Here is a 469,544-nt window from a genome sequence, read left to right as displayed (position 1 = left end):
GTGCTGAGTCGGGCAGGCGGTGCCGCCGCGCCTCTGGAGATGCTCCGGGAGCGCTCGGGCAAACCCCTTCTGCCAAGTGCTGTCAGTGCTGGCGGCGGCTCCTGCGTAAGCCAGCCGGCAGACCACTGAGAAGGAGGGAGGGGAGGACGCGTGAGCCGAGCGGGGGGGCAGGCGGGGAGGAGGGAGGGCTGGCGGGAGCGCTGGCAAACCCCGCTGCGGGTGGGGGGGCACTGCCGCCCGCCTGGCAGCAGCCGCCTCGGCAGGGCGGGCGGGGCGCGCAGCGTCCCCCGGCGGGAGGACCCCCGGCAGTGGGGAGCTGTGCTAGGGAGTTTCATTCAACAACATCGGGGGAAAGGGAGGGGCCTTTTGTCTGTGATGCTCGTTCGGGGAGGGGACGAACCGTGCCGCGGCTCCCGCCCGGGGTCCGCGGGAGAGGCAGCGGGACGTAATAGAAGCGCTCCCGTTTAAGAGCTCTCATTTATACCATTGTCTGAGCAGCTTTAGTACTTCAGGTGACAAGCAGAAAAACGGAGCCCTTCCAAGAATCCTGAGTGAATTCCGTTTCTTGAATCACTGAGTTGATTTGCCGATAGCCTCACCCGTGCGGAGCCCCGAGTCAGCCCGGTGCGCACGGTTCCCGCGGGGTCTGAGGGGCACGGCGGGCTCTGCTCGCCCGGAGCCGCCCAGGGCTTTGTGCCGCAAGCCGCTGCTCTCCGGGGCGGCTCGGCGGGAGCGGGCGCGCCCAGGCGCTCCTGGGTGACCGCTGGGGCATCACCGGCTGCCAGACGGAAACCGACCGTATCCACCGCCGGCAGACGGACAAGGGTTATTTTTATGCGCACGTGGAGCACTTTTCATTGCTAAATCAATGCCTACGCATAAGCGATTGAAAAAACAAGTCATGGATCTTAACACGTGAAAATGTTTTTCATGCGCTCACCAAAGACTGAATGAAGGCGGCTTCAGAAATTCATGAATGGGAGTTCGGGTGGCTGGGAAAACACACGGGCTAATCTTCAACCGAACGAGATTCCGACCTGCCGGGGACCCTGTCCCTGCAGCTGCCCCTTACGGCGCGGGGCGCGGGCAGTGCTTGCAAGGAGAGGGAGCACTTTTGGGACACGTGTCGATAGCGCAGGCTGGTGCGTGGGTGTCAGGGGGATGGAAGGGCTACGTGTGTGTCCCGGAGGACGCCGCGTCTCCCGCGGCAGCAAGGGTGACCCTCAGGGGCTCCGTGTAGATGCTTCGGCTTGAGCAGCTCGGAGGCAGCTTACGAAGCCACAGACAAAGGATTTCGGCTCCCAGTCTCGGTGCCCGCGCCCTTGCAGGCTGAGCAGCGGTTCCCTCGCCGCCGCGGGTCCCGGGCCTCTTGGCGGCAGGGCGCCGTGCCTGCCCCCCGCTCTCGGCAGGGTTTCACACAGCTCTCGGACTCTCCCCGCCGCGCAGGGATGCTGCCGCAGGAGGACGGGCTCGCTCTCTCTCCGTTGAGAAACCCCGCCGCCGCCGGCACACACCGGCAATAGGGCAGCGGGGGCGGCGCGCAGGCGCACGGGCAGCGGGGGCGGGGGGCGCAGCTCCGGCAGCAGCCCCCGGCAGCAGCCCCGGCGCTCGGGGGACGGAGGGGGGAGCCGGGGGCCAGCCCGGCCCTGGGCGGTGCGCGGCGGCGGGGACAGACCGCTCCCGGCCGCCGCACCGTGCCCCGCCCGACTTGCGGAGGGCGCCCGGCTGCAGAACCCGCGGCGAGTGGGTTGCGGGGCGAGGGGGCGGAAAGCGGGGAGGTCGGAGGACACGCTCTAGGGATTCGTCCCCGAGCTGCTCGCACTTCTGAAGAAGCCGAGCTTTTCCTTGCAGGTAGCTCGGGTATGACGAGGCAGCGCATCTCGGGAGGGCAAGGCTCGGTGAGCGTTTCCCAGCGCGCTGCCGGAGCTGTGTGACGCACAGGGGTTTCGCAGGCGGCGGCGGGCGCAGCCCCTCGGGCTGTCACAGCCTGTCGGAGACCTCCGACCGCGCTGTCGGAGACCGCCCCCCCTGAGCCCCCGAGCCCCCCGGGCTGCCCCGAGCCCCCCGGGCTGCATTTGCGGTGTTGCAGCGCTGGCACAAACACTCCACTTGCACAAAGAAATCGCGTGAGCTGCTGGAGGCCAGCCCGGCGCGTACCCCCAGCTCTCAAACGAGGACCTTGGGTGCGAAATAATTATATGCATATAATTTTTACCATCTCGTTGCGGTAAGGTTTGGTTTGAACACGCACACCAGTGTTTACCACAAAATGGCTACTATGTAGCAGTTCTGTATTAAACACTTAAAGCAACTTAGTGTTTCTGTAAGCCTAGGTATAAACAAGGTCCTTCGAAGTCTTGCAACATCTTTAGTTTCTTTTGCTGGGATTCTTTGCATTGGATTTGCCTGCATCAGAAATCTGCATATTGACAATCTCTCAAATAGCAGTCAAGACTGAAGAAAGTAAAACTGCAGTTGTCTCCATTGCATGGAATACATAGGAAAAAATTTACTGTAACAGTTAACAGTAAAGAACTGTGGAACCTGAAATCCGTGTAGAGATGAAATATGACAAAGATGATCACACAGGTTTGACTGTTCTGTAACTTGCCCAGGCTTTGGACATGCTGTAAAAACCTGGATAAAACCTTCAGAAGCCTGGCCTGGTGTGCATTGATGGATGTTAGGAGAAAACTGGGGTCTCTGTTCTGTCTGCAGGGCGAGTTAAAGAAGCACAGTGTGCACTGGGCTGCAGCCTCGTGTTGGATTGAGGTAGATTAGTTGCAGCCTTTTGTGGGAGGGCAAAAATAGGAAAATGGAATTTGTCAATGCCGTGGGATTGTGCCACCATTGTAATTTTATAGGTATGCTGCAGTGAGGTACAAGCATCTTACATCTGATGCATCTAAGGTATGATGTACTTTTTGTCAGCAGGGATGCACAATGCCAGCTCAGACAGCAGTGCAGGCTTTAGCCAGTTGCATCTGGTTTCCTTGGGTACAACACAGAGAAATGCTCTAAGATGCCCTAAAAGAATGACAAGGAGAAATGTCAGTGCATTTCTCAGGTGCAGTGTGTTTCTTTGTGGAAGGCAATGGAATATCACTCCTCAAAATGCAATTGGGAAAACCACTTGAGAAAATGTTGTCATTTGGGGAGACACTTTATTACTCTAAACACTAAACATTACTCTTGTCTGAAAGGGGGAAGCAGTCCAGTAGAATCCAGGAGGATGGGAGCATAAATGATGCATAGTATAAAAGGCACAAGGTATACTTTGTGTCACTTTAATAAGTAAAATATAAATCCTTTTTGCATCATGGAGAGTTGCAGTTCTTCATATAATTTCATATACAACTACTTACCGCTTCTAAACTACGTGAATATCTTTGCAATCCCAATATCCAGAATATCCAAATTTAATTTCATACAGTTTTTTAGTTTTTTTTTAAATGAGCATGAGATTGACATAGAGTTCCACAAGGCTGTGCTCCATTGAAGGGCATTAGAAAAAGGGTTGTCAATAGCCAGTTCCTGGAATCTGTTGACAGAAGTTGAAAAGTCATTATTGTTTCTTTCCATACCTGCTAAAACCTCTCTTTTTCAACAGAAGCCTTCTCTTGTACTGAAGACTACTGCAATGACATGCTCACATTTCTCTTCTGTCCTCCAGAGCTGACTCTTCCCATTGTCTAAAGTGAATTTAGATATCAGTTCGTTTGCTTTCTTTTCAAAACTTGTACTAACATCTGTATGATTTGTTCACTACAATTTTACTAGGAAAAAATAGTTACTATGTGCTGATGATGTATTGAAGGAAATTCCAGTATAAAGTGAATGTCACAAAACATCTCATAGAAATCAGGGAAAAAAAAGCCACACAATTCTAAAGCACTTTAGTAACCAGAAAAAGACCCCAAAATAACAACAGGACACAGGACTGTGTATGTAATTAATAGCTTGATTCAATTAATATAATTTATATTCAAGTAATATAAACAAAACCAATGAAACTCACACAGAATACTTTCCCTTTTAGATGTTTCACTGTTTTTCAAGACTTTCTCTGTGAAAAGCACAAGAAAAACCAACAGTCATAGCATACCAGTATGCTGGATGATATTTAGTCAAGCAACAACTGCAGCACAACACGATGCCAGTAGGGGGTAGTGACCAGCAAACAAAATCTAAAAACTCTCCAGAATCAGAAATTAAAACTTGCCCATTGGCACTACAGCGTTCTAGGAAAGCTATAAACCTTCTGACCTGGTGTACAGAGTATTTGAAATCGTACCAATATTTTAATACAGGGAATGAGGATTTTTGTTTCTGTGGAACTGTAGTTCAAGTTCATCAGCAGTCCTGGAAAGTCGACAGTTGTGATAGTAAATCCTTGTAAGGCTATCATCCCACTAAAAAAAAAGCTTTTTAAATTTATGTATGTCCCCTCCAACACTGCACCTTACTTATGTCACCTCTTAGTTTTGCCTTTGTTTTGTACAGCCAAATAAACCCCAAAGATTTGGTCCTGTCTTGGGCTTTCCATCTTTTCTAACAGTGTAGCACTGATAATATTCCTGAATAGAAAACATGTTACTTTTTTCAACACAGCCCGTGTAGATCTATGGAAAAAGTAGCAAATGTTATCACGTCCTTTTACTTGACAACTGCATCTGCTTATGTGACAGGGAGGGAGGATTTCTGAATATTTAATTTGCTTGTGAAAAAGAGCAGGCAGAACGCTCGCCGCCCGCCCTCCGTCCGTCCTTGCAGGCACCGCGGAGCCGCGCGGTGCAGTGTGTGCGCGGTGCGGTGTGTGGGGGTGTGCGGTGTGCGCGGTGCGGTGTGTGCGGTGTGTGCGGGTGTGCGGTGTGCGGTGCGGTGCAGTGTGTGCGCGGTGTGGTGCAGTGTATGCGCGGTGCGGTGTGTGCGCGGTGCGGTGTGTGCGCGGTGCGGTGTGCGCGGTGCAGTGTGTGCGGTGTGCGCGGTGCGGTGCGGTGTGTGCGGTGTGCGCGGTGCGGTGCGGTGTGTGCGGTGCGCGCGGTGCGGTGCGGTGTGTGCGGTGCGGTGTGCGCGGTGTGTGCGGTGCGGTGTGCGCGGTGCAGTGTGTGCGGGTGTGCGGTGTGCGCGGTGCGGTGCAGTGTATGCGCGGTGCGGTGTGTGCGCGGTGCGGTGTGCGCGGTGCGGTGTGCGCGGTGCGGTGTGTGCGGGTGTGCGGTGTGCGCGGTGCGGTGCAGTGTATGCGCGGTGCGGTGCAGTGTGTGGGGGTGCGGTGCAGTGTGTGCGCGGTGCGGTGTGTGCGGGTGCGCGGTGTGCGCGGTGCGGTGTGTGCGGTGCGGTGCAGTGTGTGCGCGGTGCGGTGCAGTGTGTGCGGGGTGCGGTGTGTGCGGTGTGCGCGGTGCGGTGTGTGCGGTGCAGGGCGGTGTGTGCGCGGTGCGGGGCGGTGCGGGGCGGTGCGGCGGAAGCGGCGGCGGAAAGGGCGGTGGAAGGGGCGGGCGCGCTGTATCGGCGGCGGAAAAGGCGCTGCTGCCCTTCCCTGCTGTAGCCCTGGAGAAGCCTGCGGTGGTCGGCGGCGCCGCCATGGAGGAGAGCAGCGGCATCCGCCTGTCGGCCGAGTGCCTGGACGAGCCGCCCAACAGCCGCGTCTTCGTGGTGCTGGGCAAGGACACGGGCGAGGCGCTGATCCGGGAGCGCTTCTCGCCCTTCGGGGACATCCAGAACATCTGGCTCCTGCGGGACAGGCGCACCAACGAGTCCCGCGGCATCGCCTTCATCAAGTTCGCCCGCAGCTCGCAGGCCTGCCGGGCCATGGAGGAGATGCACGGCCGCAGCCTGCTCCCCGACAGCAAGCCCATCAAGGTGCGGCCGGGGGCGGGCTGGGGGACTCGCGGGCCGGGCCGGGCCGGGCCGAGCGGGGGCAGCGGGAGCCGTGGGCAGGGCGCGGGCCCGGGGAGCCGCCGCCTGGCCGGCCTTGCCTGGCCGCGCTGCCGGGGCGGCCCGGCCCCTCCCGGGCACGGCCGGCCGCGGCTCCCGTGAGGCCGGGCCGCTCCCCGAGTCCCACGGGCGGCCTGCGCTGGAGCAGGCCTGCGGAAAATGCCGCACCCGGAAGTGAGGGCGTGTTCGTGACAAAGATTCTTTCCTATATTTTAAATGTTGTAAGCAAAATAGTTGAGAATAAATAGAGCTGGTTTTGCCAGTATGTTTTGGTTTTGTAGTTTGTGAACCCTTTTCAAGACTTTTTTTTTTTAATCTATGGAACTGTAACGTCAGCTTTCAGCTTCCTGATTTTGCTTTCCTGTTCATCACGTACTAAGAAAGTATGAATGAGTTTGTATTGAGTCTGTGAAATCTCTTCTGAAGAGCTTGCCATCAGAAGCCAAAAGATAAGAGCTCCGTGACATCAGTTGCTACTTTTGAATAGGAGGCTTGCTTTGAAAGTCTTTCTTACTTGTTTGTTTTGGTTTTTGTTTCTTTTGTTTGTTTTTGTTTGTGATTTGTTTGGGCTTTTTTTCTTGGTTGTCTTCCGGTGTGCACTTCTGAGATGAAATTTATTTCAATAACTAAAAAAGATTTTAATAGTAACAGATATGAGAAGCTATGATCCTCCTGTGATAGAGCAGTAGACCTGTAAACTTAGGCACAGCTTCACACTGAGCTGCAGTAGTCCGGTTTTATTAAGCTGCTAGGCTTTCTTGTTTCCTCGCTTGCTTATTTGTTCCCACTACTGCTGTACTAGGTCTGTTACAATAATGCATTCTTTGCTACCTGACATGTCACCGGTGATGTTGACAGTGCTGCTGAATCAGCAGTGGTATTTCTCACCAGTCCTCATTATCCCCAGTAAGGAACTTCTCTGGCTCCTGTCCTGTTTGGGATTTATTATATTTGTAGGCCTTTTATCACAGGTGGTCACAAGTGTTCTTTTCTTGCCATGCTAAGGCAGCTTATGTGAACAATAAACATAAAGACAGTTAAACTATTTCACTTGTTTGTTGATATGTGTCTTAGGCCCTTTTGCCAGTAATTGCTAACTATGTAATTCTTTTGTTAGGTGTTTATTGCACAGTCAAGAGCTTCTGGAAGCCACCGAGATCTTGAAGATGAGGAGCTTACACGAATCTTTGTTATGATACCAAAAACCTACACGGAGGAGGATCTGCGGGAGAAGTTCAAGGTTCTGATTCGCTGTTTGTTGTTATTTTAAAATGCCTTTTTATAAACTTATTAGAAGGGCATACCACATGGAACTTTTAATGGTTTTCAAATATTGGAAATTAATACGTTTTTTCATTGTTCTAGATGTATGGAGACATTGAATATTGCAGCATTATTAAAAACAAGACTACTGGAGAAAGTAAAGGTTTGGGCTATGTCAGGTACCTGAAACCATCGCAAGCTGCCCTAGCAATTGAGGAGTGTGATCGAAGTAAGAATCCGAGTGAATTCTTTAAGGGTTTTTTTTGCAATAAGTGTGCATCATTATAATACACCTATAATTTTTAGTTTTGTTTGCAGGTAAATTATTCATGATGCAGAAACATGTTAAGACAACATTCTCTTGCAAATAAATAATAGCATTGTTACATTCTTTGAGAACAATCACCTGATTATGATTTTTCAGGACCAAACTGGAAGTAGGATCACTGAGAAGAGTTTGGAAATGGACACAGAGTTTTCTTTTATGTATTTTTATTGGCCTGTAGTGTAGGCTTCATACATAGGAAAATATTTTGTCTTTGCAAATAGGCAGTTTTAATAAAACATTTTTGATATAAAATTGATTACTATATAAATATATTTCATGATACATAGGGACTCTATTGTGATCACATTTATTTAAGAACAAATTCATGCTACCTGAAACTGGGGGAATAGTGATTTTGTTTAGTGTCATGATTTATCAGTTACAGAGTGAAAGACTTTGTATGCTTTATTTATTACCAGGCACTTGGGGAGGCACTGGAACAAGTTGCTCACAGAAGTTGTGGATGTCCCATCCCTGGAAGTGTTATATGCCAGTTGGATAGGGCTCTGAGCAACCTGGTGTAGTGGAAGGTGTCCCTGCCCAAGGCAGGGAGCTGGAACTTGGTGATATGGAAGTTTCCTTCCAATCCAAACCATTCTGTGATTCTATAATTTGTCACTTATGCTCTAGTACCAAAAGTTTATGAATTTGAGTGAGGCTGGTGGAAAGATGTCAGGGGCTGGAAGCACAAGACTTCGGAGGAGAGGCAGAGGGATTTGGGGTTGCTCATCCAGGAGAAGAAAGGTTTTCCCAAAAGCCTAAGAGCTGTCCTCCAGTCCTACCTCCTGTTCAGTGTTGCTTAATCACAGATACGAATCAACTTGAGGTGTAGGTGTGGTTATTTGTTGTTCTGATGTTTTTTATGGCTTGCTTTGGTTCTTTTTTCCTCAGTAATGTGTTTGGTGGTTCTGCGTGGTATCTATTATAAGTGGTTCTACAGAAATTATATTTTTGCATAGGAATAGGAGCCTGAGATTATTTAGCAGTCAAATTGTATTTCTTTTTTGCTGTGAGGTTAAAATGAAATTAGTTGGATAGCTTGAGTGTAATACCTCTTTCTTTCATAAAAGCAAAACCTAGATCAGTGTAAAACATCCATAAACTGCTGTTTTAGCACTGAAGTTCAGGTGATGGCTTCTGGGGCATCTCAGAATCCTGCTAAGTATCACAGAATGGTTGAAGTTGGAAGGGAACTCTGGAGGTTATCTTGCTCAACCACTTGGCTCAGGCTGGGTCACCTGGCTACTGGTGGCCCAGGATCATGTCCAGGTGACTTCTGAATATCCCCATGCGTGGAGACTCCATCGCCTTTCTGGGCAATCTGTCCCAGTGCTCAGTCACTCTCATGGCAATTAGCCTCTGTCGTGCTTAACTTGTGAGTAGGAGTAATTCAATTTGAAAGCTGTTAACTTTCATAAAATTATTTGGGCAGACTTCAAGAGTTATAATTTAGTTATTCCTCTAAAGCCAGCATGTACTGGGTTATCTGAATTATATGTTTCTAAATATGGAACTTGAAGAATGTGGGCCTGGTCATATAACTGAGATGTGCTGAGGTGTTGTTATCTGTGTGGTTGTTTCTTTCAGGCTACAGGGCCATTTTGGCTGAACCGAAAAATAAGTCCTCTGAGTCTTTTGAACACGATTATTACAGTAATGTCATGAGACCAGAACTAAGAGGAAATACGCTTCCATTTTGTAAGTCACAGCTTTTTACACTAAAAATGATTTGTAGTCTCCAGTATGGTTACTAAGTAATAATGTGGTTTGGAGCAAGGGAAGCTGATGGAGGCTTAGGTCAACACTTAAATAGTAGATTGGATGTTGAAGTTAGAAACTGGCCAGGAATTTCATCTCTCTAGTTTTATGGCTTGCTTTGCTCTGGTTGCCCAGTTATTTTGTGACCTGCACTGGTGAAATCAACATGTGACCTTCAGCATATAGCTGACTTGGATTACTTTTAAAAGTCTAATTGTAACATAGGCGTGAAATGTAGGCATGCAAGTATGATGACTCAGATTATTTTGTTGATTTTTGAGGTATGCAGCCAGAATATTGTAGCTTTGAAAAAGCTGAGACCCGAATTCAAGAGCCAGTCTCGAAGCGCCTGTCGGTGGTGTCTCGGCTCCCCTTTATTCAAGAGCAGCTGTTTGCCCTCTTCGATTTAGTTCCAGGTCTTGAATATTGTGATGTTCAGAGAGACCCTCATACCAATAGTGGTAAGTAAAAGTACAATGGGTTTTCGTCTTTTTTTTTCTCTGAAGGGAATCCCTTGTAATTATGCTTAATTAATTTGCACTGCAAAATACGGTACATTTGTTGGAAACAAGCGGTTGTTGCTGCTATCACTGCATACACACAAAAATTCAGTTTTGTTTGAACCCCTGTATACACATAGCCCTTAAGGGCTTATACCTTTACCTTCAGATAATAAAAACTCAAGAAGGATGGAATCAAAGTCATGCTAAGTGGGTTTTGGTCAAATTAATAGTTTGAGGCAGAATAAATGAAGAAGTTTCAGAAATTATTAGACATTAAACTAAAATGTTCTCTAAATAGATCTTCAGAATTTTTTATTCTGAAATATGTGTGTGTGTAGAAGTTGACATGGGTAAATGGGGATTAAATCTAAAATGGATCATGTTTTCTACTGAAAGGTTGTTTGGTTTCAGTCTTGTTTTACTGCTGCTGAGACAAATATGGAAGTGATCTCTTCTCCAAGATACTTGAAATGTAAATGATTCAGAAAGTTAAAATATAACTTTACAGTTCTTGAAATTCACTGTTGATGGGATAATTGCATTTTTAAATAAAGTTATGTATCCTTTTGGTACTAGTTCTGGAGTAGTGAGGAAGATGTGTTTTCACTAGTATGGTTTTACTGTCAGCTTTTCAAGCTAGCATAAATACAGCTCATCTGTCACTAGTAAATTTCACTGAAGCTTCCTTCACAAATAAAAGCGATGAAGTAATAATGATGTGTGCTCAAAAGACTTAAGAATTTTGTGTCATCCATGACTGATGTGCAGTTTAAATGTATTGCTCATGTGAGTATAGTTTGTTCTGAGGAGTTCCCTGTTTCCTGCTGATGCTGTGTGCATGGTGCTTGCAGGGTATGCTGTGATTCAGTACAGCACTGCTGCCTCAGCTATATATGCCAAGTACAAACTGCACGGCTTTGAGTATCCTCCTGGAAATCGACTAACTGTCATTTTCCTAGAAGATGGGAATGACAGCTCAGAGTAAGTACAACTTACAAAGTTGGAAGTTACATTCTGGAGAGCAAAATATAAAATAAACACATTTTTAACATAAGATGTAACATCAGTTATCACTGTGAGCTTGTGCCATGCTTGCTGGTAGTATTTTCTGAAACTGTTCGGTTTGGGGTTTTCTTCTTGAGTGGTTTAGAACAAACCTTTTGAAACTTAGTAGTCTTGGTAGATTAAGAAAATATTAAAATACATAGTCTTAAGATACTATCTAAAATTTTAGGATTTGGCAAGAATCTGTCAATATATCTGTAACATGTAACAAGGCTGGAATGTATTTTTGATGAGGTTTATGAATTAGAACTAGATTTATGTGCTTCATCTCTTGGTTGTGTTTACAGTAGTGCAAATAGTAGTTTTGTGAAGTACATATGTAGAGTAAAACTTCTGGGTGCTGAGGATCTGATATTGGCACAGTATGGGGAATTCTCAGCTGTTTGACCACCTCTGACTTCTTCCTGTGTTTTAAATGCCCAGTACAAGGTGGAGCAGCTTAAGCAATCTCCTGCAGTGAGTGTTTTGCCTTAGTTTCATCCTAAAGGAGTCTAGTTCACGTCAGACCTGTTCTGGGAGATTAAGACAGTAAGGAGGGGCAGTGGAGTGATTCACTTCAGAAGTATGTGGCTGATCTGACATTGCAATCTTCATTCTTCAATAATTCCTACATGGTCTTGCAACACAGGCTGTGTATCTATGCAAAAAGAGCAATTGCTTTTTCTTACTCTGAAACAGAACAAAGAAAAATCACTGGAAAATGAGAGCTGGAAGTAAACTTTCTATGGTAATATTTTGATCTCTGAACTGAATCTCTGTGTTCTTTATGAAAACACATGGAAATTTTTTTGTCTGTTTTGCTTTTTAGGCCTGCGTCACAAAATGTAGTGGGCTCTTGTAGAGATAATTTAATATTTTCCCCTAGGGTGTTAAAAGCCTCAAAGAGTAGTTCTGTGTATCTCCAAGTGGTAATGAATGAATGTTTTCAGTGAGTTGCAGCTAGTGTGCAGGCTTTCAGATCTCTCAGTAGGCTGTCATGAAAGCCTGTTGTGATTTTCGTTATCTACATGACATTACAGATTTCTAGAGATACACTGATGTGTATTAAAACTTACTTTTTCTTGCTAAATTTAAGATTACTTAGCTCTTTCTTGAAAGCAGTTTGTTATCACTTCTGCTTGCAGCCTGATCAGGAAGATGGCAACGCAGCTGGTGACAGCGCAGGTGTCGTCAGCGCTGCGCGGTAACAGCGCCATGGTTCAGCAGTACAGGACGCCTCCTGTAAGTTCCGATCATGGACGGCGTTGGTATGCTTCTGAATTGTTGTAAGAAACCTCACATATGCCAATAAAGAGCACTGCTCACCTGCTTCTGCAAACTGTTCTACGTGCTGCATCCTTATTCCCTAAAAACGTGTCTGACCTTGCTTGAATTTGTTGTCCAGTTTAATGAAATAACTAAAGTAAATAAAGTAATGAAGATTAGAACTCACAGAGCCTATTTATGTCCTGTAATGGAACAAAAATGGTAAGAAAGGTAAAATTACTTCCTCTGCCCCCCACCACCAGTTAACTTATACTTGCATTTTTTCCCTTGTTTCAGCAAGCATTTGGAGGAGCTTCTGCCCCACAGTTGCTGCAGCCCCAAACAGATGCCATACTTCCACCACCCAAAAAAAAAGTTCCACCTGACACTTCTGTGAAGGAAAGGCTTTTCATACTTTTTCATCCCCATCCTTTACCAGTAAATGTACTGGAGGATGTGTTCTGGTAAGACAAATAAGTGTTCCCTAACAAAAAGGAAACAAACTGTGAAACATTGAAAGTAAATATTGAAAATAAAAAAGAGGGCCTGAAAACTCTTTCCAGAAAAGGCAGTGCACAGTGACTATGAAGTCATAAGTGAACAGTAGTAACAGTTACTTTTTGAAAGATGTGTGTCATGAGGTTCACCTTGAAGCACATGTGCAGTATCATCAGTATAGCAACTTTATTATCAATTTACTTAATCTGAAGTAAAATGTCTATTCTTCTTATGCAGATTTTTAACCAAAAATGCAGTACTTCCAGTTGCTATTTCCTTATTCATTTTACATTTTCTTTTACTTATTTTTGTTAGGCATTTAACTATTTTGATAAATTTCCACAGTAACCTATGGGGAGCAAGTGTAGGGTGCTGGTTTTTTCCTGATACACTATAATGGTTTGCATCCTTCTAACACTATTTCAACTGTTCTTTGTATCTCCCTATGTGGAGCAAAGACTTGAGATAATTTTTGCCGTCTTTTAAAAAATCTGTAATTAGCAGTTCTCCAGTATTTTATATTATTAATTTGTAGTATACTCTTGAAAAAAATAGACATTTCCCTTTTATAATAGCTTGAATTTGCATTAAATCTTTGGAAAACCAAAATATTTTAAAAGCATCAGGAGAGGAAAGCATTCTGTGTGGAAGTCAATATTGTCCTTAAATGATATAGTGAATTTTCTTAATCAGATACTGGAGGAGGAAAAGGCTATGGACCTGAGTCTTGACATTTCAGTATAACTTCTGTAAGAACCAAGCAGACAATTTTTAAAAAATATTTACAGATCTGTTTAAGAATCTCCTGAGTATTTTTCCTAAAAAATAGAAAAAAACCCCACCTCTATTTTTCCCTGAAGCTGCAGTGCTTGCTTTCTGAGTCATTTCAGTGACACCTTTTCAAAGATAAAATCACAACTGAGCAAGTTCATTTAAGTGAGATGCAGATTTAGCTTCTAAATTATCTGCCAGCTTGGGTGTGTATGTCTTACTTTGGTTGGTTTGGGAATTTTTCTTGTTTTGTTTTTGTGGGGTGTTTTGAGTGCCATTTAGTGTTTGGGGACTGTAGTATTGATCAGCTTTACATACTCTTGTAAAGAAGAGAGATCACTGATATTTGTGGTTCTATGGTAATATTTCGTAGAAAACATCTGTGGACTTTTGGTGTTCATTTGTATTTCTGCTCCTAATTCAAGAGAGAGGAATATGCAAACTGGGAGCATAGATATAAAAATCCTGGTTTTGCAGTTAACAAATCATATGTGCTTTGGACTGGAAATTTTTTTGCAGGAAAATCTGTAAATGACCTTTTTGTTTTTTCTTGTCCCCCAGCCGTTTTGGACAATTGATAAGTGTTTATCTTGTGGCTGGAAAAAATGTGGCCTATGCAAAATTTGCAGACAGAGCAAGTGCCAGCGAGGCCATAACTGCATTGCATGGCAAGATTGTGAATGGTGTGAGGCTGAAGGTGAGGCTGGCAGACTCACCCTCCGAGGAGCCCAACAAGCGCCAGAGAACTTACTGAGCAGGTGAGTGCCCCCACCCAGCCTGGGCTCTTCCCTACCCAGGCTGCAGTCAGCTACCTCACACACAGGGACAGGCAAAGAGTTTGGAGTTAGATACAAACAGAGAATGATAAACTCTAAATCTATTCTTAGCTAACAAACTGAAATAGAATTTTTGATATATCTGTGTGTGCATACACACATGTGTGTATGTATATATATAGAATATATGAATATATATATTACTTTAGTTATATATGTAATATATATATTCCATATATATAATTTTTGATATATCTGTGTGTGTATACTCACACACACATACATACATATATATCTATATATATAAGGGTGTGTGTATGCTTTTATATATATACGCACGTGCACTTTATTTTATAAAAATCAATTTTTATAATTCTTGAAAAACAAAATGAACCAGTTGATAAAAATCAATCTGGATGTTCATAGAAATATCACTTTTGTATTTGGGAGAATCAGTTGACATTGAAAAGAGTATGCAAAAAATAAACAGTGAAACAGACATAAGCTTGTGTGTGTCTTTTTTTTTCATTACTATCATATGCCCTCAGTGGCATTGGTTAAAGATGAAAGGTTGAGCCCTTGAAGGGCAGAGGAGTGCCAGGGTGAATAAAAAAAGGATGGGGGGGACAGGTAAGATTGTCAGGTGAAACCAAAGGCTTGGGATATTTGGGTCTCAGAAATCAGGTGTAGCTGAAATATGTGATTGCAGAGAAAATGAAGTAGAGCCTGTGGTTAAGGAATTGAGATAGGTATTTGAGAACTTAATTATTTTATGCTTATGGCCTGTGAAATCTAGCTAAACTCCTAGAGATGTTTTATATCTTACTGCCTTCAGGAACCAAAATTCTATTGTTCTTTTAAAACATTGCTTTCCTTCAAATTGTATTGACTTTCATCACATTTTTGAATAATTTTTTTCAGCATTAGGACTATTGCCAAAGGTGAATATAGTTGGGGGAGAAAAGCCTAAGCTCTTTTTTCTACAAAATAACTCTCAAATACTACTATAGCTTCCAGATATTTGCAGTACCGTACGTCTTCCTCAGGGATATGAAGTGTTGATTTAACTAATTCAGAAAATATCACATGACTGTCTTTGCATCAGTATTTTCCCTCTAATTGTCACTCTTTGTACCTTTCTTTGTATAGATGTTCTTTGTGACCCCAGAGTTGCAAAGACCAAAAAAAGCTTTTGCCCAAAGTGTTCTTTTTCTCCTTTTCTTCTAAGGTCCTCCCAGTTGCTTTTTTGATAAGCAGCAGATACTAAACGTGGCCTTAGTTTTTGAACAAAACTTTTGTTTTAATAAGTTGGATTTCTGGGCATTCTTTTTCTGCATGGAATTATAGCTAAAACTTAATTGAAACTTTTTTTTTTAATCAGCAGCTCTGATGAATGCAGTTTTAAGTAATTTGTACCCATACTCTTACCTTTGTACAACATTTTGTTTGTTTTTAATGTGGCTTTTGCCTTTAGCAATAAAAGCCCAGCCTCTGTGTCCCTGCAGGAATAACTATGAGTGAAGGGTAATATAATATCAGGTCTTTTTACTAGAGAACATGCATGTAAACTACTTTTACTAGAGAACATGTAAATACAACATGCATCCGAAATTAGAAAAATTATTTATCCCCATTTTTTCTGTACATCAAGCTCCTGATTCCAAGTTTCTTAGCAGGTTGTCTTGGCATCTATCTCTTTTCAGGATAGACAGACAGAATTACTTGTTCATTTGTCCCTTAGTTGGTTTCTTAAATACAAATGAAGTGGTACCTAAAAGGAAAGATTGCCTTTCAAAAGGGCTTGCCCGTGAAAGTGATTTTCCCACTGCCTGACTTTGCACTGGACTGACTGACAAGCTTGCAGTAATTTAGGGGCTTATATTTTGCTTTTGATTAAAATGTTAAATTGTGCATATGAAAAGGGATGCAATTCTCCCTACCTCTGAAACAGTTGTGGATTTTTTTTAAAGATGTGAGAATATTAACTTTTTTCATTTTCAATTTTAGCTGTAGGAAATAACCTTCCTAGCTAAAACTTCTGTGAGTTTTCACTTAAGGAAATCATTGCATCTTAACAAAAAAATCCTTTCTAAAGTCCTGTTGTGCTGCTTGCCTTTTGTCTCTAACAAGGTGACTGAATTTCTGAAATAGTCTTTTCTATACAAGGTTTTCTGATGAAAATTCATAAGATCTGTGAATTCTAGAATCTTTATGAAAATAAATGTCATACAATGTAACAATTAAGTAAAATATTAAATTTTTAACACACTTGAAGTTTTGCCCCAACACCTTCTTATACAAACAGCCTTTTTAAAAATACAGTTTACAAAACTGTTTCTTAAAAAAGGTTTTATGGTAACAGTATGCTACTCATAATGCTTTTGCAATGCAAACTTCTGACTATAAGAACTTTCTGTTACCTTGCAACAAACTTAGTTTATCAGGCAAATTTGAATACACATATATTAATATTCTGAACTAATCCACTAATGAATTTTACTGGTTCTGGTTCTTCTACAAGTCAATGAAAACTAATTTGTTTATGTGAATAGTTAAAAGTAGCAGAGAAAAGATGGAAATACAGACTAGTAGGGTTCTCTTCACCACTTTAAGTTCTAATGTAAGTTTTTGGAGGTGTGAGGTTATTCCCTTTTCTGCTAAGCAAATATTTATGGCTGAAATAATCACTTCAAACTATCTTGCTTTACATCAGTGTAGGCTTGAGAAGATAACTACAGTGATTACTTCTGGTCAGTTGCTAAAAGCAGACCTTTCTTAAAAATGTTGCTGTTGAGCAGCTTGTGCTCTCAGCTCAAGAGGGCTGAGAGCACAAGGGCTTTGTGTTACTTGGATATTTTGTGAAAAGCTCACTGCAGTGTCTGATGCTGGTTACACACACAGTGTCATTCAAAAATAGAAGAGGAAGGGAAGAATTTGCTATCTGTCAGAAGAATGCATTGTGGCATTCCAATTAATCTCTTCATTGCTACCTAGTAGTTCTATTTAAATACCACCCCCACCCTTGAAAATCCCCTCCCCCCCTAAGCTACTAAGCAGGAGACCCACAAGCAAACAGAACTAAAACCCCATACCCTCCCAAAATGTTTGTCATAAGATTTTAAAATAGTCCTTAGAAAGCAGAGTTTCTAACCAGCTTCTGTTAGAAATGCCAGGCATAGATATGTGGAGCGAAGTTCTGTGGCTTTTGATACTCATTGCTGATTGACTTCAACCCACAGAAAATGGATTCATTGCATTTTTCCCCTGCTGAAAAAACTGGGTATTTTTAATAATTATTTAGTTACTGATTAAGTTGAATTTTTTTTTCTGTCATAAAATACTTGGTTATTTTTGTCTTTATTCTTGTCTGGAAGAAGTACTGCATCACTGATTTAATTTGCATTCATTTTTTTGACTTAAACCTTTATTGAAATCCTAATATTAGTATGAATATATTTTAATGATTCACTGCTCTGCAAAAATGTTTTTAAAAGGTAATTGTGTCATAGTTGTGGTATACATTGAAAAAAAATAGCTATGTTTTGTATCAACAGTATACTGCAGAAAAAATGGTGGCTTTTACACACAGCTCAGAGAGAGGCGCTTCTTTAACAGTTAAAGAAGCATGCTTAAAACTTTAGTATTATTCTTCTAAAGATATTGAAAGCCTTTATATACTGTTGTAATAATTATATTTTATAATATGTACTTTTAAATAAAAATAGGTATGTTGCTTTTTGATACTATTTTTGTGCTTGTGTTTTTTCTACAGAAACTAAGTAATGACATGACCCTCAGCTAGCTGACTGACTGACTGAAAACGTGACTAGACATGGTTCCTGTGGACAGTGACAGCTTTTTTCAGTGACAACTTTTTATTTGTTAATTGTTACTTAGTTGATCTCTCTATGATCCTTTTTCTTTCTGAATATGCAGACACGCAGTTTTGAAAATTCTGTAGGCATTAAAAACTGTAAACTGGTGGTTGTTCTTGTAATAGTATATAACCTTGTATTACAGAAATAGCTTTTGTTTTTACCTGAATCCTTCCTATAAGATGGAAATTACAATGATGGAGGAAATAAAGGAGCCAGCATTTTCTGACTTGAGTGGTTAATTGATAATGATTCAGATTCTGTTAAAATAGAAGACATCTCTCATGATCTAAATTGCATTGAAAAGTGAAGTATGGCAGTTAATTCAAAGAAAATAAAGTAACTTTAACAATGCCAGCAGACATGAAAGTATTCATCTAGATTTAAGAAAATTGCTGTAATCAAGAAAATAATTCAAAGTACATTCTTAAATATTTTGTTGGTAGAATCAGCCTCTTGATGAGTCTCCTGTGCCAAAACCCCCAGCTTAGTGGGGTGGATGCCTGTGTCTTTAGGGGGTATAAACATCCCTAGGAGGGTAAACATTCAAAAATTGAGTAACTGGTGGTGGTATTTGGCCATCCAAGATGGGGAAGAAGAATCATGTTGGAAAGGTCCTAATGGTTGCTTGAGGGAGCATTCAACACACACAGAGGGTTGGAAGATATCCTTTACAGCTTGAAGTGATGCTACAAATTAGAACAATGCCATTTTCTAGTTGTTCTCAATCTTCTTTTTATTACTACATGTCTCTGGGAACAGTGGGCTATGGCATCCCTGGGCATGGAAGGTCAGTGCTCTGTGTGCAGTCGTGCTTTGGTCTATGGAACTCCCTTGCCAGCTTGTTCAGGCAGGTCTGCAACTGAACAGAATTAGGCTGGAGCTCAAAAAAACCTTCTTCCCACTTTCATTTCTAAGGGTTCAAGACACTGTTTGTAGAGTTCAAGACACTGTTTGTAGAGTTTGGTTTTCAGGTGTCTCCCTTTTTAGTCACTGCTGAACCAGGCTATCAAGTGACTTGTGTGGAGTCATTTTTAGTATTCAAGTAAAGGTTTTTTGAGGGTACTTAGAATAAAATCATATTGCTCTCAGAGTTCAGTGTATTTCCTGAAAACATTCATGATCTATTCTTTGGCTAAGTAACAGTTTGTGTAAATACACTTGATTGGATATGATACCATCACTCCCTGTTGAATTGTTACATAGCACTGCTGATAAGTGGCAGGCTGCTTTTCTAGGCTTTTCTAGGTCCTTGCACTGGTAAGTAAAAACTCTGTCTGCTGTGAGAATGAGCCTTAGGTTCCTGTACTGGAAAAAAAACCTGTGTCACTCATAATTCCCTTTGATGCTGGTGAGTGAATTGACCAAAACTGTCTGAGGTTTCTGGTGTGTTATTTTGCAGTATCAGTGCTTTGATGCTGATAAGTAGAAGATAGTGTGCTTACCTGTAAGTGACTTAGATTTAGCTGTGTTCATCAGCCATAGTTTCTGTTGGTGTTGAACAAGACTCTTGTACCTTTGAAAATGAGATAATAGAGATTTCACAAATCACACTAAATTATGTCCAGTAGAAATAATTTTATGATTGTAAAAAAGTAAGAAATAAATATTGATACAAGACTTTGATTTAATCTATTTTATACATCTGCCTGCTCCCACACCTGAATTCTTTTATTAGGAATTTATCTTCAAATTCTGCAGACCTTGGGAAGGTCCAGTGTTAACATGCAATAGCTAATACACAATATCTGCAGGGCTTTATTAAGACTGAAGAGTTAACTGCTGATCAGATCCTACTCTATATTTAGAGAAAGTGTTTACAAATTCTGAGCTTGGGAGTACAGAAGTTTCACTGGGAATTCTTCCAGCTCTTCTGGCCAAGTTCTGTCTTTGGAAAGTGATAGTGAGTAAATTTTTCAGATGCCATTTTAAAAGATACAGGGCAGTGTTAACAGAGCAGAGTATGTGTACATCAAAACTTGAAAATGCAAATACATGCTCGAAATATTTTCTAAACTTCAAATTATAAGCAGCTTCACAAATAAAATTGCAAGATGGCTGAAGGTTATTTTAAGTATCGGAATGCTGATTTATCTTCATGCTGGGCACACTAAATCCCCTTTCTTATGTGTCTGTTATAGCTAAGGATAGCAGGAGGGAAGTTATGTTTAATCAGCAAAACAAAATCAAAGGCAATGACATGTGAATACATGCAGTGTGTGTTTTGACCCACTGATATTTTTAAATTTTAATCAAGTCCACAAAATTCACTTCTGTTTTGAATTCACTTCTTATAATAATGCTGGGGACATTAAAATTTGCTGCCTTTCTTATATGTGGTAGCATACCAACTAAGCTACTTAAAATTATGGCCAGAATTTTAGACATGGGTTATCTATAAACAGCTGTTACTAGGTTTTACCCTTTGCCTGTTTAAAGGCCAAGGATCCAAAAATGGTCTTGATGCCCATATATTACAGCATTCTTGGAATTTTATCCTGGAGACCCTCTGAAACTCTTTGAAGCTGTTGCTTTGGAAAAATAAATTATTAGGTAGTTCTCAGGGAGTGCAGAGGAAACTGTACCACTGTGACCCTTTTAAAGCTGTTCTAGTGGAGTTACTAAGAACAAGTCCTTTAAATACTGAAGCTTGAAAGAACTGAGTCTAGAATAGAAAGCAGAGGGCTGGTAATAGCCAGCAGGGTTATAAGGATTGTAGTTACAATGCTTCCAACCAGAGATTTTTTTCTCTGTTGTTTAAAATGTATAGCTCAGTGTTTAAACTGCTTTGGTTTTGCACTCTGTGCAGTAAAGAAACCATGCATTGTGCTGAAAATGAGTAGTGGGACTGCTAACCACTGCCAAAATCAAGTATGAAACAAACTTTGTGTTATTTTTGAGTGGATATAGTTAAGTATACTATCAACCATACAGACTTTGTTTATGTGAGATTGAACACTCCAGCTGATTTATCATGTTTGTCTTCAGAGATTCTTCGAGTTCTGACAAACTGCATTTCAGGTTTGTTTTTCTGGTTTCTTTTATTTAATAGGGATATTCTAAATAGAACTCTGATTTAATTTGACTGTATGAAAATTTTTTTCCCAGCTGTTGTTTTAAACCCTCTGCCTGATCTTTTACTGAGTCTTCCCAAACTCTTGTGTGATAAAAACCAGCACGTGATTGCTTCCTGTCAGCCTCCTGTGTATCTTTGGGGATTTTATAGATCAAAAGACAATCCCTTCTCAGTCTGCTCTTCAGCTAGAATTATCTCCTCACACAGATGCACTCCCATACCTCTGCATATATTTTTTCAGTTGCATACATGCATTTTCTAGTTTCACATTATCATATAAAGGAACTGGAACTGTACACAGCACTCAAGTGCAAAGACATTTATGCAGGGTTGTAATGAGCTTTCCAACTTTGTTTTCTGCTGCTTTTGAAGCAATTTCTAACACTGTTTGCCTTTTGGACTACTGCTGAGTAGCAAACCAATGTTTGCAGAAAACTACTCACAATGACTCCAAGTAATAAAGGCTAATTTATAGCCCATTATTATGTAAGTTTAGTTAGGGTTATTTTCATCACTTTCATTATTTTCATTATATTCATTAGGGTTGTTTACATTATTTCTATTTATGAGTTTTATTTATGAGTTCCTATTTATTGACAGACTTTCAGCCACCGTCTCATTGTCCTATTGCTCACTATTGTCAGATCTTTCTACAGCTGCTTAGAGTCAGTTTTCATTTTGCCTACCTTGAGTAATTTTGCATCATCAGGAAACTGTTTTCACACAAGTAATTTTTGGCTATTTAGGTGCAACAGTGCTCATCTAGAAGTATTCTAAGCGATTCAGTCCTAAAGAGGGCTCAAAGAGGAAAGTAAATAATGTTGTGCTTGGTGGTCAGTATCTGTCAAAAAAGAGGATGTTGATCTGGTTACTGGATCCAGTCCTAATGGCAGCTGTGCTTTCTGATTCCTGGAGATGGCTCTTCACTCCTGTAGCACTCCCTAATCTAGGGCACATCCAGTTTCCAAGATGCCTGCCTTTCTTTCACAGCTTCTGCCGCTATGAGCCTGCCTCCCAAGGTCTCCTCCCTCTGCCTCATTTGTTTATTATCACGCACTCTTAAATGTTCTTTGGTGCTCTACTTCATGCTTTTTCTTTAAAGCACTTCCATTCACTTATTATTACGACTGTACTCTCACAGATTTTCATAATTCAATGAATTGGCAAAAATGCAAGGTGTAATTTACAAAAATCTTTTTTAAAAACGTGTCTCTTACCTATGCCTTGACTAAGGGTACTGTTTGGCCAAACACACACCCCCCCTAACAATAATTGACAGCACTGAAACAACAATATTGCTTATTACAGGAGAAAATAAAAGTGTTTTCTTACAGTTCTGTAAGTAAATATTTTCAATGTCCATGGATCTGCTTATCCTCAGCATAGGGCTGGTAAGCAAAGGTTTCATTTTATATTTAGTAAAATTCCCTGGTGCCTGATGTAAAGAATGGGAATGATTACAGTTATCTAAGAATCAGTTCTATTAGCTGATAGAACTTATATAAGTTCTATATAAGTTCTATCATTTAAGACCTTAGAAGATGAGGGTACCTGTGTGTAAACATGGCACTTTGTCATCCATCTTTGTTTACCATCTATGTAATGCAACTGTGTTATTTTAAAACAATTTAAGCTGCCCTTCTACATGTTTGTTTCTCTTTGGTCTAAGTATAGGCAAATGAGTGAAAAAAACCCAAACCCCTATGCAGAATAGACACTTAAGAATTTGGTATCAAGATCATTAGAGAGTATTAAAGAATAAATTATTCAGAAACAAGTGAGCTAATTAACAATACAGTTTTCTGGAATTTCTTTCAGGTTACAAAGGCTGAGTTACCTCTTGTCTGAAATGGTGTTTTTGAATGAACCTTAAGACACCTCTACCTCCCTGCCCTGTTATTTATTTATTTTAGAAGAAAAATCAGTTACTACATTATTGGTATTATTGTTTCTAAGAGACTTAAAAATCATTATTGTGTTAAACACTGTTACGTTCATCAAAGGACTTTGCCCACTATGGCAAAGTCTCTAAAGAAGCTGCAGTAAGCCCACCCTGCCTGAATCTGGGAAACTGAACTGTGACTTAAGATACCTGATGGGAACTTGATGTAAGATAAAGGTGGTACTGTTGTCCAGTTAATCTCAGGCCTAAGGAGAAGTAACCAAGGCTGGGGAAGAAGAGTGTATCCAAAAGGAAAGCCAGCTGAGCAGCTGTGCTGGAACATCAGCTCTGGCTGGGTCTGGCAGGGGGAGCTGTAGCCACAGACTCTCTGAGGCAGGGTTTGCACTCTTCCCTCCGTGGCCAGGGTGGATGGGGAGAGGTTTTGGGGATGTGCTGGTGAAGCCTCTGCTCCACATGAGACAGAGGGAATGAACACCCACCCTTGGAGGCTGCAAGCTGAGCTTTGAGCCAGATAAGAAGCAGACCCTCCACAGAAGGGATGGTGTTTTTATCATGCCAGTTGTGACATTGCCACCTCCCCTCCTTGGGGCAGGGGGACATCCACAAGGGACGTTAACATTCACACACATGCATCCCTTGTGATCCCAGCGAAGTCAAGATGGCTTGACTTCACTGATGTCAGAGGCAGCTGTCATGTGTAAGCCATGAAAGACCCCCAAAGCACCCCCAGACTCATTTCTGAGGCATTCCACCACGACGATGCAACAGATCCAGTGTAGCAAAAGACAGTGTAAAACATCCCTTCCCATGGAGGGGAGGTGTTTGGGTGTTCCCATGGATCCCTGAAGGTGTTAACCCATTGAACTCCACATTTCATAGCACGCCCCCAATGGAAAAGACCAGAAGAGGAGTAACTGTCTCTGGAGTCTGGATCCACTGGATCACTTTCTATCACAGTGATGCGCCTCTGTCATTCTCTTCCCTCCCGATGCCCCCCGCTTCCTTTTTTCTCTCTCCTCTCCGTTTACTGGTAAATAATATCCAAGGTACTACTGACATTGGCACATTGCCTCGTTTGCCCCTTAACCTGGGGAGAGGCATCCCGCTCTAATAATCCAATCTTAAATGTGTCTTATAATGTATGTGGCTTCATGCTTAATATTTCTGTGGATTTTACCTGAAAACTTACTCTGACACTCACCAAAGTCCCGCTTAATATTCTTCCTGCTCCAGCTCTTGGAAACTGAACACCAAAAAGAAAAAAAAGAAGTGTTACTTAATGAATGTCCTAGCTTTATTCAACCACATTGAAAACGACACTTTCAGGTTCAGCTGAAAGAATAAATCTTTTTTTCCAAGAAGCTTATCTGAGAAGTTACACAAAAAATACTATGTCAAGGGATCCTTCTATGGAGGTCTCTGCTTTAATAGGAAAATGACTATGGCTTTGTATGCCAGGATGCCCTTTGTTGCACAATGATACTCCAAAATCTGCAACTGCCAGTTTGAGAAATAGGAAAAACATAAATCAGTATCACACAGCCTGTCTTTGCCTAATGAATAGTGTAGGTTCAATAATTTATAAAATTCTGTAAATATACTTTTTTCTGCAGTATTTGCCCTTTTTCCCATTCTCTTATTGAAATTTGCTGGTGGTGGCATCCGGTTCTCCAGGGATTTAAATTGATTTTCTTGGATGACAACATCTATTTCCAATCTTGTTACTGTGAACCAGAGAGCAGGGCTGAGGTGGGGGATGTAAATAGTCCGAGTAGAGTTTGCTAAAAGAGGCCTCAGAGCCACCTCTGGAGGGCAGGAGGTGCACCAGCCCTGGGGACAGGGAGTGCCCAGGGTGCCAGAGGCATGTCACAGATGAGCCTGCAACCTGCCTGCTCCACAGCAGGGTGACCTGTTCCGCTCCATAGGTTCTCTACACAAGCTAGTCCAGCTTCCCCTTTCCAAAGGTGTGTTTAAGCTATCAAGGATGTTGAAAAAGCTGTGATGGAGGACCTACAGGGGAAAAAAAAGCAATTCCCCGTCCCCAAAAATCCAACCGACCCAAACACAACAACCCCCCAAAACCCAATAGAAATTAAATCAGAGGAGTCATTTCTACGGCAGCTTTCTGGCGCATGTAATGTGGTTTTTTACAACCTCCCATTATCAGCTGACAAAGATTGATCGGCTAACGCAGTGACCACTCCGGGAGGGTGACGGTGCAAGGCTGGGTGTCGTGCTTGTGTCACCAAGCCTGGGTGGGGAAAGGCGCTTAGGCTGCTGCTGAGAGCCCCGTCCCTCGGCGGCACCCCTTTGTCTGGCACCGTCCTCCCGCCCCTGGCACGGAGATCCCTCTGCTCCAGCACAGCACGTGCTTTCCCGTTTAATTCCAGACCTGATGTCATGACCCAAGCCCGTTACGCGGTCCCCGCCGCTGCCCGCTTTCTCCGTCACGCCGGCAGCACCCCGACTCGGGGCTTTGCTGGGCGCACCGGGGCCGGCTGCGGGAGAGACGGCGAGGTGCGGAGCCGTGCCGTGCCGTGCCGAGCCGCGGCGCCGCCCCGCCGCTGCACGCAGAGGGCCGCAGCCGCGCTCGGCGGAGCATCCCTGCCCCAGCCCCTCCTCAGCGCGGTGCCGCACCTGTTCCCGCACCTGTGCCCGGGCCCGGGGCGCTGCCGCAGGTAGGTACGGCCGGCCGAGGGCACCTTGGCCGGCGGGCGGGGGCGGGGGGCGGCGCGGCGGGGCTGCGGCTGCCCGCCCCCTCCCTCCCTCCCTCCGTCAGGCGGGCGGGGAGCTGCGGCGGGAGGGAGCGGGAGCGGCGGGGCGCAGCCTCCCGGGCCGCAGCGGGGATGCGCCGCGGATCCCGGCCAGGAGGTGGGCGCGGAGCGGCGGCGCTGGGGGCGCGGGGCTGGAGCTGGAGCGGCGGACCGGACCGGGCCGGGCCGGGCCGTGCGGGGAGTCCCGGGGCGGGCGGCTGCGGCGGAGCCGGGCTCGGCGGGCGCTGCTGGCGCCGGTGCCGCGGCGGGGCCGCCGGGGGAGGCGGGAGCGGCCGGGGCGCGGCGGCGGCGAGCCCGGGGCCGGGACCGGAGCCGGAGCCGGGGCTGGGACTGGGGCCGCGGCCGGGGCTGGGGCTGGGACTGGGGCCGGGGCTGGGGCTGGGGCTGGGGCTGGGGCTTGGGCCCGGCCCGGCCGCGGCTCTGAGGCCCCGGGGCGCAGCCTGAGCATCCGGACCGGGGGGGCCGGGCCGAGCCGGGGTTACGTAACGGCATCCGCGCAGAGAGATGCGCTGGTGACAGCCCCGGCTTCCCTGGCGCTCCCCGAAGTCGTGATTTTTTCGCCTTTCCCTGCAGAGCAATTTAAAATGCTCCAATAAACTGTGTGGTCTGTGAGGTACAGTTACAGATTAGCTATTGCCAAGTTGATGCACTCTTAGGATACCTTTTTGCTTTCATTCTGTTTCTCTCCAAAAAAGGCAGGAACGGCCTGTGTTCCCAATTTGCTAGCAGGGCTGCAAATCCCTTCCAAGTACTTTGAAGATGTATTCATTAAAATTGATGTTTGCAAATCATGTGTTTGCTCAAAGTGCTGATGCTTAAAATGACTGTATGACGTGAGCTTTGCCATTGGCTCGTCATTTCATGACAGTTTCTAATTGCTGTCGTGTGCTGGGAGGATACATCGGTGATTTTCTTCCCGAAAGCTTCAGCAATGCAGGTACCATGGACTAAGAGTAACTGAAACAGAAGACCTTGCTGGACTTCTTAGAGCAAATTAGGAAGCCAAGGTCAAATAGCAAACGTCAGTGCAACTTGTATGGGGTAGCGTGAGAGAACAAAAGTATTCACAAATCTTATTTGAGACTTTAAGTGAAAAGTGATCCATAAATAGACTATTACTCAGTAGATGAAAAAAATTGCTTAGTGAAGGTGTGAGGAAATTGCTATTTTAGAACTACAATTAACTATATCAGCTCAATTTTAATGGAACTAGTACATTTAATTGCATTCCTAACAGATTTTCTGTTCTCTAGATGATTAACTTGCAGAATGATGCCAGCTCAAAGATTAAAATCTCATCAAGTATCTAATGGTTTCTCTACAGTGTAATTGTGTTTGGTTTATAATAGTTCTTTTCTAATAACCAGCCTTTGCCCATACAGCTGTAGATGCTATAATTAGACTTTTTATCTTGGTGTAAATGACATGACCTTGACCTTTAGAGGTTAAACAGATGTCATTGTTATGGATCTTATATGTTTAGTGAAGCATTTTTATGTATATGTAATAAATACTGATTTCTTTTCTTTTTGTTTAAAAACTACACAAGGAGACTACTTTATCTTTTCTCTGCACCTTAGATAAATTACCAGAGATGTGTACAAGACTGATGATTTGAAAACTGTAACAGTTTTATATTTAAACAACCTTTTCTTTCCAAGTACATGGCAGGATGGATATCTGGAAAACGGTATTGGAGGGTTTATTATTGAAGATTCCCTAAACATTTCCTCTTGCTACTGAAGGCTGAAAAAGGCACCCTTTGTTGTACTGTAGTTCATCAAGCATGCTTCTTCCACTTCCCATTAATTTGCTATTGCTCTCCCAGATCCTCCAGAGCACCTTTAGCTGTACTGTGGGGGGCCTTGGCTGCAGCCTTGCTTGTTGCTGGGATATTTTTGCTCTTAGCCTATTCTGGGAGCTCATTCATAAATATCTGTGATGTGAACACTGGTTTGCATATACTTGTAGGAATGCATGTGGGGTTTTTTCCCAAGTGCTGGTGTTGAAGGGCTGTACTCTACATATTTATCTGCTCAGAGGTGTTTTTATACAGCCATCAAAACACAACTTTACTCACAGGTGTCAGAGTTGCTCTCCATCTGAGAAGCGATTTGGACGTTATTACGTTAAATATTACATTATTACAATGCTGCCATGCTGTGGAAAGTTAAAGCTCTGTGACTGGTGTGACAGGGCAGTCTCTGGCCTCCTGCTCTATTGCAAATGGTGGCAGGCATGAGACTGCTCTCCTTTGCCACTTCTTTCTCCAGTCCACTCTGGGGATGAGCAGAGAGTGTTCATACTGCATCTTCCTTTATTCCTCTGGCCCAGGTGTGTGTGGCTGTGTGTGTGTACCCCTGGGTGCTGTACATTTCAGCTGAGCCACAGCCTACCGATAGGCTTCTTAGTGTGGTGGAAGTGAATGATTTTGTTCTTGTTCTTGCAAGTACATGGGATATCAGCAAGGGTTTTTCCCTGGGAATTTATGCTTCTTTACCATGGCGCTTTGTCTCAGGAGGGCTTTAGGCAGCCTTCTGTGCCTGTGCCATGCTGGAGAACCTGCTGTCCCTGCAGTGGGAGACAGGAAGGAACTGCCAGCTGCTAAAGATGTGTGTGTTTATATTTTTAATGTGTGTGTATGTATAAAATGAGCCTGTCCTAATGATTTAATTAGCCCCTCTGCCTCATGTATAGAGTGGCAAATACTTGTACATTACTCCTGTATTTTCTAATATTTTTTTAAAACACTGAACAATTCAAACAGTTCCTAGAGATTTCTGAAAGTTTGTTTTTAATTTTTTTTTCTTTTCCTTGTAACTAAATGTTTTCTGGTTTTGAAGCTTTTGACTATCCTGGTATGGGAAAAGGCAGCAGTTTCTGTAGATAATTTTCATGGGAAATGTTACTCTGGGTAATTAGACTTCAAAAAGGAATTTCTCCAAGAATTTCCTTCAGGCTTGTGTTTCTTTCATAAGCTAAGTTTAATGAGATTTAAAAAAATCCCTCACAGTGGAATACTAAAGTAAATGCGTACTTTTTTTTTGGGTTGTGTGTGTGTTTGTGTGTTAAATTTGCCGTATCAGCATAGTTGTTGAAGGAAGCAAGTAAAAGGTACAGTATGGTTGTGAAGGATGCAGAGGTGTTAAAATGATGAATTGGATCCTTTACATCAGTAGAGTAGAGCATAGATCTGGGACTGCTTTGTTATGAAAACAAGTCAACCCAAAGTAGGTAACATTTGTCTAAGAATGATCTAAAGATCAATTTCAAGAAACCTTATCTTGAAATGTGATACACTTTTTCAGATGATGAACTGAAACATTTCTCAACAGAAAATCTAATGAGCTCAGGTTGCCCAAAGAAGAGTCTGTATGAAACCTGTGCCATGGAGGGAAGCCTACCTGCTCAGACAGAGGAGGCCTTGGCTACATCTGCCCAGCAGCAGCTGACCTGATCAATACTGGAAAATTGAATACTGAAAAAAGGCAATAGAAGGGCTTTGCTCTGTAGCAGTTCCTGCTTCCTGCAAAATGTTTGCAGTGGGAGCCTGAAGAGTTACAGAAATGTTGGTGCTGATTGACCTTAGATATGGGCAGTGGAATTGGTGGGACTTTCATGGCTCATGCTGACAGTTTAAATCAGAAAGGGCTAAATAATAAATAAATGAGAAAGAAATTTAGGCAGTAGCCCCAGGTGTGGGGAAGCATGACAAGGGCCATGCCACTTGGAAGGGAACAGCTCGCTGTGAGGTCCAGGCCACTGGTCAGCACTTGGACACACTGAGCAGCTGGAGTGAGCATTCTGTTCCTCAGCATCTCTTGTGGCAGGGTCACCTGGGTCTTGATTTTTGTGAATCATGGAATAGACAGGCTGGGATAGAAATGCCACACTCATCCTGCTTAATATAACATGACTTTATTTTATTCAGATTATGTGATGCAGTGGTATCTCTCAATTCTTGTTGCTACCCCAACCTCTTCTCCTGTGACAACCCAGTATGGATAAGGTGATGTTACATGGAATTTGGGTCAAGAGAAGTTTCTGTTAACATCCTACAGGATGGTTCCAGGCTGGTGATTCTTCTTCTTGTTTCCTCTCTGCCTTTCCTGTGTCTGTCCTGTGTGTAGTCAACCTGCATCTGCAGTGGGGCTGCAAGTGCAGCCCCACTTTATTAGGATTTTTATAGCTGACCTTCTCAGGGATGTGTGGCATCCTTTTGATCTTTTTTTCAGGAAAGCAGCGTTTAACTGTTTCTTCCCTTCTGTCTTTGAAAATCAAATTCAACCTTGTTTGGAAAGAAATGGCAGTGTTATAGGAGAAGTGGGAGAGCAATTAACCCAGAGAGACTGTGGCTTATCTTCCTAGATTACAATTTTTGAGATTTTAGGCACAAGATAAAAGTTTCTTTAATTAATTAATTTTCAGGGAAAATGGTGGAGAGCAACTTATTTTCTTTTATAAGTTGGTATTTAGAGAGCCAGTTAGCTGTGTTGTCACATGGTAAGGATAGATCTAGGGAAAATGGAAAGGCAGGATCACTGATGGAGAGCTACAGAAATGGCAAGAAATGGACTAGATAAAGGGACTTCCATCTTGAAAATGGGAAGCTGGAGTGGTTAGTTCAGTGACAAATGTTTCTTTCAGAGTAGAGTGGCTCAGCTGGGTGAGAAAGTGGTGGCTAATGGTGGAAATGATACTTAGTTAAAAGGAAGAAGCTTCAACATAAAGCAGCTTGCTGAGATCCGAAACAGCCGCAGTTGGTGTTGAGTCATCGTGAAGTCCCTCTGACCCCAGTGTGAGCATGACATATACATCCCTCTGGTAAGTAATTATGTTGCTTTTCTCTTTAAGTCCATGCTTCTGGAATTTATTCTGTTTCTGGAGAACAAGCTTCATAAGATGCTTACTAAAAACAGAAGGATAGGAATGATGTGAAATAGAGCTGTAGAGCAGTCAGAGGATGAGTCTGTCTGTAGCCAGACAAATTATTTTTCATTCTATGTAATGACTGAAGAATGCAAAAATCCATCTCCTTCCCCCCTACCCCTTCCTGTCAGTTAAATACAAGTTGTCTTTCCACATTCACTTGTGCCTGACAACTCTGCTCTGTGTTTAACTTCCAGGAAGTTTAGGCAGGTCACAGTTGCTACCTGGTGTAATATTCCTGGGTGACATAATCATGGGGAAAAATAATGCATTCTCTGACTGAAGGGAAAAAAAAAAAAAAGAGTTCTCTAACTCTCCCTAACTGTGACCTATATTGTGTGGGTGTGCAAATATGCTGTGGAAAGCTAAATGTAAATTACATGCTGTTCCACTGAGCAGGCTTTTCTTGGTTCTCCTAATAATTGGTAGCGTAGCCTACATACAAAACCCATGGTCAGTTTGCAGTATGCAATTCAGTGACATGCAAGGCAATGCAATTATTATTTGCAATGCAAAATAATCTTTAAAAAACCCAAACAAGGTATTTTCTCTAGTAGCTGCATACTCTGCCTCTTGCCCAGTCACCATAAATACTGTTTTGTGACAGAGCTTGCAATTAATAAAAAAGAGTGGCTTCAGTCTCTAAATAATACAATAATGGTTGTTCTTTCTTTTGATGTCTATTGAGGATTATTGGGGGAGGCCTCAAACCAAGTCAGAAATGAGGGTTAGAATTAGCCCCCCTGACCAACCCTGAGACCCTTACAGACCTCCCCAGTAGCTCCACATGGTTGTGCAGTATCTGTGAATTTAAGGGAAAGAAACAGAAGTAATCTATGATATGCTTTTGAATTGCCTTTTCTGGTGATGCAAAGGTTTTGGTTGGATCTGCAGATACTCTGAAATGTAGCAATGACATGGCAGCTTGGGTTCATAGCTCCTACCCTTTCCATCACAGCTGCTGTGCGTCTGCCTGCCTGCTGCAAATCTAAATTTTCTGAACTACATTTGGAAGAGGACAGGGTGTCAGATTTTTTTGCCTTTAAAATGAATGAATTCCTATTCATCAATTTCTTTGGGTTTTCATAGTGTTTTGGCCAAAACAATGTAACATCAATCTAGAAAGTGTAGGTTCAGCTAAAACAGCCAGTTGTAATCATATGGCCTTTCCTAAAGCTGTGATATTTTTCTTAATACCCTTGGGTTTAGGTTTCCAGCTGAGATGCCCAGCACAGATCTGCAGAGGCTGTGTAACAGATCCCTGCTCATGGTTCTCCTGATGTTTTGTGCCTTGCTGAGTGCCTCGTTTTTCTCCCAGCTGTATGACCTTTGTAGAGCCAAACACCCACTTGTCCTCTCTGACAGGAGCACATTCTAATAGTTGGAATGTTGCTCTGTATGAGGGCAGCACGGGGCAGAGAGGGAAGGAGGGAGGGATTGTTGCCTCCAGCTCTGATTCCTGCTGCCTTCCCAGCCCAGAGCTGTACTGGCCCTTGGCTGCTGCCTTGAGGTGCAAAGGCATGGAGATACTATTATTCCTTGCCACCTTATGGTATTTCTGGTGAAATTACCTTCTGACATATTCATGATTAGATTTCCCCCTCAATGTTCTTCAGCATTTTTAAAGATTCATTCAGTGTTTTCAGATTTTTATGCTTTCTTCTTAACTTTGTGAGCACTTTAGCTCTGTCATTTTGCATAAAGCTGTCAAATACCAGTCATAAACCTGTGCTGTATCTCTTTACTATTCTATATATTATTGACTCTTTGAATTATTTTAAAGTTACACAGAATTCTTTTGTAAAGTATGAATCCATTGAATCTTCTACATTTTCTTCATTCTTTTTCATGTCTTTTTGTAGTAAATCAGTTAAAAATAATTTCAAAGATGGAGTAAGGAATAATGCTGTGTAAAATGCAGGTAGATAATAACAATAACTTGATAAACGTGGTGGATTTCCCCTAAGGGGAGCAGCTCTAGCCAACACCAGATAAAGGGGCTTTACATACAGTAAACCAGAACTATTGAGGTTGTGATTGATGTATATTAGGTTCATAGATCTCTATAGAAAAAAGGCAGTATCTCGTAAGAAAGAAGCTTTTTTTTTTTATGCCATTGCATAAGTTCAAAGGTAATGAACATAGTTAAAAATTATGTTTTTATTTTGTGTTGTGCTTTGTCTGGTTGTGGGCACTGCGCTCAGTGCTGAGAAACGCTGAGCATGCTTGTGGGGGGTATGGCAGCTTCTGAGATTTTATTCTTCAACATCTATGGCAGCCTTCCCATTTTGGAAACTAGTGGAAACAAACTGCTCTTAAGGCTGCAGATATCTTGAGGAACACATAGTTCTGCTTTCTTGGCTGATTCTTGGGTGGTTTGCCATGAAAAATGTGTCATAGCTGTGTGATATAACACTGAGAAAACCACCAACATTGCTAAATCTGTTTGTAGGTGAAATTTAGTTTCTTATAAAGAAATGTAATGAGTACAAACTTATTTTGAAAACTAATTTTTTAAAATCCAAATGCATCACGGGTGTGTTCATCCCTTCTGGCTTTCCAGCACTGAGACATCTTCCACAGCTCTTGTCCTCTTTATCATTCTGTCTGTCCTGCACAGGTCACTCCTCACCTGTTAACTCACTGCTCCTGGAATTGCAGACCTGTGCCCAGGCTCCCTGCTCCTCCTGGTGACACAGGCATGTCCTTTTGGCCAGGCTGGTGATGCTCCATGCCTGTTCCCTCCAGCTGCCACGCCTGTGTGCTTCTCCTGAGGTCCTTGGGGGGCAGTGCCAGGGGCTGGGGGTATAAAAGGAAAAAAACCTTGGAGAACAAAAGGCCTGGATAGTCACAGTCCATCTCTTATGCCTAGAAGCAGTGAAAGGTGCCATTTCTTCTTTCTTAGCAGCAAGTGAAATATTTTTGCACTTTAGGTTGGTGTTTCTGTCAAGGTGGGTTATACATCTCAGCCATGCTGAAGCAGATTTAAACATAATGGTGCAACTTCCAAATGCAGGTTTCTCATTTAGGAGGACAAGTCTTAACAAAAATAAATGTCTGTATGTGTTGTGAGACCCAGAAAGTAATTCAAGCAGACTTCTGTGAAATTTTTCTTTTTAAGCAGTCTTGGTATGCTGCAAAAATGAATTTAAAATCTTTAGTTACCCACAGGTAACAGCACAGAAAATCAATACTTTTTCAGCTAATGTCAATTTTTTCCATTAAAAGATAAATGAGGAAGTGTGAAGCTTCCAGTCTTCTCAGACTTCTGTGTGCTTCCCAGACAGCTGGTTTTAATTTATCTTTATATTTTGTATAGTGTGTACTTAGTGCTTGTCATTCCCATGACCAGCCATTGCTTGTACTTATGAATTAAATAATCAAATAATGATGCAACTGTGTATGTTTTAAAAGCCTTTGTTCAACTAAGAGGGTGAATATTTTATTCGAGGAAATTAAACTTTGTAGGAAACTGAAAATGATCCCTATCATGGCTTAGATTTTTACTTACTTGGGAATGTGCTGGCTCATGTTATCTTTGTAGTCACTGACATTTATCAGTGTTTAAGTACTGGTGCTTTGCAGAGTCTGGTCTCACATTTAATTTTTATAAACAACAATATTATGAGACACAATAGGCATTTTACAAATAATTTCAAAGGCTAAAACATAAATATTTGAAGGAAATGAATGGACTGTAGGTTTCAAACTTCTGCTATAGACTTGTACTCTACGTAGCCTTTTGTCTTCTGAGGGTCTGACTGGGGAAGTGGAGACCACTGCCCTGGATCTGTAGAGTGAAAAAGAAAAGGAAAATGACCTTCCTAAGTTTAACAAATGCACAGGCAAAGGCCTGCTTTTTAAAATAGGTACAGTTTCCCTGTTTCAGGATGCTTGTTAAAAATCAGAGAAAATAAGGATGAATTTGAAAATTTCTTTCTGGAACACTGCAATTTCCAACTGAATATCTACAGTGCTTTTCTCCCCTTGTTTTTAGGCTGCCTTTTAGATTTTTTATAATTGGAAAGCTGTCCCAAAACATATTTATCAGGTGTCACTATGTAGCAGTAATGCAATTAACCTTACGAGTCCTTTGTACTTCCTTAGTGTATTTGCTTGGTAGTCTTTCAAGAATTATTTTACTGCTATCTTCTGGTGTTGATTAATTTTGGAACAGGTACTGCATACAGCAGGGGAGTTTCTCTTCTGTGTAAATGGCTATGGGCATCTTGGCTGGGGTTACTGACACATATTTGGCTAAATGCTGATTTACCAGCTATTGTGAAGGACTGAAGAACGTTGAAAAAATTAACTGAGTTACTTAAGAAAATTACTGTTGTCCTTACAGCTGGAGTAATTTCTCCTCTCAAGGAAGAAAAAGAAATTGCAACAGAAATTGAAAGTCGGTATTGAGATAAAACAAATGTCAAGGGTAACAAAATACTGTACTATGTTGAGGTATAACATTGTCCTAGAGTGCCTTAAAAAAAAGTGTCTAAGTTCAGTATCTTGTTCATTCTGTGGCAATATACACATTAATGAAATGTTTGAACAGAAAAACACTAAATCTCGCTTTTGAGTAGAACTTGGATGCTCTAATTCAGTTTTCTGGTATAACTTTCTCAAGATATATTTATTTATGATAATGAAAGTATTACGAATGCTGATAAAAATCTTTTTGGGATAACATTTATGTATATCACAATAGATTTTCACTGTCTAAATGATAGATGACTCAGAATCAATGCTTTTTATTCTAATGAATTTACAAATACTGAGTTTATAATTTGTGAATGGTAACAAGGAGGGGAGGGAGAAATTTCATCTCTTTCTATATTTATGCTATCTTTTATGGCTTTTAATATTTTATTAGCATTTTATTGTTTATACTTCTGGCATTAATCTTGCATAAAGTATTGTTTTAGGACTATTCTTATGCCCAGATGTTGTTGCCAGATAATAGTAGGAGATTTTTCAGCAACGAAGAAATCAGTAGGCAACAGGAAGCTTAAAAAGGAGATGCTGAACTTCAAACCGTGGCATTAGAAGCTCAGAAAAACCTGAGGACTTGAGTTGGAGCCTCTGACACAAATTGTGAGGGCTGGAGCACATCTCCCATGAAGACAGGCTGGGGGAGTTGGGTTTGTTCAGCCTGGAGAAGAGAAGGCTCCAGGGAGACTTTATAGCACCTGTCCTTACCTAAAGGGGCAGGACAAGGAGCAAATAAATAAACTGATCAAGAGTGGGTTAAGGTCAGATGTAAGGAAGAAATCCTTCACTATGAGGGTGCCTCAGGTTGCCCAGAGCAGCTGTGGCTGCCCCATCCTTGGCAGTGTTCAAGGCCAGTTCGGACAGGGCTCTGAGCAGCTCCATCAGCTCTAGTGAAAGGTGCCCAGCCCATGGCAGAGGGTTGGAACTTGATGATCTTTAAGGTTCCTTTTTACTCAAGCCATTCTGTGATTCTATATGTAGGTTTTCATTGCTAGCAAAATATGAAGTGAACCCTTCTATTATTTTTCTGCTTTGGTGGTGGTGGTGCCTAAATCATCTGTTTCATAAATGTGTGATTCCTGAAAAGAGAAAAGGGGACGCTTGTAGTTTGGTCACCAGTTTTATTCATGCAAGTTTATCACTAGAATTCTGCCCATATTTTGTTGAGCCTGTTCTGGAAAATCCAAATTTGTCAACCATCTTACATGGGAATAAGAAACTCTGAGTGGGAACAGTGCTCCCTGATTTGTCAAAGTCAGTGAGCAGAGGGAGGAGGAATACTTAATGAACTCAGTTTGACTGGAGTTTGTGTCAGCCAGCACATCTTCTTGGCTCAGCCAAGATCACAGATAAAATCTTATGGTGGTTGTTAACAGCAAAGTTGGAGGTGTGGATGGAATCCTGGCAACTGAGGGATTTGTGTTACGTGAATGAAGTCAGATGTCGTCATGAAAGAAAATTTTTAGTATCCTGTCTTGAGTATGCGTATACACCCAGCAGTGATAAATGCCCCCTTTTCAGGCTGAGAATCAGTCCTAACAGAATTGCAGGTGAAGGCTGAGCTGCTTCCTTCTGGGAAATCATGATGACAGTAATTGAAACAATCAGATTTATGCTCAGCTGCTTACTGCTGGAGGTCTTTTTGTTATCTTTAACTCAGTGTTAATTTAGGTCACCCTTTAGTCTAAGTAAAAGAGACCACAAATGCTTTTTCTCTTGACTCTGTCTGTACAGAATGTCTAGAGGATGCTGTTCATTTTGGTGCTAGTTTATTTTATGAAATGTCTGTTTGATATAAGAATGAAAGGGCTTTTAAAATAATTCGATAGCTTACAGTATGCATTAATTTATTTTGGGCATCTTCTTATATTCCTGCTTTTATGTATGGTACAAAGTCCTTAAAAATGCTTGTTTTATTGGCAATCATCAGGGATGCACAAGTGCAGCAAGAGCCTGTGAGTCTCTAATATCTCTGTCCTGCAGCTTGAAGGGTGCAAGCAGTGTCCTCCTTGAGCCCTCCTGAGACAGATGAGGAGCTATGTGTGCAGTAAACTTTGAGGTCTGCCCATAAATACTGTACAAGGAAAAGTGTCTTCCATATATTAGCTCACAATTGAAAACAGAATGCAAATAGAAAAAACCCACAAGAGTTACCTTTTTCCTTTGTAACACCAAAGTAAAGTTGTAACTCATCATTTGCTCACACAGCTCTTCAGAAAATTAACACACTTCCAATAGATGTAGTTCTAAGGACAAGTCTTTAATTTTCCTGTTATTTATCTTCTGAATACAGTCCACCAATGTCATTTGTTTCATTAATGTTTCAGAGTGCATAATAATTTATAATAGAGAAATGTGACTGCCCTTGTCTCTTCCTCCAGGCTTAAATAAGAATGTTTTGTCGTATCTATTTATATTGTGTATGTTAAAGTGTCATTATGAACCTGAAAATGCCTCTGAGTATGTTTTGTGGAAGTTGAAAGCCCCTGAGTGACAGTGGCAGGACATTGTTGACCTTGTTGGTGTTTTAAGTACTAGTGGCTGTGTTTTGGGATGCAGAACATCTTGATAGTCAGTTTTCTGTGATGTGGGCCTCTCAGATGGTCTTGTTCAAGTGTTCTCAGTGGTAAAATCTGCTTGCTTATGTTAGAGAACTGGAGTGCTTTCCTCAGATAGGGGAATATTTCTGAAAAGGTGAAACACATGGAAGGAGCCACCTACTGTGGAAATAATGGAGGCTAAGAAAGTTATTTTGACAAAAATAGTTGCAAGTACAAGCAAATCTAGTTAAACAAACAGTATATGAGAGCTTTCTGACCAGTTGTGGATAAATAAGTACAAGATTTCTAGAGTTGTATCTCTTTTTCTGCATAGTGGGAGCTATTCCCAGGCCTTGGGAACTGAGATTATCTGTGGGGGAAAAAGTAGTTAAGACAGGATCCTTTGAAAAATACAGCTAATGAGTTTGAAAATATTTTTTGCCTCTCCTAGACATGAAAGATGAGCACAGGCTGGATGTGGTGCATTAGGTCTGCTGAGCCTGGTGTCCTGCCCATGGCAGTAACTCAGGGCAGGGAGCACAACATCCTGCCCTTACCAAGCTTTCCCTCTGCTGTTGGACTGGGAAGCATCACAGGGAGCTCAAAATACCTATGTCCCCCACCCACCCAGCTGGTCCAGTCTCTTCCTTAAATTTGGCACGTGTACGTGCTTATAATAGAGTGCTGCAGTGTGTGTAGGCTTGAAGAAACCCAGAGACATCCCATCCAGTAATGGGGGCTGGGGAAACCTCATGGTGCAGGGCAGACACCAGAGTGAAAACAGAGTAAACACAATTAAAAGAAAAATGTGGGCCATTTCCCATCCTTCTGCTAGCCTTAGAGGATAGGCTGTAAGTTTCTGCATGGCTCTGGGGCCAAGGGAAACCAGGGAGGTTCAGGTGGATCTGAGCCTCCTGTGGGCCCTGCAGAAAATAGAGAGACAGTACAGGGATCCACAGAAAAGGATTTGTGACTCTGTTGGATTAGGAAGTGCAATTTATTGGTTTGTTGTACTCTGAAAAATGCTTCAGTTTTTTGCCTTTGTTACTGAATTTGTATTAAGTTTAAAAATATTTTTCATAAAAGGTAAAAAGGGAGAAAGTTTTGGAAAACTGAAATTTTATCTGAATGCATTTTCAATGAAATGTTCATTTTGGTGTGTCTTGATGTTTAAAAGTATTTTTAACTTGAAATTTCTCCTTCCTTCCTCCTCTTGGTCTCTGAACTAAAAAAGAATCTGCTTCTCATGCAGCCAAAATAGGTTCTTTTTTTCAGTTAAGGATTTGAGGTTTATGAAACATGTCAATAAACATGCCCAAGGAAAAACTTGCTTGTTCCAAAAATATAAGGCAGACTTTTCTAGTTAAGAAAAGTCATCCTAGCATATGGTGTGTTTCTTTTAAGATGCAAAATACACATACACTGAGATGAACCCTCTGGAGGAACTTTGAGGCAGTAGCTCTTGCTCTTAAAGCTTCTGTCTTCATTTGTTTCAGCAGACGTTTACATTCTGAAGATTTTTCTTCCCAATTTCTAAAAGACGTTCATGGTGCCCTGCCAAACTGTTGTTGACAATCTGTTTCTGGTAGGATACTGTTAGATATAAATAGCGCCTTTTTTATGTCTAATTTTTCAAGCCAGGAGAAACATTCAGATTTGCTTTCAGCATGAGTCTAGAATAACATTGTCTCTGCCATAGTAGTTGTTGTAGTCTTGTATGACAACTGTTGTACACATTGTTTTACACGACGGAGGCTGCAGAAGGGATGGGGTTTTCTGTGTGATTGATGTGTTTGTGCTCGTAGGGCTGCCTGATGTGGTTCTTTCAGTGCCTCACTTGCTGTGGCAGCAACCTGTGTGCAGTGTCACCACGCTACTGTGACCTTCAGACAGACCAGCAACAAAAAATACATCTTGTTTTCTCAGCATCCCAAAAGCCAATTAGGAATGGTTGCCTGAGCAACATAACATCGTTGTCCAGTGCCACAGGGAAGGCTGTGATGCCAGTTGGACTGTTCTCCCAGAAATGGCACACTTCCATGCACAAAACCGTGAACTAGCAAAGGAATGTTTTTGCTTCCCGTTCGTTTTTCATCTTTGCTTGGACTCGCTTCTGCTGAAGTGGTAGAAAATAAGCAAAGGCATAGAGTAAACAGAGGAGTAGAAGATAAAAGAAAGGGCAACATGAACAAAGAAAGGAATCCTGTGGGAAACAGAGGTGGGAATGCTCTGCGTTTTGGATATAGGAACAAAGAAGTGGAAAAAATCTGGCAGAAAAGATTGTCCATGTGGAAGAAGCACTTAAACAGAATAAAGTCATTTAGAAAAGAAATGAGGGAGAAAGAAAACATGGGCGATGCTGGAGGAGCAGTGTAAATGGGTAAAAATGGGAAATATCTTTTTTTCAAGCATGTAATGCTCTTACATTAAAGCTGTATTAACTAATGAGATTTGTTAACTCTGTTTTGCTGAAAAATCTGTGTTGTTATTTGTTTTAGTTTTTGTTAATTATAAAGAAACCAACAGACTTATTGATGCTTTGATACTTGGTTAAGTTTCCCTAAAACAAAACCTACCAAAGATCTCTTCTGGATTCAGTTGCTTATTGATCCTGTGTGGTTAAGGCCCACTTGTATTTTGCAGCCAACAGCTCACAAGGGAGCAATATGGCTGCTAGCACATCTGTCTGCCTTTTTTCTTCTCAGCTTGAATGAAGAACTACCTATTTACAGCTAGGATAACCGTGGGGAGGCCTTGGCACCCGTCCAGACAAAGGGCTCACAGTCACGTCTCTACATCACACAGAGATCCTCTAGCTACTTCCCTGCTGTTAACCCACCTAATTTTCCTTATTTTATACATATATAGCCCGTGAATTTTTGGATAGCTCATGTGCTGTATGAAATACTTGTTCCATCTGTTCAGAACATTTGAGCTTTATAATAAATTCAGAGCAGTTCATAGGTTTAGAACTTGACTATTTTTTTCAGCCAGTAAAGAGTTATGTGGAAGTCTTTCAAAATAAAAGCTAGGCTGTGAGAAGAGAATAACACGATAGACTAAATAGGAAATAAGGAATATTGAAACTAGATGATTTTTAAGGTCCCTTCCATCCCAAACCGTTCTACAATTCTATGAAATATTTTCTTCAGTGTTTTTCCTGAGTGGGGTGTATGTGTTTGAATTTTAACTACCTGAGGTCTAACTTAAGACTCATTTCTTCTGCCACTTAGGTGCTAGCTTGTTCAATTTTTACAGAAAGATATTCCTTGTCCAGAAGTGTTTGTGTTCTACTTTAACAGCTTTTCTGCTATGTAATTTCGTTATGAATGATGTAATCTTCGAAGCTTTTATTTTTTCCTCTCCAGTAGCATGGTCTGATGGCATCAAAAACATCTGTTACATTGAGGTGTGTTCTAATATATTAAAATCTCATTTTTGCTGGTTGCTGTAGTGCTCTGCTCTATCAGATGCTTTTAATGTAGCTGCTACTGTGAGCAGTCACAATGACAAAGGACTTGTGCATGTGCAATTTGGTTTAGAAATCAGGTTTATATATTACAGAGCTCTAATGCCAGCTACAGAAAAGCTCATCTCTCTTCCCTAAATAGCTTAATAGTTGACATGAATTTATTTTCTACTTTCATGGTATCCAACTTCTGTTCTTGTCTTTTTTATATTGTAATCTCACCAGCATCTCCTGAAGGAAAGGTAAAGTTCTGATGGCTCTATCAGCTTCTTATGCAAATATCAGCTACCAAAGTAACAGAAAATGAGAAACCCACTCCATAAAAGCACCTATACAGGTTTCCCTCTCCTGTGTCTCAAAATTAAGTTTTCAGAACATCCCTCTTAAAAGGACCCGTCTTTTTCTGTTAGAGGATCTGCACTTGGTTGGGGTTCCTTTTTGCCCTGTGAAGCTTGTTTATAAAGCTGGAAGCAATTGCAGTGACTAGGCACATGCAATAGCCACCCCACTGTGGGAATGGGAGCAGGTTTCTTGTAAGAGCTTCAAGTCTGCCATTGAGAATTGTTGCTTATTTAAATTTCAAGTCTAAATCGAGGCTAAATGCAAATTTAGGAGGTTAATTTTAGGACACACCTAGCTAATAAAAAAATTTACTCTTATGTCTAAGGTAAAAATAAATAGAATGAAAATAATGCTTGGTTACACTGTCCTCAGCAAAAGGAATCTCTGTTTATATAAATAGAGGTATTTATTTATTTATTTATTTATTTATTTGAATGAAGAACAGTACATTTTTGAAGTGTAGTTGCAGATAAAATTCTTCATATCTTTAAATGAAGATACGTATAGATGTTATAAATAATAAACAGAGAGACCTAGGGTATTTTCCTTAACATTGAGGGAATAGTATAAATTTTATTGAACTGTTTTGATTTATTTTCTCTCTCTCCCTTGGAAGAAAAATCTTTTATGGTATGTGCACATAAAGATTTATAATTTTTGTCTCTTGACTAAAAATATAAATAGATATAAAAATGAGAAAAGGGTTTATTTAGTCTTTACTACAAAAATTGGGTACCTTATACTTTGCAAAGCTGTATATTTTATGAGTTGTTCAGTAAATTCTAAGTTCTACACCTAGATTTTCTGTGTTTAAAAAATAAATTTATGATGGTCTCCTTTTGAAAAATAAAGTTATGATTCTGTAATTGTAGAAATATTTTTTTCCTCTTCCATTGTCTCCTCTACATGCAGCCTGTGTGATCTTATTTTCCATTCTTCTGACCCCATATTGCTCAGAAGATCTCTATGTATTATTATTTTTATTAGATTAAAATAGAATTCTGGATACATTTTCTATATGTCAGCTATTAATGTGATTGGGAAGGGACTCTGTGGGCTTTTAAAATTTATTTATTTGTGTGTGTTCCTATGCTGGAGTGCCTTGTCATATGCAAGTCAAGTGGCTGGGTGAGTCACTGTGGTGTTCAAGTCAGATTACAGTCAGCTTCTCCCATCTTACTCAACTCTTTGGTGGTGTATGGTCACTGCTGATGAGTCATCTCTCTCAACTTCACTGATAAATTCCTGGTATTTCTGAAAAGTTTGTTACTGTGGCAGATGATACAGAACAAATTGGGATGGGATATTTGCTAGGATGCACACCATAACTGAGAGCTGCTAACTCAGCACTGGCTGCAGAACTTTTGTGTGCAGTGCAGTTCAAAATATGCTTCTAGGACTGACACTTAAAACTTTTTTTAATCACTACATAATGAGGTTTTATATTTTGAAATTAGTCAAGTTACATTTTTTTCAGGCAGCTCTCAGAACAGAGCTGCACTTTTGTAGGCATTAGGGAATATTTAAGACTAGGAAGAGATGATGGATGTCTTGCTTGGTGTGCTACGTGAGACAACAGAAAAACCTCCACTTAAAATTCCTGCAACCATCTAATTGATCTGCACTGTATCATCTGCAATAATTCTACTCTCTGCTTACACCAATTCCATTTAGAAACATAACAAGACAGGAGCGGAAGTAACTGTTGCAAATGTGGAATATGTAAGATTTACTTATGAAAGGATGTTCTTTGATGTTTTATCTTTTTATATTTTCAAGCTTAAATAGCAAGAAGGGAGATTTGATGTGTGAAACAGAGAGAAGCCAACAAGGTCCAAGTGATGCCTAGGTGTTAGACAATTTTCAAATTACTTGTTGGTAGAATTGCCTTGTTAAAGTTTAAGGCTTGGCATGCATCGGTGATCTCAGTGGGTTGCCAAAGCTTGGGAAGAAGGGTAGTGGACACAAAGAAAGCAGAATTTACAAGCCACAGGACATTTGGCAGAACTCTCGAGGTAAGGAAGAAACTAATAAAACAACCTCAGCAACTGTGCTGGATCAGCTCCGGCTGGGTAAGAGGTGCTTCCAGCAGGGGGAGATCAGGACCAGACTCAGGATGACCGACTCAGGAGAAGTGAGAGAGAGCCGTGGACTGTTTAGCATTTGAAATGAGAGAATCATTAGCCAATAGAAGATAGAATACTGATTAATAACAGAGCTATGTAACTTGTAGTCAATACATACAAATTCCTTTGTTTGCTAAAATGTACAACTTCCAAAACGTTTTGCTAGTTGGTGTGCTTGATTTGGGGAATACCACTGAGCACCCAGGTCTCTCTCAAGTGTGTCACTATTGGCTAGTTGCACGCTGGGTTGTGAGACTGAATTTTGTGGGCAACAAAACCACACGTGTTATTGAATCACATCACATGCAGTTCTGCAGTGGGCAATAATTCCTGAATATCTGTAAAAATACCTGCTGTGGCCAGAAGTCAGAAATACACCCAACATCATAAATCCTATTGTGTAAAAATCCTAGAGATAAAAGAATGAATGATGCTACCAAGAGAGCAAGCCTATCACCATTGTCTTGAGGTACCCCAGTGCCTTGGAGGCATATGCCCCAGCAAGGAGCTCGTACTCACATATCATGTGCCTTTCTCCTTTCTTTCTTTCTGAATTCTGAACAATGACTGGATAATGCTATACAGTTGATCAGTGAATATGAGCATGTGAAGAGCTTTTGAGAAATAGTAATTTGATTATCTGTACTAAGAGAAAACAATTTTTTATGATATTTAGAATGCTCAGTTTTCCATTTTGGTACTTGAATAATTATGACTAAAATGCTTTCCCAAAGAAGTAACAAAACAGCAATTTATTCGTAATTCTGAGGGGCTTTTTCTTTGATGATTTTTGTGTGAAGTGTGAAGGTGCTCTTTAAGTGATTTGTATTTTGCCTTAGCCTGGAGCTGCTGCACCCTTATCTCCCATGTGGCTTTGAAGACTTGGTTTGTAGCATTGCAGATGTAAAGATGATGTATTTGGTCATTATGTGCTCTATTTGTTCTGGCTCTAATAGTGGCTTTTCTGGTTCAAGAAAGGCAATGCAAGCAGCATCTGCAGCTTTGAAGCGTTTTTGCAGCAGCTTCAATCTTCATAAGTGTATCAGATTCTTCCAATGAATAACTACTTCACAGCACTGTTTTCTCCTTGGTGGGTTTGCTTTGTATGTGATGTGTTCCTTAGGAACAAGTCTGTTTCTTTTGTGTGGTAAATCACGGTGAGGATTTCTGTCTTTTCCGTGTATCTTTTGGAGTAAGAAATGAGACCCATTAAATGTCAGTGTTGATTTCAATGAGTCTCACTGGTAACAAATACATACATGTGTAATATCCTTGAACTGGCTATACTAATACATAGACTTTTTTTTTTAATTGCAATTTTCCAAGGTGAGCTTGTAAATCAAGATATACTGGAGCTGTCTTTCTCTGAAAAAGGCATCTAGGATTCAGCTCTGCTTCTTTGTCTGATGTGTGAATATGCTACTTAGATAATTAATCTGGACTTCTGTGATGACAGTTGTCATGTATAGAAATAGTATTTATACAGTAATTGTCTGGGGATGCTTGTAGGTGGTCAGGAAGTGCTGGCATTTCTGGTGGTGCTAGTTAATTCCTGGAAAGAGGTCTTGCTCCTGTAGCTCCCTGCATATTTCAACCTTCATTTGTAGTTCAGAAGGACAGAGTGACCCAATATGGGTGTGATGTTTTTCCCTTTCCCTGAAGTTTTGTCAATACTTCAGTTTTAAAGCATTTATTAAATCATCTCAATTAGGATGCATTTTTTCATATTACATAAAATCTGTATATTAGAGCTAAAGTATTTCTGTGATAATTGGCTTTTGTGGCCTTTCAGCCCTTTCAGATGGGCAAACAGTAAAAGTCTAAAGCATTCCAGGATAAATATTTCCGATTAGAATAGTTAACTGTCGTAGTGTCGCTGTGACTAAAACTCTTAATTTTTCTATGTGCCTGTAGAGTTTAGGACACTGCAGAATATCCCTGGTATCTGCAGAGTGGAGCATAGGCAGTGAGTCATAAATGCTCTCCTACCTTCACAGTCTTCGGGAGGGAGGATAATGGAAGTGTGGTGTTCCTGACTCCTGGCTTCTTTCCAGGGGCTTTCAGGCAAAGCAGAGTGGCAGCAGTCACAGTGGCTTTTGTGTTGGCAAAGCTTTACTGAGTGCATGGGTCACACCAGCACCTTTTCTGGCATGGCAGACCACTAACTGGTGTTAGTGAAGAGTGAGATTTGGTTGCTGTCAGTTTGCTTTTAATATGGGACTCAGTGGGCTCTGACCATTCCCAAGTTTTGAATTACTGCTCTTGTATTTGACGTGGGTGTGCCAGCTTTGCCAGGTAGGAAATTAATAACATTCCTTTTAGAAATGAAATGATGAATCCTGGGTTTATGCTGGTATGGAAACATGCTAAACCAAACAAAGATCGGAACTTTTAAAAAACATCCCACATTCCTCTAATTTCTGCTTCTTATTTCTCTTTTATTTCCAAATGTAATAAAAAATTACTGTAAAGTTTTTTTCTTTTCTTTTTTTTTTTCCTGGCATGCTATTGTATAATTTTTTCCAAATGCTAGATAAGGGTTGTTTGGATATTTGCAAATCAATAAGCCACTACCCTTATTGTATTGAAAAAACAGCTCAAAGAGAGCTACTTCAACCTTCTTGCACAATTAAAATACCATTAAATAGTTACAGGCCTGTAGGGACCATACTGCAGAATGTAGGTGTTGTTTCTGTCCTGGTTTTTAGTTGTAGAATGTCACTTTGCTTTTACATCTTAATATGTTCCCATGCTTCCACAGAGAGAAATGTAATTGCATGCAATATTTGTTTCTCTTGGAGCTTAGTTCATACTTTGGGGTGTGGGTTTGGTGGTGGCTTTTTCTTTTAGGGGAACTGTGAGTTATTTACTCAATTGCAGTGAACTGAATGAAGAGGACAAGTATGGACCTGATGACAAATTCCTCTTCAAGTTCTTCACTTTCTAATGTGATGCTTTGAGCTCCCCAATTTCACTAAATCTATTCTACTGGAAGTGGCCATGGGACTTTATCATTTCCAAGGAAACAAAAGGAGACCAGTCTCCCTGATGGTCAGTGACAGGCACTTCACTGACCACTGCTCTTGTCAGGATGTTCCAGCAGGTCCATATGAAGGCTCAGCAGAGATGGTGCTCTGCAGTGTACACAGCAGTTAGATCAAGGAGAATTGAACTGACAGTTGTGGGCTACCTAGAAAATTCTATTTATAGCTTCTTCATGGTAAAGAATAATGGATTTTTTTTCAAATTTGTGATTTCTGTTTATCATTGTGTATTGCATTCAGGACAGCATAAGGAATCAGAGCTTTTTCTACAGTTCTTTTTGTCTTGCATTATTTTCAGCTTCAAAATTGTAGAGAGAGAGAGACATCCAGGTAACTGATCCTATACTGGAGCTTCTGTTTGTGGCAGACTTTCACATGCCATTAGTTTAGGTGACATTTTCCTTTTGATTTGTAAATAAAAATCTTATCCCAATGTTGTGTAACAAAAAGTAGGAGTATTTTAGTTGATGATGTGAACCTAGAACATTCAGTGTCAGCAGGTTGGTTTTTGCCTCTTTATTTTATGCAGTAAAATCATGATTAGAGCTTTTAAAGGCAACAGTAGTAACTTATCCCTCCCTGGAACAGATAATATATTTATATTTGGAAGATTCTTCAAGAAAGTGGTACCTCAAGTCTTTGGCTCTATTCCATTTGATTGAATATACCATTATTGGAATTTTTCATCATAATATAGGTGATGAGTCATTTCTGATTAGACAAAGAGCAAAGAATCAATCTATAAAGAAACCCAAGATTTGAAATGACAGTCACGACAGACTAAAATAAGGAAATGTTGAAAACCTGGATATGTAATTCTGTAGTATCTCCATTTAGTATGCTTTTATTTGTCTAGTGAATGAAATTATAAAGAAAAACCTTGAAAATCTCTCTCCAATTAATGAAAGCTACTGTCAGTATGGTAATAGAATGAATGCTTTAATGAACTATTCTTTAACTAGTTCTCCTTGTATAACCAGCAGTAGTTTACTTAATGCAGTACAATATATGATAGGCTTTTTTCTGTTAGATTCTTTGAACTGTTAACTTTCAGTTTACTTCCCTTGGGACAGTGAGGTGATGGTTGCACACAAATATATAGAGGTAGGAGCAGAAGAAGAAGAAGGCAGCAGAAATGGAGTGACAGCCCTTTTTCTGTGATGCATAGACCATACAAATGTGAAGCCCTTATGGTTTCTTTGATGTAAAAGTCCCAGAAAAAGGCCTTATTACTTGTTCTTTATCCTGTTGTGAGGATTTACAGAGCAGCTCATCAACATCAGTGCCATTGTCCTTTTTGTGGAAGGTAGAGTTAAAATCTGCATTCCCTGTTATTGGCCTTGCCAGCAGTCACAAGCCATTCAAAAATCAGTGATTTTTTTCTTTGAAAAGCATCTTACTGAAGTACCAGCTCCAGCTTGGTGAAGCCCTCAGAGCAGCAGGAGATGGAAGAGGAGAAAGTAAGATATTTGTGATGGACAAATGTATGTAGCTTCCTAAAGGACTTGAGAAAACATGCCAATATTTTAAGAAAATGAAACAATATTAGACTTATTACATATATACTGGGTACTTGCTTTTGCTTAATGTTTTAAAGTCATAGGAGGTAGCTGAATATTTGCTGTATACACACAGAAAAATGAAAACTGGGAGTATTTTACTTGATGTTTCTTTCACTTGTTCTTTCTTATGCATCTTCCCTGTTTAGAGGACAGGCTGGGTTAGCAATTTTATTTGTCTGAATCAAATTTCAAAGAAAATGTGTAAATAGTTTATAACACATCCTTCTCTTATTATCTTCTGTGCTATATAGTGCTGCAATTGTGAATATTGCAGTCTTAATCTTACACTAAAGTTGCTGGATAATTCTTTTATTGGATTTTTGTCTCCTTTCCAGCTGAAGACATCATTACCTCATCTTAGAAGGACCAGAAAAAAAGAACCATCAAGCATTTCATCTAGGAGTTTTTGTTTCTATTTGTTCCTGCTTTATGATTTTGCTATTTCCTTCTCAATGGAGGAAGGAGATGACTGTGTTAGAAGTAGCATCTCAGGAACATGGTCTGTCTTGTCAGCACTTCAGCATTCAGTTTTGCTATGCTAAAACTAAAGGAGGCCTCAACACAATGTTGATCCTATGGGGATTTCTGGCTTTGGTCATAAACTGCCTTTCCTCAAGTGCTTACCATCCTCAGTAGTGCTGGATTCAGATTTCTGTATGTATTGGAAAGCCATCTCTCCCAAAATGTTTATGACCACTGAAAACTTACCTCAGATTCCTTTTCCTACAGCAGTTCATTACCACACAGGTGGTCTTACATAGCTGCTGTAGCTCTCTACCTTTTTGCTATGCCATTTCTTTGTACTTTTAAGTTCTCTTTGTCTCATGGATGTGATTAAAGAAGCTGACACCATTAGCAGGTAAAATTAATATTGCTGTGATCTCTGTGACATCCTTAGCCTATGATTTTTTTGGCATGTGAATTAATTCAGTGTATGGCAAATATTGGCACTTGGCTATCATGGGTTCCTACCGGTAACCACTGCAGACTGAAATAGCTTGTTTAAGCAAAAACCAGCAGCATTAACTTTGTTAATTAATATAAAAGCTCTTTAGTTTTATATGACTTCCATTTTGGATTCATTATGACAAGTTAGAAATCATTGTTATAAATAATGAAAGAGGATTTTTATTTAAACCTCTGCATGAAAATATGGTCTGGAAAAGCAGGGCTTATCATCTTTATAAATATGGGCTTGAGAGTTAGCTCCTGCTGTACTGTTCTCTGGAGGCAGAACTTGACTTAACACCTTGTGCCACAAACAGCATTTTAAACAGGGCAGCAGTTTATTGTGGAGTGTGAGAAGAAACAAGTTTTTTGCAGATCACATTGACAAACACAATCTGTTAGTGGTTTGCTTGTGTAAAGAACAACACTTAGAAAGCAGGCAAAAATAGTTCTAAAAAGACCTAAATAGGCCACAGCAGAGTCATATCCAGCTATAATTTACCAAACATTGACAAAATCTTTTTTGGTTCATCATTGCCATGTGGAGAACTCTGTTGTACATTCTGTTTTTACATCTCTGTGCTGCAGCAGGCAGACTTTATTTATAAACAGTCAATTAGCTCTATCATCTCTAATTTATGGAATATATTATGTCAGGGAAATACCCATCTGAAATTTGATACTGTTATTCTAGAAAACATGCAGATGTGAGGGATCTGTATACAGTTAATATTCCACAAGTCTTCTCTCTGCTTCTTCAAAGTGGAAATTTGTAGATGCCAGTTTTGACGTAAAAGGTTCCTACAAAGGCCTTTCCAGTCAAGGATGAATAATCTCAGAGGTGTTTGGAGTTATTGATCAGTTTTATTTTTGGAATGTACTAGCTGCACAGATTTTTAATCTTTAATTGGTCATACTTAAGAGATTTTTTTTTCCATTGAGGCCTGTGATATAAATTAATGTAAGTATTGAATTATTAGTAATAGCTGCTGTAGCACAACCCATATGTCTGTGTTGGTTTAGTTGTTGTGTGTGTAGCTTTTCATTGCAAACTAGATAGGTGGTGGAGAGAAAACGGAACAATTGTTCCAGACAGTATTCCAGAAAGCAAGGGATGAATGTGGGTTGCAATGCTCCTGCATTATCAGCTGTGAAACTTTAGGGAAAGATTGAGGCAGAGGTACCAGAGGAAAAGTGAGATGTGTGCAATGCAGAGCCCCTGTGAACTTGCTAGTGGGATTCTATTGCAGCAGTGGAAGCACAAATACCAGTGGCTTATGTCATTTTGAAACCAGTTTTGTGTGAGTATGTGATAAACAGGAGGACATTCTTTTAATGAATGACATATTTTCAGCAGTTGCTGTACAATAATAGAAAATTATGTATTTCTGTTTGGTTTGCTTGTTTTGTTTTTGTTTTCCATTTCTCCATTAACACGAACTGAAAATGCTTCACATTGTTTCTAGGAAGCCACAGCCTTACATGGTCCCATTAATACTTTCAGGTTGTAAAAGCTTCTGATGGCAAACTCGAGAACTGTTGCAATCATATTCTATTTAATTAATTTTTTTTTTTAAAGACAGAATGCTGCAACCTGCCTGGCTCTGTGCTGGGAGTGCTTGGTACTTACACAGCCATGTCTCTGGATGTTGTACAAACTATCCTGTGTGTACAGCACAGCAAACATATCATCTTGATGGTTTGAGGTAGTTGGTACATGTTAATTCAATGATTTTCTTTGGTGCTTTATCCACTACTTAAAAATTTTATACCTCTGAAATACTTTTCAGTGTATCTTTTCATTACAAACCCATCACAAAAGAAGAAACCATCCTCCTCCTGAGCAGGCTGCCCCATATGTGAGGAATTACTAAGGAAGATTGAAATACTGCAGAGTCATACTGACTTCATTGCATCTGCAGTTCCAGTTTGTTTGCAGCTCACTGTTCTAAGTGCAGAGGTCCAATTTATAGTTATTTGCTTACTAAACTTAGATTGGAAAAAAATAGAATTTAGTGTTACTGGTCTTTTCAGGAAGTGAATATTTCATACCCTCATCATAACTTACATGATACCATGCAGAAAACAGAGGTGCAGCATGGCCATCTGATGCAGGGATACTGTAAGCAAGTGAGGATGTGACAGTCCCTGCTGACATCTGATGCTGGTACTTAATTCTCCAGTCCCGCTGGGGTTTGGAGACTCTTTGAGTGCAGTGAACTCTGCTTTCCTAGGTGGAATAAAATTGTTCTTTGGTTCAATTTAATTGAGTTAAAAGTACATAGGAATAATTTTGCTATTCTCATTTCTATTTCAGGTACGATAAAATGATACCGTAATTAACAGATTGATAGAAAATTGTTTTATGGGCTATATATAGCAGAAGAATATCTGGGAATTTTCACACAGAGGTGAAACAATCCCAACACTTCTGCCATATCTGGGACCAATGGTGTCATCCAGAACATGAGGAGAGGGGAGTCCCCTCTGTTCAGGGCAATCTGGTTGTTTGAAGAAACCACTTTCACTGAATTGCTCATTTTCTTATGTGGTCTTCTGGATAGTTACCATACAGAGGAGAAGACAAACAACTAAAGACAAATAAATAAATAATATTTAATTTCAACATTTGGCTTTAGAGAAATATTCCAAGAGTTATGAAGTATTTTAATGCTTTTCTGCTTTTTTTCTTTTCTGTAAGAAGTGTGCATATAAAAATTGCATTATGAAAAATTAGCCATAATCCATGTTCCAACAGTCACAATTTCTATAAATTATTATATATAATTATAATTAACTATCCACTGCTATTACCATTTTGTTGATTAAGAGATGATAGTGCTTTCATTGCAACAGTCCAAAAAAGCATACTTTGAATAATTGCAGTACCAGAAGGGAAAAACTGTTTCAGGTTTTTTTTCTTTAATTCCCTTCTCTAAATTTGTTCCTGCACAGTTCATCTTTCTGTGAGCTGGAAAGGCAACAGATTTAGGTCACCTGCATTGTAGTTTAGTCACTCTTGGTCAATGTCATGTTAGCTCTACTGCTCTAAAGATTACATTTTCTGAGTCAGTAAAAACCCCATGGAGCTCATGGACTTATTTTGTGAATTTTTAGACTTCCCCATTCATATGAACATCAGCTGCCTTCTAAAACAGGAAGCACAGAACAGTGGAACAGTCAAGACTTTCTGTTATGTCATTGATGTTCACAAGCATCAGAGGACAAGATGTTTTTTTAGATGACCTGAGGTTTTCAATTATTTTTAATTCAGACAGACCTTAAATCTAAATTCATTCCTGATAGACCTTACTTTTATCTGAATGTATTAGAGACAGAAACCTTACATTTCCTGTATGAATAAAGCAAGGTTGCTATTCACTGGTACTTGTGATCCACCCCATCCCTCTGACCAGCATGGAAATGGTCAGGCCTGCAGGTGAGCCCTCTCAGCTCTCCTGGTTAACATCATCACTTTCTGAAATAGAGCAGCAATTCTGTTGACTGCTAGGTTTTGCATCCCTCCCTTGCTGTGCCCTGAGTGCAGCTGAGTCACTGCCTTTGGCCAGTGCTGGATTTGCCTCCTGGCTGTTCCTTTCAGCTGCGGCGTTTGCTGTGACGTTAATGCACATCAGCCAGCAAAGTGCTGAGTGCTGCTTTCACCACTGAGCCTTGCTTTTGGCTGCTCAGACTTGCTTAGCAGCTGACCAACTCTGGGCCCTTGTGCTTGCTCAGGAAAAGAAGGAAGCAATTCATTTTATTTTCCCCAGTACTAGTAATTTGCTTTCTCTCTCACCTAAAAATAAACTCGGGTTTTTCACCCTCCAAGTTCTGTGGCGTGTATAAGAGCTTGGAGCAGGTTTTGCATTCAGTCTACCTCACTGATACTCTGAGAAGTTCTCCAAAAGGCACCTCTCCAATGATATTTACTTCTATAAATGTAAAATATTAAATCCTGACATTCACAGATAGAAGAACAATACAGTTAATTATTTTATGTGTGGTAACATTTTTAAAATATTTAAATTCACCTTATATAATCAAGGGGCTTTAAAAAACTATTTCATTCATTCCAATGTAGTGTAGGTAGAATGAAAAATATGTAAGTACCTGGTAAATATGGCATGATTTGAAAAGTTCTTATATTGGGCTAATGAACTGCTAAATCAAAGTTTCAAAAATTTAGAGCTGAATATAAGATATTGTACATGAGTGGTGTTTTAAATTAAGAATGTGTGCAAAATATTAATTCCAGCAACCATGTATGTTGATAACATTAGGCAATAGTTATTGACTGACAACATTAGTGAATTAGATGCAAACCTGGAACATGATTTGTCAAAAACGGAATTTGTTTTTTTCTAGTGAAACTGAAGAATTATTCTGAGCCTTTTAAAGTCATAGTGAAACTAGGCATTTTAGAATTCTCTTTTGAGATCAGTTTGGGAATTTTGCATTTAGACACAGAAGAAAATGTATTAGTTCCTAGTAAATATTCTGGTAAAGCACAATGTCAAAGTGTTGTAAAGAATTAGCAAGCACTTGTCTTTTAGGGCGTGAATGGCACTGTTATGTTGGAGCATTAATGAGTACTTAGAGAGAATTCATTGCAACCTGCAAACTCTGTATCTTCTGTAGCTGGCCTAACTGACTCCATGCTAAAATTATACTCCTTAAAATGCTTTTGTGAAGTACAGCTGACCCAGAGTCAGTGCTGATGTTGCTGGCACAACTTTAAGCCTCTCAATACAAACTACTTTGCAAAGAAAAATACAGATATTTTGTGATAATGTGATAGTGTACCAGAGGTTTAGTTGTGTTAAAATAAGACATCTTTTGCTTGCTGTTATACCATTCCTTTTTTGTTTAGATGAAGCTGAAGAAAAACTTCCTCATATCTCAGCCCTGGAGAGAGAAAGACCAGCTATTGCAAAGTGACAGGGTACAGCCATTAAATCTCTAAATCCTAATTTTAGATTCCCTTTGTTAATTCCTTTTTTTCCTTATGATTAGAATCTGCAGTCATGGCCTCTCCCTTGAAGAGCAGGTTTTTGCAAATGCAGAATATTTTAAATTTTTTTCTAGAGAATTTTTTGCTGTTAGCTGAGCTTCTAGGCAGTGCTCTGTGACATTGAAAAGTGGGGCATCTATAGAGCTTGGGTTAGAAATGGAAAGATAAATTCAAAGGATCATGATTGTGTGCAATTTATGAGAGGACGTGAACAAAGAAAGAGGAAAGGGGGCCTGACATGGTCATGAGATATAAAGGAATAACTGGGTCGGTAGGGAGGTAGTCTGTGCTTCATTGTTGCAGGGCGAGGGAGAGGAAGAATGTAAAATACTGGAGTGGAGGCAGAGAGATTTATCTTTGGTGGGGATGGGCTTGCAGATCACAGAGCCATTGTGAGAATTTGGGGTGATGCAAGATAAGAACGGGGTGGGGGAAAAGAATAGTAAAAAGTTAAGATGTTAATAATATACAGTGGCATGGTAGGAATTTGTGTTTCTACTGCTCTGTTATCCCTACAAATCTTTTGTGCTGGTTATCGCAGGTTATTTATATGTCACTTGGGAGATAGAAAGGTTCTTAAGCCCCAAATATCTCATAAGCACCCATTGAGGCTGGCAGGTGTGAACATTGATCATTAGCACAGAATAGTCCTCTTCTCTAGACTGTAAAATTAGTCTGTTTCTCAGTTGGTTGACTGAGCTTTATTTAGCCTATTTCAGACTGTATCTCTATCTGAGTGTCTCAGTCTTATTCTTGGCTGCTGTTGTGCATATTATGGGTTGTTTTGTGTCTAGTAGAGGAAAACTAACTTCATGTGTTGCAAGTGATGCTAATCCGGCAGGTCTTGCAATAATGATCATCATTCACTTACTGAACTGTTAAAAGGCAAGTTGGTTTTAGACAGGTGAAACAGGGTTTTCAGCTGGGCATTACTAACCTTGGTGCTTTTTATAAGCCACCAAAATGTATGTGCCCTGTCCCAAATTCTGGGGAAGTGCAAGTAGGGTAATGCTCAAAGAGAACGGCAGTGTTTGATGTTAAGAGGGAAGGATGGTTCTTTGCCAGTTGGCATGTTTGCTAATTTATGGATGTGTAACTGTTAATTGTGGCCAAAGATTTTGGTACTTTTTGTCCAATATCCTCTTGAAGCACAACATGTTTGCTACTGTGTCCAGTATGATTAATCATCATGTTGATGCCTAGGTTGTATAAACAAGGACTGCTCTGGGAACTAGGGCAGGTACCACTGGGCTCAAGCAAGCTTTCAGCCCTTCTCTTAATTTACTAAATACAAGCCTTTCTGCACATCTCACTATAAAATATTTGTCAATTCTTCAGTTATGCCAGTTTTTCTTTAAACTTAGTCAAGCTTATTAAAAATCTTTTAGAAACCTGAGAAAACTGAAGTTAGGTGACTGAAGTGTTGTGAAAACAGTGTATTGGTGCACTAGCAAATTTTGCATTTGTAGAGAGCTCTTCTGTGTAGTAGGCAAAAGTTTGACAAAGACTCTTGACTAAGACTTGAGTGTAGACATATTTAAAGGAGAAATAATTTTCACATTCTTAATAATGCAGGAAAATTAATTTTTGCAAGATTTTTTTGGATTTGTGGTTGGTTTACAGCACTGAAAGCTTTTGCATTGGAGCTGGATGATTTGCTATGTTGTATGGTTTATTTCAAACAGGAGCTAGGCTGGAAAATTCCTTTGGTCTTTTTTATGTTATATGACTCCATTATTCTTTTCTGGTTTTATAATCTGTGTATGTATAAAAATCAATACATATTAGCAGTCATTTTCTGTCTTTCATATGTTTGGGAAATGAATGCCTGATGGAAAACATGCAACTTTTCAATGATGAGAATATTCTAGAACTACTCAGTAATTTCCTTCTGTGCCAGGTGCCTTAGGGCATTGCTGTCCTCAGATTAGATCATGCTTTGTGCACAGGCAAAAGCAAATCAGTGTGGTGTGATTTCAGCTGAAATTATTAGCAATGTTAGAAGGAGAGAGTTTCTTCTATGACAAATAAATGTTACTTTTGAGTATGCTGTGGTTTTGGTCAGTGAAGCTGAATGTTGATTCATTAGTATTCCAAAGGTAGGAAGAATTAAGCATACTAGCAATTCATGTGTGCAGGACTTAGCATGAGGATAGGCAATATCATGTGTTTCCATCATGGAAGGGAGTCAAGGCATAACCAGCTGGGCATTAGCAGAAAAGGGGGGTTTTTGTTGTTGTGGGGTTTTTTTGTCACTAATTTGCTCTGTCAGGAAACTACTTTTGAGCAACTGCCTGTTTTTATTTTCAGTTTAATTTCAGTCAATGTGTCTTAGATTTTGCAGGAACTTCAAAAGTGATTATTCCATCTCAGGCTCTTTTCAGCCATGTCTGTGATTCCTAATGTATTTGTCAAGTGTTCAAGACATTTTTGGTATTTTTTTGCCATTAGCATTAATTCTCTACTTTTCTTTTCTGACTTTCTAATGAAAAGATCTCTGAGTGAGGCACAGAGAAATTTGTGTAGTAATGAGATAAAAAGAATTACTTTGTGATGTGCTCCTGCTCTTCCATGAAAAGTTAGGTTTTAGACATGTGTCAGTAAGAAAAACAAATATAATTTTTTCAGAATGTCTCTTTCTCTACACTTGAAGAACATTTAACATTGTTCCAGACAAAAGATCAGACTTAATAAATGCCTAGTGACAGATGAGGATAAAATTGGAAAACCTTAAGTGGAAAGTTAATTGGGCTGCACCAGAGGTACAATTAAGAAAAAAAAATTACTTTTATTTTATCGCTCTTTTTCTGTGTTGCTTTGGTTTTTTCTGGGTTGGTTGGTTTCAGTTGTGGAAAGGGAGAGGCTGCATTACAGTCTAACCTGAACTCTCACCATGGAATGGGTCATTAGGTTGCCCAAAATGAATTCCTTCTTCCAAATCAGCAGTGATGACTGAGCTTTGGAATATGTTTAAAAAAAACCCCAGACCTTGAAAATTGTGGTCTGGATCTGAAAATGTCTTCTCATACCTCTACACAAATACCCATTGTAAGCCTCAGTCTATTTTATCAGTATTAATTATCTTCACCATTATAAATCTGTGCTTTCTTTCTAACCTGCATATGTTTATCTCCCTTTTTTCCCCCTAAGATTTTGCTATACCTTTGAGAGGAATTCTAACAATAAATTCCTTCCCCCCATATAGTGGGCTATAGATTGTCATCCAGTGACACTTCAATCTTCTATTTGACAAACTAAATAGATTGACCTCTATAAATCTTTTATTAGTAGTGATGTTTTTCAATCTTGTGGTCATGCTTATGGTTCTCTCTAGAACCCATTTATGAATGTCTTTGAAATGCTGACAGCAGAACTGGATGCAGTGATTTAGTAGCAGTCACAGAGGCAATACAGCCTCCCTATTCCTTCTCAATATTCCCAGATTACCTATAAGCCATTAACCACATTATCCCGTGCAGCTGTGATCTCCTTATTATTTGTCAAGCTAATTACTTCTAGGAATAAAACTGCATTCTGATTTTTGATCCTGGATGTGACCTTCCACGTAGCACCCCAAAAACCTTGGTTGGTGAAGCTCTGACTAATCTGCTGGTTTTGTGTCTCCTCTCTCTGTTCCCTATGACCTGATCAAAATCCATCAATTCTAGCCTTTTATTCCTTCCCATAAAAACATTGTGTTTATATTGAGACAGGACTGATTTTTTTTAAATCCATCCTACCAACATTTGATGTTAATGTTCAAGATCAGTAAAATAGGAAGCTCTTAATTTGCTCTGAATCGAATTTTTACTGGTAGTTTTGAAACATTCAGAAAAAATGTAATGTTTTTGTGGTAGTAGAAATAAAACATGCAGAGAAATAATAGATAACTTAATAAATGAAGGGCAGAAAAATGAAGCCAGACAATATGGATTTCAAGGGTCACAAGAAACTTTTAGCCTCCTGTGCTCTGAAAGATTAGTACAATTTTTGTGAAAATATTTTTTAGGTCTTTTATAAGGGAAATTAGTTTCTCTGCTTAGATTGCTGTTCAGTTGAAATTTTATTAAAAACCTGCTGAAGTGTCTTGAGAGTTCTAACCTATTTTTTTTGTCTATGTTGCTGAGTGGTGAAGAAAGAAATAATTAGTAAAATAAGGAAAAAAAGGATTTCTGATTTTTATTTTTTAAGAGTTTGTTGAAAATTGTGAGGGTTTTTCCAATAGGAAAAAAAAAGATGCATGAAAATGTTTTATTCTTTAAAGCACTTACTGAGTTTTGATTAATTTTTTTTAATTGAAAAATTCTCTGAAAAATTCTGGATGGAAATGAAAAATTCTCCATCAGTATTTTCAGTTTTAAAAAAGGGATATTATAGCATGTACTGCATTCTTCTTCTTTGGTTTTTCTTTTTAAAAATATGTCCTAGATGTAGGTTAGTCCAGAAACGCTGATAACATCCACCAGTTAGTTTTTCCTGTTTAATGTTTAGCTGGCATAGATTGTACATTTGTGTTTATTTGTGTGTATTTGTGAATCTGTGTAGCACTGAACCCTCTGCTCTCAGCAGTCTGTTCCAAATGCACGTGACAGAGGCTGATAATGCTGACTCTGTGCTATGCAAAACATTTCTGTGCCATACTGATCAATAGTACTCCATTACTGCAACAGCCTGAGGAACAACAAAATGAAAATCCTAGGATCACATCAGCTGCTGAGGTACTCCTCAGAGGCTGCAAATGGGTTGAGGGTTTGTTTTGAACTTGTCCTCTAAACCGGAGGTTTGGACATACTGGGGCTCAACTAATTGCCATGAATGCTTCGGGGCCCCTGGAAGGGCAGGAAACTCTGCTTAATCGTGTAGGCAAGCAGAAAATAGAAAAGACAGATGTTGTGCTGTCCTCTTCTTGTCTGAATCTGATTATCTGGTTTTTGACCTCATCTATTTGATGAAGTCTGTCACAGTTGTGTCTTTTACAGAGATACATGCCCATGCAAGTAATTTTCTTAATATTGTTATAGTTTTTATATTATTGAGACATGCTTTGGCTAGCCACTCAGGGAAAAAAATCATAACTCAGAGTTAAAGAAATTATACCAAGTGTTGGGGCACACAGCCTTCTGTTAAGGATGATGTGAAATAAGAGTTTCTGAATCTTTGCTGGTACAGCTGTCTCCTGTGGAATATGCTCTGTATGATGTAGGATAACATACAGAAGAAGACCTTAAAAGCTAAAAACCTGCAAGATTTCCTTACCTGCACACTGTCCCCCTCAAAAAACAAACAAACCAAAACACCCCAAAACCACAAAATCAAAACCACCCTGTAATCTGAGCACCAAACCAAAGCCTAAGGACTTAAAAAACCACTGCATTTAATGCACTTGGTTGCTCATCTGGGAAACACCATGTTAATTTATTTTAATTTCCTTCATAATTCTTCCAACAAATGCTTGTCATGGGAGGTTGTGAAATGTAGGGCTGTAAAAGATGACATCTATGAAAACCTTTCTTTATTCCCTTACTTTCACTGCGTTGCTAACTATCAATCAGTCAAGGAGAAGTGGTATCCTAATTAAGAATAGTGGTACTTTAGACTTTGCTCTTATTGATATAAACATTGTGTTTTAGCCAATTATCTATTTAGTCTTGAAAGAGTTTGCAGGAAACTGCATGTGTAAAATAGGTAAGTGCTGTTCTTGTCTGTCACCATATGAAATAAGACATAAAAACCCCTGAGTTTGTTACCAGTTGAGTTTAGTGGTTGCATTGCTACTGTGTACGTCTGGTTATATATTTAGCTAAATTAGCAAACAGAGCAGTCAATGAGGTGAAGGAGATGAGTGCCCACATCCAAGCACACAGCAAGCCTTGTAAGCAAGCACGAGATAGCAGAGCTGTGCTGAAGGCCAGCAGTGAGGTGACTGTAGGAGAAAGGCTGAGAGTGTGCCTTGATCACCCTGCAGCGGAGGCACTGCTGATCACACCGTGATCTCAGGCAGACCATCAGCCCTGCTGCTGACTGTTTGGTCACCATCATTTGCCATTTCCATCATTACATTTGGAAAAGACCTGTAAGATCATAGAATGAAAACACAACTTAATACTACCAGGTTTGTCACTAAACCATGTCACCAAGTACTGCAGCTACATGTCTTTTAAATACCTTCAGGGATGGTGACTGGGCTGCTTCTTGGGACAGCCTCCATGTCCTTCTTTTAGTGAGAGACCCAGAACCGGAGACAGGATTCGAGGTGTGGCCTTACCAGTGCTGAGTACAGGGGGACAATCACTGCCCTGGTCGTGCTGGCCACTCCTGATCCAGGCCAGGATGCCACTGGCCTTCTTGGCCACCTGGGCACACCCTGGCTCATGTTCAGCTGCTGTTGACCAACACCTCCAGGCCCTTCCAGATGCTTTTTTCCAAGCCTGTAGCATTGCATGCGGTTAAAGGTCTTTAGACATGATCTTAAAGATATTTCCAACTTAAATGATTCTGTGATCATGGAAATTGAAAATTGTGCTAAGTGCAGGAGTTTGGTCTATATCAGAGCTCCTTTCCAGGGTAATGCTGCATGGGACTCATTTCCTAGCTAACAGGCAGGATCTAGAGCCTCTTGAATAAAGGATAGAGAATGATTTGTGGCAGTATTTAGGCACTGTATGCATTGCTGTGTAGAATATCAGATTGAGACTTTGCATATGCCAATGTTGTTATGAATGCCTGAGATTAGACATGTACATTTTTTATCCAAACCTTCAGTAGGCGGTTCATAAGAATACCTGAAAAGAGCAATGGTAATACAGTCATATGAATTCTAATATCTTCTACATTAAAAATCATTTAGTACTATCTAGATTTCCCATTTTTCCTACAACACCTAATTTATTCCAACTTATAAATATTGGACCTCAAAATAAATCATGAGTGTCTCCCTTAGATCGAGTGTTGTTTTGCTATCTTTAATCAGTTATTTAAAATTCACTGCTCAGAGGTCTGCAAACAAAACTTAAAATGAATTGATTAAAACCTTTTCTTAAGAAGTTAATACTTTGCTAAGTAATGTGGCTGATTCTCAAATAGTGTATGTAAAGGGATTGGTTCTCTTGTTGTTAAAAAAGAAAAACAACAAACTGCTTATTTCCCACAAGTAGTCCGTTAAATCATCACATCATTGCTACTGCATTGAGAAGTTTTATTTCCATTATATTTTTGTGTTTGCAGCATTAATGTACTGTAACAAGGGCAGGTTATGATTTTCCTGCATGGAAGGTCAGCAGTGAAGAGGGAAAGAGGCAGTTGCATATTGCTCATTGTGTGAGAACAAAGGTTGGCCTTCAGTGAGTGCTCGAATATTGAAAGACTGTGTTACACAGCACCAGAGAAAACCTCTTCCTTCCCAAGTGAAAAGCAGCCCCTGATAGTTTGAATGTTTTCCTTGAATGAATGCCAGTGACAGTTGCATACTTATGTCTCATTTATGTCTAAAGATTCATCTCTGCACTCTAAATTGTCTTCTCAAATTACTCTACTACCACAAGAGATATTAAACACTGAAGTATTCTGGGCACTCTTGCAGAAAAGACTCAATCAGAGTGAGGAGCAACATAACATTAATCACAGAAGTCTGTTATTTGAGTCCAGACTTCATTTTGAGTTACAGATTGAAAACTTTAATTTATCTTTTATATGACATGCATTTATTTAGCACTCTGGATTGATACAATTTATGTATCTGTACTTTTTCATCATTTCTGCTAATAGCTTTTCACAAACCACTTGGCAGTTGATGCAGTGGTCCAGGCTTGGTGGAACATTTTTAGATTATGGGACAGGACAGAGATTTCCTATTCGGTGTCACTGGACTTGCCATACAGCGATGGCTTGTGAAGCATGATAGCCAAATATTCCTGCCTTTAATTTGCTTATACTCAATTCCCCATCCTGCTTTTCTACTCTGTGCCACCCAATTATTTTGTGCAGTTTATACAGCTTGTGTTTCCAAGTCTTTGCCCAGTGTACTCCCTGGTGCACTGTCTCATGTCATTCAAAAAAATTTTTTTTCTCCCCAGTAAAAATAACCTTTCTCCATTTCATTACTCCCCCTCTCCCTTTTGTTTTTTAAGTTTTAGCACGTAGGGAAAAAATACTCAATTTTAAAATGAAATTTCAAATAATGACAATCTATGCAACCTCAGATCCAATGTCGTTTGTTCATTGAAGAAAATGACTAGTAATGAATTTTTATACAGAGATTCATTGTCTCCTTCAGTATTTTGACACTACTGAGCAGTTCAGTATACAAAATTCCAGGAAATACTTTTAAAAGATGTAAATCAAGCATTGTAACCCAAGACAAAAGGCGATGAGAAATCGCTAAGCAGGTCTCAGTGCTCCCTTGTCTTTCAAGCTATTTAGTAATATTAATATAAAAATAATCACACTACACAGCTTGGTAGTGAATTGGTCATTATTTTAATGCATTTGAAATAATTTTGTTTCATATGATAGACAGCAGGACTTCAGGGTAAGCAAAATATTTCTAGTGTAAAAATTAGTGGTTTCCAATATGAAAAATAAAGTGTCATTTTCCTTTGTTTATTTAGACAGAAAAAGACAGTAACCCTTAGAGGACAGAAAAGAAGAATGAAGGTTTTTTTAGATCTGTTTAGTGCTTGATTTAAGACGCCAGAGGGTGGGGGGAGAAGTCTCAAACCACACCACTAATGAACTGAGAATAAATGAGATTAAAAAAAAACTGTATAGGAAAAAATATTCAGATCTTAGTTGAAGTAGAGAAAGGATGAAGAATGGGGAATCTGTAGCTTTTTGACTCCCATCACCTTACATAACAAATAAGTAAAGAACTTTAAAAAACAATGTACTGCAGAACCAGTAGATAATTACCATGTTTTAAATTCAAAATAGTTGAGATACCAACAAAAGGAAGTTGAGGACAAAACTCTCAGCTGGGCCACTGAAACTTCTGAATGGCCAAAATCTCTCTGTAGTGTCTGGTGTTTGCATTCCAGGCTGTCTGTCTCTTCTTGTATGCTGGCAGCAGTGAATGATCCCTGCCTTGGGAACTCATGGCAAAGCAACTTTCAAGCAGGCCAATGCCCTGTCACATCTTCTGGGCTGAATCCACCATGGTCCTGAACTGACAGGTGGTTCTGAGCAGCTCATGGGTGATTTAATTGCTGTGTGCAAAATGCAGCCTACAAGTTGATGTTACTTGGATATGCAGCAATTAATAACCAACAGCCACTGCTGTTACCCTTGCCTATATCATTATTCTTTTTCTGATTGATTTCCAATGACATTGATTAAAGTACTTCCATGTAGAGGATATAGTTGCTGTGAAGTAAAGGGATAATAAAATTTGCCTTTTATTTGTCAGGAAACAGTATCAGAACAAATGTATGATTACCAGGAGGAGGTCATACCCACTCACCCAAAACCCATCATCATAGTTTTTGAATGTGTTTTAAGATTTTCTGTTGCTCTCTAGAAACATACTACCATGTTCAGGGCTTCTGTTCCCATTAAAATCAACAGCAAAATTGCCAGTGACTGATGGAAAAAGCCTGTTAAAAATGTTTCAAAAGCATCATTTTCATTTTGGGAAATTCAATTTCTTAGCCAAAAATTAGATTTCTAATTGTTTGCTTCAATCATAGTTACAGAGAGACTGGCATCTCTTTATGTCAGTTCCACTAGATTTATTCCTTCTAACATGCTCTAAAAAAGATCTATTGCTCAAATTTAGCAAAAATTGGAAGATAGACCCTTAGCAATATAGAAAGAGTCCAAATTCAGTGTTCAAGAACAGTAAGAAAGAGCTCTGTTCTAAGTTTTGCTAATTTGCATAATTTTTTTTTGCTGCGCTTACAAGTCATGTTTTCTCAAATATTCCAGTTGTCTTTTTTTGATTTTTAACCCTGAACTGCACTGTTTCTTAATCAGAAACTTCTATGTATAAGTAATAGTGGTTTAGTAGTGAAGCTATTTTTGCTGTGAAATAGGGCAAGAAGAAATGTTTGCTTCTTTTCTTGTGAAGGGGGGTGGTTTAGTATTTTTGGTGGGTTTTTTTTTGTTTTGTTGTGGTCACAAGTCAGTGTGGTTTGAACAAGTTGCTGGTTAGGTTCAGCTCTTAGTGCTTGGAGAGCACAACAGAACCATTGTGGAGCTCGGCTCAGGTGTAAGCCACTACTTTTATTTAATACCTTTCAAAAGAAAAAGTCCATACTTGACAGAATCCCAAACTTGGCAGCTATTTACAGAACAGTTTTTCTTGTGTACTGCTTGCTAGCATTGTGGTTGCTTCTTACAACAGCATTTACTGCTTCAAGAGCTTTCAGAACACACTTGAAGTGCCAGACCACTGTCCTTCTGTGCTATTACTAAATATAAATTTTTCCACTTGAGTCAACTGAGTGAAGATCAGATGTTTTAAAAAGGGTTTGATTTTTATTTGCCCGAAGGCTACTCTGCTAAAAAAAATTCAATGACCTCATAGTGAGGTGAATGACTTTAGATTTCCTATTAAATACCTCAAGTGTTCTGCCCAGCTCTGTGAACTAGGATTATATTTTTGTTCTAATTTTTGTAATTTCATTTTTGATTTAAATGAAAGTTGCATAGACCTTGAGATATCCCTGTTGGTACACCTCTTTGACTGAAATTTCCCCAATGCATTTGTAGGATATGAAAATGCTGTTAAACTAGACCAGCAGTCCCTTGGTATGCTAGGATAAAAGGAAAAGCCTTTCTTTGGATTCATCTTCATTAGGTTTTCTCTCTGAAGTTCTGAAACAAATGTGCTGTGTGTCTTGTTTCTTTCTTCCTGCAACCTCTAGTCTTGTAGCTGGCGTTGGCAGCTCCAGCATAACCAATCTTCTTAGGCTTCTTGTAGCAAGAACTTGTCATCCTGGAAAGAACACAGAATTCACCAAGATGTTCAGGGAATGTGGGCAGCCTTTGCTGTGGGAACAGCCATGTCCTCCCACTCATGTCATCACTGGGATGCTGTGTGGCCTCTGTGGATAATATGTGGGTTTGTAATTCTATGGGAGACTCCTTGATGGAGATTGAAACTCATTCATAAGATATGGATGATATTCATACTTGCAAAAGTACTGGTAGCAAATAAACTGAAGTCATTCTACTCTCCCTTAGTACAGCAAACAGAAAAGGTTTTGAGTAATCACAGATCTTGGCTCCAGCAGGAGCATTTTTCTTAGGGTGCAGTATTCAGAAGCTGGTGGCAGTATGTAAATCATTATTTAGCTGCCTCTGTGTGGGTATCTGGGCTCAGGATGATATTCTTCCATGGTTATCTCTTATGTCTGGAGAAGCTAGAGCTTTGTCTTCAATATGACATAATTTTTTGAGTGTGCAGTGATGTCTGAGTGTTAATGTATGTTTGTCCTGATCTGATTTAACATGGTGCAGGGCAGCACCTTTCTCCACACCCATCTGCAGCTAGCTGTGCTGTGCTGACCTTTGGTGTGCTGTCAGCACAGTGAATGTGGAAGGGCACTATTTCAAAATTAGGAGGGCAGTGGAGAAGATATGTCATCTGCCTGAAGCTAACATCTCATTCAGGGACACAGTTTTATCCAAGGTTAATGGAAGATCAGACTCTGTATCAGTCAGCTGAAGCAAGATCACAGTGATCTGTTAAACGTGGAGAAGGGTAGCTCCATTCCTGAACTGTCATGGTGTACTTGCAGCATTTTGATAGAGTTTGACAGGAACTGTTTGACTATTTATTGACACAAATATCCTCTGTGCTGCTCTAAGTATCTGTTTTTCTCTTTCTGGGTGGAAATGAAAGCTTTGGGTGGAGAGAAGTGAGAGAAGTTTCCTGCTATTTGTAAAGCAGTGGTGTACCCAGCAGTGGCTGAGTAAACAGGGAAGGGAACACCCCTGCACTGGGGTGGGTGAGCCCTGGCCACAGCCAAAGGACCCCCAGCTACACACTCCCCCTGCCTCAGTGAAGCCTTTGATCCTGCAGGTGAGGGCACACCTTTGAGAGAGGCACCTGCTTTTTAAAATACTTGCAGAGTTCTTGATCAAACTGCAGGATTTTTACAAGGTACTGATTATAATGGGGTGTTCAGTGGTATCTGTGCTATAGGGCAGGGAAGTCCTGAGGAGTTACTTGATTATGTCATGATGTTATGCAGGATAATACCCCCTTATCAAGGGCTTGTAAACTTTGCCTGAGAATTGCTGTAAATTACTTAAGCCCTTCCTTAGGGTTTTTTTAAATAATACCACTTTAACCACTTCTGGTTGTTATTTTTAAATAATACCACTTCTGCATTCTCTTCTGTGAGAATGCAGAACAATGCATTTGTATTTGTGCTGGGTAGTTGTTGGGAAGGGGAGTAAAAGACTGAGAGATGTGTTGGATTAAATAGTTAACAGATTTCTTTGCTGCAGAGCTACTTTGGAGCGAGGATAAATTCATCCACTCTTTCTCTCCCATTTTTCGTTATTAAGGTGGAGTTCAGCTGAGACTGTCTTTGGCTGTCCATAAACTGTGAAACAGAAGGATGCAGAAGACTATCCCCTGCATTTTTGTCCATGAGTGATAAGAGCACAAGATCATTAATACAAGTCTGCTGCAAAGATGAGTTCAGAGGAGAAGAGTATATCTCCAGCTCACAAAACATCCACTCCATCACATAGAAGTGCCTCCTCCTCATCATCGTCTCAGAGAGACAGGAGGCAGGTAAGGAAATACTCCAGTTGTTGATACCATCTGGTGGGATGATAGATTTATTCCTGTAATGTGGCTGTTTTTGTTAGCTCTAGATTTGCTTGCTTATAACATTGGATGATAGCACTACAGCCAACAATTGTTGGGTTTTTGAATTTACTTTTCCCATTTCCTAACGTGGCTTGAAAAAGATTTAGAAGCAGCATGGGCACTAGTGTACAGCATTGGAACAGGAAGTATATAATCTCATGGACAAGTAGAAAACATGCTCTGGAGTCTTTTGGGAAGTGATTTCTTTGGCAGCATGAGCCTACAGTTGCTTGAAGTCGTTCTGTGTCATCTGTGAATATCTCTTTTTGTAAATCCAACAACAGCAATACATTATTGTTTTAGAAAGTGGTAATTCAGTTTAAATATGATATTGTTAATCCTTTCTGTAAGCACCTAACAGTTTAAATATTATTTGTTTCACTACAAATTAACACTGATTGTACTACCTCATAGAGTACTAATCCAGTTATGTTAAACTTTCATTTTTAAGAGACTCTTGTTTGTGTTGATACAATTCTCCAGGATCTCTTTGAGATGAAGACTGTATTAATTCCCCTCATGACCTGAGCTTTCCTGTGGGGTTTTTTTGGGGGCTGGGTGTACAGTGTGGCCACGTGATTGGTGGGAGCACTTCAGAAAATATCAGAACTGTCTATTTGATTTCAGATAAGTTCTTACAACATATATTTTACAAATGCAAAGGTTAATACAGAAAAATTGGTTTAGAACAGAAACATATTTTAAAAGTGTCATCCATGCAAGAGGCAAATAATTTTAAAAAATTCAAATAAAAATCATTGGCTTAGGAATATTTTCCCAGCTACTTGTATGGCAGCTCTGATACTATTTTCTCAGCTGCTGCTGAGGAAGTTTCTTCCCTTACCTCTTAAGAAAATTTTGAAACTCAAGAGTTTTTAATGAAAAACTGTAAAATTTACAGGTTTGAATGTAAATAGTCTCACTACAAGGTACTTTTTAAATATTAAATCAGGAGAAGAATTCTGATGTATGCTCAATAACAGGCAGGAAATGTATGTGCAATTTTTTGATATTTTCCATTGCTTAAGTAGGTCCAAAAAGTATTTTCTCACAGGTGATAAATATTTTCCCATTCACAGTGTACAGGACTTTGGATAGCTGTAGTTAGTTAATTAAGTCTTGGTTAGGATATAACCTTTTAATTTTTCATTAGTTCCATCTGGAGTAAGAATTTTGATATAATTTGTTTAAAGCATCTGTGTATTTTATCTCCCATATTTAAGCCCAAAGAAGGTAAATGCAAGACTAGCAGGAGCTGCTGGTCTCAGCTAAGAGCATATTCTCTGAGCCTTCTTTGTAATTAGTTTGACACAACCATGCAACTAGGAAGAAAAAAGAAGCCAAACCAAAAATCTCTTGTGAATACATTTTACCATAAATCTGATGGCTACCACATCTGTTACCATAGCAACAGTACAGAGCAAGGTATACCTGTCATCATAATGAAATGGATGCTTAACTTTAAGTCCATATTTGATCATGGAAACGTGAAGCATGATTTTAAAATAATGCTGTAAATGTTGATGGTGTGATGCATCCAGAGGATCCCATAAAGTGTGATGCTGCTTAATGAGTACTTAGGCATGTAAATGTGGGCTGGAAAGGCTACTCCGAGGCATTTGTTTTTTTGCCTCAGTTCTCTCAGTGTTAAAGCAGGAGAATGAATGGGTGAGCAATTTCTTCTGCAGAAAGAAACGGAGCTGCAGCATGCAATGCAGCATGGACTGCAGTGGTGCTGTACCCAGGGAAAGGAGCATGCACACTTCCTCTCTGCATGTAGACACCGTAAAACATCCATTTCATCCCACCATCCACTGTAACAACTGTCTTTCAAATAAATTTCTTTCCTTACTAGTATTGTTTTTATATATGTTGGTTTATATATATATTGGTTTTCATTGCCCTTTTGCCCAAACACAGTGATAACTAGGGGGTAGGGGATTTTGGTTCAGGAGCCATTGGATTTTACTTTGAAAAGCTTTAAAACTTTATCTTGCTGCCTCCTTGGACTCTTCAGAGCAGCTAGTGGAAAAGCACTAAACTGGTAATATAAATGAATATGGAAAATGATGTGACTGGATGAAGTGCCAATGTAGCTTTTATTGTCATATGTGAGGATAACACTGGATATTTCAGGATGGTTAATGATTGAAACCTTCTCATCATATAATTCTTGTCAAAGTCAGACCAGCAATTAAGGAACAGTTTCCCAATAAATTATGGTACAGGAGGCTGAATGAGTATGAACATGACTATGGTAAATCATTTTAGGGAGAGTGGAAAGTGTCGTGCTGTATATAATGTTGGCATTTTAATGTATCTGTTTTATTTGTACAATATACATCACCTAAGAGAATTAGCAGTCAGCAAAAGCTTTGACATTGCCAATTTGCAGGCTCCATGACTAATAATTAAGCCAACAATAACAAAAAAACCCTGATTTTTCTTATTCATTTTCATTAAAGGGTGTTTAATTTGGATGATTAGACAGTAGAAGGCCCAGAAAGGACCTGTTTTGTTTAACCCCTGAGTTGGACAGGGTGGCAAGGCAGTTGTGATACCCTTAATAAGGAGTACTTCAGAAGGGAGAAGCAACAGTTTTTCCTACTGTGGAACTGTTGCAGAGCACGAAACCTGTCACTTCCACTGTGAATAAGAGTCATCGTACAAAAGGTAGCATAAAAAGTTAAATTCTGATAGCCTTTTTTGTGGGCCATACTGACAAGGCAGATTCTTGTGTTTCATCCCTGAGGAAACTGTGAAAACTCTGGCTGTATATGTTGCTGCACAGCAACATGGAGGAAAACTAACAACTCTTAGATGTACAGCTGAATATGATAAAATCATATGTTGTATATTCAGTTTTATAGGTGTAAGTTCTTTATGAATGTTCTATATTTTATTTATTGACCAAGTATGTAGCTCATGAGGCAGACTGTAATACATTATATATTCTCTGCAAGGTGTGGGTTGAAATATTTTGCTGAGAAGAAAGAAGTAAATACATCACAGGGTTAATAATGTGCAGTTTGGCAAATTGGAGCCTGACCTCAGGCTACTAAACTGAGGGAGTGATACAGAATGAGAGGAATCATATTGAAACTGTGAACAAAGGGGAGGTTTTGACTTTTCTGGCCATCACCTAAAGGCTAGCTAATACATAATGTAAAAATGGATATAGCAATGTTTTCTATTTTAAGTGTGAGTTCGCTTCTAAGGTCTTAATTTTCCATTTGGCCTTTTATGGGGGAGATCAGCATTCTCTCACTCTTTTTGTGTTTTTCTTTACCAGTTTGCTTTTTCAACAAATCCTTGGTTCTTTTCCTACACAGCAATCTCAAAAGAAGAAAAGCTTTTAGTCCTATTGCATTTAGCCTTGTGTTGTCACCTCTCTACCTGGAGAGCTTTCATATTTCAAACAACTGTTGTCTTTTAGCCATATGTAAAGACTGAAAGGTGGGGGCTTTGAAGGAAAAGGAAAAAAGATTTTCCAGAGCAGAGTTCTGCTTTTCAGGTTTTAATATGGCTTGTTGTTTGTTTTAGGTTGAGGTTTTTTTTCCCTTCTGCACAAGCAGTATTGACTAATAGCAGGGGTGTACACAAGGGATTCACAAAGGACTGAGTTCGGGCTGAAAATGTTTACCTGGCCATGAAATTTAAAAGCAGAGTGTGATTCCAAGGCTCTGGTCTTGTCTAAAGGTCTGCACTGGAAAATGCCCACTTAGCTTTTTGCAATCACTGTGTTTTAATTGTCAAAGTGGTCTCCTGAAACTGGTATTTCCTAAGGTGGGTGTCAGCATTTTGGAGATGCTTAGACAGTGCTGCTCATACAAGATTGCAATGTGACATAACCTAATGTATTCCATGTGGAAGAGACGTCTGAGCACATTTATGTACCTTTGTATTCTGAAAGTGGGTAGCAGCCTACATCCTTGCTCGTGGCTGTCAGCCTGATGTGACATCTGGGAAAAATATTCTTGTTGGTTACCTGTATTTCCCACTTGTTCCTGTCTCTCTGTGACTTCAAAAAAAGAAAGGCAAGGATGGACAGTCTGGTAGACACAGTACAGACCTGAGAATGTGCAGCAATACTCCTAGCTTTGCTCTGTAGCAAAGCATAGACTTTGAGAAGCCTTTTTATTTTGTAGTAGTTTGTGAGGATTATTTTAATAATAATTATTAATCTTTCTGAGAGTTTCAAACTAAAGAGGCTACTAAATGCCAAGTGCTGTTGTTATAGTGATGTAATTCTCTTTTGCTGGCTTTCCTAATTAACTCTCTTTGCATAAAACTACTGAAGCAGGATTAGAGCAGGAAGTGTTGAGTACTTTAAAGTCAACAACTCACTGGAGCAAGCAAATGTTCTGAGGCAGCCAAAGAATGAGATAGCAAAATTCTTAACAAAAACATGCAATTATTCTTTAAATTGATTAGTTGCTGCTACTTACAACATCTTTTTTCCTGTGCCCATGGTAGAGTGTGAAAATTTTCCTTCGGTTTGGAAGGTAGTGGGTCTTACTTCAGTGCCTGACAAAATGTCTGAAGCAGTGTAACTTTTCAAGCTGTAAAATATTCATGTGAATGTTAGGTTAGGTTCAATGTCATAGCACCTTTTAAAAATGAAATCATAAATTTCAGACCGGTAAGATTTTTATCATTTCAATGATAAGATTGGTGAGTGAACTAGACTCTACATACAATCAGAAACTGGCTGAACTTACAAAGTGAAGCTCTCTGGAGTACAGGTTTGTCTGGGGATGGGATAGGAACCCCTGCAAGTGAGAGTGGGAGGGAATAGGTCCAGGTTGATCCCAGGGGTGAGGCAGACCCCCAAGTACTGATGCTGATGCGTGCATTGTAAGTGTGAGACTTTCTGCAGTGCTGGGAATCCTTGTGGGAAGGCTGCTGGCATGCAGTGGCAGAGCACGTGCCCAGGATCCCAGTACACCTGGGTGCATCAGGCTGGATCTGTGTGTGTGTGTGAAGCTAGCCTGCAGGCACACAGCAGATATCCTTCATGTTGTGCCTGTCTTTCTGCCTAGAATTTACCTGAGAGATAGACAGCAAACAGAAGAAGTGCATCTGTCCATGTGCTCCTGCCTTTGGTGATACTATAATGGTGTAGAGACAAGATCCAGAGCACAGACCTGGAGATTTATAGATGGAGATGCTGCCTCTTCATAAGAAAGACTTGGCCTTAAAGCTTTGAAGAAATAAAATGGTCTGGAGCAGTCAAGGAGAGGCAGTGAGAGCATTCATACCAGGCTGTCCCAGGGGGCTTAGTGTACGTGCTTTATAAACACTGCTACCTCAGTTATCCTACCTCTAGGAGTGCTTTGCAGGTTGCATGGAGTATGCTGAAGTTCAGATGTGGGCTATGAAGAAAGATTTATCTTTAAAAATATGTCAGTTTGATTAGAAATGGTGCCTGTAGCTATCTTCTATTACAAAACCAGGGAAATTGCTCTCATAAAAGCTTAATTACCCATGCAAATTATGGCAGATAATTTCAGGTTGTGTTTCCAGAACATGGTCACTTTGGCATTCCTCTTGTCTCATTGTTTTCCCTCATGCATACATGTCCTACATAAGCATGTCTCACTTTCCTTCAGAATACAAGAACACACACGAATCTGGAAGGAAAAAGTGCAACTCTTCTGAAGTGTCATTTGGGATTTCTGGGAAACAAATGGGGGAGAAGAAAGAGAAGCATGATTGTATTTTCATTTCTTCAGTGGAGAGGAAAAGCACAAGGGGTGAAGAGGGAGGGTGATGGCAGGTATGATATGGAGGCTTCTGTTTTCCAGTCAGTCACGTGTGGTTGGGATTATCCACATGCAAAGTATACAAATGTATTAGACAGATAACTGTGTGCCTTAGTAATGCTATTTGCTGTTTTGACATTCTCTGTTCCTATTTTTGTTAAGTACTTTACCTTGAAATTTTAAATGAAGTGATTACATAAAAACTTTTTCCCCCCAGTAGAATAATATTTAATGTAAAAAAAAAATAGGATTAAAAGTTTTTCAGCCTCTCTTTTTCCTATCTCCTATATTTTTATACTGTGTAAATTGAAGTTTAAAGGCTATTGAGAAAGGATAAGTAGGTAGCTTACAGAAAGAAGTGAGATAGAGTCACAGGAAGAAAGGTCTTTCTTCTCCTGAACCTATGCACTTTTTAAAGTCAGGTCCAGCTTCTTCATTTATCATTTGTGTTAACATTGACTCCCTTTCATGCCTATAATGTTTTCATTCATAAAAAAAACCTAACACATCAAGGAATTATTTTCTTTTGTGTATGTAATTTTATTTTCCTCCCTTTTTTCTTTTAAACCTTATTAGCATCATTAAAATGAACTGGTAGCCTGAGGCTTTTTAACAAAATATCAAGCCTTTTAATCATGACCATTCAATAATCATAATAAAAGCTTTGTATCATCAACTAAAATTTGAATTCTGTCAGACACTGTAAATTAATCTGTTTATGCTATCTTAAGATAGGTGCAAAGGGAGGAGATTGTAATTAACACTCAGGCTGTGACTTGGCAGTTGTTCCAAACCATAGTTCTGGCAAAAGAAAGGTTGCTGGTACAATGATAGATAGCTCTTTTCTGTTTTATCCAGTTGTGCTAATGATTCCCTCCAAGAAGCTCTTCATGAGAGCAAGAGCTTATTTGTCTTCAGAATTTGTCAAAAAGGACCTTGAAAAGCAAAGGCTTCCTTGCTGCTAGCGCCTAAAAGCATTGACATGAAGTACAATCCAAAGCTGGAAAGGGCTGACAGAAAGCTCCTGGCTAACAAATCCTTGACATTTCTGTTACACAATAAGGGTTTACTTTGCATATCCCAGGAAAGAAGTAGGCATACATACCTGGATATTATTCATATGCTACAGAACTGCACTTATATAGACTTATCTTTCAGTAAAAAGGTTACAAAGAGAAAATTGAAAAATTTCTGTACAAGATGAACATGTCTTACAAGAAGAAAAAAAAGCTAACTCTATGTGCTATTCACAAAGTATTGCTAAGTTCCTTTGTCAGTTAGTTGGTGCTGAGATTGCTGAAAACGGCAATGGAACAATGCCAATAGAAGAGACTGAGGGTAAGCATAGAACCATGACTGCTTTGCAAAAATTAAAAAACTGTGCTAGAAGATAGAAAGGAGATATACATTGATGAGATATGGTTGTTTTGCTTTGCACTCACTCTTCTCTCCCAATTATATTGAAGAATCTGTCTTTCTTCCATTAGCAGGAGGAAAGCCAGAGCTGGCTAAGAAGCATCCTAAGAGAAAAGCAAGTTTCAAGGCTATTCCCTTTGCAAATAATATTGCAGATTTACTCAGCACATATCACAGCTTGTTTAGAAGGTAGCTAAAATTGGCATGTATGCAGTCAAATCTGTGTCTACCTTACTACTTTTGCTGTGTTTCAGATAAACAGAAAATAGTGTGGTTTTAATTGAGAGAAAGTGATTAAACATTGCACTTCATACTAAGTGGAATTCAAGTAAGAGTACAGTTTTGTTAGGTTGCAAAAAGAATTCCAGTGACTAGCAAATAATAAAACATGCACTAGATAGTACTTTGGATTGAAAAAAAAACAAGACAAAAATCTCAGACAGAAAAGCTCTATTTTGAATTGCTGTTGTAGGACAGTGTATACCTAGGCCTCACAGTTATGGGTGTTGGAGACTGCTAGAATGCTGTGAGCAAGCAAAATGATCCATCAGATCTTTTTCATTAATTAACTAAATAATTAACCACCTGTTGTGCACATTTCTGAACTACAGAGAGTCTTTGTCCAATGTAAGTGATGAAATCCTCACCAGTTTGTATTTTTCTTGGAAATTAATAAGTTACAAATTATAGAGACATCTTTGCATTAAATATAATTCATTCCATTAAGTAAATAAGAGTGAAGCAGAAGGGAGAGGCATGAGTGTCAGACTTGTCATTCACTGGATTTTTCTGTCTCTACTTACTCAAAATTGGCTTTCTTTCCTTGCCCTTCCTGTGAAAACAGTTGATTGTCTTTTGTTTTAATGGGAAGTCAGATTCAGTAAACTTAAATCAGGGTCTTCATCCTCTGGTCTGATGGAGACCAGCCCTACTGGTGGAATGGGGAGGAGAAGCAGAGGAAAGAAAAGGGAAAACCTGAGATTTGAAATAAGAAGAGTTCAATAATTGAAAGAAATATAATAATGATTATAAGGGAAAGAAAGAAAGAACAAGAAAGAGAGAAATAAACCCCAAGAAAGGCATGTGATGCCCAGTACAATGGCTCACCACCTGCAGGCCCAGGCCCAGCCCACTCCCCAGCAGTGATTGCCCTCTCACATCCAACTCCCCCAGTTAATACCCTGGCCTTGGTGTTCTGTGGTATGGAATATCCCTTGGACCAGTCCATGTCACCTGTCCTGGCCATGCCCCTGCCAGCTCCTCATGCACCTCCTCACTGGCAGAGCATGGGACACTGCAAAGTCCTTGATTGAGGGTAAGAGCTACTCAGCAGCAGCCAAAACATCACTGTGCCTTCAACGTTGTTCTCGTACTGAATCCAAAACGCAGCACTATACCAGCTACTTGGAAGAAAATGAGCTCTGTCCCAGCCAAAACCAGGATAATGAGCTGTATGAGTCATTAAAGCCCAAAGTGAGAAAAGAAGTTGGCAATATACATGGAAGGATATTGTAAAATATGTTTTCCATTCTTGTCTTCCAGAGAAGATGAGAATATGGTGCAATATCCTAGTGCTATTTTGTTTTCTCCATCAATTTCTTTCCCCCTCATTTGGGGAAAAAAGAAAAAAAGAATGCAGGGTGGGACAAGCGTTTGTGCTCCCCATAAGTTGGCTTGCTAGGGGTATTTTGAGGCAAATGTGTGCCACCTATGTAATGTATGTTTGGATAATCATAAAGATGAAGGATTGTACTTAGGATGAAGATTTTGCAATGGAATTACATAGTAATTGGAGTTAAACTTGTAATTATGTTGAATTGTTTTTCAAGAGCACACAGAATATGCTGGTGCTGGTGTTTTCCTCCAAGGGAAGCCAGCTATAGTGTGGTGATCCTGAAATATGAGGGGTATCTGGAATGCAGCAATGCTGACGTTGATTTTGCCTGTCTGTATTTTTAGAAGAGGAATAAGAGTACCATGTTGGTTGATGTGCCTAGTTTAATGGATTATTATACATTTTTTGGTTTGATTATAAATAAACCCCAGAAACAGTGTCGACATGCCCCTTTATTCCTTCTTATCAGCTTTTTTTTTTTACTGCTTCTTTCCCAACTCTGTTTTTCATGTTAAAATGAAAAAAACCCTTGACAATAATGTCAAGATTTAAATAATTTTTATTTATTTGATTCTAAATAACTAAACTCTTGCACTGTAAAATTAGCTGCTTTTCAAAATGTCAAGCAATTGTGTGATTTCTAGCTGTAATTTTGCAGAAACATAACATGTGTTAATGGAAAACATTTTGCACCAAGTATGGTCTCTTAGTATTATGCTAGAGACAGGTCACAAATCTAAAGAAATGATCTTGTATCAGTGTAATTGTGGTCATGAGTAAAGAGAATTGAAAAGCAAACATCTATAGACAACAAGCCAACACTCCTGAAAGAAAGGAATGAAAAAAGGGAATTTTACTTAAAAGGTGTTCATTTTCTAATTTTCAAACATGTAATTAAATAAGTCAGCATTCATTAAAGTGCTGCTGGCTAATAATTTATTTCTCAACAGAAGCGGAACTGTAATGACTGAAGGCTAATTAAAAAAACAAAACAAAACAAAAGGCACAAAACCTTCCTGACTTAAAATTATGTAATTTAAAATGTCACTGGAAATCTGGCAAGCTAAGGGCTGTTGGGCTACTCCTCTCTAAATATTGTACAAAATGAAATAGCAGTTATGTAAGAACAAACTGCACCAGCTGAGAGAACATGAGACCTTCAGAACATCTGTGTTGGGCATTGCTCCATCTCAGGATGGATGGATTCCTCCCTGCCAGACAAAGCTGGCAAGAATGTTGGAATCATCCTGATTATGCTAATCAAGAGACATTTTAATCTTCTTTGGAGGAACAGATTTAGGTTCTTCTGTATATTGTTAAAATGTCATACTGTGTACATAAGTAGGATTTCCTTTATTTGGTGAGAAAGTTTATCATTATTATTAGGAACTTTGTGGTTCTCAGCTCAAATTAGTTTATTAAATTGTTTGATGTATAACATAGACACTTGTGCTACATATATACACTTTTTCTGTCATCTGACTAGTAAAATACACTGGACTAAATAAGTAGGTTGAACTTCCTTTGATAAAGCAGAAGTTTTTAAAACATAAATGACATAGCTTTTTACTGGTTGGCCCTGGAGTAACTTAATACTGCTGTTTTTTCACATTCTTCACTGTAAAATTTAATTTTAAAAAGTAACTGAAAATAAATGCTGATTATTGTTGCATAGTGGTAGGGATGCTTATTAATCTCCACTGAAAACAGAGACACTCCCCATGTTTTCATATTTCATTCACAGTTGCAACTTGAAAGAGAACAATGAAGGTCTGTGTGTTGCTCTGCAGCAAGATAGGGTCTGTGTTATATATATGCATTTAAATAATTAGCTGTGTTTAATTTAGTTTGGTTATGGTCCTTTCTGTACTTAATAATTTAAATAAACAATAATATTTACACTGCCATTTGTATGTACCTTTATATTTCCTGATTGTTTCTGCTGCTGCTGGTACCTGGGTAATCTCCTCTACAGTCAATGTAAAGAAGCTTAATTGTGAACAAAACTTAATTGGCATTTTCAGCTGAGAAAAACATATGCTTCTCAGAGGGTAATTGCAAGTTTGTCATTGTGCTGTTTGTCCTAGAAATGAAGTAGTTTTATTTTATGCCAAAGAGATACTAATGACATGTTGTGGTAGAAATCTTACCAGATAGTAGGATGAGATGTAGCAAAATTTCACCAGAGAATGAAATGCAGATCCATGCCTGTTGATTGTGGTAATTTTCTCTTCTACCACATTTTTCTCTTTTTTCTTTTATAAAGGAGGGTTTTTGGAAAATGGAAAGACATGTTTAGGTGTGTTTTAAGAATAGCAGTCTTTTCAGGACTAGTTGTGACGTGTATTTCATTTTTATTACAATGCTTTGAAGATATAAAATTTTATAGGACTGTCATATGTAAAAGCAGCTGCAGTGGTTTAAGATCCCAGTGTTCCATGAACGTTCAGCAGCAAGGCCATCAACTGAGACACAGTAACTGATCTTGTTAATACCTGTAATCTGTTCAAAAGCATTTGTGTAGTGTGTTACTTTTTCTCAGCTGAGAAGCCAATAACAAAATGCTGAGGTGTGATGATGAATATTTTAGAGGCAGTAATATCTTATGTGTAGTGAATGTAGGGCAGTGCTGACTGCAGAGTATGTGCACTCAGTGTCTTGTATATTAACAGAAAACATGATAGGTCTGGTTAGGAGCACTTTGAATCTCTGTAGAGGTAAGAACTGCATTACTCATCTTTCCTGGCTTTTTTTAGTTCACCATCATTTCTAAGTTAAACAGAATAATTAATTAAAAATCCAGTAATAAAGAAAGAGAAGTATATTGCCTCTGCAGGCAAGCCATTTGTGCATGTAAATCATGGATAGGTGGTTATTTTGTATGTTTTGAGCCATGATGTTGTCTTTAATTATTTTTTTAGAGTGTTCATATTTTGGAGCGAAAGGCTTCTTCAGGAAGCACAGACCCTTCTTTAAGCAAGCAGTTCCTTGAAAGTGATCATCTCTCTCTATCCAAGGTAAGCAAAAGCCTGGGATGGAGTCTGGGCAGTGAGTTTCCCTCTAGAGTTACAAAGTAGTTTGACTAACACTTCAGGTGTTTTGTGTCCAGTGTTTTGTATGCTACTACCATTTGAGTACACTGGGAGTCTGTCCTGGAGCTTATTGTTCTATAAATGAGGTGTAAGAAGAGCATTTAATCTTCAGTAGATGTTATATTAACAAAATTAAGGATTGGTTTGTTTTTCTGGTTGTTTTTTTTTACATGGATGGCTCCATGAACAAATTCTACTTTCTCAGAAAATGGGGCTAGAAGGGACCTCGGTGATCCTTGTGGGACCCCTCCAAGTCAGGATATGATATGATTCTATGACTTTGAGAAGTTTTCCAGTTCAATCTTCTTACTATGGTAGAACAAATAATATCCAAATCTAAAAATGCTGCCAATAAATATAAGTTTAAAAAATATGTCCTAATAACATCCCTTGTGTGTAGTTTGAAATTTAAAAGCTCTTGCTGAGATTTTCTTTCCTGAGGCAGAGTAAAGGATGCAACTGCAGGGGTGACATCACCCTCGTAAAAAGTGAAGCCTTGTGTGTGTTGTTTTGAAGCCAACTTCTTTCTGGGTAAATTGCTCAGTTTTGGAATAAGTGATTCCAAACAAGTCTAATTCCACGTAAAGAAAGCTTCATTTTAAGATACTTCAGATGCAAGAGTAAGATTGTTTCTGAAAAGGTGAGGGTGCTGTGATGGAATATTTGGTGGAAAATAAAAATCTGAGACTAAACATCTGTAATTTTTGAAACAGACCTGGTAAAACAATTTCAAAAGGAAGTATTCTGTTCATCCAGGGAAAATGAAATAATTTATTAATTTTTATTTGGAAAATAAATATTTTGCAGTAAAAACTTGAGAAAACAGTTGGTGGTGGCTCCTTTAATCCCCAAACAAGAGGCATGTGCAGAGGCAGGCACTGAAAGCTGTGATTGTGTTCTCCCAGTTGTGGTGCTTTGCACAGGGCTGTTTCTCATGGAATACCTATGGAATCACTGAAGTCCTAAAATACTGCTGCTTTGCTTGAGAACTGGCCTTGGATGAGGACTCTTCAGGTGTATCACTTTCACTCTGTTTTTTCCCCATTTTTGTCTCTCCTCCATAATGGCCTTTGTGTTGGGCATATCTCAACACACCAAAACTGTGGGATGAGGCACAGGTAGGATTGTTAGGAGGGTTTTAAGAGCAGCTTGTAGCACTGATGCAGCAGGAGACAAGTATCCTCACAGCGCTGAATAATTGCTCATTTTATCCCTCTGTATCTGGTCTTTTGTTTAAATGAATAGCTATATGAGATTGTGTGATTTCTAGTTGAGAATTAATCAATACTGATGTTATCTAGTAGATAAAAGGCTTATGCCTGCAGTTGATCATCTAAAGGAGAAATCAATATGGTGAAAAATCAGTTGGCAGAGATGCAGAGACTCTCTGCTGGTGTATAACTTAGAGTTTAATTTGTTCCCCTCAAGTGCCAAGTACTTCCATGTAGGGAAAAAATAATACATATGTGCTTCCTCTAGAGAATGGAAATAGAACACTGAAGCAAAACATGGAGAAATAAAACAAAGCTGCATTTTGAGTAGGGGATTTACAGACAATGAGATAATTAGTTCATGGTTATTCAGGGGAAACTAAGCTGAATGAAGATTTCTATTAAAATTTACGGCAGTGTTTATTATCTGGGATAGAGCTTTTCACCCCTCTCAAAATACCAAGACTTTATTCAAAATTATAGTTTTGAAATTTGCTGTTACTTTTACAACTATATTTTTGTTACAGTAATGTTGATGTTATCAGGGCTGTGTAATTTATTTGGAGGTGTTGTGAAAGACTGACAGCACTTGGCTCTGAACAGTTTCATTGGAAATGCGGAGACAATTTTTTTTTCCCTTTAAATGTTTGATGCTATATGACCTCCTTCCTCTCTTGTTAACTTTTCATAACATTGCTAGGAGTTATGACAGATCAACTGGGAAAATGCAAGTTTACCGTTTTGTATGGTATAATTAGTAAAACCTAGTCTGAGGAATCTGGCAGTAAGAGATTTTTAAACTGGTGTAGAATTTTTTTAATTACAGTAGTAGCAAGAGGGTAGAAATACATTCTAAGAGAAAATATGACTCCATCTTTTTCTCTTTAAAAATATTGTTCTTCACCTGTTCACTGTGTTACATTGTAAATCTGGCTTGAGCTGCACCAGTCACCATGCAAAACAAGTGGTGTGTACCAGAAATATGCTTTAACTGGCTCCATGAAGGGCATACAACTGGTTGTATCTCAAATGATAGTGTTCCTCTGTTTTTCTCTAGAGAGAAAATTAGTTAGCTTTCCTATAAATTTCTCATAATACAGTGAAAATGAATGCAGGGAAAAAAATCTTTTTGCAGATTTCTGAAGCTCAATTAGCAAGTGAAACTGCCATAAAATGCCTTTGAAGATTATCGCTAGCTACACTCAAAATCAACGATGAAGCAACATCTTCTGCTAGTTTTTCTGATTTGGAGGAAAAACTGGGCCATCCAGAACCAATGTAGCTTGTACTTTAAAGAAAATTTATATTTCTCTATAATTAAGAAATCACAAAGGGCACTCTTACTATGCATCTTACCTGGTAAGGGTTAGACATCAGAAAATGTTTGTATTTAATAGTTTTAAATGAGATACATCTAGACATAATATAGTGACCATGTAGTTTGGTACCTAAATAGGTTGTTTTAAAATCCTGGTTCCTCCTCTTTGTCTTGCATTGAAGAATTTGTGCCACTCTTAAGTGCAATTTTTTGCCATGTATGTGCAAAATTAATTAATGTGTCTTCATGCTTTTTCATCAGGAGCCTGACAGCTGGGAAATCATAGAGGGTCTGAAAATAGGCCAGACCAATGTGCAGAAGCCAGACAAACATGAGGGTTTCATGCTGAAGAAGAGAAAATGGCCATTAAAAGGTTGGCACAAGGTAAATGTCTCATAAACCAGTCAGAACATTATTACCTTATTTTATTAGCTGGGATTTTTTTGTCTAGACAAAATTAGGATGTCAAATAAATACCCATGATTTTGGTGTATGACTTTTTCTTCCACCTGTGTATGGAATTAGTTTGCAGACACAGTTCATAGCTCTCAAATCACAGTCCCTGCTGCCTAAGGTTGTATTTAAAATCCAGAGGGAAGTTGTGAATAAAATTGATCTGACCCTCCAAAAAATCAATTAATGAGGTATATAAGAATTTATGGAATAAACCACTGTTCCCACACTTTTAAAATACATTATATTAATGTGTTACTATTTGGCAAAGTGTCTATTATGGTAAGGAACTAATTTATAGGAGAGCAAAAGAAGTCCAACTTTCACAGTTCTGTAAAGGCAATCACTGCTGATGATCTAAATGAATTTAGAGCAGTTACCTGTGTAGATAATTTTTAATGTGATTAAGAACTTCACATTTTAACATCCTCCTCTACTCTGCCTTACATTTAACCTTGGGAACTATGCTGAGCTTAAGTTTTGACACTTTGGGTTTGTTAATAAGTTTATTTGTTTTGCAATGCCGCCTGGGTATCTTGGAGTTTCTGTAAGAATACTTTTTGCTGAGAGTCAGTGAGGAACTTCAGAGACAATAATTGCAGCATGTGCTGTGTTAGTGTTCTACTAGCAAAGCCATATACAATATCTGTTGAACACTGCATGTCATACTCTGACAGTCCTGACTGTGCTTTGGTGGCAAACCAGGTACAATGTGCACAGCTTGGTGAATTTATCATCCTCTGAAGTGCAGTGTGTGTTGGAATGAAATTATGATGAAAGGTAATTTTCTTTTGTGTATGCAGCTTAGAGCGACAGAGCAATATGACATGAATATCGTGTTCTTGTGAAGGTTGTTGGTGACCATACCTATGGAAAAAAAAACCCAAAATGTTCCTGTTGTTTTGACATCTTATTCAAGAAGTTATATCTCCAAATGTGCTGGTTTCAGCTGGGATAGGGAAAAGCACTGTTTTCCTGCCCTGTGTGAGATATTGCTACAATCTGTTGTGTGACTGGCAGAATTTCTAGAACCATCTTTGAGGGGGATTTTCTGCTGTCCAACTACTGACCCTGCTCATAGTGTTAAATTAGCAGGTTTACCTGAGGAAACCATTGCCCTTCCTTCCCATGTCATGACAGCTTTGAGAATCAAGCAGAGTATTTTGCTGTGTTCTGGGATTTTAACATAGATTAATGCTTTAGGTTACACTCTAAAAATATGAGTTATTTGCTATTACTTTGCATGTTTTTAAAGTTAATGATGATAAACATGAGTTAGCAAATGTCATTTCAAGTCCCATTTTCTGCTAGGCTTTACGCTGTGTGCCAAAGTCTGCATTAACTTGACTGCAAAGCAGCTTGAGTGATCTGGTACAGACAAGCTAGGGCAGCTTTAATTGAGGGAGAAATACAGCTTGAATAGGGGATTCTGCTCAGAGCAATAAAGGTGCAGCAATAGCACAGGCATCATCAGGTTAGGCCAGTCCTGGTACCCATGTCAGTGAAGTGCAGTGGCTCACCCTGTATCACCAACACCTGTGACATCAGCCCTCCCATCACCTGGGGATCTTGCTGGGAATGCTGCAATATTTGTTTTGGTACAAATACCTGGATTAACACTAGACAAGCTGTCTTCAGCAGGAGTTGCAATCTCATCTGTACTTCACTGAGTACAGGTCTGCCAGAAGGCACAAGGTTTGGCATGGTAGACCAGGGTGTCTCATATGGGCTTCCTTTTGAGATGTAGATCTTGCACTAGGAAAAACTTCTCAGTTTCTGGGTAGGGAAAGTAGGTTGCTGATTTGAAATGTGACCAGATTTTGTGGGAAAAAAACCAGGAACAAAATAAAGAAGCAGATACAAGTCTCTTGTCCTACAGTCTCTTGGAAAGTTTATTACATTGCCTGGAAAACTGAAAAAACCCCACCTTCGTTATCAAAGTTTGTTAAGATAAGCCTAGAACATAATGTTGAAAAAAGAGAATCTAGGTTCTTTTTTTGTTTAAGAGATAATTTTTGTCAAAAAACAAGCAAGAAATTTATTTAATACTGTGTTTATCCTCTCCTTCCAACCCCCAAACATTCCTTAATTTTTACAGGGTAATTCTTCTCCAGATGAATTGTTGTACACAGTTTAAATTGCATCTGCTCATTAAGAAAGAATGTTGTTGGATTTTTTCTTATAATTTCAGAGATTTTTTGTCCTGGATAATGGAATGTTGAAATATTCAAAGTCACCAATTGATGTAAGTAGAGCTGAAGACTTTAAAACTTCTAATGAAGTTCTACCTGCTCATACTCACTCTAGGCATATTTATGAAAGTACACACATGAAAGTTGTTGATGGATTTAAAGATAAATAATGTAAGATAAATAATGTTGCTGATGGATTTAAAGATAAATAATTGTGGTTATCTCTTCCAAGAATTCTACCTTTTTTTAGTTCTGTGGAAATATAAGTAAAATTAATAAGGGTAGTTTCTTGAATATAGCAGCTTGAGAGATTAACCTGGCCATGTATTTTTCTTTTCTAATTTTTATGTCAGCCAGAGCTGATTATTCTGAGACATGTGGATAGGATAAAGAATTAATACCAATTATTTATATTTTATGCCAATAACTACCAGGTTGTAGCAGTAGGGTGTCAAGTACTGTCTAATTTTCTCTGCTCCTCACTTACCTGTGCCTGTGCACTGGTGTGAACAACTTAACACACCCAAACTTTGGAGTTGGCTTTGTACCAGCATTTCTTATGAGATACTTTTCTCTGACTATAAATATAATAAGTGGTTAAATGGTTAGTCTGAGTGCAGCTTTATTTTTTAAAATGGCTTTGTGCTAAAATGTTATAAAACGGGAAACCATTTCAGTACTAGATAGTTTTCTGTTAAATATATAGAAAAAGTGCGTGATACTTCTAAATTTTTGCCCTGATATTTTTATTGTAGATACAGAAAGGAAAGGTCCATGGGAGCATTGATGTTGGTTTATCAGTCATGTCTATAAAAAAAAAGGCTCGTAGGATAGATCTTGACACAGAAGAACATATCTATCACCTAAAGGTAAAAAGTAAAACTACATAATGTTTTTTCATCCTCAACAGAAACAAATAAAATTGTAAAGGATTGTGCAGAAAAGCAGTATCTTGGATGCTTTCTTGATGGTAAATTTTTCTCCAGGTGAAATCACAGGATTCGTTTGATGCATGGGTTTCAAAGTTGCGGCACCACCGGTTGTACCGTCAGAATGAGATTGTGAGGTCTCCCAGGGATGCCAGCTTCCACATATTCCCCTCAGCATCTACTACAGAGTCTTCACCAGCTGCCAATGTGTCAGATGGAAAGGTGTGCAGTGTTCTTTGGTTGAAAACTCCTGGCTGGCTTTTGGGTAGTTTCAGTGGGCTTTTCTTCTAATGCCAAAAGGACAGGAGCTTCCACTGTGGGAACCAATGGCCAGAGAAAAGCTGTGAGGGTGTGCAGCTGAAATCAGCTGAAATACTCTCTAATTTAGCTTTACTTCATTAGAGTAGGCTGCTGAAGAGATCTTGCAAAGTATTCACCACCCATACAATTTGCACTAGCCTTTGACATCAGGTATAAATCTGTCTCTCTGCTGATTATGTTCTTCCTCTTAAACAACAGCTTTACTAACTGGTACCTAGCACAGTCCACTTGTGAGGCTCCTGGTTTGATTCTCCTAGATGTTATTCTGAAAAATCTGTGTCTTTGGGAACTATGGAGACAAATTGCAGATTTCACTGAAAACGCAATGCATAATTTGGTTTCTATGCTGAAGTAATATAGTCATTACACTGACAAGGCAACACAGCCTCAGTAAATGTAAGCATTTTATTATGCTTTAGGTGCAACAAAATAACTTCCCCTGGCAGCCTCCTATACCTTGCAGTAACAGCCTTCCTGTCACCTGCACTACTGGTCAGAGTAAAGTAGCAGCCTGGTTGCAGGACTCTGAAGAGATGGACAGATGTGCAGAAGGTTAGACTTTATCTTTTCAAGCCTTGCTCTTTCAGCAAAACCTCTTGTTGATATAAGAAAGAGTCCTGTAAGTAAAGTGGTTAAATTACATCTTTATATGAACATGTAGTAGCTCTTCAGGTGATTGGAAACTTTTACCTCATGATGGGAACTTTGCTCTCTATATGTTTTCGGATGTTGCTTTTAAAATTTATCCTAATAATCTGTGCTATTTTGATGGATGTCATTGTTCAAATGTGATTACTTCTTGAGGTCCAGAGCTGTTGCTGACTCCTATAGAAATAACTAGTGTCTAACAAAATAAAACTTTTACTTGGATACCTTTCCACAAGGGGTTTGGAAGCTTAACTTTTATAATGCAATTAAGTGCAAACAATGGACACCACGGCAATAAAAAGTCTTAATTGAAGCACGTAATGTATTTTTATTTTATATCTCTTAGATCTTGCTCATTGTCAGTCTAACCTTGTGGAACTCAGTAAACTTCTTCAAAATTTAGAAATACTACAGAGGACTCAGTCAGCACCAAATTTCACAGACATGCAGGTAAATATGATTGAACATAAATCATTACACTGAAATATTTGTTCTTTCTGTTAAGGGAAATATAGAGATGTTGTCTGTTAACTCAGAATGTTTTTCTGAAGTAATAGTGAATCTTGGATGAAATGCTTATCTTATACGTCTGTTGTAATCTTGTGTAGTACTGTTTCTGTTTCATGTGTAAACAAGTAATTAAGATGTATTCAGTATTTGAGTTAAATAGGGCAAATCAAATGATAAGTAATTTGCAAAACAAAACTGAGGACTGTTGCAATAGAACACATTTATAAATTGAAGTTGTATTTAAGGAGTTTTTGTTGTGTTGAGATAACATTTTAAGTTTTTTAAGGATTGGAGACCCAAAGACCCTCAAAGATGAAGTTGCATGCTCTAGAAAAGGGGGCATAGTACAAAGGTCCCAAGTTTTGGACTGTTTCCCAGTTCAGGGTGAGTTTTCCTTTTACCAGAAAGCAACAGCAGATCCTAAATCTTAAATACTTTCTTCCATTTTCACTAAATCTTCTTGTCTGTACAAATGCCTGAGTAGTACCACAACAGAAATCCATGAGGATTTCGAGATCATGTCCTAAATATTATGTAGCCATGAAAATAAAGGGCACCAGTAGTTTTGCTAAAGGAGCTAACTGTACCATGTGTTTATGAAAGTGTACAGATAGCTACAGCTGATCCCTGCTCCAATTTCGGGCCTAGCAGCAGCATTCTTCTCCTTACTTTCAAATTTGTACCTAATGCTACAATTCTTTACTAACTTGCTGTATTGTCTGTGTTGCTTGTGTCAACTTAATAGCACTTTGTTGCTTTTAACTATTTGTGTAATGTAGGCTAACTGTGTAGATATTTCAAAGAAAGACAAGCGGGTCACGAGACGATGGAGAACAAAAAGTGTCAGCAAAGATGCAAAAATTCAACTTCAGGTACTGAATGCACAATGTTTTACTTTTCACTGTACTTTATGATTAAATTCTAAGCATGAAATTGTGTATTAGCTGAAAGTAGGAAGTCAGTGTGCTGTCTTCCATGTTTCTGATGAAGTAAATTAAATCTCATTTTGTTGTTCAAAACCTAGAGAAGATAGTGAGAAAAGTACTGATTTTATTTTCATTCATATGAAAACATTGCCATCTAGGGAAAGGAGGGGGATCTGAATATTAGTCAATTAAGGTATTCAAAACTCAATATACACACACCATATGGGGATATTGCTATTCCAAATCAAAGTTGCAAAGAAGGGCAGCTGCCTTCAAGTGAACAAGTGACATCAAGTTAAAAGCAGAATGAAATACCGAACACACCAGTAGTCTTTATCAAGACCTATACTTGGAATATTACCAGTTATAAGTACTTTCACAAGCCTTCTGTAATGGAGAAGGCTCATATGGGAACAAATAAAATAACCAAGAAATAAATTATGTGAAGGAAGAATTTACTCCATCCTTCCCTAGAACTGAAAGCACAGAAATAAATAAGCATAATGTGCGTGTATTACTGCCTTGTGTTTTGTTGGAAGCACTTGTGTATTCTGAGGTTTGATCCAAAACCTGATCTTTTTTATAATTAAGCAACTGATAATGAGGACTATTCAACTGGCTTTGGGAGCCAACAATCACCACTGTGATGTCTGCTACTGAGTAAATAAATGCAATCCATTCAAATATCTTGAAATTAGTACAAACTTTGAAAGCTTTTAATATGTCCCCAGTAGGCACATTAAGGAGTTTTCATTTAAGATCAATAATCTTAAGGAAGGAAGAGTTGATAGTTGCATCAGCTTTCTCATTGCAGCTCTTGTAGTTTATTTTTCTTTTTACCTATTATACTTTGATAATCACAATGAGGCATCTGTTGGGATTAAAATAGTTTATTAACAAAGGAATTTTTGTGATTGATGTCATGTCATGCAGTTGAAGGATCACAGTTTTTCCCTGGTGCTGAATAACACAGGGAAATGAAAATATCAGTAAAATGCATGCAAGTACTTCATGCCTGTGAAGAGTCAGTCACCACTGCATATACTCTTCTTTCATGCCACAGTAACCTCAGAGAAGTCCTATCCACAAAAGTGATGAAAGCAGTCAATGTATTATGATTTATGGTTGGTCATAGTGAATAATGAGCTGTTCCCATGTTACCTACACTTTGCCAAAGTAGCACTGGCCTGGGCTTCCATGAAACTGCTGTTTGTGGTTTGGCAGGGGTCTGCCTCAGCTCCTGAAAATTTCAAATAGGGTTCCCTTGAGAGAGTTTGTGTGCATGGCACTGCTCTACATGGGTCTGTCACTTCTGTATTGATAATGAACTCTGCCTAACTTGGGTCAGCATTAATTCCTGCCAAGGTTCATACTGCAAATATAAAGTTTATTTTGTTATGGCACAGTATTAAGTTATTGTTGTCTGATCTATAAATTAATTTGCAGTGAAACAGAAACAATAAAATTGTTCTAAATTGTATGGAAGACAAAGAATCCTTGAGGGCTACTCCATTATCTTGCCTAGTTCGATAGTCTCAGTTAATTCTTCCAAGGGCTGTCCTGTCTCCTGAGTGCTAGATCTGTGGTCTGTAGGAAGATAGCCTCACAGACTCATTGTGTTATTCCTAAATGGCTTAGGCTGCCACTAAAATGTGGATGTCCTCTGATGCCTACAAGCCCTTTAAGCTAATTCCCATTTTGCTCTTCTGTTAGACACTCCTACTTCTTGGTCTTCCTTATTTCTCATGTTTTCAAGACTGCTTCAAGTCTTTCTGAACTGTTTATCAGGATATCCCCTGCTGAGAATCATTTTGTCTGATTTGTGATCATTGTTTTCATGTTGCTTACACATGATTTGCTATTGAATGGTTGACATTTGGTACTAGTAAGATTTCTGTTGTACTATTACTTTCCTCATACCTCCATACATCTTGTTCGTTTTAGGGAATAATGCTAATTTTAACAAACTAACTTTAAGCTAGTTTCACTGTTAATTCCATTTGGAGCACTTGAACCTATTTTTTTAAGATTGAGCAGTTTTTAACTACATCAAAGACATTCTGATAGTACAAAGTTGAGAGCATCCTTCTGAGGAGCATAAAATTAGGGAGCTTTATATAAAGGTGTGTGCTCTGTTAGTGATGGGGAACGAGGGTGTGATTTCTGCTGGGTCAGTATCCTCTGCATATGAGGCAAGGAGAGAATTCTCCCATCCAGGCTTTGCATTGTGCTTGTGAACATTCTTTTGTTAATGAGATAGCTTTTATTGGATTCCTGCTAGCATATTCTTGCAGTATGAATGCTAGGTGCGTGATGTATTTAAAACATACTTTTTCTTGTAAGTAAAGCTGCTTGATTTTTTTCCTAGACATTAATATTTACCACTGAAATATGCCAGTTTTGTGTGCAGTTGACTTTGCCCATACAGCTGATCCCTGTAACTTGAGTGGGGTTACTCCCTGAAGTAAAACTAAGCATAGCATGTGTCTATACATTTGCAGGTTTGGGTGTTTACTATTGTTAAGTTGTTTAAAATTAACAGCTGAATTTACAGGACTTTACTCAAGAGTAATACATTCACTGCTTCTCTTAAGAAAGATTACTTTTATGAAGGAGGTTCATTTTGTTTTTAAAAAGCCTAATTAAAATTTTGTGAAAATGGCCTGCAACAACAGGTTTGTTGATCTGTATTAATTCATTTGACAAATTATACTTTTGTGCAAGAACTGAGTCATGGGTTTTGTTTTGGGGGTTTTTTGTGCTTTTTTGTGTTTTTTTAAAAATTGATAATAATTTCCCTTTGAGTAAAGGGCTAAGTTATCATTCTCATGACAGCTTCAAAGGAAGAAAAAAAGACATTACTGCAAAATAATAAAGAACCAGTGATATTTTGGTTTCCCACAAGAGCTCAAAGTTCTAAAGTTCAAGACTTCGCAGGGGGAATAGTTTAATAGAGAGCTGTGTGTTATGGAGTAATCTGAAAAATCATCTTGCTTTACTGAAGCTTTCAGGTCAGAACTGCAACCAGACCCAGACTAGTTATTACTTTTTCCCTTAAGTAAGTATTGCTTTTTATGGCAACTCAGATTGACCTCACTTTCTATTGTGTTGAGGAGAGTGTATGATTCTGCAAAACTGACTATTCCCATTTTAATAATGCATACCTTCATTAATAATTTTATATACATATAAATTTGTGTATCTCTCTGTACATAGGTCTGTCCCTACTATTTAAATAAGAATATTCTTCCATACTCTTATTCACAGGATGGAAATATTTTTGTGGAGCGCAAAGAGCTTTACATCATGCAAATGATCTGTTCTCTGCTTTAACAGAGTTTGTTCTCAGTATTTTAGAGGTTATTCACATGTCATTTTAATGTGAGAATTGTATAAAATATTGCACCACAAGTCTTTTACTGTGATCATTAGAAAACCCTTCCAAATGTCAGTGGCATGGCCACTAATATCAGCCAGAGGGTGAAGTGCTTGGCCATTATCCACTGTAGCAACCCTGCTAGGAATGTCATAGATGCAAGACAGTTCAGCTCATAATTGAAATACAATATCCTGTTCTTCAGCATGGTGTCCATGTATCCAATCTACATGTTGTTATTTGTATGACCATCAGGCTTCTTGCAGAAAAAGTAAAAATGTGCATAGATCTAAAAATGATGTAGTGGCTAGAGGATACAGGGGAAGAAAAATGTAAAGGAATTGAGAATTGTTTTCTAAAGGCAGAAAGGTGTATTTCCTAGTCTTCCAAAATCTTAAAATGGCTTCAAAATAATGGCATTTTGATTAAAGATTAAATAGAATGACTTTATGACAGATGTGGAGCTCCTCTGAATTAGACAGTCACTTGCTTGACTTTAATGTACTGTGAAAAATTTTCTTGCAAGTAAAATAAAGGTAAAATTAATGTAAAATTAAGCAGGACGAGGCCACAAGTTAGACATGCAGAAAAGGAAGCAGTTGTTGAAATGCTTAGTTTTTATTTGTGCTCCTTTATCTGAGTTTTTGCCTTGGTTTGGAAGTCAAGGCTTCAATAATGTATGGGAAAAGCAGGTGGAACTTTAAAAAGTGATTTATGGAGAAAAGGATTCAGTAGGCTGAAGGATGGATGTGGAAATGCCAGAGCTATGTACAGGAATGTTTACTTAAGAAAACTCACTAGATAACATACACACTGAAAAATTTTACCATTGAGCCACATGCATCTTCAGTGACCAGAGTTTATGCACTTCACTATTGCAAAGTGACCTCTTTCAGAATTCATCTTCTAAATGGTCAAGTGGCTCCAGAAGGAGTTTGATTTTTGTTTTATTTTCTGGCATGCTGTAGCATCCTTTTTGTTCTCTTATTCCATTATTGCCTTATAACTCTGAATGGCAATGCTAGTTGATTTTTTTTTGTAGCCTTAGTGAGTACACTGCAGTCCAACCCATCTGGAGATAATTTTAGTGAAGTATCCAGCTTTTTATGTCTCTGGCATGCACAGCTGAAAACATGATATGTCCTCAACATGTGTAGGCCATAAGACTTAACAAAATGGAAACCCACTTAAAGACTCTCCCTCTCCCTTTTCTGATCACCTTTCATCTTCCTGTGTCCCCTCAATCCCTTCCCTTCTCTTTTTCTACTTCCTTCTTTTCTTGCATTCACTGTCAGGAAGGGCCGGCACCGAAGGGCCAGTTCAGCACAACACGACGCCGGCAGAGACTGGCAGCTGCCGTGGCTACAACAGTGAGTGGATTTAAAAATCAAGGGATAGCTCTAAGGATGGGAAGCTGTGTAACTTGATTGTGTAATAAGCTTATAAAAATGTTCCTTGCACTTTTTGGAGGTGTCCATGCTACCCACTTTCAGCTGAGTTTCTTAGAAGTGGTCAGGCCCAATACAAATATGTTCCATAAATGTGGGTCTGAGCTTGTTTACATGGTACATGTCCCTCCTCCTCCTTTATGTAAGTGCAAGTGACAGACTCAGGCCCTGCACGCAATAAGTCTTTGACAGACTATACAAAATAGAAGAAAAAAAGATCAAATTCTGTTAAAAGATGTTGTGACAGTTTTAGCAAGACAATAGAACTAAGGAGATTTGTTACAAATATCCATGAAATTATAACATTTCCTTATATTTTTATAAGTAGTATAAGGTTAGCCTTTTTGTTTGAGGCACTTTCTGTTTATGTTCCATAATCCCAAAAAGTCATATTACTACCTCAGTGTCTGTACGTAGTTTTGCTAATTCTCTAAATCTTTGTCAGAAAATAGGGAGCTATGAAATCAGCACCAGGGCTGGGAATTAGTTGTGAGAAGTCCTGTTTGTGAAATTGAATTGCCATCAAGAGAATATCTTCAGCTGCTGCTTTATCAAGAAAGTACTCATTAGCCCAATATAGACATTTGTACTAATCCATCAACAGATAAGTACAACAGCTAGATAGGGAGGACTGTTCAGCCTAAGACTGAAGTGAGCTTTAAATGCAAACTCCTTATCTAGCCCAAGCAGTGAATGTCTTCACCAGGCTGAAGTATTCCAACTGCTCCAGGCAGAAGCTAAAATCCCCTAGATCTGACATAGTTTCTGCTTAAGCATAACTATCTTGAGCTTCTGCTACCTGAACCACAAACTCAGTTACTGCTATGCTCTTTTAAAACATATGAGACATATCAGTGTTTATCCAGCTTCGAAATGAACTCATCTAAATTTATTCCTCTGTAATCAGTTGATGCTGAATGCGTGCTCTGTAATTGATTGCTGTTTTGACTGTGTTGTTCTGCTTGCCTAGCACAGAAATCTGCCTGATTCCCAGTTTACAGGGCTGAGCAGTGTTGGTAGGAGGTTCTAACCAGAAGGCTCAGGAGCAGTTAAATAGCCTTTGCAAGGGCTGTACTTCTTACCCAGGGAGTGCTTCAGTAGACAAATGCAGCTGGACTGGGGTTGGAAGGCATTAAGAGAACAGAGAATGGCTCAGTTGTTACTTGCAGCTCAAGTGAGGACCTGTTGAGTGAAGTTTTGGAGGAGCTGGAAAAAATGCTAGAGGAAGGAAAGCTAGAGGCACCAAAATGACTCTGAGGCTGTTGCGGTGCTCCTGGCCATGGCCTGTTCTTCCAGGCTGATGCACAAAATGGTTGTTTCTCCCACACAGTGAAGCTGTGTGCATAGACTGAGGGATACAGAATTATATCAGCTAAATGCACAGCAGAAAGAGGTTTTCCTTACAACCCACTCGGCCAGGAACAGTCTGTTCCTAACTGAGCATGTAATTCTGAGGAAGGTGATGGATGAGTGGGTGCAAGGCCTCTGGTGTAAAGCAGGAAGTTGGGACAAGGTTCATCTGAGGTCGTGTCTAGAAGTGCCTCTATGGAGAAAACTAGAGAGATGGATCAAGAAGCTAAATATTTTTTCAAAAACCTACAAAAAACCAACAATAAAAAACAACCAAAAAGCGAATGGGTAGTAAAGTCAGGATCAAGTCACCATTAATACAGAGAGAAAGCACAGCCGTGTAAGGAGAAAAGGGGAAGAGAATTACATTGGCAGTGTTTCCTGGACTGTTGCCTATTCAAGAGAATGAAAATGGCTGTTTAATGCGGTTTTATTTTCATCTGTTATGGAAAGTAGCTTGGAAACTTTTCTAAAAAATGCTTATGAGGAGAGTTCATGTCAATCAACAGCTCAGTATTTTTGGTTCTTGAATTTAAAGCAGTCAGCAAGGCTACTTGTCTCTGCCATGTGAATGTATATTTCTTGCAAGTAGTGTGACGTATTTGTAGAACATGGAAATTCTGTTTCTAGGGCATAATTGAAAATAGTATTTTTTCAATAAACACCATTGCAGAAAACTTTCTTTTCAGCCTGGCCAGCTGTGGTTTGAGGCAGAAATGGTGGATCTAAAGCAGATCTCTTCAGCTTGATTCATCAGAGAGTGACTAAAGAGCCCCCCCTGCATGTGTGGGCAGCCTGCCTGCAGCTCTGCCACTCCCTGTGGGTCTGGGGAACCTCCCCCATCACCACAGGCTTGTGGGGCTGGGCAGACTCTCCCTCAAGCTCTGGCATGACGGCTGGTGCCAACTTCTTTCCTGCCTTCTGGATGGTCTAGAGGGTTGGGTATGTTCTCCATACATGCAGGTACAGTGTAGATACCTACTCTGCCCTCCTGGAGCCACCTGGAGCAGTTGAAGCTTTGTGATGCTCCCAGTCCAAGTTCTGGAAACATGCTCTCCCATTTAAGGAAAGGAAAATTTTTGGAAAAGAAATTAGAAATTAACCTATGTTTAGCCACAGTAGTCCATTTACGTAATGTTGCTGGGCTCTTGAGACAGGTAATCTGGTAATTGTGAAGAAGATAAAGGGTTACATCTCCAGTATGAATAGAAGGAATTTATTTTACATCTTCTGTTAACAAATTCTTCTTGATATGAGGATAAAATGAGGTCCAGTAAAAAAATATGTACTTTGTTGATATAGCTGGAAATCAAAATACATGAGAGCAGGAATAAAGCTTATATTAGATAGGTGCCACAGAGTTATTATTTAATGTACTAGATGTATCTGGAAACTGAGAAAAACAGAGTGGAAAATGTATTTCACAGAGTACACTCATGAGTGGAATGATTAATAGATCCAACAGGATTTTGGAGAGTTTCATTGGAGAATCAGAACCTAAACCTAAAATGTGTACTGATGTCAGTTTTTACAGGAAGGAATTGATAAAACTGTTTCCTGATCTAATCAAATAACAAAGTACCAAGTTCAACCACTGATGACACTGGTTCTAGAACTCATCTGTTGATAATAATGCTTAGTAATATGACTTTTTAAGTTATCTTTTGCTCTCTATCATGCCTTGGAATAGACATTTTATATTTTTGCCCCATTTTTCATATTTGAATAATTACATTGGGCTGCAGTGTGAAGTTCTTGCTTTACGCATTTGATCAATCTAATGAAATTAATTCGATTTAATGTACTAAACAGTGCTTGATACATTAAACAGTGGTTAATGACAAAATGTAGTTCTGCATGTCTTTCTGTTGCTTTTACAGTTGAAAATTGTGTTCTTGGCCTCATTTTCATATGAATGCATGTAAATGGTAACATTAAAGTAAAATATGAAATACTCTTGCACACGTATCACTTACATAGCAGTGGTAGCCATACAGTGCATATGTAGCATAGAGGTAACTGCTCGGTACATGATACATGTATATATAACTTAGAAAATCTTGCATGTACTTTTATTTTTATTACTGTACCTGAAAAGTAGAGGAGAAAGTGAAGTGGAAAGATAATAAACTAAATTCTTTGCTTCATCTTACTAAGCTGTATCTCTCTGCATTTATTTATGGTCCATGTATTTTAAATGCAAATCAGGCAAAGTTTTGATTTTATTTTGTTGTCATTGTTGATTTGTTTAGTTAAAAAGAAAATAGAAAGACTATGCCTCTTCCCTCTTCATAATTGCCAGTACAGTGAGTTTCAACTGAAAATTTACAAGTAGTTTTGAAAAACTTCAGTGGTATATCTGATATTATATCCTATTTCTGGATCTGTGGAGGAACTTACATACTTCAAATGTTGGTATTGCAACAACAGACTCATCTACAATTACTCTCAAAATGTCCAAATATAAAGGACATGTCTCATGGTTCAGTTTTCCAGTAATCTTCTAAGCATTAGGAAATCATCCATTTTTTGTAAACGTTAGAATTTAAATACTCCATCATTAGCTGTGTGTTTAGGCCTTCTTTTTTCTATCTCAGTGAAAAAATTCTAGAGAAATCTGCATCAGCTGTATTGAGATTTAGGAGAGTAAGAAGTTACATGTTCACTCTTGCCATATTCTTCACATTGTGAACTAAGTCTTTTAAGACTTAGTTTTAAAAAAATTGTTTTGCTTCAACAGAGTCAAAAGTTTGGTTACACCTTATTCAACATTTCTTCTCTGTTTCTCACTGTAGGTCCCTTTCAGTGCTACGATGTCACCCGTTCGATTGCATTCATCCAACCCCAACCTCTGTGCAGACATTGAGTTTCAGGCTCCCCCAAGCCATGTGGCAGACCCTCTGGAGTGCTCTACTGAGTACATGAAGCTTCAAGAAGAATTCTGCTTGATGGCACAAAAAGGTAGCTGGAGATGCCAAGCCTTCCCTGTAACGTGCTTCTCTGTTGTGTTTCTTTGTTGCCCTCACTTAGTTATGGCCAGGGCTTTCATCTGCATTGGGTGACACTGTATAAGAGTTTTTAGCTGCTTTTTTATTAACCTTTTTATATTTTCCATGCATGTCATAAATGTAGAGCTGGGTAACTTTGAAATTGCTTTCCAAGTCTTCTGAACTGCTTTCTCCATTCTGTAAATAAGTGACTGAATTTGAAAACATTTTTTTCCTCAACAAAATGTATTATTTCTCCCCAAAGATGATTCAGAATGTAACTGCTGCACATAATCCTTTGAAATCATTTTTGTGCAATGTTTTCCATGTCAATGGAATCAATGGGAAAAGAGCTTATTACAGGAATGTACTTTTGAATTGCAATTTTATTGCCCGTAAGTGAATGGTCCTACAAACAAAAAAATACCATTTTAAGAAGGTTTTCTTAACAGTTTGCTGTTATATAACAAGCATAGAAAAAATGTGAGACTGACATCTTAAAAAATTCGAAACCTGTTTAAAGACCAAGCAATCATCTTTATTAGTACAATATTAAGTCTAGCAGAACTGATGTTTCTGTTACTTTGAAAAGTACAAATAAAAACCAGAAAGAAAATAACACACATTGGACACAGTTTTTCCAAATGTGCACCTTTCCATATGTTCAGCACCAAGAATATGCTCAGATGAGATATGTGTGAGCATACAGTATGCACATTGCAATCGCAAGCTGTAGGTGTTTGTACTTAATTTGGCATGGATTACTTGAAGTTCAGGCCCTTGTTTCAAATGTCCATTACTGTGGGATGGAAGTCTCACTCTGTGTTTATTGCTGAAATATTGTAAGACATGGCAATGTGATTTCTGTAGCCAAGAAAACACCTGTTTTATTTTTTTTCTTTTTGCTTAGTGCATTCTCTTTTGAAGTCTGCCTTTAACAGCATAGCTATAGAGAAGGAGAAGCTTAAACAGATTGTTTCGGAGCAGGATCTTACAGGCCACAATGCTCAAATAGCTCACCTCAGACAGTCCCTCTCTCAGGTATGTTCTTGATTTGATTTCAAGCACATCTATCTTGCCTAGTGCACTATTTCTTTTGTATTTTAGCCATTTCCTTTCACGTCAAAGGAGCCAAGAAAAAGCCAAGTTCTCAGCCAGAACTATGGCATATTCTGTTATGATGTAGATATAACCTCACTGCATGGGGAGGTGAAGGATATCATTTGTTGTAAGCATGTATCTGTTAGGATTTTCGAAAGTAAAGAAAAAGGATCACATGTTTTTACACAAATGCTAGATGTCTTTCTTGGAGCTGTTCCAGCACAGCTAAGGAAATAGTCTTGTTTTTGTAATTAAGTTTTAAATTTTGACCGTATATTGTCAGATTTGTTATATATGTCCGTGTCTCTAAATGCAAATGAATCCTGGGTTGCAATATAGTCATGGGTAAATTGGATTTCCGGATACAGACCTATTAACCCTCCAGCATCTCTCCCACTTAAGCTAAAGGAAAAATTATAATTTGCTTTAGTGGGGAGAAGAAATTAGCAACAATAAGTCCTCAGGTTGCAAAATAACTCAACTTTTCAAAAGTCATTGTCAAGGAAGCATAAAAGCATTTGCTGGATTGGTGTGGAGGACTGCATCTGCAAGAAGAATGAGCAGATGTTTAAAGACAAACCTTTCTTTAGATGCAGATGCATATCATGTTATGCAGGTTGATTTCTGTGTGTTGTGATAAAAAAGGGTTAGGAGCGAGAGATAAGGTAAGCATTTCTGGTTATTGACACAAATTTATCTAAGACCTGTGGATATTTATTAAAAACTTAGATGAAATACGGAATCATGTTTTCTTCTTGGTCCTGGCTTCCAAGGTTAGTTTGAAAGTCACTGTCACACATTAGTTCACAGCCTCAGTGGAGAGGAAGTGGAAAATTGACTGTGACTGGGTTTGTCCAGTCTCCTGACCAGGGTTGAGCTGTTGAAGAAGCTACTGTCAGGCTGCTGTTAGTCATTACCTTCCCTCTCTGAGGGATGGCAACTAGGAACATGCTCAGACCATTTCAGAACAAAGCAAAATTGGGTGATTTAAACTGTTCAGTGACAGTTTAAACTTACCTATTTTCCTTTGTCTTTCTTTGTTTTAGTACATTCATGCAATCTATTCCTCAGTCTGCAGTAGGGGGAGACAGAAGAAGGTTCTTACTCTATTACAATAGTCCTTTTCTACAGAAACAAAATGTCTCTCTGTTCTTATTTTCTATAATCCTCAGTGCTGGGGCTATATTAATGTTAAATCAGCCATGTTTTATATATGTAGCATATTATACTTCTGGATTTCAGAATCTCACCCACTAGTCTTTCCAACCAACAGATAATACATATTTATGCATCCAAATTTGTAATCTAGGTTGGACTTTAAAATAGGAGAAAATTCAGCAGATAGCAGACACCAGTTGAATTTTGCTGGTATTTGTTATGTAGTGGATCAGTAGTTTGAAATAAGTACAAGGGTAAACCTATAAAATTGATCTGGGTGGGTAGACAATGATACTAGCAATGTTGGTTTTACTGGAAAGAAAGCAATTTCCATTTGCAGCCTCTTAGAGCTGATAACCTTGACTCAGGAGAGGCTGTGTAGTTGTAAACCAACAATTGCCTTTTGGGCATTTTGTGGCTAGTTCCCATGTGTTGTTCTGCAGTTTCACTCTTTGTTGCTGTATTCACTCCCCATTTCCATAATGTACATAACCCACCAGTACACCTGCCAAAGAGCACTCTGAAGAGCTGAGGTAGAATGCCAGTGTTACATTGTGGGAGAACATCTGTCCCCCCATCTCCTGAAAAGCAGTGAAGGCAAAGTAACCAAAGATGAAATCATGTTGGAGAGGATCTCAAAATAGGTATCTCCCTATAAATGAAAGAAAGGAGGTTCTGTGATTTTTTTAGGAAATTGCTGGAAAGAAGCTTTTTTCTTCTTCTTTTGTTTTTTTTTTCTATTTTTAACTTTTCTTTTTCCTAATGTTTACATTTTAATTTTAAATGAAATGTGCAATTTTTATTTTAAGGCTCTCAACCAGAATGCTGAACTAAGGAGTCGCTTGAACAGAATACATTCAGAATCTGTTATTTGTGATCAGGTTGTCAGTGTAAATATTATTCCTAGTCCTGATGAGGTAAGACTTTGGCCTTTAATGGATTTAGAGTACAAACAAACCTTGCTAATTCTCACTAAATAGATGAAACACACCTGAAAAATTATTGAATTTTTCACATTGGCAAATGTTCAATCATAGAAAAAGTCAGGTTATATTTCCTTACCTACAATAAAACTTCAGTCTTTTGTTTTCCATACATCAGACATGAAAGAACTCAGCTTGGTGTCTTTAGAGGAGCAGAGAAGGACTCCAGTTTTGGAATAGTAATTGTTGGCTGTGGGAATTAGTGAGGTTTTACTGTATTTGAATGTATCACACAGTAGCTAACCAATTCTGCATCTTAGTTTCTTGACAAATCAAGAGAACCGTTAATTATTTAATGACCTGATTTTGCAAGTGTTTAAAGGGCCTCATGTTTAGAATCTTGAGTGGTACTGTTAAAATCAAAAGCTTCAGTCCATGAACAAAGCACTGCACTAATATTTTTTGCAACATCTAGTTTTCCTTGTTTTGCTTTCCTTAGTCAGCAGATTAACAAACATTTGTATTAATAACAGTGAGCTTCCCTTGTGACAAATCTGAATTTGTGAACTGTAATATATTATGATGAGTATGGTCACTTTGGCAACCATTCTGCATGCATTTTACAAAAACGTTTTTGATTTGTCATTTCCGCTATTTTTTTTCTATGCATATGTCATTTCAGTTAACATAGTCTTGTCTCCTAGTTATTTCTTCCAACAAGCAAGAAAGGTAAAATTGTTTCCGTTTATTTGCTTTCTGAAAATGTCTAAACAATTTTTCCAAGAATCCAGCATGTTGGAGGCTAGCAACAGAACATAGAAGTGAAGTGGTGCCACAGCACAGCAATCTACAGTGAAGTTTTGGGCAATGACCTTCTCTTCTGTTCTGTATTTTTTGTTGCTTAGCTGTTTCTTTTTCATTTGTTCATCATTGTCTTGGTAGAAGTAAGCCTGACTGAAGAAGTTTTTCAGTTTCCAGATCTCTCATTCACTTATCTTGCTCGTTTTATATATATATCTCCATGATCTTGCTGCATAGATAATGCTTGTGTGAGGGTCTTTTTCAGGTAGGAACATGTGTATTTTTCCAAGTCCCTCTAGTTTATGTGAAACCTCAAAATTTTCGTCACTTCCTGTAATGATTACAGTAAAATGAGACTCTGTTTTCATTATAAGTCATCAAGCATCACAGTCCATCTACAATCTTTTAAGTCCTAATGAAAAAAGAATGGGTTTTGACTTTCTTGGCTTGTTTATGCTTTTTTGGGATGTTTTGTTAGTGCTTTTTGAGGTAACTGTATGGAATAATTCTGCAGAATTACGATGTCAACAAAACCATATGCAGGAATTCTGGAATAAGATTAACTGGGATTGTGTTGCAATCTGAAGAGTTAACTGTGTTTAAAAGGATTTCAGTAGTTTCATCTCTATTATCTCCCAGGGACAACATGCTGTAGGAAGTAAGGGATTAGGTCCAAGATCTGTTTCCCTCCACAGCAACAGATCCTGTGATAAAATGGTACAGGGAGAGCATCTTAATTTTTTCTTAATGGGATAGCCTGCAGGGTAACATTGAAATCTGGTGTCCCACCCACCACTACCAGAAGAGGAGGGTATATTTCACTGTTTTAGCCTGCTGCACTACTGACATCAACGTGGCACAGTTTTGAATCCTTGACTTTGCTGTTACGTTTCTTTATAATAAACCATAGAGAGTTCATTTCTTTAAGTAGTATTGGGTCAGTGTTAATGGCATAATGCAAATGAGATTAGGAGTATAAACATAGAATAAAAGCCCATAAAAATACATATTATAGCTATCCTCCTAAATATTCAAACATTTCATGCATTGTTACTAAACTGGTTCACATGGTCATTTATTTGGAAAGTAACATAGCTCCCAGACCTTATAAATCTTTATAATGAAATTTTAGTTGTATCAAAGCTAGCTCTCAGTGATGTAATTTGTTATTACTAGAGGTAATTTAATCTGAAGTTCATGGTTGAATTTGTCTGACACAATCCAACTATTGTCCACAAAATCAATTCTCTGCATAAAGAAGTAGATCTGCAATTTCATACTGCTAAAACTTGGCTGGTAGATGCTGGGCAGGACTCAAATGAAGACATGTATCTCATTGTTCAAAATGCACTTTATTTTGTCATGCATAGTGTCATTTGTTAGGTACTACTAAAAGTCCTACTAACATGCTGTCTTTACTCCCTGTACTGGTATTTGCCATAGAAATCTTACTCAGGTGACTTACCCCTTCTACATGTATTTCTTTAATATGAGAAATAATACTTTTACTTTTCTGTGCTTTATTTACAGACAGGTGAACAAATTCATGTCAGTTTGCCACTGTCTCAGCAAGTTTCTAATGAAAGCAGGCTCTCTATGTCTGAATCTGTTTCAGAGTTCTTTGATGCACAGGAAGTGCTTCTATCTGCCAGCTCGTCAGAAAACGAGGTAGGCTGTGACAGCAAGTGGCGGCTGTGCTGCTGGACACAGTTAGGTAGTGCTACCACAAGTGAATTTTTTAGTAATGCTACTTAGAATAAAAAGGTATCAGAATGTGTAAAGTGTAGATAAACAAACCTGAGATCACATAAAGAGGTGCAGGAGTTCCCTGAAGTGTAAAACTGAGTTGAAAGTTAGTTGTGTCAGTAACTTAGGCTCAGCATATGTCCTTTCCAGGCTGTGGCAGTTCCACTGAAGGATGACATAGGCAGTTACAGCTGGCTGTGCAGTTAATTAAATTTAGATTTTCAAATATTCTTTAAAAAATCTTATACTACATATGTGTATAAAATTATTCTCTGTAATGAGAGAAATAGACAAAAAAGTAATATTTCTTGAAAAAACAGTTTTGTAAAAAAAAAAATTTAAAATATTCTTAATGCTGATGAGATTCTTGTTTTTCAAAATAATAGATCAATGTTTACGTAATTTGTTTGCTAAAACGTAAGTCACATTTTATTGTTTGGTTCTTTATAAACAGCACAAATCTGACTATTTCTTTTCACCTCCCATCCCTAGAGCATTATGTTATCAATTTCTTTTCATCCCTGATCTTACTTGAAGCCACCTTTTGCAGATCTCACGTCTGTATTTGGATAATAAGGAATTCAGGAACGTGAGGACAACGTAGCATTTTTTTTGACCCTTTTAGTGCATTGGCACTATGGACAGATTGAAACATTCAGTTCATTTAGCTAATAGTTTTAATTGGATAAAGAATATTTTTTTAATATCTGTGTTTCAGTTAACTATTTTTGTCTGTTTTGCCTGTATATTTTATATGTATTTGAGTTAATGGATATTTTATTTATGTTTTAGGCTTCTGATGATGAATCTTATATCAGTGATGTGAGTGACAATATATCTGAGGACAACACCAGTGTTGCAGACAACATTTCTCGGCAAAGTATACTGTGTTTCAAACTTTGAGAAATTACCTTGGTTATATTCATGTACCAGAATTACTGCATGTCAAAACAAGTCCAACTCAGCTGAAAACAATGAAGTTGGGCTTGCTTGTTCTGGCAGTTATTTGGTTGAATTGAGAGCTCTGTTTTTCTTAGTCTGGTGCTTTCTTATGACAATATTTTTCTTCCCTTCCCAGTTCTTAATGGTGAGCTGACAGGAGGCGCGTTCAGAAATGGACGGAGGACTTGTCTCCCAGCTCCCAGCCCTGACACCAGTAACATCAATCTGTGGAATATTTTGAGAAATAACATTGGCAAAGATCTTTCCAAAGTATCCATGCCAGTTGAGCTAAATGAACCTCTGAATACCTTGCAACATCTTTGTGAAGAGCTGGAATACAGTGAACTCTTGGACAAGGCTGCTGAAACAGATGATCCTTATGAGCGCATGGTAATGCTTTTAGTGTAGCACTTCTGGCTGTGTTAAAAAGGGAGCTGTTGAGTGGGGTCTATGCAGGGTCCTCTCTTTCTCCTCCTGGTCACAGACAACAGACCTCCCTGCTGGGCCGCAAAAGTGTTGTCAACAGTTACAGCTGGTAGGTTTGATCTGAACAAGGCTGCGGGATTTTTCTTGACCTCAAACCAAGTCCTGCAGTTGTAACTCATTTATTTAGGATTAACCTCATGCTCCGTGTCTGTAGATGTAGGCATTGGCAGTTTCTAATTCTGCAGCATCCTTTCCTGGCTTTCAGTGGTCAAATCCAGCAGCCTTCAAGAGTTAATCAAGTCTGTGGCTGCCTTATGATCACTATAGGTGTGAATAGGATGTCCTCCCAGGCAATTTCTAGGAGAGAAGTTTTAAAACACCAGAAGAAAGTTTGCCTGGGTAGCCTGACCAGCTCCCCTGCAAGTCTGTTTTGGTTTTTTTAGTGACAGCCAGCAGCCTGTGCTCAGCTCTCAGGGTGCTTTCATCTGTCATGTCTCCTTTTCCTCAGAAGATACAGGGAAAGGCTGTAAGGGGAAGTTGGCAGTGTTGTTGCTGAACATATCTACTGCTCCCTGGTATGGGTTTGCAGCACTGTGGATAGCTGAGAGAAGAGAGGTTGCATTTGGCTGTCACACAATCACATACTCAAGTCCCTGTTCTGCTGTGTTCACAAGGCCTGCATGAGAGTGAGGAGTCCTAAGCACTGAAGAAGTTGAAGCTACCTTGAGAAAGGGAGTTGAATTATTCATCATCACATTCTGTTTTCTTACAAGACTCAGGAGGTGATCATAGTGGGTTCCTTCCAACTCAGAGTATTCTGTGATTCTGTCCCTCACAAAAGGAGGGAGATTCTGTAAGAAGTAATGAGTAAAGCAGACTGATTGCTACCTTTATTGAAAAGTTTGGAAAGTCAGTAGCAGTACTTGGGAATACAACCAAACTTTTAAACAGCATCCCTAAAATGCAAACTGCATACCTGAGCTGAAGCATATGGAACTACTTGGAAAAGAGCTGAATACCCAAAGCTTGTGGCAGCAATGCTGTGAATACGTTACTGCTTGTTCACTGTTCTCTGAAAGAGCAGGACTTTGCTATCTTCAATAAGCATCCAAAAGCAGTGGAAACCTTTTTTTTTCACACTACTCTCTATATCACAAGGATAGTAAACTCCAGTGTCTTATAGTTAAATTGAAAAGGAAGTTGAAATGAATCTGAAAACAGTTTTAGAGGAATGAAGGTTTTTACTGTTGAAGAAAAGCCTGCGAAAAAAGTGTTAATTTTGTTGATGCTGCATTTCTGAATAATACAAAATGAAAAGAGAATGGAGCACCTATTACACAGTGGGACAAAAACAAAGCACATTTGCCCCATTGGTAGCATATTGCCAATAGCTGACTCATTTTTATCCCTGTGTTGTTTTCTGAAGTTTTGTTTGGACTTCTGACTGGCTGATGTAATTTTTTTTAAAACTCTGAAAATGGGACCCTGTAAACTAAATAACCATGGCATCCCACTTCACTTATTACTTCCAGTCAGGCATGGCTTAGAGATTATTAAATTGTGATTGTACATGTAGACAAGGGGGCTGGCTGTTAAGGCTGCATATGTGTGGAAGATTTGGAGATAACTCTGGGTTAAGAACATGCTAAGTGGGGGCTGTTCATGTTTGGCAATAAATAAAATAATTCCCATAGGAAAATGATATGTGATCTCATAATTAGAATTTATTACATACTATTTATTCACAGAAAGAAGGACTAGAGCTTCAGGTCACTAATGATAAGCCTGGTCAAAGGCAGAAAAACTGTGTCATTTGCAGATTGTCATTTTAAGGGACTGTTGAAAGACTGAATGAGGCCATGAAGAAAAAGAAATTATATCAACAGAAGAAATAAAGTTTATACTGGTTCTGGCTGGGATGCATGGTTTCACTGTCAGGCATGCTTCATTATTCCAGTTGTGACTCTGAGCAGAATGAGTTGAGTGGTACCACACAGTGATGGCACATACACAGGAGTGTCTGCCTGTTCTCATGTTCTGGTCTGTATTTTTACAGGTTCTCATAGCTGCCTTTGCAGCATCAGGCTATGCCTCTACATACTTTAGAGCAGGAAGCAAGCCATTTAACCCTGTGCTTGGTGAAACTTATGAATGTATTAGAGAAGACAAAGGATTTCGATTTTTCTCAGAGCAGGTAAACTTTGTTTTTAGATAGACACTCCTATTCAGATTTATCATTTTTGTTCTTCATTTTATATATAATCCTATTTTTCTTTCTACTTAGAATGGTTTGCTTTCTTAGAAGTAAATAAATATTGTTAATATGAGTGGACTTCTTTAAGGGCTAGAAGGAATACATCTTTATAGTAATCACTAGGAACTGTTTTAAGTACAATCACTTAAGTTGTATCTGTTTTCATAGCAACATGAGCTATTTAGTATTTTCATATTGCAATAACAGTTGTACTGCCTTAGGAATGAAAATTAAATGTTTTTGACTCAACCAAATTGTGTTTCAGGTTAGCCACCATCCTCCCATTTCGGCCTGTCACTGTGAATCGAAAAACTTTGTGTTTTGGCAAGGTATGCTTTTTAATTCAAAGGCATAGCTCCTTTTTTATTGTCAAATAAAACTTGTAAAAGCTGAGCTTTGCATTTGGAACTTACTCAGAATTTCTATACTTATTATTTTGAAGTGACATATTATAAACTGATGATCTGATTTATTTTACTCCAAATTCTCATTAAGAGTGAGCAAACATATTACAACTTCCTCTGTCACTTGCAGCCTGTTTATACTCTCCCATTTAAAAGGTTTTTAGCAATAAAATTACTGTTTCTTACAAACACAAGCAGTTCTTTTTACAGTTGAAAAATTACTCTTTCTTTCCTTGTACCTACTGGTGTATGCCTTTAATTTGTATTGAATGTTTGCACAAGATATTTGACAATCATGCAGCACAGACGCAATTCTTAATTAAACTTACATTTAGTTTTTCTGACCTAATGTAATTTTCTAGTATTTTTTTCTTTAGTATTCTCTTGGAAAATTCACACTACCTACTGCCCTGTTTTGAATTGGATAGTCCAGCACAGATGGTCTGGTGCCACACAGATCAGTGCAAGGGGGAGACCTAGGTCATTTCAGTTTTTTAAGTATTTCACTGTTATATTCAGATATCAGGTGGAAAAACAAATTCTGGGGGAAATCAATGGAAATTCTGCCTGTTGGAACCTTGAATGTGACTCTTCCAAAGTAAGCTACTCTCTTGTTTTCAACCTTTGGTGCACTCCAGTCTGGGCTGCCTTGTGAATGGGTTGGAGTAAGCAGATGTGATGTGGATTGTACTGGTGAGGGTTTGTGCCCAGCTTTAATCTTTCCTTAGTGTTCATGTGGGGCTACTGGAACAGTTTTGAGCCTGAAGATCCATTTTTGGTTTTGGAGGAAGAATATGCAAAGTGATGGAGAGAGAGAGATAGAATTGTTTTGGGAGAGGGAACCCATGTTTTATGTGTACAGCAGTGATGAGCTGTTCAGAACAAGGCTGCAGTGCAGGACTGTCAGCAGCTGGTGTTGTCCTAAGGCTCTCAGTGCCTCTGAGTGTTCCCTCAGAACAACAAGATCATGAAAGGTCTTTTTTCAAAATGTCGATAAACCGATGTATATTCTCCATACTTTGTATGGAGATGTTGGCAGAGCAGTGAGAGGCAGTAGCTTCACCACCAGGGAGACTAGTTGCAGCTTGTAAATCCTAAGAATATGCCAGGAGTGGGTACTTTAAACATGTCTTCTGGTTTTGTAGTGGCGTTCTTGCTCCTGTACATTGCAGCCAGCCTTTCTTTCTGCGTCTACCAATATAGCATCACTTCACCTCTTTATCCATCTCATAAAATTGAAGTAAATGCACTCTGGAGCAGCTTTGTCTTCTGTCTTCATGCCTTCCCCTAAGCTCTGAAGGAGAATGTGCTTTGCATAATATAATCCTCTGGTTTTATTCTCTTGTTTGATGTTAGACATGCCTGACTGGATAGTCAAAGGGATGATGTGCCAGTGCGCTCCTGGCTTTCTACTTCCTTTCCTTGATCTCCTGTCCAAATTTCCCACACTTGTAGTATGGTTTTCATATTTATTTTGTTCTGTTTGTGATTTAATTGCATTTCTGTTTATAGTTTCAATTCAGCCTTTTGTTGATCTTTGGGTCACTGTCCTGCCCCTATAGGAATCGTGGCCATAGCACTTCATGCTCTGAGGACAGTGAATAGTCCATGCAGGGCTTCAGTGGCTCATAATGTGTTTATTTGTGGTTTATAGCACCTTTCTGTAGTTCTGGAGCTTAGGTGAGCTTCTCTAAGGAGGATTAGTGATGTAACCAGATACAGGACTTTGTCATCTGTGTGGGTGTTTTTGGGAAATGTGGTTTGTTTTTACAATAAAGGAGGAATGTTTTACTTTTTTGTCAGCAATGTTCATGATTAATAGATATTACCAACTACTTCTTAATCTGTTCTTAGGTATGGAGATTATTATGTCTGGAACAAAGTCACTACTTGTATACACAATATTCTTAGTGGAAGGAGATGGATAGAACACTACGGAGAGATAACTATCAGAAACACAAAAAGCAGTGTTTGTATTTGTAAACTCACTTTTGTCAAGGTAACATATGGATGTTAATATATATCTTATATTCATATAACTGTAATTTAAGGGTACATCAAGCTGTTTCTTCACTATTCCTGAAGTCATTTATCTTTATTCCTTTTATCTTTTATTCCTTTTATCAGTATTCATAAAATGTAAATTCTCAAATGAGAATGCGATGTCAATTTAGTAAGATTCTGTTCCTCTGAACATTTGATGTCAGTGTGTTCCATTGCTGTATAGCTGTGTGCTGTACTCTTGCTGGTTTTTGATTAAAAATGAAATGTCAACATTTTTTTATAGTAACACAATGAAAACACAAAGTCACTGTACACTGCCATGCCATTTTGCTTCTCCTTCTACTAGAATTTTTCGGTCAATATTTTCTCTCTTTACATTATGTATTGCTGCTTTGGTTCATAGTACTGTAATATCCAGGCAAGGATCATATATAAAAATAGAAGTTTATATAGCTATCTTACTAGCAAGTATTTTCCCTAAAAATAAATTTGTCTTCACATTGCACAAAAGATATCGATACCATTTAAGTGTTAACAATGGGATGTTAACATAAATCTGAAATTTGTGTTTTGTTGGATAATCTAAGAATGGGCAACTGGCTCTTGGATAAAGGTGCAAGAGCTAAATGTGTCTAAGAAAAGCAAAACAGAGAAGAGAAACAGAAATAAACAATGTGTAATAATGTAATGTCTTCCCTGCTGCATACAGTAGTGTTCAGCACCCATGAAAGGATTCCTATACAAGTACAGGTATATTTAATACCTCCTCGTATAGGAAGAGGACTGTTAGAGGCAAAAGGTCATTTTTGCAGAATTGTGTGGGATTTGTGATTATGACTGAGAATGTTGTTCCCAGATGTGCAGTTAATTTAAATGCTTTTATGTCAAAACCACATTGCAAGTGTTTCTCCGTTTAATAAATCAGTTAGTGTTAGGACCATATGATTTTTAAATGTTGGTATTCTTAGTTCCAGGTGGGCTGTTCCAACACAGAATTTGGACAGTTGGCACCACAGCCAAGAGACATGCATTATGTGTATTGTTACAATGGGCTGTTGGAAAAGTAGTGTGAGCTAGTAATTCTTGGTTAAACTTGCAGGTGAACTACTGGAATTCCAATGTAAATGAGGTCCAGGGCGTTGTGATAGATCAAGAAGGGAAGGTGGTTCACCGCCTTTTTGGAAAGTGGCATGAAGGCCTCTACTGTGGGGTTGCACCTTCAGCCAAATGCATATGGAGGCCAGGTAAGAAGCTTGTAAAAAATTCTGGAAGGTGTGAAGCTGTTTTAGCCTACATTTTAAATACACAGAATAATACTAGAGAAGTTTAAATCCCTGGCTAGACAAACAGCAGTTTACATGGGTGTATAATAATGGTAAATGGAAATGTTCTTACAGGGCATAATCTTTAGCATCTCAGTCTGACTCCTGGTCAGATGTGCTGGGACCTTGGGGTCAACAGAAGAATAAAATTAAGAAAAAAATTGGGCATCTGGGGAGGCCTGTCTGCCTTTTGACAGAGAGCAGGGTAACTTTTTTGCATTCACCAAACAGGGGTTTATTGAGTTTTCAACTTCCTGCTTGCTTAGAGGCCTGAGGTTGAATTAGTCATCCTTTGCACCTGTATCTTTCATACATGCATTATCCAGGAATTATTTTTCTTATAATTTTGAATCCTACTTTGTATTTTTGGTATTTTGAACTGTACTTTGCACCCTGCTCTCTTCCTGACTGTCTGTTCTTACTCCTTGTAGTGGTGAATCAGGCTGTGAGTGTGTGCTAAGTTCCAAAATGAACTCTAATGATCATTTAAGGTTAGGTTTTAGACAGACATTTGGTAGACCCACTTTCTGGGGAACAGAAAACTGTTTTTAATTTGAAAGCTTGAAAACATTAGTTTTTAATTAAAATGGGAGGAAGATCATAGAAGCTTTGAGTCTATTAACATGTAATTACAATCTCTGCAGGATAAGCAATTGATACTAATATTTAGTGAATTTTGTTTCTCTTACAGAATAGCTTTTGGTGCTTTTTAAGTGTAAGAGTAAAATATATTAACTATTTTTCTGTTAAAAGTGTATAAATAAAGGAATCTCTTGCATATTTAGAGTAATAGCTTAAAAGCTTTTCTCTTTGTCTTATGTGTTCAGGCTCCATGCCAACCAATTATGAGCGTTATTACGGCTTCACAAGGTTTGCTATTGAGCTCAATGAATTAGATCCTTTACTGAAAGATCTTCTTCCTGCAACAGATGCACGATTCAGGCCAGATCAAAGGCAAGAATGCTTATTTATACATTTAATATTTGGTGGGCTCAAGGCTGAGTTTGGCTGAGTCTTGAATTCTGTCTGTATCTTCAGTCTGAATTAAGCTGTGGAGGATTCTGCTAGTAGAGAAGATAGTCAGTATTGCACTCAAATTTCTGCTTAACCCAGCTGAGGGAAATTAGAAAGCTTCCTGTTGATGCTATAGAGCTGTAGTGCAACCTTGGGGCAGATTGTTCATGACAAACTGGAAAACAGGCTCTGAAATGCTGTGCACTTCTGCTATGGATGGAATCAGCACTAATTCCCTCCGAATTCTCAGTTCATAGTCCTTCAGTGTGATATGCTGAAGTTGCTGAGCAAAGCCTGTGCCTTAGGCTGTAGGTCAGGTACACATAGCTGGGGAGTCACATCTCAGGCTGGATCTGAAAGTACAACACTGACAACACACTTGGCTTCTGCTTGTCTTTTGTGATGATGGGTGCTGGAAAATCCCTTGGACTAGACACTGTGTGATTGCTATACAGCCTGCTGTTATTCCTACAGGCTTCTGGAGGAAGGAAATATAGAAGCAGCAGCATCTGAGAAACAAAGAATAGAGGAACTCCAGAGAGCTCGGAGGCGGTACATGGAAGAAAACGGCATTGAATATGTACCCAAGTTTTTTAAGTGAGTCTTTTCATTTGAGTAGTAAGTCTCTGTTTTCCAGCTTGTAACTGGATGAAGTACTACAAGAATTACCACCAACACAGACTGAGAATCATGAAAGTTTTAAGAAAGATATCTGACACCTGCTTCTCTGAAGCAGTTTTTACACAGTTAAGATTCATAATTGAATGATCATTTTCTCATAATGAGCCTCAGCTATATAAGCCTTCCTACTGAAGTGGAATTAGAAGTATAATATTAGAATCTAAGATTTAACTAGGGGCATTTTAAAGTCATTGCCTAGACAAGTAATACCATGTGACACGAACAGCAACATCATACATATATATATATATCTACAAGATGTAGATAAATATAAATCTATATGTATACACTTAAAATACATTCATTTTTGAATGAAGTGTTTTTGTTGGCTGTTTTTTAATTAAGCATTTTTCTGAAACAAGGAATAGTCATGCCAAGTAGCCTCATGTCTAACATGGGGAATCAAAAGTGAAAAGACTGAATGTGCTCGATCCAGTTGTAGCATAATATAAGCAAAATGCAGGGACAAAAAAATAAATGGTTAAAGGCTTACATTCTGTAAGCTATATCTGTTGGATAATACCTTTCACATAATCAGAATCTGTAGTGAGCAAAGGGGTTTTAGGTGGCTCTTAGACCTGCTCTTACAGAACAAACAACAGATTTTCAGTCTCAGATGTCTTCTCTGTCTTCCGCTTTTGATATAGGTAAAGGTTGATTTTTGTTTTTAAATTTCTGACTGTTGTCTCCTTTAGAAATATGAAATTTGATTTAATATTGGGTTAGGTCAGAGAAGTGTGGAATTTGATTTTATATTGCATAAGAGCAATATTTTTTGTCTCTTTATCTCTTTTTTTCCCCTTTCTACAGAAAAGTAATTGACGCTAATCAAAGAGAAGCCTGGGTTACCAATGAAACCTACTGGGAACTGCGAAAGGATCCTGGCTTTAGTAAAGTAGACATTCCTGTACTCTGGTGAACTGAGAATGTAGACCTAGTAAACATATCACTGAAGAAAAAAAATAACTATGCACAATATGTTTCTTATAGCTAAGCGTGGTTTGTGGGTCTACAGAAAAACCATATCATATGCATTTATATTCATCTTTATAATGGACTTTTGGAAGTGCATTAGACCAGGCCCCTGACCACTTCTGGATCTTTCTAATTTTGCAGCAGCCATCAAAACTAAAAAATTAAAAAAAGAAAAAAAAGGAAACAGAAACCTTTTGAAGTTTCATATGCTGAAAATTCAGAAATAAAGAAGCAGATGAAGTGTCCAAAGTCACTTGGAAGAGGTGGTAAGCGCAAAACTGCAACCGGTGCTTTAAACAGACATTAAGAGTAATACAATTTAAAGTAAAAAAAAAAAAAAAAAAAGAAAAAATAGAAAAAAGTTCCATTTTGTTTCAACTATTTTTGTTAAAAACTCTTGGGTCACAACACTGTCATTTCTGGCTTCAGGTTAGTCCTTTGGTGTGATATGCTTGGACTGGCCTTTGTCAAAAAGATGCTTTTCTGGAAGCTGTTCCCATTCATATGCCATTGTTCATGCCTTAACAAAATATGAAGATGTACATTAAGTAATTTTAAAATATCTATGCTTAGGCTTGTGTGAAGGGCAGATTTTTAAAGCTCTAGAATTTTATCACAATATAAATACTGGAAGACCTGCTTTATTTGAAATCGAAAGATAAGCAAACATCCAACTGCATTTCAGAGGTATGAGACCTAGTGCACATGCTTTAGCTTTGGGATGCTGACTGTATAATCAGACTGAAAAGAAACTGCTAGCTGGTTGAATTTCAGTTTTGGTAAATGCATATGAGTTGCTAGTCAGAAAGTTCATATTCTAAAGGACTGATGCTGAGATGCAGTCATCACATTTAGTACTTCCTGGACATAGATCTCTCAGTGAATCTCATTTTCCCCTAACTGTTTATACAATTAGAAATCCCTGAAGCTTTGCAACAGTGTTAAAAGCACAGAAGGATTTCATGTGAAGGTCTCTGGCTTCTCTCCAGAAGCTGGATAGTACTGTAAATGCAACTGTTTTCTGCCACACACTATGTTTATTTTCTTGGCTCTGTTTTTTCCCCATCCACTTTGCTTATCTAAAATTATGTTGGAGAGTATGGCAGAGGCTCCCATGTGTTATAGCTAACAACTTCTACTTGTGTTGCCAAAACAGCTCTTGTGCAAAATATACTTTACATTTTTTCATAAAATGGTTCTATATTTTTTGATTTTAAAAAGTCTCTTATGTGTTGCTAAGCCTCAGTTAATATAAGTGGGAGAAGACTTGGCACTTTCTATTTGAAAATCTCTGAAACATTAAACAATAGGAGGGAAGATCTTAATAAAAGAAACAACAGTAATTTGTTAGATAAGAGCTACATTCCATATGGTATGATCTAGTCTTCCATTTGTGCATGTGTTACACATCCCACCACTGGTGATGGGTTAGATTTCATGCACAGACTCTGTATTCCTTTCTGCACATACATAACATATGATTTTTCTATTTGAGATTCCAGTCCTGAGACCAAAAATAAAATTACTAGATAGGTATTTGATCTGCCAGCAGAGCTGCTTGAACAGTTGTCAGTGCATTACCACACACCCCCAGCTCTCAGCCTGCTTCTTCCTTTTTCCGAGTCAGGTCCCCATACAACTGAGATTACTTTGGTGATTTAAGATAAATTTAGACCTCCCTGTTGTTGGTATAGCAAAGTAACTAGCAGGGCAACTAGCTGTTAATCAGTTCCAATTTCTTCACACACTTCTATTATCAGAAAGAACTATGAAAACCTACAGAAAATATTAAGTAGACTTTTTATGAATTGAGACTGCACGTGAATTTTTTATAAAAATTTGGTATAAAAATCCCTATGTAGATTAATGGGATTTCTTCCAAAGAAAATTTTAAGTTATTCAAAGAATGTTATCTTTCTCTTTCCTAGTTGAACCTAGTCTGATTTATTCTTTAGTTCTGCAATTGTTATTATAAGAAAATGAAAATATATCAAAAGTTGGTTTTTTAAATAATATTTAGTTAAGGTCATCCTGCTTGCTTTAACAATATTACATTAGGAATCAAATTGGCACATTGTGTGTAAAATAGCAATTAATTATTCTATGTAGTTTTCTTTAAAGCCAACTCTATTAAACATTTGCCCATCCTTTGCTCCAGTCCTTGTGTGCAGTTCACCGTGATATGAGGAAGTATTATTTGTGTATGACTGCAAGCACATCTGAGGGACAGAACTGCATGTCCTCAAATCTTTAATTTAAATACAGAAAGAAGGTCTTGAGTTTTACAAGCATTCTGGCAGTGCTCTGTGAATGCCATTATTTGCAATGCAAACTGAAACTTGGTGGACATTAAAAATGCTATCATTGAATTGTTTTTTACAATTGTTCATTTGACATTCATTGAAAGAAAAATAATGCTAACATTTCTAAATTCTAGAACATCTGTGAAATGCTAAATATTTCTATTGAAGGCACTTTCTAAGCCAAGTGGATGTTAAATTAGTTGCTTAGTAAGTAGAAAAGACACAAAGTAATGCAACACGAGGTATTGCAGTCTATATCAGAAATGAAAAAGTTCAAGCAGATGTACCATGAAGCAGTTTCTCATAGTGCAGAATTCTCTGTATTCTGTGTAAAATCTGTTATTGCATTTTTCCTCTAACATTGGCAGACATCATGGAATATTTTGTTCTAAGGTGGATAGGTAGGAGGGCTTCTATCCAAATTATAATTTTTAGTCAACCTGTGACATTTTACAGCATTGAGTGAGAGGGCATGGTGAGTTTTCCCCATCCCCTGCCCGTGTAGTGCAGAATTGAGTATCCCATGCTGCAAGGAGAGTGCACCACTGGCTGTTCTGCAGCCTGGCATTTTGTGTAAATGCTGTCTGGTTTTTGGCAGGGCTGCTGCTCAGACATCTCTTCCCGGCATGTGGGATTTTTCTGCTCCAGGAGCAGAACTTTTCATTTCTACTGAACCTTGTGAAGTGTTTCCTGGCCCAGTCCTCAAGCAGTGTCCTTCTAGCTGAAGCTTTGCCATCTGGCATGCCATCTCATCCTCCTACTTTGATGTCATCTGTGAACAGTTATCATGTGTCACCATGTCCTTGTCCAGGTCACTGGTGAGATGTTGATTGTCATGGCCACAGAACTGACCCCTGCAGGGCTGTCCTCACTGCTGGCTGCCAGCAGGGCAGAAACCATTGATCACTGAGTGCCCTTCCAGCCTGGGATTCAAGCAGTTTTCAGCCCCACTCACTCCATCCAGGCAGTATTTCCTTTTGGAAGGCATGAAAAACACTATCCAACTCAGTAGATTTAATTGCTATATGCTTGCTAAATGTTGAAAATTAGTATATATCATTGACACATAAAACTTTTAATGCAATTCAAGAAGTTCTTTCGCTTCAAAGACATATGCTTTTCTCCTGTGTTTTCTCAAAACACTTATTTCTGTATAAAAATACACAATACTTATGCTTTAGTTTCACAATAATGAGCTGTACTTTCTATTAATATTTTAAAAGTGTACCTTAATTTCTTCCTTGTTCTGATACTTTGGATATGATAAGGTAATAGTAGCTATTTTCATCAAATGCAAAGTCTTACAAAGATTTAAATAGCTTCATTCATTTTTTCAAGTATTACCAAGATGGCAGAATTTTGGCATATTAGAAATTTTTATCTCACAGGAAAAGATGATTTGAGTTGATTTTCATGAAGTATCACTGTGACTAAAAAGTCATCTAGGCACCCAATTTTGGACAGATGTAAGTTGCATGAAATAAACTTTTTTTGTATTTGGCTTTAAAACTGCAATTTCCATTATAATAGCATTTTCATCATACAAACAATGTTACCCTTTTTTTTTCTCCTTTTGAACTTCTGACTCTGAATAAGCCTGTATGGCACCTGTGGGGTTTATGTGAGTAGCACATGCCAGGCATTTGTCAAGTACTGCAGTATGTAAACATGGCACAGTGTTGAAAGATATTATCCTTAATTCCCTACTGAGCACTGTCAGTGCTTTATGGCAGCAAACTACACAAACCTTAAGGCAAACTAGGAGGCAGCTCTGGTCCTCCCCATGGGCAACTGTGAGCACCTTGCATCTGGGCCATGTCCTCTGTTCCCCATGAGGGAATGGGATTTTCTCACCTCTCACCAGTGGAGCCCAGCACAATTCCAGTCTTACACTGAGCTTCTCCTCAAAAAAATCAGAATTTTTAGGATTGCCCTGGAGGAGACGTTCACTTGCAATTGCACAATAACCAGGAGGGCTGAATATATCCATTCTCTGTATTGCAAAACTTGCTCTCACTAGTAAGGGGAATGTTTGTGTGCTCTCCTTGTTTTACTGGATTTTAGACATTTTCTGGTGCAACAATAAACAATAGCTATTTTACACGTGTTGGCAGCAGTTGTAATCTGAGGAATGAACATTTTTAGATGCCATTAGTAATAATGGAGCTGCATAATTAAAGTGAAGGAGAGGTTTTCAGATTAAATCCATCTGAAAGTGTATTTGTACTCATATGCTAAAATGTTAGGAGGGGTTAAGCTAGAGAGTTTTGCCCACCTGGGGGAATAAGATTAATATTGACAAAAGTGTATCAGAAACACTGGAATGGCCTCACTGGTAACCTTGTGTAATGCACAGACCCATGAGAAAGCTCAGAAAATTTGCTATGTCATAAGCACTTACCTTGGCAGCTGCTAGGGCTGGAAAACACTTCCTTGTTCTTTTTTTCTGTCTGTCATTAAGTAACAGTCATCAAAACTGTGTAAAACGTAAATTTACACTTCAGTGCACGTATTGATATTTTCAAGGTATATTTAGTATAAAAAGTAGTATAATTTTCTACTTCAGCATTCCTGGTTACTTTTATGCTAATTTGAATATCAGTCAGTATTTTTGTGAAGAAGGCATAGGGTTTTTTTTTTCATTTTCCTCTCTTTTTTTTTTTTAATGGAAGAATCTAGACTGTGTTAATAAAGGTATAATTATTCCTGGTGAGACTATCTCCAAAAGCTCCATTACAACAGTGACTGACACCCAGGAGAATGCTGCAAATCTGAGTAAGGTCAGAGAAATTGCACATTTACAGCAATTTATCTTATTTTTGTATTATATATTGTAAGGAATCTACTTACAAAAGCAAACACATTATTTACTTTTAAACTAGGGTATGTAAAACCTTTATTTATTTGCTTTAGTAGAAATGATATATTTCTTTCATTAAACTGAAAAGTATCTTTATAAAAGGATTTTTATACAGGTTTTGCAAGTTTAAAAAGTAATATTGATGTACTTGTGTTTTATATACCAGCCTCCTATTTTGTCAAATTTTGTGGTACTACAAACTCACCATCTCTAATTAAAAAAAAAAATAAATTAACTTTCCTTGCAATCTTTGTCAAACCTCGGAAAAGAAAGGCAAGGGAGAGACAGCAATGCAGAATGGTGAAACTTGTCACAGGAGCTCTCTCAGTGTGAGATGTAACAAAGGAGAAAGTTTTCTAACTTGTAGGAATTAAACTGTCAGCAGAGCTGCTGAATTTGTTTTAGGCTGGTTATCTTAATACTATTTTTCTTTCCACTGATCCATGACAGCATGAAAAAAGGGAAGATTAGAGACATTTGCTCAGAATTAATGCTGAAGGTGAAGGGAAGTTTTTATTCCTTTCATAAATAAAAAATTACTGTAGCCAGCATTTGGCTGAAGATGTCTTGGTAACTTGGACAAGAAAGAGAGTTACATAGTCTGAATATATAATCAGCAGTGTGTAATATGTTCTTGCTGACCTGTGAATAACTCATTGAAGTATGGTAAAGCTACTTATTGGTACTCCTGAGCAATGACTGAGCAATGACTCAGATGTCTCCTGTGAAACACTAAAATGTATTTTCATATTGACTGCTACTTTTAGTGGTCTGCATTAGTGAAAGAGCATAAAGAGCATATCTTACTCTAGTGTATAATGTTGCTGGCCTGGAACATTAGGCATGCAAAATGGGAAGAGGTGAGGAAATTCCTTCAGAAACTCAGCAATGGGTAAATTCTCTGAGAATCAAAATGATATTCTTCTCTACAAGAGCAGAACACAAAAAATAAAAAAGGCAAATATTCAAGCAGAACTGTTCTTCACTGAGCTGCTTGCTTCTGGTGCCAGTCAGTGTAGCTACACATGAAACCTCTTGTTCTGAAATTGCATCTCTTTTTAGGATTGTGCTTGTGTCCCAAGGGTTGCTTTGTCATGTCCACCAAGAATAATCAATGCTTGAGTCAGGACTGCAAACTCAGATTTCTTGTTTAGTAGTCCTGTGCTGAACACACTCTCTTTCTTTGTTAAAGTCACTTGATCAAGGAATATTATAGTAACATTAACATAGCAAATACAAGATTAATCCTCAGTATTTTCCAGGGAAAGGAAAATTCAGGCTAGCTTCTTTAACTATGTGGAAGAAATATAGATTATATGTTTTATTATCCTTGTGTTTGCTTAATATTTTATAAAATATTTTGAGATTGGATCACAATAAATATATTAAAATTACTTTATCCCCTATCTTGAAGTTGACATTGAAAATTGTCATTCCAATTTGAGGTTAGAAAACAAGTCTATTTAGTTTTTAAAATAAGTGCTACTTGTATTCTTTAGTAGTTGAGATACAAATTGAGATCACAATAAATTTTCTTTTCTGCTGAGTCTCACAGAAGACCTGACTGAGCAGAAAAATAAATGCCGATGAGTGTATTTTGGTATGCAGGCAAACATGCAAACTTCTACCTTAGTAAGCTTTATCTCTAATTAGCAAAAATACTGCTCTTGTTCCTTTTTAATAATTTCTAGACTACTTACTTTCAAACATTTTTCCCACACTAAGAATTAATCCAGTGGAGTTTGATTTTTACAAAGTAAACCGTGTTTGAAATTTGCAGACATGAAGGTTGGTGTTCATGTCATGCTAAATGTCCGCTTCTAAGGATGGACCACTAAAATTTCACTCTCAGGCCAAAAATATATATCAGTGGGCTTTTCCAGTGGGATTCTTCTTTGTATATGGATTTGTGTCTATGTCATTTACTGTAAAATAAGTAAGAAGTCAGGCTGCCAGCATTTGATGTCTGAAATATTTTTCTTCCCCAGAATTGCATAGCAAACTACCTGTTCTTTATCTGTTACTGCTAGATGGTCTGTGATACTTTATTTAGCATCTGAAAAGCCATCATAAAATGAAACTACTGTGGTATCAAGAAAGATTATTATAATAGTTCTGTACTACTGTGATAGTTCTGTTTGTATATTTTATTTGTTGCAACCAGTAGCAAGACTCTTCCCTGGGTCTCCATCTACTTTTCTTCATATAAGTAACTGGTGATTTATAATTTCTCAGTATTTCAACAGCAAAGAATTCTGTATTTTCTGTCACTTTTGCACAAAGCTAATATAATTTGGGAATAATGTCACACTTTTCTGGTGTGATTAGATCCCATGTGCACATGTATGAAATGTTGTAATGTTACTATTTTTACCTTGCTCATATTCTGAGAATGCCATTAGAAGGGTAAGGTTTAGATTAGTTATTATTAAGCTCAGTACTGCCTTACTAAGCTTTGCTTTTAAAAACCTTTCAGGTGATAGGTTACCCTGTGCAAATTCTTTAGCAGGCCAAAATGTCAGAACCTAAAGAGCTGAAAGAACATTCTTTGCTGATTGCCAGTATCTATGTGGTCATTCTGAAAAAAAACCAAGCAAAACATACCATATCTGTTGATTCCTTGTGCACATCTTTGGGTAGCTTACCTGTAAAAGGAGATCCTCAGAGTCTTTCTACTGTGAATATGCTATTGTGTCAGGTACAAAGGCAAGCAGAAACTTGCTTTGTGGTGTTTAAGATTAATTTAAAGGCAAAAGTTGCTTTTTAGAAGTATACAGAGCCAGTGCTACTTTGGAGTAGTGGGTAGATAGTGTCTGTTTTAAAGGGAAGTAACAGACTGTAGTGAGAAAGGGTCTGAGTTCTTAGATGCACCAGATAAATTTTTTTCTGTTGAGAAGAAATTTACTTAAGGGAAAGAAGGGCAGTGAGAAGCATTTATGTACCTATCTACCCAAATGTAGCAGAATGTATTGTTTTTGGACTACTGCAGTACTAAATCTCACATGCAGCACTCCCAATTTTATACTCAAAAGTTTGCTGTGGACTTCCATAATGAGATGACAAAGAATAGGATACTGGAAAAAGAAAAATCAGTACCATAATTTAAATAACTCTAAGTAATAGAAAACTAATTTGCAGATATTTGTAGTGAAAATTATATAACCTACTTATAGTATAGCAATTTTTAAAAGCATAATTTTGGTCCTTTGTAGTACATTCAGTAATTTAACATTAAAAAAAAGATTGTTAATTGTTCTTGATTGATTTCCTGCAAATGTATTCATCTGTTCTTGACTGTTTACACATTGGAGAAGTCTTCATGATGATTCTTTACATCTTATTAATTCTGATTCCCAATGTGAGCCGATTATGCCTGTAAAAGCAATTTTATTGCTTATGATTTGTAAACATCAGGAGCTGAGGAGCAATACAGAAAGGATATAATTTGTGTATTCTAAATCCATAGACTTTTATTTCACTGCAGGAGTTAATCAGCAATGCACATCAGATTTTTTCCCTGCTCCATCTGCTTGGACTCTGACAGGCATCGATGTGTACTTAGCATTAACACTGCAAACAGTTCTCATTCACAACAGTTTAAAAGATGAAGATGCTTAAGTTCAAATAAAAACACTCTACACTGACATTCCTAAGAAAACAATGTACTGGCTTACCTGGTTAGCCCAGGTTTTGTAGCACTTGATTTCTAATTCCTACGTGCTTAACCAAATGAGGACCCATGCAGAGGCTGAGCTGCTGTTGGTACTCCGTTCCCCTTGAACCCAGTGAGCATCCAGGTGAGTGGATGATCTAGCTGCCCAATTCTATTTCAGCTGTAGGCCTAATGTGCAGTCAAGCCTAGGGATTCAACTAGTTGCCCTTAAGCTTAATTTTGAACATGTGTGCCATGTTGTGGAAGATAAAATGTGTGAAATACAGTTGGTTTGACTGCTTGCCACTCCAAGCAATATATTTGACTTTCCTCTTGCATTTTGGAGTCTTATTCTGGAGCTTGTAGTTTTTAAAAACAAGTTAACTTCATGTCTCTGCAAAGCTCAATTAGATATGACATTTGGAATAAAGAACAGTACATTAAAACAATAACAATTCATCATATTATGTCTCATTCTGGCAAGCTTAATTGTAAGAATATTTGCAATCCCTGTTCCTGTTTCCCTATGCTTTCCCCAGGTTGGTGCCAGCCCTGAGCTGGGAGTTGCTAGTACAGTATGCCAGTGAAAAAAAGGAGTCTAATCTTTCTGATTTGTGGAGCAGAGGGTGGCAGACAAAGAGCACGCTCTTAATCTTAGCCCAGAGAAGGATGAATGTGAGAAAGTACCTCTCTCCGTCTAGGCTTCAGCACGTACATAGAATTGCTTTCTTTTGGTATTTTGAGTTCTCTGGCTACTTCTGAGATTAAACCTAGCCCAGAAAAGAGCAGTAATAAAACAGTTTTAAGTTTCCATGTAATGCAGCTGCAACACTTATTCTGTGTCCTTGCACTCATCAGTTGGTTTTGAACGTACTGTTGTAGTAATCCAGAGGGCAGATGGGGCCTCACACTGACTACCTCTCATGCAATAAAACCCAGGCTCATTCAGTAGTTAATATTGATTACAGCTGAGCATCCTTTGGCCACATCATTCAGGGAGGTGGTAGTGGGGGGAAGAGTAAACAAGAAACAATAACAAAGACTTTATTCCAGTGATGTATGTGGTATACACGATACCCATAATACCAACTCCAACTGAAGGAGGTCCTACAGCTTCTGGTAGGAAATAAAAAGTGAATTTGGCTACGCTATAGTTTTTGTTGTGCTCTAAAATGTAACAAAAGAAGTCATCTGTTTCCTTCAGGCTAAGTCAGATTTCCCAGGATATTGTGTCCAAAACATACACACAATTCTAATTTTTGAGGAAACATGACGCTCTTTTTACCTGTTGCAATGTAATTGGATAATGCATGTACAAATGACTTGTGTAGCCTGCCAATGAATGTTGCTAATGCCTTACCAAAAAAAAAAAAATAAAGCATATTTTTTGTATTTTTTTTTTCCTCAGAGGCAAATCCAAACAATGCTAGATTTGGGAAACTGTTTACTGAAAAGCATTTTCTAATAGATCTCTGAAGAAGTGCAATTGTATAATTACTATTGTTCAGTGCATACAGTACATTGTCTCCATCACTCTGTACACTGCTGCTATTAGTGCTTGTTCTAATAAATCTCAATGTACACTGTTTAAACTGCTGTCATCTGTGTTCTGATTTATTAATATAAGAAACACTTGAGGCAATGGTTCTTGAATAAAGTATTTGTAACTAGTTAGATCAATTGATTATTAATCATAAAATTCTAAATCAATCTGTAAAATATATATTAAGAAGAGGTGGTTGATAGTGGTAGCAAAAGCACTGAAATGGTGGCTTTTCCTTTCTAGCCTTTTTTCACTGCAGGAATATTTTTATAAAATTTTTTTCCATGTGATTCTCTGTGCAGTTTTTTTACATCTGTCAGGAACTACCAAATGCAGTCTCTAAGAATGTAATTTTCTTTTTGGCATTTCCTAGTTATATCTTCATATTGCAGCTGATAAGAGCCTTTTTCTTCTTTTTTTTTCACTTTAGTTTTTTCTTTGTGGTTAAAGAGAGCTTGCAGTATGCTTCTCAAGTTTTGAGAGAGGGTGTAGAAAAAATTGTTCTGATGTTCTCTAATAGATCTGAAAAAAGTGGAAATGAAAGAAAAAAAAAATTACTTGACACCCACCCTGTCTGGCCTCTTGGAAAAATAACACTATGTGGGATTTTGAGGTTTTTCCATTATGTGTTCTTGTCAGCTGTTCAGCCCTCAAAATGAAAGCATAATGAAAAATAAGAATTTGGTTGGGAGGAGAAATTAAGGTTTTTGTTATTTCTTGGCATTGTAGAAAGAACAAGTGTTCAAACAGTCTGGAATGCTGCCTGAATGGAAGCAATTGCAAAGGAAGGGAAAAGGCTTTTTTCATGAATGGCAGCGCTTTCTGTCTCGTGTCAAAGTACACATCTTGTCCAAACCCGTGCTCTGTGGGAAGGGCCTGCTAGGAGCTTTTTCCCTGTTAAACCATTCCACAAGGGAAACTCAGCTCTGCTTTCACCTTTGTCCAGTAGGGATCTGTCCTTCAGCTCTGAATGCTTTGGATGGCTGTGACTCAGCAGAATTACTGTGCATGAGTGAAGTGTGAAAGGTTTTATGTCATTACTTAAATGGTAAAAAAATCAACAGAGCAAACCTTTGGGAATAGAGCACCAGAGGCCTGAGAGGCAGCACAAGCAACCTGACACCTAATTTAGCATCAAAACTATAACTTCAGGTATGAAAGCAAATTACATGTTTAGATTTAATCGAAGCAGGAGACAGGTGATGCTTCTTCATAGCCACAAACATGTAGGCGCTGTGGTGTGGTGAAGTGAGACAGTGTGGGAAGCTATTGACAGGATTTCATCCTGACTCAGCTAAAGGAGTTGCCCACAGAAAGCTGTTCCAAGTTCCACTGCTGGTACAAAAATCTGTTCTGATATGATGATACATTGCATTTTTGCACAGCAACATATCAGTCTGCGTGGTTCTTCAAGTGCTCATGATCTTACTAAATATTTAAGTTGGTCTGAATGTTAAAAAAACTGCACTTCAATATGGAAAATTATTTTTCAGGTAAGTAATTATTACTAAGTCAGGTTAAAAGAAACTAAACTAAGATATCATTCAAACCCACAGTACCAGGTGCTAGCTGAGAAGGGACTCTATTTTGATTGAGTAATGAGTCTAATTTTACTCAAGGGCAGCAAATAAAATGTCTTCTATTTGGACTGTCATTTTTTTTTTTCTGAGAGCTATGTCTAAGGTTTAACTTAGAGTAGATAAAGAGACAGGTTAGGTTGTATATTCCATATCTAAATCCCGAGTGCATATTAATAGTAGTATATTAAAAAATTAAGAAAAAAATGGTATGCATAAATTCATGTTACAGACATGAATCTGTTGTGAAGATGCTTTGTGCCTGTGATGAGACTACATTAGATTATATTTGTATTTACAAGTATAAGTTCCAAAGCAAAACCAAATATTTAGTTGCTTTTCTCACTGACGAGAGTCTGGCTACATTTCCTTTGGTAAAGAAAAGAAACTAATTACTAGCTCAAATTTCACAACCACCCTAGGCTTCTTGAGCAGGTTTTTTGACAAGTCAGTGGAGGAAAAAATTATAATTAAACATTCTCAAAAGGTTACTTGTTGGACTGTAGGTGGACTGTAAATTCTGGTAAGTATGTTGGGTTATTTCTTTCAACTGATAAAATTTAAGGTGTTAATTGTCTTTTAAGTTCTTCTTTAAGTAAGTTATTTCTGAGGGCCTTGCATTACTTCTAGCAGTCAAAGCAATTCAAGGGCAGAAAAGCACATCCATTCTTCAGTTCTAGTTCAAGAGCTGCCTTCACTTAAATCAGCTGACCTAGAATAACAGTATCAGGCTACTTTTCTTGTTTGGTGACAAGAATTTTTTATGTCACCTGTCTGTTAAAATGTTTAGTTTATGCTCTAATGTATTAATCTATGCCTACAGGCGTGTGGAAAAAATGAATTAGGAAACTAGATGAAGATATATTCTTGTCTTGAAAGCATGAAAAGGAACCGGCTGAATAAACATAGAGGTGATTATGAAAGAGGATGCTGAATTCTCGCATGCCCTACAAACACTGATTTAATTTTGTCTGTTTATAAATACTCTGTATCCAAAGATCTGAGAGTGCTTTGTAATAGTAATAATCAGCTCTTGCAGTATCCTTCCCTGAGAAGTGACACATTAGCACAGCCACATGCAGTAGGTTTCATAGAGGTTAATTGCCCAGTATCACGGAACAGCTGGTGTCAATGCCAAAAATAAAAGCAGTCCTGATGCTTAGTTTGAAACATAAGGAGAAGCAGCAAGGAACAAGATGTCTATGGCTGAGGGAAGTTTTATATAGATGTAACTGTACCAGCACCCATCAGACAGCTTAGCATGGACAATGTGAGTTATAACATAGCAGACAAATCCTTTGTTTTGTAACTTTTCTTCAGATATAGTGGCACAGCAGCATCTACAGTTCTACATCCTCATACAGGTGAATTGGCAAGCCCACAAAGCTGTCCTCTCACCCACTGACAGATGCTGCTTAAAAAAGATTTAGCCATTTGGGCAGCATCCTTCAAAGGAAAGGAAGTATTAAACAGTTAACTTTAGATCACACTGGCTTGGTTTTTTTTCCAGATTTTTCTTCACAAGCTAATAATGCTACATGATGAAAGTAGCTTTGTTGTATACAGTAATGTTTACGTAACAATTGAAAGCTGGAAGATGAAGAGAGAAAAGAAATCTTAAGTGTTAACTGACTGGATAAACTGAGCTGGTATTGAAAAGATTAAACCCAAAATTTGCACCATATTATGCTGGTAATTTGTTTAATATCTTCTTAATGAGCAAAAAGATGCTGTCAGTTGCCAGGCTGAGAGCTGAAAGATGTGCCTTCTTCTCACAGGTGGTAAGTGTAAATACAAGCATACTTCCTCAGCATATCTGTCCCTGGAGGACTACTTTGCATTCATTTTTAGTAAAGGCTTCACAGTTAACACATCCATCTCTCCTATGAAAATATTGCCGTTCATACTGGGGCAATTACAAAGAAGAAAAAGCTGGGATATTTCATGCACTCTAAAGATGGACACATGAAACAACGATTAAGTAATCTGTATGTCCGTGAACAAAGGTCTGGAACCTGAAAGGTGAGTCTGTGGAAGAGCATATAAAACAATCACCAGAATTTGTACTCCAGGAGCTCTGAAGTTATGTAAGCCATGGTATTAGACTGGCTGGTTTTGCTCATACATGAGAATTTCTAGACAATGCCACTTCAAAAAAAAAAAAAACCAAACCAAAAAAACAGCCAAAAAAGAAATCAAGTGCTGTTAAACCCACTCAAGTTGTTGGAAAAACCCAAAAAGTGTGTATGTAATTAGAACCATATTTTACCCCATAAAATGTTATGTTTGTTACCTCCTGAAATATAACAGTGTCTGTATTGCTCAGATCCTGTGTTTCTAGGGAAATACTCATGCCATATGCTGGAAAGTTATGGAATTTTGTGAGTAATTTTTTCAGTAACATTTTCTTTTGCTGTTTTTTATATGTTATATTCTTGCACTTGTTCTTCTGCAGAGATTAGCAGGTAAACGTACTGCAGTTCAAATGCATTTGAAGTGTACATGATACACTCCTGTTCAGTTGCCAGGAGATCTGGCAACTGATGGCACAAAGAAGATATTAAACAAATTACCAGCATAATTTGGTGTAGATTGTGGGTTTAATCCTTTCAAGTGAAACATCAACTAAGTTTATCCAGTCAGTTAACACTTAAGATTTCTTTTCTCCCTTCAATTGACTGCTTAATCATGCTAATCTTATGATATGGTTGACTGTGACAAGAAATAAATTAAAGTCAGATCAGTTAAAGTGGATTACAAATAGTTTAAGATGTCTGAATTGAAAATAATGAAATAATTCCACATTTGCAGTTCCTTGGACAAATGTCTAGTTTGCACTTCCTTAGATCACATTATAAATCCCTCTTTAGACACTATAATTACAGGTGACAGACATTCCTGCAAGGGATAATGTAGGATAACTATCTAATATTAAACCAAAAATCATTATGTAATTATCTTTTAACTATACAAAACCTTCTGCATCTTCCAACACCATGCAAGAGAGCAGGATTGTCCTCTAGGTTTTACTCTTAAAAAATCTCCAAGGAAAGAAATACAGTATTTAGGCATAAAATATTCTCCACTCCATATAGCTAATACTTGCTATGTTACTACTTCATGGCTAACACCCCCTCTGAAAAACACAGCTGATCTTGTGTAGGAAATTGCTCTTCTGTGGAGGGCTGTGCAGAGGGGAGCCTTGTCAGTGCCCTTGTGTGGCTCTGTGCTGGGGGGAATGGAACATTTCAGCCCAGATCTCCCTAGGGAGCAAATGTGAGCAAGGATTTTCATCTGCACAATTTGGCAAGACAAGGCAAGATTTTTTTATTCCAGTGGTGACTCGGGCCTAACTTGTGCACTTGGAAATTAAATGTTTTTATTGGTTGCCCAAAATAAGAGCGCACCAGAGCTGCAGAAATGCTGGAAGTTCATAAAGTACACTAGTGTGCCAAGTACAAAAGTGTCTAGTGCTGGAGGAGCAGGGAAATACCTTATGGTTCTTCACTTGGATGTGCAAAATTAGTGAACATTTTCAGATCATGGCAATGCTCCTGTACTCAGACTCCTGTTCTCTGATCTGTGGCATGAGGACAGCACAAACATCTGCTGAAGCATTTATGATGGATTATAGGGTGTTAGAGTAACAGGAACAGCACGTAAACATATCAAATGAAACTATTCATTATCAAAATTAGAGCTAGATCACACTGAATATGATTTATTACCACATACTGAGTAAGAAAAATACAAATGCATGTGGAATAAACAGTGCCAGCTGGTTTTAACAATTTGTAGAGAAATAGTATCCTGTAAAACATATATATATATATATATATATACAGGATTAATCTAAACCAAGGATCAACAGGCATTTTTCATTTTAGAGTTCCCTTAGATATTTCTTCCCTTTGAAAGCTTTTCAGTTCTGTTAATGTGTTTTGATTGAGTAAATATGTACAGGGTTTTTCAGATAGTGTAGTATGAATTACAGCCAGAATTAATTGCAGCCTTTCCCATGCTTTCAATTCAAAGTCTATATATAACCTGACTTGATTTTTCAGCACCCTCTAGAGTAAGTAGAACGATCCAGCAGCCTTTCCTTTCATCTTAGCTGAAGTAATGCCCTCATCTTTTTGCCATTTTGTTGGATTTTCTGATACTCTGAACCTTTAAAAATATTATGGAAGTATTGAAACATGATGAGTTGTTAAATAAGTGTTCATATTATAAAAACAGTCCTTAAGATACTTTCACATAAAAACCATACTTCAGAAAAAAAGCCCAGTGAAACAATTGTTACCCGGCAACCAGGGACAATATTCCTACTGAAGTGTAACTTTACAAGCCTGATGCTTTACATACTGTAACTGCAAAGGAAAGAAGACCTACAAGGTTTAGCCAGTTCTGTGTTCACCAATCTCTCTAGAAAATCAAGTAATTGTTTTCATGAAGGTGGGTCAGCTCCTTCTGCCTCTCTCAGAGATCCTCCACAGTGCTCTCTACTGTCTGTCTTTCTTCTCTACAATTTTCTGTCTTTTTACACTGGGGCTTTATATCTTGGATTCTTGAGTCGCTCCTCATTCCTCTATCAATACTGTCACTTCTTTCTGCAATTTTATTATTTTACATAATTCTCACATTTGAATGATGTTTTCAGTAATCTGAGCTAAACGCATGCAGCTCAAGCCTAGCCCTGGGGTCACAGACAGCTAAGTCCATAGGAGATTAATAACAAATTATTATATTATATTATTACTGGTGTTTCCCCCTGCCCCCAGCCTGCTCTGATCTTACACTTCAGGCCAGCACAGCATTCAGCCCCAGCTGAGCTCTCCCAGGCAGGTTATGCCAGTGCTGTGAAAGGCAACACCATCTCACAGAGCTGCCAGTGCTCAGCCAGCTGTAATTCCAGTGTCCTCCCAAAGCACGCCAGGGCTCCTTTGTTGGTGTTGCTAAAACACCAGAATTCAGCTGCAGCCAGGACCCAACAAACAGCAGTACACCAGTAACTCCTAGTGGGAAGCTGAGGGTTATGGTTTTCTGTTTCTATGACAGTAAATTTTGTCTTTTAAAGAGTGGCAATGAACTTCCAAGAAAAGGGCACCATTTCCCTCTCAGTTTACACTGTTAATTCATTATTCATCATGCAGAATGAGAGAGCTTAACTGAAGGTCTCTGAGAGAAGTCTCAAGCAGTACACCATAGAAGTTCAGTAGCTAAGATGCTGTTGATTCTTTAAAAGTGAGATATGACTCAGTCTAAAAAAAAGCAGTTTGACAGATTTTTTTTTTCCCAAAGCATGGTAATTTGCTTGCAAGAACAATATAAGAAGAATTGAACATGGGCTCGATGTCTGGAAGCTACACTTGATACAGAGTTTTCTATTTTTATCATTACTAATGTCATAATATGTTTGCTGCTGCAACCAAAAACTTCGTTAAACAGGTTGGTGATGGAGGAAGATTAGTTCCCGTGCCCAGCCTCAGTGAAGCTGACAGATACCAACCTCTGAGCCTTGTGATTAAAAAAAGAAAATGTTTGCTTTCAAAAAAGTCTAAATTTGCTTCAACACCTTTCACACTAAAAGACATTCTTCAAGGGGAGAAAGAAATTTCTGCAGGTAAGATTTTTATCTTTTTTCAAAGTGGAAAAATGCATGTTTTCTAGTAGACATAGTGAACATAGTCTAAACTGTGCAGGTAGGATGAAGTTTCCTTAGTAAATGGGTAATAACATATTTCTAGCTTAGTCATGTAATAAATATTTAAGAAAAAAAATATAAATCAAAATGGTAAGAGAAAAGGGAAAAAAAAGGACTTTATAGGAAAAGAGTAAAAAAATGAAAGTAATTTGTATTAAAAAGCCTTGATATTTTCTGAACTAGTATTAAACAAACTCAGTTAAGCCTTTTTTTTCCACAAACCTCCAATTCCTGACAGATGTACTGATGTATGTTGATTAATTGCTACATAAAATTTGTTTGGAAATTTACCCCTTTGTCTGTATACTCACTTTTAAGTGTGTAAGAATCAGTTCCACAGCTCTTCCATGCTGGCAGTCCCTGGTGCTGAACTGAGCTCTCTACAGGCAGAAGCATTTGAAAACAACTATTACATCTGACTGGTGTAATTGGATTTTCATAAGACTTTTTCCATGTTTGCAATCTTTGTGGTGTACTTAAAGAGCTTAACTGTTTTTTAAATTCCTTTTTCTATGCCATAGTGTAAATTTTGAGGAGATTCTAATAGAATTATGAATTGCAAAATTGAACTATATGGCCTGTATCTTCCTGTACATTCCTTTGAAAAGTGTGTAATTCATGTCTACAGGTTCTCTCAAAACAGTTTCATTGCTTTATTTTTTTTTAAATGTCAATTTTGGCAAAATTATTGATGATATTACTTGCACAGCAAATGCATCAGTTAAAAATTCTACTAAGACAAACTAATATAAGCATGGGAAATACCACTTGATCCTACAAGAAGTGATTTCAGGACACAAGCATGATAAGAAAAATTTTAATCCCATGTCTTACATTCAGGAGAAGTCAGCTGGTTTATCCTGAATGAAAAAAAAAAATCAAAAATCTCGTTAAAAAGTCCGGGAAAAAGGTTGCAAAATCTCATTAAAAATTCTCACAAAACCTTACTAGTCTTTTCTGTAAAGGTTAAATGTCATGTGCAGAAAGCATTAAGAAAGTCCTTTAACATAAGCAAGGAGATTTGTAATTGAATTTTTTTTTTATGTGAGAAAGACAAGCATTTCCAATCCTTTAAGAATTATGAAAAAATATATTAACATTCTTTTTGCTTAAAAATAAACAGAAACAAGATTCATAGTAGGTGACTTCACAATGTCAGCTTATCCTAATATCTTCAAAGAATTAAAAACAAAAAAAAAGGAGTAAAACACAGATTCTTAGATGTATTTGGAAATCTAATCCCTGTGTTCATTTTAATTTGGTAACCAATGTGTTCTAGTATTTTTTCTGTTAGTGTAATGGAAATGTATTTGATATTATAAAGACATTTTTGAAGCGGTGTTTTGGTACCTACCTTTTGCTTGTACAATAATTGAAAGCAAAATGAGTCAGAATTAAGCTGTTGTTTTCCTTCAAAACAAACTGATGTAGTCCCTGGGCAGAGTTAATGTTACTGGGCAGACCCATGTCTCATTCATGTACTGCAAAAATGAAGAAAAATTAGGGTCTTTGTGTAGCATCTAGACAGAATTCAGAATTCCCTAATACTTTTTATACAGTGGCTTTCATTTTATTCCTAGTTTTAATATTCTGTGTGGCCTCCACTGAGTCATTTTGGGTTTCAGAGCCTTTGTCATTAAAGCCAAAACACACCACATGTCTGGTTTATACATATCAGCATCATAGTTACAGGTGGAAGTACTCGAGGAGAATAATGATGAACACAGAAATTTGAAAATAGCTCTATTCAAACCCAGGACTCCCATGTACTCTTTCCATCAATCATCAGAAGTAACATCAATAAACAAGTGCTCAATGTAGCTCTGAATTTCAGATCAAAATGATTAAGCATGGTAAGATTGGTACCGTTTATTCTGGCTATGTGGAAATACTGTGTTCAGACTGTTCATCATCACACAAGGTTATCTTCTTTTACTCAGGTGTCTCGTCTTACCAGTTGCTCAACTATGAAGACAAATCAGATGTTTCACTTAATGGCAGAAGAGGAAATCAGATAATGAATGATGTTGGTTTTGATGTTGCTGGATCAGATTCCATTGCCTTTAAAGCTTCATTTGGCATAGTGACCAAACACGAAGTCGAAGTACCGACATTACTGAGAGAACTTACTACAAGGTTGTATTCTGTGTTTTGATTTCTGTTTCCATAATTCTATTTCATACAATTAGGCTGCAAGTCTGAAGTTTTTAGGTTTTGGTTATTTTTAGTCAATCAATAGCAGTCGCCATCTGATATTTTCAAGGGTATCAGGTTGGATCACTGGGATTAGACACATGACCTGTATAATACAGGCTGTAAAATTTTTCTGAATTCTTTGAATTACAGTGCATGTCTCAGGAAAACACAAAAAAAGCAAATTCAGAAAGGAAGAGTCCATTAAAACTCCTATCGTGTTATACCATAGTATTGAAAATTTGAAGCCTACTTTGAATGACATTACCTAACTTCAGGTTCCAGAAATAGGATTTCTTTGCCTTTGATGAACTAGAGAGCCATATGTGTTATTGCCATTGTAGGTACTTTGAGGTTTTATGAAGCTATTACACAGCCTTTCCTGCAAAAAGCAAAATAAGTTTATCTACTTAAATTTTCATAACCTTCTGTGACTTTTCTTTAAATCAAGTCTCTTCTATCAACATTCTTGTTGAGTCGTGGAGATTGAAAATGAACTTCTTGTTCCTGTGGTGCTAGCACATATGTCAAATGTGACTAATTCTAGGGGTAATTCTTTTTTTTATATTTCAAAGATTGTCCCTTGGCAACAATGGCATCCCAGTGAATCCCAGCAGTGCATCCCAGTAAATCATTTACTATGCATGATGCAACATTTGGCATTTGCAAATATATTTTGTTACCTTGTTGGTATTTACCAAGAAGTGCATGGCATTTTGTATCTGTAACTTCTCCTTCCCTATTTTCCTAGTTTATTTGTAACCTCCAAATGTTATCATTAATAAATGGGGGTCAGGGAAGAGGACCTAGTCTCCTGAAAAAAAGATTCAGTGCCATAGAACTAACTGCCACTCTTTGTAGAAATTCTTCTACAGTCACTTGTTTCATGATTGTTCAGTACTGTTTCATAAGTGATATAGTTTTTTTTTCAGTTAATGGCACTAAAACCAGAGTGAGATGGACAGGCTTTGAATTTTCCAGGGTGTCCCAGATATCCTCTCTAATATCTGTAGAATACTGGCTTTCCTTGAATTTCTTCGTTCTGTTCCCAAACAGTGAAACCCAATATTAAGTTTCCAGAGATCTCCTTGGTCAGTTGTTTTACTGCTATGAAACAGACATTGTGGTGATTTATTTACTGATTTAAAGTTACTTAGCTGCTTTGTAAACTGCTAATTATGTCTGAATTTCCTTCCTGCCTCCCTCTTGATTTTAGAAAAATAAACTTTGATCATTGTCTAGTCCATCAATCAAGAAAAAGTAGGATGGAAATTTTGTGTGTGGTCATGGAAAGTATTCGAACTACAAGGCAGTGCTCATTAACTGTCCATACTGGAATGCGTGGAGAGACAATGAGGGTAAATATGTTTGACAAAGTTCTGTAACTCAAATGATCAAGCATAAAAAGCTCATTATTATAAATTTTATGGTTTGATTTAATTGTGTTTTTATAATGTAAGCTCGTAAAAAATCTAAAGTAAATCAATATTATTGTACTAATGTAAAGTGGTTTAAAAGTTGGTCTTTTGTTAGCAGTACTTATATGACAGAGGGATGGGAAATGCATGAAAAGATGGCTAGACAATGAGCCATTGCCTGGGGTAAAGCCTCAGCAAAAAAGTGAATTTACTACTTCTTAGTTTGACTTTCTAATAAATGTAAAACCTTTCTTTCATTATTATTTCATTATTACGGTCATCTTCTGTAGTGCATTGGAATTTCAGGTTATTATTTGAAGGGTTGGCATCTTATTCCCTGTCTTATGCTCTTCCTCCCCCTTCCCCCTTGATGTGTTTCAATAATTAAACTTACAAGTCTTCTAACTTCACTCTTTCTAGTACTAATAAATCATTCACATAACTTTCACTAAGTGATGCAAATTACTCTCTCTGTATCAAAATTTATTAAAATGCTAAGTAGTTAATAGAAAATTCTTCATTTGTGAAATTTGATCTTCAATTTCAAAGTTTCCCGCTGGCATTATAATTCTCAATATATGGAGTTAAGATTAGTGTTTTGTTTATTTATTCATTTCAATTTGTAATGGTTTTTTCTTTCAATCCTTCTCTAAATTATAGTTTCACATAATTGAAGATCAGAATTATAAAGGGCGGGACAAAGCCATTGTTTTTCCTGCACATACAACTATTGCTTTTAGTGTATTTGAACTCTACATTCATTTGGATGGTAATTTTGGTAAGTGATGTGAATCACTGTCATTACTGCTATTACTTATAATGATCTAAGTTTTAAAATCTGTTTTATTGCTCTTGATATACAGAAGCCCTAATCCCATACAATGGGATGTTTTAATTTTATGCACATAAGTATTCTGACATTCTGACAGAAATGGTGCTTGCAAAGAAAACAAAGCAGGTGCTAGAAAATAGTCTGCAGTGGGAACATTTCTTAAAAGTTAGACTTGGTATTTTTTAAATTCTGTGGTTGCATGGAACAAAAAGCCCCACTTAGTTATATTTCTAGCTGGTGAGGAACAGGTTTCTGAGACTATCTGATAAGTTTTGCATAAAATAGGCAAGTACAAAGATACAAGTGAAGAAAAAAGTGTACAGAACATCTAAACTAATAACTTTTTTTCTGTTGGGGCTTTAATTTCAGTCTGATACATCATTTGCACATAATTAATTAATTATGGAATTAATTGCAGCAATTGGAAACAAATAAAAAATTTGCATAGCATAGATTTCACCTTAAAGTATTTCTTTCAAGTTATGGATAGAATTCAGTACTGGAAGCGGTAAGTACAGAACTCACAGCCTTGCTTACAATGTTTCATTTCTACTTTCAAGTAAAACTACAGAAATGTTTGTCCTTCAGAACCAGGGCTTCCATTGTTATGCCACTGACTGTCCTGACCCCTTAACATGACCATAATTTCTGTATGAACCAAAACAGGCTCTGAGGATTTTAATTGAAAGCCACCAACAGTTTAAAATTCCCATCAAATCTGTGTTACTTGATTCTGTGAGCTGTTACTGTGTGCAGACTTGTTTTAAAAAGTTATACTAGCCATTAAAAACATTATCAAAGCTAAATTTAATGACTGTTAACTTTACTGATTAGAAAGCATATTAAATTGTTGTGCAATTATGGCTTTTATATTTAGTCCTTATAAAAACTTTTCATTTTTGCAGAACTCTGTGTGACTCCAATTGCAAAAGGAGGATTTGAAAGAGAGAAATCTGGATCATCTTCACTGACCAAATTCAGGAGATTAAAGAATAATCTGTTTCATCGAAGTATGACTTTTGATATTTATACACAAATGTCTTATTTAAAAGTGTACCTTTGTTTCTTTAATTTCTGTCCGAGATGAATGTTTAAAGAAAAAACTTTTGATGCAAAATGAACCTCTCAATTTCTATTGAAATTAATTGAAATTCTATTTCTGTGTATTGAAATGATTATAGAGTTATTAAAATTTACATTTGGGAACCTGTCTCTCAGAAATAACAAATCTGTTCATTAAACTCTAAAGATCTTAAAACGTATGGCTGTTGGTAAACTGGTAGTGAGTAATTACACAGCTAGCATAACATTGAGCCTATTTCATGTGTTTGCCATTTACAGCTCATATTATACAAGTTATAATTATAGTAATAGTTGAAGGCAAAAAGCTGTAATTTTCAATATCAAACAATATTAACTGTAATAATTGAATGTACTCCTTAGGCACTATGTTCCCATGACAGGATACCATCATAGTCCTCTTTTTTCATTCTAATATGAACATAGCATCCAACAAAAATGCAGATCCCTATATGCAGCTTTAGACTAAGATCTTAAACTTTTAACACTCCTTAGTCCAAGTACTTTGGAAATCTGCAGATCTGAGTGTGACGATAAATACTGAGCAGTAAACATGTCCCAAAAATGCTGTGATTAGGTGTTCCTCCTCCACTGTAGTCCATTCTTGATCAAAGGACTTTTATGGACCAAGCCTTCAGTGCTGCTGCAGTCCACACAAGGGGAATAAATCTTCAGTGGGTATGATACATCTCAGGAGCTGTAGCTGCCTAAATGTTCTTCACTCAATCTAGTAAGTCCCTGAAGAGAGAAGGAAAGGTTCCTACCTGGCACATCTGGATCCTCAGAAATCTGCTAGGAGGTTAACAAGGAGTCCTCTGAGTTTTCTAAACATATTAAGTAGTAGTGGGATTTTTTTGTAAATAACAGGAAATAAAAGTGAATTTACAATGTTTAGAACATACAACTAGAAATGCAAAAATAGAAACAAGGAAGTACACTGTGGTTTGACTTTGCACCAATTTCTCAGAAGCCTGCTGCATGCCTACCCTTTAGGTATATTTCTAAAAATATAATTACATAAGTCAAATACAAAACATTCTAGCTTTTTTCAGTGTCTTAAGTGAAGTTGAAGAAAAATTTTCATCACACAGGGTTTTTGATGGGAAGCAATCTATATGGCATGCTTAGAACAGTTTTGTGCATCAGTTGTTATTTCTATAATTAAACTGATATTTTTTAAACAACAAATCATAATATTATAACAAAATACTGCTTCTTTTCCTTGTGTGTTCTTTTTCAGATAAAGGAGTAGTGGAAATCGTTGCTAACTCTGATCCTTACTTGGAGGACCTTTTCACAGATTATTATGAAAAAGCTGCAAGCATGACTGATCTCTCTACAAGCTATCTCAGAGACGGTTCTCACATCCGAATTAATTTACTTAATAACAACATCCCCAAAGGCCCCTGTGTCCTCTGTGGAATGGGAAGTTCAAAAAGGGAGACAGTCTATGGATGCCTGGAGTGTTCTTTTAATGGACAGAAGTATGTACGACTGCACGCCGTGCCCTGTTTTGACCTCTGGCATAAGAGAATGAAGTAACTGATCTGGGTAAGTGCCTGCTATCACAGACATGGGCATAACTGTGCCACAAACTTTTCAGAGTTAGTAAATATGTCTCCAATTGTGACATGCAAAACAGTGAAAGTGCAAAACATTTTATTATGCTGTTTTCTTCAAATTCTGTGCTTCGCAGTCAATGACCTCTACTTTAAAATGCACATGAATTTCCTGACATTGCTGTTTTTCCTAGAACCTTCTCATTATCATGATAATGAAAAACATAAATAGCATTTTCATAATGTCAGAATATATGCTAGAACTTAAAGTTGTTTACATAAACTTGTTGTTAAACCCCAAAATGTTGCCTTTCTCTACACTGGCATATGATGGTTAAATGAGAATATTTGTTAATAATTTAGTGTTCTCATGAATGTTTAATTGAAGTATCAGATTAAAAAACATGCTAAAACTTAGCTCAGTCTAATGTTTCAGTTACAAAAGGGAACAACTGGAACTATGGATGGGAGCTTCATATTAGGGTGCTGTTGCCGAATATCAAGTTTGTTTAATTATGAGAAGGTACCAGCCAGTTTACCTGCTGCAGTTGGATTCTATGTCACAGCTGCTCTTGACTTTCTTTTATGTGCTCAGAAAAAAAACTGCTTAGCAGAAAATGTTTTGGAAGCTTACGAAAATAATGGAACTGCTCACTCCAACAAGACTTCAGGAGTGAATGTCTTTAACAGGTGCACCCAAGGAAAACTGAGTCTGTTGAGGACTGGAACACCACAGAGCTGTGTCCAGGGCTAGGATTGGACTGCGGGGCAGGGTGCTGTTAAACCTCTCACCACACTGTTTTACACTGGCAGAGCAAAAAACCTTTTTCTACCTTTTAAAATTACTTCAAGGATAACCTAGGTATGGAAACTTTTTTCACTTGTGCTGCCACTTTCACTGTGTACATCTGATTATTACATGTTGAAATGAATACAGCCATTGCTTTTCATGTGAGAAGAGTGAAGCATGTTTCACAAGTGGTATGATGTGTTCTGCACAAGCACAACAGTTAACAGATACAAGTACTGCCTATTAACTATTCCTACTTCTTAGCATTTTTCCAGTGAGGAAAACCAGAATGATGCTCAAAGAATTAATTACTTATGTTTATAAACAGCATATTCCATCATCTTCAACCTCATTCAATTAAATTACGATAGTGTAGATTTTTAACTTGGTGCTGCTAAATAAACTGGCTAACATCATAGTTTTACTAAGTCAAAGTTTAAACACTCACTTAAAATACTGCTTTTTCTTCAACACCAAATTCTTCTTGTTAATATTACATCAAAGAGGTTATTTCGTTTTAAAAACATTTTTGTTTTTATCTTAACATTCCATAAACAGAGTTGGCCCATTTTAAGGCCTTTTATAGTTAATTGCTGCAAATGGCTTTTCCTCAAGAAGCTAGGCCTGGAGCCTGCAGGGGTCTAAGAGTTATATTCCTGGGATTCCCTTTTTACTTTACAGGGGATTGAGATTTTACTTTTTTATTTTAGAGGGGATTTAGAAGTGTTCAGCAATTGTATTCCAGCTATGTCAAAGATTACTGTAACTTTTGTGTGCTCAATACAACAGGCACACAACTTTTGTGTGCTGTATTGCTCAGTGTGAGCAATACTGTAGATTGGAACAGGTTATAAGCACCACAAATATTAGATCATGGTGTACTTCAATTTTATTTCTTTCTTTTGAAACATCTGACATATTTTATTAGCTGAATGTTAAAAATAAGATTTTTACAGTCACCCTAAGAGATATAAAAAGATTCCACTATAAAAAAAAATACAAAAATTCTGTGACAAAGTATTATTATTTAGAATTCAGTGTGCAGAAGATAGCCAAAGATTTTTTAAAGTACTTAGAGTTCATCATGCTGGTAGACATTGTACTCCTTTGCTGATATGAAGCCATCTCTATCATGGTCATTCTTCTTAAATATATCAGCTAAGATTTCATCATGGGCAGAAGGATGACGTTTTTTGCCATCTCTTGCAAATTCTTCTTTCAAATAGTGGCTTATCTAGAGAAAAGAAAAACGTCAAATCATTGTGACTTTCATGTCAGTACTCAATCTAGCTATCTTCAAGGACACTGGGGGTATACAAGTAATGTATTGTGATTCCAGTGCAGATACATCCACAGCTTGTCTACAGGAAGTGTGAGACTTACTAATGTATTAAAGCAAATTTCAGCAAACTACAGCACAGTGTAGTTTGTGTAAACACACAGAAACCTTAGGTGATCAGCTGCAGCAGAGAGAGCTCAGGTAAAGATAAAACTGATGCAGCCACACCTATAGTTTTATAAATTATTTGTATCATATTACCTCAAGTTCAGAGAGCTTCTTGTCACCATCTTTGTCTATTTGATTAAATGCCTCAACACTACGAGGTCCTTTATTTACTGCGTAAAGTTCAATCTCAAAGATCAGTGTTGCATTGGGTGGAATCTTGCCCTGTGCTATGAATAAAAGAAAAAAGTGTTTAAGGAATCAGACACTATGGGCAGAGATCACATATATGATAAATTCAACAGGTATGGGAAAAGGTACTTTACGTATGCTGTAAAATAATATTATATATAAAACATGTATGCTGTTTAAAATGTACATCTCAAAAAGCAACAACAGAATGTAAGTCATCTGACTTGCTAAAAATCCCCACAGAAGCTTCAAACTACTGGAATAATTTGTCTGGCCTCTGAATTAAGAAAACAACTGTTAGAATTCTTTGTTCCTGGATCAAAGCATTTTCTGCCACCTGATGTAAAACTAGCACTGCCTACAAACACAGGTCCACGTATCATGCATCTGGCAAAAAAAGGGATCTGAAAAGAGACAGCAACAAACCAATGCAGTCTAAAATAGTGCCAAAAGAGCATAAAAAATCATGCAGTGTAAAATTAAAATGCAAACATGCAAGCTGCCAAAGCCAGTGAGCATGACACTGTAACCTCAGAATTTTGAGCTTGTGTCCATCCTTCATAAACTGAAGAAAAGCTAAAGAATCTACACTGTTTGTAAACAGAAGATAAACAAAACTCTTACACTACTCATCTAAAGTAGCCATAGCAAAAATAACAGAGTTCAAAAGGTTTTAACTTTCCATGCTTTAGAAAAGTAGTTTTAAATACATCTGAATATAAATCAAGATTTAAATATACCTTATAAAAGAAAGATAAAATACTAGAATTCAGTGCCAGCAGTTTACAAATATACATACCAACAAAGGAAAGACATGTAAAGATTTAGAAAGCCACATGCATCTTTTTTAATTCATGATTAGGCAGGTATCTTCCCCAGCATGCAGGAATACGCTGAGACAGAGGACAGGGGTGCTCTAGGAAAATACTACTTCTTCCTTCAAGTGCTACCTGGAACAAACAATTAACACTAATATTAAAGAACAGTTTTTATTTGTATCAGTGTTTTTCCTTTTTGTATGAAATTGTATTAAAGACAAAACTGATGCATTGAATTCTGACATATCAGTACCAATCAGTACCAAAATATTATTATAGAGCAGGAGCTGCCTTTTCACAGGAACTCCTACACCCAGGTCAGAGCTGAACTTAGCTACATTTGAGTGCTCAAACGCTGCATAAAACTTGTACTGGAACTTTTTTAAAGTAATCTGCACACTGAATTATCTTATATTCAAATCAGATTTCATGCACTGTGCTGTTGCAATTACTGTGTAATGTGATAATGAGAGCCATTAACTATTCAGAATATAAGCAGTATTTTAAGCAAATTATTTCTATTTAGATTAATTGTACTGCATTATGTTCCATTTTACTCAGAAGATGTAGATTTTCATTAGAAGGCTAAACAGGTAGCAGTCAAATAATAAAACGAAATGTGACTGGAATTTAATATTTTAACACAATAATTCTGATCTTGCTCATAGAGATCTTCCTTCTGCTTCACACTACGGCAACACTTGGGAAAACACATTGGGTGGCATGTACTGAATTCTAATGGGAACTGCAAGGCCTGGGTGTGGGTCTGTGTCAGGACTACTTAAACTGCACAGCGATGAGCAGGGGCTGCACAGCTGCACTGCCTCCAAATGGGAGCACCAGTTCTCACAGACATTTACAATACTACGTATTGTATGTTTCAAAGGGTAAAAAACACAGGAAAGACAAAGTTTAGAGTTAGAACTTTTACCATATCCTTGCTGTCCGTATGCTAATGATGGAGGAATTGTCACTTTCCGTTTTTCTCCAGGACACATGTTCATCATAGCAATATCTAAGCCTTTTATGACTTGTCCAACACCCAGAACAAACCATTTTGGATGACCTTCATTTTGTGTCCGACTATAAAAAAAAATTGTGTATGAGTAATATTAACATATTATTTTTATCATAAATATAACTTTTAGTTGCAGCTAGTAAGAACATAGATTATTAAGAAACAAGAATGTTAAGAGTGCAAGAATACAAAGTATAAACACTTTTTCTGCTACATTTATAATTTAAGGTCAGATTTTGATATATGTAAGGGGAAACTTCCTTTTTTAAAAAAACCCAAAACCTCGTTTTTGAACTTCTTATAAAAACATCCGATCTTCCTGACGATGCAGGCTGCATGCCAGAAACAAGGTGTCACTGCAGGAAGTCTACAAGTGGGGAGCACTGGAAAGTGAAAATGTTCTCAGCAGTTCACAACACTGTAGGATGGGATGGGACTGAGAGTGCAGGTGTGTGCTGGTGGAACCTGGCAATGCTGACTGCAGTACTGTGTGCTCACCTACCACTCTGGCCAGCTCAGACAGCCAGTGCTTGAGGCAGCTTCTGGTCACATGAAGCCTCCCCAGTATGGGCACTATGCCGAACAGCAACTGAGCAAAACATCCAGAGAACAATGCTCTATGTACCAGTCAGCCACCTCAACAGGCAAAGAAATGCAACTTAAATGGTACTGTTAAATGTAGAATTATCCTATATACTGAGTTTTTTTCTTAAATTATAGAAGTGGGGGAATGGATCAAGATTTTGTAATGAGCTAAGCTATTGCCTGAGGATAGATGGAAGAGGCAAAGTCAAAAAAGCAAAAGACGAAATGGTAACTTTGTGGTAAAATGGGCGACACAACAGATCAAGAAGGGAAACAGCAACAGGCACGAGGCAAAAAGGCTGCAAACCACCAGTATAATAATGTGGTTGCACTGCACAGTGCCAACTATGTGGAAGTGGATGCTATATAAAAGTTTCTGCCTAAAATTGTCAGTGTGCATTCCTACCAGGAGCTCCTCCTCCCAACCCGAGTTTTTCTGCACAGGTTACAGCACAGAACAGGGCAAGTATCAACAGAATGAGTTATTTTTTCCACTCTGACAAAGGGGGGCTCCATGTGAGGTGTGGGCTACAGGCTCTCGAAGTTTCTCCCTAGGGACCCTAGGACTCCTAGGAACTCCCTAATTTGACTCTAGGGAAACTCTGCATCCTTCAACACTCGGCTGAGGAAAAGTAAAGTACTATTGCTGCTGTGGTCAGTACGGGCCCCGAGTTGTGCCCACTCCGGGAGCGCGACAAGTCCCGCTTGTTCGGGGGAGCGGATGGGCTGTGCCAAGCACCCTCCGGGCACGGCCCACCGCCAGTCCTCCGGCCCGGCGCTCACCTGCAGTAAAACTTGGATCCGTCGCTGGCCAGGAATCCGTCATAGTGCGCGTTCAGCAGGTCGCCCTTCTTGCTCTTCGGGCTGCAGGTCTCGGGGAGGTGCAGCACCTCTATCTTAACCTCCTCCGCTGCCGCCGTGCCGCCCTCGGCCCGCGCCGGGGCCGCGAGGAGCGCCAGCGGCAGCAGGAGCAGGGTCAGCTCTCGGCCCATATCGCTCCGAGGCGGCCGCCGGCGTGGCACTGTCCCCGCCGCGCCGAGGGGCGGGGGCCGAGCCAGCGCCGCCGCTCCGTCTCAGCCGCCCCGGACGTGGGGAGGAGCCCGGCCCCAGCAGCGGCCGCGGGGCGGGCGATTCTTCGGGCCGCCCTCTCCGCTCAGGAAGTGGAAGGGACGTCGGAAGCGGCCGCGGGGCGGCGGGGCCGGGAGCGCGGCCGGGCGCGCATGGGGGATGCAGAGCGCCCCGCGGGGCAGGCGGCGCCGCCGGAGCCGCCGCGGCCGCCGCGCCTGAGCTGAGCGGCTCCGCCTCCGCGCGGGGGAGGCAGCGGTGGGGCCGGGAGGGGAGCGCCATCCCCGCGGCGGCCGCGGCCGCCCGTTCCCCGCGGCGGAGCAGGAGGATGCGGCCCGGCGCCGGGCTCTGAGCGATGGAGGGGGTCCTGTACAAGTGGACCAACTATCTAGCGGGTAGGCGCGGGGGCCGGGCCCGGGGGCGGCGGTTGGGGCTCGGCTCGGCTCCGGCCGTGATGCGCCGCTGCTGTTGCTGCTGCTGCTGAGCCTCGGGGGGTCCCGGCGTACTGCGGCCGGCCGGAGCTGTCGGTAGCGCGTTGGCTGAGACATTGGTGCTCGGAGACAAGCCCCGGAGAGCAGCCGAGCGTCGCCACGGAGGCGGCCCTGGGGCGGCGGTGGCCTGGAGCCGGCCCCAGGGCCGGGCAGGAGGGGGCAGCGCCAGCGCTCCTCGCTCTCGCCCGGTGCGGGCGGCGGCCGGGCCGGGCCGGGTGAACGCACTGCCCCGGCAGCCGCACGGAGCGGTGCCCGGCCCTGGCCTTCTGCCGAGAACCTCTCGCCACCTGGATTGCGCCTTGCCGAGTTAGTCAGAGACTCTCAGCGGGACAGCGAGGCTCCTGTATCCCAGCCTGGAAAGCGCATGATGAACATCAGTTTCGTTAAATGTGTTTTTGGAGGCGCTGCAGACAAAAAGTGTACCGAATATCAGCATTTGCCTTGTTCTCTTTGACTGATCCTCTGCTGTAATAGAGACACCATCTCCCTCTGGGGCAGGCAGTGGGCAGGCACTGGTGTCAAGGTGAAACATTTCTCCTCTGCCACTGTGATAGGACTAATTGTCTCTCCCAAGCAGATCAGCATTGGATCATGCTTTATCGTGCCTCTTATTACACTGCTTTGGCAGTATCTTCTTTGCCCTCTGGTTCTTCAGCACTTCATATGGGGAATTCTGTTTCAGCATATGCAGCTTGTGAGTGTGAAGTGGTGGGAAACTTGCTTCTGAGGGATTATAAAATGTGGGCCACGTTGTGAGGATTGTATGGATGTGCTGTGAAATGAAGTGTACAGAGTGTAATCTTGCATTTTTCAGAGCAATTATGTGTCCACAGATATGGGCCTTCTCGTAAAAGGGAGCAGTTGTACTGTAACTAAATAGATATTTGCTGTCTTTGTCTCTTCTTCACAGTAACTATAGAGAAAACACATAGAGGAAAAGTTGTGGTTATGAGAGAAAGAATGAGCGCAAAGTTGTTTTCAAAACAATGAAAGTTGTCACTTTCACTTACATTACTGAAGACGTTTCTGTAGCAAAAGATAAATGGATAAGGGCAATGAACTCTTGTGGTGTTTGCTCCTCTTTTAAGTCTGTTATTTAATAAGCAAAATCTCAACAGTAGCTGTGAATGTCATACATGCCATGGACTGTTAGCATGCAGCTAACTTCTGCTGGAAGCCAGTAGTCCTCTAAACCAGTCAACTTCAGAACCCTTCCTTAGGCTTACATATAACAGTAGTCTGGTTATTGAGTGGCTTTGGTCTTCAGACTGCTCAGATTGATTACTTCCTGGTGTGTTACAAGAATAATTTAATGTTTGCCTCTTTTATCAGCCAAATAGATTAATTTTATTTACAATTTAGGAATTAGACTAAACTTTCACATTTTTGGTCTCCCTAGGTTGGCAGCCTCGGTGGTTTGTTTTAGACAATGGGATATTGTCATACTATGATTCCCAGGATGATGTTTGCAAAGGCAGCAAAGGAAGTATAAAGATGGCTGTGTGTGAAATAAAAGGTAAGAATTAATAGATTTCTGCTTGAGAAAATTTTAGCTGCTATGGAAATAGAAAAGATCACCAACCATACATTTTTGCATCACGTTTTTCCTCCTCTGTTTTTGTTTACATATAGTCCAGTGTGTCAGCTTGATAGTTCATAGGTAATAATGAATTATCACAGATATTAATAATTAATGTTATCAATATTAATAATATTCATTAGCACAGATAATAATGAATTATTAATATATGATAATAGAGTTCTGTTGAGATTTAGAACACACCATTTGTTACTTTTTGTTTTTAATAGTTATGTGCACATGGTTCATGCTTAAAGTTATGTCAGCTAGCTGCTTAGTTCTACTGCTTTTTCCTCTTATGACCAGGGATAGACACTGAATCATGAAAGCCAGTTTTCCAGAAGAGCAGCAGCAGTGATCCAAAAGTGGCGATTCTTATGAACCAGAAGTGTTTAGTCTTTCAATTTCCTGAGTAATTTTTACTTTTGTCACTGTTAGCAGCTGCACACATGCACAGGTGATGGGTGTATTTCAGACAGTAAGTGAATGGTTTGTTCTGAAGTAAGAGTTTAGTCTTTAGAGTAACTGTAGGTCAGCCTCCTTGGCTAATAGCAAGGAGTTTTCTAGCTTCCTATTGCTGTTGACTGTGAATTTTTTCCAGATCCTCACAGGTCACTCAGCTTGTGATGTGGGTACTTTCATATTAAAAAGTGGAACTTATTTTACATGGACCACCAAGTGGCCCAATCAATTTTTCATGTGATAGCTCCTTTTTGTTAGTGTTTCTTTAGTTTAGATGAAATCAGTGAAATGTAAAGAGGGGAGGATCACTTTTAAAAATTTTTTTCTTTTTGCCATTCCACTTGATTTTGCTTGTTATTTTGTTCTTTTGGTGAAGAAAAGGGGGAGAAAGGCTGAGCAGCTTTTCCTTACTTAACAGTGGTGCTTTGTGATTTACTGTATTACTGTGGGATTATCATAAGCATTTTAAAACACTTTGAGCAGTATTTAATAAATGATTGGTACTCAGTTGAGGTTATTATTTCAATTTTTTTTTTTTTTCTCTTCTAACACAAGTTCATGCTACAGACAACACAAGAATGGAGCTAATCATCCCGGGGGAGCAGCATTTCTATATGAAAGCAGTTAATGCAGCTGAAAGGCAAAGATGGCTGGTGGCACTGGGGAGTGCAAAAGCCTGTTTAGCAGATACCAGAACAAAAAAAGAAAAAGGTATGTATGTTACCTAGAGTAACTAGTTACTAGGTAACAATTCTTCCAATAATCATAGTATAAATGTTGTGGTACAAAGTCTTTTAATATAAGTTGTAATTATTTGTAGTCATCTCTATGATAAATTCCCCCTCAGAGTTAGAAGTCACCTGCATTGATCTCTTGTATCTTAAGAAGCTGAAATACTACAAGGTGTTGTTGTCACTAGAATAAACACATTGTTTGTAGTTGTTGTGAAGACATTTCATTTGTGATGTTATATTAACTCTTTATAGTAACTGTTACTTTTTCCATAATTTCTCTTGAAAGGCTTAATGTAGCCGTTTCCAGCCATTCTGGTGGGTGACATAAGTTTTGTCCAATATTTTTTCGACATTACATAGCAGCCAAGAAAGATTTCAACTTTATTTTTCCTGATAATGTGCCTTTTTCATAATAGTAATTAAATTAGCACCAGTTATCTGAAAGTATTGTTTGCTTCAAGTGTAATTCTTGATTCATTGCAGAATCCAGTTTTCCTCAAAATCAAGTGGAGGTTTAAGTGGATTTTTAAATTGATCTTTAAGTGAAAAGTGCTTAAATATTACAATGTATATGTACATTGTATGCAATAAATTTATATTTCCATTTTTTTCCATAGAAATAAGTGAGACCAATGAATCTCTTAAAACCAAAATGTCTGAACTTCGTCTCTACTGTGATCTTTTGATGCAGCAAGTTCATACCATACAAGAATTTGTTCACCATGATGAGACTCGCTCTCCTCCCAGCATTGAGGTGCGCAATTCTAGAATTTGTTTTCATTCCATTATATAATACACCTCACAACAAGTTACTGTTGTTGTCTTAAACCTTATTCATCTCCCCAGTGTTAATGTCAATTTTTGAATGCTTGTGTGTAGATGTACTAATAGTGATTTTCTGTGTGTAAAGTGCCTGGATGGTTTAACTGTAATTGTGCCAGGTGTTAGGAACCAGTTGTGTTCCTGAGCCATTTGGTTGAAAGGCCAGAAGAGTTATCATATGAGAAATACAATATTTTGTCTTGTTTTGCATCTCTGTTCGAGTAGTTGAAACAATCTTAGTTTGTCCATTCTTACTTTCTTATGTGGGATGGTATTCCATTTTCTTATCAGTGAAAGGTAGTGTTCCAGGCATTGGAAACATGCAGTGTAGATATCTGTCTCTGAATGTGCACAAGTACAATGCTAGAATGTATTCCTGCTTTTGAATGAAAGGACTGGAAACTGTGAATGACTCCATTCTTTGCACTCTTGAGCAGCATGTGAGCAATGTTGTTGGTCCTTTAGTGCAAAGCTAGGGGTTGACACTTAGTCACAACAGAGCAAGTTTTCAGTTTAGATAGGTGAAATGGACCTGCATCTCCTTGCTCTAGAGTGAGAAAACTGTTCACACCTTCTGCTGCAATTCATTTGTTTCACTGAATGATCTTCTGATACCAGTTAGTTACCCTGAGACAAGCTTTGCAGTAAGGCATTGTTGGCTGGTACCCTAAAGAAATTCAGATGTCAGAAAGAAATTGCAATGCTGTCACATGTGTTTTCTTAAATTGGCCTTATGGTAAGGCATACATTTGATTAAAAAAATGGGAAATATAAATTCTTAGTGGTAATGAGGGAGATGAGTGTGTCTGGGAGAGGTGGTGGAGGAAAGTTGTATTTGAATATTTTATTTTTTTTCCTTGCTTATGCTTGTGCTTTCGTTTACTTTCAGAACATGAATGAAGCCTCTTCCTTGCTTAGTGCCACATGTAATACATTTATCACAACACTTGAAGAATGTGTGAAGATTGCTAATGCCAAGTTTAAGCCAGAAATGTTCCAGCTGCCTCACCCTGATCCCTTGGTTTCTCCTGTGTCACCATCACCTATTCAAATGGTTTTGACATTTTGAAATATTATCTTTTCTAAGTGTCATACTGGTGGTTAGACTGGGGGGGAGAAGTGGCAGAACCCTGTGCTATTGTTACATGCTATGATGTCCACAGTTGAAATCTTGACTGAGTTATAAATCAGTACTGGTCCCAAATATAAATCAGTTTTCCATTCTCAGTCTTTTGCTTTGCAGTTTGCTAGCCTTTACATCATCAGAGTAGTTTATCATACGTGTCAAGGCCCTGTAATGAGGTATCTCATAAATGAATGAGGTTTAACTTTTCCTCAGTTCAACTGTTAGGTTTTTCTAGAGTGCTAACTATACACTGATCATAAATATTACATAACTTCACCTCTTGCTTAAGTGGTTTCTGACTTGAAGCACTTTAGCAAGATAGCATATGTTTCAGTGTATGTAATTTAAGATGTTTGTATTAATATATCATTCCCTTATTTAACAAAAAGATATATCATGATAAAGATATTACTTGCATAACTATTCACTATGAATTAATTCCTTTAGAAGGACAATGTATGGGCAATCAAATGCTTTCTCAGTTCTGTGTATGTATTCCAAGATGAGCTGTATTGTGCAATTCTGTTGTGGGAATCTCTCTCTTTCCATATGGATCTCTCATCTCTTTATCTTCAATCACTTTACTTACAAAGCTGATCATTATGATTTAAAATAGTAACTTTCTTTGATATGCATAGAGATTTGACAGTAATAGCAGAGAAACCACAAGGAATCAAGAGGCATAATTTGGCTTTATTGTGTAATGAGGAATTGGAACTTCCATTCGGTAAAGGAAAAATGTCTTGATACTTCTGTATATCATAGCAATTAACAATGGCTCCTTGAGAAGCTTCAGTGAAAGAGGGAATGAATTCCATAGACAGGAGGTAGCATCTTTTTGTAGTAAACTATTTCCTGTGTGAATGTTCTAGAATTTTTAATATTGATGGCAATCCATCTATTTTCATATAGTTTAATCAGATTTTTAACTGAGAGTGGTTGCTTTTAATAAAAATATTGCCGTCTCTCTTTGTAAAGACTGTAAATAAAACAAGGAGTAGTGTAGATATCTATATCATTCTTCTGAGTAGTTTGTGACATTTTTGGTGTTGTTTGTTCTTTGGAATTTTTTTCCCCCTAGATGAAGCGTTCCATTAGCCACCCTGGTCCTTGCTATTCAGAAAGGTAATTTTCTGTTTCCCTTAAGTTTTTTTCTTGTGTCTCAAAAGACCTCCCTGAACTTGCTAGCATCAAAATCAAAATGTGAGAAGAATTGTTTGCATGGAGAAAAAATTAAAAACGATAAATTGATCTTATTTTAAAAACAAAAGGTGCAGATTATCAGCTATTGGTGGCAGCTTCTATTTTTAATACAGTACCAAAATTTCATCATGCTAGAAGCTTTATGCAAATGGCTAGTTTTGACAAGTTCATGAAATTAGAGCTTGAAACGCTAACATTATTTTTCAGTCAGTATTTCAGTTTCTCAAATTATTTCCTTCATTTTTATTTCCACTTTCAGGCTTTGTAATTGTGAAACTAAGATTGTTGACTGTGCTATTTTTAGTCTGCTATGGTAGACTAGCAAAAAAGCATTAATACTGACAATTTAATCTAAGCACCAAAGTTATTTCCAATTTAAAGTATATAAAATTGGTTGGGGGGGAAATAACCAAAATGATTTCAAATTTAAAGTATATAAAATTTGTGTGGGTTGTTACAGATTTTGCTTGCTAATAGATCTCACTTCCTTTGTAGGATTAATCACTCTGTAAAAGAACCGGGTTCATCTCTTCACCGATTTTCTCAGCGGCGCAGAAGAACGTACTCGGATACAGAATCTTACAGTGATACACCTTCTGAAGAGTCTCAGAGTAAGTTTGAAAGGGAGGGAGTTTTTGTATCTTCCAGTACAATTTATTTCCTTGTTTAGAGCAGCACTGATATTGGCATGAGGAAAAATGTTTTATTTGTAAGATTCCTATATTATAAATCGGAGCACTTGTATAGTTTGTTACCTGTTGACTTGGGCTGGCTTCCGTCGATATTAAAAATGATCTTGCAGCTGGAGTAGTTATATTGAGAACAGTGGGATTACTGGCAAGATAAAATTAAGACCTATCTAGAAAAGGGATGTTTGTTCACATGAATGATTATCTGGTAAGTGATGTGGAAATTGCTGTTTGTCACCTGCTTATTCTCACAGAAGAAATTACCTTTTTTGGACTTCTGTGAATTGCTGGGATAGTTCACTCAGTGCATTGTGGAAAGGTCGTTCATTTCAGTGGCTTCTTGCCTTTTGTAGAGAACTGCACAGCTCTGAAGGCACACATCCTTGCCAGTAATAAAGATCATGATCAGAATTTAGTCCCTGATTAGATGGGCTGAATTAGTAGTCAGTTCTTTGATGTTTTTTCCTTCTGAATCTTGCTGGCATTTTGACTCCATTATAACTCCTCTCAAGCAGACTTTGACACGACTTCTGATTGATTATATTTAGGAAATACTTTACAAATACAATAATTGACAGATTGGATGATACTTTCGGGGATTGAAAATTAAATACTTAGTTGATCTCTTTACAGGATCTGCCCATTGTTCTAGAGGTGCTGTCAATGGAGATCTGGTATCATCAACCATTCCTGAAGAAAGTAAATCAGTGTCAAAGGAAAGATCTGAACTGGAAGAGACTCTTACATCCTTTTCCTCCTGAAGCAACTGAAAGTATTAAATTTTCTATAAATAATGCTATGCAAAAGCTGCTGTAATTATACTGTTGTTATAGGAAGTAGTTATTTCCCTTTTTAGAAGGATTTCTCTGCACTTTATAGAATAACGTAAATACTATCTTTGAAGTGTATTTTATCTTTATATAGTTTATTTGCAAGAGTATTTTCCTAATATTTCACAGTTTGAATGTGCATTTTTTGGAACAAATGATGGCTTTAACAGATAAGCATCCACATTTGTAAATGCAGCTCTTTTTAAAAAAGTGTGGAGGTCTGACCGATACGTTAGTAAACAAGCATTAGAAAATTCAGCAAAAAGTTTTCATTTTTTTGGAGAAAATGCAACTTGTGCCATGGGCCTCTTGGTCATTTGTACCAGGTCATCCACCTGGAGCTGTGATTAGCCCCACAATGGCTTTTTGTTTGCCAGTGTAAGGGCTGTGGGAATGGGCACTAATGGCTCTGCTCCAGCAGCTTGGCAGTAATTGTCATTGCTGCCTTTAAAAACACAAGGATATACATAATACAGTCCTTATTTTTAGGCAATGAAAGTAGAAATATTTAGTGTATTTTTCTAAACAAATGTATAAAAAAACTTAATATGAAGTATTTGTACCAAACATGGGATATTTAATAGTTTTTATTTATTTATTCTTTTTTGCATCAAAAATTTCTACCTACTTTCACTACTAAAGGTCTAAAGATCTACTGAAAGCTTCAAAATGTGCATAAATTGTTTCTGGGGTGTGTAGCATCACAAATAATTAATACAGTGCTGTTAAGATTTACTCTGCTTACTTAAGATGTGTTTTTAGCAAAGTGTGATAAAAACAAGAGCTGAAATGTTAGACCGTTCTAAGCTGCTGTAGTAATGAATATTTGTATCTATAAATGTTTTATTTATGACATATTTATACAAAAGGGAGGGTCTGTTTTTGCAACTCCTTTATATCATTTGAGGATGGTATACACCAGAAGATGGATTCTGCTCTCAGTTACATCAGTGTAAATTTGCATTAACTGTAAGTGAGGTCAGAGTCTGACTCTCTTAATAATTAATGAGTGATATAATACAATAGTGCCTACTAGCACCTTGGTCAAGAAGGTTGTTAATATTAGCATTGTAAGTTTTTGGGGATTTTTAGGGATTGTTTAGGGATGAACTTGGTCTATGAAGTCTTAGCTGTAGAGCACTTGAAGCAAGCCATTTACTGTTCTTGATTTACACAATTGCTAAATAAATGTACAGGGTTTTTTGTACTCAAGCACATACCAAAATCTGTTTTTATAATCAGATCTTTAATTTGGTTTAACTAGTCTTCCTTTTGTGTATATAAATGATTTGAAGCAGGCTGGAAAGAACAGATGGGCATAGGAGCTTTCCTTATAAATTTTTGGAATATTGATTTATCTAAATCAAAATAGGTCCAAATATTGAGGAAAAACATATGAGCTGTTGGCCTTATATAAAATGCCAGTTTATAAAGTATTATGTCAGGTTCAAGTGGAATGGAATGGTTTGTAAAAGGGGTTTGTGGATACCAGCTCAGAGCTGTCATTTGTGCTCAGTTCTGTTTTCATGCAAACTGGCATATGCATATCAGCCACACACATGCTTGTACATTTTTTTTTCTGAATGTTTGCTTTAATGTATTCTGTATGACATGACAAATGTAAAAATAAGTATTAAAGAAGATGTTCAGAGAAGTAAACTACATACTGCAATGAGAGTGTTGTCTTGAATAATACACTGTCAGAAGTGCTTTTTGAAACTTCACTGAGGTTTCTGCCAGTTTCTGCAGTGTTAATTATATGTCACAATGACAGATACCTTTTTCTGCTTCCACCTACTGTGAAGAAAAGAGGCTGGACTACATGTTGTGCAAAGACAAAGTGAGACTGATCAGTGAATGTAGTAGTAGGTAATAATTTTAAATAGTGCCACAAGACAAAAGTTGTTGTGATCACATCCAAGCACAAAATTTGCATGTAATTGCTTCAGTGCTGTTTTGGAGTTTTCTAGGTCCACAAAGCCATCATTTCAGCTTTATGTTTATATGTGTGATATGTTTCTATTTAATCAGCCTTTATATAGATATCTGTACCAAACATCCTAAAATATATTTCAGTGACATTAGTGAAGATAATATGCTGTCATATTTTTGGTAACTGAAGTTAAGAAATAATTTCTGAAAATTATCTGGCTGAATCACAATGATCCATGCAAAGTAAGACTAAAAAATACCTGGCTGCTCTTACATATTTAATTTCCAAATTTATGGGAGAGCTTATCAGGAATGCCTGATTGCATCATTCTTGCTAGTGCAGAATGAGAGCTGAGCCTCAACAGCATAGGTAGTTGGTACTTCTAGTTTTGATCTCACGTGCTTCTGAGATCAGTCTGAAACTAGCTCAAATTTCATCACCTAAAGAATATAAGCATGGGACATATATTTAGATGAAAAGCAGTAACTTTGGTTATATCTCTAAAGCTCCTAACATCAGATAATTAGAAATAGAATGCTAGGAAATTACCAGCTTCAGTTATAAAGAATTAATGGGGAGGCATTCAGTGATTTGGAGAGCTATGAATACTGAGATTTCAGTGTTCAGAGGCTTTTAAAGTACTGTAAATTAATGTTATGTCTTTCAACTTAGTAATTCAGCTTCACTTTTTAAACTTCTTTTCCTCAGAGAAAGCAATCTTTGAGATAGGAATACTTCAATGGTTGCTTCTGCAAAAAATGTTATTCCTTACTTAAAAATTGAAATCACACCTATTTGTTTTTTAAAGATCATTTTCACAAATTATAAACTTGAGTTTTGCTACACCCCTATCACTGAATATTCTGGTGTAAGCTGTTTTTCCTGTTGGTGCAACTTAGAAACTTTTAAAAGGGGTATGATACCTGAATAAAGGAAATGTCTATGTCTGAAAACCAGCTAGAATGCAATAAAATTAATCTCTCAGTGTTATTATTACTCTCCACCATTACATTATTTTTCTCAGGCTGCCACATGTAAAATGGTAGCGGAGAATACATAGCTTTATAGTAGGATTTATACAGCAGCTCACAGAGCTTTGTTAAAAAGTTTTTCCTTACACATCAGCGCTCAGGAAACATGAATGCCAAAGGCTTTCATACACTATATCAGTGGTGAGATACTTTTATAAATTTGGTCCTATAGCACAATAGATCTGATCTATCTAAGAAATCAAATGTCAGCTTGTATAGTTAGAAATCCCAGTATTTGACCTGGCTATAATAAGTAAATAATTCAAAATGTTTATGTCTTTTCACCCAAAGATTGCTTAATCTATTGTCTTGAAAAATGTTATTCTTGGGATGTGTTCTGTGCAATGGGATATCAAAGCTTTGGGTTGTGACTTCAGCAATGTCACTCTAGGTTAGCATTTGCTTAGCAGTCTTGTGGAAAAACACTGGCTCAGCTGGTCGGCCTGCAACATTATCTATTCAAGCTGTGTTTCAGCAAAGCCCCTAAGCATTTTAAATCCTATTTTTAGACATGAGTGACTCATTTGCCGAATGTGCTTGCTTTTAAGTGCTGTGCAGAGTTGGGCCAGAGAGGTGCTGGCAGGATGAACTTGCTTACACCATCACACACAACAACACACAGTGTGTTTCCTCTTCATTGACTGAGTGTTTAGAGGCCATGTGAGATTTAGTTTCCAGCAGCCTTTGTGTAGAAGAGGCCAGGGTTAAATCTGCAGATGCTGTCTATCACTTATCTCCTTCTGCTGAGATAATTAAATATCTAGTGTGTTTTTAGTGTTAGCTTTATTATGTGCCTGTGTACACAAATTACTTGTTAGCTAAACAAGACTGTACCTATGCATTTTTTTCTTGTATTGAGTTTGTTGGTTGGTGTGTTTTTAAACATCTAAAGAAATGAGAATTAGAAACTTTCTTGAGTTATATTTTTTTTTTCTTTGAATGGTTTAAAGATTAAAATAAACAGCCTTTTAAACTTAATTTTTTTAAACTTTTCTCTCTAAGGAAGAAATACCATGTCCTCTTAAACACTTTCATACTTATAATTATTGCTTCCATCACTTCAAAAAATTTGGATTTAGTTCTGATCCCGAGCTTAGCTTTTCTGAAATCCTTTTTTTTTTTACATTAATCCTTGTTTTGTCCCTATTTCTTAGCTTTCCTGCATAATTTGGAAAGACAGTGATAATATATAGGGTTATAGGAAAGTATAAAAAAAGATTCTACAGTGAGTCTTTTTGGCATAGGTTTTTGAACATTTTATCTGCTCCATTTCTTCTGATGAACTTGTTTGTGGTGTTGGTTTTTTTTTTAGTGTTAGTGGTATGTTGAGAATCACAGCGATGACATCATGTTTGCTAAGTAATGCTCTTGCTCCACTTCAGAGAATTTTACAGCTCCTGAAGTGTTGCATTTCTGTGAATGTGTTTGCTCTCAAGCTTTTTCTACAGAGTGAATTCTAGAAGCAGACTTGCTCCTTTGACCTTGATACTCTTTTCCCCATGGATAACATATCCCAACCCCTCCCACAGCTCCCCAAATGTGAAGATAGGCTTTGCTCTGACAGATAAGTCATCTGACTTGTGGGATGAAGAATTGATTAATCACCCACTGCAGGTGACAACTTGTTGGTCCAGGCAATTAGGGTCAACTAGTCTGTACAGGTTGAAGCTGCCAAAAAACCAAGATGGTGTAGAAGAAAGCCTGGAAATAACAGAAGGGTAAGAACAGCACAATGCTTAGGCATGTGCTAGAATTTATCCTTTGTCAATAAGGAACCTGTGAAGAACATTTTTTTTTTGAAGTAACTTTCCAAGGCTGGCTAGTGGATAGGCTGTTTCTGACAGATGGCTGGATTGTCAACAGTTAACTACCTGGTTTACATTGGTGAACTGCATTTCTGTCTCATCTTTTGTTTCAGCAACTCTTTTTCTGTAGTGTAGTACAGGAACTGTAAAAGCAGCATAATAAATAAAGGAGTCACAGACTTTATGGTGCAGAAAGCATGCTTTATTTCAAATGAACAATTCTATCTCAAGGAGGTTCAACAACTACTAAGCTCTATCACTACATTAGGAGAACTAAAGCAAATTGAAGTGAAGGCTGGTATTTGGTGTTGTAGCAACAGTTTGTTTTCAAACTGTGGTTCATTGCTTAGTTGCCCGGAAGTGACTACTGGGTGTCTAATACTACCACACAAACTCACTCACTGCACCCTAAGAACCTCCGAGATGGGGTACTGCTGCTGCACTTGAATACCTAAATAGCTTTGTTGATTAAGGGGATGGCCAGGTGATGTTACTTTTTTAAAAGCTATTCAGGCAGTCAATATGTCAGAAACAGTACACAGTGGGTGAACAAAGTGCTGGCCGCTCGCACTTTGTCCAGAAATTGTCAGTCAGGTAGGAAAATTATGACATAATCAGATCCAATGTAAAACATTAAAGCAATGCTTACAGGAGGGTAATTGCAAACATCACCAATGCCTTACATTTCTGATTCAACATAAATATTTGTGCACGTATGTAATACTGTGCACAGTATCATGTCTTAGGTGTAGGTAATCTTCAACAGGGAGCCTCTCTACCTGTTGAGGCATTCTTAGACATCAACAATGAGTTGAGGCGCAAAAATTAGTTAAATGTTGAGCAGGGTAGTCGTTTGCTAGGAAACTTTCCCCTGCCAACTGTTAGTTCCAAAAGTTACGTTTCAAAATGTCATAAAATAAACGGTACAAAACTTCATAACCGTTAACTTCGGCTATATACAGTATGTACATGTCAGTGAAAAAAGTGGTTTAAATTCTTAGGTCAATAATGACTATAAGTCATAATGTATAGATCTGGACTTTGTCTCGTTCAGGTAGGTAAAAAAATATTTTTCTTTTATATTTACATATCAGATATTTCAGTCCATATATGAATCACTTGTAAAAATACAAGTGTAAATAATACAGATTAAGCTCTCTAAGGTGATCGGATATTTATATTCACAGTGGCAGAATCGGTACCAAATTCATTCCCTAAATTCAGAGTATAAAGTCCACCATCGTTCTTCTGGACATCCATGATGATGAGGGTGGTTAGATCTTCACTGGTTTCGATGTGGAATCTGCCTTGCTGGTCCTGACTGGTAATTTTTCTCCCTCTGCAGTACCATGTTATTTCAGGAGCAGGTTCACCCGAAAAGGCACAGGATAGTGTGAGAACTTTTCCTTCCTCAATGCTGATATCAGATGGGAGAGCTTCGATTTTGGGTGGTACTCCTTTATAAAATAGGGGAAGAAATACCAAGTTAGTCTGTTTTCACTAAGCCATGAAGCAGCTTTACTCTGAGGACTACTTCAGGATAGCTGAAGCACTAACTCTACCAATAATTGTAATGCTCACCTCTCAGACCTGATTTAAGCATTTTACTGGTTGAACTCTCCAGTTGAGCCATGCTAGATTTCCCCATAATACTGCTGGAGCTCATCTCTACAAAGGATTCTTTCATGGAGGACATGCTTTTGGCAGACATGCTTTCAAATTTCATTTCAGTCATGCTGCTACTGCTGAAACTGCTGAATGAAGCCTCTTGTTTAGAAGAAGCCATTTGAAAGGACTGAGAAGAAAAACTTTCGTGCATGCTTGCGTCGCCACTGGTCTTCAATACTACCTCTTTCGGAGGTTCTTCAACTAGAGCTGAGGAGCATTGCAAACATAGAGGGAAAAAGCAACAACATCACATTAACTAACAAAGTCATGCAGTTCTGTATGGTTAATTTTACAGAAATGAAGATGGCATACTTTGCTTTCAGTGGAAAACTGCAGTGGAGTATACACTTGTTTACAATCATTTGAGTCAAGATATCCAAATCACAAGCAGTAATTTAGAAATTAAAAAATAGGCAATGAAACTTACAATATGTATGAGCTTCAAGGAAAACCATACATACTTAAGAAAAAACAGGTCATCACACAGTGTTTCTTATTAGAACCATTACTAGAATTAGACACTGAGAAATTAATTGTGTGTGCTCAGTTCATATTTGTAGAAGCTGTGAAACATTTTCAAGCTCTTAAAAACAGAATAGTAAAATCTACTTCACTGCATTGTTTTGTTGCTATAAAGGGCAACAGGAATGCTCAATCACTGCAGCTTTGCTTTAAACCCACACACAGTCATGCGAGCAAATCACAACCACACCTTGATGCTAGGAACTGGGATATGGTATAGCCAATAAAATAGTTAACCCAGTTCTATTAAATAAAAATCTTTAACTGTGGAATGACTTCATTTTATTGTAACAGATTTTTTTAGTAAACAGATTTTTTTTCCTTTTAGAGGAAAGAATAATTACCAGCACCAAGGTCTTAACATACTCATCCTAGACAAATGCTCATAGCTTTCTCTTACCATGCACCTGTTGATGTAATAGAGCACCTCTGTGCTACTCTGGGTGTTAAAAAGATTTCTAATGCTGTTTTAGGGCTGTATATGTAATATTTAAAAGAAAGATGAACATCTTAAAATACTGAAGTCAACACTGCCAGTGGATTTTATTGTAAGTAATTTTAGTAGACACACCACAGCAAAAAGTTGTGACTATGCTGAACACAAGATCTGAAGAACAAACTTACGGAGTACAGTCAAAGATGCTGTAGCAGAACACTGCCCATGGTAATTTTTTGCCTTGACTGTGTATTTTCCAGTGTCACTCACTGTGGCATTTCGAATCTCAAGCGAATATATATTTTTAGAGCGAGATACTCTGAGATGCGATGAAACTGCAATCTAAGGAGGGGAACAAAAATGGTTTCATTAAGATAAATTTTATTAATTCTATTTTTTCAAGTAAACATATTAAATGATTACTTACAGGTTGATTATTCTTTAACCACTCAACTTCAGGAGAAGGCTCCCCAGAGACTTCACAAGTGAACAACACGTCTTGTCCTTCATTGACATTTTGAGACTTAGGCTGCATGATGAATGCTGGTTCACTGGAGCGCTCTTTAGAAAGGGTCACAACATACTGGCATTTAATAATACCTTCATCAGTTTTACCCTCACAGGTGAGTATACCTTCATCCTTATTACTGGCCTTTTTGATAGTTAGCGTGTGATCAGTTCCAGAAACGCCGTATCTGTAATCATCTGAATTTCTCAGCTCCATTCCATTTAGCACCCATTTTACTTCAGAGGCACCAGGAATGTTGGCCTTCACTGTCACTTTTTGCCCTGCAGACATTGTCATTTTAGTTGAAGAAGCTGTAATTTCTGCTTTCATTTGTCTGATATCTTCTGTAACAACTGACTTTTTAATGACTTCTTGAACTGCAGATTTCTCTTCAGTTGCCACTACTGATTTCTTCTGGCTAGAAACCGTAAGTAACTCATCTTCTTTCTGAACTGTTTTATGAGATTCAGTTACACCTCTTACCTGGGAATAGATATTTTTAAATACTTGGCCAGTAAACTGGAAGTTAGTTTTTGAAACACCTCCTTCCCCAATAATTTCACAGGTGTATTCTCCTTTGTCAGATTCCATGAGGTCGTGGATTTTGAGCTCATAAGTGCCATCTGCTGCATAATGAAACTTGAAATGATGGTCTTCTTTCAGTTTTTTACCATCCTTATACCAAGCCACTTCTCTGACACTTAAAACATTGCTTTCAACTGCACAGGATAACTTTACCTTATCTCCAAGAGTTTCTGCTTTCAGATGTTGTTTAATCTTTGGTGGAGAAGCAGTTGGTAATTGTACTTTCTCTGTTACCATTTTGTCTGCAGGTGGTGACTTAGCTTTTGGGGGACTGCTGATGGGTTCAGGAGATTTCACTCGTTTAGGGGACTTAACTGGCTCTGGTGACTTTACACGAGGCTCAGGAGATTTGATCCTTGGAGGTGATATAATTGTTTTTTCAGGAATTGTTGTTCTTTGAATGGTCAAAGTAAAGTGGGCTTCCTGTCTTCCTTCAGAGTTTTCCACCACAACAGTGTAACTTCCTTCATCTGATACCTGGACGGAAGAAATTTCAAAGGTAGACTTGTACTGTGTTCGTGTTACTTGGAAGCGCCTTGAAGAAACAATAGGTTGACCTGCATGGAGCCATGTTATTGCTGGTGCTGGTTCACCATCAACATCACAGGAAAATCTTGCAGTCTCCCCTTCAGAAACTGTGATTGACCGTGGCTTTGTAAGGATTGTTGCTGGCAGAGTGCTTTTAAATGCTTTGTGTGAAGTCCTTTCTTCCAGTGATTTTTTTTCAGCTGCAGTGACTTTTTCTTCAGAAGCAGCATAGTGTTCATAAGATAAAAGTGATTCTCTTGTTGATGACACTTCTGATTTGACCTCTCTTACTGAGGAACTTGCTTCTGTTTCAGATGCTTTCTTAAACGAGGAGATTGCATATGCCTCTGTTTTTGTCAAGTCAGGCAAAATTGACCTTGGTACTTCTTCATCTCTCCTCTGGGAAGAGTATGTAGTGTAATCTCCTCCAGTAACATCTAGTGTTGCATAATCAGAGCATTCCCCTTTGTAGTTTGTGCATACGGCTCGGTATGTTCCACTGTCATCAATGTGGCAGTCGAGAATCTCCAGAGTTAATACACCACTCGTATTGGTGAAGTGTATCTTACTGCTCTCTTGGAGCTCAATACCATTGTGGTACCACTTCACTTCGGCGGTTGGTTTCGACTGGACATTGAGAATGAACCTAGTATTATGGCCACACGGTACCCGGTGTGAGCGCATCCTCAGGGTAATGCGAGGAGCGTGGTCAAGGGTGAAAGGCTGCTGAGTCAGAACTTCATATTTCCTTTCCATCGTTTTATGAGTTTTCAGAGCAGATTTCATGGACTCGTATCTAGAAAATATATCAAATCTTGCCATCCTCTCAAACCGGGAGAGAGATCTTTCACTAGAAACTGGGCTAGGTGAGCGTGGTCGAGTTCTCTCTGGCGTTGGGGATCTTCTCTCACTTTCTTCAGGAGGCCGTGAGCGAGGTCGAATTAATTCAGATACAGGACGCATCAATTCAATGTAAGTTGGAGACAGGGATCTTCTTCTCCTTAGTAATCTAGAGGAGGGTGAAAATTCCCTGTGACCATATTGCACCATTTCTATTTCTTCTTCTTCTTCTGATGTGATCTCCGTTATTTCTCTTTCCCTCCTTCTCCTGAGTCTACTCTTTTCTTCCTCTGCCATATATTTAAGCTCACTCTGTATCCAGAGAGTCGCTGATCAGTGCCAACAGGCCGGAGCAATTCTTCATCCTCCCGCTCATCCATTATTCTTTGCTTTTGTTTAGGTGGTCTGTAGGCAGCCCTGTCGTGACGTTGACGAAGCTCTGCATAGCTTGCACTTGTCTCAGCTTTAGTTGGAATGTGATAGCTTGAATACCTCAGCTCTCTTTTTCTTTCTTCCTCTGAACTGACCTGTGCTCCTGCAGTAGAATATCGAAGGGCAGACAGTTCAAAGCGTGGGGGGCTTCTACTTGGTGGGGAAGCAGAAAAGCCTAACTCCAGCTCCTCTTCAAGGCGCAGTCTTTCCTCTTCAGTTCTCTTCATGGCTAAGTAGTCATCTATCGGCATGAGCAATTCCTCATCAGACAAGTCACCAAGCGATCGCCTTCTTGGTCTATAGTGATATTCATACTCTGGAGATGGGGTACGCCGGCGTGCTGGTCTCACAATTTCAAGATCGTCTTGTGTCAGCTTTGGTATGCGCCATTTAGGCTTGTACTGATCAGAAATGCGAGGCAGCGGCATCACATAGAATTGCTCCCACCTGGAAAGACGTATGCGTTTCTGGCGTTTCTGAACAGTCCTCTCAAGTTTTCCTGGCATTTCATACTGGTCTCGCAGCCTCTTGTACCACTTCATGTCTGACAGAGGCACAAAGTGTTTAATTTGCTGATCTTCCTCAAGAGCAGCATGTTTGCGAGGCTCTGGGATCTCATATGGCATACGAAGTCTCCTTTCCTCCTTCTCCTTCTTTTCTTCTTTCTGAACTTCATATTCACCTTTAACGGTCTTTGTGCTAACAGCTGGTTTATATAAGATAGCAGCTTCTCTGAGAGCCTCTTGTGCAGTTTGTGTCAGTGGAACAGCTTCAACCCCAGAAAGGATTTCTGCCATTCGTAAGGTCTTGTCAATTTGCCTCTGTACATGTTTCTCCCGCTCTTCTTCTGTCTTGTACTCACGCTTGACGTATTTCAAGCGTTCAACTTTTAGATAAGCCTGACAGCTTGTAGATCCAGCACTGTTTGTAGCAGTAACTCTGTAGTAGCCACTGTCTTCTGGTAAAGTATCTCTGATGTGCAAAGCATAGTAATCTAAACCTTCATGAATTATATCAAAGTTGGGACCAAAGGATAGAGGTTGACCATCTTTCTCCCATGTCAACGTTGGTTTTGGCACACCAGATACCCTGATCTCAAAACTGACATTTTGGCCTTCTTGACATTCAGCATTTGCCAGCAGTCTTTTAAACATTGGCCTGAGTGTGGCATCTGCTGGAGGGGGATGTGGAATCACAGTCAGCTTAGCTTTGCAGCTGTCTTCACCATATTTATTGCGTGCCACAATACTGTATTCAGCATCATCCTCTTCGGTGACATTATTGATGACAAGTTGATAAAGACCCTTATCTGATTCAAAAGTATACTTCCTATCATCATCCCCAGGTTTGATTTTCTGGCCTGATTTGTACCATGTTACGCGAGGTTCTGGGTGAACTGTTATAGTTACTCCAAACCTGACATTTTCTCCAACATATGCAGTGCGGTTATACAAAGGCAGAGTAAATTCTGGGGGATGCTCTAACAGTCTCATAGTATCAACCCGTCGTTTCACTTTTCTAACAGTTCTGCATCTGTAGTGCTCAGAAATTTCTCTCACACCTTTAACAAAAAGTTCTGCATAAGAGCTGTCCTCACCATAATCATTCACCACCTTGCATCTGTAGGTACCATCATCTGATTTAGAAACATCTTTGACATACATGGTTGCCACACCATCTTCATATTTGATTTCGTATTTCTCATTGCTTTCTAATTGCCTCATACCAAAGTACCATGTGACTTGTGTGGACTCATCATAGTTTTCAATCGTACATACATATTTGGCATGGCCTCCTTCTTCTGAAACATTATGCTTTATCTGCCCAGCAATAGGCCCAATGTCTATTGGGGCAACTTTAACTTTAGCCACTGTTATGCCTTTCTGGGATCTAATTGCGCCTCCACAGGAAATGCGGGCTACTGACACAACTGTGTTCCACTCCTTCTTTACTAGAGTTTGATAGTAACGCCTGTGCCTTAAGGTCTTAATAGTTTTGGTGCTGGTCTTTTCTGTCTGCTGTTTTAGCCACACGTGATTAAGCGCTTCAGCAGCTGTCATCCGAGATTTTCTTTCCTTTACTAGTAGGCGATCAATGAAGTCCATGGCTTCGATGCTTATGTCTTTGAATGCTTCATCCTCAAAGCTGTATTCAGCATTTAGAATATTTTCAATAACTTGTTGGTTTGTTTCAGCAATGAAAGGGTTAAGGCCACTGAGAAGTATGTATGTTAGAGCACCAACTGACCACATGTCTGTAGCTGTGCTGACCAAGTCATGGTGATGTACTTCAGGCGCATAATATTCAGGAGAAGTGAACTGGAGTCTAAAGCTGTCTCCAGGCCTCAACTGTCTGGCTTGACCAAATTCAACAATTTTAATTACAGAGCTTCTTCTCGTGAAGTAAATTATATTGTCTGGTTTAATATCAAAATGTCCAATGCTATGGCGATGTAAAAATTCTAGTGCATCACAGACCTGGCGTACATAATTTACTATTTCTCTTTCATTAAGTTCGAATGAAGCTGTGCTAATTCTTTCAAAGATGTCAACCCCAGAAATGAATTCAAAGATCATGACCAACTCTTCTAGGCTCTCAAATGACTCATGAAGATACAGGATATTTCGGTGCCTAGCAATGTTTAGGATGGAAATTTCTTTCTTTACCAAAACTTGGTCTGCACCCTTTACTTTGACAAATTTGGCTAGGTAAGTCTTTTTTGAAACTGCCTCAACACAGCGGTGTGCAATGCCAAACTGCCCACGTCCAAGCTCTTCTGCAATCATGTATTTGTCATAGAGCTCCTTTGTAGAATAGTGACCTGCTTTAGCTGCCGTAATTTCTCTGGTTTCGTCAACTTCTTCATCATAGTTCAATACTCTGGTCTTATCTTCCTTTGTTACAATTGGATCAGTGGGTTCAGAAGGCTGACTTTGGCCAAACTTGTTCTCTGCAATTACACGGAACTGGTAGGTGGTCTTGCCAAATAGGTTCACCACTGTGTATCGTGTATCACGAGCTTGTGCAACACGAATCCATCGCTCTGCTGTTGTAGCACGTTTCTCAACAATGTAGTTTATGATCCTGCTTCCACCATCAGTAGCTGGTTCATTCCAGGTTAAGTTGACTGAATCCCTTGAAATGTCAGTTACCTTCAAACCTCTTGGTGGATCAGGCACATCAGCCACATCTAATTCAACTGTTTTTTGATCAATTCCAAATCTGTTTTTGGCACAAACAATGTAAAACCCTGCATCTTTTCTGTCAACACCATTTGGGAAAACAAGAGATGTGAATGACCGTGTAACAATGACTTGGTAGTGTCCATTAGTATCGATGAGATCTTGTCCCTTCTGCCATGTGATCACAGGGGCTGGCTTGCCACTGAATGGAATCTTGATGCTCACCACTTCCCCTCGGAGGGCATGAACAGCTCCCATGCCTTCCAAGTTTTTGGGCAAATGAATCTTTGCAGGAACTGGAATAGAAAGAGGAAGAAAAAACATGTAACCAAAAGCACATGAGAAGAGCATCAACAGTCTAAATATTCAAAATTAAAATGAATTTGTCTTGATTATCAAGAGCCTTCATTCACCTTCAACATCCAGAGAGGCAGTGCCAGACACAGATCCTCCTTGGTTGGTAGCTCTAACTTGATATACCGTGGCATCATCATCTGTTACATTCGTGATGACCAGCTGGTAATATCCTCCCTTGAATTCCTGTATCTTGATCTTTTCCCCATCTGGCATGATTTCTTTGCCCTGTCTGTACCACTTGACAATTGGCTTAGGATGACCAGTGACTTTGCAGACAAATGTGGCATTAGCTTGAAATTTCACATTCAAATTCCTTAGTTCTTCCTTGAAATGTGGAGCTTTAATTGGTACATCAGATTTTGGAATGACTGGTTCGGATACCTCACTCCACTCACTTTCACCACCAAGATTTTCACATTTTACACGGAACTCATATTCAAGACCTTCAATAAGATCTTTCACAGAGTAGACTGTTTCACGAATTTCATCTGTTGTTACAGAAATCCACTTGTTTTGTTTTTTCTCACGCTTCTCAAGATAGTAAGTTCTAATCTTTGCACCGCCATCACTTGCAGGTGGTTTCCATGAGACAACGCAAGAGTCCTTTGTGACAGCACTTGCTACTGGCTGGCCAGGTTGTCCTGGTTTATCTGTAAAGAATAACAAAGGTCAAAAACTGAAGTGAGCTTGTGTTACTAATTAATTACAGGGTATGCTGGTTTTGGCTGGGGTAGAGTTAACTTTCTTCCCAATGGCTGCTATGGGCTGTGTTTTGGATTTGTGCTGAACACAAGGTTGATAATACAGAGATGTTTTTGTTATTGCTGAGCAGAGCTTACACAGAGACAAAGCTATTTCTTCTTTTTCTCACTGCCATGCTGGTGAGGAAGTTGGGGGTGCCTGGGAAGGTGAGAGGAGACACAGCCAGGACAGGTGAGCCCAGCTGACCAAAGGGATATTCCAGACATATGACACCATGCTCAGTAATAAAAGGGGGGAAGGGTGGGACATTGGAAGTGATGGCATCTGTCTTCCAAAGCCACTGTTACGTGTGATGGGGGCCCTGCTCTCCTGGAGATGGCTAAACACATGGGAAGCAGGGAATTAATTCCTTCTTTTGCATTGCTGATGTAAGCAGCTTTCCCTTTTCCTATTAAATTGTCTTTATCTCAACCCAAGAGTTTTTCAGCTTTTACCCTTCTAATTCTCCCCTGATCCAACAGGGGTGTCAGTGATCAAACAGCTGTGTGGGGCTGGGCTTAAATGAAAACACAGGAGTGTACAGGCATTAATATTTTAGGCTCTACTTACCAAATGGAGGCTTTATAAAAACTACTGATGAGACCTCCAGTGCTTCACTAATGCCATACATATTCTGAGCAGAAACACGGAAATAATAGCCTGCATTTTCAGTTAGGTTAACAATTCTACAGGTTGTGCCTGAAATACTTGAAGACACAAGTTGCCATTCGGCTCCTTCCTTGACTTCACGTTTCTCTATGATGTAATTGGTTATCATAACACCTCCATCATCCTCTGGTGGTTTCCAGCTTATCACCACAGAATTCTTCAGTATAGACTCTATAACAATTGGTCCTACTGGTTTATCTGGTTTATCTGTACAAGAAAAAGCACAAAATTTTTATTTGTATTTCCAGTCAATATTTGAAAAAAATATTCCACAAAATACTGAAAAGAAAATGAATTACCTTGTATTTCCACATTAAGTACAGTGTCAACTGTTCCAAATGTGTTACTGAGTTGTACTTTGTACTTCCCAGCGTGAGTCTTGTGCTGGACATTCTTAATAGCAAGATGAGTATACTGTTCTGTGTTCTCAATAGTAATTGTTTCTGATCCTCTCAAAGGCTTGTTGCCATGGAACCAAGTTATTGCTGGTACTGGCCGGCCAATATACACAACATGAAGGCGGAGGGTGCCACCTGCACCTGCATAGTATTTCTCTTTCAATGGGAAGCCAGGGTGGAACTGAGGAGGAGCCTGCAATAGTAGCTTGCCACTGGTTTCAATTTCTCCAACATCATTGGTAGCCATACAAGTGTAGAGACCTTCATCCTCCTGTTCATCTGTCATTACTGTCAGCGTATGATTGCGTCCATCAGACGACATTTTGTATTTTCTGCTTTGTACCAGCTCTTTGCCAAAGCGGTACCATTTAATATCAGGCAAAGGTCTCCCAACAATCTGGCATGTCAGCTGAGCTGCCTCACCCAGTTTAGTTGTAACATCCTGCATTTCTTTTTTAATGGCAGGTGCTTCTCCAGCTGTGACAAAGAAAATAAGAAGAAAATAATGATGATTACTATGACATTTTCCTCTATTACTATATTACTGTAAATTAGTTTTCATTTATACTTGATCCTCTTGAGAGACTGTCCTTTGGGATAGTCATGTTAGCAAATATCGCATAAAACAAAATAGGAAGCATCTTAAATGCAGCACCATGGTTTATGACATACCAATATTACAACAATATTACAACAGTAAATGTGACAGTGTATTTTTGCTTACATGTTAATTTAGTTTTCACTGCCATAGCAGTCCTTCGAGGTCTGCTGAGGCCAGTCTGATTTTCTGCAAAAACACGGAACTCATATTCTGTGGCCTCTAGTAAACCTCCTACTGTAAACTGCCTGTCCTTGATGTGTTCCTTATTGCATTTTTTCCAGGTGCTTTCTCCAGACTGGCGATATTCAACCCAATAGCCAAGGATCTCTTTGCCACCATCACTTTCAGGTCGTTCCCATTCTAATGTAATGCTGTCCTTAAAGATAGAAGTGATCTCAATTTCTCCAGGTTGGCTTGGTTTGTCTGAAAATTAAAATAAAACAGAAAATCCGTTTTTCTCAAAATGTCATTAAGATGCTCTTCAAAAGATCTGTTAATGCGAACATTATCTTACCGAATGGATCCTTGCATACAACTGGTTCAGAAGCAGGACTTGCTTCACTTTCACCAATGTCATTTTGAGCAATGACACGGAATTGATATTCAGCATCTGGAACAAGTCCTGTGACTGTGTACATTGTAGTGGTAATCTGTGTCTTATTATGCCGGACCCATTTTTCTGTAGATGTCTCTTTCCGTTCAATATAGTAGCCAGTTACACGAGAACCACCATCATCTTTAGGTCTGGACCAGGACAAGTTGACAGAACTCTTTGTAACATCAAGGACTTCAGGTGGATTGTTTGGAGGCTCTGGTGGATCTGTTAATAATGGTAATAATAATAATAATAATAAAAAAATAACAGTGACATAGCATTAATATTTCTGCATATATTGCTGCACTTTTAAATCATAATGTAGTTATTAATTTGGGGGGGGGGGGGTTGAGTCTAAAAGAAAACTTACTTAGAGGTGTCTTTGGTACGGCTGGTTCTTCAGATTTGAGAGATTTGCTAATACCGAAATGGTTTTCAGCAGAAACACGGAAGTGATATTCCACATTTTCTTTGAGTCCTTTCACCACTAGTGATGTCCCTTTCACTCTAGAGTCAACAGTGTACCAGGCAGTCTTCGGTACTTCTCTTCTCTCAACAATATAACCCAGAATATCTGCACCACCATCATCTGTAGGAGGTCTCCAGCTCACTCTGACAGAACGAGCTTGTATATCATCATACTCAAGTGGTCCTTCTGGTGGATTTGGAATGCCAATCACTCTGACTTTAATGTACACGGCTTTCTTGCCACACTTGTTTTCCAGTACCAAATCATAGGTGCCCGAATCTTCTCTTTCTGCATCTTTGATCACAAGTTCTGTGTGAGTCTCAGAAGTCGCAATCATGGCCCTCTTGCTGATGTCCTGTCCTTCTTTTGTCCATTTGCATACTGGGATGGGCTTACCCTTAATGGGTATTGTAAGCCTAATTACTCCTCCTTGTCTCACCATGAGACCTTCTTGGTATTTTTCATCAAGTTCATAGTCAGGATATTCTGCAAACAAAAATAACATGTCATGCTCTGTCCTTCTACAGATGATATCATACCTGCTTTAGGCAAAAAAAAATTTTAGGACAGCTTTCAACAAGAGCTAAGGCTTGAAATGTCTTACCAAGCATTTCTGTAATTTTGACTGTTCCTGGCACTTCAGCAGGTTCTCCTGGCCCGCCAGCATTACAGGCTAGCACTCGGAATCTGTACTCTGCACCTTGAGGAAGATGTGTCAAGGTGTATTCCCGAATCTTGGTTGGTGTAGTATTGCATTTGGTCCATTCAAATTGATCAACCTTCTGCATCTCAATTAAGTAGCCAGTAACTTTAGAACCACCTTCATCTTCTGGTGGACTCCAAGCCATGGAGACAGATGTTCTTGTAGTATCAGTGACTCTCGGATTCTGAGGTTTACCTGGAGGAGCTGGAAGAGAAGATTAGATAGGCAGGTGGGATTTGTTTCTATGAATATTCAAAAGATGAAATAAATGCTAACTTTCAACTTACAATCTGTAATATGTCTAGAGTGAATTTAAAAAGAAAAACTTTGAATGAAAGATTTACACTAATATTTTCTTTGTTTTCTCCAGTCAGAATCTCATTTGTTAGTACACCCAGAAAAATTTCCAAATTAGAATTAATTCTACCATAATGCCATTCCCTTCTACCATCATGTGTTTAATATTTGTAGGAAATTACTTACCAATTGGATCTCTGGCAACAGCAGACTTGGAAGGACGGCTGGGTTTCCCAGTGCCTCTGGCATTGATTGCTGTGACCCGATGTTCATATTCTAATCCTTCAACCAACCCAGTGGAACGGTAACGAGTCATGGTGACTGGAACTTTATTTGCACGGATCCATCTATCTGCTCTAACTTCTTTGCGTTCCACAATATAACCTGTAATCTGTGAGTCACCGTCATCTTCTGGAGGATACCAAGTCAATGTCATGCCATCTCGAGAGATATCAAACACTTCTGGAGTGCCAGGAGGACCAGGAATACCTGCAAAAACATGACATGGAATTAGTGAAGAAAGTGTCAGACAACTTTATGCACTAGTATGATGTGGCATATTGTGAATAACAATGTAATATCAATGTCTTATCAAACTCTTTTATTAGCAGGTACCTAAGTAATTTCCAAATCAGGTAAAACTTGTTTTGTAATGGGGTAGAGAACTTTTTCAAGACTGATGGTAGACCTGAGCAGAAAATCCAAGTTTACCATCCACATTCTCTGCAGTACATCTATAATACCTATACAGATTTATGGATGGAATTTTTCCTCTGGAAAATAACACCATTACTGTGCATTATAATGTACAATTTTATCTGGCAAGAGGAAGTAGCAACATCAAGAAAATTCTAGTATATGTGTGGATATATAAGCCAATTTAAATATATATTTTTAATTTTAAAGATAGAGATTGAACAAAAATTAAGACTTACGGATTCTGCTCTTGCATTCTATAATTTCAGACTGCAGGTAAGATCCAATTCCAAAGCGGTTTGTAGCAGCTACACGGAACACATATTCTGCACCTTCAACAAGTCTGGTGAACTTAAATGTTGTCCTGGTTACTGACTCTGAAACTGGCAACCATCCAGGACGGTGAGCATCACGCTGTTCTACCACATACCCACTAAGGGCAGCTCCACCATCCAGCTCAGGAGGCTCCCATGAGATGGTTACATAATTTGCATCAATCTCATCAATTCTGATAGGTCCAATAGGAGGTCCAGGCTTGTCTAGGGAAAAAAAAAAGAAAAAGAAAAGAAGCTTACAAAACAGATGCAAAAAAAGAATCATATTTCTCATGTAAAAGTTTAAATGGAGGAAGGTTATGGACAATTATTTTGTTGAACTCTTACCAAGGATTATAACCTTTACTGCATCAGTAACTGTTCCACTTGTGTTCTTCAGTTCAAGTGTATACTCCCCTGTGTCATGTATGGTGGTCTCACGCACAGTTAATTTGGCCATTTTGGCAGAAGTCTCCATTTTGATGCGTTCTGATTCTTTTAGTTTAGAACCAGCAAAGAACCAAGATGCAGTTGGAGGTGGTCGTCCTTCAATTGGAATGGCTAATTCAATGGGCTTGCCAGCAGGTACATGGATTGTCTTCTGAGGTATTCCAGTGAAGTCAATCGTTGGTAGAACTAAGGAAAGCAAATAATTGATATTTTAAATACCTGTTTTGTACCTATCACATTCTTTTGGTGTAAGCTTGACCCTATTGTTTTCAACAGTAGACACCTACCTTTTCGGTCTTGAACTGTCACTGCTGTGACAATCTCACGTGGCTCTGACACGCCCTTCTGATTCTGTGCTCTGACCCTGAACAAGTACTGTTCACCTTCATTGAGAGAAATAATGGTATGCTCGTAGACAGTAGGCTTCAACGTCACTACCTTCAACCATCTTTCTGTTCCAGCTTTGCTGGCCTCGATGACATAGCCAGTCAATCTGCTGCCACCATCATGCAGTGGCTTCTCCCAGGCAAGTGTAACAGTTGATTTAGTGGTGTCAATCACTTCAAGTTTTTGTGGTATCATGGGGACATCAGATACCAGTACTGCATCAGATGTTTCACAGCCTTCACCAATGCCGTAAATATTTTCTGGTAGTACTCTGAAATAATACAAAGCTCCTTCCAGAAGTCCAGTAACTCTGTAAAATGTCTTGCTGCATTTGGTAGTGACAGTCTTGTAAGCTCTCATGGAAGCTTCACGTTTCTCAATTATGTAATTGTTGACTGGGGCTCCACCATCAATGACTGGAATGTCCCAAGTAAGTGTCACAGAATCTTTTGATACTTCCTTAACTCTCACTGCAGGTGGTGGACCAGGTGTGTCTAAAACAAACAAACAAGATTTTTTTTCCCTTTTTGGATCCTTTCATTTTACAGTCAATGATTACTTCTGCATAAAAAAAAAAAGCTGGGATTTGATTAGTAAACTAACACAGCTCCAGGAATTATGTATTTTCCTTTGGATTAGATTGTTTCTCTGACTTCTCATTCTCATGCTATTTAAATGCAAACTTCCTTTGGAAATGAATGACACATTTCTGAGCAATGAGCATGCAGAGTGCTGTAATGCTCACAGACAATTGTAGCAGTACTTACCGTAAACTTTCACAGAAATAGTTGCAGATTTTTTTCCTGATTGATTTTCAGCCTCAATGATGTATTTTCCAGCATCATACCGATTAACTTTATCCACAATAAGCAGAGTGTAGCTGTCTGTAGTATCAATAATGCCTCGACTCACAAGGTCAACACCTTGCTTGCTCCATGTGATTACAGGAGCAGGTCTGCCAGATACAGAGACCATTAGACGCAGGGAACCACCAGCTCTGACTGTAACTGTCTTCTTCAGATCATCAGCAAGCTCAAGTTCAGGTGTTTCTGATGAAGGGTATAAGAAATATGGAATTAGTTAATCTTACAGAAGTCTCAAAGGAAAATATAGGTTCCTTAAAACATATATTAGGTTTTCAAATTACCTATTCTTTCCACAGGTTCTATTTCTGCTGATGATTCACTAAATTCACTCATACCATTCACGTTTGTTGCAGCAACTCGGAATTGGTATTTCTGGTTTGTTTTAAGACCAGTCACGGTGAACTCAGCATTCCTCAGAGTGGCGGTTGTATGTGCTCGATACCACTGTTCACTACCTTCTTCTTTCATTTCAAGAACATAGCCTAAGAGGTCAGCACCACCATCATATGTGGGTTTTGACCATGCTAAACTGATGCTGTGCATTGTAGTATCCACAACTCTTGGAACTGAAGGTGATGCAGGAGTGTCTTTGAAAAAGAAGAAAATGCATTTTATATTGGTACAGAAAACATTTTACAGTCAAAACCAATTTCCAGACAGCTAATTCTAGGAAATGCATTTAATATGAACGAAAACTGTTTTTAAGTTATTCCAATACTATCTAGTTCAGTGAGTTTATGTGTGGTTATAGGTTTCTTAGTTAAAGTGTCAATGTGAGTTAATGCTCCATTATTATAAATAAATATTAAAACATGTTTTAAATATAGAAACTTACAGGATGGTTCTTTACATAACATGTATTGTGAAGCTTCACTAGGTTCACTGTTTCCAGCAGCATTCACTGCAGTGACACGGAACTGGTACTGGCCCCCTTCCATGAGACCAGTGACTTTCAGTCTGGTGTCATAAATGGTATAATCTCTATTCACTCGTGTCCAGCGCAGACTCTTCCTTTCACGTTTGTCCACAAGATAGTCCTTAATCTCACTGCCACCATCTGATTCCGGTTTGGACCACTGAATAATGATATGCTCCTTGCCAACACTCACTTCTTCAGGAGCACCAGGCTGTGTTGGAATAGCTATTTTTCAAAAAGGTGAGGAAAAAAAAAGAGATTGTTCAGCACATTGTTTATCCATGAGAATTATTCCACAAATTCTGATGCAGAAGGGAAGCAGTAACACTCACTGAAAGCATTCCTGGCAATCACAGTTTCTGATTCAAGTGGAACACCTGGTCCATATTTGTTGACAGCTCTCACACGGAAAATGTATTCATTATTTTTAATAAGTTTTGTTACGACAGTTGATAAAGTCTGGCATTCAGCCTCAACAATAACCCAGTGAAGTCTGCTGGTTTCACGCCTTTCTATGATGTAGTGAGTGATTTCTGCACCTCCATCTTCCTCAGGAATGTTCCATGCCAGAGTACATTTCTCTTCTGTTACTCTGCTAACTGTGATTTTGCCTGCACATGGACCTGGTGAATCTGTGTAGGAATCAAAATACTGTCATTAGTGGCTAAGGAAAAGCTTCTCATTTAAAAGAATGCTGATTTTTTTTCAGTATACTAAGTATTAATACTAATCACGGGATACATACCAAGCACTTTGACAAGAACAGAAATTTGTTTCATTCCACTGGCATTTTTAACTGTTAGGGTATATTTTCCACTATCACTTCTGTCACAGAACTTGATAATTGCAATAGCTCGTTTGTTGGTATATTGCAGAGATATCTTTTCACATAGCTCCAGTTCCCTGTCACCTTTGGACCAGAAGACTTTTGGTTCTGGTTTTCCACCAACAGCTGCATCAAGAACAAGATCTGATCCAGCCCTAATGCTCAAAACCTCTCCATGCAGTCTGGCATCAAGTTCAGCCTTTGGTGGTGCTGGAAAACGAGATTTGGAAAAAAAATTACATGACAGTACTAAAAATAGAACATTATGTTTTTAATTGTTCCAAGTAAATATTCCTTACTGTATTCATCTTTGCAAATTACAGCACCAGTTGATTCGGATCCTTTGCTAATCACACCAGCAGCATTCTTTGCTAGTACACGGAATTCATAGGCTTCATCTTCACTAAGAGCTGTCACAGTAAAAAAGTTTTCTGAGACAATGGTATAATTGCATTTCAGCCAACGTCCATCACCAGATTCGTTATATGGTTTGCGCTCAACAATATATCCGATTATTTTGCTTCCACCATCATAAAGTGGAGGTGACCAGCTCAGCGACACTGTAGATCTGGTGACATCTGTTACTTCTGGTCTTCCTGGTGGATCTGGAGGAATAAAGCAGAAAAAATGAGAAATGCAATCCTATTTTAGCTTAAGTAACAACATAACTCTAAAAGTAGTACTTACCAACTGGATTTTGAGCCACTACAGGTCTGGAAGCTTCACTAGCTTTGCTAACACCTGCAGCATTTAGAGCATAGGTTCTGAATTGATATTCTAGGCCTTCCACCAACCCTGTGACCTTATAGTTGCAGTCACAGCATGGTACTTTGTTCTCCTTCACCCAAAGGATGGTGTTGCGCTCCTTCTTTTCCACCCAATATCCAATGACTTTGCTGCCACCATCATGATAGGGTTCCTCCCAGCGAATGGCCATGGCACTTGCAGACACAGAATAGACTTCTGGCCTTGAGGGTGGGCTTGGTGGGACTAAACATGAAAAAGGTGGGGAGGAAAATGTTAGTAATTATAGACACCTCAGTCGGAAGAAAAGAACAATTCAGAAGTGTTTCACTTACCAAATGGATGCTCAGCAACTACTGTTTTTGATTCAACTGGCTTGCTGACACCAAATCTATTTTCTGAGCTCACTCGGAAACTGTACTCTTGATATTTTGTGAGATGACTGACTTTGATCTGTGTGCGTTTCACACTGGAATTCACCAGCTGCCATGCTGTTGTGCCAGATTCACGTTTCTCTACAATGTAGTTTGTAATGTCACTGCCACCATCATCTTCAGGTTCTTTCCAGGTCAACACACAGGACTCAGCAGATACAGACGATATTTCAATTGGGCCAGTGACAGGACCTGGCCTTCCTATGACTACCACTGTGACAGTAAACGTTTTCACGCCAGCAGTGTTCTCAAGTGTAAGGTAGTATTTACCAGAGTCACCTCTCATACTGTCTTTTACAGTCAGCGTGGTTCGGTCTTTTGTTGTCTTGATGGTCACTCTTTCAGTTTCCTTCAGCCTCATCTCCTCAAGTTTCCATGTCACTTTTGGAGCTGGGCGCCCACTGATTGGTATATCAATAGTAAAGGTGCTTCCAGCCTTGCATGTTATAAGCTGTCTGCTTATGTCACTGAGATCTGCTGTTGGTTCAATCTGTGGCTCCTTAACAATAACAGAAGAGAAAGCTTCTCTTGGCTCACTGTAGCCAGCATCATTCTTCGCCTTGACCCGGAACTCATATTCTGTGTTCTCCACTAGGCCTTCAACAGTGAAAGTAAGTTGCTTGGTTTGTCCAGCTCCAGTCCAGGAGTCAGATCCTTTTTGTCTCATTTCAAGAAGGTATCCAGTAATACGGCTACCACCATCATGATCAGGTTTAAGCCAAGCTAAAACTACAGAAGATTTGGTTGTATCAACAATATCTAGTCTCTTAGGTGGAGCAGGTTCTTCTGTGGCCACAACTGGTTCTGTTAATTCACAGGGTTCACCTACACCATATTCATTTTCTGCTGAAACTCGGTAGTAATATGGCATACCTTCTGCTAGATCTGTGACCTTAAAGATTTGTCGAGTGCATTTTGAACTCACTACTTGCCAGCTACGACGACTTGCTTCACGTTTTTCCACAACATAGTGATGGATACGAGAACCTCCATCCAGAACAGGAGCATCCCACATTAAAGTAATAGATGTTCGAGTCACATCTTTAAAGGTAATAGGACCTGGTGGACCAGGTGTGTCCAAAACCTTGACAGTAAATGTAATAGACTTGCTTCCACTGTTGTTTTCTACAGTAAAGACATACTTGCCAGCATCATTTCTATTGCATTCCTCTACAGTCAATGTGCTGAATGAGTCAGTTGTTTGAATGTCAGCACGCAAACTAAGATTAGCATCTGCTTTGGACCACACTGCAGTAGGAACTGGCCTTCCAGAGAAGGCAATAAACAGACGAATGCTTGCACCTGCTCTTACAATATGAGTCTGCTTGAAGTTTGCATCAATGTCAATTTCAGGTGCAGAAAGCCTGTCCACAGTTTGGACTGAAGCAGGAACTTCACAACTTTCTCCTCTGCCAGCACCATTGACAGCACTAACTCTGAATTTATAGTGTTCTCCTGCCTCCAAATCAACAACGGTATATTTAGTAGCAATAACAGTCTCTGCATTGACTTTCTGCCATGCTTCAAGATCAGCTTTGCACATCTCAATGATGTACCCAATTATTTCCATGCCTCCATCAAAAACTGGCTTTGTCCACTCTAAGCTCACACTCGTCTTTGATGTGTCTGTCACCTTGACAACATTAGGAGCACTTGGTGGGCTGACTGGTTCTCTGCATTTAATCAGCTTCGAAACGTCGCTTGGAGGTCCAACCCCTGCAGCGTTTTCAGCCATGACATGGAACTCATACTCATTGCCTTCAATAAGGCCAGTTACTCTGTATCTGTTCTCAGTAATGGGCCTCTTACTGGTTACTTTAACCCAGCGCATGCTCTTCTTTTCTCTCCTTTCAAGAATGTACTCATTTATCTCGCTTCCACCGTCTGACTCTGGTCTTGCCCATGTGAGTGTGATACTGTCTCCTGTTACATTGGTAGGCTCTGGAGTTCCTGGTGCATCAGGGAGAGCTAAAAACAAAGAAAAATGTCATTAGAAGGACAAGATGGTAACTCCATGGGTATTTGTGCAGAAGGAGGGGGAAACTTACTGTAAGGTATTTGTGCGATAACTGGATCAGACTCCAATGGTCTGCCAACTCCGAATTTGTTCACTGCAGAGACACGGAACTGATACTCATTGCCCTTAATTAATTTAAGTGCTGTATAGCTGCAAGCTTCACATTTATCTTCAACTAATGCCCAAGCAATCCTGCTGGTTTCACGTTTTTCAATTATGTAGTGAGAAATAGAAGCACAGCCATCATTAGCTGGAGGCTCCCACCATAATGTGACTTTTTCTCCAGTGATGTTTGTGAATCGTATTGGTCCACCAACTTTTCCTGGTGTGTCTGCAATATCAAAGGTTCAGAGTTATAATTTGCTGACACTTAGAATAAAATACTATTTTTAAAAAAGCATGCTGAAAGTTCTTGGTGCAGTACCTTGTACTCTGATGGTAATATCTTCTCGTTTAGTGCCTGATGCATTTTTGGCTTCTACTGTGTACACTCCACGATGTTCCCGGACAGCATCTCTAATGAAGATTGTACTATGTCCAATAGCTGTAGTTATTTCTATATTCATCATTTTATCAATCTCTTTACCATCCTTAAACCATGTCACTTTAGGTACTGGACGTCCTCTGATTAGAGCTTTAAGTCTAATGCTCTCTCCAGCTTTAACAGTAAGGCCTTCAAAGTGTTCAGCACCAAATTCAATTGTTGGAGCAACTAAAAAAGGAAAATATAAATCAATTTATAATATTTTTGTGGTACTCTTCTAAATGTATTAATTATAAAAGTCTGTGAAATATAAAATTATTTCCCTTACAAAATGGCATTCTCTAAATAGCAGTTATTATATGAATGAAAAACTCATTTTTCCTCTAAGTATCCATAAGTGCATCATATATATATATTTGCACATATATAAAGGTGAAAGGTATGGTTTATATGTGGTGTTAATAGTATGCCAAGCGATCTGAGGCACATTTTAATTTTGAAATTATTCTGTGCATCGGAATATTACAGTCCATGCCTTCTTTCCAATTTTGCTGCTGCTGCTTATCCAAGAGCAAGGTAGAGTGCTATGCTTTTCAGCAATTGATTATGTATGTCTGCCAGATTTGGATCTTTAATTTAGACCTTCCCACCTTGGAGTGGAAGAACATAAATGTTCTGAATTGACTGGGAGGACCTCAGTCACAAGTTCTTTGCCCCTTGACTTCCCACTTCCCATCAGTACAGCCAGAAGCTACCTGGCTTCAATACCCAAGCATATTAAAAATAATTCTTACCATTTTCATCTCTGGTCATGATATAGCCCGAAGACTGTGAAGGTGGGCTGATGGTACCAACAGCATTTCTTGCGAGCACTCTGAATTCATATCGGTCACCTGGACTGAGCCCTGTGACTGTGTATTGGCACTCACTGACATCAGTAAAGTTACACCTGAGCCAACGGTCTGCACTTCCTTGCCGCTTCTCAATGCTGTAAGCCACAATCTTACTGCCTCCATCACGCAGAGGGGGGTTCCATTTCAGGGTGATGGTTTCCCTAGTGACATCAATGTAATCAGGAGTACCAGGTGGGTCTGAAAGGGAAATAATGAAGATTTATTTTTATTACTGCTCTCACTAATCTACAAGAACAGAATTGTCTTGGATGAGTGATTGGTTATTCACTTACCCACTGGAGAAACTGCCAAAGTAAATTTGCTTGGCTCACTAGCTCGGCTTAGACCTGCAGCATTTTCAGCATACACTTGGAATTGGTAATCCAGGCCCTCAAGCAGTCCAGTAATCCTGTATTCTCTGTTAGATATTAATGCAACATTAACCTTCTGCCACAAAATACTGTTTCTTTCCTTCTTCTCAACATGGTATCCCATAATCTCTGAACCGCCATCATAAACGGGAGCATCCCAAGAAATGCTCATTCCATCAGCAGTTACGTTGTATACAACAGGCTTGCCTGGGGCACCTGGCGGTTTAAACTGGTGCTTTGCCACAACATCTGCTGAGACAAGAGGTGGGCTCACTCCGTATCTGTTTTCTGCACGAACTCTAAACTGATATTCAGTATCTTTTACAAGGTTTGGTACTTTGAAGGTTGTTCTTGCAGCACTTGAACACACCAGCTTCCAGTTCATTTGTGATGTTTCTCTCTTCTCAATACTGTAGCCAGTAATTTCTCCTCCCCCATCATCATCGGGAGCCTCCCATGACAAAACTACACTATCTGCTTTGATTTCATCTATTCTTAAAGGTGCTTTTGGCTTAGATGGAGGACCAAGAGTGATTACAGTGATTGTGAATGACTTTCTGCAGACTACATTATCAAGAATTAAAGTATATTTGCCACCATGCTCCTTTTTCACATTCTTGATACTTAAACTTATCTTGTTTTCAGTTTTCTTGAAACGAAGATGTTCTGTTTCTTTAAGAGGGAGATTGTCCTTGAGCCAGCTCATTGATGGATTAGGTTTACCTTTATAGGGCAATTCAGCGTGCAGATTATGTCCAATTCTTACTGCAATCTGACCTCCGGGAATATCAGAAAGGTCAGCCTCAGGTGTTATTATAAGTTCTTTCACAGTAATGGGTCCAACAGTAACAGAGTCACTCATGCCTTTTTCGTTTTTAGCAAAGACTCTGAATTCCATGACAGAAAGCTCTTTAAGTTTGTCAGCTACAAATTCACAGCTCTTGCTTGTGCCTGCATATGTCCATTCTTTCTCTTCCTGAAGTTTCTTTTCAATAACATAGTCTGATATAATGCTACCACCATCATAGTCAGGTTTGCTCCACTGCAATTTAACAGAACTCTTTGTAGAGTCTTTCATGGTTAGGTCTTTTACAGGTCCAGGTACGTCAGCAGCTTTCACTGGTTCAGTTGTCTCACAAGGTTCACCTAATCCAATTTCATTTTCAGCAAGAACACGGAAAAAGAATGCAGTCTTTTCTGACAGGTTAGTCAGTTTAAAGGTGGTATGAGAACACTTTGTTGTAACAGTTGACCAGGCCCTCTTTGTAGCATCTCTTCTTTCAACAACATAATTTGTTATTTCAGAGCCACCATTGATGAGAGGTGGCTCCCAGACCAGTGTAACTGTGCCACGAGAAACATGCTTGAGCTGCAGCTTCTGGCATGCAGAAGGTGTGTCAAGTACTTTTACATTAACAAATGATGATTTTGCTTCTCCAACTCCATTTTCAATTGTAAGAACATATTTTCCTGTATCATTTCGTGTAACTTGAGGAATAACAACTAGTGTAGATGATTCAGTGTTTTGGATGATATATCTTTCATCAGTCCCAAGATTCTTGTCCCCCTTTCTCCATGTGACTGTTGGCGGAGGTCTTCCCTTGAATGGAATCATTATTTCCACATCTTCACCTGCTTTAGCGACAATAGATGTCCGAAGAGCAACATCCAGATCAATCTCTGGTGCCACTGTGGAAATAAATAAAAAATTAATAATGCATACTTGGAATGTAAAATAAGAAATGGCTTAAAAAAAAACCCCAAACACACAGGAAAATGATAAATCACAAAGAAATACAGTACCAAGAATATCTTTAGCTTGAACGGGTTCCATCATTTCAATAGGCTCTCCTTGTCCAGCACAATTCATAGCAGATACACGGAAATAGTAATTAACACTTGGCTGAAGGTGGGACACTACATATTCAGTTGTTCTCACTTCTCCCTTGGTACTGACTACAGTCCATTCTTGCTCTTCACCTTCCCTCTTCTCCACCACATAGTGGGTAATTGGACTTCCTCCATCATAGGCAGGTTTAATCCAGCCAAGGGTAACAGATGTCTTGGTTGTATCCACAACTTTCAGCTTTGTTGGTGTGCCTGGCTTATCTGTAAATGATAGTTTATGGGGGAAAAAAACAACAATCAGAAGCCCGTTAATTGTAAGAGGAAGAAAATCTGCCCTCAATTACGTTGGTATAATCCCAGCCTAGCTACTAATTTTCCATTGCTTTCTAACCTATTGGAAGAAATGCACATTGACTCTTACCAACAGGATCTGCAGCTTTGTAGAAGTCAGAAGCCTCAGAGAAGGGACCTGGTCCAGCTGCATTGACGGCACAAACTCGGAAATGATATTCGCTATTTTCAGTCAGACCTGTTACTTTCTGTCTGGTGTCCCGAATGGTTTCTTTAGAGACCTTGAACCAACTCAGACTCTTCTTGTCTCGTTTCTCCAGAAAATATCCTGATATTTCACTGCCTCCATCAACAGTGGGCCTACTCCAGACAACAGTCATTGAATTCTTGGTTATCTTCGTGACTTCTGGTGTACTAGGTGGTCCAGGTGTAACTGAATAAAAAATCATATGGCAGTAAATCAGAGCTACTTACAAACAGTACACAAAAAAAATCAGTTGCATAAGTTATTTTATAGAATTTATTTCTTACCAAATGAATTTTTGGCTATAACGGGCTCAGATTCCAGTGGATCACCAATTCCAAACTTGTTCACACCACGGACACGGAACACATACTCATTTCCTTTGATGAGTTTTGTTGTAGTTATGATACATCCCTCCAGTTTTTCAGAAATTAAAGACCATACAACCCGACTTGTTTCCCGCTTTTCAACAACATAGTGTGTTATAGGTGCACCACCATCATCTGCTGGTGGGTCCCACATTATTGTAATCTTTTCAGCAGTGACTGTCTTAAACTGTATGGGTCCACCTGGGGGTCCTGGCTTGTCTGTGGAAGGCAGAAGAAAGAAGATGTTAAGTATTCACTACTGAATTATTGTTTAATAGTAAAATGCAGGTGCATCTCAAGACTTACCAAGTATCTGTACTCTAATATGGGCTGATGCTGAACCCATGGCATTCTTCAATTTTAATTCATAGGTGCCACTGTCGAGTCGATTTGCATCCTTGATGAGTATAGAAGCAAATTCTGTTGTGCTTTCAAAAGACACTAGTGCACTGGTTAGTACCTCATTGCCGTTTTTGAACCATTCAATTGTGGGTATAGGCTTGCCTGAGATGCCTAGTTTTAGCTTAACTGAAGTTCCTGCTTTGTATTTCACCACTTCTGTATATTCTGGTGGCACATCGATTTCAGGTGCACCTTAAGAAAAAATAAGAATAAGTTAAAAACATGCTTATTGTAGCCCTGTATTTAATAAAATCTGCCAATAACACTACCTTATTTAATCTAATAGTTAAAGGTATTTAAAAAATACAGATCAAAGTAAGAGTGCATATATAACTTTAATCATAAACCTAGAATAAGTTAGAACTTATCCTATGAAGAAAAGACAATTACATGTATAAATATAACCACTTGAACCATTGGCAGACTTCTTTTGCTCAGAGAATAAAGATACCAGAAGACTTTAAAAATGGACATACAGCCAAAGATGCTCCTTACAATCATGCCCAAATGCTCACAGTCATGCTTCTTGAATCAACCACGGTAAACTAACCTTCCATATATTTAAAAGACCATGAATCTACAAAACAGCACAGCCATTGTTCTAGTACACCAAAATTATATCATTATATCATTGCAAAACTCTTACCGTATGTATCAACACATGTGATAGGACCCACAACATCTGAGGGATTACTGATGGAACCGACAGCATTCTTTGCAAAGACCCGGAATTCATACTTGGAATTCTGTGTCAGGCCAGATACTGTGAACTGAGTCTCAATAACATTGGTGAAGCTAGCTTTTGTCCATCTGCCATCTGGAAGATCACGTTTTTCTACGATGTATCCAGTGATTTTGCTACCACCATCAAATGCTGGCTTCTGCCAGGAGAGAGTGATAGCGGTCTTGGAAATATCTGAGGCACGAACGTTTCTTGGTGGTTCTGCAGAAGAAAACAACAATATTGCCAATAATTAACAGCTATTTCGAATATTGTCTTATTGTACAGAACAGATTATCACAGGGGAACAAAATGGCTGGGCTTCATTATTTCATAGAGAGTACATACCACAGGCATCAATTGCAAGGACTGGATCAGAAGGACGACTTGCTTTTCCAATGCCAGCTGCATTTTCTGCATAAACTCTAAATTCATAGATAAGGCCAGCGCTGATTGTGGTGACTTTGAAATGAGTGGTACGAATAAGGGTCTTGTTAGCCTTCTGCCATAATATGCTATTTCTGTCTTTCATTTCCAGGTGATATCCAGTGATAGCACTACCACCATTAGTGACTGGTTCATGCCATCCAACAGTAATACTCTCTCGGGTAACATTAGTGACCCATGGTGTAGAAGGAGGGCCCGGTGTAGCTGATGATAGCAAAAGAATTGATTGTTAACAAAACTGTATTTTCAACATGAGAGCACTAAAACATCAACGTATACCATGAGAAGCATGTTACTCACTGTAAGGAAGCTTGACAACCACACACTGTGAGTCTATGTGATCGCTGATGCCAAAGCGGTTCTCAGCTTTGATGCGGAATTGGTACTCTTCTCCTGTTGTGAGCCTCATAACTTTGATAACGGTTCTAGCAACAGTGGCAGACACTTCAGACCAAGCAGCAGTACTTGTTTCTCTTTTCAGTACGATATAATTGGTAACCTGACTTCCACCATCATAAGCTGGTGGTTGCCATCTGAGTGTTACACTCTCTTCAGTGACATCGCTAAGGACAACAGGACCAACAGGAGGACCAGGTCTATCCAGCACAACAATATTAACAAATGATTTTGTGGTGCCACTTGAGTTTGCAGCAGTAATGTCATATCTGCCAGCATCAGCAGCCACACTTTCTTTAAGGTTAATGATGAGACTTTCTGCAGTGGTTTCTGTGTGAAATCTCATGGTAGGTTTCAGTGCAACACCATCTCTAGACAGCGTGACCTTTGGCACTGGTTTTCCAGAAACTGGAATTTCAACTTTTAGATTTGATCCTGCTCGAACATATACAGTGTTATGAGGGAAGCCCTTCATGTCAATCTCAGGAGATTCTGAAAAAGAAAACATTTCCAAACCATTAAAAGGATGTTCCATCTTTTAAAATATGAATGCAATTGAATGTGACTTCTGTCTCATGTCAGGAAGCATACCTAATTGTTCTTTAACTGTAACGGGGAGCAGCAGTTCCTTAGGATCACTTAAACCAGCTTGGTTTTCTGCAGACACCCTGAAGAAATAGTCAACGTTTTCCTTAAGACCATGGACAACATGATGAGTTGTCTTTACAACTGCACACTTAACCCATTTTTGCTGTCCTTTCTCAAGAGCTTCAAGGAGGTAGCTAACAATTCTGCTTCCACCATCATGTTCTGGTTTTAGCCATGAAAGAGAAACACTGTCCTTTGTGACGTTTGTGACTCCTAGCTTTTCTGGTGGGCTGGGTTTTTCTGAGAAAAAAAGTGCAACAGGTTAAACAATATAGAAGATACTGGCTTTTTATATTAGCAATTACAAAGGAACACAATCTCCATCAAGAAAATGTGGTTTTAAACCAATTTGTATATTAGAAAAATTTTAAGTAAAATCCAAGCAAAATTTAAAATTCAAGCTATTAATTAGCTCTTTTTTATTTGCAAAACCACAGACATATCTACAAAAATGATCTATTTTACTGTATGTAGATTTAAAGCTTTTGACATTATTTTGAAGTAAACACTTTAAAACACATATTATTTTAAGTATTAACAAATTTTTTCATAGTAAAACATACCTGTTATTTTTGTTCCCTCTTTGGTCTCAGAAGGCACTCCAACACCATATTCATTTTCTCCGGAGACACGGAAGTAGTAAATGGCACCTTCTTGCAAACCAGTCACTTTGTAGGACAGGCGATGACAGTTGTTTGTCACAGTGACCCACGCCTTTTTGCTAGCTTCTCGTTTTTCAATTACATAGTTCTTTACAGGTGCTCCACCATCATTTTCAGGAACATCCCAAGATAACACAGCAGATTCTTTAGTTATGTCTTTTGTTGCAACATTAGATGGTGGGCCAGGTGTATCAAGAACTTTGACCATTAAAGTCAAGGCGGTAGTGTTCAGGATGTTTTGCAATGTTAATGTATATTTTCCAGAATCATTTCTTGTTGCTTTTTCAATAGTAAGAGATGTACAATTACTTGAAGTGTCAATGCTTGCACGTGTACGGAGATCAGTGTCTGGTTTGTTCCATGTTACATTTGGGACTGGTTTGCCTCTGAAAGGAACAGTCATTGTGAATGATCCACCAGCCTTTACAATTAAAGTCTTCCGCATTTCACTGTCAATTTCAAAGGCAGGTTCTTCCTCTCTTTCTTTAGCCACCTGAGGTTCTGAGACATCACTTGGTTCACTGACACCCATTTTGTTAATGGATTTCACTCTAAAAACATACTCAGAGCCTGACGTTAATCCAGTTATGGTATATTCTGTGCCTCTTAAATTCTGAATAGCTGTTGTCCAGTCAGTTTCATCTGTTTTCTTGTATTCAACTGTGTATCCTGTTACTGGAGCACCTCCATCAAACAGTGGCTTTGTCCAACCAATTGTGATATTTGACCTTGTAGAATCCATAATCTTAGGTTTAGATGGGGGCGATGGCAGGAAGATTGGATCTTCTGCCTTAATCAATGGTGTGGTTTCACTTGGGAGACTTAGGCCAGCAGCATTTTCTGCATAAACCCGGAATTCATATTCACATCCCTCACGGAGACCCGATGATTTCACTCTTAAATCATAAACTGGCTTTTTGTTTACACGAATCCATCTTAGGCTGGTTTTCTCACGCCTTTCAATTACATAGCCTGAGATCTCACTGCCTCCATCAGACTCAGGTCTTGCCCAGCACAGAGTAATTGAATCTTTGCTCACACTGGTGATCTCTAAAGATGTAGGCGGGCTTGGAATTGTAAATGGGTCTAGGGCTTTGACAGCAACACTTTCTAGAGGCTCACCAACGCCATATTTGTTAACTCCCATTACTCTGAAAATATATTCATTACCTTTCAGTAATTTTGTCACTTTACAAGATGTTGTTTTAAGCTCTCCTTCACAAAGTGTCCATGCAATTCTGCTGGTCTCACGTTTTTCCACAATATAATGATCAATATCTGCACCACCGTTTTCTTGAGGGGGTCCCCATGACAAATGGCACTTTTCAGCAGTAAGGCCATTTATTTCTAATGGACCTGCAGGTGGGCCAGGTCTATCAAGTACTTTGCAATTAATTGCCAAAGATTTTGTTCCTGCAACATTCTGTAATGTTAGTACATACTGTCCTGAATCCCCTCGGATACAGTCCTTAATGGTTATTGCAGTAGTGTAATCTGTTGACACTATTTCAACTCTAGCTTTTCCTTCGAGCTCCTTGCCATCCTTTGTCCATGAAATCACTGGTATTGGCCGTCCTGCAACATCAGCATTGACTTTAAACACTTCTCCAGCTTTCACAACTACAACATCCCTGAATTTGGCATCCATCATAATTCTTGGAGCCTCTATGTCATCTTTCACGGTCACAGGTCCAGTTGATTCAGATGGCTGACTGAAGAGTCCAGCAGCATTCTTTGCAATCACATGGAATTCATAACGCTGGTCTTCTGTAAGTCCACCTACATCAAAGTATGTTTCTTGCACATTAGTAAAATTACATTTTAGCCAACGACCATCCGGTAGTTCTCGGCGTTCAATAATATATCCTGTTACTTTAGCTCCACCATCGTATTCTGGTTTAGTCCACTTCAATGAGACAGATGTTCTTGTAATATTAGTAACTTCTGGTTGACCAGGAGGATCACATGGATCTCTTGCAGCAACTGGTTCACATGCTTTGCTGCATTTGCCTATTCCAGCAATGTTTTCTGCATACACACGATATTCATACATGAGTCCTTCATCAAGACCTGTAACTTTCATTTGTGTATCAGTTATGAGGCTCTTGTTGACTTTTGTCCAAAGAATGCTGCTTCTTTCTTTATGCTCCAAATGGTATCCTAGTACTACGCTGCCTCCATCATTAACTGGTACCTGCCAAGTTACAATCATGAAAGATTTAGTTGCATGTGCCACACGAGGTGTTCCTGGTGGACCTGGAGGCTTAAATGGATACTCTGCCACAACAGAAGGAGAATTAGTATAAGTGCTCTTCCCATAGCGGTTTTCTGCACAAACACGGAACTGATATTCAGATCCAGTGACGAGCCGAGATACTTTAATTGATGTTCTTGCAACTGCTGCAGATACGACCTCCCATGTTGTTGTGGTAGTATCTCTCTTCTCCACAATGTAATTGCTAATGTGACATCCACCATCATATGCTGGAGGTTTCCAAGACAGAGTTACACTATCAGCACTAACTTCATCAATTTTAACATCAGTTGGTGGTCCTGGTCTGTCAAGGACAACTACAGTTAGAGAAGCTGTTGTTGTTCCAGCAGTATTTGAAAGATGTAATTCATACTGTCCCAGATCTTCATTTGTAGCTTCCTTGATGGACAGTGAAGTTAAAGTCTTTGATGTTTGAACATTTACCCTGGTTGTCTGTTTTAAGGGATTTCCATCCTTTTTCCAGCTAACAGTGGGAAGAGGTCGCCCTCTGAATGGAATGTCAATCTTAAGATCATCTCCAGCTTTCACCGTGAATGTGTTAAAAAGAAGCTCAACAGATGGCTGGATTTCAATATCTTTTGCAATGACTGGGACACCAAGTTCTCTTGGATCACTTTTTCCTTTTTCATTAACAGCAATCACCCTGAAACTGTACTCTTCTCCCATACTTAAGCCTGTTACTGTTGCTTCCAGTGTTTTCACCTGTGTACATGCACTCCATTTTACACTTCCTTTAGTCTGCATTTCTACTATATAACCAGTAATTTTACTACCACCATCACTCTCTGGCTTTTCCCATTTAATCGATGCAGAATTGCGAGTCACATCAACAAGAATGACCTTTGACGGTGGAGAAGGTGGTTCAGACACCTTAACTGGATCAGCAATTTCTGCTGGTAAACCAGCCCCATATTCATTTACAGCCAGAACACGGAAGTAATAACTACATCCTTCTTGTAGTTGAGTAATCTTGAAGGAATTCTTAGTACAGTTGCTTGTAACTGTGGCATATGCCTTTCTTGTGGATTCTCGCTTTTCAACTACGTAGTTGGTAATTTTAGCTCCGCCATCAATCAGTGGTGCTTCCCAGGCTAAAGTTACAAAATCTTTTTTCACTTCTCTGATGGTCAGGTTTAGAGGTGCACTAGGTGTATCAAGCACTCTGACATTAACAAAAGCGGATTTTTTGCCACTGTTGTTCTCTAAAGTAAGATTATATCTACCACTATCAAATCTATTGACATTGTCAATGACCAGCATTGTGTAGGAACTGGTGACTTCAATCTGAGCTCGCTCACTAATTGTTCCTTCCGCTTTCTCCCATTTAACTTCAGGTTCTGGTCTTCCTTTGATGGTGACAAACAGGCGTAAAGTACCACTAGCACGTACAGTGACTACTTTTCTGAGATCCGCATCAAGTTCAATTTCAGGAGGTTCAGTCTTGTCCTCTGCCAAGACTGCACCAGGTATAGTTGCAGGTTCTCCTACTCCTTCTGAGTTGATGGCACAGATGCGGAAGTTATACTCCTGGTTCTCCTTCAGTTTTGTCACGGTGAACTGTTTTGCTTGTAGGCCTGTTGGTGGGGTACAGGTAGTCCATTCATCAGCAGCAGCTTCTTTTACTTCCACTACATATCCTTTAACAGGAGCGCCACCATCATAAATGGGCTTACTCCAGGCAAGGGAAACTGATGACCTGGAAGTATCTGTAACCTTTGGATTGGTAGGTGGACCTGGCGGATATAATACATCACAAGCACGATAGAAAATGGATGGCTCACTGGGTTCCCCTACCCCTGCAGCATTTTCAGCAGACACTCTAAACTCATAGAAATGCCCATCAGTTAGACCTGTTACTCTGAATCGCAAGTCTGTCAGCCTTTTCTTATTGCATTTGGTCCACCGGATACCATCCTTGTCTCGTTTTTCAAGTATGTAACCTTCAATTTCAGCTCCTCCATTGTCTTCTGGGCGACCCCATGTTACCACCATAGAATCTTTTGTGATTGCTGAAACTTCAGGTGTTGAAGGAGGACCAGGGGGCTTGTATGGATTACGAGCCACAACTGGTTCAGATTCCAAGGGTTCTCCAACTCCATATTTATTCACTGCCATTACACGGAAAATGTATTCATTGCCAGGAAGGAGTTTGGTTACTTTGTGATTTAGAGCCTGCACATCTGTTGCTACTTGTGTCCATGAAAGCCTACTTGTCTCTCTCTTCTCAATGATATAATGTGAGATACTAGAACCACCGTCATGTGAAGGTGGAGACCATGACAAGTAGCATTTTTCTGCAGTGACACCTGTAATGTTCAAAGGTCCTTCTGGAGGTCCTGGTCTGTCAAGCACTTTCACAGTGATTGGTATAGATTTGGTGCCACCAACATTTTTGAGATTAAGAGTATAGTGACCTCCATCTACTCTTATACAGTCTTTGACAGTGAGACTTGTTTTCTCAATGGTAGATTTAATTTCCATTCTTGCAGTTGTTTCTTCAAGGTCTTTACCATCTTTTGACCATGTAATGTCAGGAATAGGTTTGCCATGGATATCAGCTTCAAGAACAAACGTTTCTCCAGCATGAACAACAATGACATCTCTGTATTTAGGATCCAATGAAGCTCCTGGTGCTTCAATTTCATCTCTGGCAGTAATAGGTCCTGTACTTTCAGATGGTTCGCTCAAGCAACCTGCTGCATTTCTTGCAATTACTCTGAATTCATATCGTTGGTTTTCAACAAGACCACTTACTGTAAATTCTGTTTCCAACACATTTGTAAAGCTGGCTTTCATCCAGCGACCATCTGGTAGTTCTTTCTTTTCTACAATATAACCAGTTATTTTGCTTCCACCATCATATTCTGGCTTTTTCCACTTCAGTGTGATATTACTTCTCGTAACAACAATGGCCTCTGGGCGGCCAGGTGGGTCACAAGGATCTCGGGCAACATAGAGTTCTGATACTTTGCTGACTTTGCCAATGCCAACAATGTTTTCAGCAGAAACTCTGAACTCATATTCAAGACCTTCTTCAAGGCCGTCTGTTTTATATTTGGTGTCCACAATAAGCGACTTGTTCTGTTTTGTCCAAAGAATGCTGTTCTTATCTTTACGCTCAAGATGGTAGCCAAGAACTTTGCTTCCTCCGTCATTAACTGGTTCATGCCATTGTACAATCATGTGGTCCTTGGAAGATGCTGTAACAAATGGGGTTCCAGGTGGTCCAGGCACCTTGTAGGGGTATTGCACAACAACTGATTTAGATGCCAAAGGAGAGCTCTTCCCATATCTATTTTCAGCAGAAATCCTGAACTGGTATTCAGAACCTGTTTTAAGCTTTGTTGCTTTGATGGTTGTTCTTGCAACAGTTGCTGACACAATGTTCCATGTGGTAGTGCTTGTGTCACGCTTTTCTACTATATAGTTGCTTATCTGGCAGCCACCAGTATAATCAGGTGGTTCCCATGATAAAACAACAAAGTCTGCACTAATTTCATCAAAGCGGACGGGTCCTCGTGGTGGGCCAGGCTTTTCTAGTACAATTATGCTCAGGTGCTCTGTTGCTGTACCTGCTGCATTTGTTGCTGTCACTGTATATTTACCAAAGTCTTCCCTGTTGCTTTCTTTAATATGTAAAATAGTTGATGTTGTCGTATTCTCAATATTTAATCTGGTTGTCTGTTTCAGTGGCTGCTCATCTTTTGTCCAAGTAATAGTAGGTTTGGGTCTACCTATAAATGGTACTTCTACCTTCAGATCTTCTCCAGCTTGTACACTGTATGTATTAAACATCAGTTTGAAACTTGGCTCAATAGTCAAGTCTTTAGCTATCACAGGAATTCCAAGTGCTCTGGGATCACTTTTGCCTTTTTCATTGTAGGCAATCACACGGAATTGATATTCCTGTCCTGGACTCAAACCAGACACCTCTGCATTACATGTTTTGGTCTCACTCACAACACTCCATTTTTCTGTTCCTTTAGGCAACATTTCAACAAGATATCCCAAAATTCTGCTACCTCCATCATGTTCAGGTTTTTCCCACGTAAGTGATGCACTTCTCTGAGTGACATCAGTGAGTGTTACTTTCCCAGGAGGCAGAGGTGGCTCTGAGGCTTTGATAGCATCCCTGGTTTCAACTGGAACACCAATTCCATATTCATTTTCAGCCATAACTCTGAAGTAATAAATTGCTCCTTCTGTAAGATTTTCAACTTTAAAACTTGTCTTGGCACACTTAGCACTTACATTTGCAAATGCCTTCCTGGTTGACTCACGCTTGTCTATTACATAGTTCTTTACCTTTGCACCACCATCAATAATTGGTGGCTCCCAAGATAATACAGCAGAATCCTTCTTTATATCCTTTACCACTAAGTTTTGTGGGGGTCCTGGCGTGTCCAAGACTTTCACTGTAACAAATGCAGATTTAGAACCACTGCTGTTCTCCAGTTTAAGAATATATTTTCCAGCATCATTTCTATCACAGTTGTCAATTGAAAGTTGGGTGTAGTTTATGCCTTTATCAATCTGAACTTTTTCTGAGAATTCACCTTCTTCTCGGGACCATGTGATGTCAGGTGTTGGTCGTCCCCTGAATGGTATGTGAATCCTAGCAGACCCACCAGCTCTAACCACTATCCCTTTCCTTAGCTCTGAATCAATATCAAGTTCTGGAGCTTCAAGTTTGTCTTCTGGTTTAATAGTACCAGGAACTGATGCAGCCTCTCCCACACCGATCTTGTTGAGAGCACATACTCGTAGTTTGTATTCTTGATGTTCAGTAAGCTTTTTGATCTCAAATCGAGTGGCGCGTATGCCTGTCTGTGGAGTAACAAGCGACCATTCGTCTTCATCTGCTTTACAGATTTCAACAAGGTATCCCTGGATTTCACAACCACCATCATAAATAGGTTTACTCCAACCGAGTGTAACTGAACTTTTGGTGGTATCCACAACATGGGCATTTGTAGGTGGGCCAGGCTTGAACATCGGGTCACAAGCTTTGAAGTAGGGAGAAACTTGGCTTGGTTCACCAACTCCAGCAGCATTTTCAGCAGAAACTCTGAATTCATATTCATGATCCTCTGTTAAACCTGTAACTCTTAATCGCAAATCTGTAATGCGGCGTTTATTGCATTTTATCCATCTGATGCCTGCTCGGTCTCTCTTTTCTACAATGTAACCTATGATTTCACTACCTCCATCACTGTCTGGCCGGGTCCAGCACACAGTCATAGAATCCTTCGTGATGTTGGTAATTTCCAAGGCCTTTGGTGGTCCAGGAACCACAAATGGATTTCTCATCATTACTGGCACAGATTCTAATGGCTCACCAACCCCATATTTGTTAACTGCCATGATACGGAAGACGTATTCATTTCCTTCCAAGAGTTTTGTTACTTTCAGCATTGTAGGTAAAACTTCTGAAGCAACCACAGTCCATGCCAGGCGGCTAGTTTCTCTCTTCTCTACAATGTAATGAGAAATATCACTGCCACCATCATGAAGAGGAGGACCCCATGCCAGTGCACATTTTTCAGCTGTAACTCCTGTCACTTGCACTGGGCCCTCTGGAGGTCCTGGCCTGTCCAAGACTTTTACGTTTACTGTTACTGTCTTTGTTCCTGCAACATTAGAGGCTTCTAGAATGTACTGTCCACCATCAACTCTAATAGCATCTTTTACAATTATTAATGCACTGAAATCGGTGTTCTTTATTTCATATCTAGCAGTGTCCTCAAGCTCTTTATCTCCTTTGTACCACTTAATGGTTGGTAGTGGCTTTCCATGAACATCAGCCTCAAGTCTGAATGTCTCACCAGCATTTACAACAATAGTGTCTTTGTACTTTGGATCCATTGAAATTCGTGGAAGTTCAACTTCGTCCCTTGCTGTTATTGGTCCTGTACTGTCAGAAGGTTTACTTATTGTACCTGCAGCATTCTTTGCAATTACTCTAAATTCATATCTTTGGTCTTCAGTAAGTCCTGTTACAGTGAACTGAGTTTCAATGATATTTGTGAAGCTCGCTTTCATCCAGCGACCATCTGGTAAGTCACGTTTTTCTACAATATAACCAGTAACCTTGCTTCCACCATCATATTCCGGTTTGGTCCACTGTAGAGTAATAGAGCTTCTTTTTATTATTATAGCTTCTGGGCGACCTGGAGGATCACATGGATCACGAGCTACATAGCACTCAGAAACTTTACTTGTTCTGCCTACACCAACAATGTTTTCTGCAGAAACTCGAAACTCATACTCAATTCCTTCTTCAAGGTTATTTGTCTTAAAACTTGTGTCCTGAATAATAGTCTTGTTTACTTTAGTCCATAGGATGCTGTTTTTCTCCTTTCTCTCAAGATGGTAGCCCAACACTCTACTGCCACCATCATTTACTGGTTCGTGCCATTGTACAACCATGGAGTCTTTTGTAACTGTTGTCACAAATGGTGTGCCAGGAGGTCCTGGTTCCTTGTAGGGATACTGTGCTACAACGGGTGCAGATTCCAATGCAAAACTCTGCCCATACCTGTTCTCAGCAAATATTCTGAACTGGTATTCTGAACCAGTTTTCAGTTTAGTCACCTTCAGTGTAGTTCTTGCAACAGTAGCTGAAACTGTTTCCCATACAGTGGTTGTCGTATCTCTCTTGTGCACAATATAGTTGGTGATTTGGCAGCCGCCTGTGTACACTGGGGGATTCCATGACAGGGTGATACTTTCTGCACTTATTTCATCAAACTTCACAGGTCCAACTGGCGGGTCAGGTTTGTCTAGAGTAATAATTTCAACAGAGGCAGACTTTTGCCCAACAACATTAGCCACAGTGATTTCATAAGTGCCACTGTCTTCTTTGCTAGTTTCCTTAAGATTCAATACAGTGAGGTCAGTTGAATCACTAACATTTACTCTTGTTGTCTGCTTCAATGGCTGGCCATCTTTAACCCAGGTAACAGTTGGCTTAGGTCGACCTGCAATTGGTATTTCTACTTTTAGGTCCTGTCCCACCTGAACACTGTAACTGTGGAAAGCAGGTCTTACATCAGGTTCAATCACCAGGTCTTTGGCAACGATTGGAACTGCAAGTGCTCGAGGATCACTCTTTCCCTTTTCATTTACAGCCATTACTCTAAAAAGATACTCTTCCCCTTGAGTTAGATTAGTAACAACTGCTTCAAGTGTTTTAACACGAGCACACTCTGACCACTTCTCACTACCCTTTGCTTGCATTTCAACAATATATTGTATAATTTTGCTACCACCATCATGTTCAGGTTTTGCCCAGCTTAGTGAGACACTGTTTCTTGTGACATCATCCACTGTTATTTTCCCAGGAGGCTGTGGAACTTCAGCAACTTTAATTGGGTCACTGGTTTCTGCAGGGAGGCCAATTCCATATTCATTCTCAGCAGAGATTCTGAAGAAGTAATAGCAGCCCTCCTGAAGTTGATCTACTTTCCATGAAGTCTTGTGGCAGTTTGTTACAACAGCTGCATATGCTTTTCTTGTTGCTTCACGCTTTTCAATAATGAAATTCTTTATTTTTGCTCCACCATCCAAGAGAGGAGGCTCCCATGAAAGTGAAACAGAGTCTTTAGTGATCTCTCTGATTTTTAAATTAACAGGTGCACTTGGGGTATCCAGTACTCTTACACTGACAAATGCAGACTTTGTTCCACTGCTGTTTTCCAAGGTCAGAGTATATTTTCCGCTATCAAATCTGTTAACATTATCTAGAACAAGGGAAGTAAAGCTACTAGTGGTATCAATAATAGCTGCTTCTCTGATGTCACCTTCCACTTTACCCCATTTTACTTCAGGTGTTGGACGACCTCTGATGGGAACAAACAGTCTTAAGGAACCTCCTGCTCTCACATTTACAATCTTCCTTAATTCCATGTCAAGGTCAAGGTCTGGTGCCTCCATCTTCTCTTCTACAATAACAGAACCAGGAATATCTGCATGCTCTCCAACTCCTGCTTTATTAACTGCACATATGCGGAATTTGTATTCGTGTTTTTCCACTAATTTTTCTACTTCCATGTGAGTATTCTTAATTCCAGTTGGAGGGGTACAAATTGACCATTCACCATCACTTACATCACATTTTTCCACAATGTATCCCTGAATTTCAGAGCCACCGTCATATATGGGTTTACCCCATGAAAGAAAAACTGAAGATCTTGTGACATCCGTAACTTTAGGATTATTGGGTGGACCTGGCTTGTAAATAGGATCACATGCTTTGTAGTAAGTAGAAGGTGGACTTGGTTCACTAAGACCAGCAGCATTTTCAGCTGAAACTCTGTACTCATAATCATGATTTTCTATAAGACCAGTCACTCTGTATCGCAGTTCACTTATCAGGCGTTTGTTACATCTTGTCCAGCGAATGCCTTCCTTATCTCGTTTTTCAAGGACGTAGCCAAGGATTTCACTGCCACCATCTGAGGCTGGTCTTTCCCATACAACTATCATAGAATCCTTGGTAACTGCTGTGACTTCTGGAGCCTTTGGAGGAAGTGGTACAACAAATGGGTTCTTTGCGACTACTGGATCAGACTCAAGAGGTTCACCAACACCATATTTATTTACTGCCATGATGCGGAAAACATACTCATTTCCTTCTAGAAGTTTTGTAACTTTGCAGTTCAGGGTTTGCACATTTGAGTCAACAATAGTCCACACCAAGCGACTGGTTTCCCTTTTTTCTACAACGTAGTGTGAAATATCGCTACCACCATCTTGTAGTGGAGGTTTCCATGACAGTGTGCATTTTTCAGCTGTAACACCTGTAAACTCAACAGGTCCTTCTGGAGGTCCAGGTCTATCAAGAACTTTGACGTTAACAGGAACCTTCTTTTCACCTGCCACATTCTTTGCCAGTAGTACATACTGCCCACTGTCAACTCTCGTGGCTTCCTTCACACTGAGGCTTGTTGCAAAATCAGTAGTTTTTATTTCCATATGAGCAGTGCTTGTCAGCTCACGATCACCTTTTAACCACTGAATGGAAGGTATTGGTTTGCCATGAACATCAGCATCAAGCTTGAATGACTCACCAGCATGCACTACAATAGTGTCTCTGAATTTTGGATCCATACTTATTTGAGGTGGTTCTACCTCATCTCTTGCTGTAATTGCCCCTGAGCTCTCAGACGGTTCACTGAAAACACCTGCAGCATTTCGTGCTATAACACGAAACTCGTATCTCTGGTTTTCGACTAGACCAGTTACTTCAAACTGAGTATCAATGACATTTGTAAAGCTTGCTTTCATCCAACGGCCATCAGGTAATTCCTTCTTTTCAACAACATAACCTGTGATTTTACTTCCACCATCATATATAGGTTTCTTCCACTGGAGTGTTACTGAGCTTCTTGTGACAATTATAGGTTCTGGACGACCTGGAGGGTCACATGGGTCACGTGCAGTATAGCATTCTGATGCTCTACTTGCCTTTCCAATTCCCACTATGTTTTCTGCAGAGACTCTGAATTCATATTCAAGACCTTCCTCAAGGCCAGTTGTCTTAAACTTGGTATCTGGAAGAGGTGTTTTATTCAGTTTAGCCCACAGAATGCTGTTTCTTTCTTTGCGCTCCAAGTGATAACCAATGATCCTGCTACCGCCATCGTTGACCGGTTCGTGCCATTGTACCACCATGCTGTCTTTTGTGATATTTGTAACAAAAGGAGTTCCAGGTGGACCAGGAACTTTAAATGGGTATTGGGCTACTATTGACTCTGAGGTGAGATACGTACTCTTCCCATATCTGTTCTCAGCTGCAATTCTGAACTGATATTCGCAGCCAGTCTTTAAACGACATGCTTTTATAGTTGTTCTAGCAACAGTAGCTGACACAATATGCCAAGTCGTGGTGGAAGTGTCTCTTCTTTCTACAATGTAATTATTGATAGAGCTACCACCATCATACTTGGGTGGTTCCCAGGAAATGGTAATACTATCTGCTGTGACTTCATCTACTTTTACTGGTCCAGTTGGAGGTCCTGGTTTGTCAAGGACAACAATATTTAGTGTCTCAGCTGCTTCACCAGCAGAGTTTGTAAGTTTAACTAAATATGATCCCACATCTTCTCTGCATGCTTCTTTTATTGTTAACACTGTGTTGTTTTCTGAGCTTTCTGCATTTACTCTTGTAGTCTGCTTCAGTGCCACATTGTCTTTATGCCAAGACACTGCTGGTTTGGGTCGACCAACAAAAGGAACATCAACCTTTAAGTCCTCTCCTGCTAGAACACTGAAAGTAGTAAACAGTAGTTTGAAAGCTGGGGGGATCACAAGATCTTTTGCAACCACTGGTATACCCAGCTGGCGAGGATCACTGATACCTTTCTCATTCTGAGCTGAAACACGGAAGGTGTATTCTTCACCTTGGATCAGTCCTGTGATGGTGGCTTCAGTAACTTTTACGGTAGCACAGGTTGACCACTTTTCACTGCCTTTGCTTTGCATTTCTACAATATAGCCCAGAATTCTGCTACCACCATCGTGTTCGGGTTTTTCCCAAGATAAGGTTACACTATTTCTTGTCACATCCAACAAAGTTATTTTCCCTGGTGGAAGTGGTCTTTCTGACACTTTTATGGATTCTGAAGTTTCAACTGGAAGGCCTATTCCATACTCATTTTCAGCAAGGACTCTGAAGTAGTAGTTGCAGCCTTCCTGCAGTGAATCAACTTTCCAGCTGGTCTTGTGGCAATTCGCATTAACAGTTGAATAAGCTTTTCTTGTTGATTCACGTTTTTCAACTATATAATTTTTTATTTTAGAGCCACCATCTATGAGAGGAGGCTCCCATGTGAGTGTAACTGAAGATTTTGTAACTTCCTTTATTTTCAAATCTTGAGGTGCCCCTGGAGTATCAAGAACTCTGACGTTCACAAAAGCTGTTTTACTACCTGAGCTGTTTTCAATTGTCAGTATGTATTTGCCACTATCAAATCTATTTACATTTTCAACAATAAGTAAAGTATAAGAACTTGTTGATTCAATGCTTGCTCTATCCAAAGATTCCCCATGTTCTCTTGTCCATTTAACTTCAGGTGCTGGTCTTCCTTTAATTGGGACAAAGAGTCTCAGAGTACAGCAAGCTCTAATAGTTACAACTTTACGTAGCTCTGCGTCAAGTTCAATCTCTGGAGGTAGCATTCTTTCTTCAGCTTTTGGAGTGCCAGGAACAAGAGCAGGTTCCCCAAGACCTTCAGAGTTCATAGCATATATCCGTATTTTATACTCTTGGTTTTCTTTCAAGTCAGTGATGGTAAAAGAAGTGGCCTTTAGACCCACTGGTGGAGTTACAATCTTCCACTCATCTTCTTCAGGTAGAGCAATCTCAACCATGTAACCTGTGATCTCTGAACCACCATCATATATTGGTTTGTTCCATGCTATTGTAATAGAAGACTTGCTGCTATCCAAAACACGAGGATTACCTGGGGGACCAGGCTTAAACACAGTATCACAGGCTTTATAGAATGGACTGGTTGGGCTTGGCTCACTGACACCAGCAGCATTTTCTGCCATGACCCTGTATTCATATTCATGGCCTTCTGTCAGTCCAGACACTTTAAAACGTAAGTCAGTAACAACCCTTTTGTTACATTTCACCCACCGTAGACCAGTCTTGTCTCGACGTTCTACAATATAGTTAGTTATTGGGCTCCCACCATCAGAATCAGGATGGCCCCAACAGACAACCATAGAATCCTTTGTAATTGCTGTAACTTCGGGTGTTTTAGGTGGATCAGGTGGAACATATGGATTTACTGCAAGAATGGGCTCTGATTCCAGAGGCTCACCGACTCCATATTTGTTAACAGCCATAACTCGGAACACATACTCATTGCCCTTCAACAGTTTAGTAACCTTCAGTTTAGTCACTGGAACTTCTGCACCTACAGATGTCCACGCTAATCTACTTGTTTCACGTTTTTCAACCACATAATGGTCAATCTTTGCTCCTCCATCATCCAGTGGAGGTAGCCACGACAGCACACATTTTTCTGCAGTGACTTCAGACACAGCCAAAGGCCCTTCTGGGGGACCAGGTCTATCAAGAACTTTAACATTGAAGATATGCTTGGCAAAGCCACCAGGGTTTGTTGCAGTAAGTGTGTAAGCACCACCATCCCTTCTTGAGGAATCTTTGTTGGTGAGAATGGTAGAGAAATCTGCTATTTTTATTTCTAATTTTGCTGTGTCCTCAAGTTCTTTTTCTCCCTTTGTCCATGTCATAGTTGGTGGAGGGCGACCTGAAACATCAGCCTCAAGTCTGAAAACTTCACCTGCTTTCAGCACTATGGTGTCCTTGTATTTAGCATCCACCTTTATCCTTGGTGCTTCAATGTCATCTCTACAAGTGATTGCATCTGATGGCTCTGAGGGCTGACTAACAGCTCCACCAGCATTCCTAGCAATGACACGGAATTCATAAGCAGCATCTTCTGTCAAGCCACTTACAGTGAATTCAGTCTCTAGTATATTGCTGAAATTAGCCTTCAGCCAACGGCCACTAGGAAGGTCTCTTTTTTCAACAGTGTAGCCAGTTATCTTAAAACCTCCATTATATTCTGGTTTAGTCCACTTCAGTGTAACTGCATGTCTTGTAATGTTCAGAGGTATCGGCTTACCAGGTGGATCTATTGGGTCCAGGGCAAACACAGGCTCAGATGGCTTGCTTGGCTTACTCTTCCCAGCCAGGTTTTCTGCTATAACACGGAATTCATACGCAATGCCATCAGTAAGTCCAGATGATTTAAAGATATTTCCTGACACCAACATTTTACTTACAGTCTGCCAAACAATGCTGTTTCGCTCTTTTCTTTCAATGTGATATCCTAGTATTGGGCTTCCACCATCACTAACTGGCTCATTCCAGCTAATGGTCATGGTTTCTTTGGTGACTGCAATCACCTGAGGAGTGCCAGGAGGCCCAGGTACCTTAAACGGATAGTTGGCAACTACAGACTCTGAAGTAATGGCTGGACCAACTCCATATCTGTTTTGAGCTTTAACACGGAACTGATACTCAACTCCAGTAGTGAGACGAATGGCTTTAAATGTAGTGCGTATCACTGTAGTTGCCAATTCAGTCCACGTGGTACTGTCGGTCTGACGCATTTCTACAACATAGTTACTTATTGGTACACCACCATCATTCAAAGGAGGCTCCCATGAGAATGTTAGGAAATCACATGAAATTTCTTCGAATTTGATTGGTCCAGTAGGTGGTCCAGGTATGTCATGAACCTGAACTGTGATTACTTCACTAACTTCTCCAACAATATTTTTAGCTGACAGTGGATATTGACCACTATCACTTCGAATGCATTCATTGATGGTCAGTATGGTTGCAGTTGCTGTATTTTCATAATTTACCCTTTGTGTTTGCTTAAGTATTTGGTCTTCTTTCTTCCAAGTCACAGTAGGCCTTGGACGACCAAGTACAGGGATTTCAATCTTGATATTGTCACCAGCTTTGGCAATGACTGTTTTCTGGTAAATAGCACGGAGGTCAAACTCTGGTAGCATTGTTTGCTCCTTGATAATAACTGGTCTGCTTTCCCTTGGGGCACTTCTTCCAGCACTGTTAACTGCCATAACCTGGAAAGTATACTCTTCATTTTCAGTTAGATTCTTTACTACACAGTCCAGCGTTTTTACAGTGGTGATGTGTGCCCACTGGTTGGTTCCTTTTCTCTGTGCTTCAATTACATACCCAGTGATCTTGCTGCCACCATCGTGTTCTGGTTTTGGCCAAGCCAGGCTAACTGAATTCCGTGTTACATCCATAATATTAAGGCTCTCAGGTGGGGATGGGGCCTCGGAAGCTTTTACTGGTTCTGTAGTTTCAGCTGGCTCACCAATACCATACTCATTTTCAGCCAGTACTCTGAAATAGTATTCACACCCCTCAGCCAAATTAGGAACCTTGAAGGAACACTTCTGGCAGTTGGTTGTGACTGTTGAATATGCCTTCCGAGTTGATTCGCGTTTCTCAACAATGTAGTTGGTTATACGTGAGCCTCCATCTACCAGAGGCATATCCCATTGGAGGGTTATGCTGTCTTTGGTTATTTCTCTAGGCTTAAGGTTTATTGGTGGACCTGGTGTATCCAAGACTTTTACATTTACAAAGCCAGTCTTCTTACCAGCAGCATTTTCAAGAGTCATTACATATTTTCCTGCATCATATCTGGTGCACTCTGTGACAATCAAGAGTGTAAAAGAGTCGGTATTTTCAATACTGGCACGTCCTTTGAGTGAAACATCATCTTTTGTCCATGTAACTTCTGGAGTTGGACGTCCTTTAATAGGTACAAAAATTCGAATAGTGCATCCAGCTCTAACAACAAGTGTTCTTCTTAGCTCAGCATCCAGTTCAAAGTCAGGAATCTCTTCTCGGTCAACGATTTCCACACTTGGAATTATTGCTGCTTCACCGACACCTGCAGCATTCATTGCAGAGATTCTGAAATTATACTTGGCCCCGGTCTGCAGAGGAGCTACAACAAATTGAGTAATTCTTAAAGCAGTCCCTATTGTGTCTTTCACCCATTCATCTTCTCCTTCTTTTTGATGCTCTACTATATAGCCAGTGATTTCAAGACCACCATCATAGTGAGGCTTGTTCCAGGCTAAAGATGCACTTGTCTTTGTGGTATCAGTCACCCTTGGATTTGCAGGTGGACCTGGTGGGTCTGAAAAGCAAATAAAAGATAAAACATTACATTACAGCAGAAGTCATTTATATGCTCTCTGAATGTGTTCCCTACCCATCCCACCCACCCCCAAAAAGAAAAAGCATGATACTGACATGCAACATCTTTGCAAAGGACTGAGTTTGAAGTGTCACTTGGTGGTCCGACTCCGGCTCTATTTTCTGCACTGACACGGAATTCATATTCGTTTCCTTCCAGAAGACCAGTTACTTTGCATCTAAGATCTGAAACTGGTTTCTTTGTTGCTCTCACCCATCTTAAACCTTTCTTTTCTCTTCGCTCGACATGGTAACCTGTGATTTCACTTCCACCATCATCGACTGGCCTTTTCCAGGTAACTGTGACAGTATTTTTAGTCACATTTGTTACTTCTGGTTTTCCAGGAGGGCCTGGAGGACCTGTTCAGGAAGAAAAAAGTATAGTTAAACAAAAAATCAAGTCTTTAGAAATTAATAAAACCACACTGGAATTCCTTAGCTTGTTCTACTTACCAAATCTATCCACCATTTTAACTGGTTCTGATTGTACTGGTTCACCCTTGCCATACTGATTTACAGCTGAGACACGGAAAACATATTCATTTCCTTGAATGAGCTTGCTAACAACATGCCTACAGCTCTCAATGTTTTCAGCAACCAATGTCCAGAGCAGTCGACTAGTTTCTCTCTTTTCAAGAACATATGATTTTACTGGTGATCCACCATCTTCTGCAGGAGGTGTCCATGTAAGAGTAGCTTTTTCTGCTGAAACATTGCTGATTTCAATAGGCCCTGGAGGTCCTGGAATATCTAAAACTTTCACATGTACAGTTTCCTGCTTAGTGCCAAAAGGATTGGTTGCAGTGATGGTGTATTCTCCAGAATCTTTTCTGGCTGCATATTTGACACTTAGAGTAGAAGAAGTTGGTTTGGTTTCAATGTGCACAAGCTCTGAGGGTCTAAAATCTTTTCCAGCTTTGGACCATGCTGAAGTTGGAGGTGGTTTGCCACGGATACTAATAGCAGATAGTGTGATGGTTTCCCCTGCTTTTACTGTTAAACCTTCCTTCAAAGTAGGATCCAGAACAATGCTTGGTGCCTCTGTCAAAACCAAGTCAAAAAATACTGATTGTTACAACAAGAACACAGAGATAGGAAACAAAAGAAATTTGATAATAATTATTCAAGTAAAATTCTGCCTTTTCAATGCCATCTACATACCATATTCATCCTTGCATATTATGGTTCCTGTGGATTCAGATGGAGGACTGATAGCTCCAGCAGTGTTCTTTGCTCTAATTCTGAATTCGTATTTGCAGCCTTCAGTAAGGTCAGTTACAGTAAATGCACAGTCTGGAACATTCACGTGATTAGCTTTCATCCAAGTCTTTTTGGGTAAATCACGCTTTTCAACAATATAGCCGGTTAATTTATGTCCACCATCATATTTTGGTTCTGTCCAAATGAGTGTTACTGAGCTCCTGGTTACATTGATAACTTCAGGCTTCCCAGGAGGATCTAGGGGGGAAAAAAAATAGCAGTCAAACAAAAGCTATTTCAAATTTCAGAATTTTCTTTTTTATTCTCCTGATGACTTACCAATAGGATCAAGTGCCACAACTGGTTCAGATGGAAGACTTGGTTTACCTACTCCAGCCAAATTGATTGCCATTACTCTGAATTCATATTCCAGACCTTCAGTTAACCCTGTCACTCTGAAATCTTTCATTCTTATTGGTGTTGTATTTGCTCTCTTCCACAGAAGACTATTTCTTTCTTTAACTTCAATGTGATAGCCTAGAAGATAAATTATGAGATAAAAATATGGGGGGGGTTTCTAGAAATCCTAATTTCTCACAGCATTGTGAAACATCATACTGCCCATATTGCACATTGTATATGCATTGTGCGAGAGGAGCACTGAAAATCAGGTTAAGAAATGGATGAGGACATACATGGTGGATGTACATAATTGCAATGAGGAGGTGTTCGTAAATGCAAATTGCTAATTTTGTAGACCCAAGTATTGTCACATACAGGTGAATCTGCGTTTATTTCTTTACATATTTTGGCTCTGAGAAAAGATATTGTTTCTCAGTATTTTCCCAACATTTGAGTTATTTCTTTTTTTAAACAGGAAGTAAACCAGTGAAATCAGTCACTTAATCAGTCAGTCAATCAAGCAATCAATCAATCAAGTCAGTGCATCAACACCTGCTACTTTTATCTTGCCTTTTGACAGAGAGAAAGAACTATTAAGTAGCATTAACTACTGAAATGCTTGGGAGGTTTTGGGGGATGTACCTGTGATTGGTGAACCTCCAGTTCTTCTGGGATCAGTCCAAGTTAAGGCTACAGACTCATGCCGAACAGCAACAATATTGGGAGGTGGAGGAGCATCTGGGACATCTAAACAATATTGAAAAAAATGCAGCAGTGTTAAAAATTGTTATCACCTCTAAAATGAATTTTTTAGATTTCAAAAATTATAATGGATACTTACCAAATGGATGTTTTGCAATGACAGGCTCTGATTTAAGACCTTCTCCTACTCCATATTTATTTTCAGCCCTGATCCTGAATGTATATTCATTTCCTTCATGAAGTCTTGTAACTCTAAATGTGGTTTTCTGGACTGCAGAGGCACAAGTCACCCACTTATTGTTTACATTATCTCTCTTCTCTAGAACATAGTTAGTGATTTCTGAACCACCATCATCTTTTGGAGGGCCCCATTTTAAGGTTATGGCATCAGCTGTGACTTCTTCAAATTTCACTGGACCTGTTGGTATGCCAGGTTTGCCAACAACTTTCATAAAAATAGTGCCTTCCTTGCTGCCAGCAACATTCCTCAGAGTTATTGTGTATTTTCCTGCATCAGCTTTCTGGCAGTCATGTACCACAAGGGTGGTGTTAACTGCTGTAGATTCAAATGCAACTCTTCCACTCTCAGTAATTGCCTGGTCTTCATCCTTCTTCCAAGTTACGGTTGGGACAGGCTTGCCTTTCATAGGGATTTTAAGACGGAAATTGCTACCCTCTTTAGCAGTATAGCACAAATCAGGTAGATCTCTTAAGTCAAGTTCAGGTGCCGCTGTAAAAAATGAAGGAATCCAGTTATTCCACCACACATAAACTCTGTGGTAAAATTAAGATGCTGTTTTAAAGGTATCTTATTTCTATGTATACATGGTAATGATAGTATGCATAAAATATAATTTGGGTAAGTAAAGCATTGAATTAATGATCTTGCTTCTCACCAACATCATCTCTTGCTACAATTGTGATCTCTGATGGAGTTCCATATCCAGCATCATTTTGGGCCCTCACTCTGAAAGTGTATTCTTGTCCTTCTTTTAAGTCTCTCATTGAAAAATGGAGGTTCTTTCCCCGCATGACTTCTTGCCATTTATCTTCACCAATCAGGACCTCAACAATATATGCAGAAATACGGCTTCCACCATCACTGATAGGCTTCTTCCATACCAAATTGCATGAGGATTTTGTTACAGCTGAAGCTTTTAGATCCACAACCGGCCCAGGTGTTTCTGGAAGGAAGAAAAGCATAGTAAGTTTTCATTCAAGCTAAAAATAAAGATTATTTGAACAAAAAAAATGGGTGAAAAGGATTCATTTTTCCTACCAGAAGCTTTGACAGCATCACGAGTTTCACAAGGATCACCAATACCATATTCATTTTCAGCAAAAACTCTGAAGAAGTAAGATTTGCCTTCTTCTAAATTAGTTATCCTGTAGCTTGTCTTTGGACATTCTGTTGTTACCGTGGACCATGATTTTCTTTCTGCATCACGTTTTTCAACAACATAATTTGTGATTGGACTGCCCCCATCTACCAGAGGAGGTTCCCATGTAATGTAGGCAGAATCTTTAGATGCGTCCTTTACAACCAGGTTAATGGGCGGGCCTGGAGTATCTGGATAAACACAACACCACCATATTTGATTTAGTAACAGACTTTTGAAAAACAGTTAAAAAGTTAACAAATATATTATAATGGGAAAGCCCTGAAACTTACCAAGTACTTTTACAACAATGGTGTACGACTTTTTGCCACAGCTGTTCTCCAGACTGAGGACATATTTTCCAGCATCATATTTATTTACATTTTCACAACGCAGGAAGGTATCAAAATCAGTTGATTTGATGTCTAATCCTTGTCTATCTCTTAGGTTGGCACCCACTTTAGACCATGAAATCTTAGGAGGTGGACGTCCTCTTACTGGCACGTAAAGTCTCATTGTGACTCCAGCACGCAGCACAAGGACTTTCCTTAGTTCTGCATCAAGTTCTCCTTCAGGCGGAACTGTGTGTTTAAGAAAAAACCCCATGTAATTAAAGCATTATGTTTAAGATTATCACAAAAGTTACAGTGACAAAAACTCCCCTTTTACTGGCATTTTGCTGGACTACCCAACTTCTCATGCCTGTGATGATGTTAGTAAGTATCCTGACTCCTGTTTGAAGATAATTTGAAAATATACTTTTTTTTTCAGTGATTTCACCTCCTTTTTTTTTCTGCCTTTACACCATTTATGTTAGAAATGCTCTTAGTTTCTCTAGAATTCAAAGGAGTTTCAGAGCACCCTGGACTCCAATGCTTTTCTTGAACTAAGATAGTTTTATAAAGCAATGCTTTTGTAGGTACAGCAAAATGCATACAAAAGCTAGCATGTATCTTAAAGAGCAAGTGTCATACAATCAAAGAGTATCATACAGCTGCTTAGAATAGTAATCTTGGCTTCAAATTATTTAGAAGATATGAAGGTGACTGAAAGTTTTAAGAAAGATGAGAGATCTGAAAATTCTAATATTATGGCTAAAAAAAGACAAAAAATCTTGAAGATCCAGTAGGAGGCAGAAGGCTATAAAGCATACAATGAAAAAAGAAGACACCAAATTCTATTCTGTTCCTAACTGCTCTGTTTTCTTCCAAATTAGCCACTTTTAGCCCACATTTTTTGAGTAAAAACATGTTCCAAATTAATCTGTGCCTGACCTGTGACAAAGTGTTTCTTTGAAACTCATCCCATAAATTGAAGCAAAAGCCAACAAGGCAATGTGTTTTCAGTGAACTTACTTAAAATGTCCTTGGCAGTGTGTTTATCCGGAACATCACTTGGATCGCTGTATCCAATCTTATTGACAGCATAAACACGGAACTGGTACTCTGTATCCTCCATCAGCCCCGTTACCACAAATTGTGTAGCCTGTAAATTCTTGGGTAGATTGCATCTGACCCAGTTGTCTGTGTCAGCTCGTTTTGATTCCACTAGATAACCAATGATAGGGCTTCCCCCATCATATGCTGGTTTGCTCCATGACAGGCTTATGGAATTACGAGTAGTATCAACCACTTTTGGGAAAGCAGGTGGGCCAGGAGGATCTGGGAATCAAAACAACATAAAGTTAGCATACCAAATGCTGCATGATAATATTTGGAAATAATAATAATTGAAAATATCTGAGACTTTTAGCTTACATTGAGGGTCACGAGCATACACAGCTTTAGACGGTGCGCTAGGCTTGCCAGGTCCAGCCTTATTCAATGCTATCACCCGGAACTCATACTCTGTTCCTTCTTGGAGTCCAGTAGCTTTAACAGTTCTTTCAATGACAGGCTTCCTGTTTACTTTTGTCCAGTTAAGAGCCTTCGTTTCACGCTTCTCAAGTATATAACCAGTTATTGGGGATCCACCATCACTAGCTGGCGGCTTCCAGCTAACAGTCATAAAGTCTTTTGTTACATTGCTAATTACTGGTGGATCACAAGGTCCGGGCACATCTGTGGAGATTTATTTGAAAATTACACTCACATTCTTAAGTATAGACAAAAATCCAGTGATTAATGAAACTATTCCACAAAGCACTTACCATACGGGTTCTTAGCAACTGCAGGTTCAGTTAAGATGGGGTCTCCAACACCGTATTTGTTTTCAGCACAAATGCGGAACTGATACTCATGTCCTTCTATCAGTCTCTCCACAGTGCAGCTTGTAATAGGTACATTGGCACTGACTTGGGCCCAGTTAGGTCTGCTTGTTTCACGCTTGTCTACAATGTAGTTAGTAATTTCTGAACCTCCATCTTCCAAAGGAGGCTCCCAAGAAAGCATTGCACGATCTGCATACATATGTTTGACCTTGACAGAAGCTGGTGGGCCAGGCTTATCTAGAACAATTAACATTGCATTGTTATAGTTCCATATCTTGCTATATAATTTAATTATAAATGTGTTTATTAATAGACAGTCTTTAGCTTACCAAGTACTTTAAGCCTAATGGTTGCTGACTTTGATCCACTTGCATTTTCAGCAGTGATAGTGTAGTCTCCTGTTTGCTTCCTGTTAACACTGAACAACTCAACTGTAGCAAGATTTCTCTTTGTGGTGATCTTAAGACCTTCAGATGGCTTTAAAACTTCTCCTTCTTTCTTCCAGGTGATTGCTGGCATTGGCTTGCCATACACATTTGCCTCCAGGCGCACATTAGTTCCAGCTTTTACTGTAAGCTGTGATTGCATAGACAGATCCAACTCTATTCTGGGAGGAACTGAAAGGAAAGAGTCCAAAAGTTAATTGATCTAGTAGGAGGTGAATGTCTCGTTCTTCACATGAGTGTTAGTTCCCAATATGCACAGACTCCTTCCAGAGCTATCAAATGCTTTTGTATTCCTTACCATTTTCTGGATGAATGGTCACTGGATCAGAAGGTTCTGAAGGTCGACTAATGTTAACTGCTGTCTTGGCAATTGCTCTAAATTGGTACTGAGCATTTTCTTCCAAACCAGTCACAGTATACTCTTCCTGGGGTATTTGATATGGAGTTGTATTGCACCGAACCCACTTATCACCAGGTAATTTGCAAGCCTCCACAAAGTAGCCAATAAGTTTGCTACCACCATCATGCTTCGGTCTTGTCCATACCAGTGATGCAGTACTCTTAGTGACATCAATAACTTCAGGTTTTCCAGGGGGATCTATGGCAAATAAAAACATATTATAGTATATTTTTCAAAAAAGAACTAATACATTAAAAAATGGCTTTAATGTTACTGGACCCTATTTACTGCATACCTAGACAGTGCAATCAGAGTGATGTCATAATAAACAGGAAAGTATAAACAGAAGGGCAAACTAAAGATCATAAGTTGCAGATATATTGAAAATTATCATAAAAACAGTCTGTTGCAAAGTATTGGTATGGGTGGCTTACCAACTGGTGCTCTTGCTGTGACAAACTCGGTTGGTTTACTAGGTTTACTTGCTCCAGCTCTGTTCAATGCATAAATTCTGAAAGTATACTCAAGACCTTCGATGAGGCCCACACAAGGGTATTCTGTGGAGCGCACAGCGGTGTCGTTAGCTTTCACCCACAGTAAACTGTTCCTTTCTTTGCGCTCAATGAGATAACCAGTGATTGGACTGCCTCCATCGCTATCTGGTCTATCCCAAGCAACAAAAATGCAGTCCTTATTGACCTTGGTAATACGTGCATTCTTTGGTTCACTGGGAACATCTAGAAAGGAATATGAAGATAGACATCAATTGTATGTTTTCTAGTAGAAAGTTTAAATAGAGAAATGCTGCTATCAAAAACTGGCATACCAAATGGGAATCTTGCGATCATCTTGTCAGAAGGAAGCGGCTCAGAAATCCCAAAACGATTTTCAGCACGAACACGGAACATATACTCTTCTCCAGGAATCAGTTTTCCAATTCTGCAGCTTGTCTTTGTGACAGAAGATAAAGCTGTTACCCAGTCTCCTCGGCTTACATCACATTTCTCAACTACATAGTTTGTAATGTTGCTGCCACCATCTTCAAGAGGTATGTGCCATGAAAGAGTGCAAGCATCAGCATCTATTTCAGAAATATCAAATGGAGGCTGTGGCGGACCTGGTTTATCTGCATGAGAAAAGTATATCAAGAAAAAAGGGATGAAATAAAAGGCAACCACTGGAATATAGTAAAACCAGCTTTGTATAAAGCTGGACTGAAAAACAACCAAATGGAACATACCCATGACTGTCACTTTGATTTTCGCACTATCAGTACCAGAGCTATTTTCTGCAGTAAGAGTATAAAAATCAGTATCTTTTCTTGTTACATCCTTAATGATAAGAACAGAAGACTTTTCTGCTTTATGCACAGCAAGGCGACTGGATGTAACTACATCTTGATCTCCCTTCAGCCATTTACAGACTGGCTGAGGCTTCCCATATACATGAGCTTCAATTCTCAGTTTCTTTCCAGCTTTAATGTGAACGTGATCAGGCATCAGAATTTTAGGTGGGACTGTAAAAAAAAAAACCACACACAGAGGCAAATAAGTTCAACTTCTTTGACATATTAATTAACTTTTTCTTATTTTTTCATGTGAAACTTCTCTGCTTCTCTCTTAAGTGGAATCATCTGTATGAACGACTAGAAATTCTTTAATTTAGGTTCCACTTATGGACAACTTCAGTTTCTGCAGGTGACAATATCCATTCCAGTCTTACTTTTGTATTATTGTACAGTTTATAAGAGAATATTTATGACTTTGGATTGCCTTCACACACATTTATGTAGAGATTTGTGCACTACTAATGCACAAAATATAATTTCTCTTTTTATCTGAAACCTGTTGCTCACTTATTGCTGACCTTCTACAAGAAACATTCAGAAGAAAATGGAAGTTCTTACTGAGATAAACCTGCTTGCACAGTGAGTCTTTCTGTATCTTTCAATTATTTATCTCCTACTTCTTCTTTTGCACAAAATCAATTTTTTCCCAAAAGAAACCTGGCAGCATGTTTGGTGTACTTCCTTCCACTAGCTAGTTTTCATTCTCCTGTTCCTGTACCTCTCTCTTTTTCTTCCCATGTCCCAAATTAAGAAGATTCTACTAATCTTGCCCTTACCCTACATCTTTCTGTGCCTCAGAAACTCTGCCACCTTAAATAGGTCAACCTGTCCTCCATGATTTTTGTTTTAGATTCCCAATCAACCTTATAATATAAACCACTTATTTTCTCTTACATTAAAATAAGCCCATCTTTCCAATTTATCTCTCAAACTACCAGTCTGACACTTCTTCTCTTTCATTTAAACCTAATTGAAGGTATTTTAAATTTGTTTATATATTTCTCCCTAATTCTTATCTCTCAGTTCCAACTGCAACTGTACCTGAAAAATTATTTAATAATTCTGACTTAGTGGTCAACTCTCATTTTTTCCTGACCTGTTAAAATATTCAGTGCAGTTAACCATAATCCTCCAGATAACTCCGTAAAGCAAACATCTTTCTGTGACTCAAAAACCTGTATATCTCACTCATTTAATTATTGAAGCAGTATATATTTAGTAGTATTCAAATTGTTACTTACTGAGTTGTTCTTTAATTTCATATTCTCCTGTAGCTTCTATTGGCAAACTTACTCCTACAGCATTTCTAGCTGCCACTCTAAAGTTGTACTTCTTTCCCTCTTTCAGACCAGCCACAACAATGGAGAGATCTTTAACGACTGAATACTCCATCCAGCGATCTGCTGGTTGATCATGTTCTTTGTAGCTGACAATGTACCCGTCAATCTTAGAGCCTCCATCGCGCAGTGGTGGCAGCCAGCCTAAAGTAGCACTATTCTTTGTAATTTCAGTAACTTCAAGTTTTCTTGGTGGATCAGGTTCACCTTTAAGGGGAAAAAAGGAACACATTAAACACTGAATTTCCAAGATTTTTTTACTCTTGAATATTGGATGCTATCCATGCAAATTCAACAAGAACAATATATAAAAGATGGAAACTCGTAATAATTTCAAAGGTACTATATTCATTGATCATATTATTTGAAAGAAACTGATACAGACATACTAATGTTTATACTTGATTAGTTAGCAGCATTGTTCCATTTAGAAGCAGTAACTCAAAAATGCAAAAAATCTGCTAAAATTAGAGAAAAAGAAACAGGAAACATCCATGGAGGCAAACATAAAATATACATAAAGGCACACTCACTTAGAGGATCTGATGCTAGAACAGGTTTTGGTATATCACTTGGAACACCTGATCCATATTCATTCACTGCTGTTACTCTGAAGTAATATTCATTTCCAGGCACAAGGTTTGCTATTTGGAAACTGGTTTTCTTTAGTTCTGCTGTGACTGTTGCCCATGTCTTCCTGTCAGCCTCCCGTTTCTGCAGGATGTAATGAGTCACTGGGCTACCCCCATCATTCTCTGGAGGTGCCCATGAAAGATGGCAGGACATCTTGGTGACATCTGAAACCTTGAAGTCTGACACAGGTCCAGGAGTATCTACAAAGAAATTTCAATTTATGTTAGTATTTTCTTCTTTAATAAGTTAAAATTAAAGGGGATCAACAGTTGTCTACATGGAGGGGGTTAGTGTTAGGTGATACAATTATGCTCAAAAACTGTTGCACCTGAGGATAATAAACATTCCTGCAAGGAACATCCAAAATAGTTTTAGAATTGTCTTGAGGTATTTCTCTCATTACTTACCCAGAACTCTGACGTTCACAAATACAGCCTTTTCTCCAGCTGCATTAACAAGTGTCAATGAATATTTGCCAGAGTCATCACGTGTGGAATCGGGAATGACACAGAAGGCCATAGTGTCAACCAGATCAACTTGTCCTTTTCTGATAACATTATCAATACCCATTCTCCTCCAGGTGACTTTTGGTGCTGGGCGACCCCTCACAATGGCAAAAAGTCTAATAGGGCATCCTGCTCTGACTGTGACTAGCTTTCTCATGCTGGCATCCAGCTCAATCTCAGGAGGTTCTGAAAGACAAAGAAATAAAATGCAAGTTTTGCACATTAAATAAAATAAGCATAAAGAAAATAAAGTGTTGTATGTAAACACCCCAAAAGAGGATGGGAAAACCCACCAAGTATTTCTTTGGGAGACACAGCTTCTTTCAATTCTGCTGGTCGGCCAAGGCCAACCTGGTTTTGGGCAGAAACCCTGAACTCATATAATTGCTTCTCATCCAGGCTGGTAGCTGTGAATTCTGTATGAATAACTTGAGCAGCAACATTGCATCGTTTCCATCCTGCTTCAGGATCAGCACCCTCAACTTTTGGTCTCATTTCCACAACATATCCAATAATTGGAGCACCACCATCATACACTGGTTTTCCCCAGCCAAGGGTTAAGGAAGTCTTTGTGCTATCAACCACTCTCAAGTTTGTGGGAGGACCAGGTGGTTCTGCAAGACAGTGAAAATTACAGATTAGAACACAGCTGTACAGTTTAGCAATCCGTTAACATTGAAATAATACAGAAAAATACAGTGGGATTTTACCTATTGGGTCTTTGGCTATTACAGGTCTTGATGGCAAGCTTGGTTCTCCAAGTCCGACTTCATTTTCAGCACTGACACGGAACTGGTATTCGTGACCAGGGAAGAGATTAGTAACCTTCTTGCGTCTCTCTGGGATTGGGGTTTTAGTAACAGGAACCCATCTTAGTGACCGCTTCTCTTTCTTCTCTAAAATGTATCCTGTAATTGATTTGCCACCATCATATTCTGGTGGATTCCAAACTACAGTCATCTCTTCTTTGCTGACTCTTGTGACATCTGGAGGATCGGGGCGTCCAGGTCTATCATATTTTGTTTTTGCAATAATTGGATGTGTTTCTGTTGGTGGACCAGTGCCCATTTTATTCTCTGCACGCACTCTGAATATATATTCATTACCTTCAATGAGGCGTGTCACTTTGGCATAGTTTGTTAGGACAGAGGAAGAGAATGTAGACCAAACCATACGCTTGCTTTCACATTTTTCCAGGATGTAGTTCTGTATTTCACAACCACCATCATCTTCTGGAGGATCCCAAGTAACAGTACATCTATCACTTGAAATGTCAGTGACCTTCAAGTTTCGTACGGGACCTGGTTTATCCAAGACAATAACAGTAGCATATGCTACAAAGCTACCAGCTGCATTAGTTGCTGTAATCACATATTTCCCACCATCAGTGCGCCTTGATTTTGTGAGAACAAACTTAGATGTTTCAGAAGTGTTTTCAATACTGACTCTTGGAGATCTGGTGAGATCTGTGGCATCTTTATCTTTTGCCCATACAACTTCAGGCTGTGGTTTTCCTCTGACTCCAGCCTCAATTCTAATTGTGTCGCCTGCTTTCACAGTTAGAACCCCACTTAACTTCAGATCTAGCACTGGTTTCTGGAGATCTTCCTTTACAACAACTTCAGCTGTTTTTACCCAGTTACTTTCACCGGCCTCATTCTTAGTTTGAACTCGGAATTGGTAAATTTTATTTTCCACACATTTATCTACCATGTAGTGTGTTTCCTTAATGCTGCCTTTGTGAACTCTTTCCCATTCATCTGAATCTTTCAGTTTTCTTTCAACATGGTAACTCAAATTGGGACTTCCACCATCATAATCTGGCCTTCTCCATTTCAGGTATACAAATGTCTTTCCTTTTTCTGCAATGTGAAGATTTTCTGGCTCTCCAGGCTTGTCAATAGGATTGATAGCAAGAATAGGAGTCTTGGTCTCAATGCAAGGACCTGGACCGATTTTGTTCTCTGCACAAACTCTGAAGAAGTATTCACGGTTCTCTACAAGATTTGCCTTTACTAATCGCTTAGTAATATCAGAGGAGACAATTGACCACCCCCTCTGATTCGGCTGACGATATTCTACTATGTAATTTGTAATTTCAGAGCCACCATTATCCACTGGACTCTCCCAAGAGATCATACAAGAGTCTTTTGTGACATAGCTTATTTTCAGGTTCTGACATGGTCCAGGTCTGTCAAGTACATTAACAATAGCAAAAGCTTGAGCCTGTCCACAGCTGTTTTTAGCTGCTATTATATATTTGCCATGATCAGGTCTTTTGGCTTCCTTCACTTGCAGTTCAACATTAGGTAGGTCATGAAGCATTTCAACATGCTTTTCTTGGACTAGTACTTTGCCATCTTTAGACCATGTTATTTCAGGATCTGGTCTGCCTTTTACCTTACCAGTAATACGTATTGTTTGACCTACTCGGACAGTAATTAAGTCTCGACAGGTCACATCTAGGCTTATTTCTGGTGGAGAAAGAATATCTTTTGCAAGTACAGTTTCTGGTAGTTCTCTTGGTTCTCCTTCTCCCACGATGTTAACAGCTTTTATTCGGAATTTATATTCATTTCCTTCTATTAATCCAGGTACTCTGAAAGCACACTGTCTAATGAGTTCATCCTTATTAATCCTATTCCACTGTGTAGTTCCACTTTTCTGACATTCCACAATGTATCCCAGAATTGGGCTGCCACCATCCTTGAGGGGCTTTGTCCACACAAGATCAGCTGATTCTTTAGTTTTGTCTTTTAATTTTGGATTTATAGGTGGTCCAGGAGGAGTGATAGGACGTGATGCTTTTATTGGATCAGAGCTTGGGGATGGTTTGCTTAAGCCCACCATGTTTTCTGCAAAAACTCTGAATTCATATGTGTTGCCTTCAAAAAGACCGGTGACTCTGTATTTCATATCAAGTATAGGTGTCTTATTGACACGCACCCATTTACCAGATGCTTCCCGACGTTCGAGTATATAACCAGTTATTGGAGTTCCACCATCAGATTTTGGTAGGGTCCAAGACACTGTTGCAGCATTTTCTGTAATATCATAAACAGTTGGTTTACCAGGTGGGGATGGTGGATCAAACATGTATTTAGCAACTGTTGGTTCTGAATCCAGAGGTGCACCAATGCCTATCTTATTTTCTGCACGGACACGGAAAATATATTCACATCCTTTCTGCAGTCGTGGAACCTTAATTTTTGTGTGACTTGTTCCAGAGCTAACCACTCCCCAAGTTTCTTTCTTTGATTGACGCTTCTCAACAATATAATTTATTATAGGACTCCCACCATCATCTTTAGGAGGGCGCCAAGAAATAACCATATGTTCTGGTGTTACTTCAAGAATATTAATAGGACCAGTTGGTGGGCCTGGAACATCCAAAACTGTAAGGTGCAGAGCCACAGTTTTGCTGCCAGCTGCGTTAGATACTGTGAGTAGATATTCTCCTGTATCTTTTCTTACACAGTCTTTGATAGTAAGCACAGTTGAGTAATTGTCAGTCTCAATCTTGTATTTGCCATCTGGTTTAATTTCAGTGTCATCAGTAACCCATTTTGCTGTGGGAACTGGCACACCTCTCATAATTGCTGGAAGGCGCACTGTGGTGCCAGCTTTAACAACAAGACCTTCAATTAACTTCACATCTAGATCCACAGATGGAGGTACTGAAATTAGAGAAAAATGGAAATTAATTTTTCAGGGCAAATGCTTATAGAAAAAGAGAAAAAAAAATCAGTGAAAAAAACATGAAAAAACAAAAATTACCTAGTTTTTCTTGACACTCAATTGGTATAGTTGTATCTGGAAGGCTAAGACCAACAATGTTTTGAGCTCTCACACGGAATTTGTATATTTTTCCTTTCTGTAGGCCTGTAACAACACAGTCTAGCATAGGGACTGTCTGGAACTTTGTCCATTCATCTGCACCATCTTCTTGATATTCCACCAAATACCCAGTTATCTCAGCACCACCATCACGATCTGGTCGATTCCAAACAAGGGAAACTTCAGTCTTGTCAACATCAACATGATGCAGATTCTTTGGTGGCCCTGGAGGATCTTTTGAAACACAAAACCAAAATGGTTACTAGGATGAAAAATCTACGGTACCAGTGTATCAAGTTCATACCAACAGGACAACCTCAAAATTACCAAATCCCATATAAAAAAAATCAAACCATATAACTGAAAATCACTTACGCAGTGGATCTATAGCTTTGATAGGCTTAAGTGTTTCCACATATGGACCTCTACCATACTGATTCTCAGCTGCAACTCGGAAGAGATACTGAGTGCCTTCCATCAGATATTTAGCCATATGACTGCGTTTCTTGGAGGATGATGAGATGGCTACCCACTGTGCAGAAGCTACATCCTTCCTCTCCACTACATAGTTGGTAATCACAGAGCCACCATCATCTTCTGGTTCCATCCAAGTGAGATAGCATGAGTCGCTTCTAACATCACTGACATTCAGATTTCTGGGCGGACCAGGCTTATCTAACATTGATAAAAATATAATCTGTTATTTATTTGGTAACTGAAGCATTTCTTTAAAAACATTGTAAATTTCAAGATAAACTATATTATGTTTTATGTTGTTTTTAGTCCTTTTTCTATTTTTTATATTTGCATAAAAATAAAAATATAACTTGGTTTACAGATATTTTCCAGAAATTCCTTTATTTCCTAATCTTCAGTTATAGAGTAAAAAGATGTTATATAAAGGGAAAACAAAAAGATTACCTAAGACCACAACTTTTACTGAAACAGTCTTTGAACCAGCTGGATTTTCAACTGTCAGGGAGTACATCCCACCATCTTCATGGACAGTGTTACGGATTTCAAGTTTACTGCCAACTCCTGTAACTTCAATATCAGCCTTGGGTGAGACCTCATGATCTTCCTTCTTCCAAGTAACTTTTGGGAATGGAACACCTTTAATAACAGCACTAAGTCTCAGGGTATCTCCAGCTTTTACATGCTGTTCACGGGCCATATTAGCATCAAGTATTAACTCAGGAGGTTCTGGAATCAAAAATACAAGTTTTTACAAAATGAGGAAAAAAAAAGTCTGTTCTTAGGTTAACTTATCTGATTTTATTAAACTCACCAAGCCTGTCCTTTACTTCTACTGGATCAGGAACATGAGCTGGATCAGATTCACCTGCTGCATTGACTGCCTTGACCCTGAATTTATAGGTTAATCCCTCAGTAAGACCAGTGACTTTGTAGTTTGTTTCAGGACATGAATCTGCTGTAAGATTAGCTTGTTTCCATTCTTCATCTCCAACTTTCTGAAACTCTATAAGGTAGCCAATTATCTTGCCATTTCCATCATGGCGTGGTGGTTGCCAAGATAAATCAACTGAATTTTTAGTTTTATCTACTGCTTCTGGATTAACAGGTGGACTTGGTTTTGCTGTTATAAAAATAAAACAATAAAGAAATGGGAGAGAAAAAGAAGAAACCATTAGAATAATTTTTAAACTGAAACTCAGTGCATTTAAAATTCAATGAGAAATGAAATGTGATACTTTACCGATTGGATCTCTAGCGAAAATTGGCTTTGATGGTGGACTAGGATCACCAACACCAATTTCATTTTCTGCTGAAACACGGAATTCATACTGACAACCTTCAAGAAGATCAGGTACTTTGAACTTTGTACCAGGGAAAATTGGGTCTTTGGTAGCTTTGACCCATCTTGTAGCCATTGTTTCCTTCTTTTCTACAATGTAGTTTGTTATTGGCTTGCCTCCATCATATGGTTTGTTCCAAACCACTACAGCAGAGTCTTTGGTTACATCCTTAATGATTGGTTGCTCAGGTGCATCAGGAACACCTGGGGTGAGAAGAAAAAAAGAGTGTATGAGCATTACAAACAGAATAAAGATTGGAGTATCTAAATAAAATTGAAAACTAAAAGCTTACGGAAACGATCCTTGGCTTTCATCTCATCAGAGATGAGAGGATCGCTTATGCCATAAAGATTTTCAGCATAAATTCGAATTTGATATTCTCTTCCTTCAAGCAGCTTGGGAATTTTGCATGTTGTCTTCACTGTCGCAGATGTAACTGGCATCCACAAGTCTTTGTGTGTATCCTTCTTCTCAATTATGTAATTTGTAATTTCACTGCCTCCATCATCTAATGGAGGTTTCCAGGAAACAACCATATGATCTTTAAAGACTTCATCAAATATAACTGGGCCTACTGGAGGTGATGGGCGATCTGTTTAAGAAAAAATAAAGCATACCCATGCTTTTTTATGAACTTCACAAAACAACATAGATTAAACACTGTCAATACAGCAAATACAGTATAAAATTAGAAACCTGACAGCACAGTTATAATAAGGAATCAAGACTTCAGGGTTATTCCTCTGTAATACATGTTTGACATACTAGAATTAATTCCTCAATGCTTAGAAAGTATTTGGTGATTAACATTTTCTACAGTTTTGAGATTCTCTAAATGCATGTAGAGAGATTAAATTATTCATGCTGAATAAACAAATTCAGAGTTAAATATGTGCTTAAAATAAATAAATAGCTTTTTAGTATAACTGAGAAAGCAGTAAATTGAATTATTGTAATAAAGAGCAGATTTCAATACTTAAATTTTATAAAAATCAAAGAATTCTAATCACCAATAAAAATCACATACAATATTGTTCAGTAAAACCTACCAACGACATGAACTTGACAAAATCCTTTTCTTGATCCTGTGCTGTTCTCTACAGTAACACAATATCTGCCTGTGTCTTCACGGACAGATTTTACTATCCCCAAACAAAGAGTTGTAGGAGTTGTCTTAATCTTTATTCTGTCATCTTCTTTCACAACAATATCATCCTTTAGCCAAGTAACCTTTGGTGCAGGTTTGCCTGAGTAGCGTCCAGTCAAGCTGAAAGCTTCACCAACTCGGACAATAAGCTTGTCTCTAAAGTCAAGGTCAAGTGTGGGAGGAGCTGAAACACAAAATACACAAAGCCCACAAATGTCAGCAATATTAATATGAAAAAGTAAGGAATCAGTAAATGTAATTATTATTTTCAAAACAAATATGAAAAGGAAACATACCAATTTCATCCTTGCACGTGATTGGTTTAGTGCAAAATGATGGCTTGCCTTGCCCCACAATATTGCAAGCACTCACACGAAACTCATAGGAGTCACCTTCTTTCAAGCCTTCTACAGTGAATTTCCTATCAAGCATTTTCTCCTTTGTAACTTTGTGGAATTTGTCTTTTCCAATGAGGCGGCTCTCTAGAACATACATGGTGATATCTGAGCCTCCATTATATTTTGGAGGGTTCCAAGTTAGTGTAACAGAGTTCTTGGTAACTGCTTTTACTTCCAGGTCTTCTGGACGGTCAGGAACGGCTGTGAACAAAGTAAAAATAAGGTAGATTAATTTTTCTTCATATTCAGAATCTTCCTTGTGTATTAATCTCATATGAAAGCCCCCAAACAAAAAATATTCTTACTTATTGGATCTCTAATGAGAATCTCTTTTGTTGTTTCTGTGAAAGGACCCATGCCAATTATATTCTCAGCTGCAATTCTGAAAAAGTAGGCTTTCCCTTGAATGAGTCCCTGAACAGTAGCATTCTGTCTTGTAACTGTGTAGGTCACTGGAGTCCAAGCTCTGTGGTCAGATTCACGTTTTTCAATTATATAGTTGGTAATAGGAGAACCACCATCATCTTCTGGAGTAAACCATGACAATTTACAAGAGTCATTAGTTAGATTCTCTGTAAGGAGTGGCATTCCAACTGGGCCTGGCACATCTGGAAGAAAAGGAAAAAATGGAGTATTGAAACATACATGCTGAATCTTATGAAACTGTACTTGTTCATAAGCACTGAAGCTGCTATTTACCTAGCACATCAACAATAATTGTCTTCTTCCTCTCACCACCATCATTTTTAGCAAGAAGAGTGTATAAACCCTGGTGACTCCTTTTGCAATTCCTGATGACTAAAGAAGAACTAATAGCTGTTTCTTCAATTTTGGCTTCTTCTGGCAAAGCTTGCTCATCCCTGCTCCAACTCACTGTTGGAGGTGGTTTTCCTGAGACATATGCTATGATCCGAATTACTCCTCCAGCATGAACAACAATTCTGTCCCTGACACTTGCATCCAAATTAATATCAGGAGCCACTGAGGGAAGAGAAAAAAAAAAGTCAATGACTTCCTTTTCTTACTTTGTGTTAGAGATACTAAGAATGTCAATCAAAATGATAAATACCAATTCTGTCCTTCATTTCAATAATGTCTGTAACTTCTCCAGGCTCTCCGATGCCAGCAGCATTTACTGCTCTAACTCTAAATTTATAAAAACAACCTTCTTTTAATCCTGTCACAACGAACTTGGTTCCTCTAATTTCTCTATCTTTTACCTGGAAAAAAAACATCGTAATCAGCAAACATCAAGATACCATCAATTTCTTTGCAGAGTTTGAAACAAATCTGACATTAGATATTATTTCAGATTTACAAGAACACGAAAGTATTAAGTGTACATGGATGTACATGGATCTAGCTCACACAGAATTCATCAGAATTTTTAAAAGAAATATATCTCATGGACCTACAAGCTACTCTAAAGATTCGTCTTTTTTCTAACATATTCTAACATAGAAGGTTGTTAGAATTATCTATATAGCAATTACAATAGTCTGGTCTCAGAAGAATTACATATATTTTTGGACACATCAACTCATATAAGTGAGAGCAACAAAAAAAAGGGAATTAATTTATTTTCTTTTCAAAATTCAATATAAAGTCTGTTTACCTGGAAACAGTATAGGAAATATGGGTTTTACTTAAAATGAACCCATGTATTTATGGAGATACAAAAAATAGCCAAGGTGTGCACCAGTTAGATTTTCAGTAATGCACTATTGAAAAAAATTAGGAAAATGTAGAAACATAGTAGTTGTAAACACTTTGACATCATCTGATACCACTGAGGTTTACTTTTCTGACAGTTCTAACTTGGTCTTCTGTGTTTTTTAATCACATATTACCTACATATTTTTTGACATCTTGAAATAAAAATTGTAAAATTCTGTATCTAGTATTTGCAAAATAAACTTCATGTTGAGGAAGGACAAGCTTGGTCTGGTATTTTAAACATACAAAGATAATTATGGTACAAACTTTTAGAAAATAACTTGAATAGCAAAAATTTTTAAAGAAATTTTTTCTGGAGCAATTCATATTGATAGACACAGAGAGAAGTGCTGATTCTGTAATGGTTTTCCACTTACCCGTTCCCATTCTTCCTTTCCTTCCTCTTTAAACTCAACAATGTAGCCAGTGACTCTAGAACCACCGTCCTTTACTGGTGGAGACCACTCCAAGTCCACAGAAGACTTTGTCCAATCAGTAACTTTTGGTATAGGAGGGCCAGGTGGGGCTGAAAAATATCATCATACAGCATAAAAATGTATTATATGATGTTATTTGAATACTTTCAAATTTAGAAAAAAATAATTTAAATATTTACCAATAGGATCTCTAGCAAGTGCTGGGTCAGATGGCATGCTTGGTGGGCCAACACCAGCTGCATTGATAGCTGACACACGGAACTGATACTCAGAGCCTTCAATAAGGCCTGTAACTTTGTATGAAACCCCCAGTGCCATAGGCTTGATAGGATCTCGGTTAACCCTGGTCCATCTCTTTCCAGTGGTCTCTTTGCGCTCCAGCCAGTAACCAGTAATAGGAGAGCCACCATCATGTTCTGGTTCTTCCCAGTTTACTGTCATTGAGTCACGTGTTATACTGCTAACTGTTGGCTTGTCAGGAGGTCCAGGCACAGCTGAGGGAAAAAAATTCACACATAGCTTGTAAAAAAATATGCTAAAAATACATGGAAATAGCTAGAGTGCAGAAGAACTATGCACTCACATGGTCACCATTGCACTAGGCAGTTAGCCATCTGCACAAGATTTCTATCCTCATTCAGTTTCTCACCCCTATTCAGGTACATATAATTCTGTGAAAAATGAAACATCTTTCCTCCAGAAAAAAATTGTCAACAATTTTTTTTTCCTAGCCTTTCTGGATCACTACCTCATTTTAGTGCTCAGCTTAACACTTGTTGTTTTAAGAACCATTTTCTCTTGCCAGCCTAACATTCCTCCTAGGTCTGAGCTTTTCTGTATAACTTATCTTTCAAAACTGAAGGTAGGAAATTGATTCTTTCTGGTCCAAGACATCAATAATGTCCAAATACAATAGAATAACTTGAATCTTATCAAACAAATATTTACTTGTGTATTTAAGCATTAAAAATATTGAAATTGTGCTTTAATATAACACAAATAGGGAGAAAAATATTTTAAGTGCTATACATGCTTTTAAGAACCAGGTACTACTGCTAAAACTCTTCAAGCTATTCTATCAAACTTAGTAAAGAGAGAAAACAGCAGTGGTATTTAACAGATGCTGTATGCATACCAGCACATGGAAACAACGGACATAACTTGAAAGCTTATTTCTACTTACTGAAAAGATTTCGTGCTGTTTCTGGCTCACTGTCCAAAGGTTCTCCAATACCATATTTGTTTTGTGCCATAATGCGGAACACATATTCATGGCCTTCCATCAGCTTGGGAACAGTGAATATGCATTCCTTGGGCTCATTAGTAACAGCCACCCATGTCTTCCTATTTGCTTCTTTTTTCTCTATAACATAGTTTGTAATCTTAGAACCACCATCATCTAATGGAGGAAGCCATGATATTGTCATTTTATCAGCCAAAATGGATTCAAATTTAATAGGTCCTACTGGAGGTCCAGGACGACCTACAAGATACGTTTTGAGAGAGAATAATTAATCAAGTATCAAATGCCGGCTATCAATTAATGTAATTGTAAGAGTTCTTGATACGTACCCAGAACATTCAGCCGCATCTCCTTTGAAGCAGTTCCCAGGTCATTTACAGCTGTTATAGTATATAGGCCTGTATCATTTCTGCGAGATTGTTGGATCAATAAAGTGCAAGTATTTTCATCAACAATCTTGTTGACATGTTGATCATACACCACTGGTGATTTGTCATCTGGTTTCTTTGGAGGAGCTTTTAGCCATGTTAATGTGGGGAAGGGTACACCCTTTATCTTCGCCACAATTTTAACATCTGTTCCTTCTTCAACTTCCATAAATTCTTTCAGCTCAATAGATGGTGGACCTACAACAAAATGTTGAAAAAATAGTATACAAGAATACTTTATAATTTTAAAATGGAATTTGTATTTACTAGTATCGCTACTTACATGTCTGGTCTTTGACAACAAGTGGGCCAACAGTGGCTGAAGGTCTGCTAGGACCTGCTATATTTACAGCTTTGACTCTGAATTCGTATTCTCCACCTTCTACAAGATCCTCAACAGTAAACTTTGTTTCTTCCACATCACGTCTGTTGCATTGCTTCCAAGACTCTTTCACTTCTCCAGTACGATCCCAGCGGAGACACTCAACATTATAATGTGTAACAGGAGCTCCACCATCATTCTTTGGTGGTTTCCATGTCAGGCTCACTGTGTTCTTGGTTACAAGGCCAATCCTCAGTTTAATAGGCGGATCTGGAGGATCTTCACAAACAAAACAGAAGAGTGAATAAATCCAGCATGCAGTACCATGTGGTTTAAAGGATTTGTTTGACTTTAATTTTACTTACGGATTGGATCCCTGGCTGTGGTCCGCTGTATGGTTTCTGCAGGAGGCCCAACTCCAAAACGGTTTTCTGCACGTACCCGGAAGAAATACTCTTGGCCAGTTATGAGATCAGGTACCACAAAGGAAGTACTGCCACAGTTTGGATTGACTTTAGTCCAGGCCTTCCCATCAATATTTCTCTTCTCTATAACATAGCCTCTGATTCTATCTCCACCATCATCATCTGGCATCTTCCATGAGAGTTTACAGCTACCTCTTGTAATATCACTTACTTTAAGGTCTTTTGGTGGACCAGGGACATCTGTTGAGATAAAAGCACAACAGACAAAATTTTACTTAAGTATTTAGAAAAATAAGACAAAACCCTAACATTTGGATACTTCAGTATATGCAAGCCATACCAAGCACATTGACTCTGACATGCACTGTCTTTTGTCCTGCTTTATTCTTTGCTGTAATACTGTATCGTCCAGAGTGACTTCTGTTGCAGTCAGGGATGATAATCTCTGAACGTGTATCAGTTGCTTCCACCTGCGTATTATAAGAGCAAAAAGAAGTTATAGAGCAAACTTGAATATTTATGTTTCAAAAATGCAACAGTACTGAGGTTAAAAGTATGGCTTGCCTTACCTGAGCTTCTTCAGGTACATTATGACCTCCCTCCTACAAACAAATGGAAATAATATAAATGTAAAAGGGAATAGGCTTAAATGTCTAGAAACAGGTGTAGGAAAAAAAACCTATTACTTTTACTAACCTTTGCTGCTGTTTTTGCTTTTCCTTCATACTCCCAAAATGTTTTTGGAACTGGACGACCCTTGATAACAGCTGGGATTTTAATTGTTGTGCCAGCACGACAAGACAGCAAATCCTGTGCTCCAAGATCAAGGAAGATTTCTGGTTCCTCTGCAAAAATATTTAAATATATGAATTTTAAGAGCTACTGAAAGCAAAATCCCATCATCACCGAAATGCTGAAATCCCCCAGAAACATGTGGAATGCATGTTCATGTGACAAAGGCTGGACATACAAAAAGGAAACTGGGAAGTATACAAATAGAAAAACTCATTGCTGTAAATTTTTCATAAAATAAACAGTATTTCATTAGTATGTCTGTAGGTGCTCATCAGTTTCCTGATGAAGCATTCCCTGGCAATGGACATAAGAATGAAACTTTCAAAGATGTGTGTCAGTCTTTTGTTACATTCTTGTATAATTTTTTATTTTGTTTTGACTTTGGCTTGCTTGGCATCCTTTTTGAACATTCATAGCAGTAAGTGGCATTTACATAAAAATACCGAAATCAGTTCTTGGAACTCTTACCTAGAATATCTTGGATAGGTATCTCTGATGTTGCAGGACTTGGTTCTGATTCTCCAGCAGCATTTACCGCTTTCACCCTAAATCTGTATTTCCTGAGTTCTTTCAAGTTGGGAATAACACATTCGCAAGTAGGAAAGAGTTTGTCTCCTTCATTCACCTTCTTCCAATCAGTACTACCTTCATCTTGCATTTCAACAATATATCCTTTTATAGGACTCCCACCATCCTTTTGAGGAGGCTTCCATGCAAGTGCTACAGATGATTTGGTTTTGTCTTTGACCTCTGGGCATGATGGTGGACCAGGCACAACTGGTAAAACAAGAGCAAGTAAAAATTACTTGAGTGTTAGTGTCTTCCTATATTTTTCTAGATAGGTTTCTAAAAGAATGCAAGTATTTTCATTTCTTTACCTGTATATAGAGTATAAATCCTGGAATGTGCATACTGATTATATATATTCCCTATGTTAGCAAGGGATACTTATGTACAAGGCAGAAGTTTATTTGGCAATGCCTACACTGGTGTTATTACAGAATTAGGTACATAAAAGAGGTAAAAAGTTAAAATTAAAGCTAATTATTTTTAAAATTTTAAAATCAGAAACTTTGTGTCAATATATTCTCTTAGGTTTAATGCAAACAAAACCTTTGATTAATGTTAGTACATTAATACTTCATTATTAATAATTTTCATTAATAAATTAAAAAAAAGTGGTAGTAACACAGTTTTTGTTCTGCTGTGATACAGTCCTCTAAGACAGTCATACAAATAATATACTTACATATAGGATCTGCTGCCAAAGCTGGATCTGATGGTTCACTGGGAGGGCCAATTCCAGCAAGATTTTCAGCCATAACTCTAAACTGGTATTCAACACCTTCAGCCAAACGAAGCACATTGTGCTCCAGACCTTTTACTGATGGTTTTGTTACAGGAGCCCTGTTGACACGTGTCCAGTAGACACCTCCCACCTCTCTCTTCTCCAACCAATAGCCAGTTATTGGGCTGCCACCGTTGTCCAAAGGAGGCTCCCAAGTCACCAGCATAGATGATCTGGTGCGATCCAAAATTTTTGGCTTTCCAGGAGGTCCAGGAAGACCATAGGGATCCTTAATGACAACTTTTTCAGAGAGGCATTCATCACTTATTCCGTATTTGTTTACAGCCCGGACCCTAAATTGGTATTTTTCATTTGTTGTAAGATTCCATACCTGAAAAAGAGGATTTAAATCAATACTTGGCTGCTTTCAGAATCAACTTATTTGGATTTAAGCAGAAGTATTCACTTCAAATTCTATCTTGCAATCAGACTGATGTACCAATGTTTATGTACTACACAGTTCTATGTGATGTCCTAAGAATACTCTTATTTCATGTGCATAGGACTGAACATAAATAAAAATGTCATCACGTTTGTTCTTGCAGTTGGTAAAAAAAAAAAAATTAATAATTCTGGAAAATGGAAAGGAAGGTGTCTTCTCTCTAGTTCAGCTGAGGTTCAATAGCAAAAGTGAACAATTTCTTTTGTTTTGTCACATAAGGGATAACACAGATGCATGGATGGGAAACATTCATCCAGTAATTCTGGAGTCTAAATGGAGCACGAGCACAGGTACTTATGCAAGTAGCAGTTTCCATTAAATATGAAGTAATTTTATTTTTATGCATACTAAAGTATGTAATAAAAATATTTTATAAATTACCCCAAATCTTCTCTCAACAGCGCCTTTGGAGACTTCTTCCCACTCAGACTTCTTCTTACTAGCATCGCGTTTTTCAATAATGTAATGGGTAATTTCACTACCACCATTATCAAGAGGTGCATCCCATGTTAAATAGCATGATTCTGCTTTAATATCAGAAACAGCAAGATTTCTTGGTGGAGAAGGACGATCTGTATGAAAGCAATAGAGCATGGAACTACATTAAAAAGAAGGCAAAGGCATTTTAATAGCTGTCATTTTAGTAAAATGTTGCATCCTTACCATACACTTCGACATGCACATTGCGGAATGCAGTGCCAAGACGATTGGTAGCTCTCACAGTGTAAGTGCCTTTATCACCCCTCACTGCTGCAGGAAGGATGAGTTCTGTTTTTGCATCTGTTCTAGATACTTCTTCCTTGCTTATCTTAAGTGCATCGGATGTTTGGTCAATTAAAACTTCATTCTTGTCCCATTCAATCTTCGGCATTGGCAGGCCTGTTACATCAGCAGGAATGTTAACTGGTTCTCCTGCCTTGACTTTGATAGTATCTCCTCTCACAGCCAAACGCAATGTAACCGTTGGAGGCACTGAAAGAAGGAAAGTGACAGAGTGAAGATGGAGATGAAATAGAGAAAGTGCCTTGAAGTGTTCTAAAGATATTTATATGGATTTCTTTAAAGTTGATATACCTTCATCATCTTGTATAACTACATTGAGGGGCAGTGATGGCTCGCTTTCTCCAATCTCATTGACAGCTTTCACACGAAACTCATACATATGAAGTTCATCGAGTTTTTCAACGAGAAGAGATGTTTTTGGACAGAGCCTTGCATTAACTCTCTCATAATCTTTTGAATCATGTCTCCTCTTCTCAACAATATATCCTAAAATGGGACTACCACCATCACTGCGTGGAGGCTTCCAGTCAAGTGTAATGGAAGACTTCGTCCTCTCTGTGTACATGAACCTCTCAGGTGCTGTTGGAGGACCTATTAATACAGATAAATTACAATAAGAAAAAATTAAAATTCCAGAGAATTTTAAATCATAAGAATGCAGTGGCTCTGGCCTTTTAAAACCATAGTTTTTACATGCAAAGAATCTGAGTATGATTGTGGCTCGTATAAAGTTTCTCATGTATGTGGAGAAAAAAGTAATAAGTAGTGTCTCAGTAGGCACCAGTATTTTGCTATGTAAAGAATTACACTAGCTTCAGAGAACTGATTCAGAAACTTGACTGAAGTAATGAAGCTTAGATAGATGCCTACCCATGTAGTTGAAAAATAAAGACACTTTCTGTATAGAGGGAAAGACAAAAATATTGTCTAATTAATCTGCCATTAATTTTTTTTCTTTTTAAAAACCCGGCAAAATGAGTCATCTTACCTAATGGATCAACTGCAAGAATGGGTCCTATTTCCACAGCTGGACCAGTACCAAATTTGTTCTTGGCACTAACACGGAATTTATATTCCTGCCCTTCAATTAGACCTGTAATATCACATTTAGATCTATCTGTGTCTACAGCAAGTCTCCATGTATGCATTTTGGCATCCTTCCTTTCAACAATGAAGCCTATGATATCACTGCCACCATCATCTTCAGGATCAGACCAGTTAAGCAAACACATCTTTCTGTTTGTGACTACTGGCTTTAGGTCAAGGACTGGTCCAGGGACATCTGAAAAACAAAATCAAACAAGTAAGGTAAAGCTTACGCTGACCAAAAGAAACGCTTATTTAATTTGAGAAAATATTTTTCTTACCAAATACTTCTACTCTGGTTCCCGCCGATTTTGAACCACTGCTATTGGCAGCAGTAATTACATATCTTCCATGGTCTTTTCTCAATGCATTCTTAATGGTTAACTCAGATTTTGTGCCAACATTTTCAATAACAACTCGATCTTTGTCTAATTCCCCCTCGTCTATAGCCCATGTAATGGTGGGAGCAGGACGCCCTGTCACAGTAGCAGGAATCTTAATAGTCTGTCCAGCCATGACCTGAATGCCTGCTTTCACAGAAACATCCAGCTCAACAGTGGGAGGCTCTGTGGAAGAAAGAGAAAAAGCTCATTAGTTGGAGGGAGGGATTCAAACCCACCTTTTAAGCAGCTGGGCATTTCTTAAAAATAATACAGTCTCAATACCTTTAGGTTCTGCAACAGTTGCGGGTTCAGTTTCCCCAGGTGGTCCTTCTCCAGCTGCATTGAGTGCAGTAACACGGAGCTTATAGTCGGCACCTTCCCTCACCTCTCCAACAGTAAACTGCAGGACCTTAATGGGTTTTGCTGTGCAGCGTGACCACTCATTCACACCCATCAGTTGTTTGTACACATGGTAACCAGTGATATCTCCACCACCATTATACACAGGAGGTTGCCATTCTAGCTCAATGGAAGTTGCACTTGTGTCAGCAATCCTTGGAATTGGAGGACCAGGTGGCACTATAAATAAATAAATAAATACATAAATAAATAAATAAATAAACAAATATGTGTAAATAAAAGTTAAAGAATCCTATCTTGTCAACTGTCTGCTATTAGCGTCTCCTAATCCACTTACTTATTGGGTCTTGCGCAGTTTTTGGATCCGATGGTGGACTAAATTTGCCAGGGCCAGCTGCATTTTCAGCACACACTCTAAAGATGTAAGTTAAACCTTCCAACAGTCCTTCAACTCTTACTTCCAGAGCATTCACAAGGTTCCTGTTGACCCGAGCCCAATGAGTACTATTGATTTCACGTTTTTCAATCCAGTATCCTATGATAGGGCTGCCATTATCTTTTGGTTCATTCCACTTAACCAGCATACTGTTGCTGGTTACATCTTCCACATCAGGCTTATTAGGTGCATCTGGTGGAGCTGAAAAACAAAAAGGTGGTTTTGCCATCATTGCTGTCTCTTCAGAGCTTATTGAAAGCTAAGAGAGCACTATGATATAACAAATTACTAATTTTAATTCATAGTTTTTCTGCTCTCTTAGAGCCTTTGATTCCTAAAGGTGATCAGTAAGCAAATTTGCAATGGTTCTCTTTTTTGATAAGAATACTAGTCTATGAAGCACAAAGAATGTCACTATTCAGATGTTAAGTGTTTTAAGGGTAAAGTTTTATGACAGTCATCATCATTCTTATGTGTTTACCATTGAAATTAGAGTATTTTTGATAGTTGTCTGTATTTCAATGGCTTAAAATGTGCAATAATTATCACATAGCTCAAGTTTCTTCTGGGAAACATCTACACAGATAAAGCTGAGTATTCTAACAGTCTGATAGAGTTTCACACCTTGTTTTCTGAGAATGTTGTTTTTCAAAATTAAAACTTACAGAAAGGATCTTTAGCTGTCATTGGTTTTGAAACACATGGTGGTCCTGCTCCAACTCTATTTTCAGCAAATACACGGAATAGATACTCTTTTCCTTCAATCAGTTTTGTTACATGGAATTTGCAATGCCTGAGTGTTGAACTGACAGTGACCCAGCCCATTTCAGCTTTTGTATTGTCTTTCTTTTCCAGTACATAGTTTAGGATTTCACTTCCACCATCATCAAGGGGAGGCTCCCACTTGCAAAGGACAGAATTTTTCCTCAAATCTTCAAATACAAAGTTGACTGGTGGCCCAGGTGTATCTGTTAGTAAACCAAGAAAAATGATGAGTACTCAACTTGCACACTTCCTACCTAATACTCGGAACAACTAGATGTTTTGAGGACATTCTTTACATACCCAACACATTGACTTCACACGAGGCTTTTGCAACTCCATGATCATTTTCTACTTTAATTGTAAATGTGCCATGGTCTGCTCTAATGGAGTCACGAACTGATAGTATGGACTCTCCTTCCTTGTGGTTGTCAACACTCATACGTTCTGGCAGTGAAAGTTGGAAAGGTTTCTCTTCTTCAGGTTCACCCTTCTTCTTTTTAGGTGCTGTTACTCTCTTTTTGATATCCTCTGGTCTGACAACTTCATCATTCCTCAGCCAAGTAATAGATGGATAGGGTGACCCTGAAATATGTGCCTCAAGTGTGATCTCATCACCTCTCTTCACCTCAAGGCCAGACTGTAGGTTTGCAGCAAGGAAGACTTTTGGAGCCTCTGTAATAACAAAGAATGAGAAATGAAGCGTAGAATCTTTCAATATGTCTGAGGATATATGGCAATTAATATAAATGATCTAATGAACAATTCATACCAATAGGATCCACAGCTTTCACAAAAGGAGTAATCCGAGAAGGCTCACTGATGCCAGCAGCATTCTCAGCACGAGCACGGAACTGATACTCCTTTCCTTCCTCAAGGCCTTTCACCGTGTAAGTTAGTAAGGGTACCAGATAGTCATTGCATCTCTCCCACCTCTCTTTGCCCTTAGCAAGCTTCTCTATTATATAGCCCATAATCTTGCTTCCCCCATCAAACAGGGGTGGTTTCCATGTAAGAGTTACTGATTTTGATGTTGGATTATGGACTTCAAGGTCGACAGGCGGATCTGGGCGCTCTGTGAAAGAGTAGATCAAAAGAAGGATCATATGAGAAAAGAGAGTATGAAGATTTTATTTAAAAATCAGATTTTTAGATTATTTAACAGAAAGACAAACTTACGTTTTGGGTCTTCTGCAATGATTGGGTTTCTTAGTTCAAGATAATCACCCCCTCCAATCTTATTGACAGCTTTAACACGGAAGTAATATTCACAGTTTGGGATAAGATCTTTGACTTGCCATGAAAGCTTATTTTCACCAGACATGACTGGGATGTATGTTTTACGACCAGCTTCCCTGCGTTCCAGAACGTAATGCAAAATAGGAGTACCACCATCAAAGTCTGGAGGCTCCCAGGATACTTTGCAAGAATTCTTGGTTACTTCGCTTGCCTTGATGTCTTTACACTGTCCAGGTGGACCTGTTTTAAATAAGAATGAAGCAATTAGTTAATTAAATAGACGTGGAAGTGTATTCTTATAAATATGAAATTATATTTCATTTCTTTGCTTTGCAGAAAGCAAAGACCACAAGTGTGGACTACACAGCATCTATATGAACTTCTGCTTCCAAAGATGAAAAATAGTCAGAATTCTTAAATAATTTTTATATTTATATGCTAACTTCTCAAAAAAATTGGGCTTTCAGTAGTCACTGAATAGTTAGAGCAACTTGAGGTAAAGCGTTTTTTCATGGGACTTCATAACATCAATCTACATATGTCTTGAAGTGATTTTTCTACCTGGCAGAAGCCATTTCTTTCTAGCCCTGTCTTCTGTCAGCTGCAGGGCCCAAGTGAAGATAAGCATATTTCTCAGAATGGAAGAACATAGTTACCTATGACTTTGACATTGACTGATCCAGTTGTTGATGCCAGCTTGTTCTCCAGTGTGATAGTATAAACACCAGCATCAGCATGAACACTGTCTATCACTTCAAGCAATGCAGAGGTATAGTCACTCTTCATTGTTGTTCTGTCACCAGCTTTCAACTCCTTGCCATCTTTGTGCCATGTTATAGTTGGGGATGGAACAGCTCTGAAGGGTATAGGGATACTTAGCTTCTGTCCTTTAACAACAACAATGTCACGAGTTTGTAGATCAATGGTTGGATTACCTGTAAAGGTAAGCATAATGTTATCAGAAAGTTGCCAAACACCCTTCTGTTTTTCAGTTATGCAGATCTGACAAAAAAAAAAAAAAAAAAAAAGAAAAGAAAAAGGAATTTATTCTTACAGTCTGGGTCCTTGGCAACAACTTTTTCTGAGATGTCTGATGGCTCACTAGCTCCAACAGCATTGACAGCTCTGACTCTCAGCACATATTCTTTGTCTGGAACAACTCCCTCCTCCACTTTACATTTTAGATCTTTAATTGGACGAGAATTGATTCGCATCCATTTTTCTGTTCCTGCTTCACACATCTCCACATTGTATCCAATAATAGGACTTCCACCATTCTTCTCAGGAGGTTTCCATGCAATGCAAATGTGCTTTCGGCCTGCATCTGTGACGTGTAAATCCTGAGGAGGTGAAGGAGGGCCTGCAGAAATGGAAAAGTATGGTGTGATTTTCCTCCCAGAACAGTAGACTGCTTCTAAAATTCATACACTGTATTATTCTACTTACTTGTTGGATCTTCAATATGAATGAGGTCGGTTGGTTCACTGGGATGACCACATCCAGCTTCATTTTCTGCACGGACCTGGAACTGTACATCTGTACCTTCAATGACATCTGTCACTCTGAAATTGCAATCTGGACCAGATGTCTTCCCAGCTTTTACCCAGCGAGTAGCTAGCTTTTCTTTCTTTTCAATAACATATCTGAAGAGATTGGGGAAAATACTATGAGGCACTTGAAATAGGAACACTTCAGACTTCTTCAAGAAAATAGATTAAAAGAGATTAGACTAGCTTAGACAGTGGAAAAGTAAAGAGAATAATGGATAATAGATTTAATTAAATTTCTTCACACTTTAGCCACCTAGTACTAGTGGGTCTCAGCCCCTAATAGGGCTGACATCACTGACAGACCCAGGTCTGACTGTCAATTCTTGAAATTTGTTCTGTGTTTTAGAACTGAACTGAACTGTGTTCTCAGGTTATAGAGAGCTGCAGAGGCAAAAGAACCTCCAAGCTATATTTGTATCTTTGCTAGTTTGGATCTCAGTGGTCAGTCCATTGAGAATATTTCAAGATACTGTTACTTGGCTGTCAAAATCTGCTTAGGACAGGCTATGGCAAAGTAATGCAAATTGAGTGACTTCTGTTTCTTCAGGCAGATCTCTGTAGTTGTTTGTTGTGCTTTTTGTGACTGAGAAGGAGTAAAACAGTCTGTTTGAAAAGTGTTATAAAGAAGAAAATTATCTGAAAAGACTCATTTTAGCTGAATGTATACAGTTTGAATGACAAACAAAGGCAGAAGGAAAATACAAGCCTACTACGTGCTAGATGATTTTAAGTGGCTATTATTCTGCAGGAACTAGAGGCTATGGTCACATTTCACATTATTTTTTTTTCACAGCTCCTAATTATTATATGCTGTTTTAAGGATGTTGACACACATTCACTGTTCAGGCACATTAGGTATTTTATTTGCATCATTTCTAAATTTTAAAATCAAGCCCTTCATTGCTTCTCTTAAATCTATCCACATATTTTTAATATAAAATGTTTCAATTTAAAATTTAAATATTTTGAGAGAAACGTCTTCACTTGTTTAAAGATGTTTATCTTCAGGAGCCTACACAAACTTAAAATCACCTTACCTTTGAATTGGTCTGCCACCATCATTCTTAGGTGGTTCCCATTTCAAATCAACATGGCCTTTTTTCACTTCAACAATTGTAAGGGCATATGGAGGCCCAGGTGTTGCTAAGGTAAAAAAAAAAGGCACATATTAGAAGACTATGAATTAATGACATGTGAGCTAGTGATCACTCAGTAAGCAAATCAAAACTTACTGAAAGTATCTTTAGCAAGCACTGAGTCTTCAATTTCACAGTAGTCACTCTGTCCAATGGCATTTTCAGCAGCCACACGGAACACATAGAGCGAGCCTTCAGTCAGTGGGCTTACTGTGTACTTGGTATCCTTCACTGTCGTATCAACTGTCTGCCAGCCTTTCCGCCTTACATCTCTTTTCTCAACAATGTAGTTGGTAATTGGGGAACCCCCATCTTTTTCTGGTACTGTCCATTTAAGATCTGCTGTATTTTTAGTAATATTAATAACTTCAAGCCATCGGGGTGGTGAAGGAGGATCTGCAAAATAGCAAAAGAAAAAATAAACCAGAATGTTGCAATTCCCACAAAAGAACTTGGAAGACAGGGAATACACCAAAACTATCAAAACTTTGTATTTCCTGAACTGAAGCAGGGCAGATTTTAGTATTTCATAAGCCTTCCAAGAGTTCATTTAGGACCTACAAAGACAGACAGACGTGGGGCTTTATTAAAGTCAGAGACTGTATTTGCAGTAGCAGCACGTTCATGAAACAGTACTCACAGAGCCTCTCCTTGCACAGCACAGGGTCACTGGGCTCACTGGGCTCACTCTCGCCAGCCTTGTTCACAGCTCTCACACGGAATGAATATTCTTGTTTCTCCATAAGATCTTTGAGGAAGTGTTCCGTTGTTGGAACTCCTTCAGCTACTCTCACCCATTCGTCTGTTCCAGTCTTTAACAGCTCAATGACGTAAGATTCAATTTTTGCCCCTCCATCATGTTCTGGCTTTGTCCAGTTCAGGGTAAGGAATGTCTTGCCAATATCTTTCACAGTTGGCTTTCCAGGAGGCCATGGTGGATCTAGGCAAGAGTCCAGTATTAATTATGTCATTGATAACAATTTTTTTTGGTTATTGTTGCTGAATTAAACCATTAAAAAATGCGTTTATTGTACCGATTGGATCTTTCACTAAGATTGGCTCTGTTTCCCGGCTTGGTTTTCCAGGTCCTGCAAGATTCTCTGCCAAGACACGGAACTTATACTTCTTCTTATTTGTAAGACCTTTAACTCTGGAAATAAAAATTAAATTTGATTAAACGAAACCCAGGCATTAATTAATTTCTAAAACATCATTCTCTCCACTATTTATACCACAGATTACTTGGAAAATCTGAAAATATCCAAATTACAGCTAATGATGTCAACACATTGTCAACACTAAAATGGTTGAATGAATGTTTTGAGAACTATCTTGGATTTTTGCATGTTCCATGGTTTTTAGTTAATGAGCGTATCAGGAGAAAAAAAACCCTAAGGATTTTGGTAAATTTATACTTGGGATGACCATGTCTCTGCCATGTTAGAATACCTTACAGAATTATTAAGCATAGGAATTATTTAGCATAACATTTCAAAGAAAAAAAATTCTTCTGTAAAGATACCCCTCATTAAAACTAATTTAAAAAGTAAGCTACCAGGGGTAGTTGGATCAAAACTTAGAGAAACTAGGAAAAAATAAAAACAAAGTAAAACTTATTTTAAAAGCTACTGTTAATTTTTTATGTCTCTGTGATCAATTTCACCCTAAAGTGACTATAGTCTTACTTGAATGTTGTATCTTTCACTGGCATTTTGTTGCATTTTATCCATTTATCCTGCTCAGGATCATATCTTTCAACCCAGTAGCCAGTTATGGGGCTGCCACCATCTTCATCTGGCTCATTCCATGTTAAAGTGACTGAATCTTTAGTGACCTCTGTGGGCTTGAGACCTGTTGGAGGGCCTGGCGGATCTGTATAAATTCATTAAAAAACAAACAAACAAAACCCAAAACCATCAGTCAGTTTTTTTTTCCCTTCCTGTTAAAATACTGTAATAATTTATCATTAATTTAATTAACTAACCAAATGAATATTTGGCAATGATGGGGCTACACTGTGCTGGCTCCCCAACACCATACATGTTTTCAGCACTGACTCGAAACACATATTCTTTATGAGGAGTTAAATTGGTAGCTCTGAACTTTGTATCTTTAATAGTTGATGACAACTTGTCCCATATTTCACTGTCTGTAGCTCTTTTCTCAAGGACGTAGTTGGTAATTTTAGAACCCCCATCATCTCGGGGAGGATTCCAGGTTAGAAGGCAGGATTCGTTTGTGATTTCTGTTACATCAAATGCAGCTGGTGGACCAGGTTTATCTGTAGAGAACAAGATGTGAATGTTAATTTTCTGCTTGCATACCTTGATACATGACTAATGATTTATATAAATAACATAAAGTATATGCATACCAAGAACATTAACTTCAACAACAGCAGTAGCACGTCCACTGGAATTTACAGCTTCTATGATATAGGTTCCACTGTCACTCCTCTTGCTGTCTGTAATAGTGACTGTAGAATGATTAGGCTGGCTTTCAATGGTGATTCTGTTGTCAGGTCTCAAAATTTTGTCAGCCTTGGTCCAAGTAACCTGGGGCTCAGGCTTTCCAGTTACTTTAGCTGGCAGCTCAATTTTAGTTCCAGCTTTCACAGTAAGTCCAGCAAGAAGCTTCACATCTAAGAAAATTTCTGGAGCCTCTGATTTAGGAGAGAATGAAAATGTTGTTAGAGAAACAGTATTTCAGAGACTGGTAAAAATAAAGCAGCTATGGCAATTTAGCAAGTGAAGTAGTTACCTTTTGCATCAATGGCCTGAATATCATCAGTTGGCTTACTTGGCCTACTTGCTCCCATTCTGTTCAAAGCCTTAACCCGATAAGCATACCACTCTCCTTCCTGGAGCTTTGTTACTTCCATTCTGTCAAAAAAAAAGAAAAAAAATTAACATATTTAGAGCCAAGACGATGGCATAATTAGTTAAGAGGATTTATCTACTGGGTTGATTTACTTACTTTGTTTCAATAACAGGCTCCCCACATATCTCCCACTTGTCTGTGCCACGTTGGGATTTTTCTACCAGATAACCCTTAATGCGTGCACCACCATCATATTTGGGAGGCTCCCATGTTAGGAAGATTCCTTTTGATGTTGGATTTCTCCATTTAACATTTTCTGGTGGGTCAGGCACCGCTATTAAAAATTAAAAACATGTGGGGTCTTAGAAACCAGTGTAAGGAAGATATGTTATTTTTATACCTTACTTTGAAGAAAATCAGCAAAATTTCAAATATGCTTACTTGCTGGTACTGACATATTTACAGGTTCATCAATATATGCAGGTTCTCCAGGGCCACATTTATTGCATGCAAAAACTCTAAATAAATATTCTTTCCCTTGGATGAGGTCAGGTACAGTGAATTCTTGGTCAACAATATGATCCATAACCTAAAGAGAAGAAAGGTTCCAATGTGTTTTTAAAATTTATTTCCAAAGAGTGATTACAAAAATAAGACAAAAAACTCAGTAGCACATGTGAAAATAATATAGAAATTCAAATGAGAAAGAATGAACTTACTTTGCTCCACGTTTTCCGGCTTACTTCACGTTTTTCAATTATATAGCCAGTGACTGGACTTCCACCATCATCTTCTGGAGGTTCCCATGCGAGCTGCACTGTACTCTTGAGTACTTCTAAAACATTGAGCTCTCTTGGTGCACTTGGACAAGCTAGAAGTCACAGAAATACTATTATTTTCTAATTGGTGTTTGATAGATGATCTCTATGTAATGTATCTACCAGAAGACTTAGTCTTGTTAAGTCATTCCTCTTTAAACAGCAAAGTTACATATTGAAAACTAGAAAAGAGGTTTTTTGAGGAGTGATTTTTAGTTTTTAGTAATATTTTAATATACTTGGTTGGATGGTGTAAGATTATACATTATTAACCTAATTAGATTTTAACAAGACAAATGGGGAATGTTACTGCTAAAATATATACATGTCCACTTACCAATGACATTAACATTAATTTCTCCTGTAACAGATGACACAGGATTTTCTAATGTCAAGAAATAAATTCCCTTGTCTGGGCGCTCACTCGGAGTAATTACGAGTTCTGCAAAGGAGGCAGTGGTCTTCATTTTTACACGATCACCCTCTTCTAAGACTTGGTCACCAAAATACCATGTGGCAGTTGGCACAGGGTACCCAGTTATGGGAACACGGATCTTGATTGGCTCTGGTACAATAACTTCCAGCCCATCTTTAAATGCACTTAGGTCCATTGTAGGTTCAACTGAAATAGAATGGAAAGAGGATTCAATAAATTATCTTGAGATGGTTTTTTTTTTAGGGATCTTCTCTGCCTTTCTTTCTTTTTGTTACCTCTCACTTTCCACAGAGGTAGGTCAGGAGACAAAAGGTCATGCCTTGCTCCTCAGGCAACCTAACAGGCCTCTATCTCATAGTACAGATAATTACCTCCAAAATTTATAATGGAGGAGAAATAGCTCATGATCTCAAATGCCTAAGGTGTACCAGTTATCTGGTGAAAAATACACATATTACCCACAAGGTGCACTTTAATTGTGTGCCTTATCTGATTAATTGATTAAACAAAATGGCATGCGGCTTACCAAAAACATCATCTGCAGTTAATGGCCCAATAGCCTCTGCTGGGTCAGACACACCAGCTGCATTTTCTGCTGAGACTCTGTAGTAATAACTGGATCCTTGTTTCAATCCAGTGACCTAAAAAAACACAATCATTTACTACCTCATATTAAAAATTATCTGCACATTTTACCTGTTGATGAAGAGAACATTGTACCTTAAAAGTAAGAGCAGGTACTAGTTTTGGGTTACAACGAATCCACTTGTCTGTTCCTTCCTCTTGCCTTTCAATAATATAGCCTAAGATTGGACTTCCTCCATCTTCAAGAGGGGGTTCCCATGTGAGCTGAACTGATGACTTAGTTTGATCTGAATGCTCAAGGTTAATGGGAGGACTTGGTCTCTCTGAAAAAAAAAAATTGAGACAGGTTTATGCAACTGATAAAGCAGCATCGTTCGGCAAATTAAGTGTTTCTATCTTACAGTACAGTTTTTAAAGCCTTTGCTTAGCTTTTTCTAAACTGATTTTTTAAAATTGAGGTTGTACCCTAACTTCAGAGAAAAAAATTATTTGCAGTTCTTACTAAACCAAGCGGTAGCAAGGTATTCCTGCTATGTTTGAAGGACAAAAGTAGGGAATAGGGAAAATATAACTGTACACAGTATTTGTAGCACAGATGTTTGTCAGTTAAACTTTCCTGCACAAATGGCATCCAAAATACTACTGTCTCATAATGCAATCATAATTATATATACTTTGCATACTCACCAATTGGATCCATGATTTTTACTGCACGTGTAGCAGGACTTGGTTTGCCAACTCCAACCATGTTTTGAGCTCTTACTCTGAAGAAATACTCTTCATTTTCCACAACATCAGTCAGGACAGCTGACAGTTCATCAGCTCCTGTGGCCATAGCTGGCTCCCATCTGATGGTACCTCTGTTACGCAGTTCAATAACGTAGCCAGTAATCGGGGATCCTCCATCATCCTCAGGCGGTTCCCAGCTAAGTGTCGCTCCAAACCTGTTCACATCACTAACTTCTACATTTTGAGGAGGACCAGGAACATCTGCATTTTATTTTAGGAGGAAAAAGGAAAAAAAAGACATGTAGGTTCTTCTACTGTTAGAAATTGTACCACACAACCATCAAACACTGAGTTTTTTGTAACTTCTGCTCACCAAATTTGCTCTTAGCTTCCACAGGTGTGTCTGTTTCCACTGGCTCACCAGTGCCCACTCTGTTTCGTGCACTGACACGGAAGAGGTACTCAACTCCTCCTTTCTGAAGTCCAGTAACAGTGTATTCACAATTTTCAGCACGATCTGTGGCCACAATCCAGGTCTTACGCTTGATATCACGTCTTTCAACAACGTAGCCTATGATTTTACTTCCACCATCACTTTCTGGTTCTTGCCATGCGAGACCAACTTCACCATCATAAGTTTCAGTGACTTCCAAGTTTCTCACTGGACCTGGAACATCTATTAAAGATATGACAATACTTCAGGGCATTGCATCGATTTTCTTCCCTCTGGCTAGAGAAGAGGAGTTTGAGGGGAGACCTCAATATGATCTGCAGCTTTCCCATGAGGGGAAGCAGAGGGCTTCCCCCTCAATAATGGCTTTTTACTCTGTGAAATAATGGTAAGCAAGGTTTTAATAACACGAGTACTTACCAATGACCTCTACATTGATGAATGCTTCTGCCTGGCCATGTTTGTTTCGAAGCACAATCCTGTACCTTCCCTTATCTGATTTCTTTGCTTCATAAATTTTGAAGGTAGTGCAGTCAGTTGTTGTATCAACAGTTGTTGTGGGCAGACTTTCTCCTGCTTTAAACCATTCAGCTTCTGCTCTTGGGTAGGCATCATATGGGACAGTCATAGTTAAAGGTTTCCCAACATCAACCACAAGGTTTTGATCACCAGTCTTGATTTTAGGTGCAGCTAAGAAAGATGAATGTGAAAAGTTCAGTACTTGCATATATACGTATGCAAAAATTGATATATTTGTGCAGTCAGTAAAGAAGCTCTAACACAGAAAAGTAAAAGGATCTGCTGTGTAAACTCTAAGGAAAGCCTTCATATACTCGTAGAACAACTCCAGAGAAAAAATACAGGCTGGTTGAAATGTACTGTGTCCTCCTATAAAATCAGGAAAGAAGGAATTGCTTTTTGAGAACTAATTTAACTATTCTGTAAAATAGACAAATTAGGAATTATATACCTAATATGACTTAAATGAGTAGGCCAAATAATTTTCATTGCTTTTAGTGACTTAAATAAAAGCTTTAAGTTTCTTTAATCTTAAATCTTGCTCTTTGGCAAATACACATTGAAAAGTGATGGGTTTTCCTCAACAGCTGGATCAGCATGGAATAACAAAAAAGGTTTGTTCCTTAAATTCATATTCACATAGTTTAACAGACTTGTTAAACAATCCTCAAATAGTTCAACACTTTTCTCAGGCTGACTGTGTATTCATTTTAGTTCAACTCCTTGAAAGAGCAAAAAATAAATTTAGTTAGAAACTAAGTTCATGAATCTAAGATTTTATAAAAGGAGCAGAAAACAAGCAACTTACCAGCTAATTCAAGTTTAGCTCTAGCTTCCTTGTCTTTGGCGATAAATCTGTATTCTCCTTGGTCACGGGGCTTTATGTCACACACCTGCAGCCTGTGGACCTTTCCTTCACTCATCATCTGATGTTTGTCACCTTGGATGATAATCATGTTGTTTCTCAACCACTTGACCTCCACACCATCTTTGTTCAATTCAGCCATGAAGATGACATCTGCACCAGGAGCTTCATAAATATCTTGTGGTGGTCGAATAATCTCAACAGGGATTTCTGAAATAAATGTTGATTTATTCAGTATTATTTTTTAATTGTTTCTACTATTATCAAATAATGTTGAAATAAATCCCATCCAATTTTACACATACCTTCAACAAAAAGTCTTGCCCTAGATCTCCTGTCATCCACTCCACAGGAATATTCACACTCATCATCTAGTCTACAGTCTTTTATGATTAACCTGTGCAGATTTCCATCCTTTTCAAACTGGTATCTTTATGGAGGAGAAAAATAGGCAGTATTTTAGTTTCCAGACAAAGCAATAAAGTAAAACAAGCATGTTTAGCACATTCAGAAGCATAATAAAATGTACATACTTTTTGCCTTCTTTGATTTCTCTTCCATTTCTGTACCATTTTACACTGACTTTCTCTTTGGAAAGCTGGCATGTAAAGACAGCATCATCAAATTCAGTGACAGTCTGGTCCTGAAGATGTTCAGTGAAGTCTGCTGGTGCTTCTGTGATGAGAAGCTCTGCAACTGATTTGTCTTGTCCAGCAGTAACAGTATATTCACCTTCATCTACAAACCCACAGTCTTTAATGATCAATGAGTGCTTGAATTTATCAATTTTGTACAAAACACGCCTGTCAAATGTGATCTCTTCTCCATTCTTTGTCCATTTGAGAGTTGCATTAAGGCGATTGACTTTGCACCAGAATGTGACAGTTTTCTTTTCCATGGTCTCAATGTCTTCAAGGGGCTCAACAATTCTGAGATCCTCCTCTGTTACAACAAAAAGGCAAACATTTTTACAACTTCATATAAAATGGAATGTAAATGATGAAACAATTTTAATGTAGTGCAAATTATTTACCTAATACTTTTAAGGCAGCAGAGCTTTTTACATGTTCACCTCTCTGGTTTGTCAGTGAGATGGTGTAGGTAGCTTGATCTTTCAACTCTGCATCTCTGATTCTGAGAGTGTAGACTACACCCTTCTGAACAATAATGTACTTTTGCACTATCAAATATTGCCTCGTCATTTTTGTACCACTTCTCTTTGGCACCTTCTTTATTGACTTCACAGTTGAAGATAATTTCTTGACACTCAGTAACTTCTTGGTCCTTAAGAGGAGTTATAATCTTGAGTTTTTCTGAAATTGAGAAAACAGAAGAAATAGGACATCATGTAGTATAAAGAATGTAACAAATCTACACATTGATAAAATAAAACTTACCAATCACTGCTAAGTGTGCTGTAGCTTTAGCTTCACCAACCATGACAGTATACATTCCTGTATCTCCTAGAACAGATTCTTTAACCACAAGTGTTCTCTTTTTGCCATCTGAAATGATGTCGTACTTATCACCAGGCTCCAGGACTGTGTCACCCCTTAGCCACTGTACTGTAATGGCTTCTTTGGATACTGAACAGACAAATTCAGCTTTTTCTCCTTCAAGCACCTCAAGGTTTTGTGGTCTGGTAAGAAATTCTGCTGCAAGTTCTGAAAGAAAACATTTTTGTAGATATATATATTATTTTTTACTTGTGAATGCAATAAACCAAATTGTATATTATTACTGATTTTCAAATGTTTTAATTTTTTTTTCCAGGATACAAGCCCACCAAAGAAGTACTCTTACCATGTACAGTAAGTTTTCCTGTTGTACTAGAGCTTGGGAGCTTGCAAGTATATTTGGCAGCATCTTCAGGATGAGCATTATGTATAACAAGAATTCTCTTTCTACCATCAGAAATGTGTTCAAATCTGCCACCATCAGGCACCTCTTCATCTCCTTTAAGCCAAGTAACTTCAGCATTAGGCTTTGAAACTTCACAGATCAATTTTACAGTGTCATTTTCATTTACTTCAAGATCAGGAAGATTTTTTGTGAAAACAGCCTCTTCCTCTGCAAAAAGAATTTCAAAAGATGATTAAAGCCTGCCATAAAAAAAAAAAAAACACTCTCACATCTTTATTGTTCACATATTAGATTCGAAAACACTGTGTTTACCTATCACTGTAAGTAGGCCTGAAGTTCGAGCTGTTTTTGCTTCACAGGAATATTCAGCTTCATCATCAAAGACACATTTACTGATGACAAGAATGTGTTCTGCACCTTTAGAAATTATGTCATACTTTTTGCCTTTTCTAATTTCCATGCCATCCTTAAACCACTTCACCTGTTCCAGAACAAATTAACATGGTTTAAACATACCCATCATAAATTCAGTGTGTTCTTTTATAGCAATAGATCACAGTTTTCCCCTCTAGCTGAAAGAGTAACTGAGATTAAAAAGTGTCACTACAGACCTTGACATTTGGACGAGAAATTTCACATTCAAATCGAGCAGATTCTTTTTCTTTAACCTCAAGGTCAGTCAGGGGTTTAAGGAAGTCGACACGAATAGCTGTAAGAGAATAGAAAATTTTTAAATTTTTAGTAGAGGCAAGTTATGCTAGAGAAGTAAAAAAATTGCCAACATTGATACTACTGCCAGTCATAGACACTTGTACAATGCCTTTACAGCACCCAGACATTTTGTAGAAAACTGTGAATTACTCACGCTCCACATTGAGGAAACATGATGTCTTAAAGTCCTTAGCATCACAGGCATATGTTTTTGCATCATCCAATGTGCAGCCGCGGATGATAAGTTTTCTGACCCTGCCTTCAGAAATGATATCATACTTCTTTGATTTGTGAATTTCTTCTCCATTTTTGAACCATTTAACTTTTGCATTTTCCCTGGAGACTTCACATTCCAGTACTGCAGTGGCTTCCTCTTCAACAGTCTGGTCCTCAAGTGGTTTAGTAAATTCAACTGGGGGTTCTAAATGAAACAGATACAGTTTTGGTAGAAAAGATCTAAACTACAGGCAGTCTTCTGCTTGCATAGAACTATCCTCTGCTGTTTACTAATTTTCCTTGACAAAAAGGCTCTTAGATGTCCCTATTGAAGGTTTCTTAAAACAATTTTTATTTTTAATAAACAGACATTTTTTGTTAATTCAGGTTAATTTCCTCATTTTCAGCCTACTATAAGATTAGACTGGATGATATCCTCGTCCATGGGGTTTTTAATTAAAAATCATCACAAAGCCTTGCAACTCAATTTCTTTAGCTGAACCATACCCATGTAATCTCAGAGACTCTAAACTTATACTGTGAGCTCAGAGAATGCTTAGGGTTTTTTTTCAGTTTTTCCTTGAATTACTGGATCAGTGTGTGCAGTTCTTTTCCTTCTGAAACAAAACCCAGCCTGCAAGCAGTACAAGTGGGTGTACAGACAATGTTATCTTGTCCCTTGCCTGATGGAGCAGTTATACTCTGACAGGTTTCTGGATATTCAAAAGAACAGAAAAAGCCACTGGGAGCCACAAAGGATGGTATTTGTGGGTCCTCTTGAGGCCAATTGAATGTTCAAGACTGCAGCAAAGCCCTGGAAGTCCTAATGAACTGGTTTATCTCCCAGATTTGACCCATTTCCAGTGTTCTCCCTTGTTCAGCTCTTCTGTGAAGAGATTTTATGTAGGTTGATTTTTTAATCAGGGAAGTTATCTACCAGTTGAATATTGTATATACGATACCACTCTTTGATAAAATAATGTGTATTTATCAAAGTTTCCTATTCCAGGATGAAGCATGAATGGAACAATAATGTTATGGTTTAACTAAAATGACTGACTTACCTTTCACAAAAAGATTTGCTTGAGTTCTGAAATCTTTTGCTGTCAGTGATACTTCTCCTGCATCTGTTAACTTGACGTCTCTGAGAACAAGTGTGTGAACTCTCCCTTCAGCACGGGTCACAACCTTACAAAATACATAAAAACCCCACTGTGAACATCTACAACAAGTATTTAAGAAATATTTCATGAAATAGAATGCTATTTATGATTTGTGGAGTTCGGTTGTCCACTTTCACGTGAAGTTTTGACAACTTCCTTTTGTATATACTAGATATAACTCAGTCCTCAAAATTTTGAGGATTTTGGGACTGACTTGAGATGATGTCTATTTTGAACAGGTATTAATAAATACAAAAAAAAAGCAAATTTATGGGAAAAGTTGGCATTACTGCTGGCTACATGTAAAGGAAAACCTTTTTCAGCTATGAAGAGGTTTGGCACCCCCCACATACACTTCTCTGGAAATGCCAATTTGTCTATTTATTATTAATATTTTTCTTGCCAGGCAGTCATGACTATCAATCCACTGCACTGGTCAATAGCTTTTCACATTTTTATTCTGAAACTCAGAAGTAATTATCTTGATTAATTTCATGATTCATGTGCTGAGTTTCAACTTTGTTTATGTGTCCTTAATAGGGTCCCTTGTCATAATGATCTGTATTGATATTGCTACATTTTTTTAAAATTAAATATTTATTTATGCAAATTTCTTAAAGCTAAGAAAGATCTAGCAAAACCTGAAAAAAAAATTAAAAATTGTATCTAAAAGAAATAGTAATCTGTACCAAAGTATTATTAGCAGCATTATTACAGGTTCTGAAACTTTGTTAGTTCATGCAATGCCTTGAAAGTTTACTTTGTCTTAAGCTTCCAACTTTTATTTGAATTTGCATTACTTTTTTGGGTCTAGTATGTGAAAAAGAAGTCTTACAATCAGTAATATCTATTTCCATTTCTTAATCTATTAATTTACGTTTCTTTATTTATTTCCCCTATCATTAACTTTAAACATTAAATTGAATGCATTCCAGGCTGCTCAGATCTCAGAGTTAAGAGCCAGCACTTGATGAACTGTTAAAAATAGCTAGTGAGAAGAGCTTGACAAGCAAATCTGCCCAGAGAGTTATCTGGAGAGCCAGAACAAATGCCTGAAATGGAATTTGAATCCTCTTAATCCCCTTATATGTTGAATTGGACTGCAACTCAGCATTCAGGAGAAATAAAGGCTTTTCCTGATAGCACCTTTCAAAATCCTCTCACGGTAACCACAGGTAATCTGAGTAAAAATTATTCAGTATCCTTGTGGCTGAGTCTCCAACAGAATCAGGTACAAAATCACTGTTGTAATGATTGATATTTTGGAACCTTTGTTTCCCTTTGTATGATAAATAATTGTAGCATTCCAGAATACTGGAATTTCTGGGAAAAACTGTTGTATCTGATTTAAGGATGATTTAGCATTTGACACAGCAGTACTAAAATACTTCTGTGCCTTAGTACTTCAGCTGGGAGAGAATAAATAAGAAACAAAGCAGGGGAAGAGACTTGAAAGACAACAAGGAGGAGGAAACATGAGAAAAAGTAAAGTTTAGTTTTTTTACCTGATCACCGGGCTCCAGTTTCTTTCCTTTCAGGAACCATTCTACTGGGATTCCCTCATAAGAGAGTTCGCAATCGAAGGTTGCTGATTCCCCAGCTGTCACTGTTACATCCTTGAGGGGTCTCAGCAAGCCAATTACTCGAGCTTGGTAAGGAGAAGACATAATTTTTAGATTACTCACTTCTACCCAAGAGAGAGCTGCTGCCCTTACGTACTAATCTCCATGGTGGCTTCCCTCAAGAGAGCCAGACATCGCAATGCTGCTCTTTAAATTCCCTAAATAGAAGAGGCCACCCTGGGTTCTTAGGGGAGGGCTGGTCACCTACAATTTCCTATTTGCAGAGTGTGTTTCTTTAAATTGAACAAGGTCAGCAGGAAAGTTGCTCTGCATCTGTCTCCTTGCCAAGCCTTGCATGCCTGTGGCTAGATAAGGCATGTGTTTCCAAAATAGCGAGGGCTAGTATTGGAGTGGGAAACAAGTGGTCTTCAACCGTGTAGTCTGTCCCTGTCCATCAAGCTCTTAACCCTATCCCCAGATGTCACTGTTATCCTATCCTTTCCAGCTAACGTGACACTTCGATGCAGCACAGCCTTTGCTTGCAATATTTGATTTCATAACAGCATATATGATGGCAAACCATCAAGCAACCTTCAAGGCCATCTCCTTAATTTTATTTCTCCTATGTGAATAAATGATATATAAGGTTAAAAACACATAGCACATTCCTTAACAAAAAAAAATTAAGACAACCTGAGTAACTAATCTCTTAGCTGCTGTTTTGGAAAGGATTGCTGTGGGTTCAATACAGTATAGAGATTTGCTACCCATTCCAAAGAGGCAGTGAGTACCATGTTTTCACTTAATTAATAAATTAATTAAAGTTTAAAAGACACTCACGTTTCACTCGAAGGTGAGCACCAGACTTGGCATTTGCTGCTTGAAAATCTACTCCACCAGCTTGATCTAAGCGTACATTGTACAGTGTAAGGAAGTGCTTTTTTCCTTCCTCCTTGATTTCACATTCCTGCAGAAACAGAATTGAAATAGTTTTTTCAGTATCTTTTTTGTACTACTCAACAAAAGAGCCCCTCCTTCTTATACCATGAATCTGTTTTCTTCTATTCCATTCACAACTCTTGCGCCCAAGTTAAATATACCCTATAAACATTCATTCATAGGTCTTTCCTTTCAACTCTCTTAATACAGTTGGAAGGAAAGGGAAAGAGGCAACACATTTCTGTGCTGACTGAGTAGCAAATATATAAATATATATGCAGACCAGTCAGAGGTCTAGTTCCCCCATGGGAACTAGAAATTGCTCAGCTTGTGCTGTGACCTTTCCTTGAGAAGACATTTCCTTCTTTTATTGAGACAGTGATTTTCATGACACTTCCAGTCTTTCTGTATTATTCACATTTATGCCATTACATAGAAGCCAGATTATTGCCAACTGTGATTGTACTGTTTCTTTATTTTCTAGATCTTTCCAACAAGGAGTTTATATTTGATTAAGCTCTATGCCATTTTACTCCAATTTTAGCTGTCACAGAAATGCAAAAGAATTTGGAAATGTGATCTACATCTATTTAAACCAAATATAACTCAAAACCCACAGGAAAAAGCATGAAATCTGATGCCTGCATTTTTAAATGCTGTTGTGTTTAAGTTAATTCCACATGGTCTTTGCACTTAGGATACATGATTGTTAGGTATTGTTAACAATGCAGAATGTACCATTTCATGTGAAAATAATTTATTATTTAGCTATTTTGTATTACTTTTGTACTAGATTTAAAACATTATTAATTAAAAAACCCACTATTTTTAATATAGTGACTCTTCCTGAAAGCAGGAAATCAAATTTAGTTTCTGTGGCCACCCTCCCTCATACTCTACTTCTGTGCAAAGTGTTGAGACACACATAAAAAAATTAATGAAATATTTGCTTACAGCTGATTCAGTCAGGGGTTCTCCTTTTAGCTTCCAATTGCCATGGACACCTTCCTCAGAGATTTCAATATCAAAACGGGCAGTCTCTGTCTCAATCACCTCCACACTGTATAGTGGTCGCACAATCTCAATATCCCGGTCTGGAGAAGAAAAACACAATTGACTCCCTCAGTTTCTAGCAGATCCCAAAAGACTTCTACAGAGCAGCCCATTAAAATAGCCATACCTTCAATATCGAGTTTAGCAGAGGTTTGGTCAGTACCACAGTCACAAGTGTACTGTCCAATGTCTTTCTTCAAAGCTTTCTTGAGAATAAGGATTCTCTTTTTGCCATCAGCCTTAATAACAACATTCTTTGATGCAGTAATTGGCTTGCCATCCTTCATCCATTTCACTGGGGCATCTGCTTTGCTGATTTCACATTGTAGGATTACTTCATCTTTCTCCACAGCAGTGTAATCCTGCAGCTTCCCAGTGAAATAAGGGTCTCCCTCTGCAAGCAAAAGTTAAGATATATTTCAGTCTGAGGTTTTAGTCTTCTAGAAAGAACAACTAGTTTCTACCATAAAATATATTTCCTGTTTATATCCCACAAGAAGGATTAAATACAGTCCTTTTTCACAGTTCTGTTACAAAAAAGAAAACAATAAACACCTAATAAATTGTTCAGGGCATTACTAATATTAGTGACAACATTCTTTTGATGCTCTAGGAGTTTTAGAGCACTGCTTTAAGTATGTACTCACTAACTTTGCAACTTTGCATGAAATTTTAAAGTTATTATAATCATCCTTCATGAATAGGTAAATGGAGACCCAAGGAAGAAAAACAAATTGTTAGATTTTCAAAATCATAATTTAGATTTAGGCCAATCCCAAGACCTTCTGATTACTAATTTTTATTAATAAAACTCTTCTGATAGTATACATCAGGTGAATTTTTTGGGTATTCTTACCAAGAACAGTGAGTTTAGCTTCTGAGGATTTGCCCATAGCTTCTACTTTTATCTGAGAAGTATCATCAATAGTAAGATCTTTGATTGTGAGTGTATGGAATTTGCCATCATCTGTCATTGAAACCACTTTGCTGGTATGTAGCCGTTGGTCATTCTTGAACCAGACCACAGTGATATTTTCATGGGAGAGTTCCACAGTGAACTCTGCAGTTTCTCTCTCCTTCTTTGTTACATCCTTGAGAGGAGTGATGAATTTCAGGCGGATACCTATAACAACATAACGTGTCATAATTTTATCAATAGAAACTATGCAAGTATATGATGCAAAACCTTCCTAGAAAGACAAAGTATAACAAACCTTCAATAATTAGCTTGGCACTTGTTCTTTTATCCTCAGCTTCAAATGTGTATTTTACTTCATCCTCAAAGGCAACAGATTTAATAATCAGAGCATGCTTTGTTCCATCTGAAATGATTTCAAATCTTTCATCAGGAGTGATCTCTTCTGTTCCTTTCAACCAGCGGAAAGTCTTGGGCTCTCTGGATACCTCACATTCAAACTTAGCTTCATCCTTCTCAAAGACCTTCACATCACTTAGTGGAGTGATGAAGATAAGAGGCAGTTCTGAAATCAAAGAAGAGCTCTTTCAGATCAGTTCATACAGTGCTTTCTGACACTACATTTGTTCTGATGACCTGAAGTACATATGGAAATGTTGGCCAAGTGCAGACTGTACCTTTCACTTTCAGATTAGCAGCACTTTTAGCATTGGCAGCTTGGAAAGACACTTCTCCAGTCATATCAAGTTTGCAGTTATGAAGGACAAGAATATGCTTCTTCCCATCTTCAATGATTTCACAGTCCTGGTGATAAAGAAACACACACATCCCACCGTAAATATTAATATTCTAAGATGCCACTCAGAAAACATTATTATTAATCATGTTTTTCTACTGGAAATGATGGTCTAAAAATAAAGAAGAATTCTTACAGGTGAAGGTGTTAGGGTTTCTCCTTTTAGCTTCCATACAGGATGGACATCAGGCTCAGAAATTTCAATTTCAAAGCGTGCTGTTTCACCAACAAATACTTCCACTCCATACAGTGGGCGCTCCACTTTAATTAAGCGAGCTAAAAAAAAAAATAAAATTCAAAAGTTTGCATCTGTTTACTCACAAATTGTATACCATAGAAATGTAATATTGGAAAGTACCTTAAGTCTCTCCCTTTTCTTTCTTTTGGGCATTCAAATGCTATGACCAGTAGATGTTTATCTAACCTCTTCCTAAAAAGAAGCAAGGGTTGTCTACAACCTCCTTCTATGTCTGAAAATGTAGTTATTTTTGGTAAGAATATTTTTCCTAATAATTTACCCAGATACCTCTTACAGTGAACTAAACTGTTTTTATTTCCTGATGGTGACTGGACACAGAGAGTAACTCTCTCCAGTAATTGTCAAATATATTGTCTCCTTTAATCACTGTTAATAACTTTAGATGTAGATATTTCAGCCATTCATCGTAACATCATGCTTTTCACAGGTACATTTTTGGTCTTGCTTTCTGGACAGTCTGTCTGTCTACACTGGTTTACAAAGGTTTTGCTATTTTCCCTTAGTGAAGACATGATTACTTACACTCCACGCTGATATTGGCGCTTGTCTTGTCAGTTCCACAGTCACACTCATAAACACCTTTGTCACTCTCTGCAGCCTTCTTGATCTTCAGGATACGGCGCAAGCCATCCGTTTTTATGGAAATTCTGTTGGAAGCTATTAGTTCTTCACCATCTTTGTACCATTTTACTGGCACATCTTTGCTAAGTTCACACTCCAGAGTAATATCATCTTTCTCTACAGCACTGTAGTCTTGTAATTTCACAGTGAAATATGGATCAGCCTCTACAAAAGTCATAGTAAATAAGAAAAATTAGTTATACAAATATACTAAAATGTCAATATTTTGTCACTTTCTACTTATAAAAATGGTTAATATTTATTCTATAGCAGATTTCAAATTATTTTTGTAATTACCTAAGACTTTCAGGTTGGCTTGTGTATTCAAGTCCTTGACTACGGCCTTTATTTCTGAGATATCATCAAGTGTTACTTCTCTCATTTCTAGTTTATGAACTTTGCCTTCTGAAGTAATCAAAACTGTTCTGCTTGTGTGAAGTCTCTTGTCGTTTTTGAACCATTTCACAGGCATGTCTTCATGAGAAAGCTCAAACTGAAAGTGGGCTGTTTCCCCCTCTTTCACTGTTTGATCCTGCAGAGGTGATATGAACTTCAGCCTCACACCTGTAATGCAGACACAGAAATACATTCAGAAAAAAGGCTAATGTAGTCCTGAAAGATATATTCTTTATCTTCTTGTTGTTCTTTTGTTCATGAGAAAACACTTGCCTTCCACAAACAGTCTTGCTGTGCTCTTTTTGCCATCAACTTCAGCAGTGTATTCTCCCTCATCATCAAACTGTGAATCATTGATAACAAGAATGTGCTTCTTTCCATCTGCAATGATGTCAAATTTTTCTCCAACCTTGATTATATCAGTGCCCTTAGACCATATAACATTGGCCTCTCTGGTAAGGACACATTCAAACCTTGCTTGGCGCTTCTCAGGAACAGTGACATCTTTCAGGGGCACAGCGAAGTCCAATTCGATTTCTGGAAGCAAAAGACAACACACCATTTGTAACGAGCTCCACATGAACTCTGTCTAAGCTGGTGTCACACCCTGTGGGACATTGTACCTTTTACTGTCAGGATGGCTGTAGTGACAGCGTTCAGGGCCTGGTAAAGGACTTCACCAGCTTGCTCTAACTTGACTTTGTGTAAGGTTAGGAAGCGTTTTCCTCCTTCAGCTTTGATTTCACATGTCTGGAGAGATGACAGACTTGGTTAAATACAAATACCAACATAATGCAAATGCCTTGCTGCTATGTGCTTTTAATAAAGGGATTTTCATAAACATTGTATATACAGTAAAGAGTCAGGTAGGAAGAATGAAATTGCTTTTCAAAGAAAGTTAATACTTTGACTCAATAATTAAAATATGGAGTACATTTCTTCAGCATTCCACAGAATTCTTCAGAATGTCAGAATCATTCCCACAGTGTATGTAGGATATTTCTATTATTGCTTGAATTATGTGCTGTAATACCTTAAGAAAGTGAAGGCCTTCAAAACTTAGCTTTTATAAAATATAATCCTTACTTAGAGAATCAGTTTTTTTAATCATATATTCTGGACTGAGTAGCAATGACAAGTCTTTATATTAAGATTCAAGGAATCTGTTCACAGTATTTAAATTAAATAAATTTTTTTTTTTTAAATTCCAGGATGCTTACAGGCGAAGGTCTCAGGACTTCTCCTTTCAGCTTCCATTCACCAGGAATATCATCTTCAGATATTTCTGTATCAAAGCTTGCTGTTTCCTTCTCATAAACTGTAACATCCTCTAACGGCTTCAGAAGCTCAACTTCACGTTCTACAATGCACAAATAAACATATGTATAATTAGATCAAGTTTTGATAGAGCTTTATAATAATTCAGGTTACCTTTAATGTTTGTTCATTTAGATGTTTTTCAACACTGGCCTACAAGATGATTAAATATAATCCAAATAAAAGCTTCCTTACCACCAAGGGTCAGTTTAGCTGGGTATCTGCGACCTTCAACTTCCACTGCATATTCTCCAATATCAGCAGGACCAGCATTCTTGATTTTCAGGAAAATTTTATTTCCTTCTTTCAAGATTTCTGTCTTGTCAGTGGGTTCAGCAGGGATTTCCTCATCTCCTTTGAACCATTTTATGTTTGGTGTATCCTTGACAATGTCACAGCTGAAAGTAGCTGTTCCTTTTGGTTTAACATGCTGGTCTCTTATGGGTTTTACTAACCAGTCCCTTATAACTTCTGCATGACAAAAAGTTACACAAGAAAACAGCTTAGCAGACTTTTATTACAAACAGACGTGTCATAAAAAAGAATAAAGAGAACTAAGAGATTTTGTACTCCAACAAGCTTTTAATAGCTGTAAAAATCATATCTGTCCACTTATACTCTAAGACAATGAGAAAAGGTTTTCATAATTTTGGAGCAGCCCAAATATCCTTGAGAGAAAAAAGAACATGATTTTTGTTACTTACCTACTACCTTAACACAAGATGAGCATGACAGTTCAGTGTCTTCCACCGTAACAGTGTAAGTGCCAGCATCAGCATCATCTGAATCCATGACTGTGAGGGAATGTGCCAAACCAATAACACCCAGAGCAAATTTCCCAGGAGTGGCTTTGATGATTTTACCATCCTTTCTCCAGACCACATTTCTTTCTTTGTTAAGCTCACATGTTAAGTACAGTGGCTGGGTTTTAATGACAGTCACTTCTTCTTCAAGGGTTTTTACAAACCGCACTGGGAGTTCTGTGGGAAACAAATTATTTTGATTTGTCTCCTTTATACATAGAATATGTGATGCAGAAATACCTTATATAATTTGTGTAGTGATTGAGGGAAACAAAAGCATGCATCTACCAACTACTGTAAAATTACAAAGCACCAACTTGAGGAGTTTATTGATAAATTTGAAATAGGGAATACCTTCAACAATAAGTTTGGCTGTAGAGGTCTTCTCTTTGTTCCCCAGTTTTAATACACAAGTATATTCACCAGCATCAGACAGCTGGACATCAATAATATGCAGCTTCCTATCTTTGCCATCAGCAATAAACTTGTGTTTTGGGCTCTCTCGGATATTGCTTCCATCTTTCATCCAGCTGGTAATTGCAGTGGATGGTGAAATTAGGACTTCAAAGATTGCAGAAGACCCAACAGACTCAGCTTCCTTTAGCACTATATCTTTCATCTCCTTGACAAACTTCAGTGGTACAGCCTTGAGCTGGTAAGTAAATGGAGGCTCTTCAGGAGGTTTTTCACCACCGCTGCCTGGCCTGAGTTTCCTTCTTTCTGCATCTGCTGGTGAAGGTGTCTTCTTGGCTGTAATTCAGATTCAGAAATTAATAAACGAGTCTTGATTAATTGCTTTTGATTGTAGGCTGTGCTGATTTTGTTGGGGGAGATTTAACAGTCTTCTAAGTAGCTAGTATGGGGCTATGTTTTGGATTTGTGTTGAGAGCAGTCTTAATAATAGATATTTTGGTGATTGCTGAGAGGCTCTTGCAGAGCTAAGGCCTTTTCTGCCTCTCATACAGCCCCACCACTGAGCAGGCTTGGAGTTCACAAGAAATTGGGAAGTGATACAGCCAAGAAAGCTGATCCCAACTGACCAAAGTGATATCCTACACCACATGGTGTTATGTCCAGTATATAAAGCAGGGAAAGAAGAAGGTGGGGGGAGGAGGAGGGCGTTCAGATTTATGACATTTGCCCTTCAAGGGATGGAAGGACATCCTGCTGTCCTGCATATGGGTGAACACATCCCTGCTCATGGGAAGCAGAGAGTGAATTCCTTAACTTGCTTTGCTTGTGTGCTCTGCTTTTGCTTAATCTGTGAGTTTTCTCGATTTAACCCTTATTCTTTCCTCCTTCCCACTATAAGGGAGTGAGTGAGTTGCTGTTTGGGGCCTGATTGCCAGCTGGAGTTAGACCATGACAAGGTATTGCTTGTAATATCCTACCTTTGACTGGACTGATACCCTTCGGAGATTCTTCTTTTGGTGGCTTGGCCTCTGAAGTAGAACAGCAAGATTATCAGAAATGTAGTTAAATAAACACACTTACTAAAACTAAGACAAGTATTTATTTTATATATCAGATTTTTTCTTCTTTTAGTTACCTACACGTAAAAGGGGAGGAAAGGATATAAATATATCTCTATTTTTATAGAGTGTATACTGTTTATATCTCAATAGTAAGTTCAATATCCTGAAGTATGGGAATGACCTATCCAGCAGCAGAGCCTAACAGGCAACTTAAAATCTCCTATTTCCTTATTGTGGTGTCCTGCCCATAATTTGTAAAATTCTGTCATTCCTTGACAAAATAGTTTAAGTGCCTATTAAAATTATATGAGGTTTTTTTTTTTTTTAAACCCACACAATTTTACTAATGAACACCACAAAAATATAAGCTGTGTAAATTAAATATATATTTCAGGACAATGCAGTACTTTTACAAGTGAGGGATGTCCTGTTAGTAACCTAATTTGTGATGAATCATTACTGACTTTTGAAAATATTACCTGTGCTATGAAGCCTCTGGTTACCTTTTTGTGAAGGGAAATATGAAAGATACTTTTAATGGGAGAATGATATGAATGAAATGCAGGACAGATTTTGTTGCAATGGATGGAAAAATGAATACTAGGAAAAAAGTGTGAGTTTTGCTGAGAAGACAATGGCACACACAACGATTTATGAAGTCTCAGAAAAGTGTAAGACTAAGACAATGAACAGTGATCACACAGCTGTGTGTACAGACAGGTAAGACAAACATGTGAAGAGTGGCTGAATGCCAGTAAAGCCAGCTGACAGACTTGATGGAATTGCGAATGGTGTTACTAAAACACAATGGCAGGTGGCACTCTCCTGAAGCAAATGGTACAAGCACTTCGTGGAAGAATTTGGCATCAGTCTTCCTCACCTCGCTTTGCACGAGACTTTGCTGGAACATCCAGAACCTCACGTGATTCTCCAGGTGCATCCAAATTCTTATTTTCACTCTCAGGTCCAGAGGCCTGCTCAGTCAGGTGAGCAGGTTCTGATTTCTGGTATTCTTTCTCTCCTTCTGCTTTCTTTGAAGTTATTACCTTACCTAGGCTTGAGGAATGAGTGTCTTCTCCATTTGCAAGGATCCCTTTGCTTGATGATACTTTGTCTATGAGCTTTCCCTTCTCTTTTTTCATGGTACTAGATGTGCTTTTTCCAATGCCATGTTCAGGTGATGCTTTTTCATCTGAAATACCTTCTGTAGATTGCTTTTCTTCAATTTTACCTTTTCTGCTTTTGTTAGCCAGAGTTTCTTTTTGTTCATCCGGAAGGGTATGAACTTGAATTTGTTTTTCATCTTGACTTTGTGGTGGCTGAATAGCAACTTTCTTTACTGACTCAGATATGATTCCCTTTTGATGTTCTCCTGTGGAAACTTCACTTCCCATCCCTCCTGTAATCACGATATCAAATTCTTTTTCCACAGGTAGACTTTCAGGGGCATTTGACAGCCTAATTTTGCCTTTTTTTAGGTGGGTGCTGAAGATAATTTTTTCTTCCTTCTCTGGTAAAATCTTCTTGCCTGTGTTTTTATCACTTAGGAGTGCTTTCTCAGTCAACAATTGTCCTAAACCCTCCTCATAATGAGCTTCTTTCTCTGTAGAGCATTTTTCTCTTGCTTTAATTTCTACTACTTCTGACTTAAGAACAGATGGTTTAAAGATGGTGTGAGGTTTTTCTCCAGGAACTTCCTCATCTTCTGTGGGGTGTTCTAGGTCAACATCTTTTCTCAATCCTGGCTGAGCCTCCTCAGACAGGTCTAAGGAATGTACTTCTGCTGATGTAAAATCCAGATTCTTACCTTTCTCATCACCTTGAATATCTTCCATTTTCTTTGCTTCTTTGTTAAGAATCTTATCTATAGCAATTTCAGGTACTGTGCCACCTGATTGCTTCAGCCTCTGAATTTTACTTTGTATGCCATGTCCCTTCATGGATTCACCAAGAGGAATTTCATCTTTCTCTGGAGTAAAACCTCCTCTCTCATCTTCATTTCTAAGCTGAGAAGTTTCAGCTATGTCTGCCTCTATGATATCCTGTACAAATGAAGTTTTATCCTTAATATGAAATTTTTCAGGTTGCAATCCTTTTTTTGTTTTTTTCTCTTTTCCTAGAAGTCCTTTCTGGTCCCTAGGCTGAACTGGCTTTCTGGGTTTAGGTACACAAGTTGACTCAATTTCTTCTTTTTCATGGTTGGGAATCTCTCCTTCATGAAGAACACTAAGCTTTTCAGAGACCTTCTCTATGGCATCCTCCTTATGAACAAGCAATTCAATTTCATCTTCCCTTTCTTCTCCAGAATCTCTTTCCACATGTTCAGATGTTATAGAAATCAATTTCACTTCCTCATCAGGTAGCAGTAGTTCCTCCTTTGTGTAAGTAATGTGATCTATATCAACTTTAAATTTCTCACCTGTAAGAGCAGTCTTTTCTGAAACTACAGGTGTCATTTCTGGTTCCTCTTCCTCAGAAGCCAGGACAAAATATTTAAGAGATACTTTCTCCTGCTCCTCTGTCTCTGAATTCAGTATTCCACCAGCTGTTTCCAGTGAGATTTTATACTCAAGTGGCTCTATGGCCGGAACTGTCTCCTTAGGACTTACTTTCTCTTTCACATGCAAGCTTTTTTCAAATGAAATCTTCTTCAACACAATTGACTCAGGCTTTTCTTCTTCCACTGGAGGCATTTTAACTCTATGTTTTAGTACAGATGGTGCATCAGGCCTTTCTGCAGCTACAAAGGTTTCATAGGTAATTTAGAGAGTAAAAATCCATAAGAATAAGAATCAGGAAGAATACATTTAAGACAAATTTTACAAAGATACCTGAAATAAAATGAACATAGAACACTTCTCTACACAACAGAAACTTAAAACACAACCACAAAACAAAGGTAAGAACAGCACCCATGAACAGAAACCTAAGTAAACCACTCTTAGCAGTTAGACACTATTTAAATCCAGTGTAGGTTAAACGTAGCAGAAATGACAGCTATCTGGTCACTGACACAAAACAGGTAAATTGTGCCACTGCAGACTGCATCACCAGATCAATGGCCAAGATAATTTTAATAATTTGGCTTCTCAAATGCCCAAGATCTGAGCTCTACTGCAACATGAAGCCCTTTGAATGGTGGGAAGGCAGAATGGACATCAGCTCTGCTGGTGGAGCACAGTGCTTCAGTTCCCTGAGTGTTTCAGAGGAAATGGAACCATCCCAGCTCTTTTTTTTTTTTTTCACAGCAGGCTTTGTTCCAGGGTCCTAAGCATATCAGACAGAAGTAGCAATACTCTAATTCTTCAACATCACTGTTGGTTTTTCTCGGGGCTTCAATGACAAATCAAAAGCAGGAAACAAAACAACACAACGATTATTTAGAAACGTGTAACTTTTCTTTGTCTACACAGAAAATACAAGATGCAATTCATATAACGCATATCAGGACATGAGGAACATCAAGAAAACAACAAAATACGCAAATTTCATAGTAGGACAACAAATAAAGACACACATATTACTATCCAGACAAAAGAGCACAGATTGGTCTCCATAGTATATCAGTTTTTGTTTTAAATTAGGTGACAGCACCTAGAATAACAAATACTTGAATAGGACCTCAAATCTTCCTGTAATGAATGAGTTATTGTACAGCTCTTCCCTCTTTTTATACTGAAAGTATTTATGTATGTCAGAGAAAATCCTTCTAAATAGCATAGAATACATATAAATACCTGCTTTCTTTCCAACAACTGGAGCTGTCACTGGAGCAGTAACAGTGGGTTCTTCAGCTGGTTTTGGAGATTTTAGAGCTGCATGGGAGAAAAAAGTTTTAATACATTACTTTAAGTATGATATTCTTTAAAATGTTTTGTAGATGGTAGGAAAGTTCTATTCTTCTTAATTCTAAAGGCCATTGTGAGGACACTTTTAGTATTCTGCTGCACAAGGTGCTGAATTATATTGTCAAAGATGTGCTTTTGCCAAGAAAGGTTGGACCAGATTACGCGTGAAGTCACCTTCCAACCTGGTATTCTATGATTCTATGAACGTCCTTTGAGCAAGAAGTCCCTGAATGGAAAATACTAGACACACAAGAGAAGCTTCACCAGTATTCACAACTAAAAAATTCTTACCTACTACAGGTTTAGGTTCAGGCCCAGGAACTGGGACAGATGCTTGCTTAGTTTCTGCCATTTCAAACACAGAAATTACAAGTAGGTTAGTTTTTTACATTTTTTTGCAAACACATTGAGCATTAGAAGTTAGGATAAACAACACACAGAGAGCTAAATGAAGACAGAATTCATTGGTTTCTATTTTATTGTGCCAAAAAGCAAGAAATTACCTTGAGATTAACTATTGTAAAGCAAGATTGTAAACAATGAAAAAAGATGACTTTTTCAAGCATTGAAGAATAAAGACAACAAGAAATCCAGAAGACTGCAAAATGGTTACTGAGGACACAGTAGTCATGACAGACTGGAGGACAGTAATGCATTATGTTAATATAGCATGATATTCAGCACTGAATATTGTTTAGTTGCTGCAGTAAGGAAAAAGAGCACCACACAGTTGTACCTTTTGTTGGTTCAAGCACAGGTTTCTCCTCTTTTTTTATGGCAGGTATCTCAGTTTTCTTTGTAGGAACTTCTGGGACTTTAAAATAATATTTTTATTTTTTAAGATATATTAAAACACCTTAAATCCCTAAATAGAATACCCTCAAGTGTATTTAAAAAGCTTTCATTGTTTTTACATGTAAACAGTTTCAGATGTTCATAAGGTTCAGGAACATACATTTCTTAGAGTAAGATTTGAGTAAATTAGAAACTATAAATGGGTAAAAGGACACATACTTGTAAAACGTTACCTAAAAATTGCTTGGATTAACTGTTTTGCTGTAGTTATGTTTTTATCAGTATTATATAAAATATTTTTAAAGCTCTTTTCTATACACAATGAAGATTGAGAAACAATCCCAAAATACAGAATTCAGACTCAAATGTGGATGTCAAACTTGGTTGTGCATCCAGGTGAGTTGCACATTTAGGCCAATGCAAGCTATCTTTTAAGACACCAGTTTCATTCCTGAACTTAAGAAAACACTACTTAATAGTAGGATTAAAAAAAAATAAATATGTATTTCAATATATATATTTGATAGTAATCTGGTACCTTCAGGTTTCTTAATTTTTTCTATTGGTGTAGGTACTGGTTTAACTTCTGGTTTAGGCTCTTTTTCTGGTTTAGGTTCTTCCTCTTCAGGTTTCTTTTTAAGAACTTCAAAAGAAAAGAAATCTCAGTTTTTAAAGCACAGGCAAACAAAAGAATAAGACATTGAACAAGACAAAGATTAAAACATCAATCATAAAGAAACCAGAAAATAATATATATAGCTCAATAGAAATGGAAGATTTGTGTAACTATTCAAGATACTATTCTGAAAGTAATTTAAAATTCAAGTCATCTAAGGAAAAAAGACATTTATATTAAGAGCAGTCCATTTGAGAGAAAAGATTTTAATGTTTTTTTAAATGTAATTTTAATGTAAATACTCAAGTATTGTATTTGGAGAGCTCAAATTTATATAATGTCTGTTTTCCATTTTATTGATTTCACTTGATTTTGCCCTCTCAGTTCTCCATCTTGGGTATGTAATGACACTCTCATCTGAAAAATGGAGTATTATATTTTTTTTACGTTGTCTGAAATTTAAAGGTACAAGGTACACAAGCACGAATCATCACTCTGTGGTATTCCAAAGAGAATTGGAGTTAATGCTTCATCTTTCTAAGCAACAGTTGAGCACAAAATGATTCAGAGTGCTCCAGACTTTGCAGGAAATGGGATGATGTCCAATAGTATACCATGGGGTTCTGTGATCTTTGTGGTACTTTTGAGAAAACCACAAAAGAGAATACATAGACTACACATGTAACTTTAATAACATTTACACTGTGGGCAGTGGAAGACTCTCAAGTTTAGTACAAAGAGATAAGAAAAACAGAACACAGAGAGAGAGAGGGAACTAGATTTTCATTGTTCTGCTCTATTTTCATTACAGATCCTTGGTATCTGAGAGACTTTCAGGCTACCCCCTTCCTCCCTGCAACTACAATTGCTTTTCCCAAGAAACAGACATCAGATAGATTTATGCTGATCAATGTTAAAATGCTGGGTTTTTAAAAACAGACCCAAGTTACTATACCTCTTTTCAAAACAACTTCTTCTTTTGGTGGGGGAGTAGGCTCAGGAATTACTTTGCGAGGTTTCTTTACAAGTCCAGGCACTTAAAAGAATATTATTCCAGATTTTATTATAGGTTCATAACAACAGTAAGAGTTAACCAACAGCTAGTATGTCCAAACACACAAATCAAATACTAGTCCACTACTGAATATTAAAATCAAAGGTTAAACTGTTGCTATTGAAGCTAATAGTTTTAATATATTTTCTATATCATTTGCATACAGCTGTCATCTAAGCTTTTGGATAAAGAGAAAGTTTTCATACAAATCAACAGATGAGAAGTATGGTTTGAGAAAACTATAAAGGTTGTGTATTCAAGAATAATCATCATCATAACATTTTTATTTCCTCATCCTCTTTCACTATAGGCTTATGTTACATATCTATTCTTAAGAGCTATCTGTCTGTGATATTCTTAAGGATCCACTTTAATCTCTAAACATGGGGACAGCATTAAGAAGGAATGTCCACTGCTCAGCTTATCTTGAACTCCAGGACATAAGAATAATATAAAGGCATACCTGTGAAGTGGCTGGCTCAATACATTATTCATTCCCTTCTCTAGACTAAAGTGTCCTCTCACATAAAAAAGTTACATTTCAGAAAAATAATAAACTAAGTATGTTGAAACAATGGTGTATACATTTAAAGAGTATTTTATTTTTTATTCGTATCTAAGCAGAAAACCAAAGTGAGCACCTACACAAGTGATAAAACTCATAAAAACTCATTTTTCTGTGTTTCTATCTCTTACATCTCACAGACTGCATGATGTATGATTAAAGTGGACATAAATATAACACAAACACATATGCCCAAGATGGGTATGCATGTTGAGCATTCTAACATAGACAGTGTTTTGATACATTTGAGGAAATTAAACAAGAAGACACTAAGAACTACAACTTTGGGGTCATGAGAGGATTATTTTAAGCTAGAGTCTTATATTAGCTAGGTACCTTTAGCAGGTGGAGGTTCCAATTTCGGAGGCTCACCAGGTTTTGCAGCCACAACTTTCTTCCTTGCCTCAGGAGCTTTAAAGAAAATTATTTGAATTTTACAACACATATTAGACTCCAAAAAGAAAGGAGTGTTCTAAAAAACCCGAACACCTCATTAATAGTATTGATGTAAAAGAAGGAGAAAAGCTGCAAAGCTAAGATCCTTGCTGATTAACTGTTTAGAAAAAGTCAGATGGTCTGTAGGAAGCACAACTGATCTGAAACCCGTGGTCATATAACACCAGCAAATTATTGCTGGGGATTCTTTTCATTTTTAAGAATATGTTAAGGGGGAAGAATTATGTTAGGGATAGAAGAATGTGTTAACTTGATTAAAATGGTTTTAATAATTTTTTTACCCGTAATAATTGAAAAGAACCCATGTAAATGCTGATAAAAAATCATGATGGACTGAGCATTAGTGAGGCGCACCATTAAAATATAGTACATTAGAAAAGAAATAAAAAAGACACAAAATTATAGTCTAAAAGCATGCTTTTCAAGGTTCATCAGTATAATTTTAAAAGATTGAGTTTCCACCATTATTTATGGCTTCAGATGATTATACCTTTAAGTAGATCTTTTGCCAGTTTAATATCTTCTTTTGGAGCAGGTGGTGGTGGTGGTGGTTTTCGCTTTTCAGGGATCTTCTTTTCAGGTTGCGGCACTTTAAATAACATTAGGTAGATTTAGAATAAATTTCCTATGATGGTGGTTATGAGAAGAGTAGTACAAACCTAAAGATCACCATTTTCCATTTCCAGTGAAGCCAGTGAAAAAATGTCATTGAATTAAATGGGAGTATGAAAGAGCCTTAGGTTACTGCTTTGAGTCATGCACACAATACAAATATCAAAGCTGACTTTAAAAAGCATGTTAATAACATGAGAACAAAAGTAGAAAACCAAATGATGGGAAGACTCTTATGGACAAGAAACAAAATGAAAGCATTTAAAATAATCTTCAGGCTGTACTTAGAGTTAAATGATCAGAAAAACTTCCAGAACACAACGATGGAAGAATCACAGAAAGACCTACAATGCAGAGGTGACCTACAAGACACAGGCACATGTGTGAAAAATGAGAGAGCAAGAAAAATCTGCACATGATGATGATGATGATGATGATGAAAGAAAGGTCTGTGGCAGCCTCTAGGGAAGTACTTGGTATACCTTCAACTGGTAAGGCTTCTTCAACTTCTACAACTGGAATTTCTTCTGCTTCTTCAGGCTCAATCTCCTTTATGATTTCATATTCTTTAAAGAATATTGACAACTGGTGTAAGTTTTCAATTATAAGATTGTTTCACATGAACAGTTATACAGATATAACTAAAAGGTACTTCAACAGACACAGACAAATACATGTTAGGTTAAGTAATCATTCTATCTGTTACCTTTGCAGTTAATGCAAGATTTTGAAAACCACTTTCTTTCTAAGCATGTGTGAAGCTTGTATGAAGGACAGAATTTTTTATGTATAAAATATAAGCTAAAGAGTAAATTTGTGGATGAGTTACCATAACAGGAAAGAATAAAAATGTCAATGCTCTCAATTAATTCAAGATTATAACAGCAACATAAATAATAACTTTTGAGAGACTCCAATTTAGTGGAAACTTAATATTATCTTAAAAAGAGACATATCCTGTGCTGGAGCCTATATTTTACTTCCAGATATGAAGATATACTAACAGATACAAGAAATATTGACTAGTATAATCTAAAATATGATGTGGGCAACTTACAAACATCACAATGGGAGAAAAAGGAAAATGTTTACGTTAAAGCTTATATTCAGAAGAACGGGACAAAGGATTGTTCTTAGAGTGAAGTCTAGGGTAGCACAAACCTTCACTTGGTAGTGATTCAGGTATTTTAGGAATAGGAAAAGGTACTTTCTCCTCTGAGACAGGTTTCTTGGGTACCTCAGCCACTTTAAAAAAAAATATTAGGTTTCTTTTATTTTTGTGTACATAAATGTACATATGAAACATAAAAAGACAAGGACATCTAGCACACACAAAATCACAGTAACAGTAGCCATAACCATGAAAGACTGTGCTCCAGTCTTTCTTAAGGCATGCTACATTCAACTGACAAATTTTATAGACGCAGCTATGAATAAAGAAAGGAGAGAGTATAGAAAACATTTATTCTCAGGAGATGCCTCCTGGCAATATGTACCTTTGGTTGGAGGAAGCTCTGGTTTTTCTAATTGTGGCTTTTTAGGTGTTGTAAGAGGCACTTTCTCCTCTGGGACAGTTCTCTCTTGCACTTCAGTTTCTTTAAAGATATTAGTAAATGTTCATTTTTTTGAATATTAAGACACATATATATATAAATAACAGTGAAAAGTGCAATGACTAAAAAGAGGAGAGCATACAAAACATGAAGAATAATAAATTTAAGCATCAGATTATTCATCAGGCAATGTATGCATCAGTGAAACAAGGGGAAAGGTATTCAGAGAAGAGAGATAAGGAGATGTTCAGTCACTGATGTATGTACCTTTAACTGAAGGAACTTCATGTTTTTTAAGGACAGGCACAGGCTCTGGTTCCTTGGGTACAGCCACAGGTTTCTTGGGCACAGCCACAGGTTTCTTAGGCACAGCCACAGGTTTCTTGGGCACAGCCACAGGTTTCTTGGGCACAGCCACAGGTTTTGGGGGAACGACCACTGGCACCTCCTCTTCTGCCTCTTCCTCCTCAATCACCTCAGGGACTTTAAAGATATTAGATCTGTTTACCTGACTGAGCTTAATGTTATGCAAACAGACAAAATGACAGAATGCTGCTCGCAGCCCTCGCACAAAAGTGCAGGGGGGCAAAGAACGCTGAGCCCTGCAGCAATGTGCAGGGCATGGCAGGCTCTTGCAGGACACCACCCTATACCTTCAGCTGGAGAGACTTCTGGCTCTCCAGGCTCAGCAACTGCTGCCACCTCTTCTGCTGCTTCCACCTCTTCCTCCTCTTCCAGGACCTCAGCTTCAGGCATCTCAGGCACTTCAAAGATATTAGTGCATTTACTTTTACATAGCTGAGAAGACATGGCAAGAAGGAACAACAGCCAGGGCGACACAGACACAGAACATCACAGCAGCCAGCTCAGACCCTCACACACCACGCAGCAGCACCCCTGTCCCAGCACACACAGCCTTGGCAGTCTCAGTCAGGGAACAGAGACAGGCCAGGAGAGGGTAGGACAAGGCTTAGGAGAAGAGGATTCAGTATATTCTGTGTTAAGTTATCCATGAGGACAGGTACCTCTGGGTGCTGGAAGCTCTGGTGCTTTGGCAGAGGGCACAGGTAGTTTTTCCTCACGAGCAGCCTTCCGGGGCACCTCGGGTGCTTCAAAGATATTAGTAGCAGTCAGTTTGGTACACACAACAGGAGGATGCACAGTGACATGTAGACTGGAGATGCACTCATGAAGGAACCAAAGTGGTCTCACAGCATCAACCTCTCTCTCTCACTGGCTCACACACACAAACCCCCACAGGGCAGAAATTTCAGGAAATCACCAATGAACAGAACAACAAGAGACATCAGAAATAACATGTAAGACAATAAGGACAGTCTCATTTGGACTGATGCACAAAGCCACAGGTACCTCGAACTGCTGCTGGTTCTGGCTGTTTGGGCACAGTTACAGGTGTAGGCTCTTCCAGAGCACCTTTCTTGGGCACCTTGGGAACTTCAAAGATATTAGTGTATTTTAGTTTTGTGGGCACTGCAGATGGCTATGTAACAATACAGCAACCAGTAGTAAATGCACACAGTCTTTTTTGAGAAAGTGCTGTGGTTACATTCAGCCATCAGCTCTGCTTTGCTTCCAACCTGTGGAATGACCAGGGTGTCCAAGACATCCCACAGGAGATGGGAACTCTGTGTGTGGTCTTTGTTTCTTGGTCGGGGTGGAAATGTGGAAAATTTATCTGGCTTCTTAGTAACAGATGATCAGAGATTTATTTGTGGAATCCTAGTGAATTTGTGTATCAGCCAATAAAATTCACGACTACTTTGTCATTGCAACTTTTTTTTAGGACATACCAATTGATTCATCATCACCATCTGTTTTTTCCCCTATCAATTATTTCCATTCTTCACACCTCCTCCTAACTTTTTATGTTCCACAGTTCCTTTCATTTTAATTCTATTGTAGAAATGGATATACTTCTTGTACTTCTCTCTTCTTTTATTTGTTCTATTAATGTGTTAATAAGATAATCACTAGATATATCCGGCCCTTTGCTAGCAGAAATTCCTCAAGTACATTGGCATTATCTTACTTTTAAAGAGGTAGAGAACTTATTCTGCTGCTGTCATCTATTAGAAGCCTCAGGGATGCAATGCTTCTTTTTTAAAGCTCAAGACTTATTTTCAGGCTCTTCTTCAGAAAAAACAGCTATTCTGTTTAAACTAAACAGTCAATAAATGTTAATTCTTAAACTTTACTAAAAATTCAGTAAGCTAGAGATATTTTTTCAAGGAATTAAATCTACTTTTTCTGCTATGTTTTTGACACTACACATTGCACTTCATCTTCCTTAGGCACCTATCTCTGATCACCATCAAAAAATTAGTTAAACTCAAGTCCAGAAAAGCATGTTTTTTTTTCTAATGATGATACTAATAGCGACCTGTACCTTTGGCTGGTGGTGGTTCTGGTTGTTTGGGTACTGCAACAGGCATCTTTTCTTGTGGGACAGCTTTCTTGGGCACCTTGAGCACTTTAAAGATATTATTGCATCTTAATTTCACAGTTAAATTAGTAGGGAAGATCATAAGACTCAATCAAAGAGTTTAGATATTTTTAAGCACAATAAAATTCCTCTAGTGACGGGTTGGTTAGTCATCCACAAAGATTGGTCCAGGAGAGGTTAAGGGTCAAGGACAAACAACAAATCTTACACAAAAGAAGGGATAACAAATGAAAATATTAATCAATACAGTAAAATAAAAAACCTCTCTCCCAAAGATATACCTTTAGCTTCAGGAGGTTCTGGTTTCTTTGGCACAGCCACAGGTTTCTTGGGCACAGCCACAGGTTTTGGGGGAACGACCGCTGGCACCTCTTCTTCTGCCTCCTCCGCCTCAATCACCTCAGGCACTTTAAAGAAATTAGACCCATTTACTTGACAGAGCTTAAGGTCAGCAAACAGGCAGATGGCAAAGCAGGAAAGGAGGAAAGTGAACACTTGACTGACTACCAGGGTGTCCTCTTCAGCCAATCACTCCTGCTTAAGGTGGACAAGCCACAAAGAGCAGAAGTATGGGCTTACTGAGAGGGGGGCTTCTGGAAAACCCCACCCTCTCTCGTGGGGAGTGTGCTGACATACAGAGATACAAAATGACAGAATGCTGCTCGCAGCCCTCCCACAAAAGTGCAGGGGGGCAAAGAACGCTGAGCCCTGCAGCAATGTGCAGGGCATGGCAGGCTCTTGCAGGACACCACCCTATACCTTCAGCTGGAGAGACTTCTGGCTCTCCAGGCTCAGCAACTGCTGCCACCTCTTCTGCTGCTTCCACCTCTTCCTCCTCTTCCAGGACCTCAGCTTCAGGCATCTCAGGCACTTCAAAGATATTAGTGCATTTACTTTTACATAGCTGAGAAGACATGGCAAGAAGGAACAACAGCCAGGGCGACACAGACACAGAACATCACAGCAGCCAGCTCAGACCCTCACACACCACGCAGCAGCACCCCTGTCCCAGCACACACAGCCTTGGCAGTCTCAGTCAGGGAACAGAGACAGGCCAGGAGAGGGTAGGACAAGGCTTAGGAGAAGAGGATTCAGTATATTCTGTGTTAAGTTATCCATGAGGACAGGTACCTCTGGGTGCTGGAAGCTCTGGTGCTTTGGCAGAGGGCACAGGTAGTTTTTCCTCACGAGCAGCCTTCCGGGGCACCTCGGGTGCTTCAAAGATATTAGTAGCAGTCAGTTTGGTACACACAACAGGAGGATGCACAGTGACATGTAGACTGGAGATGCACTCATGAAGGAACCAAAGTGGTCTCACAGCATCAACCTCTCTCTCTCTCACTGGCTCACACACACAAACCCCCACAGGGCAGAAATTTCAGGAAATCACCAATGAACAGAACAACAAGAGACATCAGAAATAACATGTAAGACAATAAGGACAGTCTCATTTGGACTGATGCACAAAGCCACAGGTACCTCGAACTGCTGCTGGTTCTGGCTGTTTGGGCACAGTTACAGGTGTAGGCTCTTCCAGAGCACCTTTCTTGGGCACCTTGGGAACTTCAAAGATATTAGTGTATTTTAGTTTTGTGGGCACTGCAGATGGCTATGTAACAATACAGCAACCAGTAGTAAATGCACACAGTCTTTTTTGAGAAAGTGCTGTGGTTACATTCAGCCATCAGCTCTGCTTTGCTTCCAACCCGTGGAATGACCAGGGTGTCCAAGACATCCCACAGGAGATGGGAACTCTGTGTGTGGTCTTTGTTTCTTGGTCGGGGTGGAAATGTAGAAAATTTATCTGGCTTCTTAGTAACAGATGATCAGAGATTTATTTGTGGAATCCTAATGTCATGTTTCATAAATGACTGTGCTCTGTGCTGGTCAGTCATTGCCATATTTTTACTTGCCCCTTTACTATTACTATTTTTATCCTTCAGGTTGACTTCACCTTTCTTTTTCTATTTCTGCATTTTCCCCCTCTGCTTTAAATTATCATATTTTCCCTCTGTCATCCCCTGGCTTTCATTCTAATCACTACATGTTGCTTATTACTGTTTTCTCTTATATTAATTTCAATTTTTAAAAAAATTATATCATGACTTTGAGATGGTACTTCATTTGAGGAATGCCTTTGTATTTCAGATGGAGAGAATCTGATGGCAGAGGGAATTTTTTTTCTGGCCAGAGCTTGGGAGTTCTAAAGGAAATTAAATGATGCATCACTGCATCAATGGATAGTGTGTTCAGTTTAGTGTCTTTAGTAATTTTTTTGTATTTCAATTATAAATGCCTTTTTAAAGGCTCACTGTCTTACATGCTGACAGTAAGTTTATAGCTCTTTCATGGTATTTATACAAAGTAGCAACTTTGCAAATCCCATAGTCGAAAATGTTAATGTATGACCTGAATACAGACAAATTAGAAATAACAGTTTAAAGAAGATATTCTGCTCTGTGATACAGATACATAGAGATATTTGTGATTATTTTGCTCTATGTACTAAAACTGCCACTCTCTGCTGAAACCTTCAGTTTCTGTCTATTTTGTCTTTCCTCATAGAATCATCAAGGTTGGAAAAAAATTTTAGAATCATCAAATCTAACTGTAAATATAACACTGCCTAGTCCCACTAAACCATGTATGAAGCCATCCCTACTAATAATGTGAACAACTGTTTACAAACTCCTTCTCTTGCATCTATAAGATTTTGGCATTTTTTTTTTGGTAGGAGGATAAACAGGAATTGATAATATCTGCTTGATATGACATAAACCCAGTATAACAAAAGTTTGGATGGTTTAAGTTAAGAAAAACATTTCACACCCCTGCACAGCAATTCATATTTGGCACATTTCTCCTACATTTTTGATATCAGAGTAAACAGTAAAACATCAATTTAAACTGATATTAATTTAAAATAACCCTAAAATGTAAATAACATCCTTTCTTATGATGATAATAGTGGTGACATGTACCTTTAGGAAGTGAAGCTTCTGTTTTTTTAGATAGAGCAGGGGGCACTTTCTTCTCTGGAGCAGTCCTCTCAGCCATCTCAGGCACTTCAAAGATATTAGTGCATTTCATTTTACAGTTACAATAAAACTCAGTATTAAATACAAAGACTGAAACACAGAGGACAACAGACTTGTTTTGAAGTAATAATTTAGCACACACTCATACTCAGTGTGAGTATCATTTAAAACAGATCAAAAACGACAGACAGAACAAAAGAGGTTAAAATATTACTTAAAGAAGATTCAGTGTGATTGTCATGTATTCATGATAACACATAGCTTTGACTGATGTAGGTTTTATTTTTTTCAGGAACAGCTAGACAAATTTTCTTTTCTGGGACAGCTTTTTGGGCATTGCATGTTCTTTGAAGATATTAGTACATATTAGTTACATATATTAAGCTTTAAGATGAGCAGTGAAACAACATACTTGAGGGAAGGAAAAGAGATCCTATGCACAAGAGATACCTTTAGGCTGTGCAGCTGCTCGCTTTTTAGCAGCAACATGCTGCTCCTTTTCGGCCACCTTGGCTGGTGGTGGTTCCTCCGGTGCCAAAACCAGCTCTGGTTCTTTGGATGCCACTTCAGGCTTTGGTTTTCGAAGAGGTGTAGAAGGCTTCAGGTTTTGGGATTCTAAAACAGTTTCTGGTGCCTCAGACACCATGACAGGTTCTGGCACAAAAGGCTTTGATTTTCTGGACACTGCAGTAGGCCTTGACTTCTGGAAATCTACAGCAAGGTCTGTTTCCTCAGCTGCTACAAACTCTGTTTTTTGGGCCCGCACAAAATGTTTTGTTTTGGGGGGCACCACAACACGCTTTGATTTTTGAGTTGATTCAACTGTCTCTGACTCAGACACTACTATGAGCTCGTATTCCTCAGGGGCCATAAATGGTTCTGGTTTATGGGATTCTAGAACTGGCTTTTGTTCTGGGGGCTTCACACCATATTTTAGTTTTTGGGGTGGAACATCAGACTTGGGTTCCTCAGGTACCACAACAAATTCTTGTTTCTCAAGCACTACAACCTGGGCTAGTTTTTGGGATTCCACAATGGGCTTCTCTTCTAGGGGCATCACGCCATATTTTAGTTTTTCGGGTTCTACATCTGGCATGGGTTCCTCAGGTACCACAACAAACTCTCGCTTTTCAAACACTTCCACATGTGCTACTTTTTGGAATTCCACAATGGGCTTCTCTTCTAGGGGCATCACGCCATATTTTAGTTTTTTGGGTTCTACATCAGCCTTGGGTTCCTCAGGTACCACAACAAACTCTTGTTTTTCAAGCACTTCTACATGTGCTACTTTTTGGAATTCCACAATGGGCTTCTGTTTTGCGGGCATCACACCATATTTTAGTTTTAGTTTTTGGGGCTCTACATCAGGCTTGGGTTCCTCAGGTACCACAACAAACTCTGGTTCCTCAAGTGCTACCACCTGTGCTAGTTTTTGGGATTCCACAATGAGCTTCTGTTTTGGGGGCGTCACACCATGTTTTAGTTTTTCGGGTTCTACATCAGGCTTGGGTTCCTCAGGTACCACAGCAGACTCTGGTGTCTCAGGCACTATAACACGCTTTGGTTTTTGGGATTCTACAATAGGCTTCTGTTTTGGGGGCATCACGCCATATTTTAGTTTTTCGGGTTCTACATCTGGCATGGGTTCTTCAGGTACCACAACAAACTCTTGTTTTTCAAGCACTTCCACATGTGCTACTTTTTGGAATTCCACAATGGGCTTCTGTTCTAGGGGCATCACGCCATATTTTAGTTTTTCGGGTTTAGCATCAGGCTTGAGTTCCTCAGGTACCACAACAAATTCTTGTTTCTCAAGCACTACAACCTGGGCTAGTTTTTGGGATTCCACAACGGGCTTCTGTTTTGGGGGCATCACGCCATATTTTAGTTTTTTGGGCTCTACATCAGGTTTGGGTTCCTCAGGTACCACAACAAACTCTGGTTTCTCAGGGAACACAATATGCTCTGTTTTTTGGTATGCTACAACAGATTCTGATTTTTCGTGTGTCAAAACAGTCTCAGGCTGCTCAGATGTCAGAACAGGCTCTAGTTTTTGAATTGCTTTTACAGGCTTTAGTTTTCGGGCCACTCCAGCCACTTCTGGTTTTTGTGGTTCCAAAGGCTTTGCTTTCTCTTCAGGCTTTGGTGTTGCCTTTCCTGCAATGGACTTTGGTTCTTGAGGAACTGGAACAGGTACTTTCTTTTCTGGCAAAGTTGTCTTGGTTGCTTTATGTACATAAAAGATATTAGTTCTAAATTTAAGAGCTGCACGGACAATCATACCAAAATTAAGCCAACCATGAAACATAAAAAGACAGTTGTGATGAAATATTAAAAACATATCAGGTATCAATCATTTATGCTGGCCTTTTAAAAGATGAATATAGAACATTTTGGCTTTTCTCTCAAGGGTACATACACACACTCTGCCTCACAAAACTCATGCTCCCATATGGAAGTACACACATGCACTAATAATATAACTTAAGATATAAGTAAAAGCCATGATAATTGTCAACAGAATGGACAGGACAAAAGATATTAATTGCACTGCAGGCAATAAGCTGAAGATTCTTTCAAGAAACAGCAGTGATGGCATCTAGTTTTTCTTGGTGGAACTTCTGGTATTTCAATTAAATTGATAACTTCTCCTCTTAGCTACTAGAATGGCTACTTTGTTTTCTTCTCCTATTATAACTTTTAAGTTATTAGCTGTGTTGGTTTTCTTGAACACAAGCAGGTAGAATAGCAAGAATATGCAAAAATAGTAAGAAGAACTGAAGTAGAATAATAGCAAGAATAACATACAGGCAATTCAGACATCCAATATTTGCCACTAGATTTTTTCAAAAACAACCATGTGTGTCTATTTCGCATATATATATATATATATATGTAGATAACTAGAACAAGCAGAATTTCGAATTTCAGGAAACAGAAGGCTTGGATAATTACATATTAAAGAAAAGAGGAAAAACATTACTTTTGTTATTTTATTAGTGTTGAGATTTACCTTCTTTTGGTGGGAGTTCTGGTTCTTCAGGTGCAGCCTCTGGTTCTGGGACAACCACAGGTTCTGGTATTTTTTGCACAGGTATTTTCTTTTCTGGAACAACTTTCTTCGGCACCTCGGGTTCTTTAAAGATATTTTTTTGTTTTAATTTCAGGAATTTGAAGAATAGGAATTAAAAAGACAATAATAGCTCCAAAGTAAAAAAATAGCTAACAGCATCAGAAAAAAGCCCACCCTTATAAACCATTTAGTTGTTTTTTTTCATATTGCTTTACATACACTATTAGTAGCCACTGTCACCAGGAGCTATTCACAAAGGAAGAAGACAACACAGTTTGTAACACTTATAAAGTATACAAAAAAGCTACTAACACAAACATAAACAAGATAATATTTGGAGAAACAGATTAATGTTTCTGTGCAGTCTTATTACTGTTGAACATATACCTTTGGCTGGTGGAGGTTCTGGTTTTTTAGGAACTTCAATGTGTATTTTTTCTTCTGAAATCACTTTCTTGGGCACCTCAGGCACTTTAAAAAAAGCAGTTAATTTTATTTATGTATGTCTGCAGTGTTCGGACATTAAGAAAAAGTAAATCTCAGGCACTTTAAAAGCATGAGTGATGTAATTTCTCCTTTCCCTAGAGAAAACTCTCTCTGTTGCCTCACTGAGTTACAGATGCAAAAACTACAATTGAAACAACAAAAAAAATTTATAAGACATTAATAGTAAAAGTAAGTTACCATTATGTTAAAATGGTACTGTAGAAAATGAAGGGATTTTCTTTCCTTACATACAACTTTAATGACTGGATGTTCTGATGTCTTTGATACTTTAACTTAAACCTCTTCTGGGACCAGTTCCTTTGGTACCTCAGACACTCAAAAAATAACAATAACTTTATACTGTCAGAATTTCATAAACACTAAAGCATAACAGCAGATCTCAGTGAAAACACAACTACAAAGATCTACGTTTTTCACTCAAAACATTTTCTCACTTGAAAAACTTTTGACCACAGAAGAAAATGCTAACAGAGGTCTTGAATACTGTCTTCTATATTGTTAAAACAAGAAAATATTTTTTTTAATTCTGTACTTTTGTCATAACATCAGGTATCTTTAGCTGGTGTAACTTTTAAGGTTTTAGGCACAGGAGCTTTGAATTTTTGTTTGACATCTACTTCCTTGGGTCCTTAAGGCCCTTTAGGAAACAGATTATTTTCAGTTATTATATAGAATTTTACAGTTATGTTCAAAACTTTTCAGTAGAAATTGCCCAAGTTCTTAATAAAACCTCTGATTTGATTTGCTTATTGTCTTAAGGTTATTTTATGTCTCTGTAAAGCCTCAGGAAACACCTCAGAGTCTTCTGGAGTTTCTTCTTCTACATCAGATTATTTTTCCATTTTATTCAAACATCTCCCAAATCTCTATTTGACTGAGACTGACATTGTCTATTTTGCATTCCTCGTCACATTCTTCTATGTGTGATGACTTCTTGGTATCAATTTTTTTGTCTCTGCACACAAGTTTTCTTCTATATTAGACATCTCTATCACTCATTCTATGCTCTCTTTTGGGGCTAGTTTTGCATTGTTAGTCAGGACTATTTCACATCACAGAGGCCACCTTTTCTCCTCTTCTCCTAAGATTTCTCCTTTGTTCTCAAGTGTCAATCTCATTTCTGTTCAATATTTCTACTTCAATATTTCTAACACTCTGGTACAGATTACAACTATGATTCAAAAGAGAAGAATTTTAAACACAGTACCATGTATAGAACAATATGGGTGCAGAAAGTAAAAGTAACAGGAAAACACAAACAAGCAATCAGATAACTAATCTGCACAATCAAGATAGAGGTGTTTTTCCTCTTCCAAATTTTAGTTTTCTGTAGCACAACATACCTTTGGCTGGTGCTGGTTCTGTTTTTTTAGGAACAGCAGCGGGCACTTTCTCTTCTGGAATTTTCTTGGGCACCTCTGGCACTTTAAAGAAAACAGCATTCATTTTTTAAAATTAAAGCATTTAAAATATGTACATTGTAAAGGAGAAAGAGGATCACAAGAGTCATATCAGAAGGAAAAATGTAAAAAGAGAGATGTCATGCAAAAAGCGTTGTATACAATTACACACTAATTGGATTATGATAAATGAGTGTTGCTATAAACTCTAATGCTCAAGAAAAAAATCTCCTCCTCTGAAAGACACTATTATTGACATATAAGCTTTAGGTAGTGTTACCCTTGGTATTTTAGATATAACAGTATTTATTGATATCTTAGGTACCTTGTACACATTAAAGACATTAGTGTAGTTTTTAAAATTACAAAAATTAAACATTCAATACAGAGACATAAGACAAAACACATTGATATATAAGGATGTGACAAAACAAGTAGATGGATAAGGATGCTTTGACAAAAGTTACAACTTCTGAGAAGTCTTCATGGTTCTACCCCTCTGGCAAAGAATAAGTTGGAAGTGACTTTGCTTGGTATCTGTTGTCAAGCAGGTTTAGATTTGCTATGATCCCCATAAAGATGCAAACAAGCTAAAGAAGTCATGGCAAAAGTTGAACTTCAATGAAATACCTTTTAAATGTCATACATAACAGTTCTGTGCTTGGTAGTGCTATGTGATAATGACTAGGGTGGGATAAGCTGTGCTGCTTGACAGTTGTTAATGCCACTCAAACTGCCAGTTCTGACAGGCTTTTAAAACACCTGAATGAATTGTAACAGCTGGTTTCTGTGCAAATTCTACTTCCATTCAAAATGAAATCAATTGACCCCAAAGTTTAACATGAGCAATGTGAAACAGAGGGATAGGATGTACTTCTTGCTAGTGTATGATCAAATTTCTGAGGCTGTACCCAAAAAGTGAAAACGTTCTGTAAATCTCATTGTGTGTTAACATGGCTGGAGCTTTCCTTATTTCTAGTCCCTTTCACTGGCTTCTGATACAATATCTAGGTTATTCTTGGGTGGAATAAATAGATCAACTCAATTAATTTTTAATGATTTGACAGCAACAGTACAAGGGACAGAAGAAACTTGTAGAAAAAGAATGAAAGGATATGCTAACCTATACCTTTGGCAGCTTCTGGCTTTTTAGGCAGAGTTTTTCTTCAGGAATACTTTTATAGGCAATTCAGACACTTGAAAGCTATATACTGATTTTGATTTTATGACTTAAACACAACTTAAGAAACAGAAAATGGGACATATACAACATAAACGCCACAAATCTGACATGTGGACCATGAACTATAAAATCAGAAACTATGTAAGAAAAAGAAAAAAGTAAAGATTTTTATCAGTGAAAGATCTCAGTTCTACCAGGCTCTCAAAGTACCTTTAGACGGTGGAGATTCTGGTCTTTTAGGCACAGCAGTAGGTTCTGGTTTTTTAGGCTTAACAATAGGTACTTTTTCTTCTGGAACAGCTTTCCTAATGGCTGCAGGCACTTTAAAGATATTAGTTCAAATTAATGAGAGAAAGACATGTCATGAAAAATCTCAAATTTTTCATATAAGTAAGGTACTGAAAGAATGAATACAAATATGAATTATGCTGAACAAGGACTAAAACACAAACATGAATAATTTAATTTTCCTGGAGTTCAAGACTTAGCAGATTGTAGGAAGAGGTGATGAAGAAGTCATATACCTCTAGATGGTGGAGCCTCCTCTTTCCTATGAACAGTAGAAATTTCTTCTTCTATGTGAATCTCCTCATAAACTTCATGTACTTGAAAGATATTAGTTTAAACACTTAAATTAACTTAGAGTATCTTCAGAAAACAAGATAATATGTTAGATAAATAACAAACATAATAAAATATTCAAGCTCCTCTGAAGACATCCAGGTTTATTTTACATCCATGTGCAAAATTAGAATGCTTTCAAATAAGGGGTGAAAAATCCCTCACCGACCTGACCCCTGCAGTTTGTCAGAAGAAAGATGTGTGATGTGTCCTAAATTGAGCTACTACCCTGAGTGCAGAGATATGTCTATCTCAGTTCTGTCACTTTTTCTTTATTTTTTTCCCCTTTAGGCTGATCTCAAGTAGCACTTAATTTTAAGAACAACTACAGACAATAGTTTTTTTAATTACTTTTTACTGTTGCAAGTAACCAAAATTGTTAAGTTCACGATAAACAGAATGCTCTCAAAATAATTTATATACGAAAACATGTTTTTAATTCTTCAAATAAACTTAAAATTTCTTATACCTGTAAAGTGTGCAGGTTCTTCTTTAGGTACAGCAGGAGGTATTTTTTCTTTGTGGACAGCTTTCTTTCGTACTTCAGGAACTTAAAAATATTGGTTTATTTTAGAAATTTGCATAATGAAATAAGTAATACAATTTTGTAAAAAAAATTGAATCTACTAGAACAATAGGAAAAATATGTGGTATTGAAATGTGAATAAAACTTAACAACTTCACCTTCTGGAGTCTGTTAATTTTCTAACTCCTAGTATTTATGGTTCTGAATATGCTCTTCTCTGAAAAGATGGTAGGAGTTTTTTTTTATGTTTGGGTTTTTGTTTGTTTTTCCTGGTTTTGTTTGTTTGTTGGTGGGATGTTTTTGTGTGCATGTGTATGTGTATGTTTAAGAACTTTAGGCACTAAAAAGGGTTTTCTTTTATGAAATTTAAAAATTACCCATAAAAGCAAGGCAAAACTCCAGTTCAATTAAGTAATTTTTAGGGTTCCAACATGTATAGGGCTCTTCAATTCTGGAATCATGTAACAAAATTATGTTTCTATTAAAAATTTTGTGGCTTTCTATTTTGTCCTGATTTAAAGTCATACCTTAATCCTGACTTTCTTTAGGCCCTCTATATGACTGCAAAGAGTCCTTTTGCAAATAAGCTTCTCTCACAACCTTTTAGATTTTTTCCCAATATATTGTCAGAGAAAATATTTTGAGAAATAGAACATGAGATATGAAGTCAAAAAATATAAGACTAATCCCTGACTCTCATGCCTACTAAATTTCTGTGTCTAATTTAGTCTTCCTAAATTTTAAATTGTTGCAGAATGTATCAATCTGTTTAAGCAACTACTTATAGGAAAAAAATAAAAACCAACTGTAAAGTGTCTCTAGCATCTAGTTGTGTTGTTTAAGGAAAACAAGCAAGCTGAGTTCCTTATTTGATATCTCACTTTCATAAGAGGTTAGAGAGGGTTAATTTGGAGGTAATGTACCTTTAGCTGGAGGAGCTTCTTCTGTAGGTACAGCAGCAGTTATTTTCTTAGGTGGGACAGTTTTCTTTGTCACTGCAGATACTTCAAAGATATTAAATTTTTTAAAGAACATTAAAATACACAAAGTGTAAGTAGCAAAGAAGCAACAGACACATAGCATCTAAAGAAACATTAGAATGAAAACATTAAATAACAGATTAGCACACAGATGGAATGAAGAAGATGGATAATTTGTAGGAATGTGTTGCTTTACAGATTGCTTGAAGAGTTGGTTTACCTTTAGCTGCTGGAACTTCTGGTTCACTAGGGGTAATAAAAGGCATCTTTTCTTCTGTTGGAACTTCTCCATAACCTTCAGGTTCTTTAAAGATATTAGTTTATTTTACATATTTTAATATTAGTTACAAGACAGGAGTAGAAAGACAAAATGAAAACGTGCAGAAATGCATATGGACAAAGAGCTGTTTGAGCATAAGTTATTTAAATATCTTTCAGCCTGATCATTGACTTACTACTGCTGAAAGTTACCATTCCCAATTAGTAAAATATATGTTTACAGAAATATTTCATTTTATTTTCTAGTTTCTTAGTTCTGTCTATTAGATAGAATTTGTAACTGAATTTCGTATGTCTTCATTTGGAGCTGACTATCTCCATTGCAACTCAAAAATTAGGTGTTCAGGATGTCTCTTAAACCAATGTCTACTTAAGTTCATTTCTTTGCTCCAGTGTGACTCAAGTGCTTCCTGAATCAGAAACGTAGCTTCTCTTTTCTTTATGTATCTTTTTCACTCTACTCGAGGAAAAAAGTATAGCATTTTTAAAATGTTAAACTCCATTTTTACATTTAGTGTAAGGTTTTAAGTTTAAAATTTTTTTAAATGCTGAATTATATCTAAATTTGAGGACATAGATGGTCTGAAAGATATTGATATAAGCTTCTTTTAAATAGTTTTAAAATTGAATTAAAATTAGCTCATATTTTACAGAATAATTTAGAGCATGACTTGATATATTCTCTTCAACTGACGATTTGGTAGATGAGTCATTGATGTACCTTCATATAAAGGAGGCTCCTCTTCTCTAGGGATAATGCTGGGTACTTTGTCTTCAAGGACAGCTCTCTTATGAAACTCAGGAACTTCAAAGATATTAGCTTTTTTTAGTAACTTCAAAGTAATTTTCAACTTTTAATATCCCAAACAGAAATAAACCCAGAAAACTAAGTTGTTTTGAGGTCTTGGAAACTTTTCAAGAATTAAGTATGATACAGTTCTAGAACTGCCATCCTAGAACAATGAACTATGTGAAGAAATTTATGGTTTCAGCTCTCAAAGAGAGAGCCATTTGCTTTCCTTACTGCATAGTCATGCTCTTACTTCTGGTTGATGCAACAGCTTTAATAGCCTTAACTTACTGGCTCTTGCCCTGTTAATTCTTCACCAATATCATGACCTTGTATTGGTATCAAAACCCCAGTTTAAACTAAATTCACAGCTATATTATAAATAGAAAAGCACTGAAGCTTTACTTACTGGTGTTGTAAGCAGCAATACCTCCTCAGCATGTTTTCATTCATAAATTCAGTGATTTACTGTCTAGCATATATTTGAAATGTTTGCCCCAGAGTTTGGGATTTATCACTGAGATTTCAATCTCCACTTAGAGATTGCAGTGGTGTAAAAAACATGACAAGTTTTAGTGATGTTAGCTGGGAAAAAATGACACAACTATTTCCTTTTCATAAAATCTCATATCAAAGGCTCCTTTACCTTTCATTGGTGGAACTTCTATTTCAGGTGTACGTGTAGGTTTCTTTTCTTCAGGGACAGGTCTTTTGAAATCATCTGGCCCTTTAAGATATAATTTACTTTTAGGGCTTTCAAAGCTACTTGAAAGAAGTTAAAAAGAAGAAGAGCAAGTCTAGCAAGGAAGATTCTTGAAATATCAAAGAATTAAATCCTTCCTGAAAGAATATTTATGTTAGTTTTGAAGATTAGACAGAAGAATAACATATTAAAAAATACATTCTTGAAGGATTACTTTTTCTTCTTCCTTTCCAGAAGAAATAAAGATATTATTTCTTTCTGAACATTTTTCATGTGCAAATTAATGACAGAACACACATTTTTAAATGACTAACATGTTTTCAACAAATAAGTTGAAAGCAACTGGCAAAAAAGACTCAATGACAAACAAATGAAAAAAGACCCACCGTGAGGACATAAAACATGCACATGTTTCTCAACAAATAATGAGGACAAAAGACTGACATTAGAGTTCATGTTTCACAAGGACAATGAAGAGGAAGTATACCTTTAGCAGGTGGAGGTGTTTCCTTTTTAGGAACAGCAGGTGGTACTTTCTCTTTTGGAACAGGTTTCTTTGGCACTGCTGGCACTTTAAAGACATTGGTAGTTTTTTTAAGAATGTTTGCAGTATGAGTATAATGTAAGAATAGAAGTTAAACAAAAAGCAAACAATGCAAACAGTCAGAAAACTTAGCAGAACACAAAAATATTTCTTAAATGCATAAATACATTTTGTAGAAAAGAGGCCAACTATCTGGATTGTTTTGCTTGGATTAATGCAGCCAGAGTTTCAGTATTCAGTGAAAGAAAAACACTGCTGTTGAATGAATTTTGAATAGGGATAAGCCTTAACAATTAGGTTTCATGTGCTATCAGCTGTAATTAATGGCAGCTGGGAATACAGTAAGGTTTCAATTTCCTATCAAATAACTCCAAGCTTTTTTGTAAAAACAAACAAGCAAACTGACCCACCTTTTCCCACTGATTTCATTCTGACAATTCATATGAGAAATAACTATAAAAGTTAGCATAAAACAGATTCCTGGCAAATTTAGTGCTATGAACAGAAAATTACAGAACTCTAGACTAGTGCAGTAACTTCTCAAGCACTTGCTGACAATTGCTATTCATGACACTTATGTTTCATAAAGCCTGATACAGAGAATACCTATTAAGATAGCACACACTGCAGCACATCATTAATTTCAAAAAAGTTCTAGGTTTTTAGGATTCTGCAGGAAACTAGAGTTTTAACAATGAGCTTTAAAATATCACATACGTTGTAATGGCAAAAATTAAATTAAGTTACTAACTTCATTCCCTTTGTCTCCAGGAAGTAATTTGCTTGATTTTTGTTTTATTAAATAAATTTTTTTTTTTTGTAATTTGTCTTTAACAGTACTGTGAAAGAAAGCTAAGAGTCTAGCAGTCAAGTCAGAATAGGTAAAGTATTGGATTTGGGGATTCAGAGACTCATACAGAAGGCTGTGTTTTCAAATTTATCTGATGGATGATGTACCTTTAGCTGGTGGAGCTTCTCTTTTAAGAGCAGGTACTTTTTCTTCTGGCAGAGGTCTTTTGGGCAACTCGGGCACTTTAAAAATATGTCATTTTGGATTATAAGTTATTTATGAAGAAACACACATAAAAACAGCAAGCAGAGCAATCACTCATTTGTAGGGGAGCCATCTCATAATTCATGCATAAAAAGAGGGAGCAGTTATCTCAGAATTCTTGAGTAATGAAATAAGAAATATCAATGTACATCTATTTGGTACAATGTAGATGCACTTTCTGTTTGGTGTGAGGGATCCTATGATCATAAATTTAAATTATGGGAAAGAAGGTTCTAAATGAGTCCTAATATCTTTATAACTCAAAGAACCTGAACTGGACAAAAGAATTAAATATTAATGCATAAAAAGTAATTCAGGTTGAAGCTGAATTACATAATAAGATTAACATTTTCTGTGCTTGTGTTATATATCTGCTAGTTCACTCTTGGGCAGTCAGATAGGGAACCCTCCCATTTTACAGGGAAGGGAATTGCTTAGGAAGCACTAGGATAGAGACAAACTCTGAATGGATTTATCATTACCAGCAACAGACACACATAGGACTACAAACAAGACAAAATATAAATAAACGCCCATAGGAGGCTTAAGCAGCAACTGAAAACTCACCACACTATAAGAACAAAGAAGTCACGACTTGATTTACCTATAGCTGGTTTGGTCTCATAAGCCTCCTCATATACCTCCTCATACTTCTCATAGATCTCTTCCTTCTCCTTAAACTCATACTGTTCATAGACATCTTTCTCCTCAGCCTCTACTTCATATTCGTGTTCCAGAATTTCCTTATACCCCTCAGGTTCTTCAGGTTCCTCGTATGCCTCAATTTCTTCAGCTTCCTGAATCTTCTCAAATTCTTCAATGCTTTCATATGTCTCATACTTCTCATATTCTTCATAGGCATACTCATACTTCTCCACCGCAGATGCAGGAGCAGGGACTTTTTCTTTCCGTACAAGTTTCTTGGATACTTCGGGCACTTTAGAAACAGTATCATTGTTACTGCCTGACAATTATTCTAAATTTTTTTTTGTTTACAGTTAGACAAGATAATTGACAAAGAACAGAGAATATGCATGACAACCTCAAGCATAAGTTACATTAAATTATAAAACTATGCTTCTGAAAAAATATGTATATTATAAAAGATTTTAGAATGAAGAGGAAAAAAAATCTTTGGGAAAAATAAGAGGAAATATACCTGTACCTTTGGTCGGTGTCGGTTCTTTGGGTTTGGGCACAACAGCTTGCACTTTCTCTTCTGCCACAGCTCTTTTACGCACCTCCGTGACTTAAAAGATACAGATTTTGTTTAGGAATTTGAAAACAACAAATCACCTTAGAGCAATGTAAGCAGAAAAGCACAAGAAACAGAGCTTTATGGTTCAACAACACAAACATTGAAAATGAAGAGTTTAAACATAAATTCAAACAAAGATCTTGTACAACAGAGACAAAAGTTAGAAAGAAGAAGGTCAAGGGTATTCCTAGCATAAATATTAATTATAAGGAGGACATATACCTTTTGTAGCTGGAACCTCCACTTTTTCAGCAGGAGCAACCAGCACCTTCTCTTCAGGAGCAACCTTCTTAGGCATCTTGGGTACTTTAAAGATAAAACCTAACTTCAGTGTACTTTTGCACAATTTTTAAATGGACAGAAAGCCAGAAGTTTATGAACGACAGAGCAGAAACATACAAACAAATACTATAGTGACAAATACAATACAGGACAGAAATAGTTAAGTGTCCCTTGCTAAACTCAACTTGGATCAAGAATATTATCAGTTAACCATAACAGCATTTACAGTCTGCAGTACCTTTGGCTGATGGAGCTGGCACCTTTTTAGGAACAGGTTCTTTCACTTCAGGAATGGGTTTCTTAGGCATCTCAGGCACTTTAAAGACATTTTATTTTAAGAATGTCATCCACCAGTAGCATGAGAAAGAGAACAGAAAACATGTACAAAGAGACATAATAAGAACTGATCTGCAGAATATATTTTCAAAAGATGAAACAGAAATTCAAACAAAAGACACTTTACATCCATGGGCAGACTTCTTGAGCAACTCAAATAGTTTTAGAGTTTGTTTTGTGCTAGGAATTTGACAAGCACTCTGAGATAGATAGCAATACAGAAATGCAGCAGGGACACAAAGCTAACATAAATAATAAACAAACTAAACAACAACATATTATTAACTTATGCATCTTTTGCTGGAGGAAGCTCCAGTTTCTCAGGTGGAGGTACGGGTGTTTTTTCCTTTGGGACAGGTTTCTTAGGAATCTCTGGTTCTTTAAAGATATTATTTTGCAAACACGTGTTAAAATTGCTTTTGGAACAGTAAAAACATGAACACGGAAACAAGATAAAAACAAAAAACATAGAACAAGACCACAAACTCCCCCCAAAACATTTATAAGAGTTACATAAAACTTAGAACAAGAAATAGAGGTGAATTTTAATGAACACAAAAGATGCCATGAGTGACAAGAAAAGATCATGTACCTTTTTCTGGTACAATTTCCTCTGGAATAAATTCTTCTTCTTCCTCAGGAACAAAAATGGGAACTTTTTCTTCAGACACAACTTTCTTTGCAACTTCAGGCACTTTGAAGATATTGTTTTAAGAACTTTACTTTCATGACATCACAAAGAAAAATCCATAACATAAAACACAAAGACACCAACTTTAAAGTAACAATAGAAATAGAAATAAAAAATAGGGGAAACTACTGGGTGTTTTTTACTCCCTGAAACCAGCGATGTGTAATTGTGTTGCAAGTCTTATATGAGGACTAGCACTTTTGCCCAGTTTGTAATTCCACAGTGTCATTGCAAACAGAAAATATTAGCAAGATATGCTACAAACCACAGTTAGAAAACATTATTAGCATTAAGGTTTTTTACATAAAAACCTTCCAGTGTCTGCTTTTCTTTTCTTTTTTTTTTTTTCCTAAATTACTCAGCTGCTGAGGTAGAATCATCTTGTCATCCAACAGTGGCCTTTCCAATAGTCTACTTCCACTTCAAATTTCACATTTAGGGCATAGGATCTGGTTATTAGTATGATGAGTTATATATTGATGTTATTTTTGTATAATTTTAGCTAAAACCCTTGAGAATCTAGCTTATTCTCATGATATATGTAAGAGTGATCTCCCTAAATTAAAGAATTTCCAGGTAAAGGGCCATAAAATTTAATTTCAACTATTTTGTTTAAAGAAAATTTATATTACTTTAGAAATTATTTCTGGATGATAATATCACAAGGAATTATTTCATTCACAGTAACCACTGAAAGTGGAAAAAAGCAGATGATTCAAGGCCTGATTCTCAGCTGGCTGCAGTCAATAACAGAATAGACAAGCCCTGTCTGAGCCCTAGCACTGCTCACTGCAGGAAACAGCAGAACCTGAATTCACTTGAGTATAAATTGAATGTTAAAATTAGGTTCCACTGAAATATGAAAAAAAGAGGGATAGGAGTTATCTGCATACATCATGATGTGATATACCTTTAGCTGGTGGAATTTTCTTTACTTTAGGAACTGCAACAGGTACTTTTTCTTCTGGGACAGCTCTCTTGCGCATCTCTGGCACTTCAAAGATATTATTTTGATAAGAAATTGGTAATTGCTTTTAGAGCATCAAAACAACTAAATCTACAGAACAAAGTCACAAAGACCAGAAAGAAGAAGAAAACTCCTCTCAAAAGGTTAATTGAGATTTATACCAAGCTTAAAACAATCACTGGAGATGAAGATCAATTAATGAATTGAACAAAGCTGTGATAATCTTCAAGAATCAATGCTGTACCTCTTGCTGGCACCTCTGGAACCTTTTCCTCTTCTTCTTCAGGAACAAAAATAGGTACCTCTTCACTGGGACGTCTTGGTACTTCTGGCACTTTAAAGACAGTTTTTAATTGTAGAAAACTTAGACACAACTTACACAGAAGCTAAAGCAAGTACATTTGTCACACAATGCTATGACGCTGCAGTTAAATTCTAACAACAAATACACAAAACCAAGAACAAGCATTACCCACATGTCCAGCTATAGGAAGTAATACCTTTGGCTGGTGGAGGTTCTGGCTTTTTATGCACAGGGACAGGTACTGCCTTTTCTGGAACCTTCTTGGGCACTTCAGGCACTTTAAAGACATTTTTATTTAGGGAATTAATTTTCAATGTAATATAAAACCTAGTAAAAAGATAACTGTATATCTGATAGTAAGTTAACTACACAGATAGGGTAAAATCTAGTCATGTGATTAAAGTTAACATTGATTTTATCCACAGAATTATGCACAGATGTAAACTTACAAATATACAGGGACTACAAGACTACAAACTGGTGTGGTAAGGCTAAGGGGGAAGTCTGGCTGTTTAGGTAATTTTTTTCTCTTTTGGACCATCTGTTTTTGAAGCAACAAGTCCTTTAAAAGATTTAGATATATAAGATCCAAAAGACAGAGACCATACAAAACACAAAGACATTTTCAAAGCAAAGAGTAAGGATAGACCACATGACTGACAGACACAGACACAACAGTGTCAAACAGCTCAGGGAATGGTTCAAACACATTAGGCTGAAGAATGGGGTTGTTACTGCCAGCAACAATCTTCTTATAAAGATGAAGAAACAAAAGTGGAATCACACAGTTGAACCAGAAAATGGCATACCTTTGGCTGGTGGAGGTTCTTCCACTTTTTTAGGCACTGGGACATGTACCTTCTCTTCCGGCACAAGTTTCTTTGGTACTTCAGGCACTTGAAAAAATATTAGTGTAGCTTAAGAATTTCATTTTTGAGCCATAAGGTAAAGAACATTGCTATGAATCAATAAAGTAGGGTGACAAAGAAGAACTGTCAAGAATAGAAAACTCTTCACTGTACATCATGTATGAAAAAAGACTGACTTTTAAATTATTTTTTAATAAAACATTCAGTCAAGAGCTATATCAAGTCCTATACCTTTGGCTGGTGGAACATCCTTCTTTTTTGGTACAGGAACAGGAACCTTCTCTTCTGGCACAGGTTTCTTTGGCACTTCTGGAACTTAGTAAGATATTATTAAATATTGAGCTTGGCATGAAAATCAAAACAACATGACATACAAACCAGTCACACTAAAACAATTAAACACAAACAAAAAGAACCACAGCTCTTAAGAGTAACAATTCTTTTTCTATCCTAGTTTTTAACACAAGTGAGAAGGTAAAGGAATGCTAGAAGATCTTTCTGATCACAGAAAATGACAAGTGCATGTACCTTTAGCTGGGGGAGCTTCCTTCTTCGGCACTTGGACTTTCTTTTCAGGTACAGGTTTCTTTGGCACCTCGGGCACTTCAAAAACATGAGTTTGGTTAAAAAAATAAACCATAAACTACTCAAAACACAAATGAAACAAAAAAGACAACAACACAAATATTTCATATGAAGACCCTTCTCCAAAAAGAACAGAAAAAAGTAATAAGCAATTAAGGCATCTGAAAAATAATGTTAATTAAATATTCAGAGGATGCCTTCTAACATAAAGAGATGATATATACCTTTTGCTGGAGGAGGTTCTTTTTTCTTCAGAATAGATATTTTTTCCTCTGGAACAGGCTTCTTGGGAACCTCAGGCACTTGAAAGATACCATTAATGTTTTAGGTATTTACTTCCATAACAACAGGAACATAAAGTGCAAACAAACATCACAAATATATACTCATGCAAACAAACACCATGTACTCAAAAAACCAGCTATGATTTAAAAGATTTTATCACTAAGACAAAATAAAATAACAAACTGATCATTTTAGCTGCTATTGTGTCTATTCTCCCTGCTTAGCCATGGAGACCATCAATAAAATGTTTTCAACTTCAAGGGCTTTTTTGAAAGAAGAAGATCAAGAAGATTAAGTCAGAGACATTCAGTCAGTTTTTTTGAATCAGCTATTAAAAACATGTTTTCAATGCTTGTCAGGCATGTAATAGGTTGCATCTGATCATATTCTTTTATATGTTTTAAATATAAATTGTTGACTGCATTTTCTTCCTGAAAAATTTCCAAGAGCTTTCTAAATGCAAAAAAACCCAAGCACATCTAGTTTATCAACTGACTGACTTCAAGCACAGAACTGTCCATTATAAGTACCCAGCAGTTTATACCACCATTTGTTGGGTAAATTAAATGCTTTTTAAAAAATCCTTTTATTCTTCTGAAATCAGACTTTTCCTTTAACTGCAGTGAGGCAAAGGCTTCAACTAAAACATATCTAAACTTTTGTTTGTACTCCAAACCCTAGAAATGCCCATATAAATTTTACAATGACAGGAGAATAATTCCACTGTCTCTGAGCATAATGAAAAAAGTTTGGAGTACATATGAATTAAACTTAGCTACTGTGAGAGATTAAATGGAAATTTCAGCCAACACTAATCTCCCTGCTCAGGATTAACCTGGCTTTTGCAGTCTACAGCCTCATCTTTTCTCATGTTTATGACAAAATTTCTACTGCAAACAATGTTAGATATAATTTTGACATATATTAATTAGTCAAATGAAATTCTGAAATTCTTTGATGGAAAAAGACACTGTGGAATGATTTGGATCAGGACTGGAAATTATACTCTTAGATGATTATGTAATTTTGGAAAATTGGATATACATGATCCATATCTTTATATTGATGCAGAATGGCTTTATTACCAAGATCTTGGCATGACCTAGTTCTCCTAAGTAGTGAGTACTGTGTTCATCCTGTAGTAACAACGTAGAAAATTTATACCCATACCATAAAAATTAGTCCTAAAGAAAACATCTGAAATGAAGATTATTTAAATATGGATATTTTTCTTTTTCATGAAAGTATATTATTCTCTTCAAGACGGAAATAAACATCAACCATAGGGCTTTCTAAGATTTCTGAAAAAAAATTCGGTGTGACGTGTGTTCCTAAATCACTTATTTTCAAGTACCCTAGCTATTTTCTAGATAAATATATTTTTTGTCTCTGATTGCAGACTTTACATAAGCATTTTAAAGTATTTCAAGCACAGTCTGATAGAAAAATTGAGCCCCAGATGAGGATGAAATTCAGCTTGGTTAAATTTTCATAGTGGGTTATACAGAGTTCATATGAAAGAGGAATGAACATGTATGACATGGAAAATTTTAATTTATGGAGTTAGTAGTAAAGAGTAGATATACAGCCATCACATGTTTTCTGTGCTATATAATAATCAATAAACATGTTAAAAAATACACACTGTAAAGCACACTGCAACATTTTAAAACATATTTGGTACTTTCACAAAAAGAAAAGATACTACTTTTCCTCACACAAACCCTAAAGTTAAAGTATACCTCTGGCTGGTAGGGCAGCCTTCTCTTCATACTGAGGAACCTGTGGCTCTTCCTCCTCATACTCAGCAACTTCCTCTCCATAATAAGCAGCCTCTTCTTCATAATGTGTGACTTCTTCTTCCTCTTCATACTGAGGAACTTCTTCCTCTTCATACTGAGGGACTTCCTCCTCATAGTGACTAACTTCTTCATAATGGCGAACTTCCTCCTTGTATTGGATTACCTCCCTCTCATACCTGGTGGTATCTTCCTCCTCGTACCTTGGAACCTCTTCCTCCTCCTCATACTGAGGAACTTCAACATAGGCTTTTTCTTTTCGGACAACTGTCTTGTGTACTTCGGGCACTTAAAAAGATACCAATTAAAAGAACCTTAAAATTTAGCACATAGATCTTACTAATAATAAGGATCACAAGGCACTGTCAACTAAGAATTAACCAGAGGAAGAACATTCCATAGAAAACAAATCAGTACTCACTGCACATGGAACATACAAGACACAAAAAACATTTACACCATATTTGAATACTCTATCCAGTATACCTTTGGCTGGTGGTCTTGCCATTTTTTTAGGAGGATAAATTGGTACTCTTTCTTCAATGATAGCCCTCTCTGGTACATCAGGCACTTAAAAGATACAGTACAATTACATTTAAGAATTTTTATATGCAAATTGTTTAAAAGAAAATGTATTGGCAAGAAACAGAAAATGATATCTTACAAACACACAGCTGACATGTAAAAGACAAGCATGCTTATTGCCACTGGACATGCAGTGAGGTCAGTGCAGTCATTAGGCTTCTTTTCAATTAAGAAACAAAAACTTTTCAAGGTACCAATATAAGCAGCTGATATGATTCCTGCTTCATCCACTGCTGCCAACAGTGAAGTTAAGTTTGCTGATGGGCAGAACTCAAAATCCAAAGCCATTCAATTACAAAATCAAAAAACTTCATTGTTCTCTGAAGCAGCTCCTTGCCAGAGCAGTGACACTTTGCACTACCTCAGGAAGAGATCAAGAGTCCTCATTCACTGGCAACAAAAGATTTGTGTAGGAAACTCTAGATGAAGGTGAAGGAATGCATGGAGAAAAACTTTGAGAGTGACTAGCAATAAGATAAGGGCTCTGGTCTAATTAAAAGCAAAAGAATGACGTGCTCAGCGAGGAAGGTGTTTTTCCTCTTCTCTCAATTACTTTATGAAGTGACTTGCTTCTTCTGACATGGCAAGGAGCTGTTCCCTGTAAAAGCAGGGGCATCGCCAAAAGATCAAGATGTGGATATGTTCAGTTTTTAAGACTTATTCGGGAAAGAATGCTGTGTTTAAGCAGCATATCCTCTTTTACAGAAGTGTGTGGGTCTTGTCTTCTGAGGCAGGTGTCTTGGAAAATTTTTGACCAATATAATTGGAAACTGCACAGAAAATCACCTTGGCATTTTAAGGTCTGGCAGACTTGCCAATTCAGAGAATAACTGTGGCATTTTCTTAACAGATTTGAGATTTTTTTCTGACCTTCAGAGATGGAATGCATTCTGTTGCTGACAGATTTGAGAATTTCTAGAAGCTTTATTCATGACAAGCTACAGTGAGCATAGATGAGTGGCTGCCACAAGTCTTGATGCTTGGTGTTATTTTTGGGGCAATGTGAAGACTCATTAGCTCTCTAAGTATTTTCTGGCACAGCCTTCCCTGATATTTAGTTATAAATTCCAGGTACATCTACACTTGAAATCTTAAACTGAAACTGCTTGGAACCGATACTTTGGTGGATTTGAAACAAAAAATTGCATTATGCATGAGTGCCCTTTTCAGACAGCTCAGATTTCTTTGGATTCTTTTTTTTTCCAGCTAAAACACCAATGTTTGTACCCTATTGGAGAACTGTTGCCTTTAATGTCTTTCTGCTTTGACCCTTTTCTTTCCAGACCAAATGGCATATTACACCTGCCTAACAGAGAGTCAAAGGTCATCCTTCATCACACTCTCGGTACTCATAGTATGCTTGTCCCCCCAACTTTGGAGACTAAATAGATGGTTTAACTTCATGCTGATTTGTCTGTATTAATCTTTCATGATATGAATATGAAAATGCCATTTATCAAAAGTATCAGATCTAAAAGTAGTGAGTGTCAGGCATCTTGTGGGTCATTTTTCACAAATCAATTGATAATCTGCAAAAGTAAAAGAGCAATACATTTTCCTTAAAGGCTATGGACTGTTGAGCAGGCAGATCCATTACATTGGATTGTGTTAAGTGTCTCAGCCATGCAGGCAGCAGTAGAGCTAATGATTTTTTCTTTAACCTTCAGATTTAGGTGAGGAGTTGCTTTTACAGAACAGGAAAGGTCTGTCTGTCTTTTCAGAATAATAAAGCATATTAATTTAAATGAAAGCAAAGACTGTCTCTTGCTTCCCCTCAAAGGTCAGACAGTGGCAAGATTTAAAAAGGAGGACCTAATGAAATTATTTGGCTTCCATGATGTGAACAGCAGCAAGCCAAGGGAAAGAATGAAATGAGAGACAGTATTTTATTGCGAGAATGAAATACTGTTCTGCTTTATTCTACAAGCTTCACTTTTGTGATAAACTGGCAGTAGCAAAGGACATGAAATTTAGTTTTATTCTCTCTCGGTTTTTTTTTACTAGCTGACGAGATGTAACTTTGGATACAGAATTTTTTTAGTCTTCATACCTGTGTATGAAATCTCCTTTTCTGTGTGGAGAGAAACAGATACTTCCTCCGACATAGCCCAATGTTCTTCTTCTGTTGGTACTTCAAAGACAGAGTCTAAGATTAATTTTTTTTTTCTGGTGTAATATCATGTACAATAATAAATATCCCATTTGGAGTTTCTTAGAAAAATAACTATTGTTTCCTGACACCACCCACACCCAGAGTAATTGGGAAAAATGTGTCTAGTATTTCTCAAAGGCTTTGTAAAAGTTCCTCTGGGACTACAATGGATCATAGTGATGGACTTGGTTGTGTAAGGTTAATGGTTGGACTCAATGACCTTAATGTCTTGTCCAACTTAAATGATTCTATAATTCTAAATTTGAACCTCAGGAGACATGCCAGACCAATAGGCCTGAAGCTCTGGTAGTCTTTCATCAGCACAATCTGTTCATAGATTAACCCATGGGCAGGACTACCTTCAGGTGGTGGAGACACTTTTCTCTTTTGAACAGCAATGGATACTCTTTCTTCTCTGGCAGTTTTCCTCTGTGCTTCTGGCACTTTAAAGATAGTAATTGTAAGAAAACTACCTTCTAAAAGAAATCACACACATTCTGAAACTTGTATGAAAGAATTATAGACAAACAATTAGGAGTAAATAGCACACTGTTTAAAAGAAAAGATAATAAACACAACAATCACATGAGACATACAGATAATATAGTAAAATAATATATCTAATATTAGAGTAATAGATATATAGACAAAAAAATTGAGTAGGATATTCACAAATCGTGAAGTAAGATGGAATGAAGATGAAAGTAAGAGGAAAAGACTTTGTCTCTAAACTCTTCAGAAACTCAATTAAACCATAGAACACCACACACTCAGGGTACATAACAAAATCAAACACAAGAACAGCACAGAAACAGAGAACATATTTGTAAGTTTGAAACACTTCACTGAATATTGACAATATTATAAACATTGATTTTTTTTAAATTTTGTGTTCAATTTTTTTTCTCTGAGTAAATGTTGTCACTCAGCTTTGCAAGCATTTAAGCATCCAGAGTGATCAATGAAATTAAATAGTAGTTAAAAAATGCAAAGAATGAAGGTGCATGACTATTCTCTATCACATTCAGCAGTATATAGAAGGGGAAAAGATGAAGGTCCTTTTCATTTATAACCAAATCAGGAGACACAGATTTTATTAACTAGGCAGACTGTGACTATGATGCACATGGATGTCTGATATTTAAAAGCCATCTCTACTTCCAAAACAACTTGTATACCTTTAGCTGGTGGAGCTGCCACTTTCTGTGAAATTGGAACAGGTACTTTGTCTTCTGGCACAGGCTTCTTGGGCACTGCTAGCAGTTTGTAAAAAAAAGTTCATTGTAATAGATGTTGAATTAATCACAGTATACAAATATAAGCAGATGACAAAACGCAAATCATAGACTTGACATTTCTTCAAGTAACAAAAGAAAAAAAGACAGCAAACACTGAACATTAGAGTCTGTGTTAGATAACTAGACATAAATACAAACCACTATTCTGAGACAAGCCTTCTCTAGTGTAACTGAAAATTTATATACCTTTCTTTGGTGGAGCCACTTCTTTTTTAGCAACTGCAACTTTTTCTTCTGTGATAATTTTCCTGTGCACTTCAGTCACTTAAAAATAATGTGCAGGGATATTTAATTACAATATTTGAAATGCAAATATATGTTTCTTCTACTTATTCTGATTGTTTAAAAAAGTGCTAAGTGAACTTCAACAGCAACAGAAATAAGACACTGCTAAAGAGCATCCTTTACATCCATAGCACCAAAATGAGTAGAGTCAAAAGAAAGGGGAGATCCCTACAAAGGTTACAGATACTAACAAACAAAACTGTATTTAAGTATATTGCCTAAACACAAATACTGCAAGACCTAACTAAAAAATCTCAATGGTAATAATCTGTTTACCTTTGGTTGTTGGAGGTTCTTCAAATTCTGCCTCAAAAGTGGGCACCAATGCTTCTTCAGGTTCTTAAAAAAGATTGTGTAACTTTAGAAAATTTGTTTGATTTCATCAACAGGTATAAGATAGAAGATGAAACAACATAAAATAACATAAAATAACATATAAATCTCATCAAGACAGCACAGGTCACAGGTGTCATTGACAAACAGACATAAAAAACTGTTTAATGTTGAAGAAATTTGATACCAAAGATCTGTGTTGCATCAACAATACAATCCCCAGCCAAGGCATATATGTTAAAAATGGAATGTAGCAAAAAAGCTTTTTTCTTTTTTTTGCAACAGAAACAAACACTGATATACCTTTTGCTGGTGGAGCCACCATTTTTTTAGACACAGGAACAGGCACTTTCTCTTTAGGAACTGCCTTCTTATGAACTTCAGGAACTTTAGAAAAATGAGCAAGATGAGAAGGAAGATGAGAAAGAATATTAAAGTGTAATATTTGCAATTGTCTCCTATACAATGTGTTTTACTGAGTTAACACAAACAAGAATTTTCAAAGTACAAGGTGGAATTTGAGACAGTATTCATCACTGTGAGAAGACAACACCTATGTCAACATGTACAAGCAAGACAGTAAGACAAACATAATCCCTTTGAAGACACATCAACCAGTTGAGGAATTGGTTTATACCTTTAGCTCCTGGAGCTTCCTTTGGAGCAGCTGGGACTTTTGGCTCAGGGACAACTCTCCTGTGCTTCTCAGGCACTTTAAAAGATTACAGTACATAGTTTTACATAGAGGAGTAGTATCACTATAGCACAAACACATACAAAAATGCCATAAATGGACATAAACGTATGGCATCAATATAATGTTAAGAATGATGGAACAACTCATATGTTGAAGTGAAATGAACTTATACCTTTTTTAGGTAGGGCTTCCTCTCTTTTTGGAACTGTTACTGTCTCCTCTATGTAGTAAGACTCTTCTTCAGTCACTTTTAAAAAGAGTAAAATATAAAAATACTTAAGTATTTTACATATATTACTGTCTTTATGGCCCTGGCAAGCAACAAAATATTTGTAAGACAAAAATAAAGAGCATGCTTTATTAACAGACTCTTCTGGGATGACAAAATCTACATTCAAGCTGTCCTGCTTCCACTGAGGCCAATGGAAACACTCCAAGCAGCTTAAATGGAACTGAGAGACTGAGCTGTCATCTTGTATTTGTGTGGAATTTGAAAATGCTCCACTCCTCTCTCCACTAAGTCACTAATGTTGAAATTAGTCCATTTTGAGAAACCTTCTTTCCCAAATACTGAGAAAATTCCTTTACTAAAGATGTCCCTGGAAAAATCTGTGGTGTCATTAGTCACAGAAACTGAGTCAGTCAGTGTTACTGTCCTTCACAGTATTATGTGACCAAGATTGTTATTTTACAGTGAAATTATCTGAGGAACCCAAGTGCATCATGGCATTCAGAAGAACATGTACTTTATCCAAGCAACCTGGTGGAAGAGGAACTTCCAACAGAGGATTTTTGTAAACAGAAAGAAGTCCTGATAGATCTCACTATCAAAGAGATAACTTATTATTTTCACTGTATTGAAACAGGATTAGCTACTCCTCTTTTCAAAAGCAAGTAATAGAAATTGTAGAAATTTAAATTAAAATTTGTAAATTACAAAACATATTTATATAGTAGTAATTTTTTCCTTATAAATAAAGCAGATATTAATCCAAACTGTCTATTTGGATTACTTTTTTGCTTTTGCCTAGTGTTCCTGAATTGTCATACCTTCAGAAATTTCTTCTCTGTGGATGGAAATAGATACTTCCTCTCTTTCTTCTTCAGACCATTCTTCAACTGTTGGTTCTTTAAGGAAAATTATTAGTTTTAGTATTTTTGGAGGATGGATAAATGGAGAGAGAGTAGGATTGATGGATAGAGAAAATGAAGTCCAATTCATGGCATGACAGATATGCATATGGCAATGACAGCAAACAACCCAGAAAGTGCTGTGCACCATATGTATGATTTGTTCTAAATTATGTGGTTTGTCCATGTCCCAGGTTCCCTATTGTGTGTTGTTGTATCTAATATCATTCACTTGTCAACTGTCAGTTTATTAGAATGCCTCAGCTCCCCACGTTTCCCCATCTCAATAACTGAAGTGGGGGAACAATAGTCAAAGAATTAGAGGTTTCTCCTTGATCCAACTGTATGAAAGTGAAGAAAGGAAAAAATGAGATGGATAGGTCAAGAACTGAAGGAAATCCTGGCATGTACTCCTCTACAAAGGTGACTGTATCAGGGAAAATCTCAACTAGTTCTGGAGAAAAGATTAATTTCCAGGAGACAAACAGAATTTAAGACTGCATGTATCCATATGGATGTGCATTTGCAAGTTCATGTTTTAGACAGACATGTTCCGAATTCTCTTCTAAAAATTCATTTATGGTTTTGAAAAGAAAGTGCAAATTTTCTTGACTGGGTAGTTATTAATGGGACATAAAACCAGACAAATGCTGTTTCAGCATTCTTGAAGTTATCTTGAAGTGGATATTACGTGGATTATTCTAACTTAAAACAACTGATCTCAATCTTCCCTGAACACGAGAATGTGAACTGAAAGCTGGTGAGAAGGGAAGCAGTATTTTATCTTGAGGGCTACAGAAAGCTTGGTAGTATGACAAATGGATGGTTACAGCCCTAATTTGTAGAGTCTAAAAATAAATGTAAAATAAATTTGCTACTGCAAATTTATGAGGCACTTATCTGAAGATTATTGTATTCAGTAGTAGAGTTTCCATGTCAATGTGGTAGGACCCTTACATTCACAACTAAAATTGTAAATGGCACTTTAGGAGGCTTTTAACCACTGGGAGTTCAGCACAAAAGTTATACAAGATAACTATCAAAAAATGTTTGGTGTTATTTTGATCGTGATATTAGAACAACAGACTTGCAGACATAGCGCAAGTTTCTCACTATTGTCTGCTTATAGTGTACCTTCAGGTGATGGGAGTTCCTCTGGAATGGCAACAGATATTCTCTCTTCTGTAATAAGTACTCTTTCTTCAAAAGTGGCTTTCTTCTGCACTTCAGGCACTTTGGAAGATAATGATATTAAAGTATGCTTTTCCAATTCCATTGTGAAACAAAGTTTTGAAATGCTAAATCTAGGTTTCCAAAGAAGGGTACTGAGCACATAACATAGAACAGAGATTCAATATTTAGAAAGAATACTATGTAAGTATTGCACATGAGATACAACATACTGTAATGATTCATTGTGTAAACCAGAGCAGGAAAACTCACAGGAGAAGCACAAATCAACGACTAATAACAGCACAGAACTCACAGACAGAAGCTGAGAAATAGCATATTCTTGTATTCTACTGGAAAGCATACCTTTAGCTGGAGGAGCCTCAATTTTTTTAGGAACAGCAGGAGATACTTTTTCTTTAGGGACAGGTTTCTTAGGAACTGCAGGCACTTAAAAAAAGTATTTGTTTTAGAACATTTGAAGTAAAAATTGACACATGCATCACGCAAGAGAAATGTGTTGTTGAGAAAGATTACACATGGATATGTTTTGCTTACCAAACATGACAGTTGACAAAAATGAGGTAAATGCAATGTTCTAAAGATTACAATAAATGATATTAAAGTGAGCTGTATTGTACCTTTTGCAGGGGGAATTTCTACTTTAGGAACATATGGCAATTTTTCTTCTGGAGCTGTTTTTTTAGGTATTTCTGGCACTCAAAGATCTTAATTATAATATAATCTGCTTAAATTAGCAAGTTTTTAAAGAATAAATCTACAGCACACTATACACAAAACTGACACAAAAGATACACATTAACGTAGATGAAGTACCAGTATAACCAGATTAACTTAGCAATCAAACCCAAAATTTGACATAAACAAGATGCTTAATATAATAAGAAAAGAACATTATTTTTTAAAGTGTACCTTTAGGTGTTGGAGCTTCCTCTCTTTTTGGAACAGCAACCTTTTTCTCTGGGGGAGCTTTCTTAGGAACCTCTGGCACTTAAAAAACCATAAAGTATAAGATAACTGTATTCTAAATTTCAAAGATTTATTGGAGTATTATAGATTTCATTAATAGATAGACATCTTCCATTTGTAAGAATATCAAGACACACCACATAACACATTCATACACTTAACATAGAAAGATCTATGACAAAAGCAACATATATTCGATACAAAACAAAACCAAACCAGTCACTGGAAGACTATCAAATACTTTAAGACTGATTTCTTAACTGAAGAATGAGATGCTCAAATATACTACCGGGTTTTAAAAAATCTCATGGATGTACAGAGAATTATACATAAAATATAAATTCTAACACAAACATGCTTACATACAGACTAACAAGAAAATAAAACTCAACAAGTAGCGCACACTTGTTGAGTAAGTGTTGGGAAAAGGAACACGTCCTTTTTCTTCAGGCACAGTTTTTCTAGGCCCTTCAAAAACTCTAAAGGTATTAAAATTCATCTAGGTACTATTTCTAAGGCTTTTGAATGCCTTAGATGAGAACAGACATTCATACATAACACACAAAGATTACATTTGTCATATGTGTTGAGAATATAAGAGAAGTTAGAAAAAGGGGACAATAGCACAGAACTGGTTAAAGCCCACATTCAAAAGATGCTGTACCTTTTGCTGGGGGAGCCACCTCCTTTTTAGCAACAGCAACTTTCTTTTCTGGAACAGGTTTCTTAGGGGCTTCAGGCACTTTGGAAAACATTGTTAAAGTAAGAGATCTTTAGTTTTTGGAACACTAATCCAGATTTCAATAATCCAAGATTGTTTTATACAATGAAGACAGTGCTTGGACAAGGAGATGAGCACTGCAACTGATACAATACAATGTACAGCCTTGTGTGTTCAAATGTGGACAGTACAGGAAAGACATAATGATACAGTATAAAAGTCCTGTTAAAATCACTGCACTAGCTCCTTTCATTTTACTCTCTTGAAGTAAAAACACACTACACTTGCCTGAAGAAGCCACACAACTTAAATAGAAATAATAAGCACAAGATAGTTAAGAGAGAGAAGGACCCAAGCTGCGACAAATTCAAGCTGTAAGCTAAGTTATAGCACAATTGAAAAACTGAAATTGTGCAACAGAGACAATGCAAAATCAAATAATGCATATGGAGATAGTGCAAAACAAAGACACATAGAGAGTAAATTCCCACATATATGCAAGAAAACATGAAAAGTAATACAAAGAAAGAAAATTTGTTTGGGTTTTGCTTCTTTCTTTTTTACTAGAGCAGTAGAAATACCTTTAACTGGTGGAGCTTTTGCTTTAGGCACAGGAACAGGCTTTCTTTCTTCTGGAACACCCCTCTCTGGTATTTCAGGCACTTTAAAAGATAGGTGGTGATCATTTAGGAGACAGCTAAAATAATTGGTAAACCACAGTTGGCTACTCTTTACATGGTGTATAAGTAAACAATAAATGACAAAAACTACCTGTTTTATCAAACAGATACAACAAACCCATCTCACAAAAAGCTATTAAAGGAATTATTTAAAGTCATGAAGAGGAATAAGATAAGAATGCAATAAGGCTTGAAGCTTTGACAGCAGAGCCATAGAGAAATTGAAAGATCTCAGTTCTGATATGCTATCTTTTGGTAAACAGTGTTACAGACAGATAATGTGAAAGTTCAGAAAAACAGAGCAGATGCTGATGCAAAGACATTCACCTTCAACGTGAGAGATCTCCAGTTCCGTAGAAACAACTTCTTCCTCCTCCTCAACCTCTCTATGTGCTACAATAGGAATTTTAAAGATATTAAATGTTGAGATAGGAAATATCAATGTCCATAGTAAATCTGAAAAACTTCAAGATGATATTATGTGTGTACATGACACAATCATCACTGAAACATATATATTAACATGTAAAAAATTTAATCCAGAAAATGAACAGCATGTACTGAATTTTGAGTCAAATTAAAACAAACAAGCAGACAAATATTTATTAGACTTCCATCAATAATCAAACTACCTTCAATTGGGTAAACAGCTTCAAAGAATCTTTCTTCAACTGTTTTCTCATGCTCTGTTGGCTCTTCAAAGAAAAGTATTTAAACAATAGTAAGATAAAATAGTTGAAATATTTCCATCTATTAAGCTAAATAATACTAAAGCTACATAACACAATGGACAAAAAAAGCAAGGCATACTGAAAGACAAATGTACAATATGTCTAAATATGTTATTTGACATACATAAAAATAGATGAAAAGAAATATAGTAGGATTGATAGATTGTTTTGATTTGGGTACACAGACTTTTGGTTTTGTACATACCTGTAACATCATATGAATACTCTTCTTCTCTGTGGACAGAAACTGACATCTTTTCTTCTGAAACAGTCCATGTTTCTACTGTTGGTACTTTAAAGATAGGATTTTGTTTTAGTATTTATTATTCTAGATCCACATTAGTGGTAGTCAGCATGTGAGTTTTTATCAGGTCTATATTCATATTGCACATTAAAGTCTTAGACATATTTAGACAGTCAGTATTCATATTGTAAAATACTGAACAAAGAACAAGCACACAAGAATAATATTTAGTATTTGTTAAAGACTAAAGACACAGACACCTTTAACCCAAACATTTGAAACAAAATGCATGCACAGGCTTTTGGAAATAGTACATCAGAAGAATTCTAAAGGTTGTTCTTCAAAGATATTTTTGGGCATGAGGACACAATTATATTTATTATGTAAGGATAGGCCAGCAAGCAGAATAGATGAAGGAAAAGCTAAGTCACACTGCAGTGTGACCGTAGGCTATTTAAACAAGAACCAAAAGGCTATCCACAAATATGTTAAAAACAGACTTTATAAAAAACAAAAGCATGGCAGACTTACTAATTAAACACTGAGAGCAGTCACAGCATGACTACTACTATAGATCCACATACATACACACAGGCCCACATATTCCAAAAAAGCACAGAAACACATTGGGTGCTGAAAAAAAGGGTAAACTGCAATTCGAAGATGCTCATCTGTACCTTCCTTTCTCATAACTTTTTCCTCAACGACCACTGGTGTAGGTTTTGGTGGCAGAACTTTCTTGGTAACTGTTGGTGTTAGAATTTTGTTACTCAGTCAAACATTTAGCAAAGAGATCAAAATAAAACTACAGTAATCTATCAATGATGTTGAAAATACAACACGGCAAACAATCTAACTCATCAGCCAAGTCAGGCTTCTTAGAATCACATAAAGCAACATAATGGATGTGTTTGTTTCTTTTTATTGCTATGTTCTAAAGGCACTCAGGGCATTTAGCACACAGGTAATTTCCTGATACGTATTGAATTGCAGCTGACAGAATCCTGCTGCAGAATGGGAAATGCTACACAAAAGGAAGTAGCTACTAAGAGAATAATGTGCATATTTATTTTATAACCAAAGAATTAACCAAAGAATCTTGAGAGATGGGTCAAAATGGAAAGCTGAGCAAGATAGGGATTTCACATCTTCAGCTTAGAATGAAACACACTTTTTCACCCAGTGCAATTTTAAACACACTTTCTTAAAGCATTGGTAGTTAATATTAGCATTTAGTATTTTCCCCTAAAAAGCTTTTAAGCTTCTTTTTAAAGAATTCAGCAGAAGCTTTTATTAGATGTTTCTAAGACTGAAAAATTGATCAGACCATGTTAAGTAAAGACAAAGCATATGCAGATCAGCTAAGTAACAAGAGGCACAACTTTCACAGAAAGATGACATTAAGATAACAGTATTTACCCTCAGCCCTTTTGACTTTTTCTTCTGCAACCCTCTGGGTGGTTACCTCCACTTTTTCATCGACAGGTTTCTTGACAACTGCAAGTAATTCAGATAGATTTATTGTTCAAGTAATCTTGCAAATTTTTTTCTGGATACAAACCAGATAGAACTGGCTGGGGTTTTTTTTTGTTTAGGATGCTATTAAACCTGGGTTCTGTTCAGTGCATTGTTTAATGGTGGTGAACAGTGATGGCAGTGAGGCCTGCTCTGCCCTGAGAGATCTGCAGTGATCCAAGTGGAAAACGCTTCCCAGACAGGCAGCATTTAATTTCTTAAAAGTTACACCCATGCCCAAGGCTAATATACAGGGAGAACTGAAGCTCAGTTTGATTTTACCATCAATTCTTGTTTTGATTCAAGCACCTTTGAGCAGAGAGCTCAGAAATATGAGTTAGGAGAAGAGAGTTGCTATGACCCTTGCACATCTCACTGTCCAACATAAAGAGAATTTTCATTTTTTCAAGAAAATGTGAATAACCAGCACCATTCAGCTTGAAGGAGATGCATGAGAGATCTTAAACTGCATAACTTAATCTGTTCCTGTTAGTTTTGTGGGAAAGTCATACCTTTTTGAACTGTTACTTCCTTCTTTTCCTTCTTTTCAGCTATAATGGCTGGTGGTTTTCGTTCAGGCACGGGTTTCTTAGGAACTTCGGTCACTTAAAAAAAAATAACATCACTTAATGATAAAAAGTATGTTGTCTAAAGGCTCTGTAGACAGAAAGGTATTAGTTATGCCATTATACTTTATGAATTCTAAAAACACACAGAGAGTTTTGGAGATCCAACTGTTGAAGTGGAATGTTTTGCTTATTTCCAAGTTTCATTTTTCTCATGAGAGCCAAATTTTGTTCCTAGAGACATACATGTTACTAATCCCAGAGACAGTTATAACATGCAAGAAATTGCAAAATACAGCCATTAACACCAATCAATAAATGTGAGAAATTTTTAATTAAATCAAGAGCACAGGAAAATGATAGAAGAAATAGCCAAAAGCCTAAAAATGACACATAACCTTACTACTAACTACTAACTCATGTTAGGTTTCAAAGACCTGCAAAGTTCATTGGCAATGAATTTCTAATGTATCCATTCCTATCTGCATCCATACCTTGTGATACCTTGTGTTATCATCAAGTGCCACTTAAAATTTGTCAGCATGTTATGGTTCCAGATATTTTAGCAAAAACAAAACAAAACAAAATGTTGCCTGGTTCAAAATGGTTCAAAATGTTGGGGCCTTAATAATAAATATGAGAAAAGAGAAGAAATAAAATGATATGATAATTCAAATACCTTCTTCATGAATTATTCTTTTTTCTTCATAAGTCACTTCTTTTTTCTCGTAAGCTTCTTCCCATTCCTCTTCCCCTTCATCATAGCCCTCTTCCTTGACATAATAGTCATGGTCTTCACCATAATCTTCTTCCCATTCTTCATAACTTTCTTTGGGTGTTTCATGTATTTTCTTTTCTTCATATATCTCCTCTCTCCTTGCCATGGATGTTATTTTGACCTCTTTGGGCTTCTCTGGTAGCACCTCAGGAACTTAAAATAAATAAATTGATTATTGGTATCATAGTGTGGAATTTGCAAGGTATATTGGATGTTCACTTTTAGTGAAAGTATTTCACCCTCATGGATGGTTTAAAGAAGGGACTATTTTTTAGGCAGTCACAATCAGCTTGGGTTTTAAATGTGTGTTTTTAACATAAAGCCAGAAATCAAAAAATTGTGATAAATGGAAGTTATTTCAAAACAAAACACCTTGTTTCCACAAGGTAATTTTACTCTTCTAAAAAAGTTTACAAAGGAAAAAAATTACCTTTAGGTGGCAGGACTTCTTCAGGAGCTTTTTTAACCACCTTTTGGGGGACTTTCTTTAATGGAACCTTTTTCTCTGCTTAAAAAGAATAGATTTAAAAATTTGAATTAAAAAACCTTAAGAACCCCTAAAAAGCCAAACAAACAAAAATCAAAAAAATCAACTGTCATAATGAAACATTAATATAGTATTCAAATACTGTAAGGACTTTTACCTGGCTTTTTCTCCTCTGGAGGTGGAACAAGAGGCAGAAGAATGGGAATAGGGGCAGCTTGTAGGAAAAATGAAATATTTAGAACAAAATTTAAGTTTGATATTTCCTTGTAAATGAAAAAAATCCAGGTTTGGTAAAATGGATTATATTATTTTATTGCAGCTGCAGAATAAAAGCAAACATAGTGCTTATTCTGAGAGTTTACAGCAGCTGAATAAATATAATTTGAGTGGGAATCCCCAGTCTACTTTTCTGAACCCTGAATGTCTTCAGCTTTATTTTTATTGCTGCCATTACTCTCCTATCTTTGCTGATTGTACTTCATCTAAATATCAAATCTTTCCCTTCCTGCTGCCACTGCAAGCATTTACCAAATTATACTGGCAAAAAACACAAGAAGTTCAAATTGCTGATGTTTATAGTAAACTACTGGGTGTAGCAGAAGTATAAATATTGTCTGTAGCATTTAGTCCAAAACCAGAGCCTGGGGGGAGACCATTTGCCATAGACATGAAATCCAATGTAAAAAATACAATGTAAAGAATCCAGTCCAATTAAAAGAATATTTTTAGAAGGCAGTAATTCAGACAGCTTGTTTAAAAGATAATTTTGTGGCAAAAAAGAAGAGATGAAAATTAAAAAAAAATTGTCAGAGAGGAAGATGGAAATAAAAGGAAGGTGAAATGAGTAACAGACTGATAGGAAAACATCACGGAAAATATTCTCTTTTTAAGAGAATTAAAATTCTCTTTTAAAGAGAAATTCTTAAAAATTCTCTTTTTAAGAGAATTAAATTAAATCCTACCACTACCTGTGTAGAGTTTTTGCCTTTCACACAGCAAAGAATCCTATCCAAGTCAAGTCTTGCCAACAGGGACAATTAACTAGATCTTATGGCTGAGCTAAGATTTTTCTCTGAGGTTCCCACTGGCCTTCTGGTTCAGTGCAGATACAAAACAAGTATGGTTTGTTACCCTACCTTCAGCTGGTTTCTGAGGTGGAACTGCAACCTTGGCATCAGGAACATCTAGAAAATCAAATGTTTAATTGGCTTAATAAATAATACGAATTAAAAAATTCATTGTGCTCTCCTCAAGGTTAGTAGTTGATGGTGGTTTAATCTTTCTTTTTGTAATGTAAAGGGATTGCAGCTTGCTCCTCAAGCATAAGCTAGCCAATTGATAGATAAATAATTGTATTAACCTTTCAGTTCAACCAGCCCATACAATGTTATGTATTGTTTCTAAATAATTCTTGCAGCATTTGGAGTAGGCTCTGAAGAACATTCAAAAAAGAAAATCACTGCATATCATAAGGAGGTGATTTTTACCTATTTTGTCTCCTTGGTTATTTTTTTCAGTTGCACAGAGGAGATCCTATCTATTAATTGCTACATCTTCATTGTTCTATTTCTTAGCCATTAAAAAAAATAACTTGTGTGTTTTAGTGAATGGGGCATTCCATGTTGTAAAAAATAGGGTCCCTATTAATGTCACTGTTAATGGATTTATCTCAGTATTCATTGCCACTACTCATGAGAATAATAGCTCCACATGTCTGTGGATGAGGAATAGTTTTTCAGCATGTAGTTTATACTTACTCTAACCAGCAAAAAAAGATTTGAAAATAATAAAAAAGCAGAGCAATGCTTTAATTTTATGATAGAGTATTGACAAGATCTTATGCCAGTCTTGCTTGAGGACTTTACCTGGTGGCTTCAACTCCAGTTTCATTTCTGCAAAGGAATATTAGATTTCTTTTAGGACTATTGATTTTTCCAGAATCATGTTTCAAACAAACAAATTTGTACATGGTTATGATCACAAATTTATTCAGAAAATTTGCTAACCTTTCGTTACAAGATAGAGCTCTGCAGTGCTTCTTGCTTCCCCTCTTGGTTCAAGACGAGCGATTACAGAATAAACACCTGCAGCAGTCAAGAATGTTCATATTTATATTATTTTATAATTTAAAACCAGACAAAAAAGAAACAGATAAAAAATGGCACCAGCACAACTGTTTCATGCATTTTTACCTTCATCTTCTGCATTAACATTGTGGATAGTCATATAATGGCAACGACCTTCACTTCTGAAGCTGTACTTGGGACTCTCTCTCAGTTCAGTGGGGCCTTTATACCACGTCACAACTGCATCATCAAAAGACACCTCACACTCGAAGGTTGCAGACTGGTGTTCACTCACAACGATGTTCTGTATGCTCTTCGTGAACTGAATTGGTTCCGCTGTTTTTAGAAAGAAAAAAATGTCAATTGTTATGTACCACCACTGCATTTAGTGTATCTGAATTCTTCTCATTGTTGTCATCAAAATAGCTAAATTTCAATGAGATACTAGCAATAGATCTTTAAAAAGTAGAGTAAAAAAAAAGGATTCCATCTTCTACGAAGATAAGAATGAAGATTAGAAGATGTAAGAGTTCAGCTATAACAAGATTGACGTACTGATACATTTTGTAAGAGAAGCCATTAAGGAAACTAACGATAGAGAATAATTAAGAAAAAGTCCAAGGAAAATATAAGAGTCCCAAAGAAAATAGAAGCTAGTACAAATCAGATTGCTTGTGGGCTATGGGATATTAATCATGGTTTAGTGAAGAGCACACTTAATTGAATTACACAAGTATGTCACATGTTGTTCAAAGAGAAAGGACAGTAAAATTTCTTATTTAGTCTGTTTCCAAGTTTTGGAATCTGTCTTTCAGAAATTCTTTTTATTTTCATTTGTTCTGCTAATGAAACCCCCAGAAATTGTCACTATTGTAAGAAAGAGGTTCTGCATCTTTACAAACCTTCAATGGCCAGATCTGCGGTTGTTTCTAGACTGTCAAGCTTGCAGGTATACTGTCCCTCGTCTTCTGTTCTAACATCCTTGATGATGAGTTTGTGCACTTTGTCAGAGACTTGAGTTGAATATCTCCCTCCTATCTTAATGGGTCTCCCATTTCTATACCACTGAGACTTGGCATTTGGGATAGAGAATTGACAAGTCAGTGTGCATGTTTTTCCTTCCTTGAAAGTAGTGTCATGAAGATGCCGCTCAACTGCAGGTTCTATTAGCGTGTTAAAACACACATTTTAACAGAGATCAGATAGTGGAATAAATACAGTGTAAACTAATTCAAATATATACTTCAGAAGTAGACTTACCAATCACAGTTAGCTTGGCACTGGCAATATGTGGTCCACACACTATTCTGAAATTCCCTTGATCTTCAGGCTGGCAGTTTCTAATTCTCAGTATGTGGCGATCACCTTCAATTCTAATTTCATATTTGTCATTGGAGTCCAGTTTCTGTGTTCCCTTGTACCATGACAGTTTAATTTCTGGATAATTAATCTTAATCTCACATTCAAAGATAGCATCCTCATCTGCTAAAACCGTCTGATTTTCAATGTCTTTGATCAGAGTAATAGGCTGGAAAACATTAGTTTAAGTTAATTTCAAGCTCCCTGTTATAGGTTTGAATATTTCATAAATCAGTCCAAAAATGTTTTACCTCTGTTTGTGTGAGTCGTTGCTGAATAAAAGCTACAAGTTCATCAAATTCCTGATCTTCCCTTTGAGCTTTCTCTGTGAGCTCAATTTCCTATAAAAATGCAGAATATACTCAAAGATTAAAGGATACTAAATGTCAAGCTGTCATGTTTATCCAACACAGTTCATTCCTACATCAAATTTTATGTAACTGTACTGTAACCAGGAAATCTTCCCATTCTAACAATTGCAGTCAAGTTATGAAGACAGAACCTACTTAGCCAGAAGCCCATTTTTTCTTCTTGGATTTGAGCATGCAAGAAATTGAGAACTGCCAGTAAAAGATCTAAAGAGGAACCAGAAATTTCTCCACACATCATAATTTCAGAGCTTCAGAGTGTGGACACCACGTCTGTTCAAGGGGAACATATTACTCCTAAGAGAACCAATGCTGCAGTCACACTGGATCTTACCAATCTGTGGCTTTCTTCTGCTTGGGTTTGCTTTAGTAACTCAAAGGCTTGCAGGAGGCCACGGAAATCTGTAATTCCATACATGCGAGCATATTTCTCATATTCTTTGGGATCTACATTTTTGAGAAGTTCCAGGATATCAATAGGTTGCTCTTCCTCTTCTTTTCTTTTTGTTGGAGTGCTATTCAAATCAATAACAGAAGTTAACTACACAGCATTTCATTCCTGAAAGCTGTTTAATGAAATATTGAATCATCTCAGAGCTGTTCCGTGCAGTAGAATCCTTTATCTTAGTCTAGTCAGGCGCTTTTATTTTTAGTACAGTAATTCCTATGTAATGAATTTTTAAAAATTATATCTTGTTCTGAGATGCATAATAAAAAAAATGTCTTCTGTGTTGATAGCAAATTAATCCATAAAAACTTTCAATATACCTTTTTAGTTTTGCCCTGAGATCCCCTTCAACAACTTCTTTCTTTCTTTCTTCAACTTGCAGGTTTACACTCCTCTCAATTTCACCATGTTGGTTAAAAGCAACACATTTGTACATGCCAGAGTCAGTTTTTATTGTGTCCTTTATTTCTAGTTTGGCTTCATCTCCTCTCTGCTGGATTATAATGCGGCCTCCCTGGTTGAGTTGCCTCCATTTTCCCTTCATCCACTTAACATTTGGAATTGGATCTCCTCCAACTTTTGCAATAAATGTTGCAACGGTCTCTGCAGAAAGATGCAAATGAGGAAGCTAAGTCTATCCAGTTGTTTATGACAGAGGGACATCTCAAACAAAAGGTGTAGGCAAATATAAGACATTGTACTGTTTTGAAAAGTGTTCTTACTTTCCATGACTTTGATACTCTGAGGCTCTGACACAAAATAAAGTTTGCCTTCCACTTCTGCTTTCTTAGCTGCTGGAACAGCTGCCGGTTTTTCTAAAAAAACAGAGTCAGAGAGTTATAGCAGATGGCTTCATGTAACAGTTAGTGTTCATAGGTGATGATGTTTCTGAAGGAATTGTGAAAAAGGAATTAATTCCTGAGATGGAACAAAATACTATGCAAGAGTTAAAAATGCAAAATATTTTCATATTGTTTTTACCAACTTGCAGTTTACTTTCCAGATGGACCATACTGTCTTGTTCAGTCAGGCCATTTATACTCTCCATGGATGCAAATCCATAGATAGATATGCAATTAGAAAGCCTCATTTTCTAAAATGGGTAAGTTTTTTTTTGTGACGTCTTCTCTTTCCATTCTATTTCTGGATATCAAGACCTATGAGCTACTTGCAGTTTTTTACCAGTCATCTGTTAAATTCTCCTGGTTTTCTTTGTCTCAGTCCTTAGCCTAGTTGCTAATCATATAGTGAAAAAGAATATTTGTGCATACTGCTGGGCTCTTGTGTCCTTTATGCAGTGGTAAAGCAAGAACTACACAGAAAGACTCATGTCTAGACAATATTTACTTTCAGCTAAAAGGTCAAAATGTCTAGAGCTGTAATAGTCTTAAAACAATTAGCCTCTAAGGCCACATGCTTGAATTCTTCTGTATTTTCCTTTAATAAACACCACTTTTGACATGCTTTCCATAAAACATGCATGTCCAAGTAATTTCACCCATTTAGCTTGCATTTTTTGTAAATTTCGTGTTTAGATAGAAAATAAAATTTTAATCTCTTTGGTAGGAATGTACTATTGATTTGACATTGATCTTTCAGCATTTATGTCACATTGATATATAAATTATTGTTAAATACTCTGTTTTACCAGATTCTAGAATTTTACAAAAAACTAAAAATAAATAATTGTTTGTTATTAGATTATTAACATTTTTGTTCCACACAAAAAATGTGGGATAGTGTTTTGGTTGACATTTTCGTCATATGCCTTATTTTCTCCATGTTACTGTACCTTTGACTGTCACTTTAGATTTGCACGTATCAGTGCCAGCTGCATTTGAAGCTTTGCATACATATTCTCCTGAATCTGATTTGGTAACAGCAGCAAGTTCTAGAAGAGCTACTCCATTAGCAAAGCTGAAGTTGCATTTGTCTGAGGCTCTTATTTCTCTTCCTGCCTTCAGCCACTGGATCCGGATTGGCTGCGATCCCTGGACATGACAGCTAAGCTGTAGGGTATCACCTTCCTCTGCTGCTGCTGGATGAAGAGGCTGGTCAAAAACTGGAGGCTTTTTGGGTTCTGGAATACGAAAATGCTTGAGTGAATACTCAGGAAAGTATGATCAAGAATATAAGAGAGAGATACATGTGATCACTAAGGAGGCAATGGCAAGGAATGGAGGATGATAAACAGAAGTCTGAGAATGTCAATCATAATGCTATAAAATGGAATAAATATCAAGAGAGCATAACAGCATATTTGCTATATAATCATGCAAGAAATATCTTTATCCTCTCAGCAAGAACCTTTACGTGCAAAAAATAGTATGAGAACAAAAGCACTATTAGGTTGCAAAACTATATAAAATCTTTAAAGAAATAAACCTGCAATTTTCTGCAAGAATATTATGACGAAGTGTCATGCTACCAAAATGCAGTGTCAACTGCCTAAGCTTAGATTTCATTGCATAAACCCCCTGTTGCTCCACTGAAGGGGAATGATTAAAAATCAACAGAAATTTCACAAAGATTTCAATGTTCACTTTAAATCAGTCATAGCAAATACAGGAGAAGAAGTTTCTCCTTGAGAAAAAAAAAAAAAACCCAAATATAAAAGAATTTGTTGAATTTGTGGTTTATGTGAATCTCTGGACAAATCACTGCTGTTAAAGTAAGTAAAGCCAGCTCATAAGAGAGATGCTATATACTTGCAGCTAAATAAAACAAAGAAATTGTTTTTTAAGCAGGAAGCAAAGAAAAACAAGACTTCAACCAACCTCTGATAACAACAGAAGATGTACTCAACACGCTTCCTGCTTCATTGGACACTTTACAGGTATATAAACCAGCATCTGATTGCTCTACAGTCTTGATATGTAAAAGCAAGGCATTGTTTTTGAAAGATAATTCACAGTGAGCACTTGAATGGACTTCCTGATTATTTTTATACCAAGCAACAGTCAAAGGCTGAGAACCAGAAACACGACCCTCAAGTTTAAGTTCATTCCCTTCTGTTTCTTCTACTGCTTCAGACAGTTTCTTAGTAAAAGTAGGAGGAGTTTTTCGTTCTGTAAAAAAACATAAATTCCATGAATCTATCTTGAGATGAAAAATCCTAAAGACAATGCTTCAAGAAAAATTTGAACATTGGGGAATTGATATTTACTCTCATTTAAACTGGATATATTTTTAAAGTGAAATTATGCTAAGATAAACAGCAGGAGTCTTGCTCTTACAGTCATTGTCACTGTGTTTTCCTGTTTGAAAAAAATTCTCTTACATTGATTAAAGTCATACACCATTTAGATAACCCCAAGAGTTTTGTCAAGCTCTTAAGAACGAAATAGACCAGAGCCTATTGAGAAAGTAGGCCAAAGAAAATGCTTTATTTCTCCTCCTGTTGCTGTTAGTGACCCTTCCTAATTCCCATAAAAGATTCATAGGTATCTCCAGATAGGTACTCTCAGGCTACATCCCAAAAGTTTTCTCAAAGTTATCTTGCAGTAATAGTCTGACTTCCTTTATAACTGAAGGAAGAAAAATGTAAACACAACGTATTATCTATTCAGTACCTTTAACAGCCAGTTGAGCTGTGCAAGAGTCCTTTCCAACTTCATTGCTAGCATAGCATGTATATCTTCCAGAATCTCCCCTGTCAACTCTCAAGATGGTCAGATGGGCTGTGTTGTCTACATAACTGATTTGATAGTTCTTTCCTGTTCTAATTTCTTGGTCATCTTTTGCCCAAGTGACTCTAATAGGCTGTGTTCCAGAAACGTGACACTCAAAATCAGCACTTTCTCCAATAATGCCATCCACAGGTGTAAGTGGGATGTCAAAGAACGGAGGAGTTTTCCCTTCTGAAGTGTCAAAGAAATAAAAAACCGTCACATAAAAATCTCAATTTACTGTAAAACTGTGTGAAATAAGAATCTCATACATAAAGCAAAACTCAGTTTTAAGACATTTCCATTAAATATTTCACAGCCCACCAACCTGTAAGGACAAGCCTGCCACTAGAAGAAGCAGTCCCAATAGCATTGACAGCTGTGCAGGTGTATTGCCCAATAAGGCTCCTATCTGTCTTCAAAATCTGGAGAGTTGCTACATTATCTACAAAGGACGTGTGAACATTGTAGTCCTCTTTTACACGTGCGCCATCTTTAAACCAAGATACTTCAATGGGTTCTGAGCCAGCAATGCCACAATCAAACACGACTGGTAAGCCAACAGTTTCATGAATGTCTCTTAATTTTCGTGTAAAAGAAGGAGGAAGTTTACGCTCTGTAAGAGAACAAGTATTGTACAGTGAAGTCTTCCAGAAGACATGCACCTCTTGCTGTACTCATCAACAATCACTGACTAATATGCTGTAGAGTACGGTGGATTTTTGCTCATAACTTCCAATTAAAAGTATTGTTTAGCACATCATTTATTTCGAACTTGTTGTAAAGAGCCCTGTGCATATGCTTGCAGGAAGAGAGGTCTCTTTTTTTTTAATCTTAGACCAAATGAGCCTCAGGACTGCTAATACTGGAAACAATCAAAGCAATATCCTGAACATGGATGAAAGATACAGAGGCTTGTAAAGCCGCAGAAGAGCTGTGGTCAGTAAGTGCTGCATTTCAATTAGCTTTACAGGAAGGCTTTTGTTTGTAGAAGAAAGTACCACAGGGTACCTTACAAATCAAGAAACAGTAAAGTGTTTTACAATGAAGAGGCAATTGTTGTTTTTCAAAATAGAAAAGCATACTTAAGAAGAATAGGCCATTTCCCATTTCATATTTAAAATTGAAATATTCACCTTGAACTGTAAGCAAAGATGATGAAGAAGCCTCCCCAACAGAGTTTTCTACTTTGCAGATGTACTCCCCACTGTCACTACTGTCTACCTGGCTGAAAACCAGAGTAGCAATTTGGTTCCTAAAGTGCATTTTCACAGTAGCAGTTCCTCTCAGCTTTGTATCGCCTTTGTACCATGACACAATCATTTCTGGTGTTCCAGCAACCTGGCACTGTAAGGATGCAGAATCCCCAACAGTCACCTGCACTGGCTCCAAGGGTACAATGAAGTAAGGTGGTTCTGAAGGACAAAGACACACCATTAGCATAAAAAGATATTGCATGAAGACCATTAGTTGTTCAAACAACACTCATTGAAGTGCTGCTGGCTTGACGCACCTAGTATTGTGATTGTACCATGACAAGTATCTTTCCCAGAATCATTTTCAATATAACAAGAATATTGCCCCTGATCTTCTAGTTTGCTGCTAGGGATTTCCAGTATGGCAGATGTGTCTGTAGTGGTGATGCTACACTTTTCAGAGTGCATTATTTTCACTCCATTTTTCTTCCATGTCACTGAAATCGGTGGAGTACCCACATATGTGCATTCCAAGATTAAATTTTTCCCTTTCTCTACATTTAAATCATTCACCTTCTTCTCAAATTTGGCTGGTTCTATAATGAACAACAGGAAGAAAACAAATTAAATAAAGCCAAGAGATCATCTTTAAGAAGCATAAGAAGCAGTAGTCTGGACAAACCTTTGACAAAAAGATGTGTTGTGCAAGAAATTTTCCCTGCCTCATTAGAGACCTGGCAGGTGTAATCTCCAGTCTCAAGTGGATGTACATCAAACAGCTCCAGCTCTGCAACTGAATCTTGCAAGGTGATATTGCATCTGGGTCCTGGTACTAGCTCAACACTGCCTCTGAACCATTTAACTTCCAATGGAGGGGAACCTTTTACGATACTAGTAAAGGTTATGTTTGCCCCAGATAAAACATCCAGTGGTTCAGGTTTCTTCACAAAAGATGGTGGTTCTAAGCACACAAATAAAACAGACAGAAAATAAGTACATTTGAACTTCTTTTGAAGATCACAGTATTCAGAAATATTCAACAAAGAAAAAATTAAATATTTCTGAAAATAAATTTGGACCCTCTGATTCTGGCCTCTTACTGATACTGACCTATAACACTCAAAAATGCGCTGCATTCATCAGACCCAGCTACATTAGTAGCTGTGCACAAATAAGTTCCCATATCAGACTCCTGAAGTCCATTCACTTTCAGAGAACAGGTATTGTCTGTAAGAGTAGCCTGATACTTCTCTCCACTGGTAATCTCTTGTCCATCATGAAACCAGGAAACCAGAATGGGTGGTGACCCATAAACTTTGCACTCCAGTACAGCAGAAGAACCCAGCTGACCATAAGTTTCTTTCAGTTTTCTTGTGAAAGAAGGAGGTATCATACGATCTGCATTTGTTCCAAAATAAAAAAAGGAAATTACCATGCAGCATTCTTAAATGCAGGAAGTTCTCTGTGCAGAATAAAATTAGTGACCTTTTGCTGTATCTGCTTTGGCAATATACTCTGAAATAGCTAATTATTTGAAAAATAGTTAATGGTTAAGGATATGCTGGAATTTTCATCCATAATCTTTGAGGAACACTGTTTGTTTTTTCAATTTTTTTTCATAAGCAACAATATTACACCAGCTGTCCAAGACAACATGTAGATTAAAGCTGAAGAAATCAAGTCCTTTCAATAATTCTTGCCCTTCAGATTTTAGGTAGGTATCTATCCTTGGTTCCTGTCAAAGTGGCATGCCAAGTACTCCCAAGTTTATACAACTTTCTTAGGCTGCCAATCACAATAATCACTTTGCTATCTGAAGGCTTTGTAAAGGAACTAAAGAATCAGAGGTGACTCAGAAAGAGTAGCCAACTAACCTGAAACGTGCACTGAAGCTGTGCAGCTGCTTTTACCAACACTGTTTTTCACCTCAAAAGTATATTCTCCACTGTCTTCTAGTGTTGCATTGAGGATCTTAAGCCCAGATACTTTGTTGAAGAAACTGATTTTATATTTATGGTCAGTGGACAGTTCATTACCGTCCTTAAACCACCTAGCAGTAAGCTCTGGTGTGCCATCTACTGTGCATTCCAGAGTACAAGAGTCTCCAGCTGTGACTTTGACTGGGCCTGGCTTCTCTACAATGACTGCAGGTTCTGCAATGAAACGCAAGTCAGAAAAATTTTGAGAACAACGAAATAGTTATTATTATGATTAAAATTTAAATTTCAAAGCATCTTAAAACACGTTGTGTTTTTTATCTCATGATACCAACCTAGCACTTTCAGCATGGCAAAGCATTCCTGAACTCCAGCATCATTTTTTATCTGACAAATGTATTTCCCAGCATTGGTTGGTTCTGCATTTCCAATCTGCATAGTTGCAATGTTTTCTGAGTAGGAGATCCAAAGATTATCACTTTCTCTGATGACTTCTCCTTTGTCTTTTAACCACAGAACAGAAATGGGCTGTGATCCTTGCACTGTAGCCTGCAGTTCAATCGACTCCCCAACTACGACTGTGAGATCGCTCAGCTTCTTCACAAAGGTTGGTGGTGCTATTTAAGAGAAGATATTTAACAGTAAAGAACCCTGCCAGGAGTGGAAAAGTAGGAGAAGAATTCCAGGAACAAAGAAATGCCAAGAAGATGCCAATCTTTGTACAAACCTCTTAGTGTTACAGAGCCAATACAAGAGTCACTTCCCACATCATTTACAGCCTTACAGTGATATTCACCAACATCTGCAGTATCCACACTGAGAATGTGAAGACTAGCTATGTAGTTCTCAGACATGACCTTATACTTCTTGCTGCTCCGAATTTCTCGTTTGTCTTTATACCATGAAATCTGGAATGGAGGAGTGCCCTGAAGCTCACACTCCAGATGAATATCAGAGCCTTTCAAGGTCTCAACTGGACGGGGCTTCTTGGTAAAAATAGGGGGTGCTGGAAAAAAGAAAAAAGAGTTATCATTTGTGTTATTTAAGCAAAAGAGATTAAAGAAGACAGAAGATTGAAGTAACTCTTCTGATGCTAAATAGCAAAGACAATAGATAAGAAAGAGCTGTCACGGAGATCAAAACCAGAAGAGATTTGCCACCTACTCAGGCAGGTTTTGGCCTCTGACAAAAGAAAGTGGGATTTAAGAGCTTTTCCTAAAGGAGGACCCTTAATGTAAGAAAGGGAAGAAAAGAGCTGAGATTCTGACCTTTTACTCTCAGTGTAGTACTGGTGCTTGCACTACCCGCTGGGTTCTGAGCTTCACAGGTGTAGTCACCACTGTCTTCAACACTGAGGTTGTGCATTTCAATGACTGCCACTGAATCCACAAAGGACATTCTGTATTTTTCACTGGGATGGATTTCAATTTCACCTTTGTACCAGGTGACTTTGATTTCTGGAGATCCACCTATCTTGCATTCATACGTTGTGGAATCGTGCTGTTTCACAAGTTTTGAGGAGTCTAGTTTCTTAATAAACCTTGGTGGTTCTGGAAAGCCAAAAAGGAGAGATGATGCTTTAAACTGCACTAATTTGAATAAGCAAGGAGATGTGTAACTGAAACTGCAAAGTTTAGGGACTTAAACAAAAATTCTGATTTTGCCATTGCTATGAAACTTTTTTAGATAATTTCAAGTTGGTCTAAAATCCAGATTAAGAAGAAAACAAGTTTTCTATATGCATTTCAGTGAGTTTCTTCTTAGTTTACTGACCCACTTTACCTCTCCTTGTATGTATTCATTACAGATTAGTTGATGTGCGTGATTTTCTTTAAAAATATGCTCTTGTTATATATGTGTAATCAAAATGCCCAATGCAAATGCAAGAATCCAACTGTTCAGCAAAAAAATGTTATTAAAAGCATTATGTTGAGTATCATAGCAATTGCTTTATATCCTGTGATTAAAAATTAATGTAGTCAATGAATGTATCTGCATTATAACTCCTCACACATTTAATGCAAAACCGAACATAAAGTTGCACATAAGGAATCAAAGTTAAGGAGCTTAGGTAGCAAACAAAAGAGATTAGAAATAGTCATGCTGAGGAGAATTGTGAGATGGCTGGTTTTATAGAATTGGTGTTAAATGTCTGTGATTAAAAAGTAAAACAGGTGGTTACATTTTGTTCCATAAGGAGGGGAAAGGAGTGGAAGTTTGATACTTTTCATCAAAAGTAGCATCTAGGTGATTAGAATCACAAGACTAAATGCTCACAGATCAAAGCTATAACTAGTAAAACCAAGAGGTGGTAATGTGGGCACAACAAACAGATCTCTCTGCAAAACAGGATGAAGCGCCTCTTTGTGTGCCTGTAAAGTGTAGGAAGAATATCTAATTAATTTTGGATTATTTCAACCTGTGGGACAGTTGCAAAACATCCTGTGTTGCTAGAAACAAAACTTCCTGAGTTTCTAGAAATAGAAATGATGATTTGTTAACATCAGGACTTTTGGAACCTTAGCAATTTACTATCGAATTTCACTTTGAGAAAGAGTTGATTATTTATCTGCATACTAACAGTTGCTGAGTAGTCACACTCTGATTCCACTCCTTTCAAAAAATGAGGGTCTACACATTAGTAAGGTATATATTTATAATGTAAAGCAGTTCTAGAACACAAAGCAGTTATTAAAACTACAGATTGGGAACATTAGATACTAGAGTGAGAAAGTTAATAAAAAGCTGTGAGGTTTTCAAGGTCAATTAAAAAAAAGATCTTATTTCTACCAACAAAAGGCTGCATGTCATAGAAGTGAGACAGCATATGCCCAAATTAAACACATGCAAATCAATGCACCCAAAGAGATTGACCTTTCAAGTTCTACAGAAATTGGTTGAAAAAAATCAACATCAGTAATTTTACAGCCTTGGGGAAACTGTCCAAATTCTAAAAAATACTGACACTAAGAAGTGTCAGTAAATTCAGGATCAAAAAATAAAATAATAATACTCCTCAGGATTTTACAAATAAAGATTTGAAGAGTAAAAAAAATAAATAAGGTCAGCTGGGATCATTTTACAAATGGTAATGGTGTTCAAATAAAGATATTAGCAATGATTTAATTAATAATAAACAGAATTATTGTGGTAGAAAGAAACTTCAGATCTTTTAATGAGGTTTGATTTCTTGCTACAATTTTTCAATACATTTTGGAAGTCAAGCTACATAATACAGCAGCCCTACTTATTACTGAATTCAGGTAATTCAGTCTTACACAGTATTTACACCCCCACCAAGAAAAATGCTTATGGCTGGAAAAAACTTGATATATATAAAATATTTGACAAATAATTAATACAAAATCTTGCTACTAGTAGCTTAGTTTCCTGTGTTATTCTTCATACAGAGTAAAAGGATTTACTCTTGAAATATTTCCCCCCCTCTTTGCACTCCAAATTCATACAGAGGAAAGAGGAAAAAGAAAGAAAAAAGAGGAAAGAAAGTGCTTTTAACTTTTAGCCTTTTTACTCAGGGACCTTTTAACTCAGGCATAATCTAAGCAGTGTATGTTACACTTCTCTTTTAAAATCAGTAAAATTGAAATATCCGGAACAGCTATAAATATGTTTCCACCTACACTGAGGAAATTACACTAATATACATGTCACTTGCACCAAGACAGTCTGAGCCACTCACAAATTTGGATTTTACTTTTAGATCCACACATTATAAGGAGAGGTGAAGTGTTGGGTGGGATGGATATGAAACTGAATCCCCCAATTTCTGAATTTCTTTCAGTTTCCTTTCACTCCCCTGGGCAACCTAGTGACTGTCACTGCTGGAGAAAGACTTTAGAAAGATAGATTTTGCTGTCCAACAGAACCATTCATAAAGGCGCAACAAATAAGAGTTAATGTTTCAATGGAAGAATCCCTTTGATAAGAAAAATCAGGTACTATACCAATGCAGAAGAAATATGAGTAAGTATTTAAGTATTACAATAACATTTAAGTGAAATAAGACATCTCAGAGTAACCTCTTTTAAAAATTGTTAGTCACACACATGTCTGCATTCAGGACAGAATGTGTTTTCCAGGTGTCTGCCTTGCAAAGAAAACCTCATAAACACCAGAGCCCACAGCAATACCTTGTACAGCCAGCTGAGCTGCGCAGGTGTCCTTTCCAACACTGTTGCTGGCAGTACATGTGTAGAGTCCAGCATCCCCTTTACCAACTTTTAGGACTGTCAAGCTGGCCGTGTTTTCCACCAGTGTCATTTTGTAGTTGCCACCTGGACGAATCTCTCTGTTGTCTCTGGTCCAAGTAATCCTCATGGGAGCAGAACCAGTCACGTGGCACTTAAAGGTTGCGCTTTCCCCTAGTGCCACATCGATTGATACTGGCTTGCCATCAAAGAAGGGAGGTCGTAGGTGTTCTGCAAAGAGGAAAGCATGGCAGAGCTCACCACCAAGCCTGCCTCACCATGCCATGCCCATTGTCCACTATTCAATTGGTAGAGTGGGAAAAAGAGTGGAGAAGTAAAAGAGCAAAGACATACAAAAGATTTTTATTAAAGTGTGATCTACAAACCTGTAAGGAGAAGTTTGGCACTGGAAGAGGCAGTCCCCAGAGCATTTTGGGCTGAGCAAGTATATTGGCCACAGTAATCCATACTAGTTTCTAAGATCTGTAAAGTCGCAACATTATTTAAGAAGGCTGATTGCATGTTATCAGTGTCGCTTAAGAGAGCCCCATCCTTGTACCAAGACACCTGGATAGGCTCTGAGCCAGTTATGCGGCAGTCAAATGTCACTGGAGCACCAACCACCTCCTGAATATCTTTAAGTTTTCTGGTGAATGTAGGGGGAAGTTGACGTTCTGCAAAACAGTAATAATCACTACTATCAGTAAGCAGCCAACCTAGAATTAATTATCTTTGAAATTAAGAAAACCCCCTTTCTGTAGACAACAAAGAGCTCCTACAAACTACCCCACAAAAGAGTGGCTCTTGGCCCATCACCTTTAACAACAAGCAAAGCTGTGGAGGTGGCAAAGCCGATGCTATTTTCTGCTTTGCAGATATATTCTCCAATGTTGCTATCCTCTACAGCAGAGAATGCCAGTGTTGCCACATTGTTCTTGAAGTGCATTTTGTAAGCCTGTGTTGATCTGAGCTTGGTGTCATCTTTGTACCAGGACACCTTGATTTCTGGTGAACCGCCAATCTGGCATTTTAAGGTCAAGGGCTCGCCAACCTTCACCTCCACACGGTCCAGGTGCGTGACAAAATAAGGTGGTTCTAGGGAAGGAGAGAACGTGGTGAGCAGAGGCAGAGCATCACTGGGGTGTGTTAGGGGGATCAGGGGTGATGAATACCTAAGATGGAGACAAGGCTGTGGCAAATATCCCCACCCGCCTCATTTGCCACCTCACAGGTATATTCGCCTTCATCATTCTTTGTGCTGTTGAAGATTTCAAGAATGCCAGATTTTTCAGTAGTTGTAACAGTGCAGCGTTGAGACTGAGAAATGGGCATCCCATTTCTTTTCCAGGTGACAGAGATGGGAGGGGTGCCAATGTAGCTGCTTTCTAGCACAATGGACTTCCCCTGCTCCACACTGAAATCACTTAATTTCTTCACAAAGACTGCAGGCTCTGTGGGGAGGTATGAATCAATAGTAAGAGGGACAGATGTGGAAGAGCTGCAAGCAGGGAGTGAATGAAGATAACTGTGCATTCATACACACACTCAAACACACCTTTCACAAAGAGCTGTGTTGTACATGAGGCACTGCCAGCATCATTTGTGACCACACAGGCATAGTCCCCACTGTGGCCTGGCTCCACGCTGTACAGCTGCAGCTGTGCCTCAGACTCATGGAGAGAGATGGAGCAGTTGCTGTCTGGCACCAGCTCCCTGATGCCTCGGAACCAGGTCACTTTGAAAGGAGTACTGCCCTTGATGTAGCTGGTGAAAGTCACATTTGATCCAGGCAAAACTTCCTGGGGATCAGGTGTCTTCACAAAAGAAGGTGGTTCTAAGGATCATGCAAAGAAGTGAAAGAGGGAGAAAGATATTAATAGGACGGTCTCTGTGGGGAGGAAAATGAGCAGGTTTGAGTCAAAAAGAAAAAAAAAAGAAAAAAGAAACCATGGGAAAAAAAAACCAAACCAAAAAGAAACCACGGGAAACCAGAGAAAAGAAAGAGAAGAGGGAAGAAGAATTTTGTTGAAGTCATGGCAGTATCCTTCCACTGACCTTGTACAGTCAAGAAGGCACTGCATTCATCAGACCCAGCCATGTTGGCTGCCACACATGTGTATGACCCAGTATCTGTGACATCCAGGGCATTCAACTTCAAAGCACAAACATTATCCAAGAATGAGATTTCATATTTTTCTCCACTAACAATCTCATTCCCATCTTGAAACCAAGACACAGATATGGGAGCTGTGCCAGATACTTTGCACTCCAGCAGCACAGAGGATCCCAGCACCCCATTTGTCTCCTTTAGTTTTCTTGAAAATGAAGGAGGAACGAGGCGATCTAAGTAGGACAGGGAAAAAGAGGAAGACAAGTGTTGAGGTTTCTTTCAAGGGAAAGAAAAGGGGAAAAAATTAAAAGCTTTCTTTAAAGACAAGAGCGAACAATAAAGACATAGAGCTGACCTGAAACATCAACTGAAGAAGTGCAGCTGCTGTCCCCCACTTCATTGTGCACCTCAAAAGTATACAAACCCCTGTCTCCCCTGTCTGCAGAAAAGACTTTCAAAGTGGATATATTGTTGAAAAAGGAAATCTGGTATTTGCGGTCACTCTTTAGTTCTCTGCCATCTTTGTACCACTTGGTGATAAGCTCAGGTGTTCCTCCTACTTTGACCTCCAAGGTAAAAGGATTGCCAGCCATTACTGTGATCGGCTCGGTCTTCTCTAAGATGACTGCTGGTTCTGAAATAGGAAGGGAGGGGTCTGTGTGTCACAGGGAATTCTACCCACAAACCTGTGAGCACAGGGGTGTAAGCAGAAGGCAAAGGCTGGTAGAGCCAGCTGTGCAAGCTGTAAGACACAGTACCTATAGTGGAGTAGACTATACCCACCTAGGACCTGTAAAAAGGCAGAGCACTCCCGCATGCCAGCATCATTTTTGATCTGACAGATGTACTTCCCAACGTCAGTTCCCTCTGCACTGGCAATCTCAAGAGTTGCAATGTTGTCCATAAACCACATTTGAACATTTTCACTCTCCCTAATAACTTCACCCTTATCCTTGAGCCAGACAACAGAAATTGGTGGGGATCCTTCCACTACTGCCTGCAGGGCTGTTGGCTCCCCAATGAAGATTGCTGTGTCACTCAGCTTCTTGGCAAACCGTGGAGGTTCTGATAGCAAAAACAAGGAGGCAGAGGACAATTAATCATACATGCTTGCTTGAAAAAGCGACAGTCAGGAGATCAAGAAAAGAGGGCAGTGATGCTGATCCTCTGGCATACAAACCTTTGAATTTCACTGGGCAGGTGCAAGTGTCGCTTCCCACCTCATTCATAGCTTTGCATTGGTATTCTCCAGTATCTTGAGATTCCAAATTGAGAATATGAAGACTGGCAATGGAGTGCTTTGCTGTCACCTTGAACTTCTTGCTGCTCCTGACCTGCCTCCGGTCCTTGAACCAAGCCACCTCAAAGGGTGGGGTCCCTGCTATCTCGCACTGAAGGATAACATCTGAGCCTTTAAGAGTGTCCACAGGGCTTGGCACCTTGCTAAAAACAGGTGGTTCTATAAAAAAAGAATCACATCATAATGTGTGAGCTTCCTTCTCTGGGTGGGTTTCTGGATAGCAGTAGGAAGCAACATATTCAGGAAGGGAGCCTACGCTTATATTGTAAACACATATTTAGCTTTTAAATATGTGGCCTCTCCTCTAAAAAAATCCCACCACTCTGTGTCAAAAGGGCAGAAAATGTGATACTTCTGCACCTGTTTGGAATCAGTGCTCAGTGTCCTTCCCCAAAAGCCACTCTCCCTGCACTCTAGGGTGTCATTCCATCTTACACTCCATCTTTCCCCCCACTCTTTCTAATCATGAAAGCTACAGTCAGTGAAGCTTAGCTACACAGCCTCCTCTTCCTTCTTAAATTTCATTCCTGTCAGTATCACTGTGTATAAAAAGGAGGCAGAGGGATGGCTGAAAAGTATTCCCAGCTTCCTCACCATGGCTGGTGTTCCACCTAGTCCATGCTTCCGCTGTGATCTGAAAAGCTTGCCTTGCTCATCCTGCAACTGACTTAAATGGGGAGAGGAGGGAATGACTGCACAGTGCTGAACACCCACCATTGTTTCCTGCCTGATCTCTGCTGCTTAAACACATCAGCATTTAAATGCAAGAGCAGCTGGAGAGACACTGGCCCAGCAGGCCAGCTGCTGCAGCAGCAGTGCAGCTGGGAGCAGCCTGGCAGCCAGGGATTCTGGTGGAGTGCGGAGCTTGTGCTAACCTTTCACTTTGACTGAAGTGCTGCAGCTGGCTGTGCCTGCAGAGTTGTGGGCTTCGCAGATGTAATCCCCAGCATCTTCAGCAGTGGCACCCAAGATGGTCAGCATTGCCACAGAGTCGACAAAGGACATGTGCAGCCTGTCGCTTGCCTGGAGTGCCTGATCGTTTTTGTACCACACGATTCTGATCTCTGGTGTGCCACTGATTTTACATTCAAGCTGAACTGTGTCCCCCTGCTTCACGAACCGCAAAGCTTCAGGCTTCTTGATGAACTTGGGAGGTTCTGCAGAACAGAATAAGTATGTAGAGAATGACAACTTACCTGTTTGCCATGTGAAATCTACAGCATGGAGCAAGAGTTCTGGGAGGCACAAGAGTACTACAGCACAAAAATAAAATTGTTACAGAAGTTGGCTACATTCCCAACCAGAGTTTCCTTCCAAGGGAATACAGAAGATGAAGAAAAGAAGGCAAAGACTACAAGCCAAACTCTGTTCTGTCAGCTTTGGACCCTGCTGCATCAGACAGTTGAAGCCGTAAAAGATACACAAAGAATGGTTGCTCCATCCAATTGAAATTTTGCTGTTACCTTTGAGTGGTAACAAGTAACAGAGTTCCCAGGCCAACATGAAAGATTTGACAAGCCCTTCATCCCTGGGAGCAACGGAAACACGGTAGGGATCGTTTCACTTGCTTAGACATCCTTAAAGTATATTTCTGCATTAAGAAATTAGACGATTCATAGTCTAGATTAAATCAACAATTCAGAACTCCAACTGAAATCTTTATCAAATTTGAAAGAGTGACCTATGCAGGCCAAAAAATGCAAGGTAGAGCTGTATTTACTAATAATTTTCCATATAGCAATTGCTATGAGTGACTACCACAGTGCTATAGTTATTAAAGTAAAAAGCAGTGTGAGTGCAACTCTCCATACAAACAGGTTCATACAGGTACCTTTCTCCTTTGAGATTTTGCAGGCACACAAGACTTCTGCAGTTACACAGTATGATGGGAGAAGGTCATTACATGATTTATGTCTGCAGTCTAGAAAGCTATTTTCTATATGTTTCTAAACTAGAAATGGTAGAAGATCAAAGACAAAGAGATCTCTTTACCCAAGAAAAAGAAAATGCACAAACAAAGGTGACTTAATACCTTTGACGCTGAGTTGGGCTGAGCAGAAGTCTTTCCCAGCTTCATTACTAGCTTGGCAAGTATATTGGCCAGAGTCTCCTTTACCCACTCTGAGCACTCGAAGGTGAGCTGTGTTGGCTGTGAACGTAATATTGAAATTTCCTCCAGTTCGGATCTCCCGACCATCCTTGGACCACGTTATGTGTATTGGCTGGGCTCCTGTAACGTGGCATTCAAAATCAGCACTTTCTCCAAAAGGCACATCAATAGATTCTGGTTTGATGTCGAAGACAGGTGCTTGCTTGGGTTCTAGAAACACAAGAAAGCCATGTAATACTCATACCTCAGAAAAAAGCTAATCCAACACACAGGTACCATTGCATGCATGAAATAAGAGGGAGGAACCTGTGATGCAAGTAAAAGTTTTATAAGCCAACACACCTGCCACTGTGAGCCTAGCACTTGAGGTGGCAGTGCCCACAGAGTTGGTTGCTGTGCAGGTGTATTGCCCAGTATGATTCATCTCAGTTCGCACCAGTTGCAGCACTGCAACATTATCTACAAAGGATGTGTGCACATTGTGGTCATCCTTTAGCAGCACACCATCTTTGTGCCAAGTGACAGTAATGGGCTCTGAGCCATTGAGCCGACACATGAGCTTAAGGGGCAAACCAGCAGGGTGCTCAAGGTCCTTTAATTTTCTTGCAAAGGAAGGTGGTTGTTTGCGTTCTGGAAGAGAGCAAGTAAAGGATAAATACACCCCAGGAAGCAACTTTTTATAGTTTGGCAAGACAAAAAGAGTTTTAGCAAGCTAATATAAAATCATCACCTTGAACTGTTAAGAGAGCCTTTGTAGATGCAGTTCCTACACTGTTTTCTGCCTTGCAGATATATTCTCCACTGTCGCTGCTAGCCACTTTGTTGAAGATAAGTGTAGCAACATTGTCTTTAAAGAACACTTTATACTCAGGAGTAGACCTGAGTTTCGTATCACCTTTGTACCAAGACACAGTAATTTCTGGTGTTCCAGCAACATGGCATTGCAATGTTGTGTAAGACCCAACTGACACCTCAAGAGGTTCCAAGTGTGTAACAAAGTAGGGAGGTTCTAAAAAAAGAGAAGCAATTAGACAGGCTTATTTTGTGCCAGGTTTTGGAAAGCATATACTTGAAAAAAAAGGCAAGGAAAAGAAGCAAAGGGAGCACACACCTAGGGTAGAGACTACAGCCTCACAAACATCTCTTCCTGCCTCATTTTCAACATGGCAAGTGTATTCTCCTGCATCTTCTTTGGTGCTGTCAAGTATTTCTAGGATGCAGGATTTCTCTGTGGTGGTGATGCTACACTTCTGAGATTGTGTGATGGTGTGGCCATTCTTCTTCCATGTCACAGAGATGGGCAGGCTGCCTGTGTAAGTGCCCTCTAGGATGATGGTCTTGCCAGGCTCCACATACTGATCACTCAGTTTCTTTACAAAGACAGCTGGCTCTAATGAGAGTAAGTCACAAATGTTGAGCACAACATGCCAATTGGAGAGAAGAAACAATAATTTAAGGTAAATGGAGAGACATCATCTTTACAAACCTTTTACTGTGAGGTGTGTTGTACAATTTACCCTGCCAGCATCATTAGTCACCAGACAAGTGTACTCTCCACTTTGGGGAGGAGTTACATCAAATAACTCAAGCTCCACAGTGGACTCCTCCAAGTAGATATTGCATTTGTCCCCTGGCACAAGTTCATTGGCCCCTCTAAACCAGTTAACCTTAAAAGGAGGGGTTCCTCTGACAACACATGTGAAAGTGATGCTTGTGCCTGGCAGTACATCCAGAGGCTCTGGGGTCCTCTCAAAAGAAGGTGGCTCTAAATACACAAAAGAAAAAGATAGATAAGACAAATTGCTGCAGCATAGCTCCAGTATTTCCACACACCTACTGAAGATAAAGAGCAAAATCTTTATTTTTCTGTCAATGATTTTCCCCAAGAATATTTACAAAAGACTGCAGATAATTTCAGGAGAGAAAGAGAAAAGAATAGCTCAGAGAGCTTCCTGACCATCATATACCCACCTTGTACAGTCAATACAGCACTGCATTCATCTGAGCCAGCTGTGTTGGTAGCTTTGCAGGTGTAAGTGCCAGTATCTGAGTGACTCAGTGAATTAATTTCTAAAACACATAGGTTATCTGAAAAGGACATTTGATGTTTTTCTCCACTGACAAGCTTAAGTCCATTTTGGAACCAGGCAACAGAAATAGTAGGTGAACCTGACACTTTACATTCCAGCAGTGCTGAGGAACCCAGAACACAAGGGCTGTCCTTTAGTTTTCTTGTGAAAGAAGGAGGAATGATTCGGTCTGCATAAGAAAACATAATAAATCCATGGTTAGAGAGAAAATGAGTAAAGGACAGAGAATGGCCAAACAAAAGCTGTTGTAAAAGATAGAAGACAAGCTACCCAACCAACCTAAAACATCAACTGATGCTGTGCAACTGCTTTTCCCCACGTCGTTTTGCACAGCAAAAGTGTACAATCCACCATCTTCCTTTTCTGCATCCATAATTTTAAGTGTAGATACATTATTGAGGAAAGTGATTCTGTATTTTTGGCTGCTGGTCAGTTCTTTGCCATCCTTGAACCACCCAGTGGAAAGTTGTGGTGTGCCTGCTACTTTGCATTCCAAAGTACAGGCATCTCCTATAGTAACTTTCATTGTCTCTGCTTTGTCTACAATGACTGCAGGCTCTGGAAGGAGAGATGGGTAATATACATGGTTAAAACAGGGTTTGATAAGTATTAGCTGTAAGTATTATACACTATCAGATGGGGCTTACACATTTGATACTAAGGAAATTTCAATTTCTTGGGGTGTGGAGTTTTTTACAGCTGTTTTTCCATCCTTTCTGTTACTCTAAAACTGCAAATTTCAAATACTTTCCAAAGCTAAGCAAAATTATTTTAAAATATTTAAATAATTTAAAAGTATCTTTTAATTTAAAATATAAAATATTTTAATCTCCCTCTCTGAGCAGGCATGAGCAAAAGACATGACTGAAATATAGAGTGGTTCCTTCCAACTCTATTGCTGGACTACTGGAAATATGGAACCTGACTTCTGCTTGTTGGGGAGAGAAGGATTCTGTTTTCTTTGTTTTGAACTCAGAGGCATAAGCAAAGTATACGGCTGATAAAAAAAAGCCAACTTTTTCTAACTTTAAAAGAAACTTCCATGAATTTGTGCTTTTTACCTACCTAGAATAGTTAAGGTAGCCATACACTCGCGACTTCCAGCATCATTTGTGATCTGACAGGTGTATTTTCCAGCACTGCTGGTCTCTGTGCGCACAAATTGCAAAGTTGCAATATTTTCTATAAATGTGATCTTTGTGTTCTCACTTTCTCTGATAATTTCCTCTTTGTCTTTAAGCCACTGCACAGAAATTGGCTGGGAGCCCTCCACTCTTGCTTGCAACTCTACTGGTTCACCAACCACAACAGTCATACTGTTTATTTTAGTCAAGAATTTTGGTGGTTCTGAAGAAGAAATACGCAGTTATAGTAAATACTCACAGTGTTTCCACAAGGAAGAGCAATGCAGCGCCCTTGGGAGCGCTGCAGAAGACACATGTACCAGTACCTTACCTTTCAGCTTCACAGTGCAAATACAAGTGTCACTTCCTACATCGTTCTGTGCTTTGCAGTGATATTCACCAACATCTGCAGCTTCGACATTAAGAATGCGAACGCTCGTGTGGTAGTTTTTGGCTGTAACCTTGTACTTCTTACTACTGCGGATTTGTCTCCTGTCTTTGTACCAGGCAACATCAAATGGAGGTGTTCCTGAAATCTCACATTCCAGGCTAACCTCAGAGCCTCTGACAATGTCTACAGGAGAAGGCTTCCTGCTAAAGACAGGAGGTTCTAACAAGGGAAGAAAGGAACATTTAGAAAGTAGTCTGAAGCTCTTTGATCAACAAAGAGTCTACAGATACTAGCTTCTGGAAAACGGGACTGCTGAGAATAACTACAGAATGGGCAAGACGTCCCTCTTTTTCTGTGCACAATATGAAATGAGCTTGTACAAAAGTGAGCATTAAGAGCCCTTAACTACCCTTTTGAAAAGGTAAACAGACCTTTGGCAGAGAGGGTACAGGTCTCATTTAGCTGGTAATAATCTCCCATACAGGGTGCAAAACTGACACTAGTCAGTTTGTGTCTGTTCTTTCTCTTTTATTTCAGCATCTTGATATAGCAATTCACACTACGAACTGTCTTGGATATTAAAATTATAGAACTGCGGAAAAACTAGCTTAGTACTCATCTGCATTAAGAACATCATCTCTCTTGTTTAGACACTGGCAGAGAAGATGTGGGGGCATCAAGAAACAAACATGACATGAAGAACAGGGCAGTCCTGAAATTAATTAATCTCATGTTCCTGTGTATTTCTAAGGGATACAGCCACCAGGGGAAAAATAAGTTGCAGCTGGAAAACAAGAGGACAGCTAACCTTTCACTGTGACTTTGGTGCTACAGCTGGCCTTGCCGGCAGGATTGTGAGCTTCGCAGATGTAGTCACCGCTCTCATCAGTGCTGAGATGATTCATTTCAAGCACCGCCACAGAGTCAATGAATGATGTCCGGAATTTTTCACTGGCAACAATTTCATGGTCATTTCTGAACCACACTACTTTCATCTCTGGAGATCCACTTACTTTGCACTCAAGCCGGGCTGAGTCACCCTGCTTGACTACTTTTGTTGCCTCTAGCTTCTTAGCAAACTTGGGGGGTTCTAAAAAACCAAAAAAAGTGGGGTCAGGAAGATCTGATCTAATACTGGAGAGAAAATGGTAAGAAAAGAGCCAAACAACAGTGGGTTGCAAACACAGGGAGGGAATTCACTTGGCAGTGTATCAAAGATCACTAAGGTGGGCTTGGAAAAAAGAAAGGAGAAGAAGGAGACAAAAAGATAACACAACAAGAAAGAGTGCACACCTGTTACCAACAGTGTTGTAGTGCAAGAGTCACTGCCAACATCGTTTGAAACATGGCAAGTGTAGTGCCCACTCCTAGAAGAATCCACTGAATAGAGGGTTAAGAACCCAGTTGAACCTTCAATCCCAATGAAACAAGTTGGACCAGATACAAGTTCTAAGTCTTCTTTGAACCACTTTATTGTGAAGGGTGGTGTTCCTTTCAGTGTAGCCTTAAACTCCACTGTGGAATCTGGTATGGCTTGTTGGCTTTCAGGTTTTACTAAGAAGCTTGGTGGCTCTGCAGTTTTTAAGAAAAAGACACAGTTACATCAGAAATGTCTAAGAATGAAGAAAATCAGTGAGGCAAGCATGGGGACCAAGTTTCCAGTGTTAATATTAAGATGTATAAGAGTGTTAGCATAAGATTTTCCCAGCATTTATCATAGATAAGAAGTAGTAAAAGAGTTTCAAACCTTTCACAGTCAGGACAGCACTGCAAGAATCGTTTCCAGCAACATTAGAGACACTGCACGTGTAATTTGCACTGTCTGCCAGCTCTAGGTTAGCAATCTCAAGTGACATAGTGTTCTCATGGCACAGGCTTCTATATTTTGCACTGTCAGTTATTTCTTTTCCATCCTTAAACCATTTTGCAACAATTGGGAGTGACCCAGAGACTTTACACTCCATTTGGATAGAAGATCCCAGAATGGTATCCTTTTTGGTTAGCTTTTTGATAAATACAGGAGGAATTGATTGATCTGCCCAACACAAAAAAAAATAGCAAAAACACACCAGTTAACTTCTTGCTTATCTTTCACGGAGATTATTTTTCATTTCCTCCTTGATGGATTGGCAATACAAACCTAGTACAGTCAGAACAGCTTCACAGGTGCTACTTCCGAAGTCATTTTCAACCTTAAAACTGTATGTGCCACTATCCTCCTTTGATACAGGTTCAATCCTGAAACTGGCCACATTGTTTTCAAAGCTCATTGTGTAGTATCTACTGGGCAGGAGCTGTTTGCCATCTTTGTACCATCTTATTCGGAGCTCTGGTGTCCCAGCCACAGTACACTCCAAAGTCACGGGGTCTTTTTCAGTGACTTTAAGTGATTTAGCCTTTTCTATGATCTGTGCAGGCTCTGAGGTATAAAGAGTATAAAAATTACAGCAGTTAGCTACATAGGTAGGGAACTGACTTTCCAAGTACTCATCAAGGTTACGCCTTGTACACACCTTGTACAAAAAGCAAAGCAAAACACTTCTCCACGCCAGATTCGTTCTTTGCCTGACAGGTGTATCTCCCTCGGTGGCTGAGGTCAACATTAGTAAGCTTCAGTGTGGCTACCCTGTTCTCGAAGGTAATGTGGTGGTGCTCATCATCTTCTAGTATTTTCTCATCTTTTATCCATGACACAGATAGGGGTTGAGCACCTGCTACGACACACTGAAAGAATGCATCACCTTTCAAAATGCTAGTGACGTTCTCCAGCTTCTTGACGAAGGATGGTGGTTCTGTGGTGTGAGTTTTGTTTGTTGTTCAGAAGAGAAATCATGAAAAGGGAAGAGGAGAAAGAGATATCATATAAAGTGATTCCACTTACTACACTTTAGCTGGGGCATATAATATTTGAGGTGTGCTTCCTAGAGGACTGACCTTTTAAGCTGAGTCTTGTGCTGCAAGAACAGCTCCCACCTTCATTTGAAATAATACACTGATATTCACCAACATCTGAGACGTCACAGTTAGTCACAGTAAGAGTAAATACTGATTCTTTGGTGGAGATGGTGTATTTCTTGCTGCTGAACATCTCCTTATTGTTCTTCAGCCACTTCACCTCAAATGGAGGGGTACCAGACACCTCACACTCTAGTGTGGCCTCTGAGCCCTTCACTACCTCGGTGGGACGCAGCTCCCGAACAAAGGTTGGAGGCTCTATAAAGAAGAATGAGGGGAAAGTAGATAATAACCTCAAATAGTTTTGAGGGGAGAAGAAGTATCTCCTACTTCCTCACCCCAGATATGTGACGGAGATGACAAGATGTTCAAAACCAACCTTTTACTTTCAGCTCGACGCTGCAGCTCTCGCTACCTGCATCATTGTGGGCTTCACAAACATAAATCCCACTATCTGCCACTCTGGCTTGAGTGACTCTCAAAGTGGCTAAACCATCTATGAAGGAGATGCCGTACTTAGCTTTGTCAGTCACTTCATTTCCATCCAGGTACCATGTAATGTGGATCTCTGGCGTGCCTACTACCTGGCACTCAAAAGTAGTGGACTGTCCTTCACGCAAAGCTACTACAGAAGTTGGCATCTGAATAAATCTGGGGGGCTCTAGAAGATGGACAGAGAAGTTGAGGCTTTATGACATTCAAGGTAGGAATAAAAAAATAAAAAAACCCCCAAAATTAAAAAAAAAAAGGCTAAAAGGCCTCCTCCCCTTCCCACCAAAACTGCACATAAAAATCAGAACCAAAAAAATTAGAAGATTGGGTTGCACACCTTTTACAAACAGAGTTGCTTTGCAGGTTGCAGTCCCCACGTCATTGCTTATCTGACAAGTGTAGTTCCCAGAATCAGATGTCCTAGCTGAAAAGAGCTCCAGAACACTAGAAGTGTCATCCTTCCAGACAGATCGACTGGCTCCAGATAAGAGCTCCTGGCTGTCTTTAAACCACTTTATCTGCAGAGGAGTAGACCCTTTCACCAGCGCTTTGAACTGAACCCTAGCATTGGGCACAACCTCTTGAGACTGGGGTTTTTCCACAAAATATGGTGGCTCTATAACATGTAAAAAGGAAGAAAGGGGATTACTCTGAGATGGCGAAATCCAAAACATGCATGAGAGACCTAACAGAAGACAAAGAAGGAACTCAAACCTTTTACTGTTAAGAACCCGCTGCATTGGCTGCTTCCTGCTTTATTTGTTGCTTCACAAGTGTAAGAGCCACTGTCTGTGCCTTCCAGTTTATTTATTTCCAGAAACGCAGTATTATCATGGAAAGAGTATTTATGCTTTTCACTTGTTGTTATTTCTTGGCCATCCTTATACCACTGAATACTTATAGGATGCGAACCAGACACTATGCACTCCAGGTGGACAAAAGACCCCTTAATGCTGTCCATTTTCTTGAGTTTTTTGGTGAATTTAGGTGGTATAATGAGATCTATCCAAGACAGAGTAAAAAGACAAAATATAAAAATTCAACAGCGATTGTGGCATGTCAGCTCAGGAGAAAATATTTGGTATCTAAAAGCAATAATAAGAGAAAGCCCATACACACCTAGGACATTAATGCTGGCAGAACAGCTACTGCTCCCAACATCATTTTGAACCTCAAAAATGTATTCTCCACTATCTTTCTTATCTGCATAAAGCACCTTTAAGACTGAGACGGTATCTGTTACACTGATCTTATATTTTGGGCCCAATGTCAGTTCCTTGCCATCTTTGAACCATTTGGCTGTAATAGGTTTTGTTCCTGAAAATTTACACTGCAAGGTTGCTGGGTCTCCCTCAGTCACATCTATTGACACAGCCTTGTCCACAATTGTAGCAGGTTCTGTTGTAAACAAGGAGATAGAGTGTTAAGCACATCTGTAAAAATCACAAGGGAACAGTCCCAGATCATTGCAAGCCTTCAGGGTAAGACCAACCTTTGACAGTCAGCAGAGCAGAACACCTCTGAATTCCTGCCTCGTTTTTAGCCTGACAGAAATATTTCCCATCATGTTTCAGCTCAATAGATCTCACCATAAGAGTGGCAACATTGTTCACAAAGGTCATTTTGATATTGTTGTCTTCAATCACTTCATCATTGTCTTTCAACCAGGACACAGTGATGGGCAAGGAACCTTTAATAGCAGCCTGAAACACAACTGTTCCCCCTCGAAGGGAGCTAATGTTTTCTATCTTCTTCAAAAATTGTGGAGGCTCTGGCAGGAAGAAAGTGGTTATGTAAGTACAAGTCTGGTGTGTAACAAACAGTGTGGCATGGAAAACCACACTGAGATAAGAGCATGCTAGTGGTGTTCTGCACCTTGCACTAACCTTTCAGCGTGACCTCTGAACGGCAGAGGCAGCTCCCAACATCGTTTGTTACTCTACACTGATACTCCCCAACATCAGAAGCATCAAACCTGAAAACATGGAGGCTAATCAAAGATTTCTCAATGTTTATTCTGTGCTTCTTACTGCTCCGCACGGGTTTATCATCTTTCACCCAGAACACTTCAAAGGGAGGCGTGCCAAGCACCTCACACTCCAAAACCACATCAGAATCCTTCAAGACTTCCATGGATTGAAACTCCTTGCTAAAATAAGGTGACTCTACAGTATGAAAAAGAAAGTGCAATTTGCATTAATCATACTTTTGAAGCCGGTACCACCATACTGAGGCTAAAGATACAAACTCTGTGGCTGGATGTCACACACACCTTTGACTGTAACAACGCTACTGCAGATATCTTTTCCAGCATCATTTTTGGCTTCACAAATGTATTCCCCACTGTCTTCAGTATCAACCTCTGAAACACGGAGTATTGCCAAAGATTTTGTAAAAGATATCCTGTATTTGTCACTCTCTTTTAGCTCTCTATCATCCTTGAACCACGTGATTTTAATCTCAGGAGTACCAGTGACTTCACAGGTCAGTTCAGCATATCCACCTTTCTTTATGAGATGAGTCGGCTCTAGCTTTTCCTTAAAGGCAGCGGGTTCTGTGGATTTAAGAAGAGTGTTCAGAAGAAAGAACACAGGAAAGAGTGCTGCTGTGTTAATCCAGCAACTAGAATTTTAAATAAGAGTAAGAATGCAAACCTTTCACAAATAAGTTTGCACTGCATGATACTGAACCAGCTACATTGGAGACTTTGCAGGTGTATTTTCCAGAGTCAGTTGGTTTGACTGCATAAAGCTCCAAGTAACTTGCTAATGCTTCTGTCATAATGTAGCAGGCTCCTCCTGTCACCAGCTCAGTATCACCTTTAAACCATTTCACTGTCAGTGGTGTTGTGCCTTTAAACATTCCTTTGAAATGTACAGTTGATGCAGGCAATACATCTTGAGACTCTGGTTCTACAGTGAAGCTGGGTGGCTCTGGATTGCGTTGAAAGGAAAAAAATGCAATGAGTAAGAGAGGGCTTGTATTTTGGGAAAGAAAAGTATTATCACAAGATAAGCAAGATTCCAAGAAAAGTGAAACAAATTGCCAAACCTTTTATAAACAAAGTGCTACTGCTCTCTTTGCTACCAGCAGAGTTTGTGGCTCTGCAAATGTAGACCCCAGCATCATTTGCATCTAGGTGTTTTATTTCCAGAGATGCTGAGCCTTCTGCAAAGTGTACTGTATACTTGGCGCTTGAAGTGATCTCAGTATCTTGCTTAAACCATGAGACAGTCATTGGAAGAGAGCCTGAAATTTTGCAGTCTAGGCGGCATGAGGCACTAATGATGCTGTCAATATTCTTCAGTGGTTTAGTAAAGAAGGGAGGGAGAGTGCGATCTGTTGAGAGTGAAAAAAATGACAGAAAGGAACACATGAGCAAAACAGGAGTGCTGGTCTGCTTCTGGCTTTGTTAGGCACAGAGCAGAGCAACAGGGCTCTCTGCAAAGAGGCAGTACCAACCTAGCACAGTGAAGCTGGTAGTACAAGAGCTGATGCCCACATCATTAGATATCTCAAAGGTGTATTCACCACTGTCCTGCATTTCAGTGGCATAAAACTTGAGCTGAGCAATGTTATTTTTGAAGCTGATCCTGTATTTTTTGCTGGCAGGGAGTGGCTTTCCATCTTTGAACCATTTGGTTTTCAGCTCTGGAGTGCCTGTGACAGTGTACTCCAAAATAGCTGGTTCCCCTGCTGTAACCTGGATCATTTCGGCTTTTTCAATTATTTTGGCAGGTTCTACAACAGAATTAAACAACTGGTGTTAAGGACAAAAGGAAATTTCTTCTTCTGTCAGGTGGCAGACTGCAGGGATCACAGCACTTCACTGACCTTTCACTGCTAGTTCACCAAAGCAGGACTGACTTCCTGCATCATTCTCAGCCACGCAGGTGTATTTGCCACCAGAGCTCAGTTGGACTCCGGTAATTTGCAGTGTTGCTAGACCATGATCAAATGTCACTCTCACATTGTTATCATCTTTAATAATGTCTTTGCCTTTCATCCATGTCACAGAAATAGGCTCTGACCCTTTCACCACGGTCTGTAATGTAACACTATCTCCAGCCAGAGCTGTCACATTTTCGATTTTCTTAACAAATGATGGTGGTTCTAGTTCAAAGAAGAAACAAGAGAAAAATACTCATCTACTATTACATCATCACATAAAATATGCTACTTAATGATAGTTTTGTAAGACAGTATGTGCAGTACATGTTGCAATTCAGCCAAAGAGCAGGCAAGTTGGAGAAGTGCTTTCTCCAGCTGGGAGCTAATGGCCCATTAATCTCAATGTTCTTCAAATTCACAGGTTTGATGCCAGATAAGACTCAAGACACACACAGAATTTTAAGAGAAGAAGATATTCTTTGTCCCCAGTCTCCCCAGCCTCCCACAAATCCAAAGAGAAGACATTTTATGAAATAAGATTGCCATTCCCTTCAGTAAATGGAGTTTTCTCTCTCCCACTGACCTTTCAAGATGTATGTGGCACTGCACATGCACTTCCCGACTTCATTAGCTATCACACACTCGTATTCACCGACATCTGCACTATTAAATGAAGACACCTCCAAAGAAATAACAGCCTTCTGAGAGGTCAACCTGTATTTTTTACTACTGCGAATCTGTTTCTTGTCTTTGTACCAGCTAATCTCAAAGGGTCCAGTGCCAGCAACCTCACACTGAAGAATGGGGTTTGTTCCCTTCACTAGCTCTGCAGGTTCAAGTGTTCGGATGAAAGATGGAGGCTCTATAAAAGTAGTAAGAAAGAATTAGTCAACCATGCCAAAAAAAAAAAGGAAGGAAGGTTTTTCTTGAGAATGTGACTGGCAGCAACAAGGACAGACCTTTGACAACCACTTCAGTGGTGCAACTGTCACTTCCAACCTCGTTGACAGCTTCACATGAGTAGGTCCCAGTGTCATCAACTTTCATTTCCAAAATATCTAACACAGCCACAGAATTGACAAAGGACATCCTGTGTGTGTTACTTTCATGGATTTCCTTATTGTTCTTGAACCAAGTAACCTGGATTTCAGGAGACCCTTTGATTTTGCATTGAAGGCGTGCAGAGTCGCCTGGGGTCAGTAAATAAGATGGATCAACCTTCTTCACAAAGGATGGTGGTTCTGAAAATGGGAAGAGAGGGGAAGAGATGGTAAAAAGGGGGGAGGGGAAAAGGAAAGGGGGAAAAGGAAAGAAAGCTGAAATACAAAGCTTTGAAAGATTGCTTCCCAGAGCAAGAACAAAATACAGCTTCACAAGAAATCAGCATAATCTTTGCTGAGGTGCAGGGTCTGTGTCTTTGCTTTCCCTCTTCATCCATCTCTACCCCGCAGGCAGGAGAAATTCTTGATTTTCTCTGATGAAAGAAATAGTGAAGTAACACATGGTGCACTGTAAGGCAGCAGGGGAAAAGACTTTACAGGGAACGGACCAGGTAGCAGGTCTGAGAAGAATTCACAGTGTAATTTCAGCCCAAAGAAGTCTTTTGCCTGTGAAAGAAGAAATGGGGAAGCCAAGAAGACAAAAGGTAAAGGGGACATAGAACTATCTTACCTCTGACTGTGACGCTGGCAGAAGAGGAGCTGCTTCCTGCCTCATTTGAAGCAGTACACACATAGTGGCCTGAGTCCTTGAGCTTAGCCAGAGGAATCTCAAGTGAGGCTATTTTGTCTTCAAAGTAAATCTTATAATCTTTGCCTGGAGGGATTTTGTTTCCATCCTTTGTCCACCCTACAGTTACTTTCCTGTCTTCATCTACCTGACATTCAAGGCGTATTTTTTTATTAACTGCTGACTGTACTGACTGCAAATCTTTAATGAAGTGGGGCTTGTCTATAATGACCATTTCAGTCTGGCAAATATCAGCCCCAAACTTGTTGGAAGCTTTGCAAGTGTAAACCCCTCTGTCACTAGCAGTAAGAAGGGAAATTTCTAAAACATGTTTATTTTCCACTTTGGAGATCTTATGGTGGTCTGAAGGTGAAATAGTTGTTCCATCTTTCTGCCAGGTGATGTCGATGACTGGAGTGCCCGAAACAGTACACAGGAACTTGGCACTTTTGCCAACAAAAGTAGTAATAGGTTCAGGTCTGGTAAGAAACGTTGGTGGAAATGCCTCTGCAAAACAAAGGGGTTCAATGTTATCAAGAGATGAGGAGTAGAGCCACATTTTCCAGAGACAGAGAGCAAGAGAGGCTAGCTTGTCACTGAACACTTAAGCAAAAGAAAATAGCAGTGAAGGAGGTAAGAGGTGTTAAAGATGATAAATTTTGGCTTTTGGTTTTGTACTTCTTCAGTCTATGTATTGCTCCAGAGCTTGAAGGCATCTTGAATCTCTGGAGCAACGCACGAACTAAAGGAAAATAAACAAAAAGCCCTAAATTTCTCCCTCAAGACTGACATATTTGCTCACTGTTCTCTCAAGATGGGCAAGTTTGTATGCATTTCACTGTTCATGCACCTTTTTCTAGTCTCTAGCACCTAGCACGTAGCAAAGACCACATAAGGACTCCTCCCAGAAAGAGAAAAGTCAGAGTAAAAAAAGTCATCATAAAAGAAACCCCCAAAGGATAATGGCTTTTTGTTTCTTTCTTTAAAGAAAAAAACCCACTGTATAGCTCTCAATAGACAAAAAAAAATTTGCAAATTGAAACCCTTTAAACCTCCTTTTATTTAAGAAGATCTATTTCCCCAGTCACAGAGCTCCCCTTTGGCCACGGCACAAAGATGTTCAGGTATGCAGACCTGCATAACCTGCGTCGCAAGTATAGTTGCAGGATAAATCTAGGGTGCTAGGATAATCACACAGTGACTATTACACCAAGAAATCAGATTTAAAAGTGTTTCTTGTGAAATAAACCTTCTTCAAGAATGAATTCACAAAGCAATCCCATGCTGTTTCTTCCTGCTCTCTTTCCCCCTTCTTCCTTTCCCTCTGAAGCTTTTTCACACTGATTCCCTTCATAGAGAAAGCCCCTAAAAGCAGCATTCTCAAAAGTTATTCCTTTTCTATGCTTGTGTCTGCCAAAATTAGGTATGGATTATGTATTATGATGGCAACCAAGAGTCCTACCATAAACATATGCAAGTATAGCAGCGAAGGCATTACAATACACCAAAGTATTTTATGGAAAAAGAGAAGAGTTTGAAGGTCTGTACTTACCAGTTACTGTTAAAACAGCTGTAGAGCTTACACTGCCATGCTGGTTGGAAGCCTTACAGCTATATTCCCCACAGTCAACAACTTGAGGCCTTGGGATCTCCAGTGTGGAGAGGTAGTTGGAGGTGCGAATGGAGTATTTGTCCCCATCATATATCTCTCGTCCGGCTTTGTACCACTGGAACTTGACATTGGGAGCCATCTCCACCTCACAGGTAAACTTGGCCACATGATTCACAGCCACTTCCAAGGGTTCAAGCCTTCTCCTCAGGATCGGTGCAACTGAAATTAGAAGCAGAGAGTAACTCAAAACCCTGCCTGCTGCCATTCTGAAATTAAGTGATTGACTGACTGAAAAAAAAACCAAAAAACAAAAAGGTGACATACTTGCAATTCACATAAAGTGACTGTAAAAGAAAAAATATCTGTAAGAAATGAAAGCAGTACTAGACTCAGTGGACAGACAGTCTCACAGTGCATAATGACATCAGGAAACAGTGGTGATACTGGAAAAACAAAGTGAAATAGCAATGAACAATAGCAATAGGATATAAATTTATAGTAATCTGTTCTGGACATGTGAGCAACTATGGTGTGAACGAGAAGTGCAATGACTCTAAGGAGTGAGAGAGGGTGCAGCAGTGAGAAAAATGGGAAGAGCAGGTCCACTTCTCAGCCAATAATAGGAGAAATGGTTGGGATTGAGATACGGCTTTGTCCTGAACATGCTAGTGCAATGAAACAAAAAAGTTCCTGACCAAAGACTTTGGTAATGGAAGTGAGAGGCCTTGCAATGTGGTAAAAGGAGACTATCAATCCAGAGAGAAAGAGGGCCCTCTGATTAGTGGCATGATGGTATTAATACTGTATCTCTGTCCAAAGATACACATAGTAGGGGAGGTTCATTAGTAGAGCAGTGCATTAAAAAGATTATTTTATCCCCATAATCCAACCTCTTTTAACAACTGTGAGTTTTGCTGCTGTTGCTCTTTTTCCACCTTGATTCAGCGCCTCACAGGTGTACTCTCCTTGGTGAATCTCCCCGCACACTTTGCTTATTACTAGTGTGTATGTGTCCTGATCTTGCAAACACTTGAATTTGTTGCCTGAAGAGACCAGTTTACCCTCAAAGTACCAGTTCACCTCTCTGGCGTTTGTTATGACAGACACCAGCCCGACACTCTCCTCTTCCTCCACAACAATGTCAACCAGTTTGCTGTGTATGATGGGATAACCTTCTTTGCCCAGCTCATCCTTTTGCTTTCCACCTCTAGTTTCTAGACCCTCTCTGCCCTCTTCCTCACATTTTTCTTCCCTTTTCTCTTTTCTTTTCAGTATCTCTGTAGGTGTCTCTGTAAGAACATCTGCAGAGGCTACATCAGCACCCACATCCTTGATTAGATCATGCTCAGCCTTGATTACTTGTGCAGACAAAAGGTGTTCCAGTTGTATTTCTGCCTCCATAGTCCTCTCAGCCTGCTGGGGCTCCAGCTCAAAGATTTTATCATAGGATTTTCCTGAGAGAAGTGGACTGGCAGAGAATGGCAATGCTTTGGATTTTTCACCAGTCAGGGAACATTTATCTTCACAAAGAAAAGAATAGAAAACTTCCTTCAAGACTCTTTTCTGGTCAGCTGTCTGAATGTTCACTTCTCCCAAGGAGACTTGGATTTCTATGGGACTGCATCCTCCTGTGGTCACAACATATGTGCACAAGGTATGGTGATTCTCCTTGGTGATGTTTATTGCCTGTACTTTAACATCTTCCTTATCAGCCAACCATTCTGAAAACAAGAGGTTTTCCCCACTTACCACTGCAGTTTTCAGTGCATTTCTGATTTGAGACTTTATGTCTAAGCTGCAGCTCTTGGGAACCAGAGCAGTGAGCTCACTGTCTTTGTTGAGGACTTGGCTTGGCTGGAGTACTCTGTACTCACGAGAGTACATTGTTTCATGGGATTGTCCTTCTGTCCTCTGCCACTGCTTAAGTGGCATGGAAAGGTCAACATGTTCTTCCTCCATGGACAGGTTTTCTTCCAGCAGCAAGGGAAATCTCACAGCCTGTCCCTCATGTATTCTTGCAGCAAAATCTTCCTTTGCTGTTTCCAGGAAAGAAATGTTCTCCAGGGGGACAGCTTCGCCCCCAGTGGAAGCCAATTCAGAGAGAAATCTTGGTTCAGCCTTCAGCTCACCTTGTGCTATCTGAAAGCCCTCAAGGATCTGGATTTGGTCACCATCCATGACATGGCTCTCAGTGGTGCTGGACACCTGTAGAAGGGTTTGGGAAGCCTCGGTCTTCAGAGTAGCCAGTTGTTCTGCTGCCTTGGGGATGATTTCTTCTTTGGGCATGAGTATCTGTGCAGCTACAGTCCCAAGGCAGCCTGGCAGTTGTGTCTCCATCACTGCTGCAGGCACCACACCCTGAGAGCCAGCAGGGAGGGTTTCCAGAGGCTCTGCTGGAAGCCTGCTGCTCTCTTGTATTGTGGCTGCCTGGGTGAGCATCTCTTCAACACTCTGCGCTGCCAGACAGGTTGGTGGCAGGCCAGGCAAGACGTCCTCCCTCGGCAGCATGTACACTGCCTGGCTCATCTGGAGCTGAAGGAGGGTTGAAGGCTCCCTCTTGGGCTCAAGACTAAATGCTTCTTCCATTGCAGAAAGCTCACCAGCCTCCTCACAGAAAAGAGGGCTTTGCTCCTCTGCCACTGCCGAGTGCTGCAAGGCTGGGCTCTGGCTATACCCAGTGCGCTCCTGGCACAGCACCAGGAGCTCAGCAGAGCATGTGGCCTCACCCAGGGCACTCACAGCCCTGCACGTGTAGAGCCCAGAGTCCTCCTCCATGCAGTGCCACACCATCAGAGAGCCCGAGCCGTCAGGGCGCTGAGCAATGGAGTGACGGGCGTCGGAGAGGAGCCGCTCGCTCCCCTTGGACCACAGCACGTCGGGGCGCGGCCTGCCCTCCACAGTGTACTCAAAGACTGCCGTGGAGCCCGGGGCACACAGCATGCTGCCCGGCTGCCTGGCAAAGCAGGGGGTGCCCGGCTGCCTCTGGCGCACGTGGAGCTGGGTGCTGCAGTTGGTCTCACCGTGAGCATTACTGGCCACGCACAGATACTCACCCTCATCCTGCACTCCTGCGCATGGAAGGATGAGGCTGTGGTCACTGCCAGTAAATACTAACTTACAGTCCATGCATGGGGCTAGCTTCCTACCATTGAAAAACCATGGGATTTTGGGTGTGGGGCTGCCAGTAACAGTAACAGAGAGCCTAGCTACATCTCCCTGCCAAACTTCAACATCTGAGACCCGTTTGAGGAAAACAGGGGCTTTGCCCTCTTCCTCAATTTTCATCTTTGCTTTGCTGAAATAAACTGGTTTTTCAGGCTCAAATTCAAGTGTTTTCTCTCTATCAGGCAACTGAAGGCAGCTGCTGTAGCCTTCATTTCTTCCTTCCTCAGAAGAGGCAATAAGAGACCTAGTGATGTCTGTATGGAAAAAAATTGTTTCGTTTTACTGGAATATTTATGAGAACACTCGTAGATAGCAATACACAGTGTTAGGCCATCTATTTTTCTATAGCTAGAGGCTTTCTCAATACTATACAGCAGCTAGCAATGAACAGGGGGTCTGTGTTGTCTCCTTGCTGTCATGTCTGCCAAAATGAGTAAGACATGCTGTGTTGTCAGGTTGCTTAAGAATTTCCTATCTTGATCAGGATGGGTGTGTCTTTAAACCTGACATCACAGCATGGGTTAGACATATCCCTCCTGGGTGCACTGTGCAAGTAACAATCAAGCAACATTGATGCATTTCACAGATATAATTAAAGCAGCATGTCTTAAACATATTTGTATGTACACCTATGCAAACAATACAGCAGAATAGTGCTAAGACCCTGATATAATTCCAAACACCAACAAAAAAAACCCAGAATGCCACAATTAGGATTGAATCCTACCCCCCTCCACCAAACCAACCAACAAACCTGCAATCTTTTCAGCACACTAACCTTTCTTTTGATGCATTAGTTCATCTCTTTAAACTCTATCTTTTGTCTAGCACACCAAAAGATTACTTCTACCTTAACAGCTTTGTCCTGGTTTTGTCATTAGACCCTTAAGTTTACAGCATCATTATTACAAACATCACAAGTTTAAACCTTTGATTTAATATAATTGATTTAAATCTCTGCTTTTGAACTCCTCTCTGTCAAGATGTGGCATATTAAAACTCGCACAATGTCAAAGAGAACAGACTTTTAAGATTTTTTGTTTTCTTGCCTTTTTGAATTTATAGATCTATGCACTAGACAACTTTAGTTCCAACAGTTGTTTAAAATGAGAGGAAACAGAGGCAAGAACATCTCTGCAGATGTTTGACAACAGAAACATCAGTGAAATATGGAATTTCCAGGAATGGAAAAATTCATGAAAAGCATGATGCAAAGAAAACCTTTGGAAATCAAATACAGTTGTCCTCACTGAGTAAAATTTCCTCAGTAAAGGCCCAGAGTATTTGACTGATATGAGTTAAAAAAAAAGAATAAAAGTGTGAGCAGATTAATGTCTCTAGGCAGTGTAATTGAGAAGCTTCTCAATTACAGTGTCTTCAGTTTTAAAACTTATTGAGAGATAAGAATTTTTGCTGCACTCCAGCAATAAACATAAAAAAAGAACAAACTGTCACCCAATTCTTTCTCATTTGTTTTAGTAATTATTAGTCTCACCACAAATGCCATAATATAAATGACATAGCACAGTGATTATAGTGACATAGCATGCAATGATTAACTGCAGGGAAGAAATGCTTAAGTAAAAAAAAATCAGAGCAATCCTTCAGCATTACTTACCAACCTTGTTAAAACAGTAATAAATTGTGCAAATAAATTTGAGAATGGGTGGCAGAATTTGGACAATAAAATAAAAAAATTAAATATATAAAAATTGCAGAGTGAAACCCATGTTAGCACAGGAGAATGCTTTATACATAGGAGTGTGGCAAAAATTAATGCACTTTTGTGTGTTCCTGGATATTTATGAGAGAAGAACTATACAGATACTTCTTCATATTTTAGATATGTTTGTAAAATAAATAAAGTACAAGAAGCAATGGAGATAAATAATTTCATATTTATTTCACAAATTAACCATACATGTTAACATTCAATATACATTGATGACAAATAAACATACTTAATTCTTTTTTTAAGATACTTGTTTTGTAGAAATGAAGACAACATTAAATCTGAAAATAAAATTGTGAGCTTTTTGATTCCTATGAAAACCACAAAATTTTTAAAAGAGATAGTCAAGCTATACCAGTTGTCCCATACTAAGTTCATTCAAACCTAGGATTACTCCAGATTTAATAGTTGTAGCTTAGGTGAACCAGGTGCTCCTGGCTAATGTACAAAACTTAAACCAAGACTTATAAATTTACATAAACCACAAACAACACTACATGGGTAGAGATAAAGATGCTTGGCCATATATTTCAGATGTGAATATGAACTTGGACCTGTGTGGCTTATGGCTCAAAAAACAAGTTATGGGCCTCTTTCTTCTAAAAATATTCAGATTTACATGCAAAATAAACACACTTCACAATTGCGCAGGACCTAATCAAAGGGCCTCTGACCTCTTTGACTTTGGAACTTAAACACCCCTGACATCCCAGCTGACATAGAACATCAGACAATTCATGCCAACCTCCCTAAGGACCTCTGCTGTCTAATCAACCAGTTAATGCTACACATCTACACAAGGAATGGATTAAGGACACATCATGGAGTGATTCATTCCCAGTACAACATTAAGTCAGACAATCATGCTTCTCTTTCCTACCACCATGGCAGAAAGCACAATTAACTCTGCCTTTTAACATACAAATCTTAAATATTTATCGAGGGCTCATGACTGAGAAGACACTGAAGTGACACATTTGCATTAGCCTAAACACTTCAGTCATTTTGCCTGGATACTGGGTTATTAGAACTTGCCACTCCTGATTTTAAATTTTTATCAGGCATCATGATTGGGCAAAGTGAATCTTTTGAATGAAAATTAGTATCCCAGGTGAGTGATGGGATAGTATTAGAAGATAACAGATTTTTTGAGACATGGTGGTCTCACTTGGAGGACACATCAAACTCAGAAATAAGAAATGGTATGAACATAACTGAACATACTATAGGAGTAGTTTTTATGCTTAAAGTCACTCTGCTTAAAGCTTTTTGCAAGGCAACTGACAGAAATTTGTAAATAACTGGAAGAATCTCATTAACAGGTAAATAAAGTAAAACCAATTTTTGCTTAGGGATCTTGAACTCAAGATCTCATCTTGACACATAGGTGACTGGAAAGTTGGTATGTGCATTAGAAAGTAATTTAGGTTGTGAGGAACGTTAATTAATAGCTTTCCTCCATTTAACAGATTTTCTTAATCAATTTATCATTGTTTATGTAAGATAGATTTAATTCTGATTCAATTATGTCAGCTACTGCTGCTTCCTCCTAAATATTAGCATTACTTTAAATATAAAAATATACATTCACATTGAGAACATTAATGCAAAAATCTCCTGTGCTGAGAAAATGCCACACATAACAACTGAATATATTCCCCTTATTTCTGGTCATCTCGATACAGAGCACACTTAACTGTTCTTAATAATAAAAAAAACGAGAGAAAGAAAAAAGGAATATGTGGAGATCCAGTTCTAATGTGAGAAGAATACTGCATAAAAGTATCTTATGTTTTTTACTACTATGCATTTTTTTACGAATGACACTGGAATACAGGGACAACCAAAATTATTTTAATGAATTTACAGTAATATAATTGATTCGTTATTAATACACTCCCTTTGTCCTTTCCCTTTAACTTCTAAAAATACAGTACAAAATATGCTTTCATGTTTATTACTTGGTAATAGAGAAGAAAATCCTGTTCAGTCTCTACAAGTGCAAAATTTTCATTTTTCTTCCCATTGCTCTGCTTTTCTTTGCAACAGCATAATTTCATTGACTTAAAAAAGGCATTTAATTCCATGAAAGAGGCCCATAGATGTAAGAATTTTGCAGTGATAGAAACCATAAACAGGATTTGAATCATGTTCTGACACAACATTTTGAGAAGGGGAAGTAACAATTTAAGGAGTTCTTTAACAGAACTATACCCAAACTAAACAGCAAACATAAGTTAGCGTTCCATACCTTTAGGTCACAAGAAAAAGGTGGTGTCTACATTTTCAGGTGATTTCTAGCCTACATAAAACAATAGTGATTGCACTGTTACAGACACATAGGTATATATACATTATACCAAAAAATTAATCCTACGCAAATGAGTGTCAATTAAAATATCTTTACAAGAATGAACAAGGAGCGTAGAAGGAGTCTGAAATATCCATCAGTGCAGAAAGAGTGCACAAAATCTATGCATGGATTAAATCTCACTTAAATTCGCCAAAGAAGGCAAACCTAAGTGAAATACAAATATGCCCACAGAGTGGTTTTCATCCTTAGAGAGATGAAAACAATGCCCCTAAAATGAGTGCTGCATTTTTACCTGCAGTGAAGAACAACATAAAAACACTTAGTATTTCAAGACAGACTCTGAAATAAATGATGGAAATTTAGTATAATGTTAACACAGCACAAGTCTCAGCAGTTCCTGCCCTGTTAGTAGCTATACATTTGTACTGCCCACTGTCACTCTGCACCAGGTTTTCAATGGTAAGACTGTGCAAGCCATTCTGCTCTTCCTGTGCACAGTATCTATCCCCTTCCAACAACACCCCATCCTTGTACCAGTGGACACTGGGACAGGGGGAACCAGTCACAAGACACTGGAAGCACACTGAGGCACCTACAAATGTACTGTAGTCAGAAATAAGCCTCACAAATCTGGGAGGAGCTTCTGTGACCTGGAACTCAAAGCTGCAGCTCTCTGAGTCCTCTGCCCTAAACTCCACCCATTCCTCTTTGGATGGCTCTGCAAACACATCAAAATTAATGTTGACATGCTTCTCCCCTTCCACTTCCTGCTCTTGTTGAGTCACTGCAAGCAGTTGGATTGCTTTTTCTGAGTCATCTTTGTGCGGCTCAAACTCAAATTCCAGCTCTATTTCTGACTGATCACCTGGGCTCACAGTCGTACTCAAAAGCAAGTCACACTTCTGGGACCTGTGTGGCTCACAGCCTGTGACTGTCTCACTGCTCACTGCATTTGCTTCCTGCTGAGCCATGACCATAAGGGAGCCTTTGCAAGTTGCTTCTCCCAGCCTATTAGTTGCCTGACAGCGATACAAGCCGCTATCAGAAGGTCCTACATTTTTGACCTTCAGACTGTGAAGTCCCTCCTTCTGACTCACAACATACTTCCCTGTGCCAGGTGTCGCACACGTGTCACCTCTGAACCACTGAACTACTGGGACGGGAGTACCTGTTACAACGCACTCAAAAACTGCATCCAAGCCTTCTGTCACCTTGATATCTGTAATGGGCACAGCAAAGCGTGGAGGCATTTCAGTTACTTGGAAATCAATTTTTACATCCTCATTCTCCCCTGCTGCCAAGCTTGCAGCTTGCTCTAACAAGGCAAGTGGAAGTACATCTAGGGAAACCACCATGCTCTTCTTGTCTGGGCTAAACTCAGGACTGGTTATGATTTTGACCTGCTTCTCAAACTCTTTCACTTCATTTTCATCCAGCTCCACTTCCAAGAGGATTTCCTGTGGTGAAGGGGACCTTGAAGATGTGCTTTGCTCCATGTCAAAGTGTATAACATGCTGGTGGGTGACAGGGGGTGGCAGTGCCAGTGACCGTCCATCTTCAGGCAAAACCTCCACCTCTGCAATACTTTTAGCTTCCCCAACAATGTTCACTGCATGGCACAGATACTGTCCTTCATCAGCTTTCTGGACATTAGTAATTTCCAGAATATATTTGTCCCCGTCCTTCTCTATTTGCACTCTCTCATCCAGCTCCAGCAGAGACTTATTATGATACCACTTCACTCCTGGCTTGGGCACACCCACCACCTCAGCCACAAACATCAGTGCGCTGCCCTCATACAACCTCCTCCCGCTCAATGCCTTCAGGAATGCTGGTGGCATGTCCCTGCCTGATGGCTCCAGGGCTTCACAGGGGGTCATAAACCCATTTGACTGGGGCTGGTCTGGAGGCTGATGCCTCCTCTCACACAGGGGGAGCATGGTCAGGGCATCCATATACTCCCCAGTGGGTGTCCGGTAGCGTTCCGGTGGAGTGCTGTCCCCCGATGCAGAGTAGGGTCCCTCAAAGGGTGTGAAATACTGCTCTGAGGGTGTGTTGCATTTTGAACTGTCGAAAGGTGAGGGGTAGTGCTCAGGGGCCATGCTATACACCGAGCCCTCGGACGGTGTGGAGTAGCGCTCGGGCGGCGTGCTGTACCCTGAGCCCTCGGAGGGTGTGGAGTAGCGCTCGGGTGTGCTGAGCGGCGTGTGGTAGGATGCTGATGAAGCAGTTTCAAAGATTTCCACGGAGGATGGAGGTGTGTAGAAGCGGTCTGAATCAGGTGACTCCTCTCTGCTCCCACTCTCCAGCTCTATAGACATTTCTGACTCAGGAGAGAAGGGCCGGGCAAATTCCTGATGGTTGTTGTAATAATCATAAACCGTGCTGAAGGTAACCTCCTCCACTTCCAGTGAAGTTATAGTTTCTTGCTGCTCCTTCTGAACTGTGCCTTTGAGAGTTGGAGTTTCATATATCCCAGTGGATCTTAAATAATTGGCCAGGGACAAATCAGGCTCCAGCTCTGAGATTTGAACAGCACTGGGCTCTGGACCTGCAGAAGTATCCTCCCACATTTCTTCTCCATTATTCTCAGAGGCTTCCTCAGTGGGAGTCCTCTTTTTGTCCCAAGACTCCTTCCTTTGCTCCTTCTGTGCCACAGGATCATCCATTACTAACCCAAGGATGAGTTTCCCCAAAGAGAAGCCCTTGGTTGTGTTTGGTTCCTGCTGGATGTCTCTGAGCATCTCCTCAGGGGAATCTGTGCTTTCCATCTCACAGCTGAAGCTGAAGCTGCTCCTTCCTGGCTCAAAGAACTTTTCTGTCTCAGAACCACCATCTTCCTCAGCCTCATGCCCAGCCTGGAGTTTCTTTTCATGTGCAGCTTTTTTCAAGTCCATAATGAAGCTGTCACTCTGGGAGTCTGTGGTCTCCAGCCGTTCCCCACTCTCCCACACATGTGTTTCCTCAACTCCTCTTTGGAAACTTGGTGTGGGCTCCACTAGAAATTCATTAACTTTTTCTGAGTCCTCTCCACAGACACTCATCTTTGAATCCTGAACTTCTTCAGCAGAATGTCCATCCTCAGCAGATACCATGACACTGCCAAGGTCCCCATTAGGAGTTTGCAAATCAGCTGTTGTGATTTCTCTTTCCTCTTCCTCTTCCTGGGCATCAACCTCCTCCTGCTGCATCCTGTAGCTCTGACGCAGCTCCTCACTCAGAGACATCTCTCCTTCAAGCACATCACTTTGGTGCACTGGGGAGATGATCCCAGTGATGACCTCCACACTTTCCAGTGCTGTGGGGGTTTGTGCCTGTTCTGTGTGCACAGTCTCTGCAGCTGGGAAAGGCTCTGCAAACTTCTTCAGATCAAATATGATCTCAGTGTCAGGCTCAGAGGGCAACAGCTGCTCTCTGAAATGCACCTCTTCCACTTCTTCAGCTTTCTCAGTAAAAACCTGACCTGAGTTTTCTATGCCAGGAGGAGTGGGGATTAGATTCAAAGAAGGGCTGTATGCATCAGACTCAATTTCTTGGAGCATTTGCCTGTCACTTTGTATTTTCCAATGTGTGTCATCACCATCATCAATTACTTCTTTAGAAAGATTATCATCAGCTTTAATGCTCTGTTCAATACCAACTGATTTTTCCTGCTCCTTTTCCTGTTCCTCCTGCTGCTCTCCTGCATAGAATTCATAAAAGCCAAACTCCTCCTTTGTGGGGGTGCTTGCAATGTGGTCCTGCAGGTGGGGCACACTTGGCTCTTCCACAAGAGGCACATCAGGAGTCACTGCCTCCCCGGCAGGGGCATCACACTCTGTGCAGACATCACTTCTGTCTTGCACCACAGGCGATACAGGAATGAAAAATTGTGAAACCTTACACTCCCTTGCCAAAGCAGACTGCTCAGGGGCATGTGCTTGCCCTTGCACTTCCACAAATGATGAATCCTTGCACTCCCCTGCTAGAGCAGACTGCTCAAAGGCATGTGTTTGTTCTTGCACTTCCTTAAATGAGAAATCCTTACCTTCTTTTGCCAGAGCAGACTGCTCAAAGGCATGTATTTGTTCTGGCACTTCCATAAAAGATAAATCCTTCCCCTTCCCTGCCAGAGCAGACTGCTCAGGAGCATGTATTTGTTCTTGCACTTCCATAAGTGATAAATCTTTACACTCCCCTACCAGAGCAGACTGCTCAGTAGCATGTATTTGCTCTTGCACTTCCATAAGTGATAAATCCTTACACTCCCCTGCCAGAGCAGACTGCTCAGGAGCATGTGTTTGCCCTTGCACTTCCATAAATGGTGACTCTAAGATGTCCCAGGACAGAGTATCTGTATGTGGTACCACCTTGCTTCCTTCAGGCTCCAGCTCCTCAGAAAAGTGACCTGAGTCCTTGGCTGCTAATTCACATCCTTCCCTAGATATAGTAGGGTGCAATTCAGTGGTATCAATTCCAAAGCTGTGTTCCTCAGAGACAGCTTTTCCCCTGTTCTGCCTCATCTCAGAAATACCATCTGTATAACTCACCCTTTCTTCTGTATTGCCCATTTCTTGCCTTGCATAAACTTCTGTGATATCCAGCACCATTTTTCCCTCCATCTCACTTTCCCTGATGTGAGGTGTTTCCTCACAATCTTCCAACTGGTCACCAGGAGGTGGAGACAACCTCAGGGACCAGGGTAGGTGGGCTTCCTCCTCCTTGGGGCATGCAATTTTTTCCTCTTCATCCCTACCAAGTATGCTGAGGCCTTGCAGGTGCAGAACATGGTCCATGGCAGGCAGTTCCTCAGTGCCTTCACCCTTGCTGTACAGCTTGGGTGCCCTGGGCTGCACTGTCAGCTCAGAGGCAGTCTGTGCTGTTCCAGCCACATTTGTGGCCACACAACAATATCGCCCAGCGTCTGTGACAGAGACCTCTTGAAGGTGTAAGCGATACACGCCATTCTTGCCCTCTTCAAATCTCAGTCTCTCACTGACAGAGAGGCTCTGGCCATTCAAGGACCAGCTCACAACAGGTGGGGGCTGCCCAGACACAGCACACTCCAACACCACTTCCTCTCCTTCACAGCAATGAGTATGTGCTGGGGCTTCCGTCACAATTTGGGGTGGTTCATTTCCCATATCAAATGAAAACTTAAATTTGTGCTTCATGGTGGAAGCAGCCTGCTCTGGAGGGAGTCGTGGGACCTCTCTTGTCTCTGTGTCTTGCTCTGGAGTTGGAGTGGGGGCAGTGATTTTGATTTCCACAGGCAGCGACAGCAAGTCTGAGTGTGGAACTACACTTGGCAGTCCCTTCTCTGCTGCAAAGACCACACCAATTTCTTCCTCCTCCTCCATCATTTTCTCCTCTTCCTTCTTCTCTTTCTCCCTTTTATCCTCCTTCACCTCTTTCTTCTCCTCCACTTTCATCTCCTCCTTTTCCTTCTTTGCGTACTGATAGGCTGGCATTCGCCGCCTCACACGGAGTCCAGCGGAGGTGCTGACTGTGCCCAGGGGGTTGAAGATCACACAGGTGACAGTGCCACCATGCTGTGGGAGCACAGATGGAAAGGTCAGTGTGGAGCAGCACCCTGTGGTGTGGACAGCAGTGCCCTGGATGCGCCCCACAGGCTTGTCATTGTTGTACCAAGTGATGGTGGGCTGTGGGCGGCCGTGGAAGAGGCAGGAGAAAGCGCATCTTTGTCCCTCAACAGCTTCCTGGGGCTTGATCTCCTGTACAAAGAGGGGTGGGCAGGGCTCCAGGAGCCCACCTTGCACCTGCCATCTCTCCCCCAGGTCCTTGGACCTGGAGTATTGCTTCACTACCTGCACTGTGAGGGGCTTTGAGCCAACCATTTTGGCAGCCACCTTACGTGGGCTGGGCTGCTCAGGAGGTGCCTCCTGAGGCCTAGACATGAGGAATTCCTGCTTCTTTTGCAGTGCTGCCCTCTTTGCTTCCCGCAGCCTCTGCAGCTTCCAGCGGGTCTCCTCATCCAGCAGCTCCTCAGCATTAGCCACTGTGGCCCTGTGCTCCCTACCGTGCGCCAGCCCTGGGCGGCACGGCCTCCCGATCGGCAGGCTCTGGAAACGGATGGTTCGTACCTTGCCCCGGGCTGGTGAGAGGTGCCCAGGCTCAGCCTCCTGCCCCTTGTCGAAGGGGGAGCCGGTGCAGCGCAGCACCACCCGCAGCCGCTCCTCCCGCCGCTGCTGCAGCAGGCACCCCCAGCTCGGCCGCATCCACTCCGCACTCCCGGCCGGAGCTGGGCCCCGCCGCTCGCCCCTGCGGGACACCAGCAGGGAGGCGGTGGACTCGGCTGAGCCCTCAGTGTTAATGGCAAATACCCTGTAGCTGCCAGCGTCGTGCTCCCGCACATCCCGCAGCTCCAGGCTGGCGCAGTGCGTGTGCTCCGTGCTCTCGGTGCGAATCACCTTGCGGCAGTCCTGGAGCACGGCCCGGTTGTTGTGGAACCAGGCCATGTGCGGGGCCGGGCACGCCACCAGCTTGCACCGGAACAACGCGGGGTCCCCCTCCAGGACAGACCTACACTTCAGTCCCTGTGTGAAGATGGGTTTACGGTTCTGGGGGCAAGCCAGCACCGCCGCTGTGCCGTGTCCCTCGAAGTCCACGCTGCGCTGTTCTGCAAGAGAAGGAGACCGGGTTACAGCATGTCACGCTCTGCCTACCACCTGGTTGTAAAAAAGTAGCAATATATTGAAATAAAAAATGGGCATGCAACAGATTTCATCACACACCCAGGAAAAAAAAGTAATTCACTCACCATATTTGTTCGAATAAACGCAACGCCTTGCTCTGTTTTAAAGATTGACACGAAAATCGTTCGTTGTCTGTTCTTTCTTCAGACTGGAAATTTCTTCTTGAACAAGCAAAAAAAGAATTTCAAAATAACATGTTCTTCTGCGTATATGTTTTTGTTGCCTGGAAAAGCTGTGTGTCTTTGGGTGGCAAAGAAGAAAATCTTACCTGACTTGCAGACAGTAGAATAAACGCCCTTTCTGACCCCTCTGTTTGTAGATATGTTCAAACAATTGAAAAAAATAGTTTGAAATATATTTTTTTAAAAGTAAGTGACATGAAATGAGAAGGCGTTTATTCGAACTAATACAGCCACTAACTCCACAGTGTTATGCACGGGGGGAAAAGCAAGCAACATGAACCACGTATGCTATCTGCAAGCCAGGGTAAGAGATGTATAATGATGAATTAATGTATGTAAAAAAAAGTGCGAGGAATCAATGGGAATGTGTAGCTTTCACATAACCTAAACAACAAATACTCTCTAGTATACTTCATCTATCCATCCAATAGTGTCCATTGAACCTATTAATGTTAGGCTGCTAACTTGTTTAAAAGTAATACAATTAAGATTTGTATAACTTCCTTCTGAAGTAAACTATTCCATGCATTCAAAAGGAAATTGAACATATATGAGCTCTGTGAACAGCTGCAAAGCATGAAGTAAAAGTTAAAAATATGGCTGCACAATTATAGATTTGAAGTTTTAAACATATTTTAAAACTTAAATAACCTTATAATGCAGGTAACCCTTTGCATATCAAAACAAACATGCAACATGTTCCAATATGCTTTAAAGTGTGTCTTTCCCCAGCAGACACTTCATGGAAGCTGATAAAACCTTTCCACAACATTACTAATAACTGGTAATAATTATTTTCATTGGTTATTGTACCTTTCACTTCCATTTCAACCTCTTCCTCTAGCTTCTCATGAACAATTTTTTCAGGAGCTAGAATAAAAAAGACAAATATTTTTGAGCTATAATTGTTAAATGTGCCGATCAACACTTTATATAGTAAAAATGTCCAATCTGTTTTGCAAATAGACATAAATCCACATGTACACACACACACATAAATGCATGCCAGACAATTCAAACACTTGATCAATTTTGAGAATAAAGTAATCAAATATTTTCAAACTTGTTTGCAATGTACATTTTTCTCTAATATTTGCTTTCTTTTTGCAGGGTGGGGGAAAGTTTCTAAAACAACATGCCTTTATCATGCCGTAAATCCCTGAAGAAAACATTCAACAATCCACAGACTAATGAGATACTTCTCGTTCCTTATCATCTCCTAGGGAATGAATGTAGTGGAATGCAGTTATGATGCTATGCATGAGGAATTGATACTCGGAAGGAACATGCAGTTGCCAACCTGTCACTTTCAGATGGGTGCTGCACTCGGCTTGTCCTGCAGGGTTAACTATTCTGCACTTGTATATACCCTCGTGGTCCTGACCAACTTTCAACAATCTTAAACTGCACAGTGGCCCATCGTGTTTTAGGGAACACAGTGCAGACTCCTCAACTACTAGCTGATTGCACAGCCAGACTACGCAAGGTGTAGGCACACCTTTCATTATGCAAAAGAGAAACACATCATCTCCTTCTTTTACAGTGGTTTCTGAAGGCAGAGCTTCAAGAAACTCTGGTGCTTTGGCGTCAGTTTCTGCGATGTCTTCACATGGCACAACATCAGGATAGTATACTCTATTTCTTTGCTTCTCAGTTTCATGTGGTCTTTGGGATGTAGATATAAACAAGCTTGAGATTTTCTTTGGAGATTCTTGCTTAACTTCAGATGCTTTAAACTGACAATCTTTGGCTGCTTTAAAGCTTTTAGAATCTGATTCAAGAGTAATTTTTGTTACTGCTTTGGCTTGTGCTTCTTTTGCTAGGTAAGAATAAAGTTAGGAAAAGTATTAGTTCAGATGTTTTGCAGGAATAAAAAACATCCTTATACTTACAGGGAGAAAACCCAGTAGTTAGTATTGATAGAATATGCTGTATATTAGTGCTAAAACAGTGCTATTAAACATGAGTGATGGCACATTTAAGAACTCTATTCTGTTGGGCTAGTTCTAGGTACCAGTTAAGCCTGTGGGTCTTTCCCAGAGTGACTATAAAAAAGCACATCTTTGCTTCTAATCTAGAGCCTTAATTTGGAAAGTAGCAGCAGAAGATTATGTAAAATGCTTTTGGCAGCTCTATAGTGAAGAAAGAAGTTTCAGTAATTAAGAGCCAGATTGACAGGGTCAATGCCCTTTTCATTATTCATCTTAGTTTTCTGGTCTTAATTCCTTTGAACTCATCAGAAATACTATCACCTGTAACAATACACTTCTGGGTCTTCTCTAGTGGTAACACTACTAACATTTTAATACATGGATGTCAGGAAGAGGTAGAAGGAGTTTAAGCAAAAAGTAAACACAATATATTAGGAAGAGTGAAAAGTAGAAGACAGTTCAGTATTGCAGTAATACAATACTTCCACCCATTAATCCTTTCAAGTACATTAACTTATATTGCAAACTTTGGAATTGGAATCTTGGATTTGTTGGAAACATGCTGGGTTTAGAAATGACCTGGTAATTCAAAATTGCATCTGGCATTCTTTTCTTCCTTAAACTCCTGCTTCAGGAATTAACAAAATATAAAAATTCCTACAAGCTTGTTTTTCTTTACATCTCACTGCATGTAATGAAGGATATGAGGAATAAAAAGCTTGAGACATCTGTGACTTTATGGGAAGAGGCACAAAGTTACAGTACCAACTTCCCAGTACTGCACATGTTACTTATGAATAGAGCTGTAAATGTGGAGGAAAAACCCCAGAGCATTATTACTAGAGCTTTCTCAATTAAATACTGATAATAAAGGTAATAGGAGTGGGCTGTAGGCAGTTATAATGAAGCTGCAAAAAGTAAGTAAAAATGTTAAAAGTCAGATAACCACCTTTGACTGTTAGTATTGCTGATGTTGTTGTCCCTCCATAGTCATTATACACAGTACAACTGTACAGTCCTTGATCTGAAAGCTGGGCATTCAGGATCGTAAGCAGAAGAACATTTCCGTTTTGTGATATCTTCAATTTTTCAGACAATTCTATCTTTTTACCTTCATGGGCCCAAAGAAACTCATAGAATTCATTTTCTAGGGCACATATGAACTGAGCAGTGTCACCACATTTCACAGTTAGGTCTCTGAGTTGCAAGAGAATCGTTGGAGGGACATCTTTGTTTTCTTGAGAGGTCATCATAGAGATTTTGGTGCTCTGAGATGTTTGAGAAAGAACTGAGGTGTGCACAGCTTTAATTTCTTCAATTGATGTAGCCTTCATGGTCAAACTTTCTGATACACTTTCAAAAACCTGTACATGCAATTCCTGTGATGGTTGTTGCACTGATTTAAATTCTTTTTGATAAGTTTCAATGTTCTTCTTTGTGAGAGGAGAAACATGAAGTTCTGATATAGACTGTGACCGGATAGACTCTTTTAAATCTTTCCCAGAACTTTGCCTATCTAGGGCTTGCACTGTGTAATCAAGTAACAAAAACAACAACATTAGTATCTAAGAACTTTACTGGGCCATGCTCTGAACAAAATCAAACAGCATGGAGGATGAAAATGAATTATCTTCATTTGAAAACACAGCATGCCAGACATGCTACTCTGTTGACATAGAAGTTATCCATTCACATGTATGAATAACAAAGGATGCCTAAACTAGTCATGCAGTTGATACTCGGTGCTTGTCTCTTCTTTCACCAAAGTGGTCCATTTTAGTTGGAAACTTAATGGCACTTTTAAAGGAGGTATTTTCTTTTATATCTTTTTTTTTTCCGACAGAATAGTGCAAAATACCTCAGTTACTGCTATAAAGATCATTAAACGACTTGTTTTAAAATCCTGAATGCCTTCATTAAAGCATTTCTATTCTTTGACCTATATTGAGATACAAACTTGAAAATTTCCAAATGTTACAGCTTAAAGACAAGAAATGAGAGTGGCTGGGTTACTGAGGGTTCTATTAAGGTTAGGTGGGAAAGAAAAGGTGTGAAACAAGGAAAAAATTAGTAACAGCATAAAAGTGTGGTATGCAACAAATTGAATCCCTTTGAAGTAAAAATGGGGCTTTACCTTCTGCAGTCACTGTAAGTGTAGCTGTACAAGTTGTTTCTCCAGCACTATTTCTTGCCTTGCAAGAGTATTGGCCAGCATGCTCTAAGAAAGCATCTACTATTATCAGTATAGCTGTGCCTGTAGACTCATCAAAGTGGAAAACTAAGTCTTTTTTTGGCAACATGAGTTGTTGATTATGAAACCACTGGATTTTTGGTTTGGGCCTGCCAGAGACTCTAGCTTGAAATCTGACTGATTCCCCGCTGCATACCCTGCAGCTTGAAATAGGCTGGATAAAGGTGGGCCTTTGGCCAACAGATTCCTCCTTAAGTGAAACAGATGAAGAAACATGCCAAGGGGACTCTGATGTAACTTCTTCAACATTTTTAAATCCTGAAAAGAAGCATGCCAACTTTTAATTTCTTACCCTACACTACAATGAATTTTCTCTCTCATTCAAATTTTTTTTTCTAACTCGCAACAGCATGAATTATTCTCATTCATCATTTATAAAATCTAATGCAAAAAGAAAACAAAATATTTATGGTTAAATAATATCAAGAACAATATAGAACAGCAAATTCTCCAAACAGTATTTCTGCTCTAAAATTTTGATCAATGTTTCACTAATTCATATGACTGTAAAGGATTTCTTTTCAGTTGCCCGCGTACCTGTTACATACCTCTATTTGAGATGTTTTTCAAAACCTTCAAAGTAATTTATTTCATACAAAAACTACTAGATTGTCTTCACAAGGCAAATCAAAGAATGTGTAAGCAAAAAAATTCCATTAGAAAGAAGGTTTTTACCTTTGGTGCATGTCAGATTTTAAGACTGGAGTAAATGAAAAGGGGGCATGGAACATGAAAAAATCTTGAAATACTTTTTTCTGTTCATGACATATATTTTGGAGACATAAATGTACACTGTGGACATTGTAAATGGCAGCAATTAATTGAGTTAAAAGACAACATGACAGACAACAACTCACATATCAGTATCAGTGTATATTAAGATAATTATTGGAACATGACCTGAAAAAGACAACTTTTTTAATGGCACAGTGTACCTTCTAACTTCAAGGTGGCAGTGCTGGTCACTTGGCCTACAGAGTTGCTCGCCACAAAGGTATAGATCCCTTCATCCTCTGGGTAAGCTTCAGCAATCTCCAGCTGGTAAGTGTCTTCAAATTGAGTCATTCTGAAAAAACGTGATGGCTTGATCTCCTTCTCTTTGCTGTACCAAGACACTTTCAGATCTGCTCAGGCAAAAGATAGAAAACAAAAAGGTCTGAATTATGATATTATACTGGCAAGTAAATGCTATTTTTATATTTATATCTTTCAGAAGTATTAAACACAAACATTTAAATTTAAATGTGCCTTGTATTATTCTGGTAAAATATGATGAGGGGAAAGTGACCCACTTGTTGCTTTAGGTTTTGATTTGTGCACTGGAAATATTTGTATGGGAAAACTGATTCTGGTGCTGATATATTATTGACTAAAAATCATTCTTCCTTGACTCTCATAGTGTAAAAATTTAAAAATATTTTTGTACGGCTAAAGTCAGAGAAAATATCTTTTAAAAAATGTGATTTTGCTACAGTTGCATGATTAAACAGGCTATAAAATATCTAGCTTGAGCTAGTCAGGTTAAGAAATTAAAACAGATCATTCTTCTGCTAAGTACAGCATCTTCCCTCTTTTTGTTGCAAACATTACTTGCCATATTTCTCAAGAAAGATTTATATATTCCTATATAAAATGTATTACTTGTACAGATTATTGTAGACATGGGAGTGAATTAAAGCAGATTTTAGCTTTTTCTCTCCATCTGTCACTGTACTACATCATCAATCATATGTTGTTACTCAAGTAGTGTGTTATTACTATTATCAGAAGAGTGTTTTCAATAGCCAGTTGCACAATGCCTACCATTAAACAACTGTACTTGCAATCATCTGTTACCTAACCTAATATAAAAGGTTTTTATAACACAAGTGAGAGGTATGAAAATGCATTTGGATAGTGTATTCAATAAAGGAGATTTTCAATAGGAAAAATTACTTCATTGCAAGGGTTGTCAAGCATTGAGCAGGCTGCCCAGTGAAATGTAGAGTCACAATCCCTGGAGGTATTTAAAAGCCATGTAGATTTGGCAGTTAGGGACATGGTTTATTTCTGGACTCAGTAGTTCTGGGTTAATAGTTGGACTGGATGATCTTTGAGGTCTTTTTCTACCTAAATGATTCCACGAGGGGTGATCTAGATGAAAGGATCCTTATATTCTGTGCTATAAATGCAGGTTCCACATTCACATAAGTACAGTTCTATTAAAAAATATTACACTAGCATGCAGTGCACAAAGGGTTGGCCAGTATTTCCAACATATATTTTCTGAAGCAGAATCAGATTTTTTCTAAAGCTTTTATTTTTTAATTTAATGGAGTTTTATTTCAAGGGATGGTAATGAAAATGATATATATTTGCATATATATGTGTATAACCAATTTGCATTGATTTTTATAGAGCTGTCAAATAGGATTATTTTTTAATTTGGAGTTTTGTTTGCCTTGAAATAATAATTAATAATTTTAAATTCTTTGGGTTGTGAACTGGATATTACTCTGCAGTTTACTATGTGAATATTTCACTAGTAGTCATAGTCAAGGCCATTTGCTAAGTGGAGAAAAGTAGCTTTATTTGAATGCGTGTTAAGGAAAAAGATATTTTAATTGCAGAGGGACATTCTATGTATCTAAATCAAAAAACTTATTCAAGTAAAATCTACACCTCAAAGGACAATTAGCAAATACTTTTTGTGCTAGGATAAAGAAAGTAACCAGAGTTTAGTGTTTGCAGAATGATACTTAGAAATATTAGGAGAAACGTTGAGTCACAGTTTCAGTCAGTTTGTGTAGTTAAGGACATGGCAGTGTGTGTCTTCAGAAATTCATGTTCATTTGATTCAGTACTGCTTTTCTCTCTGTGTCTTTCTCACTGACAGAGTTTTCTAACATCAGTTAGCATTTAAAATGCTGAGAAGTTTCCAAAGATAAACTATGAGAAATTATGATAAACAGATCTTTTTAGAAACACTTAATATGTTTATGACAGTTTAAAACTTCCGTGCTTTGATGTGCTTAACTGAAACTTGTCAGTAACACTTGGCTGTGTGTGTATCAAATATCTGTACTTCTAGGGAAAAACTGATCTGAGCACATATATTACTGAATTTTTTTCTGAGTTCAAGACGAAAAATTTTGAGAGGTGGAGAGATGTATAGGATGTCATTAAACCCACCTGTTCCAGAAACTCTGCACTGAAAACAAGCAGAATGTCCCTCAGATGTAACAATATCACGTAGTGGTATTATGACAGCAGGTGGATACACTGGCATTTCTAGCTCAGGAGAGACAACTTCAGGGACTAAAGAAAAAGAGAAAAAAGTTATTTTTAAAGATGAAGAATGAAAATTTCATTTCACAAACGTTTTTAAGAGCATAGGAAACTCACTTTCGACTGAAAGTGAAGCTGAAGTTGTAGCTACTCCATAGTCATTTTTTGCTTCACAGGTGTACACTGCTTCATCTTCAGGGAAAGTTTCAATCAGCAATAGGGTATATTCTTGTGCATCATGAAGAAATTTGCACTTGAAACCTGGAGAAAGCTGTTGATCATCTTTGTACCAGGAAATTTTGGGCTGGGGTTTGCCTGATACAATAGCACAAAAGCGGGCAGGTTTGCCAGACTCCACAGTAGTTGGCTCTAGCTCCCGAATAATCTGGGGTGGCTCTGGAGCTGGAAATTGGGGGAAAGTGAGGTGGCAAAGAGAGACAAGAGAAAGAAGGAAAGAGAGAGAAATCTCATTATTGATATTACTAGTGATTGAAAATTATTTGCAAAGAATTAGGCAAAACAAACACTTATTATTCCTAATCTTATGTGTCCATGAAAATCTGTCCTCATCCTTGATACAGGGGGAATGGTTTAGGAGCAAGTGCCTTAACCTAATTAGCTGTGTTAGCATAAGTGTTTCTGGCAAAATGTGTCTAATAATTGTTAGGTTGATCACTCTGGAAAGGCATATTTGTCCATTTGAACAAAGTAGTTCTATTTAGACTCAAGAATTTTCTGGCCTAAGTAAATACCATAGGAAAAGAACTGCTATGGTATTTTCATCCACTAGGCAGTTACTTCAATAGGGCAAGAAACACCCATGTACATGAGGAATTCAGTAGTGTTCCAAATGATCTCTTTGAATTTTTTTTTTTCTTTGAAGAGTTAGAATTCCAGAGAAGCCATATGAGAATCAGAAAACTGCTGAGTAATAAATACAGTCAAAACATTGGTTGTGGGGCCACATACCATTCACATAAAGAATAACAGAACTCCTATTCCGTCCCGCAACAAAAGTATATTCTCCAGCGTCAGAGTAAGTGGTTTCAAAGATGCTCATTCGATGGACTCTCCTTTCCACCACATACTTGTATCTTTCCTCATATTGGAAGTTGATCTCAATACCATCCTTGTACCACTGTGGCTCAATGTCATCTTCATTGACTTCAAATTCAATTTCAGCTCTTTGTCTCTCAATGACCTTTGAAAAAGAATAAATAATAGAAGTAATATTGGTTTTTCCTCTGGTCTCACTTTCCAGTTTCTTAGGTGAAGGTTCTGACCTTATGATTACAGATTTTTGTGCTATGACTCTTCCTGATTAGATATTGTTGCACTTCCCTTGGATTATTCTTTGTGTGACAAAGCTATGAAATATTTATTCATCTGTATAGGTCTTACCTGAATATCTTTCTGGGCACTTCTGATGCGAATGTCACGACCTTCCACAATCAAATTGGCACTGGATGTGTTTCCACCTGCTACTACAGTGTACTGGCCAGCATCAGACATCTTTGTGGAAGCAATGATGAGACGATGGACATATTTCTCTCTCTGAATTTTCATCCTGAGCACATCAGAAAAGAAAGTGAGCTAGATATTCCCTGGGGGAAAACACACACCAGAAGTTAATATGGTGTAGAAGCAATAGTTTACCTATCACCAATCTGGAGTTCTTGCCCATCCTTCATCCACTGGACCTGAATGTCAGGTTCTGAAACTTCACATTCAAAAATAGCCCTCTTCTTCTCCACCACTTTGATGTCTTTAATATGCTTCCTAAACTCAATGTGACGAGCTAGGGCAGAAAAAAAGTAGAGTGAGTGCTGTGATGTTATTTCAGCCTGAGAAATTGCTAAACATACAAATCAAGAGAGCAAATACCTTCCACATATAAAGTGGCTGATGTAGCTGCTTTTCCAGCAACAAAAGTATATTCTGCTGCATCACCAAAATGCACATTCCTTATGGAGAGGGAGTGTGTAAGCTTCTTTGTTCGTATCTGGCATTTATCAGTCGATTTTATTTCTACTCCATTCTTTAACCATTTATATGAGATGCCTTCATAATTAACAGTAACTTCAAAAGTTATTGTATCTTTCTCTTCAGCATTGATGTCTTTTAGCATGGAGGTAATTAGGATGGCTAAAAGGAAAGGAATGGACATGGTTTGCTTTTTTCCATTATTTTAATTTATTTTAAATGCATGCTAACCAGATTAGAGATGCTTCAACTTCTTTAAGAAGATTTTGGAAGTATTAAAAAGTACATGCTGTGTTCAGAATGATTATTACAATTAAATGTCCCACAACTACTGAATGACACAGGAATCCAAATTCAGTCTCCTATGGTGACCAGACATTTAGGCATATTGGCCTAAAGAGAAGAACACAGGATCTGACTTTCAAGTTCACCACTTCTATATCTCTTTAAAGAATGCTGTTGAAGCTATTTAGTGTTGTTTAAAAACACTACAGTCTGCTGGTTTTGTCAGAATTTCATTAAGCCCATGTGTTAACACAAACTTCTTATTACTGGTAACTGTAAAATATTCCGGTTAATTTAATTTTTACATACGTTTTACAGTCAGGGTTGCACTGACTCTATCATTTCCACAGACAAAAGTGTATTCCGCAGAGTCTTCACTGCTTGTGTTCATTATATTGAGCTGATGGAGTTTCCCTTGGACAACTATTTTGAACTTTTCACTCATTTCAATCTCCACACCATTTTTCAGCCAGACAGCTGGCACATTGAAATGAGAAACTTCACATTCAAAAGAGGCAGTTTTGGTCTCAGGGATCTCAATATTTTTCATGGTCTTTGTGATGTGTATGCCTAAAAGGATAGGGAAAAAAAGTGAGAATTTTCTAAAAGTTAGTATGTTTGGAAGACTGCAAAAAACCAAGGGTAACAGGCTATGACATGTCAGGTCAAGTTGCTCAGTGTTGGTGTAACAATTCATATAACTACTTTCTTACAATACTTACTTTCCACAAACAGTTTTGCTTTGCACTCGATTTGCCCAACAAGAGCTGTGTATTCCCCAGCGTCATCGGGAGATATGTTGTGCAGCATAAGCTTGTGAACTTTTCTTTGAGAGATCATCTTGTATTTATCACTTTGTTTAAGCTCAATATTTTTATGGAACCAGCGGACTGGTACAGTATCATGGGAAACACTCAGTTCAAATGATACAACAGCATTTTCCAAAGCAGTCACATCCTTTGGCTTTTTGATGATCTTGACAGCTTGAGGAAAAAAGTTAGCAATATTCAGCACTGTGTATGATATGAATTCAAAACACACATTACAGCAAATATTCAAAGCAGAATGGCTTACTTTCCACATGAAGTCTGGCATTTGCTCCTATTTTTCCAAGTTTAAAGCTGTAAACAGACTCATCAGTGACAACACAGTGTTTGATTCTCAGTGTGTGAACAGTTCCTTTCACTGTAATTTCATATTTGTCACTTGATTCAAGTTCAACACCATTTTTAATCCATAGAGCTCCTTTCACATCAGGGTGGGTCAGTTCTACACTGAAAACTGCCTCCTGTGATTCTGTTACAGTCAAGTTCTTTAGCGTTTTCTTTATCTTAACAGCTAGGAAAAAAAAAGGGAGAAAATAGAAAAAAAATTTACAAAATAGATCAAAATTAAAGCCTAAAATTGAATTTTAATAAAACTGAATAATGCTGCTTCATTTTATTTATATAGTAGTTTATACACTTTCCAGCAAAGTAGTGTGCTGGGAACACAGTAAGGAAGCTTTACTTGTAGTATCCATGACAAATATCCAGTTTCTGGAGTTTTTGGAGTTTTATATGTCTGTTTTGTTAGTTGGTTGGTTGGTTGGGAATTTGCTTGTTTAGTTTTTGTCATTGTTGTTATTGGATAGGCTCAGGGTTTTGTTTGTTTGGGGTTTTTTATTTGATTTATTTTCTTTTACTTGTGTCTTAAGTACTGGTCCAAGATAGTGTGAGTGATGCTGGAATAAGTCTCAAAGACATCAGTTAATTATAGAAAGTACTGACCTTCAACCTTCAGTTTGGCAGATGTCTTTGAGCTTGCTATTTCATAGCTGTATTCCCCCATATCCTCCAGTTTGGTCGCAGGGATAACAAGCCTTCTTTTTACACCATCAGATTCAGCATGGTACTGATCTGTCGTAGCTAATGGTCTACCATTTTGTAGCCACCGGCCCTCTGATTCAGGATTTGCCACCTCACATTCAAAAACAGCTGTCTGGGACTCAGCCACAGTCAGGTCACTGAGAGGCTTTGAAATGGCACCACCTGTTGGGAAGAAAAAGCACGTTCTTTTGTTGTGTTGCTGTTCAGCTTTTCCCCAAACAGAAATGAAAAGTAGATGCTGGAATTCTTTGCCCTAATTTGCAGCATGGCCATAGTCATTCTGAGCTCTGGGAAAAATCAGGAGTAGAATATGACCTGAACATTACAAATATATGTTTCTTATTTCCATCCTAGTTATTATCTTTTATTTTACCATCAGCACAGGTATACTGAGAACACACAGGACAAAACCTCTTTCTTACAGTATTTACATCAAAAGCATAATACAGCATTTCATACTGTGTTTCTGATCTAGCAAAATATATTAACACAGCAGATTTGAGGATTCAAATTATAGTAATCACAAAATATAAGGGGAAAGGCAAGGAGAACATAAAGAAATGGATAAATTAAAGACAAACTCCCACTGGAACAGCACTATTGCTCCAAGTCCAATGGGTACTTTCTAAATCAGTGAAATAAAAACCTTGGACTTTAACCCTACTAACCTGCTACTATAAGCTTCCCAGATGTTTTCTTCTCTCCAGCATAAAACACATATTCTCCTTCATCGTCTTTCATCATCTTCACCACTGTCAATTTGTATATTTTGCCACGTGCTTCAATTTTATATTTAGGACTGGCCTGTATGGGTTGGCCTTTGAAATGCCAAATTACATCAATCCCTGAATGGGAGAGCTCAACCTCAAAGGACACATTCTGTGTTTCAGTGCAGGTGATGTCATGAAGACCTCTAATAATCTCAATTTCTATAAAAAGAATAAATTATAAATTTATTAGTTGTTTCCACTAGTTTTGTTTTCAAAGAAATCATTTCACAAAGAACTGTGCTTCTTTAGAAACACCAACCTTCAACTGTGACATTGCAGCTTGTTTCCACTTTGCCAACCATTAGCTTATAGCGTCCTGCATCTGATGCATGGGTTCTGGTGAGCACCAGCCTCTGTTTGGCGCCTTTACATACAGCTTGCACACGTTCATCAGGCTTTATTTGATTATCATTTAGGTACCATTTTGAGGAGGACACATCAGGTGCTGAAACTTTACATTCAAGGATGGCTTTTGTTCCTTCAATTACATGAAGATCTTCTAGAGGTACCACTATTTCCACACCTGCCAAGTTACAAAAATATTCATCATGAGAAAAACTATGTGTTTAAAAAGTAATCCTAAAGGAGCCAAAAATCAAACACACCTTCAAAATCATCATAGTGACTTACTGTAAACTGTGATCTGTCCAGTGGTTGACAGCTCAAGATCAGGAACACTAAAAGAGTAACTTCCACTATCTTCCTTTGTGGCATCTTCTATGAGCAACATATGTGATTGTTTATCCAGCACAATATGAATACGATCACTGGACTGAATTTCTTGGCCATCTTTCATCCAGACACCTTCTGCATTTTCTAGGGAGACTTTGACTTCAAGTTGCACAATATCTCCCTCACAGACTCTTTGATCAGTTAGTCCTTGAAGAATTGCCATGGGACGAGCTGTGGAATTAAATGAAGTTAATTAATACTTATAAGAAGCAGAATATTAATCATTAAAGCTTTCTGGGATACAATGATACAGCTATAGTACATGCTATAAAATAGAAAAATGATAGTATATAGACAATGTAAGAAATGCTTACGCTTCATCTTCAGTTTGCATTGAGTCCTTTTTCCATCAACAACATAACTATATTCTCCTTGATCGTCTTTATTAATATCTTTAATAGTGAGGGTCTGGCGACCACGGCGGGATGCAATCACATGTTTAAGACTAGAAGTGAGTTCAACATCACCATGATACCATTTCCCCTCCGCATCTTCTGGGAAAACCTCACATTCAAGTTCAGCTGAGAAGGATTCTGGCGCTTCAACATCCTCAAGTTCTTTAATAAACTCAATTGCAGCACCTAAAGGCAAATAATTACATTTGTAAATAAACTTGATTAGATTCTCCTGAAGAAAGAAAAGTTATTAAATGAGCCTAAGGGAATATATATAGATATATAGTGTAACCATTTTACATAAATACATCTCTAGACTTTTATACTGGATTCCAAAAGTATGAAAGCAGCTCCACATCTCTAAGGGTGTTAGATGTCTGTTTAAATAGTTTTATTTCTTTCTGAAGCTGATTTCACTTTAACAGTATGGCATGGTACTGAGTTGTATGCTTCTTACCTTCAACAGTAAGCTTTGCAGTGGTTTTCACAGATTCATCTTCAACCAGTGCACAGCTGTAGTCATCAGCATCAGACATGTCAATTGTTAATACGGAAAGAAAATGAGCCTTTCTGTCTGAGTGCATCCTGTACTTGTCTCCAGAATGAATTTCAATTCCATCCTTAAACCATTTCACTTTGACAAAGGGCTCTGATGTTTCACATTCGAATGTTGCCATGGAGTCTCTTGCTTTAGCAACAACATCTTGTAAATCTTGCGTGAAGCTGATTAACTGCTTGGCTGGAAAACATATAACAATCAACAATGCGCTGACCAAACAGACTTAACACACTATGATGAGCAGTAGGATGAGTAAAAGAATTGAAATTACCTTGTACTAACAGGAAAGCATGGCTAGAAGTTTCACCAGCTATATTGACTGCTTTCACCATGATGCTGGCAGAATCATCAGAAGTCACATCTCTGATAACTAATTCGCAAACATTATCTTCAGGCCAGTACCAGTACACACGATCTGTCCTTTCAATTTGAACACCATTTTTGAACCACTGGCATTCAGGATCAGGTTTTCCCACCACTCTCACACGGAAGTGTACGTCTGTTCCTTGAGCTACAGTCTGGCTTTGAATACGTTCAAGTATCTTGGGAGCCTCCATGCTAGGACTAAGCTCCACCTTCTCTGGTTTGAATGTTGGAATGGTGATTTTGCCTTCAGGAGGAAGTGCTTTCTTCTCTTCCTCTGGGATCTCTTTGGTCCAGTGGAGAAGTTCTTCTTTTGTCTTTTTTAGCATTTCTTCATATGATTCATCTTTTTTGCGAGATTTAAGTTCCACAGCTGTAATGGCTTCATAGTAGCCCTCTTCTGTCCTGCGCTTGAATTTACTACGCAGCTCTTCAGATTCCTCTGAAAGCTTTTCGTGAGTGATTCTTTCAGCCCTTTTCAGCTTCACCACCTCTTTGGTTGTTGCTTCTGCAGGTTTGTCTACCTTCTGTACCTCAAACAGAAGTTTCCCAGGTTCTGTAACTACAGGCTCATGTTTGGGTTCAGGAGCACGACGAAGAACAGATCTGAAGTCTTCCCTCTGCTGGATCTCAAGTTTCACCTTATGTTCAATAAAGCCTTCAGGATTCTCTGCAGTGACTCTCACCTCTCCTGTGTCATATGATTTGCAGTCTACAATATCCAGGTAGTAGATTCCATCATAACGGAGTCTAAACCTTTTGCTTTTACGGATGAGCTGTCCATTGAGGTACCAGTTGACCTTGGGCATAGGATAGCCAGTCACACGGCAGCGGAATCGTGCTGTTTCACCTTCAAGAACTCTTGCAGGTTCAGGAACCAAAACGATTTCTGGTTTTTGTTTTTCCTTTTGGTCCAGTGCAACAGCAGGTAGAGCACCCTCGTGGGCCATTCTTTCTAACTCTTCAATTCGCTGGAGTCCCCTTTTGCCTTCTGGCAGCTGGGATTCTTCCACAAGACTTTTCTCATCCTTCACGATCAGAGTAGCAGATGTGTGGTCTGTACCATATTTGTTAGTTGCTCTGCAAGTGATCACTCCACTGTCTCTGGAATAGGCTACCCCATAGTCCAGGCTACAGTACCCAAACTCATTGATCATGCGGAGTCTGTTAGCTGCTGCCAAGGGTTTGCCATCATGCAACCACTCCACCACCATGGTTGGGTCGCCAATTGGTGTAAGCCTGCATTCAAAGTGTGCTGGTCCAAATTGTTTGAGCCTTAAAGATGTGAGCTTCTTCTTAAAAAATGGTTTCTGTTGCTTTTCTTTGTCATAGAGATCTCCTTCCTCCCATTGCTCTTGACCATAACGCAGATGGAGAGGTTCTAACTCTGGTGCTGCAATCTCCTTGGCTTTGTAAGTTCCTTTTGGAATTATTAATTTCCTTTCTGGTTCAGGTTCTGTGTGTTCAACTTCAATATTTACTTTGCAGCGGGTGGTGTCCCGCCCAGCTTTATTGATAGCAGTAGCAGTATACCATGCAGCATCTTGCCTGGCAGTAGATTCAATTTTAAGGGCAGCTGCCCCTTTGGTTCCCTCAATCCTGAAATATGAAAAAAAAATTATCTATTTTTCCCTTCTTTGTCATTCATTTTTGCCTTTCTTCCAAATTAGTTCAAAGCCTCCAAAGGTAAAACTCTGGAGGTAATAAACATTTTGCTTATGTTTATTCATGTTTGGGAGTACAGTGCCTAAGAATCAAACAGAGAAGAATAATAAAAAACAGTCTTATATTCTGTGGTAGTTTTGCCTGCAGAGGTCTTCAAAATCAGAGACAGAGAAAAGTTCAGTAAATCTCTGTGATGGCTTTTAGAAACTAACATACGCTGGAAAAATATTGAACGAATCCTACAAGCTATTTTATATCTGTAATCCTTGCTGCAATGCAAAAGCCCCTATTGAATTCCTTTTGTGAAACTGCAGGAAGCATGGTGGTTATTTACTACTTAATTTATATAAAGTATTTTAAATAAAATTAAACAATATGTAAATAAAATTTAAATTTCAATAGATTTAAATATAATAAAAATCCTTACTTTATTTTGGGATATTTATGAGGCACAATGATGTCACTGTTCTTGAGCCATACAATGTCAGGATTAGGGTTACCAGTAGCTTTCACTGCCATCTCCAGTCTAGAGCCCTCCTTCACGCTGACATTTCTCAACCTTTCCACAAAGTGTGGTCTGACTAGGTCTTCCTTAGCTGGAAGAGCAAATGTAAGTTATCACAAGAAGAAATGAAAAAGCCATGATTTTAAATAAGAAACACTCATCAGATTGCTATAAATAACATGATATACAGAATATAATAGAAAATACAGAAAATACCTTCTACAGTCAGTGTCATTGAGACTGAAGCTTTGCCTGCCCTGTTTTGAGCAATGACAGCCCATTCTCCAGAGTCTTCAGGCATTGCAGGAACAATGATCAATGACTGGGTACCATCTTCTTTAATCACTATTTTATGGGTGTAGTCATTAATCACTTGTTGGCCTGCAGATAGAGATGAAAAGAAAACAGTTGCAATCAAGGACAGTCTCAACGAGACAAAAAATTTTTCAAAAGATTATTTCTTCATGAAAATGAGGCTGATGTACCATTATGGAACCAGTAGGTCTCTGGCATAGGTCTGCCAACAACTTTTAAGTCAAATCTTGCTGTCTGCCCCTGTGAACATTTAAATGATGTTGGTTTCAGCACAAAAACTGGCTTATATAGTCTCTCTAGTTGCCCTTCATCAGTTTCTTCTAATCTCCGGGCAGGAGAACGAGAAGGAGAGCTGCGGGCAGGAGACCGGCTTGGAGACCGTGGAGAGATAGACCTGGAAGGAAGAGATAAGGCAGATGTGTATGGCAATGTCATATAACAGTGGACTGACATGATAAACAGATTTCAAACTTTGCCTTTTTCTGATTTGAGTTAGCACATAAATCTATATGAGTCATGAAAACAGCATTTAGAACTTTTCTAGGGGTGTGCAAACTCCAATAGCTTAAGCTTATTTAACTGCTATGTAATGAGCTTTTGAACAATCACAGCAGATTGAAGTCTCATAAAATTATATTATTGTCTGCCTACCTATATCTTCTCATAACTTCAGGTCCTGGCATATAACCTGGAGTTGCTGTAGGTGCAACTGGCTCAACATAGAGTTTTGCTGAGCAAATGGCATTTCCTTTCATATTACTGGCAAAGACAGTATAAATTCCTTCATCTTCAGGTAAAACAACAGGTAAACGAAGAGTGGCGCTGCCATCTTGCAGAAGTTCCATGTGGTAGCGCTCTCCATGTCTTATACGTTTGCCATCCTTGTACCATGCAACCTAAATAGAGAGAAACAGTAGACTGCTATGTGAGTTTTCCTAAAGATAAAGATCCACTAATGGCTAGTAAATATGAGATATTACAACTTGCAATTTTTCAGCTGGAAAACATCACAGCCCACCATATACGTGTTAAACATTAACATTTTTACTTGAAATAGGTGAGACTAGTGTAAGATGTTTGCATAGCAACCTGAAAGACAAGTTTTGGAGCTAGAAAGACAAGTTTTGGAGCTAGATATAAAGACCATTTTGATGAAGAGCGAAGTAACCTCGACTGGACTGCTACTATGTTCCCCATTGGTCTGGACTACCTCAGAGAAACTGGAAATCAAGACCAACTTAGTTGGTAAATCCAGCCTACCTCTGAACTGGCTAACCAACCTAACTGTATTCTAGTAAGGGACAAAAGGAAAATTCAGCTGGATATCAAACCAGAAGACTGAATTTCTTTTGAAATTCTCTGTTTCCTATGCAGAATGTAGAGTGTTTGACAATGAGATGTTAAGGGATTTCTTTTAAGTAGAGCATCAAATGATTTACAGAAAAAAGAAGTTATACAGATTTGGGGTACCTTTGGCAATGGATATCCAGATGTCTTGCAATGGAAGGTAACTCCTGTCCCTTCAAAGGTTCTGTAGTTCTTTAATCTTAAATCAAATCCTGCTTCTACAGCTTCAGATTCAGAAATATCAACCATCATCTCCTCTCCATCTTCTTCGAGAAGTTCATGTAAAGTAGTCTTAATAATTCTGTGTTCAATTTCTTTGATAAGTCTTTCTTCAAAAGAAGAAATATGGAATTCCTATATAGAAAAAACAAGACCATTAGTTTAGTTTTCTGTGTCAAATAATGACCTTGCAAATAAATGATTTGTACGGTAAAATGTTGGTACCCAAAATTAGTATGGAGGGATAGACATACCTCATCTTCTACAAAACTTCTGACCATCACTGTATCTTTTGCCATTTTCTTCTTAATTAGAGCTTGTTCTTTCTCATACTCTTTTTCAAAGTCACCATAGGAAATGGGTGGGGCTACCTCAGCCACTTTAGGTTCCTGTACGTATGCAGTCATTTGAGTTTGGTACATCATTTCTTGTTGCGATTTTATGTAGGCTTCGTAATCAGCTAAGAATTGAGAACAGATTTATTTTGATAAATTTTTGGTTTTCACTGGACTGAATGGAGAAAACAAGTACAAACTTCAAGGGCCTGATGCCAGATATTTTGTTTTGCAGAAACAGAACCACTAGATCTCCCTTTATGTTTCTTGAACTGAATAAACTAAGCTGCAAAGAATTTGCAGCACAATTTAAAATATTTTTTGCTATGTGGAAGTTAATTTTAAGAAATGTTGTTCCCATTTCCTTAATCTAAAATGTACCTTCTTCTAGTAAGGAGACCGTTGCAGAAGCTTCTCCAAGATTATTACGAACAACGATAGTGTATTCTCCGGCATCGTCGGCAAAAGTCATGGAAATTTCAAGTTTGCATTCCCCGGTTTCTTTTTTGTAACTCACTTTGTATCTATAGAAAACATAAAAGTAAAAAGTCTCTATAATTATGGACAGAATTTTTAGTTAATTTGCTTTTAGTTACAGTTAGACATACTCATAACTTGTACAAGGCACAAAAAGAGAAACTTTAACAGGCAGTTGTCACTGAATAAATGAGCATACAGAGTAGCATATGAAAAATAACCATGCTGAAAGTAGAATACTGGTCTTTTTGTTGTCACTAAATAAATAGGTTCCAAACATCAGTATTGAAATATCAGAGGTCTAGTTATCAGACACAATATAATGGTATATTTTGTGTGCACACAGAATGTGTGTCCTTGTACGCATCACCATATCATTTCAAGAATGCTACAAATGTAATATTTTTTTCTCAGCTAGAAAGTATGTTGCTTTCTACAGACAAGACTTACCTAGCGAGAATGCAAACATTGAACAGACAGAATAAAACAAATACAAAGCTTCTTGATTTGTTTATAAGTATAACATATCCGTATATCTTATTTTATAGTCTTTTGAATATTTATATTTTAAAACTTATGACCTTTTAAAGTCACACATAAGGACATGAGCCTATAACTTTTACATTAAAAAATAATTTATTTCACAGAAATCAGGACGTTATTTGGCTCAGCATAACCGAGGGAATCAAATTATGACATTGCCAATTAAATATGCATAAAAATTATGTTAAGATGGATTTTGGGTATTGTATTCATAGTACCTGTAGCCAGTCGTGAGAGGAACTCCGCCTTTTTTCCAGTAGACATGTGGCTTTGGGTTGCCCCCTACTTGGCATTCAAAAATAATGCTCCCACCTTCAACTAATTTATGTACCATGGGTTTTCTTATGAAGAAAGGAGGTATGGGTTCTCCCGATACTTCCTCTGCTGCAGCAGAGACATCTTCCATTACAATGTCCTTTGTCTCCACATAGCTGAAACAAGATTTCAGTGCAGGTGAGTGAGCTGATGTCTGAAGCTCTCATAAAAAAGAATGCAAGAATGTAATGACTGCGATAGGAGCAGTCTGTTTAGAAAGTAACTTTACCGTTTCTCTTCTGTAACAGTCTTCTCAGAAATGGTTTCTCGAGTCTCAGTTTCTTCAGTTACTAAAAGGCAAATTTGATAAAGTGGATTTTAAAATATCTTAATAGGCCTAAAGCAATGAGTTCAGTTAACATAAAAAGAATATGTAGGTATCAGCCTTTTCCTCGTATTCTTACATCCCTTTTACCTAATAACCTCAGAACACAACTCAAGCCATATGTTTTAAATGTCCAAGATACATTACAAGCAATATACAGTTAACAAAATCATATTCTTACATCCCTTTTACCTAATAACCTCAGAACACAACTCAAGCCATATGTTTTAAATGTCCAAGATACATTACAAGCAATATACAGTTAACAATTATTTTGTTAAATTATTAACTTCCTACAGTGACAAGAGGGACTGTCCTTGAGTTTCACCAGGGAAGGTTTAGTTTGAATATAAAGAAGTCTTTCACCAAAAAGGCTGTTGAGGGTTATAAAGCAAGGAACCAGTTGCCCATGAGTCATCTGGGGCCAACTTTTAAATACCTTCTCTACCCTGGAGGTATTTAAAAGACATGTAGATGTGGCACCTAGGGATATGGTTTAGTGATGGACTTGACAGTTTTGGGCTAATGATCGAAATCAATGCTCTCAAAGGTCTTTTCCAACTTTACTAATTCTATGATTCTATAAATATACTTACCTTTCACATGTAAGTGGCAGGAAGTGCTGACACTCCCAGCCTTATTGGTAGCAGTGCAGGTAAATCTTCCGCTGTCCTCTGCAAAGGCTTCACGAATCACAAGGCGAGCAAGTCCTGCTTTGAAAGTGATCTGGAAGTCCATTGAGCTCTCAATTTTGTAGTCTTCCCTGTACCATGTCACTGTAGGCTGAGGATGACCAGCTATTTGGCACTCCAGCGTGACAGACTCACCTTCAGTCACAGTCTTATTTTTGAGGCCCTGTGTGACAAAAATTAAGTATCACAGTCAGTTTACCTTTTCAATACTAAACAGATACTCAAATATCTAAAACCTGTTTGAATGGAAAATTTAACATCTAGTTCAAAACACTGTTCTGTGAAGCAATGAATGCAGGGGAAAAAAAGTCATTTTCCAAAGGGAAGTATTTGAAACTGGCTTTTAGGGTCTCTGAACATTGCTGTTATTAACAACATGAAAAGATAGGTTCATATTTATGCAGGTAGATCAACCTATGTGACATAAATGTGAAGAATCACTACCCTAAAAAACATCAAGAAGACTTTGTATCAGAAATAAATTATATGCCTGAGTAAATCTAATTCGAAGTTAAAATGATTATATAAAGCCAATTATTAATGGTTAAGTATTAAGCGATAAAAATTAGAAAATAGAATGGGTGAAAATCTACTGTAACTCCCCTACACACATACAAATTACTTACTGAGACTAAGGTGGGTGGCGTAGCAGGGATTTCTGCAGGCACAGGAACTCTGGCAGCTTCTGTCACCTAGGTGGTTTAGAGGACAATAATGAACAAAGTATAATTTAAATAAGAAAATAAATCAGGTAATATGAATGTTGTAAGTAAATATTAGGTTCTAACAAGGATTTGGGTAAAACAAATAAAAATTAAAAGGCAGCAGATTGCTTTAGAAGTGGAAAATTGAGATAAGAAGACAGCAAAAAAGTGAGGCTATTCCATATTTTTAAGATGAAAGTCAGCCAAAGTGACAGAAATTTGCTTAAAAACATACCTTTGCTTCACCTTCTTTATGCAGCATCAAGTGCTCTGTCCGCACTGCTTCACTTTTAATGCTTGTCTCCTTTTTAGTCTCAACACCATAGTGACTCTTATACGTCTCTGCAGCCTCTCCAAAGGGAAACTGTGGAGGGGCAACTGGCTCTGCTTTAGTCCTGACTTCATGAGGCTTTAGCTGAGGTGGCTTCACAGGCTTGGTGATCTTTTGCGCAGCAGAAGTAGCTGATAGCTCTTTCTCCAGAGTAGCCATGGCAGTTCCAGCTATTGAAACCTAGGGAACAGAAGAAAAGGAGTTAAAGCTTTGTTCTTGTCTTATTTTCAAAGGAGAGAGTGCATTTCTTGAGCAGATTGCAAATGCAGCAGTTGCTTCCTTAGTTACTTGGTTCTGACACTGCAAAAGCTATATGTAAAAAAGAGAAGTAGTTTTAGATTGCAGTAGCAGAATGCCAGGCATATATCCCTGTATTATTTTTGATCTGTCTAAGATTTAAATATTTTCTTTTTCAAATAGAATTTCATCTTTAAATGGTCAAGAAGCTCTTAAGTGCCGCACAAGAAATGTTCTCTCCGTTTCTTCACTTGAAGCATTAGATTTCCATCTAGTCTGTCTAATACTGCAATAAAGAATACTACTAATTATATAACTTCTAATGATTAAAATAACTGATAAGATTTCAAAATATTTTTATAGGTGGAAAAACTTTTTTAAAATACATAAAAATATTTATAACAGTGTTTAATCATATTTGGGGGAAAATAATGTTTAAATTCCAGATGCAGAGAAAAGTATGCTTGAATGAGAAAATTAGTAACTGGAAAATTTTAATACTATGTAAAGGAGTCCAACAGCAAAATGGAATAATAAATTTAAAAATTGATGGTATCATATTATAAAGTCAGTCTGGATTTTTTCTATTTAAAAATTATCTTAGCATATATTAATTAGCAAGGAAGAAAAAAGCAGTGTGTGAGTGAACTGATGCACATAATAAGATTAAAGAGGGATAGTTCTGCTGTTTAAAAAATATAACTTGCATGACAAATATCTACAATTTCACTGTATGTCATTAGGAACTGAAGCTCAAACTCTCAAACAGTTTATAAGATGACTTAAATAAGAAGTAATAACAACAAATTGTATTTTAGCAATTCCTTTGTCTGTTTACAGCAGTGTTCTTTATTAGTCAAACAAGCCAACAAAAATAATTGCAAGGGGCACACAACTCTTCCTCTTGGGGAAGCACCACACTGGAGTGTGGGGGGAAAATCCAAATGGAATGAATGTCTTACCGGCTACTGAAAATAAGCATGCTGCTCCTTTTGGATGCAGCTTCAGCTTACCTCATATGTATGATCTGGTTTAGGAACAGTGACTCTGGAGACCGTGAAGTGAGGACTCGCTGTGCGAGGCCGCGGTGGTTCAACATGAATTGTTTTCTCAAGTTCTGTTGTTCTTTTTATCTACACAAAGTAAGGAAAAAAGTTGTTGAAAGTGAAGCTGTTCTTTAAATTGAAACAAGTTTTACAGGGATATAGTTCCTGGAAAGAATGTAATGTAAAAAAGAGTCTAACCTCTTTTGATATATGAACTTGCTGCTTTTCAGGAGTTGAGATATGTTTCTCAGGAGGAACATAGACTGTTTTGACTTCTTTGGTGACAACATGACGTTCTGCTGGGGCGTCAGAACCACGGTCTGTTACAGTGTGCTCTTTATAACCATATTCCAAAGTTTTCTCCTTTACATAAGCTTCATCTGCTAGTTCTGTTTGCCAGGGTGATCGAACACGTGCCTGATCAACTGCTGCAACAACTGTAGCTACAGCTTCAGCCTTTATTCCAGCTTGAGTCTGCAAATAACATCAGCAGAATTTATACACATATTCATAACTATATTGAAAACTTGCATATGTGACACACCGTTATAGTGTTGAGTATATTCCACAGAGAGGTTGTATGGTTTTGCAAAAGTCATGATGAAAAGATCAAAAGTATGCACCTGTAAATACACTTAAGAATCAGTAAATTCAATGCAAATATATTCTCTAAGTGCTATCTCTGCAAATTCAGAATATATCTGTGCTTCTGTATTTTATGCATATCAATATTTGTCTGCAAGACTAATTCTAATACTTTACAGCCACATTTGTGCCCACTTGTCTAAGAGTATGCAGGTAGGTAAATGTGCACATAGTTTTAAAGTATGCTCATCAGCTCCCTATAACTCTTCTGGATGCAAAAAATGCATCTAGCATCCATTGTGAATGTATTTACTAAGAAACAGACCCATAAAAATTTTTACATCATGTATATCTGTTAATTCAGTACTGATCTATTTAAAGGATTTTACAAAAGAAGGGAGACTGAGATGTCTGATAATTTGAAAATAATACTTTTGAATCAGGACTTCTATTTGTTTCTAATAACTCATAAATACTGTGAACTTTGCAACTTTGTTATTAGGGTCCAAACTTCTGCCCAGTCAGCCAGCAGTAGATAATAGTGACTACTACTACTGGTTGTTATTACTGTCACAACTGATCTGGACAGAGCAACAGAGCATATGTTATGTATGCCTTGAAAATGGGAAAAAAAACCCTAAAAGATAATTTCATACTGATTTAAAAACCAGTATAAACTAAATACCAGCCTAAACTAAAATTACTTAGGTGAGGCCAAAATGAGGCCTTTACAGAGATTTTTTTTTCTTATTAAAGCAGTGTTTAGGTAACAGGGACCTCTTATTCAGTTGCTTATTACTGTTGCTTTCCAAATAATTTTTTATACTGGCTTGAATTTGGCCCTAAATTTATATCATATAACAAGGGACTGAACTCACCTAGCAGTCTGACTCTCAGTGAGTTTTATATGCTTCACTCATTTACTTGTATTTTATAAAAGTATTTTATGAATGTACTACATCATAGGTAGATAGATTTTAAATAACAGCTGTTGTCAACTATGCTTTTCTTCCATATGTAAGAATTCCTGACTGCATTGTGGATCTGTCCGGCCGTGGGAATCCTACTGGAACAAAGCAGTGCCAACAAGTGTCTGATGGTCATAAGTAACAAACTGGACAGACCTGAATGGACGTTAAAGTTTCTTTTGTACAAAGAACAATTCATACCTCAATAAAGAGAACTTGTTTCATCTGACAGCCATGAAATTACATGGAATCATCAAGTAGAAAAAAAGATTGCAGAATCAGAAATTTGAATAAGTAAATGTTGCTTAAAAGCCACTGATAGAGAGGAGACTGTCACAGAGAAATCGGACTACAACCTAAAGTGTGACATTTCCTAGCAGGGTGGGACATAAACCCCTTCAGTGCTAGAAAGTTAATCCTACTGACTCTTACTTGAAAATCATCCCACTGAATGGGTATGTTTTCAGGAATTAATTTGAGAGCATTCTGTTGTACCAAAGTAGGTCTTAAAATGTAAGGTTTGCAGATAAACCAAATTGTAACAGTGCATTGGCTGTAATTTCTTCTCCAGTTCTGGACACTGTGACTGGTGCTTTAGTTTTAGCAGCGGCAACTGATTTTGGAACTACAGTAGTTTTCTCAGCTTCCTTTTTAATCTAGTTTTTACTGAAGAAATAGAAGTTTCAGTTACATACCAGTCTTGAAAGATATTTGAACAATGAGAAAACATTTTGAAATGGGAAGAGGGAAGGAGAATTGAAGGGTTAGATCCTTGTGCACTGCACACATCTCTGTATTATAGTGATAAGTATTGTTATACCCTTGCCACCTATTTAAATAAAAGTAATGATTAAGAAAAAAGTTAAAATGCATTTCAGGAGTCAGTCAGTCCACTCCAAACATCAGTCAGAAGATAATTATGAGCATCCTATTAATGAAAATAAGAGAGAAAGATCAAGATGAAATTATTTAGTCTAATTAGCAGTAGGTCTAAAAGTTTGTAAGTGGAATAATCAGAAAAAATGAGCTGGAAATGTATAGTTAGTATTTTTTGAGGAAAACAGGAGGTTTGCAAAGAAGAAAGGATAAAACCAAATATGGCTAAAACAGCGCTATTCACCTTTTCACGTGTTATGCTCACTTGTTCTTGTTTGGTGGCAACTCTTTCTTTACTTTTCGATATTATGACCGGTGCTTTAGGTTTATCAGTAGTAATTACTACCTTCGGTACTGAAGGTTTCATTTCTTCCCTTCTTATCTAATTTTTATGGTAAAGAAAAATAATAGTAATTGATTATGCCTGTTATGATTACACAACTTTTTTGGAAAGCAGGATTATGTTTCTTAATATATATCAAGAAGAAAGAAACATGACTTCAGAATTGGAGTAATACCTTTGTACTCAAGTTATAGCGCATCTTATATGCTGAGAGAAGTTCATGCAAAGTCATTAAATATTCCATTGATTCTTGTTTGAATGAGAGAAGAAACTTTGTACTTCCTTGTTTCTAATATATCATTATGCTTTGTAGAAACTGTTTGCATAGAAATTAGTATTATTGACTTAATAGCTAACCCCATCAGTTGAGTGGTTCCACAGTATGGTCTAACAGATGTATTCCATCTTCACACAAATATTAACTTCATTAAATCAAGCTCCACACTACCTATCATACCATGAAAAATAACCTTTAAAATTTATATTCAGAAACCTATGTTCAGAGATAAATTTGTCATTAAGCATCAGATGAAATTCTGTGTACTGTGGCAAGAAAAGCCCTAATGCTTGAAGGATCTGTAAGAAGGGCAGCTCACTCCTCTGCAGACAGAGCTGTTTGAGGTCAGTAGCACTGGACCTGCAGAGATTGTAGTCTGGAATACCTTGTTTCAAAAAGTTTTTGTGTAGTAACCTTCTCTTTGTAAAGAAGGACAGGAAAGTTACTTAACAGATTTTATTAACCAGAGTAGCTCAGTGAACTAAAGATTATAACATTTATTTACCTCTTCATGAGCAATGTGCACTTGTTCATGTCTGGTAGATATTTCTTCTGTAGCTCTTGTTATTCTTTCTTGTTCTTTGGCTTTGTCTGTGGCAATTATTACTGTCGGTACTGGAGTTTTCTCTGGTTCTTTTCTCACCTGGAAATTTACAAAGAAGGAACTTTTCATTTTTATTTTAAAATATAAGGTATATGAATTTCAATATATTTGGAAAAGAGCATAGAAATTAAAGAAAGCAAAGATGTCACATTCTGTATTTTGAAATCATCTAGTCTGGAAACAACAATAAAAACATAAACGGACTTTGTACAAAACATTTAACATAAAAATAATAAAACATTGCACAAATGCTTGGTTTGCTTCTGAAAGCAGTACTAAAAAATTGGCTCAGAGAAAAACTGTCCTGCATTAAAATCACTTTGAGAAAGTGTAGGATACTAAAAATAAGTTTAATGAAACTTTCGTTTGACAAGAATTTGACTTAGTATTGAAATGCTAAGTTCAGATTAATGCCCGGGTGGATTTCTGTTTCTCAGTGCTTTAAAGAGAGGTTACACTTTCTTCCTCATGCATTTCTACTATAATGCAAATATAACATTGGCTATAAAAGCTCATCTTCCATTAAATCATATTTTTCTGATAAAATACATGTTCAATTCAAATCAATCATTTGTATTTTCAAAATTGATTCCAATGCAGAATGAGTTTTTCCTCCATTTTTTCTGACCCTCTGTGCTGCCAACAGACAAAGCAGGTACAAATGGCAAGCTTAGAGACAGTATCAGAACAGCCCCCCACAGACACACCCAGCCCCCAACAAAATTTAAGAGCTGGTTTCTACATGTCAATTCTTTAAATTATCAAGAATGCTTGAGAAAAGAGAGGTTGTCTTAGCTATTGCAACTTTATCCATCACATTCTTAGGTATAAATAATGGAAGTGAAATAGAAAATGCAAGAGAGTAATCACAGAGAAGAGACAGGAAAAAGATAGCACTGTAACCTGGAAGAGTGAACATATATAAAAGGGACAAAGAATAACAGTATCTCATTTTTCTTTTCCATAGGCTTGTCTTTTGTATGAGATATCAGATTTTTGAACAAGGTAGAGCATAAAAAAATCTCAGGTACAATGTGTATTCACCTTTTCAGGAGAGATGTGTCTTTGTTCTTGTGAAGTTACAATTCCTTCTCTAGTTCTCGATATCACTGTTTGTTTTGTGGTTTTATCACTGGTAACTACTACCATTGCCTCCTTTTTCATCTGATTTTTGTAGCAACAAACAAAAAAAAAACCCAAGCCTTAGAATTCATTTTAAAAGTTTGATCATCAAAATAAGAAGAGAAAGAAAAATAAGAGAGGAATTCAAATAAAGGAAAAATACTAAGGGGGAATTATGTTATTTCTAGTGGGGAAATTATAAATGAGATATTAGAGAAAAAAAAGTCATCATTCTAAGAGTAATGTTAGAGAATAAAGGAGAAGAGAGAATAGAGGATCACTTTCAGAGAAAGCAACTTAAAAAGAGTAATTAGTTCAATCCTGTTATGATGGAATGGAATGGTGTAAATGAACCTGAGCATTCCTTTACAGTCTAGGTGTTCTAGATGAGTATGCATGCTTTTGCAGTGCACTGGGTAACATCTTGTTAATTCCTCACAGTGAATCATGCCTTGTTTGCGTGTTGGATGAAGGGATAAAGGGAAACCATAGAATGTCTGTGCTCTATTTCTACCTGCTCATGAACAGGCTGAACGTGGACTGCAGTCATTGCGGTCCTTTTAGCAGTTTGCTCTGCAACACCTGGAGCTGGTTCTCTCACCATGGCTTGATCCACAGCAGCAACAACTGTAGCAATAGCTGCTGTTTTTTCACTGTCCTTTCTCACCTATATTAGTCACATCAAAAGACATTTTTTCATATTTTGCATACATTCAGAAGAACAAAACCAGTACAGAGACAGAAGATTGCAAAGAAGCATTTCCACATCTGCAGCAGAACTCTCTCAACAGCAGATGCACACAAGGTTTTACACACAGCCTCTCAGATTCCATTTAGCAGATCTATCCAGCAGTGGTGAGACCCTGCACAAACCAAACCCAGTATTTTTTCCAGAAAGAGACTTTACCTCTCTAGCACCAGCGGCCACCTCGCCAGCAGCAGTGCCAGTAACAGTGACTTGTTCTTGGACCCCATATCTCCCTTCCCATCTTTCCTCAGTGACTTGGGTAGTGCTTGTAGATACTCTTGTTTCCTTCATCTGGGCTTCCATGGTTCCAGCATATCCTTCCTGCTTCCAAGGAGGAAGGACATCAGCCCCAGCTGTTGTCACTACATGTGGTTTACGGATTGGAGATGGAGATTTCACTGGTCTAATAGGTGAGGTGGAGATTCTCCCAGCAGGAGAAACTGACCTATTAAAAAAAAATACAGTATCAATATCACTAATCTACTGCCACAGTGAGAACTGCATAAACAACTGCAGCCTGAACTTGAACTCACTCCCCATATAGGGTATCTCCAGTAATGTAGTTTCATTAGAAGGGTTTTTGAGAGGTTCTACTTGTAAATTACACTAACTTGTTTTTATAACATTATGCTTAACTGTTGTCATTCTCATAACTTGAACATGTCTTTGTAGTAGCTTAGTTTCCAAAAAGAAATAAGAACAAGTGGCAAAAGAAATTTCAGTCAACCAAATATATCTGAGATATAAAAATTATTTTGCATTTGCTCTATCCTAATTCTTCTTATAGGAATAATAGAAAAGGCTCACAGGCTGTAAATACTACATAATACAGTCATGGTCCAGTCTCTGTAGAGAGACAAAATCATAATTGTAACCAATGTTGAGAAAAACATCATGTAGCTACCACCTAGCAAAACAACTGGATGTACTTCTGTACTATATCTTATTTTATGTGTCACCCATATATGTATCCATAATCCACGCAAATTTCTTATCAGTGCTGAATATTTTTCCCTGCACTTACATGTACAGATCTCAGATTCAATAACTTATATCCACTTGGAAAGTGCTAGTTTCTAAATTCTGATATTCCAAAAATTCAGTCCTAATCCTGGCAGACAGTTTTAAAGCATTTTCCAAAATTCTTAAACAGGCTTTCTAACTTAGAATTTCTTTCAGTGGAATTTTTTGTGCTGTATTTCCCAGAGAACGTTAACAAATAGCAGCAGTAGGGGGCAGCCACATCATGTTAACTTTTATATTTAGTTTTTTCTAATGTGTTGTATGTCTAAAAGGGGTCTGATCAGCAAGGGAGGGCAAATTTCTAGTTCTATATGTGCTCTAGATGTCGCTATTGAATTCTTTTTTCATTTATGCAGTTTGTTAGTTACTGCTAGCTGCTATCAATCCACTTATTCCTGTCCTTGCAAGTTATTATCAGTGGGGTAAAATTCACCAGCATACCCAGCTCTGGCAACTTAAATGGGGCTCTTCTGAGTATTTAGCTTGGAGACATTCCTTCCATGATGCTGGTACTTCAGGATACTGCAACTGCAGGACTTTCAAAACACTCTTTGCTTTACCTGCCCCTCACTACAGACCATGAGGTCTCCCAGACCACAAGCCTTGCTCTTCCCATCACTCACTTTCCCTCTCTGGCCCTTCTACACAGCAGAGATAAACTTCATTTTTCCATAACCCCATTTAGCTTGCCTACCTTCAAAATATTATTTCTGTAGTTATTACCAGCACATACATGGAACACGAGCTCAAGGGTTTTTTACATATCCTTTCATTCTGTTTGCCACTCATCAGTGTCATTGCTCTTTTCTCTGTTCATCTAAAATAATCAAGAGTCAACTGCTCTACTGTTTTGTTTTTTTTTTGTTTCATCATGAAATTGAGCTGTGAGTGCTACTTTGGCTCTATGTAGAGCAATCAAATGGGATTTTCTACAGTAGGGGATAGAAGTCACATAGGGGACCCACACTTCTGTAGCAGTGGCAAATATAGCACATTACAGCTCACCATCAGAAAAAAAAACAGTCATTATTAAGTGAGTGCATTCTTTCATTTCATACTGTGCTCTCATTCTACAGCATTACTTCTATATGTAAAAGTGATTCCAAAAGCAATACTGCCCAAAAGAATAGTAATTTTACCTTACTGGTGAAGGTGTTGGTGCTCTGACGTGTCTTACAGGTGATGGTGATTGTCTAACGGGCGATGGTGATTGCTGTCGTGCCATTTGTGCTTTTGCAGCAGTTGTCGGGGTTGGTGATTTGGATGTAGGTCTAGGAGGCATTCGTGGAGGTGCCTTGTGTGGGAGCTGTTGGGTGGTTGCACCTTCTATCATCATTTCAACACTTGTAAGTGATCTGGCATCAAAGTGGGCTTCTGTCTTCTACAATGAAAAACAAGAAAAGGAAAACTAGGGTGAGGGACTGTAGAAGCAATCCTCCACATTTTAGCCATACCTGCTCTGTTTTTGAAAATTATACCTTTTCAATTCTGGCTTGTCTTGTTTGTGAAATCTGAGCAGTCGATACAATGGTCTTTGTCTTTTTAGCAGGAACGGCTTCTTCCTCACCTTTGGAAAGAAAATGTGGTCAGAAGAATTGCATATGTTAACAATCAATAAACAGAGAAATAAATGAATGGTCAACTCCAAATATATAAAAATTTACATATACAACAGAAAAATAATTAAACAACCATCTTTTTTGCCTTCAATATCTACAGATAGATAGTTGTAAAAACAGTTGAAACAATATTACTGCATTACCATGCCATTAGAAAAAAACCTCAAAGCAAAACAAAATACATTCATTTTAGATTCTTCATATCAATCCTGGATCTTAAATGACTACAGAGTCTCTATGCCTGACTGAGGTGAAATCCAAGCAAGAGTGCTCTGGATAGCATGTTTTCCTGCCACAATTCTCTAAAAACTGTCCTCATCCTTACCAACCTCCTTCACAATACTAGGTACAGCTATGCAGTCTAATTTATCTATTCTATCAAAGCCAACTTACAAATAAAACTTTGAGAGATTTACAGACCAAAATGAGAACAACTCAAGGTGTCTCACACTTTTTACATCAACTATATTCTCTGCTTAAAGAAGACCCATTCTGGAGAAAAGGTCTTTTTAAATCTCAGACAAAAATCTTTGGCAAATTCCATCAAAGACACTGTTGTTATTTTTTTTTTTTTTTACAGCAAGTTAATGACTCTTGAGAAAGAAATGATAAATTAACTTGTTGATATAACTGCAATGAAGTGGTGCATATTGCACCACTACCATTAATGCTCCTGCAACTTCAGCTCTGTTACCTTGAATTAGCAATTCAGCTGTTGAAGTAGCACGTCCCACACTATTTGTGGCATTTACGGAATAGGTGCCGGAGTCTTCAGGATATGCTTCTGCAATTATTAAGCTGTAAAGGTCTCCTTCTTGTAAAATTTTAAAATCGGGGGAACTTTTAATTTCTACTCCATCCCGATAGAACTTCACCACAGGTGTAGGGATTCCAGTCACTCTCACGTCAAGTCGAACTTGACTTCCTTGTCTTGCAGTCATGCTCTGTAGTCGTTGTGAAAAGTTTGGTGGTGCTGTTGCAGCTGCATTTTTATTAAAGAAGTAAATAGAAAAGCAATAGTGTCTGTTAAAAAGAATGGCAGGTACTAGATACTTTCATTACTAGAAGTGTGTGAGGTCTATTTCTTCTTCACATGCTACTGACAGACCATAGTACCTTCTGAAACATTCAAAATAGTATTTTTGATTACACCTATGATTGCAAATGTTTCTAGAATTACAGATATATTGCTTGTAATGATAGGCATTAAGCACAGTCTTTTGGTATGGACCTTTATGTGACTTGTTCTGTTAAATATCATTGATACCATTAGATATCCTTAATGGCTCCATCCTGCAGAAATTCATCCTTTCTTTTATGGGCAATTTCAATGTAGCCAGCATGACAGACTGCAAGGAGCTACATGTATAAGGGCTGAGCCAGAAGCTTGAATCATGTAATCATGAATAAGAGTTTGTGAGATGAAGATTAAACTTGATACAGTTAAAATGTAAAGGACACTGTTAGACATTACTGGTGAGAACACACGCTGAGTTCTAGACTGCTTTAGGAAAAGGAATGTGCTTTGCTATTTTTTGCTGATCATGTACTTGAAATCTGAACTATTTCAAATCTCCCTCAGATTGCTAGCAGGCAGAGAGAGGTGCCTTTCTGTAGCTGCTGAGTACCTGTGACAAGCAGCTCAGCAGTGCTAGTCGCTTGCCCAGATCCATTGGTGGCTTGCACAGTGTATCTCCCGCTGTTGGCTTCTGTCACGGTGGGGATCACCAGTCTAGCGCGGCCATCACTAAACGAGATCTGCACACCGGGCAGAGTTGCAGCAGAGAGAACCTGGCCATCCCGAAACCAGTTCACCTCAGGAACTGGGAAACCTACAGAAAAAGGAAGACAAATGGAGATCAAGACATTACGAAATGTCAGACATAAAAAATTACCATAGTGGAGCATAATGCCATAGGCACAGATACATGTCCAGAGGCACAGTGGCAAAGGAATTTGGTTTTAAAAAGGTCTCTAAAATGCACAGAGCAATAGGGCAGCTGCACTGGCTCCTGTGTTTAATAAATCACTTGAATAATGAGAAAACTGTTGTATTTAGCAATCTTACTAGGAAAGAGAAGTTTATCAAATTCAGGAGGAGGATGAATTAATTAATGTGAGGTATTTTTAAAATGTATTTGCTGGTATCTAAGTAGGATTGATTATTGCTAGCGTATTTATGCAGTCCAATAGTCTGGAGATAATGTAAAGATCAGTACTTCGAACCAAATAAAACATATGTTCTAAAACTAATATGGCTTTAGAAAATGAAGTGATAGAAAAAGTGACTGCTGTAGACATTAAAATCAAATGCTAGCAAAGTTTTGGGGGTTTTAATTTCTTTTTCTGCAATTTTTTGGGTTTGATCAACAGCAGTCACCTGGAATCAACTGTAGTTCAAATATATTATTCTATTTTATCAGGGTGATGAACAAGAGTCTTGGGGTCAGAAATATTTCAATTTTAACTACAGCTGATTTTTGGTTTTAAATGGTGATTTGAGATTGCCTGCGGAAATTCTCTTCTCAGTGTTCTACTCAGCCAAATTTGTTGAGTGCCTTAAATCCATTTGATGAACAAGTAAAATTCTTATATGAACCACACACATAAGGAGAACAGGTAATTTAGGGAGATGGTTCCAGCTCAAAGTCTTTTTTGTAGTTCTAGAACATAATTTCTTCAAAATTAAAATCCTCCCAAATTCACTTCATTTTTTTCTCCACTCAATCCAAATCACCAGTTGCACTGCATGGGGGCTAAGAAATGAGATCTGAGACTTGAATTAATTTTCCCAGTTCTAATGTCTGTGGTTTGGAAAACCCCAGGTACACAGAATTCTGCTTCCTTTCTAGATCCTTCCTATAAACCAAATAAATTATTAAGGAATTTGATGTGCAAGGAAAATGACTGTGTGAGACTAAAGTGAAAGAGAAGCTGACATGTAGATTGAGGCTTTCACTGGTTCACTGCAGTCCCATCAGACTTGGTTAGGAAAGTTTAAAATCTGATTCACAGTAAAGCACTGACTGATATTTAGAGAAATGTAAAATGAACAGACACACACAGAGAAAGAAAATGTGGACAGTTTTAGGGAGGATTAGAAATCAAAAGAGTAAAAGTAGATTTAAGAATTGTCAATTTACAATTGGAAGTTATTGTGGAAGTTATCAAACAGTCCTGATGGGATGGTATAATTCAATTTTGTGCTATTGATGTAGGGCAACTTGGGCATTATCATCATCAACTTAGAGTATGCAGCTGACCACAGTTGTTTCATTCAGAACTATGTGTCTTCGATATTTGTGAAAATTAGTTTAAAAATATTTTAAGCTAGGCAATCCTCCAAAACATGTCCTCAGTAGTGAATTTCTTGAAACATTTCAAAAGTTCTATTTGAACTTTTGCGGTGGTATTATATGATGATGACTAGCAAAAATGGGAGTTTCTGTGGCAGGTTGAAAAAGGCCTGCACTTTTAAAATGGAGTCTATTTTGATGTCTCAAACTGCTATGTACAAGGCATCCAAAGCTAGAAGCCATTTTAGAAATCTGAGCCCAAGTTTATATTTTAAACTCAACTCCACAAATTTACTAGCACTCTGCTAGTCCCAGGTCACAGAGCTAGGTAAGATCTAACTCAGATTATAGATATATGTGCCCAGTCTATATAGAGTAGGGTTTTACTTCTACATGTCCCACAATACACTATGATTTGACTGTTAATGATAAGAACAATTGTTTTCATTTTAAAACTGTCCTTGAGGTTTTTTGAACTTTAATACCAAAAAGAAGAAAATCGACCTGTAGTGCCTCAAATTCACCACTTAAGTAATTGAATTCATTAAGATTCTCCTGACAATGATGTGAGGGACTGCCAACTTGTGTATGATCTGTGTGCTGCTTTCAAAACTAAGTACTATGAAAAGGCTGTTGTGCACTTGTAATACCTGAAAATACCAGTTCAAGAAAGGTAAGCAGTGCATAGGTTAATTCTTTATGAAAAAATTTGAACTCCACAGTACTGTGGAGACATGAGCTTGGCACTGTTCTAATGCCAGCAACAGTTCTGACTTTCTTGTCTCATGACTCAGTCACTGGTGACCCAGTAGGACTCCCCCTGTGACAGTGTCCTGGCTGCCCTGGCATTTGCTGCTTTTAATAACAGGGTTTGTGTGTTCTGTGCTTTCTGCTACATGCTGGGTTTATTCGTCTGATATCATCCCTTTATAATGTGACACTTAATTCACATTCTAATACACCAGCACAGTTCATTTGTTCTAGTTTACACACAGCAAAATTACATCTCAGGTGGTTGCTAAACTCTTCTTGATACTCTTAGATTAACTGAGCTCTTCACATTTGAACTGTAGCTGTGTATTAATACTTGACTTGTTTATAATAGACCAGTGTTATTAGAGATAGATAAAAATTCTATTTTTTAAACTCACAATAATTCATTGCAGGTAGAAAGGATAGACATTACAGCAGGATAAAGCTGTGTAATCCTTTATTTATGCAATTAGTTATAATAAAAGCCTTTCCTGATTTTTATGCTGCAGAAAACTAAATCCCAAGCCACTGTCAGATCTTTCAAACCAGGAGGATGTTTTTAGGGCAGGAAGGATATACCAGAATCTCACAATGTGAAAAAAACCTAACAAGAGGTTGACTCACAAGATATTTGAGACTAACATACAAATATGGCATATGCTATTAGAAATACTGCTGTATCTTCACTTGGTAAGAAATCAAGTTCCCCTCCCAAGTACTCCATAATATCATACAAATGAAATTAGCCAAAATCACACATTGAATAATAACACTAGCCTCCTAACTTTTTCTGATGATATTTTTAGGTATTCCTAATAACAATAAATATTGTAAAAATGAAAAAAAATTTCACAGAAAATTTACAGCATAGAAGCAAGAAGAGAAAACCAGGGCAATTAAGTGAAGAATAAGGCCAAATAATAGAATATGGCATGAAAAAGTGTCATGGATGGACACTGCAGGACATGTTCAAACACCAAATGTGTGAGCCAGTGTCACGCAAAGGGACCAAGGGATGAAATACATGGACCATAGATGTCAGAGATCTTTATAGTTGCACAGATCATGTGTTTGCACCTGTCACAGAGCATCTGAGTAGTGCTTTATGGTATGTGGATCATCACATTGCTAATGCCTGTAAGACAATATAATTCCACCAGCAGGAGCACATGTCATTTCTCCTTAGTCACTGCCGAGGTCAGAGACACTCAGAACAGGGTGTTGGGTCTCTGGTAGTGCTATCTCAGGGGTTTGCTTGGAGTTTTGCGCAAGATAGGGTGTTTGAATAGTATGTAGACTAAAGAAATCAAGTATCCTTTAAATTGCATGGTATCTTTAAATTGCACAGGCAACTTATATTAATCCAGCCTTGTGCTAACATCATGATCACCATACACATCTCTTTTTTAGCACGCGAGGGTTTTCTGCCCTCTTCAGTGGCCAGTTGGGCCTATATTTTTTGCTTTTAATCCCCCTCCTAGAACTCTAGAATTAAGTAAACTTAAGGGCAGAAATTTAAGGGAAGCAGAAATACAGCTTAGCTAGAGTAAAGCTTAACAAAAGGTCTTGGAAGAACTAGCATAAATCCTGCTTTTTGCACCCTGACTTCTAATTCTGCCCAGTCATCATCCAAATGAGGTTATTGTTTCTGCAGCCACATGAAGTTCCCTTATTAGCACAGTATGTATTTTTATGCATATACATTTCAAGGAGCAGTTCAGCACAGTATGATATGGATATATATCCATATTTCAGCACTCATCTTGACCCATTCATACCAGTTTATGATCTATGAAATGTGTCATCATTTTTCTCATCATAAACATTAGAAAAGAAGTTAGTGCTAAACAATAGCAAATCTTGGAAGAATGAATCAAAGCCTTACCACTAATATGAGCCTCAAAGGTTGCGGCACTACCCTCCAGTGCCACAACACTTTGTAATGGCTGTGTGAATGTTGGTGCTTTCGTCGTCATCTTTACAGGCACTCTGCAAGGAAAATAACCCCATAATTAGATATCAATGGTGAAAATGTTATTATATCCACACACTTCTTGCAAGATTTTAAGAACATATGCAGCTATTCTCTGAACAATTTACTCGTCTCAGTTTTAAGTCTGAACAACCTGGTGAAATGCAAATATTGTGGGTTTTGACAAACTTGTATTGCAAATTACTCTTGGAACATGTTTAGCTGAATTGGATGGGAAACCATTATATTTAGTGGAGCTGTGGCACTTGCTTTGGCACTGCAAGTATGCAGCAGGAGACCAAATTCTGCTCTACTCACTGTGTGACCTTCCACAGGTCATTCAGGCTGCCTCCCTTTGTCTACTAACTTGTTTTATCTGACAGAAAAAAATTACCCTGTATAATTTTAAAAAATATTTTGCTGATGCAAAATATTTGCATTCTGCAATGACAAGACAACTAGGTCACTAAGAAGGAATTGAAAGAAATGTGGAAATCTACAATGTATTTAGCTTAATAATGCCAATAATGCATTATTAATAAATTATTAATAATAAGTAATAGTATTAATAATTTTTTCATTATTAATAATGCAATAATGCAAAAAATACCAAAAGACTCTATTTTTAAATCACTCTGTCAATAGTGAATAATTTCACTTTACAGAAGCATATTGGCAATAAAGATGCATATAAAATTCTCCTCTTTCTTAGAGAGTATCTCAGCGGAATTTTGAGTATGGAAAGACAGCCACCTTCGAAATGTGAGCCAGGATATAAAGTAGCCACTGACACTGATGGCTTGAACAACTGCAAAGCCATATGAAATCTGAAAGAAAGTTTGCTTTCTCTTGCTATGCCACAAGATCTTTGAAATAACACACTGCACTAGAAAAGCTTGTGTGTTGACATTTATATTTGCATAACCTATTTATTAACTGATGTTGAATTGTATAGTTTTTAAAAGGGTAGCTATTATTTTCTTAATATTATCATACATCCATTAAAGTTACATTTTTTTCTCATTAAAAAAATTCACTCAGAGCATATCTGGTATCAACAAACAGAAAAATCCCACAATATTTCAAGGCAAACTTACTCATATATTTACTTCCATTTACTTTTGCTCTTGTGCCTGATTTTGTGACAGTCCCAAGGTAAAATTAAAAATGAGAAAGTGAAGTTTCTTTCACTAGGAGTCAAATTTATTCTATCTCTCACACTGGTGAAAATTCTTCATTACTTGGGTTCCTTCATAGAAAACAGGGCCTGATGCATACATGCAATAAGAGCATAAGGGCAGAACTGGATATTGAATTGGAATTTTCAGGTTCAGGTATGACTATGTTTTGAAGCTCAGCTAAAATAAATGGGAATAATTTTACAATACAATTAAACATTATGAAAGTTCATATATATATATATATATATATATATATATATATGTAGTTTCCAGAGGAGAACAGAAATAATTTAATTGAGAATAAGTTCTATTGAGATCCCATGAATTTTCTATATTTCATTGTCCAAGCAAATTCTGGCGATGAAGATCTGATCTTATAAGGCTTCTTGTATAATTAGAATTGAAAGTATGCATCTAAAATGTCATGTTCCAGAAATAACCTTCGCAGCCATGAATGACAGCAGACAAGTGTTCCAGAGCTGCCGTGTAACTGATACCTTAGCAGTTGTTTTCCTTAAAAAGTCATCAGCACTTAGCTGATACCATGTGCATTTTATCAGAGCTATTCTTGGAGCTTCTCAGTTTATCTCTCAGCAGCATAACCTTGAACACTCCCAACAGAAAGGAGTTTTTAAGTTAAGCACATGTTTCCATGCACTTTTAAAATCGTAATTTATGTGGTCTTTAGCAATAAAATACCCTGGAAAAAAAAAGCTTTTTGCTGAGAGTTATCAAAGCTTACTCCAGAAATTAAGGCTATAACCTTGACAGAGCATTTAAATGTTTCATGTCTATACCCTGAAATCTACAACCCCCTGTGAGAAAATTTATAAATAATAGATTGTATCAGAATTATTAATGACTGATAAAACACTTATTACACCAGCAGAAACATGCTACTAACCTGATCTCTCAAAGTGCCTGCAAGAGTGGGCTAAGCCCAACGAAATCTTCTTGAACGACGTCCTTATCCAGAGTAAGATTTTTTTAGACAATCCCAGCATGAGAATTGAAGAGCCTCTAATCATAAAAACAAAACTACACAGTCTTGACAGTGTAGTTTTGTTTTTTTGCAATCCCTACACCCGAGGCGAGGCGGGGAATGCACGACTGCTCAGAAGTGCTAACATAGTTGTTTCGCTTTATATACCCCAGCTCTGCTGACACGTCTGCCTCATCATGTCAGTGCCAGTTCTGATTGGTTTCCCGAAAGAAAGTTTCTTGGGAGAGGGGATTCACTCTCTGTAACCATACACCACCTGTTGGTTTTGACTGACAATGCTAATTTTGGAGGCACAAAAGGGATTCACTGAGGAAACCTCAGCCATTCCAAAGCTTTTGATTTATAATTCAATTTAGTTTACCAAGTGCAGTTTACATTGTAAATTTCCTAATTCATAATCACAAGACAAAGAAAGCAGTAAAAAGCATTTTAACAGGGCATATGGACAAGTGACATTCAGCCTTACTTTCTTTCATTATAAAACATCCAAGAAGCCACACCAAATGCATTTGTCAATCACCAGACTAAATAAGTAAGCTGAGCTCAGACAAGTGGCTGCACACTATTAGAATACACATTTAAACTGTTTTTTCCCTGTAACTTTGAATTGTAAATTTTTTTGTTAATGTATAGATTTCATTCTCTAGGGTTGTTTTTGTTTCCTTTACAATTTTTCTGTTGGATGTTCTGAGCAGTTAAGCATAACAACCAGTAGCATACAATGTGCAGAAACAGAAATTTTGTCTAAGTAAATTAACATGGACAAATTCTGTCATTTTTAAGAAAGAAGATTTTAAGTCTTACAGCTTTTTTCTAGACCTGTGTAGGCCTTTTGCAGACCTCAGGCCATGGAACAGCATATTGGCTTGTGAACTTCAGTAGCCCAGCTTTGTCACTATGCAGCTAGTTGTGCCTTTAGAGAGGCTGCTTCTGAAACAGACATCAGGGTTAGGAGACTAGTCTTGTTTATGGCTGGAATGGGAGGTGTTTCACCACACCACCTCATCTGCCTGTTTCTATTCCTGCCTATCTAGCACACTCTTTAAGCACATAACTGGCACATAAGACTACTTAAAATTGCTTGCTTAAAATCAAGCATGTGTTTAGGTGGTTTGGTAAAATGAGACTTCAGTCTGCGGTTACCAAGTTCCACATCGAAAAGTGGAACTTGGTAATCGCAGAAAAATAAACACAGATTGGAGCTTTGTGCTATCAGCTGCACTTGTGTTTGAAAACAACCTGAAGGAAACCTCCAGCAAGAGAGGCAGAAAATCCCAAGGAGAGAGAGAGATTTCACTGCTGTGATTCCTGCAAGGGAGTTCTAATGTTATAGTTTGCAGATCTGAAATAAGGAATTCTGAAATTCCTGAAATAAGGAATTACATACTGCTGCAATTTCATAAAATAACTTCAGAAATTTGATCTGAAAGTCAATTCATCCATCCCATAAGGTGGCAACTTCATGGCTACTCTTGGCATGCAGCAGCAACACAAAATGGAGGAACAGTCTCTACACTGGTACTACCTGAACTCTCACAGTGGCTGAAAGTCAGAGTACTACGGCTCACTTTTAATTTCTTGTTGCGAAACGATTTCAGAGAGCCTAATCACTCTGTACATGACTTTGTATGACACCAAATGCAACTCTATGCAATGAGGGGGAGCTCAAGCTAGGTTGTATTTAAAAAAATGTATTAAAAATATCTAAAGAAACTTGTGTAAAGAGTATAAAATGTCTATTTCTAAACAGAGCCTGCTAAATTGGCAAACAGTTGTTTTTCTCTGTAGGTAAACACTTAAATAGTGAAAATTCAAAGTTGAAGAAAAACACAGGCTAGTATTTGCAAACTTAAAAAATGCAGCCTGCTTAATGATGATGTCTAAATCAAACAAAAAAAATTTAAAGGTTTATGAACATATGATCATTTTGAAATGACAGAAATATAAAACCTGTCACTTTTGAAATTTTGAGCTGGTCAGAACTTCCTATGTCCATTTTTCATTTCCATATTTTCATATTCTATTTCCATTAAGTCAACAATGACTGGTAACAATAATAGTTACAAGGGAAAAAATTTCCTGCATTCAAATACAGGTATGCTGTATTTAAAAAAATACATTCCTTCTTTTTTTATAAACTTTTAAAATTACTTCTAATAATCTATTTCTATTCCAACAGAAGTTTATACCTTCTCAATTTTTTTTGCTTTAAATACAGAAGTAAAATTTCAAAACAGTGGAATATTTATCTTGTCCTCAAGGAAATATGAATTACTTATCCTGCATGCTTTCTGTCACATTGATATCACATGATTTCTACATGTTTTGTATCACATAGCATATCCACAAGAAAAATCAGAAGGATGACTTCAGTCTTATTGTGTAGCTAAGACACTGCTGGTAAAAAATTACATTATTTCTTTGCTCAAGCATCAAACAAAAATCAGATCCAGATAATGAAGCAGAATTTTTTGTCAGGAAGACATTTTGTTTGGGGATAGAAAATTTCAACACTTGCTTCAGTCTGCTACTGCTTGAAGTATAAACTCTATATTGCCAATGTTTAGTACATGTAGTACATTGTAGGCCACCAGACTGTTTAAGGAGTAGCAGGTGATATTTAACACAGTGAAACATTGTGGTGTGGACCCCTGCAATCTCTGTGTGAATCACTTTGATTAATTATAGCAATCCCAATTACTTGATCCATGGAGTTGCCTTAATAATGTCCACATGAAGATGCCTTGAAAGCTGAAGACTCTAGGCAGAGTTTAAAGACAAAATTAATTCTTTCTTGAACACTTAAAATTTCAAAGTGCCACCTAAGGAAGGTTTTACTGTGCTTTATGGGGAGGAATTTCCTAATACTTTTTAAAAAATTCACGATCTTTACTGTTGTTCATTATTTGTCAAACACTGCCAGTGTTGTACTACCAGTGTACTCTGCAGTAGCTGCACACCCAATGTAACATAAATCCTGCTTTCTTTCCTGGTCCCTTAGTCTATCTAAAAAGGCCAGTTTGCAAACTGTGTAAAAAAAATGAGTACATTTGCCATTCCTTTCTCTCCTTCCATTTTTGCTGTCTCCCTTACTTCTCACTTCCATTCATTCCTATACAATAACTACTATATCTCCTTTCAATTACTATTTTCAGTTTACTCCCTCCTCCAATCAACTATGTGAACCAAGAGAGTCATTAAATAGAACTTCACATAAAACTTGTCTCTGAAAAAATGCTCTCCTGTTATAGAACCAAAAAAACAGAATCCCAAATATATTTATATATTATATTCTTGTTTAATTTCCATTTTTCCAAGTATACTTTGGAAAAAAATTACATTCCCTTCTCCCTCCCACTTTCTTTAAGCTTAAAAATAACTAAAAAATTCTAAACTGTTAAACCACTAAAGCATGATTTAAAATCAAATCAAGTTTCCACCACCCTTATCAACTTCTCTTTCCCTGCTAATACTACAAACAGTACTTTGCAACAAAAACTTTAGAACCTTAAACATAGGCTATTAATTGAATTGTATGCACAAGAATATCCATGTTTTTGTGCTGCAACTGGCTTTTGAAAGGCTGCTGCCTTTTCAGGTGCTTATCTGAGCCACTGTAATTGAATATGCAAGGTACCTCAACCTTTTTCAATGCAACTAAAACCTGCTTGCAAAAAAATTGTTTCTGAACAAGGCACTTTCAGTTGCTTCCAAAATAGAAAACAAAATTAAGGCACTAAGTGAGTTTTGAAATTACTTTATCTGTTTCATATGGGAAGAACTTACTGGAAACCACACATTATCAGGGTTCCTATTCACTAACTTCATTTTGATAGGAGTCACTTATATAATCTCCTTTGAAATATCTAAGGAGATTTACAGATGTCACTTTTGACAAGATTTCCTTGTGTATTATTTCTTTATGCATCATCCTCATACATTTACATACATGGAACAAGGAAGAAAAAGAAACATTTGCCTTCTCAGCACTTCACTTTAGAGAGCAGGCCTTACTAACAAAACCTGCAGCCAGAGTAAGGAACATATTGATTAGGTGCTCTATTTCCTTCCACAAAACAGTAATTAACATCATTGTACTGGGAACAAGTTCTATCTAACATTGAGACAGTCCTTAGCATTTAATAGATACATCTATTTCATCAATTTTGGAAACCGTTTAACAAATCTGTGGACACCTATGATTTGTAAAATGAAAAGAAGCAAACACACCATTTTTCATAATGGATCCATTTTCTGGGAACACACCTATTCTATTGAAGCAATAGCTGTGTTACTCATTGGCCAAAGAAAGTTGATACATGTTTATTTATTTATAAACAACACTTTCTACTATTTTGTAAGAAAACCATAAGTAAGAACAGATACACAGATTCCTGATTTGCCCCATGTATTATTTAAAGAAACAGTGAAACTTTTTTTTTTCTGAGTTATGTTTTGTGAATCAAGAGGAAAAACCCTTAAATATTAAAAATTTTCTCCTAGTCTAACATTGGAGGAAAAGCAAAAAGAACACAATATTTTAAGTTTGATGAGCATCCAAGATCAGCAAGCATTGAATTCTACACTTTCATTTTTACAAAATGAACTTCTACAAAAGGAATCATATATTCCATACTAAAAAGTTACAACTGAGAAAAGAACATTAATTTTAGGGGGTTTATAATTTGGGGGGAAGAAGGGGATGGATATCTGATATGTACTTTTTCAGTCCTCTGAATGCGAGTACAGTTAAAAACACAGTATTTTCTATGACATCGCTAAATCTAATTAACACATAACGAGGGGTTTAGTTGGGAAAGATAATTGCACAGGATCCATAAGATGTTTGACACTTGTCTTCATTCCATTTTGGAAAAGTTTGTGAGAGATACAGAGCAAATATGCAGAGCAAGTAGCTCAGTCTGCAGCTACTATATTTATGTGCACATATACATAGCCTTGTGACTCTTCTGCGGGCAGGATGCCGCTGACTTTTCCATAACGTCAAGCGAGTGATTTATGTGATCAGGTGAAGACATGTACATGATATTTTTTTCCAGCTCATTTCCTCTCTCTGCCTGTACTTTAACTTGGAGATAAATTTAAGTTTCTGCTATCCAAACTGCATCTTGATGGAGAAAAATATCGAATGTTTTAATATTATGATTTAAGCAATTCTTAAATATGTTATTTCAGTGCCAATTTTGCACAGATGACATCTACTTGGATGAAGCACAAAAATGCTGCACTGCTTAAATCCCTATCTGCTCCCAGTGAGAAGTGTGAGTGCATTGCAGCGGTATGCAAGACCAGAGCAGGTCCAATCAATGTGCATGTACAGAATCACAGGATGCTGGACAAAGCGGAATTGCACAGTACATGTGGAATCTGTGTGTGTCTGTGGTGTGGGCCAAGCCATTGAGAGGGCACTGAAGCAGAAGTCTGAGAAGTGTGAAAAATTTTCAAAGGTAAGACTTTGAAAATCTGAATCAGATGGATCAAACTCAAGAACTTTTATTTGCAAGGGCAACTGTTTTGTTTACTGCTGTGGCAGCCAAACAGCCATCCAAAATGGAGCTTTTCCTGAACTACCTTTTTCAGTGCTGCAAGTGGATGACAGTACAAAAGTATTGTCTTTCTCTTCAAGAAACTTTGCAAGAAATTGGAAAACACACCTAAACTCTGAACGCAAGAGATGGAGACAAAGCTAATGTTTTGTTATGCTAATGACTGGCCAAAAGATTCAATTCCAGTTCAGGGCTTTTTTAATACCTTGAATAGACACTTAAGGAATTCTATTATTGAAGAGTCCTTGGCTAAACTAAAAATATGCATGGAAGCTAGCACTAATATCTCTTCACAGACCTCTCCTTTGAACTGCAATGGCAGGCACCACCTGGAAATGGACTGCATTGTCCCACTAATCTAGTCCTGAAAGCAGAAGCATTTCAGTGGAAGACTTCTCCATTATGCTGACTCAGAGACTTTCTCTTCCCTGAAGACATTCCTGCTGCTAAGAAAGCATTAGAGAAGGTTTGCTAATATAAGTACTCCTTATATTAGGAGTACTAATATAAGGAGTACTTATATTAGCAAACCTTCTCTAATGCTTTCTTAGCAGCAGGAATGTCTTCCACCACTCCTTTTGGTGGCTGGCCTCCAAAAAAATGTCTCAAAGGTGTTAGAAACATGACAATTAACACTCCATTTAATAAACAGAATAATTTTATTCTTATAAGATAATTTTGTTTTAAATCCTAATTCTCTATATTAGCTACTGGGAAGACCTATTGATGGAATTAATATCACCGATGAAATTTGTAGAAGAATACAATAGTGGATACTAGTGAATCACCAAGGAGATCTGCAATTTTGAAGGAGAATGTTTCTTTTCTCCATCATCACCTTCTGTTAGATTTTCCCAACAATCCAGAGCAAACCCAAAAGAAATCATGAGTCACTGTCTAATAAATGCTGTGCACAGGTGAATTTTAATAATGATTTATTTGTAAAGAAACAAAAAACAATTTGAATTTAGATATATATTGGAGAGCAGCCAAAATTCCTCTGCCCCTCACCCATGGCCAATACCTACTTATGGACACAGCAAACAAGACAAACACACTCAGGAATCAGGCATCTTGCAGTTCAGTCCATCTTCTGTTCCACTGCATCAGGCAGAAGAATGGGATCATGTCTCAAATTGAAGTTAATCTCTTATGGCCTTTCAAGTTCAAGATGTACTCCTTGAAACCAGAGTTTCTCTTTAAACCTGTTTGAAAAAGGTCAGTTAATATTGCCCATATTTTTAATGGTGGCATAGACAATTCTTCATGGTCTTGCGAAAGTAAAAGATTAGAGATCAAATAAATAGTGATTACAGAGAGAACATAAAATATTCTAAATCTCATCTTACTGACTAGAAGATACTAGCTATAAACAACAGAAGATAAGAAAAAATTAGGATAAATCTAACCTTTCCATACAGTCTACATGTTTTAATCATACTGAATTCTCTATGTGACTTACGTAAAATTATGATGATCTTGCATGTATTTTTTCACTCAGGAATACCTGCCATAGCACAGCAATATGGGAAAAACCCTGAACAAAATATGTGGGATCAATGCTTTGTCAGCTGGTCATGAAGCAAGTGTGCAGGCAGCTCACAAGGAAAAGGACAAAGCTTTTGAACCAACACATGCAAAAACTTTCCTTTATGTTCACAAGTTGTGCTACATCTAGATAGATCAACCTCAGAAATTTAAAGACAAAAATACTCTTTTTTTATAAGAGCCCAAATTCATGAGGTGAGATTTCATCCTGTGCTGAAATTCACAGGGATTAGAGACTTCATGTATCTCATTTATTTAATCTGAAATTGCCCAGTGGGAAGCACTGTTATTTTTAATCAATTAATGAAAAACAACAGTTCCTGTCTTATTAGGCTTGCTACTTATGCTTCAGAAGAAGACTTGCCTAGTAGAAAACCTCACTTATATACTCCGCCCATGAAACTTCACTTAGCTCCATCAATTTGCACTTCTGTAATACTTTGTGTTTTATACTCTTCGATCTTACATTAACATTTAGATTATGACTAGATTTCAAAAAAATATTTCACTAAACATAATACCTTGCATAGGCTCAATTTTGTAATGTATTACTAGTTCTTTGATCTAAAAAATTCATATCTTTTGACGAAGAATTAAGTGAAAAAAGGAGTCACATATTATGCACATTACATATATTGCCCTGAAATTCATAGATTAGGAAGAGTGTTTGATGCTTTGTAACTTAAGGTCCTTACAGTTGCTACAGTAGTACAAGTTGCAGCACGGAGTAAGATGCAGGTTACCTTACTGGAGTACAATTAGCCACTTCTTCTCCCTCACATGGTGTGTCCTGGGTTTGGACTAGCTCCATTGTGGTGACATTCACTTCTTCTGAAAAGTATCCATCTTCACATTCTGGTTTAGCCTGAGTTACATTGGGAGTGCTGGGGGGTTTATTCTTCTCTGAAACAAAACATGTACATTAGTTGCTCATGTAACAAGGCAAGAGGGTGCCAAAAAGCATGCAGCTGGCAGGACGAGTCACCTATCACTGTCACGAAAGCAGAACAGTGTGCCTTTCCAATTTCATTGCTGGCAACACAGATATATTTCCCACTATCAGCAAGGACTACATTTCTTTTTAAAAGGTAATAGATATCTCCTAATTTCTCAATCTGTAAAACAAGAGAATACACATAGGGGATAATTAGTACTGCAAAGCAATATAAATTACCTTTCTCCCAAGAAAAATTTCAAGAACATTAGAACATACGCTGATATCTCCAGATACTACTTGGATGCCATCCTTTGTCCAGCAGACATGTGGTTTGGGCTTTCCATGTATAGTGCAATGCAGGATTAAATCTTCTCCTTCATGCAGAGTTCTATGTCCAAACTTTTGTACAAAGTTTGGCTGTTCTCCTTGTACTGAAAAAAAAAAATCTAATCAATATTCACTGTGTTTTAAGAGACATAATTAAAACAACTGAAGGAAATAATCTGTTCTGGTAAAGTTTATCACATTGACAGACAAAGAGAGCCTTTACTGCTGTCTGGAACTCAGGTTAACTTGTTTGCAAGACAGTTGGCACATATCATTTATCTATCTAAAAAAACCATTTGTTAAAAACATGGATATTAAGCACCCAAGAATGTAATGCATCAGCATAGTGGTATTAGTTCCATGGAAGTGGTAAAGAATCATGTTATTTGATAAGATATTAGGCAAACCTGTGTGAATTGTTTCAGTGAAGGCAGAAGATTAATTATTCTACACAAATTTAAAGTGATAAAGTCATGAGAGCCAAATTTTATAATTTAGTGCATTATTGTACATCACACTTTCTTCACTCCCCCCCCCCATTATTTAAAAAAAAAAAGTTATTGAAAAGATTTTAAAAATTGATATTTGCAATAATGGAGGGCAGAATGATGCCTCTCTGCTACTTTGACCACATCATTATTTTGGCCATCATTAATATTGAGACCATGTGCTACCACATCATCCAGTACAAATTTGGTTCAGATGAAGGATGGGCAAGTAATTGCTTTTCTATTGCAATATCCAAAGCACACGAGATTGATTTTGTGCTAGCCTCATGCCAGCTGAGGAAGGACAGATGATGCCTGAACCTCTACAAGGACTGATCAATACAAATTAACCCATCAAAATTGAAGAAATTTTGATCATCAGCATCAGTTTGCTTTCTGTGACTTGTAACTTAATGAGCTATAAAGCTGGATTTATTGAATCTTTGTATTACTACCTAAGGTTCCACTTATATTCCACCTACAAGGTTACAGTAAAAAGAGAAGACAAGCTTAGAATTGACTAAGTATTCTTGACACAGGGAATATAAAGCAGAGAGGATGTTAACACAAGACTCACGAAGACTCACGATAAAAATTATCTTTTTGCATCTCTATCACATGAAGAATGTGTCCTTCTTCCTCTTTAATATATATTGTACCACATTTCCAAAATATTTGTCGAAAGTTATCACTGGCCTTCTCTGAAATAGAAAGGTACTGAAATGTGTGTTAAATGACAGAGTTTGAAACTGCCATGCCACCATTACTCCACTGTTTAAGAGCAAAATTTTTTTCTTTATGCTATTAAGAAACATAATCAGCTTATCTCACACAGGTGCCCATCAGCTTCTAACCCCAAATATATTGAGCAAAAGGCTATTTTTGCCAAGTGTGGGCCTGCTGGCATCACAAGGCAGACATTTTGACCATTGTATTAATAGTTTCATTCCTTAGGTGAGCTCTTAGTTGCAATAAGCTTTCAAGCTTAGCTGCTTTTCTATTTTTTCTAGGTACTGCAGGACTGAGGCACCAATACAAAGCAGAAGAATGTAAATTTTACTCTCCCATATTTGTGCTAACCTTGTGTGACCTCTGTATTAGCCAGCCAGAGCAGCTCAAACAACTCAGTTCTTAGCTGTTGAAGGTTAGCATGTGCAAGCTGCCACCCTCATTGCATTGCATGCATCCTGGAGCCCAGAAATTTGAGATCATCAGCTTCACTTCAAGCAAGAGAACCAAGTTTACATCCCTGCCTACTCTTTGCAGGCAGTTAGCAATAGGTCACAAGTAGAACATGATTAGCTTGTATTCCAGCAGAAAATATTAAGTGGGCTTCAGCCACTCCTCTGGATAATTTTGGCTGGATTCCATAACTTGGCAGTTTGAATTTCCTTGTTTAGTCATGTTGCATCTCATACCAGAATGATTTCTACCATTTAAAAAAAAATCTTAGTGGAAAGGTGACAGTAATAATCATCAGATCACATCTTGACTTTATATCAGTAAGGCAGCAGAACATAAAAACTGAAATGTTCAGTTTCTAGAGAACAAAGGGAAATGTATGTGCAAATAAAACCATGAAATGACAGTTCCTGCAACTCGTTAGGGAACAGGCTTTACCTCAACAAAGTCTGTTGTAAAGAAGATTTTATCATTTGACAGCAACCTTCAAAATAGAATGAATGGTTATATTTCACCAGTGGTTTTCCCATGATATCATAACAAAAACTCAGAAGACAATTTGTTAATTGCAAATTATTTCTTGGCTGGACATCCCATAATGTCTACATCCACAAGGGTTAGAAAGAACAGATCTGTTCCTTCATTGTGGGAAAAAATAATCAAGTAGCCAGTGGTACTGAAATACCATCCTTACAGGTTCAGGCAATAAATTTGTCAACTATTAAATATTCCACAAGTTATCTGTAGGGACCAGTAGAGTTATGCTGCAAACTGGTGAATAAGCACAGAAAAATCATCAGCCTGGAGGAATGCAAAAACTGCAGGGGAAAAGTCCACCTTCATCTGTCTATTACAGAGCCTTCACCCCTGCCTGAAGTCTCTCTCACACACAGGTGTGCAGGTCCAGCCAAATTGGTTTTAACAGCCAGTTTTTAAATTAAATTGCTTCACAGTTATTCTCAATCTGTTTACTCTAGACATGTAATTTCCAGTCTCTGGTGTCTTGAAATGTGATATTAGCAATTTTATGAACTTCCCCTGTCTTCTCTATGAATTTAGACTAGGCAGATTCCCACCATACTGCTTAGAGACTTTGGAATTGCTCAGCATTACTCTAAATCAACAGTGTACTTTATTGTTTTGAGATTTTGTCTCAGTCAAGCTCCTAACACAAACAGAAGGATCCCTTTATTAGGAATATTAAGCAGGTCTCATGACCCAGTTGAGTTGAAATATCCATAATCCCAGAGCTCCAGTCTCCTTGAATACCGTGTGTAACCTCTTTAAAATCTTGGCAGTAATTTTTCAAGACACAGTTCCTCTAGACCACAGACAATAATATATAGACAAAAATGACTCCTTTACCCAAGAAAAGTCTCCAGAGAAAGGTGCAGAAGTAAGCATACCTTACTAGTCATTTGAGAGGAACTCACCTTCTCCACTGCAGCTCCAGCCACATCTGATTCCATCTTGGTAATGACTCATCTTCCCTCTGCCTACTGACTCAAACCTGCCACCTCACACAGGCTGCTCCTCTTGAAAAATTAAAACAATTAATTCCTTTCCCACTCCAAATGTAGGTACCTTGTGTAAACACGCCTTCACACAACTCCATGTCTTGTAGTCAGGCAATATCTTTCACCTTTTCTTAAAGGGTGTCTTCAGATGGGGAAGGAGGAAGGGAATGGAGGTTAGTTATGTGCCTAATGTCTTTCTTCTAAAGATGGTGGGACTGAGGCTTAAATCTTCTCTATAATGGAGCCATTGGGAAGATGTAAACATTTTGGGGTCTTGACATAAGTATAGGCTCAAAACTGTGACTGCAATGAGGGGAAGTCAGAGCTGTGAACCAAGAAAGAACCAGAACCATACGAAACACCCAGATGTATTCCCTGCTCTACAGAATGGTTAAAAGAAGGAAGAGGTAAAGCATGCATAGTATAAACTATTAAAAAAAACAATGAGAGTGGGAAGCATTATGTTAAGATTATTGCTGCAACAGAATGTTTTTTTCCTTCAAAGAAATACTAGTGCATCATGAGACTACATCACTGTCACTCCTTTTTTTTTTTTTCCTTTTTTTTATATTATCTAACCAGAACACAGCTGGAATTTTCCAGTAATTTTTAAGGACTCATTTGAGTCCTTAAATAAAGGGTATTTAAATCCAGACTGCCAGCACAGCAGTAACCAGTGTTGATTATGTCTTTGTTTACAAAGCAGAACATTAAAACCACAAGATTTTCAGAGTCCTGCTGTGAATCCAGTATCTCTAATCACTCTTTTTGAAATCTTGTTTCTTGCAGCAATTAAAATTGTGGCTGATATCCACCCATTAAAAACTGTGCATTTAAAGCTATTCCTGGATGAAAGTAGATGCAATACCACACTCACAAAATCAACTTTTGTTTACCTAAAATTCACAGAAATGGTCAAATTCTCAGAGGAAATTTTTAACAAACAAACAAACAAAGGTATTATATACTTCTACAATGATTTATTAAGATCTAAGTTGCCATTATTGTGAAATGTAAAATACAGTGCAGGAAAACAGGTGAAATTTATGCCTGAGAAAATTGTTGTGAATCTACATTTTTGGGAGATGACTGAACTTAGAAAGTGGTTCATTAAGGGTAATACCACGTTAGTTAGAACTTACTGTGTTCCCCCATCTGTTCACCACTTCCTCCTCCTGCTAACTCTCATTACTGTGAGGTTATATCATGACAACTTCTCCTTTTTCAAAGTTACAGGAATTTTTTAAACGTTGCAGTCACTAGGCCAAAATATCTGACCCTCTGCAATTACAATATATATTCTTTTCATAGGAGGCTACACGGTAAAAGTTTGCTTTGCTTCATTCCAGCAAATTATGCAAGAGAAAGTAAATATTTCATCTTTAAACATTTTCCATAGCAATTTAATTATAACATGAAAGCTGGTAATCAAAAGATGCAGGAAAAAATCATATAGCTGTTTGTCAACTCTTTTTACTGCATAAATACAACAAATACTGAGGCTGAAGGATATATAAATTAAGTCTTATATTTGAGGATATATAAATTAAGTCTCACACTGGCACAATTACATCACTGTTATGTAATAGTTAAAAAAATTAGAACTTTAATAAAAAATATATTTGTGATTGTCCTTGTCAAGAAGGAAATACAACTGTAGATGAACAAAGTATTGGTTTGGATTTACTGATTTGAAGTTAAAGGATAATAAGGATAATTCTGCTTGACTGACTTTTTTTTTTTTTTTTTAAATTTGAATACACTTTTGGATAGTTCCCCAGTTTGGTTGATTCTGTGTGAAATCAGTGTGTTAAAAATTTTAAATGAGTGCTAATGCTCGCTTCATAAATTATTAACTTTCTTGTCTTATACGGACAATTTAGAGGATTATTAGAAATATTTGTATCTTTAACTTCGTAAGAAGGCAGAGAAAGTATCACAGACATCTATTTAAGCAGAGCGGAATGTTGGAATGTTTCATTTTGTAAACATTTATTCTATTGTTTGCTAGATGCCACTTACACAAATCCTGATGGTTCTGGGTCAGTTCTGTAGCACAATCACAACTCTATTGGAACTACTGCAGCTTTCCTTTGTGGAGAGTGTATGCTGGGCTGAGACAGATCTAAATCTGATCTATGTTAGCTCAATCATGAATGGTATGATACCTTTACTAAAAAGCTTTGTTCTAAAAATATTTTTTTTGTAAGCATACAAGCAAACATGTGGTGAAAATAATACATTCTATGTTTAAAAAAAAAAAGCCAACACCTTTCACATCCCATCCCAAGAGAAGACATATCCCAAAATATACAACAACCTGAGCACTCTACCTGGTGCTATACTGACATTTAAAACCTACAACCATTAAAACTGTTTCTGATGCTTTGGAATGCCTACATTTTTAGAAAGCAATATTCAACCTCAGATTCTAGAAAAATCATTGTAAAGTTTTTATCTCAACATCACTATGAGAAAGTAGAATAAACACAGAATACTGGTAATAAAGAAACAAACAATATATCCATTTGCCATAAAAAGTGGTTTGGTACACATTGTGAAAATGCAGTGTAAGACAATAAATTCAACATGTGATAATTAAGTCCAGTGCAGTCAATGTTGTACTTATTTAGTGAATAGCCAGTACATTAGTGATACACTAATATAGATGACACACAGCATTATCCAGTCTATTCTTGCAATAGGTGGCCTGTTACCTTGCACGTGAAGAATGGCACTTGAGGAGGCAGTGCCGTTCAAATTTTTAGCCCGAGCAACATAGAGGCCAGCATCTTTATCACACACCTTCTGAATGAACAAAGTATGCTTTGTCTCCTTTTGTAAAAGCTTTAAGTGCTCATCTGCAGTCAGTTTCTGGCCCTTCTTGTACCTGAAGCAGAGAGTCAGTTTGCAAGTCAGTTTTATCACTGCACGCCACACAGAACTTTGCAAATTCAGACAATCTCTGTCACACTACAGCCGCAGCAAGAGACAGAGAACTGCTGTATTCTCATTTCTCAGTTTTAAACTTAGTCTGTCAATATGCATGAACAGTTAAACAATGCAAATTACTAGATAATACATTCTTAACAGTAGAAAATTCGGCTCTGAAAATGAGTTTCAACAGACAAGTTACAAGTCTCTCACTGCAGTGTCAGTGAGGTAACAAGGGCCTGGACCCTTGATTTTGCGCTGAGACATTTTTGCTAATAGGTCCTGAGCCAGTCCACACCCAACTCATTAACAGGCTCTAAAGGATCAACAAACTATCTAAACTTGTATCCTCACCAAGAACCTGCCTCCATCCCAGCCCACTTAACATTTACCTAGCTCACATCATCAAACAGGATAGAACAATGCATCAAGAGTTACTTCAGTGAATTGGTGCCATATTCTAACACTTGAGGATCTGTCATAGGGTATTGGTATTGACTCCTGATTTAAAAATGGAAATCAGAGAAAATTCTGGCTCTCCTTGCACCATGATGTTTCAGCGTAGGCTACATTTAACCCAACACAAACATGAAAATATTTTTCCACATGCATATCCAAAGAAATTGCTATACCAGTACAAAATACATGTTATTGGGGAATTTTTAATTAAAAACATTTTTTTTTCCATTTTCATGAATTTCTAATTTGCAAAATTGATCCAGTTGAATGTTATCTTTTTGAAAGACAATATGTCAATACTGTATCTATTTTTGGGCTAAATTAATGTTTTCTTACAATAAAATTAATATCTTGTTTCACCAATAATACTCCTCAGTCTGTACAATACTGGTATTTAAAACAAGGTAACTTTATTGATACCAACAGAGTATAGCACCAAGGTTGCATTGTCCAGTATTCTTCTCAGTGCCACCGAAAAAATTTCAGTTTAACAAAAACGTACAGTTTAATTCTTTAAATGTGTAATAATAATATTAACATAATTTTTTCCAGTAAGAGGCACATTTAGTTTTAATACATGAAAAATAAAGGCCTCCATTTTGAAAGACTAATGGAATAAGTGGAGAAAAGACAAATGAGGTAAAATTCGAGGAATACATGACATAACATATAGAATTATGAAAAAAATCCTGAGATCCTGCCCCTCTTTCAGTCCCTGCTCCCTTTGTCAGGGAATTTTTAGAGTTCAGATGTTTATATTGCATCATCTATATTTCTCACAAATCCAATAATAAAGTAATCTAAGTAGACACATAGCAATTAAGAGAGATATAGACCATGCACACCAATATATGATATAAAAGTGATTCTGATTCTCTTAGTGTAGATATTTAGGTGGTGTTTTTTAACATGTAACCTTAGTTTTGATATCTGAATTTCACAGACGTGTAAATGTGTTCCCATCTACATAGTGACGATATAAATATTTCAGTGTGCATGCAATCTGTGTCTGTCCATACGTAGTGCCCAGAGCCTGGGAAAATGCAGGTGAATTTATTTATAGTAAATGTGAACCATGCAGTTGTTTTAAGAAGGCATTCAACAAGTAGAATGCCATATTCCAGAATAGGAAAACTGAATGATGATTTTGCTTGAAAACACTGGATATGTTTGCAGTACTTTGATACTCTCATTCCTAAAATTTGGTACAGAGAGATTATTTCAAGTTAGTTAATTGTTGAAAACAATTCTGAAGGTGGAAATCATGCAGAGGTGTGGAGTAGAAAGGATACAATCCATTTATTCTAGCCTACAGATTAACTGATTTGGTTAGGAAAGGTTCGTGGTGGCTCGCTACTGGGTCTATTTACTGCTTCTCGTTGCAAGCTACCCACCATGTCAGTGTAGGCTCTGGGAATCCCGTTACTTCTACTTCCAAAGTTACCGGAGAACCTTCCATGACGGTTTTGTTAGACAGAAGCTGGGAGAAGTTAGGCGCCTGTCCAGTTAGGCTGGCCATGCTGTTCTTTTCTGAAGAACTTTTAATCTCTTCTCGGGTAACCATCTGCCTCTGACAGCTTCTGGTGGCGTCTGATTGAAACACGAAACCTGAGAATGCATCGGGCAAAGCATGCAGCCTGTCCTGGGATTTAGTACAGTTATTCAAGGCATGCAAATTTTCTTGTGTTTCTGCCATGCTTTTATGAAGTTCAAGGTGTTGTAAATGTGTTTTGCATGTTTCACTCATCATGCTATCTGACTGGTTTGGCTTTTATAGGGCAGGAAGCAGTGCTAGTTTCAGAAATTCCTTGTGAGCTGCAAGTCAAAGGAGATTCTGCTCTGACTTTTGGACCAGAATCTGTTAAAGAGATACAAAACTTTTGAAAGTGATCTGATGGGCTTTCCATTCTATTATTTGTAGCATCAGCAAAAGCAAAATTTGTTAAGAGGTCAGGTGCTTCCATCAGTTTTACCGTTCTAGTGGTTTTCTGCAAGCTATAGGAACTGACATGCAGACTATGAGAACTACAACAGAACTGCTCTTCTAGCTCTGTTTCAGAATGTAAGAGGTTGGATTCTGGTGTCTCAGAAAGCGGTGGCAATGATATATCATCAGGTGATATACACTCATATTCATCTCCAGAGGGTGTTTCTTCTGCCAGGAATTCAGTCTGTAAACCATCCTCTTTGGCTGAGGATGACAGCTCTGTATCCTGTGAAACAAGATCCTCACCAGCTGGACAGATAACTGAAATATCAGCCAATATATTCCTCTCCTCGAACTGGGAGGGGAAAGAAGAGAAAGGAGAGAAAGGAAAACAAAGAAAGAATTATCATTCAATACATCCCCTTGTCATACAAAATCTAGCAACAATATTCTAATTAAGCTTGATGTATTCTGAGAGGAAGAAAGAAATGGGGCAAAAAACAATGAATCAGAAAATGTTGCAGCAGCTTATTGGAATTTCAAACCGCTCAAAGAGATTCTAGAAAATATTATTATAACTATGTATAAGTATTTATTATAACAGTAACAATAAAACAGAAAGTACCTTTCCATAAACAAAGGGCAACCTGTGGATTTCCTGTAGCTTCTGTTTATATGAGCATTTGCAAGGGAAAGGTGGTGGAGGAGGAGGAGGAGTACGGTGGCCTAATTGCATTTAAAGGGAAAACAGTTATTTAGCAATGAAAATATATTAACAGCCAAGTTGCTGGACTGGTTAAAAAATAAAGCTAGCACCTCCATAGCATTTTATATTTCCTCCTCCTTTTTTTTTTTCTTTTTTTTTTTTTTTTTACTTGCCAGCTGTTAAAAGATCCTCCCAAATATTGAAAGAAAAGCAATGTAAAAATTATGTTAACTTGGAGCCAGGAAAAAAAAGTCCCTCTCATCATGTTTCAAATAGAATTGGGTGAGGCATTTGTGCATTAATTTTAATCACAAAGCATCAAAGTCATCTGCTTTGTTAATTACGTCTCTGCCTCTTGATTTTTGTGTGAATGTAATCACATATTCAGATTGATTTCATTTGTGCAAAGGCTCTCAGAGAAGTTGTGCATAATGTTTCCTTAAGCTACTCTCTCATTGCTGAGTTCTATACACAAATATGTAATCTACTAAGTATTGTTTCTATCACCTATAAACTGCCCCCTCAAATAAATTGGGTGATACACTGAAAGCAATTTCACTGCTTTCCAAAATAGGTCTCTTTAGCAGTATCCAGTACAAGAGAGTGATGGTATATTTGTTTTGGTTTTCTTTTTCCTTTACTGCTCAAACAATCTAACAATTAGTGAAAAAAATTTTGAAACACCCAGAAATAATAGAACCTCATATGTACCCTGGTTATTTAGACATGTTAGTTTTAATATAGATGCTTTCCCACGTTATTACCTTTCTTATTTCAAAGCAATGTGATTCATGCCAGACCTACAAAAAAATGACTGGAAGCAGGTTGGGATTTTACTGTGTCTATTTTACTAAACAATTCAATTCAGGTAAGACAAAGTTTATGTTTTACTATAAAAATGTTTCCCACAAGCATCCCCTGATGAACTCTGACCCCTGAAGAGACGAAAGAAGACACTGGGGAAGAAGCAGTGGAAAAGAATGACAGGTGAACTGTGAGTGAGCAAGCTGCCAGATAGGCTTTGGCAGCATGGGACCAAAAAAGCAGGAGGATCAATGTGCCATGAGAAGGCCTAGCACACTTTTAAGAGGGCTATATTTGAAGCAAATTAATACTGGGAAAGCAGCTTGCAGAAGCACAGACAAAATTAGAGATTGCTGGCCCACTGTTCAAGGCTCTAGTGAGATGAACCTGCTACTTCTTTAAGTGAAGTATGGAGTGTTGAAAAGGGTAGAGGCACCATAGCTGCCACAATCCTCTTATGATATTTGCTGTTTTGCATACCCTTGACTTCTCTCCTTGGCAGCTGAGACTCAGTCTGATGAGGACTGACAAAGCTGTGGCTTAGCAAAATAGAGCTATGGACACCTGCTGAAGAGATTCTCCTGAGGGACGCTCTTTGGAGCAGTCACAAAATTCTGAGTGAAATCTGGGTTCCAAGTCAATGCTGAAGCTCCCACTGACTTGGAGGTAAGAAAATTAATTAGGTTTAATTTTGGCTCATCAGCATATTACAGGACATTTTGTATTGAACTGAAGGAAATTATATTAGTTGAATTTCTACAAAACATCACTGTTTAATATCTTGCAGTATTTGTCTATGTTAGCAGTTTGCAAAATGGAATTTTTAGGTCTCTAAATCTGTTACCAATGGATCCCACCTTTCTAAGGACTTAAACCCACTCCAAATTATCAGACTATTTTACATAGGAAATTATTTACATTTCTGTCCAGGATCCCAAGCCTTCAAAATATTCTTTAAGCTAAAGTAATTAATCTCATAAAATATAGATCTGGCTTTGCTTTGCCTGTATTTCTAAGATTTCATTTATTCAATGATTATTTGGAAACTTTAATATTCTTCTATTGTAAATCCATAAATAAAAGATGTTTGTCAGTTTGGATTTTTGTCATTCTAAATGCTCAGTCTTGTCTTATGTTTTGTGAATTGTCCTCAACATGGATCCTTACTTTGGATTATTTATGATCTCTGATGCAGAGAATCTTGGCAACTGAAATCCAACTTAAGTGTTTTGAGATGAGGCTAAAGATGATTATTTGATGGTAAGTTCTATCATTTCTTCAATATTTTTATACCAATATTACAGCAAGTTATATTTGATGTGATGTCCTATTGAACTACTGACAGCTGCAGTTGCTGTTCCTTCATTGTTTCTCTGTTTCCTGTTATTTACACTGGTTTTAAACTGAATCAATGTGCTTGTTTTGTCAGGTTTTTGGTAACACTGTAAATGAGAATATAATCAAAACTTACCAATGTAACAATAGTCCTCACTTTTGATACACAACGAATTAAAGAGTAGAACTCCCTTGAGAGTACACAGTGATGCCCATCAATCTGATTAAATGTAAATTGATATGAACAACACATACTTGTTTAGTGCCTGTAGGAGACAGAGTATTGCTTCTCTTCTCACCAATGTTTTCTGAATTTGCAAGCAATTCACCCGGTGCCGTCTGAAAGAAAAATGTTTTAAAATCCTGCTTTTTTCCCTGATTAAGATTTTATTAATGCAACAAATAATCATAATTTCTACATTTTTTTAGTTCAAATTCTGAGCTATGTTTCTCTCATAGAATATTATTTATAAATCAAATATTTTCCTAACTTGTATCTAGGCATCATAAGAAGTCTAGGGCTCTGGGAATAGTATCAGCAGTCCCCACTATTACTTCTTATATTCCCTTAAGTTTTATTTTTAAAGGAGAGAGTTCAAGAAGAACTCTTTTTCATGGAGGAATGGTCACAAAGAGAACCTCTACATTAAGAATACTCTGGCAATAGGACCAAAGGAAAATTGATAAAAGATTACAAAAGAAATAGTTTTTAGAAAACAGAATGATATATAAAGTCATGTGAAAAATGATAAAAAATAAAAATTCATAGGGGAGAATATGTGGACTGGATAGGAGGGAAAGGGGCAACTGAAAATAACTGAAAAACAATTGACCAAGTCTACACTGATAACACCCATCCAAATGGAGGCTTTAAGACTGAAAAACAAGAACTCTTTTAATAACAAGAACTCTTTTAAGAAAGAGTTCTTGTTATTAAAAAAACCAATTAATTGAACTAACCTGCTCCTTTTGTTCCACTTCTTTAACAGCCACACATGCTTCTTGACCATTTCTTTCTTCTTTTTTAACAGTAATCAGCTCTTCAGAAAAGTCAACTTTCTGCCATGTGAAGAGAAAATTAAGTAAGTTTATACACAGTAAAAGGTAGGAATTGTTAGCTCTACACTGATTTATGCTCTGTACAACAGAGAAAACACCAAAGTGAAAATCTGTCATCAGCACAGGTGTAAATTGCTTATGGCAAAAAAAAAAATGCAGCAAAACCCAGTTGATTCATTCTTGGACAAGCAATGACAGCATATTGTGAAGCTGACAGGATCTTTTCGGAGGCAAGGGAAACTATAGAAGACTATAATTCTTCAGCATATAAGACTGAAGAATTCCAGAAGCTAATCAAGATTCTGAGGAATATGAACCAACTTATACACAGGCTCAGTAAAGGAGAATAGAGGATTAAGTAACACAGTTATATGAAAAAAAGAGAACAAACAACAATTTCAGAAAAGATATCAGGATTGCAGGAAAACAGTTCTAGGGAGGAAAGAAACATTTGTGAGTGTCTATAATCAAAATTTTTTTAAAGGTGGAAAGGGAAGAATGTGGTCTAAGCATAAAACATAGAAAAAGAAATTTGGACAACCATAATGTATTTTATGAAGACTTGATGAATCCTTAAAAACCTGTTATGGAATCTTCCACAGATTTCAAAGAACGTAATAGTGACACAAGATAAAGAAAGCCAAAAGCTTTATAATTACAGTTTTGTGTCTTCCATATCTTTAGCTGCCCAGCCAAAAGTTACAGTCTTAAACAAGTTTCTTATAAGAAACTGCTGCATTATTAATTTGCTATTCTAGCAATAAACAAGTGAAAATTCCATGAGATCTTTTCAGTCTATTTTTTTTCTTTTAGGAAGAAAAAATAGGTTTAATTTTGTACTTGAAATAAATCAGGTTTTTTTCAGGCATTGAATAGCCATGTAAAATTAGGAAAGATTATGCAATACATTTCCCCTAAATTTGTCATGCCTTAAAAATAACAGGAAGTGAAACTCAATTTATAGTCATGGCATTCCATACAGATGGCACAGACAGTCTGCTGAATTATTTATTCTTCATAAGATACAGACATTGACGGTTGATATATTCTGGAAATGTTCAATAAGAATATTAGTTTTTAAATCTTAGACTACCACATAATGTAAAAAAAACCTTTTCCATTTAAAATACTTGTGGAACTCTATTGTAAAAAAAATTCAATAATTTTGTATAAATTAGTCAAAATAAGGTAGTAAAATTAGTTTGAAATTCCACTTGACTTGAAAAGATCATACAACATTTCTGTAGAAAAGATGAAAGGTTCAAGCCCTCTTCTGACAGAACCTGGGACTAACTGTCCTGCACACAATAGTGTTAAAGAAATACACGAATGGGGAGGAGAATGGGCATTTATGTTGAAGTTGCTATATGGTCACAGTCCAAGACAAAGCCTTCTTCCCATTCACCTGATGACCTTTGGCATTCATTCATATTTTTGGCATCTCTTACTCCTTTAAAGCGTATAAATGGATACTTTGAGTGTTTGTCAATTTTATAGTATAATTCCATCAAAGAAAAGTGAAGCAACATGCACTTTGTACCAACAAAAGCAGGATATTTAAGCTTATCTTATTTCTTCCACCTTCACAGAAGAATTAACTTGTCAGCTGCTGCTGCATGAAGGAGATTTTTTAGGTATTACTTTGAGAATGAAGGGGGGGTGGAGTAGACAGTCTTAATTATCTACCCCATCACCAGTCTTCCATAATTCCTCCTCAGTTAATGTTACATTTAAATACATCCACAGCAGTTTATCAGAACATGAAACTAAAAATGCTGCTCTCATAAATATTTATGTAAAAGCAAAGCTTTTCTATCTCAAATGACTTTGGCTTTAACACAATTTGTTTTTCAGGATGTCTTTTCCAAGAGGGAGCCAAGTGAGGGTGGTTGGCATTTTGTAGCTCTGCAGTTACCTATCTTACAATATCAAAGGAAGAAGTATGAAAAAAAAAGTATTTGTCTAGATAGTCAAATAAAATGTAACATTTTCTCTTAAAGGTTTCTTGAAAGGAGTAACTGTTCTGAAAGAAGCAAAGGAAAAGAAGCTCAGAAGAAATATTTAGTGTCCAAACAAGTAGCACGTCATTGATTCATTACAGTAATTACCTAACGTAACAGAAAACTGAACAACTAAGAAGTAATTGATGCTACCATAGATGATCCTCACTAAAAGCACTGATTCAGACCAAGATTTACCAAGCATGATAAATCGACACAGATGCAATACATTCTCCAGTTTAAAAAACCATACCTTTATCTCCTTAAGTTCTCTCAGAGATCTGCACAACCCATCAACGGAATTCATGATTTCTTCATACTTTGATACGGTTTTTTCTACATACTTCTTTCCTTCTTCAATCCCTACAAAGACAAAACATCATGAAAGTAGAACAGAATGCCTCAAACAGACCTGCAAAAATCCGTGTAGTTTGTTACCCCAAGGGACTACAATAAACACATTTTTCTGTGTTTTGTTTTGCTGGAGGAATTCTGTCATTCCTAGTAATGTGCTTTCCCAGCTCATACTAGCTTACTTGAGATGCGTCCTCATAGTTTCTGCAGGTCTTCTCTCTGGTTAGTAATACTGCTTTAAAAGATGCTGACCTCATACATTGTCCCCTGAATTCATTGCTACATTATACATCTAGGAGGCACTTAGATCCCTGTGATAAGAAATACAAAAGAAAGGCTCAATGGAAAAGGTTTTTCCCATGTAATGACTTAAAGGGCACTGAGCAACTTCTTTCTCCTACTCTTCCTAATCAGCTGTTGTCAAAAATCTGTTCTGTCATCTCCTTTCCTGCAGATAGGAATGTTTAAAATACTGAGAAGGCTTAAAAAAAAAAAAAAAGAGAGAGAGAAGAGAAAAGAAATAATCTACTCTCTAAATATTCTTTCCACTAAATTAAGAGGAATTTAAAAGGCCACTTTGGCTGCTGAAATATTTTTAGCTTTACTACTTGAATTGATAGGCTACACAAAATCCCGTGTTTGGATTGTCACATTATCTTTGGAAAAATTAACTTTAAAAAGTATATAAAAATAACAAGTGGGACAAAAAAAGGCAAAATACGAAATTTTTTGACTTGCAATTTTTTTGGTCAACAATGTTCCAAATCAATACAATTGCAAATACAGTATCTAAATAGCAGTCTACATAATTTGCTAATAAAAATTTGACAATCAAATCCTACCAGTTATTTACAGTTATAATGTAAAAAATTAATTCAGCACTGAGATATAGCATTATAATATCCTCTGGCTTCAAAGGCTTGCCTGTTATGAGAGAGCTTAAGCCATGAAATCTTAACTCAAAGCTCATGAATATTGCAAGGACATTTTGATTTCAAGGTGAACTCAGGCTGTATACAGAAAACCAAGTACATACCAGACTGGAAGAGTAGTTTCATATCTTTACTTTTTGTAAATATTGGTTCTGAAATCCTTCACCTCTTCCAATCAATACTTTAAAACATTTAGTTTTTTTAAAATTCATTGGATTTTCATCTTAAATGAACAAAACTAGGAGTTTGCTTACTTCCACCTCAAGTTACTGCATTTTGTCCCCACAGTACATTACCAGATATCTCCTCACCGTATAACCGTCTAGCAAGGTCCATAATCTGCTGAATTTTTTCTTCTTGTTCAGGCACTGCAGGTTCAATAAACTTATTGAATTGCTTATAGAGAGTCTCTATTGCTTCTCTTGTTTTGCATTCTGCAGAGTAGTTGCCAACTCTAATCACTGTTGCGCTCACATCTTCAAACCAAAATTGACACTGAGGGATAAAAAAACTGCATTACAATGAATTACTATGAATGAATCTGCAGTTCAAGCTGTTGAAGAATAGACTGGATTATTCTTAGACTTTCCTTAATCAGTGGCATACAGTATATCTTAAATATTCTGACTTAAATTTAACCTGAGAAACATTTGTTCATTACTAATGGTGCTTCAAGCATTAATGGCTGTTAAATTTTCATTAAGTACTATGCCCACGCTCATCTTACAAGTGTGGTGAGGTTATTATTTGATGGTTCTGCAAAAACATGTTTTGTTTCTGAGCTCTTTCCACCTTGTATATCAATTGGCTAATTTCAAAATCTTCATGTTATGGCTTCAGTTGGCCTCAGTTATAGCTGTGTAAGGGCAGAACGGTTCTTTAAATTTAACATTCAAGCAGACAGGCTTTTTGGTCTCAGCAACCACTAAACTCACCAGGAATCTTTCTACTGACAAGAATGGGCTTTAGAACATCCCCATAATAAACATCTTTGGTTAACAATACTCAGAACAGAACACAATCTGGTGTTCACTCAGAATCACCAGTATTGCATCATTACAGGAAGTGGCAAAAAATCACCATTTCTAGCCACTGTTGAAATCAGCATTTAAGACTGTGCCTATTTGCTGAAAGAAAAGTTTTGAGTAAAAGGTGATACTTTACACTCAGTTAAATTTTTTTTTAAAAAGGCAGTCTTAAATTTTAGCTTTAGGAAATAATTTATTTCTTTTTGAGTAAGTGGGGAATTTGAAAATGTAAATATTCAACAAATATTAACAAATTGTTTGGCTAATGGTATATGTAAGAACACACTGATGAGGTCACTGGACACTGAACACATCTCTTAAACAAAACTTTAGTCCTGTGATTCATCATTAAGGGAATTTGTCATGCACTTAGATCCCTTTGGAGATAAGAACAATGTTATTCCTAAAAGTAAACAGCGATGACCAGAATGAGCTTGTCCCATGGCAAGAGCACCAATGCAAAACAGCAAGAGGGAAAATACTGTTACAATACTGTCACAAACTTTTTTTCTTTTAAAAAAGACAGCGCATGAGACAGTCCTCAGACACATTAAAATAAAGTTATGGAAGTATCCAATAAGAAAGACTGCAGTTCAGAAAAAAAAAAAATAGTTTACTAAAAAAGTTAGTTTATTAAAAAAAATTCTTTTAGTAAGGAACTGAGTATTTTACATTTCAGTTCCATCATTACATAAACCACGGTGGGTACTGTGATAACCTGCCTCTCACAATTTGACCGCTACCAAAGAGGACTTTGTGGCACTTTCTGTGCTGCCTCGGAGCTTACTTAGGGAAAATGAGCTCCTAAGTATGATCACAGACTTGCTGAATGGCTGTGGAAGTCATATGGTCATATGGAGGTGATGACCCCAGCTGCATGAATGTGGTCACACTGCACATTTATTTCCCCCTTTCACTGCAAATTTAGAAAGAAAGAAAAAAAATTTTAACAATTGATTACTTTTGGAAAGTACAGATTAACCTTGAGAGAGTTAAAGCACTTTTATCTGTCCCTGTCCTGGATCATTATTACAGCCACAGTGGGGATGTCAGGTTTACTAGTACCTCTTTCATCATCTGCTGCAGATGCTCCATCAGATCCAGATTTTGCTTGTAATCTTGCACAACCATGCTAAAATCATTCAGCTGTTTTTGTAAGTCACTGATTGAGCCCAAGAGAACTTGAACTTTAGCCTTAGGTTCATTTGCAAAAGGATCAATTACTCTCTTCTCTAAATTATCCATCTTCTTTTTAAGAATCTGTTTAAAAGACAGATAGCAATGTTAAATACCAACAAAATGTTTCTATTTTTAGAAATTTAATACAAAAAAGCAGGAGAAAACCATACAAACATACTTCTTGTCCTATGTTTTAAAAATACAAGCTTCTCTTTCAAAAATCAAAGGAACCTGGAGAGCCTTTGCAAAACTGATTAAAATTGATATAAATTATATTTATTAAAGGTATAATTGAGCTAGCTTTTTTCAGCTTAAAAATAAACAAATATCTGCAGTAATAAAACATGGTCATGCATGACTTGCAACTAAAAAGACCATTGAAGGAAAAGTTTCTGGGGAATGCAAAAAATGGGTGAGGCTATCAGGGTTCTAAGGTGCAAAGGATCATGATCAACTCCAGGCAATGAATATAGCCAAAGGCTCTGAGGAAAGAAGTTCATCTTTTACATGATGAATTCAGAAAGACAAGAGAGTAGCTTGATGCAAGACATGATTATTTTGGGTTCCTTTAAGGAGAAGAAAGGCTAGGTCACACAATAGATGCAAGAAGAATAAAAGATTAAACAGAAAAATAATGGTGATTAAAGGAGTGAAGTCAAGAACTAACATCATTTCACAGAAGTAAATGGCAGAATAACAGGAATAGAATAGTGAAAAATGTCTCAGTCAATGACAGACAGGGAGGATATAATGAGAAAAGTAAGAGGGAAGTGCACAATAAATTTTGTGATGCCCTGATTTCCTGTGATGTGCTTAGCATAGGCCAAGTAACTGAACTGGTGAAGCGTTTACTAAGCCTGGATTTTCTGTTACCTGTAGCTTCTCTGCATATGTATCAACTTGCTGAATCTGTACTTTAAGTACTTTCATATTTCGAGCTTTTTCAGTTTTCTTCATATAGTTAAACTTCAAATTGTTGAATTTCTTTTTGAGATCCTTAAATGACTCTCTGAGCTGCAACAGTGTAAACATATTTGTTAGTTAAAAAAAAAGAAGTAAGCGCACATCAATTTAAGTTTTTTCAAGAGCTGTTTAATGGACAATTTAAGCACTGAAAATTTAATGCAGAAGTTAGTAATACTATGCCATCTCAAAGCATCCTTAAGTCGTCAGAATTTCTTTACAGTAATAGAAACTCATAATCTTGCTAAATCAATGTTTTTGCATTCTGAATGAAAAGTGTTTCCAGAATAACTGAGGCAAAAAAAGCATTGGAACAAGGGATGAAATTATTGCTCAGACAATCTATGTAAAAATCCTTTCCAGGAGCCTCCACTGCTTTTAATTAGAGGTAGATGCCCTTCACATACTTTAGTCCATTTAGTAGAAATGGTAGCCAAGTAAGTGTCCCATTTCTCATTCCTTTTTCAAAAGTCCTGCTTCTGAAAAAAAGTTATACATGGGCTTAATTTATACACTGTGCAAGTCCAAACATCTTAGTACAATTACTCACAGCATACAAAGAGGAGTACATCTCTTTGCAGGATCAAGATGCAGGTTGTATGACCACCTGACTTGCAAACAACTGTGCTCTGAGTATGGCAGCAGGGACATCCTGGCTGGCAGATACAGAAAGCCTCACCTAGCTACTGCTAGATGTCCTGGGTGAGGATACTTCTGCCAGTCAGCACTGACTTGTGCAACAAGCCCAACATTAGGGAAAATTATTCTGACAATAATATAAATTAAAATTAACTAGTAGGTCCAAATACGAAGTATCCATGCCTTTTCAAGACTTTTCAGATGAACTCATACCAGCTACCTACTATTAAATCTAGTTATATTAAATTTGTTCTAAACCTCTTTTTTTAATTAGATGGAATATAGCTACACTTTCTTTAACCTACAGAAAAAATCAAAGTGCTGGAATGATAGGAACTGCACTGATGAAGCTCTAGAAAGCTGCAATTTCATTTACACACATATGGCTCAGACACATTGCCAATTTACCAGAAAGAGTTTAATACATATCAAAAAGAAGAACCATCTATGATGAACAGAATTTTAAACCCAGTGTTTGTTTACCATGGAAACTAACTATAATATAGGGTTGTTATATTCTTTATCTTTTGTTTTCGAGTGACAATTATGTTTCCTTTAATATTGTCTTACAAGTAGGCCTTTAATAAACCATGTTATTTTTTTCATTAAAAACTTTATATAAAAAAGTATATCAAAACTGTTTAGATAAACATTTAAAGGCTTATGAAATTTTTAGCATAGTTTTCCTAATATTTTTTCTGCCCAAGCTATGCAACTTCCAGTTTTATTTACAACTTTAAAAACTCCTTTCAGCTATTCCTGTTACATTTAAATTTCTTTAAGCAAGAGATACAAGAATCAGACAACTATAAAACCTGCTTAAAATCAGTGATATTTTAATTACCTTGCAATTCCCTGATAAAATTTTCAAATTCCATGTAATTAATTCATAAATTTTGAAATAAAAGAATATTAAAATGACCAAAATATTGATTTTAAGAATTTCAGGTCCTATAGGTAGATAATATTTTGCTTTCAGGATAATGTATAATAACAATAAATAAATTATGTAAAAGTACATTTATTTAAAGCCACTGATATGAAGAAATGCAGAAATTCTATTGCTTTATGATCTGTTACTCAAATGAGTAACAGACTCACAAATGAAATTAGTGTTAACAAGTTCAGGTCATATCCACAATTGGATATCTAAATATGTATTTGAGGCTTTTTTAATATTAAAAAATCCTACAGACTTCACCCTGCACCCCCTCCTCCTTCATGCCAAAGAATCCAGGGAGTAGTGAAGGCTTATTTTGCAGCCACTGTTATTGGAACAGCTAACAATCAATCATTATTATTATTATTATATACTAATGTTAATCCATCAAGGGATAAATGTTTCATTTTCATTTCATCTAGTGGGATGTTGCCACATTATTTCAGCAGTGAATAAACAGATGGTGCTCACTCAGTGTAATGGAAAGAAAGGGAATTCTATCACTGGCCCTGTGATCTCCAATTAGTTTAAGCTCTTTATCTCGCCTAAGTATGGAGAATAATAAAGTCTATCTAAAAGCCCTCTGTTAATATAATCACTTCTGCAGAACAATATCTTTTTATTCAGAAGACAAGAGTCTTATTTGCTGCTTCAAGTTTGTGGGAAAGAAAAGATGAACAAGAGTTTATTTTAGTTTGTTTCACTGGCTTGTGCACATACAGAATAGCAGTGATAATATAAGGCCAGAGGCTCTCCTCATAGCAGTATGTGAAATTAGATCTCCTTGTTTCAGATATGATGGCTTGTGTGTCAAAGGTCTGCAGCTGTTGTCACTCTTCTCTTTTAGCCTCAGTGGAAAAACCAGATTCAGCTCTGACTTGTGCATCCGACTGCATTTTCACTGCTCCTATCATCATCAGCAATTGTACCACGAGCACTGTGGGGCTTCCAATTTTTCAAAATCTAAATCTGTCTCAGTTTTGCAAGATTAAATGAGAAATACTGAAGGGACTATGCATCCAAATATGCTTCAGTGACTTCAGCCCACTGCTTTAATGGAACTTTGTACCTTTTCTATTGTGTCATAGTCTTTAGTCAAGCAGCTGTTCCTAACTATAGTTGCCCTGTCATGGGTGGAGAATGGTAGTGGAGGAGAGGGGTTTAAGTACCACTTGTTTCAATTTATCACAGGACCACAAAATAAATAGAAAAATCAAGTTATAAAATGCTTTAAACATTTTTTGTTAACAGCGCCATTCCAGTAAATGCTTTGATTGCTGTCTGAGCCACTCTAGAAGAAATTTCAATGTTAATCCCTCATCTTTCCCTTTCTATTCATGTACAAACTTTTCGTAGCATCAATAATCAAAACACCCCAAGAAGCAGGTTGCTGAAAACAGATTTTCAGTCACAAAGATTAAAAAACAGTAAAAAAAAAGGGGAAAAAAAAAATCTGTTCAAGTCATTAATGACTACTTGATTCCTGGGGCAACAATCAGAATAAATTACAAAATGAGAAATGAGGCTACATATCAGTTCCTACTGACCTGTGAATAAAGATAGCTCATTACCATTTATGGTTAAAACCCATATTTCCACTCATATCTTTCCATAAGCATGCAAATAATGATATGGTGAAAAAGAAATGAGATGACTGGGAAGAGCTGTGAAACTGCATCAGGGTCTGTTGCTCTTTGGTTCACAAGTTTTACGTGGACATGCATAAATGTTATTTTTAAAGTGATCACCTAAGAGGAGGCTTTTTCATTGCAAAAGCTACCATGGGTGATGAACAGTGTCACTCAGAATCCCCTGACAGACCCAGTGCAGCATTCCTATATCCAGTATATCAGTGTACCCAAGGCTGAGCTCACAAATGACTGCAGTGCAACACAGTGGAGGTGCAGCTCTTCAGAGGCTGCTGCCCAAACTTCCTCGTGAAAAAGAAGCCCCAGCTGGCAAATACAGATCCCAAAGATGAGCTTTCCTCATCCTTCCCAAAGATGTTGAGGATATATACACTTATTTTTGCCTTTTCAAATTATCTTAGAGAAGGCACAGAAAAGGCATACATTTTACTCTTGTCTCCTCCAAGGCTATTTAAAACTCATGCTATATATTCTTATATATTCTATAAACTTCAGTATTTGTTTCCTTGTTTCTTATAGAAGCACCAACACCTTACAAACACAGGGAACTTGCTATGTCCTCTAAGGATCTCTTCAAACACCACTTAGTCCTAAGCCCTAATTCACAGGCTGTATTTACACACTTAAATTAATCACATCAAACATAAATTAGTGTAAGTATTTACAGCAGAATCCCAAATATTTTCAGTCAGCTTTAAAGTTTGCTCTGTAAACTGGTAAATTACTACTAAATTATCTGGTTAGCTGTTTACTATGTGACAGCCATGAACAGCTGCTACTTGATGCTGGCACATGAAATATTTATTTGCTTAGATACAGTAAATAGTAAATAAATTGTTAGTTTAGACAAGTCTAGCAATATTCATATTAGCATACTAGCAATATTCAATTCCTGATGAAAAAATTGACAGAATTTAAAATAACAAAGATAATACTCATAAATAATAGTCCTGAAGTAGTCTTGTGTCTGATTTCTTGTCCCTAAACAGAATTAGTTAGAAATACTTAATGGGAAAAAAAAAAAAAAAAACAACAAAAGAAGAAAATGGCAGTATATTAATGCATATACAGGAACATTAGCCAAATATTTGTTTAGGAAATACCTTCATCTTCTACGCTAACCTATAATACAAAGGGAACATAAAGAAAAAGGTATCCACATTCCAAATTAGTATATTTCAGTTAATTCATGCACAAGATTTAATTAGATTTGGGGATGACAGATTTTAACTTAACCAATAAGAATATATAACCTTCAGTGTCCTGTATTTTTATTACATATGCTTCATGCTACAGGGAACATTAATGTGAAAATTCTTCCAGCTCACAATCCACCTTCTGTACTTCACAGATGCAAGGAAGTACAAGAGGAGTACAATCTACAGAACATCAAGTATAGAGCCCATCAGCCTCTTATTTTAATGTATCAGTCTGCGAAAGTTAGTTCTTTGAAATATTTTTTCCTAAATTAATTTTTTTAGAGACATCTAATGAATGTAGCTGTCTAATTTGTAAATTCATTTGTGTTTGGCCTACCAAGATATTATGTTGATAGTCATATTACCTGAGTAATCATTCCTAACCTAAGTTCCATAATGCTAATTCTAATCTCTTGGGCCAATGAACATTTCCTTTCCTCCTAGCAGTTTTTCAAGTGTATCTTTTGTTTCTGAAAAAATGTTAGTACTAGATTATTCTGAACTTTTCATTGAAACACTGGAAGTTCTTTCCGATGTCCTGACAACCGCAACATGTACAAATTCTACTTTTGTTTGAAATTTTAGCTTCGCAAGAAAAAGTTATAAAGACTTGTGTTTCAGATGAAGCTGACTGAGCTGAAAGCTAAAGAAAATGTAGCTGCTCTATTTCCAGTCCTCTTGGTGCAGTGAAAGCATTTTACTGCCAGCCCAACAGCTTGACAGAATCCTGAGCAGCAGAGCCATGAACCACAGATTACTGTTGCTGCTGTGTAGATCCAAAGTTGCTGCTAAAATGAAAGTCAGTTTTTCTGTATGCATATGAAACTTTTAGGGGAATGGTAAACAGTAATGTATATTATAGAACACAATAGCTCTTTTAGCAGTCACTCAATGAGTTGGGATTCATCTCATTTACCTCATTTATATCCTCTTGAGTGGTGCAGTGTTGAAAATACTGTGACAGTTCTTCCTCATACTTTTCAGCTCTGGAGATCCAGTTTATGCTATCACACTCAAATCTAGCAAGTTCTTGCTTCAGGTTCTTTACAGAAACATTCAAGCAATTCTAACGAGGAAAGAGAGAAACAAATTTATCAGTCTCAGGAAATGTATTAATTTAACCAATCTAAAATGAAAATCATTGAGGCAGAACACACACAGCCAGCCACAATGGGCTAGAGTAAACTATTGGACCTCCACTGCAAGGAGAGCAAGGACATAGCAGTTTCAGTCACTCATAGTCTGGGGAGTAGTTTTGGGTCAAAGTCACAACCTAAACTTTGTGTCTTCTCTGAGCAAAGAGGGAATGACCCCCTCCAGTCCTTTGCCACCTGGAGAATAGCTCCTTTCTGCCATCCATCAGTTTATGTTGTCTGAAGAGCAGACTGCCAATATAAATGATCTAGCCAAATCATAGGAAAAGCCTTGCTTTCTTAGTAAGTGAATGAATACAGGGCAATGAAAATTCTTCCCTGAATAAATAATTCCTTTCTAAAATGATATCCAACCTCTCATGCAAATCAGTCTTGAATCCATTGATAAGGTAACACTGTTACTACATTTTCTCTTTTGCTCTTATGTTATCCTTTCTTTACAGGAGAATAAATCTACAAAGCAACCTTTTCAAAATAGCAGGATTGTAATACAGAGATTCAAGAAATTGCCATCAGGGCCTTGAACTTCACAAAACATACTAAAGTAAATTATGGCTTGTGGTTTTTTTTCCAAATAATGATATTTTAAGATTAACTTCCCTAAGGCTCTCTCTGCATTTTTCTCAGAGTAGTAATACATATTTGCACATCTAAAGTTTAGCCAGATGAGTCCAATAATCTTTCATATTTATCCTTGATTTCATAAATCATTCTGCTTATACTCACAGGCTGCTGCACTGCAGACAAGATATCCACTCCCTGGGTAATAAGTAGAGTATATAGCTGTCTAATATGTGCATGTTTCTCCTGAGAATTCACAAGGTAGGCTTTAGCCTGGTGCACATTTTCAGGGTCCCCATATATTTCAGGAATATCCAGTTCTCCTAATTTTGATAGACATTCCAGCTGAAATATACAAAAACCAAAAATCAATGTCTGTTTAAAATAACTTAAATTTTTTTCCTTACCCTTGAGTTTAAGCAATTAAAATTGGTTTCAGATCTGAGTTTTCAATTCAACCACTTCATGCAGTTTTAGATCAAAGATTTTAATTCTGATCACCAGGCAGATTTATCTTATTTCTCTGGTGAAAAGGAAAGAAAAGTAACAGGAACCAAAAGCAAAGAGAGTTTAACTACAATGGGAAGAATGTATGTTTTAAAATGTTATACTCACTTCTTTTTTAATGTGATGGAATTTGACTGTCTTGCTGAAAATCTCATCGTATTCTATCATTGCATCCTTTACTGCTTGGTGGAAATGAATAAGCTCACTTATTCTCTCAGAATTCTCTTTCACAGGAAATCCTTTCTGGCTTGGTAATTCCAATAATTTGATCAGGTACTCAAGCTCAGCATTCAGTTGCTAACAAAAATCAGAGAAGTTACTCAATTTGCACAAACACTGCAATTTTTCCTTTACATTTAATTAAATAACCATCTAACAATGGTCAATTGCCTTGGGGAGAAGTCAATGCCCTGCACTTCAAAACACTACATTCTGTACTTTTTGGTACTCACAAATCTCAGCTATCACCCAGCTTTGCATGAGAACAAGTAAACATAATTAAAGGGCAGTGGCAGAGTGAATTGCTCAAACGCAGAGAAAGTATTCACAGGAGGTAGAAAGGCCACTATGATGTACCTCAGCCTCTGACCTGCTCTGAATTCAAAAGCTTGGAGCTGATGCTCTTCTTGTACTTCCACCACCCCAGTGCTTGTGTGTCCCTTGAATACACAACTAACACAGCACAAGACATTATCTGAACACTGAAGGAAAATCTCTTTGTCCCTACATTATAAACACACACAAACACTTCCTCCTGGAAAACTGTTGTAAAACATGAAACGCTTCAAACCCAGACAGAGTGTCTGGCATCAATGAGGATATGGATCTTCATGGGAACAAAAAGAGATTTTGATGTACTCTTCACTCCACTAGCTTGGTTTCTCACCTCATAGTGTGGTTTCATTTGGTTCAGCTTTTTCTGTAGTTCCAAAACAATTAAAAGGTCACTTCCAAGGTCAACTGGTACTGCAAGCTGAGGGCCTCTTGAAGAATCTCTAATCCACGGGTAGTCTAGAAGAGAATCAAGAAGTTGAGCACTTCTAACTGCAATAAATTAAAAAAAAAAACCCCAAAATTTAAAGTCACAGCTATATTTGTAACAAAACCTTCCTCAAACCAGGCACCCAAATGCTGTCAGTAAAGCCTCTCTGTTGCAAACCTTCTGAGTGACATGGGTGATAAGGTATCTTAAAGACAGCATGAAAAAGTGACTCAGACGCCAGGACTGCAGGACCACAGACACAGGATTTCTGAGATAAGAGATGTGCTGGTGTACTGCTGAGTTGCACTAGAGATACAGCAGCTACAAGCCTAGCTGGTGTTTCTGGTTCTGCTACTAGCCCAGCTAGGGTTTCTTTTAAGGAACACTGCACATCCTGTGCCAAGAAGGTTTCAATCCTCTTTCTGCATGAACCTTGTTGGACTTCAGTTTAGTAACAGTAAGGACACAGTTTGGTGTAGCAGCTCTCTCTCTCAAAAAATGGTGCTTTTAAAAAGAATAAAAATATCACTGCTGGTAAAGCATTGATTAAACTCCATTAAAACTTAGAATTGGAATGGAGACTTAGATTTCTATGGATTTGAGGTAGAGAAAAAAAAATCAAAAACATTTCATGGTTCCTGCTGACTGACTGACAACAGAGAACAGACTGTGAACAACAATCATATCTTACTGATCATCACTCTTTATAAATGATACCTATAATAGTTGATGGGAGAGCCACAGACAAGCTAATAACAGTCTAGAAATATTTGCCACAGTTGCTTTCTTGCTAGCTATTTTACTTACGATTTTTAGTTGTTCTTTAAATATCTGGCACTGTTGCTTGATGGGTTTTATTTGAGTAATTTTAAAATTCCAGATTGCCCAAAGATCAGTCAGCTCTTTCCTTTCTTTATTCAGGTTAATAATGATATCTTCTGTTACTTTTATTGATTTTTCTACTTCTAATATTAACCTCTCATTTACCTGGCAAACAAACAGACACATTTTTTCCACACATATTTTTATAACATACAATTGAAACCTCATAATTTTAAACAAAGCTTAATAAAACCTCAACTATCCTAGTGTAACTTTAAAAAAATGTATACTCTTAAATACACTTTTCCCTTAATATTGTCTAGAATTAGGCACAGATTTACAGAATTTTAAAGTGAGGACATATATAAAGCTGGAGTTTAAAGCATAGAACAGGTCAGTAATGACTGAATTATTGCCATCTGATGTCTGTTTCACACTCAGACAGAATAAAAGAATTTCTGACTAAACAGAACTACCCAAAATGACCTTTATGGAGAATAAATAGCAACTAGAAAACAAAGTAGGTGAAGAAAAGACCACCTCTTTGTGTTGATAAGAAAAGACCACCTCTTTGTGTTCAGCAACACTGAAGCACAGGAGGGTTAAAGTGTTTAGTATTTGAATATTTGATATTTTTACCTCTTTTTAGTAGAACCTCTATGAGAAATATCAGAAAACTGGGTAATGCCATTTTCCCATTAATTTTTTTTTCCTAAGAGAAGTTGTTTCCATAAATTACTAGTATGGTCCATATCTTCCAGATATTTAAAAGCTACAATCTGGGAATATCATAGGAACAGGGTAGTAGAAAATATGGTAACAACACATATCCAGGTGTTTAGAGAGGTAATGTCTGAAGATGTGTGAAGGTTTTAAGTGACTTTGCCATTACTCTGACTGTCTTACTTTTGCTTGGCAGCATCCAGCAGGGACACACCCTGCAGCCACACTAACAGCTTTCTGAGCACCTTCCCTCCCTCATCTGGTTTTTCCAATTCACCTTGTATCATGCTGTAGTTTACCAACATCACCTCCCCCTTCCCTGCTTAATGTCTAACTGCTCCCTAGTGTGTCCTATAAAAGCAGAAAGAACAGCTGGGTATTCAGGCTGACCTCATTAATTTGGATTACTTGAGGAGGTGCAGCTTAGGGAATGATTGCACAGCTCAAACAAGCACCTCACACAGTGTTGTTGGAAAATTAAACAGGGATGCCTAGGTAGTGTAGCTGTTGGACAGAATGTAAAGACACTGGGAAAGATTGTCTGCAAGGAAGTAGCTCCTACATCCATTTCTTTAGAAGAATCCATACACTCAGTCAGTAAAGACTCCCTGCCTATTAGTGGAAGTAAAATAATATTGTGCTTGAGTATATGTTGCTTTCCAACATGAAACAAACAGATAGGAGCATGTATTACATGACTGGGTCATTAAGGGCTCTGTCATTGCTAACCACAAAACTTTTTATTTTACCATAAGCACTCAAATACTTTCTTCTTCTGAAAGTATGTATCAGCATTCACCCCTTTAAAACTAGGTATACAATCCATCAGACATAGAACTAGGATTGGACCTCATCACAGGCAAGTATAAAATATTCAAAATGGTTTATCAGATCATACTCACCACATTTACTAAATTAAGAAAACAGCAACCCATATTTTCAGTGGAAAAAGTCTTCTTTATAGTATTTTGCCACTGAGTATTAGCTGACTCTATTTCAATTTTACTTTCAGTCTCTCTGTTTGTTGGTAGGGGTTTTGAATTATAGAATTCCTTCAGATTTTTAATATCATCATTCACCTATAGAAAGACATTAAATAAATATTAAAAAACCCCAAAGCTTGAGGTGCTATAGTCAGAAGTTATAGAGATATGATAAATTTGAATAGCCCCCTCTGAATCTTCTCTTAATTTTAAGATCAAAGAGTCCCTAAAATATTTACAAACACCAAATAATAAAATAGTTTTAAATAACTTGCCAACCAGTAGATGGCAAGAAGACAGGTGGCAGCAATTAGCTCAATTTCTATCACATATCCTTACATGGATTTTATTTACCAGTATATCAATGCACTGATTTGCACTGATCAGCTTAATATGAAGTAACTGAAGTTAGCAATAATCAGAAGTAGATGTAACACAATATTTTTTGTAGTTTATCATGCAATAAATAAATCCTATGGCTAATTTTATCTGACAGGTTCCATTGCATCCTCAATTTCTTTCTAAATATTAAAGAACTAAGCTACCATATTGTAGAATCTTAAAATGGAATCCAAATCAAAATAAAAATTAACTCTCCTGGACACCATTATCACAGCTACCAATATTATTTTGGTATTGAATTGATTATTATTTGAGCGAGAGCTGGTTTTTATTTCATTTTTAAATACAATCATATGAATTAGCATGTCAGTGGAAGTAGTGTAAGACAGCAATAAAGATCCCTAAGAACATATCATAGGACATTTTTAAAAGTTATACAAAGCAAATCAGTAAATTTGATATTCAGAATACCTATATAGAAGCATTTTTATCGCGTATGTAATGAGAGCGCACATATGCAGAGGAGAAAAATCTAAATCAATTACAATCCTTCCTACAGCGGATGAAAATTTTTCAATTGTAAGATTCTTAGTCTAGACAGAGAATAAATAAGTAATCCATACCTCTACAGCTGACTGTAAAAAGGCCACATAAGTTTCTAGAATTTCTAGCTTTGAACTAATGTTTTTTTCAATTTTTTTCAGCTCTTTATTCAGAAAGTCAGCTCTGCTAGAAAAAGCCGCCACCTGTTCAGGTTCCAACTCCTCCATATTTTTGATGATTCCCTCAGCTGCTTTCAGTTCACATGAAGTTTCCTTTGAAGGTAAAAGCACAGAAAAAAATGTATAATGACTGGAAAGGACTTGTGAATATTGATATCACATTGTTAATTTTCATTAGGATTGCTTTTTTATGTATAATTTAATTACTTGTTTGAAGAAGAGTTCACAATGGAAACTAAGTCATAGAAATATCCATTTCTTTCCTAAAAATGATAGGTGTAGTTATTGAAATAGCTATTTTGAAAGCTAGCATATCACAGTCCCCAGAAGGAATAGTTAGAAGAGGTGTATAGTCATAAGAGTGTATTCATATATATATCTGTCAGGGCGAAGTAGACACTGCAGCAAACAAAAGAAACACCCTGACATGCAAAAATTTGGCAGAAAAGACACTTAAAACTATTATAAAGTCTTGAGGAAGAAAATATGTTTTTGCTTATCTGCTGAGATTTTAATATTTTTACAATGTGCTCTGCAGGATTGTAAAACAGAATTGTTTTAAAGTGAATTTTATTTCCACAGGTACCGTACAGATCCATCCCTTGGACCCCAGAAGCTGTTGCCTGCAGCAAAAGAGAGCTCTGCAGGAGTAAAGGAATTTTAAGTACTGAAAATACATAGGATACTCCTAAAATACACACTGACATGCTGTTCAGCTTAGGCTGAAATATGCACCTATGCCAAGGCTATGGAAGGGATTCAAGTGGTTTTAACCCCCTTCCAGATAGTGCAGGACTGCTATGGGAGTGGGAAAGGGCCTGGATGTGACTTAAAAATAGCCTCAAGTGTGACAGAGCTGAGTGCTGCAGGGCTCTCATCAAATGGCTGCACTCCCAACATGACCATTGGAGCACTTTACAGCCCCCTTCACAGCTTCTCCAGTGAGGAAAAAAGTAGAGAACTACTTTTTTCTTTTTGCCGGTTTATCCCTTATACTTGGCACAATAAACCACAAGAAGGTTTTTCTCTGACTGGCTGTCTAGACAATTATTAAACCTGTTGCCTCATGTAGGAGTAGCAATCCACATTTGAAGTGTCTTTCTATTGAGAGTTGGTACGAGGATCCTGCAAATCACACAGTGAGATAGAGACAGTGGAGAAAACCAGTGATTTAATGACTGTAATGTTATCATTTTGCTCATTAACTACAGTTTTAAAACAAAACATAGAACTATTTTCTTTACAAGAAACTCAGCCTCTCACCTTATTTAGAATTACATACAGGAAGCCTTTGTTTCTAAAAGCACTTAACATTATGGAAAGTTTTTTTACCTTTGTTTGTTTAGCCAGTTCAAGGTGCTTGTTCAAAACTCTTTCTGACTCACACAAATACGAGCCAATCTCCATTCCAACTGCGAGCATCGGGGTGAGCTTTTTAATTGATTGTGACACCTTTATTTGAAAGTATTATTCACATGGTTAATTGATATAATTAGACATCAAAAACCAGTATAAAATATCACTTTATATAGAAAAAAATGAGGTAACACTTTTCTGTTGGTGCGTAGATTATGTTTCTAGGCATAATGTCGTGGTTTAAACCCAAATGACAACTGTGCCACACAGCTGCTCACACACACTTCTCAACCCCAAATGGCGGGATGGAGAGAAGAAATTAAGAAAAGGTAAAACATGTACTTTATTATCATGTATACTCAGAGAAATACGGGAATTACAGCATAAAAGAAGACAACTCTACTATTTCTTCAACAGGCATAATCAAAACCCCTTCTTGTTTGCTCTCATTTTACTGACAGTGCTTTCTTTACCCTAAGTAGCTGAGACTTGTGATTTCAATATGGCACAACTGCATTATAATCTTGCTATTATAGCCCTGGCAGAAATACTTTGATTCTGTTCCAAGGTTTTTCCAGAAAGTACATTTAAAGCTTTTCTGACAGGGCAAGAGACCTATTTTTGTGCAGATACATGTACAGAATTCCCTTCCACTGTCACTAAGATATTATGTATGCACTCTAATAACAAAACAGATTATGAAGAGCACAGGCAGATGACACCAGACACAACACGCAAGGTTATTATTAGACATGTGAATTTACATTTAACATTTTTCTTAAGAACTGGCTGCTAATTGAGGTTCCAACTTTATTATATGAGGCTGAGGGGCAATTGAATTTGGCACCAGGTTCCTTGGGATACTTTGCTTTGGAGAGTGGGGATTAAAAGTGTACTGCTTGGTAGCAATATAGCAATAAGCACTCTTCACTGCAATGGCACAATATTCTCTAATGCAAGGCTGGGAACAAAGTGATTAGAACAAATGGCACATTGAAACCTTATGTTCAAATTAAGGTTTATATTTTAAGTAAAAGTTGCCTTTATAATTTAACTTTTAGGTTAAGATTCACAACATGATAGTGATATCATTTCTACACACATAAATGGCCTGGAAGAGGGCCAGTTTGTAGCAAATTAAATTCACATTTGATTGATAATGGTTCATTATAAACATCATGCAAATACAAAATATCAGATTGCAGACTTAATTATTCAGTCATTAAATTCGATTTAGTTTTCTCATCTACAGTCTTGGTTTCCTTCATATGAACCTTGCTAAAAGACTATACTTTTTGTATTTGAATTTACACATGGAAACTTATTTAGGAGCTATTTGTCTATTCCATCTCTGACAAGTCATTTAAAAGGTCTGTAGTACTATATGACATTCAGCCATTTAAAGAAGGCTGTCATGTCCTTGATGCATCAATACCTTAATTAACAAAAGGAATTCTTATAGTGAGTAGAATCTAGTCTCCTTCAGATTTACTGAAAATTTGCTGTGGTTCAGTCACCATGCTTATTAAACCTCAATTTTTGCCACACTTTTATTTTTATCGTCAGCCACATAAAACAGAAGACAGAAGCAATATAAGAAACCTGCTTATGGGTCACAGGACTGATTGCTTCTTTTCCAAAAGAACAAATTATAATAGTTCATTATCCAAGCAAATCCATGCTTAATCGAACATCACTGGTAAAATGTTCTTGTGGAAATGGCTCATTTTTTTTCAGAACAGCTTTTTGTTCCTTTGTGTTGATAACAGCATTCAGCATTCCAACTACAACTGTGCTCTCTCTAAAACTCTTATTATTTGATTCAACTTCAATATTCACTATAGCTAAATTATGGAAATACAATGCACTGTTCGTGAATGCACTGAGAAGACGTGCTACAGTGATGATAATAGCCATCACAAAGATGATCAGAATGCTGGAGCACCTCTCCTATGGTGACAGCCTGAGAGACTGCAGTTGTTCAGCCTGGAGAGCAGGAGACTTTGGGAAGACTTCATAGGAGACCCTTGCAGTACCTAAAGGGGCCTATAAGAAAGCTCAAGGGTGACTTGGAGTGACAGACAAGGGATAATGGCTTAAAACTGAAACAAGGTAGGTCTGGATTGGATACATGGAAGAAATTCTTCACTATGAGGGTGGTAAGATACTGGCACAGATTGCCCAGAGAAGCTGTGGCTGCCCTGTCCCTAGGAGCATCCAAGGCCAGGCTGGATGGGACTTTGGGCCACATGGTCTAGAGGAAGGTGTCCTTGCCCTTGGCAGATCAGTTGGAATGAGATGTTCTTTAAGGTCTCTTTCAACCCAAACCATTCTATGAATCTATGATGTACCTTACTCAGATGATCTTCAAGTGAGGCAATCCATTGTTGTTTCTTCAAAGTAAATTCTTCATAATCTGGACATTGACTGTTTAATTGATCAACTTTTTTTTGAACATACTCCATCATTTTCTGAATTCCTGCCACCCAAGAGCTAAAATAGACAAGTAGAACTGTCATTTATTTCTTTTTTTGCTCCACATAGAGGATGATTATGTTTTTAAAAAACCCCAATACTCATTCTGTTTATTTGTATAATGAGTAACTTATGAATTTCATACTGTTGCCCTTAAAAGAAAAATCACCAAGAAAAATATTAAAAGTAATCAAAATAAAATTGATAATTAGTAAAACCCAGTAATGAAATTTCCGAACAAATAATTTGTCACCAGTGCCTAAGGTAGGTTCACAAGACAGATACATTAATTCTCACAAGACACATAGTCTGATTCACTGAGAAATAGCTCATTTCCCTTTTCACTCTAGCTATACTATCTAAAAACTAAAATGACAAATGGAAGAGCTTATAAGAGAAAATATATGGCATGCCAGTTCTATTCTAAAAGGAATGTTTTCTTTGGACTTTAAAATATTGCAATGTTTTTTACAGTAGCTGAGAAAAGAATGTCGTATACATTCTAAGTCAATCTCTCCTTAAGGGTGTTGTTTTAATGGGAGAAAAACCCCCACCAACTTACAAATCAATGGCTTGCATTATAACTTAAACCATAATATCTGGGAAACAATTCAGAACCTGAATACTTGAGGCATTCTTCTTTATATTGCAAAGAAGTTTACCTCATACAATTAAGAACTGAAGTTTTTATATTAACCCCCTCTCCCCACCCTTCCAGTTGTTTCTTACTCAAATTTATATCCGTCATAAGAATTTTTGTAAAACTGATATGTTCAAAAAAGTTTTTTCATTATTTTAGCTTCATCAGAAAGTTATGTTAATACCTGTGAGATTCTGCTTTGTTAACTAAAGTTCGTCCCTTCTGCATGGTAGTTGCTGTACAACCTTTAATCGCTTCCTGCAATTCCTTATACTTCAGTGTCAATATAGGTAAATGTAAGCCTTCTGAAATGGAGATTTTATGGTAATTCTCAATACTTTCAAGACCATCAAGTACCTGAAGAGAAAAAGAAAAGCATATGTTATCAATATTTGTGTTGTTGGAACTATCCTTGGAAATGATCTGTTTTTAAAACTTCTATAAATTATCTCAAAAAAATAAACCTGACAAAAAATACAAGACCATTTGGTCTTTGGACACCCTAAATTATAAACTTTTATGAATAGTCTTCTAACGGAAAGATTTTTGGAAAAAAGGTTGGATTGTTAATAATATTGATTATAATTAGCTTCTGTGGAGACCACTTCAAGAATAGGCATTGTTTCTGCTGTCCCCATAAAACAATCTTAAAGCCCAATTCTTGGCAAAAAATATTTCCCAAATACCTTATTTTGAAAACAAGCACTCAATATACTTAAAGGAAATAAAAATGAGAATACATTTTTGAATAGATTTGCCATTTCAGATAGAAGTTTGAGGCAAAAATTCATATGAAAAGGGTAATTGGATTTGTAATTTTACACTTCAAATTGCTTAGCCTACTGTTTGCACAATCCCACATCCACCAGTCTTCAAGAGCACACTAATAGTTTTGTTGCCAGGTTATTATTACACACTTGGCTTCTTACCCACCTTGCCAGCAGCATGAAAAAACTCATTGGCCTCTTGCAGAAGGGCTTTCCTTTCTTCCATATGGAAACACACTTCTTCTTGCAACAGACAGATTTTCTGATTTGAAAGTTTTAGATGTTCTTTTTCTGTATAGTCCTCTGAAAGCAAGATCCTAAATGCTTCACTTTCCAATTGTTCCACAGTGTAATTCCATTCCTAGTGGGAAAAATTCCACTTTAGTCAATTACACATAGAAAAATAATATCCTGTGTAGTAATAATATTAGCATTGGAAAATTAGTATTATTATAGGCATGAAAGATATCATTATTTAATGCAGCATTTCTGCTACGAGGGGCTTCCCAGCAAATAATGGTTTTAGTGATAAGTGTTTCAGCAGTGGCATTCTACATTCTCTGACACAGTTTCACAGGCAGGAGCAGCAGTTACTAAGGTGTCTGCTGGGAAAATGGTCAGGGTAACAAAGACAAGAAACCCCCTGATAAGACCACACTCTCATGGCAAACAGCCCTTCAGCCCACCTCTTTAATCAAGAAGAAATTAAAATATTGCCTAGATAATAGCAGCTTGCAGTGAGAGAGTTTCTGCTAAGAGATGTCTGGTCATCACTTCAATCAAATGAAGTGTCACTTCAATCAAAAGAGATGTCTGGTCATCACTTCAATCAAACCCCTTACAGCAGGTTGTGCCATCATCCTTGGCATTCTCCATTGTACAGTTTCCCTGATTTCCTACACAAAATCTTAAGTCCACTCAAAAAATATTCTCTTATATGATCATGAACCTTTCTAGTGGCAGTGAGAATTATAAAAATGATAAGAAAAATAAAAATAAAAATTCATAAGAAAATGAATCAACTTACAGTGAAATTATTCCATGTAAGAGTATTTCATTGTAACAAAAGTAATAAATTTGTTTGGTACAAGATGCCCAACAGCAGCTTTTAGGTGTTCTAAAAGCAGATATTAAACACTGCCTTGTTTATATTGAGGCAAGGCTCTTCTAAGTTTTCACACCAGCTCAAAAACCCAATTTATTATAGTAATTTATATTTTAAAACATTCCACAAATATTACAACCTTGCACATTCTCTGAGGGTATTAAATTTGGTTAGAGTCATTTGCTATCCTGTTTAAACATTCCTCAAACTTGGTAAATTTTCTATAAAACAGCTAGTGACAACTTCATTTTCAGCTTTCTATTTATAAGGAAATGTTTCTACACATAAAAAGCTTAGGCTTTCCATCAACAGGACATAAAAAATCAGTGGAAAAATCTTAGTTAGCTTCTTCTGCTCTTCAGACCTCAACATGCTAAATTCATAACAATCTGCCAGTCAGCACTAACATATTTCTTACTCATTTTCCTTGAAAGGAACACAAAGCCTACTCTTACACTGACTTTTCAATTTACCAGGAGATGCTTGTGAATTGCTCTGACACATTAAAGACATGTTGAATGTGCCTCCTTAGCTCGTCACTATTCTTTTCCTCATACTAGTAAGTCTTAAAAACTTGCTTTCACTATTCCATCTGGCAAGGAAAATTAGTCCTTTAAGGTTCTTTGATTAAACAGGTATTTTTCAAGAGTGTTAAAACTGATGAATTAAAAATATTGTAGCTTTAATTAAAAGTCTTGAAGATTTTCTGCCTTCTAATATATTCAGCACAAGGCTGGGGGAAAAAATGCAGAAATATCTAAAAATTTATCTTGTTATTAAGCAATTATGTGAGATAAATTGACTTTTCTTGTCCTTACAATAAAACTTTTGGACTTTGAATCAAAACCTGAGAAGCTGTATAAAAGTTTTTTCACTGTAATGTTCTAGACTTAAGCTTAGAAAACTTTGAAGCACATTTATTTGACTTCAGATCATGATCCACCTATTAGATAAAGCAGCATTTAAAACATAAGTCATTTAAACATAAAAAGCATGCATTTTTTTCAGAATGTGTGATAAATTACCTCATTCTCTCATATGCAAAAATGTCCACAACTGAACTTTTTCTGAGCTCCAAATCTGCCTGTCATTGGTTCATTGCATACATCAGCACATTGATAATTTAATCCTTGTGAATATTCAAAAGGCTTTCACCTTCAGGAACTACATTGCAGTATAACTATCAATATAATCATATTATATTATTATAATCAAATTACAAAAGAAGTAGTGGGCACTAATAAAACCACAAGGGGTTGTGGGCTGCTCTGACCATTACCATATGACGTGTCTTTTGAACAATTCACATTGTTCAGTGAACGGCTGTAGCAGTGTATTTAACAGTGAGCTGATAAAATCAACAAGCAGAAAGAGCAAAAATAATTCAAAGTCTGTCACCCCCCAGAAAATTGCTGAGATATGTTAAAAATTATTTGGCCACAAAGTGGTGCTAGCAGCTCTTCTTTACCATGTCAAGCACCTCCAAACTGCATAGAAATGTAACAGCAAGCAGGTAGCCAGTGCCAGCAAACCCTTATTGGAACATGAGCTCCTAAATGTGCCTCTTCTCTCAAATCTTGGGGTGGGGGGAGCTGGGAAAGTCCCTGCAGGAATGGGAGCAGGAGGATTCTTTTAAAGTCTGTGAGGGTTGAGGGCTTTTTTCCCCCATTATGGTTTCTTGGGCTTGTTTTTGGTCTTGATAATTTTACGAACTAGTGATAATGTTTTTATGGGTTTTACCACATAGCAAGGTGAAATTCACCATAAGACACAAGCTTGAGAAAATAATAATAATATTGCATCATTCTCCTTTCTCTTCTCAGCCCAGTCCCATAAATTAGATGCTAGGCCTGTAAATCCCTCTTAGGCTGGCCTCTGAACAATTTAAGAAACCATTTATCTTGCTCAACCTAACACAACAATACATGTAAATAAACACTGTGTGTGAAGCAGTTCAAACATTGGAAATTTCCACTTTAAAAAAATTTCCACTTTTCTAACATTTAACTTGCTCTGCATATCTACTACACAAAACATTTTGCCCTGAGCTACAGCACACATATGAAACGTTACTTGAAAAGATTTATTTACACTGCTTTGGAACAGGTACCTCCTTTATTCTGTTTTTAACATCTGCAGTTCAGTGCTGCAAAAACCAATAGCTATAACTCAGAGCTTTCTCAAAGCATGCAGTTTCAACCTGGCCACTCTTCTGCACATTATAAGCAAAACCAACATGCTCAGTAATATTCCCTTCAAGAATTTAATTTCCCTCTGCCAGAACATGCTGGTAGTAAGAAATGCAGAAAGCTTGAAGATAAGATGCTCTAAATCATAATTCACAGGGATGTGTAATAAAAATATTTAATGCTAAACATTTTAAATTTGCCTCATTAAAAAAGGCAATTAATAAAAAATTATATGAATGATCGGGTACATAATGTCCGGGAGAAGAATTTTTAGGTGAAACGGTAATAATTGTTATGATTATAAGTTATTTCCTAGATAATTCACCATGAAAAATATTATTATACAAAATGAAAATGCATGTTTCCCTTTCTGCACTTGCACCCTAATTTCTAATTCAGAAATAACTTACAGGAAATAACTTACAAGCAAATTACAAGAATAGCCTGTGAAAATGAAATGTGGGGAAGATTAATGATTATTTGGTTAAAATTCAGCTGTGCTTTAGAACACCTATTGTTGTGTCTCTCTCTCTGAAAACACTCCACAGTGTACTCATTTACTGGTTTATCTGTTTTTCTTGTGTCAAAGGTCTGTTCAGAAGTATTATCTTTACATGCACATCTTCCCTTAAAAAAAGAAAGTATTTTTTGGCATGCTGTTTGGAGAAGCATTAGAAATATAGAAATATTATTGTATTGTGTTTACATGACAGCCTTGAGGCAGTCACCTGTTAATTATGCAAACAGGCAAACATGTGACATTTAACTACAAAGCTTACAAGGAAACAGGTCTGTGAACAATCAGAAGCCTCTTACTATCAACACAATAACCTTCTAAAATGCATTTAGTTCTATTGGAATAGTTTCTGGATGAAAAAGGCCTCCTTGGTCATCTGGGTTATCCAAATTCAATTGCATGAAAATGATATCCTAGGGAATGGTCCTAACCCAGCAACAGCACTTACCTGATTATGGCACAATTCAGTTACCTAAAAAAGGTTCTCAATATAGGCAATTTGTTTCATACTAAGATTTTTCTTACAGCAACATTTTTTAAAATCTCATCTTGTTTTTATGAGTGGCAGTAACAGATTTGTTCTCTGGAAAACTGAGAACTATGAAAGTAGCATTTTAAATTACTTTTAATCACAAGAAATAAATGGACAAATACCTCTTCCAATCATGTACTCAGTTCACTGACAATTAATTATGGTAGAAATGGCTGGGGTTTTGTCTTTATAAACATTAAAATTTGTTAAAATTCTAATAAAATTCCTTTTCTTTGTTTTTCACCACAGGATTTTACATGTAAATTACCAGTGTGGAACTTGATCATTAATTGAAAAACCTACTAAACAATATCAAGGATTATTCTTCTTATAACTTATGGGTAGCTTTTAAAATTCTAAATGAAAAAAAAATCTGATGAACGTGGAGGCCTTGCATTAAAAGAAGTAAAATTACTAAAATAATTTAGACATATAGAGATATAAATCTCATGTACATTAGAAAATGTCTACTCATATACATGAATGTTCAATGCCCAAGTTCATGTTTGCTACACATTTTTAAAGTTGCTTCACAAAGCAATTATGGTATTTCTTACTTTCACTTTGACTTCCATTTCTTCAAGCTCCTGAAGTAACTCTTCATTTTCCAATAGTGATGAGCCTAAGTTTTGCTTCTGAAAGTAATCTCTGATGTTTTTCTTATACCAAGATGTTACCTAATTAAATAAAAAAAAGAACTCAGTGAGAAGTTTGAGAAGTTATTGTCCATTTTTAAAAATATGCACAAGGCAGTTTAATTAAAAAAAAAGCTCACATTTTCATTCCTTTCCTTGTTCATTCCTAATGTTAATGCTTCTATTTAAATCCTTACATTTGTGTCATAACAAATGCAGAAGGAAAGGACTAATACCAAAGTAAGCACACAGTGGATATATATGACAAAACAGACAAAAATGTATTCATCACGTATGACCAGATTGTAAATTAACACAGTAAAAGAAGAATCAGGGTATAGCCATGTATAGAATAAATGCGTGGGGTTTGATACCATAAAGATATTGTACATTCTCCCTTGACATAGAGTAAATTAAATACTTGCATATAGTAAATATAAATACTACAAATTTGAGTACTTCTGACCAAATAGAACCTCTCCGTCCCTGGCTTGAAAAACCCAGTAAAGATAATGGGATACTATTGCGTAGAATAATCTTATGTAGATTTACAGATTTTTTACATCTTACAAACTTCTTTAGCAAGTATGTGCAGCAAACATAGGCAGTATACAATTAAATCTTCTAAATTCTGTAGAATTACATGCATTTATATCTGCTTGATTCATAATAGGTACCTCTCACTTTCTTTGTAAACAACACATGGCAAGTATTCCTGAGTGAAGCCCCACATTTTAAAATAGTATCCATAATTAGTTATTGGTATCAGGAAGACTTCCTCCAATATTTCCAGTCTGGAAAATCACCACTATACTTAGATCATAGTCAGCATACTAAGAATTTCTGTACTCTAGGTACTACAGATTTTAATAGCCCTCTAGAGATTTTTTTGTTGTTATTGTTTTATCTGCTTATGTAGAATCATGCTATTTTTAATAAATTTAAGCAATTATCAAAAATGAAAAAAATCTTTAAAATACTTCGGAAGTATTTTCAGTTACGCATAAAAAATGTTCACATTATGAGTCCAAGAGACCTAGGGAAGTAAGGAAATTATTTTAATACTAAGCCTTCATTTCTGGAGTATATCCTCCAGATGTGTACTTACTGACTGAAACATGTTTCCTGGAAGCACATTTTCACAGAATATTTACAATGGATTCATCAAAAAAAAAAAAAGGAGTGGACAATAAAAACTGTGTTAAAAGGGAAATAAAAATTTATTTACAAATTAGGGCTGGGGGGGTTTTATCATGTATCTGTTTAGCAAAACAAACCAGTAATTCTGTAATGTTAGGCAGAGGAAGAAGTAATTTTTTAACCCTGTTATAGCGAAGTGTTCACCCCTTTACCACTTGGCAATATTCCTTTCCATTACTGCGAGTTTAATCAGTTGGCTTCCACTACAGCTAATAACTCTGAGTGATTTCATTGTGCTAACTTAGCTCTGAAGGAATGGCTGAGAATTCTTAACTTGCTTTATAAGGAAGAAACCCACAGAATTTCACTTTCAGTGTTTTTGCTGAAGGTATGGGAAAGGAGACAAGGTGAACACAGCTGTTTGAAAAAGACAGTGGTTTTTTCTTGATTGGTTGAAATCTAAAATCACTCCTGTTTTTCAAGAATCAGATTTTATCTTTCATTTACAATAATTATTGACTAGATTAATTATTTCTTTTCCAAAGATAAGTAATTATGCATAAAATAGGCCAATCTGCCTTTGATTTTCATTAATGAAAGAGATATCAGAAAATATGCTGATGACACTTTCATAAAGGAATCTATGTAAAATAAATATGCTTTCACACATTGAAAATTCTGAAAAAGAAATATGTTACAATCATGACTATCAGATCATCACATTCCAGTTAGAGATCAAAGGGAGATATTGCATTTTCAGTCCTTCATAACCTGGTAGTAAGGGATAAATAACACATAAATTGTGCATCCTTCTAGACTACACAGTTGTGCCTAGCAGAACAGAAGCAACACGAAGAACAAAAATCCACTCTTAGATTCAATTGATCAGAGCAGGTCTCCAGTACTCTGCTTTATCTGTATCCCCTGAATTCCCACTGACATCAGTCAAACATTCAAAAGTTAGGATTTCCTCAAACAGAAGTAGCCCAGAAATATACGCCTAATAAATATATTTAAGCTCCTTTTCTGTTTGTACTGTAAAACAGTTGCTAGGTTGTTTTCTATACTGAGATTTCCCTTGATATTGTTCGTGTTACCTGGGTCTCCTGTTGGTGCCACAAACAAATTTGCAGAACCTGCTCCAGCCCTTGGCGCTGATGTCTGAGGAATTTGTCCAGCTGCCGCCTCCTGTCCTGCAGCATCTCAAGGAGATTGTCAATCTTCAAGCAGCTGCTGTGGGCTCCTTGATCAGCTCTGGATTTGCATTTGGCCCCTCACATTTGAATTCTTCTATGAATTGAGTAAGGTCATGGCTTTTGTTTAAAAGAGCAAATGACTTCTCCAGAAGTTCTGTAAGAACAGAATTTCATCAGGAGAAAACCCAGGGTGCTTTGTGATTCTAGTACCATATTTCAAATATTCTTCAAGTATCTTTCAATGTATCTATTTGAATACACAAGCACAATGTATTTTCATGCATTGCAAGAACATGAATGCTTACTTTAGAAGATATATATATATGCTAAGATATATATAAATATATAGATATTTCAATTTGGACAGCTCTTATGTAAACCTACAAAGGTACAATGGTGTATACACAAACACATATACGCACACACATATGATGGTGTACTGAGAGTCACCAAAACAAAACCCAGAAGTGTCATTGTTTTCTCAAAACTGAGGTTTTTTTTATGGTTTCCAAACCTGTGGGTAAACTGAAGTGGAATTTTCTTCCTGCTTCCCATGTCGGTCAGTACCCTCTGCAGTTTTTCACTAGTGATGCAACTAGTGAGGCAAAGCACCCTAAATCTCCTCTTTTCACAAACAACACTCAAGGAAGAAGCAGAGTGGGAGGCCTCTAGTTCTTTGTTCCCTAAGGGCTAACAAGAGAGATTAGTTTCCATGAGCTCACTGCAACAAGCCTGTCCATTTTACTTCTTGCCTTCCAGAAAAGTGGTGTTAATCAGAAATGTTTAATTTTGGTCCATCCAAAATTGAACACACATAGAAATGCGTAAACAAATATATTTCTAAGTTTTCATTTTTTTTATTCCATTCTGGAGTGCAGTTGTGATTTTTTGTTTTTGTTTTTTTTAATTCCTGAGTGATAAGGATTTATGATAAACTACTTATCAGATATTGGTAGAGTCAATACTTGGTCAGGGTTATATTTTCACCCTCCTTTCTTTGGAGAGAATAGAGAGTATTCTTCTTGCAGAAATAACTGTTTTTTATCAAATAGCCCAATATCAGCTTTCAAAATTTTCATTTTATTTTAGGGTAGAATAAGAAGTCAATAAATTGCAGCCACTTTCCTCCATCTAAGGGAAGGCTTATTGCCATCAAAGCAGACTTTGTCTGACAACTAATTTCATCTGATCCTTACAGTTATAGTCTGTCTTTTCAGCAGTAAATTGCTGCCAGATACTTCAAGTTTAAATTGATATGCTGTGAGCACTTTCCTCCCATGAAGATCTGTTTGGAAGACCCAAAACCCATATTAATGTTATCCGAGTTTGATTCTCTATTCAGCCTCCCAGGAAGAATACCTGTGTTAAAAGGTAGCTAAAACTGTTTTAGATAGTGCTCCACTAGTGAAAGCTAAAGTATGACTGATATTCTGCCAGGTTTAATTTAAAAATTTGATTAAAATTACAAAGACAGAGACTTAAGACTTATAAAAAATGCAGAACCATATGGAATTGCAAAGGTGTCTGAAGGTAGCCACACAATGAGATTAGTTCTAAAAACTTTTTTCTCTTTTTGATTTGAATGTACCCCAATATAGTAGAAGGTGCTTCACACGAAAGCTTGAATAAAGAAAAAGAACTCATGTGAAAGAAACTTTATGGGCAAGGGTATGTCCAGGAAAGCTGTTGAAGGTGAGATGCAAGGGCTAGCTTGAGATCAGGAGTTTCACATCTTTCTTCAAGTCTGCTAAAATCTATCTCACTATTATATTTTTCCAAACAGAATATTTGCGTATTTGTTATGAGATGTTTTTTTAATACACACAGAAAGAATAAAATTATTCCCTCACAAAATCAGCACACAACCACATGCTGTCAGGAGTGGAATTCTATTTGTACCTTTTGTATGATGCTCTTGTTGCAGAAGAAGTTCTCTCAAAGAGTCAATATTATCGAACTCTTGAGCATTATTCAGGAAATCTTCAACTTGGTCAATTTTAACAGCAAACTGCATTAAGGAAACAAAGGATATGGAGAAGCACACAGTAATTTTGTTTTGCATAACTACATCATAATCTCTGTGTTATTGGGAAAGTTCAAGAGAATTTGTAAATTCTTGGAGAAAGGCATTTTTAGTGACTGCCAGATAACAGATGTTTTCTGGCCTCTATGCACCTTCTGAGTTTTTTCTTTCAAGTATTGATTGATTGAAGGATTTTAGTTGACACAATCTGTAATTACAGTTTGCCACTTAGTTAATAATCTTTCCTACAAAGCCTTATGCCAAATCTAATTTCTTTGTATAATACACATTATCAGGACAAAATAATTAGTAGATTGTTGAAATTGGACTTAGGGCAGTTAGTAATTGCTTCTGCAACTTATAGGTGGCACTGGCATACTACAGAAACAAAATTATCAGTGAGAATTATTAAACTCCTCAAGTTCCAGGATGTGGGGACATTGATCATGAGGCTACAGAGAGTGGACAAAAACCTGCAGGGTATGGAATCCCTCTCTTCTTTGGCTCCCTGTGTGTATCACTGAATTAGGATAAGAAATGGGTAAACAGGGATCACACAGCTTTTATTTTTTCAGTGTCCATCTGTACCCCAAAGTCTCAGATAAAGCACTGTCAAGTTAGACTAAAGTTTGCTTTATGTACTTACAATATCTTATGGATATTTTGGTGTAAAACTTTCAGAGACCATTCATCAGTGTGCATTAGTGAAGGCACCTGAGAATAAGTTCTTTCAATGCCAAATAATTTTAATCATAAGAAGTGAAAGCTATTCTGCAGAGTGTCCACAGCCACTGAAATACATATTTAGGGTTTGGTCCAGTTCCACATTTTACTGGCATTTTCTGTCAAGTACAAATTTGGGAGACATTGTGACAAAAATATTTCTTAAAGTCTACATGGCCTTTTGTTCTGCTTCATCCTATACTATCTGAAAGGTGGAAAAGGAAGGATCCCAAGGAAGGATCCCAAGAATTTAATTTTCTTGTTTGCCTCAACCTTTAGGAGTACAATGAACAATATAAAACACATTGAAATTACAGTGGTCAGAGTACTTGTAAGAGGAGGGTGTCTTCAAATTAACAGTTATTTGATTTAAATACAAACCTCCAGAGCATTTTCAAAGAACACTGAAGTAAGTTCCAAAAGTGCCTGTCGCTTCTCTAACATAATGATGAGGGCATCCCATGCATCCCCAAGGGTCTTTGCCATGGCATCATAAACCTGACTCTTCTCTTTGTTCTCCTCTGCAACCTTGTCTGCTTCCTGCAGCAGGTCCCATACCTTGTCTTCCAAAGCCTGAGAAGGAAATATACCAAAACAAAACGAACATAAGAAATCTGTACACAAACCCCAAAACACTGTGCTGATACCGGTGTCAGGTTATCTTTACTGTGGGTCTGTACAGGAGCCACAAACCTTCTACTCCTGTTTTATTTCCAGTTCCTAGTGAGAGGAGTGTAGCTATTTCTGTAGGTTTTATGGCAAGCTTCTGAATTTCATCTGCACTTAAGAGGCAATAGTTTTCTAAAATTCAAATACAAATAAGATTTAAGAGAATTTATCATGTTATCTCTAATATTTACACTCCAATGTTTTTACATCTCCATAAACAGAGATCTGTCCTCCTGGAAGCGGTAGCAGTGCAGCTATTTTGATTCCTCTTTCATATGTCATCATGTTACATTACTGGACATTATAAGTTTTAGAAGTTTGTGAGGCAATTTACTCATAAGTTTCTGATGACCACAGTGCAATCCAGATAAGAGTGGGTTTGATCATAAGCACATACTAACCAAAACCTCACCTTAGTTATGTAATGTTTCAAGTTCAGCTTGCTGCATTGCTCAAGCTGGCCACCAAATAATAATGCTCTATTGCCAAAATAATTTTTCTGTGTTTCATTCCTTTTGTTAATCTCACCACAGGAAAGATAACTGCTGGCCCATTTCCAGCTTATGTTACAAATCTTTAGTGTGCCAGAAAAATTGATTAACATTTGTTCTGTGTTCTTCCCAACCCCCATCTTGGGTTTTATCATGAGCATGAATTAATGAAATGTCACTTTTTTTGTTATTAGAGGTGCTACCACATGAATATGGAATATGAAAAGAAATTTTTATTAGGCAATTCAAATGGCCATTCATATACTACTGGATAAAAAGTTGATAACCAACTCTAAGAGGAGCCTTTATGATGTTTCCTTCTTGATGAGACATAAAATTGTTACATGCATACCAATTCAGTAAAAGCAGTGGCATTCATTAATCATTCAACATGGGATATTATTAACATTCTAGACCCTCTCTGTGACAAGTATAACAGGAATTAAATGACTATATGAAATATTGATAGTCTCCTTACTAACTCAACATCTTAATATCAGTTAATGAGAAGTCATTATAGTCATGACAATGCTGATATTAAAAAAAGGGGTAAAATATTCCCAGAATGTTACATCCAAACTGCTTGTCACTACAAGGTTAATTTTACCAAAATATCAGACCACTTTCACAGCTGCTCTGAATACACTGTAGAAAACCAGATGACATCTGAGGTAGTTCCATGTGGAATTTCTTGGCAAAGACTAGTTTTCAAAGAGCTGACTATTTTATATTTTGAAATAAAACTAGGTATGCTTTTATCCTAATATTAAATCAGCTCAAACATATTTTAAAGACATTTCAAATGCTAAATCTTTCCTAACCATGCAAGATGAATGCTACACAAATGGTATAGGATCCAGAAGCAGATTTTCTTCTTTCAGAAGCCTTTTTTCTGAACAGGTTGTTAATTACCATTTATCCCCAACAAGTAGGCTCTGTTTTCTGATAATTGACTAGCTGTGTGGAATAGCTAATCCCTAAGACACAGAGAAAACTGTAATATTCTTCAAAGGTTATCAGTCATGCTTCCTGCACCTTTTAAAAATTCAGTTACTATTAGCTGAATTCAAATCCAGGCAAAGAAATTTAGAAGGTTAAAGCAAACCAAACTGCTGCATTTAATGAAATGCAAAAGTGGCATGCATAAAGTTACAAAAAAACCCAAAAAACCCCTACGAAACTCTTCATGTATACTAGTCTTTTAGTGTTTAGAACTGATTAATGCAAGTTTTCAAATACAGAAAAGAATTCTATTTAATTTTTTTTTAAAACTTAGTTTCTAGCCTGGATTTAATATGGTTCACTCATTTAAAATGGGTATGTATTTTATTGCCTTCAAATAATGGCTCCTGTAATGCTACAAAAAAACCTTAATATAGTATCACAAGAGTTGCCATATTGTCTCTTTCCTCAGCAACAGAAAAAGTTACATTTTGGGAAGACAGACTAATAAAAAAAAGAAGAGAGAAATATTTTACAGGAAACTACTCTTTGTTTGAGAAACGTTGAAATACCTAAGATGGTCAGAGTGATATTAAGGTATTATTGCCTTGAGTTTAGAACTATGCTTCCCACAACTGTCAAAGCCACTAGTTACTGAGAACTTTCAATAAAATTATCCTCAACTATGTTAGTTTCTATATACTACATATGTGAATACTTTATTTTTAAATTAAGTAGACTGATACTACTGGTTTTCTATTTTTTATCTTTGAAATATAACCCTTTTATGAACACAGAGCCAAGGAATAATTTGACAGGACACTTCAGGTCATCTATCTGACCCCTTGCTCTAGTTACTCAAGGACTTAGCCCATGAAGTCTTAAATATCCCTAACAATGGAAATTCCAGAACTTCTGCACAACCTGTTCTAGGATGAACTCATTTTCGTGGTCAAACTTTTTTCCCTAATATCCAATCAGTATTAAGAGGAAAAATGTATTTCCATTAAAAAAATTATGACTTATGGAAAGCAGAATATTTCACAGAAACCTGAATTTTAATGAGGCTTTTATCAATTGAGTGAACTTAGCAGAGCTTTCCAGTAAAGACTTAAAATTATTTCAAACACTTCTGGAATCTCATGTTTCATTCCCTGTGAACACAAAAAACCAGAAGAGTAGAGTTCTCCTTGGACTCTGAGAAGCTGGAATGAGGCTTGACAATACAAGGAATGCCTAGCATGTAGTCAAAAAGGAGCTCATGCAAACATGCAGCTTCTGTTGCTGTCAGTAAAATCATGCCAAAAAAGCCTTGCTCTGAAAACCACAGACCAGTTTCACTTTCTATTAAATATCTATGATATGTCTAATTCTACCACACCAAAAGAAGAGCACTGGTGGCTTAAAGGGAGCAATGCTGTGGTTCAGATGGACTGAAGGGATACTGGGTGGATGCAATCCCAGGCCTGCAGCAGGAATGCTCCCTGCCTGGTGATGCAGCTGCTGGGCAGCCACACCTCTACCCCCACTCTTCTCAGGGTACATTTGCCTCTGATATTGCAGCAAAGACAGTAAAGTCTTTTATGTAAGCTGTGTTGGATAGTATAACTTTTGTATTAATTTGTTCACAGTCCATTATTAGAGTACTTTTTCTTCTGTTAAAAGAGAAAGGAATGAGAGGGGGAAATTATCTTTTGCCTTTTCTGAGCTTTTGTACACTGACTACATAACTTGGAATTTTCAGAGGTGTAAACTACCCTGCCATTCTCTTAGCACTGAGATGCTGCTAAAATTAACCTTTAGTTAGTGCTAAAAGGCAGTGCTGAGATTATACAACACAGTTGTTGAAAATAGTCATAAAGCTACCTCAAGACAAATACTATTTTGGTGGGAATTTTGTTCATACAAATATTGAAATTGATGAGTGAGATGAACTAACAATGAAAAAAAAATATTTATTACATTTTACCTTTTCCCCTTTTTTTTTTTAATAACTTGCAAAAGTCAGCTCTGGCTTGATAAAAATGCAGCTGAACTTTGCTGCTAATTGTACTGTTGGGTACCTCAACAACTAATTGCCAATAATTCAGAAAATATTACCAAATAATCTCTTCCATAACAAAATTACTGAAAAATAAGCATTTTGAAAATATTTTTGCTCTAAATAACTAAAAGGCTTATTTAAAAGATATCAAATGCAAAAAAAATAGTGTATTCTATTAGTGTTTTTTGAAGAACGTAATTTTCTGATTTTTTTTCTCTTGGCTATTAGCATATAAATTAATATTTTGCAATTTATGCTCTGTAATTTAAAGTAAATATAATAAATAGGAGCAATCCTCAGGCTCATGAGCCAAATTAATAACAATGATGGTTTTAAACTTAAGTTTATGGGCTAGATTCTCTTCACTTTTGTGGCTGTTCTGCCACAGTCTTGCTCATGATAAAAACCAGAACTTTGGAAGCAAACCAAGAATGCCTTCTTGGGAATTTTAACATTTTTATGGACACACACACACACTTTTTCTTTTTTTTTTTTTTTTTCCAGAAGATCCAGTGAGTTTTAATATTGAGAGAGCAAAGCATTAAGAAATCATGTTATCTCCAAGTAGTGCTTCTCTTGGAAACAACAGGAGAATGGCAGAGAAATGTTTATGCAAAGTGCAATCTATATCATTTTGCCTCCTGGAAATTTTTTCTCAGGTTTTATAGGTTTGATTCCTCTCATTTTTCTTTTTAAATTGTGAAGAATGAGACATCCATATGGACATATACATATTTCCAGAACATATAAACCTGCTGAAAGTTACCTAAAAAAGGATGAATCAGTTATTGGAAAGAGTCTTCCATGAAATCACAGCAGTTGATGGTTTCAACAAAACTGGTGCTGCTGATATGGTCTGATTTAGCAAAACAGAAACATAATATAATAGCTTAGAATCTGAACCTATTAGGTGAGACTATTGAGGGGAATTTTAATTGGATGTAAACATTGTATACATGTCCTCTGTTTAGTCTCAGTTTTAATCTTTCCTGTTCAACATTTATTCTTTCAACTCTATTAATAATAACACATCTGTTTCCTAATCCACAAACATTTGAATGGGGCCCTTTTCAAAACTTGTGTTCTGGGTTGTTTTTTTTTTAAGTAGTGGGATGTTCCCAATTGCTAAATTTAATGGAACAAATGTAAATCAGTTACGAATAAGCTAGAGTACATTCTGTCAAAGCAAATTATTTTGGATATCTTTTCCCCTACGGCCCTGAAGACCACACATGAATTTTTTTCACTATAATTCTGAACATTAAAAGAACTTCAAAATTGTTCTAAAAATTACTGTTTTCTCTTTCAACAAATCTATTCCAATTGCTGTTTAAAGTACCATCTGCCCTACTAAATGTCAAACTGTTTGTTCGGGTTTTTAACCCTGTTAACATTGCTAAGTCAAAACCAATTCCCTGAAATACCGAGCTGTATTACATTCCTTTTCCTCTAGCATCAGAAGTACTGAATGTAAACTGATCACTGTGCCAGATTTTGTCCTTACTTACACCTGTGAATCTTCAACATATTAAGCTGACAGAAGAATATTTTGATTATAACTTGCAATAAATATACTCAGATGAAAATAATGAAGTTAAAAAGCAAAGGGGTGATCAAAACCTAGAATGAGTTTGCAGAAGAACATAGGATAATGCCAGAATGGACAACTATTCCATAAATTATCTTCTAAAAGTCCATAGGTTCATCTCTACTGATTCCAAGGATGTATTTAGTATGAATCATCTAACTCTTGCCTTAAGCAGTACTAGTTTCAAGATGGAATCATTAATTATTCAAGAATTTTTGCCTGACTTGCACAAAAATTTAATTTTGAATTGGCTTAGTCTAATCAGCAAAGTTAAGCATATTCATATCAAGTATGAGTATCTGTCAGGATTTATTTCCCTTTTTGTTTTTTACAAAAATAAAAAAGAAATGGGGAAACAATTCAAACTGCCTCTTACCCATCTTCACATAGCTAAGGTGTAATTCATTATCAAATGCTAAGTGGAAAAGCATTACTATAAACAATATTTCAAAAACTATAGAATCAATAAAAAAAGCTTTTGGTTTTGGAAAAAAAAGTTTGGAGAAACTTTTTACAAGTGGGTTTAGTGACTTAAGACTATGTAATTACTGACAAGTGTTAACAATTTACTCTAAGTCACAAATGGTCATGGCTGAAAAATGCACAGCCAGGAAGAATTATAACAACATTGCAGCCCCTTATTATCACAGCTCATATTATTGAGGAAAAAGTAGTCATTTTGAACTTAATTCTTTTATAGAATATTCATTAATCAATGCTGAATATTGCAAGGACCACAGGCATAAACCATGAAATAATGAGTATTTGTTCCCAAAGCATTCTTTAACAGTTTATGCATAATAAATTTTCCCATCTGATTTGACTTGATAGTAAAATGTTATTTGAAACTTTGTTTTTCTTAGAAATATGGGAGTTTCTTTTAAAGATGGTAATTACTCTGTTTTCTTTTTCCACTCTTTAATATTTATTTTTGAAAATTAGGAGAAAAATAATCAGCTTCTTCCTGTCATCAGGGTGTAAGAACTCAGCTAATTCTGAATTGCTCAAACAGGACACAGCAGCTTGTCCTAAGAACACCCAAATGTTACATTAGTGACAATAAAGATGAGGCAATTTGCATAAAAAAGGAAAGCAAAACCACATCTCTCTAGGATTTGGGTATTTTGGTTGGGTTTGGGTGTTTGGCAGGTTTTTCCATAATCCTATTCTTCATATTCTTCAAAATCCACACAATGCAGTGTATCAGCTACATTCTGTATATACTGTACTGAGTTCCCTCACACTCATTGGATATTTTTAATGACTGGGGAAGCACATAGTCATTGGTATTAAATCAAATACTTGATCCTATCCAAATCATATTTGTTCTTTCAGATCTCAAGTTTATGCAATCCCCCCCAGAAATTAAATAGATAAGTTACTCTTCATAGCTTCAAAGATGTTAGAGGAATTAATTTGTCCTCATATATAAAGTCAACCTACCCTATCAAAATATTAAAACATTTCATTTTAGGTGACTTCAGACTTCTCAGTGTCAAACATCCATCCTTTATTCAGTTCTTTCCTGCAAGCCTCAGTGTCCAAGTTCTTTCCTGCAAGCCTCAGCGTCCAAATGCCACCGTTCCTGTGCACTGCTCTTTGGAATGCAAAAATCTGATTTCAGGATTGTTACTCAACTAAAATATTCTTAGATCAAAACAAGCTGTTTTAATCCTACAGTAGCATTCCCAATGCAATTTACATCAGTTAAGGTTTAATTTAAATGTTTGTGGAATATCTGCTTCAGACTTACAAGGAGCTTACTTGTGTTCACAGCTGTTATAAAATAATCAGACTTTTCACAACATTGGAGAATTTAAAAAATGAATTGGCATTCCTTTATATTTAGCAGTAACTGAGGGCTATAGGATTTTTTCACTTGACACTGATATATAAAGTAGAAAAAACTGGGCCTTTCCTGCTGCCGTCAGAAGCATAATTTTCCTGGGAAGAAGCCTAATTTCCAGAGAATTATAGAATATCCTGAATTAGAAGGAACCCACAAGGACCATTGAAGATCTGCTACACTGACAAAGGTTGAACATATTTTCTCCTACGTGGAGTTTAACCTAACCACCATACTGCAATAGGAGGCACAGGCAGTTCCATCAGCTGTTGTACCTGAACTGTAATGGCTTGAGGAATATTTTTGATTTTTGTGGTCTTATCACATCTTACCTTCAGCTTGGATAGGAGGAATTCATGATCTTGAAGTAGTTTTTTAGTCTCATCTTGATTGCTGCCAATTTCTAATATATTTGGTGTTGATTCAGCTAGCTGAAGCTTCACCCATTTTCCACACTGTAATAAGCAAACAATTACAGCCTTCAGAAAACACAAGGTTTCCTTTATTTATTCACTCACATGGGTTCTCAGCTCACACATGCTTTCCACGGTCATAGGAACACAGGGACCATACACACAATGAAGTCACAGAGAATACAGTACAAACTTCATTTGAAACATAACAAAATCCCGGACTAGTGTTATCCAGAAGGTGCTCCAATATTGATTTTGTCCATGAAGAGTAAAATTACCACAATGAGCCAAATTTTTTTCTCTGACCCATCTCCCCTTTCAGATGAAGATAACACAGGTAGTAAAATGAATTTGGTGGGTGAGTGGGACAAGCAGAAGTGAAAAATGTATTACAGGAGATGCAAAAACCATAGCCTCAGATCTTATTTCTACCACTTAGGTCCCATGTACCTCTATAGTGAATATATGGAACAAGACATTGCACGAGTAGCAGCAGGGACACTTAACAGTCTTTGGGACAGGCACCAAAGGATGCTGATAAGGACCAAAGCTGTGATGTCACTGCGATGCCACTGTCATGGTTCCACAGGGAAAATAAATTACTTCACCATCAACTTGAGTCTCCTTGCAATGAAATTACTCCCCTTCAACAGCAGACCACCTCACAGGAAGGGTGAAAACTGACCTCAAAAAACCTTCCCACAGGTGAGGCAATCACCTGAATTAGATGACAACTCAACTCATTATCACCTTATTCTGCATCACAAGCAGACTCTAATGGCTGAAGCTAGCACATTTTCCAGGTTGTCTGGAGAATGAAAAAATGCCAATAAATTCCAGCTGGGATTCATTACTAGCATCCAGATTTACTCCCAATGGCAGATGTGAAGGTGTGGATTCCAGCTCACAGAAGAGGCCTTTCGGTGCTTATAAGCACAACTGCATGCACACAAGGGCCTACTGAAACATGTGTGACTGTGGATTCACAGCTTTCAAAAATAACTACTCACTATTAAGTTTAGACTATTTTTTTTCCCAGAAAATACCTCATCTGTGGAGTTTGTAGAGCCACTTATTGTGTGAAACTATTGCTGAGCACAGGTTAAAGTAACTCAAGGAGGCTTAACTGCATTCATCATGCTTTAAACACATCATTATGACACTCTTAATTTAACTCTTTTTAAACTGAGTAAGAGGAATTCCTTCCAAGACCCTACATATTTTGACCAAACTATTTATCCTATTGGAAAACAAGCCACCAGAAATCCAAAAGCCACCACGAGTAATTCTGAACAGAAACAAGTGTTAACTTCCAAGTCTGTTATATATTGACTAATCAAATGGCCTTGCTGCATCATTTTATGCTAACTACTCGTTTGCCCAGAATATTTAAAAGTGTTAATCATGTTAATATTTAAAAGCAGAAAGACAAGAGCAGACATACCAGCAGTTTCTGCCTTACCTTAAGCACAGCTATAACAATACTGGCATCCCCAGCCTGCACAGCAACGGAGCTGACTGTTGTTGTAGAAGGCTTCTGCTCCGAGCTGGCTTCATCTGACATGGTGCTTCACAACGCGGCTGCAGACATCAAAGCAGGCTTGAGCTGTTCTCTCAGGGTCCACTGCTCATCTCAGAGAGCACCAGAGTCCCTTGGATTCATTCAGTGAAACGGCTCAGCTAACACTGATTAGTCTGCCAAAAGGAAAGAACAGGAGGTTAAAAATAGACAACTCCATTGAGTTTATCATTCTTGAGAGAGATTTGACACACCCCTAGTTTGGTAGCATTAAGCTGCCTGCTCTTTTTTGTCACCATCTGAAGTGTGAAGGGCTTCTTACACGGCCATCACCTGACATCAGTTAACCAAATTTAAAAAAAGTTCTCAAATTATAACAGCTATAATTTATAATAAAAAATTACCCTTGATTCTATACTGACAAACCCAGTGTTACGAGGTTTCGAACATGGAACCATCAAATCTACATTTTCACATTATAACAGTAAATACTTTTTCACTTACTAGCTACTGAATATATATGTTCAACATGATTCTTCTGCTGAATCAAAGTCTTTAAACAGGATGAGCATATGTATATATATCAAATGCTAAATTAAAACAAGGGATTTCTAATCCAAAAATTCTTAAAGGTATAGTGACCATAACAATAAGAGAAGAAAACCAAGCACTTTGGATTCTTAAGGAATATTTTATTCCTAAGATTAAGATAATTTACCTTCTTTTCAATTTAATCTGAAATTGTTTCTAGAGTCTTCATTTTGTTCTAAATGAGCATAAGGAAGACCTCTCTAATAGCTGCTTAAACACTGCTTAAGTTTTTTATTCAGTGTGGGGAATTATTAGACATGTTCAGATTACAATATTGGTTTGACATATTAATTTTATTGACAAGAGCATAGTCCAGAGCATGCCACAAGTAGCCCACACTATGGGATAGCAGCTGCTGGGTTTCCTTCCACAGAACAGCTGAGAAAGTGACACTGGTGTTTAGGCTTGCAGGTCACTCTGGAAAAACAATTCCACCCAAGAAACCACATGCATAAGTCTTCCCTAAGCGTCTGCTTGTTTGGTTTGCTTAAAAATATGCAACATTTAAATACATTTTTATATAAACTAGTTTTCTAATTACATACAAGGACATGCACACCTGCAATGGAACCAAGATCTGGAAGCAAATTCTAAAATAGTTTGGATTAGAAGAAACTTAAGGTAGTTACAGGGAATTTCAAATTATTTGTCAAGGTAGGATTTTACTTTTTTGTTTGTTCATTTCTTCCTCCCTCCAATTATTAGCAGATTATATTCCTAATCTGAGCACTACCTTCAAACCATGAGTTTCAAACAGGATATGAAGAAGCCCTTAATGGCAGTTTGTGTTAAACAAAATGAGCTTGGCAAAGCAAAATCCATCCCTTGTGCCAAAACACAATCATGAACCCTCAAGCTGCCAACCAAGGAACAAGTATCACACAGTTTTCTGAAACTCTTCCTAACACCTGTAAGAGACCCAGGGACCCTGCCATAGTAGTCAGTATTCCTTGGGTATTGACACAGTAGAAAAATCTCCTTGGGACTTATATGTATTCCTCTAATAAGTGTGGCAGAACAAAATTTTGATAATTAATCCCAACACAAAACCTGGGAGACGGAAGTCCGAAAGAAAACTTCAGGATTGAAACTTAAGAGAGCCCTATTTTGGTTTGAATTGAAGATAGATCCATTCTACAAAACCTGCTAAATCCAGCTTTCAAAAAAACATTCCAGAAGACAAGCAACTTTGGATTTTTTACCCTGCAGGCAGGACTGCACTTGGAGGACCAACAGCACTTGGCTGCTGGAAAAACTAATTAGGATAACACAGGCAAACCTCTTTTTACTGTTACAAAAGGAGTTACAAACCAATTTTGGTATTATGTCCTTTAGTTTTTGTTCTCTCAGAAGAGCATTCTAAGTGTATTTTTTCATGGCACAAGTTGGGCCAATCCATCATCTCCCTGGGGTAGCCAGACATAAGAGCTCTTTTTCACTCAAGTTAAATGAGGTATCATTTTTCATAGCGCTGACAGCTGGAAATAAGGGAAAAATGCCACACTCAAGAAGTTGACTATAAGCAAATTTGGTAACAACTGAGACAAGTGATTCAGAATGTCTGATAACAAACTCATGGATATTGTATTTATTCATCTTATGCTAAGCATAGAAGACAGAGACAGGGGAACATCAGAGTAGTGGCAGAGAAAAGTTATCAAGGAATCAAAACATATCTTAGAACATAACCCTGGGAGGAAAAAAAAGAGGATTTTGGCATTGCATGTTGAGCAGCTTCAGCTGTGTCCAAGGGAGCAAAATTTAACAAGCATGCCTTTCTCTGTCTTGTTTACTTATCTGTCTGTTCCTCTGTGTGAAACAAACAAAAATCCAGTAGCAGCCAGAAAAAGGTGGGCTATTTGTGTCAGGAGAGAGAAGTATTTTCCCTTTGCTACTGCTGCGTGAAAGAAGAATGACAAGAGGAAAGGAACATTCACCAGCTGTCCACAGGAAACAACAAAATTGAACAAAGGAACAAAGGAAACAATCTCAGGAAAACAGAAAAAAGATCAAGTCTCTCTAGTGTAAATAATGTCATGTATTATCTGAAACAACTGTACGTATAAAGGATTTGAGAGGTAAATAAGATAAAATTTACTTCATTTTTAACATGTAGAGTGTCCAATCCACAGGTTTTCCTCATGTGTAGCAAGCAAAGTGTACTATTCACAGTTTTGATAGCAATACATAGAAAAAGGGTCTGACTTTCTTGGAGATAAGTTTCTTTCTGTTGAGAGTTTTTAAGCTGCTGGTGCGTTATGAAAATGCCTCTGGAAGAGACAAAGTTCACTCCCTGCAGCCTCAAAGCCACCAGGTGCTTCACTTTGACTGGTTTGTAAATGTAGTAGGTCTCCTCTTTCTTCCTTGTCTCAGACCTAGGAGAGCAGGCATACACAGCAAAGAAGGGAAGAAAGCATTCCTCAGACTTCTGGGCTTCATGAGGCCTGTAAAAAGGGGCTTCCAATAAACACTGCTTCCATAGCCCTACCTGATCCAGGGACAAAGACATCAGTCCTCTCCAAGACTGTGCTCGTTGCTTTTTACTGGTTCTTGTGGTCTCACTGTTTGAGTAGGGACCATTTCCAGGTATCATGAGGAATGAGGGCATGAAAGCAAGCAGTCTTGCTAATCCCCAGGCCCATAAAACAGCCATGAGGTCACTTCAAGGGTAAGCATTGAGCAAAAGCTGGGTTTTCCTCCTGGAAGACGTCTCTTTTTACCCTACACTGGTTGAATAAGTTTCTAGGGTGACAAACAGGTTGAAATTCTAACCCGTTATTCCTAAAATCCCAAACCAAGAATGATCCAAACCATCCTGGCAACAGTCAGGGGACGCAGGCAGGAAACAAAGGTCGGCCCCATGGATGGCCTGTGGGGAACAGCAACTTGGAATGTCACCTCTTTCTAAACACTGAGGTGGAAAGAAGTTTTCTTGCTGAGAGCTGCCCTGGAGAGAAGGTTGACAGAAAACAAAAGGGAGCCGTGGCCCTTGCAGACTTTCCTCTTTTACTGAGGGCCAGAGGGACAGGACCAACAGCAGCTGGGCACAAACCAAATTCCTGCACCCAGAGGCAGAGCAAGGACTAGCACAGCCCCAGCAGGGCCCTGAGGCTGGGAAGTCTGTCCTCCCACAAACCCAGACACCTGGGAGCAATGGGCACCCACAGGAGCCTGGCTCCCCCACAGCAGTGAGGGGTCACTGCTGCCAAGTCCTGCAGGCAGGACAGGAGGGAGAGACAGGGCCAGCCAGGGTTAATGACGTGAACTTCAGTAGGAAAGAGCTGCAGCACAGGCAGAAGGCATTTCTGAGTTGAGAGCTCAGGAACTTGGGAAAAGGCAACTCCAAAGCGGCCCAGGACCCTGTTGGCCCCAAAAGGAGGTTTTCCTGCCCTTGCCATGGAAAAAGAAAGCATAGAAGTCCCAGTAAAGGGCTAGGTATGAAAAAGTGAAAAAGCGGTAAAAGAGACAACCTGCTTCTCTCCAGAAAAAAAATTCTAAGAACACACTATAGTCCTGGAGTGTTGCCTGGAGTATTGTTTCAGTTCCAGAAACAATAGTTCCAGATTAATTTATTTTGAAATGTCAAAGTATAGTGAAGAATTATATTATTCTTGCAATAGAATTATATTCTATTCCCATTTTTCCTGTGCATCACCTCTAACAAAAACCTTTCTACTCTTTTTCCTCCATCACCTGTCCAAATATACTTCATACCACACTAAGAAATCAGCATGAAAAGAAAAAGCTAGCCAAAAAGCACCATCACACAGAGAGACTGCCAATAGGAAAGTTATCCATGTGACAATGAACATCTCTGTGAAAGAAAATAAAGCAACACTGCTAGCTGTAAAACCAGCAGTGTATCAGAGATTTAGAAACCAGCAAACTCCTTAACACTGCTAATTCAGTGCAATGCTAAGAGCAAAAATCACTATTTGTTTGCTTCCAAGAACAACAACATTAAAAAAACCCCATACAGTAAACAGACATGGGGAGCAATGACAGCTGAAACACTTCAGTCCACTGGTCATCAATATATCAAGTTCTGCTCTTTCATCCTGAAGCTTTGTCTTGCCTGCGTCCCTCTTTATGAATCTTAGAGAATTTCCACAAAATATACATACTATTTGTACCTAGAACCTGTAAAAAGGAAATAGTACCTAAATCTCTATTATTTATTGAACGATAGAAAAATCCAGCAAATTTAACTAGGGTTAAATGTCACTTCAGCCTCCATATTGATTTTAAGAAAGCTCATATAACCTTTAAATTTAGAATTCTAGATTCTAAGTGTTATATAAACAAACACCATTCTTTCTAGCATCTGTTATTTTGAAAATTGTCTTCCAGTTGTTTACTAGTCTTATATACAAGATAAAGAGGTATGCAGCACATAGGGACTGCTTGCATTTTTATTCATCAGGCTCGAATTCTAGAAGAGGGTATAACTGCACTGTTTTTGAAAATACAGAAGAAGAAATAATAATAATAATAATAATAATAATAATAATAATAATAATAATAATAATAATAATAATTAGCAGCAGCAGCAGCTTGGCAGTAATGTGCTCATCTAATCTGCTTTCTTCATATCTTGTTATCTTAGAACATGATTCAAGATGGGCAGCATAAAAAACTAAGGTGTTGGATTCTCCACTTAAGAACCCCTGCAGCAGAACAAATTTCTTGTTCTGAGAATGGATTAACACATTAGTGCCCTCAGACAGAAGTTCCTTTCCTTGTTAAAACTAACCCCATGCAGAAAAAAAAAAATTCTTCAGATTCTTTACTTGCAGATAACCCTGAAGTGGTTTCATACAACAATAAACTAGAAGAAGAGGATAAAAAGTACTTTGAGGAAAGGAAGAGAAAGAGAGGGAACATGGGCCCCTGCAATAAATCTGAAGCCCCTGACAGCTCTGAGTGATTAACAGCTGTATCTCAAAGTCAATCTGGAACAGATTTCTTCAAATGGAAAGATGTTAGTTACTTACTATCATATTTTTTAGCAAGTTTAATTTGATTTTGCTGTCAAAGACAATAAAAAATGCAAGTTGGATTTACACCTTTCCTCAAAGTGATAGCTAGAGAAAAGACATAAGAAAGAAGTGACTTGATGACTGTTTGAGTGTACCTAAAATGGCAAAATATAGACAGTGAAAATTTTAACTTTTGAATGGGGTAAAAAAAAAAAATCTAACAAAACAGAAAACAGTTCACAAATGTGAATTGCAAAGGGATCACATCTTATTCTCTCTCATGTTCCAGGTGAAGACATCAGCACATCTTCTTAAGTTTACTGCAGAAATGGCAGTGAGGCTCTCCAGTTTCCACAGAATCAGCTGGAGAACAGACTTACCCCATCAGCACCCCTGGAGAAGCTCAACATTTCTGTCTCACTGGGTGTTGTCCAAAACAAATGCTGCACAGCCTATGGAGCTCTACCCTGGTGAATGCAAAAGTGAAGCCGATTTAGTAGCTCACAGGTGGCACAGGCACAAGTCAGCCCAGCTGAAAGGTTGTCAACAGAGACGGTGGCCCAGGGTATTCAACTCTGTCAGGAGGGTGAAGAGACATTAGAGGGTTCATTAGTCCGTGTTTGAGGCTCCAGCAGCAGCAGCAGCAGCAGCAAGAGAAGAGTTTATTACACAGGATTACTATGTTCCCCTTGCCCATGCATGTAAGGAAAGCCAACAGGACTTTTGTTACTGAATTCCTTGGGAGCATTTGAAATTCCTTCCTGATGTGGTGTGTTAGCACAGTGGAGCATGCACTCTGCACCAAATATAGATGTGAGACAGGCTACTCTTTCTCTCTGTAAAGAAGGAAGATTAAGATACAGATTGGTAATCTACACTGAACCCTCAGGGCAGCTACAAACTACCACTAATAAGGTAACTTTGGAGCACTTTGGCCCCATGTCTCTATTTTCTGTGTTTAACTTGCATTTACATTTCAGCTGTATTAAAAGACTATTTCAGTTTAATTTTTTTCAATGTTTATACATAAATACAGATGCATGTACTAAACTTGTGAAATAAAAACGTCAGTTAAAATCACACAGACTGCTCAGATTTCAAGCAGTGTAACTGGGTTTTTAGGGCCATCTTTTAAGAGTGAAAACTCTGTTCAGACCTGTGAAATGCAATCAGCCAGCAGATGCAAAAAGATCAGTATAAGACATTCAATTCAACAGGGGACTAATTAAATAGATACAATCATGCAAACCACACCAAAACACAAAAGCCATATTGTTGCTATTGTTCTGAAAAGTTGAGTTATGCAACTTTCAGAAGGCTAAATTTAGAACATGTACACAAATATGCTTCCCAGACACACTTGTAATACAACATTACTTCACACCTCTGATATTTATCCAGAAAAGAAATATGCAGCTGGGCAGTTGAATTTTAGGTGTTAGAGAACCATGAGGCTCAGTGGTTTTTCAAAAAAGTCATTTATCAGTGGGGTTATAAATAGCATGCTTTAATTTTTTTTTAAAGATAAGTCCATCCTGTATAACTGCTACTTGAAGGCTGACACTGCTGAGGATTCTTCTGTATGTTCTGATCACACATTGCCCTCTTCCAGACCTTGATTCCTCAAACATGGATCACCTACCAGATTCTGCCTGTCCCTTTCAGGTAAGGACTGTATTGTGTCCTTACTTAGAATTGTGTCCTTACTTATAATACTTAGAATCTGGCCTAAATTAACAGACACTTTTGAGGAGTCCTCTGTCTTATTTTCATTACACGCAAGTCTTTTCAGAAGCAGAGACAGATGATGTACTGTAAGTCATCCTTTGTCAACGCAGCAGGATCTGCAGCAACCATGTTTCAGAACCTTACTTTCAGTTTTTCCAGGATAAAAATACCATGCAAGAGTACTTGATGGGCTTATTTTTTTAATCTTTTTTTTGTCCACTTGTTCTGATATTTGATAATTATCCTCTAACTAAACTCCTTTCTCTATGTTAGTTCTCACTGTTTGAATATTCCTTCTTTTTGCAGGGTTTTTGATTGACTGACTTCAAAGGATGAGCTTGATCTTCCAAAACATTAAAGGCCACTTATTGAAACCAAAAGATTTTTATAAATATTTTCACTGTATGTGAAACACACTATTCATCAAATGGTTTTCCCACCTTTCTTTTTTTGCTTGCTACTGCTCTTCGGGTCTCACTATTATATATAGGGAAAACCCCCATCATCTCAGTATTCTAAGATGAAAATTATTTCAGTTGTGCTTTTTACATCCTCCATGTGTGTGCAAAATTTTCATGACTATGACATCTTGCCACTCCTTAATATTGATGGGGTTTCCTTTCTAGCAACACTGTGAAGAGGGGGATGCAGCTGCCACCCCCTCCCAAAACACACTGGCAGTACCAACCATTTCATCTCAGAAGTAAACTCTTCTTTGGAAAACAATCAAGAAACTCTTTAAACGTCTGTTGGATCACTTGCAAAGTCTTTGATGAAATTGCTGCTGAATAAGAGAGTTTAGTGGTATAGACACATGGTCATACCTCTGGTAAAATCCAGAAGACAAAGCAATACCTAGAAAGGAGCTAACAGCTAACAGTAAATACAAAATCACTCAGTTAGTTCACATTTCCACCACCTGCAGGAACAAATGCCCTGGTTTCTTCATGTGTGGCTGGTTCTGCAGAGGCAATGCACCATGAAATGATGCCTGCAAACAGCAGCTACCTAACAAATAGGCCACATGCGACAAGTGGAAATAAAATCCAGCAAGGCTCATTGAACGCGTGGCTCACTGCAGCCTTTTGATGCCATTTCAAGCAAAGCACTAATATTAACCCTGGCTTACATGTCACAAATTACTGTGTTCCTTTGGATACATTAGTCCTGGGGAGGAGGAGAGGAGGAAGGCCATGCTCTGAGAGGCACTGAATGATACAAAGCAGACAGTGAGCATCACGTTCACATCATCACCACTGATATGTGGAGCGGCACTCAAATGTGTTGAATACATTGCACAATCCTCACCCTGCGGAGCCCAGCTTGCAGTTATGTACCATCCAATAGAGGCACACAGAGCTGGATACAAAGGTTGAGAAAAAGAACAGGCTGCTCTTCGTACCAGTTTAGATATAGCTTGTTCCCAAGTCTCTGAAAGTCAGACTTGTATTACACAATCATATTAAATATCAAGTAACCATGCTGTAAGGCTTGCCTGTGAAAACAGCTGAGGCACCACGAAACCTACTCTCTTTCCTAGTTGCCCAAAAACCTTAAGGGGAGAATGGAATGTTAAAAGACACTTATCACAGAGAAATCCTGGCACAGTATTTGAGAGAAGCGTTCTACTGGAGATCAACAGCCCACTGGAACTCTGCAGCCTCTTGTCCTGTGAGGCACAGGAATCATGAGCAATCCTTGCATGCCTGGAAATTCAGCAATGACAGTGGGAATATGTTGTCACCCAGCATCTGCAACTCACTCTAGGAAAATGAACATGGGAAGCAGAAAACCCAAAATTGAGATGGCAATTCATTCACTGCAAACCAAGCATAACATAGTGAACCATGCCTGGAAATTGCACTGAAATTAACACATTGACTGAAATTAACACATTGACTGCTCCTGCCAAAATGGAGAACACGAACAAATTAAAATCTGGGTTCTCGTAGGTATTCATGTTTCATTCTGATATAGAAAGTCTCAAGTTACAAGTTTTCTCTCAGCTCCTCCAAAAGTCTGTTCTTAAAGCCTTAGCTTTAAGATAAGCTTTCCTCTCCACTTTATTTTCATAATTTATAGATTATTAGAATTAACATTTGGTGTAAAGTCTAGGAAACAGCTCAAAGCTTTTAAGGCCCAATGTATAAACATTTATATCCATTCAAATAGAGCCAGCAATTCTCAGGACTACACTGAAGCCTCAGGGCTGTTCTACCAAGAGCTGTCACAGCCTTATTCCAAGCACAAGACACTTCTACACAGCTGCCCAAGCATTTTGCTGTGTGTGTTCTGGGACCTACAGCCACCATTAAAGCTTTTTTCACTATTTCTAAACCCACCTAATGCATGTTGTCTTCTGACAGTGACAGCATTGTAGCAGAGTAGAGAGCACAAGACTGGGATTTGTACCACTGGGATCCTCAGAAGAGCCAAGTGTATAAGTGGACACCACGTTTAGCAAGATGTGCAAAGGAGGCAGTCACCTGGGCCATGAAAGTCAGTGGCATGGTTTGCTATAGGAGTTTGACACAAAATCTGGGGCTAAATCTGCCTTCTCAAACGCAGAGTTTTACATTCTGAGTGTTAGAAAGTAGGGGTGGTTACATAAGGTCCACTCAAACATTTTAAGCACAGATGGATGAGTTTGGCAAATCAATAGGGTATTTTACATAGCTTGCAGCATTTCCCCCCTTTACATACAAATCCAATGTGCATTATGAGGTTTCCCAACAGGAGCTTGTGTGTGTGGTGTCTGATAGCAATTATCAGCTACCTGCTGGTGGAAAAGCTAAAAGGCTTCCTAATATGTAAAAAAAAATCTATTTAACACTGTAGAATGATAAATAAAAATGCATAATAATCCTAAATTAATCTTACAAACACAATTACTTTGAAACACATTTCGTCTGTTAGTTACCTGTGCACAAAAACGTAGTTTCTCCTTGGCATTCAGTAATCACAGCACATTTGATGTTTCAATGTTGTCATTAAACTGCCAATGAAACTGCATTATTATTTTAAAAACTGTGGTTTATCTGCATAAAAAAATGTAAATTATCTGCACAACTTTTGCTAACACAACCAATTGTTTTCACTTAACCTTCTTTCAAAATCCCGAAATGATATCAAATAAAGTTTCCTTTGCTTTTAGTCATGATTCAAAAGTCAGAAATGTTAGCCCTGCTCTTTGCCCTATAAACTGTAAATATCACTAGTATCTGGAAAATTAGCTGAACTTTCCTCATTGAACTTAAATTAAAATGGGTATTTTCACTTTACTTTGTAATGTTTTACAATATATTTCCTCAGCACATATGAAATTTTAAGAAAGCATTTTTTTCACAAGAGGTATTTATCTCCTGATAAATTTATCTCCTGATCTCGTCAGCCTTCCTCTTGTCTCTGTGTTATATTCCCATAATTTTTGCTGTAATAGAGAACCATGTAAACTAAAGTCAACAGACAGGAAAAGAAAAGGCTGTTACATTACTTTTCCTTGCTATTTTGAGCTCAAGTGTTTCATCTGTGCTTTAAATATACTAAAAGCCTTTTAATATATCCTGTTTCTATTCATTCTTGTATCAAGATAACTAAAATTTTACAGTCACACAAGCATCTATTTTGATGAATATCTTTGATATGTGATATGTTGTCCTCCAATTTCACAGAATCAGACAAGTATTCTCACAAGTTCCTTCAGTGATTCACTTTCATGTTCCAAATTAATCTTGGAATCATAAAAACGGTCCTAAAACATCATGTGTTTGGGAGATCTGTATGAAGGGATCCAAGAGAAGTGTGAAATCAATCTCCTTTTTCTGTGGTTATTTAGTCTTACCTGTATTTTCACACAGTCAACCTAGATGAAAAATATCTTTAAGTACTCTGTGAGTCCATAGCATTGCAGAAGGTATGCAATTAGATTTTTAATAGAATTTTCAATGAAGATGCAGTCTTGATAGGCATCAGTCACTATTTAACTGAAGGAAACAAAAGTGAGATGCCTGTGGATATCAAGAATTTTAAAATTATATCACATAACAGTTTTCTAACATCTGATTTTGATTCTGCAGAAGGAACTCTGCAATTGCCTGCACTATTACACACCAGGAAATTGTGGAAATGGCACACTACAGAAAACTCAATCCACCGAGACTCACAGTGACTGTGCAAGGAACCACAAATAGAGTAACAGCTTGACTATTTGCCTATTTATCTTATTTCAGAGTGTATCAGTCCTCTACAAACCTGGAAAAGATGATACCTCTCCAAAGAGATAATGAATTAATTAGTTTATTGCAATAATGTTATTCAAATTCCAGATACTCAAGAGTTTGTGGCTATGCAGCTCACATTCAGGTACTTTTGCAGCTATTACATATGTATGGATTTTTATTCTATGTTTCAATAATTTTTTATTTTTAACTAGATTTTTTTTAAAACTAGAACAGAAATCTAACAACCTAGCATTTTTATAGTCCTAACTCCCTTTTTACCAATAAAAAAATCTGTAGAGATACTAAGTCAATCCTTCAGAAGTCAGGAATCACAAAATCTTTGCTTTCATCCATTTCTCACCATTTTAGCTTCAGAGCTATTAGAGAATTTAATCTATAGCTCCAAAAGCTTTCCTTCTTCCTCCTTCTCAATAATCTCCCTAAACAAATTAAAGTTATCCTGTAGAAAGAATTCACGAAACTAGAGGCTATTATAACACCATTACATCTCATTACTGTTGCAGAAAGCCCATGACAACCTCACTTTGTGATCGTGACCTACTGACACTTTTATTTTTTTACTGTGATGGAAAAAAAAAATATTCCCCTCATCTTTTTGTCAGCTGGCACTGATATCCTTGGCCAGCACGATGGAACAAGAAGTGCTATATGATGCTGCTCTGCACACAGCCCTTCTCCACCCACTGCTGCACCTCCAGAGTGGCTTTATTTGAACTCTGAATCAGTGACTCACACAAAGCTATAGAAGCCCATGGTCCAAATCTATTTGTTTTCCAAGAAAAATGTAACCCCATTAATCCTACTAAATATAAATACAATATAAAGTTAAGTGGTAAAAGGCAGCAAATATTTTTATGGACACTAATACAACAGTCCACACATGTTTTGCAATAAAGAGCTTGAGATATAAGCATTTTCTATGGCTGTCAGTCTGTGCAATTTATGCCCTAGGAAAAAGGGATGGCACTTACCAAGTTGATCATATTTCCATTCACTGTCACAAAAAGCATACTCAGGATTATGTTACCAGCAGAAGTAAAAAAATAGTTATCATATTTTTAAACATTTCAAGTACATCCAAATTTGTCTAAAAGGAACACAGAAAATCTTGGTGCTCATTTCATAACCATGAACAGGATTGACCCCATCACTTCCAAGTCATTAGTTGTAATGTACTGAGGGGTGTAACAATTACAATCCTTGCAGTCAATCCTTCCCTTTCTGTGGGTATCTCCCCATCTCACACCTTGCAGCACTGTACCCTCCACTGCATGTGACCTCTGTTTAAAAAATCTGAAACATATTTGCATCTTTTGGAACTCCATTGTTTGAATTATTTTTGCAACCAAAAAAAGGCAGAGGAAGAGCTACAAGTAGAGCTACATTTCTTTTCACAGCAGTAAATGCACAGACAAGTAACGATGGATTACTTGAGCAGAGGGTTTTTTGCTTTTAGTAAGTCTGTATCTCATTGACTTTGTGGGCTATTAAAAGTTCAGTACCAAGTACAACCACAGAGGATGGAGTAAGAGTACAGACCAGCACAAAAATCCCTCTCTCAATCAGTTCAAAAGCAGTATTAACAGAAAACGTTTTTTCCATTTTCAGTTAAGGTAGGAAGTCTCAGAACTCATAGGATTTGAGGATCTGGCACACTCTCATGCAACACGA

General features: G+C 38.0%; 7 protein-coding genes across 10 annotated transcripts; 4 read left to right on the top strand and 3 right to left on the bottom strand.

Moving 5' to 3' along the window:
- Positions 1-5,501: 5,501 nt before the first annotated feature.
- RBM45 (RNA binding motif protein 45) lies at positions 5,502-18,245 on the top strand. The gene is made up of 10 exons (XM_036386765.2): positions 5,502-5,859; positions 7,052-7,174; positions 7,300-7,426; positions 9,113-9,223; positions 9,565-9,744; positions 10,638-10,767; positions 11,976-12,072; positions 12,394-12,560; positions 13,927-14,123; positions 17,914-18,245. The coding sequence occupies exons 1-9, from the start codon at positions 5,581-5,583 to the stop codon at positions 14,117-14,119; spliced, it is 1,407 nt and encodes a 468-aa protein (XP_036242658.1). The 5' UTR covers positions 5,502-5,580; the 3' UTR covers positions 14,120-14,123; positions 17,914-18,245.
- Positions 18,246-25,654: 7,409 nt separating this feature from the next.
- On the top strand, positions 25,655-122,766 carry OSBPL6 (oxysterol binding protein like 6). 4 transcript variants are annotated; one of them, XM_054515444.1, is made up of 25 exons: positions 25,655-25,673; positions 66,742-66,973; positions 78,769-78,864; positions 81,730-81,852; positions 84,113-84,166; positions 84,869-84,982; positions 85,100-85,264; positions 85,783-85,915; positions 86,358-86,461; positions 87,301-87,393; positions 92,119-92,193; positions 96,417-96,582; positions 97,519-97,649; positions 99,677-99,784; positions 102,122-102,259; positions 103,130-103,217; positions 103,416-103,669; positions 105,762-105,899; positions 106,225-106,288; positions 106,883-106,961; positions 108,218-108,362; positions 109,467-109,611; positions 110,517-110,643; positions 111,178-111,300; positions 112,195-122,766. In XM_054515444.1, exons 2-25 carry the CDS (start codon positions 66,872-66,874, stop codon positions 112,301-112,303), a joined length of 2,874 nt encoding a protein of 957 aa, XP_054371419.1. In that variant the 5' UTR covers positions 25,655-25,673; positions 66,742-66,871; the 3' UTR covers positions 112,304-122,766. The 4 variants fall into 4 exon arrangements, with proteins under 4 accessions (XP_054371419.1, XP_036242201.1, XP_036242202.1 ...); XM_036386308.1 differs by lacking the exon at positions 25,655-25,673 and adding an exon at positions 30,479-30,593; XM_036386309.1 differs by lacking the exons at positions 25,655-25,673; positions 92,119-92,193 and adding an exon at positions 30,479-30,593.
- A 6,940-nt stretch (positions 122,767-129,706) lies between these two features.
- On the top strand, positions 129,707-137,478 carry PJVK (pejvakin). Its single transcript, XM_036386303.1, has 6 exons — positions 129,707-129,917; positions 131,939-132,134; positions 133,408-133,549; positions 134,270-134,387; positions 135,347-135,451; positions 136,762-137,478. The coding sequence occupies exons 1-6, from the start codon at positions 129,707-129,709 to the stop codon at positions 137,061-137,063; spliced, it is 1,074 nt and encodes a 357-aa protein (XP_036242196.1). The 3' UTR covers positions 137,064-137,478.
- A 1,263-nt stretch (positions 137,479-138,741) lies between these two features.
- Positions 138,742-142,976, bottom strand: FKBP7 (FKBP prolyl isomerase 7). Its single transcript, XM_036386305.2, has 4 exons — positions 142,711-142,976; positions 141,256-141,407; positions 139,411-139,544; positions 138,742-139,104 (listed from the first exon to the last, which is right to left on the bottom strand). Exons 1-4 carry the CDS (start codon positions 142,917-142,919, stop codon positions 138,943-138,945), a joined length of 657 nt encoding a protein of 218 aa, XP_036242198.1. The 5' UTR covers positions 142,920-142,976; the 3' UTR covers positions 138,742-138,942.
- A 164-nt stretch (positions 142,977-143,140) lies between these two features.
- PLEKHA3 (pleckstrin homology domain containing A3) lies at positions 143,141-153,854 on the top strand. The gene is made up of 8 exons (XM_036386304.2): positions 143,141-143,387; positions 144,883-144,999; positions 146,080-146,235; positions 146,876-147,012; positions 147,970-148,134; positions 149,288-149,331; positions 149,905-150,020; positions 150,732-153,854. The coding sequence occupies exons 1-8, from the start codon at positions 143,348-143,350 to the stop codon at positions 150,857-150,859; spliced, it is 903 nt and encodes a 300-aa protein (XP_036242197.1). The 5' UTR covers positions 143,141-143,347; the 3' UTR covers positions 150,860-153,854.
- Positions 153,855-155,883: 2,029 nt separating this feature from the next.
- TTN (titin) lies at positions 155,884-393,141 on the bottom strand. The gene is given in 305 exon segments (XM_054515423.1): positions 155,884-157,154; positions 157,279-157,572; positions 158,512-158,665; positions 158,751-161,098; positions 161,101-164,694; positions 164,812-165,405; positions 166,067-166,372; positions 166,465-167,040; positions 167,288-167,587; positions 167,679-167,984; positions 168,130-168,714; positions 168,833-169,135; positions 169,415-169,717; positions 170,164-170,463; positions 170,587-170,874; positions 170,976-171,569; positions 171,843-172,124; positions 172,223-172,528; positions 172,777-173,082; positions 173,190-173,489; positions 173,603-173,893; positions 173,983-174,288; positions 174,371-174,673; positions 174,763-176,829; positions 176,910-177,209; positions 177,303-177,590; positions 178,157-178,453; positions 178,549-180,315; positions 180,430-180,735; positions 180,896-181,198; positions 181,297-181,596; positions 181,684-181,971; positions 182,426-182,722; positions 182,849-183,151; positions 183,248-183,835; positions 183,935-184,231; positions 184,555-201,660; positions 201,777-202,079; positions 202,173-202,760; positions 202,881-203,177; positions 203,259-203,456; positions 203,964-204,068; positions 204,163-204,753; positions 204,920-205,207; positions 205,303-205,593; positions 205,696-205,983; positions 206,758-207,063; positions 207,160-207,462; positions 207,552-207,848; positions 207,941-208,228; positions 208,356-208,655; positions 208,892-209,194; positions 209,284-209,583; positions 209,698-209,973; positions 211,047-211,349; positions 211,676-211,975; positions 212,183-212,467; positions 212,575-212,895; positions 212,992-215,958; positions 216,059-216,352; positions 216,494-216,793; positions 217,040-217,321; positions 217,407-217,715; positions 217,836-218,138; positions 218,228-218,527; positions 218,985-219,266; positions 219,379-219,681; positions 219,786-220,088; positions 220,180-220,461; positions 220,550-220,700; positions 221,574-221,722; positions 221,813-222,127; positions 222,817-223,116; positions 223,206-223,502; positions 223,588-223,905; positions 223,992-224,291; positions 224,392-224,521; positions 224,621-224,653; positions 224,748-224,896; positions 225,315-225,623; positions 226,096-226,525; positions 227,018-227,208; positions 227,300-227,608; positions 227,711-228,010; positions 228,408-228,701; positions 228,787-229,071; positions 229,171-229,467; positions 229,586-229,885; positions 230,350-230,652; positions 230,750-231,121; positions 231,219-231,521; positions 231,626-231,925; positions 232,342-232,620; positions 232,740-233,045; positions 233,132-233,328; positions 234,273-234,378; positions 234,468-234,767; positions 235,012-235,311; positions 235,406-235,521; positions 236,057-236,243; positions 236,356-236,652; positions 236,746-237,033; positions 237,132-237,253; positions 237,348-237,525; positions 237,633-237,780; positions 237,911-238,062; positions 238,347-238,631; positions 238,972-239,086; positions 239,166-239,353; positions 239,718-240,020; positions 240,133-240,435; positions 240,631-240,900; positions 241,538-241,804; positions 241,900-242,024; positions 242,128-242,536; positions 242,628-242,769; positions 242,771-242,907; positions 242,992-243,258; positions 243,398-243,664; positions 243,770-243,938; positions 244,069-244,166; positions 244,323-244,589; positions 245,449-245,572; positions 247,053-247,195; positions 247,950-248,076; positions 249,003-249,142; positions 249,229-249,495; positions 249,958-250,224; positions 250,316-250,582; positions 250,695-250,821; positions 250,950-251,089; positions 251,595-251,858; positions 251,991-252,257; positions 252,363-252,626; positions 252,713-252,839; positions 253,310-253,449; positions 253,602-253,877; positions 254,111-254,386; positions 254,564-254,959; positions 255,398-255,403; positions 255,601-255,651; positions 259,422-259,499; positions 260,866-260,970; positions 261,899-261,979; positions 262,899-262,973; positions 263,509-263,607; positions 264,113-264,196; positions 265,451-265,666; positions 265,837-265,947; positions 266,555-266,638; positions 267,591-267,674; positions 267,929-268,054; positions 268,407-268,517; positions 271,136-272,911; positions 273,699-273,821; positions 274,146-274,229; positions 275,609-275,689; positions 277,059-277,169; positions 277,373-277,453; positions 278,919-278,999; positions 279,196-279,279; positions 280,691-280,771; positions 281,235-281,318; positions 282,249-282,323; positions 282,950-283,282; positions 283,511-283,594; positions 283,826-283,909; positions 284,124-284,206; positions 284,521-284,599; positions 284,814-284,915; positions 285,823-285,906; positions 286,124-286,213; positions 286,380-286,460; positions 286,993-287,079; positions 287,284-287,358; positions 287,581-287,655; positions 289,665-290,009; positions 290,208-290,291; positions 294,318-294,380; positions 294,678-294,761; positions 295,012-295,095; positions 295,244-295,318; positions 296,122-296,199; positions 297,337-297,435; positions 297,739-297,822; positions 298,014-298,085; positions 298,306-298,383; positions 299,027-299,104; positions 299,665-299,745; positions 300,091-300,156; positions 300,396-300,458; positions 300,700-300,786; positions 301,416-301,484; positions 302,158-302,235; positions 302,766-302,858; positions 303,499-303,750; positions 304,028-304,102; positions 304,242-304,298; positions 305,221-305,268; positions 305,950-305,976; positions 306,091-306,168; positions 306,277-306,486; positions 307,053-307,313; positions 307,411-307,678; positions 307,761-307,850; positions 308,212-308,392; positions 308,646-308,928; positions 309,048-309,140; positions 310,118-310,405; positions 311,103-311,393; positions 311,898-312,185; positions 312,322-312,609; positions 313,130-313,408; positions 313,507-313,785; positions 313,872-314,150; positions 314,300-314,587; positions 315,064-315,342; positions 315,462-315,743; positions 315,854-316,132; positions 316,395-316,676; positions 319,278-319,565; positions 319,721-320,008; positions 320,151-320,429; positions 320,507-320,785; positions 320,890-321,168; positions 321,390-321,677; positions 321,800-322,078; positions 322,228-322,509; positions 322,625-322,903; positions 323,620-323,901; positions 324,777-325,064; positions 325,197-325,484; positions 325,585-325,863; positions 325,966-326,244; positions 326,341-326,619; positions 326,826-327,113; positions 327,224-327,502; positions 328,010-328,291; positions 328,400-328,678; positions 329,268-329,549; positions 329,753-330,031; positions 330,207-330,494; positions 330,600-330,878; positions 330,973-331,251; positions 331,394-331,672; positions 331,794-332,075; positions 332,244-332,522; positions 332,621-332,908; positions 333,026-333,304; positions 333,399-333,677; positions 333,793-334,071; positions 334,179-334,460; positions 334,561-334,839; positions 334,958-335,245; positions 335,369-335,647; positions 335,741-336,019; positions 336,381-336,659; positions 336,757-337,038; positions 337,469-338,032; positions 339,078-339,356; positions 340,028-342,556; positions 354,039-354,095; positions 358,343-358,531; positions 360,579-360,704; positions 360,792-361,076; positions 361,644-361,875; positions 362,076-362,241; positions 362,331-362,472; positions 362,559-362,819; positions 363,252-363,512; positions 363,665-363,925; positions 364,017-364,280; positions 364,712-364,972; positions 365,479-365,739; positions 365,840-366,103; positions 366,211-366,483; positions 366,627-366,893; positions 367,165-367,446; positions 367,538-369,228; positions 369,722-369,890; positions 370,016-370,180; positions 370,285-370,508; positions 370,766-371,010; positions 371,585-371,815; positions 371,935-372,140; positions 372,397-372,539; positions 373,254-373,466; positions 373,580-373,640; positions 374,272-374,530; positions 374,994-375,059; positions 375,307-375,582; positions 376,653-376,772; positions 376,884-377,159; positions 378,787-378,894; positions 379,359-379,496; positions 380,240-380,377; positions 381,383-381,493; positions 381,948-382,122; positions 382,363-382,653; positions 384,371-384,612; positions 384,710-384,798; positions 385,545-385,832; positions 386,479-386,682; positions 390,785-390,888; positions 392,957-393,141. Coding segments are annotated over 304 exon segments (102,999 nt in total). The 5' UTR covers positions 390,876-390,888; positions 392,957-393,141; the 3' UTR covers positions 155,884-156,855.
- Positions 393,142-399,540: 6,399 nt separating this feature from the next.
- CCDC141 (coiled-coil domain containing 141) lies at positions 399,541-456,379 on the bottom strand. Its single transcript, XM_036386849.1, is given in 31 exon segments — positions 399,541-399,827; positions 400,914-401,073; positions 401,156-401,285; positions 401,384-401,538; positions 407,339-407,511; positions 409,409-409,767; positions 409,769-410,296; positions 413,747-413,845; positions 416,099-416,208; positions 417,443-417,626; positions 419,225-419,419; positions 420,212-420,352; positions 425,645-425,794; positions 426,609-426,788; positions 427,059-427,247; positions 427,837-427,928; positions 427,931-427,961; positions 428,740-428,919; positions 430,380-430,556; positions 431,426-431,617; positions 432,857-432,976; positions 435,232-435,373; positions 436,180-436,352; positions 436,929-437,123; positions 441,663-441,782; positions 443,978-444,129; positions 444,132-444,230; positions 445,976-446,084; positions 447,204-447,395; positions 454,735-454,857; positions 456,278-456,379. Coding segments are annotated over 31 exon segments (5,007 nt in total). The 3' UTR covers positions 399,541-399,772.
- Between the last annotated feature and the right edge of the window lie 13,165 nt (positions 456,380-469,544).

The sequence above is a fragment of the Molothrus ater genome, chromosome 7 (assembly GCF_012460135.2).
Source record: "Molothrus ater isolate BHLD 08-10-18 breed brown headed cowbird chromosome 7, BPBGC_Mater_1.1, whole genome shotgun sequence".
NCBI lineage: Eukaryota > Metazoa > Chordata > Aves > Passeriformes > Icteridae > Molothrus > Molothrus ater.
The sequence above is the reverse complement of the archived record's forward strand: the minus strand, read 5'-3'. Positions and strand labels throughout refer to the sequence as shown.

Bases quoted from the DNA above. Each gene is read 5' to 3' on its own strand.
- PLEKHA3 (XM_036386304.2), top strand. From the start codon at position 143,348: ATGGAGGGGGTCCTGTACAAGTGGACCAACTATCTAGCGG. The intron at 147,013-147,969 runs GTGCGCAATTCT...GTTTACTTTCAG, and splicing joins GCTCTCCTCCCAGCATTGAG to AACATGAATGAAGCCTCTTC. The intron at 148,135-149,287 runs GTTTTGACATTT...TTTTCCCCCTAG, and splicing joins CACCATCACCTATTCAAATG to ATGAAGCGTTCCATTAGCCA.
- RBM45 (XM_036386765.2), top strand. From the start codon at position 5,581: ATGGAGGAGAGCAGCGGCATCCGCCTGTCGGCCGAGTGCCTGGACGAG. The intron at 12,073-12,393 runs GTAAGTTCCGAT...CCCTTGTTTCAG, and splicing joins AGCAGTACAGGACGCCTCCT to CAAGCATTTGGAGGAGCTTC. The intron at 12,561-13,926 runs GTAAGACAAATA...CTTGTCCCCCAG, and splicing joins GTACTGGAGGATGTGTTCTG to CCGTTTTGGACAATTGATAA.
- OSBPL6 (XM_054515444.1), top strand. From the start codon at position 66,872: ATGAGTTCAGAGGAGAAGAGTATATCTCCAGCTCACAAAACATCCACT. The intron at 99,785-102,121 runs GTAAGACTTTGG...CTTTATTTACAG, and splicing joins TTATTCCTAGTCCTGATGAG to ACAGGTGAACAAATTCATGT. The intron at 106,289-106,882 runs GTATGCTTTTTA...TGTTATATTCAG, and splicing joins AAACTTTGTGTTTTGGCAAG to ATATCAGGTGGAAAAACAAA.
- FKBP7 (XM_036386305.2), bottom strand. From the start codon at position 142,919: ATGGGCCGAGAGCTGACCCTGCTCCTGCTGCCGCTGGCGCTCCTCGCG. The intron at 139,545-141,255 runs GTAAAAGTTCTA...TTTTATTCATAG, and splicing joins ATACGGACAGCAAGGATATG to CACAGGGCAAGATTCCACCC. The intron at 139,105-139,410 runs GTAATATGATAC...TCTTTTCTCTAG, and splicing joins AGAAGCTCTCTGAACTTGAG to ATAAGCCACTATTTGAAAGA.
- PJVK (XM_036386303.1), top strand. From the start codon at position 129,707: ATGTTTGCTGCTGCAACCAAAAACTTCGTTAAACAGGTTGGTGATGGA. The intron at 134,388-135,346 runs GTAAGTGATGTG...TCATTTTTGCAG, and splicing joins TCATTTGGATGGTAATTTTG to AACTCTGTGTGACTCCAATT. The intron at 135,452-136,761 runs GTATGACTTTTG...GTTCTTTTTCAG, and splicing joins GAATAATCTGTTTCATCGAA to ATAAAGGAGTAGTGGAAATC.